General features: G+C 37.6%; 1 protein-coding gene across 2 annotated transcripts; it reads right to left on the reverse strand.

Moving 5' to 3' along the window:
- Positions 1-159214: 159214 nt before the first annotated feature.
- On the reverse strand, positions 159215-403439 carry LOC131050086 (serine/threonine-protein kinase VIK). 2 transcript variants are annotated; one of them, XM_057984222.2, is made up of 12 exons: positions 403121-403438; positions 361592-361828; positions 329551-329625; positions 303836-303895; positions 234283-234377; positions 233231-233351; positions 233003-233082; positions 162248-162310; positions 161998-162113; positions 161775-161860; positions 159633-159751; positions 159215-159496 (listed from the first exon to the last, which is right to left on the reverse strand). In XM_057984222.2, exons 1-12 carry the CDS (start codon positions 403142-403144, stop codon positions 159346-159348), a joined length of 1227 nt encoding a protein of 408 aa, XP_057840205.2. In that variant the 5' UTR covers positions 403145-403438; the 3' UTR covers positions 159215-159345. The 2 variants fall into 2 exon arrangements, with proteins under 2 accessions (XP_057840205.2, XP_057840206.2); XM_057984223.2 differs by lacking the exon at positions 159633-159751 and having other exon boundaries at positions 403121-403439.
- Positions 403440-576716: the final 173277 nt, after the last annotated feature.

Here is a 576716-nt window from a genome sequence, read left to right on the forward strand (position 1 = left end):
TCATCATAGTTGCACTATTCTGCATAATTTTCTTCATCCTTTCCTCAACTTGATTTATCTTCTAGTCGATCTTGTTGTTCTTCTGATCATTTATGCTCTTTAACAGTTCCGCAACCTCACCATTCTTCTTTAAAATCTCTAACATCATATTTTTCTCCCCCACAATCCAAGTAACATACTCATCTGTATCCTGAGACACCCTCTTATTGTTCACCATCTACCTATCTTTTTGCTGCTTAATCTCCCCCTCTTCAATTTTTGCATTTGTGGCTCTAAGTTTTAAGTTCAGAGTCTTGATTTCATGGAACTTCCACATGTTGAAATGGTACCGATCAACCACAGAGCTCCTAGAAGTGCCCAATATGTCAATCAGGGTATCCAGCTTGTCCTATAAGTCCTCTAAGTCTAAATCCATCGGCTTAGAATCCTATTCATCATACTCATTCGAAGATAACTTACCCTCCTCCTTAGGATCAGACATATTATCCATGGAATTATATCCCGATCTAGGAAGTGAACTAGCATTCTCCTCCTCCTCAGAGTCAGACTCCCCATTGTCATCACTAGGTTCATACTCCTTATCATCCCCAAAATTATTTTGAATTTGCTTATCCCTAACCTTGTAGAACTCATAAATCATGAGGATAAGGCCTTGATGGGAAAGAGGGCTAGCTTTAGGATTTTTAATGAAATCCACCACATTATCGTTCAGAGAACAGGCAAGATAATAAGGGACAAAGATCTTGATGCCATGGCGAAAATGGTTTAAAAGGACAAAATGATAGTTGTAGATTTTAGTAAACCACCATCGACAGTGACATACTCCATAATTTCCCTAAGCATTTTCCTCCAAAAACGTTTAATTTGAAGAGGGGTAAAGTAAGATTTGTTTGACTTTACCAGGTTATCCTTCTCCACATCAGACTTCGGGAAGGTCTTCACGACACTGTCAAACAACTTCTGATCCCTGAAGAACTTCACGCCTTCCATAGACATGCCTGTCACCTCCGCAATTAGCTCATCATCCAGTTTGAAAGTTCGACCGTGACTTTTTTCTTAGACCAACCCTTAACAAAGGCTTTGGAGGCATGATCCTTCTTTCTGTGCAGCTTCTCCATGAAACTCACCACTCCTCCTTTCTGCAACCTCCTCCAAATTTTATTTTCCTTCTTCCAAGCCTGACAGCTCAGGGGTTCAATCATGTTGATATTTCCACCCATTGTGATGACCAGCCTGAAGATATCAGTCACACTCACACTCTGAAAACCTTGACAGTGTAAACAGAGTAAATGAGCACTAAGAGACTCGACGGATAAAACCACCCAGAAAGCGTGTGAAAAGAGCTAGATCATCTCGCCTAGAAGTTTCCCCCTATCGGAATAATAATTTCCATCCCTGCTCTTGTTAAGTATAATCATTATTAGATAAGGAGGGATTGATACCATTAATTCGATCAAATAATAAGTGCCCCTTCACCTCAAAAGGTAAAGATCCTTCATTTTGCCACAAAAAAAGAGGCAATAGAACTAACTCCAAAGTTAGCAAAGAAGTCCACACACCTATTGGCTTCTCTAAAAACATGAGTTATAATATATTCCTCAAAGTCATCAATAATCTTAAGAGAACTAAGAATGATATTCTTAATATTCCAAGAAGGCTTATCCAGTCTTTTGAGACATCTAATAATGTTTAAAGAATCCCCTTCAATCCAAACTTTATTAATATTTAATTGTCTAGCAATTTTGAGGACTTCCAAAACTCCCATGGTCTTCGTTATGTGACTAGACTGATTCCCCAATAGAGAAGCAATAGCAACCACACAAATCCCATTAGAGTTTCTTATAACACCCCCACATCTTGCCCTATCAGGGTTCTCCTTAGCAACACCATCAAAGTTAATTTTCATCCATCCCTCTGGAGGGTAGCACCAAACAATACCATCCCTACTCTTTTTAACTCTAAAGTTACTGATGTCAACTTGAAGATCCCAATTCCTAGCAACAATATTATCCTCCTCCTTGACATAGGATGAGGAAGTAGGTCCAACACCACCAATAGATAGGTTCAAGTTCTCTCTAGCAGCTCTGCAAACTTTCTCAAAAACAATCTCAAAGGAACAAGTCACATTTCTAAAAATTCAATTGTTTCTTTCTTTCCACACCTGCCAAGACACAAAAGGCAATAAAAAAGACCAAAGATTTTTCAAAAAGGGATTAGAATAAGAGCACATCCATTGAGTAAAAAAATCTTCCACCTTCTCAGGAAAGACCCACTCAATACTCTAGAGATTATGAATTCTGCTCTAGATATCAGAGGTTAAAGGACAATGAAGAGCAAGATGAGAGACAGACTCACTGGCATTAAGGTACCAAAAACACCTATGAATACCTCTCCTCATGAGGTTATCAAGAATAAGGATTTTATTTTGAAGAAGGGGCCAGAAAAAAATGTTGATTTTAGGAATAAGAATCTTAGACCAAGCTTTGGCCCACATAGGAGGATGAAGAGTTGGAGGGCTCAAAACCTTGATGGCAGAGGAAACCGAGAAAGAACCATCTGAAGTCTTCTTCCAGATAAAAATCTCATCATGATTTTGATCCACACAAAAGGACAACAAAACCTGTTGGAGAGGAGAAAAGACAACATCAATATCCTCCAGCCTAACCCAAGAAGACTGTTGTCAATAATGACTAATCAAAAATCCAAATATTTCTTTACAAATCTTCATAAAAGGCACCAAATTATCATCACAACATAGGGTTCTCTCAAACAGCCAAACATCTTCCCAGAATTTGATCTTATTACCTTTGCCAAGAACCCACCCAGCACCGACAACAACAACTTGTTTGGCCTTAAGGATGCTATTCCATATAGTCGAACCCTTAGGGATGTTGTTGGATTGGAGGAAGGAAGCAATATTCGGAATATCTTGAAGATGAAGATACTTTCTAATCCAAACCGAGTTCTAGTCCTTTCTATCACCAAAAGACCTCCAAATTTGTTTAGCTAACAGAGCATTATTAAAGTCTTTTATAGTCCTTAAGCCAAGGCCCCCATAACATTTAGGACTATAGACCCTTTCCCAAGCAACCAAGGGAAGTCTTTTTTTCTCTTCTAACCCAGTCCATAATTTTTTTTTCTTTTGAATTTTGTCTATAGCATTAGCAAACCTAGAGGGGATCTTAAAAAGACTAAGAGCATAGATAGGAAGATTTTGAAGAGAAGCCTTCAAAAGCTGCAACTTCCCCGCTTGACTCTGAAGAGCCCCTTTCCACCCACCCAATTTCTTGAAAAACCTATCCACTATAGAACTCCAAAATGAATCAGTGGGAGAGACCCCTAAAGGAAGCCACAAATAGATTGAGGGGAAGGAATCAATAGAGTAACCGATAATCTGAGCAATCTTTCTCTGCCTGGAAAGGGGAGTGTTAATGAAAAAAATAGAAGTCTTGTTCCAATTGATCAATTGGCCAGAGGCTCTAGAATAAGTTTGAAGAGAACTTTTAAAAGATCTATCTTCATGAACAAAGGCAACACCAAGGAGGATAGTATCATCCACAATTTGTTGATGGGAGCAAACCATGTTGGAAGAAGAAGGCCTAAGACCCTTAATATCTCTCGATATCACCATCTTCTGCAATAACCGACTCATGCTTTCAACTAAAATGGTAAACAAAATCGGGGAGATAGGATCCCTCTGCCCGAGACCCCTATTCGGCTTGAAAAAAGATGAGGGGGATCTGTTAGTGTAGACACCTAAAATTGCCATGTCTAATTAAATAAATATCTTTATTTATTTAATTATTTAAGCCTAATTCTTCTATTAATTAAATAAATCTTTATTTATTTAATTAATTCATTTATCCTCTTCTAGCTTTATTTCTCATTTAAATAAATACATTTATTTATTTAAATTATCCTTTTCCTAAATTAAATAAATACTCTTATTTATTTAATTGATCCCACTTCTTCTATTAATTAAATAAATCTTTATTTATTTAATTAATTCATTAACCTTTTCTACCCATGACACATGTCATTCATCTCTTAATTCCTACACTACCTACCCTCTCATTATTTTCTTATTTCCTCTACATACCCTCTAACCATAGCTGACCATTTATCTTTTACACCTCTCAATCTTATCCCTCCATTTCATATAGTGTCTTCTATATAAGGAGATGTTTCCTTCATAATCAACCCTAATCAATCTTCTAATGATCCTAATCAAGCATCCTAGCATTCAAACTTTCATATGCGATCAAGCCTACAAGCAACCACATTTCCGTTATTTGTTGAGCTCTTGTGCACACATAAAATCTAAGAGCAAATATATCAAGCAAGATCAATGGAGATAGGAAAAATGGAGATCCAAACCCTAGTGGACATGTGATGGTATAATCTTTGTGATTTCATTTGATTTGCATTGTCTTAGGTAATCTTCATATGTTATGGTGGATCTTTGTTGTTGTTAGGCTAGGGATTTGTGGTTAAATTCATTTAGTCTTTCAATATTGTTGTTATCCACTTTCACCATAAACATTTTGGCACACCCGGTGGGACTCTTGTCCCTTTTACATTAACATTTTTTGTTGCAGATTTTGTGTTTTTGAAGTTACAGATCTGACATTTCTGACAAAATTTTGACATTTTCGCATTTGTGCACTTTTGGATCGCATTTTTGATTTTTTGTTGCATCTGTGACATCTGGAATTGTGTCTATGTCTTCGACATTATTTTACTTTTTTTGCAGATTACAAGGCCGCGTCTATATTCCCTAATCATGTCTGTGAGGCTTCCAGACACGTCTGTATTCCCAGGCAACGTCTATGTTCAAAAAATGCGTATGTGTCAGATCTAGGTGCGTTTGCGTATTTATGTAGCGTTTGTGTTACTATTAATCGCATATGTGTTTCAGTTTTTGCATTTTGGTTTCTTTTGATTCAGTTTTTCGACATTCGGATTTCAGATCTGGTTTAAATTGAGCTAACATCTTCAGATCTAGCTAACGAAATTGGTGCAGTCTGTCTTAGAAGCAAAATTGTTTTGTCGAAGGCCCCTATTTCACAAAGTCTTTTGGATCTAAAATTTACCTAACTTGTGTGCTTGTAGGAAGGGGTGATCATTTGAAACAATCCAAACTACTAATAGATCTTTGTTGCAGGACCTTGGCAAGGGTTTTTTTAATCTTTATTGTGTGCCTTGTTTTCATAGATTATCAAACACTTCAATTGGTGCACTAAAATTGAATCAGTGTCTTTCGTGTCTTGGGCAATAGGCTCTTTTTGTTTAATCTTTAGAGGGCCTATCTCCCTGTGTGGTCATTAAGACTACTAGTGAGGAGAGAATGACCCAAGTGGTAGTGAGGAAAACCCACCTCTTTCGAACCACTATAAACAACTGTATCCATGGTGAAAACTATGGATAACGTGTGTTGATTAGTTCATACCGACACTATGTCTCCCCATAAACCCGTTTGATCAAATTTATTTGATCATTTGTAGGGCGTAACCCCTACCGACTGGGAGCCTTCTATATTTACAGAGCTGAAAGTGTTGCATGTATGGCCACACAAGCGGATGCCCTTACTAGCACCTTTTTGTTTTAGAAGCCAAAATCCTTCTAGTTGTTAGGTCAGGAGGTCAGACCTCTGGAGCGACCCACACACATACAGTTCCTAGTAGACATACAAAGTTCGCCATTGGGAGTTTTCATGGGGACCGATGCTTGGTTGCCCCGAGAAGTAAGTGCCGAGGGTGGAACCAGTGGGGTCAAGCATCTAAGTATCCACTTTGAATAGCGTAGCCTCGGGGGAAACCCCATGCGGGATCAACAACTATTGTCCTGGCCAACCATAAGAATTGTGCTTGTCTTATTTTGAACAATCAAACATTCAAGACCAAACATCAAAACATTGTGTCTTTTGTGTCTTCAAGTGTATGAAAAACAATTTTACATCAAACAACACACTTTTCTTTGAGTCATTTTGAGTCTAAACACTTGCAAACATTGAGTCTTCATCAACATTGTGTCCTCTTGTCATGAAAAACAGTCAAAAATTTAGATTTGGTCACAACAAGCAACTTCACACAATAGAAAAATTGCACAAAATTTCAGAAACGCGTCTATGTCTGACAGAATAGCGTTTTTGTCATCTAATCACGTATGTGAAGGGAAGAAACACGTCTGTTTCATCTTGAACAACATTGCACTTACAAAATCTCATAAACGTGTCTGTGTCTGACAGAACCATGTCTGTGTCAGGAAATCACGTCTGTGAAGTATACAGGCACATATGTGTTTAGAATTGAAAAAACTTTTACAGTCCAACAAACAAGGACGATCAATTTCAGAATTCTTGAGCTTCCTAGGTTATTTCTCCAAGATTTCATCTAGCATTCAACCTATCTTTGGGTCTCACAAAGTCCATCATTGCTTTACATCTTGCATTACATTCACATGTGTCTAAACTTGAGTCAAAAGGTCACTTGCTTGTCCTCATCTTGCTTTGTCAACATACTACATACAACAACATTTTTCTAAGTGGTCCCTCGTCAAGGTCTATCACCTTTGGTCCCATTTGGTCTTACTTAGAGTCAAGGTCAACTTACCTCATCAAGAGAAACTACCATCTCTTTGGAAGTCACACCTACTCTACTACATACATACTTGGTCTTACACTTTGGACATTGCAAGTAAACCTCAGATTCATTTACATTTCATCCAACTCTTGGTCTTCCATACTCTTTCCATTTTCATCTAGTCTCACACATCTTGGTCAATAACTAGTTCATGGTTAAAACCCATTCCCAAAAATCTAGGAGAGAAACTAAAGAGGCTCAAGAGTTCGCAAACATGAGTACTTATGAGTATGACAATGATATCTTTTTCAATTCTGATCATACCATATTACCTGACATGGATGCCTATTGAAACATTTCAAATGTTGAGAACATGGACACTACAAACAACAATGATACACACAATGACAATATGGGCAACATTTCAGTACATTCAGTAGAAGTGGAAGACTCCATTATGGATCCCCGTTTTAATCGATTGGTTGAGGAAATAATGAGGAGAGATAGACAATACTTCTTACAAGTAATGGCACAAAGTGGAGCCAAGATCCCTTATAATTTTGACATGTCTCAAATAATGGAAAATCGACCTTTGCAACAACCTCACCTCAACATGGATCAAAGGAATCCTAATAGTGGAGGCAATAGAGGACCACATATGGTGCCTGAATCACTGTCATCTTTGTTTCAAAAACCTGAAGTCCCATATACACATGGTCAAGCATATGATACTCACCTTCCCAAGCCATTATGGAAGTCTTATGCAAAAAAATATACTCAATCACATACCAATGCTAAGGACCAACCACCAAAGCAATTAGATATCCAAAGGCATGATCAAAATTTGGACACAAAGAAACCCCACGTCAAATTTGGGGGCAACACACTAGAACGAACTCATGACATGCCTGTAGAGTATGGTATACATGGACATTCTATTCCTCATCATGACTCTATACCAAGTGGTCCTTATACACAACATCATTACAGACCTCCTCCATATGAACATGTGTATGATCAATATTATCCATTTATGCAACATGATCCTTCTCCACACAGTGGCTCAGGCATGGGGTATGGTCGAAGAAGTCGGTCTCCGCTTAAGAACAATTTGGAACAACAAATTAAGGACTTACAAAAGAAAATGGAGGACATAAATACACCGAAGCCAACTTACACAATGAGAGACATATGTCCTTATCCATTTGACAAAAGCATTCCAATGCCTCCATTCCCTACACACTTTGTGACACCTAAGTTTGATAAGTATAGAGGGAAAGGGGATCCTAAGGCACATATCAGACAGTTTTTCATAGCTTGCATTGAAGTAGCAGCAAAAGAGACATATTTGATGAGATTATTCCCACAGAGCTTAGGTGATCAAGCTATGGAATGGTTCTCCCAACTCCCACCTGGAATTAAGTCATGGGGTGACTTAGCAGAGGCATTTATCCAACATTTCTCATACAACATAGAGACAGATATATCAATCACTACTTTGTGCAACACCAGGCAAAAGGATGGAGAATATTTTTCATCATTTTTACAAAGATGGAGGAATCTAGCCAATAGATGCTCTTGTGAAATTCCACAAAAACAAATGGTAGAGATGTTCACCCAAAATGTTAACAAAGACATTGGTTATGATCTAAGAAAATCTTGTTTGTCCACCTTCAAGGACATCATTGAAAAAGGCTTAGCGATAGAAAAGGTCCTAATTGAGCAAGGCATCGTCAAAATATTCAAAGAAAACAAAGAGGACTTTAAAGGAAAAGACAAGCCAAGATTTTGGAATAAAAACAAGAACACAGTCAATGACGGTGTTGTTGCTGCCAATATGGTATGACCCAAAATCATTTTTTGTGGATCAAGCTCTACAAACAATCAAGTGAATACTCAAACAACTTCCAAATCATGAAGGAAGTACACCCCATTGGGATAACCACTAGAGTCAGTTTTCATGAAGCTAGTGGCAAACAAAATAATAACAATTCCAGATTTGCCTCCATATGAGCCAAAGGTCAAACCAAATTGGTGGAATGATGATGAATATTGTGAATTTCATAAGAGCAAGGGACATAAAATAGGAAACTGTCATCGACTGAAGAACATCATACAAGATCTCATTGATAGAGGTGACATTGAGATTGAAGGACACTCATCCAATCAAGAACATGCAATGTTTAAAGAACCATTCCCAAAACATGACAAGAGAAAAGCTAAAGCCACAGATGACCAGACCAACTATACCAGAGCATCCTATAACTATAATTCAACTATCAATCACATTTCAACAGACAATTATGTCTCTACCATTATCATCAAGTACAAACCGCCTGAGAATTCTACCCATAGACCTAAGGTTGTCCTAAAAGGCATTGGATCTTCTTCCGAACCTACCTCTGAATGTAATGTTACAACTCGTCGAGGTAAATTCACTTTATAAGGTGCTCCAGCTAAAAACACCTTGTAGAACAGTTAGGAAAGACACTCGCGCTTATCTCCATCCTTGAACTTTTACGCATATCCCCTGCACATAAAGCCATTCTTGACAAAACTTTGAGAGACACTTTTGTCCAAACTGATCTGAATGTGGACCAATTTCAAGCCATGGTGGGATACCTTTCCATTCCACACTCCCTTACATTCACAGAAGTTGACAACACCTACATGAGCCAACCATATAATGCACCTTTACACATTGAAGCCTTCCCACACAAACATCGAATAAAACGAGTCCTGATAGATGGAGGAGCGGGTCTCAATATTTGTACATTAAGCACTATCAAACAATTGAGATATTCAGACAAAGCTGTGAATTCTATAAATAAAATTACCATCAAGGCATATGATGATGAAGAGCGTTCATCAAAAGGCACAATCACTTTACCTCTCAGAGTTGGGCCAATTATGAAGGATGTGGTTTTTCAAGTCATTGATATAAAGCTCACATACAACATATTGCTAGGATGCCCATGGATTCATGAGATGAGCGTAGTACCATCTACATATCATCGATGTATCAAGTTCCCACACAATGGAGTTGAAGTGACTGTCAAAGCTGACCCAAATCCATTCATATATTGCAACAATCTGTGACTTGGATCAGAAATAACAATCCCAATCAATCGCGAGGCTGTTCCATCCTCGACATATGTGTATCCAGAATCCTTGAAAGCTTCTACATCAAAGTAAGTAGAGATCAAAGAAAAATTCAGGGTTAAAGACATGGGATGTGGTGAGTATATATTTCATGTTGATCAACTCCCACTATCTCTTAAGGTATTCAGTCAACATGAACAACCTACAAACAATATGCAAGACCAAGGAATTGGGTGTGAACCACCTAGTGTTGTGGCTACTAAGTCTGAATGCAAATCTCCTCTAGTGGTGCAAGCAACTCCTGATATCAAAAGTCCTAAGAGTGGTTCTAGCAAAGAATCTATTGAGTGTATTGCCAACCCGCTTGAGAACTCACATAGCCTTACCATATCATCCACATTCCATCTCCACTCCACTTCCAGACTTGGATCAACAAGAACCACAAAATCCCTTACTCATTGGGGATCAAAAATCAAGCTTTGAAAAGAAAAATCTAAAAGTCAAAAATAAAGAAAAGGCCTTTAGTCCAAATCAAAACCAAAAGCTATTGGACTCTAAAAAAATCAAGGTCAAGGATAAAAATCCTATGAAGAAAAAAGAAAAGGAGATGATCTCAAAAATAACTGGGGGCAAGAGATGATCTCAAAATAACTGGGGGCAAAAGTTCTAAAATTTCAAGTCAAAAAGCATACTTGTTGATCCTAGGTCTCCATCATGCCATCCTACTTTCACTTCTTTTCGCAATCATAAGCCTTCATCACTCATCCACTTGTTCCACACATCCTTTCCCTTCTGGCGATACATCATGGACCTTTAATGGAGCTTCCTCAAAGGACTTTGTTGTCAGTGATGCCCAAACTTCTTTAGGTGACATGCATACAGGCTTGTGTAGTCCACACACTAGTAATTCTATCTCAGTTCCTTTATCAAGGAAGACAGTCACTCAAGCTACACATCATTCAGTCAAGGAACGTTGGAGTTATAATCATAAGGTTAAGCCTCATACATTTGAGGTGGGTGACTTAGTTCTCAAGGAGAATCCTAAAAATCAACAAGACAGAGAGAAGAAGGGCAAGTTCAAACCAAATTGGCTTGGTCCTTACATCATCACAACAGCCTATGGATCCAGTGCATATCAACTCTCAACCACAAAGGGCAAATCTTTGGAGGATCCTATCAATAGCATGCACCTTCACAGGTTTTACACATAGCTCTTCAGTGTATCCCAATTCAAAAATACAAAAAAATAAAAAAAAATAAAAAATGCAAAAAAAACATAAAAATAAAAAATTGTTACTTGGTGAAAACCTGGCAAACAGGTGCCTTGTGACACAAAAAAATTGAAAAACAAAAAACATTTTGTCCAATGGTGAAAACCACTTCAGTGGCGCCCTGGGCAAGTACCATGGTAAAAACTGGGTCACCGGCGCCATGCGTAGAGACATTGCTCCTCCCTCCATCAGGATTCACTTTCATCCTTTCACTTTGCACACACTCACAACCTATCCATCCATAATAAACTTACCCATTCTCATCATGGCTTGTTATTGATCTACCTAAGATTGGTTAGCCATTCATAATAAACATTCCTTTTCACCCCTTTCCATTTATAATAAATCAGCTCTTATCTGTGGCTAAGGCAAATCCTACGTCTAGTGATGGGTGTGGAACTAAGAGCATCACACGTTCTGAGGAGTACAATTTCTTCCAATTTTCTTCAGTCTATCCGCGCACAATCCGCAATAAAGCAACATTTTCATCGCCAATCCGCAATAAAGTTTCTTCTTCTCCGCAATAAAGTATCAGTTTCATGGATTAAGCCAGTTTCAGATGAGACACAACAACAACAATGGGCTTCAACAAATCAAATCTTTCAATAGACTCAGACAACATTATGGTTCAGTGCTATCTATCCTTTTGTGAAAGTAAACATTGTGACCACAATCAAATAAGACTTATACAAGTGACAAGAGACACTAAACTTGAGGACTATAGTGGATGTTGGTGTCGAGTCTTGGTTTTCTTTTTAATTTTATCTTTCTGGTGACATGTCTTTTAGCTTTTCCAGGATGTCTCTCTGACTAGAGATTTTATCTCCAGGATGTCTTTGACTAGAAAGGCGAGGATGGGGTATCGTCACCTATTTTTTTTCTTTGTTGTCTGTGGATTGTCTCTTAGTAATGCTATGACTTGTCCAAGGATATGAGGACACTGTGAGTCTAGTGTGAACTGGGGCATTCCTTGTTTGTGACTGTCTTATCTCCATGCAAATGGGTACAATGACTTTCGGGGTCGAACATATGCCTAGATTGTCATAACCTATTTTGCCATAATAAAGCTCAATGATGATAACGCACAAGAATCTCTTTCACTTTCATATCTTCTATCTTCCATCCCCCTTTCTTTATTGACTTCCATCATCCTCCTTGGGTCCGTGTAGCCTACTATCACATGACTGAGTATAATGACACGCCAAAAACATTTGCATTTCATGTAGTTGCACCTGTGTTACCACATATTAAGCATTTCATACATACATATAGATATCACAATTTGCATCACATCCTGCACACAACACATGTTAGCACATTTTACATTTTCATAATCATATTTATCATAAGCATCACATAGATATAAGCATTACATAGAAACATACATCACATAGGTACACATTCATATAGCTGCCGCAAGGATGAATCATCTCATATATATATCAAAATCATAAGTGTCATGATACAATGATGTCAAAATCATATGGCTACAATCACCCGAAGGTGTCTACATCATCATTCAAAATGGTACAAAACTGATACATAGGGAGCCCTCTAAGGCTATGATGAACTCCCTCCCTCGGAGCTGGCTGGCCTCGACGGAGTCTGAGCCCTGGAAGGACCCGCCCCAGGATCATCTCTCCTGTCCCCTCTATCTGGTGGTGGTGGAGGACCCATGACCCCACCGCTAGACGCAGGTCTCCTATCTCTCCCTCCAGTGGTCGTCGCAGTTCGTGGTGGTCTATGAAATCTCCTAGCCTACTGCTCTGGTGGTACCGCTCCATAGTATAGGTCTCTCAAGTAGCCTATCTCCTACTTCGCTTGTAGAACATAGGCATATCTAGCTCCTATGTCCTTTGTCGCCTGCCTCCCTGCCCTCAATGTTGTCTCGGCCTTTGTATAATGCCGGATAGCCTAATCCCTCTCCCTCTCCATGTCCCTCAGCTATCTCCTGAGCCTATCCCTCTCCCGCTCGAGATCCTAGATCTCATCTACCTGTCCCTGGCATATCTCCCTCAACTCTAATAGCTCATCCTCCTCCTCTCCCCCTCACCCTGTGGCTGCTCCTGTGGCTGCCCCTATCCCTATCCCTGCCCCTATACTTGTCTGCGACCCTGTGCTACTGGCACTTGTAAAGGCAATCCGCCTCTGCCCCTCACCATGTGAACCTGCCGAGCCTGCCTCTCCTCTCCACCCTCTCTCTATGGAGCCACTCTCCTCTCTCCTACCATACCTTGCCTCCTCCATCGGCCTCTACCTCTGTCATCTCCATCATCATCCCCATCACCCCCTCCATCTCCATCTATTTGCTCACCAGGATCTGTCAACCGTGGAAACGGATGCTCAGCCCAATATGCAGTATACTCTGCATCCTCTATCTTCATCCACATATCGCAAGGCAAGGGCACTATCTCTACCAGCTGCATCACTGCCTGATCATATGACAATAATGGCCCAAAGTGTGCTTGATCCCTCACTGTCCAAGCATACATCCCGAAACCCCATGGCATCCGCTGAATCTTGCCAAACTGCCTGTCCACCCTATCCACCGACTGCCTCTCAAGCACATATGGTGCCCGCCCATTCAGATACCTACTCCTGAATGTATATGGCAGCTCCACTGCATCATCCTCCCACTCCTCGCACTCTCGGTACGACCTCCATACTACAGTGTTGATCTCATCGATGACCCTACACCAGTACTCTAATCTCTCGATCCGTGGCTGAGATGTAATCATGTCATATAAGTGCACAAAACTACACCCATGGCCCCTACCTCTGAAATGAATCGGTCGGGTAACCGACAAATGCTCATAAGCCCACACCTACAACAATGTCACTCTGCAGCCCAATCCTACTGATCCATGGTACACAAACTTGTAAAGCGGAAAAACCGAACCCTAGTCGTCCTCCCCTCCCCAACTCCGAGGAGAGAGAAGGGAGAGTCCCTAGGGTTGATGGTTTTCACTTGGGAGACTTTACATTCAAAAGAGGGGTTGAAACCCACAAGATCCAATCCCACACAATGCAAGATTGGATGCTAAATGAGTTTCAAGGGTTAAGACAGCAAGGCTACCCTCTTTTGTAAAGAATGTTGATAGAAGAATTAAGCTAGGAATGCATAGAAAGTGAGAAAGATTCGCTTATAAACTGAGTTAGGGATATAGGATGAAGCTGTGGACCTAGAATTAGCTGTAAAATGTCGATACGGCGCTGTCCTACAAATTTGAGCAAAAGTTGACGAGACGATGGTGCCCGGCGTGCACACGGTCCTCCGAAAAATCCGCGAAACGAAGGGGGATCTGTTCATCTCTGCACAAGGATTCTAGATCTTCAATTTCAGCCGCGTACCTGCAACCTACACACAGAAAAGCGAAGACGATTGGGGGGTTAGGGATCAGGGGTTTGCCCTTAGGTCAAACCCCGGTTTTGGAATTAACCAAGAAATGAGAAATGCTTTGTAAATGTAATGTAAAACAAGTACTAATACCTTGTTGTAAGGATGTTTGTATCCTTATATGCGAAGGTATAGATGTTGTTGTTTGTTGTATGTTGTATGTTGTAGCATGTAATGTGTTGTAAGTGATCTCCTCTTCAATGGTTGAATCTTTGTCTTGAATGCAACACTTAGCCTTGAATGGAGACTTAGAATGATCAATTGCTTGAAGGAATGCTTGAATGCTTGAATGCTTGAATGTTTGAATATCGTTTTCACCTTTTTCCCCTCCTCCTCAAATGAGAGAGGAAAAGTAGTTTATATACTTGCCAATTAGGGTTAAAAGACTGATTTTCCCGACCTTAGGCCGACCAGGAAAGATAATTTTCCAATTTGCAAACAAAAAGGCCCGAAGTCCCATAGGAGACCGGGCCCAAAATAGGTCCTGGGACCAGGGCGCTGTCCCACCTCCCGGGACAGCAGGGTGCAAGGAGGATCAGGCCAAGGTGCTGGAAAAATGCAGTTTTTGGTGTCGTGAGCAAGTTTCGGGGTCTCCATTCAGGTTCAGTGTTGCGTCGCCATCGTGAAGACCCAAATGCAGTCAAAATTTCAAGTGTCGCAATTTTAGGATGCTACATTTAGCCCCCACTTTAGCGGGAGTATAAGCGTATGCTCATACTTCCGGTAAAGTACAAGGAAACAACATTGAAAGACTTTCACCACGTCAAGGAGGCAAGATACACCAAGCCCCCAGTGGACTAAGGATCTTATGACTTCGATTGACAAAGTAAAAGGGAAGATCACGAGGGAGAACCATGACTGTCAGTAGTAAGGTTCCCTCACTATGAGTCATGCAAGAAAGATATCAAAAATTTTCAAGGCAAGGCTAAATTTGTCAAGAAATTTTCAAGTATCTTGAAAAGATATGAACGGGATGTATGCCCCCCTACGTTAAAGCGATCGCACACGCCTCACCGGGGGTGATTGCTTTAAGGTAGTGATACATATAAGAAATGAGAAAGGAGCACGTTATCACAAGGATTTAGCCCCCAAGTGTGAGATAAGCCCAAGGATAATAGACACAAAACACAAAGCACAAGGTGACTTCGCTTTCCTCGGGGTCAGTATGCTGTATGATAATTCATGTATATCATATGTATGTATGCATAATTGTTCTTCATTCCCCAATCAAGGAAGGTCACCTAGAAGAAGGGAACACATGTGTCTTTTGAGTCAACATGAGAGAGATCGAGAGATCTCAATGCTTTGCATCGTCCTCAAGTAGACAACACTAAGGACAACAAATAGAAGAATGAGAGTAACATATAGAAGAAGTAACAAAAGAGAGGAGGAGAGAATCTGCTATGCTAATGAAACTAGTCTAGCACGTCATCTACCCCCCGATCTTGCTGATCAATGTTTCGGGAAGGTAGGGAACACGCTAGAGGAGGAACATCCAACACAGCAGATGGAGCTATCACAAGATCCAAACAAGGGCTATGTTCATATCCCAAGCCGCGGTGTTCTTGTCTAGGAGCTAGGATAAGTGCTTTAGAAAATTCATTAGATAAATGGTTGTCAATATCAACAAGTTCATATTCACTATCAGAATGAACAGGAGTAACATTTGCATCATGAATAACATTTTCATCTATATCATCATCAAGATTTATGAAAATAGGATCTTTAACTCGCACAGGATCAAGACCGTCATGCATCTTATGTTTAGGAGATTTCGGCTCAATCGTCGGCTGAGGAGAAAATGGAATAATGCTTGTTGAAGGTGTTTTTGGGGATTGCAAAGTTTGAGAAGTAGCTACCTGAGCTCTAAGACGACGCTTTCGTCGGCATTCACGTGCAGAATGATTTCGTCTAGTCTTAGTAGGAAGTTGAGAAGATTGAGGAGGAGGAATGTTCTCATCCTTATCACTTGGGTGTTTAGGTTGTGGTCTCTTAGCTTGAATAATAGGAGAAGAGGAAGGTCTCTTCTCTCCATAAGAGGAAGGAGGAGGAACTGCTCCATATAAGGGAGGAATATTTGGTTTAGGAAGGAGACCAAGTCCATCATGACGAGGAGGGATAGGTCTACTCTTAGGAGGTTTATTAGATATAGGCATAGTCACATCCATAGGAATGGGTTGGGAATCTTCTTGAGGAAAGACATTGGTTTTATCTTTCAAAGGAAGAACTTCCTTCTCAAGAATGATAGGAATGTCAAGTTTGGGTGTTCTAGGTTCACTTAGAGATAGGATCATATCTTTTTTCCACTTTTGATAAGATTTGAAAAGATGATCACTTCGCGGAGGAAGAGATTGGAATTGTTTAGGCCAAAAATAATCAATAGGAACGCTAGAAGTTCTTTCAGCTGGTTTAAAGAGACTATGATTGACAGTAACAACTTCACCATTATGGGGAAATTTCAAACACTTGTGAATAGGAGAAGCAATAGCTTTCATGGAAGATAGCCAAGGATAGCCAAGCTTCACACGAAATTGTTCGGAAGATGGAATAATAGCAAAGTTCACATCAAGGGATTTGTTACGGACCTCAATAGGTAATGTAATAGAACCAATTGCAGGAGAAGAAAATGCATCAAATAATTTCACAATCACATCTGTTTTGTCATAGATCACTTGATTCAATTGCAAAGTAAAAAGAAATTCTTCAGTAATGACATTAACCATACAAGAAGGATCAATAAGCACTCCACGGCAAGGTGTGTTCTTGACTTTTGCAACTATATATAAAGGACCATCAGGTGCCCTGATAGTTTCACTGGAATCAAATGTGATGGAAGGTTCTTTAGGGATTTTCTGTTGCTCCACAAAATTAATCACATTCGGAGTCATAGACACGAGATCATCAGGTGAGACAGAGGAATCAGTAGTATCAATCGCATTAGAGGTATGAGAAGGCAATGGATCAGTAAAAATATGAAGATTTTGGTTAGGAAGAGCTATAGATTTGTTGCCTTTATCATTCACACTAGAAACAAAGATAGTATTATTATCAATCAAATCTTGAATTTTCCCCTTTAAAGAAAAACATTTTTCAGTATCATGCCCAGGTTGATGATGAAATTGACAAAAAGATTTGTTATCAAAATAGGGTGAATTAATCTTTGCAGGATCAATTTGCCTTATAGGAGGAAGAGTAAGCACATTTTGTTCCAATAACTTATTCATAATACTATGCAATGATTCATTCAAAGGAGTAAACTTTCTTTCTTTCCTGAAAAACTTAGAAATAGGAGACACACCTGATGCTGCATTCACATTGTTGTTGATGATGTTTTCATTGAATTTAATGGACTCTCTATTCGGTTTAAACTTCCCAAATGGTTGTTGACTACTATCACCCTTATCACTCGGAGCCATAGGATGTGATTGTTCCATTTGACTCACAGTCAGTTGATAATTGTGAAGAGTTGCGCACAACTGTTGGAAAGAAGTAAACTCAAAAAACAGGAGTTTTTCTCTAATGTCTTTTTGTAAATCAGAAATAAAGATTCTTTGAATATCATTGTCAGGCACTGGAAAAGAAATTTGAGCATACAAATGCTTATATCTACCAATGAAATCAGTCACTTTTTCTTTAACACCTTGTTTACAATGCATTAAATCAATCAAAGTAACTTTAGGACTTATATTGTTTTGAAATTGTTGAATGAAAGCATTTGCAAGTTGTTCGAAAGAAGTAATAGAATAGGAAGGCAACGAGCAATACCATTGTAGGGCTTTGTCTCTTAATGTTCTAGTAAACAGTTTTGCAAGCAACCTTTGGTCATAAGCAAAATCAGTACATATTGTTTGAAAGGTCTTAACATGTGTTAGAGGATCACCCTTACCATTATAAAGCTCCAAATGTGGAATTTCAACATGTTTAGGGGGGATAGCTTGAACAATGTCAAGAGAAAGTGGGCTCGCAACATCAAATGTGGGCACACTAAACTTAGATTGATTCATAGAGGCAATTTGTTGCTGTAAAGAAGAGAGTTTGTACAAGATTGTTAATGGTTGCTTCAGTCGAAGAGTTCATATTAGACGTGTTAGATTGTGATGGAGGTGTTATGTTATTGAAAGAAGGTAGAGAGTAAGGTGGTGGGACACTATGATAGGTAGTCATAGGAGATGATTGGACAGGAGGAACACTACAAGGAGGAATGGAAGGGTTAAATGAATTGCCCCCTTGCGTCATGTTCATTTGTGGAGATATGAGAGGAACACTCACTGAAGGAATGAATGAAGAAGTCGGATTGAATGAAGGAAGAGGGTTAATTGAAGAAGAAGGATTGCCCCCATGACTGGTGATCATAGGAGGAATGTCTTGTGTTGAAGTAGTCATTATGTTTGATGTAAAAGTAGGTATACTAGCAATAGGAGTCGTCAAAGGAATAGAATGATTGTCTTGAGTAGGAGGTTGTGTATAACCTAAGGTTTCGGCACAACTTTTCATAGGCATCACATTTGAATCCACAATGTGTGCAATACCACGCAAAATATCAATTCCATTCTTATCACTTTGAAGCATACGTTTTAGACCCTCAATTAAAGGAAGACCTTGACTATCAGGGTATTCTTGAGACATCCACTGTCGAAAATCGTCAAATTGGTTATCCAATTTTGAAAGTTGTTCTACAGAAACCTCATGGAGAGCTTCTTCATCATTAAGAGGATTAGAGGAATTACCCATGTCCTCGTTAAAAAGACCATTCAAATTAGGTTCCATCTCCTCAGTAATTAAACCAAGGAAGGACTTAATTCTAAGGCTTCGTCTAACGGGAATAGTGTAAGTAGGGCTTATTGTTGTAAAACTCATGCACTAAAGAAAGAGAGAAGATTTTGAATTTTAGAGGTAGCAAATTTCAGTAAAGCCAGCCAATCTTCCAGATTTAAGCTGTTAAATACAATCAGGACAATCTCCCAAAATTTCGGAAAAAATGTCCGGGACCGTGGCGCTCGGGGTGCACACGGTCCTCGCAACTTTTTTCGAAATTTGCAGGGATGAAAGTTATGATGATTTTACAGCTAACCTGAAAAAATTGAGTGATTTTACGATCTGTAGATAGGCCGAATTAAAGTTGCAATTGCAAAATTGAACCCTACCAAGATTGTCGAAAAATGCAAAATTTGAATTTTGAAAAAGAGAGGGAAACTGAATTTTTGAATTTTATGATTTTAGAGGGAATACCAAAAGCAATGCAAGTTTTGAAATTTGAAAGTTGACTCAATTTCACGCAAAATTCAATTCTGAAAGCGGAAATCAAAGTTGTTGTAATTAAGCACTTAATTTCAAAAGTCACAAATTGCAAAAATTTGAATAAATCACTGAAATTTCGAATGAATGCTAACACACTTTTCAGATTTAGGACAGTAAGAAACAGAATTTTGACACAAATTTCAATTTCAACAATTTTTGAATGATTAGAAGCCTCAATCCAAGCAATCGCTAGACCAACTTTGACTGTAATTTTGAAAGTGTTAAAATTGATAAAATCAGCCAAAATTCTGGATTTTAGCAGAAAAATACAGTAAGATCTAGCTCCCGAAATTTCGGAAAAAATGTCGGGGACGATGGCGCTCGGAATGCACACGGTCCTCACAACTTTTTTCCAAATTTTCAGGGATGAAAGATATTATGATTTTATTGCGGAATCCAAAGTTACAGCTGATTTGGAAATGTTTTGATCAGTGAAATTGTCAGACAAAGGTTGAATCAAGAGGGTTTCAAAAATTAGGGTTCTGACACTTAACCACTTAATTTTCAAAATCAATGCACAAATATGAATTGACAATTTGTAATAGAAGGGCAGATCTGAAACAAGCATTTAACAATTAAACATTTCACAAGTTTAATTACTTAAAAAGAAAATTTAGGGTTTTTATGCAATTAACCTCTAAAATTTTGCAAAAGATCAAACATGGAAATGTAATCAAGGAATCCAATTTTCAAATCTAACCATGAATAATCAGAAAGGATGTTCACGTCGGGTTCACCAAAATGTAAAGCGGAAAAACCGAACCCTAGTCGTCCTCCCCTCCCCAACTCCGAGGAGAGAGAAGGGAGAGTCCCTAGGGTTGATGGTTTTCACTTGGGAGACTTTACATTCAAAAGAGGGGTTGAAACCCACAAGATCCAATCCCACACAATGCAAGATTGGATGCTAAATGAGTTTCAAGGGTTAAGACAGCAAGGCTACCCTCTTTTGTAAAGAATGTTGATAGAAGAATTAAGCTAGGAATGCATAGAAAGTGAGAAAGATTCGCTTATAAACTGAGTTAGGGATATAGGATGAAGCTGCGGACCTGGAATTAGCTGTAAAATGTCGATACGGCACTGTCCTGCAAATTTGAGAAAAAGTTGACGGGACGATGGCGCCCAGCGTGCACACGGTCCTCCGAAAAATCCGCGAAACGAAGGGGGATCTTTTCGTCTCTGCACAAGGATTCCAGATCTTCAATTTCAGCCGCGTACCTGCAACCTACACACAGAAAAGCGAAGACGATCGGGGGGTTAGGGATTAGGGGTTTGCCCTTAGGTCAGACCCCGGTTTTGGAATTAACCAAGAAATGAGAAATGCTTTGTAAATGTAATGTAAAACAAGTACTAATACCTTGTTGTAAGGATGTTTGTATCCTTATATGCGAAGGTATAGATGTTGTTGTTTGTTGTATGTTGTATGTTGTAGCATGTAATGTGTTGTAAGTGATCTCCTCTTCAATGGTTGAATCTTTGTCTTGAATGCAACACTTAGCCTTGAATGGAGACTTAGAATGATCAATTGCTTGAAGGAATGCTTGAATGCTTGAATGCTTGAATGTTTGAATATCGTTTTCACCTTTTTCCCCTCCTCCTCAAATGAGAGAGGAAAAGTAGTTTATATACTTGCCAATTAGGGTTAAAAGACTGATTTTCCCGACCTTAGGCCGACCAGGAAAGATAATTTTCCAATTTGCAAACAAAAAGGCCCGAAGTCCCATAGGAGACCGGGCCCAAAATAGGGCCAGGGACCAGGGCGCTGGGCGCCATGGTCCTGGGGGACCAGGGCGCTGGGCACTCTGGTCCCACCTCCCGGGACAGCAAGGTGCAAGGAGGATCAGGCCAGGGTGCTGGAAAAATGCAGTTTTTGGTGTCGTGAGCAAGTTTCAGGGTCTCCATTCAGGTTCAGTGTTGCGTCGCCATCGTGAAGACCCAAATGCAATCGAAATTGCAAGTGTCGGAATTTTAGGACGCTACAAAACTGATGAAGCTCATAATACAAATGTGCCAGCAGACACGGTCCCCAAGCAAATCCGATATGCTGTGTCACTAGTGTCTCCAGTGTGCCACCCCAGCCAATAACCAATCCTCATGTCGCCCTGTCCGGACAGAGGAACCCACTGATAACTCCTGCCAGAACTGCTGGTAGTGCTAAGCCTGTCCGTTTCATGGTGTCCCAAGCCACGTGTCCAGCCCTCATCTCTAATCTTGGATCTTGGAACACTCGTCTCAGTGCATCCCTGTCTCCGTCTCGATCGTAGGGTATCAACTCCCCATCGATCGATATCCGCAGTATCCTATAAACATCCTCTAAGGTGACTGTCATCTCACCCATCGACAAATTAAACATGCAAGTCTCTGAGTGCCATCTCTCAGCCAGCGCAATCAGCAACCCCATGTTCGCCCGAAACTCAGGCACATACAAAATATGTCGCAAGCCCATAACCTCAATCGCTGCCCTATCCTCAAATGTTAGCTCTGGTTGTAAACTCTGAGTCGATGGGAATCTCTCCTGTGACTCCAGCATAGGTAGGCACTCCTGCAATCAAGCAAATCAACTGTGTCAGTCAAAGTGGCATTCCCTGTTCATCACAAAATGTTGCTTTTTATCCTAGTACTTATATCTATCATATGGCGCTCTATCCTAGTGACACTCACTGTTCATCACAAAGTGTTGCTATTTATCCTAGTGGTACTCCCTGTTTATCATAAAGTACTACATGTTTTTGCACTCCCTGTTCATCACAAAGTGCTGCTCATATTTACACTCCCTGTTCATCACAATGTGCTACTCTTTTTAGTATTCCCTATTCATCACAAAGTACTATGTCATGGTACTCCCTGTTCATCACAAAGTGCCTTGATCTATCCTATCCTAGGGCCTCTGCTTGAGTGTATCCTCTTGAGTGGTTTCCTGATTGGCAATGTATGTTCTATCACAGAATTGTCAGTCCTAGCCCTATCTGCTATTCTAGTCTTCCCTAGAGGACTTGCTTGAGTGTATCCTCTCAACAACTTATCCAATCGACAACGTATGTTCATCACAGAACTGTCAGTTTGGCCTAGAAGACATAAACGCATATTTAAGACATAAACGCACTTACATACTGCACATACGCGCTTGCTTTGCACAGACGCGCCTGAAATACATAGATGCACCTCTGCTCCACACAGACGCTCCCATATAGCATAGACACGCTTGCACAACACAGACGCGCTCGCATTTGACACAAACGTCTTTTCTTTCGCAGACACGCCTGGCACAAACACAGACATGCCCAGCCAATCCAAACGCGCCTTAGCATTTTTTGACCTTGTTTGACATTCCTAAATGCGCATTTATTACACTACCTAGCATGCATTAATGACAACATTTATTGTGACAAAGTACAAGGAGGTTTTGTGGTACTTACCGGCTCTCCTGCCTCTGCTGGCCTCTAAAATCGATGAACACGATCGAATCTGTGAACCAAAGCCAGTTGTTGATTGTTGTTGCTCTATTCTCTCTTTGCACTCTGATCTCTTGGATGTGTGGATGACAATGATGATGTATTCCCCTCATGGTCTATCTTATAGACTGCTCTAGCTCTAGCCCTAGTCTTTCGGGTCAGTTTTCTTTATCCCATGACTCTGTCACTTTATCCTATCCAGTTAGTCTATTCTACCCCGTCTTTCTTATCGAGAGATTGTCTGTGATATTTTCAAACATTTTCATCCAATCTCTCGAGGAGGCATATCATTCCCATCTCAGGGCAACTTTGTATCAATTCATATTATCTTCTTTGAAACAACACGACAAGTTGCATTGTCTCAAAGAGGGGCAAAACGTAGACACCTAAAATTGTCATGTCTAATTAAATAAATATCTTTATTTATTTAATTAATTCATTTATCTTGTTCTAGCCTTATTTCTCATTTAAATAAATACATTTATTTATTTAAATTATCCTTTTCCTAAATTAAATAAATACTCTTATTTATTTAATTGATCCCACTTCTTCTATTAATTTAATAAATCTTTATTTATTTAATTAATTCATTAACCTTTTCTACCCATGACACATGTCATTCATCTCTTAATTCCTACACTACCTACCCTCTCATTATTTTCTTATTTCCTCTACATACCCTCTAATCATAGCCAACCATTTATCTTTTACACCTCTCAATCTTATCCCTCCATTTCATATAGTGTCTTCTATATAAGGAGATGCTTCCTTCATAATCAACCCTAATCAATCTTCTAATGATCCTAATCAATCTTCTAATGATCCTAATCAAGTATCCTAGCATTCAAACTTTCATATGCGATCAAGCCTACAAGCAACCACATTTCCGTTCTTTGTTGAGCTCTTGTGCACACATGAAATCTGAGAGCAAATATATCAAGCAAGATCAATGGAGATAAGAAGAATGGAGATCCAAACCCTAGTGGACATGTGATGGTATAATTTTTGTGATTTCATTTGATTTGCATTGTCTTAGGTAATCTTCATATGTTATGGTGGATCTTTGTTCTTGTTAGGCTAGGATTTTGTGGTTGAATTCATTTAGTCTTTCAATATTGTTGTTATCCACTTTCACCATAAACAGTTAGTAATAACAAACATAGAAGGAGTAGAGATAAGTTGCCAAATGATCTTTGAAAATTTACCATCAAAACCAAAAGCCTTAATAATTATTTTCAAAAGGAACCAATCCACTCTGTCATAAGCCTTAGCAAGGTCAAGCTTAACAAGGAAACCATCTTTTTTAGAGGTGATAAGAGAGTGAATGTTCTCATGAACCAGAATTATAGAATCCAAAATTTGCCTTCCAGGCACAAATCCATTCTGATATAAAGAAATAAGAGAGGGGAGAAAAGTGATTAATCTGGAAGTCACCACCTTCGATATAATTTTATTAAGAGAATTACAGAGACACATAGGTTTGAACTTATCCATAGAGTCTGCACTAGATTGCTTAGGAATAAGAACCAAAAAAGTAGAATTCACGTCCTTAAGCAAAGATTTAGTTCCAAAAAATTATTTCACAACTTGAACAATGTCCTTCCCAACAATATGCCAGAAGTGATGAAAAACTAACATGGGGTACCCATCAGGCCCAGGAGATTTATCTCCTTGAAAAGAATAAAACAACCCTTTTAATCTCATCATAAGAGGGAATGGCACATAAAACCTTATTCTGCTCCAATCCAATAACCTTCTGAATATTTCCCAGTAAGGAATCTTGATCTTCACTACAGAGGTTAGAATCAGCTGTAAGGAGTTCGGAAAAAAAAGCAAGTAGCCTCCTTAGCAATATTATATTTCCTTTAATGATATTGTCGTTCACCACTAACTAAGAAATCTCGTTGGTAGCTTTGTGTTTTATAGTAGACAAATGGAAATATTTAGTATTCTTATCTCCAACCGACATCCAAAGAGCCCTTGATCTTTGTCTCCAAAAGTCTTCTTCGTTAGCTATGATTTTATGATATTTAACAAGGAGATCTTATTCTCTTTATCCCTAGAGAGAAAGTTATAACTGTCTTTTTGAATAGAATCTTGGATTGATTTAACTCTGATTTTAAAGCATTTTTCATAACAAATATATCTCTAAAGACTTCCTTGTTCCAGACCCTTACTCTGTCCTTAACATGCCTAAGTTTCTTAACTCTAAACATAGCAGATCCTTCCACCTGAATATTCCACCATAGTCTGATATTCTTTTCCAAGGTAGGCTGAGATAACCACATTTTCTCAAATCTAAAAGGGAAGCAACGTCTTTTAACAAGTGGTTCAACCACAAAAGTGATAGGGAAATGGTCAGATCCTATTTTATTGATGATAGATAAACTACTATTTTACTTACTAAACCAATCATTGGAGATTAACACTCTATCCAGTCTAACCTAAATCAGCTCATCACCATCCCGCCTATTTGACCAAGTAAAGGCCGCTTCATGCATCTCCACATCAGTGAGAGCCATGTTAGTTATGAAATTCATAAGATCAGTTTTTCTATCCAGAAGAATTTGAGATCCCCCATACTTTTTAGAATCATATAGGGGAGTATTGAATTCACCCATGATCATTCATTTTATAAACCTTTTCTGTTTTCCTCCACAACTTTCCAAAATTTAGATCTAGCAACTTTAGAATTTGGAGCATAGATGTTAGAAAGGACCAAAATAAAATCATCCGTAATATGCTTAAATCTAATGCTTATCATGTTACCTTCAGCTTGGATCACTTCACCCTCCATAACCTTCTTATTCTGGAAGATAATGACACCTCCTAAAGCTCCTTCAGAACTACTACCAACAACCCCTCCAAAAGCAAAAGCATTAATTTTTTCCATTTTTTCTTTACTCATCTTAGTTTCTTGAATTAAGACAACATCCAGTTTATGGTCTCTATCCAGATTCCTTAATATGTCATGTTTATGGGGACCATTTAGACCCCTTATATTCCAAAATATCATCTTCATTTAGACAGGGGGGATCAGGTCTCCAAGATGGTATGCCGACTTCCATCAGCTATATTCTGTTTACTTTGATTTTCTCTGTGCCACCTAGCCGATTTTCTACCCAAGGAAGATTTGGAATTGCCAACATCAGCCTTAGCTCTTATTCTGGTTTGGATACCCATGGCATTACCTGTTTTCTTATTCTTCTTTTTCCCGCTGTGAGAAACTCCCCAGCCTCATCATCTTCATTCTTGAAGTCTTTCATATCACATCTCTTCAGCTTGTGATTCGGGGTACTAATATTATCTTTTAAAATCTTCAAAGCTTCCTAGCTACCTGAATCCTGAGAATCTAAACTTAATCCCATAGGACTAATAGACTCCTTATCTTTTTTCACGATCAATTCCAGGCACCTTAGAGTAATCCACACTTTCATTGTCCACCTTGTCTTCCTTTGAAGGTACCTTCCCATTTGCTGCCATTTCATCTATCTCGCCTTCTTCCAGCTGCAATTCTTGGCTATCACCATTAGGTTGCATGTCAATATTATTAAACTCCACCCAATCTTTCTTGCTAGGTTCTCCTTCCTTATTTTCCTTAATCCCAGTAGTTGGGACCTCTGGAGCCTACATTTTCGTGTTGTTTGGCCTCCCATTATCCTTACCTGGTTTCTCTTTCCAGGCTTGCTTCTGAACCCCTATGTTCTTAGAAGCAATCTTCAGATTGCTCGGACATCCTCTGGCCCAATGTCCAACTTTTTTGCAATGAAAACACACAAAAGGCAGAGATTCATATTCAATAGGTTGTTCCCATATCCTGAGCTTAGAGAGGATATCAATAGATGAAGGGAGATCTGAGTTATGGAAAACATTCACATAGATTCTATCATAGACTATCCTTTTCCTTGCAGCTGTCATAGGATCCGTAGCAATAAGTTCCCCAAAAGAGCTAGTTATCCCTTTAAACAAATCTTCAACCCAAAACTCCAAAGACAACCCAGACAGTTTTACCCAAACCAGAGCCGAATCAAAAAGGATGAATCTTTTAGCTCTAGCTTCGGGGACCATTTCCTTAAAGTCAAGGAGGTTTTGCTAAACATCCATGGGTCTCCATGGAGAACCCCCTCTAAATATTCTGAACAGGAGAAGTTAAAAGCAAAAAATCCTTTGGGTAAAGATGAAATACCAACTTGACCTTTCATATGCCATTTCTTTTTAGCGAAGACCCTAACATTCTCAATATTAGGCCTTGGACCAACAAATTTTCCTGCCAAAGTGAAATCCATTAAGGATATATTATGCTCAATCACAGCGTCCAGAATGGATATGGAAAACTTGCCCTCTATCTTATTTGAAATATCTTTCACCTTAGGGAAGGCAAACTTACCAGTAGGTTTCGTACCAAATAAGCTAGCCCAAGATTTTGGGGGGCCTTGAAAAACCACGTTTTGTTCTAGCTCATATTCCCCTCTCCAAGAACCTTTTCCACACGATCCAAGGACCCATGAAAATTGGCCTTCCCCATGGTCAAAAGGAGGGTCGACAGGATGGGGGTCCCCGTCCAATTTGCAATCCCCATCCTCAATCTCACTTGCAGATTTGTTTGAAGCATGCAACCCATGCGTAGAGATTCCTGTCTGAGCCCCAACATCTTTCCTGCTCAGTAGAATCCCGCTCAAATCCATTCAATTTTTTTTTGAACTTTTTCAATCTGAATCTTATTGTTAATGTTGCTTACTCTCAATTTTACATCATTAGCCCCAGTTCTTATATCCTCATCAAATTCAAATCATTAAACAAAAGAATAAGGCAATTCAATAGTGCCCAACTCACCCAATAGGTCTAAAGTTGGGCCTGGTGCTTTATTCTAAAATATATTGTTTAGATAAATGAGTTTGATTCATAGTTTTACATATTTAGACTAGTACATCCCTTTTACCCACCACTACATTTGGTGAATTTGACACTTCTGCATTTTGCATAATTTTGAGTGGGTGTTTTCAAATCTACTTTTTTACTATGAAATTTACAAAATTAAATTGGTTTGCAATTTCACATGTGATTATATTATTTATTAGCTATATTTATCAAAATCATGTGCTGAATGATAGTTTCTTTCACTTCATGTTACTTTCTTTCATCCATAGCACTCTAATGCATTGCATGATAGGGGTTTCAAAGATGTTTTATGCATTCACTTCATTTTTCAAAGCTTTCAGACATGTTTCATGTTGCTATATAGTGATATTTTTAAAGAAGTTCATAGGATGTTTAGATTTCGTTAAAGCTTTAGTGAATGTTTCAAGTGGTACCTTTGATAATTCTGCTAGAGATGATATTGAAATAAATCACACTTGTATATCTCTTGGAGTATCTATTATTCATGAGAAAATAGTTAATACTTTTATCAATGATCTCTCTAATGGTGATGTAGCATTGAAGAGTAATAATGAAACCTCTTCTTAGAAGGTTACTTTGGTAAAAGAGGGACAAGCTAAACATAATCAAAATCTTAACAATATTTATCATCTTAGGTCCTCCTCATTATCCAAGAGCTTATCTTAGCATCAACATGTTTTGATACAAGATGATGTTATGATTTTTCTTCATAATATGTCACCTAATATAACATTGAGTAGAGATGAGGCTTTCGACAATGAGAATACTCCTTACCAACCTAGCAAAGTGGACATGGATAATGACAAAGATGCAAATCCTCCTACACAGATCTATTCGCCTTCATGTATTAATCTATTTGGTCTTCAAATTATCCTTATACAAAAAACTCCAATGATGTCTATTATGAAATTTCTTCTCCATATTTGCAAACAAATTATGAGGTTCGCTATGACATGATTTCTAAACAAGGATATAGTGGACAAGGTCTTATAGAATAAGTAGTCAACGTCCATGTAGAACCCCCTTCACAATGCACTAGATAAGGTATAGGATTCCCTCTCACTTCCTTGCCAACTAATCCACCTATCCCATAAGCAAATCCTATCTATGTTAATACCTGTTTGAACCTAGCAAAGAGAACCATTTGGAAGTTTAAACATGATAAAAAAATACTTTTCCTTTCATAAGATATATCAATAACTATAAGAAAAATGATGGTAGTACATTTTGTCTCTTTCATTGCAGTTATTCTCATTCTTTCTCTAATTGTAGAAATTCTAAAGAATTTGTTCAAGATTTATATGATAGAGCTTGTATTCATATTACACTTGATGTTGATCTTTTTCTAAATCCAAATTTTAAAGTAATGTCTTATGTTGCTTCTCACTAGGTGGCACTAGTAGCTTACTCTTTGGGGTGCTCTTTGTCATTCATGGTGGTAAAACTTAATGTGCTATCATGCTTGGTTAGCAACATAATATCTTATTTATTCTTATCTTCATGCTTGGGGGCCAAGAATACTTTTCAATATTTTTTATCCTTTATAAGGATTCACTTTTTCTTTGTTGAGTTGCACTTATTATAAGGATATCCTTTCTTGCATAGAATTGTTTGTCCTTCATGAGGGTTTAAATATTGATTGGAAGTGTGCATCCTTGATTAGGACCTCTTCCTTTCTTGAAAGTGTTTATTTTTATAAATGATCTCTCCTTGGTGTTGAAAGTGTGCAATCCTTCATCAAGAATCCCCTTTCCTAGCAATAGGAAAGATGTGCATCATTGGTCTCCTTCCCATCCTTGGTTGAAGATGTTATTTTTATTAAAGATCTCCTCTTGGAGGTAAATATATTTATACAAATATCTCTTTCTCCTCCTTTGGTTAGTCATGCATCCCTGAAAAGGATCCCTTTACACTTGTTGGGAGATATCTCTTTTACAACTATATCTCCATTTATTAAAAGAGTTGTGCCTTCTTTCTAGCTTGGGATGCATGAGCATTATTTCTTAAGGATATCTCCTTGGTGGTGAAGGTTTTTATACTTGACGTGCTCTCTTTCTACCTTAAGATATTCATGTTGTTGATATCTTAAGGGGTGCATATGTGTGGCCTCCTTGTTGCTTATATTGGTGTCACTACAACATCCATTTTGCAGTTGTGTTTTTGGATTTCCTTGCGCACAACAAGTTTGATTTGGTAACCCTTCAATTGGTGTCACTAAAGTACCCATTTAGCAGTTGTATTTGAGATTTTTCTTGCAAAGAGTGAGTTTTTTTTTCTTGTAATCCTTTTGTTGGTTTCATTGCAACACCCATTTTGTAGTCGAATTTTCATATTCCCTTGCAAACAACTAGTCTTGTTCAGTAATCCTCATGTTGGTGTCACTGCAACACCTATTTTGCAATTTATTGCCTTGTAAACAAAGAGTTTTGTTTGGTAATATTTTTTAGGATGAGTCAACTAGAACAACACACCTTGCTAGACCAATTTGACTCTCCTTGTTTTTCACACAGATCACACAACATAACACACCTTGTTGTCCAATGGAATTCATGCTTCTCTTTTCCATGGATCACCTAGGATAATATAATTTTCTATCTATCGGAATCCATGTTCCTTTCTCTCTTTTCCATGAACCAACAACATAACATACCTTGCTAGTTATTGGATCATAGTTTCTTGTCTCATTAATTGATGTATGCTCTTGCTATTTTCATAGAACAACTTGTGTTGTTACAATATAATTTCAAGAATGGTATTAGCTGTCAAGACATTTTGATTATTGAGGTCTCCTCAACTAGCTGACTTCGAGCCTTTGTTTTTAGTACTAACCCTTTTGTGTGTCTTTTTGCTTGGCTTTTTTCCCCCTTTTCCCCCGCTCTCTCTCTCTACCCACTAAAATGGGGGCTAAATGTAGTGTTATAAATTGTAACCCCTTATAATTTTACACTCCTTTTTGTGTTCTTCCTTAGTGTGTCTCCTCCTAGCTCTTTTCCAAGCATTTTTTTAACTTTTTCACTGTAAAATTGATGGAATATGATGATATGGTGTGAATCCCTATTGTGAGCCTATGTACACTAGAACCGCTTTTTTGTCACCCCTTTTTGGGTGGACTAGGGCACTAGGTCCCCTTGTCCTAGTGGACTAGGATGCTAGGCACCATAGTCCCCCTAATTTGGGCCCATTGTTTAATATGCCAATGTAATGGTTTTTGCTAGTTGATTCTTGATCTAGATATGTTAATATGACCATTGGAGATTGACCTAATTTATGAAAAACCTTGGGAACCCTATATAAGAGAATCTTTTTTAATTCATTTTCATACTAAACATTCCAATGAACTCCTAGAGCAAGTATGATGAATGAATTTATTTAGATTTGACCATTATGGAACAATAAGTTGTGGCAATCTTCATGCAAATGTGTTTACATGATTAACTCTTTTATGCCTCTTCATTTCATGTTATTGCCTCAACATTTGTGGGCCTAATTCAAATAGTATTGCATCATCATCATCATCAACAACAAAAACATCAAGCTTAAGGTATAATATTATGGATACAACATTTTACTTTAGAGCTTTCCTTTCTATCTATTTTCATTAAAGTGTTAATTCCAAACCCCTATCAACACAAAACTTTTTTTTCTTCTCTTATTCCTGAAGGTCATAGGTTCAACAAAGAAAAAATACATATCTAGAAAGTGCAGACTAAGACAAAGAGAACCAGATTTTGAAGAAGTAGAAAACCCTAGACATTGCAGCCTAGCTATAGTGTCTAACACTTTTCCAACAAAATTTCATGGAAATACTAGGAGCGACATCATGATTCTAAATCCATTTCTAATATCTACATTGGACACCTAGACAACTAGGTCACCTAGCTACATAGTCTAGCACTTTTGGCCTCCAATTATAGAGATAGATTCCTTTTATATTATCATTTTCATTGTACTCGGAGTTAATGTATCTGATCTGAAGCTTACTGTTTATGTTGGTCACTCTCAATTTTGCATCATTAGCCATAGTTCTCACATCCTCGTTAAATTCAAATTATTAAACAAAAGAATAAGTTAATCCAATAGCACCCAGCTCACCCAATAGGTCTGAAGTTGGGTCTTTTTCCTTATTCCCAAATTTATTGTTGAGGTAAATGAGTTTGATTCTTGGTTTACATAATTAGACTAATGGATCCTATTTACCCATCACTACATTTTGGTGAACCTAGCCCTTCTTACATTTTATATAATTCTGAGTGGGTGTTTTCATATCTGATTTTTCACTATGGAATTTACAAAATCTAATTTATTTGCAATTTCACACGTGATTACATTATTTATTAGCTATATTGATAAAAATCATTTGTTGAATGACAGTTTCTTTCACTTCATGTGACTTGCATTTATCCATAACACTCTAATGCATTGCTTAATAATGGTTTCAAGGTTGTTTCTACATTCACTTCATCCCTCAAAGATTTCATATGTAGTTTCATGTTGCTATATAGTGATATTTTTAAAGTTAATGGAATGTTTGGATTTCATTAAAGATTTAGAGTATCTCTTATTCATGAGGAAATAGTTAATACTTTTATCAATGATCTCCCTAATCGAGATGTAACATTGAAGATTAATGATGAATACTCTTCTCCAAAGATTATTTTGGTGCAAGAGGGACAAGTTAAACATAATCAAAATATTAACATATCTATCATCTTGGATCCTCCTCATTCTCCAAGAGGGTTATCTTAGCCATCAACATGTTTTGAGATAAGATGATGTTATGTATATTCTTCATGATATGTCACCTAATATAACATCGAGTAGAGATGAAGCTTTAGATGATGATAACACTCCTTCCCAACCTAACAAAGTGGACATGTATAATGATAGAGATGTGAATCCCCCTGCCCCTTCATGTATTAATCTGTTTGCTCCTTCAAAATATACTTACATAACAAAATTTAGTAAGGTCTACAATGAAAGTCCTTCTCCTTCACATTTGCAAACAAATTATGAGGTTGGCTACAAAATTATTTCTAAACAAGGATGTAGTGGACAAGGTCTTGGGAAAATTAAACAAGGAATCAATGTCCTTGTAGAACCTCCTTCATAATTCACTAGAGAAGGTGTAGGATTCCATCCCCATTCCTTGTCTATTCTTCTACCAAAACCCAATCTGCCTATCCCACAAGTAACAAATCCTATCTATGTTATACTCATTTTTACCTAGCAAAGAGAAACTTTTGGAAGTTTAAAAATGATAAAATTTTTACTTTTCCCTTTGTATAATATATCAATAACTATAAGAAAAATGATAGTAGTACATTTTATCTCTTTCATCATAGTTATTCTCATTCTATTGTTGATTCTAGGTCATTTTGGGGGCTCTTTGTCATATATGGTGGTAAAATTACATGTAAAACTATGCTTGGTTAGCAAAATAATAGCTTAGTTATTCTTGTCTCCATTCTTGGGCCCAACAAGAATAGTTTTCAATATTTTCCTCCTTTCTAAGGATTCACTTTTCCTTTGTTGAGTTGCATCTTTTATGAGGATATAATTTCTTGCAGATAATTGTTTGTCCTTGATGAGGGTTTAAACCTTGATTGGAGGTGTGCATCCTTGACTAGAACCTCTTCATTGCTTGAAAGTGTTTGTTTTTATAAATGATCTCTCCTTGGTGTTGAAAGTGTGCAATCCTTTATCAAGAATACCCTTTCCTATCAATAGGGAATATGTAAATCATTGGTTTCCTTCCCTTCCATGGTTGAAGATGTTATTTTTATTAAAGATACCCTTTTGGAGGTAGACATCTTTACACAAATATCTCTTACTCCTTCTTTATTAGTCACACATTCTTGAAAAGGATCCCTTTACACTCGTTGCAAGCTATCTCTTTTACAACTATCTCTCCATTTCTTAAAAGAGTTGTGTCCTCTTTCTAGCTTGGGGTGTATGTGCATTGTTTCTTAAATGATATATTTTTGGTGGTGAAGGTGCTTATCCTTGATGTGTTCTCTTTGTACCTCAATACATCAATATGGACCTATCTTGACATCTTAAGGTGGAGGCATATGTGCGGCTTCCTTATTACTCATATTGGTATCACTGCAACACCCATTTTGCAATTTTATTTTGGATTTACTTGAAAACAACAAGTTTTTTTAGGTAGTATTTGTGTTGGTGTCACTGCAACACCCATTTTGCAATTGCAATTTTATATTTCCTTGCAAACAGTGAGTTTTACCTTCTAGTCCTTGTGTTGGTGTTAATGTAACACCCATTTTGTGTTTGTAATTATGATTTCCTTGCAAACAACTATTTTTGTTTGGTATTCCTTATGTTGGTATCATTGTAGCACCCATTTTGTAGTTCATTGCCTTAAAACAGAGGATTTTGTTTGATAATATTTTTCAGGATGAGTCAACTAGCATAACATACCTTACTAGACCAATTTGACTTTCTTTTCTTTTCACATGGATCACATAACATAACACACCTTGTTGTTTAGTGGAATCCATGCTTTTCTTTTCCATGGATCACCTAGCATAACACAACTTGCTAGCTAGTGGAATCCATGTTCCTTTCTCTCTTTCCCATGAACCCATAGCATAACATACCTTGCTAGTTGTTGGATCATGTTTTCTTGTCTCATCAATTGATGTATGTTCTGGCTCTTTCCATAGGACCACTTATGCTCTTGAAATAGCATTCTAAGAATTATTTTGGTGGTTGAGATATTTTGATTATCGAGGTCTCTTCAACTATTCGAGTTGGAGCCTTTATTTTTAGTACTAACCTCTTATGTGTGTCTTTTTGCTAGTCTTTGTTTTCTCGCTTTCCTCGGTGTTTGGCTTTTCTTTGTTTTTTATTTGTTAGGTGTGTCCTTGTATGTGATTATGTAAGTTAATATCCTAAGCTTGGGGACTCAATCTCTCAAAAATAGTGATATCTTATTTCTCTCTCTCTCTCTCTCTCTCTCTCTCTCTCTCTCTCTCTCTCTCTCTCTCTCTCTCTCTCTCTCTCTCTCTCTCTCTCTCTCTCTCTCTCTCTCTCCCCTTTACTATGAGGATGATTGTAATATCATAAATTGTGTTCCCTTATAATTTTATACTCCTTTTTGTGTCCTTGCCTTAGTGTGTCTCCTCCCAGCTCTTTTCCAAGCATATTTTTGGCTTTTGCGTGCTATAAACATTGATGTCATATGATAATCAAAATCCCTATTGTGAGATTATGTACACCGGAACCACCTTTGTTTCACCCCTTTCTGGGTGGTCTAGGGCACTAGACACCACAATCCCCCTAGTTTGGGCCCATTTTTTAATATACCGGTGCATTGGTTCCCACCAATTGATTCTTGATCCCAATATTTTAATATGACTATTGGAGGTTAGCCTAATTTATAAAATACTTGGGGAACCTTATATAAGAGCATATTTCCTAATTTATTTTCATGCCTACACATTCCAAACAACTCCTAGAGAAAGTATCATGAGCAAATTTCTTTAGATTTTGAACATTATGAAGCAATAAGTTGCAACAATCTTCATGAAAGTGTGTTTTTATGATTGACTATTTTATGTCTTGCCATGTCATGTTATTGTATCAAAATTTGTGGGAATTATTTAAAGAGCATTGCATCATTATCATCATCATAATCAACAATAACATCAAACAAGAGATATAGTATTGTGGACCTAGCATTTTTCTTCAAGGATTTCTTTTCTATTTATTTTCATTAAAGGGTTAATTCCAAACCCAGGGTTTGACTAAGGCAAACCCCTATCAACACACCACCATTTTTCTCTTTTGTGTGCGCAAGTTATAGGTTCGATAAATAAGGAATATAGATTGAGAAAGTGTAGAGTAAGACAAAGAGAACTAGAATTTGAAGAAGCAAAAAACCTTGGACATAGCAACTGTCCGACACTTTTTCAACAAAATTTTAGGGAAATTTTTGGAGCGACATCCTGAATCTGAATCTATTTTGATATTTGCATTAAACATCTAGAGGACAAAATCGCCTAGCTACATAGTCCAGCACTTTCAAGCTCAAATATTAGATATCGGTTCCCTTTCGATTCTCATTTTTAGATATGTACTTAATTTGCATATCTAATCTGAAGCTTAATGTTTATGTTGTTTACTCCTAGTTTTTCATAATTAGCCCTAGTTCTCACATCCTCATCAAATTCAAATTTATAAAAAAAAGGAATAAGGCAATCCAATAGTGCCCAACTCACCCAATACTGAAGTTGGGCCTATTGCCTTATTCTTGAATGTATTGTTCAGGTGAATGAGTTTAATTCCTGGTTTACATAATTAGACTAGTGGACTTACAAAATCCAATTTTTAAACTGAACATACCGATGGGTACAAAAAAATATTGCTGACAAATTAAACTCAAATTCAAAAAAAATCGTTCAATTTCTCGAGTGGGCACCATAATAACCATTATTGGCAGGGCAAATTAGGGCATTGTAGGACTTGAATTTTTAAACAATTATTTTTTGAAACTATACTTGGATTACATTGTCTCAAAGAGGGACAAAATTTAGACATCTAAAATTGTCCTGATGCCTATAAGCGACTTTTACTAACTTTCCTCTTAATTAATTAAACAATCTTTAATTATTTAATTAAATTAATTTGATTCTTCTATTTCAAATCTATCTCTTTGTTTCATAAATTAAATATATTTTTAATTATTTAATTATCTTAATTCCTTCTCACATTAATTAAGTAATTTTATTATTTAATTAATTATTTCCTGCAGAAATAATTAAATAATATTTATTGTTTAATTATTTTAATTTTCTTCCATCATGCACATTAATTAAATAATGTTGGTTATTTAGTTAATTCTTCTTCTATCACTTTTCAATAATTAAATAATTATTTTAATTATTTAATTAGCTAACTTAAGTTTACCATAATTATATAATTTATTTAATTATTCACTTTCCTTGGTTTCTCTTAAAAATAAATAAATTATTATTTTATTTATTTAATCCTTTTTATGCACATGTTTAAATGATTTTAATTAATTAAAGATGAATTAACTTCACCTCCTTATTGACAGACACTTTGAGTTCTTCAATTGATCAATCCACTTCAACTAATCAATCACTTTTCTTAACAAATTCATCAATCCTCTTAATAGATTCATCAAGCCACTTAAGTGATCAATCAATCCCAATCATGAAGTCAACTCCCAATCATTTTTTCTCAACAAATCTCAACCATTGATCGTCAAATCTTGTCACCACCTAACACTACCATTGGTAGATAGTAGGAAAATCTATAAATTTAACCTTGATCATCTATCATAAACAACCATAGTCTTCAAGCTTTCTTGCACCCATGCTATCCAAATAGTGCCTTTGATAAAATCTAAGAGAAACAATACAACATTAGCAAGAAAGTGAGAAGAGCAATAGATATTTCATGGATAATATGAATTGGAAAGGTATAATTGTGCTTGTTCGTTTTCATTGTATTTGTTTCATTTCTCTATTGTTATGATTAGAATTCATTGTGTTTCCTAAGCCTTTTGTAGTTAGGTTTAGTAGTGAATCACATTTTTTTAAAATTTCCCCTCATATATTTTGGTACACCTAGTGGAACCCACATCCCTAAAACTAACAAAATTGGCAAGAAATTTTATGTTTTTGTGAGTTTAGGTATTCTATAACACATCTAAGGAATCATGCACCACATCTAAAGAATCTTGCATCACAATTGAGGGTTCTTGCACCATAATTAACAATTTTGCATCATAATTAATTAATATTATTTTCTAGGTATAGGGATCTTGTGACGCAGTTGCCTTAGTCAAGGCCGCAATTGCTATGGTTTTTCAATCTATTAGATTTATTGATTTGGTATTCATTCATTCTCTATTTCATTTGCTCAAATCAATCTTTTATTTAAGGCTAACATGAAAATTAAGTATTTTTTGGCATAGTTGTGTGTATGTATTTGATCTTTTTGATTGTAGGGATTTAGCACCGCATTTGATGAATCCTATGATGTAATCGATATATTTTACAATGCACTTAATATATCGAGAAACATAATTGATTTGCTTTGCATTGCATTTCATAAATTTTGTTATGCAATAGATCTGTTCTATAATGTAGTCACTTAATTATCTGAGGAATTTTTTCTATTTTGAAATGAGGTAATCATATCTCTAACGCATTCACTAAAAAATGATGCAACTGACTGATAGAGTGAGGTATAAGACTTTTCTCAAAAACTCAATCATTTTAGTCAATTTTACTTGGATTACATGAGAAGGTTTCTATGTTACTAATCAAGTTTATGCAACACATTGGTAGTCATTGGGAGAAGAGAAGTAATTTGAAACTACTAATGTGTTGGTTGTAGGTTGTGTGCTTTTATTTTTATAGATAGAAAACACTTAATTTAATTGAGGAAATGAATGATTGTTTTATGTGGCTAGTGCACTTGCACAATCTTATTGTGTTATCTGAAAGGTGTATGTTTTTATCCTCTCCCATTGCCTTCCCATGGGATCTTCAATGCAAGAGAAATACATACACTTTTCCTTATTATTTTTTTAGTAGGAGGCCTACCTAGTGATTTCAACACTCTGGGGTTCGACCTCAAGCACATTTTTTTTTTCGACAAGCTATATAAAGGGGTGAGAGTGAAAGTTGTAGCCCAATCCAGCCATCATCATGTTTGCATGTATCCTTGGAACCCTTAGTGATTCAAGACGCAAGGTGAAGGGATCCTTGCTTGACTAATTGTGTCTCACTTGTAGACAGGTTGGTGTTTACGAAGTACCCCCAATAAGAACATTTTGATGGTTTTTCTTGCCGTCCTCAATCCGAAGAGGAAATACAAACACCCAGATCATGGGGTTGAAGACCCTGGTTCCTAGTTGGCTCTATGCATAGATCGAGGATAAGAAAATACAACACAACAAGGCTATGAAAACTTCTTCACTTTGAGCTCCACCAAACTCAAGAGGGCATTCCTAATTTCAGACATGTGTGCTTGATATACCCATAAGACTATTATGGTACATAGGGTCACAAATGGTGGATGATTCTCAATCATGTATGGATTCTACAAATGATCTCATATTCAACCTTAATCCCATTGTCTTTGAGTTTGATTGAGACAAATAAAATATGCATCTCCCCAAAAAATATGAGGGGATACTAGGTGCACATACTCAAATCTACCCTCTACAACCCTTGATTGTTACAAAGATGCAACTCTTTAAACAAATTAGGAAAGAAAGAAAATGAAAACTTAATCATTTTGGTGCATTTTTTAAACAAATTCCAAGCTGCTTTGGCAAACTAGTGCATATTCCAGGGAATAGAGTCAAATCCCAGATCATGAATGTGAACCCGAACTGTAAATTAACTAATTAGCAAGTCTTTCGAGTATTAATGCCTAACATTAACACACCTCATCTCATTAATTGCACAAACTATTCTTGTTAATCCATTACATATCTCCAGAATTCACTATAACCTACAAACATAATTTATTTCCTTCCTTGAAGGAAACCCATATACACAGTCACACATTGACGAAATATTACCAAGACAAATCAAAATATGTTTAATATTGTGATTCATATGAATTCCGAGAATACAAATTAGGGACAATTTCTGTAATATCTTAACCTTCTATCCATTGCTAATTGAAAATTACAAAATGAAATCTAAACTTTCCTTCACTATGAGATCATCCAAACTTGGATAAACATGGCCCTGCTTCTACCTGCTCCGAAAAATGAAAAGATTTAGAACCCATATTCACGACCTTGATATTCCTTTTATAACAACAAGGAATGCAACAAGCTACCTATCATTTAAATGTGTCCAATTTTTACCCATCACTAGTCCATTTAGAAGGGAATAAAGTCCCAGTAGAACCGGTTACCTCAATCTTGTCCTCTAGCAAAACTGCTAGGTTAGTTGAAGAGATACATGAAAGCTTTGGTGCCAAGTTCAAAGTGCTTCCATAAAAACTAACCACCTTGTGAGCCATGCCACTACCGCATATTTATGGTTATTGATGCAAAGAATACCATGATGAAAGATTCTCATTGTACTTCTTGGTAGGGGAGAACTTTTAGAGTTTTGATCAAGCAGGAATGTGTGACTCCAAACCTGCATCTCTTGTATCTTCACCAAACTTTCTCTCTACATTCCACTGATTGGAAGGGGATTTATCTGTAAGTAGAGAGATTGGAATTATCTGCAAGCCACAAGGAGAACCTGTAACTGTGCTCATGCCTTTCAATATCCCTTTGGTTACCCTTGGTAATTTTAATACCCCTCTCGATACAAGGTAAGACATCGGTCTTCTTTTCTTCAGGAACTCTACAAATCTTCCAGAACAAAATCCTCTTAAGCCATATTTCCTTATGCCAGAACTTAGTTGCACCTTCTATGCACTTCATTTTGTAGCCTTATGCTAGTACAATAAAAATTATTGATCACTATGGATATGTCTATTTTTCTCAATTCTGCAAATCATATATAATATCACCACTTTGTTGGAAATAAATAATTAACCAGTCATCTCTTCGACTTGTGAAAAGGTGGCAACTGACTGTTAGGTTCACACATTTGAATTTATTCCATATACTACATCAATTTGTGCAAAATGGTCCTTTTTATTGTTTCTACATCTAGAAATGTGCGTAAGACCAACCTTCCCTCTTAAAATATGATCTTGATAACGATTATGAGATCTCTCACACCCTCATCCTTGGAATTTTACAAATTCACTAGGACACTCCTGATATTTTGGTGACAAGGTTAATGATTTTGGACTGTATCAAATGTCGAAACCTATCAAATATGCACTATCTTCCAAACCCATATGTCATTCCCCTTTTCTCTTAGCATAGTCAAAAATTTTGATTGGTCTGTGTTGGTACGTTTCCTATCCATGTGGCACCACACAACAACGGATAGCTTATTTGACCTGTTGGATATGATAAGGAATTTGAATTTGCATATCCTTTTAATGCCACGTCACTCGGTAGGGACCATCCTACAACGATCCTCTTTGACCCCACCTACCTGCAAAGTACCTTATCTATTCTGCATAACCTTCACAGTAATGTGAGATCAACCATTTGTTTAGCCTCTCCCTTTTCATCTCTCTCTGCATACTCACACATTATTATTGGCTTTGCATCGCCATACAGCAAGAGCACAGGTCATCACTTCCTTCAGATTCCTACATTATTCCCTTTTCGCATACCCGTGTGCTACAACTTAGCAATACACTATCATACTGCGGGATTGCGGGGTAAATATACCACCCGTTCCTTTCTTCCCTGCACACCCAAATGGCAACATAAAAATCATTTATCAACAAGATGGGGCTGCAGGGTACCATCAATTACATTCTTTTAACATCAACCCGCATAACCACACTATAATTTTGGTATCACTGAATGATACCACGGGGAATCAGGTAGATTCTATGGAGTGTCATTTTAACCACATGAGGAAATTGAAACATAACACAGGGTCAAGGGTTCATGCAGCTCAAATGTAGGTGAATAGAATTAAGTCCTAGGGATAATTTCAATCGGTAAAAGCATGTTAAGGACATATGGAGGGCCCGGTCAAAATACGAACATGAACACATAAAATGGACCACCCAAGGAATGAAACGAGTTGGACAAGTCAACAACAAAATAGAACCAGGGCGAAGCCAAAGTGCTCAAGGTTTAAATATTCAGCCAAAATTTACCAAAATTTTGATTTTAAAGAACCAATCGTAGGTGACCAAGCGAGAGGTGGACACAAATTACTAGTCTTAATGTTATTTTAGAGGCCAACCTTTGACGTTATTTGACTGGTACAAGAGATATGTATCATACCCTAAATTTACTCAACATGGACCCTCTTTTGTAAGGTAGAAATTCATTGGTAACAAGGTTTTCAAATCTTTTGGGTAAGAGGAAAGGTGAGCCAGATGTTACGTGCCTGTGCTACTATATCTCTAGTTATCGATTTGGAACGATGTTGAGCTTGGGACTGGTCAAGTAACTGGCCCACTCGAGTACCTAGGTTGTGATTATTTCAAAGTTTTGAAAATTATGATATACAAGTGTAATACCACTTTTTGGGCTCATTTAGGCCCCTTGTCATACTTGAGGTTTAGAGTATACATCCATCGTGTCTTCATTGCTTGATGTGTTGTATTGCCAAAAGCTCAAACAATCAATAGTCAAACAAGTACAAAAATTGTCCCAACTATAAAAAAAGCCTGAACACCACAACTAATAGGTTTTGCAATGCAATTGCTAGTTTTTATAATGCAACTGATATATCTTGCAATTCACTTGCTGAAACTTGCAACACAACTATTGTATCCTGGAACGTAGTTGATTGATTTAGAAACATAGGCACTCAAACCTATTACACATATGTGATCTTTTGTACTGCAACTGAAAGATCTTTCAACATATTTGCTTTAGGATTGAAAAATTAGGGTTTGCCTTGGATTATCAAGCTATTAGATATGCAACTTACACATTAGATACAGACCTGAGATTAGATCGTTTATCCTAGTTTATATTTACATACTTCACACATCCACTTTAGATCAAACTTGCATCCTCTCAACTATCCAACATCTCAAATCAACAAAACATAGTTCATATTGGATTTTAATCCAACCACAGTTGTCTATTGATTGTTTTGACCACCCAATTTCTTATAATTCCATCCAAACAATTGTGTGTAAAACTCACAAGGCTAGTTTAGGTTCAATTATATCAACAAATATTTTCAATCTTTGTCCTTTTGGGGGTCTTCACTTTCTTTGTCCAACCTTGTTTAATCATTGCATTAGTTAGCATTAAAACCTTGAAAAATCCAAAAAAAATATAACATCTTAGCATAGTCATACCATCCTCATCCTTCTTTGCATTCCTTCCCATAACATTTTAAATTTCTTTGCCTTGTGTGGCGACACGATAAGCCCTATGAGCACACATAACAACTATATCTCTCTCAACTGTCAACTGAGCTACTTGTATTTGAGCGGTTGCTAACTAAACCTATAGTGAACCAATCTGAGCCTATAGATCTGCTTGATCATCCCTATCTGTACTTAGGTTCTCTCTACCAATTGGAACATCTAGTAGTTCCTTATCTATTTCCATCCCCTCATCTTGTAGACCCTCCTCACCAACTAGTTGATCTGATACCTAAGGAACTTGTACATGTGGAGCCTAAGCCTAAGGAACCTATACCTATGGTACCTAAACCTCTTGCACCTGTATGGGGACAATCTGTGGTGCTTCCCGACCTCTATAATATCTAGTGACTCAACCACCACCAATCCTACCACCTCAGATAGCCAAACCACCCCTATCACCTTTACCACCTTTTTCGTCACTTCCATCATCCCCACATCCATCACCACTTCGACCCTTAGTCTCCCTCTCCTCCCTTGGCCTTGTGGCTCCTTAGGAATAGGTATGGTCGGTTGTATCAATGGTACTAGATGATGTGTAACCCAACAAGAATCATAGGTAGGTGTCATCTCGACATCTGCTACACTTAGATCTACTCCCCACTATATAGGTTGTAGCTCATCAAACTCTTGGTATGCACCGTAAGGGATAATGATAGATCCTCAATGTCCAAACTCTCGAGAGGATTGTGCAAATTTTTCCTCTCCATAAGGCTCATCCTAAACATCTCCGAATTGTCTTTGAACATACTTTAAAAATTGCCCATCAATGATGTGCTGACTCTAAACTATACAACCAATCAAATATCTTGCTGGTCGACAATACATGGTAGATTGTCTCCATCATCATCCTAGGGTCTCAACTGATGATAGGGTCTCTAGGTAAATTTAACAAGAGTATCCATAACATGCCTCTAGTACAATACATGTTCCAAGCGAGGCTGTGTCAATGTGACCCATACTTGTAAACACATGGCAAGTCATCTCCGAGAGACTTGTCTCTAATCTAGTGACAAACTGCAATATGCTCCCAAGCCCAAACCTATATTAGAATGACTCCACAACTAATAGAACATCCCTCCTAATAAGAAACATGGCATAACTAGTGGTAAAACATCGCAAGGACACAAGGACCCCAAGAATACATTATATCATAAAGCATCGTATCCTCTAGGACTGATCCCCAATAAATTAGAAAACCATGTCCATGTCGATTTGGCACAAGCACACCAATTGCAATTGAACATACAACCACAATCAGTCACTTATGATGATCAACCAAGGTGTCCCAACTAATCTCGTAATCCTCAATGTTTAATCATTTATCTTGAATACTGGACTAGGGTAGGATATCTAGCAACAAGCTCATATGACACCCTTCGCCCATGAATAGGGATACAAAGGATGTGCCAAACACCCTCAAGTGTGATTGTGGCCTCTCCAGTCAATAGATGAAAATAAGAAGTTTCTGAGTATTATCGCTTTGCTAATGATATAATTAGACCCCTATTTACCCTAATCTCAGGTATAAAGGTGACATGATATAAAATTAATGTGTTCAATGTGTCTCATTCCTCAAAAGTTAAATGATGTTGCAACGGTAAAACAATTAGGCTTGAACTCTTAGGTGTAAAGGGGTAACTCAACCTACATGAATTTAGGTAGACAATCAATGATAAGTCATTCCTCAATCTAATGGACCTAATTCGATGATTAATTTCACATATAAATCTAGTTTTCTAATTTACTAAGCAATTGTGGTGCTGAAATTAACATATGTGCTGCAAAATTTCAAATTAAGTTTAAATATAACAGTTGCAGTGCTTATTTTATCATTTGTGGTGGAATAAAACATATGCATTGAAACATTCAAAATGCATAGCAAATAAACTCAATTGCAATACATCTTGGATCAATTGTATCACTTTATACCACTTGCCTTGCTAAATCTAGCAGTTATAGTGCTTTACATGCAATTGTATCAAAATCATTGCAGTTGTGGTAAAATCTCACGTAGTTGCGGTGCAACATTTAGCACCATAATTGAAGCCCTAACTTCAAGGCCCTAAATCTATATTTGAAAAGACAACCAAATTGAAAGTACAAAGAGGTACATATCAGGTGATTTGCATCTATAGGCTATTTGTAGGTTTGCACTCAATAAGCATGATGATCACACTTCAAAATCCCTACCAAAACTTTGTTGCTTCACTCCTAGGGATTCCTCTTCTCCTCCGAATTTTCTAAATCAAACAAGCCCAAACAAGGAATTTAGAGCTTCTAGGGGGTATTTATAGGCAAAATTCAACCTAAGTGGGATTCTCCCTTGTAAGATTTGAAGTGGCCATGGTGGTTTTCACCTTCCCAAACCCATAAAATGGACATATAGACTCTTATTTTCAAACTAAACATACCTATGGGTTTATAAAAACATTGTTGACAAATTAAACTCAAGTTCAATTTTTTTGGTCCAATTTCCCGAGGGGGCACCATAATAACCCACTATCGCTAGTGCACATTGGGGCATGGAAGAACCTAATTTTTTTAATGATTTTTCTTTGAAACAATACTTAGATCACATTGTCTCAAAGAGGGGTAAAATGTAGACATCTATAATTGTCTTGACACCTGCAAACAACATTTTATTAACTTTTCTCTTAATTAATTAAATAATTTTAATTATTTAACTAAATTAACATTATTCTTCTATTTCAAATTTCCCTCCCTTCGTCATAAATTATATATTTTTCAACTATTTAATTATCTTAATTCCTTCCAACGTTAATTAAGTAATTTTTATTATTTAATTATTTATTTCCAACACATAATTAAATAATTTTTATTGTTTAAAAGTTTCAATTTTCTTCCATCATGCACATTGATTAAATATTGTTGGTTATTTAATTAATTCTTTTTCTATCACTTCCAATAATTAAATAATTATTTTAACTATTTAATTAGCTAACTTAAGTCTCCTATAATTACACAAATTATTTAATTTATTTAATTGTTTATTTTCCTTGGTTTCTCCTAAAAATAAATAAAATTATTATTTTATTCATTTAATATTTCTTATGAACATGTTTAAATTATTTTAATATTTAAATATGAATTAACTTCACCTCCTAACTGACACTGACTTTGAGTTCTTCAATCGATCAATCCACTTCAACTAATCAATGAATCCTCTTAACAAATTCATCAAGTCACTTAACTGATCAATCAATCCTAATCACGAAGTCAATTCCCAATCTTTTCCTCTTGAAAAATTTAACCATTGATCATCAAATATTCTGATTAGATCACCACCATTGGTTGATACTAGGAAAATCTATAAATGGAACCTTGATCATCTATCATAAACAAGCAGTCTTCAAGCTTTCTTGTGCCCATGATGTCCTAATAATGCTTTTGATTAAATTTGAGAGTAATAATACAATATTATCAAGAACGTGAGAAGAGTAATGTATTTCATAAATGATACACATTGTAAAGGTATAATTGTGGTTATTTGTAGTTCATTGCATTTACTTAATTTCTCCATTGTCATTATTCAAATTTGTTATTTTTCTTAGGCCTTTTGTGGTTAGGCTTAGTAGTGAATCATAGTCGTTTTGAATTTCCCCTTATACAGTGACACTAGTAGCTTACCTTTTTGGGGCTCTTTATCATTCATGGTGGTAAAATTTCATGTGCAATCATACTTGGTTAGCAACATAATAACTTAGTTAAATTCTTGTCTCCATGCTTGGGGGGCAAGAATAGTTTTCAATCTTAATTAGCAACATAATAGCTTAGTTATTGTTGTCTCCATGCTTGGGGGGTAAAAATAGTTTTCAATGTTTTATCTCTTTTCTAAAGATTCACTTCTCTTTTGTTGAGTTACATTATATAAGGATATCCTTTATTGCATAAAATTGTTTGTCCTTCACGAGGGTTTAAACCTTGCTTGGAGGCGTATTGATGTAGGAGCATCCATTTGATGCATTATTTTGATGTTCAATTTTTGTTTTGGGTAAATGTAGTTCTTATGGGACCATTGAGGTCCATTTCAATGGGTTAAGTTGGGTTATGAAGTCTAGGAATTCAAAGTTGGAGTTTCCCACCAAAAACCAATTTGAATTTCCTAGTACAATTTTGGCTTGTAGAAAGTTGGGGTTTGCTCCTCAACCTTGGATTTGGTTTTATTTATGCAAATAATGTCTTGTAGACCATGTAGATCTTATAGGTATTATTTTGTACCTTCATGTTTGTAAGGGTGGAGTTAACTATCAAAAAAGTGAAAAAGTTGTCAAAGTGGTCAACAAAAGTGCACAATTGTTGTAAATTTTGGGATTTTGTAAGGGGATAGGGATTTTTGGTAGTTAAGAGGATTGTAATTTGATAAAAATAGAGGTATTTCAAATGCCAAAGTATGTTCAAGAAGTTGGAATACAAAAAACACTATTTTTATAGATTACAATATTGTTTTTTTGTGTTTTTCCTTTGTATCAATCAGAAAACAATCTTTGTATGGCCTTGTACGGTTTGGCACATACCTGCACATGCTTGGAAAATTTGATACTATCTTTTAACCTTTGAATTATTATTTTTTTTCATTCAATTTCATTGGGTTTTGAGTAAGTTATGGCATTTTTACTCTTGACTGTCCTAACCCCAAACTAGGGTTTCCAACAATCAAGAAAAATTGATTCTGAGAGTTTCCACTATGGAAAAACCATGAAATTTGGTGGAAACATCTATCCCAATTCTTACCACACTTTTCAAAAGGAGGTCTCAATATCTAATTCTTTGAATGATAAATGCAAGACTGATTGGTTCCTTGTTGTAAGGATATAATTAATAACCTTAGGTGATTGAGGGTTTGGTTAAGTAATGTATTGTTGAGTTTTTTGATGGAGTGGTTGGTTGTAATTCACCAAAATTAATTTTGAGAGATCTTGAACAACCCAATATTGTATGTTTTTAGTTGGGATTGAATGGTGTGTACCCATTAGGCCCAAGGAGCAATATGCCTAGATTGTGAAACCATGATGCACCTAGTATTATTTGGATTGGATCCATTGTAAATGTGTTATGTCTTAGTCTTTCCTCCGCATCATGTATATCCTTGATTAGGACCTCTTCCTTTCTTGAAAATGTTTATTTTTATAAATGATCTCTCCTTGGTGTTGAAAGTGTGTAATCCTTCATCAAGAATCCCCTTTCCTAGTAACAGGGAAGGTGTGCATCCTTGGTCTCCTTCCCCTCCTTGGTTGAAGATGTTATTTTTGTTAAATATCTCCTCTTTGAGCTATATCTTTAGACAAATATATCTTCCTCCTTCTTCGCTAGTCATGCATCCTTGAAAAGGATCCCTTTACACTTGTTACAATATATCTCTTTTACAATTATCTCTCCCTTGCTTAAAAGACTCGTGTCCTCATTCTAACTTGGTATGTATGTTCATTGTTGCTTAAAGAATATCTCCTTGGCAGTGAATGTGTTTATCCTTGACGTGTTCTCTTTATATCTTAAGATATCAACGTGAACCTATGTTGACATCTTAAAGGGGGGAATATGTGTGGCCTCCTTGTTGATTGTGTTAGTGTCATTGCAACACCCATTTTGCCGTTGCATTTTGAAATTTACTTACAAAAAATGAGTTTTATTTGGTAATCCTTGTGTTGGTGTCACTGAAACACCCATTTTATAGTTTTTTTTTAGATTTCCTTGCAAACAAAGAGTTTTGTTTGGTAATCCTTGTGTTAGTTTCATTGCATCACCCATTTTGTAGTTGGATTTTTAGATTTCGTTGTACACAACGAGTTTTGGTTGGTAATCCTTGTGTTGGTGTCATTGCAACACCCATTTTGCATTTGATTGCCTTGCAAATAGAGGGTTTTGTTTGGTAATATTTTTTCAGTATGAGTAAACTAGCATAACACAACTTTCTAGATCAATTTGACTTTGCTTTATTTTCACACATATCACACAACATAATATACCTTATTGTCCAGTGGACTTCACGCTCCTCTTTTCCATGGATCAATTAGCATAACACAACTTGCTATCTAGTGAAATTTATGTTCCTTTCTCTCTTTCCCATGAAACCAAAGCACAACATACCTTGCTAGTTGCTGGATCACAATTTCTTGTCTCATCAATTGATATGCTCACTTTCTTTTTCTTTAGGACCACTTGTTCTCTTGCAATAGCATTTTGGGAATGATATTAGTAGTTGAGACATTTTGATTATCAAATTCTCTTCAACTAGTTGATTTGGAACCTTTGTTTTTAGTACTAAACCCTTTTGTGTGTCTTTTTATTATCTTTGTTTTCCCTTTTTCCCTTTTGTTTTGTTTTGTTTTGTTTTGTGTGTTCTTGTATTTGATTGTGTGATCTAAGATCCTAAGCTCGAGGGCTTGTTCTCTCAAATTTAGTGATATCTTACTTCTCGTAATTTGCTCCTGGTTGTAAAATGTAGTGTCATAAATTATAATCCCTTACAAATTTACACTCATTTTTGTGACCTTGTCTTAGTGTGTCTCCTTCGAGATCTTTTCCAATCATATTTTTGTCTTTTGCACTGCAAAATTGATGCCATAATATAATGACATGATTTGAATTCCTTTAATGTGATTGTGTACACTAGAACCACCTTTGATTCACCCCTTTCTGGCTAGACTAGAGTGCTAGGCACACTTGTCCTAGTGGACTGAGGCACTAGGTGCCATAGTCCCCCCAATTTGGGCCCCTTTTTGAATATGTCGATGTATTGGTTCTCACCAGTTGTTTTTTTATCACTATATTTTAGTAGGATCGTTGGAGGTCGGGCTAATTTATGAAATAACTTGGGAACACTATATAAGAGCATCTTTCCTAATGCATTTTCATACCTAAACATTTCAATCAACTCCTAGAGAAAGGTATCATGAGTGAATTTATTCAAATCCAAGCATTAAGGAGCAGTAAGTTGTAGCAATTTGCATGCAACTATGTTTCCCTGATTGACACTTTTATGCCTTGCCATATCATGTTATTGCTTCAAAATTTGTGGACCTTATTCAAAGAGAATTACATCATCATTATCAACACCATCAAGCTTGAGGTATAATATTGTGGATCCAATACTTTGCTTTAGAGCTTCCTTTCTATCTATTTTCATTAGAGGGTTAATTCCAAACCCGAGGTTTGATTGAGCCAAACCCCTATCAACACCACCATTTTTTTCTCTCATGTGTGCAAGTTATAGGTTCAATAGAGAAGGAATATAAAACTAGAAAGTGCAATTTGAGAAAAAATTACTAGATTTTGAGGAAGTAAAAAATCTTGGATGTTGTAGTTTAGCTATAGTGTCTAAAACTTTTTTGACAAAAAATTAAGGAAATACTCAGAGTAACATTCTGATTTTGAAACTATTTCAGATACTTGCATTGGACACTTGGAGGACTAGGTCACCTAGCTACACAGTCTAGCACTTCCAGGCTCAAATTGTAGACACATGTTCCTTTCCGATTCTCATTTTCAGATATGTTCTTAGGGTTTGCATATCTAATTTGAAGCTCATTGTTTATGTTGGTTACTCTCAATTTTGTATCATTATCCCCAATTCTCACATTCTTGTCAAATCCAAATTATCAAACAAAAGAATAAGGTAATCTACTAGTGCCCAAGTCACCCAATAAGTTCAAAGTTAGACGTATTGTCTTATCCCAAATGCATTGCCGAGGTAAATGAGTTTGATTCCTAGTTTACATAATTAGACTAGTGGATCATTTACCCACCACTACAATTATATTATATTAAATAATACAATATAGAATATATTTAGTTAGGATGAATATAAATATAATATATTTAGTTAGGATGAATATAAATATAATATAATAATTATTCATTATATTAATGGTTTATTATTATTAAAATTAAAGTAATTTATTATTTTATTAAAAATAATATAATATAAGAAATAGTTTAGTTAAAGTGTGTTATTAATATGAGCTAGTACCATATAATAAATAATAAAAATTTATTTTATTTAATTAATAATATAAAAAATATAATGAAATAGAGAGTATAGTTTATTTAGAATTAATTATAATATTAATAAAATAATTTAATTTAAAATAATTAATAATATAAATATATAGTATAATATAATATAATAAAATTAAAATATAATAATATAAAAATCACATAACATTACAAATATAAATATAATATAATTTATTTTTAACAATTATTAGGGTTGACCCTATGGTGTAATGGTGAAAAAGTGACATTTAATGGTGCCACAAAGGTTCAAACCCCATGGAGGACAAAGAGAGAAGGAAGAGAAGAAGGAAGTGGAGGAGAAGAAGACAAAGGAAGATGTGAAGGAGGAGGAGGAGGACATGTGTTATGTTGAGGATGAGGTCCCTATTTATGGCCTCACCTGGAGTAAGGGCTAGGCTAAAATGCTTGTACTTTATTGATATAAAGAAAATAAAAAATTTATAATGCTTATTTTGATATAATATTATCTTAATTATATTATAATATTGTTATGAGAAAAGACACCTACATTCTCCTAAAATATGGGAATAATTTTCATTGTAAAAGAAAATTTGGTAAAAATAAGTTAGCGTAGTGCCATTAGAAATTGTTTTATTATGCCTCCATAGAATGATGGTCTCTTTCCACATTTGTGGGGTTTCAAATGTGACAATCACAACAAAGATAAAATGTTTATTTATTTTTTATTATCTATTAAAAATACTTAATTTCAATCCTCAAATATTTAAGAACTTTGGAAAAGATTTATTTCAAGATATTTTGCTTGATTTTCATTAGTTGTTGTTAACAAGTTTATTCATTTGTTAAAACAACAACCTCGCCTATAGCTCCACACAAGAACTAATAAATTAATTTATTAGTACTTGCATTTATAAAAGGTTCAAGGGATATCTTGGTAGGAAAGTAAAGGTAAAACTTAAATGTATTTTACTACTACTTAATAATTAGTTAGTTATATAAAAATATAAATCTATACATATTTTGACTACAAACATGTTTGAGCATTGCCTTCTCCATAATGTTTGTTATAGTACACCTTCCTTAAGAAAGTATAGAATCCACCTAATTTCTCACATGTTGCATGAAATTATTTTACAGTTTCCTCGATTGCAACGACTTCCAACTCTTGGATAGTTTGTGCATATGACATGCTACTTTTACTTAAACTATGTAGGTACAACTAAGTGAAAGAGAATTTGCCAAATTCTAGATTTTAGTTTCAATAAATCCATTCCAATTATAAATGTGTTTGAGTCAAATGACAGTAATGGAACATTTGTTGTAATTAATAGGCTTGTTACAATGAGTTATGAATCATGAGTTGAAATATCAATGATTTGAATAGGTTGTAGAGGAGTTGCCATGATCTAAAAGTAAAAGCATCCCCAAAAATAAGAATTTAGAGGAGGAGAAAATTGTTAACTATATTTACTATCTTTTAATACTTCTAACAACAAAATTGTAGGTGTAGTAATTATTCTTTATCATGATTATCATAATTGATTTATGTTTTTGCATTTAAATCATAAATTTTAAATGTAATGTTGCGCCAAGGAACCTTCAAGGATATGAACTAAAAGACATAAGAATGCATGGAATCATGATCAATCCACGTTTAGCCAACATACTAACATTATATATTTAACATCATAATTAGGTAAAATACCACATCACATTAATCTCATGAGCATCACCATTCTAGAATACATTAAGTTCTCACATGCACTAAGCATAAGAATATGCAACCCATGGCAATCACCATGACAATCGATAGTCCAAACACATCATAAGCCATAAAACACCCAAAACACACTAAAGCAAATCACATGCCAGACACTCAAGAGCAAGTTACACATGCACAACTCAACTTCACCAGAAATAAGGTTGCATCATATCAAGATATCTTGATGCAGAGCCAAACAACAAACTAGGTGAAAACCTTCTTTCACCCACAACTTTTATATCCAAAACAAGTTATTTTGTTTGTTCAAGGTGTGAAAAAAACACCTTCCAAATGCTCAACTCACACAACAATTTGTGTGACCGGATCCATACCAGTTAAGTCTCTACCGGTATCGGTATGATGAAAACACTCTACCCTTGTGTGAATCGATTTAGTATCTTTCAGTACTGGTGGGATGGAAACCTATTGGATTTTTCCTATTGGTGGTCCAACCAACACAAAACACCCATAAGATCTGGATATCAGATGCGTTAGGGAACACCTGTCTCACGACTGTCCTATTGTCTAGTAGTCCTCCCGGTAGCCTAATAGCCCTACTAGTTGAGTTTAAAAACACAACTTAACAAAATTACAAAGGAAAAGACAAACTAAAGGTATATTTAGATACCCTTTATCTAGTTACACACGTCCCCAAAGGCTTAGACTCTAACCACAAGTTGAAATGTTTGTACCCTTATTGTCCTTCCAGACCTAATTAAGCCAATTAGGCCTAATTTACAAATCAAGTACCCCTTGTATTAGACCCCCGACTAAACCAACACTTTTGCAAGGTGGGGTAAGGTGTCAAAACACCAAATCAAAGGTTTCAAGACTTGATCCCATCTTCTTCATCTTTTGCAGGTGATTTCCACTTCCATAGTTCAGGCAGTCACATAGAGATGCCCGCCTAGGGTCAATTCAATCTCTTCAGACTTGGAGCCTCCTTGCAAACCAACACCAAAATATTACGATACAATGGCCCTTCTAACATTTTCCCCATAGGTTTTTTGGTCCTTCGATGAAAATATCAGATTAAGGGCATCTTTATAGTGAAACCCTAGGTGTCAGCATGGTTTGTGACCAGTCTGGTTAGATTTGGATGGATCCCTACAACCCAATTGTTACAAAACATCAAAATTAATTTGAATGGAAGGTAAGAAACTCACCTAACTGATCCAATTGGTTTCAGACATCCACCAATCCGTATTGATCAGAAATTAACAACAAAAACACAAAATTTCAAAAAACTCCAAGTATGTTGTATTGCTCCAAACTCCAAAACATCATCACATTTTATCAACTTCAACAACTACACCAACAACAACCTGGAATCGACACAAGTGGGAATAATATAGCCTCCCTAATGGTTTCCAACCACTTTTCAAACTTTGGAACCGTTGGAGGATTAGTTATCCCTTTTTTAACACATTTTTGCAATGACAACAAAAGTTGTCAACTTGCACTTTTCAAACTTCGCGAATCCAAGGATTGGTCTAATGTTTCTAAGACCAATATTTATTTTCTTGACTCATTCCTAGACTCCTACTGACCCACATTGTCATTTATCCATGGTGGCTTATAGAATGCAACCATGACAATGCCTTACATCAATTGGGTCTTACTGACTCACAAAACTATCAACCTTATTACAGATGATCATTTTCACCTCATGGGTGATATTAGTCTCTTTTAGACTTAATTTGTGTCTCCATTTGTGTCTTTGGGTACTCCTGCACCATATCCACATCTCTAAATTACAAAGGGAGAGGCATTACATTGAATATACATTAAATATGCATTGTGACTCTAATTTTTATTTGTTATTAAATATGCAATATGACTATCTCAAATAATAAATGTGTATTTAATATTAAAAAACAAAATGTGAAAAGATTATATTGAATTTGTAGAATAGTAAATTAGGTTTTTTTTGTCTAATGTCTAAGAGTTGGATGAAATACTTTAAAAGAGAATTAAATTCTTATTTGAAAAAATGATTCAAATTTAATATTCATTAAGTTCAAGAAAAGGTTTCATAATAATTATTTATTTGTAACAATATATTACATAACATACATATTATTTGATGTTGAAAATTAGGGTTTCACCATTTGGGTTGATAAAGCTACTAATTTTCATGGGATCAACAAAACATTAAGGGAAAGGTAATTGAACTTGATTGATCCAATTCTAAAAGGACTAAATCCAGACTAGGATAATTCTTCCCTTGTTAGAGTTGAAATTGAATTGTAATTAGGGTTGAATTGAAATTCTAGAATTATGACAAACAATGAGAAAATGACATAAAACAATAGTAACAAAATGTTCCAGATATCATGCAGAGCTATACACCTAGATCTAAGGAGGGAAAATGGGTCAAAACTTGTGATGGAAGATTCAGGCTAAATTGTCAAGACCGAGGGGAGCAAGTCACTCCGATCCTCTGAATGTCGAGGGTAGACAAAGTGGATGTTTTCTGAATTAGGATGATGCACAAAATCCACTATCATAAGGTCATTACAAATTCTTGAGATTGAGGGAAGTCGATCATCCTAGTCCTCCACTTTTGCACTTTCAAAATCAGAGTCTGATTGTCATTGTCTACTTTGTTGGATTCCTCGCTTTTAGCTCCTGAGACAATTCACTACACATAGAAAGAAGGAAATAGGTTTGGTTTATGGGGGTTTGCCTTAGTCAAACCCTAGTTTAGGAATTAACCTTGAATTGAATTGATAATTGAAGTAGAATTGAAATGTAATGCTTTCATTTTGAGGGAAAGGCTAGATCTGATTTGAAAATGCTTGAAATTGATACCTTGATGAAGTTTTCTTGAATCCTCATGCAAAGGCCTAGGATGTAATGTAGAATATCTTCATAGAAGGTTGATCATGGATGCTTGAACAAGAATGCTTTATCTTGGCTTGACCTTCTTCTTCAATGCTTGATGAATACTTGAATGGTTTCTCACATAGACTTGAATTGATTTTGTAATCGAGAGCTCACTTATGATTTCCTTTCTAATTTCTAGTTACCAAATGAGGGGGTAAGGCTTATTTTATACCTAACTGTGCATTAAATGTTTAAATTTTTGAAGCAGGCCAATACAGAGCCAAATTTTCCACCCATATTATTTACAAACAGATTATATTTCTATTAAAAAAATAAAACCAGTTATTATATGTATTATTTATAATTATAATTTTGTATATATATATATATATATATATTAAACTTATGAAAATTATAATTTTCTTTTTAGTCATTTTAATATATAAAAACAATTTAATTAATTTTAATCATAAATTTAAATATTTTTCATTTAGTCATTATTAATAGTTATTTAATTAAGATGAATTATAACTAATATTAGATTACACAAGTATAATTAAAACAATATAATCTTAAATTAATAATTAATAATTAGGTTTAAGAGAAAATAAAACTTGGTGGGATAGGGAAGGGGGGATTGGTGTTTGAGATTTGTCTTATTGTTGTCGTGCCCTTATCATGGAGATTCCATGGAAGTATCCACCTATTGTTACCCCAATTGCGTGTGCTTCTTTTGTTGCTCTTTTTTCTGAATCTGGCCACTCTGCTGCTAAGATTCCTGGTTTTTCAACATCCTACCCTTTTCCCTTGAATGCCAACCCTCATGTTTTGTAGAGTAAAGTTAATGGATGTCTTCCTTAGGACGAGGCTAGACTAAAAGTTATGATTGAACCTAGCATGCTTGATGACTCCGTTGCCTACATGACGAATCATGACCTCATTTGCCCATCAATCCCCTTTCTCCACTCTTGGATTCAAAATAACTAGGAGCCATTTGGTGAGTACTCTCTATGGTTTATTGGCAATTACTATTTTATTGTTAACTTTTTCCTCTCTTGCAGATCGAGCTAAGGCCTTTGAGTATGAGAAAAGGCATCACGACCCTACTAGAGTTTTTATTCAACCTTGGAAGGTTAGCTTTGACCCTCAAGTTGAACCCACTGAAATGCTAGTGTGGATCCGAATGTATGCCCTCCTTATGGAGTTTTGGTGTGAAATAGCTAGTGTGGATTTGAATGTATGCCCTCCTTATGGAGTTTTGGTGTGAAATAATATTTTCTCTCATTGACAACTCCATTGGTAGTTATATTGGATTTTCTCGTGATTCTCTAGAAGGAAACTCTACCATGTATTCTTTTATATGTGTGGAAATGAATCGAAGTCAACATCTTCCTATTGAGCTAGAATTAGCATTGAACAACAACTCATGGATTCAACAACAAGACTACGAGGCCCTTCCATTTAGATGCAGGGTTTGTCATCAACATGGTCATGTTGCTAGGTTATGCCCATCCTTGCAAAATGTTAAACATGAAAGACCTGATATGAATACTCACTCTCACCACAAGATAAAATCCTTTGCAAATCAGGCTTCAAAAATGACACCTGTGCTCAAGGATGCCAATAATGGTATAATTTTGAGATAATGGAAAAAAACCCAATTGAAAATAAGGCTCTAGACCTCCTATCCTCAAGTCTTCAATCATATAAATTTTTTAACTCTCTAGCTAGGTATGAGGAAGAGAACATGGACGCAATAGAAATTAGTATCCCCAAATCTCTCTGCAATGATACCCTCCTTGCTCTTGTTTCAATCTCCCCAGAGAAATTCTCAAGTGGCCCCTCTTCTTTGCCTCTTGAGCCATCAATAGCCTTCAACATGCAAAATCTGGGTGAATCTAGTTTAAAAGATGCCAGCACATGAATTCTTGAAAAGAACTATGAAAAACCTCAGTTGGGAGTTATTCAAATAGAAAAATGTCCCACAAGTAATTTCTCACATAGAGGTGGTAGAAAATATAACAAGGATCTATTGGCTTCTCAAGGTGAGAAGATGGTTAATGAGGGAATCGTGACAACACTTGATTCCTACATATCTCGAGTAATTGATGATTATCAAAACTTGGAACATAAGGGGACTTAGTAGTAGATCCCATCAATATGTTGTTTGAAGGCTAGTGGAGAACTCTAAGACTAATTTTCTTCTCCTGCAAGAAACAAAGATGACTCTAGATGCCATGGTCCATTCTGTCAACAAAATTTGGAAGGGTGCAGATCATATTGTTGTCGCTTCCCGTGGTGCTTTTTTTTTTTTTTTTTGTTGGGTGGGGGGGGGGTTGTTACTATGTGGAACTCTATTGCTTGGTCTGCAGTGAATCATGTTGTTGGAAAAGATGACTTGACCTCTCTATTTAGAAATAATGAAACTGATAAGTAGATCTTAGTCACCAATGTTTATAGTGTTCTGTCCATGGAAGGGCTGAAATGTCAATAATCTTGTTTTCATTATATGTATCTTTTTGAGAAAATTGTGATTGGGTGGTTGCAAGAGACTTCAAAACTAAATTATCTCTTCTTGATCAAGAAGGTGGCACCCCATATCTTGACCCTGAAGACCATTTAATGATCACACAAACTCATGATCTAAACCTTGTTGACATCTCTAATTCAGACTCTAAGTTTACTTGGACCAACAACAGAATTGAGCCTTATACCAGAAAGGTCAAGGGTGATAGATTTCTTGTTTCTAAAGGGGCCTTCATAAAATGGATTTTGGCTCTTCAAGTTCTTGATGGTCCCATCTTTGGTCACTTTCCTCTTCTTCTTGAAGATGGAATTGTTTCTATCTCATTTGTTTGACCCTTCAAATTTGAGAACTTAAGGTTTCAAAAGGTAGATCTCATGCATCTCATTCCTTTATGGTGGTATGGAGGTTGCCCTTCACATGGTACTGCCATGTTCAAAATTCCTAAGAAACTTATATTTTGTCAAGGATCAACTTTAAAAGTGGAAGAGAGCTAATAGATCCCATTTTTAGAACTAATATGCTCCTTTGCTTGCCCATTGGGACAAGATCCATCATCAATTTAGAAATGGAACCCTCACTGGTCAACTAAAAAATGAAGATGATTCTATCTGCAATGTTGTTGAAAGCATTTATCTTGAAGAGGAAATCTACTGGTAGTAATGTGCTAGAACTATTTGGCTTTTGGCTGGGGACAAAAACACCACCTTCTTCCATAGACTAGATTGAAATCAAAGATAGAAGAACAACTTAATTGTTCTGCATGATGACCTTAGTCGATCCTTCTCTAATAATTTTGAGATGCACGAACACTCCCATGACTACATCTCCAATATTTTTTCCTCTATCCTTGTGCAAGATGTCAAATCTCAACAAGTTGTTATTGATGCTATTCCTTCTCTTATTTCTGTTGAAGACAACTTTGTTCTTTAGAGACCTATTGATATTTATGAGGTTAATAAATTATTTTTTGGTATAAGCATAGGTAAGTCCCCTGGTCCCAATGGTTTCCGTGTGGAATTCTTTGAGACCTTTTGGAATGACCCACAAACTAGTTTCCTTTAGGTGGTTAAGGAATCTTTCAACAATAAGCGGATTCTCAAAGATTTGAATCAGACCTTCATTGCCCTTATCCCTAAGGTTGATAGTTCTAAAATCTCTTTTAGACCCATATCTCTTTGCAATGTGATTTATAAAATTATTTTGTTTGTGATAGCTAAACTCCTTAAACCTTTCCTTCATAAGATTATTTCTCCTGAACAAGGTGGCTTTGTTGAAGGAAGACAAATTCTTGATGGTGTCGTGATAGCCCAAGAGGTTATTCATACTTAGCATTAGTCAAAAAATTATGGAATGTTTATAAAACTTGACATATCAAAGCATTTGATAGAGTTGAATGGAGTTTCTTAGCCAAAATGTTGATTGCCTTCAACTTCTCTTAGATTTGAATTGACTAGAATTTGAGTTGTGTTTTCTCTCCCTCTTATTTGGTTCTCATCAATGGTCTCCCTTCTCTCCATTTCTCCACTTCTTAGCATCTACAACAATGGGACCCTTTCCATCCCTTTCTTTTTCTCATCCTTATTGAAGGATTGGGTAGACTCTTACTCCAGAAAAAGGCAACAACGCCTTCTTATTGGTGTTAAGTTTGGGTATGATTACTTCACTCATCTTCAATTTGTTGATGACACTAGGTTAATGGGTGTTTCTTCTTTCCCTAAGGCTCTCATATTTTACCACACTCTTAACACCTATCTCACAACCTCTTCTCAAGTTATCAATGCTAAAAAAACCAAAGTGGTGTTCTTCAATGTTGAGCAACATCTTCAACAACACATTATTTCTATTTTGTGCTTCTCTATGGCTACATTTTCTCTATAGTACTTGGGAGTTCCTCTATATTTCAAGAAGCTCCTTATGGTTATTTGGAAAAGTCCCTTGGAGTGTATTCAATTCAAGATCAACCATTTGTCTAATAAATGGCTCAGTTACGGTGGAAGACTCACTTTTCTTCAATCTATTATTCAAGCCATGCCTATTTTCAAATTCTCCATCTTGATTTCTCCTTCTTCTATTTGGAAGGATCTCGACAAGATGGCTCGAAGCTTTATTTAGAACAGTGTCAAAGATTCCAAGAAGTGGGCTCTTGTAAGTTGGGAGAAAGTCACTCAATCCAAATTGCATGGAGGTCTTCACCTTCGACGAATAGATTTGAGCAACAAAGATTTCGATGAAAAAATTTACTAGAGGTGGATTTCAAATCCTTCATCTCTTTTCAAGAAAATGATGATAGGTAAATACCCAGGCCAAGTTTACCCAAATGATGTTAGTAGATATCCCTTGGATGGGAATGGATCTCTTTCTTGGCAGGTGCTGAAACTTGGCTCCAAGCTTGTGAAAGATGACCTTTTTTGGAAACTTGGGAAGGGGGACAAGGTTTGTTTTGGGTCTGATGCTTGGAATCAACATCCTCCCATCATCCAAGAATTTACTAACTTGCTCCCCATGAAAATTGCTATGGAATCCAAAGGCTGGATTAAAATAGATCTTTATTTACAAACTTTGCAAGTTCAGAATTATAGTTATAAGTAGTTCAAATAGTTACATGAATGACTTGTTCTCATTCCTCTTGCCCTTGCTTCTATCATTCGCAAGATCTTGATTTCTTATTCTTTCACAGACAATGATTTTGATGACGAGTTAGCTTGGGGCGGCAACAACCTTGGAACCTATACTATTAAATAAGTTTATGAAACTCTTCTCCTTTCCTCTTAGCCCTTGCAGCCTTGGAAGAATTGGATGAAGATATAGCATCTAAAAGGATGGCCTAAAGTTAATTTCTTTGCTTGGTTATTTATGCATAATGGTATTCTCACTTCTGATAATCTAAAATATAGAGGGATTATTGGCCCTTCTAAATGTGTTTATGTAATTTCCAAGAAGAAACTTCCGATCATTTGATGTTTGAATGCCACTTTTCTTGTATTATCTAGGAAAGGTGGTTCTCTACCTTTAAAATCAAGAATATTGGTACCCTTAATAGAAACAACATTTTCGACAAATGAAAGAGAAAGAAATTTAAATCCAAAGCTATTAGAACAGGATGACAACTTGGATTGAACTTTATATGGTGGAAAATATGGCTTGAGTGCAACAATAAAATCTTTCACTTCATTGCTTTTATATGCAGAAATAATGAATCAAATATCTTACACTGGAATCTTCAGGGCTTGGGTGAAGTGACTAACAATGAGGTTGAGACTTTTGCTATTCTCTCAGCTTCTCTGTGGGTGATTTATGAGGGCTTCAATAAAGTCATTATCGAGTCTAAATTCTTGTTGGTGCCCTAGAATGTATGAGAAAATTTTCCACGGACTCCTGGAAAATAAAACTGATTGTTTCTTAGATAAATCTTAGTTGGCACAACATTGAAGATGTGATTCCTATTTACACTAACAAAGTCCATAACTATCTAATTGACCTCTTGGCTAAGTCTGGCTTAGAGAAGGAAATTGGTACTAACTGTTAAATATCTGGGCAATTGAGAGGGGGGGTGAATCAGTTGACAACTTAAACCTTTTCTTATTTCTTTCACGGATCTAGAATAACCAACAAAATTAAATAAAACAAATATAACATGAAAACACATACACAAAAAAGATCACACAATGAACACCAAATATGACGTGGAAAACCCAAGAAGGGAAAAACCAAGAAGAATGTTAGTTCTTAATAAATAACACCGGTTAATGTGACACCCGTTACGGTGATTTTTACAAAGGGTGTCTCATTGCCAAAACAAGTCACTTCTAGAGGGCTCACTACCTAGAAAGGCTCACTACCCAAGGAAGAAGAAAGAAAAGAGAATCCACTATTGAAACAAAAACTGCAATACCAAAACTGCTTCCAATGCCTCTCAACAACACACTTCACATATCAACATCAACCAGATTTTCCTTTTTAGTCTCGTACATCTTCCATGTCTCAACACAATCAAATTATCTTCTTATATTTACTGTCTCTGAGAAACATAATCTTTGAAGTCGACCAAATAGAGATTCAAAAATAGGTCACCACTAAACATTTTGGTGGTGGGAAGTAATGAGAAATAGACCATACCACAATAAACTTTATTGATCAAATCAATGCATTACATCCATCACAAATATCAGACCCGAATCATGACTCATACACTACAAAAATACTGCTACTCAATCTTCAATTTTGGATCGATCGAACCCAAAATAGCACTACCAACTTAGAAAATATAAGAATGAAACCAATATACTCATGAATACATTCAATCAATACCATATCCGATAAACAGATAAATCCAAATCACCATCAGCACAAACAATCAACACTGAATATCAACTATAGCACATCTTTCAGAACACCAATCATTCTGGGAACACATCTTCTGAATCACCAACTTTCAAAACAATATGTTGACATCAATGACAACCATTAATAAAAACCATCAATATCACATTTGCAACAATATCCCCCTTTGTCATTGATGACAACATCTATCAACAACAAATATACATTTCTCTCCACAACATCATATCAACATTTTTGCACATCTTAGCATCTCTCTCCCTTTGACATCAAGGACAAAGGTGGGCACAACTCCCCCTATGAAACTCACTCTACTTCCCCTAAGAGGAAGCACCCAAGCATTAGTCCAGATAAGAATATTCAACTATATCATTGGACCAATGCACATCCAAATGTATATCAGTTCAAATTAGGAAGGGGTAATACCCCTAACTTCTATTGAAAATACTCAAAAGTATCTTTACACAATGCCTTTGTGAAGATTTCTACAATCTGCTCTTTTATAAGTACATACTTAAGCTTCACTTCATTGTCCAACACCTTTTCCCTCAAGAAGTGATATCGAATAGATATATGCTTTGTTTTGGAATTCTATACTGGATTCTTAGAAATGTTTATTGTACTAGTGTTATCACACATTATTGAGATGGGTTCATTAAACAATGCACCAATATCCTTCAAAGTCTGCTTCATTCATAATATTTGAGTGCAACATGAAGATGCTACAATATATTTTGCTTTAGCTATAGATAAAGAAAAAAATATTGCTTCTTACTCAACCAAGCAACCAATCAGGAGCCAATAAAGAATGCTCCACCACTTGTACTTTTCTTGTCATCAACACTTCTGACCCAGTTTGTATCTATATAAGTTGTCAAAGTGAAATTTGAATTTTTGGGATACCACAAGCCAAACTCTTTTGTCCCTTTTAAATATCTGGAAATTCTTTTAACTGCCACAACATGTGATTCTTTCAGTTCTTGCTGAAATCTAGCCACCAAACAAATTACATACATGATATCCAGTTTGGTAGTAGTTAAATATAACAATCCTCCAATCATTGATTTGTATCAACTTGCATTGGCTTTAGGGGATTCATCTTTTGTTAACTTGCATTGGCTTTAGGGGATTCATCTTTTGTTAACTTGCATTTGGTGGTTATAATAGTACATACTGGTTTGGAATTATCCAAACCAAACTTCTTCAATAATTCCTTAATGTATTTAGACAGTGAAACAAAAATTCCTTTGCTATTCTTTGCAAATCAAGAAAGAAATTTAACTCACCTATCATGGACATCTCAAATTCATTTTGCATCTCATTAGAAAACTTCCTACACATGCCTTCATTTCTTTCAAATATTATGTCATCAACATATACTACAACAATCAAGATTTTACTTGAGTCAATTTTGAAGTAAATATTACTATCGACAAATCCCTTCTAAAAACCTTGATGAATCAAATACTTATCTAGCCTTCCATACCGAGCTCTAGCGGCTTGTTTCAATCCATGTAGGGCCTTCTTCAATCTGCAAACAATGTTTGGATTATCTCTCAACTTAAATCCTTCTAATTGCTTAATGTAAACTTCTTCTTTTAGCTCTCCATTCAAAAATGTTGACTTTATATCCATTTGATAAACCTTGAAATTCTTAAATGCTGCAAAAGCCAAAAACATCTTGATAGATTCCATCCGGGAAATAGGAGCATATGTCTCCCCAAAGTCAATGCCTTAAACTTGTGTGTAACCTTTGCAAACCAATCTTTCTTTATTTCTCACAACTTTTCCATCCTCATCCAACTTATTCCAGAATACCCATTTTGTTCGAATTACTTTCTTGTTTGCCGGTTTGTGAACTAGTTCCCATGTCTGATTTTTCTCAATCTAATCTATCTCTTCTCTCATTGCCTTTATCCAACTCTAATCATTGCAAGCTTCTTTTGCTATTTTTATTTCAGTCTCGAACAATAAACATAACAAAACTTGTTCTTGAGTTGCTTTGCGTCTTGTGATAATTCCTTCATTCTTATCTCTAATAATTTGATCTACTGAATGATTCTTCTGTACATACCTTGGGATTTTAGATGAAGATTCCAGAGCATCTTGAGTTTTAGTTTCTTTCTCTTCTTCTCTGGTTTCCTCTTCCCTTTTTCTATCAGTGGGCTCATCAGATTCATATCCTGTTAGTTTGTCAAAGTCTTTAGAAATGTCTTCATCAACCTTCAAATTCACACTTACGACAATCTTGTTCTATCTTTTGTTTTAACACCGGTATGCATTGCTCTTTGTAGAATACCCTAGGAATATGCCTTCATCAGCTTTGCTGTCAAATTTTCTAAGATTATCTTCATATCTCCGAATATAACATTTGCTTCCAAATACCTTGAAATACTTTACAGTTGGAGTTCTACCATGTCATAGCTCATATGATGTCTTTCCATATCTCTTCAGTTATAGAATTTTGTTAAGAGTGTAGACTAGTGTGTGAATTTCTTCTCTCTAGTAAATTTTCAGTAGTTCTGCTCTATTGATCATTGTTTTGGTTGCCTCCTGTATTGTTATATTCATCCTTTCTACTACACCATTTTGTTGTTGTGTCCTTGAGGTAGATAATTGTCTTCTAATACCATGTTTCTCATATAAATTGTCAAACTCATTAGAGACAATTATCCTCCTCTGTCAGACCTCAAATAATTAATCTTTCTATCAATTTTATTTTTAACTCCAACCTTGAATATCTTGAATTTTTCTAATGCTTCTGACTTCTCTCTTAAAAATGCAACCAATGACATTCTAGAATAATAATCAATTACCAACATGAAATAGGTCTCACCTTGTATACTCCTTGTTTTGGTAGGACCACATAAGTCTATATGCACTAAGTCTAACAATCTGGTGGAAAAATGTTTCTTTCCTTTATACGTTCCTTTCATCTGATTTCCAACTTGACATTCTTTGCAAATATTATTATCTAGTTTGGTCAGCCTTGGAAAATCTCTTACTGCACTTGAAGAACTAATCTTTACCAGATTATCAAAGTTGATATGACACATCCTTCGATGCTAGAGCCAACTATCATTGATCTGAGATAACAAATAGTGTCTTGTAGCTCCTTCTAGCTGATACATATTTCCACTAGTATTTTTCCCTACTGCAGTAACAATTCCGGATCCCTTCCGGATCTCACAACCATCATCTTGAAAAACAATATTATAACCATTTTCACACATTTTCCCAACACTCAAGAGATTATGATGTAAACCCTTCACACAGTAAACATTGTTAGTATTATGCTTTCCATCAAAAGTAATAGAGCCAATTCCTACAATTTGTGCTATCTGATCATCTCCGAACCTAACAGAACCTCCATCGTACTTTTCAAGTTTTATGAACTTACTCTTATCACCCATCATATGATTTGAGCATCCACTATCAATCAACCATTTATTTCTCTCTTTTAGCATGCAAAGCGGTAGCAACAGTCTTAGAAACATCAATCTTAGGTACATCTTTTTCTACAAAAAACATACAATCATCATCTTCATAGTTTAATTCATCATCTGAAATACCAACATCATCTTTAACATAATAAGATTTCTTGTCAAACTTCCCTTTATTTTCCCTGAATTTTTATCTTGATCCTTTTTTCGGACATCTAGTAGCTATATGACCAATCTTTCCACATCTAATACATTTAAGAGGTAACAAACCTTTATATTTTCTGGTACCTTTCTTCAATCTCCTTACAAAGTTTCCTTCCATTTAATCCAAGCTTTCATCTTCCAAATCTTCCTTAGAGGCTTTAATGGTAGACTCATATTTAGCTTTTTCCTTTCCAAACTTCCTTCTCTCAGATGCAGACAATGTGCCATATAGTTGTTCCCTAGTAAACTTATTCGGATCATAAGTTTCTTCAATAACAAAGATCTTATCACTGTAGCTTTCTGGTAGAGACATTCTTTCAATTATGTCTTCATCTATCAAGGTGTCGTCAAGTTCCCTAATTTTATTTACTACACTATCAACATTTTGAAAATAGCTTGTTATATCTTCTCCTTTTTCCATCTTCAAGTTCTCATATCTATGCTTAGCTATCAACTTCTTTGATGATTTAACTCTGTCATTCCCTTCATAGATATCCTTCAATTTTTCCCAAACCTCATGAGCTGTATTCAATGAAATAACCTTTGTCAATTTAGTCTTTGATAAAGCACTCAAGATAACATACCTAGCCTTTTCACTTTCTTCATATGCTTGAATTTCATTCGGAGTGGTAGGACCATTTGTTGGTTGTACATACTTAGTTTTTACTACTTTCCAAGTGTTGTAGCTCAGGGAGATCAGGTAACCTCTCATCTTCACTTTCTAGAAGTGTAATACCCCTCTCTTGATCATACTCTATTTTACCTAGTTGGCTTTGGTTGACTTTTTCAATTGATTATTTAGATAGAATGTATTCTATATTGTGATAACTTTTATCTTGATACTCTATGCTATGATGATGTTATGGATTTAATAAATGTTAGTTTTGCATTATATCCTTAGGGATGTTTAGATGTTATATTTTATGCTTATTTACTATCCATGGACTGACATATTCATTTTATGTATGAGATATATCATTTTTTCATTTTAATGTATGAGTACGAGTCCGTATGGGGTGCGAGGGGATAATCTTTCGTCACTCACTTTGGAGAGACACAGAATGCCATGACTCTCCTTCACTGATGTTCCTATATTGTTGGATATATGTATGTATGTTCTCTCGGTGATACAAGATTGCAGGTATAAGGCATTGACTCCACTTGGCTTCACAGGTTTGACCGTGCCTATATTATCCCGATGGAAGTTGGAGAAGATAGTCATAAGGCCCGTCAGTGTCATCCCTAGCCTTACTCGGTTTTAGAGTGATGTCTATAGTCTTGGTCAACCTAATCAGAATGCCCCTTAGGCAATTGTCCGATGCCATTGGTATGTGGTATGTGGTTGTATACGTGTTAAGTTGGGTTTAATGTTTTATTGTGTTGGTAGTTTTAATTCATTAATTTATTATAAGTTTCTTTATTTGAGATTAGTTTATTTAATTGTTTATGTTGGTGAGCAATAAATAATTAACATATATATGTATGTATATATGTGCGAGAATATATATACTATATAAATGTATTAATAATATTTTTATTATTAATTAACATACTAATACTAAGGGTTTAAATAAATAAATTAAAATGAGTGCTTTGTATTAATAAAGTAAATAAAAACATTAATTGTTTTTTTTTTTGATCGATAAAAGGTCGAGGCCAGAGAATTTTATTAATTTAAAAAATAGATAGATTTACATTTACACCTCCATTCGATGTGGGCACCAGTAGGAAAGAATGGAGGGAAGAAAACCTCTGGTCTAGCCCAGATCCCTCAAGGATAAAAAAAAATTAAGAATGCGATACAAAATGGAGATACAAGATCACAAAGGGAGCTTGTCCAAAATAATGAAGATTGTATGTAGAAATCCTCTGTGTAAAATTGAGCAGCAGATTGCCCATCTCTTGGGGTGATGCTGCCATTTGTGGGCGACAATTCTTGCTATTCCTGAAACACAAGGTTAAGCATGCTCTGCTCCTTATGCTGCACAAAATCTTGAGAAAAACTCTCACCAGAATGTTAGGAAAAGGAAAACAGAACATGTCAACTTATACAATATATCATACCTGCCTGGATGGTCATCCTGTTAGGATACACAACTCAAAATATTAGTCTCAAAAGATCTCTAGAAACATAATGCGAGAGTGATTACCCATCGAAGAGCATAAACTCAATAAATATTAATGAGGCAAACTCCATAAATATTCTTGCAAAGAGATCGCAGAGAGCTACCATCTTAAAGAATATGGTTCGAGAGCCTTCCAGGCCCTAATTGAGTGTCATGGGAAAGCTTTAAATGAGATAAAATTTTATCAAGTCAACCCTTAATCTAATAATATGATGTTGGAGATTACTGGGAAGAAAGAGGAAAATTGACATATGCATCTGAGACTGATTTAACTTAAAACTGAGAGAACAGGCAGGAAAATAGGAAACTATATATGAATATGATTATATAGACGTGAGTCTGAACAAAATCCTAATATATAATGTGAATGATGATAAATATATATAGGAATATAAATACAAATCTATCTATCTATCTATCTATCTATCTATCTATCTATCTATCTATCTATCTATCTATCTATCTATCTATCTATCTATCTATCTATCTATCTATATATATATATATATATATATATTGCAACCATGGAAGGCCTAGAAAGCCTGAAGGTGGTTGGGGCCGATCATACATAGGGAAGAGGATGACGCAAAGCATATACACAACTTAACAAAATTACGAAGCTAAGTTAAAACAACCTAGAGACATTAAAGCCTGAAAGCTTCTTGAGAACAGAACAAGAGACAAAACATCAAGAATATAGGGGACCAAAAAGGTAAAATAGAGACGAGGATAGCTAGGTAAGTGTTAGTCCTAAAAGAAGGCAATATCTACATAAATAATAATACCTATATATCCATGATCACATATATCCGGGAGCAAGATATGCCAGCATGTTTATATACCTATGCTCATTAATGTAAGGTATTGCCTCCTTCTAGTCTTAAAGCTTATCCTAGTAGAGCGACAAGACTAAAAAAGCTAAATTTAGGAATGATCAAATATAAGGAGGAAATACTTAAACATTTGAGTCTAAGATGGATAAATTTGAATAAGAGAATGAAAATGGTTATATAATCATCATTTTCATTAATACCATGGTAGCCCACAAGTCATCAAGTGGGTGTAATAGCATCCTATTAAGATATCCGGGTTCAAAAAATATCGATGAGACCCAACGATGTCTCATCGATATAGAAGGGCCATCGAAGAAAGGAAGCGTTGATGAACTTTAGAAAAGACTCATCGAAGACAGAAATTCCATCGACAAAAGATATCGAGGAAAGCGGAGATGGTTTTCATCGATGGGAAAAGGTCTTCGAGGAGATAATACCATCGGTGCAACATAAAAAGGACTCGCTAGAAGGAATGTTCTCATCGAAAGAATAATGTCGATCAGGCAAAAGGAAGCTACATTGATAAAAGATATCGATGAGGAAATAGGTTTCAAGGAAGCTAAAAGGCATGCCTTCGATACGCATGGTTTCACCGATGCGACTTTATCGGTGGAAGATGATAAGGGAGGATAAAGAAAGGCTTCAGTGAGACAATAGATCCATTCACCGACAGGGCATGATGATTTTGATGGAAGAAGTGTTTCGGTGCGAAAAATAAAGGAGGTCATCAAAGCCTGAGGTTTCTTCGACATAAAAACCCAATGGATATCAGATAGGTATCGGTGAGGAAACAACCATAGTGACCGAATATAGTATTTCGATGAAAGAAGGAAATACTTGATCGAAGTAATATTTGAAATAAAAGTATCGTCAGTGGAAACAAGAGATCGATGATGAGAAGAATCGAGCAGTGACAGAACTAGATCGGGATAAAGACTTGTCAATTTGTGTTAACCATCTTCTATCCAATTATTTCCAGACAGAGAACGACATGAAGATATAAAATAGTGATGTTGTGATGTATAAAGATGATAAGTTAAGCCGATATTCAAGGATGAAAGATCAGTAAACTTCAAGAGACTCATTAATACCATGGTAGCCCACAAGTCATCAAGCAGGTGTAATAGCATCCTATTAAGATATCCAGGTTCAAATGATATCGATAAGACCCAATGATGTCTCATCAATATATAAGGGCCATTGAAGAAAGGAAGCGCCGATGAACTTTAGAAAAGACTCATCGAAGACAGTAATTCCGTCGACAAAAGATATCGAGGAAAGCGGAGATGGTTTTCATCGATGGGAAAAGGTCTTCGAGGAGATAATACCATCGGTGCAACATAAAAAGGACTCACCGAAAGGAATGTTCTCATTGAAAGAATAATGTCGATCAGGCAAAAGGAAGCTACATCAATAAAATATATCGATGAGGAAATAGGTTTCGAGGAAGCTAAAAGGCATGCCTCCGATACACGTGGTTTCACCGATGCAACTTTATCGGTGGAAGATGATAAGGGAGGATAAAGAAAGGCTTCGGTGAGACAATAGATCCATTCACCGATAGGGCATGATGATTTCGATGAAAGAAGTGTTTCGGTGGAAAAAATAAAGGAGGTCACTGAAGCCCTAGGTTTCTTCAACATAAAAACCCAATGGATATTAGATAGGTATTGGTGAGGAAACAACCATAGTGACCGAATACAGTATTTCAATGAAAGAAGGAAATACCTGATCAAAGTAATATTCGAAATAAAAGTATTGTTGGTGGAAACGGGAGTTCGATGATGAGAATAATCGAGCAGTGGCAGAACTGGACCGAGACAAAGACTTGTCAATTTGTGTTAACCATCTTCTGTCCAATTATTTCCAGATAGAGAATGACATGAAGATATAAAACAATGATGTTGTGATGTATAAAGATGATAAGTTAAGCCGATATTCAAGGATGAAAGATCAATAAACTTCAAGAGACTCATTAATACCATGGTAGCCCACAAGTCATCAAGCGGGTGTAATAGCATCCTATTAAGATATCTGGGTTCAAATGATATCGATGAGACCCAGCGATGTCTCATCGATATAGAAGGGCCATTGAAGAAAGGAAGCGCCGATGAACTTTAGAAAAGACTCATCGAAGACAGCAATTCCGTCAACAAAAGATATTGAGGAAAGCGGAGATGGTTTTCATCAACGGGAAAAGGTCTTCGAGGAGATAATACCATCGGTGCAACATAAAAAGGACTCACCGAAAGGAATGTTCTCATTGAAAGAATAATATCGATTAGGCAAAAGGAAGCTACATCAATAAAAGATATCGATGAGGAAATAGGTTTCGAGGAAGCTAAAAGGCATGCCTCCGATACACGTGGTTTCACCAATGCGACTTTATTGGTGGAAGATGATAAGGGAGGATAAAGAAAGGCTTCAGTGAGACAATAGATCCATTCACCAACAGGGCATGATGATTTCGATGGAAGAAGTGTTTTGGTGGAAAAAAATAAAGGAGGTCACCGAAGCTCGAGGTTTCTTCGACATAAAAACCCAATGGATATTAGATAGGTATCGGTGAGGAAACAACCATAGTGACCGGATACAGTATTTCGATGAAAGAAGGAAATACTTGATCGAAGTAATATTCAAAATAAAAGTATCATTGGTGGAAACAGGAGTTCGATGATGAGAAGAATCGAGCAGTGGCAAAACTGGATCGGGACAAAGACTTGTCAATTTGTGTTAACCATATTCTATCCAATTATTTCCAGACAGAGAATGACATGAAGATATTAAACAAAGATGTTGTGATGTATAAAGATGATAAGTTAAGCCGATATTCAAGGATGAAAGATCGGTAAACTTCAAGAGACTAATAAGAATACCTATATATCTGTAAAGAGAAAATTATTACATGCGTTGAGAGTGCTTATCTATCCCAGATAATTGAAACATTAATTGTTAATAAAGAGTTGCTTTTTATTTTGGAAGTGAACTTATTTGTTTATTAAAATTATTGAAAATTTAAAATAAAATTTAACTAAGTTTCCTAAAAGGATTTTTTTTTCATCTTTGGTTATGCTTGTGGGTTTGGGAGAAATTTCCATTTTCCCATGAAGATTTTTGGGGAAAAACTTGATATTCTAGAAATTTTTCTAGAATATGTGTTGGTTGTTCTTTTCTAGTTTTGGGGGTTTTTGTTCTTGGATTTGCGGGAAATTTTTTGGGAATAATAAATTTACAAAGGTTTTGGATGAGGATTGAAGGTGGAATTCTGCTTTTTGGGTTGTTTGTGTGTTGTCGGGTGTTGGAGGTTGTGAAGCTTTCCCTACAAATTAATTTTTCAGGATAGAGTTCAAAGGTAGGGATTTAAATCCTTTTATGTTTGTATGGTTTCAGTTAACTAATTTGCAAGAAAAATTGGGTTTGATTTATTTTATGAAAGAATGATAGTATTTGTCTGTGAAATGTTTCGAAAATTTGTATTGGCCTATTGTTTTCAATTGAAAAATATTGCTCTGTGCTTTAAATCAGGGTTTCAAAATCTATTGCTTTGAATTTTAAAATTATAATTTTGTTAGGGTGAATTTTGATCTCTGTAATTCTGGGTTTGAAATTTGGGATCAGAATTTGTTAATTGTAAAAGTATTATTATTGTTAGTTTTTAAATTATTTACGTGGTGGTTTTCTATAGATTTAATCCACATGTTATAGCTATGATTTAATTATATATATATATATATATATATATATATATATATATATATATATATATATATATATATATATATATATATATATATATATATATATATATATATATATATATCATTTATGTCAGAATCAATATAAATTTTCTATTGTGTAATTTTATTGGTAACTGGGGTTATTCATTTATTTTAATATAATTTATTAAATTTTCATGTTATATATATTTTTTTGTATTTTACTATTGGGGGTGATGTTCTTATTGCATGTGTTGTGGAGGAGGGGGGGGGGGGGGGTTCCTCTCCACCCACAACTGTGTCAGGGGAGGAGGGCCTCCACCCACAACAACATTGGTGGGGAGGGGGGAGGCATACCTCTCCACCCACGACTGTGTGGGGGGAGGAGAGCCTCCACCCATAGCAGTGTGGGGGTGGGGGGCGGGAGAGGCATACCTCTCCACCCACGGCTATGTGGGGGGGAGGAGAGTCTCCACCCATAGCAACGTGGGGGGGGAGGAGGTAAACCTCTCCACCCATGGCTGTGTGGGGGCGGAGGAACTTTCCCTCCAACCATGCCTCTTTCATATTAATTTACTCTATCCTTTATGGTTGCCAACGTTATTTAATTTAATGCCTAGTTAAATAATTTTGCCTATACGTATAAGTTTGTTCAGTTATATATATATATATTATTCTTGTAAATTTTGAATATGATGTTTGAGTTGTGTTATGGTGTATGTTGCATTAAGATTATTTTGTGCTATTATTTTGATTCTAGGATGTTGTGACTTTCTATTAGGGTGATGTGCTCTAATTAGTGTTCACCCATGTATTTACTCAGAAAGTATTTCTAGAATATAATTTGAGTTAAATAGATTTAAATAGTAATTCATCCCATTTTATCGTAATATTATGATTAATTATATACTAGTTCAAGTATATACCCATGCAAATGATTTCTTTATTATGCGTGGAATACAAATTCAATGAAATAAAGTTTATTATCAAGGATGTAATAATGCTATTTCATTTTGGTAATATAGGTTGTTTAACATAGTTCTAATATGTTAGGGGATGGAATTATATTTAAGTATGTAAATTTAATTGGAACCCTTTAAATTTGAAAGTGTTTTCATTGTTCCATATCATTGTTACTAAAAACAAGTTCTTGAACCCTTTTCCTATAAAGTTATAGTAACCGAAACCAATAGGTGTTAGGATTCTGTGATTTAGTTGTGGTTTTGGCCCATATGGTTCTTTTGGGGCTCCAGAGGTTGGATCATGAGCTCAGATTCTTTTGACAGTGATATTATGTTCAGTTTCAGTTGGGTTTAATTTTGGAAGTTTGCAACGACTTAACAGTCTCTTGGTTTTATAACACTTCTCTCCTTGTGGGGTGAGCCATGTGGTGCTCTTGTTGGGAGCTATTGAATTGATGTTTTTCTGTATTGAGAGGTGTTGCACTTTCAGATTTGGTTGGTAACTCATTTCATGGTTTAATGGTGCTTCCGATATTTTTATGAGACTCATGAGTTATTTTTTTATAATGATTTATTTTGGTGTTTTGGTTTGTTTGTGTCATAAGAGGGAGTGGCTTCCAAGTGGGGGGTGGGGCCCAAAGTGGCTACTAGGATAACCCATTGGAAGTTTCCTTAATAAGTGACAACCCAATTAATGAACTGGGGGGTTGGATTTTAACACATTAAATAAGATAATAGATGCCTCGCCCATGGCTTGAGTGCTCGTTTAGGCTCAAGATGAGGTGTGGAAGGCATGGAATGACAAAACCAACTACCTTGTTCTCATGAAAGGTTTGTTGGGTCCGCATGAGTCTTGAATGGGGGTCGAGGGTTGGGAGTCGGGAAAGGCTACCAAGATAACCTAGGATGGGGGCCAGGGATTATGGAGATATGTCAAAATAACTCATATCAAGCTATGCAAATACACTCTCCCCTTGTGAGCACTAGTGTTCTGTCTTTGTGTTTGTAGCATTTGGAGTACTCCTATTTAGAGTTTTGTCCTTGCATATCTTGCTTGTTATTTACTTGGTGGAAGTGTGCTTGTCTATGTTTTGTCACCCCTTATTTGGTTTGCTTGAGGGCCTTATGTCTATCTCCTAGCACATAGGGTGGACCTTTTAGATCCACATGGCCGGGTGGTAGTGCCTTTTTCCATCGAGTATTTTGTTCCAGTCTTGCGAGGATTGGCTTTGTACTTGCTCTAGCTTACTCTCTTGGATTGGGTCAGCTCTATGTCCCAGTTGGATCATTTATGTATCTTTCATTGGATCTTATGTGGATCATATGTAATGTATGTATATGTGTGCCTTCATGGCAACGATGTAATCATGATGTAATTTATAATGTACTTGTGATGTAAATGAGATTTATATAAAATGAGATATAGATGGTAGGAGTTACATTAATAATGGAAACATTGATTTTATGCAACTAAATGTGTTATTATGAATGTGGCTTTAGAAATGTTTATGTTATAGAATGTAAATGTATTTTTCAATCATTTGTTTACATGGATTACTTTAGTTGCTTAATTTATTTAAGTTCATATATGTATAATGCTATCTTTAGTTAGATTAATTTCTTTAAGTAATGATTGGTTAGAATAAGTAATCCACATTTGGAAACCCTTTAGGAGTTGTTGTTAAGTCTTCCACTTGTGCAGTAAAGTGTAAACTTTCCTTTAAAATGCAATTGTATGTTATATCAATGTTTTAAAAAAAAATCCACTCTTTTTCGAGTGTGTTAGTTGTTTCCTTTAGGGTTTCTTGGCAAGGCATTACAAGAATCAATAGTCATGTCCTTCAAAGATAGAAATGGTTAATCTATGTGCCATCAGATTAGGATCTTCTTCAAGTGGTTAAGCTCTTTTCCAAGGAACCAAAGCTTTGATGCCAATTGTTAAATTTTTGGGTAGCTAAGAGGGGGGTGAATCAGTTGACAACTTAAATCTTTTCTTAATTCTTTCATGGATCTAGAATAATTAGTAGAATTAAATAAAATGTATATAACATGAAAATACATACACAAAACAGATCACACAATGAACACCATATATGATGTGGAGAACCTAAGAAGGGAAAAACCACAGAGAATGTTAGTTCTCAACATATAACATTGGTTAAGGTGACACCGATTAAGGTAATTTTTATAAAGGGTGGCTCACTGCCAAAAAGGCTCACTACTGGAGGGGTTGCTACCCAGAAAGGCTCACCGTCAGAAGGCTCACTGCCCAAGGAAGAAGAAAGAAAAGATAATCCACCACTAAAACAAAAACTAGAATGTCGGAACTGCTTCCAGTACCTCTCAACAACTCACTTTGCATATCAACATCAATTGTATTTTCCTTTTCAATCTCGCATGTCTTCCATGTCTTAACACAATCAAATCATCTTCTTATATATACTATCTCCGAGAAACATAATCTTCTAAGTTGTCCAAACAAAGATTCAAAAATAGGTCACCACTAAACATTCTGATGGTGGGAAGGAATGAGAAGTAGACCTTATCACAACACACTTCATTGATCAAATCAACATGTTACATCCATCACAAATATTGGACCCAAATCATGACTCATACACTACACAAATGCCGCTACTTAATCTTCAATTCCGGATCGAATTGGACCCAAAATAGCACTACCCAACTTAACAAAAATAAGAATGAAACCAAGATACTCATGAATACAATCAATCAATACCATATCCGGTAAATAGAGAAATCCAGATCACCATCAACACAAACAATCAACATTGAATATCAACTGTAGCACATCTTCTAGAGCACCAATTATTCCGGGAACACATCTTCCGAATCACCAACTCTCAAAATAATATGTTGACATCAATGACAACCATCAACATCACATTTGCAACACTAACTGGAACAACAATATGGAAGGTGATCACATTGGCCAATTGGGTAGGCATCTCCAGCTGCTTGCTCATACCACTTAGTCTTGTGTTGCAGTTCTCTTCTTGATTCCACTATGTTTCCTTTTTGCTGCAACGCTTCCTACATTGTTTGCCCTACTTTTTGTATGCTATGCTCCTTGTTTTGTTGTTAGGTTGTGTTTGCAACATTCTCCTGGGTGTCTTTGTATTCTTCATCTTTAATCAAATTTTTTAAATATTTCTTGAGAATAGTTATGTTTAAGATTAATTTTATTATTATAATTATAATTATATATATTTTAATTAATTATTTAATTAAGTTTATGTTTTTAAGAAAAAATGTATATTTTCACTTTAATGTTCATATTATATTATAAGTAGCAATTGCAACTTGGTGTGTAATGGGTATACCAAAGAGGTGTGGAATCTTAACAAGGAAAGATTTTGTGTAGTACCCCTTTCTCGATCATACTTCTAGACTCATGTTTGACTTCAGTTGACTTTTCTAGTGGATACATTATTGTGATATTTTACTTAGACATTATGCGGTATGGTGATATGCTTTAATTTGATTTGTAGTATATGTTTTTCATGCAGTATTTCCTTATGGATGTTATATGTGATTTTTATTGGATTACTGTCATGGACTGACACATTTACTTTATACGTGCAATGTGTTATATTCATGTTTCGTGTTTGTAAGTGTATGGGGTGTGAGGGGATAATTTTCCTTCACTCACTTCGGTGAGACAGGGAACGTCATGATTCTCCTTCATCGGCATGTGTGTCATGTCTTTTATATATGTCTATATGCATGTGTGATTCTTTGATGCGAGACATTGCAGGTACAAGTACCAGGTAGGTATGGGGTATCGACTCCACCTGGTTTCACAAGTCTGAGCGTACCTTATTTATTTGATGGGAGTGGAGGAGATAGTTGTTAGACCCTAAAATTGACTCATAGTTACACTCATGTGAGTGTCGTTAGTCAGTCGTTATTTTCCATTTGACCGGTATGCGAGTCTTGGTTCTTTGTCATTTTCGTGTTGTGAGTCATTTAGTGGTTATTAATCGTTTTGCGTGCTTTCAGTTAGTTAGAAATGTTAGTTTGAGTGAATAGTGTTATTTCATAGTGGTATATTTAAATTAAATTAATATGCCTTTGTGATTATTTATTTAGTTAAATAAATCGAGTTATTAAATTTAAATGGTTAAAGTCCATGTTATATTTAAAAAAGTAATTGTATTTATTTGAGAAAGGAAATAAAGTTAAAAAGTATGCTATTGGAATTTTTAATTTATATGTTGAGTTATTTTCAATTTAAGGAAAAGGAAAAGAGAAAAAAGAAAATATCTCCATTGACTTTTTGGAGGAGATTAGATTTTACCTTTTTGGAAAAATTTGCTATTGGTTGAATGAAACTTTAACCTAAAAGTTTTTAGGTTAAATTTTTTCATATATTACCTGAGAGTTCACGGGAAGAGGGAGGAAATTTTTGAAGCCAAGTTTTGAAACAAAAATTGGAGGTTGGATTTTGGATTGAAGATTTTGGTGTGTAGGTTGAGGCTCATCTCAATTTTTCTTCCAGGAGTGCATTTACAGGTTGGGTAGATTTTATCTTCCTTTTTGTTTAAAAATTTATAATGGTTTGAAAAACTTCTTGTGTGTGTGTTTGGGAATTCATGAATTTTTTTTGCAAGCTTTAAATTTAGTTTGAGTTGTGAGAATAAAGTGATTTATATTTGAGTTAATCTCTTCCCAATTAGATTTGTTAATGTTGAAGAAATTGAATTTTAAGAACCAGAAATTTAGTTCTGTGTGTGTGTTTTTCAAGTTGAGAAATTTGTTGTAAATCTTCTCATTTCTAGTTGGGAGTAAAAGATTTATTTTCTATTGTTTGGAGATTTTTAGATTTTTGAAAAACAAAGGTTATGCTGGCCAAATTTTTACAAATTGACCTCCCTATGTGTGTTTTTGATTTTTTTCCATTTGTGTAAGAACAATGTAAATTTGAATCAAATCCTCTCTATTTTGTTTAGATTTGTCATGAATTTTGCTCAAAGTCATTTGATTTGGGTCTTATATGTATCTATGTGTAAACATAAATTTTAATTCAAAGGAAGAATTTCTGTGTATACTCTATTTTACAGAGTTATATTTTTTGTGCAGAAGAATTTTTACTAGAAATTTTATTAATTTTAAAAAAAAAAAAAGAAAAAAAGAAAAAGATATATATATATATATATATATATATATATATATATATATATATATATATATATATATATATATATATATATATATATATATATATATATATATAATGACCCACGTGGCAGGGGACCCACCTCCCCCCACCACATGGGATGGTAGCTGCACTACCATATGGTAGTCTCTGCTACCATATGGTAGCAACACTACCAACTACTAACAACAGTCCATGTTTTTTTATAAAACCTGCCTGCTAAATATATGTTTCGGTTGTTATTTGGCAGCGTAAGAAAATAAATCATTTTCGCCCAATTTCTTATGCGGATTTTATATTTTATTATATATATATTGTTAAGATATAGCCCTTGTGAATCTAACTGATGGTAAATGGGTTATTATCTGGAGAGTGATATATTAACATAGCATACAGTTCAGAAATTAAACATAAACAAATTAATTGTTATGAATGGTTGCCTCCGTAGGAGCATGTCCATACGTGGCAACTGCCATGTATGGACATGTCCCTACACAAGCAACCTTTCCTCTTGTATTTAAATCGGATTCAATGATGGAGACGATCAATAACTCACGACAATCAGTCTTCCAGAATCGCTGTCATTATTCTTCGATCCATATTTCACAACATGGTATCAGAGCCAGCATATTAAGAGAATAAATTAGACAGCCATATTACTCATAAGCATTTATCGGAAGTAAATAACAAATCGACGCAGAGGCTATATACGTAGAGGATATATCCGACTAAGAAAATATTCAAAATGTCAAGTAATATGAGAGTGGAAGATAGACTCGAAGGAGCCTCCAACTTCATTTCCTGGAAGATACGAATCATTGCCATTCTTGAAGAACTAGAATTAGAGTCTTACATAAAAAAAAATCTAGACATGCCGAATGATGAACCAAAGAAATCTACCTGGAAAAGGCATAATAATAAAGCAAAGAAAATAATTATTGACTTAGTCAAAGATCATATTCTTCCATCTATAGCCAGACTGCCTAAAGCATATGAAGTATTTAAAACCATTAAAAATACATATGAAGTTAACAATGCGAGCAGAATGTTAACCTTGAAACAACAACTTTTAAACATAAAGATGATACAATATCTACATACTTTTCGAGGATATCTGAAGTAAAAGACCAATTACAAACTATTGGAAATGAGGTAGATGATCAAGAAATCTCTCTCATAGCCCTAAGAGGATTACCAATTTCATGGGAATCCTACATTCAATGTATTAGCAGAACACCCCCCTAACCCAAATTTGAACAACTTAAGAATGAGTGCATTCAAGAGGAATCTCGACTAATCTCAAGAGGATTAGGGCCAAATAAAGAAGGAGAAATCCAAACACTTAATACAAACACCTTCAACAAAAAGAAAAAGTTCTCCAAACGGAAGAGAGGAAATAAAAACCATCAGAAAAGAGATATGTCTAAAATTCAGTGTTACAAATGTGACAAATATGGGCACACTCACAGGAATTGTCCAGAATGGAAGAAAACACAAGCTACTCTAGCCGAAGTCAAAGGAGAAAACTCACTTTTCTTCTTAGCCCTATCAAGCGAAATAAATACAAATAAAAACACTTGGATCCTAGATAGTGGAGCATCAAGGCATACAACTGGATTCAGAAATCAGTTTGAAACACTTAACGGGCACTCAAGTGAAGAGGTTACTATTGGAGATAACTCCATGTCATGCCCAAACTTTTGGGCACAAACGGAATAATTTTTTTCTTTTTAACAATACTTAACCAAGTACCATTAACCTATTAAAATAATGCAATACTAGTTTAGTCTTAACTATGTTTTGAGTGAATCAGACAACTAAATTAATTAGGCAATAAATAATCTAAGTGATAAGCGAGATATTAATTCTCCAAAAGAGTTATTACTAACTTCCATTAATAAATAATTAGAATCTCAAACTTAACAAATAATCTCAAAATTAATTGATCACTAATCTCTTATAGTTCTTTAATTACCTAGAGTCTAAATAAATTGTCTTAGTTATTAGATTAAAAAAACCTATTAAATAAAATTTCCATAACTTAAAATACCTTATAATTTAAAATTTAAAATGGCCAACTTGACCCTACATATATCATTTTATTTTATTTTTCCAAAGGTTTATCCTACCCAAGAGTTTTAAAATCTTCTTATTAGAATGCTTCTACATTCATTTAATAATTAAAAGTGCATTACTTAATTTACAAATAACTATTTTGATTCCATATAAATATAGGATTTAATTACACACGCACGCACGCACGCACGCACACACACACACACACACACACACATATATATATTCCAAAGAGAAGGGGGAGGGCGGGGCGGGGGGTTTCTTTTCTTTATTTTATTAATTTACTTTTTTAAAAAAAAATTCTACAAAGTCACATGCTAACCCTAACCTCCTCTTTAACACTCTCCACACACATATCTTATTTTAAAATCTATGTGTGTTTGCCCTAACCCGAAATTAGGGTTAGGGCATGTGTGTTATAACATTCATATTTTTTTTGTGTGCTGTGTGTGTGTGAATCTTCTCTTTTATTTTTTTTTGTGAGTGTGTGTGTGCAGGTGCGGACGCGGCGGCCCGAGCTCTATTTCTTGGCGGAGCCGAAGAGGGAAATGGTGGAGGGGGTGGCATTTTCCACGGGGCTGCACCCGCAGGCTGGGGACAGCTCCGCCCACGGCTGCGGGCTCCGCAGCTTGTGGACGTCGCCGCCCACAGCTGCGGCTTCCGCAGCCTGTGGACGTCACTGCCCACAGCTAAGGGCTTCCGCAGCCTGCGAACGCCGCCACCACAGTTGCGGGCTCCCGCAGGTTGTGAATGATGCCACCCACGGCTGCGGCCCACTTTCCTTCCATGCAAATTTTTTTTTTAAGGTTTTTTTTTTTTTTGTGTTTAAAACAAGTTAAAAACATTTATATATATATCTACTTTTTTTTGTTTAAGAGTAATATAAGTTTCTAGAATAACATATTTAAATGTAAAAAAAAATATAAAGTTATATATATATATATATATATATATATATATATATATATATATATATATATATATATATATATATATATATATATATATTTCAATAACACACTAAAACAATCTATGATTTTTCCTTCCTTTTTAACTAAATCTTAAAACACATACAAAAATTATTATTCTATTAGTTATAGCAAGATAATGGGTGACCTATTACTTTCTATTAGACTGAAAATAAGAGATTTATATTCTGTTCTTTTTTTAAAAAAAAACATTCTGAATACTATTATTTAAAATACACCTAAAACAACAACTTAAATGTTTTCCTTTCCAATATTGTATATATTTTTTTTTAAAACCATGTAGAAAAATGACAGCATGTAGAAGAAGCAATAATCATTTCCTATTATGTTATCTATTAGGATTTTAAATTCTGCCCTATCTTTCTTTTTTTTTGGCAATAAATAAAATAACAAAATGTAATAAATCAGATTTATTTTCTGCAGTAAATAAGAAGACAAATTGTAGTAAATTTAAACAACAACTATATTAACCTAGGAAGCATTAAAACAAACTTAGGGATAGATACATTTAGCCTATTCAACATAATTTTGTATTTGCATTTAATTCAAAAGGTCTATATGCTTACTTTTCTCATTTTCCATAAGATTACCTACATGAGGAAATAAATGAACTTATATTTTTCTATATGACAAGATCTCTACAAATGTTATTTTGGTAACTATTAGGACTTGATAAAAGTAGTACACATTTCATTTCGCAAAGGCAAATCAATAGAACAAAGGATTTTCTTTATAACATATTTATAGTACAATGTAGATAAAAATATACAAATGGGTTTAAAACCCTACTAGTTTCTTCATTCCAATGAGAGGGAACTTTAAATAAAATACATATTCTTCTTTGCTTTTGGAAGATAAATACATCATTGAATCTTTTTTCTTTTTTGCTACAAATTAAATACATTTTTTTTTGAAAACTTTTTCTGCAACTTAGAACAACAACTATTCCCTCTATCTTTTCTTTTCCATCCCAAGCAACCTGCAAATAAATACAACTTGACCATGGAGAGCTCACCTCCCAGCCTAGGCTTACTAGAAGCCACCCCCGAGCTTGGAGAACCAAGCACTAGATGGGTCACAAACAAACAAACAACACAACAATAATGGGCAAACACTCCACATGCATTTTCCCATCCCAAGCTACACTCTCACCACAACTTGTGATGAACTTTCCACAGGTGGAAGTGGACCAAGTACCATTGGGGAGATTGCAAGCATAGTACAACTCAAGCCACCTTATGGCAAAACAAAATACAACAAATTTCATCTCCACACCTTATGCACCCCCAAAGGCATAAAAGCCATATTTTCTCCCCTTATGACCCCCAAATGCATACACAAGGCTATGCAGCAAGGGTCACAAAGGACACCCTTGAGATCACTCTCCATAAGGAGAGCCTCTCACCCAAGGCTGTCATACTTCTTCCACCCCAAGACCATCCTACTCCCCCAAGAGTAGGAGGCCTTGGACACTCCCAAAACAAGAACACATAAACAGAGAACAAGGAAAGGAAACATTTACACTTTTCTCCTACAAAACAAATTACATATACACATCTCCTCATACAAGCATTTCTTTCTTTCAAAAACAACATAAGCAACATAAACAAAAGGAAGTAAAACCAACCTTAGTCTGCCAATAGGTATGTTAGACTTAGTTGGGGATGAGCTGCCCAAATCTACACAAACTTTCCACCAACACTTCACCAAAATTCTATCCTACAACTAATTTAAAAAAAAATGCATAATCTCCAACAATGGAGAGTGGGTGATTACTCACTAAATCCCTAATCCTTGCCTAAGAAGGCCTCTCTCACACTTCCCAACCCCTTGGGTAAGGTGAGAGTTCCCATTGGTTACTCTTCCCAACCTCTTACATGTTGCTAAAACTGGAAAGGGAAAAGGTGAGAGAGGATGGGGAAGAGAGTTTGACATCAAAAGGGAAGGTTGTCTATCCTAGGAGGAACCTTCTAAGTTGAATTTTCGCTCACCTTGGGAAAACCAATTTTTGAGGTGACTAAACAGTCACATGGGAGTTGCCTCATGTTTAAAAATACCCCTAACCCATAGGTATACCCTTTGGACCTTTGGAAAAGCCCTAAAACTGACCCTAGGAGTCCATTTGACCCCTTAGAAACCCAACTGAAGTTAACCTACGGGTCAAACCTGAGTTGACCACTCCCAAGACTCCCTACCCAAGGCAAATTTGGGGCCACACTCATGTGTTTGAATGGCTTTGGTAGAAACAAAACTCCCTCCAAGAGACAAGTCAAAATCAATGACACTAATCAGCACATGTGTCAAGTGACACAATAAAATACAATATAAAAGTCACATATGGAACTTGTCTCTTGTAGGATTACACATATACATAGAAATCAATTTTAACACTCAAGCATCATTCACTTCACAAATAAAATACAATATGAACGGGGTGTTGTCTCTCCAAATAGACAACCCCCGGCTTAACAAACGTACATAGGTCTAGGTTTGGTTCTCCATATTATTTCCATGGTCACATGGATAATTTTCCTGCGCATCTCAATTAACGCATTAGTAATTCCAAATAATCACAATTATATATAATTAAATACATGGATTTCATTGCACATCAAACACTCATACATTTGACAATAATAGTTCAATATCCCATTCATTCAAATTCAATTCCACATAAGCAATTATCATAATTCTCAAAATTGAACCATTCATAAAATAAGCATCCTTTTTCTATCATCAGAATGAAGTCCTGCAAATCTAATAATGAAATACATCATTTCAAAATAATTCTATTCTAGCAACATATAAAGTTTCATAATCATAATGCATAAAATGAAGCATCAATATACGTCAATGTGATCCAAATCATGGAATCATATAGGTTCTAAATCCATAATGCATAAAATAAAGCATCCATAATAGTCTCCATATGAAAATAACAGAAAATGTCAAGCCGAGTCGGGGTAGGGCCTCACACTCCACATATCCTGTGAAAGGAATTGGGACCTATACTATCAAACTAAGAAATGGAGTATCTCTACAATTAAAGGATGTTCTGTTTGTACCTGGAATAAAAAGAAATCTAGTCTCAATCTCAGGCCTAGCTGATCAAGGATATCAGGTTACCTTCAATGAAGATAAAGTTCTACTCTGGCCTAAAAATACAAATATCAAAAATGCCATAACAGTAGGTTCAAGAGATGGTAGCCTATACAAACTATGCAGTGATCAAAAGGAAGCACTAAATCTTGAAGTTTCAAATAATAATGAATTATGGCACAAAAGATTAGGACACCTAAGATATAGTGCTCTATCCAACATAAAGAAGATTACTTCAAGACTGCTCCAACTAAAATCTGAACACACAGGCATTTGCAAAGGATATGCCTTGGGAAAGAATGTGAAAGTTTCTTTTCCCTCAAGCGAGCACAAATCAAAAGTTATTTTAGAACTAATTCACTCAGACCTATGCGGTCCCATGTCAACACCATCCCTAACTGGATCCTTATACTACATAATCTTTGTTGATGACTACTCTTGAAAAACATGGATATATTTTCTAAAGTGAAAAGACTCAAATGAAGTACTATCTAAGTTCAAAGAATTCAAGGCACTAGTAGAAAACCAATCAGGAAAGAAAATTAAGATGGAGTATACTGTACCATATAATCCACAACATAATGGAGTAGCATAAAGAAAGAACATAACCATAATTGAAGTAGCAAAATCCATGATGCATGACCAAAACTTACACACTTCATTCTGGGCAGAAGCTTCAAATACAACAGTCTACATTCAAAATAGATGTCCGCACTCAGTTCTAGAAAACATAACTCTCGAAGAAGCTTTTACAGGGAACAAACCAGACTTAAGTCATTTAAGGATATTTGGCTGTCCCGTATATATCCATGTTCCTAAAGAAAAGAGGACAAAACTAGAACCATCCAAAAAAAGAGGTATCTTCATTGGCTATAGTGAAAATACTAAAGGATATCGCATTTACATTCCAGGGAAAAAATCTATTGAGATAAGTAGAGATGTAAAGTTTGAAGAAAACACTACACTCAAAGAACCTGAGGATGATAACATTACTAAAGAAGAAGAAGATCACATAACTGAGATTGAGAGGGAGAATATCATAGAAAATTCTAAACCTTCAGACACTGAGAGGGAGGACATCATAAGAGCTTCTGAACCTCTTGTTGATGAAAATATTGAAACGCTCAATAACAAGAAAAGACCTCTATGGGCAAGGAAAATGATTGAAGAGAATAATGTAGAACCAAATGAAATTTCCAGAGAAAATAAGAGAACAAGAACTCTAAAATGTTATGCTGCACTTCTAACCGAACTCACAAATTCTGAACCAACAAATGTCAGAGAAGCCTTATCAAAATAGGCTTGGAAAGATGCTATGGTTGAAGAATATTAATCTATACTAAAGAATGATGGTTGGGATATAGTGCCTAAACCAAAAGACAAATCAGTTGTCTCATCCAAGTGGTTATTCAAGATCAAATATGCATCTGATGGCAACATTGAAAAACATAAAGCTCACTTTGTGGCCAGGGGATTCTCTCAGAAAGCAGGAATTGATTATGAAGAGACATTTGCCCCAGTTGCCCGGTATATGTTAGTAAGAACAATCATTGCAATTGCAGCATCCAAAGGATGGAAAATTCACCAAATGGATGTAAAGACTGCCTTCCTAAATGGTTCAATTGAAGAAGAAGTATATACAGAACAACCAGAAGGATTCACCATATGTGATAAAATTGCTATGTTTGTAAACTAAAGAAAGCTCTCTATGGGTTAAAACAAGCACCTAGGGCCTAGTATGCAAGGATAGACAACTATCTCTCCAAACTAGGGTACTCCAAGAACCTAGCAGATCCCAACATCTACTTCAAGGTTTCAAATGACAATATGATTATATTGGTCCTTTACGTGGATGATCTTTTGATAACAGGAGAGGATAATCTCATTGAGAAATGTAAGCAAGATCTGGCAAAAGAATTCGATATGAAGGATCTAGGGCTTCTACATTATTTTCTGGGATTAGAAGTATGGCAGAAGAAAAACTACATCTTCCTGAATCAAGGAAAGTACACCACAGATATTCTAACTAGATTTGGGATGATGGAGTGTAGCTACACCAATGGAAACTAATTTGCACAAGCTGAAAATTGAGGCAGAAGATTCAAAACCTACAAATCCCATACTCTACAGACAAATCGTTGGTTCACTCATGTATTTGGTAAATACTCATCCTGATATCTACTATGCTACAAATGTATTAAGTCACTTCATGTGTGAACCTAAGAAGATACATCTAATGGCTGCTAAACACATTCTAAGATATTTACGAGGCATAATCGGACTTGGCTTAAAGTATGAAAATGTTGAGATTCAACTTGAAGGATATTCTGATTCTGATTGGGTCGAAAGTATCATTGACCGTAAAAGTACTATAGGGTGTTGCTTCAGTCTTGGTTCTTCTATGATATATTGGTTCAGCAGAAAATAGTTAGCAGTTGCACAAAGCTCCATCAAAGCAGAATATATGGCAGCCTCCATGGGAGCTCGTGAAGTGGTATGGCTAAGAAAGTTATTATTTGGATTATTTGGAAAAACACTGAATTAAACAATAATTCACTGTGATAATCAGAGTTGTATCAAGCTCTCAGTAAATCCAGTTTTTCACAATCGATCCAAACATATTGAGATCCCTTATCACTACATAAGAGATATGGTAGATCGAAACGTCATAAAACTAGTGTACATCAGTACTGAAGAACAAAATGCTGATATCTTCACCAAGCCACTTGCAAGATTGAAGATAGAATACTTCAGAAGTAAACTTGGTATGACTAGATTATAATTGAGATTATTAGGATGAAATTCCTACCATGTGTAATTTGTTCATGAATAAATAAATAAAATGTATATTGCAATATTCTAACTGTGTTCAAGAAGATGACGATCTTCTTATGTTTAAGGTTACTATTTCAAGGTGACGATCTTGACAATAGTTGACCAAGTGTCAAGATTGACTACATTAAGTTGTTGTCCCGGACTGTGCCGGATATCTTGATCCTAAAGTATGTGATCATCTCATGATTGACTTCTTAAGTGATTGTCCCGGACTGAGCCAGATATCATGATATTGAGTTTATTGTCATGACAAGACTATATTAAATGTTGTCCCGAATTGTGTCAGAAGTCATGACAGAATATGCTCCCAAGAAAATTACTTAGATCCACTCCTGCTAAGAGGGAGTGTTAAGATATAGCCCTCGTGAATCTAACCGATGGTAAATCGGTTATTATCTAGAGAGTGATATATTAATAGAGCATACAGTCCAGAAATTAAACATAAACAAACTAATTGTTATGAACGGTTGCCTCCGTAGGGGCATGTCCATACGTGGCAACTGCTATGTATGGACATGTCCCTACGTAGGCAACCTTTCCTCTTGTATTTAAATCGGATTCAATGATGGAGACGATCAATAACTCACGCCAATCAGTCTTCTAGAATCACTGTCATTATTCTTCGATCCATATTTCACAACATATATATATATATATATATATATATATATATATATATATATATATATATATATATATATATATATATATATATATATATATATATATTATTTTAAATGTATTTTCCTTAATGATTATTGTTAGTAAATTAGCTTTATCTACACTATTTAAGTTGTTTTTAGATATGATATATATATACATAATATGATATGTGTATATAAGTATATATTCGATGAATATATAATTATATTATTATATATATTTAATGTGATTTTTAATATTTTTAGAAATTGTATTATTTGGGATATTAAATTAAATGATGCTTTTGTGAAAGATGAATTATTTTAATATGGGATGTTTTATTCATTAAGTTATTATGATTTTTGCTTGTTCAAAAATAAAAGAGGAAAATTGGTTATTTGAGGTTAGTTTAAGTTCTAGCCTTATTAGATTAATGACGACTTTGAATTTATTTTATAAAGGAGTGGTTGTGTTTTATTAAATCTTAAATGTTGAATTGCAATTATATAATGATTTTATTATTTTCAAAAGATTGTTTGAATTATGATCTTAGTGAATTTGGTATTTCTTAGCAAAGAGCTTGATTTTGTTGCAATTCTTGTAAATGTTTAGTTGTCATGTTGTAGTGGTTGTTGTACCCTCTTGATCAAGTGTTGTCCTTATAACCTTGTTGTTTTAAACCATGTCGTGTTATGTTCCATATGGTTAACCAAGGGTTAGTAAGATTGTGTTTTCATCACCTGTGTTTTGTCATGGTTATATGGCTGTCAGTTGTTAGGCCCAATATGGAAAGCTAATGTACTGAGAGGGGAGGGGTGAATCGGTACTTCAAAACTTTTCTTCAACAATAACTTTACTGTAAGCATAAACTAAATATTATTGTAACATAATATAATTCTAAAATAAATAAATAACATTCATACATGATTCACTCCATAACACATATATTTTGGTTACGCAGAAACTCTTGGTTAGAGAGAAAAACTGCGGTGGGGATGGCACCCACAACTTCACTACTACAATAATAAAGGTTGCTTGGTTAGAGCTACATGTTTAGCTATTTCTGATAGCTTACCCTGTTAGGAGTATCAAGATCTATTAGATCTACCTTGCTAAAGGATTTTACAACACTTATTCTAAATGCTGCACCTGGTTAGAGGCTTTGTAATTTATAGACTTAGTTAGAGTCTTTTACCCTGTTAGAGGTTTCTCTTACAACTCAAAATATTACAATTAAAATCTTTACAAAATATCCGCAACTTTACATCTGGAATGTTATAGCAGATTCTATGTGCTCAAAATGAGATTACCTTGCTTATAGCATACCTCGGTAATCCATAGATTAACTCGGTAAACCCTTCTGTTTACTCTAATCCTTGACTGTTCTCTGAAATCCCTCTCAGTGACCTTTGAGTTTCTCTATCAACTGTAACAGTCATAATACTCTGTGATTTCTCACAATTTTCCTTTTTCATACAGGCCTTGCTTCATACACACATGCACATATATATCTTCTAATCCTTAACTCATGTTGTATAAATAGATCTCTAATGTCGGTGATCTGGTTCATGCTTCGATCTTACAAACATGATTTCTTGAATGAATAACCATACAAAATATTTCATTGGTTAGATGACCTCAAAATCATACACAATCTTTAAGTGCAATTTCCAATGTGATAACAGCTACTTGTTCCTCGATCTTTGTAACATGTTTCCCATATGTGTCCAGGTTCAATGAATCTGTTAACACGTTTCAATCGGTGTGTGTTCACTCGGTATATCATTCTTGTTGCTTGGTGGATATAGAGTGTTACTCGATAGACAGCTCGATGTATACTAGGCTCTGAGACTAGTTTCTTCTATAACCAACTACACTGTGCTTACTGATTGAATGATTCGGTAGTAGTAACCGACTAGAATAAATTTGAACATAAGACTAATGGCAACTTAGTAAGTAGTAACAGTCAGTATCACCATAGGTTTCTTGTAGAGAGACCGTGTTTGTATAGTGTCCTATGGGAGAGTGGCTTTCGAGTGGGGGTCGCACCCGAAGTGGTTGGCTGGATAACCCCTCGAAAGTGAGTTAATAAGTGATAACCTAATAATTGATTAGGGGGTGGGTATTTCTTGACATTAAATAAAATATTGTACCCTGTGCATGGTTGAGTGCTCATATAGACTCAAGATGTAGTGGGAAGGCCTGGAATGGCAAACCGACCACCTTGTCTTCACGAAGGGTTGGTAGGGTCCGCATGATTCTTGGATGGAACCGGGGGTTCAGGAAAGGTTACCAGGATAACCCAAGTTGGGGATCGGGACCTATGGAGGCCTACCTAGGGTAACCATCACAAGCTATGCGATGACACTCTCTCTTTAGGGTCACTAGTGTATTGTGATGTTGATTTCACTTGGAGTATTGTGGAGTCAGACTTGTATTGTCAACCATGTTTTGCTTGTGCTTGCTTGAGGGTCTTCTACTATCTCCTAGCATGGTGGGGTGATTCCGTTTTGGAATCACATGGTCGGGTGGTAGTGCTACTTCCCATCAGATGTTTATGTTTGTGCCTTCATGCGAGGATTGGCTCGCAGATATTTCCATGGTTAGTGATTCTTGGTTCATCTCATATTGGAGATTTTTGTACCTTTGAGACCTACGTGGTCATTTGTATCAGTGGATTATGTTACCTTTGCATTTGGTAAAGGTGTAATCTTATATGTATTATTGGAAGCCATGTAATAGATGATTAATGTAATATTTTTTAATATGGATGTTTATTATATCCGTTATCTTTATTCAATGTACAAATGCTTCCTTGAAAATAAATATATTGTAATACTTTCAATCTTCCAATGATGAAATCTGTTGTATGAATATGGTTTATTGTGTTCAATAAGTAATTGATGGATAATTGGATTAACCTTAATAATGAAATTTAACCTTTCGAAATTCCTTGTGTTAGACTTCCACTTGTGTAATAAACGTGCAATGTAGTAATTAAAGCACTTTTTTTGGATTAAACTTTAAAATTTTTTTTATTTCACCTTAGTTGGTTAGTTTGTGTGGTTTTTCCTTTAGGGTTCTTGGCGGGGCATTACATTTTGATCTATTTTTTGGATAAATTTTTGCAGTGCATGAGGTAAATTGGTAAGATCTCTGAATTTAGAAGGTAGTTAGGCTTCCTTAGCAACATGAATGAAAGAAAACTTTTGAATAAGGAATATAGTCATAGTCCATTATCAATAGTGTCATGTTTCTCAATCAACGGAGAGGGAGAGAGGTAGTTCAATATAAAGGGAGATACAACAAGCAAGAGAGGACAAAGCTAGAGATAAAGATGGATAGGGAGATAACTTGGTAGAGAGATTTGAATAGAAAGAGATAGAGAAAGGAGTGAGTATGAGATAAATATATAGAGTAGGATAGGTAGAATGGATAAAAGAGAGAGAGAGGAATAGATAATGAGATATATATAGATGAAGATATAGGGATATAAATGAGAGATAGAAAGATAGATATAATTAGGGAAAGATAAAGGGGGTATTAGAGAGATCTAGATAAATATATTAAGAGGGATAGATTGGAGGAGAGAGGAAGAGGGAGAAAGAGAAATAGAGATAGAAGAGGGAAACAATGAGAGAGTGGGATATGTAGAGATATAAAGATAAAGGAATTGATATATAAAGGGAAGTAGAGGGGACTATATAAAGCAATAGATAAAGGGAGTGATGGAGACAAGTAATATAGGAGGAAGATAGAGAGATATATTGAGATAGGAAGAAATAAATAAAGAGTGTGTATATTTGAGTAAGAGATATAGAGATATAGACAGGGAGGGAGAAAGAGGGAGTGTGTGTGAGTGAGAGAGATATGGAGATAAAGAGAGAGAATAAAGACTTATAGAGATATAGAAAAATGGAGCAATAGGGAGAGAGGGAAAGAGAGGGATAGAAAGAGGGAGTGATAGGGAGATATAGTGGGAAAGAGACAAAGAGGGATTTGATAGAGATATTGAAAGAGGGAGTGACAAGGAAAGATAGGGATTGAAAGGAGATGTTGGGAGATATATGTTAGAAAAGATAGTGGGGGTGAGAGAGATAGAGATAAATATATAGAGAGAGTTATGGAAGGAGAGAGAAAGAGGGAGACAATGAGAGAGGATAAGAGATAGAAACATAAAGATATAGAAAGTTAGAGAAATAATGACATATAGAGGAAGAGAGATGGAAATATAGAGATAGATAGGGCAATAATGAGAGATAAAGTAGGTGATAAAGACAAGTAATAGAGAAAGGGAGAAGGAGAGAGATGGAGAAACAAGGAGTGTGTTTGTGTGTGCATGCGTGTATATATATACATGTGCACACACACAATTCTTGTTTCTTAGAGAGATAGAGAAACAAGGATTGTGTGTGTGTGTGTGTGAGTGCATGTGTGTGTATGTATGCATGCATATGTATATGTATATGTATATGTACACACACACACACACACACATAGAGGAAAAGAGGGAGAGAAGGATATAAAAATGGGAGAAAGAGGGAGATATGTGTAATTTGGCTAGATAGTTTGATAATATGGCTGGTTATTTGTGGTGGCAAAAGTTGGTGCATATCACTAGAGGGCTGATAAGGAGAAAGGAAGAGAGAGATGCATATAGAAAGGAGGAGAAAAAGAGATAGATATAACTTGGTAAAGATAGAGGTGGCGAGAAAGAGAGATAAATACAGAGATAGGGAGAGATGGAGTAATACAGAGAAAAATACATAAATATACTATCGTATAGTTTGTTATTATTTGTGATTTTAATTTTAATTTTACATTAAAATTATAAACAAATTTCTATTTGCTCTCAATCTCTCCTCGATTTCTAGATCATTTTAGATAGGTTATAAAAATGGATGTGGGATTTAATCACCAAAATAAAAATAAAAAATAGAAAATGTATATTTTCTAGAAGAGATAATAACTAAATGATTAATCTATGGTGAAAATTTACTCCCATGGGATTGTAGTACAATTTCATCACTAAAGTGGATTACACCTCTGCTTATAGAGAGACAAACCTGGTGACACCATTAAACACTTAAAGTGAATCAAAGAGAAGAAAGAGTATTTTGAATTGTGGAATCAATTGACATCACATCATGGCCTCTCAAATCTAATATGAGAATTTTGAAGATTGTAGTCGATCTACAAATTTTGTTACACAATGATTCCTAATGATGCTCACCTCCTTGAGAACCAAATCAAAATTTGTCAATGTGAAGCAATATACCTCTTTTGATATATTTAAATTAATTACATAAAATATCAAGATAAAAATACAAATAAAATTTTAAAATAAAAAATACTCCATTCAACTCACTCTAGATCTATTATATTAGGCATATGTTATGTTTTACCATTTTTTAAAAAATATCGATTTTAAATAAAATATAAAAAATATTTATTAAATTGTTTTATAGATTATGGCTAATGTTAATATATATAATTGTTGCTGAATAACTTGCCTTGTCCTATTAGCAATGTTTGTATTTTAAATAAAATTCTAGCTTGATGATTTAAGAAAAGAAAATTGAATGCATAATGAAAGCTTATTGTAACTAAAATTAAACCTTAACTGCATCTTATTTAAGAGAAAAGTAGATGCTATAGAGTTAAACTTTGACGGCCTTTGATCCTCTCATGTGCGTGTATATCAATAAGGTTTATCCAAATCAAATGATTGCCTCTCATAATAAAATTAAATATCATTTTGAATTAAGCCATTACAACAAACTTTAAATATAGTCTTGGGTGCACCTTGCAGTGCAACACAATTTCCCTTTGTCATGTGTAAAATGGAAATTTGTAGAGAAATATATATTTGAACACTTGAAATCAATCGCAAGGAGAACAACCTTCTTTTGCAATTTCTTTGATTTGAATTTTGCTACCATAATAGAGCCCACCTTCTAGTGTTAATGGGGACGTTGCTAACTTTGCAACATGAGTCGGGATGAGTTGCAAATAAGAGTAACTGGTGTGATTTGTGGAAGCTTCTAGACACCCGTTGAAAAGTTGTAGCAGAGGTCGAGAGATCCTTTTGAAAATCAAGACTGGCTGATAGGTAGAATTTGAGCATTTGAAGAAGATATAATTCAAGACTTCTGACAAAAAAAGCAATAATAAAATCAATGCCCTGGATTAATTTAATTGTCTTGAATCACAAGGAGAACAACCCTCTTGTGCAATTTCTTTGATATAAATTTTGCTATCATAATAGAGCCCACCTTCTAGTTTTAATGGGGAGGTTGCTAACTTTGCAACATGAGTCGGGCCGAGTTGCAAATAAGAGTAACTAGTATGATTTGTGGAAGCTACGGGATGCCCACCAAAAAATTGTAGTAGAGATCAGGAGCTCCTTTTGAAAATTGAGACCAATTGACAAGTAGAATTTGAACATTTGACAATGATATAATTCAAGATTTCTGACAAAAAATAAGAGCGATAGAATCAATGGCCCAGATTAATTTAACCATCTTGAATGGTAAGGAGAACAACCCTCTTGTGCAATTTCTTTGATACGAATTCTACTATCATAATAGAGCCCACCTTCTAGTGTTAATGGGGATGTCGCTAACTTTGCAAAATGAGTAGGGCCGAGTTGCAAATAAGAGTAACTGGCGTGATTTGTGGAAGCCGTAGGACGCTTGTCGAAAAGTTGTAGTAGAGATCGAGATCTCCTTTTGACAATCCGACTGATAGGTATAATTTGAGCATTTGACGAAGATATAATTCAATACTTTTGGCGAAAAACAAGTAACGATAAAATCAATGGCCTAGATTAATTTAACCATCTTGCATATCTTTTTAGCATAGTTGAATCGTTGATCTAACAAGTTAGTTTGTAAAACTTCATATAAAGAAGACCTTTGGTGTAATTATTAATACTATTTTATTGAAGTGAGAGTTGTAGTTAATATTACATAAGTTTAATTAAAATAATATAATTTTAAAATAACAATAATTAAAAATTATAATAATCAAGAATTACAACTATGAAGGCAAGTACTTGTCACTACGTGGCACTAGTTATTTTTATATTATTTAGTTTAGTTATGTTATTTAATTTAATTGAAATATTATTTACATAGATTATTATTAGTAGATTATTGTATTCTTAAATTCTATTACTTTCGTTATTTTTATAAATAATGTATTAATAAATTTAATTATTTAATGATTATTTTATTCAATTCTCATATTTAATATATAGATAAATATATATATTTGTATAATTATAATTAAAATAAAGAAACATAAAAAAACATGTTTGAAATATAGAAACATAAACGATTATATATAATAGAAATAAATCTTATATAATAAAAAACAATTTTATTATGATTTATAAATATAAAAAGATATTTTTGATATAATCTTAATTTATGTTAAATAATTAAATTATAGAAACATTAAAATAAATGTTTTATAACAATAATTTGTTTTTTCTTGATATTTTATTTTAAATCATATATTTATATTTAATAAATTTAAAATTGATTTATGAATTAAAAGTCATTATTATGTTGATATTATATTATCACCATATTATTATAGTTCTATTACTTTCACTTATTTTTATAAATACTGTATTATTTACTTAAATTATTTAATAGTTATTTTATTTAATTTTCATATATATATATATATATATAATTTATTAATTAATTTTATATAGATTTAAAAAAAATAAAATTTGTTACTTAATTTATTTTAAATAATTAAATTATAGAAATAAAAAAAAGAAATCTTTTAGCAATAGTTTATTTTTTCTTGGTATTTTATTTTAATTTATGTATTTATATTTAATATAGTTTAAAATTAATCTATGAAGTAAAATAAGAATAAAATGTTTTGCTACTTTCATTCTACAAAATTAGTCAGGAAAGTTTCTGTCAGGTCTCTTCCCCAATTACATTATAGTTATAGTATTTGACAAAGATGTAGTGTTAGGTGTTGAGTTATGGACTATTGTTGTTTCATGTTATGAATACTAGGATGGACTATCTTATGTCAACTTTAGACATTTGGCTATAGGTGGTTATCTCTTGGTACTATGCTCCTCACTTTATGTGCTCATATGGTGGACCTTTTTATTCTATGTGTGCTTATGGAGATCTCATGGTGTTTGCATTACCATATGATGGACAATGGTATATATATGTTTCATGTGATATGTGAGTTATCTGAGATACAATGGTATCGTGTTATATTTTATTGTGTTCTTGACCATTATTCTTAAAATGAATAGTCGGACTTGATGATATTGAGAAGTTTAAATATATGTGATGTTATGGTTTTATTATAATCCATACATATGCTTTAGATATATGTGTATTGATTTATCATGTTGTACTAACACATTCTTCTGAGTATGCAGGAAATTCCAATGGGCTTTTGGGGACAAGGTGTAACCCTCAATGTGATTATCCCAGTTAAATCGGTTCTAACCTTTGTGGAAGGGTTAGGACCTATGTGTAATATGTTGTGAACATGCTTTATTTAGTAAATATGAAATGTGGTATGGATGTGAGTTATTGTGCTATTTGTACACCCACTTAGGAGCCCTTTTTGGTCATCAAATCACCCTTTTGAAATGAAACAAGACCCCTAGGTCATTGGGCTATGGGTTGGGGGTGTTTTGAGGGGGTTATCATTTAATTTTTATGGTTTTTGGATCATTTTAATTTTGATTTTTGGTCACCTACGGGTTTAAGGTTGTTGGGATGGATAAGATTCCATCCAAACCTTCCCTCTCTCCCAAGAGGTGGGAGAGGATCACATGTTATTCCTTGAAGGAATAAGAGGACACTTGGAATTTTAGGAAGTTGGGGGGAATAGGTGGAATATGAAAAAAGAGAGAGGTGACAAGTGTCACTTCCTTTCCCCATGAAGGTCTCTCTTCTCCTATTCTATTTACGGACTGGGAAAGAAAAAGAGAACTTTGCATTCAAATTTTGGGAAACAAAAAAGAAAATAAGGGAAAAATCAAGCATATTTAGGAAGAAGGAAAGAGGCTAGAAGTATGAGAAAATCAACTTGAAGGATTTACCAAGTTGGTGTCTCTACCTTGTTGTTATGGTGCTACATTTCCTTATTGTATCATATGCATTATATTTTTTTCTTTTGTGTTGTGTAAATGGGTTGGGGTTTTGTGTGTTGTTGTGCTTCTTTGGAGTACTCTTGTATTGTTGGGTGTTGTGCATGGGTAAGGGTGAGGGTATGAGTACCCAATTTTTTTGAGGTGTAGGGATAAGGGTATGACACCCTATATTTATGAGATGCTGGGATATTAGTATCCCTTTGTAGAAATTTGAATGGAGATAAGATTTGTTTGGGAAGTATGATCTATGAACAATAAATTTTATACACCATAGGAGGTTCCCCCATCTTACCCTTTTTGTGAGAATCCTTTTGGTTTCTCTATAGTTGTGGGTTGGGAGTATTGTGTTCAACAAGTAATGTGAAATAATGTATATTGTATTACTGAAAGGAAAATTCTCTATGTTCACTCTTTTTCTTGTGTGTTGAATGAAACCTTGGGTCACACCTTGCCCCCTAGCTCAGGGGTGGGCAAACTTAAGCCCTATGGCTGGGAGGTGAGCTCCAATTGATAGATGTAGCAGTTGTTGATTCATATTATCATGACAAGACTATAAGTTGATATTCTTGGGAGTTCTTGGGACAAATGTGTGCTCTTGAATAAAGCCTTAAGAAGATTTTCATATGTCCATTTTTTAAAGTGTAGTAGCATAAAATTGAACACAAATTTTGTTACCATTGTTCTTTGGAAAAACCCTTGTGGATGTTTGGTGTATTTTGATGGAAATGTACTTGTAAAAAAAAAAAAAAATGTACAATGTTGTAAAGTGTTGCATAAAAGTGGAGCTTAGTAGCCTTCTCTTATTTAGAGAAATTTGAAAATGGGTTTTCTGATTTTTCATAAAAATTGTTGTGGATTGTATCTTTATCCCTTTTCTAAAATGCTGAAAGGATGTCTTTCTTCTATTTTTTGAAATCTGTAGAAAGAAAAAAAAAAGTATAGAACTTTCCCTCTCTATTTCTGTTTTAATGAACTGCTACTGTATTAAAGAAATGGTTAGCACAATTATAAAATGGCTAGATAGGAAATTGCCTACTATGAAAATTGAACAACTTTATATTGCTTTTATGTTGAAATTTTTGAATAGTGCTGGAATGTTAAGTATAATAATTCTCCAGTTACATATTTTCTCTTATTGAGCTTTTAAGCTATTTAGTTTACTACAATTTGCAAGTGGATAATATCTCAGAAACACACACACACACACACACACACACACACACACACACACACACACACACACACACACACACACACACACACACACACACACACACACACACACACACACACACACACACACACACACACACACACTTAAGTATAATAATTCTCCAGTTAGATATTTTCTCTTATTGAGCTTTTAAGTATTTAGTTTACTACAATTTGCAAGTGGATAATCTCTCTCTCTCTCTCTCTCTCTCACACACACACACACACACACACACACACACACACACACACATGCATGCATGTATTCATGTTTATACATATAAAGTTGTAAGTATAAGTATACCATTTTCTTATATGAAAAGTATACATGCATATAAATATAGACATACATTCAATAAATATATGTGTATATACATATTTGTGTAATTTTTAAAAAAAAGAATCAACTAATGACACACACACACACACACACACACAATAAATATTTATATTAAAAAAAATCCTATGGGGTTGTGACCCTTTGGGAGTTGCGACCACCATGGGAGCTACAACACCCAATAGTGGGGGTTCAATTTTGACCATGTCTTAGGCTCTCACCTTAGCGACTGCATCTCCCTACTCAATTGGGACGCCTCTCTACACCTTCATTCTAAATCTCCTTCTATTTCAGCTCTTGTATCACCTTGTGACTCTATCTAGGCCCCAAAATAGGGTAGGACAGGGGTGTGGCACCCCTGTCCCCCCTAGAACAGGAGCATGGTGCCTATGTCCCCCTTGGATAGGGGCGTAGAGCCCCTATCCTCCCTCTTAGGGTGGCCCTAAGATGGGTCCATCTGACCCTTGGACCTAATTTGCTTCTCGGAGACTTAAATTCTCCTATGTGGGCCTTCAATGAGATGAAAATTATCCTCCTATGCAAGTATAAAAGGGATTCAGTCCTCTCATTTGTATAAGAAAAAATGATACAAGAATAAGCAAAGATAAGCAAGCGGAAGGTCTTCATTATCGTCATCAAGCATTCAAGTCTTCAAGCATCCATCAAGTTCTCCTTCTGCATGTGTCTTCTTCATTCATCCATTGGAGAAACATTACAACATTCATTTGCAAGCATGTATGTGTGTTAGGTTTTGTCATGTTACATGCCATTTCATGCAACGATTATAATTACATTCAAGAAGCAAAGAAACCATCATCAACAAATTGCGGATCAACAAGGTATACATTTCCATTATTTACATTTATGCATTTGCAATTACATTCTTTCAAGGTTGATTCCTCAACCGGGGTTTGACTGAGGCAAACCCCTATTCACAACCCTTCTTCCCTTCTTTTCTGTGTGTAGGTTGCAGATGCGCAACTGTAATTGCAGGTTTGGGGTTCATTTGCAGAGACAAAAAAACCCTTTTTGATTCACGATTTTTTCGGAGGACCAAGTACACTTTCAGCCTGGTCCGGATGACTTTTCTCCAAATTTGTAGGGTAGGCCCGTATTAGTCTAAATACCTCAGATCCAAAGTTACAACATGATCCTGAATTGGTAGCTCCTTATTTCACCTATTTTGTCTTCATTTTCTACATAGTCAACAAGTCAACTCTTCTACTTACAAAAAAGGGTAAATTGCATTGCACCCTTTCAATTCACCTAGTATTCAGATCCTTATTCACTCTAGGGTATGGATCTAGTGAATTCAACCCCTCTTTTGAATGTAAAGTATCTCCCAAGTGAAAATCATCCTAGTGATTTCCTTTCTCTCTCCTAGGTGGGGAATCACTAGGGTTCAATTTTCCATTTTACATTTTGGTGAACCTGACATCCTACATCTTAATTATGATTTCTTATTTGTTAGATCTGGATAATTGTAATTTGAACTTTAAAATTTCATTTCCAAGTTTGATCTTTTTGCAAAATTTAGAGGTTAACTGCATAAAAACCCTAATTTTTTCATTTTGAGGAAATTAAGCTTGTGAAGTACAACATTTTGGTTGCTTGTTTCAGATCTGATTTCTATTTCAAAATTACAATTCAAATATGTCTTTTCATTCTAAAAATTAAGTGGTTAAATAGTAAAACCCCAATTTTTAGGAATCTCCTATTTTGACCTATCTGGACATCTCCAAATCAACTATTTTTTTGGATTCTACAATAAATTCATAATTTCTATAATCCCTGAAAATTTTGAAAAAAGTTGGTCAGATCAGGCACACTTTGCACCTGGTCCCTAACTTTTTCCCTGAAATTTCAAGAGTCAAAATTGACTGTATTTTTCTGCTTAAATTCAACAAATTGGCTGATTTTATCAATTTTTAAACATCTTAAGGTCGAAAGCAAATTCAAAATTGTATGTTTGATTTTCTTGCAATTTACAAAAAAACTAGATTTGAAATTGAATTTATGTAAAACTTTGATCTTACTTCAATTTTCAGATTTATCATTGTTGTCAGACTTGCCTTCTTGCCTAAAATTCAAATTTTCAATTTCCCTCCATTTCCCAAAATTCAAAATTTCAAAATTTAGTGGTAAGGTCCTAAAACCCTAATTTTTAAATTTAATTGGATTTAATGCAAATTTCAATCAATCTCAACCAATTTCCGTTTTCTAAATATTATTCAAGGTGGCCCTATCCATTAGGTTTGACCTTTTTCAAATTTTCAATTCAATTTCTTATCTTTTTCAAAACCCTTATAGAGTCCTATTTCAACATTCAAACCTTAATTTCACCTATCTAGAGATCGTAAAATCAATCAATTTCTTGGGGTTAGTTCTCAAATCATCGTAGCTTTCATCACTGAAAATTTACAAAAAAGTTGGGATGACTGAGTGTAGTTTCAACCTGGTCCTTGGCTTTTTTCTCGAAATTTCGGGAGACTGGTATGACTATATTTAATTGCTTAAATCCAGAAAATTGGCTAATTTTGTCAAATTTTGATCCCTCTGAAATCGAAATTATTTCCCAATTTCAACATTGCAACTTTTAAGGAAACATTTAAAATTAAGTGGTTAATTATAATCAACCCTAATTGTGTCCATTTTAAATTTGAAATTAAGTGGTATCCCATAGGCCGTAATTTTAAAAATTCAATCTCTTTTGGATAATTTTAAATTCAGAGGTTATTTTTTTTACATAATCCTAATTTTAAATTTCAATTTCCTAGAAGGTTTCATTATTATTCTTCCAATCAATTTGTTCATTTAATTGAATAATCATTTTTTCCTAGAATTTTCAATTATTCAATTATTTTGCAAGTTTCAAATTTCACAATTTCAAGATTCAAATTCCATTTTCCCTCCTTTATTCAATTTTGTATGCATGTATGGGGTGAATATTATTATGCTTAAATGACATATGAGTTTCTTGTTTGATCATAAGTGCATATGCAGTTCTTATCTTATTTTGCTAATACAATTTCAAGTTACATTAAAGATGTTCATGATGTTCTCTTTCATGCATATGATGATAATTTAGTTCTCCTTTTCATTCATACCTATGATTTACCCTCTCCCAAAATTGATCTCATTAATGAGAGCACATTGGTGCAAAAAGGGAATATGGACACTTCTTTCAAAGATCTCCCTCCTAAAGATGAATCTTTGGAGAACTGTGTTCCTTCTTCTCCTAAAACATACCTCCCTCATAAGGATTATTTGGTGCAAGAGGATGATATTATGGCTACTTATCCTAGGGATACCATACCTTCTTTTCATGATCTTCCCTCTAAATATGAAGCATTAATTACATATGATAGTCTTTTCCCTAATGAGTGTCTTGAACATAAAGATACCTTAGAACAAGAGGATGATATTATTTCTCATCATAATGCTCCCTCTCCCAAAAATCAAGAGCCTAACAAAGATCAAATCAATTCCATTCATGTTCATAGGAAACCAAAAATTCTTCCTGATTATCATGTTGTGCCTCACACATATACTAATGAGGTAGTTGATGAGAACATAAGTGAAGCATCATATGATTTCTTAGTTCCTACAATCCCCTCTTAAATTCACTCAAATATACCATCTCCTACCAAAGAGGTTCCTAAGGAATAACTCTTAGAAGATGATTGGGGGTCCTTATATTTCATTCCTACCTTTTCTAGAAAGTCTAAGATGCTTGAATTTCATATTCCAAATTTCTCTCTTAACACAAATCTTGAAATTGATTGTGCCTCTTTAAAATTCCATCAAATTCCCCCTAAGAGTGAACCCTCTTTTGAACATACACATGGATGAAATGGTCAAATGCTTGAATGTGAGCGACAAAGTCATGAGAAATCACACTTTCCTTTGTCAATATCTTCTTCTCCATTATCTTTTAAATCCACACCTTCTCATGCTAATTTTGAGTTATAACAAGAAAATGTGTTGACCAATCTTCTAAATTCCAAATAAATATCTCCTCTTTGTCCTAAACGAAGAAGAAAACATAAACAACATTCTCATATTTCTTCTTTTTGTAAATATCATCGAACCCATGGCCATTCTACTAATGAGTGTCAAGCTTTGAAAACACAAATACAACATTACATTGATTCAGGCATGTTATAAATAACATCTAACAATGAATGGCATATTCACCATGATCATTTAAAATAGCATTCAAGTTCCTATTATGTTTCTCCTCACTATGTGACATAGTTAGCCTACCTATTGGGGGCTCCTTGTCATTCATGGTGGTACAATTTTAGGTGCAACCATACTTAGTGAGAAACGTAATAGTCTATTTATTATTGCCTCTATGTTTGGGGGGCAAGAATATTCCTTTTCCTCTTTCTAAGGTTTCACTATTTTTTTTATGGAGTATATTATTCATAAACTTGATGTCCTTTCTTGCATGGAGTTTTCCTTCATGCGAGCGCATGTCTTTTACATGAGTAGGATCTTCTCCTTTCTTGAAATGGTACATCTATTATGAACAATCTCTCCTCAAAGAACTTTAGTGATTCTTCTTCTCTCTCTCTCTTTGAAAACTACCTCTTCTATTTTGTTATTCATAACTTGAAGTCCTTTCTTGAATGGAGTTATCCTTCATGCGAGCGCGTGTCTGTTCCTTGGTTAGGATGTATTCCTTGCTTGAAATGGTATGTTTCTTATGAGTAATCTCTCTCTAGAAGTTCTGTAATTCTTCTCATTGTCCTACACTTGGGGGGCAATGATCTATCTCCCTCTATCTTTCTCTAAGGATCCACTCTTTCCTATTTTGTGGATGGTGTGAGTTTTATTACTTGATGTCATTCCTTGTGTGAAGTTGTTGTTGTTCGCCTAGGGGTTCTCTCTTATACAAAAGGTGTAAGTCCTTGACTACAATCTATTTCACACTTGGTAATGTACATCTATAATAAATTCACCCATCTTTATCTAAAACAACTCCTCTTGGGGGTAGATGTATTTTGAACAAAGATCTCTTCTTCTCTAGGTATCTCCTTTACACTTACAAAAAGATATCTCTTTTAAACTATCTTATCCTTGCTTGAAGAGTATTCCCTCTCTTGCTTGGATCTATGACATTGTTGCATAATGGATATCTTCTTTGTGTTGAAGATAGGTATCCTTGTTCTACTTTCCTTAAGATATCAACATTAAACTATGTTGACATCTTAACGAAGGGGGGCACCTACACTGCTCCCTTTGTACTATATTTATTTTGCACATTGTATCTCCTATACAATGGGTCATTCTCAGAACTAGAGCACAACCTCTTAGAGCCAAATGTCGCCAATTTCCCTTATACAGTGGGTCATTCTCGAAACCAAAGGGCAACCTCTTAGAGCGAGATGTCGCCACTTTTCCCTTATATAGTGGGTCATTCTCAAAAGCAGAGTACAACCTCTTAGAATGAGACATCACCACTTTTCTCATATGCAATGAATCATTCTCGGAACCAGAGCACAACCTCTTAGAGTAAGAAGTCCCCACTTTTTCTTTTATAAAGTGGGTCATTCTTGGAACCAGAGGGCAACCTCTTAGAGCGAGATGTCGTCACTTTCTTGACATTTGTACTATACATTTTATAAAGGTTGTAGAATACTTGGGCATAGACTCCTATGAGGTGCTTCGAACCTCACTTGTACACACGTGCACGAGGTTGAGTGGAACTAACAACGTTCTTACCCTCCTCCCTTACATGGATCACCTAGACAAAATCTAGGGGCTAGTTTTCCATGTCCTCTTTTCTCCACGGATCACCTAATTCTAGGGGTGAGATGTCCATGGTTCCCTTTGTTCGCCTTTCTTCTCATGGATCACCAAAGTGTGTATTCATTTTCTCTCTCTTCTTCCTCTCACGAACTCATAGTTTTACTATTGATGGTTCATGGATGATGTTAGCTTTGATCTTTCATGTGATTATTTGTGTTTAGGTGATGGCATTTGTCTTTGTGTTTCAATTAGTGGTTGAGACATTTGAGTATCGAGGTCTCTTTGGCTAGTTGATTTGTGGTCTTGTGTCATGTGTCTTTTGTGCTTTGTCTTGTTCTTTTGGTTTTGTGTTCTCTTATATATGTTTGAGTGAGTTAAGATTCTGAGATTGGGGGATTGGTTACTTGAGATTAGTGACGTCTTATACACATTGTGATCTTTCTCCACATCTCTCATCTTCATCCCTCTCTTTCTTCTAATTTACCAACAGTATTGACATAAGCCATACTCCCACTAAAGTGGGGGCTAAATGCAACATCGTAAAATTGCAACCCTTGCAATTTTGACCACAAATTAGGTCCTCACCTTTGCGACTGCATCTCCCTACTCAATTGGGACCCCTCTCTGCACCTTCATTTTGATTCTCCTTCTATTTTAGCTCTTGTATCACCTTGTGACCCTGTCTAGACCCCAAAATAGGGTAGGACAGGGGCGTAGCGCCCCTGTGCTACGCCCCTGTCCTCCCTCTTAGGGTGGCCCTAAGATAGGTCCATCTGACCCTTGGACCTAATTTGCTTCTCAGGGACTTAAATTATCCTATGTCGGCCTTCAATGAGATAAAAATTATCCTCCTAGGCAAGTATAAAAGGGATTCAGTCCTCTGATTTGCATAAGAGAAAATGATACAAGAATAAGAAAAGATAAGCAAGCGAAAGGTCTTCATTATCGTCATCAAGCATTCAAGTCTTCAAGCATCCATAAAGTTCTCCTTCTTCACGTGTCTTCTTTGTTCATCCATTCTATCAACATTACAACATTCATTTGCAAACATGTATGTGTGTTAGGGTTTTGTTGTGTTAAATGCCATTTCATGCAACACTTATGATTACATTAAAGATGCAAAGCAACCATCATCAACAAATTCTAGATCTACAAGGTATATATTTCCATTATTTACATTTAAGTATTTGTAATTACTTTCTTTCAAAGTTGATTCCTCAACTATGGTTTGATTGAGGCAAACCCCTATCCAAAACCCTTCTTCTCTTCTTTTCTATGTGTAGGTTGCAGATGTGCACCTGTAATTGTAGGTTTGGGCTTCATTTGCAGAGACGGAAAAACCCTTTTCGATTCGTGGATTTTTCTGAGGACCAAGTACACTTTCAACCTGGTCACGTCGACTTTTCTCTAAATTTGTAGGGCAGGTCCGTATTAGTCTAAATAACTTAGATCCGAAGTTACAACACGATCCCAAATTGGTAGCTCCTTATTTCACCCATTTTGTCTTTATTTTCTGCATAGTCAACAAGTCAACTCTTCTACTTACAAAAGAGGGTAAATTGCATTGTACCCTTGTAATTCACTTAGTATTTAGATCCTTTTTCACTCTAGGGTCTGGATCTAGTGAATTCAATCCCTATTTAAAATGTAAAGTATCTCCCAAAAGAAAATCATCCTAGTGATTTCCTTTCTCTCTCCTAGGTAACAAGTCAACTCTTCTACTTACAAAAGAGGGTAACTTGTATGGCACCCTTGCAGTTCACCTAGTATTCAGATCCTTATTCACTCTAGGGTCTGGATCTAGTGAATTCAAACCCTCTTTTGAATGTAAAGTATCTCCCAAGTGAAAATCATCGTAGTGATTTCCTTTCTCTCTCCTAGGTGGGGAATCAGTAGAAGAAAGAGAGGGATGAAGATGAGAAATGCAAAGCAATACCAAAAGGAGTATAAAACATCATTGATATTGAGGAACAAAATCCCCCAATCTTAGGATCTTAACTCACTCAAACATATGCAAGAGCACATAAAACAAAAAGAACAAGACAAATAAAATAAGATAAAGCACAAAAGATATAAAACAAAAATCAAAACACAAGACCATAAATAAACTAGCGGAAGAGACCTCGATACTCAAATGTATCAAACAACTAATTGAAACACAAAGACAAATGCCATCACATAAACACCAATAATCACATGAAAGAGAAAAGCTAACATCATCCATGGACCATCAATAGTAAAACTATGAGCTCATGAGAGGAAGAAGAGAGAGAACATGGATACACACTTTGGTGATCCATGGGTAGAAATATGAACAAAGGGAGCCATGAACATCTTGCCCCAAGAATTAGGTGATCCATAGAGAAAAAAGAACATGCAAAAATAGCCCCCAGATTTTGTCTAGGTGATCCATGTAAGAGAGGAGGGTGAGAATGCTATTAGTTCAACTCAATCTCTTTCTCATGTGTGCAAGTGAGGTTAAAAGCACCTCATAGAAATCTATGCCTGAGTATGCTACAACCTGTATAAAATTTATAGTACAAATGTCAAGGAAGTGGTGACATCTCTCTCTAAGAGGTTGTGCTCTATTTCTGAGAATGAATCACTGTATAGGAGAAAAGTGGTGATATCTCACTCTAAGAGGCTGTGCTTTGGTTCCGAGAATGACCCACTGTATAAGGGAAAAGTGGCAACATGTCTCTCTAAGAGGCTGCCCTCTGGTTCCAAGAATGACCCACTATATAAGGGAAAAGTGGCAATATCTCGCTCTAAGAGGCCCCTATCCTCCCTCTTAGGGTGGCCCTAAGATGGGTCCATTTGACCCTTGGACCTAATTTTCTTCTCGGGGACTTAAATTCTCCTATGTCATACACTTGGGGGGCAATGATCTCTCTCCCTCTCTCTTTCTCTAAGGATCCACTCTTTCCTATTTTGCGGATGGTGCGAGTTTTACTACTTGATGGCATTCCTTGTGTGAAGTTGTTGTTGTTTTCACATGGGTTCTCTCTTATACAAAAGGTGTAAGTCCTTGACTACAATCTATTTCAGACTTGGTAATGCACATCTATAATAAATTCACCCATCCCCATTGGGATAAAAGTGAGTCATCCTTCATCAAGAATCCCTTTCACCTAGCAATAGGAGGAAGGATTGAATTCTTGCTCTCTTCTTTGCTTTATTCTAGAAGATGTTACATTTGCGTAAAACAAATCCTCTTGGGGGTAGATGTCTTCTAAACAAAGATCTCTTTTTCTTGAAGGATCTTGTTTACACTTACAACAAGATATCTCTTTTCAACTATCTTATCCTTGCTTGAAGAGTATTCCCTCTCTTGCTTGGATATATGACATTGTTTCATAATGGATATCTTCTTTGTGTTGAAGGTAGGTATCCTTGTTCTACTTTCCTTAAGATATCAACATTAAACTATGTTGACATTTTAAGAGGGGGGGGGGGGGGGGAAACCCACATTGCTCCCTTTGTACTATATTTCTCTCACGCATTGTATGTCTTCTACAGTGGGTTATCCTCGGAACCAGAGAACAACCTCTTAGAGTGAGATGTCACCACTTTTCCCTTATACAGTGGGTCATTCTCAGAACCAGAGGGCATCCTTTTAGAGAGTGATGTCCCCACTTTTTCCTTATACAGTGGGTCATTCTTGGAACTAGAGCACATCCTCTAAGAGGGAGATGATGCCACTTTTCTCCTATATAGTGAGTCATTATTGGAACCTGAGCACAACCTCTTAGAGTGAGATGTCGCCACTTTTTCTTTTATATAGTGGTCATTCTTGGAACCAGAGAGCGGGATGTCACCACTTTCTTGATATATGTACTATACATTTTATATGGATTGTAGTATACTCAGGCATAGACTCCTATGAGGTGCTTTGAACCTCACTTGCACGCACACACACGCACACACACACACACACACACACACGAGGTTGAGTCGAACTAATGACGTTCTCACCCTCCTCTCTTACATGGATCACCTAGACAAAATCTAGGGGCTAGTTTTTCATGTCCTCTTTTCTCCATGGATCACCTAATTCTAGGGGCAAGACGTCCATGGTTCCTTTTGTTTGCCTTTATTCTCATGGATCGCCAAAGTGTGTATTCATGTTCTCTCTCTTCTTACTCTCATAAACTCATAGTTTTACTATTTATGGTTCATGGATGATGTTAGCTTTGCTCTTTTATGTGATTATTGGTGTTTATATACTGGCATTGGTCTTTGTGTTTCAATTAGTGGTTGAGACATTTGAGTATCGAGGTCTCTTTGGCTAGTTGATTTGTGGTCTTGTGTCGTGTGTCTTTTGTGCTTTGTCTTGTTCTTTTGGTTTTTTGAGCTCTTGCATATGTTTGAGTGAGTTAAGATCCTGAGATTGGGGATTGGTTCCTTGAGATTAGTGATATCTTATACTCCTTGTGACCTTGCTCCGCATCTCTCATCTTCATCCCTCTCTTTCCTCTACTTTATTGGCAGTATTGGCGTAAGACATACTCTCGCTAAAGTGGGAGCTAAATGTAGCATCATAAAATTGCAACCCTTGAAATTTTGACCATGTCTTACGCCCTCACATTTGCAACTATATCTCACTACTCAATTGGGACCCCTCTTTGCACCTTCATTCTGAATCCTTCTATTTCAGCTCTTATATCACCTTGTGACCTTGTTTGGGCCCCAAAATAGGATAGGAAAAGGGTGTGGCACCCTTGTCTTCCCTAGGAAAAGGGAATGGTGCCCCTGTGTCCCTTGGATAGGGGCGTATCGTCCCTCTCCTCCCTCTTAGGGTGGCCCTAAGATGGGGCCATCTGACCCTTGGACCTAATTTGCTTCTCAAGGACTTAAATTCTCCTATGTCGGCCTTCGGTGAGATGAAAATTATCCTACTAGGCTATAAAAGAGATTCAATCTTGTCATTTGCTTAAGCAAAAATGATACAAGAATAAGAAAAGATAAGCAAGCAAAATGTCTTCATTATCATCATCAAGCATTCAAGTCTTCAAACATCCATCAAGTTCTCCTTCTTCATGTGTCTTGTTATTTCATCCATTGGAACAACATTAAAACATTCATTTGCAAGCATGTATGTGTGTTAGGGTTTTGTCATGTTACATGCCCTTTCATGCAACACTTATGATTACATTCAAGAAGCAAAACAACCATCATCAACAAATTGCAGAGCTACAAGGTAGACATTTCTATTATTTAAATTTAAGCATTTGCAATTACTTTCTTTCAAGGTTGATTCCTCAACTAGGGTTTTACTAAGGAAAACTCCAATCCACAACCCTTCTTCCCTTCATTTTTGTGTGTAGGTTGTAGATGCGCAACTGTAATTACAGGTTTGGGCTTCATTTGCAGAGATGAAAAAACCTTTTCAATTCGCAGATTTTTTGAAGGATCAAGTACACTTTCAACTTGGTTCCAACAAATTTTCTCCAAATTTGCAGGGTAGGTCTGTATCAGTCTAAGTACCTCAGATCAGAAGTTATAGCATGATCCATAATCGGTAGCTCCTTATTTCACCCATTTTATCTTCATTTTCTGTATAGTCAACAAGTCAACTTTTCTACTTACAAAAGAGGGTAAATTGCATTGCACCCTTGCAATTCACCTATTATTCAGATCTTTATTCACTCTAGGGTCTAGATCTAGTGAATTCAACCCCTCTTTTGAATGTAAAGTATCTCCCAAGTGAAAATCATCCTAGTGATTTCCTTTCTCTCTCCTAGGTAACAAGTCAACTCTTCTACTTACAAAAGGGTAAATTGTATTGCACCCTTGCAATTCACCTAGTATTCAGATCCTTATTCACTCTAAGGTCTGGATCTAGTGAATTCAACCCCTCTTTTGAATGTAAAGTATCTCCCAAGTGAAAATCATCCTAGGGATTTCCTTTCTCTCTCCTAGGTGGGGAATTAGTAGGGTCCAAAATGTAAAGTGGAAAATTGGACCCTAGTGGTTGCCCACCTAGGAGAGAGAAAGGAAACCACTAGGATGATTTTCACTTGGAGATACTTTATATTTAAAAGAGGGGTTGAATCCACTAGATCCAAACCCTAGAGTGAATAAGGATTTGAATGCCAAGTAAATTGCAAGGGTGCAATGCAATTTACTCTCTTTTGTAAGTAGAAGAGTTGACTTGATGACCATGTAGTAAATGAAGACAAAATGGGTGAAATAAGGAGCCACTGATTCGGGATCGTGTTGTAACTTCAGATCTGAGATATTTAGACTGATACAGATCTGCCCTGCAAATTTGGAGAAAATTCGTCGAGACCAGGTTGAAAGTGTACTTGGTCTTCCGAAAAATCCACGCGCTGAAAAGGGTTTTTCCATCTCTGAAAATGAAGCCCAAACCTGCAATTACAGCTACGCATCTACAACCTACACATAGAAAAGAAGGGAAGAAGGGTTGTGGATAGGGGTTTGCCTTAGTCAAACCCTAGTTGAGGAATCAACCTTGAAAGAAAGTAATTGCAAATGCTCAAATGTAAATGATGAAAATGTATACCTTGTAGATCTGCAATTTGTTGATGATGGTTGCTTTGCTTTGCCAAATGTAATAAAAAATGTTGTATGTAATGGCATGTAACATGAAAATACCCTAACGCACACACATGCTTGCAAATGAAGGTTGTAATGTTGCTCCAATGAATGAATGAAAAGGACACATGAAGAAGAGAACTTGATGAATGCTTGAAGACCTTCCTCTTGTTTACCCAAATTTTTCTTATCCCTTGTTATGCAAATGAGAGGACTGAATCATCTTTTATACTAGCCTAGGAGAATTATTTTCATCTCACTAGAGGCTGACATCAAAGGATTTAAGTCCCCGAGGAATGAATTGGGTGAAAGGGTTGGATGGACCTATCTTAGGGCCACCTAAAGAGGGTGGACAAGGGTGCCACACCCCTGTCCTGCCCTAATTTTGGGGCCTGGATAGGGTCCTGAGGTGATATCAGGGCTAAAATAGGAGGAGACTCAGAATGAAGGTGCAGAGAGGGGCCTCAATTGAATAGGGAGATGCAGTCACAAAGGTGAGGGCCTAAGACGTGGTCAAAATTGCAAAGGTTGCAATTTTATGGTGCTATATTTAGCCCCCACTTTAGTGGGAATATAGCTTACACCAATACTACTGGTAAAGTAGAAGAAAGAGAGGGATGAAAATGATAAATGCAAAGCAATACCACAAGGAGTATAAGACATCACTAATCTTGAAGAAAAAAAGCCCCCAATCTTAGGATCTTAACTCACTCAAACATATGCAAGAGCTATGACCTCACGAGAGGAAGAAGAGAGAGAACATGAATACACACTTTGGTGATCCATGAGAAGAAAGGAAAACAAAGGGAGCCATGGACATCTCGCCCCTAGAATTAGGTGATCCATGGAGAAAAAAGGATATGGAAAACTAGCCCCTTGATTTTGTCTAGATGATCCATGTAAGGGAGGAGGGTGAGAATGTCATTAGTTCCACTCAACCTCATGCATGCAAGTGAGGTTCAAAGCACCTCATAGGAGTCTATGCCCGAGTATGCTACAACCTGTATAAAATGTATAGTACAAATGTCAAGAAAGTGGTGACATCTCACTCTAAGAGGCTACCCTCTGGTTCCGAGAATGACCCACTATATAAAAGAAAAAGTGGTAATATCTCACTCTAAGAGGCTGTGCTATGGTTCCAAGAATGACTCACTGTATAGGAGAAAAGCGGTGACATCTTGCTCTAAGAGGCTGCGCTCTGATTCCAAGAATGACCCACTGTATAAGGGAAAAGTGCCAAAATCTCTCTCTAAGAGGTTGCCCTCTGGTTCTAAGAATGACCCACTATATAAGAGAAAAGTGGTGACATCTCTCTCTAAGAGGCCCCTATCCCCCCTGGATAGGGGCATAACACCCCTATCCTCCCTCTTAGGGTGGCTCTAAGATGGGTCCATTTGACCCTTGGACCTAATTTATTTCTCAGGGACTTGAATTATCGTATGTCTTACACTTGGGGGGCAATGATCTCTCTCCCTCTCTCTTCCTCTAAGGATTGACTCTTTCCTATGTTGTGGATGGTGTGAGTTTTATTACTTGATGTCATTCCTTGTGTGAAGTTGTTGTTATTCACCCAGGGGTTCTCTCTTATATAAAAGGTGTAAGTCCTTGACTACAATCTATTTCACACTTGGTAATGTACATTTATAATAAATTCACCCATCCCCATTGGGATAAAAGTGAGTCATCCTTCATCAAGAATCCCTTTCACCTAGCAATAGGAGGAAGGATTTAATTCTTTCTCTCTTCTTTGCTTTATTCTAGAAGATGTTATATTTGTCTAAAACTACTTTTCTTGGGGGTAGATGTCTTTTGAACAAAGATCTCTTCTTCTCCAAGGATCTCCTTTACACTTATAACAAGATATCTCTTTTCAATTATCTTATCCTTTCTTGAAGAGTATTCCGTGTCTTGCTTGGATCTATGACATTGTTGCATAATGGATATATTCTTTGTGTTGAAGGTAGGTATTCTTGTTCTACTTTCCTTAAGATATCAACATTAAACTATGTTAACATCTTAAGGGGGGGGAGAGGCACCCACACTGCTGCCTTTGTACTATATTTCTCTCGCACATTGTATCTCTTATATAGTGTGTCATTGTCAGAACCAGAGCACAACCTCTTAGAGCGAGATGTCACCACTTTTCCCTTATACAGTGGGTCATTCTCGAAACCAGAGGGCAACCTCTTAGGGAAAGATGTCGCCACTTTTCCCTTATATAGTGGGTCATTCTCAGAACCGGAGCACAACCTCTTCGAGCGAGATGTCACCACTTTTCTCCTATACAGTGAGTCATTCTTGGAACTAGAGCACAACCTCTTAGAGCGAGATGTCACCACTTTTTCTTTTAAACAATGGGCCATTCTTAGAAGAAGAGGACAACCTCTTAGAGAGAGATGTCACAACTTTCTTGACATTTGTACTATACATTTTATATAGGTTGTAGCATACTCGGGCATAGACTCCTATGAGGTGCTTCAAACCTCACTTTCACAGACACGCATGAGGTTGAGTGGAACCAATGGCATTCTCACCCTCCTCCCTTACATGGATCACCTAGACAAAATATAGGGGCTAGCTTTCCATGTCCTCTTTTCTCCATGGATCACCTAATTCTAGGGGCGAGATGTCCATGGTTCCTTTTGTTCACATTTATTCTCATGGATCACCAAAGTGTGTATTCATGTTCTCTCTCTTCTTCCTCTCATGAACCCATAGTTTTACTATTGATGGTTCATGGATGATGTCAACTTTTCTCTTTTATATGATTATTGGTGTTTATGTGATGGTATTTGGCTTTGTGTTTCAATTAGTGGTTGAGACATTTGAGTATCGAGGTCTCTTTGACTAGTTGATTTGTGGTCTTGTGTCATGTGTCTTTTGTGCTTTGTCTTGTTCTTTTGGTTTTGTGTTCTCTTATATATGTTTGAGTGAGTTAAGATTCTGAGATTGGGGGTTTGGTTCCTCGATATTAGTGACATCTTATACTCCTTGTGATCTTGCTCCACATCTCTCATCTTCATCCTTCTCTTTCTTCTACTTTACCAGTAGTATTGGCATAAGCAATACTCCCGCTAAAGTGGGGGCTAAATGTAGCATCATAAAATTGCAACCCTTTCAATTTTCACAAAGTCTTAGGTTCTCACCTTTGAGTTTGCATCTCCTTACTCAATTGGGACCCCTCTCTGCACCTTCATTCTGAATCTCCTTCTGTTTCAGCTCTTGTATCACCTTGTGACCTTGTCTGGGCCCCAAAATAGAGCATGATAGGGGCATGAGGGCATGACACCTTTTTCCCTCTTGGATAGGGGCGTAGCGCCCCTATCCTCCCTCTTAGGGTGGCCCTAAGATGGATCCATTTGACCCTTGGACCTAATTTTCTTCTTGGGGACTTAAATTCTCCTATGTTGGCCTTCGATGGGATGAAAACTATCCTCCTAGGAAAGTATAAAAGGGATTCAGTCCTCTGATTTGCATAAGAAAAAATGATACATGAATAAGAAAAGATAAGTAAGCATAAGGTCTTCATTATCATCATCAAGCATTCAAGTCTTCTTCTTCATGTGTCATCTTCATTCATCCTTTGGAGCAACAATACATCATTCATTTGCAAGCATGTATGTGTGTTAGGGTTTTGTCATGTTACATGCCATTTCATGTACCACTTATGATTACATTCAAGAAGCAAAGAAACCATCATCAACAAATTGTAGATCTACAAGGTATACATTTCCATTATTTACATTTAAGCATTTGCAATTACTTTCTGATGTTGTGGAAATGGGGACAAGGCAACAACAAAGTTCAATATTAATAAGTTAGTTTCAACTATAAAACCAAAACAAAGAACTAAAAACCATTCCAAACATATTAAAAGAGATTTCAAAAAGCATGAAAGAAGTTTAACAAAACAAAAGAAAGGAGAAAAGCCTCCCTAAGATGATTCTATGATGCCTTTTGATGCTTCTCCCTTGTTTCTCCCCTCTCCAAGTCCCAAATGAGTGTAGCTCTTAGCTTTTAGAACTAGCCATGGATGCCATATGGAGATTCAAGATGGTTGGATATGATAAACAAATGCTATGGAAGTGTAGATAGTGATGCTAGTAGAAATCTCTATGCTAATACCAGCATAGTAACAATACTCCAATGCTTCCTCCTTTGCTTGAGGAGAAGGGTTCTATTTATAGAATAAATGGGGAAATGAAGGGTTAATATTGAGGAATCTTAACAAGGGTTAGGATTGAAAGATATTCAATCCATGTGAGACTTTCAGCCCAATCCCATGTTGACAAGTGTCACTATGAGGAGGCTTGAGAGGAGAGATAAGGAGATTTAAATGCTTGAGGGGACATGATGGTTACCCTAGGGGGTTGGGTTAGGGTTAGGTTAATGGATGCTCCTTTTATCCAAGGGATAAATGAATGTGCAAGGGTTAAATGGTTACCTTAGTCAAAGAAATAAATGTTTTGAAGAGACCCATGAGTCAACAGGATGGTTAAGTTAGAGGAAAGTCTCTAACCAAAGGTAAAATGTGAGTTAACCATAAATGGTTATGTAAGAGCCTTTAATGGTTTGGAAGACTTTAGAGGTTAATCATTTGAAGACATAAAGCCTTTAATGGTTATTGAAGACTTTGGAGGTTTTTGAGAAGTGACTTTCTTTTATTTAGGAATGTGACAATAATTAGGATAGGATTAGGCGAATTAGAAGGAGTTAGAAGAATCTAGAAGGGATTTAGGCATGCAAGTGGGAGGAATTTTTGGATTTTCAATTAAAATAAAATCATTTATTTCAATTAAATGATGTAATTTGCATTTGGATAGATATTTAAATAAATATTAATTTATTTACATGTGAATGTGAATTTTGGATTTTATTTAAATAAATCTTATTTTATTTAAATGAGAAAAAGGGGGATAACGCATTAAATGCTTGAAGACTTTGAGGGAAACCATTAAAGGCTTAAGAAGACTCTAGAAAGAAGCCATTAAGTTTGAAGACTTTAAGAGAAACCATTAAAGGCTTGAGAAGACTATAGAAGGAAGCCATTAAGTTTGAAGACTTTAAGGGAAACCATTAAAGGCTTAAGAAGACTCTAGAAGGAAGCCATTGAGTTTGAAGACTTTAAGGGAAGCCATTAAAGGTTTCAAGTGGGTGAGGATAAATAGGATTTTAAATAAATAATTTATTTATTTAAAATAGTTGTGCAACTTGCATTTGTAGGAAAATGCAAGTGGGTGGAGGATAAAGGTGGTTTAAATAAATGTTAATTACACCGAAGGCGTCTCTTATATGAGATGCACTGGCTGACTTTGCAAATCAATGGCCCATAATGCAACTGACAAGATGCAAGACGATCGAAAAAATCGCAAATGTCGGCTTCGTCAGATTTCGCGATTAATTACAAACGGTACATTTCTTGCTTGCGTCATCGGGTTTTTTCGTATATTTGTAGTTTCTCACACAGTAATGTATCTACGGTGACACATTTGCAAAAGAAACTAAGCTTCTGTCCTTTCGCAGGAGATAGTGATGTGAAAGGACAACTTGCATTCAACAGGGCATTTTACCCCTACCGTCACCTTGACGTACTATCATAATAGTTGAGCGAGATGTGTCGCATTTTATTGTTTTTTTACGGAGACCATCATTACCAATGCAATTGGATGATTTTCCTTTCCTCGCTTGTGATTTACCTAACATGAGTTTGAACGAGTCTTTCTTTACTTTTGAATAAGGTATTTGATCCATTAATTTCTTTAAATAAATTAATAATAATAAGCACGCAACGAACTGGAAACTTTGAAATGACAACAGTTCAGTAGTTGGAACTGTACTATAGGAATATTTTAATTTTAGTTATAATGATGGCTTTAGTGGGAGCTGAATATTTGTAACTATATTTTATGATTTGTGTAATATAACTATTAATGTTAGATATATTATATGTTTGAAATTTAATTGTAGTTTTAATATATAATATATTTATTATTATTATGTATTATGTTTTTATCTAAAATTTATTTTTAAATAAAAACATATTATAATAGATTAAATATTTATTGAAATATATTTCAAATATTTATTTATATTTATTATTTAATATGGTTAGATGTGAGTCATTTAATAGAATAATGAGATTTTGTCATTTTCTTATTTGTTATTTTTTCAGTTTAGTGTTTTAGTTGTTTGTTTTTTTCATTGTGATCATTTATTTTCTCATTTTTTTATTTATTTTTGCTTTATTGGAGATTATTTTTATTATGCTTTGGTTAAGTTTCATAATATCTATATGTGTAGAATACGACATACAATTTTTTTGAATGGTGTACAACACAAACCAACGAATGGCCCTCGTGTCTCCATCCAATGGAAAAAATCTCACTCTTAGTTCTAATTCGACAACTACAAATGAGACACTATCCATGATCAAGTAAATGAAGTATGTAAGGAAACCCATTGATAATATTCTGGGTTGCTTTTATAGTATTTATTATTTTCCAATCATTTATTTTAATAATTATTATGTATATTTAAGTTAAATTAAAGCAATCATAAAATTATGAATTTATTTTGTATCTTTTTAATATGTTTCATTTTAATTTATATTTAAGTTTTATTTTTATTAATTATTTGTCTTCTTTATGAAATTACCAATAATAATTACAAGTAATAAGAAATATATAAGTTGAATTAAATAAATCATAAAATTAGGAATTGATTTTTTATCTTTTTAATAGGTTTTGACTTTAATTTATATTTAAGTTTGAAACTCATTTTAATTATTTTTATCTTTTTATGGAATTGCAAATAATAATTAAAAGTGTTTAGGATTAATATCATCTATAATTGTTTGTCTCATTATCTCTACTTCTATCTTATTCACTCATCTCTCCCACTCTTTTTTCTCCATCTCTTTACTTCTCTCCCCCCTCTAACTCCCTCTTTCTCCTTCCCTCATTATCTCTCTCTATCTAGACCTCTCTCTGTCCTCTTCGTATCTTTTTGTACATCTATTTCTCTATCTCTCTCCCTATCCCTCTATCTATATCTCTCCCTCTTTCCTTGTCCCTCTCCCCCTTTTCTTATCTCTCTTCCTCTCTCCCCCCTCTTCTCTTTCTTCCTCCTATACTTATCTCTCTGCCTTTCTCTCCCTCCTTCTCTCTATCTTTTCCCATCCCTCCCTCCCTCCCTCCCTTCTTATCCCCTACTAATATTTCTATGTCTACATCTCTCTCCCTTTCTCTTCCTATATAGTTATATTTATCTATTTTTTCCCCCATATATATCCATCTCTTCCACTTTCTCTCCCTTTCTCTTTTTCTCTCTCCCTCTCTATCTCCCCTCATCTCTCTCCCTCTTTCCATCTCTTTTTACCTATCTCTCTATCTTTATCTTTCTTCCCCTTGCTATATCTTCTTATATCTATCTTTCTTTCACTCGATCTCACCATCTATATTTCTCTCTATATCTATATCTTCTCCAATATCTCTTTATCTCTCTATCTATCTCTATCTTTATCACCCCTTCTACCTTTTTCTCTCTAGATATCTATTTGTTTCCCTCTTCCTCTCTTACTCCATCTTCATCGCTAACTCTATCTTCCTCTCTTCTTAATGTAGAGGTTTTATTTCAATCATGTTTGTATCCCTATAAGTGGATGCATAGGATTTATAGCTATCACATTTCATTGAGACATTTGTTGTACAATCAACATCATTTTCTATATGGCCTACCAGTTAACCTTGTTCTTTTTTTTATTGAACCAAACAATTCACTTCATGTATTGCACAATATATGCAAGAAATAGACCCCATAAAAATCCTAAATGAACTTTTCGATGTACCTATTGCACACCAAGGTGCAATTGCTAGTTTATTTAAATGTGAGAGATGGGATTTTGGGGGATTTAAATAAATATTAATTAAATGTGAGAGAATATTTAATTAAACAAATATGATTTATTTATTTAATTAATGGTCTAAATTTGGTTAAGTGAATTAAATCAAATAAATTGAATAATTTATTTAATTAATAGGAGAAGAGGGTTAAGATGAATTAATTAAATTAATGTTGATCGATGGTTAAATAATCAAATAAATACTAAGTATTCATTTAATTAAGTGGACAGATTTGTGTGTCTACACTTTCTTTCAAGGTTGATTCGTTAGCTAGGGTTTGACTAAGGCAAACCCCTATCCACAACCCTTATTCCCTTCTTTTCTGTGTGTAGGTTGCAGGTGCACTACTGTAATTGCAGGTTTGGACTTCATTTTTAGAGACGAAAAACCCTTTTCGATGCATGGATTTTTCGGAGGACCAAGTACACTTTCAACTTGGTCTCGACGACTTTTCTCCAAATTTGCAGGGCAGGTCCATATCAGTCTAAATACCTCAGATCCAAAGTTAAAGTGCGATCCCGAATTGGTAGCTCCTTATTTCACCCATTTTGTTTTCATTTTCTGCATAGTCAACAAGACAACTCTGCTACTTACAAAAGAGGGTAAATTGGCATTGCACCCTTGCAATTCGCCTAGTATTCAGATCCTTATTCACTCTAGGGTCTGGATCTAGTGAATTCAACCCCTCTTTTGAATGTAAAGTATCTCCCAAGTGAAAATCATTCTAGTGATTTCCTTTCTCTCTCCTAGGTGGGGAATCACTAGGGTTCAATTTTCCACTTTACACATTGTTGGTAAGTAGATTTGTCATTACGGTCGTTTACCTGAAACTAACCCTATTTGCCTGATAAGCAATGACAAACGTTCCAATAGTTGGAGAGATCATTCTGTGAAACACGATCTTCCTCTACATTTGAGAGGGGCAGCTCCCTCGTATGATAGGGGTGTTTAGGATTTTCGTGTACTTTTAACCTGAAAGTACATAAAGGAGAAAACGTAGAACACAAACAAGAAATAAAGATAGAAACCCTAACAACAGACATATGACCATCAAATGAGATTTCTCAATATTTGCAACAAATTACAAGGGGAGTTTGTAACGTAATATGCTTAGCGATGAGATGACGATAAACAAGAATGAAAAATCTCAACATACGCAGAGATAAGATACTTCAACACATTCAAACTGAGATACCAAAGGTTGCTTGTGCATCATCACATCAATTGTACAATTCACATATGCATAAAAAGACTACTAATTTGACATACGAGAAATCAGCAATGATAACACATGAATACATTTAGAACATATGAACTAAGACGTATTATTCATTATCCTTTTAAAAATATACAAGTCCAAAATACTTTCTATACTTAGTGCAAATCAAAATGTCATTACAAGTTTCTCCTGGAATTCTAGCAGAGTTTTCCCCTCTGTAAAAAGTCTCCCCCCAACATTACAAATATCCTTCCCTTTATAGGTTTGAAGGATAACTACCTTATAACCAACTTCAATCCTGGGTTAATAACTAGCTCTTTTCTGCGTAAATTTCGATGAGTTAATAACTTACACACTTATGCGCAGAAAAAGTCAATTTCCTAACCTTTGGTTACAATAAGTGACATAAGTCACATTTATCAATGAGAATTTGAAACTCATAACATCAAAAGGACAATAAGATATTGGTTTCATTGATGTGGCAATGTGTCCTCTTGCAATCATAAAGAGCTTGTTTTTGGAGGAAATCCAACTCCAACTTGGAAAGTTGCTCCCTTTTGTGTAATCAAATGTCACTCCTTCGTAGCTTTGCAATTTTGGACTTGCATCTCCATTCCTCCTCAAAAGCACCACAAGTCACAAAATGAAAATCCAATTCATCAGAACTTACATCATGATATGATCCATCTAAAAGAACAACCCACACAACAACAAGAAAGCCTACTAGGACATCATTAGTCATAATCCTTCCATGACATAAACCCTTTAGACACACATTAAAGTATCAAATGTCTTCTCATTAGGAGCAAACCAATTCTACTTCTTTGTCCCATTGAATAGACTTTTCAAAACATGACCAATATGTCCCATTTTCATACATAGCTACAAGAGACATCTTTAAATCTTCATTTCAGGCCATTCTTTAAAATAGGTATTCGATCATTTACATTCAAGGTGTTTTCACTGTTTTGGCCTTCACATTCCCCATCAAATTTATGTTCAAAAACTTTGAATTCCATGTTCCTTGATTTTATGCATTGACAGTGTTACTATAACAAATGTATCATCAACATCAGAGCATCCTTGTGAGTTTCACATATGCACTCCTCAATAGGACATTAGAACCTTTACGTTTGACAAGTAGGTTGACACATATGATATACCAACTCTCCAATATGTTCTCATTCTTAAAGGACTATGATTGCATTCATTTTCAATTTTGCACTTCAATCATCAGAAGGTGTTCAAGGGTGCTTCATTAATTCAAATCAAGAACTTCCTTGCAAAATCCATGTCGTACACATTCTGCAATTATTTCATGGGATGACATTCTCTTCAGGCATTTTGTCGAACAGTTCTTGCGCTTGTCTATGCTTCCACATTCACATCATGGAGGGTGTGAAAAAGATAGCAAATTCATCTTTGTGCTCGCCTGTACATTTTCAACTATAATAATATCTGACAATAATTTACTCTACGATATGTCTTGATGGGTATCCATTTGCTATTTCTGGATATGCGATATAACTAGTGCATTGTTATAGTATTGCAATTCTACTTCTCATATTGTTTATACCTAGAAAAACACATCCATACAACCGCCACTAGTCTAAATAGCATAATAAAATAATTGAATTGCATTTGCTTGAAAGTTTCTAAATGTTCATTCTGTGCATATCCTGAGATAATTGTATTCCATGGATGACATCGTTCGAGGTATTCTGCTGAACAATGAACATGTGGCGCAGATGTTTTGATGGGTGTCAATACCCTGTTCAAAGTCCATTTTGTGGATATCCTGCAATTATCACAATTCATGAGACCACACTTCTGCAATGCAAAATTTCATGAGACCACATTTCTGCAATGCAAAATTTCATGAGGCCACATTTTTGCGATATAACTTGTACCAGGAAATACGTTTCAATGAAGAGCATTCTGTCGAATAGTTCACGTGCCATGTCTGTGCTTCAATGGTTGAGAGCTCGGTTAACATCATATCCTGCAACCATCATATTTCCATTTTGCAACACGAGCTTGGTTGAGAGCGTTGTCATCACCGCATATCATGAGACTACATCTTTGGGATTAATGCCTGCCAAAGAGACGTTTCTTTGCAGAATTATATCAAACTGTTCACGTGAGTTGTCTATGCTATTTCTAGATTTGCAACACCATCTACTAGAACAGCTGTGACCACAACACCTAACGCAATTCCTCCATCATTATGCGCAGATGAATGTCTATTGGCAATTTGGGTGTGTCTTGCGATTATCGCATGTGGAGAGATCTCATTTATTCCCCTGCTGTGTCTAAGCAAGAAACATCATATTATCAAAGTTCACGTCCCACATTAATGCCTCTATGGTCTGTAACAATTCAAACACATGAAATGGCTTGGGTTGTTAAACAATCTACATCTTTTTCTATGCATTTACAGCTCACAATGAACTTCCATGGTTTGCAATCATGTCTTCCCTTTCTGCAGATGTTCCAAGAAAACTCCACTGACTTCAACCTTTGACCAAAATGACTTTGTGCTGGTTCGATGCTTATGGGACCTTTGTTCGAAGAACCCGAGGGGAGGGATGAAGGCACTTGAGGGGTTCCAAGAAAACCATTTGATCGACATGAAAGCCCCTACTATTCGGCCCTACAATCTTATGGGATGTGTGGAGATACTGTTGGATACAATGGCGAGATAATTGGAAACACCATGGGCTCTTGAGGGACTCAAAAGAATTTTGAGCAGAAGTTGGGGCTGCAAACCGAGCTAATTCTCTAGAGCAGTTGCAATGACAACACTCGACAAAATTCTTCTATCTTTATGCTTTGATAAATTCCCATAACACCCCTTTCAACAACAGTTCACATGCATTATTTACATTAACGGTCCCTTCTAAGCTTTCATGAGATGACATTGTTTTGAGGTGTCTTCATTCAGAGCTTCTTCGTTGTCTGCTTATAAAGGTTGTGGAATTTGGCCTTTCATCCGCCAATTGCAACATGCATTATGTCAAACAATTATCGTGCAATGTTGAATCAAACAGTTCATGTGCAATGTTGATGCTTCCATGATTTGCAATCACCGTGTTACATATTTCCTTGAGGCAGTTTGTCAGACAGTTAGCTGTGTGCTTTAAAGCTTCCAAAGCTCTTCTTAAGAACTGTTCAAAACAATGTTAAAATGCTGCTCGGAGGTGCTTCATTAATTCAAAGGTTGTAAAAGTTTCCATTGTCATGCAGGTCGGAAGCATGGAGAATGGTTGTGAGGTTTGGAATTAAACCAACCAAATGCAATTGCTTGGAAGTTTCCTTAGCTTTTTGAACAAAATCATTTGGTGCATACCCTGCAATAAATTCACTTTGTTCTTTGAGATGACATTTCATTGAGACATCCAATCGAACAATTCACATGTCACTATATGCTTCTCAAGATCTGCATTCTGCATAATTTTGTTAAACATTTCATTAGTAGTGTTTGTGCTTTCATGATGTGCATTCATGTCGATCAAAGCAGCTGCAACTTCAACATCTGGTGAAACCATTTACCTTCAACGCATTGATGAATGTTCATAACCTGTTGTTTGAAGCTCGTTTTTAAAATCTTATGAAAGAGGTTAAGAATGCTCAATTTTTGATCATTTCTAACCTCTTGACAAAGTGAGACTTGCAAGGTTAAGAAATGAGGTTAGAAATGCTCAATTTTTTAGCATTCCTAACCTTTTTGTGAAAGGTTATAAATATGGGTTAGAAATGCTCAAAAAGTGAGCATTTCTAACCTTTTTGACAAAAGGTTGAGAAATGAGGTTAAGAATGCTCAAAAAGTGAGCATTTCTAACCTTGTGTTTCAACGAGCTATCCTTTACACCTTGGAAACCATTTTTTGTTGAGGATGAATCAAGGAAGAATGCCACTGATGTCTAAAGATGATTTTCTTATCGCAAATGATCAAACATATTGAAATAATTTAAAATATTAAATTATCATTTAAGAAATAATTTAAATATTTTAAATATATCGCTTTGGATGGAGAAAAATGGCATAACTTTCAAACGGTAGGGAGTTAGGTCCTTAAATTTGAAACACGCGTCAATGAAAGGGAAAAAGGTCCACACAATTATTTACACCTCATGATGAAGCCTTAAATGAGATATTTTAATCATTTGGGAGCAACCGACACCAAAAATTGAAAGTTTAAAATATGACAAAGTATGAACTAGGTTCAAGTGAAAGTTGGATGTGTGATACAAAATGATGTTTAGATCCTGACTGTCAACTAGTTTCCCTCAATTTGTGGTAATTCTCAAAATTCTTCCATTTTTTAGATTTTGACTAGCAAGGACCTTGGATAATGCCCTCATCACCTACGTGTAAACACTCATTGGACCTTTACTCGACATTGAGATCGATTTGAAATTTAAATTTTAGGTATGCCAAATGTGGGGGCAACACACACATATATATGTATATGTATATGTACATATATGTATACACACACGTGTGTGTGTGTGTGTGTGTGTGTATAGACACACACACACACACACACACATACACATTCATAAACACACACACATATAGATACATAAACATTTATATACATATACATATATATACATACATATATGTATACACACACACACACTATATATATATATGTATATATGTATATATATATATACATATACATATATATGTATATGTATATATATACACACACACATATATATACACATATACATATACATATATATACATATAGATATGTATATGCATATATATACATACATATATATATGTATATACATACATATATATGGCTACATACATATATATATATGTGTGTGTGTGCGTGTGTATGTATATATATGTATGTATATATGGGTAAAAGTACAAACTTGTGTCTCACTTTTATAAAGGAAAAGGCTAACAACAACAAAACAATTCAACTTCAATGGCACAAAAGTGATATTTCTATTTGGTATTTGAAGATGATGTAAACTGATGAAATGTGTAAAACTGGATGAAGTTTATGCCTATTATTTTAAAAAAAAATTTGGAACAAGAATTGATATGTTTTTTCTATTATTAAAGTCATTTTTTCAATTATTGAAAAATATTGCAAATCAGGAGTTTCACCTCCCACCACAAAACTATATGTAAATAATTTTGTTTTCCTCTGTTTTTGAAATATGTTTTAGATGACATCCATATCCAGTGCAGAAAAATAAATAAATATCATTTCGATGTATATTTTCACCGTTATAACAATTCAAAGTCAAAGTTTCTCAAAATTGACAGTTTTCGTCTCCCACCAAATTTCCCCTATCAAAACTATAGCAATCCCAAAAAACCTTATATATTCTTGAAGAGGACTCTCTCCTCTAGTGTTATATATAATTTTAAAATTTTTTGATATGATTTACTATTTTTTTTGTTTTTCCGAATTAGAGTCTTCTCGAATGTTAATATACCTACCTGTAGTATTTTATAATTTTAATATACCAATTCTAATTGAAATTCTATAAAAATTATATATCAACGTTCGTCACTCCGAGCTCTCGAAAAGGGTATTTTTAGTTTTAAAAATAAAATAAAAATTGATGGTCAAATTCTTAGCAGAACTTGAAAGTTCTGCAAATTGGGGGGTTTTGATGAGTAGGCTTCCATGTGGGATGCCACATAGGCAACCTCGCCCGAGTGGGTCTCGACTGAGTCCTACTCGGCCAAGTTCCCTAAGTGGCAGGACCCTCCACGAGTGGTCGCGTGGGGAAGCAACCGCTCACTTCCCCACCCTTTCCCTCATATATTTTTGAGGTGTTTTTTTAATTTTTTAAAAACAAAAAAACAAAAAACAATTCATAAAATCTTCAAGGTTTTTTCTAGGAAGTTGATTTTTTTCAAGGAAGGAGATGATTTTTTCGAAGGAGGTGATTTTTTGCAAAGGAGTTGAATTTTTCCTTAAGGAGTATTCACTTGCGATTCAAGGAAAGCAAATTTCAATACTTTGTGTAATGGGGAATAAAAGAAATAGAGCAAAAAAATATGATCGTATAAGGGATGATTCAAAGAAAGGTCATACAAAACGTAATCAAGAGCAACCTGTTGATGTTGAGGAAGATCATGTTGATGTTGAAGATGATGCAACTAAAGTAGTGGAAGAAATTAGTACTAGTCAATTTCTGTCATGAGAAATTTGATGGAGATGAATGAGGATTCTCTTTTCAGTCAAATTTTATCTAAACACATGGTACCTGAGAGCACAATTAAATTGCATTGCAAAAACATGTGGGAGGAATATTTTGAAAAAAAATCTATGGTCGGGAGAGCACAATTATTTGTAAAGTTATTTAGGAAAAGAGAAACGACTCATGTTTTGGAGTTGTTGGGTGTCGATAATAGAAAAATCTCAGGAGGTCATGTAAAAGAAACAATAGTTGAAAATTTGCAAGATGCATTGAACCTTATTCATACCACAAGTCGAGGAGCTGATTCAAGTGTTGCACGTAGAGCGTTGATGACTACGATTTGTAGTAAGAGGTTGTCACATAAAAGACAAGTTACAACAATTTCTGAATTGCCACATATATCTAGAAAAACTGTTCAAAGATATATTAGGAGGAGAAATATGTTAGATGAAAACATTGAAATGAATTGGGTAAATATTTGTAGACTTCCTCGAAAAGACATAATTTTTGGAGATGTAAGAAGGCTGGTCATCGAATATTGGACCAGCCACTCCCGTGTTTCTTCCAATAGAAGGGACACTATACAGATGAAAGATGAAGATACTAGTATGAAGATTTCACATCCTAAACATTTTGTAGATACAACATGAAGTGAACTATTTGAAGCATTCAAGGAAGAGTTTTCAGATGTGAAAATATGTCGGAGAATGTTTAAGAGGTTGTGCCCTTGCTTTGTACGCATAAATAAGGTACATGGAACTTGTTGTCGTCGAAATCATGTTGAGTTTAATCTATCCTTAGAGTCATATAAAAAAGCTAAGGTAGTACTTAATCTAGATATGGTCATCCCTGGAAGTACGACACAATTTATGAAATTAATTTTATGTGATAAATCAGAAGATTTATATGACTTCAATGCATAATGTATAAAAAGAACATGCATTGATTGTGGAGATTTGCAAAATTTTTTATTTCAAATTGAGAATATTGATGTTTCAATGCTAGTTTTGTAGAAGAGATTTCAATATGAGACATATCGAACTAAGTCAGGATATGAATAAAAAAAAATTGCATTGAAGAAGAGCGAATTGCCCTAACTTGAATTTATGAACAGATTTCGTACTATGATTTATCCACATATCCAACATTGTCATGGTGCATGATGGCAAGCTAAACAATTTCGTGATTCTAAAAATTATTTTCCACCTGGTTGTATTCTTTCCAAAAAGAAGCAAGCATGTATATATAACAATATAATGAGCTATGTTGCACCCTGTCCCGATTCCCGATCTAATCCATCACCTGCTCCAAGGGCCTACATTGTGTACACAATTTCCATGTTAAAAAAATTATATATATAGTGGATCCTGATGAATAGGAAAAAAATAAGACACATAAATTTAAATTTAAATATAAATTTACCTGTGTATCCTGATGAATAGGATCACCAGGTGCTTGCAAATCTCCATATCTCGTGTCCATCATAATCTCTAGTAATATATATATTTAAAATTAAAAAAATATGTTAGTACTGTGAATACATAAAAACTTTATATATACAACTAAGTTAAAATCAAAATTTCCAGTTTCTTACCTTATTCCTCTCCTCAAATGCATGCCTGATGCCAGATATCTTTGAAGAGTGTAATGACACATCATCTGGATCAATGAAGTCATCCATAAGAAGAGATGAAAAACCTTGTTGTCGAACTCCTGGAGTTTGTGGTGTAGGATGTACTGTAGTCTTGGGAGCTTTAGGAGGTATCGAAATATCCTCTTGCTTGGAACTACCAGGCTCTGAATCTCCTCCACCATGGCTGGTACTAGTCGAGGATCTCTGAAGTACTCATCCAATGAACTCGGGCAGCTACTGAGGAGTGATCCCATGTAATGTAGAGAGAGCCTGATAATAATCCACAAGATCACTCACTAAATAGGAGCTCATCTGGCACACACGATCCTCCGATAAGTGTGCGATCTCTACAGGCAATAATAGCTCATAACAAATATATGGGTCATAAAATGGATCCGTCTCATCAACAATAGGGGCAATACAAGAACACAACATATATCTCCCCATGTGATTAGAAGTCATCTCATCAACCTGAGTAGCAATGTTGGCAATGCTAGAATACATGCCAACGCGTGCCTCCTCAACTGCCATATCACCAACACCCTTGTGACAAAATCCAAACCTTTCGGAAAAACCGAAAGGTTCTGACCCACCATTGCCCTCTTACTAGGGGGTTTGTATCATGGTGTCTAAATCTGTCTGCAAATCTGCCCCTACCTTGCCCAGCATGTTGTGGAAAGTCTGTGTAATCAACATCATATCCTAGATGAAATTTTGCATACAATTGTTTGCAGAAATACTGTGGTAGCTCATCCTTCTGCGGCCACCTATGATGTGTCACAAACCATCTAGGATATATGAATGGTGCGGCAATAGGATCCTCACATCTAGTGACCCAATATCCTCTAACCACAACCATTTCCATGTAAAATGGGAAAATAGATTTCACATTCACTGCAGAAACATCTCTATCTATTGTTTTCCATTTAACCGTGCCGTAGACAGTGTGAGATAAAGTCCTATAAAAATTCTCAATGTGAGGGTCATCATTGGGTATTATGATTGAGCAAGCTCAATCATACGCATCAAATCATCTCTAATACGTTCTAATTTATCTCTATTGGCCAACACAAAAGTGTTATTTAAAGTCTATTGTAACTGTGATAGAGAGGACTGCATTCTCAAAATAGTCTTAGTACGAGTAGTCTCTGAATTCTCAGGAGTACTGATGCAGAGAATCTTGGAGTTGATCCTATTCACCTTCTTGATTTCTTGTTTTCCTCAACCCACTAGCTCCTCAAGCCCATCCAAAGGTACTTGGTAGGGGTTTTTCTATTCAGACCTCCAAGGTCTAATCCAATTTGTCTTTCCTCCAAGGTATAGCCACTGATCTTAAACATTCAATACTTCGGATTGAGGCTTCCACCTCAATCCCTAACACCACTCCTAAGTGCTCCAACAACCTCTGCAAAGGATCCCACTCCAATTTTTTTTTCAAGAGTGCAACATGAAGTTACACAATGTTTTTGGTGTCTTCAACTGGTTTGGTCACCTTCAAACCCATCACCAAGCCTTCTCAACCTTAATTAGTCTCTACTGGGCTCCAAATAGGCCTAATACAATTAGCCCTCCTATGATGGTTTTTAGGGCTTAGTTTGAAACCTTCCCACACATGGCCACAAATAAATTACAAATTCGAGTACCCTTTTTAGGGTTACACACAATATTTCAAAATTCTATCTGGGTTCTCTGTACACATGGGGTAACCAAAACTGTCCTATTTTCAAGGGTTTTAGGCCTACCTGGGTGACTTACGAATTTGGTCTTGAAAAAACTTCACCAGTCAAAACATCTGCATAAAATGATCATGGATTATTTAAGGGCACTCACAGGGGTCTCCAACCATTGGTCAACTTCTCTTCTACCAATCCACATGTGCTCAGAAATCACACATCTTATGTTGTCCTAAACTCACCAACTCCTAGTTGTGAGCCTAAGGTATCATTGTAGAAACACCACAAAGGATTGCAAAACCAAAAAACCTACTCTAAACATATGTACAGACCCTAACCTATCATTCCACTTGATTTCAACTGGCACCATCAATGGATGCTCAGGTTAGAGACATTTTCCCCTTAAACCCTACTTTGCAAGGATTTTACACCTAGTCACAGAGAATGGATTAGATCTCTACAACCAAACACAATCAAATTTTATAATCTACCTTATTGAAAATTAGACCCAACAATCTTTCATTCCCTGCAAGTAAATTCCTCTGTCAAGGCCGTATTGGGCCGTACAATAGGGCAAAAATAAACAAAAACAGTCAAATCGGTATCAAACAATATTTTCCTTCAACTCAAAAACTTGCTTTTGCATTCCAGCTCTTCTAACCTGTACAATGATGATGTCTTGGGATTTAAACTACCTGGTTCAGTTGGTTAGAACTAACTTCTTCCCCACCAACATCCAAAAATGCAACTTTTGTAAAATGTTGCAAAATGTTGCTTAGCAACTTTTACATTTTTGTCACTTAGGATGCAACTTTGCATTCAAGTGTATTACAAGGCTCCCAAAGGCCCTCTAAACATCCTAGAAGACATAAAAACAATACATTAAACCCCTATTACATGATGACTCTATTTTAGAGTACTACACTTATGATCAACATCAACATTACAACTTCCTAGGCTAATAACATCCCAAACACGACAAAAGTTTGGACAACTCAACCATGGCTCTATTGAGTCCCAAATGGTTGGTCCATTATTACAACTTGAAAGACAACACAAAAACTTAGAACAAACCAAAATTGCTTTCTTGGAGTGATGTGTGCCCTGCACCAAGTACTCTCAGGAGTCTCAAACCTACGTGAGGTCTGCTGAGGATCAGGATGCACACTCTGCTCAGAAGAAAAATGATGTGAACCACTAGATGTGATGTGAAATGTATATGTGTGTGTGTGTGTGTGTGTGTGTGTGTGTGAGAGAGAGAGAGAGAGAGAGAGAGAGAGAGAGAGAGAGAGAGAGAGAGAGAGAGAGAGAGAGAGAGAGAGAGAGAGTCTGCATGTATACATTAAACTGAATTAAAAACAAGTTCATATACAATGTATGCCACAAACAAGATGAAACATTGTACAAATATGCACTTGAGTTAAACATTTAAATAAAACAAATCAAATGAAGTGCCACCTATAGACATTGCAACTTAAAGATTACATTGCAAAACAAATTACATGAACTTATTTAACATAAAAATTATAATATGCATATGCGACTACACCATTATAGATAATGATTATGAGATCATTTCATTAAACTAGAAAGTTATGCCAAATCTCATGTTGATAATAATAGTCATTCTAGCATAATTGTATTTCAAATATAAAATTTCGTAATAGGTATATAATGTTGGAGTAAAATAGACAATCACCTAATTTATTAATAAATCATTAATTACATTCCTTTTACTTTATCAAAGGGTTTTCATTTTGCTTTTATAAGCAAATTCATTAGTGTAAAATTTAATCTAGTTAATCTAGTTTAACCAAAGATCTGCACATAAGGAATGAACCAAAGATCAAAGGACCAAAAATATTTAGGAAATGTTAATGAAGCTATTAAAATGTTCTAAGAATTCTAATCAAAATAATGATTAATGAGAGGGAACCAACATTTAGAATCATGATTTGGGGGTAGAACTTGAGAGAAGTAGGGGATATATGGAGCCAAGACTTAAATAACTAAAGTTATAATTAGAAGTTGAATTGATGAAGCTCACTATATAATATTTATTGCACCAAAGGGTTCTAGGATCTCAAAAGATTCCACAAAGTGATATGCAAGTTTGGAAGAAAAAAATTGATCAAGCTTGTCAGTGGATTATTTAATTAGAAACACTCTCTCTGATACATGACTATTTTGATGTATATTGCACAAACCATATGCACATATGGACTCCAAGTTTAAACACTTGAACCAACACAACAGAGCAATGTAGAGCATTATCCGGACCAGTCTTGATAGACAACTTTATTTTCAACAAACCAACACAATCAACTTCATCATCTGAGCAACTGAGGACCTGAAAACATGACACTGCAACATCTATAGAATGTAGGCATTTATCCTGAATCGCAAGCCATCGCCATAAAAAATCAAAGGACTGCAGAGCATTCTTCCATAAGGGCATTAAATACTCCTACATATTGCAACTTCCACTATTGTAGCCTTTTTAAAAACACCTCATACTTACTCAACATGACTACCAGACAACATAACAATATCTGAACAATCATTTCTAAACCAAACAACACAACCATACAACTGCAACTTCTTCTTCACTTGTGTTACCTCAACACACAATCATAGACAACACTGACTATGCCATCAAAGACAACACCAGACAAGTTTGGCATTAATGACAACACACCTCAAGTTTCCAACAGGTTGATCCAACAAAGGTAAAATGCCTCCACCTAAAAAACACTAGTTAGATACGATCACTACAAGGTGAATCACAATCCATTTGAAGATTTATAGCTCAACTAGATAACAAGTGCCAACAAGTGCCATCCCTTTACACAATTGCTACATTAGAATGTCACTTTCAAATTGGATGATAAATGCCAACAAGCCTTTCAATTACTCAAAAAATATCTCATATCTTCTCTTGTTCTCATGTCAACTATTGAGGGAAAATCATTGTTGTTATTGTATATGGTGAAAATGGATAACAATAATAACAATATTGAAAGGCTAAATGAATCCAACCACAAAACCCTAGCCTAACAATCAACAAAGATCCACCATAACATATGAAGATTACCTAAGACAATGCAAATCACATGAAATCACAAAGATTATACCATCACATGTCCAATAGGGTTTTTGATCTCCATTCTTCCTATCTCCATTGATCTTGCTTGATATATTTGCTCTCAGATTTTTATATGCACAAGAGCTCAACAAAGAACGGAATGTGGTTGCAAGTAGGATCGTAGTGTAGTCAAAATGATCATTAGGGTTTGATAATGAAGGAGGCATCTCCTTAAATAGAAGACACAATATGAAATGGAAGGATAAGATTGAGAGGTGTAAAAAGGAGGTCGGCTAGGATTAGAGGGTAGGTAGAAGAAATAGTAAAATAATGAAAGGGGTAGGTAGTGTAGGAATTAAGAGATGAATGACATGTGTCATGTGTAGAAAAAGCTAATGAATTAATTAAATAAATAAAGATTTATTTAATTAATAGAAGAAGTAGGATAATTAAATAAATAAGATATTTATTTAATTTAGGAAAATGATAATTTAAATAAATAAATGCATTTATTTAAATGAGAAATAAGGCTAGAAGAGGATAAATGAATTAATTAAATAAATAAAGATTTATTTAATTAATAGAAGAATTAGGCTTAGATAATTAAATAAATAAAATATTTATTTAATTAGACATGGCAATTTTGGGTGTCTACATTTTGCCCCTCTTTGAGACAATGCGGCTTGTCGCGTTGTTTCAAAGAAGATAAGATGAACTGATACAGAGTTACCCCAGAATGGGAATAATATGCCCCCTCGAGAGATTGGATGATGTTGTCTAAAAAGATTGCAGACAATCTCTCGATAAGAAAGACAGGATAGAATGAACTAGCCGGATAAAGTGACAGAGTCACGGGATAACGAAGACTGACTCAAGAAATGAAGGCGAGGGCTAGGGTAGGCTATAAGATAGACCACGGGCAAAAGACATCCTCATTGTCATCTACACCTTCACGAGATCAAAGTGCAGAGTGAGAAAAGAGCAACAACAGTCAGCAGCGATGGCTTTCGTACACAGATTCGACCGCGTTCATCGATTTCAGAGACCAGCAGAGGCAGGAGAGCCGGTAAGTACCACCAAACCTCCTTGTACTTTGACGCATTTGCTTTTGTCATAAATGCATGTTGAATAGAGCAATAAATGCGCTTAGAAGTAGGGTGCAAAAAATGCAAAAATCGGGAAACCATGTCTGCGTCGGTGCCAGGCGCGTCTGTGTCCAACAGGCGCGTCTGTGTCGGTGCCAGGCACGTCTGTGTCTGGAACCGCATTTGTGCCAGATGCGGGTGCGTCTACGTTCTCTAAGGGCGTTTATGTCGCAAAGTCGCGTTTGTGAACAATGTAGGCACGTTTATGTCAAACAGGCGCGTCTGTGTTGTTTAGGCGCGTCTGTGTTGTTTAGGCGCGCTTGTGCAGTCAATAGGCGTGTTTGTGAGTTAGAAACGCATTTATGTCTGAAAAATGCAAGGTTTTGTCTTCTAGGTCAAATTGGCAGTTCTGTGATGAACATACGCTGTCGATTGGATAAGCTGCTGAGAGGATACACTCAAGAAGGTCCTCTAGGAAGACTAGGATAGATCAAGGCACTTTGTGATGAACAGTGAGTACCAAGATAGAGTACTTTGTGATGAACAGGGAGTACCCAAAGTATGAGCAGCACTTTGTGATGAACAGGGAGTGCAAATGTGAGTAACACTTTGTGATGAACAAGGAATGTCACACACATAGTACTTTGTGATGAACAGGGAGCACTACTAGGATAGATAGCAACACTTTGTGATGAACAGTGAGTGTCACTAAGATAGATAACCATATGCATTTAGATAGCGAGTAGCATTTTGTCATGAACAGTGAATGCCACGATGACTGACATGATTGATTTGCTTGACTGCAGGAGTATTTGCCTATGTTAGAGTCACGGGAGAGATTCCCATCGACACAGAGGTTGCGACTGGAGTTGTCATTTCAGGATAGAGCTGCCATCGAGGAGATAGGATTGAGACATGTGCTGTATGTGCCTGAGTTTCGGGCAAACATGGGTTTGCTGACTGCGCTGGCCGAGAGATGGCATTCAGAGACATGCACATTTCATTTGCCGATGGGTGAGATGACAATCACCCTTGAGGATGTATACAGGATTCTGCGGATACTGATTGATGGAGATCTGATTCCATACGATCGCGACGGAGACAGAGAGGCTTTGAGACGGGTGTTTCAGGATCCCGGCCTAAAGATGAGAGCAGGACATGTGGCATGGGACACCATGACTGTGACAGGGTTAGCTTTGCCAGTTGTGATTGGAGGAGCTATCAGTGGGTTCCTATGTCCGGACAGGGCGACACGGGGGTTGGCAGTGGGTTGGGGAGGAGCACTGGAGACATTGGTGACACAGCACACTAGATATGCGTGGGGTCCATGTGTGTTGGCCCACCTATATTATGAGCTTCACCAGTTTGTATACCATGGATCAGTGGGATTGGGTTGTGGAGTGACACTACTACAGGTTTGGGCATACGAGCATCTGCCTATCACACGGCCGATACATTTCAGAGGGAGAGGTCATGGACGGAGTTTTGTTCATCTGTATGACATGATCACTTCGCAGCTGCGGATTGGCAGGTTAGAGCATTGGCGGCGAGTGATAGATGACATTGACGTAGTCATCTGGAGGCCGTATCTAGGATGTGAGGAGTGGGAGGATGACGCAGTGGAGCTGCCTTACACCTTCCGGAGTAGGTATCTGATTGGGCGGATGCCCTATATACTGGAGAGACAGCTGGTGGATAGAGTATGCAGGCAGTATGGCAGGATCCAGAGGATGCCACGAGGCTCGGGTATGTATGCCCGTACAATTAGGGATCAGGCGCAGTTCGGGCCTTTATTGTCATATGATCAGGCACTGACACAGCTGGTAGAGATGGTGCCCCTACCCTGGGATATGTGGCCAGAGATCGAGGACGCCGGGATGGATGCAGAGTATTTAGCATATTGGGCCGAGCATCCATTCCCTCGATTGACAGATCCAGGAGAGCTACTGGAGGGAGATGGAGGAGGAGATGATGATGATGATGGTGGGGGTGATGGAGGCTGAGGCCGACGGAGGCAGAGGGGAGTAGTTGGGGAGAGGAGGGTGGCACCTCAGAGGGAGGGTGGACAGGAGGGACAGGCCTAGGTGGTGAGGGGTCGCGGTGGATTGCCCCTGCAGGTACCAGTAGCACAGGGTCCTAGAGTACAGGGACAGAGACAGGGATAGGTGCCAGTACAGGCACAGGAGTAGGGACGGAGACAGGTACAGGTACCTAGGCATGCACAGAGACAGGTACCCGTTCAGGCACCAGTACAGGTACAGGGACAGGCACAGGGGCAGGAACCCGCAGAGGGAGAGCCACAGGCAGAGGCAGAGGGTGGGGATCCAGAGGAGGATGAGCTGATTGAGCTCAGGGAGATCTGCCAGGGCCAGGCAGATAAGATCCAGGATCTGGAGAGGGAGAGGGACCGACTCAGGATCAGGCTCAGGGATACTGAGCAGGAGAGGGATCAGGCAATTTAGCGCTACACGGAGGTTGAGACAACGCTGAGGGCAGGGAGGCAGGCGACGGAGGACATAGGAGCAGGCTACACATATGTCCTACGAGCTAGAGAGGAGATTGCCTACTGGAGGGACCTGTATTATGGTACCGTGCCAGCAGATCAGCGGGTGAGGAGCTTCCATAGACGATCGCGTACAGCGACAGCTACGGGAGGGAGCCGGAGGAGATAGGCATCGAGTGGTGGGGTCATGGGTCCTCCACCACCACCAGATAGGGGGGATAGGCAGGGTGATCCTGGAGCGGGTCCTTCTAGGACTCAGATTCCGTCGAGGCCAGGCGGCTCTGAGGGAGGGAGTTCATCATAGCCATAGAGGGCTCCCTTGTATCAGTATTTGTACCATTTTTGTATTGTAGACACCTGCGGGTGATTGTAGCCATATGATTTTTGACATCATTGTATCATGACCCTTTATATATATATGAGATGATTCATTTTTGCGGCAGCTATATGCATGTGTACCTATGTGATGAGATGTTCTTATGATGTATGTTTTATGATATGGATGCTTATGATATGGATGCAAATATGTACATGATGCAATGCAATATTTTTTGTTCTTTTATGTTGTATATGTGATGCATGATGCAAATGTGAATGTATGTGATGCAGATGAATATGATAATGTAAGTGTAAATTGTGCTAACAGGTGTTGTGTGCAGGATGTGATGCAATTGTAATATCTATATGTATGTGTGAAATGCTTATATGTGGTAATGCAGGTGCAAACTACATGAAATGCAAATGTTTTTGGTGTGTCATTATACTCAGTCATGTGATAGCAGGCTACACGGACTCAAGAAGGATGATGGAAGTCAATCAAGAAAGGGGGGATGGAAGATAGAAGATATGAATGTGAAAGAGCTTCTTGTGCGTTATCATCATTGAGCTTTATTATGGCAAAATAGGTTATGACAATCGAGGCATATGTGCGACCCAGAAAGTCATTGTACCTGTTTGCATGGAGATAAGACAGTCACAAACAAGGAATGCCCCAATTCACACTAGACTCACAGTGTCCTCATATCCTTGGACAAGTCATAGCATTACTAAAAGACAATCCACAGACAGAAAATACAAATAGGTGACGATACCCCATCCTCGCCTTTCTAGTCAAAGACATCCCGGAGATAGAATCTCTAGTCAGAGACATCCCGGAAAAGCTAAAAGACATGTCACCAAAGATAAAATCAAAAGAAAACCAAGACTCGACACCAACATTCACTGTAGTCCTCAATTTTAGTGTCCCTTGTCACTTGTATAAGTCTTATTTGATTGTGGTCACAATGTTTACTTTCACAAAAAGGATAGATAACACTGAACCATATGTTGTCTGAGTCTGTTGAAAGATTTGATTTGTTGAAGCCCATTGTTGCTGCTGTGTCTCATCTGAAATTGACTGAATCCATGAAACTGATACTTTATTGCGGAGAAGATGAAACTTTATTGCGGATCTGTGATGCAAATGTTGCTTTATTGTGGATTGTGCGCGGATAGACTTGAAGGAAGCTGGAAGAAACTGTACTCCTCGAAACATGTGATGTTCTCAGTTCCACACCCATCACTAGATGTAGGAATTGCCTTAGCCACAGATAGGATCTGACTTATTATGGATGGAAAGGGAGTGAAAAGGGGGTTTATTATGAATGGCTAACCAATCTTGGGTAGATCAATAACAAGCCATGATGGGAATGGGTAAGTTTATTGTGAGTGAATAGGTTGTGAGTGTGTGCAATGTGAAGTGATGAAAGTGAATCCTGAAGGAGGGAGGAGCAATGTCTCTACGCATGGCGCTGGTAACCCAGTTTTCACCATGGTACTTGCCCAGGGCGCCACCGAAGTGGTTTTCACTATTGGACGAAATTATTTCTCTTTACTTTTTTGATTTTTCAATTTTTTTTTGTTGTCACAAGGTGCCTGTTTGCCAGGTTTTCACCAAGTAACGATTTTTTTGTTTTTATAATTTTTTTGTATTTTTGAAATTTTTTGATTTTTTTTGTATTTTTGAATTAGGATATTCCGAAGAGCTAAGTGTAGAACCTGCGAAGGTGCATGCTGTTGATAGGATCCTCCAAAGGTTCACCTTCTATAGTTGAGAGCTGATATGCCCCAGATCCATAGGCTGCTGTGATGATGTAAGGACCAAGCCAGTTTGGTTCAAACTTGCCCTTCTTCTCTCTGTCTTACTGATTCTTGGGATTTTCTCTGAGAACCAAGTCACCTACTTCAAATGTGCGAGGCTTGACTTTGTGATTGTAGCTGTGACTCATTCGTTGTTGGTAAGCCTTGAGATGATTAAAAGCAGTTTGTCTCCGTTCATCCAACAGTTCGAGTTCTTGTAAGCGAGAGACCCTATAATCTTCATCATTGATGATGTTTTGCAAAGAGACCCGTAAAGAAGGTAACTCGACCTTAATAGGCAAGATGGCTTCAGCTCCATAGACAAGTGAGTAGGGTGTAGCTCTTGTAGGTGTGCGGACACTTGTGCGGTAGGCCCAAAGTGCAGGATTGAGTTGGATATGCTAGTTACGGCCAGTGTCGTCGACTGTCTTTTTGAGGATTTTAAGAATTGTTTTATTAGACGCCTTAGCTTGGCCATTACCTTGGGGGTAATATGGTGTGGAGAAACGATGGGAAATATGGAAGCGGTCACAGAGTTCACGAACATCCTAATTTTTGAAGGGACGCCCGTTATCAGTAATAATGGAATTAGGAATACCATATCGGCAAATGATATAGTTAAGGATGAAAGTAGCAATTTGTTTCCCAGTGACTTGTGTGAGAGGTACGGCTTCAATCCACTTTGTGAAATACTCTGTGGCTGTGATAATGAATTTATGACCATTGGAAGAAGGAGGGTGAATCTTGCCTATGAGATCGAGTCCCCACTGACAAAAGGGCCAAGGAGACGCAAGTGGTTGTAGTTCTTGTGCTGGTGCATGTATGAGGTCTCCATGAATTTGACATTGCTTACATTTCTTGACAAACTGATATGAGTCTTTTTCCATATTGGGTCAGTAATATCCAGTCCTGATGAGTTTCTTGGCCAAGGTAGGACCACTAGTATGCGGACCACATATCCCTTCATGCACTTCACGTAACGCAATCTGAGCTTTGTCGCTTTCTAAACATCTAAGAAGAGTGCCATCTAGACCTCGTCGGTATAGGATATCAGCTAGAATGACATATCGAGAGGATTGGTGAATGAAAGTGTGGCGTTGGTTATTCGATAGATCAGGAGGTAGGATATTGTCACGGAGATATGTGAATATGGAACCATATAACTGGGATTCGGGACCAACAACGCATATCATTTCAGTAGGAGTGATCTCATATGAAGGAACCAACAGGTTGTCTACCAGGAACTCATAGTAGGTTTCATTTTGAGGCAGATCAATTAGTGAAGCAATTGTAGCCATAGCATCTGCAGCACGATTCTGCTCTCTTGGTATCTGCTCAAAATCTATCTTTGTGAAGTGCTGTTTCAAATCATCTACCAGTTGCTTGTAAGGCATTAATTTTTCATCTTTTGTTTGGTAATCATCAGTTGCTTGACGGATGACAAGTTGAGAATCCCCAAAAACACGAATTTCTTGGATCTTCCACTGAACTGCAATTCGTAATCCAGTTGTTAATGCCTCATATTCCACTATATTGTTAGTGCAAGGAAATGATAAGCGGTATGATTTTGGTATAGAATCGCCTTGAGGAGTTATAAAGAGAATACCAGCGCCTGCCCCATGTTGTGTGTATGAACCGTCAAAGTACAGTTGCCATGGCTTTGCATGTGATATTGTTAAAATGGATTCATCTGGAAATTCTGAATTTAGAGGAACATCATCTATCATGGGGGCATCTGCTAATTGATCCGCGATTGCTTGTCCTTTTATTGCTTTTCTGTCCACATACTCGATGTCGAATTCACTCAGGATCATTACCCATTTGGCCAGTCGCCCAGTAAGTGTAGCTTTGTTGAGAAGATATTTTAATGGATCAATTCTTGCAATCAACTTAGTCTTATGAGTGAGCATATAATGTCGTAATTTTTGTGAAGCAAAGACCACAACGAGACATGCACGCTCGATTGGTGTGTAGTTTAGCTCATATCCCACCAATGTGCGACTGATATAGTATACTGCTTTTTCCTTGCCGTCAGCAATTTGTTGTGCTAGGAGTGCCCCCAGTGCTGTTGGAGTAGCTGATATGTATAGTAACAAAGGCTGATCTGGAATTGGTGGCATCAAAACTGGCGGATTCAAAAGATAATCTTTGAGCGTCTGAAAAGCTTGTTGACAGTTATCATCCCATTTGAACTTGATATTTTTATGTAGCAGGTGCTGAAAAGGATTACACTTATTTGCAAGTTGTGCTATGAATCTGCGTATAGAATGGAGTCTCCCTTGTAAGGATCGAAGTTGACTGATATTTCTGGGTGGCGGCATGTCCAAGATAGCCTTGACTTTTGCTGGATCGGCTTTGATTCCTCTTTTGGACACAATGAATCCTAGGAGCTTCCCGGAGGTTACTCCGAAGACACATTTCTTGGGGTTTAATCTTACTTTGTATTTTTCCAACCGATCAAAGATGACTGAAAGTATGTCCAAATGTGTATCTCTGTCTATTGATTTACCCAAAAGATTGTCAACATAATCTTCCACGGTTATGTGCATGAGATCGTGAAAGATAGTAGTCATTGCTCTTTGATATGTAGCGCCTGCATTTTTCAGCCCAAAGGGCATGACATTCCAACAAAAAGTTCCCCACGGACAAGTGAATGATGTTTTGTGTTGATCCTCAGGTGCAATCCTGATTTGATTATAACCAGAAAACCCATCCATTAAAGATAACATTTCGTGACCAGCTGTGAGATCAACGATCAAGTCGATATTTGGTAATGGGAAGTCATCTTTCGGACAAGCTTTGTTGATGTCTCTGAAATCTGTACATATTCTGATGTTGCGATCTGGTTTACTGACAGGTACTAAATTGGAGATCCATTCGGGATAATCAATTGGGCGTATGAATCCGACATCCAATAACTTCTCCAGCTCTGCTTTGACTAGTAATGCCACTTGTGGATGCATTTTTCTTAATTTCTGTTTCACTGGCTTTGCCCCCGGTTTGACTGTCAAATGATGCATTACCAAATCCGGATCTAGTCCAGGCATATCAGCGTATAACCATGCAAAGTTGATTTGTCGTTCTTTGAAGAAGCTTATGAATTTTGACCTTTCGGACTCTGTCAATGATTGAGCCAGGAATATGTTGTGTGGAACTTCTTCTGTACCAATGTTTGTTTTGATAGTCTCCTCTACCAACATGGATGATTTTTCCTCATATGATGCTGGGAGAATGTCGAGCCTTCTATCTTCAGGTGCCTCAGAGAGGTTTTTGCCCTCAGATACGTCCTTTCTTTTTACTTTTTTGGAATCAGATAGCGCCACACTGTGGTTTTCGCCATAAGACCCTTGATTTGTTCTTATTTTCACATTTTTGCGACTGGAAGGTTCGACACCCTCACCAAAATATGCCATGTTGTTGAGTTCTATGATGTATCCTGCTTTGTGGTCCCCAGGGGGAAGATCATCTCGTATGCCAAGATAGTCAATAATAGCTTCATCATTTTGAAATGTGTCAAATTGTGCTGGTCCTTCATAATCCCAGTCAATGAGTTGGTGGTGAACAAGGGGAAGGCCTTTAATGTTTTCGGAGTTTGCAGGGCTAAGAGTGAAGATGTGGTTATATTCGAGTATATCGAGGCAATCGTCGAGGTCATCGATGGCACTCTCCTCATCAGTTTCAATCACAAGCGAATCCAAATTGTCGTCACTAGTAGCGCCTTCCGGGACAGGTGTCCTCATCCTATGTGATTTCGACCTAAGACCTTGAGACAAAGACTGTGTGGAATCCTTATGGGTTGTTTCTTGACCAACTCTGAACTTTTTATAAAATTCCTCCTCTTCTGTGGGTTCATCTGGCTCTCTGAATGTCTCGGTGAGCTCATGGTCACTGGAGGATTTGTCTGAACCCCATTCCCATTCGTTGGAATCTGTGGAATAGTAATCTTCTTGTTGAACTTTGGCAACTTTGATTTGTGACGCCTCTTCTGTCCTTTTAGTGTGGATCTTGGAAGTCAGAAAACCAAGTCCCTTTGAGCGTTCCCTTTTTACAGTCAATTCAGGTTGTAAGGGCTCCATAACGCCTTCTTTGCGTAACCCAAGAGGGCTCTTTCCATCATACCCAAATTTTTGTAGAATCTTGAAGCCTTTGCCATATTTCTCACAAGGTATATTGATCTGATCTTGTGTGTCCTCTTCAATGTCTTTGTAAAGCATTTTGTATAAATCTTCCTCTTCTAGTTCGCCCCATCTTTGAAAGGTAGTAGGATCCCATTTGAGTATCATGATGGATATTTGCTTGTTAGGATGTGGCCTTCCATATTCTTTTGGAGAGCTCATGACTTGTCGTAAATACATGGTCTAATTTAAAGTGTATTCTCCCATGCCTTTGTCCTGAAATTTGCCTTTAAGTTCACCTTGTTTTGATGTCGAAGGTTTCAGTGACTCAGGGTCAATGTATGCCGAAGAAGGAGCAGCCTCACGATTACTGGGAATGATGGTTTCAGTATGTGATCTCAGGTTATTACAATATATGAACGGATAAGGATCACCGTTAACTGTTACCTCAACTCCATTATGAGGAAACTTAATGCATTGATGATATGTCGATGGGACTGCCCTCATTTCATGAATCCAAAGACGTCCTAGCAATATATTGTATGTGAGATCCAGATCTAGGACTTGACAAACCACATCCTTTGTGACTGGCCCAATTCTTAGAGGTAAGGTGATTGTGCCCTTGGATGAGCGCTCTTCATCATCATATGCCTTAATGGTGATTTGATTTGTCGAATTCACAGCTTTATCAGAATATCCCAATTGTTTGATGGTGCTCAATGTACAAATGTTTAGACCAGCTCCTCCATCTATCAGGACTCACTTTATTCGATGTTTGTGTATGAAGGCTTCAACATGTAAAGGTGCATTATGTGGCTGATTTACGGAGGCGTCATCAGCTTCTGTGAAAGTAAGTGAATGTGGAATGGAAAGGTATCCCACCATGGCTTGAAACTGGTCCACGTTCAGATCAGTAGGAACGGCGGTGTCTCTCAAGATTTTGTCAAGAATAGCTTTATGAGCAGGAGATATGCGTAAGAGCTCAAGGATGGAGATGAGCGCGGGTGTCTTCCCTAACTGTTCTACAAGGTCATACTCAGGCTTGGTTGATGAAGAAGCGGTATTTTTAGTGGAGGCACCTGGCAACGTAATTTTACCTCGACGAGTTGTAACATGACATTCAGAGGTAGATTCGGAAGAAGATCCAACACCTCTTAGGACAATCTTGGGTCACTGAGGAGGATTCTCAGGGTTTTTGTTCTTGATGGTAATAGTAGAGATATGATTGTCCATCGAGATATGATTGATAGTTGAGTCATAGTTATAAGGTGCTCTAGTATAGTTGGCTTGATCATCTGTGACTTTGGCTTTTCCTTTGTCATGCTTTGGGAATGGTTCCTTAAACATCTCATGTTCTTGATTGGATGAGTGTCCCTCAATCTCAATGTCACCTCTATCAATGAGATCTTGCACAATATTCTTCAGTCGATGACAATTACCTGTTTTATGACCCTTGCTCTTATGAAATTCACAATACTCATCATCATTCCACCAATTTGGTTTGACCTTTGGTTCGTATGGAGGAAAATCTGGAACTGTGATCACTTTGTTTGCCACAAGCTTTTTGAAGACTGATTCAAGTGGTTCTCCCAATGGGGTGTACTTCCTTCGTGATCTAGAAGTTGTTTGAGTATTCACTTGATTGTTTGTAGAACTTGATCCCGAAAAGATGAATTTGGGTCGCACTGTGTTGGCATCAACAACACCATCATTGACTGTGTTCTTGTTTTTATTCCAAAATCTTGGCTTGTCTTTTCCTTTAAAGTCATCTTTGTTTTCCTTGAATATCTTAATGACTCCTTGTTCAATTAAGACCTTTTCTGTTGCTAAGCCCTTTTCAATAACATCCTTGAAGGTGGACAAACAAGCTTTCCTTAGATCATAGCCAATGTCCTTGTTAACGTTTTGAGTGAACATTTCTACCATTTGTTTTTGTGGGATTTCACAAGAGCATCTGCTAGCTAGATTTCTCCATCTTTGTAAAAATGACGCAAAAGATTCTCCCTCCTTTTGCTTAGTATTGCACAAAGTAGTGACTGAGATATTTGTTTCTATATTGTAGGAGAAATGCTGAATAAATGCCTCTGCTAAGTCACCCCATGACTTAATACCAGGTGGTAATTGAGAGAACCATTCCATAGCTTGATCGCCTAAGCTTTGTGGGAACAACCTCATCAAATATGTTTCTTCTGCCGCTACCTCAATGCAGGCTGTGAAAAATTGTCTTATGTGTGCCTTGGGGTCCCCTTTTCCTCTATACTTGTCAAATTTTGGCGTCACAAAGTGTGCAGGAAATGGAGGCATTGGAATGCTCTTATCAAATGGATAAGGACATATGTCTCTCATAGTGTATGTTGGTTTTGGTGTACTCATGTCCTCCATTTTCTTTTGTAAATCTCTGATTTGTTGCTCCAAATTGCTCTTAGGTGGAGATCGATTTCTTGTAGCATACCCCATGTTTGAGACACCAATTTGAGGAGGAGCTTGTTGCATGTATGGATGATATTGATCATAGACATGTTCATATGGAGGAGGTCTATATTGATGCGGCATATAGGGAGCACTTGGTATAGCTTCATGTTGAGGAACCCCATATCTATTTTGTGCATGTATACCATATTCTATAGGCATGTCATGTTCCATTGTGTTGCCCCCAAATTTGACATGAGGTTTCCTTGTGTCCAAATTTTGAGCATGCCTTTGAATGTCCACTTGTTTTGATTGATCCATAGCTTGAGCATGTGATTGAGCATATCTATCTACATAAGGCTTCCATAATGGTCTTCGAAGGTAAGTATCATATGTTTGACCATGTGTATGTGGAACTTCTGGTTTTTGAAGCAAAGCTGATGGTGATTCAGGTACCATATGCGGTCCTCTATTTCCTCCACTATTAGGTCTCCTTTGATCCATGTTGGAGTGAGTTTGTTGCGAGGGTCGGTTTTCCATAAGTTGAGACATGTCAAAGTCATGAGGTATTTTAGCTCCACTTTGTGCCATCATGTGTAAGAAGTATTGTCTATCCCTCCTCATTATTTCTTCAACCAATCTATTGAAATGAGGATTCATAATGGATTCTTCTACATCTGCTGATTGTATTGAAAGTTGTCCACATTGTCATTGTGTGTAGCATTGTTGTTTGTAGTGTCTGCGTTTTCCAAATTTGGAATGTTTTTATAAACATCCATGTCAGACAATGTCGTGTGCTCAGGATTGAAAAATAAATCGTTGTCATACTCATAAGAACTCATGTTTGCAGATTCTTGAGCCTCTCTAGCTTTTCTCCTAGATTTTTGAAGACGGGTTTCAACCATGAACTAGGTGTTTGACCAAGATGTGAGAGACTAGATGAAAAATGGAAAGAGTATGGAAGACCAAGAGTTGTATGGAGTGTAAATGAATCTTGAGGTGTACTTGCAATGTCCAAAGTGTAAGACCAAGTATGTATGTAGTAGAGTAGGTGTGACTTCCAAAGAGATGATAGTTTCTCTTGATGAGGTAAGCTAACCTTGACTCTAAGTAAGACCAAATGAGACCCAAAGGTAAGAAACCTTGATGAGGGACCACTTAGCAAAGTGTAGTTGTATGTAGTATGTTGACAAAATATGATGAGGACAAGCAAGTGACCTTTTGACTCAAGTTTAGACAAGTATGAATGTAAAATGAGATGTGAAGCAATGATGGACTGTATGAGACCCAAAGACAGGTTGAATGCTAGATGAAACCTGAAGAAACAACCTAGGAAGCTCAAGTATTCCGAAACTGATTTCTTTTGTTTGCTGGACTGTAAAAATTTTCAATTCTGGACACAGACACTTCTGTATACTTCACAGACGCGATTCCTAGACACAGACGTGTCTCTATTCGATACAGACGCTGCTAGAAACACAGATGCTATTATGCCCTTTACAGATGCGTTTAGATGACTCAGACGTGGTTAGAACAGACACAGACGCGTTTCTGTAAACTTCGTGCAATTTTTCCAATCTGTGAAGTTGTTTTTGTTGTGACCAAATCCGACTGTTTGACTGTTTTTCGTGACAAGAGGACACAATGTTGATGAGGACTCAATGTTTGCAAGTGTTTAGACTCCAAAAGTGTGTTGTTTGATGTAAAGTTGTTTTGCATACACTTGAAGACACAAAAGACACAATGTTTTGTTGTTTGGTCTTGAATGTTTTGAATGTTTAACATAAGACAAGCACAATTCTTATGGCTGGCCAAGACAATAGTTGTTGATCCCACATAGGGTTTTACCCCCGAGGCTACGCTATTCAGAGCAGATACTTAGATGCTTGACTTCACTGGCTCCACCCTCGGCACTCACTTCTCGGGTCAGCCAAGCATCAGTCCCCATGAAAACTCCCCATGGCGAACTTTGTATCTCTACTAAGAACCGTATGTGTGTGGGCCGCTACCAGAGGTCCGACCTCCTGCCTCAACAACTAGAAGAATTTGGGCTTCTAAAACAAAAAGGTGCTAGTAAGGGCATCCGCTCGTGTGGCCATACATGCGGCACTTTCAGCTCTGTAAATACAGAAGGCTCCCAGCCGGTAGGGGTTACGCCCTACAAATGATCAAATAAATTTGATCAAACGGGTTTATGGGGAGACATAGTGTCGGTATGAACTAATCAGCACACGTTATTCATAGTTTTCACCATGAATACATTTATTTATAGTGGTTTGGAAGAAGATGGCTTTTCTTTTGCTACCACTTGGGTTGTTCTCTTCTCACTAGTAGTCCTAATGACCACACGGGAAGACAGGCCCTCTAAAGATTAAACAAAAAGAGCCTATTGCTCAAGACACAAAAGACAATGATTCAATTTTAGTGCACCAATGGAAGTGTTTGCTAATCTATGAAAACAAGGCACACAACAAAATTTCAAAACCCTAGCCAAGGACCTGCAACAAAATTTGTTAGTAGTTTGGGTTGTTTCAAATGATCACCCCTTCCTGCAAGCACACAAGTTAGGTAAATTTTAGAAACCCAAAAGACTTTGTGAAAGAGGGGCCTTCAACAAAAACGTTTTGCTTCCAAGACAAGCTGCACAAACTTAGTTAGCTAGATCTGAAAGGGTTAGTCCAAAAATAAACCAGATCTGAAACCCTAAGTGCGAAATCCGAAAATTGCATCAAAGAAAATTTAAAAATTTCGAAACAGTCAAAAACATAGACGCTGTTACCGCCGACACAGACGCGGCCAAAAATCACAGACGCCCCTCTCTGACACAGACGCGAGCAGAAACAACACAGACACGCTTATGAAACACAGACGCCCCTGTCTGAAACCTGCAAAATAAAATTTGTTGGAAACACAGACGTGATTCTAGATTCCGCAGACGCTCCTGAAACTCAGAGATGTGATCCGAAAGTTCGCAAACGCGGAAAAACCTAAAATGTCGTCGAAAAATGTCCGATCTGCAACTTCAAAAACACAAAATCTGCAACAAAAAGGTTAAATGCAAAGGGACAAGAGTCCCACCGGGCGTGCCAAAATGTGTATGGTGAAAATGGATAACAATAATAACAATATTGAAAGGCTAAATGAATCCAACCACAAAACCCTAGCCTAACAATCAACAAAGATCCACCATAACATATGAAGATTACCTAAGACAATGCAAATCACATGAAATCACAAAGATTATACCATCACATGTCCAATAGGGTTTTTGATCTCCATTCTTCCTATCTCCATTGATCTTGCTTGATATATTTGCTCTCAGATTTTTATATGCACAAGAGCTCAACAAAGAACGGAATGTGGTTGCAAGTAGGATCGTAGTGTAGTCAAAATGATTATTAGGGTTTGATAATGAAGGAGGCATCTCCTTAAATAGAAGACACAATATGAAATGGAAGGATAAGATTGAGAGGTGTAAAAAGGAGGTCGGCTAGGATTAGAGGGTAGGTAGAAGAAATAGTAAAATAATGAAAGGGGTAGGTAGTGTAGGAATTAAGAGATGAATGACATGTGTCATGTGTAGAAAAAGCTAATGAATTAATTAAATAAATAAAGATTTATTTAATTAATAGAAGAAGTAGGATAATTAAATAAATAAGATATTTATTTAATTTAGGAAAATGATAATTTAAATAAATAAATGTATTTATTTAAATGAGAAATAAGGCTAGAAGAGGATAAATGAATTAATTAAATAAATAAAGATTTATTTAATTAATAGAAGAATTAGGCTTAGATATTTATTTAATTAGACATGACAATTTTGGGTGTCTACAGTTATACATATCAACAACCACTATAGTTTTGGGAGCATTACTAAGACAACATGACCATGATGGAAAATAAAGAGCTATATTAATTTGTACTTTAGTTGTATATGATCTCAACTACACTCCTATTGAGTGTGCATGTATTGCCATAGTATTTTCTTTGTAGAAATTGTAACATTATATGCTTAGCCATCAAACAAAGCTTGTAGCTAAACTCGATCCTCTAAAGTACTTACTAAACAAGGTTTCTCTCATAGGATGTCTAGAAAAGTGGGTTATGATCCTTAGCAAGTTTGACACTGAGTGTGTTGAAAGAAAATCTACAAGGGGACAAACTATAGAAAAGCAACTTGTGGATCTGCACCTATGGGAGATGATCATCCACTAGTTTTGAATTTTTTAGATGAATCAATCTTCTTCATCACGACTACACAATGATGAAATTTTACTTTGATGGGTCCTTTAAACAACATGGAGTAGGTGTTGACATCCTATTCATCACACCACAAAGGGATTCTATTCCTAGATCATACTGATTAGCATTCTCATGTACAAATAATATTGTAGAATATGAGGCATTCATCACATGAATTAATATGGTTGTTTAGTGGAAGATATAAGAGATACAAATCTATGGTGATTCCCAATTGGTCATTCGAAAATGATGAGTATTAGAAAAAGGAAAAGAAATTGATGCCGTATAAATGCATGGTTGATGGCCAATTTTTTTTCACCTTAATCACTTTTGAGAAAATTGTATGGATAAATAATAGGGATGTAGATGCCATGGATACCATTGCATATCTCATATATATGCCACCTAGCACTACACACTGTGAGTTATTGGTGGAAAATCTCTTGATTCCCATCCATCATTTCTACAACTAGTTGCTACACCTTGGTCGTTTTGTCAGTAGGGACCACATAGGGACTCAACCTTGTGGGTAAGATACATCCTCCCCTTCCAATGGCCACAAATTCATCATCACTGCCATTGAGTAATTCATGAAGTGGATCGAGGTCATTCCTCTTATACATGTCATTAGTAAACAAATTACCACATTTATCCTCAATTATATCATTTTTCAATATGATGTCTCTATTTCCATTATCACAGATGACAAACATCCTTTCAAAAACCGGGGTGTTTGTAAACTCTGTGATAAATTCCATATTAGACATCACTTTTCCACCCCATGCTACCCCCATGGTAATAGTCAAGCCAAGTCTTCTAATAAAACCATCCTTAAATTCCTTACAAAGATAGTTAATGAATTTGGATATGATTGGCATATTTGACTCAACCCGCCTTGTGGGCATATCACACTAGTGTCTGCACTCCTATAAGCGCTACACCTTACTCCCTTGTCTACAGATCTAAATCCATCTTACCTATTGAGGTTTATCTACCATATTTATGGGTCTCTTTGCACAATCTCATTGATGATGAAGAATTTTGAGTCTCTCAACTTTAGCACTTAGAGCTATTGGATGGGCGTCAACAAAATGCCTTCAGCCATATGAGCATACCAACAATGCATGTGCCACAATTACAATCACAAAGTTAGGTCAAGAAATGTTGAGATTGTTGATCTCGTCCTTAGAGAAAATCCAAAAAATCAACAAGATTGGGATAACAAGGACAAGTTTGAACATAACTAGTTGGGTCCCTATGTTATTACAACAATCTATAGCTTTGGTGCATATTAATTGGCTACTCTTGAAGGTGAACCACTTAAAGATTCCATCAACAACATGCACCTTTGCAAGTTCTATACCTAGCCCTTCAGAGAACCTTATTTTATGTCAAAAATACAAAAAAAAATAAAAATTAAAAAACTAAAATTTAAAAAGTAAAGAGGAATCATTTTTCCTCCAGGGAAAATGACTTTGGTGGCACTTGTGACAAGTACCATGGTGAAAACCAGGCAACTGGTGCCTTGTGTAATGGCTTTGCTTCTGCTTGCTTCAAGATTCCCTTTGATCATTTCATCTCATATGCCTAATAATCTATTTCACTTCATAATAAACCTAACATCCCTACCATTGTTTTGTCATTTTGCTGCTCTCCTTCTCACCCCTCCATAATAATTTTTTCCATCCTTGCTTCACGCATAATAAATAGGTCCTATCCCTAACTGGGGGTATCTCCTCAATGTGTTCGAATTGGATCCTTGGTACCACATGATAAGAGGAACTTTGTCTCCTACCTTCTCACACATTCACATTCCATAAACAAATCTCACTTGCACCACCAATCCGTAATAAACTTTCATCATTTTCCATAAGAAAACATCCATATCTAGGATTGAGGCATTTTTAGACAAACAAAAACACAACAATGGGCTCCAACCAAATCATCTTTTTGACAATACCTAGACATACCATACATAATGATCCTATTGCTAAAATTAGCTTTTGGCATCACCTATCCTTTATTAGGACAAAACAAACTTTGGCAGGAAGATCTAATGTTTGTTTTGTTTTAGGTCATCTTTATTTTATTTGATTTTATATTTTGTGACATGTCTTTGACTAGAGGAGTGAGAATGAGGCATGATCACTTGATTGATATTTGTGAATTGTTCTCTATTAACACTACGACTTGTCCTAGGACATGATTGTCGATGATCATTGAGGACCTATGAGTCTAGTGTGAAAAAGGACATGAACCTTATTGTTTGAAAGTGTATTTTTTCCTTGAAAATGGTATGTGGGTCATCTGGGCCTAACTCATATCTCGACGATTACATCCAATTTCCATAATAAGCTCCATGATGATGTAACACTCAAACACACACAAGATTGAATATATTTATGGCGAGAAGATCTAATGGCTATTTTGTTTTAGGTCGAGTCTTTATTTAATTTGATTTTATCTTTTGTGACATGTTCCCTATGCTACTTGAGGATGCCTTTGACTAGAGGTGCGAGGATGGGGCATGATCACTTGATTGTTGTTTGTGGATTGTATAACACTATTGCTTGTCCTAGGACATGATTGTCTATAATCATTGAGGACCTATGAGTCTAGTGTGAAAAAGGACATTCCATATTGTCTAAGGCATATTCTTTCCTTGCAAATGGTATGTGGGTCATTTGGGTCTAACTCATATCTAGATGATTACTTCCAATTGCCATAATAAGATACATTATGATATAAAACTCAAACAAACACAAGACTATATCACCTCCATATCAATACATCATCTAAGACATATATAGATCTAGGAACATACATCATAAGATCATATAACACATATCATAAGTGCATCTATACACATCACATAATATCATACACATCATATAAGTCACCGCCAAAAAAAGTGTCATCTCATGTATATAATAAAAAATCAGTGTCAAAGTACAATGATGTCATATTACAATATGGTTACTAGGAGCTCCAAAATAACTATCACTCAGGTTTCTATATCAAAATGGTACATTATGACCTATAGGATCTATGATGTGCTCCCGCCCTCAAACCCCACTGGTCTAGCATGATGCTAAGCTCTTGAGGGTCCTGCCCCCCTGACCCTGGTGGTAGTCGCAGTGGTGGTGGCCCCATCGGTCCCATAACCCTTGCACTCTTCAACTAAGATCTCTAAGACCTTCCATAAGTGCTCTACAAAAAAATGCCTTCTTGTGGACTGGGAGGAACCTACGACTCATATAATTGTTGATAGTATAGAGCCTCCATCCCTGCCCACGTACACTCCCGCACTGTGGTTGCCATATCCCCCTGTGCTACTATTCGGGCCTGCAGTAATGTAGCCTTTTCTCTGCCATATTAGACTATCATCGCGTCTCTCTCCCTTGTCAAGGTCTCCACTTGTCTCTTCATTACCGCTACCTGAGCATCCCTAACAGCTATCTCACAATGTAGTACCCCAATCTAGGCATCTCGGGCTCTCAGCTGTGCCTATAAAGCTACAATCTGGCCATCTCGATCATCATGTCCCTGTATTGAGGCTAGGCCTATACCTGTAGCTGCATCTGCGGTTGTCTCCCTCATCCTCTTGGTGGTTGAGGCACTATTGCCACCTGCAATATGGGTATCTGTCCGAGGACACCATCCCCACTTTGCCTTCCATCCCCCCATCTCCTCCATCTCGTTCTACCACTTAATCTTCCTATTGTCTCCTCCTCCACTACCTCTCAATTGTGGCTCATTGCCATCATCATCAAACCTCGGTGGTAGCTCTCTTGGACCGATCAACCATGGAGGCGCATTGTAAACCAAGCCTCAAAAATTGCTGTCATGCTTGCATCCGCAATATCCCTCTGCATATCCCACCATGTTGATACAAATTCCCTAAACTTTGCGAAATCCACCTCATAGGATAAATTCATCCCCCATCAATGCCTCTCCCGAGTAGTCTGGGCAAACTCTCTTGAACCCCAAGGCATGTCCTACATCTCTCCAAATTGATGCAGAACCCTATCTGGTAGATTTCTCTCTATGACATAAGGGGTACTCTCGATCAAACAAGAAGTTTGAAACACATACAGAAGCTCAACATCATCATCCTCCTAGTCCTCACAATCTAAATAAGGCATCTATTTCATTGTGTTGACCTCATCAAACACTCGATGCCAATACTCCATCTTACCTGCCTTAGGATGCGTTGTCATAGCACTATGCATAAGGACATATGATTGTTCTACACCTCTAAACCTCATGCATACTAGCCTTGTGATTGCTATATGCCCCTACAACCAAATATGTAGTACAGTGTAACCCTTGTAGCTAGATTTGCTTCACTTAAATATACAAATTAATGTAGATCATGATAAAGGTTGGCCAATAGACAAGGGCCCATTGTAAATTGTGTCCTATCCATAATCATTTGCTCCAATGTGCACCCCCAACCTACAGATAGCTCGTGTGACCACCTATCAGGGCACATGAGTCCCCCAACTACTTTAGTCATCATCGATGGAAGTGACGCACAATATATTACCATATCTCTCTAGCTAACCTCTTTGCTCCTGATGTCTAGTTCCTCATTGCTAAAAGTCCATCACAAGAATTCCTTGTCACCTACCTAATCATATACTACAAGCTAAAAAAAATCAAAATCTACTAGACATCCTCCATGATATTGAGTTCTCTCAAATTAACAAATTGAATGAGCAATGCTCACTATTCCATCTCTCTGCAAGCATTGTCAACATCCCTAGGTTAGCTTAAATATTAGGCATAAATGTTGTGTGCTAGAGTCCTATAGCCGCAAGCATTGTAAGGAAGCTAAGTAGTAGAACAATTTCCTACATTAACCTTGAGAGGAGGGTAATGCAAAAACTTTTATAGATCATTACAATAGTTACAAAAATTTAACAAAAATAAACATAAATAACATGCGTACCACATCATAGTGATTTACATGAGGAAAACCCTTTCAAGAGAAAAACCCCACACTCCAAAAGATACCCAATATATTATTCAAAAAACAACAATAGATTACAATATACTCGTGGAGCAAGCTTTTTACAAGAGTATCACCAATGGAGATCCAAAGGCAACTCAACAACTATTAGACTCTTCAAATACATCACAAGACATAGTTGTAATACAATGCCCTCATAAAATAGGGCTGCCTTTTAGGAAAAAAAAGTGCACAAAACATCCATTGTCAGATCTATGAGCTAATGATAAACAATCAATATTTACAATAATGACAAATTATACATAAAATGTGGCTACACCCCCGAATTCCACAAGGGGCATACCCCCTTGCAACCCCCACGTTCATTTATCAACAGTAACCTTTTATTATTGCAAGGTTGGGATGCCAATTTCCTAACAAGCACATCATGATCTGTTTTTGATAGATTGGGCTGCATGCCTTATGTAAGAGGATGCCTCTCATGAGACATATATCCGCTTGCGACCAAAACAACCATTGCATTAGCTAATCAAACATTTTGTCAACTTAACATTCAACCTATCAATTCATCAAACTTGGTCAACTACCCAATTCTATCAATTGTGTAGTAATTCCTAATAGTTGTGCAATACTATCAATTGTGCAACTTTATCTGTCAAAAGTGTAGCCTCTCAAGATATGTGTAGAAACCCTTATCATATGCACAGTTTCATCAATTGCATAACACTAGCATACAAATGTGCAACAAAATAACTCATATGCATAGTTTTAGCAGTCTGGTCATATGCACAACATCACCATGCGTATGTGCAACATCAAGCTTCAAATAATAATAATTACAAAGCATATGCACAAATTCTAGCTTCATATGCACAAAATCATCCTTCTTGTGCATTTGCTTAATCAATTTTCCTACGCTATTTATGGTGCATTAATGATTCACTAGCAACCTAAGGGGCAACTACATATTGGCTTGCCATAGTCCTTAGAACGATCGAACAAACGCACACACTAAAACTTTTGATTCATAGTAAGAATGTCTGCCATCTTTGCTCCTAGCTCTCTCTACTCTTCTTCAATTGAATCCTAAATGTGAATGATGCAAATGAAGATGAATGAACCCAAAACACCTATATATAGGTATTGTAACCCTAATTGGCTGTGATTGGTCGACGCGATCACCTATGACCCAAATTATCCTATTCTGGCCATGTTTTCTTTCAATTAACCTTGCTTTTTGTCTATTTGCGGATTAACCTTTCTTCTTCTTCCTATCGAGAGATTGCCCAATTTTTTTTGCTTTTTTGTATAATCTCTCTAGGGAGCATACCACCTCCCATACTGGGGCATGTGCCATTTTAATATTTATTCTTTGAAACAACGCGATAAACCACATTGTCTCAAAAAAGAGCAAATGGTAGACATCTAAAACCGCCCTAACTTAATTAAATAAAAATTAATTAATTAAATTATTTTACCATTATTTCTCTACTAAATAATTAAATATTTATTATTGATTTAATTATTTTCCCCCTTTCCTCTATGAATTAATTGAATAATTTTAATTAATTTATTGATTCATTAGCTTTTTCTCTCAATTAATTTAAAAAATATTTTTAATTAATTTAATTAATTCATTATCCTTTTCTCTTCTAAAATTAAATTAAATATTTATTGTTTATTTAATTTCTAACTCTAATCTTTTTCCTCTATTAATTAAATAAATACTTTTACTTATTTAATTGATTCATTATCTTCTTTTTCTAAAATCTAAATGCAAAGTCATGTGCCAAATGTCTCACTTAACTCCTCTTCGCATAAAAAACTTCTCCCACCTCTTAATCTCAACCCTCCATTCACCTGCTCACCTCTTAAGGCGATGATTAATTTTCTTGAAGACTTATATAAAAGAGACCATTCTCTCCCATTTCTATATCCACAACTCAAGTATATGTCTATAATGCCAAATTTTGCTTGGAGCTTTCTTCATCATCTCACTTGAATTGTCAATCCACCAGTCTCCATTTTTGATGCCATCTTGTGCTAGTACTTAATACTGAGAGCAAATACATCAAACTTGCAAGATCGTGTAGGATATGAGAACAATGGAGTCAAGCTTATCAATTGCATGAGCTATAATGTTTGTTTATCTCATTGAATGCATTTGATTTAGAGCTCCATTGGTGTTGTTAAATAATTATGTAGATTCCAGGCTTATGGTTGGGGTAATTAGGGTTTACCAATAGGTTCAAAATTCCGCATACACAAATACAATAATCATATTTTATGTTATATTGATTTTTATAACAAAAGAGCATATTCCTTCAAACATCATAAGAAAAATCACTCTCTAAATTGAGCTTTCTATTTTGGATTCATTATTTCCATTCAAATATGTCTTACAATGCATTAGCATGCATCACAAGTTGGTCAACAATTGTAACTCACTCTTACAACTCTTTTTTATCTTTTTTTTATATATATATATCTTATGTGGGAGGCCAAACTTTTGAAGGTCATAATTTTTTTTATCCAAGAGGCCATTGGATTCTATTTTTTAAAAATTTGGAGCTCAATACATAACATGCATCCATATAAGTGATGTAAATAATTTTTTTTTTCCCAAAAACAAAATCTATAACCAAGAAATTAAGTTTGTGTTATATATTTTGAACAGTGCATTCTTCATATTCTTGACATTAGGAGAGAGGTCAAGAAACATTTCCTAACAAGCACAAAATGGATAGAAAGCTAATCAAATAGAGATAAAAAAATGCATTCTTGAATGGTGGTCTCAAAGAAATAGTGTATATGACTCAACCAAAAGGATATGTAGTCAGAGGTCAAGAATAATTAGTGTGCAAGTCTATGAAATTGTTGTATAGTTTGAAGCAAGCCCCAAGAGAATGATATGAAAAACTCATTAAATAACTCTCGAAGATGAATTTCAAGAACTTGAGTTTGGTGATGCAACTCTTTTTGTTAAAAAAGGTGGATAAAACAATTATACCTGGTTGTTTTGTGGATGTCTTATTTGTAACTTGTAACAATCAAATATTCATTGTGATTGTGAAAGTAGAATTGAAAAAAGAATTTGAAATAGCTAACTTGGAATGCTTTCATTACTACTTGGGTATTCAAATGATTCAAAAAAAAAATGTATTTCATCATCCAACAAAAACTATATGAAAAACTCATTAAATAACTCTTGAAGATGGTTTGGTGATGCAACTCTTTTTGTCAAAAAGGTGGATAGAACAATTATACCTAGTTGTTTTGTGGATGTCTTGTTTGTAACTTGTAACAATGAAATATTCATTGTGATTGTGAAAGTAGAATTGAAAAAATAATTTGAAATGGCTAAATTGGAATGCCTTCATTACTACTTGGGTATTCAAATGATTAAAAAAAAATGCATTTCATCACCCAACAAAAACTATATTGGTGAGCTTTTAAATAGATTTAGAATGTTGAACTACTAACCACTCAATACTTCCATGGAATAAAGTTTGAAACTAACATCAAATGATAAATGTAGAGTTTGATGATGCAACTCAATATAGACAACATGTTGGAAGTTTAATTTATATAACAAAAAGACCAAACATTTCTTTTGTTGCTGATGTCCTAGACTACATGACTATAAATCTATGAAAATTCTACTTTAGATTTCCCAATGCATTCAAAGTCAATGGTCATCTCTTGAATGTCTAAGTATAGTGCTAGCTCCCTCCTTAGAAAAAGTAAATCATATGACAACTTTGAGGCAAGTAGGGAAATATTATAGCTTAAGAAGACCCTTGAAGATTTGTTTAGAACAACACATATCATCTATGTCTCTCCTAGTTAACAATACATCTACTATCAAAATGACAAAATGTACAATCTTTTACAATTAGATCAAATACAAACACAAAGTTCCTTTTAATTCAACATAATGTAAAAAAAAATAGTGTACATCTCAAGTATCATCCAACTACAAAACAAACATCAAATATTCTTACAAAAGTGCTTGGACAAGTTGATTTTGAGTTGTCATGAATGTTTGGTTTAACAACCCCTTTAGATTAGGGTAGAATTTAAATATTAATCTTACAACAACATTGCATTTAGTTTTGGTGCCTTTCTTTTTTCAATTTATTTGTGGTAGTTAAACTGTTCTTAATTGTAATATAAATAAGATTGTAAATAACAATATATTCCATTTTGTTATGGTTTTTTAATCGCTTTCCAAACTATTCAAATAATATGATTAAGGTCCCTTGTGACATTTCCATTCCATGTATAGAATATGAGGACACACAGATTATTAATGTTCTTGCCTAACATCATGAATATTTAAATATAATATATTTTTTAATTAGATTAGTTACAAACTCCTCAAACCATAATTTGGTTAAAGTAGATTTTTCTCAATTTAGAAAAATAAATTATAAATGTATTTAACTAGAAAATATGAAAAAAAAGACAACATTGCCATTACAAAAAGGTAATAAGAAAATATTTAATATAAACTAAGTGTTAAATATATTAACTTTTTGCTCTGCATTTATTGTCTTATATACATAGGAAAGCATTCTAGCTCAAAGTCAATCGTCAACTTTTTGTTAGAATGGATCGTTTATATATTCTTTACATTACACAACAATTGTTAAGCCAATATTGAGGATGCATCTTTTTTTTTGACTTCCGTATTTGTACTTCCATCATCTCTAGTTCATTGATAATTGCCTCAAATGGTGGTCTCTTGCTAGGATCCTTATCCCAGCATTTCCGAAGTAGCCTGCAAAAAAGGAGAAATCTTATATTCCCTTTAAAATTCAACAAGAAATAATACTAATGTATATTCCTTACAAACTAGAACGATTGTATCAGTGTGTGGTCCATGAAATTTGTAGCAATCACAAGCTATTACGCACTCTTTAATTTCTTTAGTATAGTAAGATGCCATGAGTGCTGGTCTATGATTCTCGTTTGCACGCCTTTCTGCTAATACTTGGGGATGTTCATATCTATTTGAAGGTCCTCCCTCAAACATCTAGAACACAAATTACACATAATTGAATCAAAATTGTTAAGCAACATCATTTTTTGGTTGTAAACAATAATATGAAATTTTCATTTATTTTCTATTAGATTCAATGAGGCTTACACCATCTATAGAACTCTCCTGATCTAAAGAACTATCTACTTATAATAAAATGTACGTTGTCTGTAAAGCCATCTACTCATAATGAACTTATTCATACAAGCGAAGATGATTTCTCATCATATCAATTCTGTTCATTGGAGGGCAAAATACAAACTGGCATTCGTTTGTTAAAATACCATATCCGATTTGTTGAAAATGGAGTTTCGTCAGGCTCCAAGAGTATCAATCAACAAGGAAAATTACATCTACACTATTCATTCGCAAAAGAAAAATAACTGTAAAATGATTGTTGCTACGAATTTGTTCATACAAACCCCTAGGAGATGGGGTTAAGATTCTACAATATGATTATATTGAACAAGTCTAACAATACCAGGTTACATATTATTAAATGGGAATTCTTAATAATAGGAAAGGTGGAAAAACTTGGAAATATGAGGTAATGAAATCCTTTATTATTAGGTTGACTCGTTGAATTTCAGTGGAGCTGCCAAAGGAACCCTTGGTCATGTGAGGGTATCATTGCCAAAAAACCCTGGCAATTCATGAGGTCATTCAGTAGATGGAAGATTTGTAACGATGTTGGATACAATGTAGCATTGTATGAAGAGTATGGTAGGACATATGATGAAACAAAACATGGCAAAGGTCAGTTCTGCCCAAGGAGTTAATGGATGACTGAAAATTTCATACTATTAAAATGGAGGCAGAACCCACCCTTTCTGCTATGAATGTAAACGAAGTGCTGGTGGATGGTTCTGAGTCCTGACCAAGTGGCGGTGGAAGACCAGGAGTAGAGGAAGCCGCATGCACAATTGCACTTTACTGCCTTGTCTGTAAGCATAATTGACAGTCAATTTCTGATTCCAGTTCAGTTTTTGCTTTATCAGACTCTGGTCAATTTGGGTCTGATACTGTAGTCTATGTCAGTATCCTGTGGCCCGAACGCTATGTACTGTTACCATCAAGGCACATATTGGAAGTGGTGCTGCAAAAGAAATATATAGTATAACTGCATGCTATAATTATAAACACTGAAGTTACCATAGGCATAATTTGCTTGTTTTGTAATGTTGCGTTCTCTCCTGGATTAGGTGGCTATAACAAAACCCAAGAGGTTTTGATTGTGATTTTCTATCTAAGCAAGGATGTTAGTCCTTTTTTAAATAACCTGTCCAAAACTGATATAAAAAGGAATAAATAGAGGCAGAAATAGGTCAAACTAATGGGAGAACACAAGGTCACATCTTATTGTTCCCAACAGGGATCTCTATGATACCATGTTTGTGAAATCAAGGTAGTGGAGAGAAATTATTATCAATTCATACAAAGAAATGTGGCAATGAAAATGAACAAGGAAGTAATCCATATGCATTGTGTTCAACGGTAATGGGTGCTTACTTCAATGAGACCCAGGTTACAATATTGTGGATACGTTCCCAACCTAAATCTAATGGAATACCTTGTATTATTACTTGTTCTTTGTAGACAGACAATTGATTATATGAAATTGGAGAATGTAAAGAAATCGTTACATAATATACAAAGGTCAAAGATGTTTCCTGTTGGAAATTATTGTTTAAACACCACATTTTCCTTTTCTACGTTGAAGAAGACTCTGAGATAGATAGTCTAGGGGTCTCGATGAGATCTACATGGAGAAAGGGAAGTTTACTGAGGCAGTTCTGCTCTTGTATGGAATTACCGCTTGATGAGCATTCCTGTTTCTGTAACTTAATCTAAGTTGACATCAATCAGAGGGATTTATTGAAGATGGAAATCATTGGGTTGATTCTTTTCCTTTACCTTACTAAGCAGCTATTGGGCATGAAAACCATAATTGTTCATACTTCATATATCGTATTTAGATGTTGTGGCCATATGCCCAAGAGTCTCAAATCAAACATACCTCTTGCACTATGAAAGCAAAAGAGAAGACATCTATACTCTTGTCATAATTTTCTTCACGATAAATCTCAGGAGCCATGTATCGATCTGCCAGATTAACCAATGGACTAAATTCAGTTCATGACATTCAAGATGTAAAGCACAAATATAAGACTTACCATGCACCAAGACTAAGAAGAGATAGTAGATTTATAGCCTAAGATTATGACTAGAGAAACTCCTACATGAGCCTGTCCCGCCAGTCATTTTAACAGGCTCTGCAACATTCTTATCTTGAACTATCCTGCTCAACCCAAAATCAGTAACTTTCAAATGCCCTTCCTCATCCTGCAAAACATTCCTATTTAAACAAACAAAAGAAAAGGAATTAAATTAATACAAGAACTCTAAAAGTAGCTAATAACTCTAGAAATTGTTACATTTGATTCAGGTGTAAAATCACTTAAAATAAAACTAAAACAGTTTTGCCAATACCTTGGTGTCAAATCGCGGTGTATGATTGGTGTTGGTTTATGTTGATGAAGATAATTCATCCCTCTGCAAAGAAATTGTCAATTCAATGAAAAACTATACATGAGAAAAGTTTTTCTTAAGCTATACCAGACTGTGTAAACGTAAAGGCACATTATAAACTTCAATTAGATTATTTAACCATCTATAGTTTTTCTTTTACACACTGGAATTTTTTTTAAAGTCGAGTACAGTACCAACGTGGAAAAACCCAACAAATCACATATTTTTCATAAACAAAGATCAGAGAAGAACTTTTATTGATAACAATTTCCAGGATCTGTGGTTTGTCTTGTTCCTTGCAGTCATTAATAAACTTCAAGAGGAGGAATGAAGGATATTAGCACCAGCATTGTGAAGAGTCATGTGTCAACCACCACATCTGCTGGCTACTTATTTATTACACCTCTTCATTTTTGTTATTAAAATTGCATTGAAAAGAGGATTCTCATTCTTACCTACTATACCAATCCTTTTCTTTTTGTTTGGTGAATTGAGGGAATATGCATGTATGTATATATATTGTAGAACACAAGATGCCACTGAGAGGGGGGGTGAATCAGTGGTTTCCAAACTTAGCCCTTTTAATCCTAAATGTGTGTACCGGTTAGTAGATCTAACACAAGGTGAATATACCGGTGAGATAGGGAGAAGGCCAAAATGCAAACACACACAAAAGGCACATCACTTAACATTGGATATACGAGGAAAACCCAACATGGGAAAAACCTCGGTGAGAAATGCTGCCGAAGTCTACTGCTCCAATCCAGCCTCACAATGAACAACATATTACAAAGTTTAGGCACCAACCCAAGGAGCACCAACCCTTGCACCAAGCTCCAACTCAGTGATTACAATGAAATATATCAATACAATAGTAATAACCTTGTTACAAATGAGCTTTGTAACTCTCACACATATCTTTGTTTGATGCTCTATGTTCTTTGCATCAGCTCTGCCGGATCTCCCTTCACTCTCCCTCTGACTTACCGGTAGAATCCTCTCTATGCTGGTTTTATCTCTTCACTGCTTCTCTGCTTCAGTCCTATCGGTTCAAACACTGTCGGTTAGGAGAATTGATAGACTCTGCAACTGCTTCACCGGTTGCCTCAACCCTTATTGGTTGAATCCTTTCTGTCACTATGCCTCTGCTCAACTTCTGCCTTGTTGGATTTTCTCTGAAACTCACTCATTGCTGCCTTCTTACCGGTTGGACACAACCAGTTAAACGATCTGTTAGTTTCTATGATAGCTCACTGGTCACTTTTGTTAGGTCCTGGAGACAACTGAGAGGGGGGGGGTGGGGGGTGTTGAATCAATTGTCTAATAAATTTAAACCAAAAACCAATTAACCAACTTAATGCTTAATACCGGTAAACCAGTTAAGTGTACCGGTAGACAGTGTTAACAGTAAATTGCTATACAGGTAGAGATTAATGCATGAAACATAAACATAGTCATCCACAACACATAACAACAATATTTGTACGTGGAAACCCTGTAAGGGGAAAAACCACGGTGGGAAACCTTAACCACAATTAGATGATACTACTGCAGATAGTAAGTGTACATAAATGGGGTGTGCACATGCAGAAAGGCCAACAGCCTAGAGCTCACTGCTCAATCACAAAATGGGAGTCACACTGACTACAGTTGGATGGTTAAATCCAATAAGAATGTACTGCACAAAATAGCATCTTCATATGCTGGATTCAGTACCGGTGTAATGCTGATATGCTTCTACAAAAACCTAGCTTCACCTTCAAATGATGTCTTCGTGTATACCTCTGCTTAATCTCGCATATACCTTCACACAATTCTTTTTCGCATTCCACATTCGATCTTACAAATAAGATCTTACATTTATACCATAACCTAAGACCAATTTTAGTAGGTTGGCTCTACAAGATATTACAATAAAAAACATTTTACATACAATATAATATTCGATGCAATAACCGATTAAACATGTCGGCTTAATGCATTTACAACAATAATAAATCATCTCCATAGTGTGCCATGCTGAACTGGAAAAGATAAACCTGCCGGTGTAACCCTAGATAACCCTGGACCTATTTTACCGGTAAAAGCAAATATGCAAATATGAATATACCAATGATTAATTCTTCAAAACAAAGTGTCCACACGATGTCTTCGACATTACCAAGTGTCTTCCATATCATTCCAAGTGCCGGTGAACATTATATCCTGTCGGTGAACCATATACCAGTAACTGTGCAATAGTTACTTGCTTGCCGATGAATGTTGCTGGATTTCCAAAGTGCTAGTGTTTTAGTAGGTGTTGACATCAATGACAAAACCATACCAAAATACCAACAACTTTAACCTCACCGGTTAAACCCTCTTACCAGTTCTCTCAAGCACTCAGTCACTATGATCTTCTGTAGATTACACTTTGACTAATCAACTCTCTGCTGCACTCTCACACTTTGATTTTCAATATCCAGCTCCTTATCATCTAGCAGCATCAATCACTTAGGTCTTCTACCTGCATATTTATAGCCAAGCTTTCCCGCCAAAACGGAGAATCAAATCTTGGCACACAAGGGTTCCTTCCACTGATTGTGGACAGTAACAAATCATATTTGATCTGCATGGGCATTGACGACTTGCAAGCAATCACACATCACTGCCAATCTCGTTGCTTCCAATACACGTTTGCTATATTTAGCAACCAGGCAAACTGATCATCGACCTGCATTTGCCAATCACATCAAGTGATCTCTTGGTTGCCTTCACTAGATCCGATTTGCACTTGGATATCCTGCATTGATCGTTGCAACACAAACGTCAACCATCTGATCTGCCTCGAGCCGCACCCTTCTGCTCTTGACCTGTGATTTATGCAATTGACATTAATGTCGACCAATCACCAACTACCTCACCAAAACACTCTTCACTGACTACTGCATGTTTGACACTTGGAGTCCATGTGTCCTCTTTGTCCGCATCCACCTCAGCTCAGTCACTTGTGTCAGTTTAGACTTAGTCACTGACCACAACACACAACCGGTATACTTCATACTACCGGTCCATCTTACCTTGCCGGTTATACACTAACCGGTAAACCTTCATGCCATGCTTTTCTCTTGTTCTGCCGGTGGGATCACATTAGCCCGGTCACTAAAACAAGACACATGTCCAGAGTGAGTCACCATACACATCTTCATCTGGTGAGAGCCTTTCACCTATGCCTCTTTGGTCTCTTGTCGGTTGACATCCTTACCGATTGACACTAGCATGTCAACAATCTTCAATGCACACATTCTATCATACCGGTGGCATGACAACAAAGACATCAATCAACAACGGGGATCTTTGTTGATATCATCATTTTGGTAATTGCATGTTAGCAACTGCTAAACCTTACCTCATCTTCATTAGACCGGTTCTCCTCTCAACTGGTTTGTCAAAGTGACAAACTCATCACTTATTTACTCTTCCTTCTCTGTCCCAGTAACTCATCATGCCTTGTCTTGCTGATCCAGTGCACATCTTTGGTTTCACATGTTGGAGGCTTCTAATTTCACTTTGGTCATCCAGTATGTGTCTTCAACCACCTAGCTTCAACTTCTCTGACTGTCTTATCTCGGAGGGTTATGATGCATTCCATGCATGTTGTGAGATAAGCTCAGTATGACCACTTACCGGTGGGAGTAGATGGATTGAAGCACTTAGCCTGCTGAACATTTGGTGAAAACCAGTTGACCTTCCTTACTATCTTGCTGCAACACAATCTCTGTCAGTTTTCTCCTTAATCTGTGACAACATCTTAACCGGTGGGACACCTGTTGAATATCATCAATCAAACTGCATACCGGTTGTCTACCTGTTGACGTGTATTTTGTACACTATCAAACACAGAATAAAATACCCAAGGGTACCTTATCCTCTCTTGAGTAAAGCCTCTGAATGCTGAAGATATCCTGAAAAGGATCAATTAGGGTGACTTCAAGGTTCTTCGATGTAGGATCTCTACGTGTGGATAAGCTCTCTGTGGTATGATGTGATTTGCTGGAATCACAAGGGGACTTACACTTGATGACTGAACTTCTGATTTGCTTTGAACATTGCTGGAACACAGGATTTTACTAGCTTTGACTTGAAAAAAGGAAAAAAGATGAGGGCGAGGAAAGGATCTAATCCTAACACTAAGAATGTAAGAGCAATGAATGATCTTTGATGAAATTCTAACTAAGTCTTGTTTTGACATCCCAAGACCATCTCCACAAGGTTAGTGCGATCTTCGAAGGAAAGCTTTATGATGTTCAAATCATCACTGCAGGCATAGACACCATCAGGCTGATGCATATCAATGAAGAAGCGACAATTGAAGTTAAGCTTAAGCTGAGTGATTCTAGTTGACTACACAAGGCAAGTCTGCAATCAACAAACTGCTAGTAGTATGGATATACGAATTTCACCATCAATCAAGCACATTTCTTCCATTCATCTAATCATCTACCATCTAAGATTGAAGATTCGACAAGAAACCATGCATATTGCAAGAAACGACACACTTCACCATTACTTCAATGAAAATGGAGTTTGTTTACAATCAATGGCAACAATTTCTTGCCTTGTCCTCCTATTCTACTCTAATTGCTAGACTAATTCGCCATTCTAACTACTGACTCTCTATCTTCTATTCTGTTCTCCTTTTTAACTCCTTCTAACTGCCTTTACAAATGAAGAGCCGGGGCTTATATAGTGCCCACAATACAACTCGATGGCTAAGATCAATTTGAGATCAATGGCCAAGATTCAATAATTAAAACCTTAATTAGGGTTTGTTACAACCATTACATAACATTTAATGCTTGACCAATGATAAAATTACATCCTTAGGACACATGTCTTCTCTGGAAAAATCGACCAATAGATAGCTGGGGTAGGTACATAGAAGTTTGTGCCACCTTCCATGAGTTAGGTACATTGAATCTGGACATGTTGAGGTCGACCAATCCGACTGGAGGAGTGATGGCTGGGATGCCAACTCATCTGACACTTGGTTGATGTCAAATTGATGTTGCTGGGAAGCTAGCTTTAATTGACTCTTCTAAAACTATCTGCTTCTTCAACGAACCCTTTGCTCTGACTTCTTGTGTCCTTGATTTGCAGGATGATGATGTACCCCGCCTTGGAATACTGGACTGGAAGAGGTTGCCCTTATCCTGATGATGCTGGATCGAAGAAGGTCGTCCTTGTCGATGCTAGGCTGGAGGAGCTCGTCCTTGATCTGGCTTGATTTTCCAACTCCGGGATCTCCATTTAATGCCTACACAACATTTCACAATTAGTATTATATCTTGAAGTGTAGAAATTAGGAAGATAAAAGATATTAATTAGGAAACTTCATGATAAATCTTGAGTTATCATTTCCTAATTAATCATGCAATACTTAGACTTTTCTAAAAAATGTCTAAAAATCAAACCTTGAACAAGGGTGTTAAGATGATTTTGCCATACCTCCTCTTGAGTATTAAACTCTAAGAAATGATGTAAAAAAAAAAAAAGATTTCGCTAGGCAAAGTGTAGATCAAAGCCTTCTCTTGAACAAATTGCGCCTCCTCTAGCTTGGAAAAGAATAAACTCCACTAGCCTCTTCAAAAATCTGGAAATTCGCCTTCAAATACCTTCAAAAAATCTAGAAATTATCCTCCAATCTAGCAAGAAATTCGCCTCTCCAATAGCCTTCAAGATGAATTTTGCCCTCCTTAGTCGCCACAACTAGTAGAAATTCGCTGCACTCTAGCTAGATTTCGCACCTTCAATTAGCTCTCCAAATTCACACTTGAAAGGATGATTGAATGATTCGAATTGTGAAAAAACACCTCCAATATATAGAGCGCTCACCTTCCACTTACCCATGAGGCCGACCTAGCAATAAAAGGTGAAATAATAAATAAAACCTCAAAAGGAGTAGGCCGACTTGTCAAATAAAAGCAAAATAATGCCTTGTGCACTCCACATTTAATTTTAATTTAATAAAAATTAATTTTAAATGCCTCCAAGGGAATTTTTATTAATTTCAAGGCTTAAAAATTAATTTATTAAATTAAAAATGCCTTAATTTAATGCGAATTTGATTCAATATCTCCAAAGGCCTCAAAATTAAAATATCAACGCTCAAATGATGTGAAAATGAAGGACATCACCAATTTCGCCCTGGACCCTTGGTGAGGGACAGGAGCGACTTTTCACTTTTGCTCTCAATCCTTCATCCTTTTATTTGTTGATTCTCGTTGTGGGGTAAGTAATGATCTCTCTCATCCATTCCATACACGTTTAGCTTGCTCTTTGCAAGGCAAAATAGGTGTTTCAAAAACTTTCGCTCTGGTCCTCCAGTGAGGGACAGGGGCGACTTTTGCATTTTAGCCTAGGATTAGCAAACTTTGAAGTCAAATCTTTGTTCACCATGCTTTAGAAGACCCTTTCCACCCTTGTACAACCTTGCCTCAACGTAATCTTGGAGGGAAGTTATTGGTTTTGAAAAAATCGCCCTGGATCCTTGGAGAGGGACAGGAGCGCTTTTGAGTCCTTTGTGCAAATTCTTGATCGCTTCAATCTTCAAATTACCCTCAAGGCGTAGAACATCACACTTCACTCCCTCTTGAATCTTGGAAACGAAAATATCATCTCAAAATGTAAGGTAAATGGGCATACTTGGAAATTTTGCTCTGGTCCCTTGGAGATGACAGGAGCGAATTTGCAAATTGTCATCAAAATTTGTAATCATAGCATCTTAATTCCACCTCAAGGCATTTCAAACATCATTTCAAACTTGCACCTTGGCTTAGATTTGTCCAAACTTGGCGAGAAGTGCTAGATGTTAGGTTTTTCGCCCTGGTCCTTCAGTGAGGGACAGGAGCGATTTTGTAATTTCAAGCTTATCTGTCCTTTGCTAGCCCTCCAAATTATCTTCAACGGGTGAAACACACCTACTTCCATTCATTTCAATCACAAAACTTGTTTTGTCCTTGCAAGAAAATTGCACTTTTGGAAAATCGCTCTGGACCTTGATCAAGGGACAGGAGTGCCTTTTGTCATTTGGGTTGTTTTCCTTGTTTGTGGACCATTCAAATTGTATTCAACGCACAAATCATGTTTTCCTTGATTTCTTCAAATCATAAAATCATTTTGATCTTGCAAAAATAGTGCAAATTTGAAATTCAAGCTCCAGTCCTTCAGTGAGGGACAAGAGCGAATTTTGCCTTCTAGGCCAAAATGCTTCATCTTTCATCATGAAATGTCTTTGCTAGGGAAGATTTCATCTTGTTACATGCCATGAATTAGAGTTCAAGTCCAAGAAAGGTCTAAAAATGTGTCTATAAAGAAAATCGCTCTGGTCCTTCAGTGATGGACAGGAGCGAAATTACCCTTCTAGGCAAAACTCCATCATTTCATTGCTTTAATCAAATCTGGATGCTTTATCACGTTCATTTCGTCCTCCACCACGCCTTTGATGTTTCAATTTGACCAAACAAGGTTAGGAATGACTTCAATAAGCTTTTTCGCCCTGGACCCTTGGTGAGGGATGGGAGCGATTCGCCTTGGACCTCCTGTGAGGGTCAGGAGCGAAATTCGCTCTGGATCCTCAGTGAAGGACAGGAGCGAAATTTGACTTTTTGAACTCTCTATCAGGATAATTTTTATGGAATATAACATTTAAGTATAAGAAATTCTTTCTTATACTTTAAGTTATATTCCATATATACTTTCAGGATGTTTGAGAGTGGTTTCAGACCTCCAGGAGTTATATTGCAAAATCTAGTTTTTGGAGGTTTTTCAATTTCCAGACTTAGTCAAATTTCAGGATCAGGACTTTCAGACTTAGCCAAATTTCAGGATCAGGACATCACTCAAGCAGGACTTGCTATCCATGTGATCCCCTTGGCGACACTCAAAATGCAAAGGCTAACAGACAAAACCCTAAAAACAAACCCTAAAAAGCAAAAAAAAAAGCAGGGGTCCCTATTTGCAATGGGGCGATGTGTGAAAACATCACAACACTACCCTTCTTCATTAGCTCACCTTGCTTTCTTACCGGTCACATGCTTAGCAGTTGGCAACAACATACTTCCAAACCATCACTTACCGGTTGTCATACCATACCGGTCTCCAATACTTACTGGTCAACATCCCATACCGATTGACATCAATGACAACACAATCCGGTTGACATATGTATATATATCAATGTTCCACGGAGTTTCTTGATTGGGGGGTAGGGGGACGCAAGGATGGGTTTCGGGGATGGGGGGACCAAGGGCCTAAATTTGGGGACAGTGAGGGCACATTGGTGGTGTTGATATAAAAAATAGAGGTGAATTGAAATCTTCAAGGTAAAATCTACAATATAACATCTCTAGGAGTGTCCCATGAAAGGCCAGCTAGTTTTCATGAAGTTAAAGGTTACAATCAGTATGTAACGACATGTGACATATAGCAAGCGACCCAACGGTGTCCCCACTAGAGGTGGTGGAACTGATGGTGATGTGGGGGGGTGTTTCCCCCAAGTCCCCAAGTCTTGGAAATGTCCCCCTATAGGAGACATGGTTTTTTTTTGGGGGAACGCATCTCCGTTTTTTCATATATATATATATATGTGTGTGTGTGTGTGTGTGTGTGTGTGTTCAAAATTGGAACCGGGGTATATTTACAAAATCTCTTATCAGATGTATATTTACAATATATGCAACTCTTCTTGAAAATCTGAGCATACATAATTTAAAACAATTTATTTGCTATAAATCGAATTTCTATATTTTGTATGCTATAGGTTGTATAAAAACTATCTACTAAACCAAGTTGGTTGAGCTCAAAACTTCAGTATCTTCAACCTTTATAAATTTGGGAGAAACCGTACCATCCAGACTCTTTACCAAGCCCACCATGTAAATGAGAGATCAGATGGCCTTGGCTGCCTTGTCTGCATTGAACTGTTTTGATAGTTGCAGGTGATTTTGAATGGAGATGACAACTGCATTATGTCCATTTAGGAGAGTAATTCCCCTCATTGTGCTTAAAAACACTATATGTTGCTAATTGCCCCCACCAACGCTTGGGAAATGTGTTTCTGATCTCTGAAATTGCCCATAGAAAGCAGGCCCCTGAATTTGTATCTACAACTTGAAGTGAACCACTTGAGAAAGGCACAACCACATCCACTGCTCTATAATGTCCCCTTCCTAGCCAGTGGAGTTAGTGGACCTTTAGCCAATTCAGTTGGTTCCCGTAGGCTATTGGGTTAGGGTTAGGGAACCTTGGAGGCAATTAATTTGGCATTTTGGCAGTATTTGATGGTCAGTTGAGATCAGAGTTCCATGACTCACGGCGAGTCAGCGGGCCGGGTGACCCCTGCCGGGTCACGGTGACCCTGACCCGAGCTCGGACGGGTCAGGGGGTGTGACTCCCCTGACTTGCCGAGTCAATGAGTCACTCCTTGATTCGCCGAGTCCGAGGGTCGTGACCCGACCGACGTCACTTAAAAAAGTGCAGTAAAAAAAATAGAAAAAACATAACATTTTTTAATGATTTTTTTTGCGAAATAGATTGTCTGTGGAGAGGTTGAATGATCTAGTCTTTGTTCATTACAACCTCCGTCTCAGGATTAGATAGATTTTGGACACTGACTCCTCTCCGATCACTCTAGAGGAAGTCGACCCCGAGTTCGATTGGCTCACTAAGTCCACCGATCCAATCTTCATTGATGAGGACCTTGAGTGGGTTGACCAGGCATACGAGAGGCTGAGGCTGTGGCTATGGCAGAGGAGGATAGAGAACGATCAGGCACAACACCTATGGCTACTTAGACTGGCACATCACAGGTAGAGACTATGGCTGCTCAGTCATCCAGGACCTACCTTAGACGCCTTTCTAGGAGGCAGATAGATGAGGTTGAGCCAGAGCCTGAGCCATAGACTTGTTTTTGTTTACACTTTACAGTTACATATATGTTTGGGAGCATTTGAAGTCATGGATTTTATACACATTGGACAACATTTATAACTCTATATATCTATGTTTTCTAATTCCTTCAGCTACAATTTACATTTCTACCAATGTGATGGATGTATATTTATGTATGTGATCAAATTCGCTTCTATTTGATGATGTTATAGTGTCTTTAAGCTTAATTCAATAATGGGTGTATGAAACAAGTTTTAAATCATTAAAAATCTCTAAATTTCAAGGGTTTTCTTATTTTGCCAAGTCGTTGCCGAGTCAGAGTCTAGGAACTTTGGTTGAGATCTCATTGGAATTATGAGCAAGAAGCCTTCTTCTAGAATGTTTTTGGGATAGTTTTCCAGTACTTACTATTTTTAGGAAGTCGGTTTCGAACACTAATTGGGTTAGTTGGTGGGGTTACTATTCTTAGAATTGTTTGTGGGACCAGTTTTGAAGACTATCTCGGCATTTTATGTAGTTCAAGGGTTTTAAATTAAATAACAATAAAGTTATTAATTCATAAAGTTAAATTAAAGATTTAACTTTATCATTAATTTAATTAAATTAATTAAAGACTAGAGGGGGGCAATTATAAAGTGAAAGTGACTTATTATTAATATATGTCCCTTCATATTTAAAGAGACATGGGAGAATTAAAAGAAGACTTTTATAAAATAATGTGGGCCTCATGAAGGGGTTCGAAGCTCTTGAGGAAAGTATAAAAAGGCATTTTGAGGAGTGATTTGGATATGTTTAGTTTTGATATTGGATATTGTTATTTCTTTTGGGGAAGATTGCTTTCTTGGTTTGTAAGGACGGAAACCCTTGTAGGCAACATTCTCTACATAGTTGAAAGACAACATCTAGAGAATTTCTCGGGGTTTAATTTAGGAAACACATTGGAGCTTCATGGAGGATTTATTGATACAAAAAATCAGTTTATAGCTACTGCTTTTGGGGAGATATCATTTAGTTGCAGATCATGAGTTTGAGGAGGGAGTTTTTAGTGGATTTTCCTTGCATTGTCCGGCTCTACCTCTCCTATGTTGGTCGTACACCTCCAAAGGTTGGACATGCACTCCTTGCTGGGCATCTAGGGGTTTGAGGGATGATATCTTGCTGTTTTGGGACGTCTTGGACCTGCACAACCCTTCCTATCTTCAGAATAGATGGAGCCAATATTGAAGGTTGACATCCATTTCATAGTTCCATTTTGGTGTATTTTGTGACTAGCTCAAGCTAGACAAGTGTTGCATTTTCTGGGTATGTTGGATTTAGATATGTAATGTATATTTATGAACAGGGCTGCATATTACACATTCCATCCAAACCCCACAATGCTTTTCTCTAATATAATGGTGAGCAAATGCTTTTCACATATTTTTGTCTATCACAATATCCAACAAATTCAAGATGAACATTGAGGATAAGTCTGAGTTCACCGTACCTTTGGGGTGTAGATAGGTTGTTAGTGTCATTGGAGAGTAAATACTGGTTCTGTTTTCAAACTTAGCTGAGTTATAGGGGGAGTGCTAGTTGAGGTGTAAGAAACCTAGGGGGTTCCCAATTCTCCCGGTTATAAAGAGGACCTGAAATCTTCTTAGAAACTAACCTATGCAAACAGTGAAGCTTCACATGTATGTGTTTGGTGCAAGCATAAAAAACACGATTCCTCATCTTGAATCTTAACAGAACTTTGGTTGTCAATGCAAAGAGGAGTAGCAGCAAGCTGTGAACAACAAAGATTGTTCAAAATATGTTGTAAGAAAAAAATCTCACCAGAAGCATCCCAATGTAATGTCCCCTACTAAGTTTAGGCCTGTTTTAACCATAATTTATCTATTTCCACATACTTACGACTTAAACTAGATTGATTAGGAAACAATTCCATCTTAAAATAAACCAAATCTAATATTTTTATTTGTCTGATTTAGACATTGTGTATATTATATATATATAATCCTTATTTTGATTTGAACATATAAATAAACAAATAAAAGAATTATATTATATTATAAATCATTTATATATTTATTAGTTACCTATTTATTAATTACCTATTATCTAAATTAATAATACCACCACTGCCTAAAAAAACATTAAAAAACATTAATTATATTAGTGGCTGTAAGGGCAGATCTGACATGCATCAGATCTGGTCTACCACTGTATGTGAAATCAAGAATGACTATCATACGTGTTGCAGTCTATATTAATATTACTATTAAATTCTGCATAAAAGCATTATCATATTTCATATATTAAGCATACGTATTAAGCCATCCCCATGCATACTGCCAAGAACAAAGATGTTTACTGCCTGTAACTTAATAACAATTCTGATCTGATCTGATTGTTGGCTGCCAGATAATATATATTCCCTTGACTCAGCCTTTTTTTTTGACTTTTTTAATTCTCCCATATCTTCCATATATATACCTTGATGTCTTAATGGAGGCACCTCTTGGAAAGTAGTTGCCCTCTTAGCAATGATGTGTCTCTTCACATTGGATCTATTCATAACCAATCGTTATCTTCTCTAATTGTTATGTTGATGCTTTTCTAATGGATATCGGTACTAATGTCTCTTTAACGATTTACATTCTGCTCTGATTAGCTTTCCCGGACATATCCTCTCCTAGGAAGCACTGATGATTGCAGTTTTGATTGCCAGTGATACTACTCGACCCTTTTAGTGAGCACCATGCTATATTCATTAACTTTTATATCTTTTTTCCATATTATCCCCCCCTGGAGATGAGAATTGGTCTTCAAATATATCTTGGAACGGTTGTGTCCCCTTGTTTGGTAATAAACATACCCCTTTCTTGATCGCACCTATACACAAATTGTGTTTTTTGATTGTTAAACAATTATTTAGATGATTAATCGCACCCTTTGTAATTGGTTGTTACTTGATTAATATAAGCATTTATTTGATTATCTAACCGATGGAATTGATATGTCTTAATTGGTATAGTTCGATGTCTCTCTTCAATCGATACTAGTGTTGATAATTCCAGTGGATTGACCAACTGTATTTTACTGGTCTTCACAGCAATATGGCCTTCTTTGACATCATGCATTGTTCTTGGTAACCTTGGGACCCATAGGATTCAAGGTCATTAAGATTCTCTCTGTTCTTACCATAGTGATAATAAAGAATGTATGGCATAATGTTATGAATGGTAGATATGATATCTTATTGCTCTCTTAATATTCTGTCACTATTCTCCACAGTAAAATCTCTATATTAATTATAATAAGGGAGTATAACATCAGTTAGCAATATTAAGTATATAAATTATGTTTATAATATAATAGTAATTTTTTTTTTATTTGAACACGTGGAGCTGGAGGGCGTGTCATGCCAGCATCGCCAGTCACGTTAAAAAGTTTACCAAGCATTATTTTAAAAAAAATAAAATAAAAATTATTTGAATATTTCAAGAATATCATTAGAAAAAAATATTAATTAAATAATAATATTTAACAAATAAATAAATTTCAAATAATCATTCGTTGTTAATTATTATATTAATTAATAATAATAATTGCTTCATTTAGGGTATATATAACGATCAAGGATATTAGAATAATATCTTTATCTTTGTGTTATTAATGGTCATTTAAGTTGTTTATGATTGTTTCTTTCAGAAACATCATCTTTGTAACTCTATTTAAAGGAGCTTTGTCTCCTTGATTAATTGAACAACATCGATTCTTTGAAATCCATATGCTTTTGCATCTATATTATGGTATCAGTGCAGAAAGAAAAATTTTGTTTTTTCTAAAAATTTTCGAATGAAATTTTTCATCACTGAAAAAACAAATCTAGGGCCTGTGATTTTTTCAAAATTCGAAATTCAAATTTTTTTTTCTAAAGGGTTTTCTTTCAGGCAATTTTTTCTACTGTTCTTCGTGTTTTCTGTGGCGGATTTCTTTTTAACCAGACCTTCGTCCTGCGACGCCATTAATCCTCTGCGCGTGACAATTTTTTCCACCTACAAATTTTTTTTTGCAATTTTTGGATAGAAATCTGCATTTTCGATTAAGGTTTTTACCCTTCAAATAAAGTAGAATTTTTTTCCGATTGCAGATTATTGGTGAGTTTTTCGAGAGCTCAACTCAGTTGTTTTTAGAATTTTGTGGGTGCATCGTTTTCCATGCCTCAAATTTCGTGCCAGCAGATTTCAATTCTGATTTTAGATTCTTTTTGGGTTTTTTGCAAGGATTTCTGGGTTGTCTTCAGATTTTTTTGGTTCAGCTGTAAAATTTTCTCGAAATCTATGTCAACTGTACTTCATCTATTTTTTGAAGTCTGTACCTGTATCTGCCTCTATTTTCTGCATTGGAATTTGTGCCTAGACTTGTCTCAGTGCAATGAACCTCGTACCTCAGGTTTTGTGCACTTAGCATCTTCTCAGTACCTCGTTTTTCGTGCCTCAAAAAGTGTGAAGATAGCTTATGGGCATCGATGTTTGTTTCGGTTTTTAATATTTTTTTACCTAAAAAAAATTCTGATGGGTTTTAATATTTTTTTCCCTTAAAAAAGTCTCTGGGTTTTTAAATATTTTGTCCCTGTAAAAAAAATCATGGGAGGGTTTATGATTTTTTCCTCAAAAATTGTACTTTGCTGTAGTCTATTTTTAGTTGCGCCTGGAGTTGTTGTGCGAACATCTGCACTAGTCTCTTGTTTGCAGTCTATTTTCGGGCATCTTGCTTATCTGCAATAGTTTGGAGGGTTTGCCGATTTTTTCCTCAAAATCGTGACAGCTGTTCTTGGTGTGTCTTTGGTTACAGGGAGGGATAGTTCTCCAACATCAGGTTGGACAGTTGGTGTTGTTTTGGGTATCTCCAGAAGTTTTGTAGTTTCTGGGAGGGTCAGTGGCAGAATCATCTCAAGTGGCAGAGTTAGTGGCAAGCTCTTGTCTTTTGTTGCAACGTGTTCTGAGAAGAAGGGGGCAACCTTCTTCGTTATTTCTCTTGGTGGTTAGAACGATGACCATTAAGGGAGGGTATTAGAATAATATCTTTCTCTTTGTGTTATTAATGGTCATTTAAGTTGTTTCTAATTTCGCCTCTAGTTAATGATTGTTTCTTTTAAAAACATCATCTTTGTAACTCTATTTAAAGGAGCTTTGTCTCCTTGATTAATTGAACATCGATTCTTTGAAATCCATATGCTTTTGCATCTGTATTAAATGAGGGGATATGACAAAGTTCTTATGAAGACATGTATAAATCCTACATGACAATATCGACCTTTTTATGAAGAATTCAAGGCATAGGAGATTCATAAAGAAGGTACAACATTTCAATTCAACATTTATTTCGAGATCTAGCCTATGCCCTGCAAGGGTAAGCTCTCTTTTCTATTTTATTCATCATAGGGTTAATTCCAAACAGGTATGACCTAGACAAACCCCTTTCAACCCAACAACAATTTTCCTCTCTTGTGTGTGCAGGTGACTAGTTGAGAAGAGAAGGTATACAGATCCAAAAAGTACAAACAAACAAACAAGACCAAATTTTGAAGAAGCAGAAAACCCTAGACATTGACAATCACTGAATAGTGTCTGACATTTTTTCGACGAAATTTCAAGAGGAAATTTTGAGCAACATTTTGATCCCAAAACTGTTTCTAATACCAACACCTAACATCTTCAAGCCTAAGTCACCTAACACCAAAGTCCGACATTTCCGAGCTCAAATTTCAGACATGTTGAAGTGTGTTTTATGCACATACGAACACAAAATAAAATACCAAGGTATTTTATCTTCTCTTGAACAAAGTCTCTCAAATGCTATGCTTCGTGATCAAATGAGACAACTCCAAGGTTAGGAAATGTCAGGTCTTGACTCGTGGATAAACTCAATGGTTGATGTGATATGTTGGGATCACGAAGGGACTTACGTAATTGTTCGGATTGGTCTTAGCTGAGCTTATCATGAATAGGAATAGGGTGTGCTGATAACTTGCAATTTTGCAATGAAGTTCTGGAATCTATTCTAACAAGGATTTCTAAAAAAAGGCAAAAGGGAATAGGGTTCAAGAAATCTATTATAAAGCCTAAGAATGCAAGAAAGGATGAATGATTTAGAATCCTACTAGGCAAGGTCTCACCATCAAGTTGAACAATTTGACACAAGCTTAGTGCAATCATCTAAGGTATATTTCAAAGACGTTCAAATCATTACCATCAAACATTGATTACCATTCAAGTTAATGCATAAACAATGGAAGTATAACAATTGAAGTTAAGTGCGCATAAAATTCCAGTTGACCACGCAAGGCACACTTACAATCAACAAGAGGCTAGTGGTATGGATTAATGGATTCCACACAAATGCATTCACAAATTCCTTTCATCCAATCTAACAATACTTGAAAGCAAATTCTAATCTAAAATTCTAATCTAACTTGGAGGAATTGAGAACCTTCAATGCAAGACAACACTTAAACAAAATCACCATCAAGTTGAACAATGATTCCTATTCAAATATGCAACATATACCAACAATTCTTCAAAATCTCTCTTACAAATGAGAGGCACTGGGGCTTATATAGAGTCTCAAACAAAATGGATGGCCAAGATTCAATCAAAATCAAGGGCCAAGATCATGCCAACGAAGCCCTAGAGTTGCCCTAATTAGGGTTTACATAAAAAAAAAGCCACAAACATATGGCCTAATAGAAAGACACCTAGTCATCAAATAGGGAATCTTCTAGAAGATTCCATCCTGCATCTCTTTCTCTCACAACATAATCCAAGAATCTAACTAATACAGAATCTAATTCCTCTATGGAAACGCTAGGTAAGGCATTCTGTTGTAGATCAATCACGTCCAACGCATCCAAGCAAGCATCCAAGGTGTTCTCCCAATTTGGCATAAACTTCTACGAATTGTGGACATGGATCAACAAAGAAACTAAGTCATCCATCTAACTCTTCTTCAAAGAGTCCAACTTATTTCAGTACATGAACTTCATCTTGTCTCTAAATTCTGCTAAGTGTAAACCATTGGCCTCACTGACATCCACTCCCAATAATTCCTCAATTGACGCAAGGACCTTCGATTAGATTTCATGAATTGATCCTTCCATCTCTGCACAATTCTTTTGTTCGTGCTCATAAGTTGATTTCTTCATGGCTAATGAACAATACCAGCCATGGAAATCGTATCTGTCTCCATCATGCACAATATTCTCTCTGATCAACGTGGACATACGAATTCTTGTCAATACTCTGAGGCGTGGAATGGTCTTCTCCTATATAGGTTGGAATTCCTCCCAAACTCCCTCCAAATATTGTATACTGAATATAAGTGTTGTTGTCCTATCAAAAGCCTGGACAAAATGAGTAAGGAAATCATCCACCTGTTTCTTCGTATCTTCAATCCACTTTTCCAATTCCGAGAGTGTATCTCTTGCTGCCTCATAATTTGCATGTAGTCCATGATCAACTTTAATAGGGGAAATAAGGGTGCCATTCTCATGCCTTATCCCTGCAATGTATTCTCTAAGTCTAATATTTTCTTCTCTATATTTCTCTCTCTTCTGTTTCCTGGTTCACTCTTGCACTAATAACTCTAATTGTATCACCAAGTTCCTAGAATTCCTGCTCCTTCGTAGTATGACCAAGGGCAACTAAAGTAATCTAGAAATCCATGGGAGTAGAAGCATCTCTTGTAACATCTCCAATAGGAACAACAACCTATGCGATCAGCATTCCTGTCTCATCTCTAGTTATGCATGACAAAATCTCAGTCTTCTTAGGTTCTTCCTTGTTACTCCTGGCTAAGTAGTCATCTATGTCATCAATAGGCTGAACCTCTATCATCTTCTTACTTTACTCCATGCTTCTCATCAACCAATCAGGAATAGCAGCCATCTCCATGCCATCATCGAGACACATCTCCCAATCAAGCTCCTTTAGCGCTAAGATAACATCATCATCAGGATTATCCTTGGTCAGATCATATACAGTCTTTCCCAAGCTAACCTCCAAAAGGACAGTTGGGAGATCCTGGCTGATCATCATCTTCATTAGGTGGAGCGGATGTAGTTGTGGCATATAAATCCTGAACACTCTCTTGTAATATCACTGTGTTGGAACACTGTTCAAACTCCTTGTTCTGTTTTGGCACTTCAATTTCTTTGATTGAAGATGGAAGCGAGGGTATGACAAACTTTTGCTTCTTCTTCTTAACCTCCTCAATCTTCTTCCCTCTAGCCTTGACTTCTTTTGGTGTATTCTTCCTACGCTTGGGAGCTTGACTCTCTTCATCCGCATGAATCCTTATGTCACTGATAGTCCTCTGATCATCTTCGAAAGATGATTCCTCCCGTTTCATCTTATCATATGTGAAGATAACACCCATGTCTACTAATTTGTTCATTTGTCTGTTTACCCATCCTCTCGAGAAACTCAAGACCTCTCTCATCAATATATACTCAAATCTATAACTTCTGGTTTTGACCAATTAGGCAATATAATTGCCTTCTTCATTTCATTCTCATATTGTGGATGCGTATGATCCTTGTCATCCAATATCTGATCAGGAATGAGAAAAAGTTCGCACTTCCTCATGAAATCCATGGACATTCTAGACCACATTCTTCTTTGCACTGCCTGTTTGTCCATCAGGTTGGCCCAATAATCTTCAACGTCCACCTTGTATACGAACTTATCACCCCTAATCCTTCCAAATTTCTTATGCGGATCAAACCTTTCTCTCTTCTTGTATGTCACAAGGCGATATAATGCAAGTTCCTCAATTACTGTGTTAGTTGCTACAGCGGAATGGCAAACCTCTAATGTCCTCCCTACAAAAATAGGAGATGTCATCCCCGTTCTATGTTTGTCCTTTTGAATGGAATCATATTCCAGAAGCTGTCTCACCACCTCCAATAGGATCATTCTGTCTGTAGGATACCTAGGAAGCTTGTAAGGTTTGGATTGAAATCCATGAATTCTAAGGTATATGAAAGTGGGAAACTAGATATGCCACAATCCATATTGCTCTATTAGCTCTATTGCCTCCTTGGACAACCTCTTGTGGATTCCACCTTGCAACATCCTCGTTATGTATCATTCACTCTCTTATAATCTTCAATTCGATACATGCTCAACTGTGGATAGCATTCATAACTCCTATACTGCCCTTGTCCATTCCCGAATTCACCTTGGCATATCAATCCTTTATAGGTAGCAAATCATGCAAGTATATGCAAGAGATAGGAAGTCATGGAGAATGACTTGGATCTCTCCATATTCCTCAACTGAAGATCCAGATTGTTGCTTATGATTTTTGACCAATTATCAATGTTCCCTTCTGGATGAAATAGAACATCCATCCCTCAAATAATGCGCCCAGTGGCATCCCCATCACTCGGTTAAGCAGGAATACCAAGTTGCTATATTCCTCTTTCAAATCTGTGTACATGGGTGTCTTGGGAGCCTTGGAATGATGAGCCCTAGGTTTGATCATCCACTTCTTGTTCACTATGGTCTTGCATGCATCCATCTTCTTCTTGTATTTTTCTTTATATTCATCCTTTGTCCTATCCTTCATGTCTGCACCATGGGAAGTTTCGAACACCTCAACGATAGCATCCTTAGCAAGGAAGGCAATGGTAAACCCTTAGGAGTCTTGATCATTTGGGAGCGAGGATCATAACATCATGCACATTCCAGGACTAGCTCGCTGCACTTAATGGACTGCGGAAATCCAACGGCCTGGTAGATACCACTCCTCATGATGTTTGCATAAGTGGGAGAAGGAATCTGGTTTCCAATTCCAAACATCCACTGCCGCATCTGGTCCATGTTCAAGAAATGCATCTTCATGTCAGTAATCTCCTTCCATCTGGATGACATCTTGGACTCTCAATAGAATCCACTCTCAACTATATTCTGCTATTCCTTTTGAATGCTAATTGCGGACTTCGACATTGCACCTGTACAAAGCTAGAGGTTAGTAACTTCGGAAAATCTTCCTGATAACTATTTTCAGAATTGAATAAGTTCTGATTTCTTAATTGTTTAGACTCTTTTAGGAATAGAAATCAGAAATTTCATCTAGATTCTTAATGAATTCTGAAAATAGAACATAAATGTGATAAGATAGGGTCAAAACCCTCATGAAACTCTTGAAAACTATCACTTTCAGACTCAACTAAAATCTGATATGAAAAAGACAACTCCTTATACTCGTAAAATCCAACAAAATTAAGGTTCAAAGGAGTATACTAAATATGGAAATGAACTAAGAAAGTTGTGAAAAGTCTGATTTTCACTTGAAAAATGTCTAAAGACACCCTTCCAAGTCCTCTAATGGCTGCCAATAAGTCTGAAACAACCTGCAACACTAAAAATCAGTCACTAAAATCATGTTACAGCCATCTAGAATGCAAAAGTTTGATGAAAACAATCAATTCGGGTGTGAATGTAGGGCTGGAAATGGAATTTCAGTCTGAGGGCAAGTCGGAAAATTGAAAGTTTCAGACTTACCAAGACCTTGAATTATGATGATAAACCCTGAAAATGATCCCAAAATGGTAGAAAAATGACTTCTAAGTGAAATCGCCAAAGTTGGGAAGTGGCTGGAAATGGAAAATTTTCTGAGGAGAACCTGCAACAATGGTGTCTCAGACTTGCAACAGCGACAATAACCTCTGAAAATGCACTGGAAACTCCTCCAAAGAGCCCCTAGACAAAATCGCCTAAGGTGGAAATGAGGTGGGAATGAAGTATGAAGTCTGAAAATTGAACTCCCAGCCAACAATGGAGGTGGAAAATCTTCAGCAATGGAGAAAATATGCGGGTCTAAAGGTTACTACAGAAAGCAACAGCAATGCCAGTCCACCAACATGAAGAAAATCTCTCAAAAAGGGGAAGTTTGACCCCCTAAACAAAATCGCCCTCCTCCACAAATGGCGCCACCTCTAGAAAAATCACATGTTTGAAAATTTGTCCTCTAAACAAGCTGCAATCGTCCCCAAAAATGGCGCCTAGTTCTGATTGGAAGATATAACTTCAAATCTGCAACTCCAATCACCTCAAATGGTGTCCAATGGACACTTAGCAAAAAAACCGCCTAGCTGGAAAAGTCACAATCAACCACTAAAATGTGTTCAATTTGCCACTTAGATGCAACTCTCAGCAAATATAGTAATATAATATTGCTGGTCTCCTTTTAAACTAGTTTTCACCTCAAGTTTTCACCACACAAGCAATGTGGGATAAAACTTTGATACTTATACTTGCTTGGGGAAAATCAATTTGCTTCTAGAAGGTAAACATCATTTAATGTTTATTGCAAATCATTTATTAATTATTTTTGTTTTTTAAATAATTGTCAATGATCACAAAAATAATTAAATTAAGGGCCATTTATTTAAAAATATTTCAGAATTTAACCAACTTTGACCATTGGGAGAAAATCGCTCCATAGTGGGATAAAAATCCCAATGAAAAACTTATGAAAATCATTATTTTGCCTTTGGGGGAAAATCGCCCTATGTTGGGATAAAAATCCCAATGAAATTTCATCAAACTTTGCAGAAAAGGTCTCCAAGGGAAAATTGATTTCAGTTTGGAGAGAAAGTTCCAACTTGAATTTCATCATTTAGCTCAAAAATCACTTTGGGGGAAAATCGACCCTTGTCAGGATAAGTTTCCAGATAAAAAATCATCAATACTTGCATAGGAGGAAATTCGCCTTGCATCATGAATCACTATCTGCATTAAAATCCTCAAAATGTGTTCATTACTGTCTTTGGTGGAAAATCGATCATCATCAGGAACATGAATTTCATCCGTATTAAAGTCATCCGCAACCTTGGTGGAAAAAACATGGGTCATCAGGAGGATTTCCCAACACAGTCAATTTTTTGTCATCCTGGTGGAAAATCGCCTCATGTCTGGAATCTGAGTGGGGGAAAAAAGAGGTCCATCAAGAATCCAGTGGAAATTCACTTCCCATCAGGATTTTGAGAGGGGGAAAATCATGGGTCATCGGAAATGTGGGGGGAAATGCACCTCCCATTAGGAATTTTGACATTTTGACCCTTAGAACATGGATTTTCATAAGGAATTTAACAATTTAACCACTCAAAATCATCTGGACATTTAGAATTTTCAATAAAAAGCATTAGGACTTCAGACAAATTTACCAAAATTTGAGTGAAACAAAAGGAAACCTATCGCGATAAAGTGCAAAATCAACTCGAATAACCTCCTAGGAGCGAGAAAACAACTCCTAAAGGTCCTAAAACCCCTGGGCACTTAAATATCACCAATGAGGACGTTCAACAACGCATTAACGCTCAAAAGGCATACACTTAGAAAAAAATTAAGATCATTTAAAATCCTAACTTTTACGAACTTGATCCTATAACTTCAAAACCCTAAAGGACAATTAGGCATGATCAAAATTTCGAGACTCGGGCACGAGAACTCAAAATTGCCCACTATGCTGCCAAAAACCCTAAACTAACCAACGCGAGAAGCAAGAAAGAGGGGGTCCCCATTTGCAATGGGGTGATGTGTGAAAAGGTCACAACAAGACACATGGTCCTCTCTGACTCCCATTTCCAGATCTATACTTAGAGAATGCATATAGAAATATCCTTGGCTGATTATGAGGACAAATTTTGATTTCTAAGCTAGAGATATTTTGTCAAACACTTGGCACTAGACTATCATAAGGTTTCAGATTGAGTTTTTGGAGCATTAACCGCCAAGAACAACTGAGATATGATTTGCAAAATTCTTCTAAAAAGCTATATAAACATCTAAGATGAATGTGCTGCTAGTCTATAATGTAATTACAGCAATTTTAGGATGAAGTCATGCACTTACAGCTGACTGTAATTTCATGGAACAGTTAGCATCAAACCAAAGGACATTGAGCAATTGATATGAAAACTTAGACTCCTTATTTATTCTTGAGACAATATGTTCATTACAACGCTCTAACATGTATTCAAAGACCTAGCAACCAATCACTGAATACTCAGAAATTCTGAATACGCATGGCAGCCATGGTGGTCTGCACACAACATGAAATTACAAGGAGAATGATGCCAAAAGGAACCTGATTACAATCGCCTTGACTTGAGATTGAAGAAGCAATCAATATCCAAGTTTTGGAGCCCTCACCAATGCTAAATCGAATTATTCTTGAGAATCGCTCCTGCTGCCAATGAAGGTCTGATAATAAATTATTAACAGCTAAGTCCTCTCTCTCCTCCTAAAAATGATCGATGCCTCCTTCCAAATGTAGCGCTACCTTCAAGGGTGGAGTTCGATGCTTCTAACCAATATAATAAGCCAAATCAGGGGTATGGGGAGAGATCCATGATTTTGTCTCAGATCTGAATTTGCACTAGCAACAACAAATATTAACCTTTAATAATCACAAGGATTGAATCACCTCATGTCCTCAATTGGAGTCGATGCACTTAGGAGACCAAAAAGGTGATGTGCTGAATACACCACAAAACAACTACCATTGAGATGTCACAAAATTCAGTAAGCACAATATGGAAGACTGAAATTATCTGCCACTCTCAGTTGCAACCCTTCGGAGGATCTTTCACCACCTCAGTTATGCAAATCATTGGGAGGTATCGCTCCCAATGATCAAGTCTATAGAAACCCTAGGCTCCACAATACCAATTCAAGAGAAGATGTCAAATAACCGATGATGCACAATGAACTGACCCCCTCTATTTATCCTTTTCACTCCAACCGATTGGTTCCTTCTAGAAGATTCTTCTCTAACAAACTCATATTCTTTTATTACACTTTATTATTTTATTACACAATAATTCATTTAATTGCACTTAAGATATTAATAAAATAACATTATGTTATAAAGTGCAATTATAACATTAGACATGTAATCCTCCTTATTTCACCAAAATCATGTTGAAATAAAAATGTGAACCCATCAATGACTGCCAAATCGATCCCCTAATCAACTCCTTGGCCTACGAGGGTCAAGTAATAGGCCAACCTTGTGAATGTCCACGTGCTAAGGAGAAGGGGACATTACAGTCCGCCCTCCCTGAAATTGCTTGTCCTCAAGCAATCTCAAAGCTGGATGTTGCAAAATCTCCTCATTCTCCCAAGTAGCATCCTCAACCGGCAAGTCCTTCCATTTGATCAAATATTCCCTAGAGAGTCGTCTCCTCAACTGCTTCTCCCTAACATCCAATATAGCCTCAGGTACTAAAATCAGCTTACCCTCATCATCCAAGGGTGGTAAAGTCGTGGAAGGAATCACATGATGTCCTAACGCCTTCTTGAGGCGGGAGACGTTAAACACATTATGCACTTTGCTATCTACCGGTAACTCAAGCTCATAAGCCACCTCTCCAACACGTCTAATAATTCTGTAGGGTCCATAATACCGTGGCTTAAGCTTCTCTGCACCACTCTTTTTGAGAGTGGACTGCCTATACGACTCCAACATCAGGTACACCATGTCACCCACCTCAAATGAATGCTCAACTCTCTTCCGATCTGCATACTACTTTTGCTGATTCTGTGCCTTCTGGATATTCTTTCGAAGAGCCCTCATGATATCCTGATTCTCTTGCATCATGTCTCTAGCACTAGGAACTCTACTGTTACTCATCAACAAATCAAGAAAGCTAGGTGCCTCATACCCATACAAAGCCATGAATGGTTTCATCTGAATAGAAAGGTGATAAGTGGTATTGTAGTAATACTCACAAAGATATATCCACTTAACCCATCCCTTCTGCTGTCTTGCGATGTAATTCCCGAGATATCCCTCCACCCATTTATTAACGATCTCTGTCTATCCATCAGTTTGTGGGTGTAGCTGGTACTCGGAGTAAGCTCGGTCCCACAAAGTTTGAAAAGCTCCTACCAAAAATGACTCATGAACCGACAGTCTCTGTCGCTAACAATCTTCCGAGGTAACTGTTGTGCGTTGCACACGCTCCCTGTTGCCGACAGGGTCCCCTTCTTGTTTTGAGCTTTTCGTTGTTGCTTGCTGAGTTTCTCGCAGAGTTTCTCTCGTCTCTTCGAGCGAGTGCACGGCTGATCCGTAAAGTGACTGATGTTGAAGTAATGAGCCAATGAATCCTCCCGGCTAGTCTAGCTCCCGGGCGTGAACACCAAGAGTTTTGTTCGAAGCTTTGAAATCGCCTTAGGTAGGCATAAGGTAGTAGGAATTGGCGAAGCCCGCCAAGCAAGAGCAGTGCGCCTAAGGGTCGCACGAAGACCAAAGTCTCTGTTTTTCGCACAACAGCTGTGAAGCAGACTGTATAAGGTTTGTCGCCGTGATGTTTATAAGATTTGAATAAGAGATGATTTTCGCTTGCTAATGAACGATCGAATTGCTTGGCCAAAATGCCTTAGAATTCTAAAGCCTCTTTTAAATCGCCCAGGGGGTCGAATTTTGGACCTTGGGGCGAAAATTTCAAAGTCTGATGCTTCCCATTTGGTCCAAAAATAATGCGAAAGCCTTTAAGTGTTGCAAAAAATGGTTCCAGGTCCAAAAATCGCTGAAAAATGTCCAAGTTCGGACCCTAGGACGAAGGATGGAGGGCGTAAAATGCAAAGTTTTCCTCAGGCCCCGAAAACGCCTTAAACCCCCCCTATTTTCGCACCCCAGCTTCGAAATTTGAAAAATGGCCAACGTAAAAGGTTGCGCACATACAACGTCCAGGTCCGAAGTTCGACAAAGTGCTTTCACCTCCGAAATTCGCCTTCAGTCTTCTTTTTTGGACCCTAGAGGGCAAATGGAGAGTGTGCGAAATATTTGAAAAGGGACGCACTTGGTCCGAAATTCGCCAAAGTGCCCCAACTCCGAAAATCGTTAAACACCCATTTTCGGACCCTTGGGATTAAAATGAAAAAACGCGAAATGTTCCAAAAGGGCCTCAAGGTCCGAAATCACTTCAAACGCTCAAATTCGAACTTGGGAGTAAAAATTAGATAGTGGAAAGGGCAAAATCGCGAAAACACGTTTAGGTCCGAAAATCGTTCGAAATCAGAAAGTCCTCAAATTCGGACCTTGGAGCGAATTTTAAAAAATGGAGAAAAGTGCGAAATGTTTCCAAAGACGCTAAAGCCTCGAAATCACTTAAGTTTTCTTTTTCGGACCCTAGAAAGCATATGGAGTGTGCGAAATATTTAAAAGGGATGCATTTGGTCCGAAAATCGCAAAGTGCCCCAGCTCCGAAAATCGTTTAAAACCTCGAAGTCCTTCTTTTCGGACTTGGAAAGCAAAAATTAGAAAGATACAAGTGTTACAACTTGCTAAGGAAAAGGGCGAGTGCTCCGAAGATCACATAGGACATCCAGGTCCGAAGTTTTTTTTTGCGAATGAGGGCGCCGTGACTCTTGAAGTCGCAAAAATCGCGAAGAGTGGCACAGTTTAAGAGGTTAACATCCACACTCAACCCTCCAAGGTTTTTTTTCGGATCGCCAAAACCCTTCCTTGGGTAGCGAATGCATCTAACATAACCTGCATATAGGCGTTGGAAGTCCGAAGTTTTTCTTATAGGCGTCTAGCTTCGAAATTCCAGGAATCGCCAAGATCGCGAAGGGCGCTGTGACTCCAGGGTTTTACAAAGCATGCGAAAAGGGGTGCTAAGGTCCGAAGTTTTAAAAAATTACGAAGCATGCAAGTGCTCCGAAAATCTCCAGCTCGCCTAAACCCCAAAGACCTCTGAAATTCACCAGAGGTGTGCAAATCGCGAAATATAAAACGCGAAATTTGCAAAGCTTGCAAAGAGGAAAAGGCAATTCGAAATTTGAAAACCATCCAAGGTCCGAAAATAAGAAGGTAAAGTGTTGCATTAACTCCTCCTGATCATTTAAACTCAGATTGCCAATTACCCAGCGTAAGAGAAAAAAAACATTTAAAAATAATAAATTCTCTTTTGTCCAGCAATTGCGAGAATTTAAAACAAAGAGATAACCGTTGGAATTCAAACTTTGCAGGATCGTCCGTTCATTTCATGCGACAAGGTTGGGTAATCTCTTGCCATTCGCTCCCATCAGGTAAGTACGCTTTATTGCATATTATCATTTGAAAAATGCTTAAATCGAATGGACGAATGTGTGAAATTTGATCGCAATGCTTGAATTCTTGAAATTTGCATCTCTTTTGCTCATAAACGTTGTTCAAAGCACTCGAAAATTCAGAAATTCACTCTTAAGGCTTCACCAGAAATTGCATCTCTTTTCAAACTTAGGAAAATTTCCATGCTTTGCCTCTATTGAAAATTAATCCAAAATCCAGAAATGATAAGTATAAATGCATAGTCGGGAATCTTCATAAATATTCTGGTTTCAAGATTGATCAAGCTGTTAGCTAGAAATATTGCTCCATGTCCAAACTAAACTTTAAATTAATCCCGGCATGCTGGAGCATTTTGTTATCTAACCCGCATTACTTTTCTTGTATCACCTCGTAATCCACATCCAGCTGTGCAGGATAAATGCCTAAATCGGCGGTGGAATCATCAAAAATGCCCGCAGTAGCTGAAACCTCACGAGCGTCCAAATCAGATATCCCGCGTAAGGTTGAAAAGATGAAGTATCAATATCAGAGGGGAGGATTGCAGGAGTCGAAAGTTCAGAGCGTCTGGGACAACATTGGTGATACTGACCTTGGCCATATTGATATTCAGGATTTCAGGAATCGGGTCTTCTCACCCAACGCATATGGCAGGCCTAGGCAGATGGTGGAAAGTGGCATCGCCCAAGCGGCGGGTTTTCCTCCAGCAATACAAAACTATGAATTAGTAGTGGAGGCTGCTCGGCATTATGAACCAAATTCCAGACTAGTGCTCTTGGAGAATATGACTATCGCCGACTTCTCTCCTGAGGCCATTGGTGATGCCTTTGACATCCCCTTTCCAAATAATCCCACAACTACAACCATAGACGAAGCACAAGGGGCATATGATATGAATCAGGCCCGATGCAAAGCACTGATCAACGAAGAATGGTTCAAGGAGAAAAGGCCTTCAAGCACCAGGATTGTGAAAAAGACCCCCAGGAGTGATTTTCATAATGAACATGGGGATATGGTCACCTTACTCAGCCGAGTCATGGGACTTCCTAAGTCCAGCTACTTTGAAGAATGGATGTTCTATTTTACAGAGCAGGTCTTTGCCGGAAAGTCTAAGTTTGACTGGGCCCAGATCATAAGCGATAACATCCACACTCAGCTGATTGAGCTCGAAACGAAGAAGTACTTCACCATGACCTCTTATTTGGTCTATATGTTCGCCAAGAACCAACCACTGCTAGGATTGGTAATGAAAGGTGAAATCGGGAATGGGCCCGGTCAGGTGAAAGTCTATGATTGTTACCCACAGCTGCACTACCAGGATATAGCTCAGAGGGAAAAGAACAGCCCGGCTTACGCGGTTGGTCAGTATGAACGCGTCAATGACGCCTTCACAATGCGCCTAGTCAGGCTAATGCAGGGAGGGTTACACATAAGGCTCTCGGAGCAAGCTACTACTTTAGTGCAGAGGTATGGAGCTTGGTTCATTCAGTTCTCAAGGTTTTCCTACATCCGAATAGCTGGCTTTGATGGTGCTCCCCTCCGACTTCCACGGTATCCAACCGACAAAGTAATTCTTATGGAGGTTGCAAGGCAATCACGCCCGACCGGCATCTTACTCCGAGAAAGCAAGCAGGCTGGATTCACATTTCCTATGATCATAGACAACCATGATGTCCACTTGAAGACCCCTACCCTAGCAGAGGAGTCCCTTGTAGAGTTGGCCTCTTATGGCCTACAGGACCATTTCCCAAGAAAATACTTTGATCATGATAATCTGGCAAAAAGAGCCTATGGTCGAAGGTACAGAGCAAAGGAGTTAGTTGAAGACTATTGGAAGAATTGCTTTGATGACTACGAGGTCAGGCGACGGGAATATTCTAGGTTGAGTGTGCAGCAAATGCGACTCTTTGAATACCGTTGGGTCCTAGATCAGCTCACAGACTCAAGAAATTGCCTCCAAGTCCGAGAATTTGAAGCAGTAAGGCATCTTTTGCCAGGCGTTGATTGGTCACAGGACCCAATCACAGATTTCGAGGCAGTTATGGCAGCCCCAGCAAGGTACACAGATCAGTGGTTACATCAGCAGATCGAGAGGCTAGTCCATGAGGGAGTCCAGTTCACTTACCATTTGACGAGCAGTCTCGATTCTCAATCTTCAGAGGACGAAGGAACATCTAGTGCACCCCGGGAAGGAACTGAGAAACCAGAGAAAAGAAAGAAGGCTAAGGCTTGCAGAGGAACTCAGACGTCCAAAAGAACAAGAAGGGAGAAGATTCCTATAAAGAGGCAGGAAGTCACTTCATCTTCAAAAGATCCCAGTTCATCCGACGATGCTATAGAATTGGATTGCGTACCTGCTCCGACTTCCCAGAGCGACATCGATGCATTTGAGGCCAATGATCCTCCTGCGCCTGATGTGCTGGATACTGAGCTAAGAGCCCTCAAGTTGACCGAACTGGGTAACCAAATGGAAGAAGGAGAAATCCCATCCACCCAGGGGGTCAAAGTGCATGAACCTACCCAACAAAGCCGTTACGAGTTGCTGCTCCTCAATACAGCCAAGGACGACTCCACCATCGAGGGAGAACAAAGGATAGACGAAACTCATGAGCTCGAGAGAACTGAAGAGCAACCTTCACATGAAGATGTCGGGCAGTTGTTCAGCGAAATAGGGGAGAATTCAGCTGCAAGCAAAGAGCTTCACACCTCTTTCACTCCTCCGGTGGCAAGGCAGCTGCGAATCTGTGGTCAGTCGGTTGAGAACGTAGGAGAACAAAATGCTGACTTAACCCTATCATCAACCCAGATAGTGCCTCAAGAGTGGCTGATTGCCAGAGCTTAGCGCAGGGCCGCCACCAAACCACCCATTGATCTAGAGGATATCTTCTCGCGTATGGATCAAGCAAAAGCCAAAGCGAAGAAGAAACCAAGGGCATATTCTAGAGTGACCAAGGACGAGCAAAGGAACCGCACTCTTCATATTGCCACCCCGCCCATAGACAAGCCAGCAGATCAGATAACACTGGCAGATTATAGCATCACAACTATCCCCATCGGACGAGCTACCAAGGAGCAAGAAAAAGAAGAATTTAAGGATTCAGTGCAGAACATACTCAAACAGCTCGAAGAGATCACAGCGGAAAAGGATATGTATCGGGCCGTGTTGAGCAAGCTGAGGAATACATCGATCAGCTCCTAAGGCCATTACACAGTCCCTCCGAATCCCATATTCCCCCGACGGAGTTGGCGCAAAGGACCACAATTGAATTTGAAGGAGTTCGGGATACCGCTAAGGCCGTCAAGGAATGGATGCAAGACATCAAGAAAAGGGGAGAGCAGATCCTTAAGGAGGTGAAAGAAATGGCCCTTCATCGAGAGCTCACTCTAGTCAAGTTGTTGGAGGTAAAGAAGGAATCCCTTCACATGCATGAAGTGGCAGCCACTACCCTTCCCCTCATGAGAGCTCTTTTCTGGACACACGCGCAAATTCCCACATTGTCTGCCATCCTAGATCCTCATAGCATCAGTGTTCTCAAAGAGTGGTACTGGACCATCACCATGAAGAACGACACCAAAGAAATCATTGACAAAGAAAGTGACGCATGTGAGGCAATTCTGGGGAACATGCAAGAACTAGGTAAGACCATCCTTCGATCAATGGTTTCAGGATGGATAAACGACCTGTCCGATAATGCAATCCAACCGGACTGGGAAGAAAGGTTGGGGACGGATAAGATTTCCTATTTTGCTAAAGACACGAGTTTTGCTAGTCAATTCCATTCAGATATATTATGCTTTGAGCGTAATCGCTCCAGCTGGAAGGACGGTTTAAAGCACATGGACCAGTATCTTGAGGGCATGCAGTATAAAATTCCCCATCCTCCCATGCCTCCATTTAGTCTTCTCTTCTAGCTGTGTATCAAATTCTAGGAATACGTTCGCAAGGAACGAGCAGCAGGTCGTGATTTATGGCGAGAATACCTGCATGGCGAGGATCTAGAGAAAGAGTGTGAGACTGAAATAGAGAAAGTAATTTCTCAAAAGTGCTTTCTTCCATCCAAAATCTTAAAAGTGCACTTTTGCACAAAAAGGTGACAGTTGACTTTTGGTCAACAAATGTAAAACTTTATTTGATGCACCTTTTTGGATTGTTTCAAATTGTTGTAATTATCCCTTTTTGGGTAGTTATTGCCCATTTTGGGGTAGTTGTTGATATTTGCCTCCCATTTATGGGTATGGGCAGTCATGCTTTATGGATGAATCTGGGCCACTTGTTTAGATTAAATCTAGGCCATTCATCCTTTTTGAAGCCTATATTAAGGGACTGGTTTTCCCTCTTTTTTGTAAGAAGTTCTTGGATTGTTGCGAAAGCTCTGGAGAAATTTACAAGAATTAATGCAATGAATTAAGACTGTTTTCAAGTTTCCTTGTGAGTGCATGGTCTCCTTCTTCACTTAATTTAGAAAACTTTTAGTTATGTCTATTTATTTTACATAGCATTTTTTCAATCAAGCATCTGATAGAATCCTTACAGTCCATACCATTAGAGAACGGCTGATTGCTTTTCTTTGCGCATGGTTAATCTGGACACTTTCATGCTTAGTTCGATTATCAAATACATACTGTGAATGTAGAAGTTCTAATATCGTACTTGATAATATGAAAATCTAGTTTCTCCTTTGAAGATTGCACTGGATTTATGCAAACATTGTGTCTAAATAGCTGGTGATGTTTAATCTAGTTTCCTAGAGGTGTCTGTCTGCTTGACTGAATTTGTTGTCTTAGTTAGAATTTACAGTTCATCTGTCTCTCTCCCTCTCTATCCTTCCCTCCTTTTTCCCTTTTTTATTTAGAAAATCTACAGTCCTATCAAAACAGTATCAAATTAACCGATATCATGAGATAGAAAGATCGTAAAAGTTCCAGGGAACTTATCTATAAATTGCCAGTTAAACGTAAGTCCCCCTTGTGTTTCCAACATAAACACATCAAGCCACTGAAAAATCCCGTGGTCAAGACCTGACAAAAGAAACCTTGAGGTAGTCTCCTTTGGTCAAACTTAGAAAACAACATTAGAGACTTCCTTATCTCAAGAGAGAGTAGGATAATCAGTCGGCTATTCTATTTTGCGTTGGCTGTATGGAGTTTGCAGCAATGCGATTCCAGACACGTCAAAGTTACCCATGGAGTCTGAATATCTCACGGAAAAAGAGCTCGACTACTTGTGTAGCTGAATATGTAGTAATGATCGGAAAGAAGTGGGCATACGTCGTCAAATGATCAACCACCACATAGATACAATCTCTACCTTGAGCTTTTGGTAATCTAGTGGTGAAGTCCATGGAAATGCACTCCCACTTCCTGTCAGGAATCGGAAGTGGCTGAAGTAAGCCTATAGGGTATGTGTGGTCCTGCTTATTCTGCTGACAAACAGGGCACTGTCTAACATATCGAAGAACATCTGATTTTAGATCCTTTGTAAAATTCCCTAACTGGATCTTAATTGCACTGTAGAATTCAATTCCCTAACTGGACTTTAATTGCTGATGTTGCATATTCAAAACTTACAAGAAATTATTAACGCAACACAGTCAAGAAAATGGAAATGAACAGTTTATTTATTTGGAATTTCCCTTAACCAAATTGATTATAGTTCTGTTTTCATATCCACTAAAACATGTAATAATTCAAAACAGTCATTAATTTATTCCTTTGGGGAACAAGGTAGATAAGAATTTATGATGCACCTCGTTGGTACGCAAGATCTGTGGATGGAAGCTTTACGGGGATCTCGCTTAGAAGAACAAAATGTTATACTTTCAACTGCCGTCACTCCACCAGAACACGTACTGTCTACAAATTTCCTACTCCCGAGACGACTCCTATGATTGCATCGTCATTTAGTTGTGTTCCTTTAATTCGCAGTTGTAGCCTTTTAGTTTGCTGAAGGCGTCGGCACTCCCAGTCTACCGTGGAGAATGTCCCTGGCGTTGCTCGATATCAGGTTAATGGATTCCTATAGCGAGAACGAGATTGCAGAAGGTTTCCCGTGCGACTTAGCGGATAAAGTATGCACTTCCTTTCCCTCCGGTTATACTCCTAGGTTCAACGCGATTTTATTCCGGTGTGAATCATTGGTATCTCCTCCAGTTTTGATGACCAATAGGCCAGTTCGTAAACTGACGAAAGGCTGTTTAAACTTGGAATGTAAATGACATTCGCAGACTTTTAATTTTCTCTTCCACGATTTGTTTTTATCAAAAACTCCTGTCCTCATCACGGGTGCTGCCCATTCTTTTATTATCATCAATTGGTTATGAATCTCGTTAAAAATCCCGTAATAGTTAGGATTAATTACGGAGTTAAACAAATACATGTAAATAAAAGACATCCTTGTTAATATTAATTATTTATATAAATGAATGGGAGAATTTATATAAAATAATTAATATATTTTTATACTATCGTCAATCAAATATTAGGGGACATGACACCCTTCCAAGTGAACCTCTCCCATATCTGTCTGTGTGTCTTGAAGTAGCCGGGATGACCTGCCATAGGTGTATCATGGAAGGTCCTCATCACCATATTCTTCACATTCGATCCTGGGGTTAAAAATATCCTCCCCTTGTAAAAGATTAGATCATTCACAATAGAATATCTATCATCATGTATCAACCCCTCTACTGTACCTGAAGCCCAAGAATCCTTGGCATATTTTGCCACAATCAAATGCCTTCAATCCTCTAAAACCGCTGCCATGGAGCTCAAATGTGGATGATGAGATAGTGCATCAGAAACTACATCCTGTGTACCTTTGACGAAAGAGATGTCAAAGTCATGTGATTGCAGCTTGCTCACCTATTTCTGCTGCCTATCATTAAGATCCCGCTACCCAAGGAAATGTCTCAAGCTGTTAAGGTCTGTTTTTACAATGAATTTGCTGCCCACCAAATATTGCCTGAATTTGGCCAATGCATGCATGATGGCCAACATTTCCTTATCGTATATACTGTAGCTCCTCTCAGGACCCCTCAACGTCCTACTCTCAAAAGCAATCGGATGTTTGTCTTGAATAAGGACAACCCCAATTCCCTCACCTGAAGCATCACACTGCAACTCAAAGGGTTTGCTGAAATCTGGCAATGCAAATACTGGGCAAGTGGTCATAAGTCGTTTGAACATCTCAAAGCATTCCTGTGCCTCGGGAGTCCAAACAAAAGCTCCCTTCTTAGTCAAATCTTTGAGTGGAGCTGCATGCAGTAAATAACCATTAACAAACCTGCGATAGAAACCACATAGGCCCAAAAACCCTCTAAGTTGTGTAAGATTCACAAGTGTAGGCCATTCTACAATTGCCTTGACCTTATCAAGATCCATACGCACTCCTTCAGAACTAATGATGTGACCTAAATAAAGTAATTCTGTCATACCCAAGTCACACTTGGATTCCTTGGCATATAGACTCCTTGCCAATAATTCCCAAAACCGTATCAAGACGTGCAATGTGCTCCTCCCATGTCCTACTATACACAAAAATGTTGTCAAAGAAGACTAACACAAATTTCTGCAACTATGAATGAAACACCCTGTTCATAGCGGATTGAAATATAGTAGGTGCATTGGTTAGCCCAAATGACATAACTACGAACTCAAAGTGTCCACAATGACAACGAAATGCCGTCTCTACTATATCCTGCTCCGTAACTCGAATCTAATGATATCCTAACCTCAAGTCAATTTTAGAGAAATACTGTGCACCATGCAGCTCATAAATCAATTCATCAATCCTAGGGATAGGATACCTATTCTTGATAGTCTTTTTATTCAACAACCTGTAGTCAATGCACATCCGTAACATACCATTCTTCTTTTTGACCAAAACCACGGATGAAGCAAATGGTGACTTGCTAGGTTAGATATGTCCCATAGCTAGAGCTCCTTAATGGTTTTTTCTATCTCATCCTTGAGCCGCTTAGGGTGCCTGTACGTAGTGACTATCATGGGCTTAGCACCTTCCTCCAACTCAATGATGTGTTCTATTCCTCTATCTGGAGGTCTACCAGGTGGAATCTCGCTGAAGACCTTATCATGATTGATCCTCAACTCTTGAATGTCAGGTGGATAGATAGGTTTTTTCTGCTCCTCTTGTGTTTGCTTCAAAGCACAACCTGCTGCCCACTCAACCATGTCATGCCGCAAGAGACGCTCCATCCTCCTAAGTGATAAAGTCCTACAACTAGTGTCCTTGAGTGCCTTCAACACATGTGTTTTTCCATCCTTTTCAAATCTCATTTCCATCTCACAAAGATTGAGGGTGAATATTCCCCTGTCATCCCTAAAACCATATCTGTGTCTCCCATGTTCACCACATAAAATCAGCTTTGAATTCAAAATTATTCAAGCACATAGGAAGGTTAGAAATCATCTTGTCACACTTGAGAGTGTAACCATCAACAACCTTCACCTGAATTCCCTAAAAACCCTCGATGCGTATGCCACGTCTCTCAACAAGTCTAGCATCAATAAAATTGTGTTGCGCTTGTATCAAGGAGAGTGATGATTTTTTGACCAGCAAAGACTCCTCTCATCTTGAAAGAACCCTCACGCTGAATGCTAGTGAGATGAGCCTCCTTAAGCTTCACTTCAGTCTCAACTTCCCCTTCTTGTTCTGACTTTTCTGATTCTTAATCTTCATTATCTAATTGCTGGTCAGAATCTGAGCCTTCATAAAAAGCCCACATAGCTTTGTTTTCTTTCCCTTTAGGCCTTAAAGGATAGTCATGATTAGCATCATAAGGCCCCTTACAATAAAAGCACAATTTCTTCTTTCTCAAGTCATTGAGTGTCTCACGGTCTAGTGGAAAAGTTGTCTTACCCTTTACCTTATCTTCCTTCTTCGGAAATTTCTTGTTGTCACGATAGGAAGATGCTCCTTTGGATGTAAACTTGTTCGTAGGTGCTGCAAATTCCATGCCACGTGCTTTCTTCATAGCTTCCTGTAAAGATGGAGGATCAAAGGCTTTCAACCAGCCCTTCAGTGGTTCCATTAGCCCTTCAATAAATAAAACTACCAATCTCCTTTCACTGATATTAGGAACCATGACTGATAATTGTTGAAAATCAGAAGCATATGCTTCAAGAGATCCATGTTTCTTTAGTTGTGCTAGCTCACGAAAGCTTACCTCAAGATCTTTAACATCAAATCTTTTAATCAACTTTTCAGTGAACTCATCATAAGTGGTAATTAGGTTATGACCAAGAGTGATCAACCCGTGGTACCACCACTCACGAGAAGCCCCCTCCAAAAGTAATGTGGCAAATCTTATAGCAACCTCTTCAGGCATAGGTCTTAATGATAGATAATTATCAAGCTTTTGCACCCAGGACCTAGCTGTACATTTTTTACTTCCATCAAAATATGGCATAATGATCTTACCAAGTGTCTGCTGATAATCATTTCTTGGCGGAACGTAATGGTCATTTCCTCCTCCTCCTCTCCTATTCCTTTGATTCATGAATTGATCAAAGGTCCATTGATCCTTCAAATTAGCAGGTAATACATTGTACTCTTGGTAAGCTTGCCTTGCTTCATCTCCAAAAGTAGTGGCTGCAACAACTGGTGGTTGTTCTTCCCTTGGTGTGAAGGTAGGGAAAATTGGTCTAGAGGCTGAACCTCTAGTAGTAGTTTTGTGGACAGACCTTTCCCCCTCAGTATTCCTAATATTTTTATTGTTTCCACTATGTTCCGCTTCATGACATTGGTGGAAGTTATTGTTATTAGATTGTTGTTCCATTTTTCCCAACAATCGTGACATCATGTCAAGCATGGTGTGAAATTTCCTCTCAATCCATGCATCCTTGTCTTCTTCTGCCATAGTCTGAACTGTTTTACCAGTGTCTCTTTCCCTTAGTGCTGCTGACAATGTATCCACTTCAAGTACCTGTGGGTTTTGATACTACTATCTTCGTTGTTCCCTGTTATAATACCTGACTTCTCTTGCACTCATCCAACATAAATCTGATCATAGGATGGCAGGATGAAAGCTCTGATACCACTGTAATATCCTTGGATGATTATGAGGAGAAATTCTGATTTCTAAGCTAGAGATATTTTGTCAAACACTTGGCACTAGACTGTCATAAGGTTTCAGACTGAGGTTTTGGAACATTAACCACCAAGAACAACTGAGATATGATTTGCAAACTTCTTCTAAAAAGCTATATAAACATCTAAGATGAATGTGCAACTAGTCTACAATGTAATTACACCAATTTTAGGATGAAGTCATGCACTTACAGCTGACTGTAATTTCATCGAACAGTTAGCATCAAACCAAAGGACATTGAGCAATTGATATGCAAACTTAGACTCCTTATTTATTCTTGAGACAATATGTTCATTACAATGCTCTAACATGTATCCAAAGACCTAGCAACCAATCATTGAATACTCAGAAATGCTGAATACGCATGGCAGCCATGGTGGTCTGCACACAACATGAAATTACAAGGAGAATGATGCCAAAAGGAACCTGATTATAATCGCCTTGACTTGAGATTGAAGAAGCAATCAATATCCAAGTTTTGGAGCCCTCACCAATGCCACATCAAATTATTCTTGAGAATAGCCCCTGCTGCCAATGAAGGTCTGATAATAAATTATTAACAGCTTCTAAGTCCTCTTTCTCCTCCTAAAAATGATCGATGCCTCCTTCCAAATGTAGCGCTACCTTCAAGGGTGGAGTTCGATGCTTCTAACCAACACAATAAGCCAAATCGGGGGTATGGGGAGAGATCCATGATTTTGTCTCAGATCTGAATTTGCACTAGCAACAACAAATATTAACCTTTAATAATCACAAGGATTGAATTGCCTCATGTCCTCAATTGGAATCGATGCACCTTAGGAGACCAAGAAGGTGATGTGCTGAATACACCACAAACCAATTACCATGGAGATGTCACAAAATTCAGTAAGCACAATATGGAAGACCGAAATTATCTGCCACTCAGTTGCAACCCTTCGGAGGATCTTTCACCACCTCAGTTATGCGAATCATTGGGAGGTATCCTTCGCAATGATCAAGTCTATAGAAACCTTAGGCTTCACAATACCAACTCAAGAGAAGATGTCAAATAACCGATGATGCACAATGAACCGACCCCCTCTATTTATCCTTTTCACTCCAACCGATTTGTTCCTTCTAGAAGATTCTTCTCTAACAAACTCATATTCTTTTATTACACTTTATTATTTTATTACACAATAATTAATTTAATTGCACTTAAGATATTAACAAAATAACATTATGTTATAAAGTGCAATTATAACATCAGACATGTAATCCTCCTTATTTCACCAAAATCATGTAGAAATAAAATGTGAAGCCATCAGTGACTACCAAATTGACCCCCTAATCAACTCCTTGGCCTACGAGGGTCAAGTAATAGGCCAACCTCGTGAATGTCCACGTGCTAAGGAGAAGGGGACATTACACATATTTGTTCTGAAATTTTTTGTTTATGTTGTTTACTATCAATTTTACATCATTTACCCTAGACATTGCCTTTAATCATTTTATCCTATCCAATTACAACTCAATCAAAAAGGTAAGTGAATCCAATAGTGAGCCCAACTTTTTTCAATAGGTTTGAAGTTGGGCCAATTGAATTTCTATTGGGAAACTTCCTTGTTTAATCACTTCTTTTACTATAATAGTTTGCATTATCATTTGTATAAGAGACATTGTGAGTACAAATCTATTCCATTAGCTTTTCCCTCTTTGTGTATGAGTTTCATTACCCTTTGACCGAAATCCAATATCTCGGTGAGAAGAAGTTATAGACTTATGGCTTCCCAAAGTTTACATACTAATGGTATTGAGCCTGAGTAGACTAACTTATTCTCTAGGAGCATAGTTGAATCCTCTATTCCTACACAAGACATGCCTAACATTATCGAGAATCCTTCCCTTCATTCTTCTCATGATGAGGATAACTCTCCAACTCAAGTGACTATTGAACAAGTGGAAAATCTTGACAAGCAATTGGAAGATCTTCAACAATTTGTGAGTCAAGAACACTTTGGGTGGAGAGGCTATTGAGAACGTGGTTATACTGAGAGTGTGTGTGTGGGGGGCCGGGGGTGCGAATCAGTATAACACACTTTTACTTTTTCAACTTAATATTATAAGCATATAACTTTATCTCAAAACATATTCATTGCATGCTAACTTTCACATGAGATCTAACTATTATGAACACAAATAGAACACAAGATATATATGTGGAAACCCTTACAGGAGAAAACCACAACAAAATAGCTTCCTTATATACAAGAAACTCTTTTACAAATTCATAAGTATCAACCCACTAGAGGCACCAACTCCTCATTTTGTTTGTGAGACACTTTCCTGCTAGAGGCACCAACCCCTAATTCAAATTTCCACCTTACTAATGTTGCTTAATCAATGGATGATGGATCAACTTATTCTTCACAAACTATGCTATCAATCTTCCTCTCGAGTTGCTCTTCAAATCTGCTATAAGTCTGCCACAATACTTTCTTCACTAATTCTGCCACCTTCAAATCTGATATAAATCAGACCACAGTTTTGCCACAATACTGTCACAAATCTCTTCTTTAAAACCTGCTTTTAGACCTGCTATAATATCTCTTATGTCCTCCTTTTAGATCTGTAATAGCTTCTCATTTAAATTTTTATAAACTCCTCAATATTCCTTCTTCACCAAGAGAGGTGTCCCTTCATTTATCTGCAGTATTATTCAATAAACTGTTCTCAAAAGTCTGGATACATTATCTTCAATAAATGTGCTTAATAACTCTTATAAGTCTGCTCATTTCACTTCAAAGGTCTGCTCTAAAACCCACATTTAATTCTTCCTTTATGACTTGAGTAATCATGGAAGAACATCTTTATACACAATAATTATATAAAGATATATATGAATAATCTAATGTTATGATGAAGGTGCATGATGGTTTCACTTGTACCACTATAGGTTCCATCACCCTTTCCGTAGAGGTTGGTATTAAGTGCTAAGATGTTACCTTTGCCATTATCCCTACCTTGGACCAATTTTGTGTAAAGTTGGAACACCCTTGGTTTGATTCCATTAAGGCCATTCCTTCTACCATCCATAAATGTTTGAAGTTCCCTTACAATGGGTGTGTTATAATAAGCAATCATAATCTTTATTAGCCCTTAGCAAGATGTGGAAATTTCACCCTTGATTGCTTTTGGCCTTAAAAACCTAAACCTTTGCAACCTCGTCATGATGTCCTTTTCCTATCTTATCAAAATTTCAGATATGAAAGGATATCGGCCTTGAGTAAACCTAATGATTCTTCACCTATGGATATGGATATTCCTCCTCCGCATCACGAACTTGGACTTCTTCCTACCTCTCCTATTCCTCCTATATATGTTGCAGTCCCACGTCCTAAATCTGACAAAGGTGAAAGAGGAAAGCACCTAGCATCTCGTATCTCTCAACCTAGTGAGATTTCTTCTATTCTTCCTACAAAGAAAGAAAAGAAGCCTATGTTGATTGATCCCTAACCTTCCCAAGCTTCTAGTTGTAACAAGAGAAATCGTAGTGCAAGAGAACGTTGTTGACAATGTCGTGCCAAGGCTAATGAGATTGCTTCCCAAAGTGTTTCCTCCCCTAAGCCATCAAATGTTGACTTGGTCCCATTAGCCCAACCTTCACCTAATCGTAGGCAAGAGCTTTATCTTAAACAATTGTGTCAAAATTTGAAAATATCTATGCAAACTAATTCTTTTTCATCTCCTCAACACATTAGATATCCTATTGTGATTAATTTTGATGTTGATGATAATAATGTGGATACTAATGATTCTGATGATGATGTTATTGAGATTAATCATGAGCTATCTTCGAGATTTTCAAAATCTTTAATCCTAGCTCCTAGTGGCAAACATAGTGATTCATCACTAGAGCATGGTGCTTGTTTGGAACTTGTGATATCCCCTTCTACTGTACTTCTTGTAGCTCCTCTTGAATTATGTCCACCTTCTCTAAATGATGATAAGAAAGATTGGGAGGTGGATTATTTTCTACAGTAGCTTCACTTGTGTAGTGGATTCTTTTGTATGTTTTCTTGCATGTGATGTGATACTTGATGTGTCTTTGTGTTATGTTAAACTCTCTTTGGATGACCCTTGTTGCTTCATTGGCGCAAGGCAACAAAGGTACAAACCTGTTGTGACATTCCTCTATTTGTATCTTAATTCTTTTATATGTCATATTCATGTTGTGTCATAAATATGCTATTGTTGTAATTGTGCTTTTGTGTTGTCTACTTGGGGACAATGCAAAGTATTGAGATCTCACTTTTTGGTCTCTTCTATGTTGACCCAAAAAGTATTGTGTTGTTCATCTTATGTGCTCTTCTTACATTGTTCTCGTAGTTCCACTACTTTTGGGGGATGAGGTCAATTCATTACAAATAATGGGCATATTGACCCTGGATTGTGGATCCCTTATGTGCTCTTTCTTTGTGTTTTGTGACCATCACCTTTGATTTGCCTATGCTTGGGGGCAAGTCATTGTTGCGACGTGCTTGTCATTTGTATGCATTTATGCTACCTTAAAGAAATTGCTCCCGGTAAGGCATATTTAATCGCTTTAATGTGGGGGCATACATTCTGCTCTATGCTACACTTTGTGCACACACAACTAAGGTTTGGTTTGTACACTTTGATCACACACCATGACATTTTTGGTGTACGTTGCAGCCCCCATTTTGTAGTCGATCTTTGTTTAGATTACTTTGCAAACCAAGGCTTTTTTCTGTGATCTTTGTGCTTGGTGCATGCTGCAACACCCATTTTGCAATCGAGTTTTGTTCAGATTATTTAGCAAATTGAGTGTTTGCTTTGTAATCTTTCTTTGTGCAAACATGGCTCATAGTAAGTATATCCTTACTAGACTAAGAAGTCATACCTTTTCTCTCTTTCTTCTTTTTTCTCTCCATATCTTGCTCCTTTTATCTTTTGATATTAGATTGATGAGATAATAAGTCCATGGGGGCTTGGTGTTTCTTGTCTCTTTCATATCTTGATGAAAGTCTTTTGATACTATTTTGTAGTTTACTGAGTGTACGAGTGTAAGTTCATACGACCACTGAAGTGGGGGCTAAATGTAGTGTTGTAAATTGTATCCTTATACAATTTCATACTCACTTGGGCCTGACTTTGGTGTTTCTAGCCTCTATGACTTGATTATGCATAACTCTTTTCACACTGGTGCCAAATTTGTGATCTCTTTTCTCTGCTTTAACTCCTGGACCTTGTTTCAGCCCGGATGGATTGGACTAGGGCACCTGTTGACGTGTATTTTGTACACTATCAAACACAGAATAAAATACCTAAGGGTACCTTATCCTCTCTTGAGTAAAGCCTCTGAATGCTGAAGATATCGCAAAAAGGATCAATCAGGGTGACTTCAAGGTTCTTTGCTGTAGGATCTCTACGTGTGGATAAGCTCTCTATGGTATGATGTGATTTGCTGGAATCATAAGGGGACTTACACTTGATGACTGAACTTCTGATTTGCTTTGAATATTGCTGGAACACAGGATTTTACTGCCTTAGATTTGAAAAAAGGAAAAAAGACGAGGGTGAGGAAAGGATCTAATCCTAATACTAAGGAATGTAAGAGCAATGAATGATCTTTGATGAAATTCTAACTAAGTCTTGTTTAGACATCCCAGGACCATCTCCACAAGGTTAGTGCGATCTTCAAAGGAAAGCTTTATGATGTTCAAATCATCACTGCAGGCATAGACACCATCAGGCTGATGCATATCAATGAAGAAGCGACAATTGAAGTTAAGCTTAAGCTAAATGATTCCAGTTGACTACGCAAGGCAAGTCTGTAATCAACAAACTGCTAGTAGTATGGATATACGAATTTCACCATCAATCAAGCACATTTCTTCCACTCATCTAATAACATGAAATCAAATATGAGAAGTATAAAGACCATGCAAATTGTCGAATCGACCCATAAATTTCACCATCTCTTCAATAAAGCTTTACAAGTCTCTTACAACAACATCTTGGCAACAATCTTTGCCTTCTCTCACTACTCTACTCTAATTGCTATTCTATCAATTGCTAATCACCTTCTAACTACTCTCTATTCACTAACTCTATTCTATTTCTTTCTATCTATATCCTTTACAAATGAAATGCCAGGGCTTATATAGTGCCCTCAATACAATTCGATGGCTTAGATCAATTCGAGATCAATGGCCAAGATTTTACAATGAAAACTCTAATTAGGGTTCGTTACAACCATTACATAACATTTAATGTTTGACCAATGAAATAATTGTATTTCTTGGACACATGTCTTCTCTGGAAAAATCGACCAATGGATAGCAGGGATAGGTACATCGAAGTTTGTGCCACTTCCCATGAGTTAGGTACATTGAATCTGGACATTGTTGAGGTGGATCAATCCTACTGGAGGAGTGATGACTGGGATGCCACCTCATTTGACACTTGGTTGATATTCAATTTGGTAACGTTGAGAAGTTAGCCTTAATTAATTCTTCTGGAACTATCTGCTTCTTCAACGAACCCTTTGCTCTGACTTCTTGTGTCCTTGATTTGCAGGATGATGATGTACCTCGCCTTGGAATGCTGGATTGGAAGAGGTTATTCCTAATGACGTTAGTCCAAAGAAGTTCATCCTTGTCGATGCTAGACTGGAGGAGGTCGCCCATATCCTTGCTTGATCTGGCTTGATCTGGCTTGATTTTCCAACTCCGGGGTCTCCATTTGATGCCTACACAAAATATTAAAGTTAGTCTTTTGAGCATCAAACCTTAAAGTATCAAATTTAAGACCTTTCAAAGGTAAAACTTAAGCTATTAATTTGAAAAAAGTCATGATAAATCAAGAATTACACATTTTCAAATTAATAATGAATGGAATTTGGATCTTCAAGACTTAGACTTTACAAAATTGCAATGGGATCACAATAAGTCTTGAATAAGAACTTCAAAAAGTAATTCTTCATACCTTCCTTTGAGTATTTAAGTACAAAAAACCTTGAAAAATGAAGGAAGAAGACCGGATTTTGTTGGGCAAGATTTATAGCCCTCCCTTGGATGAAGTACGCCTCCTTTAGCCTCCAAAAGAGCTTCACCTTCCACTAGCTTCTCCAAAATCTGGAAATTCACCTTCAAACTTGCCTTTACAAAATGAATTTCGCCCTCCTTAGTCTCCACACTTAGTAGAAATTCGCTCCACTCCAGCTAGATTTCGCACCTTCAATTAGCTCTCCAAATTCGCACTTGAAAGGATGATTGAATGATTTGAATGATGAAAAAACACACCTCCAATATATAGAGCGCTTTACCTTGAATTACCCATGAGGCCGACCTTGCAAATAAAAGGTGAAATAATAAATAAAACCTCAAAAGGAGTAGGCCGACTTGTCAAATAAAGGCCAAATAATGCCTTGTGCACTCCACATTTAATTTTAATTTAATAACAATTAATTTTAAATGCCTCCAAGGGAATTTTTATTAATTTCAAGGCTTAAAAATTAATTTATTAAATTAAAATGCCTTAATTTAATGCGAATTTGATTCAATATCTCCAAAGGCCTCAAAGTTAAAATATCAACGCTCAAATGATGTGAAAATGAAGGACATCACCAATTTCGCCCTGGACCCTTGGTGAGGGACAGGAGCGACGTTTCACTTTTGCTCTCAATCCTTCGTCCTTTTAATTGCCAACTCTCAATGTGGGGTAAGTGATGATCTCTTTCATCCATTCCATACATGTTTAACTTGTTTTTGCAAGGCAAAATAGGTGTTCCAAAGCTTTTCGCCCTGGTCCTTCAGTGAAGGACAGGAGCGACTTTTGCATTTTAGCCTAGGATCAGCAAATTTTGAAGTCAAATCTTTGTTCACCATGCCTTAGAAGACTTTTTCATCCTTGCACAATCTTGCCTTAGCGTAACCTTGGAGAGAAGTTATTGGTTTTGTAAAAATCGCCCTGGTCCTTCAGTGAGGGATAGGAGCGCTTTTCCCCATTGTCATCAAAATTTGTAATCTTTGCATCTCAATTCCACCTCAAGGCATTTTAAACCTCATTTCAAACTTGCGCCTTGGCTTAGATTTGTCCAATCTTGGAGAGAAAGGCTAGATAATATGTTTTTCGCCCTGGTCCCTCAGAGAGGGACAGGAGCGATTTTTCACTTTTAAGCTTATCCGTCCTTTGTTAGGCTTCCAAATTATCTTCAACGGGCTAAACATGCCTTCTTTCATTCGTTTCAATCACAAAACTTGTTTTGTCCTTGCAAGAAAATTGCACTTTTAGAAAATCGCTCTGGATCCTTGGAGAGGGACAGGAGCGCCTTTTGTCTTCTAGGCCAAAATGCTTCACTTTTCACCATGAAATGCCTTGGCTAGGGAAGATTTCATCTTGTTACACACCATGAATAAGAGTTCAAGTCCAAGAAAGGTCTAAAAATGTGTATATAAAGAAAATCGCTCTGGTCCTTCAGTGAGGGACAGGAGCGAAATTACCCTTCTAGGCAAAACTCCATCATTTCATTGACTTTAATCAAATCTGGATGCTTTATCACGTTCATTTCGTCCTTCACCATGCCTTTGATGTCTCAATTTATCCAAACAAGGTCAGGAATGATTCCAATAAGCCCTTTCACCCTGGACCCTTGGTGAGGGACAGGAGCGATTCACCTTGGACCTCCTGAGAGGGTCAGGAGCGAAATTCGCTCTAGATCCTCAGTGAAGGATAGGAGCGAAATTTGACTTTTTGAACTCTCTATCAGGATAATTTTATGGAATATAACATTTAAGTATAAGAAAGAAGAAAATTTCTTATACTTTAAGTTATATTCCATATATACTTTCAGGATGTTTGAGAGTGGTTTCAGACCTCCAATAGCTATATTGCAAAATCTAGTTTTTGGAGGTTTTTTCAGTTTCCAGACTTAGTCAAATTTCAGGATCAGGACATTCCAGACTTAGCCAATTTTCAGGATCAGGACTCTCAGACTTAGCCAAATTTCAAGATCAGGACTTGCTATCCATGTGATCCCCTTGGCGACACTCAAAATGCAAAGGCTAACGGGCAAAACCCTAAAAGACCTAGAAAACAAACCCTAAAAAGCAAAAAAAACAGGGGTCCCTATTTGCAATGGGGCGATGTGGGAAAACGTCACAACAACACCTAGCACCCTTGTCCTCCTAGACCAGGGCACTAGGAGCCATAGTCTACACCAAAAGGACCCAAATTTGAATCCTCCAATGGTAAGAAAAAGTTGAGCGGGAAATGATTTTTGATGTCGACCTTCTTTGTAGATTTCAATATGTTTCATGGGGTTAGGTATAAAAGTAGGTCTTATCCCCTCATTTAAAACATCTCACAGTTACAATTCCTCAAAAGCAATTTAAATCCAAGTGAGCAAGCAATCAGGCATCATTAAGGTAGTGAAGGAGAGTTCAAGTATTCAAATTTTCAAGCACTGAAAATGGCATGCACGATCAAGATCTTATGAAGACATGCATGAATTCTACATGACAAAATCAGCTTTTTATGAAGACTTCAAGACAAAGGAGATTCATAAAGAAGATATAACATTTCAATTCAACATTTATTTCCATATCTAGCCTTTGCCCAACAAGGGTGAGCTCTCTTCTCTATTTTATTCATCATAAGGTTAATTCCAAACCCAAGGTTTCAACAACATTTTTCCTCTCTTGTGTGTGCCCAAATAAACAAAGCCAATTGTTGTTATCCATACAAAAAATTGAATTTCTATAATATTAATATTACATATAAAATATGGCGAGAGATATCCTTCTCGAGGTGCCTATTTTTAATCAATTTTACACCCTAAAGTCAAATAGGTGCCTTGAGAAGGATATCTCTTGGCATATTTTATATTATGTTAATATATATAAGCTAGGAAAAATTATATTATAATAAATGGAGGAAAAATGTAGAGTTAGTGTTATCTCCTACTTAAAAGCATACACTAAGGTCCCCAAACAAAGCCAATTGTTGTTATCCATACAAAAATTTTGTTGTGTGTTGGTTGAAAATTTTGTACACTTGAGGAAATATACAAAATTGTGGTTTCAACTACAGTGTGTGAGTAAAACTCTCCTAATTAAGGGAAGGCTCCCCCTATCTAACTACAACTTTGAAAATAAAATAGGATGGGACAACAATCTTTCTTCTTCTTTCAAGAAAGACAATATCCTTTTCTCTTCACAGAAAAGCGATAGCGATTTGATATAAAACAGCAGTAACAACTTTCGAAATGAAATGAGAGAAAGGAAATGAAGTTTCCTGAAAGCTCAAAGACTTCCATCACTTCCTTCGGGATAGGACAACAATATCAAGCTCAAAGACTTGATTATGTGAAGTCCTATCTACCCTTTTCTATACTAATGCTATCAAGAATAAATTATAACAGCTCAAAGACTAGAATATCTTATTCTTTTCTACTTAAAACAATGGGAAGTAGTATAAGCTCAAAGACTGACAGCTATTTCTCAAAAAATCAGCTCCTAAATTCTCTTAAGAACAAGTGAAAGCACAAAGACTCACAACTTTTCTCAATAGAATACTTATTTTAATCTATATTAACCTCAAATACTTGCAGCACAAAGGCTGCAAATCAAATTCGATTAAGCTCTTTAAAAAACACTTCCAAGAAAGATAATATAGAACACTAACTCAAGAATGTAGCACAAAGACTCAAAGATTGAGCAATTTCCTTCTATTCCTTCAATTCTTGAATTTACACATGAAATCTCAAAGGCTTCTTTGCTGTAAATTTGGCAGAGTTTTTGCTTGCTTTTCAAAAAGATAAGATTACAATAGGCCCCCTCCAGTATTTATAGAAGAGGAGCCTTGAGAAAAGGGTGGGAGGATCTCAACTAACTTGAGAAATTCTCTCAACTACCAAGACTTATTCAATAACTAACTATGACTTATTCCAACTACAGTCCTGTTGACGTGTATTTTGTACACAATCATACACAGAATAAAATACCGACAGGCATCTTATCCTCTCTAGAGAAAATAGTCTCTAACTGCTGAAGATCTGCAAAAAGGATCAGTTAGATGGACTCCAAGGTTCTTTTAGTGGGGTCTCCACGTGTGGACAAGCTTTTTAGTGGTATGATGTGATTTGCTGTTTCCTTCAAGGCTTCTTACGGATTCAATGGTTCGAAGATTTCACTAATCTAAAAGGAACTTTCAAAAAATGGAAAAAGGACAGGGTTTAAGTAAGTCTAATCTAGTCTAACCCTATGAACGACTTAGCATGAATGAGATTTGGCAAGACTCAACCAATTTCAATTTTGCCATAAGATAACAACTCAACTGAAATTAGTGCGATCTTCTAAGGTAATAATGGTGTTCAATGCATCAAAGACCAAGGACACTACTACGAAGGTACATATCCTAGATGCGAAAATGCTTGAAGGTTAAGGACTCAAAGTGTTTTCCAGTCGACCACGCAAGGCGTTCCTACAATCAGCAAGAAGCTAGTGGTTTGGATTGCGAATCCTACCAAATATCAAATCTCACACTTAGTCTTTCAAATTAACAAACTACTTTGATTGAGCGTGATTCAAGTACATCCAACAACCATGAAGATAACTCAAGAAACTTGCAACAAAACACCATAACTTCAATATTTTATTGATTTCCAAGTCATCATATACAACAATTGCTTGAACTTCTCTCTTCAAGACTCAATCTTGCTACAAAATAAAATTGCTTACACTTCTAATCTCTCTATTTCACTATTTTTCTATTCTTCTCTTACTCTATTACATCTATTCTCAAATGAAATGAAAAATGGGGGTATAAATAGCATCCCCAGTTACAATGAAAGGTCCAGATTGAAAGTAAATCAATGGACAAGATCATGACACCTAAACCCTAATTAGGGTTTGTTACAAATGACCTCCTTTTTACTGAACAACATTAAATACATAGCCAAATATTAAATTTGGCACAAAAATCTAGGAGGTATCAACCAATGAGAAATAAGATGTCATGTCATCTGTAACAACCTTTCATCTAGAATCTTATTCCCTTTCCAATTCTCTTTCTTAGCATATGCAATGAATTTTGCCACGATTCCTTCGATTTCTGTGCTTGGAATCTCGGGAAGATTCTTGATACTCTCTTCTAAGTGGATAACCTGATCAAATGCATCTAGAAGAGCTGCGTCCCAAGTAGGTTCAAGTTCCTTTGTTCTATCAATCAGGAGCATGGTGGCATACATCTGATCATACTGCTCATCTGTAACATCTGCGTCCTTGCGAAAGATGATCGTGATTCTATCCTCAAACTCTTGTAAATCCACATCTGTCTCGACCTCGATCCTTCTGCCAAGAATGGTACGAAGTACCTCAAATACTCTGTCCTGGATCGGATTGATCACCTCCTCAACTTGACCACATCTAACACTGATGTCCTCAAAGAGAACACTCTTTATATGGAGTAAGGTTGACCACTGAAACAAACTGTGAGAATCACCTTCCAAGATCCTCTCTTGTGCTAAAATTCTTCTGGATGTGTGTCTTATAACTTTCAAGACAGGAATGACAACGTCCTTGGTATGGGCAAATGCAGCTACTGTTGCCATCAATCTGTGGATTATCTCAAGAACTTGGATAGCCTGATGGGTGATCTTCGACATCCTTGTAACAAACTCAATGGCCACCGTGTGAGATCTATCCATCCAACCACATGTACGCTAGACCAGGTTCCTGAATCTTTCTGCCTCATTGATTGATTGAAGGGGCAATGCCTGCAATGGTGATCTAACTGGATCCTGACGTCCCAAAGGTTCATTGATGTGACTGAAATATGTCCTCCATGCACCGACCTCTCTCTCAAGCTTTCTATTCTTTTCTACTTCTTCTCTAAGCTTGTCCTTCAATGCCTCAAATGTGTCGGTGGCATCATCTAGAGTCTGCTCTGCTGTGGATGGTCCCAACTCAATAGTCTGTATATGATAGTCTTCTGCTAGGATCTCACCCTCATATTTGTCTGCCGCCGGTGTAGCTATCTGCAGTTTTCTAGATCCGGTCTCATCTCGAATCATCTTGGACATCTTTGTAGCCTTCTTCTTCTCTGTTGTCATATGTGAGCGTCCAACAAGGCTCTCTAGATCAATTGCACTGTCCTCGTCCTCAATTACGATCACCTTAGTCAATCTTTCCTTCAACCAATCTAGGATATTTGATCTTGTCTCTTGAACTTGAATTTCTTTGTGTACTACTTCTTCTTGTCTGGGAGGAGATGTTACTTCGTTATCATTATCTAAATCATAGTCTTGGAGGGATCCATCGGATGAAACATGCTGTGCCTGTTCTTCCTCCTGTCTGTCATTCTGTACCATCGATTCCATGGACTCTTCCACTCGAACTGTTCTATCTTCTGGTCTGGAAGAAGTACCTGGTGTTTGATCTTTGCCGGCACCTAGCTTTTTCTTGGAAGACTCTTTCTTTTCTGATCTCTCTTTTCTCTTTGATCCTCTCGGATGGAGATTGCCCTCACTGGCGCATCGAAGGTTACCTTCACCTGAATTCCTAGGATTAGGATTGCCTTCACTAACACTGGCTCCACCCTCGGCTGGCTTTTCTTCCAAAGTAAAAGACATAGCTATGCCTTGTTCTCTCAACTTCTGATGCTGAACGTCTACCCATCTGCGAGTACAAGACAAGACTGGTGCCATCAAATCATCTAAATCCACGGCCTCGGGCTCATTCCAATTCAAACTTATTGTTTTGCTTTCTCTATCATATGAAGATTGGATGTGCCTGCCGTTGTCCTGGGCTTGGTCGGCCACTCTATAAATCTTACATTTCCTGATAAAATCCAAAGGCAATCTAGAATGTATCTTACGTTTCACTTCAAGATCATCTAGGAGATTCATCATAAAATCTTCAATTCGGTACTCATGTCTAAATCTTCTACCGACCGTCTCCTCTAAATGTCCATGAGGGTCAAAACTATTCCTCCAAGCAAAAGATGAAAAAGGATACAAGGCTAACTCCCTCTCTGCGTCATCCATGGCTGAGACATTGGGACATACCTCAACTGAATTACCCAAAATAATAGGTACCTGAACTCCATTCTGATGTCTGTGTCTGAATGCCTTCACATATGCTGCCAATTGCCTTGTTACTTCAAGTAACACAATTCTATCTGTAGGGTACCTCGGCAACATGTATGGAGGTAAAGGACATCCATACACTCTAATGTAAGTGAACTTGGGAAACTGAATGAACCAAGCACCGTACCTCTTGATTAACTCCTGGGCATCCTGAGATAATCTGTTGTGAATCCCTCCTTGCAACGTCCTGGTGATGTTCATCGTGAAAGTATCATTGATTAACTTGTAGTTCTTCCCTGGTGGATGATGCAAGTAGGTATAGGATTCACAAACTCTGACCTCGCCGGGTCCTCTTCCAATCACTCCTCTGTGAGGTAGTCCTGCGTACTCAACGCTCCTGATTAAGGCATAGATGACGTATGAACTCATGTGGAAGGACTTAGTAGCCCTGAGTCTTCTCAACTGTACGTCTAAGCAATGGCTAATTATCCTAGCCCAATGTATTGTACCCTTTCCTTGAACAATCACCTGGATGAAATAAAACATCCATTTCTCAAAATAGAAGGCATAAGGTGCTCCTGTAACTCTGTTGAGCATGGTAATCAAATCTCTGTACTCCTCTTGGAAATCAATCCGGTGTGGTGTGTTCGGTACTTTGCTCAGACGGGGACGACTCTTGAGTAGCCAGTTCTTGTTGATTATGCTTAGACAAGCATCTGGATCATCATCGTACACTGATCTGGCTCCTTCAATGCTCTTGTATATCATGTCCCTGTGCTCTGGAAGATGGAAGGCTTCACTTATGGCCTCCTCTGAAAGGTACGCCAAAGTGTTTCCCTCATTGGACACAATTGTCCTGGACTGTGGATTGTAATGACGGGCACACTCGATCATCAACTCGTGGCACTGAATAGCTGGAGGAAAACCGGCCGCCTTGATAATGCCACTCTCTATTATTCTCCGGGCGACAGGTGATGGCTTGCCGATGTAAGGGACCTCTCGGAACTTCTTCGTGCTAAAGTTTCCCAAGTTTGTATCTCCAACGTTGCTCCACTTGGACACGATCTTGGTCTCCACTTCTTCGGTCTTCTGATCTTCTTTCATGAGAGCCGAGCGACTGGTGGATGCTCCCGCCTTTGGGGTCGCCATACCTACACAACATTTCATTATAAGAAATAGATTTTGCAATAAATAACGTAGATAAGAGAGATAGATTTTAGGAAACCTCATGATAAGTCCCTAGAGTTATCATTTCCTAAAATACAACGATTGAGCTAAGAGATTTAAAATTCAAAATTTGAAATATGACGATGAATGAATAAAACAATAATAATTAAATCGCCATACCTCGATATAGAGCTAACTCTAGAATGCAAAAACAAAATTTGCCTAGGCAAAATTGAGGTATAAAGATAATCTTCAATATGATCCCCTCAAATTTGATTTCGCCACCTCTGGAGAGAATGTGATCTTCAAATTCGCACAAATAAATCTCCAAGTCTTCATGTTCATCTTGTATCTTTGACCTTCGAAATATCATTGCTTGTGTCCTTTGCGCTTATTTCCATTTGCTTTCATTATGTGTTTGGATGTATTAAAGGGACCATCGCCCTTGTCCCTTGGAGAGGGACAGGAGCGATCCATTATTTCTCCTTGATCTTGGCAACTTTTAAACTTCGATCCTCTTTGCAATGTCCTCCAAATGTCGTCCTTCGCACTTCCTAACCTCGCCTCGCCTTGATCTTTGAAGGAACGGGAGTGTTTTAATAGTATCGCCTTGGTCCTTGTCCAAAGGACAGGAGCGATGGGAGACTTTTACCTCGATTAGCAATGTTTGGACGTTTAAAACTCTTGCAAATTATCTTCAAACGATGTCCTGGAGCATATGTAACCTTGTGTATCTTTGTCTTTACGTAAATCTTGCATGGATTAATCTAATATATCAATATCGCTCTAGTCCCTTCCTGAGGGACAGGAGCGAAGTTCATCATAATATGCTTGTTCTTGTTTGTACCAACTTGCAATTATCTTCATTGCGTGGAATGATGTCCTTTCGACCCTCTTGGTAACTTGAAACTTGTTTGCCTTTTGAAATTTACGCCATTATGTAGATATCGCTCTGGTCCCTTGGAGAGGGACAGGAGCGATCTAGGTCTTTAGAGTGCAAATCCTTCCATGTGATGACCTTTGCAACGTTGCGCTTGATGGAAATGCCTTGAAATGTCCTCGCCACCCTTCGTCCTGACTTGGATCGGCCTTGAACCTTGGAGGGACGACCTTGAACTTTGGAGGGACGTATCATCACCATTGTATCGCCCTGGTCCCTTGGAGAGGGACAAGAGCGATCCTTCCCTTGTGGCTTTCATCTCACTTTGCCATGCTCTAAGTTTATATTCAACGGATTCGTCCTTCTTCCCTCTATCCGCCCATGCCTTGACATTGTTTGTAATTTTGCAAAAAAGGCAATTATATCAAAAATCGCTCTGGTCCCTTCCTGAGGGACAGGAGCGAACTAGGCATTTAACACTGGTATGGACGTCCCAAAAATCTTCAATTTATATTCAATGTGCTCATCTCATGTTTTCCCTTGTTTTTGAACGTAAACTTGCCCCGACCCTTGTCTGGATTTTGCAAAATGAAGGAAATCGCTCTGGTCCCTGGGAGAGGGACGAGAGCTACAAGGTACCTCGCCCTGGTCCCTTGGAGAGGGACAGGAGCGATTTAGTCAATATAGGTCATTTTCCTTCGTTTTTTGCATCTCAAATTATATTCATTTGGCAAAGTATCTTCCTTCGGACGTCCTCAAATCATTAAGTTTTCAAAATCTTGCAAGGACAAGGCGAAATTTGAATTGTAGCTCCGGTCCTTCACTGAGGGACAGGGGCGATTTTCCTCCTGGAGGCATTTCTGTGCTCATAAAAATCTTCAATTTATATTCAAATGAAAGATCTTGTCGTTCTCTACCACTTCAAACGTAAAATTTGTCCGGACTCTGCAAGGATGATGAGATATTTGAAAATGAGTTCCCGTCCTTCACTGAGGGACAGGAGCGATTTTGCTCCTACAGGCCAAAATAACAAGATTTTTCACATTTTAACACTTCACGAGGCGAAAACAAATCAATTCCAATACCTAGGATCAAAATTCAAAAAAGTCAAAATTTGGTCAAAATATTCAATCAGACAAAAATTCACATTGACGGTCAACACTTAGACAAGTTTAAGCTCTGCATGAACATTCCAATTGAAAATTAGACCATTTTGGCGAAATCATTGCATTCAAAAATTGCATTCTAGAAAAGAAAGCTCAAAAGCTCTCAAAAATAACTGGATTTTGGCTTGAAAAGGCAAAATTTAAAACCCTAAGGCTTAGCCCTAAATCCAGACAACTAACTGACTAACAAAACCCTAAAAACGAAAGCGAAAACAAGCGAAAAACAAGCAAAAAGAGGGGGTCCCCATTTGCGATGGGGCGATGTGTGAAATGGTCACAACAAGTCCTAACTGAACTTAAACTGTAGTTGCCTTACATGTAATTACAAAAGTGCAAGTAATGACTTATCTTGCAATTTACAAAAAGACTCTTACATGTAACTTGTCAAAAGAAAAAATACAACTAAAAGATTACAAATCTGGAAAAATACAACTAAGTGTTGAAAAACACTTAAGTTGCAGCATGTGAAGAGATGAATCCTTCAAACTTCTGGATGATCATTTGTAGTTCATCAGGATCCGGTTCATGGGTGTTCTTGGCAACAACCATGGTCTTCACAATGGTATCATGGCATCGAAGGAGTGTAGAGTTGTTTTTCTCCAAGATGGATTGAATTTCGTGCAAAAAGATTTGGTGTTTCATCAATATTTGAATTGAAGCAACTAAGAATTGATCGCTCCTCCATTCATTATGAATCCTTATCTGCAAATCTGCAAGAACTTCTTCTTCTGGCATTAGCTCTCCATCCTGACTTATATGTTGCAAGAGGCCTTTTCACAATGAGAGACAATATCTTGGAACACTTCACCCCGTAATCTCATTGCATCACCAATCTCCTCAATGAGGGATTTAAGAACAAGGGCCTTATTTTCCAGAAGCTCTTCAAATTCCAAGTACATGAACTTGGAAGAGATGATGGCATGCTCCTGTAGAACACTCAACTGTTGTTGGGGCATGGTACGCCAGATTGTCAAACTATCTTCAACACTTTCCAGATTCTTTTTGAAAGTATCGAAAGTCTAATCCAGTTTCTCTTCAATGGTTTCCAACTTAGACATCATCTGACAAATGTCTTTCATCACTGGTGCACATAGATCATGAAGCTGATCAACCCAGGAATCCAATGCTTGTACCTTCTGAGCAGCCCTTTCAACTCCACGAATTGATTCTTGGGAACCGGAAGAACTTGTGGGATTACTCCCTTCAGCAACAGGTTTTGTAATTTTATGAACAACTGCCATAAGTTGTCGGTTTTCCTCTTCTAGCTTGTCTTTTTTTGCTAGAAGTTCATCACACCGCTATACCAGTGAAGCTACAAAAAAATGAGCATCATGTTTAATCACCTCATGCGTTTGCTTACCCAATTCTATCCTTGTAACTTTGTAATCAGCAGCTGATATTTCTTCAAGTGGCTTATCTGCAATGGGTTCAACAATTTCAGCTACCTTCATCTTGTTGCTGTCAACAGTTACTCTGGAGATAGTCTTGGCCTTTTTAGCAACCTTGGGTCTAGACTGTTTAAGTTGCTGATAATCAAAGGCATCAGGCGAGATTTCTTGCTTCTTTCTTTTTGGAGTAAAAGAACTAAGCCATGGAGGTAAAGCCATCAACTCTCCTTTAGTAGCAGCTGTAGGCAAAGGAGAAGAAGTTTCTGTTTGAATAACCGTGGTCATCCTGGGAGGAGTATTTGTTTGGATGGCGACCACGGTTTGCTCAATAACTAATGGGCATGAAGATTGCCTCATAAATTCTTCAAAACCAGAAGTGGAGGTATCAATCTTCGATAGCTGGATACATGCAGGAGTATCTTCAGGAACTTCCCGCACACTCTCTTGTTGATGATCAGGAGGCGGCTCATATGCTGAAATAGGAACGACATTCTGAGGAGATTCATCCACCATTAAGTCAAGAGGAGAAAGGGGTGTCTCAATGGAAACTGGGGGAGGGATCTCATGAGGCGAGTACGATGCTGGAGACTTAGGAGCATCATCAGATTGCTGCCCTTCTTCTGGATTGTCCTGATCGATCACCTGAACATGAAACCGTGACTTTTCCTTCCCACGAACTGTCACCTCCTCAGGAGGGAGCACTACTGCCCAGCTAACTTGCAATTTGATCATTGTGCGCGAAGATGATGCGCCTTCCTTGTTATCAACCTGAATCTCATACTTACGTCCAAGAGGCCCCGTAGAATCATCTTCTTTCCCAGTCTTGATTTTAATGAGTCTAACATCATTACTTTTCAGCCAAGCATTGGTGTTAGCCAAGATAGGCCAAAATCTCTGAAGAATGGATATGCACTCCTTGTGTGACCATTGGATTAAAGGAAGTGGAGCTTCCTCAACCCTTCGTGAAATATATTTAGGATCAAGTACGTGCCCATCGTCAATCATCCCTTGTGGAATATCCACCAAGTTCAAATCAACAACTTGGTCAGCAGTAAGCTTGTAGTAATCCATCTTCAGAATTTCCACCTCTGTACGGAGATCGACTCAGATATCCTCAATACGATGCACGTGCATGAAGGATTTTTTGATCTTTTCCTTCATATCCGAGTAATCAAAATCAGCTCTAGACTTAAACCTTTTGAGCTTAATTTCCTGCATCTCAGTCTCCATAGCCTTGGCTTTGACGGATGTGACAAGAGAATACTGGCCAATTTTCAATGGGTTTGTTGTAGAATCCCCATTCCAACCTTATGTCTAACAGACTGATGAGCGTGGACAGCCATGATCTGTCTTCCCAACTCCATAAGAATGATCTTATCAGTTGAGTATCTAGGGAGCATATATGGCTGCCCACTATAGCATCCGATTCTCATATAGGTAAAGGTCGAGAATTGAAGAAACAAGCATCCATACTCATTCACCCTTTTCCATGCATCATCAGATACTCTTTTGTTCTTCAGATTCTTGTCAAATTGGCACATAAAATAACCGAAAAATGCATCTTGAATCCTTCTAAAATGCAATCTGCTGGGTCTCAAAGGTAGCTGATCATAATATTCCCATACCGGTATAAGCGAGCAATCACCCCTAGTAGAAAGAGCTGGAAAATGTCTAAGTGATGCTGCCAAATACACCAAATATGAGTTCATGTAGAAAGTTATGGTAGAAGGGACTGCTGCAAGTTGTTCACACAAGGCATCACTGATGACTTCTCCCCATGAAATGTGATGAGACTGCCTTATGAACATGATGAACTGGTACATCCAGGCCTCAAAAACATTAGAATGTTCAAGGCCCATTATCTTGTTGAGGAGGGTTATGATGTCTCCAATTTCCCATTTGAAGTCACAGCGGTACAATTTAGCCCACCTTGAGAAGCGGCTCGTGGCTCATGGATCCACCTGTTGATATGACGTTTGCAGTCTTTCCCCCTTTTCACATAATACTCAGCTGCACTATCTTTGGAGATTTCCATGTTAACAGGTGCAGGAGGTATTCTGAAGACTTTCTCAATTGTGTCTGCATCAAGGCAGATTATTGCTTCCCCATCATCATTTTTAATGATTCTTGTCTCCTTGTCAAAGTGATGGGCGCAAGGGAGATAAAATTCAGGTTACAAGGCAGCCACTGGAAAAGAAGATGCGTGATGGATGTGGCTATCCAATAGCCGTTGCATATTGCTATCTTGCGGATCCTCAACCCTCTTGACAAATTCTGACATGTCCACATGCCCTATCTCTGTATCTCTTATGCGATCCAAAGGAGAGGAAACTTGGGAAGGTGCAACCTCATTTTGGTACTTGTCATATTTATACTTCATCTTTTTTGGAATTGGAGATAACGACAAATTTGTCATTGAAGGACAACCTGGAATACTGTGATGAAGACTTAAAAGTGTTAAGGCAACATCATAATCAGCTGCAACTAACATTTTTCCTTCTTCAAATGGGAAGAACATCAACTCTTGCACTTCATGACTTTGTGAGAGAAAAATGGGAAATAAATGGGAATTGGGGAATCTTGACTTTGACCAATTTCGGATCTTGGGGAAATTTTTGCAAGTATACAAGTTGGAAAGAGCATACATGCAATCGGATTTTTAAAACCCGAATGCAAGTACACTTGTAAATTTGCAAATGGAGAAATGGGTGGAAAATGAGAATTAGACTTGCGGAAAATGACGAAAATGGAAAGTACGGATATGGGTGACATGGATGGATAAAAATGGGAAGATCCGGGAATGTCATTTTCATGAAAATGGGAAGTACTTTCAACATGTAATCCGGTTCTTAAAACACGATTTTGAAAGGATGGGTATTTCTCATTTTTGCAACTTGGAATTTTAACCAAAAATAGTTAAATTCTTTTGACCGTAAGGGAAGAACAAAGATTTTCATCCCACTTGTAATCGGGATTTAAAAACCCGAATACAAGTAAAGAGGGAAAATGGGGAAGATCAATGCAATTCAAAAATTGCTTTATCAAGCGGGAAAATCTCTCTCACAAAACCGATTTTTGGAGCAAAAACAACATATTCACAAATTTACAACTAGAAAGGAAAATAAGAAAACAAGAAAAAAAGAAAATGAAACAAGAAAAGAAAAGAAATCATACCTTGTTTCAATCTGAAAATGCCTCTCCAAAAGATGATCAATCTTTGGAAGAAAGAAGAATAGCTTTTAAATAGAGATAAACCACAATGCCAAACCCTAGCCATTTTTTTACAAAAATGCCATAAACTGAAAAACGTGGCAACAAATCCAAATAAAAAGGCCCAAGGAGGGGTCGAATCTTCATCCACCTTCAATGCCTAGGCAAGAGAGGCAAAAACGCCTTAGGAGTTTGCTGCTTTGTGGAGAAAAAATCGCCTAAAACGTGGATCCAAGGAACCACGTGTTTGCTGATTTAGACCAAAAAACCAATAAATGTAAACCCCAAATGGCGTGAAAAGTGTTTGCAAATGCATGAGAATAGGATGGAATGCCAAACGCCTATCCTTCCTAAAAAATCTCCACGAAATTTGCTTTGAAATTTTCAACAAATCCGTTTTTCTTGGCTGGTTGGGTTTTTTAGAAAGATGAACAAGTTCGATTTTGCATGTATTGGAGAAAATCGGGCTTTTTGGGCAATATAACAAGTTTAAAATTGCACTTTTTCATCAACAAGGCAAAATCGGGTTTTAAAAATGAAATTACAAGTTTAAAATCTACCAAAATGCACTTTATAGAGAAAATCGGGTTTTGGACAGAGATGTGCAAGTTTAAAATTACTTCTAAAGGGAAAATAAAATCCCTACAAGTTTTAAAAACTTGCACATATGTAATAGGGGTTTAAAATCCCTAGTACAAGCAAAAGACATTAAAGTAGGGGTTTTCCAAAAGAATTACAAGTAAACCTATAACTTATCCAAAAAATCCTTATTTTAACTTAAAAAGCCAAAAAGCATCAAGGGGGAAATAAAAAGCAAATTACAAGTTTTTATTTTTAATAAAGTGCACTTGTAATGAGTCAAAAATTTCCCTACAAAGACCAAAACAATGGAAATCATTAAAACTTGTAATTCAAGAGAAATTTCCCACCTGTAGTCAGGGAGAAAAAACCCGAAATTGAAGGAAAGACATAGCAAATGTATCCAGAATGCGACGAAATTTGAAACGTGGTTTGAGGATGGACTAAGGATTAAACCAGTCTAAGGATTAGTCGAAATTATGCCTCCAGAAGCGTGCCATAGAGAAAAAATTTCATTTTTTCAAAATTTTTTTTATGTAATGGTCCTTCATTTTTGAAAACAAAAATGAGGACAACATTGTGTCAAGTTTTAAATTAAAATCTATCATTTACCTAGCCAACATGTTTCAAATCTTCTTTGCTTTCCATCACTTTGTCATCCTTTGATTCTTTTCTATTCAATCTACAAGCAAAATTCCCAAAATGAGTCTCATGTTGGGAAACTATGAGGTAAAGGATAACTTCTATGTTGTTAACATAGGAGATATTCATGCAGCATTAGGAGTTCAGTAGCTGCATTCTTTGGGAGAAATTACTTAGAATTTCCAAACCATAGAAGTCAAGTTCCATTTAGATAGTAACAAGGTGGTAGTTAATGGAATGTCTAATGGTGTTCCACATATCGTTTTAGCCAAGAATATGGATAGGACTTTCTGAAGGTCTTGAAGGATGATGAAGTGATGCACGATCAACCTTGGCAGTCTTTGCAGCTGACGATCACCCTCTTCATTGATGGTGAGGTTATCCAAGATAGCACCTTGAGGGACCTCCCTGATTAGAGCTTCCCTTCGAACATGCTCTTGTAATGAGATGTCCTAGAGATTTATCAAGTCTTGTGTCAATTGATCCTCTCATCCTTCATTGTCTTCTATTGGTTTGTCAACAGGCTGTCTAATTAGAATGCCATTATTTTTGTTTGTGAGTTATGTTTGGCTAGAGTTTGTATCCCAATGGCACCAAACATTTATTGGTCTATTCTACTCTACAAGTTACAGAGTATACGAAAATATAAAATTTAAAGAATGTAGGAATAAAATTAACTTGCAACATATTCAGAAGATTAGCCTTATTATCGATTCTTAGATATGCAATAAGTATAATATCATCAGAGTGGTCGCCGACTATTAACAAGTAGTAGATATAAATAGTAGACCGATGCTAGAAAGGTTACCAACCATCGGTAACTATCGACCAACAACTAACAATTTGGTTGGGCTAGCACTATGTTGACTTGGCTAAAATCATATTGCTACAACTCTATTCGGCCAATGCAAAATATAATGTTCTTGCTGACTATCATATCCTCTCTTGCGTAAGGAATCCCTAATGCTCCTTTAGTTGATCAAAGGGGACAACCTTAAGGTTCCAAATGTCAATTCATGACTGTGGGATAACTCAGCGGTTGATGTGTTTTGTTGGGAGCACAAGGGGCCTTATGTTTGCAACAAGCTGGTCTGCATCCTAAGATGCTGTGGGCAAAATAAAAGCAAAAGGATAGGGTTAAGAGACCTAAAATTAACAAGAATGGTGTGTGAGTAGACGGATTCGACATAACCAATCTCTGCTTGGCCATAATAACTCACAACGCAATCTTCAAGGGAGACGTAGAAGATTTTTAGACTGTAGGTGCATGCCTAAATACCCAATTCTAGCGCATCTCAGACGGACACCTGCAATTGAACTAAGCACGATTTTTAAGGCTCAAACTAACCATACACAGAGATACACAATAAACATATCCCCAATGGTATGAACCCGAATCCATCAAATACCTGCACACCAAAAAGATCTATCTAAACCTGTTGAAGGGAACCATGCAAACAAAAGAAAACCAAGATAACAAACACCATACTTCAATGTTCATATATTGATTTTGGTTGTCATTACAACAATTTTTGCATCAGTTCTACTCTATTCCTAATAACTAAATTCTAACTTTCTACAAAAACTCTAACTATCTAACCCGTCTCACTCTAAAAATCTAACCCTTTACAATGAGAGGCATCCTGCCTTTTATAGATTTTACAAATTGAACCAGAGGCTAGGATTGACTGCATCCAACAGTCCTGATCTGCCTTCTAGAAGCCTGGCAGCTTTAACCCATGCTCATTCAATCCTCAGTCATCCTCCCAACCACATTTCCAACTACCTAAAACTATTTGGCTTCAATTCGGTCAATCGGGTAGTTGGAAATAACTGTCATGTGTTCCCTTGTTGTAAAATATCTTTAACGGGACTCACAGGCAGTTCTTTTACAATAAAACAGCTCAGATTTTAGACTGATTTTCTAGAATTTCTTCCAACAGTGTATTCATGAGAATGCAAATTTTGTAGCACCCTACGTGTTCTTTGTCTTCGGTCTGGCTAGTGGACTTCAACTCTGATTCAGTGGTGATGCGCTTCCCTGTGCTTCGTCTTTTGATCTTGCGCTCTGCATCCTCGCTTTTCGGCGTTGATCGTGATCCTATCTTCAAATTGCGCCTCAGATTGCCACCTTAGCTTTCCCGGCGTCGTAGATCTGCAAACAATCAATTTCAACCCCTATTAATCATTTTGAAAAATTAAATAAATTAATTTAAAAACTATTAAATTTTAGTCGAAGTTGGGCTTTGTTCGGCGAGGATGAAAGACCTTTGCATTTAAAGTAATTAAAATCTCCCCTTGCGAAATTAGGGTTTCACGATTTAAAAAAAAAGCGACCCCTTGTTTAAGACCCCTTGTTTAAATTCTACCAATTGATTAGAAATGCAAGATTTTATTTTGTTTTCTAATTTTTGGCTTAAAGGCCGAATTTGAGAACTTTTTGAGTTTTCAGCTTAGAGGGGGATTTTGTGCGATGTTAAACTCTTGACCTTATTTCGGCAGATCTAGACTCTAATGTTTTTCGGCTTACAAGCCGATTTTGGGAGTTGGCTTCTAATTTCAGCCAATTCAGTCGAATTGCACGATTTTGTGTATCTTTTTTTTTTTCAAATGTCCAACCTCTTTATCAAATGCGATTTATTTTACCATGTGAGATTTGAATGCCTTGTATGATTTAAAAATTTTGGGTATCATGGAGGTTTTGTGCGATTTACTTATCCTTGTGCAAAATGACGAACTTTGCCTTTTGTTTTCCATTTTAAAAGAAACTTGCCATTTTGTTAAAAAAGTGTGATTCTTTTATTACTTCACCCCCTTTGTTTTATGAAATTCGAGCTCTAATGTGAAGGAAGCGAACTTAGCCTAAATTCGGCGAATGAAGCCCCTTTTGGGTGATATTAGTCTTTTAGTCTCTTCGAGCAAACGAGATGAAAGCGTGAACTTGGACGTTTTCACCTTTTGGCTAATGGGCTCATTTTGTGCGATTTCAACCTTTCTACATGACTCAATTTCTTCACCATATTTCAGACGCCTCACAAACTCGGGTGTTAAGCTTGGAATGAGTGAAATTTTTGGGATGTTTCACTTACAAATTCGACCCCTAAGGATGAAATTTGCGATTTCTAGCGTTCACGTGATGTTGGCTCTCTGCGTGACTTAGGCATAAATCAAAATTCGGCCATTTTATTGTGAATGCATGATTTTGGAGAGTCGGAACTTTTCACGGATTTGAGAGGCGTTTTTGCAATTTTGCCCCCTTATTTTACTTCACACTTTGACCTTCCAAGCCGAATTTGAGAGCTCCTCGGCGATTTGGAGGGGCTTATACGAAACTCGGCCATTTCACAGAGAATGCGTGAGTTCCCTCCTCCGCAAAACTCGTGATTTTGGTGTTTGTGTGCCCTTTTTGACAAAAAATGAATTTCGGGCCGATCGGAGTTTCTGTGCGACTTTCTTTGTTTAGCATTCTGCAAATTTTGGCCATTTCAGGGGGTGTGCACGATTTTAGTTTTTCTACTGGACTGAAGAAGGAGGATGATTAGCGATGGCCTTGTTCACGGAGACTCCCGATCTTCCTCTCTTCTACAAGGGTAGGCAAACATGGGGGGTCCCTGTCAAAAGGATGGGGGTGTGCTGTGCGAGGCACAACAAATGGCGACTTGGTTGGGAAATGTTGTTGAACATTTCAAGGATGACAACCATATCGAACCCCAGAATCTCTAGTCTATACCCCACAAAACAACCCAAATGACAAAAGACAGATTCAAAATAAAAATGAGGTCGCAAACTGAATCAAGTCACCAACCTTGAAAATCAAGTGTGTGCAGTGAAGTTCATTCCAGCTTAGAGAGAATTGAAACATCATCGTTTAGTTAAGGCAAGCTAGGTAGGTGAATCTGACTTCAAAAGCAACCTGGATACTGCCTCATTGCCAGCGAACGTCTATAGCCTCGGCAAGGTTATCGCATGTAAGCTCACAGAGGTTGCTCTATTTCCGATAAATTTTTTCGATTTTTGAATACCGACAGATGTGCCTGCACTCCCAAAGCCAAGCAATTTGATATTTCCTTGCTTTTCAATTTCGTTTCTTTTGATTTTTTTTTTTCACTTTTTCACCTTGGTTGGTAAGCAATGAAGCGTACGTGGGAATGAGCATTATAGTGGTCACTGAAGCAGAGCTTCAGAATTTTCACTTGCAATGTCTTCCCTTTGATAAAACAACAGACTTAAGTGATTTTAAGCATTAAATGTGCAGTGATCGCAATTTTGGTGACAAGGTGCAGTAAGCAAATAAATTTTTAGAACGACTAAGTCTTAAACCAAATGAACTGACTATGGGGGCAACCGTCAATTAGGTGCTCTACCAAAGTTGGCATCCAAGAAATATACCGGCAAAAATTCCTGACTTCGCACACCAATGTTGGGAAAAGAAAACATACCCCTACAAAAACTGATAGGGAGACAACTCCTTTCGAAATGGCACCTACACTACGGAAAGCAAACTAGACTAAAGCAAAAAACAATAAATCCAAGCTAAAAACATAAAACAAACTATTCTAAAACAGAAAATAAAACCCTGAACTAACTATATACAAGAAGAGACTGATTGTACAAAATGCGGACTATACGCATGCGTTCCCGCCCCAGGATGATTTCTTAGTATTTGCAGCAATAACAGGGCAGCGAGAATAGTCCTCAGTTTGGCGAACTTTCTTTAAATTCAGAAAAGAAAATTTTCAATTGGCCATCCTCAGTTTTAACTAGGACATCGGGTAGTATGATCAGTTGGGGAAGTTCATTAGGTCCGTGGTTAATCCATATGTAGGTTGCTTTCCAAGAATATTCAAAATCAAATTGAAAATTTTCAGAATCAACAAAAGAAAGGAAAGAAACAACCTGGTGCGATTCTAAGTCATGCGGAGGGTTGGGTGGGAGAAGATCCTCGGCAATTGTATCAAGAGGTCGCAATTGGTGGTGGGGCATCCCACTCGCGTCCGGCTCGTGCAAATCAGCATCAAGCTCTTCATAGGATTGCATAGGCTGAAATGCAGTCTCGAATACGAACTCAGGAAAGAGGAGTGCATCATTTGTCAGTGCATCTTCAAATAGCAGGGACTCTTCGATTGATTAGTCCTCAAAAATGTCTTCAACTAGCTCTTGGACCGTATCCTCCATTGTTGGGGTTGCTGCAAATTGCTTTTCAGCATTGGGCTGGTCTACGGGGCTCACTTGATCATCATCTTCAGCCCTGGCTTCATCAAGTATAGGGACATCACAATCACCTGCTGTCACATCTTCCTTTGGCACAAGGACAACAAAACCATTCGATGCCAAAGTCTGATTGATTGGTTCATCTTGCTTAGCACTTGGCAACTCCATCTTTTCATCCTCAGAAAGTGTGGCGTTGTAGTGATTTTGCATCCTTCGGTACTCATCTACAGCAAGGTAGGCACTCCACACTTTGCTGGTGATGCATTCTTCTGGCTCTTCCAACAGTCCATATTGGGCTTTAACTTGGTTGACTGCCTCCATGCATAATGAGCAGATGAATTCTGAATGTGGAGTGCGATGAATTTTGCACCACCAAAGTGATAGTATGCTCTCCAAGCACAACTCTTCATTGAGACCAAACTGGTTCTCAATCCGGTCCTTGAATCGGGTAAACTCATCAATGTTGGATAGAGGACTGGGGATATCCAGCTGTATGAACTATTCTAACTTGGGGATATCCCAAAAGAATATCCGCCATTGCAATGCTAACTCGACTCTTGACAAAAATGTCAAGCAACTCAACTCTTTGTGCTATGTGGTGCCATGAATCCTGCAATGCCTTGCACATGTGAATTCAGACAACTGCTTGGGATATAGCTGCAAAATCATCCTTTGCTGGAATTGGAATATGTCGGACTACAGACAGTCTCCATGAAGTGGCTGACCCAACATCTTGACTAAGAATTCATTTTTTGGTATTTTCAGATTTTCTGATTTTTTTGGTTTTTTTGGTTTAACAAGGATCTAGCATATCCTAAATATAACATTTAAAAAGGTCTAATAGACTCAATTTGCTGCAAGGAACCTGACAGGGGCCCTCCTAGCACCAATTCTGTTGACGTGGCTAAAATCGTATCACTACAACTCTATCCGACCAACGCAAAATAGAATGTTCTTGCTGACTATCCTATCCTCTCTTGCGTAAGGAATCCCTAATGTTGCTTTAGTTGATCAAAGGGGACAACCTCAAGGTTCCAAATGTCAATTCATGACTGCGGCATAACTCAGCGGTTGATGTGTTTTGCTGGAAGCACAAGGGGCCCTACATTTGCATCAACCTGGTCTGCATCCTAAGATGTTGTGGGAAAAATAAATGAAAAACGATAGGGTTAAGAGACCTAAAATTAACAAGACTAGTGTGTGAGTAGATGGATTCGGCATAACTAATCCCTGCTTGGCCAGAATAACTCACAACCTTGCAAGAATGGTGCAATTTTCAAGGGAGACTTAGAAGATTTTCAGATTGTAGGTGCATGCCTATACACCCGATTTTGGCGCAGCTCAAACAGACACCTGCAATTAAACTAAGCACGATTTTTCAAGCTCAAACTAACCATACACAGAGATACACAATCAACATATCCCCAATGGTATGAACCCAAATCCATCAAATACCTGCACACCAAAAGGATCTATGTAAACAGGCTGAAGGAAACCATGCAAACAAAAGAAAACCAAGATAACAAACACCATACTTCAATGTTCATATATTGATTTTGGCTGTCATTATAACAATTTCTGCATCAGTTCTACTCTATTCCTAATAACTAAATTCTAACCTTCTACAAAATCTCTAACTATCTAACCCGTCTAACTCAAAATCTAACCCTTTACAATGAGAGGTATCCTGCCTTTTATAGATTTTACAAATTGAACCAGAGGCTAGGATTGACTGCATCCAACAGTCCTGATCTGCCTTCTAGAAGCCTGGCAGCTTTAACCCATGCTCATTCAATCCTCAGTTATCCTACCAACCACATTTCCAACTACCTACAACTGTTTGGCTTCAATTCGGTCAATCGGGTAGTTGGAAATAACTGTCCTATGTTCCCTTGTTTTAAAATATCTTGAACGGGACCCACAAGCAGTTCTTTTACAATTAAATAGTTCAATTTTTAGACTGATTTTCAAGAATTTCTTCCAGCAGTGTATTTCTGAGAATGCACATTTTGTAGCACCTTGCGTGTTCTTTGTCTTCGGTTTAGCTAGTGGACTTCAACTATGATTCAATGGTGACACGCTTCCCCGTCTTGATCTTGCACTCCGCATCCTCGCTTTTCGGGCGTCGATCGCGATCCTACCTTCAAATTGTGCCTTAGATTGCCACCTTAGCTTTCCCGGCGTCGTAGATCTGCAGACAATCAATTTCAACCCGTATCAATCATTTTGAAAAATTAAATAAATTAATTTAACAAAAATTAAATTTTAGTCAAAGTTGGGCTTTGTTCAGCGAGGATGAAAGACCTTTGCATTTAAAGTAATTAAAATCTCCCCTTGCGAAATTAGGGTTTCAAGATTTAAAAAAAATGAAACCCCTTGTTTAAATTCAGCCAATTGATTAGAAATGCAAGTTTTATTTTGTTTTCTATTTTCGGCTTAAAGGCCGAATTTGAGAACTTTTTGAGTTTTCGGCTTAGATGGGGATTTTGTGTGATGTTAAACTCTTGACCTTATTTCGGCTAAATGACCTTATTGTGCAGATTTAGACTCTAATGTTTTTCGGCTTACAAGCCGATTTTGGGAGTTGGCTTCTAATTTCGGCCAATTCAGCCGAATTGTGCGGTTTTGTGTATCTTATTTTTTTTCAAACGTCAAACCTCTTTATCAAATGCGATTTATTTTACCATGTGAGATTGGAATGCCTTGTTTGATTTAAGAATTTCGGGCATCATGGAGGTTTTGTGCGATGTACTTATCCTTGTGTAAAATAACAAACTTTGCCTTTTGTTTTCCATTTTAAAAGAAACTTGGCATCTTGTTAAAAAAGTGCAATTCTTTTATTACTTCACCCCCTTTGTTTTATGAAATTTGGGCTCTAATGTGAAGGAAGAGAACTTAGCCTAAATTCGGCGAATGAAGCCCCTTTTGGGTGATATTAGTCTTTTAGTCTCTTCGGGCAAACGAGATGAAAGCGTGAACTTGGACGTTTTAACCTTTCAGCTAATGGGCTCATTTTGTGCGATTTCAACCTTTCTACGCGACTCAGTTTCTTCACCAAACTTGAAACGCCTCACGAACTCAAGCATTAAGCTTGGAATGAGTGAAATTTTCGGGACGTTTCATTTACAAAATCGGCCCCTAAGGATGAAATTTGCAATTTTTGGCGTTCATGTGATGTTGGCTCTCTGCACGACTTAGGCATAAATCAAAATTTGGCCATTTTATTGTGAATGCACGATATTGGAGAGTCGGGACTTTTCATGGCTTTGAGAGGTGTTTTTGCAATTTTGCCCCCTTACTTTACTTCGCACTTTGACCTTCCAAGCCGAATTCGAGAGCTCTTCAGCTATTTGGAGGGGCTTATACGAAACTCGACCATTTCACAGAGAATGCATGAGTTCCCTCCTTCACAAAACTCACGATTTTGGTGTTTGTGTGCTCTTTTTGACAAAAAACGAATTTCGGGCCGGTTGGAGTTTCTAGGCGACTTTCTTTGTTTAGCATTCTGCAAATTTCGGCCATTTCAGGGGGTGTGCACGATTTTAGTTTTTCTACTGGGCCAAACAAGGCGGATGATTAGCGATTGCCTTGTTCACGGAGACTCCCGATCTTCCTCTCTTCTACAAGGGTAGGCAAACATGGGGGGTCCCTGTCAAAAGGATGGGGGTGTGCTATGTGAGGCACAACACATTGCAAATACAAAACATAATTATTTATTACTTAGCCAAATACAACATATTTATTTATTCTTTGTCAACTACAAAACTTTTGTGGCAAGACAGATAAAATAAGCAGTTTGGTAGCAATAGTGATTCACCAAGTATGGATCAGGCCTTCACAGTGAAGAGAAAGGGAAAAGGCAAGTGGCCTTCAAAGAAAGGTCAAGGACAAAATGTAGATACTTTGAAGAATCTCAAGACTATCATATGTTAAAACTGTGGTAAACTTGATCACATGAAGAAGTTGGCTGATAAAAGTCTAATCAGAGAGGGCCTCCACCAAAGGCTCTTGCCACAGAGCATTCTAAGGAGTTACCTTTCTATGCCATTGTGGCCAAACAACCAACAGATCACTCCAAGTCTTCTGCATGGTACATTGATTATGAAGCATCCAGACATTTTTCACACAAGAAGGATTGGTTAAAGAATGCAGATTGCTCAAATTAAGCGATCTTGAGTGGTGGCAAGGCACATATAGTTGCCAGATACACTCTAGAGGAAAATCTCTTATTTTCCTCAGTGTATACTATGTTTCGAGAATGGAGCTCAATATACTCTCAGAGAATCAGATTATGCGCCATTGTCCCAGTTTGGATGTCATCTTTAGTTCACGTAAGTGCCATATTGTTGACAAGAAGTCCAAGAAAAATACCTTTACAAGGCAAGTACTTGAAGCTAGATAAGTACATCATGCTCTATTTTCATGACAATCATATCCAGTTCATGGAAATCCTGGTGTGTAAGGTGGACAAGGCTTATTCCCATATAACAGAGCTAAGTAAGGTACATAACAACCTGAGAAGCCTCATGGAAGCAATTTACATAAATTCTAATCACATTATCAAATGTAGAGGATAGAAATGCTGGCTGCAAAGGCATTGGGATTCACTAAGACCTCTAACTTTCTCCCATCTCACAGTATACCATATAACGTTTTTTGTCATTTAACTTTGTTTTGAAACTGGCAATTCATGGTCCTCAATCAAGAGCATTTAAAGTTAAATTGTTTAATGGTTTCGATCTTGTTTGCAGCCTGTATTCTCCTATTAGCCAAACGAGGTTACTTATATAGAAAGTAGTTTTACTGTGCTAAATTGGGATATTATAGTATATTATAAATCCCACCTTTTTAAAAGACGAAACATTTACAGCCAATGTCTTCATCCTGCAAGATGAAGCTTTGCTGTGAACATCTGGATCAGTCTTTCAAGGGGCTGGAAGCCCAGTAGAATCCCCATTTACCAATTGAAAGAAAATAAAATTGCATGCGATTTTCCTTTGCAAGGAATTCAGATTTGTTTTCATATTATTTTCAGTAAAGAAGGTCTGGATCTAACATGTTTCAAGAAATGACCCGAAAACCAGTAAGGATCCTTGCAGCTGAATGTGCTGTCCAAAAATATCACATACTAGAAATACCAATCATTACCTTGTCTTCTTTTTATTCAGTTTTCTTGAGAAAAAGTGACCAAACTAGTTGACAAGATAATGTATGATGGAAAAAGCATAAGTCAAAACTCTCAATAAACCTGGCAATGTCGAGAGCATATTTCACTGCAGTATGTGCATCGAGTCTCCCTTTTCTCTTCAAAACATCATCCAAGTTCCCCTGTCAGAAAACAAGAATTCATACTTAAGAGTATACTTATTTGATTCCAATAATAATTGTTTACAGCTATTCCAGACTATTGCAATAGATAATTGTTATACACATGATTCAACTTGCGTATACATTTAAATTTAGATAAGAGAGTTACATTGGGGAGATACTCGGTGAGAAAAATCAGGCGGTCATTGTCATTCACCACACCGAAAAATTGCACAATGTTTGGATGACGTAGAGTTTGCCATAGATCAAGCTCCTTTCTAAAGTTAGACCTGAAGTTCCATAAATAAAAATAAACCATGAAATTCTCAGAGTTATTGTGAATCCTTTGAGAAGAGAAAATTGTTAAGGTTTTTCATGCTCTTATCTTTCTCAATAGACATGTTAATTGTAGTTCAAAAAGGACACAATTTTATGGTATGAGAAATTACAGAAATATAAGTGTATCTTCTCACCCTACCAATCAGCATGTGCTGATGTACCCAAGACTAAAAATTGTATAAAATAAAAATGAAAAGTACATTATGTTAGTTGAATGCATTTGATAGGTACTTTTACTAGGATTTATCTTTCAGTAGAAATCTAATTAAACTCAAGAAAGTAGCATAGAGTTGCTTGTTATTGAGGACTATGTCTGCAAGACTATTGCACTAAAAAGTTTGCTTCACTGGAGATCCTTCCCTTGCTTCTATTTTATAAAAGTTGAAGATTATATTAAAGATAAGAGAGTGTTACATCAGACACAGATCATTCCCTCACTTGGATTGCAGTAGTTAGATGTTGTGGTTTGGCATGTTTAGCCTCTTTTGATTTACCCTCTTCTACTTTGTTTCTTTGCTTTTTTTTACATTCATAACTTAAGGTCCTCTTACTCTAGATATTCTCGATTGTAACTGGTTATATATTAAATCCTATTGACTTATGTTTGTCATTTGTGGACATTAATGCTATTTATTTCTTCCTTACTTTCTTTCTTAAAATAAGTGGACATTGCCAAAGCTACAATAACTTTTCAGAAGCCTTTAATTGGCATTTCAATTAGAGCAAATTCATCTTTCTAGAATTAACTAATTATTTTGATTTAAATGTGAATTAGAAGTCATTCCTGATTGTTTCATGAAAAGAGGTGTAATTTTGATATGTTACAATCAACATTCGTTTATTTGCAACTACAATTTTCATAGTGCAGCTGAATGAACTTGCCTTATCTTGGGTTTAGAAGCAATAGAGGCTCGAATGGTTTTTGCAGCAACATCAACACCACGCCACTTCACCAAATAAATTTCTCCATAAGAACCCTGTCAATCATCTATTAATTTATCTTATTTATATTTAACAAATAAAGCTAGAAAAAAGCACAAACAAATCAGCATATGATGTCATAATAACCAATCAGCTATTCAGTCATTAAAAGTAAAAGTTAAGGATAGAAGAATAATTGACTTTTAATCCTCCTTTGCACTTCCAATATTGCAACATAACGAGGGCTAAATTATTAAAAAGAAAAAGGTGACTTTTTAGTCCTTGGCCTAGCCAGGAAGCTTAATAGAGGATAGATTGTACAGATGAGAGCATTTCCTTTTGTCTCAAGGTTACGCATAAGACAGCTTGCCCATTAATAAACTAAAACAAACCCATCAAGACTAAATCGGTGAGCTACTTTGGAGCTTAACAAATCCAGATTGTTAAGGAAAATTCAACCAGTTGGAATCTTTGTGCTGAATTAAGATTTTGAATAAAACTAAGAGTAAAATTTGACAATTTCACTCTTAGAATGCCTCTGCAAGAATTTTACAGAACAGAACAACTTTATTTCAAAGATCATGAAAAAAATCCATGCTGCAATAGCATGACATGAAATGTAACCGGTACCAATTCAACTTAATAATTTTTTTAATATGAAGTATGAAAACCATCAAAGCATGTCTAGAGACACAATATCAGAATAAAAATATCAATTAGCCACGATGAAATATTGAATCTTCAAAAGATGGGTGCCTTACATGGTGGAACAACTTTCCTCATTGCATAATTAGAAGAAACCAATAATTATAGAATCACAACGAGTGTATGAAACCTTCTCAATAATGAGAGGCAAAAAGAAATGATTAACCACAACATTATGAAAACATTTCAAGCAACAAGTTTTGGTTTGCCGTACAGCCAGTTCAAGGAAAAGGGAGATGATCCATCTTTAATTGAGCAGTTCACCTATCATCAAGAAAGGGGCCTGTGGAGTATATACTAGATTTCAACATCAAATTCAAAGAGATAAGAAAAAATACCGATTGAGGTCTGTCCTTACCTGGTATGGCCTCCTTGTATTATTTAGGGCTTTCAATCCTGATATTCATATAGCCATGCTTATTTAATCAATGGGAAGGAGAACTCTCCCAAGAGGTTATGGTATTGCTATTTTAGCTAAAATTTGCTTTATTTGAGATGGAAAAGTTGCTCCTAGGCTTGCAATTTCCTTAAATCATGAGATTTATAAACCCACTCAATTTCCTCAATATTCCTTGGTGTCAACTCTAAATCCACCTCCTAATCCTCTCACTACCATGGACGTTACATCCAAAGGTCCTAGTGATGTGGATGAAATGAAGAGTCTAGTTAAGATATTATCAAATGAATGGGTGGTTTTAAAAAGGAAATGTCCCCAAAATATTTTGAGGCCTAGTTATGGTAACAGGTCTATCAACCCAATAGATTTCAGCAACCTTAGCAAGTCCATAAGATATAAGTGTGGGAGGTTTCTTCTAATAATTAACACATGTCCCTCTCAAGTTCAAATATGTTCCAAGGTTGGGTTGCATTAATAAATGACATTAAAGAATGTCTCTATTGCTTGTTTTGTTCCTCACAAGGGAGATGATTAGATGCCACTCTGTTTGGGTAAATGTCATATTGTTCACAGCATGAAGGCGATTCCTAAGAGATTTTGTATAGCTTTAGGTATTATTTTGTGCTACATGGGGATGTGTCCCCACCCTTTAAACCCTTGTCCCCATCCCCTGGGGCATTTCAGGGATGGCGGATATTAGACATATAATTATTGGTTTCTTCTAGTTATGACCAATTGAGAAAATGTAGGAATGTCTTGGAACGTGTCCCTGAAATTGGGGGCAGCAGGAAATGAATAGGACATGCCAGGCCATCCCCAAGGTGGCTGGGAACATCTCAGACGAACTCCTCAATCATCCCAGGGACAGCCGAGCATCCCTTGAGGTAAAGTAATTTTTTATGATGTTTTCAAAATGAAATCAGAAAATAAAAAATGACCATTAAATATATCATGACAGCATAATAACAGCAGTATAACATGTGAGTATTATAAAACTAGCAATAAATGTATCATGACAGCAGTATAACATCAATTAAATTAATTGTAACAAAAGTGACAGCAACAACTGTAGTATAACAGCAATAAAGAATATATCATTATTTAGATTCATGGTAATTGATATAAGTTACATAAGAGTTAACACTAACAGCAATAATTTGAATTTCTGATTTCATAGTTCAAAAAACTAAAAAGTCTCAAATTTTAAAGTTCTTGATATGATATTAGAGTCAATTATTATTGTCAGTTGCAAAAGAGATTAAAGTTACATTTTCCATGGTCTGGTATAGTGTGGTGTTGTGTGAGAATTACAAAAAAACAATTTATTTTTGAAGTGTGGTTGGTATGTAGGCTTCTGTAGACATTATTTCACATTATTTTAGCATCGACATGTTATATTGTTGCTGTTATACTGCTGTTCATTAAATTGTAGCCTCTCTCTCTCTCTTTCTCTCTCTCATCTATATAGGCAAATTGCTATCCAGGGGGTAGCACCCATTTCATTAAAGCAAAGAGAGAAAATACAAACATATCAGCAACAAGGAGAAATTACAGAACGCTGATGGCCTCTATGACCTCTTGGGATCTCTCAATCTGCTCAGATGGGAACATGCTCCCATTTACACTCATCATGTGCTCATAGGTTTCCAATTTGTTCCCCTTCAGACCATCCCTCGAAACCAGAATGGTGTCAATCTTGCCCTTATTCTCCAAGATCTCCTCTATTTTGAAAGCATCTGCAACCAATCCCGTGAAGGCATTGCTTGATCCATTGTAGTGTGTTTGCCACTGGAACCCGAAGTTGGGGTGTGTTGTGCGAATCGCACACCCATCCCCGTCTTGGACAGGGACCCCCTGGTTTGTGCCTTTCTGTCTTTGCGGAAGAGGAAGGGGATATGAAGGGTCAAGTTGGTGAGTGATGGAGTCTGGAATGTCATCTTCATCTTCAAATGCCCTGAAATTTGGCTAAGTCTGGAATTTCCTGACCCTGAAATTTGGCTAAGTTTGGAATTTCCTAATCTTGAAATTTGACTAAGTCTAAAAACTGAGGAATCCTCCAAAAACTAGAATTTGCAATATAACTCCTAGAGCTCCAAAATCACTCTCAAACATCCTGAAAGTATATATGGAATATTATACTTCAATGTTATATTCCATAAAATGATCCTTCGGCGAGATCTTGACAAACTCGTCCAAGTGCCCAAGCTCGCACTTCTTGAGGAAAACGTTTAAAATCACTAAAATGCCCAATTTCGGACCCTGGGGTAAAAACTGGAAAATGTTTAAAAGTTGCAAAAAGCCCCCAGAGGTCCAAAAATCACTTAAGTTGCCCAATTTCGGACCCTGGGACTAAAATGTGAAAAAGTGAAAAAGTTGCAAAAAGCCCCAAGAGGTCCGAAAATCACTTAAGTCCTCCAATTTCGGACCCTGGGGCTAAAATGTGAAAAGGTGAAAAAATTGCAAAAACTAGCAAAATGTCCGAAAATCACTTATGTTGCAAAAAGTGCCTTTAGGTCCGAATTTCGCTCAAGTTGCCCAATTTCGGACCCTGGGGCAAAAAGTTAAAAAAGTGAAATATTGCAAAAAGCTCCTCCAAGTCCGAAATTCACTTAAAACCTCAATTTTGGACCCTAGCTCCGAAATTTGAAATTTTGGCGAAATTGCAAGAAGGTTCAAGAATTCCGAAATTGCCAAAAGCGTGAAAAGGTCCGAAGTTTTATAACTTGCAAGAAGGGGGCCAAGGTCCAAAGTTTTATTTGCAAAATAAGGCAAATGCTTCAAAATATCCCCAATCGCGAAAAAGCATTTAAATTCATTCAAACACTCCGCAATTTGCAAAGGGTGAAATAGCTGCGAAATTTCAAAATATATATCAAATTTGCCAAAACGCGTTTAGCTCCGAAAAATACTCCAGGTTTGCCAAAAAGCGCTTGAAAGGTCCGAAATTCTTAGAGTTTGCAAAGAGGGGCTAAGCATCTTAAAAATGCAAAACGTCCAAGTCGTCCGAAATTCTTTGAAATTTGCGAAATAAACAAATGGTCCGAAAATGCCTTTGGGCACCAAAACGCCTCGAAACTCCGAATTTGCATAAGTGTTTAATGGTCCGAAAATTACCCTTCAGCTGGAATAAACTCCCCATGCTCCGAAATTTGCCGAGGACGCGAAAATCGCAAAGGACGCCATACCTCCGAGCTTTGTATAACTTGAAAGAGGCGCCCAATGGTCCGAAGTTCGCCCTCAGGATTAGAAAACACAGTTTAAGGTTTGCAAAATAGTGCCAATGCTCCGAAATCCAGAAAGGCATGAGTGTTAGGATTTAAAAATTTGCAAGAGCTCTTCAAACCTCCAGAATCACGCTATAAGAAGTTTTCAAAACGCCATAAACCCATTCAAAACACCCAAGACTCCAAAGGTAAAATCATGCAGAAGTAAATCAACCAAGGATTAGATTTCACATTCGAATAGAAAGGAGAAGCATTTTCAAGATACATCTCACAAAGAGCTTCTCAAGCCAGACGTCGTAATTAAATTTAATATTTTTCAAATTAATTTAATGAAGTGAAATTGGTTGATTGATCGCAGGGCGTCATCGAAGAACCAAGAGAAGGCCTCAAACGCAAATCAAGGAAGGATCGCAATTCAAGGCCAGGTGCTGAAGACTGGAAAAAGAAAAGATGTGGGAACGTGCTGCAAGAGCACGAGAGCAACCAAACATTGGGAACTGTGCCGCTGAACAAAGATGAAGTCCACCACCGGGACCAAAGACCAAAGAACACTCTAAATGCCGCAAGTTTATGCATTCTCAAGAAAGTGCACAATTGGATTTAAGTCCAGAAATCAGTTTGAAAACTGAAACTGCTTTATTGTAAACTACCTATGGGTCTCGCACAAGATATTTTTGTGGATAACTATTCCCAACCACCAAGAAGATTAGATAGACCTGAATTAAAGCCAAATAGTGGCAGGTAGTTGAGATAGTTGCTGGTTGGATAACTGAGAATTAATTCGGCATGGGTTAAAGCTGCCAGCTTCTGGAAGGCAGATCAGGACCCTTGTATGCAGTCCATCCTAGCCTTCGATTCAAAATTGTAATATCTATAAAAGGCAGAGGCCTTTCTTTTGTAAAGGGTTAGATTGTTAGATAATTGGAGATTGTTAGAGTGTTAGAGATTTCTGTTAGATACCTAGATTTTAGAGTTAGAATAGGTTAGATTTTAGGCATAGCATAGAGATGCTGCAGAAATTGTTGTAATGGCAGCTGAAGCAAATATATGAACATTGAAATATGGTGTTTGTTGTCTTTGTTTTGGTCTGTTTGCATGGTTTCTTTCAGTTGGTTAATTCTAGAGTGCAGGGATTTAATGGGGAAGTGTGGACGGGTATTTGATGCATTTCTGGTTCATACCATTGGGGGTCTGCTGATTGTAGGTCACCGTGCATGGTTAGTCTGAACCCAAACTGTGCTTAGTTCAACTGCAGGTGTCCGTCTTAGGCTGCGCCAAAATTGGGTGCCTAAAACGGGTGTCTCCGGTCTAAAAATCCTTCATCCCTTGGAGCTTGCACCATTTTTGTCCAGTTGTGAGGGTATCTCTGGCGAAACAAGAACTGGTTTATCGAAATCTGTCTACCCACTGCATCACCTGTTATCATCCTTGTCCTTAGGCTTCCTGAACCCTTCCCTTTTGATTTTATTTCGTAATTCGAGAATCACAGCAGACTAGCTTGTTGCAAATCGTAAGTCCCCTTGTGTTTCCAACAAAAACACATCAAGCCACTGAAAAATCCCGCAGTCAAGACCTGACAAAAGAAACCTTGAGGTTGTCTCCTTTGATCAAACTTAGAAAACAGCATTAGAGACTTCCTTATCTCAAGAGAGAGTAGGATAATCAGTTGGCTATTCTATTCTGCATTGGCCGTATGGAATTTGCAGCAATGCGATTTCAAACACGTCAACAGGGTGTCACCAATCAATCAATAGCATGTTGTGTGTTCTCAAAGTCACTGGTGGTCCTCACAACGGTGTAGACAAAGTGTTCAAGAAGCTCTGCATTATGCGCATGGGAGACTGCAAGAGTCTTCTCACCAACGATCTACATTATGCTCATGGGAGACTGCAAGAGTCTTCTCACCAACGGTCTTATGAACCACGTCCTCCTCCACGTCATAATCAGGTTGGGAGACTGCAAGAGACTTAGGCGAATTTATATCAGGTTCCTAACGCATCTCTTTTATTGTAATTTTCAGTTTTTGCATGAATCATATGAATGGTACTTGTCCTCAGAAAATCTGAGAATTAGTAATGATTATCAGACCATGTGTTCTTGAGTTTGTAATGATTCATGGAGCTGTTATATGAATGAGGATCAAAGGATATAGGGCTGCACTTTTACATGACTGACTTCTGAAGTGGTATGTCATCTATTTGACATAATGTCAGTCCATAGTCATTCATGTTTATGAGCTTCAATTGTGCTAGTTGCTGTCTATGCTCTACAATGGTCATCACACTTCATTTTCAGGTTACAATGAATGGTCCTTGTTAAGTTTTAAGTCTTCTATGTCCCTTGTAATAAACTGAATTGAGATCAGCAAGCTAAGCACTTGCAAGACAAGTGTTTGACGAAATTGTTAAGGGGGTTAAGACTGAAAATTTATATCAGAATTAGCAAGGGACATTACAGTGGTAGAGAGAGGGGATAGAGGAAGAGTGATAGGAAGATAGATAGGTCTAAAATTCAGGGCAGATAAAAAGACTGAGATAGAGAGCGCGAGAGAATGCTAATAGGAGCCTATTGATAACTAAAATTTGACTACGTCTGAAAATTTAAAAGATCTTCTAAAATCTAGAATTTGCATTATAATTCCTAGAGATCTGAAACCACTCTCAAACATCCCGCCAATATATACATGAAATATAACTTAAAGTATAAAGACTGACTTGAAAAAAAAATATTTAGATAATTTTTTGACGTGTTTTCTAGGTTGCACGAGTCTAGTCAAAAGACTCGCGAGTCTAAGCGAAAGACTTGTGCGAGTCAATTAGAATGTCATGTCCCCTCCTTGATTGTCATATATAATCTAAATGAAAAAATTATTATTATTAATTAATATAATAATTAATAACGAATGATTATTTGAAATTTATTTATTTATTAAATATTATAATTTAATTAATATTTATTTTTAATAATATTCATGAAATATTCAAATAAAAATAGATTAATATTATATTATAAAATATATTATAAACATAATTTACTGTCACGTCCCTGCCAATCAACCACTTCTTACTTGCCTTCTAGCATGAAAGAAAACAAATAAATATTAAAACAGCTAAATATTGAAGGCCAACTCCTATACCCTTGCTAGCCGACCATAGGAAGCATTAATTAAATTACTCAGAACATAAATGATATTAACAACAGCAAGGATTATGATTATTAAAAGTAGAAATTAATATGAAGTCAACGATTTCATTAATATACAAAGACAACCGTCATTAAATAATAAAAAGACATCAGTATGCAAAGATTATTTTGGAAGGACGTGACTCCAAGTATAAACATGTCTTTCCCAATAATCGTGGCCCTTACCCCATGTTAAATAGTGGGTTCATTCCTTGCCAAAAGGGATCGAATGATAAGGAAAGATAGGAAGGAAAATAAAAGTAAAAGGCTGTCAGTGGATGTCAACAACATGTAAACTGCTGCCAACTATATGTTATTACCATTATACTATCAATGTTTCATTCTGAGAATAATTTGTTGTAACTTATAATAACAGAAATATAATTAAAAGAATATATATATATATATATATATAGATATATATATGACGATCAAATAAATAATAATACTAGATAGTAAACCAGAAAGAGCTTACAAACAGTAAGAAGAATTTGTTTGTATATAATTCTTGTTACTACTGTCAGTATTCAAGAAGTTGGGAGTTGAGATGTTTCCAAAGAGGGGCAGTCTACATCCAGATAATAGGGTGATTCCCAAGAGAGGGTGGGGATCAGCGTCCCAAGAACCTTGAAGGACAGGGTCCTGTTGTGACCTTTTCACACATCGCCCCATTGCTATCAAGAACCCCCTCTTTTCCTACTTTTTGTGTTGTTAGACTAGGGTTTTGGCTGCTTAGTGGGCTATTTTGTGTTTCCCGTGCCCGAGTCTCAAATTTTTTATCATGCCTAGTGCCGTTTAGCATTTTTGAAGTTATAGGATCAAGCGCGTACAATTGAGATTTTTAAATGGTCCTAGTTTTGTCGAAGTGTAGACCCTTTTGGAGCGTTAACGTGTTTTTAAACGTCCTCGTCAGTAATTTTAAGTGCTAAGGTGTTTTCAGACCTTTTGGAGTTGTTTTCTCACTCCTAGGGAGTTGTTCGAGTTGATTTCGCACTTTACCCCGATAGATTTTCTTGTGTTACGCTCCAATTTTTTATGAATTTGCCTACGTCCAGTTGAGTTTTATTGAGTTTCGAGGTTTCCAAGTGATTCTGAGTGGAAAAATCATCATTTTCTGGATGAAAATCCATATTCTAAGGTTTAAAAGGTCAAAATTCCATACTAGAGGTGCTTTTCACCTCATATCCCTGACTACCCATGGTTTTCCCCTCTTAGAATCCAAACTGGACATGGATTTCCCTCGGAATCCATACTGGCTCAATTTTTCCACCCCTGTGAATCCATACCTAGGTCGTTTTTCCCCTGGAAGCATTAAATTTGACTAAGTGTCAGAATTTATCCTTACTACCCATGTTTTTCCACTAGGGAGGTATGGATGGAATTGCAAATGACATTCCACACTTGGGTCGATTTTCCACCAGGTCTTTTGTGGCGAGTTTTGAGGATTTTTGTGCAGACTCTCAGTCCAGACTAAAGGCGATTTTCCACTGAGAGCATTTTTAATGATTTTAAGTTCGGATTTTCATCCAGACTGAGGTCGATTTTCCACCAAGGGGTAGTTTGAATGAATGAAGTGATTTTTGAGTCCGGATTTTAAACCAGACTAGATCGATTTTCCCCTAGCACCATTTTGTGTGCATTTTGATGGATTTTGTTGGGAAATTTTGTCCATACTAAGATCGATTTTCCCTTATGGGGAATATTTTGACGTTTTAAATGATTTTGATGGGATTTTTAAATCCCTACCTGGATCGATTTTCCCAAGTGGCTCAAATTTTGATTTAAATTGCAATACTTTAATAAAGTGAGCCTTGTTTTAATTGTTTTTCAATAAAGCAACGATTATTTAATAAATTTAAAAAAACAATTAAATGATTTGCAATAAGCATTTTATGTTTAAACCTTCTAGAAGCAAATCGGTTTCACCAAAGCAAGTATAAGGACAAGTGTTTAATCCCACATTGCTTGTGTGGTGAGATTTGATGATGAAAGTGAGTTCAAATAGAGAGAAATCCAGCATTATTTTATTGCTAAGTTTGCTAGGTGTCTACATGCAAGGGCGATTTTCTCTCTAATTGGCGATTTTTGATGAAGTGGTTGAAGACTTCTATTTTATTCCTCCATTTTTCCAGATTGGCAATTCACTCCATTGCTGCCATTGAAGTTCCTTGATTCCACTGTTTCAAATTTTTGATTTTTGGGGATTTGGCGATTTTTCCTAATTTGGCAACTTCGATGATTTTAGAGGGCTCCTACCTCTAAGTTGGCAATTTTCCTTGGGGCTGTCATTTTTTTTGCTGCTGTTATCAGACTGATTTGCTGCCATTGAAGACCCTTCATGCCACAATTTTGGTGAAGTTTGCCATTTTTGGCTGAAATCCATGATTTTGATGAAGGGCGATTTGTGTTGAATTCCTACACTCCAAACTTTGAAGATTTTCCTTGATATCGCCTTGGTTATTTTCTGTTCTCAGACCTTCATTGTTGGCAGATTGCATACATATTGAAGACATGTTTCAGATTTGAAGGTGGCGCCATAGCTGGAAAATACGATTTCTATTTGGCAAGTGTTCTGTGGCATTTTGGTGGATTCATGGATGCTTGATACCGCCATTGCTTCCTACTTGCTGTCATTGCCTCAGATCTGAGCCTAAATGCCATTATTGCAGTAGGGGTGACCTCCATTGTTGGCTGTCCATCTAATTTCAGACTTAAACTTTCATTGCCAGCCAACTCTAAACATAACGATTTGCCTTTGGGAGAGTTTTCAAATCATTTTCAGTCAGCCACTTGACCATTTGACGACTGTTACAAGTCTGCAACTTTGCCATGGCTGCTTGTCCTCAGAAAATTTACCTTTTACCAGCCATACCATTTTTCTCGAATTTGATTTGCTTTCATTGTCTAAGTTGTTCTCCATCAAATTTATGTACATTTAGGTGATTGCAACTTGTTTTGAAAGGTTAATTTGTACAGTTGCAGGTTGTCTTCAGACTTTGTTGATCACCAGTGTTGACTTCGGAAGGTGTCCTCAGACATAATTTTGTGTGAAAACACCGTCTTTCACGTCTTTCCTTAGTCACTCTTGATCTAGTATACTCCTTTGCACTATAATTTGCACACAATTTCTAAGTATAAGGAGGTGTTGATTTCATGAGGGTTTCATACCCTAATCTTGTCACATTTCGTATTTAAATTGTTAAAATCTACCTGGAGTGTGGACTATTTTCCTGATTTCCATACCCTAATTGATCTCATCAAGAAGTCAAGAATTTTTTTGAGAATATTGTATTTTTTCCTAAGTTCTAACTTCAAACTTCATACAGGTACGATGTCAAAGTCTGGATTTAAGGAAAAAAGAGAGCACTAGAGAATTGTGGGGATTGGATTCTATCCAGAATCCAAGATGTCATCCAGATGGAAGGAGATTGCGGATATGAACATGCATTCCCTGAGCCTAAACCTGATGCGACAACGGATGTTCGGAGTTGGAAATCAAATTCCTTCCCCAGTGTATGCAAGCATTATGAAGAATGGTATTTTTCAAGCCGCTGGATAGATTCCCGCAGTCCATATAGTGCAGTGATCTTATCCTAGAGTGTGCACGATGTTATGATCCTCGCTCGCGAACAATCAAGACTCCTAAGGGCGTTGTCATTGCCTACCTTGCTGAGGATACGATTGCTGAGGTGTTTGGAATTCCACGTGGAGTAGATATGAAGAATGTAACTAAGGATGAATATGAAGATCGATACACGAAGAAGATGGATGCGTGTAAAAATGTAGTGAATAAAGAGTGCATGATCGAGCCTAGGCTTCATCATTCCAAGGCTCCCAAGACACTCATGTGCACAGACTTCAAAGAGGAATATAGTGACTTAGTATTCCTTCTTAACAGAGTGATGGGGATGCCGCAGGGTGCAATATACGATGGATGGATGTTCTATTTCATCCAGAATTGTCTTAAAGGAACATTGATAAATTGGTCTAGAATCATAAGTGACAATCTAGACTTTCAGCTGAGGAATGTAGAGCGGTTCAAGTCATTCGCCATGACTTCCTACTTGGTATACCTGCTTGCACGGTTTTTTACATACAAAGGATTGATATGCAGAGGTGAAGTCGAGAGTGGGCAAGGACAATTCAAGAGTTATGAGTGCTATCCCCAGCTGAACATGTATCGAATTGAAGATTATAAGAGAGTGAATGATGTATTCACAATGTACATCATGCGGATGGTGCAAGGCAAAATCCACAGGAGGTTGTCCAAGGAGGCAATAGAGCTGATAGAGAAATATGGATCGTGGTATATTCAGTTTCCCACTTTCACATACCTTAGGAATCATGGGTTTCAATCCGAACCCTACAAGCTTCCTAGGTATCCTTTCGACAGAATGATCTTGTTGGAAGTGTTGAGACAACTTCTAGAGTTTGATTCCATTCAGAAAGAGAAGCATAGGACAGGCATGACATTTCCTATTTTAGTTGGGAAGACGTTGGAGGTTTGCTAGTCTGCCTTAGCTGCTAGCACTACGAGTGAGGAGCTTGCATTCTATCGATTTGCAACCTTCAAGAAAAGAGAAATATTTGATCCAAATAAGAAAGTAGGAAGGATCAAGGGAGAGAAATGTATCCACAAGACAGACATAGAAGATTATTGGGCCAACCTAGTGGACAAGCAAGCAGTAAAGAGACGAATGTGGTCCAAAATGTCAGTAGATTTCATGAGGAAGTGTGGAATTTTCCTCATTCCTGATCAGGTGTTAGTGGCAGGGATCATACGCATCCACAGTATGAAAATGAAATGAAGAAGGCAATCTTATTGCCTAATTGGTCAGAATCAGAAGAGATTGATTTGAATGTATTGATGAGAGAGGTCTTGAGTTTCTCCCGTACATGGGTGGATATTCAGATGAATAAGTTAGTTGACATGGGTGTTTCCTTCACTTATGAAAAGATGAAGCCGGAAGAGACTACTTCCGAAGATGATCAAAGGACTATCAGTGATGTCAGGATTCATGTGGATGAAGAGAGTCAATCTCCCAAGAGAAGGAAAAACATGCCAGGAGTCAAGGCCAGTGGGAAAAAGATTGAGGAGGTCAAGAAGAAGAAACAAAAGACTATCATTCCTTCACCTATCATTCTTTCACCCCCTCTCAGTGTCTCATCAATTAAGGAAGTTGAAATACCAGAACAAAATAAGTAGACCCAACAATGTTCCAACACAGTGATACTACCAAAGAACATTCAAGATTTACATGCTACAGCGACATTTGCTCCACCAAATGAGAATGATGATCAATAGGGATCCCCTACTGTCCTTTTGGAGGTTACTTTGGGAAATGAGATATATGATTTGACCAGGAGTAATCCTGATGATGATGTTATCTCGACATTGAGAGGACTTGATCGAGAAATGTGTCTCGATGATGCTATGGAGATATCCGCTATTCCTGATTGGCTGATGAAAAGTATGGAAAAAAGTAAGAAAATGATAGAGGTACAGCCTATTGATAACATTGATGACTACCTAGCTAGGAGCAATAAGGAGAAAGAACCCAAGAGAGCTGAGATTTTGTCGCACATAGCTAGAGATGAGACAGGAATGCGGATTGCGTAGGTGGTTGTTCCTATTGGAGGTATGACGACGGACATAGCTACTCCTATGGATTTCCAGATTAATTCAATTGCCCTTGGCCGTACTACAAGAGAGCAAGAGTTTCAGGAGGTTGGTGATAACCTTAGGGCGATCAGCGCAAGGTTAGATAGAGAAATTGAAGAGAAGGAGAAGTACAAAGAAGAGAATATCAAACTTAAAGAGTATATTGCAGGGATAAGGCGTGAGAATCCCACCCTTATTTCCCCTATTGCAGTTGATCATGGACTACATTCACACTATGAAGCAACGAGAGATACACTCTCGGAGGTGGAGAAGTGGATTGAGAGTGCAAGAAAATAGGCAGATGATTTCCTTACTCAGTTTGTCCAGGCATATGATAGGACAACGGGGCTCATGTTTAGAATCCAATATTTGGAGGGAGTATGGAAAGAATTCCGGCCTATTCAAGAGAAGACTATTCCACACCTCAGAGCTTTGATGAAGATCCCTAAGTCCATGTTGATCAGCAAGAGAATTGTGCACAGTGGAGACAGGTACGATTTCCATGGCTGGTATTGTTCATTGGCTGTGAAGAAGTCAACTTATGAGAATGCCCAATTGAGTTGTACAGAGATGGAAGGATTGATTCTGGACATTCAGATGAAGATCCTTGCTCCAATTGAGAAATTATTGGGTGTTGATGTTAGTGATGCTAGTGGTTTACACTTAGCCGAATTAAGAGACAAGACGAAACTTATGTATTTTTGTTAGTTGGACTCTTTGAAGAAGGGTGAGATGGATGATTTGCTCTCTTTGTTGATTCATGTTCATAGTTCGCAGAAGCTCATGCCAGATTGGGAGAACACTTTGAATGCTTGCTCGGATTCATTGGACGTGATTGATTTGCAGCAAGATACCTTACCTAGCATTTTCATGGAGGAGTTAGATTTTGTATTGGCTAGATTCTTGGAGTATGCTAGGAGAGAGAGAGATGCAAGGACGAATCTTCTAGAAGATTCCCTATTTGATGACTAGGTATCTTTCTATTGGGCCATATGTTGGTGGCGCCATTTTTTATGTAAACCCTAATTAGGGCAATTCTAGGGTTTTGTTGGCATGATCTTGGCCCTTGATTTAGTTTTAATCTTGGCCATCCATTTTGTATGAGACTCTATATATACTTCCTTGTCTCTCATTTGTAAAAGAGAGTTTTTGTAGAATTGTTTGTATATGCTATAGCTATTTGAATCTAAATCATTGTTCAATTGTTGGTGATTTTTCTCTTCAAATGTTGTCTTTGCATTCATGGTTCTCAATTCCTCCAAGTTAGATTAGAATTTGTTTTCATGTTTATTCGATTGAATGGAAGATTTGTTGAATATATTTGTGTGGAATCCTTAATCCATACCACTAGCCTCTTGTTGCTGGTAAGTGCGCCTTGTGTGGTCAACTGGAAATTTGAGTAAGCTTAACTTCAACTATTACGTGTCCCTTGACAAGCATCAACTTGGAGGGTGTCAACGTCTGATGGTGATAGTCTGAAAATCCTTGAGTATACCTTAGACGACTACACTAAGCTTGTGTCAATACCTGTTTGTGAGACCTTGCTTAGTTTGATTCCACTAAATTTGTTCATCATTTCCTACATTCCTAGGCCTAGAATAGATTTCCTGAACCCTATTCCTTTTGCCCATTTTTTTCAATAAGAATTAAGTCCGGAACTATATTGCTAAATACTAAGTTGTCAGCACACCTATTCCACATATTTCATGATCGAAGAAGATAATCCTAACATTTGTGTAAGTCCCAAGTGAACACAACAATTCACATTGACCATTGAGTTACCCACTCATCAAGACCTGACATGTAGAAACCTTGGAATCATTTTAGTTGATCTTACCCCTAGCATCTGAGGTGATTTTGTTCAAAAGAGGGTAAATTACCTTGGTATTTTATTCTGTAATGTTATGTGCATAAAACACACATCAATAAGTCCCAAGATAGGGTAAGGGCTTGGATCTGTAAACTTTGAGGGAACCTACTGTATTTGGTATCTAAGCGCTTTGATAACATTCACATCCTCTTCTTCCTTAAAACTGAAGTAGTAACAAAGTTTGACACTTGCATTGAGAATTATGGATGTATGATAGATGAGTAAGTTACTTATTAATAAGTTAATTGATTGAACTATCAAATATCACTGATTTGATTCATGAATTGTCTCCTGATCAAATTAGTTTAAGTCATAAATACATTGAAATAGGTTAATTATGGTTAAAATAGGACTAAACCTAGTAGGGGACAGAGGAAGACTGATAGGGAGATAGATAGGTCTAAAATTCAAGACAGATAAAATGAGTGAGATAGAGAGGGTGAGAGAATTCTAATAGGAGCCTACTGATTACTGAAATTTGACGAAGTCTGAAAATTTAAAAGATCTTCTAAAACCTAGAATTTGCATCATAATACCTAGAGATCTGAAACCACTCTCAAAACTCCTGCCAATACATACATGAAATATAACTTAAAGTATAAGAAGAGAATGAGATTGTTTTGAAAAACAAATATTTAGATAATTTTTTGACGTGTTTTCTGGGTTGCACGAGTCTAGTCAAGAGACTCGCGAGTCCAAGTGAAAGACTCGCGCGAGTCAATTAGAAAGACTCGCGAGTCTTTCAAAAAGACTCGCCAGGACTTGCCTCGCGAGTCCGTGGCGAGTCCACGAGTTTTTAAACTTTGGCTTAAACTAGGTGTTCCAAAGAAGAGACCAAATCGAAAAGGTTTGCATCTTTGGGATATTTTGTTTGGCAATTTTAAGGGAAAGCCTTATGCATCCCTTCTTTTTTGTTCTATCTGCAAGGTCTGACTTTTTTGTAAGATACCACCCCAGTTTTCCTACCATTTTTATGCAATTTCTTCCTCCTGTAATTTTGTCAAACAGTTTATGTATGTCTGAAAATGATAATTATTTTTGCAAGCTCATTGATTGTTCATCATATTTTGCATTCTTCACCATGGTCATTTCAACAAACAGTTTGCAAGTATGTGGCAGTGATAAGGTTTGGTTTGCAGATAGTTCCGATCCAAATTTTTTGCCCTTCTAGTAGTTGCTTGATGTCATGAATACATAGTTTTGGTTTTGCAATGGTAATACAGTTGATTGGATTTTATGATCAGATTTCATCTATTGTCCCCTTTTTTGTGACCTTGAAATATAATTAAATGATTAAATTTAAGTTGTCGAAAATCAATAGATCACATGATGACTTATATAAATTGTTTAATTAAGTAAAAATTTAATAAAGTGACTTTAATGGTTAGTTAAGTAAAAATTCAATAAAGTCAATTCATTATTATTTCCCTCAACTTCAATTAAAAAGAAAAAGAAAACCAAGAGGCAAAGAATAGGGAAATTCAAGAGACTTTCTAGTGGGTTATAAAAGAACAATGAGAGGTTCATTCAAAATATGCTTGGTTTATTTTCCATTCTATTTTGTAGAGATTTTCAGAGCTATAACCATAGGACGAAAACCCTATTAATTTGCTGATTTTGGTAGTGCAACGACCTGCCCTAGTTAGCCTGTTGGAGCTATCATCCAGATATCTCACATGGATTCACAAAGTATTTTCAAATTTGTGAATTCTCTAATGAAGACAAATTTGTTGACTTCATGGTTTATTATTTTGACTTATCAAATAAAGTTAGATGCCCAATTTTGGTTTGAAATGAAATAAAGCATTCTTTTGCTTGTGGTCGTGGTCTCTTAGTATGAAGACATTTATTTAATATTTGTTAGGTTTGTAAAAGTAAATCAAGCATCAATTTGAAAGACAAATCATAGAAATGTATTTGAGACAAAAGGTTGGTAATTGCATTACCATTCATCTTTTGGCAAATGCTATTCATTTCCTACACAAGAGAGAACTGGACAATTGCAATCCATATAAGTCATATGAAGGGTTCATTCTTTTATGTTTCTACTAGAAATCCTTCATTCCTTTGGAGTTCAACTTTTGTTTTGGTCTGAAGAGTCTATGTCCCTTTGAAGTTAACATGACAGATTTTCCCCAAACCGTGAAGGCCTCTATTTGTGTCAGTACTCTTCAAAGACAAACAAACGCTTGTCATCATTCTCTACCAAAGGCACCGGTTTGTAACATTAGATTACAATAGGCAGAACTTGCTTTACAACTTGGGGCCGCAGATACGAACATGGAGTACCTAGACATGAAGTAGATGAGGCAGAGAATGTTTTGAACAAAGAATCATCTTCCTTCCACCTTGTCAGCTAATATCATGAGAGTGGAATTTACCATGCAACTAGCTTTCCATCGTCTATTAGTGGAATGAGCTTATAATTGAGTGCGCAAAGGATTATGATCCGTTAACCAGAATGATCAAATCACCTAAGGGGACAATGCTTGCGTACCTAGCTGAGGAATCCATTGGGAAAGTGTTTGCAATCCTTAAATGTACGGATATGCTGGAAGTAACCAGGGAAGAGTCCCAAGCAAAATTTGACAGAAAAGTGGAAGCATGTATGACAGTTATTAACAATGAGTGGGTCCTTGAGACAAGGCATCACCACTCCAGGTTACTGTTGGCGTGTATTTTGTACACAATCATACACAGAATAAAATACCCAAGGGTACCTTATCCTCTCTTGAATAAAGTCTCTGATTGCTGAAGATGTCGCGAGAAAGGATCAATCAGGATGACTCCAAGGTTCTTTGATGTAGGGTCTCTACGTGTGGATAAGCACTAGTGGTCGTTGTGAATGTTGTTTCATCAAGGGGCCTTATGTTTTCCGAGCTGCAGGAACAAAGTTTCCTAGAACTAACAAATTCTCAAAAAAAAAAAAAAAAAGGTAGGATTTGCAAGGGATGAATTCTAATCTAATCCTTAGAATGACTCAATGTAAGCTAGACTTGGTAAGATTCTACCAATTTCAATATTGCCAAGACATAACAACTCAACTGAAATTGATGCGATCTTGTAAGGTGACTAATAATTTTTCAATTCATCAAGGATCATAGACACTACCATGGAGGTACATGTCAATGGTTCAATGATGATTGAAGGTTTAAGTAATCCAAATATCTCCAGTTGACCACACAAGGCATTCTTACAATCAGTAACAAGCTAGTGGTTTGGAACGTGAATCTCACCAAAGATCAAGCCCAACACTTAGTCCTTCAAACTTAAATACTTCTTCGACTGAGAATGATTCAAGAAAGTGAACAACCATGAAAATAGCCACAAGAATTGCAATAAAACACCATAACTTCAATATTTTATTGATCTCAAAGCCAAAATAGACAACAATTGTTTGAAATTCTTTCTTCAAAGCTCAATCTTGCTACAAAATAACTTTTTTCTCTCTAAAGGCTCTAATCTTCTAACTTCTAACTATTTCTTATTGCTAATGACAAAATGAAAATGAATGAGGGTATATATAGCATCCTCAATTACAATGAACGGCCCAGATCAAAAGAAGATCAACGGCTGAGATTCTGACACCTAAACCCTAATTAGGGTTTATTACAAAAAGTCCCCTTTTTATTGAACAATATTAAATGCATAGCCAAATATTTAATTTGGCACAAAAATCTAGGAAACATAGACCAATGATAATTAAGGTGCCACATCATCTATAACAACCTCTCTTCTAGAACCTTATTCCCTTTCCACTGCTCCTTCTTAGCATATGCAATGAATCTGGACACAACTCCCTCAATCTCAGCAATAGGAATCTCAGGAAGATTCCTCATTCGTTCCTCCAAGTGGATAACCTAATCAAAGGCCTTGAGAAGAGCTGCATCCCATTCAGGTTCGAGTTCTTTGATTTTCTCAATCAGGAGCATAGTAGCAAACATTTGATCCCTTTTCTCATCGGTGACAACATTCTCATCTTTGCAAAAGATGACCTTGACCCTTTCTTCCAACTCTTGAAGATCCACATCTATCTCAACTTCGATCCTTCTGCCAAGAATAGTACATAACACCCCAAACACCTTATCCTGAATTGGATGGATGACTTCTTCAACTTGATTGCATTTAAGGCTGATGTCTTCAAAAAGAACTTCCTTCATCTGGAGTAGAGTTGACCACTAGAGTAAATTATGAGCTCCTCCATCCATTATCTTTTCTTGTGCTAAGATCTTCCTTGGTGTTTGCCTGATTACTTGAAGAACAGGAATGATAACATCTTTAGTATGAGCAAAGGCGGCCACTGTTATCATTAGGTTGTGGATGATCTCAAGGACCTGGATAGCTCGATGGATTGTCTGCATCATTCTTGTTGCAAACTCAACAGCAACAGTATGGGATTTGTTAATCCAAGAGCCCATAAGCTGGACCAAGCTCTTGACTCTCTTTGCCTCACCAACTGATTCAAGGGGAAGTGCTTGCACAGGAGATACTGCTGGATCCTGACGTCCCAAAGGCTGATTGAGATGGCTAAAGTAGCCTCTCCAAGCACCGACCTCTCTTTCAAGCTTTCTATTCTTTTCCATTTCTTCCTTAAGCTTGTCTTTAAGTGCCTCAAATGAATCGGTTGCCTCATCCAGTGTCTACTCAGCAGTGAGTGGACCAAGTTCAAAGGTTTCTACATCATATTCTTCTGCAAGGATCTCACCTTCATACTTGTCCATTGCTGGTGTAGCTATCTGCAACTTCCTGGACCCTGTCTCATCTCTGATCATCTTGGACATCTTGGTGGCCTTCTTCTTTTCTGTTACTTCCTGAGAATTTCCCACAAGGCTCTCTAAGTCAATTACATTATATTCATCCTCAATCACAATTACCCTTGTTAATCTCTCCTTCAACCAATCTGGGATGGCAGACTTTGTCTCTCTAACTTGTATCTCTTTAGGTAATGGCTCTTCTTTTCGCAGAGGAGATGTCACTTCATCATCATTCTTGTCTTCATGTAGCTCATTGACTTGGGGAGATTGACTTGATGAACGTTGAGATGCCTGTCCTTCTTCATGTTTATCATTCTGTACTATTGATTCCATAGACTCCTCGATTTCAGGTGTCTTCTTTTCTTGTCCTTGACTTGCCCTTTTTTCATGTCGAGAAGATGTTCCATATGAGCGATCTCGATTGGCTTCTTGCTTCTTCTTGGAGGGTTCCCTTTTCTCAGGTCTTTCTTTCCTCTTTGCGCCTCTCGGATGAGGATTGCCTTCACTTCCGCTTCTGGGATGAGGATTGCCCTCGCTTGTGCTTCTAGGATGAGGATTGCCCTCGCTTGCGCTTGCTCCTCCTTCTCCCGACCTTTCCTCCAAAGTAAAAGTCATTGGTATATTCTGCTCTCTCAACTTTTGATGCTGCACATCAACCCATCTGCGGGTACAGGACAAAACTGGAGCCATCAAAGCCCTCTAGTCCACAACCTTAGGCTCATTCCAATCTATCTTCACTACCTTGTCTTCTCTATCATAGCATGACTGGAGATGCCTGCCACTGTCCTGAGCTTGATCGGCCACTCTGTAAATTCTGCATCTCCTGATAAAATCTAAAGGTAATCTGGAATGCATCTTTCTTTTCACTTCTAAATCATCTGAGAGATTCATCAAAAAGTCCTCTACCTGACATTCATGCTTGTACTTTCTACCAACTGTCTCCTCTATATACCCATAAGGATCAAAATTCTCCCTCAAGGAAAAGAATGAAAATGAATATAAGGCCAACTCTCTTTCTGCATCATCTAAGGCCGGAGCATTAGGACATACCTCAACTGAATTCCCTAGTATGATAGGCACAGGAATTCCATTTCCATGCCTGTGTCTGAATGCCTTCGCATAAGCCGCCAACTGCCTAGTCACCTCAAGTAGTACTATCCTGTCTGTCGGATATCTCGGCAACATATAGGGAGGTGAAGGACACCCATGAACTCTAATATATGTAAATTTTTGGAATTGGATGAACCAAGCGCCATACCTCTTTACAAGCTCTTGTGCATCTTGAGATAGCCGATTGTGAATCCCGCCTTGCAATGTCCTGGTGATGTTCATGGTGAAGGTATCATTGACTAACTTGTAGTTACTTCCTAGTGGATGATGCAAATGAACATAAGACTCACATACTCTGACCTCCCCAGGTCCTCTCCCGATCACTCCTCTGTGCGGTAGCCCTGCATATTCGAAACTCCTGGTCAAGGCATATATGATGTATGAGCTCATGTGGAAGGACTTGGTAGCCTTCAGTCTTCTTAACTGCACGTCCAAGCAATGGCTAATAATTCTAGCCCAATGAATTGTTCCTTTTCCTTGAACTATTACTTGGATGAAATAGAACATCCACTTCTCAAAATAGAAAGCCTGAGGAGCCCCTGTAACTCGATTGAGCAAAGTTATTAAATCTCTGTACTCCTCGTGGAAGTCGATCCTATGCGGTGTGTTGGGAATCTTGCTCAGGCGGGGACGACTTTTGAGTAACCAATTCTTATTGATGATGCTCAAGAAAGTGTCTGGATCATCTTCATACATGGGCCTGGCTCCCTCTAAGCTTTTGTAAATCATGTCTTTATGTTCCGGAAGATGGAGAGCTTCACTTATAGCCTCTTCTGAAAGGTAAGCCAAAGTGTTCCCTTCTTTGGACATGATTGATCTTGATTGTGGGTCATAATGGCGAGCACACTCGATCATCAGCTCATGGCATGGACTGCTGGAGGGAAACCGGCCGCCTTGATGATGCCACTTTCAATTATTCTCCTTGCGACAGGTGATGGTTTTCCAATGTAAGGGACCTCTCGAAACTTCTTCATACTGAAGTTTCCCAAGTTGGTATCTCCAATGTTGCTCCACTTTGACACGATCTTGGTCTCCAATTCTTCATTCCTTTGATCTTCCTTCATGAGAGTTGGACGACTAGTGGATGCTCCCGCCTTGGGGGTCGCCATCTTGACACCTACACAACATTTCATAATGAGTAATATATTTTGCAATTTAAACATATAGAGTAGAAAGGAAGATTGAAGCTTTTAATTTAGGAAACTTCATGATAAATCTTTGAATTATCATTTCCTAAATTTAACTACGCAATTTGAAATTCAAAATTCAAAATTTCAACATTGGACTAGGATAATCTCACCATACCTCCACTTGAGAATTAACTCTAAAAAAAATGATGCAAAATTAGGAAAATTCGCTAGGGAAAAGGTAGATCGAAGTCTTCAAAATGCGCCTCCTTTATCAACTCCACCACCCCTAGCCTTCAACAAAATTCGCTCCACCTTTAGCCTCTAACAAAGTTCGCTCCAATTAGACCAGATTTCGCACTCCTCCTTGCTTCTCCAAATCGCAATTGAATGAATGATTAAATGATTGATTAAAATGGTTCAAACTACCCATGTTATATAGGCGCTCACCACCTCCTTTTCCATAGGCCGACTTGGTGAAAATAGACCAAAATAAACAAAAAATTAATAAAAGAAGAGGCCGACTTTACAAAATATTTAAGATGAAACCTCAAGCGCTCTATCTTTTAATTTTTTATTTAATAATAATTAATTTCGAATGCCTAAGTAATAATAAAAATTGATTTTCCAAGGCTTAAATTAATTATTAAATACCAACGCACCCTTATTAAATGCCAATTTAATTAAAATATTTCAAGGTTTTAGCGAATTTGGCATTTAATATGATTAGTTTGAAATAAGCGCTCAAGCTTGGGAAAATAATGGATATCAATATCATCGCTCTGGTCCCATGGAGAGGGACAGGAGCGCCCATGCATTTTAGACCTTGCATTTCTCGTTTTTACGTTCAAAACCTCACCTTTGGCGTTCAAAATGGCATTTTATCTAGAACTTTAAGTTCAATTCATGTGATCTTTGGAAGGAGCTTGCCTTAAAGCATTTTCGCCCTGGTCCCTTGGTGAGGGACAGGAGCGATTTTTACATTTGAGCCTAAGATTGTCGATTCTTGGGGGCAATTCCTTGTTCATCATCTTTCGAAAGACATTTCTCACTTTGCGCAACCTTGTCTTGGCGTGATTTTGGAGGAAAATTGTTGATTTTATAGAAAATTGCCTTGGTCCTTCAGTGGAGGATAGGAGCGCTTTTTAGTTCATTGCACAATCTCTTGACCACATCGACCTTCAGTTACTCCTAAGGCATAAAACATGATTCTCCATTTTATCTTGAGTCTTGGAAACAAAAGTAGCATTTCAAAATGTTAGGCGATTAGGCATACTGGAAAATTTCGCTCTGGTCCCTTGGTAAGGGACAGGAGCGCCCTAGCCCATTTTCATCGAATTTTGTGGTCTTTGCAACTTCATTTCATCTTGAAGTACTTTAAATATTATTGCAATCTCGTGCCTTGGCTTGGATTCGTCCAAATTTGGAGGGGGAAGCTAGAAAATGTGTTTTTCGCCCTGGTCCCTTGCTGGGGGACAGGAGCGATTTTGCAATTATAAGCTCACTTGTGCTTTGCTAGACCTCGAAATAATCTTCAATGGATCCATTACGCCCTCTTCCATTCATCTCAAACACAAAATTTGCCTTAACTTTGCAAGATATTTGCCTTGTTAGAAAATCGCTCTGGTTCCTTGCTGAGGGACAGGAGCATCCTTTGAAAATCGCTCTGGTTCCTTGAGGAGGGACAAGAGCGCCTTTGTTACTTGGGTTGATTTTCTTCATTGTGGCCCATTCAAGTTATATTCAACGGACAGAACACACTCTCCTTGACCTCTTCAAATCGTAAAGTCACTTAAATCTTGCAAGGATAATGCAAATTTGGAATTCAAGCTCCGGTCCTTCAGTGAGGGACAGGAGCGATTTTTGCCCTCTAGGCCAAATCATTACAATTTTCATCTCGAAATTCCTTTGCTGGGGAAGATATCATCTTTTTACAATCCACGAACGAGAGCCCAAGTCCAGGAAAGGTCCCAAAAGGTGTGTGTAAAGAAAATCGCCCTGGTCCCTTGGTGAGGGACAAGAGCGAATTTATCTTGCTAGGCAAAAGGTCCAACCTTTCATTGCTTCTAACTGAGTCTGGATGCTCCATTATGCTCATTTCATCCTTCATTGCGTTTTTAATGCTTCAATTTGATCTACCAAGGCCAAAAATGACCAAAACAAATCATTTCGCCCTGGTCCTTCAGTGAAGGACAGGAGCGAATTCATCTTAATCCTTCAAATTTCATCATTTTCAAATCTTCAAAATCCTTAAAATCTTCAAGTCACGTCCAATCATCTCCCCTGGAGACCCTCGGCAAGAATACACAATTCCATCATCAAAATGCTAACACTTAGGCAAAATTTGAATTTTCCCTCAAAAACCCTGACTAGACCCAATCCTGAGACCTATCTAACTTCCTGACAGACTCATCTTATTTCAAAAATTGAAATCTTCGGGAGGATGCTTAATAATCTTCAAAATTTGACTGGACTTGGCTTGAAAATATCCAAAAGAAACCCCTAAGGCTTAACCCTAGTCCAGACAACTCACTCACTTACTCAAAACCCTAAAAGCAGAGAGAAGAACAGGCAAAGCAAAAGCAAAAGGAGGGGGTCCCCATTTTAATGGGGCAATGTGTGAAATGGTCACAACAGTTACCCAAGAGGCTCCTATGTTCGGACATCAAAGAGGAGTACAGTGACTTAGTATTTTTGCTCAATCGAGTCATGGGAGCACCTCAGGGGGCATTATTTGAGAATTGGATGCACTATTTTATTGAAGAAATATAAAAAGGAACGGTGATCAACTGGGCGAAAATCATAAGTGATAACCTTGATATCCAGTTGAGAGTTTTGGAAAAGACGAAGACATTCAATATGACTTCCTATCTTGTATACAAACTTGCTAGATGTGTTGTGTACAAAGGATTGATACACAAGGACGAAGTCGGGAACGGAACTGGTCAGTTCAGAGTTTGAGTGATATCCACAACTCCATCTGCACAAGATTGAACACTGCAAAAGGGTGAATGATGCTTTCACCATGTACATCACTAGACTACTGCAAGGCAGGATACACAAACAGTTGTCTAAGGAGGCAACTACCCTTATTGAGAAGTACGGATCGTGGTATATCCAGTTTCCTACCTTCACATACCTAAGGATTCAAGGCTTTACATCGAAACCATACAAGCTTCCTAGGTATCTGACAAACATAATGGTTGTTGGTTGAAAATTTTGTACACTTGGGGAAATATACAAAATTGTGGTTTCAACCACAACGTGTGAGTAAAACTCTCCTAATTAAGGGAAGGCTCCCCCTATCTATCTACAACTTTAAAAATAAAATGGGATGGGACAACAGTCTTTCTTCTTCTTTTAAGAAAGCCAATATCCTTTTCTCTTCACAGAAAAGTGATAGCAATTTAACATAAAACAATAGTAACAACTTTTTGAAATGAAATGAGAGAAAGAAAATGAAATCCTGAAAGCTCAAAGACTTCCGTCACTTCCTTCAGGACGGGACAACAATATCCAGCTCAAAGTCTTGATTATGTGAAGTTCTATCTACCCTTTTCTATACTAACGCTATCAAGAACAAATTATAACAGCTCAAAGACTGAAATATCTTATTCTTTTCTACATAAAACAATAGGAAGTAGTACGAGTTCAAAGACTCACAGCTATTTCTTACAAAATCTGCTTCTAAATTGTCTTAAGAAAAAGTGCAAACACAAAGTCTTACAACTCCTCTCAAAAGAATATTTATATTAATTTATATTAACCTCAAATACTTGCAGCACAAAGACTGCAAATCAAATTAGATTAAGTTCTTGAAGAAACACTTGCAAGAAAGATAATATAGAACACAAACTCAAGAATGCAGCACAAAGACTCAAAGCTTGAGCAATTTCCTTCTATTTCTTTCAATTCTTGAATTCACACATGAAAGCTCAAAGACTTTTTTGCTGTAAATTTGGCAGAGTTTTTGCTTGCTTTCTAAAAGATAAATATTACAATAGACCCCTCAAGTATTTATAAAAGAGGAGTCTTGAGAAAAAGGTGGGAGGATCGAAACTAACTTGAGAGATTCTCTCAACCACCAAGACTTATTCAATAACTAACTATGACTTATTCCAACTACAGTCCTAACATAACACAACTTGTAGTTGTCTTACATGTAATTACAAAAGTGCAAGTAAAGACTTGACTTCCAATTTACAAAAGGTTTTTACATGTAACTTGTCAAAAGAAAAACTACAACTAAGAGATTACAACTCAAGAAAAATACAATTAAGTGTTGAAAAACACTTAAGCTACAGCGTGTGAAGACATGAATCCTTCGAACTTCTAGATGATCATTCGTAGCTCAGCAGGATTCGATTCGTGGGTGTTGTTGGCAACAACCATGGTCTTCACAATGGTATCATGGCATTGAAGAAGCATATAGTCAGTCTTCTCCAAGATGGACTAGATTTCGTGCAAAAAGATTTAATGTTTCATCAAAACCTGAATTGAAGTAGCTGAAAATTGTTCGCTCCTCCATTCATTATGAATCCTCATCTGTAGATCTACGAGCACTTCTTCTTCTGGTATCAACTCTCCATTCTGACTCATTATGTTGCAAGAGGCCTTCTCACAGTGGGAAACAACACCTTGAAATACTTCAACTCACAATCTCATTGCATCATCAATCTCCGCAATGAGGGATTTGAGAACAAGAGCTTTATTCTCCAGAAGTTATTCAAATTCCAAGTACATGACCCTGGAAGGAATAATGGCATGCTCTTGAAGAACACTCAGCTGTTGTTGGGGCATTGTGCGCCAAATTGTCAAACTACCTTCAACCCTTTCCAAATTCTATTTGAAAGTCTCAGAGGTATGATTCAATTTTTCTTCAATGGTCTCCAACTTAGACATCATTTGGAAAATGTCTTTCAGCACTTGTGCACAAAGATCATGAAGTTGATCCACCCAAGAATCCAACGCTTGTACTTTCTGAGCAGCTCTTTCAACTCCCCAAATTGATTCTTGGGAACTGGAAGAACTTGTAGGATTACTCCCTTCACCAGCAGGTTTTGTGATTTTATGAACAGCTGCGAAAAGTTGCCTATTCTCCTCTTCTAGCTTGTCTTTCTTTGCTAGAAGTTCATCATACCGTTGCACTAGTGAGGCTACGGATTGCTGGGCATCATGTTTGATCACTTCATGCATTCGTTTATCCAATTCTATCCTTGTAACCTTCTAATCAGCAGCTTGCATTTCCTAACGAGGCTCATCCGCAAGGGGCTCAACGATTTCTGCCACTTTCATCTTATTACTCTCAACAGTTACTCTTGAGATTGTCTTGGCCTTTTTAGCAACCTTGGGCCTAGATTGCTTTAGTTGTTGATAATCGAAGACATCAGGAGAGATTTCCTGCTTCTTCCTCTTTGGGGTAAAAGAACTAAGCCATGGAGGTAAAACGACTAGTTCTCCTCTTGTAGCTGCGGAAGGCGAAGGAGAAGCAGTTTTTGTTTGAACAACCATGGTCACCCTAGGAGGAGTATATGTTTGGATGGCGACCATGGTTTTCCCAGTAACCAAAGGGCATGAAGATTGCCTCATAAATTCTTCAAAGTCAGAAGTACAGGTATCAATCTCTGACAAATGGATACATGTAGGAGTATCCTCAGGAATTTACAGCAAACTCTCTTGTTGATGATCAAGAGGCGACTCAACTACTGAAATAGGAACAACATTCTAAGGAGACTCTTCCACTATTATGTCAGGAGGAGAAAGAGGCATCTCCATGGAAACTGAGGAAGGAATCTCATGAGGTGAGTCCGAAGCTAGAGACTTAAGAGCATCATCTGATTGCTGTCCTTCTTCTGGATTATCAGGATCGATCACATGAACCTGAAGCCAGAACTTTTCCTTTCCACGAACTCTCGCCTCCTGTTGTGTGTTGCACACGCTCCCTGTCGCCGACAGGGTCCCCCTTCCTATTTTTTTTTAGCCTTTCGTCCTCGCCTTGTTGAGCCTCGCGCAGAGTGTCTCGCGTCCTTTCGAGCGAGTCCGCGACTGGTCCGTTAAGTGATGATGTCAAGGAAAAGAGCTGATGAATCCATCCGACTAGTCTAGCCCTCGGGCACGATGCCTAGAGTTTGTTCGAAATTTTGAAAATCGCCTTAGATAGGCGTAAGGTGATAGAAATTGGCGAAGCCCGCCAAGCAAGAGTAGTGCATCTAAAGGTTGCACGAGGACCAAAGTCGCCGCTTTTCGCACAGTAGCTACGAAGTAGAATGCATAAGGTTTGTCTCCACGATGTTTGTGGGATTTGAGTAAAGGCTGATTTTCGCCTGCTGGTGAAGCAACGAATTTCCTGGCCAAAATGCGGAGGCTGCGAAACTTGCCCATATGCCTTAGAATTCCAAAGCCTCCGAAATCCAAATTTGTAGAGCCTAGCAAAAACTAGTCTGGAGTCCGAAATTTTACTTAAGTTCCCAAAATTGCCTTATGGGCCGAATTTCGGACCCAGAGGCCAAAAGGTTAAAATTTCGCAAGGTTAAAAAGTTGCTAAAATCGCCCAAGGGGCCGAATTTCGGACCTTGGGGCAAAAATTTCAAAATTCAAAGTTTCCTACTTGGTCCGAAGATGCTTTTTAAATATTGCAAAAGGTGGCCTTAGCTTCGAAAATCACTTGAAATGCCCATTTTCGGACCCTGGGGCAAAAACTGGATGAAGCGAGATATTTGCAAAATCATACCTTAGGTCCGAAAATCACTTAAAACGCCCATTTTCGAACCATGGGGCGAAAATTAGAAAATGTGAAGTGCATGCGAAATGTTGCAAAAGATGGGTTTAGGTCCAAAAATATTCCCAGTTTGCCAAAAATTGCTTTATCTCCGAAATCACTTAAGTCCCCATTTTCAGACCTTGGGGCAAAATGCGAAAATGTTAAGAGTTGCAAGAGACCCTTTCGGTCCAAAATTCGTTTTAGACCTCCATTTTCGGACCCTAGCTCCGAAATTTCAAAGTATATCGAAGTTGCAAAAGTGGCTTTAGGTCCAAAGTTTAAAAAAAAAAAAAGTTCGCAAAATTTGTTATTTGGTCTGAAATTCACTTAGAACCTCAAATCCGGACCCTAGAGCCGAAATTGAAAAAGCGATGAAATTTGCAAAAGGTTCAAGAACTCCGAAATTTGCAAAATCATACTTTAGGTCCGAAGTTTTTAAATGTATTGAAAAAATCGCAAAACTCCAAGATCGCAGAAGGCGCTGAAGCTCCGAAATTCGAGAAGGCGGAAGCTTGCGAAGATGGGCCTATGGTTCGAAGTTTACTGTGAAACATGTTTAAAAGTTCGAAATTTTTTCGAACTCGCCAAAAGCCCGAGTCTCCAAAATCCCAAACACGATGAATGCTCCGAAATTTGCATAGAGAAGTCCAAGTCTGAAGCTCCGAAGTTCTGGTAAAATCTCCAAAATCCCATAGGCGTAAGGTTAATGAATGCTCCGAAATTCTCCAAAGGCGCGAAGATCGCAAAGAACGCATAGCTCCGAGGTTTGTATGATTTGCAACAAGCGTCATAGGGTTCGAAGTTTGCCCTTAAGGTTAAAATAAAAGCAAAGTTTAAATTTCAAAGGGCCTCCATCACCCCAAGGCCGCGAGTTGGGAGATAGTTGCAGAATTTGCAAAACTCTCCAGAAGGTCCGAAAATAAGAAGATAAACGCCATTCGCACTTGAAAAACCCCCTCCATGCTGCTGCGTTTCATGTAAAAGAGATCACGTCCGATTTTGAAAGGGAAAGAAAGCTAATTTCGCACGATCCAAAGTAATTCAAGGTAAACACTGCATAAACTATCCCAAATTATTCAAATTCAGATTGCCAATTACCCAGGGTAAAAACCATTTAAAATGATAAATTCTCTTTCATCCAGCAACCGCGAGAAATTTAAATCAAGAAGATAACCGTTGGAATTCGAAACTTTGCAGAAGCATCCATTCGCCTTCACGCAACAAGGCCAGGCAATTCTTTGCCATCCGTTTTCGTCAGGTGAGTACGCTTTGTCTTCCTTGATCATCTGAAATGCTTATAAATCAAACAAACATATGTGCAAAATCTGATTAAAATGCCTAAATTTTCGAAATCTGCATCTCTTTCACTTGTAAAACGTTGTTCAAAACAGTCAAAATTTAGAATTCACTCCTAAGGTTTTAGCCAGAAATTGCATTTTCAAACTTAGGAGAATTTTTCATGTTTTGTCTCTATTGAAAATTAATCCAAAATCCAGAAAGCATTAAGTATAAATTCACAATCAAAAATCTTCATGAATGCTGTGGTTAAAATTGATCAAGCCCTTTTTAGCTAGAAATGTCGCTCCATGTCCAAGCTAAGTTTTGAATTAATCCTGGCATGCTGGAATATTTTCTATCTAACCCGCCTTACTTCTTTTGTATCACCTAGTAATCCGCGTCCAGCTGTGGAGGATAAATGCCTAAATCGGTGGTAGAATCATCAAAAACACCCGCTGCAGCCGAGACATCGCAAGCATCCAAATCAGATATCCCATGCAAGGTTGAAAGGATGAAGTATCAATATCAGAGAGGAGGATTGAGGGAGTCAAAAGTGCAGAGCGTCTAGGACAATGTCGGTGATACCGACCTTGGCCATATTGACATTGAAGACTTCAGGAATCGGGTCTTCTCACCTAACACATATGGCAAGCCTAGACAGATGGTGGAAAGTGGCATCGCCCAAGCAGCAGGATTTCCTCCAGCAGTACAGAACTATGAGCTAGTGGTAGAGGCTGCCCGACATTATCAGCCAAATTCCAGACTGGTGCTCCTTGAGAACATGACCATCACCAACTTCACTCCTGAGGCCATTGGCTATGCATTTGACATTCCCTTTCCAAACAATCCCACAGCCACAACTATAGATGAAGCACAAGGGGAATATGATATGAATCCGGCCCGATGCAAAGCACTGATCAACGAAGAGTGGTACAAGGAGAAAAGGCCTCCAAGCACCAAAATTGTGAAAAAGACCCCCAGAAGTGATTTTCATAATGAACATGGGGATATGGTCACATTACTCAGCCGAGTTATGGGACTCCCTAAATCCAACCACTTTGAAGAGTGGATGTTCTATTTCACAGAGCAAGTCTTCGCGGGGAAGTCTAAATTCGACTGGGCCCAGATCATAAGCGACAACATTCACACCCAGTTGATAGAGCTTTAAACGAAGAAATACTTCACTATGACCTCTTATTTGGTCTATATGTTCGCCAAGAACCAGCCGCTACCAAGTTTGATAATGAAAGGTCAAATCGGGAATGGGCCTAGTCAGGTAAAGGTCTATGATTGTTACCCACAGCTGCATTACCAAGATATAGCTCAGAGGGAAAAGAACAACCCAGCTTATGCAGTTGGCCAATATGAGCGCGTCAATGATGCCTTCACGATGCCCCTGGTCAGGTTGATGCAGGGAGGATTACATATAAGGCTCTCAGAGCAAGCTACTATTCTAGTACAGAGGTATGGAGCCTGGTTCATTCAGTTCCCAAGGTTCTCCTACATCCGAATAGCAGGCTTTGATGGTGCCCCTCTCCGACTTCCACGGTACCCAAACGACAAAGTAATTCTTATGGAGGTTGCAAGGCAGTCACATCCGACCGGCATCTTACTCAGAGAAAGTAAGCAGGTTGGATTCACATTCCCCATGATCATAGGCAACCATGATGTCCACCTAAAGACCCCTACCCTAGCAGAGGAATCCCTTGCAGAGTTGGCCTCTTATGGCCTACAGGATCATTTTCCAAGGAAATACTTCGATCATGATAATCTAGCGAAGAGAGCCCATGGCAGGCGGTACAGAGCAAAGGAATCAGTTGAAGACTATTGGAAGAATTGCTTTGATGACTACGAGGTCAAGAGGCGGGAATATTCTAGACTGAGTGTGCAGCAAATGCAACTTTTTGAATATCGTTGGGTCCCAGATCAGCTCACAGATTCAGGGAATTGCCTCCAGGTCCAGAAATTTGAAGCAGTAAGGCATCTCTTGCCCGGCGTTGATTGGTCCCAAGACCCAATCACTGATTTCGAGGCAGTCATGGCAGCCCCAGCAAGGTACACAAATCAAGGGTTACATCAACAGATTGAGAGGCTAATACATGAAGGAGTCCAATTCACCTACCACCTAATGGGTAGCCTTGATTCTCAATCCTCAGAAGATGAGGGAACGTCTAGTACACCCCGGGAAGAAACTAAGAAACCGGAGAAAAGAAAGAAGGCTAAGGCTTGCAGAGGGACTCGGACGTCCAAAAGAACAAGAAGGGAGAAGATTCCTATAAGGAGACCAGAGGTCATGTCATCGTCAAAAGACCCCAGTTCGTCCGACAATGTAGTAGAATTAGATCATATACCTGCTCCGCCTTCTCAAAGTGACATTGATGCATTTGGAACATGATCCTCCCGCGCCTGACATGCTGGAAGCTAAGCTAAGAGCCCTCGAATTGACCGAACTGGGCAACCAAATAGAGGAAGGAGAGATTCCATCCACCCAGGGGATCAAAGTGCATGAACCCACTCAACAGAGCCGCCACGAGTTGTTGCTCCACAATGCAGCCAAAGATGACTCCACCGTCGAAGGAGGGCAAAGGATAGATGAGACTCATGAGCTCGAAAGAACTGAAGAACAACCATCACATGAAGATGTCAGACAGTTGTTTAGTGAAATAGGAGAAAATTCAACTGCAAGCAAAGAACTTCGCACCTCTTTCACTCCTCTGGTAGCAGAGCAGATGCAAATCTGTGGTGAGTCAGCTGAGAACGTCAAAGAACAGAATGCAGACTTAACCTTATTATCAGCCCAGACAGTGCCTCAAGAATGGTTGATTGCCAGAGCCCAACGTAAGGCCGCCACCAAACTACCTATTGATCTAGAGGATATCTTCTCGCGCATAGACCAAGCAAAAGCTAAGGGGAAGAAAAAGCCCAAGGCATATTCTAGAGTGACCAAAGACGAGCAAAGGAACCACACTCTCCACATTGCCACCCCGCCCGTAGACAAGCTAGCAGATCAGATTACACTGGCAAATTATAGCATCACAACTGTCCCCATCGAACGAGCCACTAAAGAGCAAGAAAAAGAAGAATTTAAGGATTCAGTGCAGAATATACTCAGGCAGCTCGAAGAGATAATGGCTGAAAAGGACATGTATTGGGCTCGTGCTAAGCAAGTCGAGGGATACATCGATCAGCTCCTAAGGCCACTACACAATGCCTCCGAATCCCATATTCCCCCGACGACATTGGAGCAAAGGACCACAACAGAATTTGAAGGAGTACGGGACACCGCAAGGGCCGTCAAGGAATGGATACAAGACATCAAGAAAAGGGGAGAGCAAATCCTTAAGGAAGTAAAAGAAATGGCCCTCCATCGAGAGCTCAATCTAGTCAAGTTATTAGAGGTAAAAAGGGAATCCCTCCACATGCACGAAGTGGCTGCCGCTACCCTTCCCCTCATGAGAGCTCTTTTTTGGACACGCGCGGATTCCTACATTGTTCGCCAGGGGAGATCTTAATAGTATCAGTGCTCTTAAGGAATGGTACTGGACTATTACCATGAAGAACGACACCAAAGAAATTATTGACAAAGAGAGTGATGCATGTGAAGTGATTTTGGGAAACATGCAAGAACTAGGTAAGACCATCCTCCGATCAATGGTTTCGGGATGGATAAACGACTTGTCCGATACAAGTAAAGAGGGAAAATGGGGAAGAACAATGCAATTCACAAATTGCTTTGCAAAGGGGAAAATCTCTCTCACAAAACCGATTTTTGGGGCAAAATCAACATATACACAAATTTACAACTAGAATGGAAAAACAAGAAAACAAGAAAATGAAACAAGAAGAAAAGAAATCAAACCTTGCTTCAATCCGAAATGCTTCTTCAAAGGATGAAACAATCTTTGAAAGGAGAAGACAATCCCTTAAGTAAGCAATAAACGAACTTGAAAACCCTAGCCACGTTTTTGAAAAACGTCTTCAGCAGCAAAAACGTGGCAAAAAATACAAGTAAAATGGCACAAGAACCGGTCAAATCTTCCTCTATTCTCAACACCTAGATGAAGGAAGCCAAAACGACTTAGGGAAGAAGAGATTCGTGGCACTTGGATCCACTAAAACGTGGCTTGGAGGAATCACGTGTTTTCTGTTCTACACCATTTTACTAGCAATCATGACCTCCAAATGGCATGATATGAGTTCGAAAATGCATGGAAATAGGCAAGAATCCAAAACGCCTCTTCTTCCCAAAAAATCTCCACAAAATTTGCTTAGAATCTCCAACAAAATCGCCTTCCTTGGCTGGTTGGGTTTTGAAAACAAAGAACAAGTTCGATTTTGCATGTAATAGTGAAAATCGGGTTTTGAAGTTCATATTACATGTTTAAAATTTCACTTTTCTCTTCACAAGGCGAAATCGGGTTTTTGAGAGAGATATACAAGTTATAATAACTTGTAAACGAGAAAATAAAATCCCTTCAAAAAGTTTTAATAACTTAACACATGTAATAGGGGAATAAATCCCCATTACAAGTGAAAACACTAAAATAGGAACTTTATAAAAGAATTACAAGTGACTTTTTAAATATGCAATTTAAAATTAACTTGTAATTTATCCAAAAAAATCCCTATTATGAATTAAAAAGCCAAAAAGCATCAAGGGTGAAATAAAAAATAAGTTACAAGTTCTTTTTTCATAAAGTGCACTTGTAATTAGCTAAAAATTTCCCTACAAAGACTAAAATAAAGGAAAACATTAAAACTTGCAATTTAAGGAAAATTTCCCACCTGCAGTCAAGGAGAAAAAACCCGAAATTGAAGGAAAGACATAGAGAACGAACCCGAAATGCGATGAAATTTGAAACGTGGTTCGAGGATGGACTGAGGATTAATCCCATCCAAGGGCGAAGCAAAATTATGCCTCAGGAAGTGTTCCATAGAGTAAAATTTTCATTTTTTGACAAAAAATTATGTAATGGTCCTTCATTTTTTAAAACAAAAATGAGGACAACAATGGTTTTACTTGAGGTAGTGAGACAGTTTTTGGGATATAATTCTCTCCAAAAGGCTAAGAATAGAACAAGGATGACTTTTCCTATTGCATTAGGGAAGATGATTGAGGCATGCCACACCGCAACTGCAACAGACACGGTTAGTGAGGAGTTGAAATTTTATCATCTTGACTCTTGGAACCTATAAGAGCGAGGATCGATTTGATGTGTTTCAGAGAATTGTAAAGATTAAAGGAGGAAAGTTTATACACAAGATTGACGTCAAAGACTATTGGGCTAATCTCATGGATGAGTTCGTAGTAAGAAGGAAGATGTAGTCTTGTATGTCAGTGGACTCCATGAGGAAGTGTAACCTCTTCTCCATTCCAGATTAGGTGCAAGATGATGGGGATCCCTATCATGTTGCCTAATTGGATGCAACATAATTTGGTATATTTGAATGTTTTAATGAGAGTAGTGAATGATTACTCTAGGGAGTGGGTGGACAAGTATGTCAATGAGTTGAGGAAATCAAAGGTCACCTTTACCTATGATAAGATGAGAAATGAGGAGTTCTCAATGATGTTGAGAGAACAATTAGTAATGTTAGAACGCACAATGATGAGGAGAGTCAAGCTCCTAAAAGATGGAAAGGTATGACTGGAGAATCACAAGCTAGAGGCAAGGAGATTGTCAGCCAGAATTCAAGGCAACAGAAACACAAGTCTAACACTCCTGAATCTACCGTGAGCTCCTCATCTGTGAAGGAGAATGATATGACAAAGGACGATACGGAAATCTTACCAGAGAATAACCAAGACTTGCATGCTACAACATAGTCGGCACCACATGATGATGATGAAGAATTGACAGGATCTCCCACAATTCAGCTAGAGGTCAACTTGGGCAACAATGTGGTGGATTTGACTAAGGATACAGATATAGATGATGATGTTATTTCAGCCTTGAGAGGACTTGATCAAGACATGAGCCTCAAAGACGGGATAAAAATTTCTACTATTCCCGATTGGTTGTTGAAGAACATGGAGAAGAAGAAGATGATAGAGGTGCAGCCCACAAAAGATATTGATGATTTTCTAGCCAGGGTTGGCAAGGAAAAGGAATAGAAGAAAGCTAAGATGTTCTCTTACTACAGATGATATAGGAGCATACATTGCACAAATGGTTGTCTCGATGGGTGATAAGACTAGACATGTGGTTACTCCTATCGATTATCAAGTTACCACAATTAACCTTGGACCAAGTATGATGAAGCGAGAGTTCTAGGAGATTGATGATACGCTCAAGGCAATTGAGGCATGATTGGGTATAGAAAGAGATGCTTGAGAGTGAGAATAGGAGACTCAAGGAGTACATTGAAGAGATGAACTCCCAAAGGCGTGAGGATCCTGCTTTTGTCTCACCTATTGCTATTGATCGTGGATCCCCTTTTAGTCACGAGGCAATAAGGAACACATATTAGGAAGTTTGAAAATGGATAGAAGATGTTTCGAGGCAAGTGGATGATTTCCTAGCTCAATTTGTCCAAGCATTTGACAAGACAACGATGCTTATATTCAGGATGCAGTACTTGGAAGGAGTTTGGGAAGATTTCCAACCGGTGCAGGAGAAGACTATTCCTCGCCTCAGATTGTTGAAGCGAATTCCTATGTCCACATTGATCCAAGAGGGAGTTGTTCTGGTGGGCAATGTTTGTGATTTACATGGTTGGTATTGTTCCTTGGCCAAGTGAAAGATTGCATATGATCATGCAAAACAAGAGTGCACAGAGATGGAAGCATCCGTTCAAGAAATCCAATCCAAAATCCTTACTTCCATTGAAGAATTATTGGGACTAGATGTCCATGCTTCCACCAGTTTGAACTTGGAAGAATTGAAGGAAAAGATGAAGTTTATTTACTTCAATTAGTTGGAATCATTGAGGAAGAATCAACTAGATGACTTGATTTCTCTCGTCAATCGGATCAACAACTTGCAAAAGCTTATGCCGGATTGGGAGAGCATTTTTTATGCTTGCTCAAATGCCTTCGATGTGATCGATTTGTAGCAGGAAGGTCTACCAACTGTTACAATGGAGGAACTCAACCCAATCTTTGCTATATTCGTTGAGTATACAGCTAGAGAGAGGGATGCAGGCCGAAATCTTCTATAAGATTCCGTACTTGATGACTAGGCGTCATCCCATTGGACCTCCTTTTTTTATTCTACTTTTTGATGCAAACCCTAATTAGGACAACATTAGAGAAGTGTTGGCATGATCTTGGCCCTTGATTTTAAATATATCATGGCCATTCATTTCATTTTGAGACTATATAAACCCATTTGCCTCTCATTTGTAAGAGAGATTTTTGAGAATTCTCGTCTACATGCTGCAAGTTTGAATGCAAATCATTAAAGTTTGGTGGTTTTGTTTAGATTTTGTATGCATTTGTGATTCTCATTGCCTCAAAATTTAGATTAGAACTTAGATTAGAATTTGTTTCAAGTATTTTAGATTGGATGAAAGAAGTGTTGAATGCATTTGAATAAGATTTGTTTAATCCATACCACTAGCTTCTTGCTGATTGGAAGTTTGCCTTGTGTGGTCAACTGGAATTTGACTTGGACTTAACTTCAATTATTGCTCGTCCATTGGTATGCATTGCCTTGATGGTATTGATGTTGATGGTGATAATTTGAACATCCATGAATTTACCTTAGATGATTGAACTAGGCTTGTGTTGAATTGTTCTTTGATGGTGAAACTTGGCCTAGTTGAATTTCATTGAACCATTCATAACCTCTTGCATTCTAGGTTAGATAATCTTAGAATAGAATTTCTAAACCCTCATCCCTTTTGCATTTTATTTGAAAATCCTTTGTTAGAATAGATTGAGAGCTAAAATTGCAAAATCATTCGAAACCATTGGCAAACCCATGTCCATTCATGATAACGTAAAATCATTTAGAACAATTGTGTAAGTCCGCAAGTAAAAACAACAAACCACATCAGCCATCAAGTTATCCACATGTCAAGAACTGACCGTAGAAACATTGGAATCGTCTTAGTTGATCAAATATTTAGCATCTAAGGTGATTTTGTTCAAGACAAGGTAAAATACTTTGGTATTCTAATTTGTGTTCGATTGTGCCTAAAACACACATCAATACAACCTTGAATTTAGAGAACTATAGTTCATAATGTTCACTTGTGTTATGTAACCTACACCAATTTGATAGGGCTACTTCTGCAAGGAAGACCTTGTCAAGTAGTCGATTTTCAAATGCTAACAGGTTATCTAAGGGTGAAGGAACAATTCCACTGTTAGGTGTTGTGTTCCACATTCTCTTCTAGAAACCCTTGATTATTCTCCTATTAATTCTAGTTATTTCCTTGGAAATTCTGATTGTTCCCATGATAACTTTGATAATTTCCCTAGTGGGCTTGAAAGCTACTTTGCATATCCTGCAACTGATTGTTTTGATTTCACAAATGTGAGACATCGGATCATAATTTCTTTACTTGTTCAATCAATTCTTCCATTTCCTCTTTTTCTTTCAACGTCCTCGTGGATGTCGATGCATTTTGCAAGTACACTGGATGTGTCTCTGAGGCTTGTGAAGCTGGATTTCCTGTAACACTAGTTGATTGGATGGTTGTGCAACTGGGTATGCTGACAATGGAACTGGATTAAACACTGGCATTTGATGGATCAAAGCTTGGTTTATTCCTTGAATCTGGTTTGCCGCGACTGGCAATCCCATATGAAGTAGAGGCCCTACTATGTTTTGGCCTAAGCCTTTGCTTACTTCCATAGCCTTGGTGTATGCTACATTCAAGTTTGTCAGAGCTAGGTAAGATTTTACAAACATTGTTGTGAGAGGGTCTAAGGGTGAATAGTTTGTCTTTTGCATCCATCACAAGGTAAGGAGTCTTCAACCTTGTGTATACCTTATGGAACCTGTTGTTGAATGAGTTGATTGGTTCATGTTCCACCCTTCTGCATTCAATAAATTGCTTATACAACTCTAAAGGTGTGACTGCAAGACCATATTTACCAAGAAACACATCTTTTAGTAGTTCCCATGAGGTGGACCTTGTAGGTAAATGGATAAACCAAGAACGTGCCTTGTATCCCAAGGAATAAGGAAGAGTTTGCAAGCTACATTTCCGTACGCGACTGGCATATTTCGCAAAAGGTATTCAAATAACTTGATGTGGTCTTCTGTCAGCTGGTTTAAATCATTGACATTGAACTTTGAACAAAAAATCTCCAAATTCTTTGGCATATGTTTATAAATGGCAAATTGCAGTGTGGATGGATTGGTGACCATCCATGAGGCACCATTTGGAGGAGGTGGGTTGTTCTGCATTTTGCTTCTGCTTGGTTGAGGACTTGATTGGGAACTTGTTTGACTGGTCGATTCCACCACCAACTAAACTATGTTAGCTTGACTACCTCCTTGATCTTGATCGATTCCTTGATCTTGATATTGATGCGGTGGGGTTGTGAACAACCCAAAGATGTCTTCACAACTTGGTATATCTCGGCTAGATGAGGTCTCCTTCCCACGCCTAGGCTTGGGAGTGTAACTCAATTCTTGATATTCTCTTTCTCCTGGAGTAGATCTTAGAATTCTTTGGAACCTTTTTGGCGAGAATGAGTTGATGCGCTCTAGCATGTAGTTTTCTGAAATTTTGAATCTCTTCAAGGATATGCGAGAGGAAGTGGGAACCTTTGATCAACGAGTGCTCGTTCAATAGCAACTGCAATTTTGAACGCTTTCTCTTCTTCTTCTTCCAAGACAAATTGCTCTTGCATATACTCCGCTGAACTTTTCATTTTCTTCCAAGCAAGATTGTTCAATCCTGAAATAATGTCTTCTCGGTCATCATTGAGTCCCAAATTTGGTTGATATATTGGGGGTTCACCTCTTATCGAAAGTACTTTTGTGATTCAAGCTCAATTTTTTCAACTTTCTCTCTACTAGTATGTAGGAAATAGATTTCCTTGATTGATTGCTCTAGGAACAACAATTAGAGGTTGATTTCCCAATTCCTCTTGTCTAGAACAAACCTCACTTGTTTGAATTCGGCTACACTACTTTGGTTTCTCCAAGCGAGAATATTCAACTGCGAGATAATATCTTGTTGTTCACCTAAGAGTAATTCTTCTTCTAGCAAAACAATATGACCTGAATGATATGTATTGAAGCGGTGTTGCCCTCCTTATAGCACCAATTCTGTTGATGGTGTTTTTATGCACAATCGAACACAGAATAAAGTATTGAATACTCTACCCTCTCTTGGTCAAAGACTGCTCGAATGCTGAAGATTGGCAAAAGGATCACTTGAGATGACTCCAAGGTTCTCAATGTCAGGTCTTGATGTGTTGGATAGCTTCGATGGTAGGATGTGTTTGTTGTACCTACAACGAGACTTACGTAATTGCTCTCTATCAATTCAAGCTCATGGAATTATATTCTTCGAATGATGTTGCAATATCACTCTTTCCTAATGCTATTGATCTTTGATAAAAAATGAAAAAAGGAGCACGGTTTAAGGAATGCTTTGCTAATACTAAGAATGCAAGATAATGGACAACTTCAAGTGAGCTCAACTAAGCTTTGCTTCGACATGCCATGAACATCTTCACATTGCTAGTGCAATCTTCTAAGGATAGCTTGATGATTTTCAAATCATTACCACAAGCACAGATACCTTCAAGATGAAGCACATCAATGATGGAATAGTAATTGAAGTTAAGATTTTTCTAAATTGAGTTCAATTGACTATGTGGGACAACTCATCATCGATGTAGTACTAGTAGTATGAACAATGAGCTTCACTATCAATCATGCACATGCATATTTCATTCATCTAGAATACTTACAAAAAATTTTATTCTAATTTTTTGGTCTTTCAAATATTAACTTCTATCATAAAAGGATGAAGAAACAAGCAAATGCTCCAAAACTGAATAAGTCACAAACACTTCAATGATTTTATTAATTTTGCAGCATCGAGCAACAATTCTTCAAAACTCTTCTAATCGATCCTTTACAAATGATATGAGTTGAGCTTATATAGAGCTCTCAATTACAATAAATGGCCAAGATTAAATCAAAATCAAGGGCCCAAATTTTGCCACCTAAACCCTAACTAGGGTTTGTTACAAAAAAATACCTAACTTATTGCAAATTATTAAATATCAGCCAATGGGAACGTGACATTCATTTGGCACAAAATACGAGGAAAAATTATCCAATAGGAAAAATGATGCCACATAGAATCATAACAAATTATCTTCTAGAATATTGTTTCCCTTATCCTCTTCTCTTTTTGCAAATTCAATGAATCTCGACGTCATGAATTCAATCTAAGTTATTAGAACTGCAAGTAGGTTCTTAAACTGTTCTTCCAAGTAATTGACTTCTAAAACTGAGGCAAAAGTTGTTTCCCATCCTGGCAAAAAATGTCTAGTCTTGCAAACAAGTACTGTGAATGAGTGTATATCATCCAGCTATTTCTCGGAAGCTGATCCATCTATTCCAAAGAATACGATCTTCATTCGTTTGGAAGCTATAATGTCCCCTTCTTCGCAGTGATTAGTTCAGTGGTCCATTGGCCTATTCCAGAGACTCATAGGCTATTTGGAAAGGAGAATTAGGGTTTCCAACTTTTGTGGAGTTTTGCTCGAGGTTTTTAGGGTTTATAAGGAGGGAATTCTTCAGTTCTGTCTATGGTTTCCTTTTGGGTTTTTCATGAGCTCCAGGGTAGCATAACATGCATTGGATTCTTTGGTGAAGTGATAACTTACTATTTTTAGTAAGTTAGGGTTTGGTTGTTTGGATGATGTTGTCTTACTGAGCTTTCCAAGCTCTTCATTTGGGTGCGAAGATCATGATTTTTGGTCATGACTTACTATTTTTAGTAAGTGGCAATATTGAGCATTTCTATTTTTAGCAGTCTCAAACAAGGTCCTGATTCAACGCAGTTCTGTGGTCTTCGTCGCACAGCTTCATCCTTGATTTTGATGATAATTAGTACCAGAGTTATAAGTTATTGAATTAAATATTATTTCCTTTTCCTAAGGTTTAAAATTTAATTATTTTATTACTCATTAATTGTGTTTTGGGTGACCTAGGGAAAAGGATAAATATATGCTACTAATATTATTATTTCCCTTAGTCAGATGGCGTTGAGAGTGATTAAACATATCATGTTTATATTGTTTTAATATTGCAAGTTGTTCACCTAGCAAAAGTTCGAAATTTGCCTAGGGAGTTGGGAATAAGTGGACGCCATTTTGAGGGGACATGTTTAATTAAATTCAAATGTGTTGGGCACCTTGGAGGACATGTAATTTGGGCGTATTTGTGTGCATTTACATTTGAATTTGGTGGAGCAAGAAGTCATAAATAAGAACCTTGGGCTCTCATTTTGGTATCTTATGAAATTGCATTGTTATGCTATCGGTTTGGTGATTGAAAATCTGAGCTTTGAAGTGTGGCTTCCTAGCTAAGTCTCAGTTTTATACTTGGAAGATAGTACCTAGCCGTGTTCTTGTAATTCCAGTGTTGTCCATGAGTGTTCTGCAAATTGTGTGGATTTTGGAGTGTTTCCTTGTTACTGGTCACGGAGTTGCTGAAACCATATTTTGCTCATACCTCTTGACCAAGTGATTGCATCGTTCTGGGTATCGGCTCTTTGGAAGCGTATGGGAAGACAATAATTCTCCTATCTTGGCGTGGCTTTTGCTGGTCATCACAATTTTTGGTTGCAAATCGAAGTTTGCTTCTGTAGCGCCATTTTCAGACTTACCTTGGGATGCGTGCAACACATTCAGGGCTTCCAAGTTGCAAGTTTGAGGTATTGGATTGGTTGCCTATGTTATATTAGTCATTTGCATTTTATTTGGTGTGATTTCAGTTAGTCTTGAGAAAGTTATGAGTGTTTTGGTGTTTCCGGTAGTGGCTGGATAGTGTGTTTTCTAGCTTGCAGAATACAACAGCAATAGTGTTCAAGTGTGGTGTGATTTTGATAAAGGATTGTTTGAGATCAGCATTAAGCTTCTTATCTTATCTCATATCTCTATTTTCTAAGATTGTTTCAGTAGTATTGATCAATCATTCTTGTTGTTCTTATTTGTAATTCCCACTACATAAGTGGAAGAGGCTAGCTTAGGCGCCTTCTTGCTTTGTAATTCAATTTATGTACTTAGTCCTCCCACTGAATAAGTGGTCGAGTGATAAGCTTTATGCAATTGTCCTCCCGCTGAAATATGCGGTAGAGTGATAGCTTAATGTAATGTCCTCCCACTGAAATACGCGGTAGAGTGATTGAGTTTCAGTGTCTTGTTATTTTTCCCTTGGTTGGTTTACCGCCAAGAGTTCAGTTTCTATCCTGCTGGATAAGTAGATGGGGTTGGCTTGTCGCCCGTGCATTGTAATTTCAGTTTGATTTATGGTGCTAACAATCCCCAGAACACCGTATGCTCTCACCCTCCCAGATTGGGCTCTCGGTGAACAAAAGGTGGAAGGGTTCCCTTTCAGCAGTTTGGATTATTTCTCTAACCTTAACGGGTTATGGTGTTTGCTTGTAACTCTTATTGCTAAAAACCAAAAAAAATTAAGGGGAATATTACAATAGCTGATTGGCATCTATGTGAATTCCTTCATTCATCTCCATCTTAAGAATGATCTCAACTACCTCTACAATCTTATCATGCATCAAGTTTATTGCTCCATCAACTTGGGTGCATCCACTGTTGATATCTTCAAAGATGACGTTTCTCATGTGAAGCAAGCTACACCACGGTCGGAAATCAAGTGATTGTCCATCTCTCAATACTCCTTCGTTCACCAAAGTTTGCTTCGAATGAAGTGACTTCTCAATAACTGATTTCTCTTTCCAATTTCTTATTCTTCTCTACTTCCAACTTTAGCATGTCATGAACCGTCTTCACTGTGTCGTTCATGTCTTCCAATGCTTGATCAGTGGTAGGACCTAAATCAATAGTCTCCAAGTCATATTCCTTCATTGTGATCTCACCTTTAGGCTTATCTACTCTTGGAGTGGCAATTTATATTCTTTGAGATCCTTTACCATCTCTTACCATCTTTGACATCTTTGCTGCATTCTTGTTTTTAGTAGTCTCTTGAGTTCTATCCATGAAGTTGTCTAGATCGATAGGATCTTCCTCTGCTACTATCACTTCCTTTGTTAATCTTTCCCTAAGCCATGCAAGGCTAGCATATTTCTCTTCTCCTACCTATACTTCATTTAGTTGTTGACCTTCTCAGGGTGGAGATGTTACTTCTTGATCTTCATCCTCAATTTTCACATGTACATGATTGCCTGCCTTGTCATTGACTAGCTTAGGTGGGATTGACTTGTCTTGACCTAATGATTTGCTTACCCTTGTCTGTCCTTTCGCATCTGCTATTCTGAGCTGTAGACTCCATGGACTCATTCACTCCATGATCAATGCTCTCTCTTTTTGGCCGATCTTCCTGGGCAGCTAAATGATTCATTTCTATTTCGTGCAAGGAGGTACTAGTAGAAGGGCAGCCTAAACTTGACTTATGATTCTTGTTTTGGGGATCTTCCTTGTGACTTTCCTTTCTCTTAGATCCTTTAGAATGCGCTAACTGGGTGGCACTTCCACTCCGGCTTTCACTTTTTGTATTGTCATCGAAAGACTCTACCTGCCCATCAATTCGAAATTCAGCTGTGTGTCTTGACTCTTCAATTTTAGAATTTGGATGTCTACCCATCGTTTTGTATATGCTAAGACTGGCTTCATCAGATCTTTCAAGTTGGTGATATCCACATCAATCCAATTGACTTTCACTTCTTTGTCTTTCTCTTGTTCATATATTGGCTGGAGGCGTCTTCCACTATCTTGTGCTCAATTTGGAATGTCGAAGACCTTGCATACCCTGACGATGTCGATAGGTGCCCTTGAAAACATTCTTCTTCTTACGTCTAGATCATCTTGAGCATTCATGAAATGGTCTTCAACTGTAACTTGTTCTTGTGCCTTCTTCCACTAGATCTCTTGATGCTGCCATTGTGGTCAAAGCTGTCTTTGGAAAAGTATGGAATAAGGATAGATTTCAATCCCTCTTCCACCTTCTCTGTTGTTTGCAAGGATGGACACACTTCCAATGACTGTCCGACTGAGATGGAAAATGGAATTCTAGTCTTGTGTCTATTCTTTTGTACTTTGTGGTATGCCATCAACTACCTCACTAACTCAAAGAATGCTAACTTGTCTGTAGAATGTAGGGCAAACAAGAGCATCCTTGTATCCTGATGTAGGTGAATTTGGAAAACTAGATAAACCAAGCAGTGAACTTCTTTACTAGCTCTTTTGCTTTTGGCGATAATCTTTGATGAATACCACCTTGCAAAGTTCTTGTTATATGCATAGTGAAGGCATCATTCACTCTCCTATAATTGTCTTGCTAGGGTAATGTAGTTGAGTGTATGATTCACATGCTCTCTCTCGTATCGATTGGACCTCTATAGATTAATCCTGTGTATTCATGGGCTTTGGCAAGCGAATATGAGATATGAACTCATGTAGAATGTTCTAGTTCGTGCAAGTCTCTTGAGTTGTAAACCAATGTTATATTACTTATGATTCTTGCCCAGTTGATCCTCTCCTTTCCAATCGATATGATCTCCATGAAGTAGAACATCCAGTTCTTGAATTGAGATGCTTCAGTGGTTACCATGATTTGGTTGAGCATAATGATCACGTCATTGAACTCCTTATAATCAATCCTATGGAGCTTGGTGGGTAGCTTAGATATGTCGGACCTACTCTGTAATAACCAAGGCATTTGTCGGCATCATCATCATAAAATGCCTGTGCTACTTCCTTCCTCTTGTAGATCATGTTGTTAAAATCAAATATGTGGAAAGCTTCACTGATATCAAGCTCTCTCAGATAGATAGGCAAGTTCTCTGCCATCAAGTGCCACTATTATCCTTTTTCTCGCATCATAGTGCTTGGCACACTCAATGATCAGCTCATTGCACTGCACCACTAGAGGGAAGCTTGCTGCTTTCACCATCCTGCTCTCGATCATCATCTTTGAGAATCCAAAAGGCTTGGTGGTATACAAATATCCTTGAAACTTCTTCATGTTGATTTGGCCAAGGTTGACGTCTCCTACATTGCCCCAAAATTATGTAATCTTCGATTCCATCACCTCTCCCTTTGAGTCCTCCTTGATGAGAGCCTATGTTACTCCTACCATGCTCTACCTGCAAATTGCTTCCAAATGGAATGGTAATTTCAAATTGATCGTTCTTTTAGAAAAATTGCCCTTTGTTTCAAGGCACTCTTGATGTCAAATGCTGGATTTTATCTAAATTTTTGATGTAGAATCGTTGATCTCCCTATTGCATTCATTGTTCATCAATGATGGATTCACTAAAGTTCAATTTGCTGATTCCTAACAGGTGTTAGGGGTAAAAACGTATGTTAGTATGAATAATAATTATAAGTGTGTTATGTGTGGTTATGTTTTGTTGTTGCCGAAAGATTCTCGTCGGGTAGTTGGGAGTTGGTGACGGTTGGCAACTTGGCCAACCGTTGGGTCTATATATTGTTTGGTTGGAACCTCGGCAGGGGGGGATTATGGATGGACAATTTTGGACATTGGAATAAAGATATAACTTTCTGGTCTAATTATTATCGTTTGTCATTTATGTTATGATGTACAATTGTTCTGTTCCATGAATAGTTGGTACGTGTAGGAATTACTATGTTATCGGATTATTCACCAACTATACATTTAGGACTAAACATTTTGGTGCCGTTACCTGAACGAACCTGGAGATAACCATGGCGGCAAGCGGAAGCAATTAATGGGCAAACCATTTAACCAGCAATTAATTGTCGTGGACAACGACACGCACGAAGAGAGTACCACGGAAGAGGAACGAGAGGATCAGTTGACGGCAGACTTGGTGGAGTTGTGGGACATGTTGGTCACGCAGTACATACGACGAGAGGCTCAGGAGAGAGCCATCTCAGAAGGTGCGGTACGTGGTGAACTCACCGTCAGCACCCCCATCTTTGACCTACTTGGAAGTATTCCAAGGTTACTCGCTAGAAATTTGATTGCACTCCAAGACCAAAGGGAGGAAATGGCAAAGGAACTTCGGCGGCAACAAGTTCTCTGACGGTACGAGGAACAGAGTCGTAGGGAGGAAGAGGAGAGGGAGGCCAGTCAGCGTCATACCTCTGACACTTGATACCCCTATGACCGAACAAAGACAGACGTACCACTACTACCGAAGGAGTAAACGAGGGAACTGTACAACGATCTCTCCGCATAAAAGAATAGACCAACAGGAGACGACAACTAAGAGAGGTTTCCAACTTGAGGAGTTCGGAGAAACACAGCAAAAGTCGGAGTGTGAGTCGGAGTCATAGTCGGGAGAGGCAAAAACCGTGTACGTGGAAGGAGTTGGCCGAGGTCGCCAGGGACCTGCCACTTCCAGACTTATCGGAGAAAGATCTCGCCGACCAGGCCCCACACTCAACGTCAAGTGAGGAAGACTCTAGAACCGAATCACAAAGCACCCAATCGGAATTTTCCGAACAAGGAGAGGAGGCGATACAAGACCTACACGAGGAAATCGCCACTATTTTCGAAGCAACGTTGTTTGGCATTAAAAACTTGTCCTTGTCGGAGGGCATCAAAATAGGAAGATCGGATCCGGAAACCCCAAGAAGGAGGGACTATAGAAGTGAAGGTGACCAAAGCTTGGTTGGCAGGGGCCCAACCAAACCAGGAGCATACGGTACCCTCCGGACACATAGTACCTTTCCGGCATATAGCCATTTCCAGGCACGACATAAAACCGCACGGAAAATAACGATGGCACACACCCCGGAGAAACAAAAACTTCCAAAATTCATGGGCGACGGGTCAGAGGACCCCATACGGCATTGCAAGACATGCGTCACCATCTGGGAAGCAAATGGCCAGGACGACCGGGACTACTGGGTGAAGGCGTTTCCGGCCACTCTGCGAGGAATAGCTATTGACTGGTACACAGACCTTGATGCCCAACATAAAACATCCTGGACCAATCTGAAGGCGGCCTTCGAGGAAGAATTCAAACTCCTACGGGATGACAACGAGGTTGTGGCAGAAATTTACAACACCAAACAAGGAAAAAAACGAAAATGTGCGCGCATATAACAGAAGGCTGAGGGAACTACTTAACAAAATGGAGAACCAACCGACAGATGGCCTCAAGAAGTGGTGGTTCGTGGAAGGATTGGTACCATCCTTGAGAAGGACGATGAAAGTGGTCCCTCTACCATCGTACGATGAAGCATACAACCGCGCCATGGACATTGAAAGTGAGAACAAGACATCCCGAGGGAAGCGACGGACCAGCGATGGTGACAGCACGGACGAAGACAGCGACGAGGGATCCAAAACCGTGCAAGCACTCCGGAAGGATATGATGAGGATGATGGAGTTAAAAGGTGACAAAGAAAGTGGTAAGGAAGGAAAAGAACTATGGTGTACTGACTGCAAGACTGCAGGACACACTAAAGGAAGTTGTCCCCGCAACGTTTTTTGTGACATCTGCCAAGTAATGGGACATTCCACTACGGAATGCCCGTACAACTTGAAAGCACGAAGCACATAAGTGCTCTACGCCCAACCCGACCAAGCCACACCGCCGACGACACCTCCAAAGCCAGCAACAAACTCTGACGCCTCCCCTGGAGGGTACAATTGGCGGGGTAACAATAGATCCAATAATAAAACACCAAGGAGCAGAATTCAACCCGACGAGGAAGGAGTGCTAGAACTAGACGGATGCTCCGAGGATGGAACCAGTTCACTAGTAGGACTTTTTGATTGGCAAATGGAGGACTATGAGCTCTTCCACCCGAAGTGTAACATACTTCAAATATGTGAGACAGGAGAATCAAGCGGCGGGATGGAAGAACAATCTTTTCCCCCAGAGTATGGTAGATACCAAGAGGGAATGGCACGGATGGACGACATGCCAGCACACCAATTTGAACGGGATAAAACCATCAAGTACGAGGATCAGGGTGTGGAGAAGGTTAATCTGGGCAATGAGGCAAAACCACAGGTGATACTTGTAAGGGAAAAAGCAACTAAGTCAAAGTCGGCAAGTACTAAAAAATTGAAATATCAAGAAGATGAACCTGACAGCCAGACAAGATTGGGTGTACGAAAGGAAGTAGTACACCGTACGGATCAGTGTCATACTGCAAGGACAGAAGAAACAGTACTGAGCACGTGTACGGACGCCCAAGAGGGGACAATTCCGTATAGGGTATGGAGTGAACGATCAAGAAGGCACGAAAATCTGAGGGCTATACCGTACGGCGTACGGTTTGCAGAAGATTGCTAGTCTATTGAACAACGCAGAAGTCATACCGTACAACGTACGGATTCAGGGCACGAGAGAATGGAGCCACTGTACGGTGTATGGTGTACTGAATACGGGAAGGGAAAGGCTTAGGTTGTTGTACGTGTACGGTATACAAAACTCATCTGAAGGGGAGCAAGTGTACGACATACAGGCTCCGTACGGTGTACGACACATAGTAACTAGAATTGTGGTACAAGGAAGAGCAGACCATTTGCTGTACGAGTACGGCTTAGGAGAAACAGGGGGTTGTCAACTTGTAGTACCATACGGCGTACGGAGCTGCCATACGACCATAACCCTCAAGGGTATACCCCCACCGTACGGTGTACGACCCACTTCCACCAGTACGTGCAGAGCAGAGGTATCCGTACGACAACCAGCATTAACATTTGCCAGACAAACAGAGACATCCGTACGGCCAAGATCATCAACATCCGTACGGCAATCAGCATCAACCACACCCACAAGGAAAAGTTCGTACGGCGTACGACATCAGTCAGGCAGACAAGGAGATCCGTACGGCATAAGGTACCAGGTGGACAGGCAAAGACATCCGTACAATAGGCACTTGTCAGGACAATCAAGGAGACCGTACAACAAGGAAACGAAAAGTGACACAATGGGCTGTACCAACTGGCGAGATAATCTGTCAAGCGGTTATAATAACGACTCAGGAAGGGGTATGGGCAGAAGAGCAGAGAAAGGCAGTTGCCGTACAACCATGACTGCCACAGAACTTGCCAGCAGCAGGAAAACCAGGAGCAGACTGAAGGCAACAAAGGACGCAAAGGAACTCAAGGCAACATACGTAGCATTCGAGAGTGTGGCTGGCAGTGAATGTCATACTTGGTGGGAGAAAAACCCTCCAGACCATGTGATGAAGGAATCGCTTAAAAAAGCACAAGTCAACCACGCTGTGCAGATGCCCATATTTAACATTAAAGAGTTCGAGCTAGTCCTACGGACCATGGTATCCGGTTATAACCCTCACGAACAAGCTTCGGTCATCCAGTTCCAAGGGTACACAGTGCGGGTTTCATTCAAACCAAAAGATTGGCATGGAGGGCTACGAGCGCAATGGAAGAGTACGAGCACAATGTTCCAGAAGATTGGAGAGGGGGAATTGTCGGCACAGCGACGGATATCGTTGCCACAGATCAGTTTGGTTGTACTTGCAACAGGAACAGAAACTGGTACGCTGGCAGCAAAAACTGGTACGGCGGCAACAGAAACTGGTACGGCGGTAGCAGAAACTGGTACGGCGGTAGCAAAAACTCGTACGTCGACAACAGAAACTGGTACGGTGTCAGCAGAAACTGATACGGTGTCGGCAGAAACTGGTACGACGGCAACAGAAACTGGTACGGCAACAGTAAAAACCGGTACGATACCAGCAGAAACTAGTACGGGTGACTTGGAGGCAGAAACCGGTACGGTAACAACAAAAACTGGTACAGGTGACTGGGAGGCATTCGCAACCCAAGTGGCAGAGCTCACCTTACAGCTGGAACAGAAAGATAAAAAGCTACTAGAAGCTGCTCACATGGTAAAGAAAGCATGGGAACGACAGTTGCTGGCGGAAAAGAACCTGAAACTTCAGGCCAAACAACAACCTCCTCCTGCGGCCACTACATGGATGCCTCCTCCCTCTTCTCAGTCTTAACTATGTTTTATATAATTCAGTTTCTCTTGTCCGAGTCGTCTGGAAGACGACTACGTTTTTGGAGGGGCTAATGTTAGGGGTAAAAACGTATGTTAGTATGAATAATAATTATAAGTGTGTTATGTGTGGTTATGTTTTGTTGTTGCCGAAAGGTTCCCATAGGGTAGTTGGGAGTTGGTGATGGTTGGCAACTTGGCCAACCATCGGGTCTATATATTGTTTGGTTGGAACCTCGGCAGGGGGGGATTATGGATGGACGATTTCAGACATTGGAATAAAGATATAACTTTCTGGTCTAATTATTATCATTTGTCATTTATGTTATGATGTACAATTGTTCTGTTCCATGAATACTTGGTACGTGTAGGAATTACTGTATTATCAGATTATTCACCAACTATACATTTAGGACTAAACAACAAGCACAATATTGCTGCTATCAATGACAAATTCACCAATTTAGGAAGTCAATTTGCTATTGATTGTAACAAATTTCGCTATGCCTTGAAAAACTTCACCTTGCCTTGATTAAAATCGTTGTTAATGATGAATGAATTTGCCACTCTAGCAATGACAATCTTAGCAATATCATCTTGGATTGTTGTCGCTGCCTGATCAAGATTATTCACATTATTGATTCTATGTTGATCAAATGCAATGATCAACATTGCTTTATAGTCACTGAAAGAAGATGCTATACCTCATCACAAGGCCAACTTGTGATCTCATTTAATGATTTGCAATTTAAAGCTGAAGGCTGACTTGGTTCACCAATTTGAATTTAAATAAAAATGTTTTTTCCTTCATCGTGGTGCCTACTCTCAAAGTGGCACAAGTTTTAAGCGTCTTCCTTTTGCCTTTCAATGAAATTGCACTTCCTCCTTGGGTGGTGCTATCCTTAGTTTGCACATTTAGGGGGTCATAGGAAGTGAAATCCTTAGTTCGTGCTTTTGGGGTGTCAAAGGAAATGGAAAGGCTTAAGACACTCTTTGGAGGGGTCATTGGAAATGATCAAAATGCTTAGGTTGCTGATTTGAGACCTCAATGGAAATCATCATGCCTTAGGTCGGGCTTTGGAGAGATGAAAGGATGTGGGAATGCTTAGTTCATGGATTAAGGGCCTCATTGGAAGTTTTAGTTCGTGGATTTGAGGCATCAAAGGAAATCCCATTCTTTAGTTCGTGGATTTGAGGCATCAAAGGAAATGTTAGTTCACTGATTGGAGCCTGTGCTGGAAATCAAAATCCTTAGTTCTCACTTTTGAAGCCTCATCGGGAGTGCTTGATCCTTAGGTCATGGATTTAGGCCTTCATCGGAAGTCATCAATTCATTCCTAACTTGCTATCACTTAAGTTTGCAACATCTTCCTAGCAACGCACCCAGAAAGATCATGATCTCATTTCAAACAATACAATGCAAAAACCTTAGTTCGCTGATTTGAGGGGTCAAAGGAAGTCCCAAAGTTTAGTTCGTGCTTTTGATGCCTCACTGGAAGTCTTAGTTGTGCTTTTGGGGCTTCATTGGAAGTCCTTCAAAAATGGCAACTTAACTGTCTTGAATCCTTGATCCATTTGTTCCAAGCTTCTCATGATGATTTGAACTCCAACTCTCTCTTTCCTTAGAATATTGACCTCTAAAACCAACTTGCCTTAGCCAAATTTACATTTCATCTCCAATAAAGTAAGCAAAAGACATGAATCGTTAACTCTCAAAATGCTGTATGTGAGATCAGCTCAAACTTATTTAGCCTAAAGGACCACTCCTAGCAATCTAACCTAAAAACCCCTAAAACTGAAAGCAAAAGAGGGGGTCCCCATTTGTGATGGGGCGATGTGTGAAATGGTCACAACAGCTACCTCCATTCTGGGATAAGTAATTGCTATGATTGAAGGCATATAAAGATGGAATCAAAAATCATTTCAAAAACCAAACAATGCATTTCAAGGCAAAATTAAGCAGAGTAGAGATAGGTGAATTTCCAAATATCAGAAGCTGATTAAGTGCAGATCACAACCATTCAAGAGCAGAAAGAAAGTGAATTCAAGGCAAAGAGAAGAAAAATCACAGCAGACGAGTGCAATTTCTACAAGGGAGATCAGATTTCAAAACTAAACCAGTCATTGAGAACCTTGAGGATGGATTTTGAAAGGGAAGGCAAGTTATTTACTTGCAGATCTGAATCATTTTTTCCATTATTATTCATATCCAAATCTTGAACCTCATTTTCCGAATTTCTAAGAGTAATTTTCAGATTTTTGAAGGGTTTTGTGAAGTGAGTTTTGTGAATTATTGATGTTATTTTAGGCTATAATTCATATCACAGCATTGTCTTGCAAAATCTTTTAGGTTCTTCAAAATGATTTAAAAATGCAAGGTCTTGCACACTGATTTTGGCATGGATTCCTTGCATTTGACTTACTTAGGGTTTCATTTATAATCTTGATTCAATATGTTTTCTTTGTCTTTTTAGGATTGATTCAAGGAGAGAAGTATGGAATGATGGTGAACTATAAGATGAAGAGCTCTCAAGTTTCAACAATGCAAGGGTCAAAACATTCAAGATGACAACAAGGAAGAATTGCTCTACAAGGATGAAAACATGACAACAACCTTGGATTTCCCTTGGAAATCCAAGATCAAGGTGATGAACTCTACAAGATCAATGCAAGACAACATCAAGATGCACAAACATGAAGTATTTTCAACATGAATATTGTTACAATAAGGAGGATTGCTCATTTATGATAGGCGGATTAAGACAAGATGACATCCAAAAGAAGAACTCCAAAGGATGGAGAAAGATTCCGAGAGGTCCAAGACATGAAGAAGGATAAATGAACAAAGGAGTCCACAAAATGAAGGATACTCAATAACATCTTCCATATTTCAAGAAAACATCAAGGAGTTCAGGATCCAGAATGTCCAAGAAAGAAGAATTTCAAGATTCCAAGGATAAGGGTGACAATGCAGAATAAGGGCATCACAAGAAGGATTCGAAACATGAAAAGGAAAGGCGCAAGATGAAATTGCAAAGTGGATAGCTTCAGAGGAGTTAATCAAAGTTAGAAACTTGATCAAGATGATGCAATTTGGAAATTTAAGCCATCACATCAAACAAACGGATGATGTTGAGTATCAAGAGATATCTATGTTGATGTGGCACCCATTCATCATCAACCAATCAAATAATTCAAAGTCAATTTGTCCAAGTTCATTGAACATGACTCCTACAAAGAGGGGAATTGACATGTGGAGGGCATTAAATATGATGTTGCAACTTATTTTCTCACTAGTCCTCCTCTTAGAAGGACGTGTATTAAAAGCTTGTAATTTTTCCATTAGATAGCATTAAATGTAGGGTGGTGGTTGTTACAACTAGCTCCATTTAGGGTTTCATCATTTAATCTCAACTGTTGATTTAGAATAAGTCTGGGCCCTTCATTTGTAATTGAGAGGTCTATATAAGAGTTGCTCTTCTCATTAGTAAAGGTTAATAGAGAATAATAGTTGATAGTATTAGGAAGCAATAGCACCAGTAGGAGAAGGAGACTAGAGATTTTTCTCAAGACTGTCGAAATAAATACATGATTTCATTAAAGATATGGTGGATCTTTGTGTGAGTTTCAACATGTTGCATGGTTTCTACTTCTCAAGTTTTAGATTTGTTTACACGAATGGAGGATCTTATTGTTGATTAATGGTGAAGCCTATATGTTCATACCATTTGGAATTTGTTGATTCCAAACAACAATGCATGGTTAGTCTAAACTCATATTGAAAGCTTAACTTCAATTGCTCTATGCTCATTGTTCATGGTGTTGATAAGCATAAATGATTTGAAAATCATTTGAATACCCCTTTGGAGTTTGCACCATCATTGTGTAGTTGTTTCCTCATGGCCAAGCAAAGCTTGGTTTGGTTTCACTAAGTCAACAATCATTTCTTGCATTCTTAGAGTTTAGATTAGATTCTTTATCCCTTTCCATTCGATCTTTATTTGGTAGAAGTTAAGTTAGTTCAAGTTCTAGCTAAGCGTAAGTCCCTTTGTGTTACCAGCAAATCACATATCATACACTAAGTCTATCCATCATAAAGTCGCATTGTAAACCTTCAGGTTGCCTTATTTGATCACATCATTAAGCATATGAGGATTCCTTGTTCAAGAGAGGGTAGAATACTTGGTACTTTATTATGTGTTGGTGAGTGTCATAAAATGCGCATCACCACAGCCGACAACATCACATGGGAGAGCTTGGTTGGCAACAAGTGTCATACCTGGTGGTAGGACACCAAAGATAGTGATCTGCTAAAGATGGCACTTTAATGTTAGGGAGTTTGAGCCCTATTTGAGAGCCATGGTGATACAGATTAATAGGCATTCCAACAAATCTGTTATCCAATATAGGGGTTGCAAGATCACTATATCCTTCTAGCCTGTTGAGTTTACAAGAGTATTCAAGATACCCTCAAGAGGAGCTTCCGCTACCAAGCCAAGTGAAAAGATGACATGGCAGCATAAGGATGCCTTCTTGAAGAGAGCGTGCCATGCAAATCTCACAAAGGAAGAACAGTATAGCATATGAAGCAATGGTGATCTAAGTCACCAGGTTTGAATTCGAATTCGAAATTCGACAACTTTGAAATTCAAATGAAGTTCGATGAGGAAAAAATTTGAATTAAATTCACCATATGTAATTTTTAAATTTTTTTAATAAATATATGTAATATATCTATAAAATTGCCTAAATAGTTTTAAAAATATTAACAGAAGAAGGCAAAAAATAAAAATAAAATCAAATAAAAAATTCGAATTTCAACGATTTTTATTGCATGTTTTAAAGTTCGGTGAATTTCGAACTTCAAGGATGAAATTCGGCCGAACCTGGTGACTTAGATGGTAATATTTGGGGACTCAAGAGTTTTATCATCATGGCTGAATTTTGATGTGTGCAAGATTTGATTAAGATCAGACTCATGAGTGTGAGCAACGTGTCCAACATTGTGGTTTGGATGATGATCTCATGGTGGGTCTCAACATTAGTTAAGTGTACAATTGGGCAAGTGTACTCTCCCAGAGGATCAAAGAGTTCTTATGCTTAAAGCGCAAGGTTTTTAATATGACTTAGCATGTGATCTATTTCTTCCTCGATGTTGTTGATATCAAGTACTCCTGATAAGTGGGGCAAATTGCAACTAGTTGGCCAACTCGATGGGTCCTGGCCAACCGCATTCTATTGGTCAAACCTTGGAATACAATCAAACAACGAGGAGCCAACACAGTCGGCCAAGAAGAGGAAGCAGAGGGACGACATGGAGAGTGGTAGTGAGGGTGAGGTAATTCAAGGTCTTCTTCTTTGAGAGAAAGTGCAAAGGGAGTTTCAGTGGTAGTGGAGACATGCTCGAAGGAGAACGTGGAGGAGGCCATTCCTATTGAGGACACGACCGTAGCACCCTTTGCAATAGTTCACATACCAACACTACATATACCATCACCAATAACCCCAACTTTAGCAGCCGTATCACCACTAGTGGTGCACTTAGTGGTAGCCCCACTTCCTAAACCACCTCTAGCCGCATTTGCACTTCCAACCAAGGTTACACTTATTGCAGAGAAGCTAAAGGCCATTGATAATTGGTTAGAAATGATGGGGGTACCACCAAAGGTCTCTCCAATAGAGCCATCAAGCTTACTCTCTGAGACTATTGAAAGGCAAAAGAATATGGGGGTGTAGGGGACAATAATTACCATGATAGTGGATACTTAATAGGGTGAGCAGGTAGTTCTGCAAGCAAATGCCGAGGCTACACAATCACTAGACACACCTAGAGGAGAGGCAGAGTCATCATCCAGTGACTAAAATGAGATATTTCCAACTTCTATGGTCGGGATGACTGAATTTCTATGATCCTGTCAAGACAATCCAACAATACGTTCGAGAAATGTAGAGAATGGCACATTCATGGATACGGTGGAGAACCTTTCTTGGGACTTGTACATTGGCCATGACCCACTTGTAGCACATGCAGACAAGCACATTCTCACCTTCATGCAAGTGGAGTGACAAGGATATTTTTTCAGATGTTTCATTTCCCAAGGGTTGCGACACATAGAGACAAAAGATTGTGGATGCTTGGCATCCTTCATAGCCAACAGTAGGAGGTTGGCATGACCAAGTGTTGAGAGTGATCCATGGCATGATTCTGTGCTCCCTGGACCTTTTCCTCTACTACTATAGGCATGTGGTTTCAATGGAGGAAGCCACTCATTTAGGGGATAGGGCCCTTCACTAGGCTAAGAATATTTAGAAGGCATTGGCAGATCAATTTTAGAAGTCCTAGGAGCAACAAGCACAAGAGCACACCCAACTTACCACATTGGAGGAGACAATGGCTGAAAGAGAGAATGAGCTAGCGAAGAAGGATAGACAATTGGTAGAGAAGACCACCCTACTTGGCAAGTAAGAACGACACTTGGTAGGAGATGGAAAGCTATTGGAGGAGGTCTAGGAGCTCGAGAAGAACAAAAGGTAGTTGATGGAGACTTCCTATATGGTGAAGGCAGCACAAGAGAGGGAATTCTTATATGGTGAAGGCAGCCCAGGAGAGGGAATTGGTGAAGACAGGGGCTAAAAGTTAGAACAAGTTGGCAAAGAAGGATAGACAATTGGCAGAGAAGACCACCCAGCTTGGCAAGCAAGAACGACATTTGGCAGAAAGGGATGAGATGCTACTGGAGAAGGTCCAAGAGCTCGAGAAGACCAAAAAGTAGTTGATGGAAGGCACCTATATGGTGAAGGCAGCCCAAGAGAGGAAATTGGTGACCGACTAACACCTCCAGCACCTTTAGTAGTAGCACTCCTAGGCATCTACCCCAACATCCTGTGTACATCCACCAACGAATTCTCACCCCTCTCAATGAATTTTTCTTCAATTTTTTTATGTTCCAACTCCCATTTTTGTCTCAATCATCTAGAAGATGACTTCCTTTTGGGGGGACCTGTGATGTAGTCAGCTAAACAACTACAGTGTTCCACGGGGATGCATTCCCCCCCCCCCCTTTTGGTCGTGTCTCGGAGACGAGGACGTCTCTGGGACAAGGACGCGACGTCCCCCGCCGTCCCGCCACCACCACCAAAGCACTGCTGGAGACGGGGAGACATGGAGACATCCTCAAGTCTCCTTGGGAGACATGGGGGTGTTTCTCGAGGGATAGGGAGACGCCAAGACATCTCCTGTCGCCCCATGTGAAATGCAGGTTTTAAAATTAAAATTTTAAAAAAATTGACATTTTTGGGGGTTGGGGGGTAGCCCTAATTGGACGTGGGCCCCACCTTTTCCCCCAAAACAACACAAAACCATGTTTTTTGTTGATTTCACTCTCATTTTGAAAGACTGATTTTTTTTCCAGCAAGCTGAAGAGGAGGAAAAACTTGTAGAAGACTGATTGAAGGAGTGATAAAAGTGATTGCAACTATGATAGGAGTGAGAAGAAGCAAGAAGAAGAGGAGGAAGAAGATTCTACTGCATTTTAGAGAGATTTTTCAAGCACAAGGTAGGGTTTTTCTTTTTTTTTTTTTGGTTTTATTTTCTGATTTTCAATGTCATTTTTGGTTCTTTGTTTGTTTAGCTTTAAATTTTTATTTTTTTTCCTATTCATCTCAAAATCATATTTAATGTTGAATCTTGAGGGCAAAATGATGAATGAATCATTCATCATTTTTCCCTCAAGATTCAACATCAAATTTTATTATTTTTATTTTTATTTTTTAAATTAAAAAAATCATAAATTGTAAATTTATTTTCAAAATTGAAATTTCAAATTTGTTTTTCGCAGTTCCAGTGAGGAGTTCATAGATGATTAGAGGCCTCCATTAGCTACATTTTGAGTTTTCTCATTTACATTTTGGCATTTTGTCTTTGACTCGTCTCTTTTGTAATGCTATTGCTATTAGTATTTGTATTTGGCTACTCATTGTAATGATGAATCATGTAATCATCTTTATAGACTTTGCAATAGCATCAAATATTCATATTTTCCGTTTTCGATATAATAGAAATCTCCAATTTGACAATTTCATTTGCCAAATTTTATTTAGCAATTAGCATTGAAGAAATCTTGGTATTTAGATTTAGTATTTCAAATCTCCAATAGTTTCATTTGAAATGTAATTCTTATACTGTTACACTGTCATACATCTTTTCAAAACTAGTTTTTCAAGTACTATATGTATATGTATAGCTATATCAACACCACCACCTCGCCACACTGCCGCCATCGTCCCCTCGCCATCCCCAAACTTAGGCCCTTGGTCTTGTTGTGACATCTTCACACATCGCCCCATTGCAAATGGGGATCCCCCACTTTTCGATTTTTAGAGTAGGAGTTTTGCCTAATTTCCTAGTGTTTGTCTTTGCCGATGAGAAGGTTTTTGAATTTTGAATAGGATCATGTGTTTAAAATGTCAAAATGTTAGAGTGATCCTGAGTTTTACCTAAGTCTAGGGGGTTGCCTTAGGGTTTTGATTTATTCTTGCTAAGTGTTGAGTTTTAATTTTGCCTTGACATTTGAGCATAAATGCGTCTAAGTGTGTATAAGTCAGTGATATTTTTGTGCCTAGAGGTCAAGAGGTCCTTTAGGAGTTGTTTTCTCGCTCCTAGGAAGTTATTCAAGTTGATTTTGCACTTTTTATCCCGATAGGTTTCCTTGTTTTCGTTCAATTTTTTGATGAATTTGCCTAAGTCTAGATGAGTTTTATTGAGTTTTGAAGTTTCCTGGTGATTTTGAGTGGAAAAATCATCATTTTCCATATGAAAATCCCTATTCTAAGGGTTAAAAGGTCAAAATTCCACACTAGAGGTGCTTTTCCCCTCATATTCCTGACTACCCATGGTTTTCCCCACTCAAAATCCAAACTGGACATGGATTTCCCTTGGAATCAAGACATGACCCATTTTTCCACCATTGAGAATCCATACTAGGGGTGATTTTCCACCAGGATGATTAAATTTTTTCTAAGTGTTGGGAATTTTCCTGACTACCTTCGAATTTCCCCTAAGGAGTGTGGATGAAGTTGCGGATGACTTAAGTGAGGATTCCTGATGACTATCGATTTTCCACCAGGACTTTTGTGACGAGATTTCATGGATTTTAATGCAGATAGTGATTCCAAACTTTAGGCGAATTTCCACAAGTGATGATTTTGACAATTTTGAATCTGGATAACTGTCCAGATAGGGGTCGATTTTCCCTAGAGGCAAATTTGTGCAAGTTTGATGAAATTTTGTCGGGATTTTTATCCCAACATGGGGTGAATTTCCCCCAAGAGCATTTTTATGATTTATAATGAGTTTTTTATTGGGATTTTTATCACAACATGAGGCGATTTTCCCCCAAGGGTTAATTTTGATATAAATTTTGGAATATTTTAAATAAATTGACCCTAAATTTAATTGTTTTTACAAGTGTTGATGATTATTTAAAAATTAAAAACAATTATTTAAAGACTTGCAATGTTTTAAAAAATAAAAAAAATAATTATTTCCCAGGCAAGTTGATTTTCCCACAAATGTAAAAGAGAAAAAGTTTTATCCCACATTGCTTGTGTGGTGAGAACTCAAGGTGAAAACATATTTAAAGAGAGGTGACCGACATTAAAATATCATTATATTTGCTGAGTGTGATTGCTAAGTTGCTGATTTGGGTGATTTTCTCCAGCTGGGCGATTTTGGTGAAGTGTCTACTTGACACATTTGGAGCTGAAAGTTAGTTTTGTTGTTCATTTTCTGCCTATTCCCAGCTGGGCGATATTTCTTGGCAGCCATTGGAGCAAGTTTTTGAGAGTAATTTTCAGATTTGGAAGGTGGCGCCATGGCTAAAGTTGGGCAATTTTATCTGGGAGGCTGATTCCTCCATATCTTGATGAATTTTGGTGATATTTTTGAGTATAAAGGGGTTGCCATAATTTTCAGACCTTGCTGGGCGCCATTGCTGGGAGTGATTTGACCTCCATTGTTGGCTGGGAACACATTTTCAGAATTATTCTTCATTGCCCCAGCTCATCCACACTAAGGCGATTTTGCTTAAGGGCTGTTTGGAGGAGTTTTAAGTGCATTTTCAAGGGCTTCCATTGTTGTTACAGTCTGAAACTCCATAGTTGCAGGTTGTCTTCAAACTGATTTTCATTTCCAACCACTTGCCAACTTGAAACATTTTACTTGGGCGTCATTTCTTACGAGTTTTTTGGGCATATGGTGGAGCTTCCATTGCTGATCTAAGTCCGTAACTTCACTTTCAGATTTGTCTTCAGACTTAGATATTTTTACCAGCCTTTTGTTTGTGTCTAGAGTTGACAAACTTCACTTTGAGAAGGCGAAATTCATCAAATACAGGTGTTTCCTATGACTGCGACAAGTTTAAATGACTGATTTATTGAAGTTGCAAGTTGTCTTCAGACATTGGGTAGCCATTGTTGGACCTTGGAAGGGTGTCTTTAGACTTTAAGAACCAAAAATCAGACTTTTCCACACCCTTTTCAAAGCATTTACAGAATTGTGGTATACTTCCAAGCACCATTTTTGACATTTATCTAAGTATACCAAGTTGTCTTCAGACTGAAACTTCATTTCCAGCCACATAATTGTGCCCAGATGTGACCATTTCTGAGTTTTGAAGGTCAAAATAATTCAAATGCAAGCATGTGACATGGCTGTGACCACTTCCAGCCATTGATATTCATCATTTTCAGAGTGTCTTCAAACTTTTTGGAGCCATTTTCAGACTTTCAGAGGGTGTATTCAGACTTAAGAATCAGAAAATTAGACTTCAATACACCATTTTCTGAGTATTTTCAAGCATTGGAGGGCGCATTCAGACTTTGACCTTAGAAAATCAGACTTTTATTATAACTTTGATATAAAAAATCAATCACTTTCTGAGTGCTTTTAGACCTCCAAGAGATATCTCCAGACCTGGACATTCATTTTTGGGCTCCAAATACTTGATTTTCTGAATTTACAAGGGTGTCTTCAGACTTAACAATTATGATCAGACTTATCATAAGTCTGAAAATCGGGTTTTCTTAGGAAAATCTTCCAGATTTCAATCCAAACCTTCATATTTTCCAGAATTGGTGTTACAATTTTCTAAGATTACCTATCACTTGTTGGGACAAATGTTAGGAACAAAGTCCGTATGAGGTTCTAATTTCCACTCAACACATGATGTTCAAGGATAGTGAGTCTGGATGAGGGTCGAATTTCCACTTGAGTACGGAATTACAAAGGAAGGAAGTTGCCCAGATAGGCATCAAATTTCCACTGAGTGAAGAATGGACAAGGATAACGCGGATGGTTTTGAGGAATGATCAGTCCATATGCAGATGAATTTCCCACCAAGGTTGAAGTTAAGTTTATCATACTAGTGTTTGATTCAATGCTTATTTGTTTTGCAGGACTGATATGAGGAAAAGAAGCATGATGATAAAGGCTTGAGGTGAAGGAGGATGCACGCAATGTGGATAAGGAAGATCAATACTTCAAAGATTCGATGAAGAATTCAGGATAGAGATTCCAGAAGGTGAAGATGAGGACTAGATCAATCATGAAGAAGACTTTACTTTGATGGTGAACAAATGAAGGAAAGCAAGTTCAAGAAATGAACACAAAGGATTTTACATCAAGAAATCCAGAACTACATCAAGGAATTTCAATATCAAAGTGCATCAAGGAGGGAAATATTTCAGGATTCCAAGATTGGGAAATTTTCCAAACATAAGGAGGGAACAGTTCATGGAATTCCTTAACATAAGGATGGAATGTAAAGTATCATAAGGGATTCCAAACATTGTGAAGATGAAGAGTGTACAAGGCAAGATGAGGTGGCATCCTAGTCACCATTCGTTCAATCAAAGGGTACCGAGTGAACATTCATTCAAAGAGGGAATAGGTGACACATGGCGCTACATCAAATATTATTTATCTTACCTACCCTCATTTCTTATTGGCCAATGTAATGGTGGTTGAACAAACCCTAATTAGAGTTTTATCTTGTAATCTTGGCCGTTGATCTTGAATCAATCTGGGCCATTCATTTCTTTTGAGGCTCTGTATATACCTCATTGCCTCTCATTTGTAAGGGAGTGTCTTTGTAGAATTGTTGGTATATGCTTCAGCTATTTGAATCTAAATCATTGTTCAATTGTTGGTGATTTTGCTCTTCAAATGTTGTCTTTGCATTCATGGTTCTCAATTCCTCCAAGTTAGATTAGAATTTATTTCATGTTTGTTAGTTTGAGTGAAAGATTTGTTGAATATATTTGTGTGGAATCCTTAATCCATACCACTAGCCTCTTGCCATTGGTAAGTGTGCCTTGCGTGGTCAACTGGAAATTTGAGTAAGCTTAACTTCAACTATTACGAGTCCCTTGACAAGCATCAACTTGGATGGTGTCAACGTTTGATGGTAATAGTCTGAAAATACTTGAGTATGCCTTAGATGATTGCACTAAGTTTGTGTCAATACCTGTTGGTGAGATCTTGCCTAGTTTGATTCCACTAAATTTGTTCATCATTTCCTACATTCCTAGGCTTAGAATAGATTTCCTGAACCCTATTCTTTTTGCCCATTTTTTAGTAAGAATTAAGTCCAGAACTATATTGCTAAATCCTAAGTTGTCAATACACCTATTCCGCATATTTCATGATCTAAGAAGATATTCCTAACATTTGCGTAAGTCCCCAAGTGAACACAGCAATTCACATCGGCCATTGAGTTACCCACAAGTCAAGACCTGACATTTCGTAACCTTGGAGTTGTCTCATTTGATTGTGAAGCATAGCATATGAGAGACTTTGTTCAAGAGAGGATAAGATACCTTGGTATTTTATTTTGTGTTCGCAGGTGCATAAAAAACACATCAACAGGTCCCCCTGTCCCGGAAACCCGTCCCCAACGCTGGTGGAACACTGAATAAATATTGTTATGCTTTGTAATTGAGGAGATTAGTTCCCAACTACATTTGGGTTGGTAGTTGGTAGTTACCGGAGGTTGGTAGTCTTTACCAACCCAGTACACTATATATATGTAGTTCAAAGTAGTCGGAACATCTCTCTCCAATGTCATTGTGATTATTGCATATCTTGCACGTCTATTACTTGGAATGAAAGTTATATCTTCCGAACATGCATAGTGATTTATATTGTTATGTTTCTATGTTCTAGTAATGTGCATTTTTGTTCACTTTTGTAACTAGTAGAGTTAGGTAGTAAACACATTCCCTAAGTCCCCACTCACAAATAGAGTTTAAGAAAAATCAACTCATGTGGCCTCCAAAAAAAATCTTTAGTTTAACATTCATTTCTAAAATTTATCTTTGTTGAAGATTCATAAATTTCTATAAAATCTGAATCATTGAATTCCAAATACAAAACCTGTAAATTATCTTTTTGCACAAGTATGAACCTTACCTAGATTCATCTCTGAATTTGTAACAAGGATGAGCATATTTGTCCTTGCTCAAACCTTCAACACCTTGTTGATCCCTATGTGGAATTGCTTTTGTGAAGATAGAGGGTTTTCGTCCTCAGCACCAAGATACCGTTGGGGTTTTCATCCCATTGGCAAGAGTTTGGCCAGAGGCACAAATCTCTAAATCTCCATAGAAAATTAAGCAAGCTTCTAAATTATTTTGTATGTCACAAATGAGAGCCCCAATCTTCTTTTATGATCATGTCAAGAAATTTGCAAAATGTGCAATATATAATCACTTTATAATTTATTTAAACCTTATATCCCTAAAAAGTGATTTAGTTAAATATTTAATTATTTTGGGTACAAGGTTAAGTATCCAACATTAAAAAAATTCCATTCTCTTTCCAACAAGCTATTATACTAAGGTGCTCATTAAATTATTTTGATTAAAATAGCAACCTTAGTAAATTTAATTATAATATAGCTCAATATTACACCCGAATTCTAAAAACAATCGAAATGCATCGGAATCGAAATTGATTGCACCGGAGTGATATGATGATGAATGATGATGATTGAACCCAACTGGTTGACTTACTATAAATAGATGCTCTCTCGAAGATCCTTAGAGAGCACACTAGAAGTCAATGACCATGGAAAGTGCCCTATGAATGCTCTAGGCCATTTAAACCCACTGGTAACATCCAATAACCACTCTTGCACAGCCAACACACACACAAAAGGACAGATCCAACTATAAACAAAGAGAACTAAAAAATGGGGACATTACGTTTTTGTTATTAATCCTTCAAAAAGGCATCGCCATTATTTCTAGCAATAAAGAATTTTGGCTTTCAGATTATTATTGTGGAATTTAGAATTGAAAAACTCTTCATTCTTGTACAAGAGGTTGCTCAGTCCAAACTTGGAGGAGCTTAGGGTTGAATACTATTAAGGGTTTTATGGAGAAAGAGGGTTTTCTTTAATGGGGCCTTATTTATGATAAATATATGATCCCTAAAGAGAAAAACAAGAGATGCCATGATTATAATAGCTGGATTAGACAACAAATTTTAACCAAAATTCTTGGCGTGATCAATTATAGAAAAGAGTTGAATTGATTGGTGGTAAAAAAAGTCTGCACGTAACTCCTAAATATATTTATACTCTACTGCACTTTTTTGCTAACCGGTTTAGTGATTTGATTTCCTTGGGGGCGTTGCCTGATTCGAGGAATGCATGGTCTAATAGATTAAACATAATCTAGTCCAATGTTTTAAATCCCAAGAAAGTTTTTGTAGTTACTCGTTGCTTTATCTAAAGTTGGTTGTTGGTGTTAACTCTTTTGTTCCTGAATCTAAAGTCTTCCTAGTTTGTAGTAAAATTAAGTTTGTTATGCAATTATTCTTTAATTGTCAGTTTGCTAAAACTATGTGGCAGTGTTTTCTCCCTGTTCAGATTGGATGTACTAGCAAGTATTCTATTCAACGACTTGATATTATTTTCCATAAAATTGTATTTACCCTCTTTCAAAGTTCATAGATATTTTGTGAATTATTTAGATTGAAATAAACAAATAGGTGATTCAAGGCATCAAAAGATTACTCACTAACTTTTCATAATAAACCACTACTTACTTTGTTGCATATAATTCTGCATTACAAGTGCAGAGGAAGAAGAGTGATGTTAAGAAATCTATGCAGAATGGGTCTCAGATTCCTAATCTTTAGAGTGTTGAGTGGGATGGTAGTTTTGATAATGGTGCTTATGATAAGGATGACTGGCTGTGACAAAGAGATATGGTAGTGGCATCTAGTACTACCAGAGATGGCTCCTTTTGTTCCTCATATTTGCTACTCCAAATGTTCCTGATTTTGAGAGTAATGAAAGCAAAGGTGTTGTTAATGTTGATGTTGATTCTGTTTGGGATGCTGGTAGTTTTATTGATGAAGACTCAGACAGTGAGGAAGATGATGTTGCTACTCCTTAGCCCATGGTCTCCATTTATATCTATCTAAATGCTTGGTTGCAAAATTATATTGACTAGAGAGTTCAATCTTTAAGAAAAAATATTGAGGGCCTGATAAGTTTTATTGATAAGAAAAACAAGGGCGAAGAGGCTAGTTGATTGGTCTTTTCACAATCTGATTTAGTAATGATTGTTTATTGATACTCTCTTTTAAATAGACTCCTTTTTGCTGGGCAGATATTTTCTACTGAACTTGTTGGACTGATGGTTGAGCAATGATATATTTAGTGCTTCTTATTGTGTTCAATGTGAATTGTTCTCAGTTCTGTTTTTCTCTTAGGGGATACTTTAAATGTTCTTTGTAATTTGATATTTGCATGAGCCATATCTATAAACTACATGATAAACAAAAAAGAAATTGTTCATTACGTGGTGCAATCATACTCATTTGAAAGGTGGAGAGAGATTTTTAATTAAGATTTCTTCCCACCATCAAATTGCAGGAATAAATGTTGGTTGTTGATTTTGGAAGCACCTTTTTGAAGGAAAAGAATTATTAAAACTAAACATCATGCAACTCAACCACTTCAGCTAAAAGTGAAAAAAGTGTTTAAAAAAAAGGAAATTATATATGTCTACAAGTGATCAAATTAGGCTAATGAGACTCAAAAGTGCACCTAGAGATAATAGTGAAAGATGGCCAAAAAGAGGCTCTAAAGAAGGTATAAAAGAAACATAACTTAAGAGAATGGAAAACTGAAAGCTATTCTCAAGATACAAAAGGGTCACCCAAATTTGGAAAACCCTAATAATGCAAAAGGGAAAAATACTGCGAACCCATCAAGAAAGTGTCAATTGTTGATGATTGCAACATGGGACAAATGACTAAGTTTGGGAGACATCAAAAGAGTCTGTCAAATGAAGGATTCACTTAATATCTGATTTGAAAAAAATGCAAACAGATCCTTCAGCCCTTAACATAATTTTTTTTAAAGAAAAGGAAAAACAATTAAGGCAGCACATTGCAATTTTTTTGTATGACCTAGGCCTATTATACAAAAAGGTAGTAAAGCAAAGCCATTGATTTATGCCACTTGGCACATGGGTGCTCTTTTGAAATATGTCAAAACGACCTGTCAATCAAGAAATCTGCCTACCATTGGGATCCTTTTGCTGGGTTACCCACCTACCATTACATTTACAAGAGCATGAAAGCTTGTGTGTTATCATATCTATCATGGTAGCAAGAGAACAACTAGATTTTGAAAGGGCTTAAAAAGAAAATTTATATGGGGCTCAACTCATTAAAGCAAAAGAGAGAGCACCTACCATTGATACCTGCAAACTGATAGTAGGTTGAAAGTTTTGACTGTGTGATATAGGGCCACTCCACCTTACAGAAACACAATAATAACACAAGAAATGCAAGAGAAAATACTTGATATTTATTACTCCAATGGAATAAATAAATACAATATTCCAAACTCTACAAAATATTAACCAAATTGACTTCACAAATATCCAAGTTGGAGCTACAAGCATTCCTATTTATGCTCTACATTGAAGGACTCAGCTTTGAATGCCTAAACCTCTATCCCAAGCCCCTATTTATAGTTCTCTTATGCCTCTTGCAATTCTCATGCCCCCTCTAAGACAGAAACACATGGCAATCAAGAAATGCACCACCTAGCCAATAGATGACCTTTCAACTTCCCTTGGGGACCACCTAAAGAGGTGTCTATTCAATTTTCCCAAGTGTGTGCCTTAAAAAGTGTCTTTTCCCATTTTTATGTAATCATTCAATAAATATGAGTGTGTCCGTTCTTGAAAATTACAATTTCCATCGAACATAGGCCACAAATATTAAATAATTTTAACCTCGTATGTCCTTTTAAACACTTTCCTAGATACATGGAGACCCATAAATGCTTGCATTTATTTTTATTCATTTAATCTTGTCACAAAATTAAAATAACAACATTTTTGAGTTTTACAGGATTGCTTTGTGCTTGTGGATGCTCCTACAATAGACACCCCAAGTAGAAAATTTTTGTGATCTTGGTCTCACAAAATGCTTAAAAACTTTGCAAAACTAGAGAAAATTGCCTATGCTATGACACTCTACCAACTACTATTTTGTTATAGAACCTAGCATTTCTATTGTTCATATAATACAATTTGGCCTTGATTATCTTGCATCAAGTGGCTCTTTCTGTCATGAATCCATTTGAGACCATGCAATGTAGGTCCAAAGGTAGATGCAGGGAATGTGAGTAGGCATCCATTTCTTTCTAGAATCTAATATTAAAGGCATTCAAAAACTCGGTACTCTCGTACTATTAATCCAAATCCTATAATGTAACTAAAGGATGATAAAATATCAACTATAGGGATCAATATGTTTAGTGGTGAGGTGGAAGAGACTGAAAGTGCCTCTATTAGTAGTCCAATGTAGCCAAAAACTCCCATTAGATAAGAACATGGTTTCTAACATTGTAACCAAACATTAAATAAGAAACTTCAAAGAGAAGGTGATCATTGGCTATACTAACATGGCATATGCAAAAAGGCATTATCTCTTTTATGGAAATGCTTATTGAATACATCAAACACTCAAATTCCCCTAGCACTTGAGTAAAATTATACATTGCTAATATTGTAATTAATTTCAAGTCATGTTATGTGATTCCTCAAGGAAACTAATCTTTGACAATTAATGAATGACTCGATCTATGATATCAAATGTAATGAAAGACAACTATATTAGACATGTTAAGATTCAAAACATCCATGATATTTTAAATAAATGAAATAAGAGCACACTAGACACTCGTAAACAAAAAAAAATTGTTGAAATTGGGCTTTTTAGGAGCTAAAAATATTGATTTATAGAATACATACTTCGCCAATGAGTTTCCAATTCTTCAAGTCCACCTCATTAAGGTCAATTTCATTTTGGTACTGAGGATAAAAATTAAAAGAAATTACTATACATAATTGAAGAATTATAAAAAAGTTTTAAAATTGAAAAAAAAAAGGGAACTTCTATGGTGAAATAAACAGAAAATATATTTGTCATTTTGATGATTTATTACTAAACCTGATTTAAACAAAAAAAAAACCACCACATACCCATATGAATAAGAGCCCACTTTCCCAAACCAATTTCATTTGTCTATCACTTAAGAGCCTACCTTACATTGCATGCAAACTGAAACTATCTAAAAGAAATTTTTATCAATATATAATCACATTATCTGATAAATTGTGAAGATCCCTTTTGTCGCATTTAAAAGATACCACTAAAGTGTCCTGCACTGTTTCATAATAAACCATAATCCAAAACCTTTTTATTTAAAAATAACTTCCACCGCAACAACTCAAAAAAATGACTAAGTAGCCTCTACGAATCCATTGCAAAAATTTAATTTAGGAAACAGTGAGAAATATGAGTGTAATGACATTATATTCAGAGTAAGGCCTATTGGAATAACTAAGATCCCACTGACCAAGAAAGTAGCCTATGAGACAAACCATTGCATATGTAAGAAGGCCACAAGAGAAATAAGTTTTTAAAAATATAAATAACAACTGGCATAAACAAACCCAAAATACTGACCCATTTCGGCATCACTCTTTGACCATCTCTTTGTTCTTTAAGGAGGGTTGTGTCTTTAGGTCCCATGGTGTGTCAATTTTGTTGGTATTCTGAACAAAAAATTCAACTCCTTCAATCTATCAGCATTTCTACTGATCAAGTTCTTTCATTCAGATCTTCCACTAATGCTCCACACATTCTCCACTTGCTATGCATCAGCAATAGGGTTGTCAAAGAGGGCATATGTCAGCAAGGTTGAGGAGCAGCAGAAGATTGAAATTAAAGTGTTGCAAGTGCAAGTGGGTTGAGAAGGAGGAAGAAGAAGAGGATTTACACCAAGTTGCAAGGATTTTTAAAGCATAAGGTAGGATTCTATGATTGTTATTTTATTTTTTCATTTTTGTAATTGGTTTCATATTCATATTTTAATTTTATTCATAACTTCATAGACATAGCTGCAAGTGCATAATCAATGTTCATTAAATGAAAATTAAAAATATATATATATATATATATATACATTCATCGACATGTTTGTCATATTTTTTATTTTTTATTTAAGTTTTACAAATTACTTTTAGTAGTTTATATGTTCAAATTTTTCATTTTGTCAAACAAGTATGAAACTTTTGTGTATCCTTTTATGCTTCGTGTGACCGAAAGTAAGAAAGACAAAAGTGAAATCGTTGGTCAACAAACATTTTTATGTGTATTCTCTGCTTTTGCACTTTGTGCAACCTAAAGTAGAAAAAAAACAAAAAGAAAATCTGTGGCTTAATCCTTTGCATTATTTTACATGCATAGTCTGAATTTTAGTTTTAAAATTATTTACTTAAAAATTTTATGTTATTTATTCCAATGTCACTATGAGTTCTCATGCCATGAGTGAAGATGAGGTTGAGGTGCAAAATGTAACTGAGGCTGATGAAAATGTAAAAGTAGAGAGAAGTGACCATAATGGTGAAACCCATAACACCACTAGTTCCGTGGTGAGTGCAACTACAAATATGAATTGCCCCTCCTCAATATTGGCAAATTTTGCTAAGGGTCATGTTTTGACCTAATCATACATTACCCCATTCCAAATGGAGGACCCCCTACATTTTTGGTCCACTTGGTCTTTTGGTTGTGGTCTTTTGGGTAGTTTAGCAGTAGTTTCTTCGATATCCTTGGGTCCCCAAGTGTTTTGGTGAATTTTGGCTAAGTTTGCAAGTGTTTTGAGGAAATTTGGCTAAGTTTGGAAGCTTATATTGTTTATTTTAGGGTTTTTACCCTTCAAACTTAGAAATGAGGTTAGTAACTTAAGGTTTTGAGAAATCTGAACAAACCAATGAAGTGAGAACCCTTCAAGGAAGCTCCTAGTGAAATTTCAGCGAATTTTGAGGGCTTAGTATTTTTAGTAAGTTTCATTGCATCCCAAAACGATCTAATTTTGCGTTTAAACAAACTTACTATTTTAGTAGTGTCTATTTTTAGTAAGTGTCCCAATGCCCCGATTTTCCATAATTTAATGTTTGGAATAGCTTACTATTTTTGGCAGGGATATCTCTGACAGGTGGCAGGACACTGACAACAAAACTTTCCTAAATATCGAAGTTCTAAATCCGGAAAAGTTAAAAAGCAAGCGGACGATCAAAATTTTGGCTGTCTAGAACTCCTTCCAAAAATGACAAGGCATAAAAGTCTATTCTAAGGCATGGAGGAATTCATCCTTCGCTAGAAATTCCTCCACATCCTCAAAAATGCACTCAAGGAAGAGGAAGGGCGCCAAGACCAAGACAAGGAGGAATTTTCCGTTTCTAAGAAATTCCTCCACTTCACCCCAAATGCGCTCAAGGACAAGAGGAGAGTATTTCCATGATCAAGGAGGATTTTTCCTCCCAAGTCAAATTCCTCCTTTGCCAACCAAATGCGCCCAAGTGTGTAGATTTCTTGAAAAATGAAAAATTGGCTAAGTGTCGAGAATCATCCTCATCCAAACTCCAAATAGGACAAAATTTCTTGGAAGATGAAAAAATGGTTGGTTGCCAGAAATTCTCCCTTCAGGATAAAGTACACACGAGCATTCACAAAATTCCTCCAAGGAAAAATTTCACAAGGATTTTCCTTCTCCAAGATTGATAGGCATTCAAGAATTCTTTAGAAATGGAAAAGATTGTAAAAATTCCTCCAAGGCAAGAAAATCCTCCAAAATATTCCTTGTACACCCAAGATAGAAAAAACCATGTAAATGATGAGTTGGCAACATGCAAAAGGAATATTCCATATTAATGAAGCATAACTTGAAAAAAAAAACAGTTTCTATTTTTGAACTCAAGAATATCGGCAAGGTCCACTGGAATGGCGAGATGTCTCCTTCTCATTAAGGAAACATGACGCCTGATTGATGTGAATTAATACAACTGCTACATTTATCCTCTCGCCGACTTAGTAACTTAGTGAATGACTTCTATTTAAGCAAGGATTTGAAATTCATTCTACAACGAGTTTTGAAGAAATTGAAGCAAAAGCAAAGTGAGGAAAGATAGGGCGAAATTGTTTATTATTATCCAGAAGTTCTTATTTTGGAGGTTTTTATTTATTCCAAGATTGGAATTGATAGCATGGGATTCTTCCCTCCATGGATTTCTCGAATTCTCTTGTCAAAAATTTAATGTTGATTATTTTATTTTGCAGGAATGGCAAAATCCAGCAAAGCGACAAATACTTCTGAGGAAGCACAAATCAAGAACGAGCAAAGAGGATTCCTCTCGTAGACAAAAATCATTTCAAAATGGAGAGACCTCAATGATACCAACTTGGGAACTTTCAAGTTGGGAGAGTTTAGAAAGAGAGTATTTGGAACAGATGGACATCCTACATCAGCAATTGCCAAAAAGATGGTCAAAAGTGGAATTGTAGTAGCTGTTGGCTTTCCTCTTGCCATCCAATGCCCGAAGTTGATTATAGAATGTGCAAAGCATTATAATGCTGAAAGAAGAGCAATTCTAGCACCTGATGGCAAACTCTTGGACAATCTTACCAGGGAATCAATTGGTGAGACTTTTGGCTCAATTACTGGGTTCAGTAGCTTGAGGCTAGAATCAGGGCCAGGTTCATAACGGGTCCAGATTCGGGTCTAATCTGGCCTGGAATCGAACTGGATTCATCTGTCTTTAAAAAACTATTCTTTTTCCTGCGTTCGTCCATCTGTCCCTCTTCTCTGCATCCATTCATTTGTGGATATTCACTTATGTTAAAAAATATTTAGTATTTGCGGTCATTCGTTGCAATTTTGGGTATCTGCTTAAGTTTAATAATATTTTTTATTCGCTTTGATTTCTATATTCGTGTATGTTTAATAATTTTTAGTATTTGCTTGTGTTTAATAATATTTAGTATTCACTTATATTTCTGTACATGCTTAAGTTATTTATTTATTTATTAATTTTAATTTTTTTAAATTCATACATATAATATTATTTTAATATTACTATAATACTATTTTATAATATATTATAATATATGAATTAATTTAATTAGTTAAGTTGTCAAAATTATTATTATTTTTCATGGATGGCTTAATTAATTATTTTAATTAATAATATTAAGTTAATTATTTATAAAGTTATCAAATAAATTAAAAATTAAAAGATGGCTTTATATTTAATTAATTTAATAAAGTGACTAATTAAATATTATATCATAAAGTCACTTCTAGAAGCTTCTAGATGTTGGGGTGAAAAAGTATTAAAGGAGATCAAGTTGAGCTTCAAGGAGCCAGGAGTTGATTATTGAATTGATTAAGTTTTGTAGAACCAGGTGGTTTCTGCAGAAAAGTGTCTTTGGGAACAAAAACTCCCATAGATAACATAACTGAGGGAGTGAAAGACATTCCGAGGGATTGCAGTTGAGAGTGGGAGACAAATCAGTCTTCCAAAGTGTGCCTACTGAGTTTGCTTTATTCCATGGTGGATGGGTTCATGATATTATCAGAATTTTCAGATTGAAGACCAATAGTGTATCGATTTTGCTTGGAGTAGTGAGACGATCCTATTGGAGAACATTTTGAGGAGAGCTTGTGAGTTTTCTGTTGTAATTTGCAGATCTGATGCAGGTTCATGTTCTTCTCTCCTATCCCACGATTTGGGTCAGAATTCACCAATAAGTCATCAAATCTTTCTCCTAAGGTCAGCGATATTTTTGGAGGAATTAGGCGATTTATCTTGAGGCAATTTGGAGGTGTTTCGTGGAGGAATCAGTGATATATCAGTCTGAGGCAAAATCGTGGCAGTCAGCCTATACCTTCAACTTTTCTCATATCTCACCTTTTTGGCTTTAAATCTCCTTAATAAGAATAGCGCTACATTGGTGAAGGGAAGGCAATTGTTTTTGAGGAAGGAAATTGGAGCTAGCTGCTGTCATTTTTTATTTATCTGTCATTGCAATATGCAGCAGGGGCGATATTCAGAGCAGTTCGATTTGGCAGTGTTGATGCTTCTTTCAACCAGTTATTGCTTGCTTCTTCAAATACAAACTTGGGCGTCTATAATCAGGTTCATTTTGACATCATTGCTCTTCTAATTTTCAGTTGTATACAGACTAAAATGGCTGCCACATGTCTCAGCCTATTTCTGAGTATTTATGGTTAAGTTGCTAGGTTAGTTGACCCTTGTTTGACTATTGTAATGAGCCCAATGTCTCATGAATAAAAGAAGAAACGAGGTTGCATTCCCATTGTATGTATGTCTGAAGATTACATGGCAAGTGTTTGATGTAATAACAGCTAGTTGAAGGCCTATGTTTTGAATGTCTAAATGTATGTCATGGCTTATGAACTAGTTGCATATTCATCTTAGATGTTTATATATCCCTTTGAAGTTGTTTGCAAGTCACAATTCAGTTGTTCTCAGTGATTGATGGTCAAAAACTCAGTCTGAAAACTCTGAGACAGCAGAACAGCATAACACGCAAAACACATAAGTCGCATAACATGCAGTTGGACAGCAGCATTAGCAAATATTCCTTTCTTTTTTCAATCAAACCACTGCAGGGGATATTTCATTTCTTGACTAAGGGATATGTGGACACAAGGACGGGTTTCGGGGATGGGGGACCAAGGGCCTAAATTTGGGGATGGTGAGGGGACGACAACGAAGTCGTGGTAAGGGGATGGTGCTGATATAAAAAATAGAGGTGAATTGAAATCGTCAAGGCAAAATCTGCAGTATAACATCTCTGTGAATGTCCCATGAAAGGCTAGCTAGTTTTCATGAAGTTAAAGGTTGTAATCAGTATGTAACAACATGTGACATATAGCAAGCGACACAATGGTATCTCCGCTAGAGGTGGCAAAGGTGGTGGAAGTGGTGGTGATGTGGGGGGACGATTCCCCCAAATCCCCAAGACTCGAAAGCGTCCCCCTATGAAGACGCGAGTTTTTTTGGGGGAGGCGTCTCCGTGGAACACTGTAAAAGAGCATTATATTAATATTATTATATAATAATATTAATATACTACTATTTTATATATTTATTATATTATAATATATATAAAATAGTATTATAAAATAATATTTTATATGTATATATATGTACGGACGTATCCGTACCTGTATCTGTATTCGTACTTCAATCAGTAACTTAGACTTAATGAATTCTTGGATTCCAATCCATGATGTATAAGACCAAGGAAAGAGCAACCTTGATCTATGATTCTATCTTTCAGAGATGCAGTAGAATCATCAATAAAATATGGATGCAGAAGCCGAAGGCTCACATTTCAAAGTTGCCTAAGCAGCTCACCAACATGGATTTCAAGCAAGAATATGCCAATCTTCTGCTGATGATGAGCCAAGTCATGGGATGTCCACAAGCTTACATATTTGAATCTTGGATATTTTCCTTCATTGAAGAAGTAATGGAAGGCATAAAGGGGGTAGACTGGGCAGAAATAATTAGCATCCGCCTGGACACTGAGGAATTTAAAGTAATCTCAATCTTTCTACATGAGCTCGTATGTTATCTACCTGTTGGCTAGAATGGGAAAATTCAATAGGTTACTTGGCAAAGGACCCATGGGATGCGGTCCAAGACAACTGAAGGTCTGTGAGTGCTATCCACAATTGCACTTGTATGATCCTACTTCTTTCAAGAAAGCAAGAGACACATTCACTATGCATATTACTAGATCGTTGCAAGGAGGAATTCACACAAGGTTGTCACAAGAAGCAAGTTAATAAAGAAGTATGGGGCCTGGTACATCCAATTTAAAATTACTTACATCCAGGTCCAAGGATTCTTTGCCCAACCATATAAACTTCCAAGATATCCAACGGACAAGATGGTGTTATTAGAAGTTACTAGATAGTTGACCACCTATCACAAAGTTTAGAAGAAGAAGAAGAAGAAATTGGGGCTCGAATTTCCAATTATCATGGAAGATTATGAGGAAATGTGTCCATCATTGGCAGTAACAGAGAAGTCAGTGGATGAATTAATATTTTGCCACCTAGCACCTCATACCGCAAGGACATTCTTTAATCCGTATGATAAAATTGTCAATGCATGATAGCTTCGGTAAGATAAATGATTGAATGAGAGATAAATGAAGTCTCTCATTCAATCATTTATCCTATCGATAAACTATCAAGAAAACTTCAAGCTATTTTCATCTGATAATCATTCCTCTTTATATATCGAATCTACTTAGTCAATCAATATTAATAGCATGGTATATCGGTGATCACTGATGGTTATTCGGGTTAACTATGTATTCCGATTCACATTGGATGTGTTCCCAGCAATAAACAAATAATTATCAAGTGCTTTCGGGTGGCAAAGTATGCACCACTTGGGATGTATAACCTTTAGTTAGTGACCGGTGTCAATTAACATAGACACCGATTCCCATCGGTTAATATGCCATGCCAACCCCATCTTGAATACTGATTGGCATATACACTATGCTACGTGAATCCCAATTAGTATCGGGCTGGTAATAAATTAAACACCGGTTGATAACATATACCAAAGGGTGTGATCAAGTAGTGTCTTGATCGGTCATGTCCATAAGACATGACTGGTCAAGGCACTGCTTGATCCTCCCCTCTTGCATATATGTATCATTTGATATTTGTGAAGAGGATATTGAAATCGAAAAATACTCCTCTCACCTGTCAAACAAAGAAGATAGTCAGATTTATAATAGAGATAGAAAATTAAATAGATATAGAGAATACAATTAAGAATACATCTTGCATATTGAATTGTAAATTGAACATCATTTACATGGTATCAGAGCTATCGTTAAATCGAACCTAAGGCTGTTCAATTTTACGTAAAATTCAAATCAAGCATATATTCAACATCACAATTCTCTCAATGGCTAGCGCTATTAGATTTGAAGATAGACTCGGAGGAGGTGATGACTTCTTCACATGGAAATTCAAAATTCAAATGATTCTAAAAGAAAATAAAGTCGAATCATTTGTAAAGATTGAAACTATAGAACCTGAGATTGAACCTGACAAAGCAATTTGGAGAGAAGGAAATAATAAGGCCATTAAAATCATAGTTGATGGGGTAAGAAACAATATAATGCCCATTATAAGGAAACATGAAACAGCCTTCAACATGTTCAAAGCACTTGAAGATGCATTTGAGATATCTAATGCCAGTAGAAACTTGGCTTTAAAACGAGAAATAAATCACATAGCCATGATAAAGGAGAATCAGTCAATGCCTACTTCATGCGAATATCTGCCCTAAGGGATGAACTGGCAACCCTTGGATATGAGATCCAAAGCAAAGAATTAACCCTCATTGCTCTAGATGGGTTGCCTAGCATATGGGAAACATTCGTCCAAGGCATCAGTACAAGAGATGAATTCCCAAAATTCGATAGGCTAAAGGCTGACTGTCTCCAAAAGGAATCAAGGAAAAATAAGAAAGGGATCAAACAGAAGAATATAGATGAAGATCTTCAAGTTCTAAATACGAACTCAAACAAGAAAGGCAAGCAGAAGCAATTCAGGAAGAGGAAAGGTCGTCACGGCAAGAACTCCTTCAAGAAGGACCTTTCTCAGATTCAGTATTACAGATGTGACAAATTTGGGCACTATGTTGCCAAATGTCCAGAAAGAGCTAAGCAAGCCACATTTGCCAAAACAAGAAAATCTAAAAGGGAAGAGGACTCCGAGAAGTATGTACTCTATTCAGCACTCACAAACCAAGCATCAAACAAAGTGAACTCCTAGGTGATCGACAGTGGCTCATCCAAACACATCATAGGATTTAGAAAAGTACTAGACTCCATGAAAGAGGAGAATGATGAGGAAATAACTATTGGAGATGACTCTACACACCCAGTCAAAGGAGTTGCAACCTGTACCATCAAACTAAAGTCGGGTGTATTATTACAACTTAGAGGAGTACTATATGTTCCAGGCATCAAGAGAAATCTAGTCTCAATATCAGCACTGGATGACAATGGATACAGAGTAACCTTCATGGACAACAAAGTATTGGCTTGGCCAAAGAACTCATCCATCAAGAAAGCTAAAACAATTGGTCAAAGACAAGGCTATTTGTATGAGCTATGTACAAAACCCAACTTAGCCCTAATTCATGAAACTACAGATGCTAATGAAATCTGGCATAGAAGACTAGGCCACCTAAATTTTAGAGCTTTATCAACAATGGGAGATCTTGTCACAGGTCTACCTAAGTTAAAGCAATATCATTCAGGGGCATGCACAGGATGTACCCTAGGTAAAAATACTAAGGGTGCTTTTCAAAATAGTACTAGGAAAACAAGTAAAATTTTAGAGTTAGTTCATTCTGATGTATGTGGACCTATGTCAGTACCTTCATTCGGAGGATTTTTGTATTATGTAATTTTTGTTGATGACTACTCTAGGAAAACTTGGATCTACTTTCTGAAATGTAAAGAATCAGAAGAGGTCCTTAATAGGTTTAAAGAATTCAAATCACTAACAGAGAACTACACAGGAAATAAAATTAAAACCCTAAGCACTGATAATGGGGGGGAATACACATCAGAATTATTTAAAGAGTTTTGTAAAAATTCAGGGATTAAGAGGGAGTTAACAATACCTTATAACCCTCAACAAAATGGGATAGCTGAAAGAAAAAATAGGATAATCGTTGAAGCTACCAAAGCTATGATTCTTGATCAGAATCTAAATATCAATCTTTGGGCAGAAGCAACTAGCACTGCTTTATATATTCAAAACAAATGTCCTCACTCTCATCTTGAATATAAGACCCCTAAGGAAGTATTTACTAAATTAAAACCTGACATTAGCCACCTTAGGATATTTGGATGCCCTGTCTATATTCATGTACCTAAGGAGAAAAGATTAAAACTAGAGCCTTCTAGAAAGAGGGGAATCTTTGTAGGATATAGTGAAACCTCCAAAGCCTATAGGATCTATATACTTGGTCAAAAGAATATTGAACTAAGCAGGGATGTGATCTTTGAAGAAGACTTAGCATTCAAAAGAGCCCAAACCTCTCTAGATCCTGAAGTCTATATCCCCACCCCTAGCATAGATAGAGATCCTATTCCTGAGCTTTAGAGGGAGAATCCTGAGGAAACTGTAAGTGAAACTCAAAGTCCACCTAGAGAAAACCTCAAGAAAAGACCAATATGGGCCACCAAGACTGTAGCAGAAGCTCAAAAATTTGTTGCTCCTTCAGGGACCTTCAGGGAAAGCAAAAGACCTAACAAATTCACTAGCTATGTTGCTCTTATGAATGATCTCTCTAAAGCAGAACCAAACAATGTATCAGAAGCCCTTGAACATCAAGTATGGAAAGATGCTATGTCTGAAGAGTATCAGTCTATTATGAAAAATGATGTCTGGGAGATTGTTCCTAGGCCAACTAAGAAATCTGTTATTTCATCCAAATGGCTTTTTAAGATCAAACATGCTGCAGACGGTAGTATTGAAAAACACAAAGCTAGATTTGTAGCTAGAGGGTTCTCACAAAGGGAAGGAATAGATTATGAAGAAACTTTTGCACCTGCTGCCAGATATACATCAGTAAGAGCTGTATTAGCCATTGCAGCAGCTAAGGGTTGGAAGGTACACCAGATGGATGTTAAGACAACATTTCTAAATGGTGAGATCTCCGAAGAAATCTACCTAGAGCAACCTGAAGGGTTTGAAATTTATAATGCAGAGTCTCATGTGTGCAGACTCAAGAAAGCTCTCTATGGGCTTAAACAAGCTCCTAGGGCCTGGTATGAAAGAATTGACACCTATCTCTCAGGACTAGGCTTCTCTAAAAATGTTGCAGATCCTAATCTCTACTACAATAGAAATAAAGGTGATATGCTAATGTTGATTTTATATGTTGATGACTTATTAATCACAGGAAATGATCATCTTATAGATCAATGCAAGAAAGATCTATCCAAAGAATTTGATATGAAGGACTTAGGACTCCTTCATTACTTCCTAGGATTGGAAGTATGGCAGAATTCTGACAACATTATACTAAACCAAGGAAAGTATACCTTGGATATTTTGAAGAGATTCAGAATGCTAAACTATAGGCCCATGACCTCTCCTATGGAAACCAATTTACATAAACTTAAAGAAGCAGCAGCAGAGTCACAACCCACTGACTCTACTCAACACAGACAGATGATTAGGTCCCTGATGTACTTAGTGAATACAAGGCCAGATATCTGTTATGCAGTTAATGCCTTAAGTCAGTTTATATGTGAACCTAAGGAGATACACCTGGTTGCAATAAAACACATCATGAGATATCTACAAGGTACTCTAAACCTTGGTCTCAAATATGAGAAAGTTGACATAAACCTTCATGGATTTACAAATTCAGATTGGGTTGGAAGTGTAACTGACAAAAAAAGCACTTCAGGGTGTTGCTTCAGTCTAGGTTCAGCCATGATATCTTGGATCAGCAAGAAGCAGTCCTCTGTAGCTCAAAGCTCCACCGAGGCAAAATACATTGCAGCTTCTATGGCTGCTCGAGAGGCAGTATGGCTTAGTGTTGTGATGTTTTCACACATCGCTCCATTGCAAATGGGGACCCCTACTTTTTTTTGCTTTTTAGGGTTTGTTTTCTAGGTCTTTTAGGGTTTTGTCAGTTGGCCTTTGCATTTTTGAGTGCTGTCGGGGATCACCTGGATAGCAAGTCTGGCTTGAGTGATGTCCTGATCCTGAAATTTGGCTAAGTCTGAAAGTCTTGATCCTAAAAATTGGCTAAGTTTGGAAAGTCCTGATCCTGAAATTTGACTAAGTCTGGAAATTGAAAAACCTCAAAAAACTAGATTTTGCAATATAACTCCTGGAGGTCTGAAAACACTCTCAAACATCCTGAAAGTATATATGGAATATAACTTAAAGTATAAGAATTCTTATACTTAAATGTTATATTCCATAAAAATTATCCTGATAGAGAGTTCAAAAAGTCAAATTTCGCTCCTGTCCTTCACTGAGGATCCAGAGCGCATTTCGCTCCTACCCCTCTCCAAGGGACCAAGGCGAAGCGCTCCTGTCCCTCACTCAAGGACCAGGGCGAAAAGGCTTATTTGAGTCATTCCTGACCTTGTTTGGTTAAATTGAAACATCAAAGGCATGGTGGACGGCAAAATGAACATGATAAAGCATCTTGACTTGATTAAAAACAATGAAATGATGAAGTTTTTGCCTAGAAGGTCAAAAGTGCTCCTGTCCCTCACTGAAGGACCAGAGCGATTTTCTTTATGTGCACAAATTTAGACCTTTCTTGGACATTAACTTTTATTCGTAGCGTGAAGTAAGATGAAATCTTCCCTAGCAAAGGAATTTCGAGGTGAAAGATGAGGCAATTTGATCATGGTGACAAAAAGTGCTCCTGTCCCTCACTGAAGGACCGGAGCTTGATTTTCAAATTTGCATTGTTCTTGCAGGATCAAGACAATTTTATGATTGGAAGAGATCAAGGGAAGCATGTTTTGTCCATTGAATATAATTTAAGTGGTCCACAGAGGAGTAAATCAACCCAAATGACAAAAAGTGCTCCGGTCCCTCACTAAAGGACCATGGCGTTTTTTCAAAATTCTCCTCTTTGTTTGAGACTTTGAGGTAAAACCTGACTTGGATGGGAAGGACCAATGATGTTTTATGCCTTAGATGCAATTGAAGGTTTAAAAGACAAGGAAGTATACCATGAAGACAAAAAGCGCTCCTATCCCTCTCCAAGGGTCCAGAGCGATTTTCCAAAAAGTGTAAATTTCTTGCAAGGCCGAGGCAAGTTTGTGATTGAAATGGATGGAAGAAGACATGATTAGCCCATTGAAGATAATTTGGAAGGCTAGCAAAGGACGGATAGGCTTGAAATTGCAAAAGTGCTCCTGTCCCTCACCAAGGGACCAGGGAGAAAAACATGTTATCTAGCTTTTCTCTCCAAATTTGGACAAGTCTAGCCCAAGATGCAAGTTTGAAAGGATGTTTAAAATGCTTTGAGGTGGAAATGAGATGCAAGAGTTGCAAATTTTAATGACAATTGGCAAAAGTGCTCCTGTCCCTCTCCAAGGGACCAGGGCGAAATCTCCAAATATGCCCATTTACCTTGCATTTTGAATTGATAATTTTGTTCCCAAGACTCAAGAGGTAGTGAAATGTGATATTCTACGCCTGGAGGGTAATTTGAAGATTGATGTGATCAAGAATTTGTGCAATGGACTCAAAAGTGCTCCTGTCCCTCACTGAAGGACCAGGGTGATTTTTATGAAATCAACAATTTCCCTCCAAGATTATGCTAAGGCAAGGTTGTGCGAGATGGGAAGGATCTTCTAAAGCACTGTGAACAAAGATTTGACTTCAAAATTTGAGAATCCTAGCCTAAAATACAAAAAGTGCTCTTGTCCCTCTCCAAGGGTCCAGGACGAAAAGTTTTGGAACACCTATTTTGCCTTGCAAAAACAAGTTAAACATGTATGGAATGGATGAAAGAGATCATCACTTACCCCACATTGAGAGTTGGCAATTAAAAAGATGAAGGATTGAGGACAAAAGTGAAAAAGCGCTCCTGTCCCTCACCCAGGGTCCAGGGCGAAAATGTCCTAAGGCACGTTCGTTCTAGAGATCAAGTGAATTAAACTCAAGACTCCAAACAAAAATGCCATTTTAAAGTGCCTAGATGAAGTTTTGAACGTGAAAATGAAGAATACAAGCTTGAATTTACAAAAGCGCTCCTGTCCCTCTCCAAGGGACCAGAGCGAAGTCATTGGCATTCATTATTTTTTTACCATATTTGGGCGTTAATATCCTCCAAATCGCATTAGATGCCAAATTGCTAACTTTGGAATATTTGAAAAAATTAATTAAATTGGCATTTAATAAATTAATTTTGGGCCTCAAAAAATCGAATTTCTATTATAAAGGCATTTAAAATTAATTTTAAATAATTAAAAGATTAAAAGTTGAGCGCACAAGGCATTATTTTGCCTTTATTTGCTAGGTCGGCCTACTCCTTTTGAGGTTTTATTTATTATTTCACCTTTTATTTGCTAGGTCGGCCTCATGGGTAAGTGGAAGGTGAGCGCTCTATATATTGGAGGTGTTTTTTCACAATTCAAATCATTCAATCATCCTTTCAAGTGTGAGTTTGGAGAGCATATTTTGAGGAGCGAAATCCAGAAGATTGAAGGTGAAATTAAGCAAGTTTGAAGGTGAATTTCCAGATTTTGGAGAAGCTAGTGGAAGGTGAAGCTCTTTTGAAGGCCAAAGGAGGCGTACTTCATCCAAGGGAGGGCTATAAATCTTTCCCAACAAAATCCGGTCCTCTTCCTTCATTTTTCAAGGTTTTGTACTTAAATACTCAAGGGGAGGTATGGCGAAATCATCTTGACACCATTATTGAAGATTTGAATTTTGAACTTTTATTTTGAAAATTCTAAGTTTGGCATAGTTAATTAGGAAATGATAACTCAAGATTTATCATGAAGTTTCCTAATTAAAATCTTAAATCTTCCTTTTGAATCCTAATTTCTACACTTCAAGATATATTATTAATTGTGAAATGTTGTGTAGGTATCAAGATGGCGACTCCCAAGCTCGAAAGATCTACAAGTCAGAAGGCTCTCCTCAAGGAAAATCAAGCCAGATCAAGGAGGTTCTCATCAAGGACAATCAAGCAAAGAGAAGGGCGAATTCCTCCAGCCTAGCATCGACAAGGACGGCCTTCTTCGATCCAGCATCATCAGGATAAGGGCGACCTCTTCCAGTCCAGTATTCTAAGGCGAGGTACATCATCATCCTGCAAATCAAGGACACAAGAAGTCAGAGCAAAGGGTTCGTTGAAGAAGCAGATAGTTCCAGAAGAATTAATTAAGGCTAACTTCTCAACGTTACCAAATTGAATATCTACCAAGTTACAAGTGTCAAACGAGGTGGCATCCTAGTCATCACTTCTCTAGTCGGATTGATCCACCTCAGCATGTCCAGATTCAATGTACCTAACTCATGGAAGATGGCACAAACTCCGGTGTACCTACCCCGGCTATCCATTGGTCGATTTTTCCAGAGAGGACATGTGTCCAAGCAATACAATTATTTCATTGGTCAAGCATTAAATGTTATGTAATGGTTGTAACAAACCCTAATTAGGGTTTTCATTGTTGAATCTTGGCCATTGACCTCAAATTGATCTGAGCCATCGAATTGTATTACGGGCACTATATAAGCCCTGGCATTTCATTTGTAAAGGCAATAGTTAGAGGCAGTTAATAGAAGACAGATAGAGAGTAGTTAGAAGGTGATTAGAATAGCAATTAGAGTAGGTAGAGAGAGAAGGCAAAGATTGTTGCCAAGATGTTGTTGTAAAAGACTTGTAACTTCATTGAAGAAATGGTGAAATTTATGGGTCGATTCGACAATTTGCATGGTCTCTATACTTCTCATATTTGATTTCGTGTTATTAGATGAATGGAAGAAATGTGCTTGATTGATGGTGGAATTCGTATATCCATACTACTAGCAGTTTGTTGATTGCAGACTTGCCTTGCGTAGTCAACTGGAATCATTCAACTTAAGCTTAACTTCAATTGTCGCTTCTTCATTGATATGCATCAACCTGATGGTGTCTATGCCTGCAGTGATGATTTGAACATCATAAAGCTTTCCTTCGAAGATCGCACTAACCTTGTGGAGATGTTCCTGTGATGTCAAAACAAGACTTAGTTAGAATTTCATCAAAGATCATTCATTGCTCTTACATTCTTAGTGTTAGGATTTGATCCTTTCCTCGCCCTCATCTTTTTTCCTTTTTTTCAAATCTAAGGCAGTAAAATCCTATGTTCCAGCAATATTCAAAGCAGATCAGACGTTCAATCATCAAATGTAAGTCCCCTTGTGATTCTAGCAAATCACATCATACAACAGAGAGCTTATCCACACGTAGAGATCCTACATCGAAGAACCTTGGAGTCATCCTGATTGATCCTTTTTCGCAACATCTTCAGCAATCAGAGGCTTTACTCAAGAGAGGATAAGGTACCCTTGGGTATTTTATTCTGTGTTTGATAGTGTACAAAATACACGTCAACACTTAGGAAGTTTCTTGTGGGGTTGTTTGGAGAACCTATGAAACCCACTATTATACATTGTGATAATCAGAGCTGCATAAAACTTTCAGTTAATCCAGTGTTCCATGACAAATCCAAGCATATTGAGATTCCATATCATTATGTGCGAGATATGGTTCACAGATATGTGATTCAACTAAAATATATTTGTACAGGAGATCAAACGGCAGATATTCTGACCAAACCTCTTTCCAAAGTGAAGGTTGATCACTTCAGAAAAGGTTTAGGTATGATAGAAAAGTAATTTTCTTTGTAATCTGTAATTACATATCAATAAGATGTTTAATGTGTAAACCTCTTTGTCATGATAGGACATTTTGGATTTTGTTATCCCCTGGGTTCATATCTAAGAGGTGACGATCTCTCAAGATAATGAACACTTGTATGGAGACATTATGAGGTGACAATCTTATAATGTCCAAACCAGTTATCATGTTGGATCTCTGGTGTGTCATGGATGAGCCATGATTGTGTTGTGGTAAAACATTTATATGAGATGTTAATGCACCTACCGGAACTTGGATAAAGATGAGAATTGAATATTTTCTCATATGATTATCCTTAAGTATTTCATGTTTAGGCAATACTGTTATCACATGCTAAGGTGATATCCTGTCATCACAGGATTGATGTGATAGACACTTTGTATCACGTGTTTAGGTGATACCTCATATCATGTGATTAGGTGATATGATTTCCTAGAAAGTTAGATTGTGTAAAGAATGCTAACTATCATTTGAATTGTGATGCTTGATATTCTTCTCTCATTTATCTTACCTAGCTAAGAGGGAGTGTTAATGCATGATAGCTTCGGTAAGATAAATGATTGAATGAGAGATAAATGAAGTCTCTCATTCAATCATTTATCCTATCGATAAACCATCAAGAAAACTTCAAGCTATTTTCATCTGATAATCATTCCTCTTTATATATCGAATCTACTTAGTCAATCAATATCAATAGAATGGTATATCGGTGATCACTGATGGTTATTCGGGTTAACTATGTATTCCGATTCACATCGGATGTGTTCCCAGCAATAAACAAATAATTATCAAGTGCTTTCGGGTGGCAAAGTATGCACCACTTGGGATGTATAACCTTTAGTTAGTGATTGGTGTCAATTAACATAGACACCGATTCCCATCAGTTAATATGCCACGCCAACCCCATCGTGAATACCGATTGGCATATACACTACGTTACGTGAATCCCGATTAGTATCGGGCTGGTAATAAATTAAACACCGATTGATAACATATACCAAAGGGTGCAATCAAGTAGTGTCTTGATCGGTCATGTCCATAAGACATGATCGGTCAAGGCACTGCTTGATTCTCCCCTCTTGCATATATGTATCATTTGATATTTGTGAAGAGGATATTGAAATCGAAAAATACTCCTCTCACCTGTCAAACAAAGAAGATAGTCAGATTTATAATAGAGATAGAAAATTAAATAGATATAGAGAATACAATTAAGAATACATCTTGCATGTTGAATTGTAAATTGAACATCATTTACAAAAATAAGGATGGTTGCTGGTGTAAGGCACAAACACAAGATTCAGCTGGAGGATTATTAGGCGAACACCAAGGATGACTTTTAAATCAGAAGGGGGATGTTTTCCAAGTTCTCTCTTAAGCTAATAAGAATTTGTGATGTTATACAAGTGCCAGATCAAATAGAAGAGAATGTGAATACAATTCAATCGAAATATGAAAAGGAGAAAAGGATAAGCCAATTTAGGCGTCTAACTGGTCAGAACCAGAAGTTGACGATTTAGATGTCCCAAGCAAGCCAATTTTGAAGTTCACTAGGCATTGGGTTGAACGACACATTGCAAAGTTGAAAGCAAAGAATACCTGCCTGACTTACAGTCTAATGGGAGACTTGGAATCTCATGACGAGGCAACTAAAGGGTCATTAAGAGCCCAAACCAAAGAAGAGGAAATTCCATAGGAAATAATAGAACATGGTAAGGAGAAAAGCATTCTTGGAAATTCAGAGGCAAGGAAAAGAAAGGAAGTTCAACAGGAAGAACCGTAGCAAAAGAGGCCAATGATGGAAGAAGCACAATCGCCTATTAGCTCTTCAAGCATGCACGAAGTTGAAATGTTCACAGAAGAAGTCACGGGAAATCAATCATAAGAGAATGATAAAATTAAAATTAATATATTAAAAAAATAATAAGATATTCTCAATGTTAGTGCCTCTGTAATGTCCCCCCTTTGAAATATGATTTAATGATAAATAATAATGATAAAATTAAAATTAATATATTAAAAAAATAATAAAATATAAAATTCATTAAGACAACTAAATGAAGGAGAACTAATAAATAAAATATAACTAACATGACAAACAAATAATAACTAATAAATAAAATATAAAGTAACATGACAAACAAATAATAACTAATAAATAAAATATAAAGTAACATGACAAACAAATAATAATCTACATGTGATTCGTGTCCAGTCATTAACAGAGATTGTTGTGACTATCCTTAATAGATGAAGCACGATGATAACCACTTATCATCTAAGAATAATGAAGAGCACACAGTTATACTGAGAGGGGGGAGGTGAATCAGTATAATGAAACTTTTTACCAATTCAATATTTTATATGATAGGATCAATCATTGAAAAATAGTTATGCACATGAACACAATAATTTTGAGTGGAAACCCAATGCGGGAGAAAGCCACTAAAATGATGTTATATATATATGTGTGTGTGTAATTCTTCTTTTACAATTGTTTGTGAGCACCAACACCCTAATTTTTTGTTTTGTGAGCACCAACCCACTGGAAGCACCAACTCCCCAAATTCTGTTTTGCGAGCACCAACCCACTCTATGAAAATCTGATTATATTTTGCACAGCACCCCTACACACAGCACTTTCTCTTCAGATATATTCTCTTATTTTATTCTTCACATTCCACACATTACACTCTCAATTCAAAAAATATTCTTCCATACTCCACGTACTTTTTATTCCAGAATTATTTATTCAGCATCGTATACCCACACACCTTTAACACACTTACACACATTTCTTAGAAGTCTTTAATTTCTGAGTTATAATCTCAACATTATTCTCTCACACACTTCTGAATTCTTCAGCATATACGTATCAGTCTGAAATAATTTTAGAACTATTATTCTCCACTGACATACTCCGCACATATATTTCTTCAGATTCCACGTATTTTCTCCACTCTTATCTCACATTCTTTTTATATCTCTCATAATACTTTGAAGTGACATCTTTTAGAAACAAAGAGGCACGTCCCTATTAAGCAAACTGAGATTTCATTTATGAAATCGCACCTCTTCTTATTTTCCTTAATATACATCACACCCGTATTATCTTCTCTTTTAACAATTCACACCCTTTTGGAAATACTAATCGAAACTCTTCATATTAATTGTTTATTATTAATTGCCACTTTATCTTCCTTTTTATTTAATCGCTGCCTTACTTATGACTATACAAGTCATTACGTAGGATGATCTTTTTGTCTTTTAGTGGGGGCTAGCATAATGATGTGGGCCCCTTTTTTTTATTTCTTTTATTTTTACTTGTCTTTTTTCTGTTTTGTCTTTTTCATTGGTTGCTGTTAATGAATAACTTTGTGAACTACGTATTAATTATTGACTACGTAGCTGTCTCACAGAACCATGATTTGCTACAGTATCAGATCGGTATGTTATAATATCTTAGAAATACGGTATGCTACAGTATCCATTCACAGGGATATGAATACGATTGGCTATATGCTGTGCCGCCTCCTAACATATATCAGACCGGTGTAAATCTGTGTGATAACATTTGCATATTTTTACTGCTTTTTACATACTATTCTCTGTAGACAATACATGCCATTTACTGGAACTGTTCACTGCTGTATAATTCACTGCTGGGACTATATAATTTTCTGTTTTCTGTAGGCCCTTTTACTGCTGTGTACATACTATACTTTGTACCCATTTACCGCTGTATTAGAATATACAGTATTGCCAATCATAAATATATGCTTTGTAGACCCGACTCTGGCATCAACACAATAAAGTAAACTATGAAGTATACTAGTTCTTTTGACATTAATGACAAGTTTCCATCAATCTCCCTTCAACCTCCATAGCATAATATGTTCATCAATCTCCATAGTATAGCAATCTCATCACATAATATGTTCATCAACTATTTGTTCATCAAAATCTTCATTAACAAATTCCTTTGACATCAAAGACAACTTCTTCACAGCTTTGACATCAATGACAATATTTCCATCAAATAATGCCTTACCATGTGATCCATTAAGGAACCCAATTATGTGTTAACAATCACTAGCTAAGATGTGCGATTAGATATTTATGAGAGGACATGATTAGGAAAAGGGTTATCTCCAAACATAACGGCACAACTCCTCACCGTCTCAACCTTGAAGACATATTAAAGGTGTATCACATCCTCACAAAGGGATGGGGGGAGTATAGGTTTCATTTCTTATCCAATGTTGGGTCAATCAAGAGTAAGCCTCAACTATGAGGAACTAAGGTGCATATATCTAGTATTATATATCAAAACATTGCCAAGGGAGATTGCCATTGTAATCTCTACAATCAGATTCAGACTATTGTCTCTTACACATGAATACTCGTGTGAACACATTGCTATTAATCTGAGATAGTGACTGGAGATATAACCAATACATCTGTTCATATATAAATATACGCTCACAATACACTCCATAGTATTTGCATTTAAGAAGGATTGATTTATCAGACATCCGTCCCTTCTCAGGTCAACGTTCATATCAGATTTCTTAATTGGACCAGAAATGCGTAATCTATGATAAACTCGAATCTTGTCATCATAAGATCATTTGGCAATAATATTGATTGAATTCCTCATTCCTCTACTAATTCATTAGTGAAACATATATAGATATTCATATATTCAGTTGTAACAAGCAATGCAATTCTTTAGAGATCACTGGTTCATTTGCAATATTATACACTTAATCATTAAAAGTAAGGCATCTTAAATTGGTACAATAAGGGGACATTACAGCCTCCTAGCCTGTTCAACAAAAGAATCAAAGCGGGAACTCCCTCTGAATCCAAAACAGCAAGTCCAGGATTGTTTCAGGGAAACAAACATGGGAGACTTAGGAACTTTTGAGAAAGTTTCACAAGAACAGGTACAACAAGGAATGCAGGATCAACAAGCAGCTACTCCAAATTGGCTGAAAGAGAGAATGAGGAAAGAGCCAAAGAAAGAGATGGATCCTACGTTGGAACTTGAAGAACTTCTTAATGGGATAAACAAGCCAACAGAGAAGAAAGTGGTGAAGCAATTCTCCAAAGTTACAAGAGATGAATCAGGATCCAAGACGTTACACAGTTGTGCCCAGAGTCGACAAGGACAGGAATGAAATTACTCTTGATGAGTATGATGTCACAGCAGTTGACCTAGGGCATGCCTCCAAGACACAAGTGATAGAAGATTTTGATTAGTCTTCCTTAGCATTGAAGGAGAAGATGAAGAGAGTAGAAGAGAAAAATAAGAAGTTGAAGAGTGAAAACAAAGCCTTATGTGAGTATGTGTGGCGCTTGATACATCCATTCAGAGAGGAAGATCAAACTTTTGTTCCTCCCTCTTATCTTTCGAAGGAATCCGTGGATGGGATTGAAGAAATAAGGAAAATGGCCTATGTTACCCAAGGACGCAACCTTGGTCAAGGAACGGTTTACTTGGAAAGGTCTCAAGTCCGATATTCTTCAATCTGTTCACGAGTGTCCTATTTGTCAGCAGAACAAACAGGAACATACTTATCCAGCAGGATTTCTTCAGCCACTTCCCATTCCTGACAGGAAGTGGGAATGCCTATCAATGGATTTCATTACAGGATTGTCCAGAGTCCACAGCAGTGATTGTATCTATGTGGTAGTTTATCGTCTTAGGAAGTTTGCCCACTTCTTTCCTATCTCAGCTACTTATTCAGCAATTCAGGTGGCAGATTTATTTTTCCGAGAGGTTTTCAGACTCCATGGGTTGCCTTGGACCATAGTCAGTGACAGGGACAACAGATTTATGAGTCATTTTTGGCAGGAGCTATTCAGACTCAGTGGTATTGAGCTTACTCCCAGCACGAGCTACCACCCGCAAAATGATGGTTAGACAAAGAATGTGAACAAATGGGTGGAAGGTTACCTCCAGAACTACATAGGGCATGGGTTGAGTGGTTGCACCTATGTGAGTATTGTTATAATACTACTTACCACATGTCTATCCAGATGACACTATCCATGGCTTTGTATGGGTATGATGCGCCCAACTTCTTAGATCTCTTGTTGAGTGATAGCAGAGTACCGAGTGCTAGGGATCTTCTCCAAGAGAGTCAGGACATTGTGAGATCATTGAAGGAGAACAAACAGAAGGCACAAAATCAGCAAAAACCATATGCAGATCAGAAGCGAGTTGAGCGGTCATTTGATGTAGGTGACATGGTGTATTTGATGTTGCAACCATACAAGCAATCCACACTTAAGAAGAGTGGTGCGGAGAAGCTCAAGCCGCGCTATTATGGGCCATTCAGGATTGTTAGGAGAGTTGGAGAGGTGGCCTATGAGCTTTAGCTACCTGCAGGTGCTAAGGTACAAAATGTTTTTCATGTATCACGCCTTAAAAAAGCAATTGGATATCACGTTGTACCTTCCACAATGCTGCCTCCTCTTGATGAAGAGGGGAAATTGATATTACTACCTAAGGCCATCATTGATTCCAAGGAGCACAAGCTAAGGAATAGAGTCATCAAGGAATATTTGGTGAAATGGAAAGATTTGCCAATTGAGGATGCTACTTGGGAGAGAGAGGCTATTTTGCAGCATCCAGTATTGAGATTGCTTGAGGACAAGCAATTTCAGGGAGGGAGGATTGTAATGTCCCATTCTCATTAGTTCGCAGGTATTCACGGGATTGGCCTATCACTTGACCCTCGTAGGCCAAGAGGATTGATTAGGGGGTCAATTTGCAATGATTTACGGCTTTACATTTCATGTATACTTGGTCTTATGGCAAAATAAGGAGATTACAAGTATTGTGAGACATGTGCACTTTAATTATAATATAATAATATTTTTAAAAGTGCAATTAAATTAATGTGTAATAAAATAATAATGAAGTGTACCTACAGAATAAGAAGAGAATCTTCTAGAAGGAATCACATGATTGGATATGAAAATAATAAATAGAGTAAGGTGATTCATTGTTGGGCATCAGCTGTTGTGAATATCTCTTCTTGTGTAGACTTGTGGAGCCAAAGGGTATTCTGTGGACAATCATTTGGAAATGAAAACTCCCGATGGTTAGCATAACTGAGGAGGTGAGAGATCTTCCGAGGGGTTGCTATTGTGAGAGGGAGACATATCAGTCTTCCTAAGTGTGCCTATCAAGTTTGTTGTATGCCATGGTGGATGAGTTTGTTGAATCTTCAGATTGGCAGATTTAGTGTCCATTGCATATTGATTTTGGGTAGAAAGGATAGTCGATCTCATTGGAGGAGCATTTGGGGGTAAATTGTGTGCTTGCTGATCATATATAAGGTTTGAAGGAAAGTCGAGCTGCTTACCCCAAACCCACGATTTTACTCATTCCTCTACATTGGAGCATCAAATCCCACTTTTGAGGCCAACGATATTCTCAGATGTAAAAGGCGATTCTTATTGAAGACATTGGGAGGAGATATTGTGGACAAATCAGTGATTAATCAGTCAATCAGAAATCATACCAGTCAGCTCTCATCATTCGATTTTGTTCATATCTCTACAATTTGGCATCAACTCATAAATAAGGACAGCGCTGTGCTTAAGGAGGAAGGGCGATCATTTTGGAGGAGGTTCAAAGGGCTTGCAGCTGTCATACATCAATTTATCAGACCACATTTGCAGCAGCAGGGGCGATTTTTCTAAGGAGGTCTAATTCATTCATTGGAGGCTCCCTATCACATGTTATTGCTTGCTTCTTCAAGACAATTAATTCCAGGTTCTTTTGGCCTTATTATTTCATTATAATTTCAGACTGAATGTATAGGTTAGATGCAGTCATTTGTCTTCAGAAAGTCTGAAAAGTGGTCCTTAATAGTAATCCATGTATATGATCTTATTGCTGCCAATGTAATGTCCTATTTGATATTTAAATGAAATAAAGAAGAAAGGAGTTTTGATCTGCATCTACATTCATGATTATCTGAGGGTGTATTACAATTGTTTGTCATAATGTCAGTTTGCTGTTAGTTATGAATTTTGGACCTAGATTCATATATATCATCAATAGATAGTTGCATACGCATCTCTAGTTAACTATAGGTCAAGGAGAGTCATTTAGAAGTTGATTATTCATAAGATATTCATGTGTAATGATCTTCATTACAAACTAAAAACTCTGTCAGCATAACACACAAATCTCAGAACAGCATAACATGCAGTTTGGACAGAAAATATTCCTTGTTCTCAGTCATTATAGTAAACGGGATATTGCAATTATGAACCTAATTAAAAGGAATAATGATTAAAGATGAGATCTTTGTAGGAATGGGAAATACAATTTTTCTGCAACCTTTGTTTGATGCACTTTATTAAGTATATATTTAAAAAGATGAAGAACTAATGCCAACAACCTTGTGCATAAATGTGTATATATGGAAGAAGGTTGTTCTGATTCTTCTTGGAGTTAGTGTTCATCTAATTCTCCCCAAAACAAGGTCAAAATAAAACATCGTGTAATTTAAACTATCACACAACACTCTAAGCAATGTACTCCAAAAGTGCATGTTAATCCATCTAAAATAATCTAGAGAAAGGGGAAACCAAAGGAGTGCAATATGTAAGGGATCATGTACAAGGTCAAATTGAAGAACTATCTCCCATTTTGATAAACACCTAGTAACTATACATCTAACTAATACTTATGACCTAAGAAGGCTCTCATTAATGACTTATTAATACCAACAAAAGAAACAATTACCAACCACACCCAAAATACAAAGCACAATATAATCGATAATAAAAATAGTTGCCAGCAAATGACAAACATATAGTCGAATTCTTAAAAATAGGATAGATGTAATCTTATAAAATATTAAGTGTTGTCAAATGTATTGCATCACAAGAGGATGTTATAATCCATCAATAACTTATTCTATCTCTAACATTTATTGATTTGTAATTACAATACAAATTTCCTTACATGAGAGTATGATTGCACTGAACCTAACCACTACACCTCATGGCAAAATGGAACTCAATATAATTTAGTATTTATTTCAAAATAAATAACTCCTTTATATCTTATGTTTCAAGCATTGTATTTAAGGGATATCAAAGTAAAGGATATGTACCGATTCTAAACCCCCTCTTGCTTTAAGAATATCGCAAATGTCCTTGTGGTTACATCGGCGAGCATTTGAAAGTGGCTGCCAATTTACTCAATGAAATTAATATAGTAGTCACAACCATTTCAAATAACCTTTAAGAACCCAAAAAAACAGTCCAAGAGACATGCAATAAATCATTTAAAAGAAATGCATCTAAAAAATGACATAAAATTGAAGAATACATTATTGATGCTATAAAAATAATGAATGGGTTATTCTAGGTGTAAGCAATGGCAATTACCCAATAACAAGGAGTTGCATTCAAGTCAGTTCTTTGTTTAGGTGATGGCTATAAGTTTTCATATAAAATAGTTAAAGATTTGTCATCAAACATATGCTAATATATCTAAAGCACAAGCATTAGAAGCCAATGATATCAAGAATTTGTCAAGTGAATATTTCTTTCTTTGTTAGTATCCATAATTTAATATTTTTAAATTACCTTAAGTTTGCAACAAAATTTTAATTACAAATGATGACATATTTACTTATTAATATTTTAATTGTTATTTTTTTATATTTTATTTTGTAGTTTTGGTGTTTATCAAAATGGGAGATAGTACAAGGTCAAATTCATGCGTTAAGTTGGAAAAAGACCAAAAAAAAAACAGTTTTAAATGCTTTTTCAAATCCGTTTTTTTTGGTTAATTATCTCCTATCCCTAAAAGTGAACTTCATTTCATTCATTTGCAAAAATAGGAGTAAACTGAGTTGGGAAGAAAAACAAGGGTGCATAGAAAAAAAACCAGCAAGGAGGAAGCTCAAGTTTTCTTCAATTTGTCACATTGGAGCTGCATTGGGTTTGGATTTGGTGCATTAAGAGTTGGATAGGAAGAGTTTGCAGCTCATTTCAAGCTTGTTGTAAGAAGTAAGATTGTTTTTTTGAAAATTAATTTGTTTCTTGTATGCAAAAATTCCATTTTCTATTCATTTATTTTGAAAGTTTTACATTTTCTTTCAAAATCTTTTGTATGTTTGTATGTAGCATGTAGTATGTAGTTGTAGTGTTGTACTATGTAGGGTTTGTAAATTTTTTTTTTAAAAAGTAGGGTTTGACAAACCCTACTTTAGTTTTTTTGAATGTATGTATTAATTTTATTTTGTATTTGTAATGTTTTATTGCAGCAAACTTCACTTTATTATTTGCCTCAACTTCAAGTTTCACAAAACTATCCTAAAATGTCTACTTCAGCTTCTAGACCCCCCATTAGAAAGGACCCTGCTTGTAAATATCATGAGGATTTTCCAGGGCAAGGAAAGGGGCAAACAAAATGTATGTTTTGCAAAACAATATTCCATGGAGGTATATATAGGTTAAAATACCATATTGTTGGTGTGTGTGGACATGATGCCAAACCATGCCTAAAAGAAGTCCCTGAGGTCATACGTGAATGTTAAGTAATGGTTGAGGAGATTGAAAGGAAAAAGAAACAAAAGGAAGATCGAGCGGCCATTGGGAGAGACAATTTTTGGAAGAGCGACATAGTTAGGTTGTGTTGGAGGCCCTTCTTCCTTACCTCCATATCGTCCCACTCAGTTTGCTACTGTTGGTGCTTTCGTTTTTGCTTCTATTTCTATAAGTGGCGGTGCTACCGCCACTTCTCATGCTCCTACCACTAGTAGTTGTAGTGGGAGTGTTAACATTGGACCTAGGATTCGTAAATCTAGGTTGGATTCCTTCTTTGTGCCTCGCACTACTCCTGGGTCCCAACCGTCGCTTGAGGGCATGGATTGGAACAAGGAGGTCCATGATGCTGCTAAAATGGCAGTTGGCAGGTTTTGGAGCTACAGCTGTATTCCATTCTTTGTAGCTAGGTGAATGTTTTACTAATTTTTATGTTTGATAACTTTGATTGTTTTAATTTTTATACTTAACTTATCTCATTAAATTTTTATACTTAACTTATCTCATTGAGTTTCTTTGCGACAGGTCTCCTTATTGGCAACAAATGGTTGATGCCATTACCATATGTGGGGCGGGTTCAAAGCCCCTAGTGAGAGTGATTTGAGGGGACCCATTTTGTCTCAAATGGTGGATGATGTGAAGAAGGATTTAGATGAACAACGCCAGATATGGAGCACTAAAGGTTGCACCATCATGACTGATGGTTGGACAGATAGGAGAAATAAACCTCTCCTTAATTTTCTTGTTTCTTCCACAGGTGATTGATTAATTTTAGTTTCATATAGTCTTTAATTTTTTATTTTTTATCTAATGGTTTATTGAATGATCATTGACCTAGCTTTATTTTTTTATTTCAGGGGGCACCGTTTTCATCAAGTCCATTGATGCCTCCGCCCATTGCAAGAATGCCACCTACCTATGTGAGCAGATAGATGAGGTGATTGAAGATGTGGGTGAGGAGAACGTGGTACAGGTGGTGACTGACAATGCAGCAAATTATGTTGCTGCGGGTAAACTTTTGATTACAAACTAATTTTGTTTGCAAATTAATTACTATCTTGTAGTTTGTACCTCCATTAATCACAATTTACAATGCAACAAATTATGTTGCTGCAGGTAGACTATTGATGGAGAGGCACCCATCTATAGTTTGGACTCCATGTGCTGCTCATTGCATTGACATCATGTTGGAGGATATTGGAAAAATCCCATGGGTCAAGAGATGTGTACAAAGGGCAAGAAATGTCTGCAAATTTGTATATAATCATTCACGGGTGTTGGCTCTTATGAGACAATACACAGAGCAGAAAGAGTTAGCTCGTCCAGGAATCACAAGATTTGCCACAAACTTCCTCACATTGCAGTCCATGCTTAGGTCTAAGTTTGCTTTGAGACGTATGATTGTTGGTGAGGAGCGGTCTTCCTCATCCTATGCTACCACCCTTGCAGGGAAAGATATGGCAGACTGCATTTTTGATGAGCAAGGCTTTTAGGTCCCTTGTGATGAGATAGTGAAGGTAATTTTTTTACAAATTCTACAATTTAACTTCATGTTTTATAACTTATTATATGTATTCTCTTATTTGCTCATTTTTCTAAATTACACAATATTTTCAATTTTGTAGTTTGTTAAGCCCTTGGTGGTTTTGTTGCGAGTTGCGGATGGAGATAACCCCACAATGAGCTATATATATGAGGGCATGGATAGGGCGAAGGAGGGCATCAGATTTGTCTATGGAGGAGATGAGAGCAAGTATGGTCCCATTTGGGAGATCATTGATAGGAGATGGAATCATCGGCTTCATAAGCCCATCCATGCAGCAGCCTATTATCTGAATCCGGCATTCCGTTTTATCCCTTCTTTCAAGGCTGATGTGGAGGTCCTTAATGGGCTATATGCAATCATGGAGAAGATGGGACCTGCTGGTACTTCTCAGATAGACCTTTTTCGAGAGCTACAGTTGTTCTCAGATGCACAAGGGGAGACCTTCTCTCGTCCTGTCGCCAAAGACAGTAGGACAACTATGATGCCAGGTAAAAATAAATTGTAAGGCTTAATTTTAGTTTTATTCAATACTATATTGTAACTTGTTAAATGAGTTCATGAGTGAGACTGATTTTATTTATTTTTCTCATTTCAAACTCAAATCATTGGTGGAACTTTTTTGGCCCAGAGAAACCAAATATTCAGAAGTTGGCCATTCGCATCTTGAGCCAACCATGCAGCGCATCAGGTTGTGAGCGCAATTGGAGTATGTTTGAGCACATACACTTCAAGAGGCGCAATAGATTATCTATGGAGAAGATGAATGATCTCGTCTTTGTTCACTACAACCTCCGCCTAAGAATGAGAAAGAATGCATTAGTTGACATGTCTCCTATCATTCTAGATGAGGTTGATCTTGAAGCAGAGTGGGCCAATGAGAATCAGACAACTCCTAGGACTCCTACAGTTGTATTTAGTGATGATGACATTGATTGGATCGACCAGGTAGATATAGAGGCTGAGGTTGTAGCCATGGCAGAGGAGCAGAGAGCACGAGCAGAGACAGGAAATACTGAGACTCAGAGTGACACAGTTGTTCCTGATGTTGGTGAGCATGGCATGGTGTCACGGGGAGCGACTATGGCTGTTGAATCATCCAGGACCTACTTTAAACGCCTTCACAGGGGGCCAGGGCGAGAGGGTGCACGGCCCTCTAAGCCATAGGCTTGTACACCTGTAGTTGTATTTAGTATTTACTATTTACTATTTACTTTTGGTATTTGTATGAAACATTTGATGATGATCATATGATGACATGGATTTTTTATTCCATGAGTTTTGTAATATTGTATACATTTGACAATATTTATATATCTATGTTTGTTATTTTCTTCAGCTACAATTTGCATTTATGCTTATGTGATTGATGTATACTTGTGTATGTAATCAAATGAGCCGAGTTTGATGATGTTTTTGTGTCTTTAAGGTGTATTCAATAAAGGGTGTCTCAAACAAGTTTTAAATCTTTAAAAATCTCTAAATTTCTTGAGTTTTTCACTTTCCCGAGTCTGGAGCCGAGTCTCGAGTCCGAGCCGAGTCCGAGTCCCGTTTCTTTGATCTATATAACACATTACATTATGTCCTATCAAGGTAACTGTTGTGACCATTTCACACATCGCCCCATTAGGATGGGGGGACCCCGTCTTTTTCTTGGGTTTCGCTTTCCCTTAGCTAGGCTTTTTTCTTTGCTTGCTAGGTGTTTTGAGTGAGTAAGTGGTCCCCTGGGCTGGGTAGATTAGGGTTTCCTTCAAAGCTGAGTGAAGCATGGTTTTAGGAAGTCATTTGTTTTCTGCCTTGAACCCTAGAGTTGTCTTGGAAGGGTTTTACCTTTCAAGAGAATGAGGATGGATAGATTGGGCAAAAGAGATGAAAGGTCTCAGGTCAGGGTAAGTCAGAGTCCTATTTTCCTCCAAGTCAAAGTCAATTAAGCAGAGTCAGTGGCTAAGGGGAGATTTAGGAGGCGATTTCAGGAATTGATGAGCAAATTCACTTGATGATGATTGAAGAAGTCTTGAAAATTTATATCCAAGGCAAGGAAAGGATGTTTGAGGTATGAAATGAGCTTAAGGATAGAAATCGCTCCTGACCCTTCCAAAGGGTCGAGGGCAAAATTCATATTTCCTCTGCTCTATCCCTTGTCTTGACCAAGTTAGAAACTTCTACTGCATGGTGTGGAAGACTGGGATGTCTATTTGCCTTAGGAAGGAAGTTTGAAGTAACATGAAAATTAGCCTGGAAGAGGAAATTCGCTCCTGACCCTTCTAAAGGGTCTAGAGCGAAATCCGCATTTGACCCTTTGTTTTTGCCCAAGGCATTGGAAAGGTCTTGTTTCAAGCTGACTAAGTGGCAAGTAGACATTATGGTGATAAAGGGAGGTGAATTTAACCAAGTTTGAAGGTGAATTGAGTAGGAAAGAGGTATGAAATCAACCTAAAACATGAATTTCTCTCCTGACCCTTCCAAAGGGTCCAGAGCGAAATTCTTTGAAGTCACTTTTTTCTCCTTGTTTGCACTAGAAACCTTGATTCCTTGGACATGGTAAGGGCGAATTGACACATTCTAGCCCTAGGAAGTGATTGAAGATGTTTGGAAATATGGTTTTTTGACCTAAGGCATGGATTTCACTCATGACCCTTCCAAAGGGTCTAGAGCGAAATCCACTTTGCCTCCACTTTGCTCAAGGATATGACCAAGATTAGTGACTTTTGATGCATAGTTGAGAAGGTTTTGATGCATATTTGCCTTGGAGAGGGGGTTTTAGACTTTGAGATGATGAAAATCAACCTGGGAGGAGAATTTTGCTCCTGACCCTTCCAAAGGGTCCAGAGCGAAATCCTCCATTTAGCCTTCTTTGTGGCCTTAAGACCTAGTTTAACCTTGCCTGGTGCCAGTTGGATGGTGGATTGTCTTGATTGCGATAGGAGGAAGTTGAATTAATCAATTTTGAAGGAGAATGAGATGAACCTAGGTGAGAAACTAGCCAAGAATAGGGATTTCGCTCCTGACCCTTCCAAAGGGTCCAGAGCGAAAATCCCCTTAAACCTCAATTTCTCACTTGTCAAGACCAAATTCCTAGTTTCTAAGGCATGTATGGAAGTGTTAGACATGTTTTTTGCCTTAAGGGAATGGCTAAAGGTGGAGGAGATGAAGGATTTTAGCCTAAAAATTGAATTTCGCTCCTGACCCTTCCAAAGGGTCCAAAGCAAAATTCTTGAAAGCACTTATTTTCTCCTTAGATAAGGTCAGGATCTTGGCATGGATGCAAGGAGAGTGATGTATGTTTGCCTCCCAAGGAAGATTGGAGTTGAAAAAATGAAAAATCAATCCTAAAACATGATTTTCGCTCCTGACCCTTCCAAAGTGTCCAGAGCGAGAATCTCAACAAACCTCATTTTCTTCCTTGTTTGATCAAATTTTTAATATTCAAGGCATATTGGAAGAAGGATGAATATGTTCTTTCCTTAGGGAATGTTTGAAAAGCGATGGAAAGTGGAGATTTTGTCCTAGAAAAGTAAATTCGCTCCTGACCCTTCCAAAGGGTCCAGAGCGAAATTTCACTAAAACCACCTTTTTTCTCAAGTTTATGCTAAGGAAAGTATAGATCAAGGTGAGTTGAGATTTGAGAGATCTTTAGGCATGGCTTTGACTTGTTGATAATCTTCAAACTTGAAGGAATTGAGCAAAACCAAGAATTTCGCTCCTAACCCTTCCAAAGGGTCCAGAGCGAAATTCCTAAAATCACCTATTTTCCTTGCAGGTCAAGACAAACTTTTGGTTTTTGTGGCTTAGATGGGCATTAGGAGGGGTGTTCTTGCCTAATGAAGTTGATTAAGGTTGAAAGGATGAAGAAAGAAGCTCAAAACAAGATTTTCGCTCCTGACCCTTCCAAAGGGTCCAGAGCGAAAACCCTAAAATCCATCCTATCATCCAAGATTTGTGCCAAGCCAGGCCTTGGCCAAGGTGAGAAAAGCCCTTAAGATTGCCTTTGAGAGATTTTTGACCATCAAAAATATAAATTTTGAGCCAAGACTTGAATTTCGCTCCTGACCCTTCCAAAGGGTCCAGAGCGAAATTCTGGATAGGTCATGTCCCTGGCTAGGTGTTTGAGCGAATTTTCCTTTTCAAGGATTTTGAGAATCAATCAAATGTTGCCAAGTTGAGAAATGGATTCAAAATAGGAAGTCTAGAAGGAGCAAAGTGAAAGAAATGGAGTTGAGTGAGGATAAACAAGCAAAACATGAATTTCGCTCCTGACCCTTCCAAAGCGTCCAGAGCGAAAATTCCTCAAACCACCTATTTCCTCCTTGTGTCAAGTCAAGACTTTGATCCCTAGAGCTTGGTCTAGAGTTGGAATGATGTTACTTTGCCCTGCAAGACATATTGAAGTGAAGGAGATGAAGAATTAAGCCTAAAAATTGAATTTCGAATTCATAAAATGTCATGTTTCCTCCAAGATTGTGTTGAGCCAAGCCAGTGATCAAGGTGGATTGACCTTAGAGATTGCCTTAGAAGAGATTGTGAATGAAAAAGGGGTGAATTTTGACCTAAAAGATGAATTTCGCTCCTAACCCTTCCAAAGGGTCCAGAGCGAAATTCTCATAATCACCTAATTCACCCTTGGTAGAAGCTAAAAAGTTGAATCCCTAGGCTTTGTTGAGCTAAAACTAGCATATGCTCGCCTTCAAGAGAAATTTGGAGTGAAAGAATAAGGCAATTGAGACCTAATAAAGGAAATCTCTCCTGACCCTTCCAAAGGGTCCAGAGCGAAATCCTTGGAGATGCCTATTCTTCACCTTGTTTGGACTAAGACAAGGGCAAGTTGCAAAGACATGACAACAAGAACATGAAGTGGTGGTAAGTCAAGGTTGAGAAGGTCTTGATAGATGGAGTAAATGTAACTAAGTGAGATAGTCAAGCAAGCCTCCTTGGGGTGATTAAAGCCTTCCTCATAACATGAGCATTCTAGTGCCTATGAAGAGAATGTGCCTTCATCAAACTTTAAAAATAAACTCTAGCATCCACTAGGCTTATCTATATCTTCTCACTAAATTGCTAATCAAACCTCATTTATGGGAGTAAGGCAAATTCGCATGAGCTTAGGCGCTTATAAAATTGATTAATTAATTTCTTCTAAGCCTTAAAATTAAAAAAATCACTTTGGCACCCAAAACCTTTTTTAGTCTTATTACTAAGTCGGCCTTGCTTTAAAGTGGTTTTATTTTATTTTTTTACACATTTATTAAGTTGGCCTAGTAGTAAAATGATGGGAGCGCCCTATAAAGGAGAGGTGTATTTTGTAAATTTTTAAATCATTCATTCATTCTCTCCTATGCGAATTTGAAGAGCAAAATTGGAAGTGCGAATTTCAGCAGGTTTTGGCGAATTTCTTGCTTGAAGGCTGATTAAAGGCTGGCTGGAGGCTGATTGAAGGCTAAGTCACCAAGAGAAGAATCTGAAATTCAGATCAAGGACCTTTCGTCCAGCAAATCTCCATTTTCCTTTATCTATTTTTTCAAGTTTGATAGCTAAAAATCAAGGAAAAGGTATGTACAATCAGATTTTTGAAAGCATGTTGAAGATTTGATTTAATTTGCTATATCAATCCTTTGTGAGGTTAAGTCTTTCATAATTTGATTTAATTCATAAGTAATATCAATTTGAAAATTCATAATTCTAAGGGTTTATCATACTATTTTCAAATTGTAATCTATCATTTCCTTGAAAGGTCTCAAATCTCCTATCTTGAGATATTATACTTAAAACCTAACTTAAGCCTTTTTTTGTAGGTACCAAATGACGACCCCCAAGGCCAGTGGATCCACTACCCGGCAGGCTCTCATCAAAGAAGATCAGAAGAACGATGATTTGGAGACCAGGATCGTATCCAAGTGGAGCAATATCGGAGACACCAATCTAGGAAACTTCAATGTGAAGAAGTTTCGAGAAGCGCCCTACATCAGCAAGCCGTCACCCGTAGCCAAGAAGATAATTGAGAGTGGCATCGTCAAGGCCACAAGATTTCCTCCTGCAGTCAAATGTCACGAGCTCATGATTGAATGTGCCCAGCACTATGACTCACATTCAAGGACGATCGTAGCCGAGGATGGAACTGTCTTAGCCTATCTTTCAGAAGAAGCTATAAGTGAAGCCTTTCATCTCTCGAAGCCGAGAGACATGATCTACAAAAGCTTGGAAGGATTTAGATCTATCTACGAAGACGATGTTGATACCTGTCTGAACTTCATCAACAAGAAATGGTTGCTCAAGAGTAGGCCTCGCTTGAACAAGATACCCAATACGCCACACAGAATTGATTTCCAAGAAGAATTCAGGGACTTGATAACCATGCTCAATCAGGTTATTGGTGCCTCTCAAGCCTTCTTCTTCGACAAGTGGATGTTCTTCTTCATACAAGTGATCATCCAAGGAAAAGGAATGCTCAATTGGGCTAGAATCATTAGCAACAACCTAGACGTGCTGCTGAGGAAGCTAGCCCCTACCAAGACTTTCCACATGAGTTCATATGTTATACATTCCTTAGTCAGAAGTTTTGAGTATGCAGGGCTACCACACAGAGGAGTTGTTGGGAGAGGACCCGGAGAAATAAGAGTTTGTGATTCTTACGTTCAACTACATCATCCACCAAGGAATGACTACAAGCTAATCAATGACACCTTCACGATGTATATCACCAGGACATTGCAAGGAGGGATTCACCATCGACTGTCTACCGAGGCACAGGAGCTCATGAAGAAACATGGTGCGTGGTTCATTCAGTTTCCAAAATTCACCTACATCAAGGTCCATGGATGCCCTTCACCTCCCTACATGTTGCCAAGGTATCCTACAGACAAAATAATATTACTTGAGGTGACTAGACAGTTGGCAGCTTATGCTAGAGCATCAAGACATGAGCATGAAATGGAATCCCCGTACCCATTCTACTAGGGAATTCAATTGAAGTGTGTCCTAATTCTCAAGCCGCGAAGGATGCAGAGGAGTTATCTCTATATTCATTCACATCCTTTGCCTCAAGGGAGAATTTCGACCCGCATGGTCACATGGAAGAGATAGTTGGGAAGAAATACAAGCATAAGTTTCAAGTAGAAGACTTCTGGATGAATATTCAAGATGATATAGAAGTGAAAAGAAAGATGCATTCTAGATTACCCTTGGATCTCATCAGGAAATGTAAGGTTTACAGAGTAGTCGATCAAGCCCAGGATAGTGGTAGATATCTCCAATCATCCTATGAGAAGGAAGATAAAGAAGTGAAGATAGATTGGAATGAGCTAGAGGTTTCGGACCTAAGAGCATTAATGGCTCTTGTGTTGAATTGCACTCACAGATGGGTTGACGTACAACATCAAAAATTAAAAGAAAAAAATGTAGCCATGACATTCACCTTGGAAACAAGAACAGAAGAAGGAGAAGCAAGTGTGAGTGAGAATGCTTCTCATTCTAAGGGATCAAAGAGAAAAGAAGGACCTAAGAAGAAAGAACCTTCCAAGAAGAAACAAAAAGTGAATCCTGATCGTCCACCGAGTACATCTTCTAGGCATGAAAAGGAAATAAGTCAAAGAGAAGATCAAAGACAAATAGTGTATGAAATTGATGAGTCTATGGAATCCATGGTGCAGAATGATAAACAAGGTAAAGGACAAACACCACACCATTCATCGAGTCAATCTCTCCCGGTTGATGCTAATGAACAACAAGAAGAAAGGAATGATGATGAAGTAACATCTCCTTTCAGAGAAGATAGACCTCTGCCTAAGGAAATACAATTGAGGGAAAGAAAGTCTTCTATTCCAGATTGGCTAAAAGAAAGGCTGACAAGGGTAGTTGTGGTTGAAGAGGAAGAACAAGTATTCGACTTAGAAAGTCTCATAGGAAATTCCCATGAAGAGATCGAAAAGAGGAAGGCTACAAAGATGTCAAAAGTAATTAGAGATGATGCAGGATCCAGAAAGGTACAGGTAGCCACACCAGTGGTAGACAAGTATGAGGATGAGATTCTTGCAGAGGAATATGATCTAGAGACATTTGATCTTGGTCCGCTTACCTCCGAGCAAGCCATCGAAGAAGCAACTGATTCAGTGAGAGCACTTAATGACAAACTCAAAGAAGAAATGGAAAAGAATAAGAAGCTAGAAAGGGAGGTCAGTGCTTGGAGGAATTATTTTGGCCACCTTAACCAACCTTTAAGGCGACAGGATCCAGCAATATCTCCTATGCATGCACTTCCTCCTGAATCAATAAATGAGGCAGAAAGGATGAAGAACTTGGCCCAACTCATGAGTTCTTGGATTGATGAATCTTACAAGGTAGCCATTGAATTTGTAACAAGAATGATGAAGACAGTTCATCGGGCTATCCAAGTCCTTGAGATTATTCATAATCTATTGATAACTGTAGATGCATTCACTCACTCTAGAGACGTCGTCATCTCGGTCTTGCAAGTGATAAGAAGGACATCAAGGCAGATCTTGGCACAAGAGAAGATAATGGAAGGAGGAACCCATAATCTTCTGCAGTGGTCAACTTTGCTCCAAATGAAGGAAGTTCTTTTCGAAGATATTCATACCAGATGCAGCCGAGTTGAAGGCACCATCCACCCTATTTAGGATAAGCTATTTGATGTATTGTGTACAATCCTTGACAGAAGGATAGAAATCGAGAGAGATGTAGATATCCAAGAATTGGAAGACAGGATCAAGATTATTTTTTGCAAAGAGAAGAACATGGTGACAGAAAAGAAGCGAGATCAGATGTATGCTATTATCTTCCTGATTGAGAAGACAAAAGAGCTAGAGCCTGGATGGGAGATGACTCTTCTCGCAACTTTTGATCAAGTCCTTCACTTGGAAGAACGAATGAAGAACCTGCCTGAAATTCCCATTGCTGAGATTGAGGGAATTACGTCCAGATTCATTGAATATGCCAGAAAAGAGCATAGGAAAGGGAACAAAATTCTAGATGAAAAGTTGTTATAAGATGATGTGGCAACTTTATTCCCATTGTGCTATGTTTCCTCGTTATTTGTGCCAATTTCTATTGGCTATGGATTGATAATGTTTATCTAAATGGGGTCTTTTTTGTAACAAACCCTAATTAGGGTTTAGGTGTCAAAATCTCAGTCGTTGATCTTCTTTAGATCCAAGCCATCCATTGTATTTGAGAGTGCTATTTAAGCCCTCACTCATTTCATTTTAAAGAGTTAGAAGAGTTAGAGAAAAGAGAAATAAGTTTACTATTGTTAACAGTAGAGAAATAAGTAGTGAAGAGAGAAAGTTGAACAATTGTTGTTTTATTTGGCTATGAGATCAATGAAATATTGAAGTTATGGTGTTTTATTGCAATCCTTGTGGCTATTTTCATGGTTGTTTATCTTCTTGAATCACTCTTACTAGAGATAGCATTTAAGTTTTAAGATTGAAGGATGAATGTTGTGTTTGATCTTTGGTAAAACTCATAATCCAAACCACTAGCTCCTTACTGATTGTAAGTACGCCCTATATGGTCAACTGGAGACATTAAGGTTGTTCAAAAGTTCAATCATTATTGGAGACATTTGATATGTATCTTAGTGATAGTATCTATCCCATTGATGATTTGAAAATCATTGAATCCCCTTAGAAGATCGCACCAATTCCAGTGGAGTTGTAATCTTTTGGCAATACTGAAATTGGTAGAGTTTTATCAAGACTAGTCCTCATTGAGTCATTCTTAGGATTAGTTTAGTCTCATCTCCTTAAAACCATTATCTTTTGCCCTTTTTTGAAACATCAGTTAGTATTAGGAGAATCCAGTTTCCTCATTGAAAAGTAGTTGCACGAACAAGCTTTCCCTAAAAGTACGTAAGGCCCCTTGTAAAACAGCAAACACAACGACCACTGGTGCTTATCCACGAGTAGAGAACCTACATAACAAAACCTTGAAGTTTCTCTGATTGATCCTTTTTGCGATATCTTCAGCATTCGTGAACTTTATTCAAGAGAGGATAAGGTACCTTTAGGTATTTTATTCTGTGTTTGGTCGTGTACAAAAGACAAATCAACAGTAACCAAAGAAAGCATATAAAAAAAACTAAACTTACTATGTTGGTATATAAACATAAACCACACTATGTTAGTGACCAAAATATGATAAGACTGCGATGAAGACCATCACCAAGTCATATCTAGAAGGATAGGTCTTCCATAACATTCATTAAAATTTCTTGTTGGAATACTTCACCCACTAATTTGGGATTCCATGGTAATGGAAATCAACACCCAGTTGAGCATATATCAGATCTCGCAATAGTATGTACAATATTGAGAGTAGCACATGAAGATGCTATAGTTCATTTGTGAAGAAGTAGGTAGGGAATGCGGAGGAGTGGTTCCACCATCTTGAGCCTCATTGCATTACAAGTTTGGAGGCCATGAGCAAAAAGTTAATTGCAATATTAATCCAACTAGAGATAGCCATATTTTATTCATCCAACTCTCAACTTCCAAGATGGAATATATAGAAAATTTGTTGCAAGATTTAATCATCGAATAACAAGAATATGGAATTACTCCAAATCCATCCCTACAAATCCTTTTGAGTAGTTTCATAAATGCCTACCATTTGAAATCACTTTCTTTCTCAAATCAAGACATGAGACTAAATTAGAAAAGGCCCAACAACATGCTATTGAGTTAGAGCATAATATGGCCACTCTTAGGAAAATGCATAAAGATTCAATCAACTCACAAAAAATACTGAGAGGGGGGATGAATTGGTATTTGAAACTTTTAAACATATGAAACCACATAAAACAGAGAATAGTAGTAGAGAGAGAAAACATCAAAACAAAAACACCAAATTTTTCGTGGAAAACCCTTTCCGGTAAAAAACCACAACAGATCAATAGCTTTCATTAAACAAATGGGCACCAACCCAAATTACATAAGTGAGCACCAACCCTCTTTGAAGCACCAACTTTGTTCAGCTGAAGAACCGACTTTAGTTTCCACACAAACTCAAAAATGTACAAAACCCTGAAAGCAAATCTTGACCACTTGTAGCCAACACGCTCCAATGCAAAGAATTAGCCACTTCTCTTGTAGAAGAACAAAATTTTAAAACTCAGACTCGCCAAGAACTCGGCAAACCAAAAATTTGGACTCGGACTCGTGAAAGACTCGCGAAAGACTCGACGAAAAAAAAACTGTAGTTTTACAAAAAAACATAAAGAAATTAATGCATTTAGAAAACATAAGAGCCATAATTGAAACATTACACGTCATATGATCTACAAACATGCAATATTTGAAATTTCATCATTCATACTCAGTTTCAACTCTAAAATGTACAATAGCAGCATAAGTTTATAAATGTTAACAAAATTACATATAATGATATGTCCAACTCCAAATGTGAAAAACAACAATGAACAAACCAAAGAGAAGACTACGTCTTCTTCTTTGTATTTCTCCTAATATAGCTCAATTTTTCAGGCCTTGAGCTAGAAGTAGTAGCAGTGGGTGTTGTGGTTTCTAAATGGTGAGATGATTCTTCTTCAAAGTCAAAGTCCTCATCCTCGTCCTCATCTTTGTCCTCATCTTCATCCTCCATTTCATCCAATCTTTCTCCTTATGCATCTTGTGTTGCTCCTCTCTCTATTTCTGCAATTTCTTCTTCGATAAGGAGGACATCATCACCATCATTTTGTTCATTCACGGTCCAATCACCATATGGATCAATTTCATCCAAGTCGATGGCCTCATGTAAAACACCCTCCACCTGTCTAACTCGAAGGCGAAGGTTGTACCGAACAAAGACTAGATCATTTAGCCGTTTTTGTGTCAATCTATTTCTCTTCTTTGTGTGAATGCTCTCAAATACACTCCAATTTCATTCACACCTAGAAGCACTGCATGGCTGAGACAAAACACGGATGGCTATCTTTTGAAGATTAGACATGCCAGCACCATAATTCTCCCACCATAAATCAACAAAAAACATTTAGAAATATTAGAATTGGGAAAAAAGTGTAACAATCAAGTTTGTAGTTTTTTTCTTGTAGTATTGAACTAAGTTACTAAATTTTTTACCTAGTTGTTGTTTTCCTCTCCTATCAATTGCTAGTTGTTTTTGTAGTTACTAACTTGCTGCAAGGAACCTGATAAGGGGCCCTCCTTCTAGCGCCAATTCTGTTGAGCACGGAGGAGGGTAAAAAAGCTATAAGGTTACTCCTCACAAATACAGACTGATATGATCTAGATTTAGTTGTTTAGACATTAATCATACCAGCTCTCCTTCTAGCACCAATTCTATTGACGTGGCTAAAATCACATTGCAACTACTCCATCTAGCCAACGCAGAATAGAATGTACTCACTGAGTATCCTATCCTCTCTTGAGATAAGGAAATCCCTAATGTCGTTCCAATTGATCAATGGGGATGACCTCAACGTTTCGGTTGTCAGGTCTTGACTGCAGGATAGCTCAGTGATTGATGTGATTTGCTGGGAGCACAAGGGGACTTACGTTTTGCAACAAGCTGGTCTGCTGCGATTTTCGAACTACGAAATAAAATCAAAAGGGAAGGGTTCAGGAAGCCTAAGGACAAGGATAACTGATGCAACAGGTAGACAGATTTCGATAAACTAGTTCTTGTTTCGTCAGAGATACCCTCACAACTAGACAAAAACGGTGCAAGCTCCAAGGGATGAGGGATTTTCAGACCGGAGACACTTGTTTTAGGCACCCAATTTTGGGCCAGCCTAAGACGAGTACTTGCAGTTGAACTAAGCACAGTTTGGGTTCAAACTAACCATGCACAGTGACCTACAATCAGCAGACCCCCAATGGTATGAACCAGAAATGCATCAAATACCCCTGTACACTTCACCATTAAAATCCCTGCACTCTAAAATTAACCAGCTCAAAGAAAACATGCAAACAGACTAAAACAGACACAACAAACACCATATTTCAATGTTCATATATTTTCTTCAACTGCCATTACAACAATTTATGCAGCATCTCTATGCTATTCCTAAAATCTAACCTATTCTAACTTCTTAAATCTAACTACAAAATTCTAACCAACAAAATTCTAACCCTTTACAAAAGAAAGGCCTCTGCCTTTTATGGATTTTACAATTTTGAATCGAAGGACAGGATTGACTGCATCCAAGGGTTGCAACCTTCCATCCAGAAGCTGGCAGCCTTAACCCATGCCCATTAAACTCTCAGTCATCTATCCAACCACTATCTCAACTACCTGCAACTGTCTGGATTCAATTTGAGTCTATCCGGTAGTTGGACATAACTGTCCACAACTAACCTGTTTCCCCTTTGTTTCAAAATATCTTGAGTGGGGCCCTGTTGTGACCATTTCACACATCGCCCCATTAGAATGGGGACCCCCTTTTCTTTTTTTGCCTTAGGTTTTGTTTTCTCTTTGCTTGTTTTTCTCTCTGCTTTTATGGTTTTGAGTGAGTGAGTGGTCTGCCTGGGCTGGCTGGATTAGGGCTAAACCTTGGAAGCTCGTTTTTAGGGTTTCGTTCAAGCTAAGTCTAGCCAAATTTTGGGGAGTTGTTAGTCATCTGCCTGAAGATTCAAGATTGCCAAAATGAAACATGTCTTTCAGAAGGGTCAAGTTGGTTAGATCAGGGGCAGGGTGAATAGGTCTCAGGTCTAGATTGAAAGGGGTTTTTCTTGTTAGGGTCCTGTTTGTTTCTGGGTCTGAGTCAGCTGAGCAAAGTCAGTGAAGAAAGGGAGTTGATTTGGTTAAAGTTAAATTGATAATGAAGTGGATCAAGGTGACATCTAGCCCAAAATGTCAATTTTTCTCCTGACCCTTCCAGAGGGTCCAAAACGAAAATCTTTGTAGACTGGATTTCCTTCACAATTTTGGCTAAGTTTTTTGCATGTTTGAGGATGAATTGAAATAACTTTGCCTGGAGAAAGATTTGATTGATTTGGAGAGCAAGATGATGCCTGAAAGAGGATTTTCGCTCCTGACCCTTCCAGAGGGTCCAAAGCGAATTTCATTCTAAACACAATTTCTTGCTTTGAGTAGACTTGCAATCCGGTTCCTAGCCCTGAAAATGATCTAACCTTGCCTTGTGAAATGGTTTGAAACTTGAAGACTGAGCAATTTGGCCTGGAATGAAGATTTTGCTCCTGACCCTTCCAGAGGGTCTAGAGCGAAAATCTTATTTGAGCTTATTTTTCACTAATTTTGGCTAACTTTCCATGTGCAGGGTCTCTTGGAATGAAGTTTGGACATCATTTGGTACATTTGAAGATTTGGAAGCATGCAAAATGAAGATTTTTTGGACAAAATAGAGAATTTCACTCCTGACCCTTCCAGAGGGTCCAGAGCGAAATTCCCAATAGCTCTCATATTGCAATGAAAAATGTCAAGTTTTGGGCATGAATGAAACAAGAACAACTCCCTTTTGCCTCCTGAAGAAGTTTCAACTTTGAAGAATGAAGGATTTTGCTTAAAACCTAATTTTCGCCCCTGACCCTTCTAGAGGGTCCAGGGCAAAAATCTTTATGGGAGACATTTATTGCCTTGTTTGATCAAATTGAGGAGCCTAAGGCATCATGAAAGGAAGAATGAGCAGGATGAAACCCTTAGGCATGTTTGGAAATGAAGAAAATGAAGGATTCTAGCCAAGAAAGGCAATTTCGCTCTTGACCCTTCCAGAGGGTCCAGAGCGAAATTCCTTATAAACACATTTTTAGCCCTTCTTGGACATGAAATCCTATTCCTAGCACAGTGCAAGGTGAAATCCCACTTAGCAAAGAAGTTTCAAGGTAGAAAATGAAAGATTTTGGTCAAAATGGTGAAAATCGCTCCTGACCCTTCCAAAGGGTCCAGAGCGAATTTTCTCAAAAGCACTCTTTACTATCAAATTTTGCTAGGTCAAATAAGGGATAAGATGAAACATAGAAGGAATTGCCCCTGGGAATATGTTGAGGTTGGAAGAAATTATCAAGAGGTGAAGGAATTGAGCCCAATTGTGAATTTCGCTCCTGACCCTTCCAGAGGGTCCAGGGCGAAAATCTAAAAATCCCCTATTTTACCTTGCAAGAACAAGCCAAACTTGGGTGGACTGAATGAGGAAGCTTTGAGTGAAAGATTCAACAAAAGTTGATGAAGGAGTAAGCCTAAGGAGGAAAAATCGATCCTGACCCTTCCAGAGGGTCCAGGGCGAAAAACCCTAAAATCACCTTTCTCCTCCTAATTTGAATGAAACTAAGCCTGGAGTTCAATGGAAGAACCTATTTGGAATGCCTTGAAGAGGTTTTGGACCTTCAAAAGTGAGAATTTTGAGCTCAGGAGAAAAATCGCCCCTGACCCTTCCAGAGGGTCCAGAGCGAAATTCCCTAAAATGCAATTTTTCCTTCAAAGTTTTGATGAGCTAACCCAATGATGGAAGGAAATGGACCCTGGAGATTGCCTTGTAGGAGTTTAATGATCAAGATAAGGTGAATTTTGGCCTAGAATGAAAAAATCGCTCCTCACCCTTCCAGAGGGCCCAGGGCGAAATCCACATTTTCACCTAATTCCCTCATGTGAAATACCAAAATTTGAAATGCAAGACTTTAATTAGGTATGAACTCACCTTCCAGGAGATTTTGGAGTCAAAGAATGGGATATTCGGGACCAAATTGAAAAAAATCGCTCCTGACCCTTCCAGAGGGTCCAGGGCGAAATCATCAGGAAGCTTCATTAAGCCTCAATCAAACCTTGATATTCCCCAATTTGCACTAAATCACCCAAATTCAAGACATTTGGGAGGTTGAATTAAATTCGCATTAATTAAGGCATAGGCAATTTAATTAATTAATTTTTGGGCCTTGAAATAATTGAAAATCAACCTTGAAGGCATTAAAATTAATTTTAAAATTTTAAAAATACAAGGTGAGCGCTCAAAATCATTATTGTGCCTTTGCAAACAAGTCGGCCGTCTTTTGAAGGGATTTTTATTTTATTTTATTCCCTATTTGCCAAGTCGTCCTTGAGGGGAATTAGGGTGAGCACCCTATATAAAGGAGGAGTGTTGTTTCAAATTTCAAATCATTCATTCATTCATTCCTTCTAAGTGCAATTTTGAGGAGCAGATTGAGGAGCGAAATCCAGCAGATTGGAGGCGAATTTTTGCTAAGTGTTGGAGGCTAAAGAGGGTGAAGCTCTTTTGAAGATTAATCAAGGCATAATTCATCCAAAGGAAAACCACAATTCAACCCTTGTCTAGCAAAATCTGGTCTTCTTTCATCATTTTCAAGGTTTTATAGTTAAGCATTCAAGGGAAGGTATGAAGAATCATTTTGACATTCTTATTCAAGGCTTGTTTTGATTTTCATAGCAATTTTTGTTTTTAAAAAAAAAAAAAAAAGGGTCTAAGTCTTGAGAATTTGATTTCATTCATAATTAATTGAAAAATGAAGAATTCTGGATTTATCATGACGTTTTCAAATTAATATCTTGAATCTTTCCCTTGAAAAGTCTTAATTTCTATGCTTTAAGGTATGATGCTTAAAGACTAATTTTGAAATTTTTGTGTAGGCATCAAATGACGACCCCCAAAGCCGGAGGATCTACTAGTCACCAGGCTCTCATCAAAGAAGATCAGAGGAGTGACGAATTAGAGACCAAGATCATGTCCAAGTGGAGTAATATCGGACACACCAACTTAGGAAACTTCAATGTGAAGAAGTTTCGAGAGGTCCCCTACATTGGCAAGCCATCACCTGTTGCGAGGAGGATAATTGAAAGTGGCATCATCAAAGCCGCAGGTTTCCCTCCCGCAGTCAAATGTCATGAGCTAATGATCGAGTGTGCCCGCCACTATGACTCACAATCAAGGACAATCGTAACCAAGGACGGAAACATCTTGGCCTACCTTTCAGAGGAAGCTATAGGCGAAGCTCTTCATCTTCCGGACCATAAAGACATGATTTACAAGAGCTTGGAAGGAGCAAGGTCGATCTATGAAGATGATCCTAAGTCTTGTCTGAACTTCATCAATAAGAATTGGTTGCTCAAAAGTCGCCTTCGCCTGAACAAGATTCCCAATACACCACATAGGATCGACTTCCAGGAGGAATACAGAGACTTGATAACTTTGCTCAATCGAGTTACAGGTGCCCCTCAAGACGCCTTCTTCAAAAAGTGGATGTTCTTCTTCATACAAGTGAGTCCAAGGAAAAGGAATGCTTCATTGGGCCAGAATCATTAGCAATTGTCTGGACGTACAATTGAGAAGGCTAAGACCCACCAAATCATTCCACATGAGCTCATATGTTATATATACCTTGATCAGGAGTTTCGAGTATGCAGGGCTACCTCACAGAGGAGTGATTGGAAGAGGACCCGAAGAAATAAGAGTTTGTGATTCTTATGTTCATTTGCATCATCCACCTAGAAGTGACTACAAGTTAGTCAATGACACCTTCACGATGAACATTACCAGGATATTGCAAGGAGGAATTCACAATCGGCTATCTCTGGATGCACAAGAACTTGTGAAGAAGTATGGCGCATGGTTCATCCAGTTTCAAAATTTCACCTACATTAGAGTTCAGGGGTGTCCTTCACCTCCTTACATGTTGCCAAGATATCCAACAGACAAGATAGTACTACTTGAGGTGACTAGACAGTTGGCAACTTATGCTAAGGCATCCAGACACAAGCATGGAAATGGGATTCCTGTGCCCATCATACTAGGGAACTCAGTTGAGGTGTGTCCTAATACTCAAGCCACGGAAGATGCAGAGAAGGAATTATCTTTATACTCATTCACATCCTTTGCCTCACGAGAGAATTTTGATCCTCATGGTTACATGGAAGAGACAGTCGGCAGGAAGTACAAGCATGAATTTCAAGTGGAGGACTTTTGGATGAATCTCCCAAGTGATTTAGAGGTTAAAAGAAAGATGCATTCCAGGCTACCCTTAGATCTCATCAGGAAATGCAAAGTTTATAGAGTAGCCGATCAAACCCAAGATAATGGTAAATACCTCCAGTCATCCTATGAGAAAGAAGACAAATAAGTGAAAATAGATTGGAATGAGCCTGAGGTTTTAGACTTGAGAGTTTTGATGGCTCTCGTTTTATCCTGCACTCGCAGATGGGTGGATGTACAGCATCAAAAATTGAAGGAGCAGAATGTATCAATGACATTTACTTTGGAGGCAAGGCTAGAAGAAGGAGAAGCAAGTGTGAGTGAGAATACTTCTCATTCCAAAGGCTCAAAGAGGAAAGAAGGACCTGAGAAGAAAGAACCTTCCAAGAAGAAGCGGAAAACAAACCCTGATCACCCACCAAGCACATCTTCTAGGCATGGAAAGGAGGCAAGTCAAGGGGAAGATCAGAGACAGATAGTATATGAAGTTGACGAGTCTATGGAGTCCATGGTACAGAATGATAAACAAGAGAAAGGACAAACACCTCAGCATTCATCAAGTCAATCTCCCCAAGTTGATGCTAATGAGAAACACGAAGAAAAGAATGATGATGAAGCAACATCTCCTTTCCAGGAAGATAGGCCACTACCTAAAGAAATACAAGTGAGGGAAACAAGATCTGCCATCCCTGATTGGCTAAAAGAGAGACTGACAAGGGCAACTGTGGTTGAAGAGGAAGAAGATGTGTTTGACTTGGAAAGCCTTATAGGAAATTCTCATGAGGTAATGGAGAAGAAGAAGGCCACAAAAATGTCTAAGGTAATTAGAGATGAGACAGGATCCAGGAAAGTGCAAGTAGCTACACCAGTGGTGGACAAATATGAGGATGAGATTCTTGCAGAAGAGTATGACTTAGAAACATTTGAGCTTGGTCCGCTTACCTCTGAGCAAGCGATGGAAGAAGCAACTGATTCATTTGAAGCACTTAAAGATAAACTTAAGGAAGAAATGGAAAAGAATAAGAAGCTTGAAAGGGAGGTCAGTGCTTGGAAGAACTATTTTAGTCACCTTAATAAGCCCTTGAGACGTCAAGATCCAGCAGTATCTTCTTTACAAGCACTCCCTCTTGAATCAATAGGTGAGGCAGAAAGGGTGAAGAGCTTGGTTCAACTTATAAGTTCTTGGATTGATAAATCCCACACAGTAGCCGTTGAATTTACAACAAGAATGATGAAGACAGTTCATCGAGCTATCCAGGTCCTTGAGATTATCCATAATCTCACGATAACTGTAGCTGCATTCACTCACACTAGAGATGTTATCATTCCTGTCTTACAAGTGATAAGACAAACACCAAGACGGATTCCGGCACAAGAAAAGATAATGGATGGAGGAACCCATAATCTCCTACAGTGGTCAGCTCTGCTCCAGATGAAAGAGGTCCTTTTTGAAGACATCAACACCAGATGCAGTCGAGTTGAAGGTATCATTCATCCAATTCAAGATAAGGTGTTTGAGGTGTTGTGTACCATTCTTGACAGGCGGATCGAGATCGAGACAGATGTGGACATCCAAGAGTTGGAGGATAGAATCAAGGTCATCTTTTGCAAAGAGGAGAACATCATCATAGATAAGCAACGAGATCAGATGTACACTACTATGTTCCTGATTGAGAAAACCAAAGAACTTGAACCTGGATGGGAGACAGCTCTTCTCACTGCTTTTGATCAAGTCCTTCACTTGGAAGAACGAATGAAGAATCTTCCTGAGATTCCCATTGCTGAGATTGAGGGAATTGTGTCCAGATTCATTGAATATGCTAAGAAAGAGCATAGGAAAGAGAACAACATTCTAGATGAAAAGTTGTTATAGGATGATGTGGCAGCTTAATTCCTATTGGTCTATGTCTCCTCGATTTTTGTGCCAATTCTTTATTGGCTATGGATTGGTGATGTTTATCTCAATGGGGACTTTTTTGTAACAAACCCTAATTAGGGTTTAGGTGTCAAAATCTCAGCTGTTGATCTTCTTTTGATCTGAGCCATTCATTGTATTTGAGGATGCTATATATACCTCACTCATTTCATTTTAAAGGGTTAGAAGTTAGAGAAAGAGAGAGAGCTTAGAGAAAAGAAAGTTATTGTGTAGCAAGATTGAGTAGTAAAGAAAGAATTTTGAACAATTGTTGTCCATTTGGCTTTGAGATCAATAAAATATTGAAGTTATGGTGTTTTATTGCAATACTTGTGGCTATCTTCATGATTGTTTATCTTCTTGAATCACTCTCAGTTGAAATAGAATTTAAGTTTAAGTTTGAAAGACTAAGTGTTGTGCTTGATCTTTGGTAAGATTCACATTCCAAACCACTAGCTTCTTACTGATTGTAAGGATGCCTTGTGTGGTCAACTGGAAACATTGAAATTGCTTAAAAATTCAATCATTCTTGGAAGTATTGATATGTATCTCTATGATAGTATCTATATCCTTGATGATTTGAAAGTTATTGAATCCCCTTAGAAGATCGCATCAATTCCAGTAGAGTTGTAATTTCTTGGCGATACTGAAATTGGTAGAATCTTACCAAGCCCAGTCTTCATTGAGTCATTCTTAGGATTAGATTAGCATTCCTTCCTTCAAACCCTTATCTTTTGACATTTTTTGAAAATCTGTTAGTGTTAGGAAAATCCTGTTCCTGCAGTTGAAAAGAGAGTAATACGAACAAGCTTTCTCTAAAAGTACGTAAGGCCCCTTGAAGAAACAGCATACACAACGACCACTGGTGCTTATCCACACATAGAGATCCTACAACGAAGAACCTTGAAGTCATCCCGATTGATCCTTTTCGCGACATCTTCAGCATTCGGAGGCTTTATTCAAGAGAGGATAAGATACCTCTGGGTATTTTATTCTATGTTAGGTCGTGTACAAAATACACATCAACAGGCCCACAGGCAGTTTTACATTTAAACAATTTCAGTTTTTAAAACTGAATTTGACATAGTGGCATGTGACAAGCAACAATGGGAGCAAAGACCAACAGAGAAGCTGATATCTTGGCAAGGAGAAAAGAAAAATTTGGGTGCACATGGAAATATGAATTTCTTGCAAGGCCTCAAGGTAATTGGGGCTTTAGGATTGGAATTCAAACTTGCAAACCACAACCATAGACCCTTGTAGCACAAACTAGAGATACCATTAGGGAATCAAGACATGAGTATAGACCACAAGAATACCAAAAACACCCAACAAATGCATGATCACAAACCCCTAAAGAAATAGGACCAATCAAATGATGTTATTTGATTTGTCAATATTAAGCAAATGGGGCAAATGCACACATGGACAAACACAAAGACCAAGGATATGCACAAGGTAAATTGAACAAATACTAAGCTTGCCACGTAAGACCCAAACATGAAACTCTAATGGATGAGATGTCTCAGATTGTTTGTAAACAAAAGAATTTGGAAGCAAATATGGGAGACAAAATTTACATTTTGACCAGTCAACAAAGAAAGGTCTGTTAGCTTTCCATTATTCTTGTATTAAACTGCTTTCTTCCCTAAATTAACTTTTTTAATAAAGTTGAGATCCTTCATTGGGATGACCTGCTTGTCTTTCTCACAAAGCAGCCCATCAAGCAAAGCCTACAAGAACTCGAATGGTGTTCCTTGGGGCCAAACAATTGCTGATTTTACTCCTCAGTCGCTTGCTCCAGTAGGAACTCAAAAAGATTTTCCAAACGGATCAATTGCTAAGATATGTTCTAATATATTCCTCTCTAATATAGACCTCTTAAAACTTGTTCATTTGGCTGATTTATTGTTCCCTTTTTTGCACATATAGGCTTTCCAATTGACTGCCTGCCTAATCCAGCCTTCGAAAATTGTTGTGACTCTTTTCTATTTTTCTCTTGACTATCTCATTGATACTCAGATGGACATACCTGGGCTACATGACCATGTGCATGCTACAATCTACACCTGAAAAGGATATCCTCATAATCTAATGACTGCACCCATTCTATATAATCTCATATAAACGATAATTCCATCACAAAGGGGGTTGATCTAGATTGAGATTAACATATATGCATGTGTAGTTGAGAATACCCAGGTTTAGTGTAATGTCCTACCCTGTTTGCACTTAAAAATATTTGCACTTCTTTCACCCACTCAGCTATGTAGGTATTTTGTCAAACAGTTGGCATGCATTTAATGTTGATGAAGATTAAACTAGCTACTCACTGTAATTTTGTCAGACAGTTTATTGCAATTATCTTGTAAAATGATATACAATATTGAGCACAAGCTTGCCGATTGATTTTTTTTCAGTTATCATTCATTGGCTTTCCAAGCATTAACAATCACATTGCATAAAGTAAAAATAAACTAGTTTCATTAAGCATGCAACACTGAATTGTTTATTCACTGTTCACTTGGATTGATACATAAATGGAATAACTTTAAGTCATGACAGACGTGCAATAATAGTGGCACTCCTACAAGCAACCAGCTATGACTTTGAGACTCCCTCAGGGTTGATCCTTACATCAATACCAAGGACGATGAGGTATAAATGTCCTCCAAAACAAAGCCAAACTGCTTCAGCAGTTTCAGACCTGGACACTCATGCTTCATGGACTGTCTGGAAACTTATATGCCTGAGAATGATTCTCAGAAGATCTGCACAGAAACTTAGTATCAGCACTAACCTAGGAAGCTCATGACAAACCAAGTTGTTAAGATCTAGAATTACATCAGCAGTGCTTCCAAGCTTGCAAAGGGAGTGTCAACCCAAACAATGAGACTGAAACTTCCTTGAACCTCTTCAAATATGATTCCAAACTGTTTTACAAAGACCTGCAGAAATAAGACTTCCCTTATTATTCTTCTAAGGATGGAATTGGATCTCCAAACACATCATTGTAGCAGAGGTACGGATCACTGTAGCGGATGTATGAATCACTGTAGCAACAATGCGGGTCACTATAGCAGCAGTACGGATCACTGTAGCATGCTTTCAACATTCATTAAAACTTCAAATCTTCACAAAATTCATGCCAAACCTCTTGATAACCTGTAACTGAAAGATATATGCCAAAATCTCAAATATAATGCAATGTGAAATACCCAGATGATATTTCCAACAACATCAACTAGCATTGATCTTTCACAACCAAAGCCAATCTACTCCAAGAGAGTTTTCATCCTTCAGAAGGCTGAGTTGATCCAACTCCAGAAACCACACAGGGTTTTCTTCTCATCAGACAAAATATCAGAAAAAAATATCTTCAACATAACCCAAATGAGAACTCAAAACATGAATATATAGAATGAAAAAGAAATTAGGGCAACATTTTTCCATTTGAAAAATTTTCCCTCCAAAACCGTTTTGAAGGCAACTTGAAATCCTCATAGAAGTTTGAACCTTTTCGAGTTCTCAAATGAAACATTTAGAGTTTAAGTTATTTTCCTTATTCCTCCTAGATGTGCCCTTTTGAAAGCATAATATAAGCTTAATAAAATAAATATTTCTCCTCTTCCTTAGGCATCCATTTTGGATGTCAAATGGCCCCGCTTTTAAAAACAACTTCATGTTATTAGGCCAATGGGGGTTATTTTTAAAAAGCACTTTATAAAGACTTAGTGAATAAAATAAAATAAATCTCTTTTGAAAGCAATATATCTCACCATGTCAAACTGAAACCCATTGTACTGAACAGAGAGAGGAATCAAGACCATGACCGAGTGCTAAAAATAGCAAGAACTGCCCAAACCCTGAAACTGAAGATGCTGCACACGAAAGCTGAGAGGCACCTGAAGCTATGACTAGCTGCCAAAAATAGTGGTTACTATAAATAGTAACTGCTAAAAATAGTAAGTCAACCAAAACTCCCAATGGACCAATTGGTATCCAAACTAATACTTACTAAAAATAGTATCCAAGCTAACACTTACTAAAAAATAGTAAGTCTCAAACAAGAAGTCTGAAATCACTCTAAAAAAGTGTCATTCATCTCTATTAATCCATTTGAACACAATGGAAACATCGAAACACCCCTTTGATATTGTTGACACCAACTCAAAAAGCCAACACTAGATGCACTAGAAGAGAACCAAAAAATGGGGACATGACATTTAGGGGTCTCAAATGACAAAGTATATTCTCCAATAGCATTCTCTATTTTTTCTAAGAAGCGTTCTTGCCAACATTCACTGGAAAATAGAGCTATCTTGCCTACACTTGCATCACAATAGGACGATATTCAATGGGATTGAGCACAAAAGCCCAATTCATAAACAATCCCAAGTTTCTAAGAAACTCAGTGTTGGTTGAAAATTTTGTACACTCGTGAAAGCAAACAAAATTGTGGCTTCAACCACAGTGTGTGAGTATGAAACTCTCATAATTAATGGAAGGCTCCCCCTATCTATCTAAAACTGAAATAAAAACAGGATGGGACAACAATCTTCCTTCTTTCTTCAAGGAAGCCTATATCCTTTTCTCTCCTTAGAAAAGTGATAGCAAGAAAATGTATAATAATGGTAACAACTTCAAATGAAAACGAGAGAAAGGAAATGAAGTTTCCTGAAAGCTCAAAAACTCTCGTCACTTCCTTCGGGACAGGACAGCAATATCAAGCTCAAAGACTTGACTATTGGAAGTCCTATCTACCCTTTGCTATACTAAATTTTACAACAAATAAAAGACAACAGCTCAAAGACTGGAATAATCTATTCTTTCAACACAAAGACAAGAACTAATGCAAGCTCAAAGACTTGCTGCTATTTCTTATCAAACAATAACTTTTCCTCAAGAATAGACGCAAGCTCAAAGACTTGCTGCTCTTTCTAGATATTTTCCTATTTTAATTAATCTTCTCTACTTGCAGCTCAAAGACTTCAAATCAAATTAGACTAAGCTCCTTTTAGAAACACTTTGCATGGAAGAAATAAAAAAATTCAAACTCAAACATGTAGCTTAAAGACTCAAAACTTGAGTAATCCTTCTTTATTATTCTCCAAAAACTTTCAATTCACATACATAAGCTCAAAGACTTCTTGCTGTAAATTTGGCAGAGTTTTTGCTTGCTTTCCAAAAAGATAAAGATTACAATAGACTCCTCCAGTATTTATAGAAGAGGAGCCTTGAGAAAAAGGTGGGAGGATCCTAACTAACTTGAGAGATTCTCTCAACCACCAAGACTTATTCCAACTACAGTCCTAATTGGACACAACTTGTAGTTGCCTTAAATGTAATTACAAAAGTGCAAGTAATGTGTAACTTGCATTTTACAAAAAATACTTTTACATGTAACTTGTCAATACAAAATTACAAATGCATAACTAAAACTATTCCATGTGTCTAAAGACACGACTCTAACTACATCATCCTTTGTCTATGATGATCTTCATGTCACTTCAGGATGCTAGAACTTGAAGTATTTTGGATTGGTAAAGACATCTTGAACCGGAATAGGAACTTGCATCCTTGTCTTCTTGCTTGGGGTAGTACTATCTTTTCAAGAGGGAAAGGGCGGCCTTCCTCTTTTTATGTCATGACCATCTTTGTCTTGAAAGCATTTTATGCTCTCAACCATGAATTGTTGTTGTATTTCTTCTTTGTATCATCCTTCATTCTTGAAATTTGCTTGCAAAATAAGGCCCATTCCTTAATCCATTGATTTGGTAGATCGTGTGTGCAAACCGGACTGACAGGGGAAGAGAGAAATTGATGCAAAAATGGGCTCACAAGTGAATTTCGGGTTTTGGAAGTTGCATTACATGTGTGGGGAAAACAAGAGCATTAACTTGCAATTGCGGGGAACAAACATGCAACTTCACATGTGTAATGGGTAACTACAAGTTTGCACTTGTAATTCGACCTTTAGAACTCATTTTCAAGTGTTTTTTGAGTGCATTTTGGACCAATTTCAGGTTCTGGATGGTTGACCGCAAGTAGACTTTAAATGGGGAAAATGAATGAAGGTGTGAAATGAGTGGATGAAATGGTATGTACGGATGATGGAAATTAATATGAAAAGATTTTGGGAAGATCATCTTCAAGAAAATGGGAAGAACTTTCAACATGCAATCCGGTTCCAAAAACCCGGTTTTGAAAGGATGGGTATTTCTCATCTTTGCAACTTGGAATTTCAACAAAAGATGGTTAAATCTTTTATCTGTAAGGGAAGAACGATTATTTTCATCCAACTTGTAATCGAGATTTAAAATCCCGAATACAAGTAAAGGGGGAAAATGGGGAAGAACAATACAATTCTAAAATTGCTTTACAAAAGGGAAAATCTTTCTCACAAAACCGATTTTTTTGGGAAACAAGAAAAATGAAACAAGAAGAAAAGAAATCTTACCTTGCTCCAATCTGAAAATGCCTCTTCAACAAGATGATTAATCTTTGAAAAAAGGAAGAACTCTTAAAAATAAATTAACCGCATTCCAAAACCCTAGCCAGGTTTTTGAAAAAAATGCCCAAAACTGAAAAACGTGGCAGCAAATGCATGAGAAATGGCATGGAAAATGGCCAAGACTCTTTCTAACCTCAATGCCTTAGCATAACAAGCCAAAACGATTCATAACATTGCTGATTTGTGGCATTCCAAAAGGCAAAAAAAAGTGGTTTTTTGAAAAAACGTGGCTGCTGTTATAAAGCTAAAAACCAGCAATCTTAACCTCCATGTGGCGTGAAAGGTGTTTGAAAATGCATAAAAATAGGGAGGAATCCAAAACGCCTTCTATCTCCCAAAAAATCTCCACAAAAATTTGCCTAAAATCCTCAAAAAAAATGTTTTTCCTTGCAATTCGGCTTTTTTGGAATAAATGACAAGTTCGATTTTGCATAAGGGAATGAAAATCAGGTTTTTGGGAAAGAATAACAAGTTTCAATTTCACTTTTTCCACTTACAAGGCAAAATCAGGATTTTGAAGCCAAATAGCAAGTTTTAAAATTGACTTTTTCACTTACCAAGCGAAAATCGAGATTTTTTAGACAAATGACAAGTTTAAAATTGTCAAAAATGCACTTGCAAGGCAAAATCGGGTTTTTAGAGAGGAATACAAGTTTTAATTACTTGTAAGAGGGAAATAAAATCCCTACAACAAGTAAGAAATGCTTGCACATATGTAATGGGGATTTAAAATCCCTATTACATGTAAAAACCATTAAAGTAGGGGTTTTTAGACCAAACTGCAAGTTTACTTGTAACTTAACCAAAAAATCCCTATTTTAACTAAACAAGTCAAAAAACAATAAAAAAAATAAAAACAACAAAGGGGAAATTTAAAACAAATTACAAGTATTCATCTTTGTATAAAAGTGCACATGTAATAAGCTGAAAATTCCCCTACAAAGACCAAAACGATGGACATCATTAAAACTTGCAGTTTGAAGAAAATTCTCCACCTGCAATCGGGATTTTAAAACCCGAAATTGAAGGAAAGACATAGCAAACGAACCCAGAATTTGACGAAATTCGAAACGTAGTTCGAGGATGGACTAAGGATTAAGCCAGTCCAAGGATTAGTCGAAATTTTGCCTCGAGAAGCATGCCATAGAGTAAAAATTTTCATTTTTTCACAAAAATTTCATGTAATGGTCCTTCATTTTTTAGAACAAAAATGAGGACAACACTCAAGTCCCACTTGAAAGATATAGTCCTTATACTGGAAGCCAAAACAATAAGTAACCCTGGGGCACCAATCGTAAGTCAACCAATTCACTTTGCTTCTAACTTTCTTGAATCTAGAAACTAACAATCTTTGGTCTTGAGAAATCACCCATAAATCTGCAGATGAAGTTCTTCCCTTGAGCATTCAAATTCATTGTTCTAGTTTCTCCACTGTAAGGAAGACATTGGTGGTGTTTCCTTTTTGAGATAGCAGTCATTTTCTTTTAGGAATGGAATATTGGGCAGTATTGATCAGGTAGCATACTAGGAAATAAATGATTTAATTGCTTCCTAAAAGATCTGGTTTTTTCCTTGTGTAACTGCTAGCTTGAATTTGTTCAACTGTAGCTGGTTGGTTGAGCCTGAGCTTCCTTAGGAGGCAATTCTATCCTCTTTAGAAGGAGGACCTCACAGCACTAAGATGTGACTGTTAAGCTGGAGATCCAAGGGAAGAGAGGAGAGTGTTGTAGGTTAGCAATGCAAATAGAGAAAGCAAAGAGTTAAAGAAAGCATCTCAGAAGTTGCTTATTGACCATTAAAGTCCAATTAATCAACCCTTTTACAATGTTTAGATGATGCATATATAGTAGATAGATTTGGAATATTAGAGATGACCATTTTTTTTGTTTAAAATGAAAGATTCTTGAAACAGGCTCTGTTTCACTTATTTGAGCCTTAAAGAGAATATTCTGCAAGGCAAAGTTATTATCTACTATGCTAAACAGGAACTCACATATCCAAACATATCAGAAAGCAGAATGTTATCCTTAGTAACAGAATGAACATACGGTATTTCTATCCTATGTCTGATATGAAGAGCATATTTGGATCCAAGCCAGATTACAATCAGTTCTCAGTATTCTAAGATCTCAAAACAGAAAGGGGAAGACTATCAACTCTGCAGTTTGAGATATAAGGAGAGAAAGAAATATGAAAAAAGAAAGAGCGAGACGAAAATTAATCTAGTGTTCAAAATGTTATTTGCTAAGTAGAATGTGTTAAGCACCTTGGCTAAGAGATGATAACATCTGACAAAGACTCCTACATTAAGGTAGAGCTATCTATAGGCACTTTCACCTTTGGTTTTGACATCCCTGTATTAACATAGTAGGTAAATTAGTTTCTATAAGGTAAAGATCAGAAATTTGGTTGAGTCCATATTTAGACTGAATGAATATGCAGTTTGTTACAAGATGTTACATAAGAATGACATATTCAACATCATAAACATAAAATATTCTGTACAGAATTTAGGAATTGTGAATCAATGTCTGCACCAAAATGGACACAAAAGAGACAATTATGTTGCATCTTATCAGTGAAAATATAGAAGCTGAGTATTGTGACATTAATCTTTCCTAAACAAGACTGAAGAAAGAGTTGGAAAGGAATGAAATCTTAATTGACATTGATCTATGCTGAACAAATGAACCATGAAGTTAATGTTACATGGAACTCACAGTGCTTCCCCAGCGATCCACAAAATTGACATTAGCCTTGTGCTCTAGAAGGATCTTGACAATATCAGTATGTCCTTCACAAGATGCTAAATGGAGAGCTGTTCTCTTGTCGTAATCAGCTAAATTTGGGGAAACTCCACCCTTCAGTTCTTCAATCAAGCCATCCACATTTCCATGACTGGCATAGAACAGGAGTTGATATGAAGGATCCACACTATCAGACATGTAATGTGGTTTCTGCATGTAATGCAATATATTTATTACAATATGCCAAAAAAAATCTTAATTTTTACCATTAAACCTCACAGCCAATATGTTGTAACTTGCAGATAGAATAGAACTTTTGGTTGAATAAAACATTTATAAGTGGATATAAATATAAAAACAATCACTGTCAAAAACAAAGAAGTTTATTTACGTCTAATAAGTTTCAGACAATAAGACAGTTAAGGTCAAAATCTATATAATCTGCAAAGACAGGTACAATAGCAGATACTAAATGATTCCATGAAGATAGCACCCAATGCATGGGTCAAGGACAGTTATTTACATATAACTGTACTGATTAGGGTCATTGACAAGACCTATACAATGAGGATAACTTTGAGCCAACCAGAAATTATAATGCACCAAAAGCCATCTGGAAATCAAAATCAAGAAAAGAAGGTGATTCTCTGACATCTTCCAATGAGTCATATTATTTAAAAAAAATTATCGTATCTTTGATCTTAAAGCATAGAATTATTGGGATTCCTATTTCAGAAGAACAAATGAAATTTTCATATTCCCTCTCATCGTCCCTCCACATCAAAAAGATTCCTACTTTTGTGAATTAAACCTTAACAGCTACAAAATGTATTTCTAAATGTTTTGTCTACATCTGATATGGGGCTGTTTCCTTGACTGAAAAAAGAGTGTTAATTTCTCATGTATATGACCCTTTGGAATTAAAAAGGAGTAAAGATTGTTGTTATTTGACCGTTTTGTTAAAAGTGAGATAAAAATAAAGTTGTAACCTTGAATTAAAAAAGAGGTAAAAGGAATTCCCATATTGTGTTTAAAAAGGTTCTGAAAATAATTGAATTTAGGTTGAAAAACAAAGAATAATTCCAAAATAAAAACAAAAGGGTGTGTTGGTTTGGAAATCACATCTGAAAATATTAAATGTTTACCATTTTTGAGAAGCTTGGAAAGGGGCAATGAACTCAAGTCACTCATGGAAGACGGTGGATAGGCAAATGGCGGGCATTGGAGAGAGGCACTCTTTGACTCGGAGTACACCCACAATTGTCCTCACTAAGGCTGTTGTGCATGAGTACATGTGTTCTGTTGTTTCAATAAATTGACAATATAAATATATTCATGATTTCGGGATATCTCCTTTAAAAATTTAGTCAAATCACTAGTTATGAGTAATTCAATAGTTATTATAATGTTAGTAAATTTCATTATACGTTTGTGATTGTGAAATGTGGAAACTTTTAGAAATATATCTAAAACCATATAAGAAAAATTAATGGGAGCCAAAATCTAAAAGAAAAAAGTATATCATTTGTAAATAATAATATCATTTACTAAGCTAGTAAAAACAAATGGCTCACAACCGAATTCCATTCAGGGGGCTGAGATAGAACTTTGTAAATGGTAAAGGTGGAAAGCGTAAGGGTTTAAAGAAAGGGATTCCAAACTTCGATGGTACTATTGTCACAAAATTTTGCACCCTTGGTGATCAAGCTTGATCACCAACCTTGTGAAACATGGAAACAACCTCTCAATTGTGGGACCTTGCGCTGTTGTGAGGTTGAGTCTCTGGAGAAGGTCGGCTCTTCCTCTTCAATCTGAAGTGCAAAGTTTTGGACCAACCCAGCACTTCGTAAATCTAATCTATGCTTTGACAGGGAAAAGGGAGAGAGAGAAGGGTTGTATGAAAGAAGGGAAATAGGGTTGCACCCAGACTAAAATGATGATCTCCCCTGCCTATTACTACACAAAACACTAATGAAACCACCAAAGGCATGCACAGATTCAATCTAAATCAGTTATCTATGAAAGGATGAAGGTTGGACTCTTATGAGATACAAAGGGAGCTGATAATTGACTCACGATTTGTATCCAAAGATGGAGTCAACACAATTAGCTCAGACTGAGAAAACTAAAAGAGATGCATTCAGACAATAAGGTAAAACCTTTGACAGATTGAAAGAACTGAATAAGGGCAAAACAGATGAATTCCATTCATACAAGGGCAAGGCAAAACTTTACAAGTGCAAAGAAACATGAAGAGTTTTCTGCAGGAGAAAAGAAGGGAGAAGATCCTAAGAAAATGCTACAAAATTGCCTTTATAGTTCAAGCATAACTCAGATGATTACTTTTGAGAAAACCTTAACCCTACCCGGGTTAGGTTACAAAAATCAAAGAGGAGAAGAGATTAGATTGACAGATCTGATGGCGTGCTATATCAACTCTGCAAGCTGGTCCTCTATCTCTAGAGAAACAAACTCCCTATGCAAAAGGAGGAAAATCTCTGCGCAGATACACTGGATGGAGTTTGCAGGCACAAAAAGTCTTCAAGTTGCGTTGAAGAAGCATGGGCGGCATCAAAAAACGGCCTACAAAAGTCATGTATGGAGTAACGGCGAGCATATCGGGTGGTTGCACTAAAATCGGGTCCAAAATCAGACATCAACTGAGAAAAATGAGGACCTCGACCATCGGGTCGACAACCACCCCTAACAGAGAGCATTCAAACTCCAACAGCCACTGAGAAAATTGAATTTCAGCCTTTGATCAACAGATCTCAGGGCGAAGATGGACGCGCAAGATCTCACCATGTAAGTGTGCTCAAAAGCCCAATGCAAGATTAAAACATCGTTGTTGGATCGAGCTTTATGAAGATCCAACTACCGTGGATAGCTGACGTGGCACCCCGGGTCCACACCTTCTTCACTTTGTTTGACCGTCGAGCGGCCTTGCATTCTTACCCCGCAGCATCTCTACATGTCTATCATTACCCCGCAGGATAAGACTTTCCTTTGTTTTTGTCTTGCTTTTCTTATCCCACGACCTCTTTTCACCGTCTCTTCATCCTTGCGGGATAAGCCTTTCCTTGTTTTTCCCTGCTTTCTTATTTCTTATCCCGCGGCATCTTTGGTGCTTTGGTTTCCTTCGCGGGATAAGCGTTCTTCGTTTGTCTTCATTATTTGCTTATCCCGTGGCATCTCTTTTATCCCTTTATATCCCTGAGGGATAAGAGAAAACACATTGTCTCTTTGATACTTTGCTTATCGCGCGAGGTCTCAACTGCCTCCGTTTATCTCCGCGGGATAGTCCAAGCTTTATCTTTGTTTTCTTATCCCGCACGGCCTTATCCTACGAGACCCGCTTTGCACTTCTCTTTGCCCGCCAAACACTTAGCTGACTGGGGCCCACCTCGGTGCCAAATAACACGCCGTAGACTGAGGTGGTCAATAACACGACCCAGTCAATAACACGACATGTTATTGACATGAGATGTTGATATAGCAATGGATTAGGCGCGGGGTCAATAACAGTCGTGTTAGTGACACAACATATAACCCTCATGTTATATGACTCTCTGCAAAAATTATGAAGAAGCAGCTCACTTTGCTGAGACCGATAAGACGACATGTTATTGGTATTGACTAACACGAAGCATTAGCTACACTGAAATCCTGGATTTGAGTTCTGCTAAGGTTGGCACAAAAATTGCCAACATTTCTGGCGACTCGAAGAGGACCCTAAGCCTGCTTAGGGTAAGACCAGATGTCCTATGAAGTCCATTGGGTGCAGAGTCAAGGCCTGAACAAAATTACATTCTTTGCCCGTGCAACCTAGATTACAAAAATTTTGCTATACTGAAAAAGCAGAGTGTGCACACACACTTCTTGGAAGAAAACTGAAAAATGAAATACAATGTGCCAGAGCACTTGGAGGAAAAGAAATCCTACACTACCCTACTCTAACCAATCAACTTGAAGCTGCTAAACAAAACCATTCACAAATTGGTTAAAGTAGCTTCCCTCCCTAAACAAGGAGGGGTGATTTACATTGCTTTGGAACAAAACACAAAGCTGGAAAAGTGAAGGCAGAACCATGAACAGTTGCAAGAAACCTTGCAACCTGGAAACAAAAATACATAGCCCAATTTGTTGATCAGACACACTGCTGGTTTGAGATACATTTGTGACTTGGGTATGTGGCTCTGCAACTTCCTGCTTGGCCCCAATCATGGAGAGATATCTGATTGGGCAGCCCCTTGATATGCCAAAGGTTGAGCTCTCTCTGCTGGCCTACTCTTGCTCAACCGCCTCCACCATCAAAATCTGATCATGCTGACCAGATTGTTTCCCTCCTAAGGGGATGAATTCAACTTCACTTGGACCCGATTTCAATGCAACCACCCAATTTGCTTGCTATTACTCCAGACATGACTTTTGTAGGCCATTTTTTGATGCCACCCATGCCTCTTTGAAGCAGCTTGAAGACTTTTTGCGCCTATAGACGCCATCCAGTGCATTTGTGCAAAGATTTTCCTCCTTCTGTGTAGGGATTTTGTTTCTCAAGAGACAAGGGACCAGTTTGCAGAGTTGATATAGCACGCCATCAGATCTGTCGATCTGATCTCTTCTCCTCCTCTCTGATTTTTGTAACCTAACCCGGGTAGCGTTAGGGTTTTCTCAAAAGTAATCATCTGAGTTATGCCTGAACTATAAAGGCAATTTTGTAGCATTTTCTTAGGATCTTCTCCCTTCTTTTCTTCTGCAGAAGACTTATGTCTCTACACTTGTAAAAAAATTTGTTTTGCCTCCACATTAATGAAACTTGCTTTTTTTGCCTGATTTCATTCTTATGATGTGTGTATTTCTCTTACCTCATTGTCTGAATTCGTTCTTGTTTGTTTTTCCTTTGCTGTAGATGTTGTGTTGGTTCCCTTTGTGAAAGTTGTCTGTGAACTGAGCTCAATTCCTCTCTTCTTTTCATAGATTTCAACCTTCATTTGCACTTAGTTGACAGATTAGGATAGAAATCTGTGCATGTCTTGAGTGGTTTCATTAGTGTTTTGTGCAGTCATAGGCAGGGGAGATCATCATTTCAATCTGGGTGCAACTCTATTTCCCTTCTTTCATGCAACCCTTCTCTCTCTCCCTTTTCCCTATCAAAGCATAGATTAGATTTACCAAGTGTTGGTTTGGTCCAACACTCTGCACTTCAGATTGAAGAGGAAGTCGGCCTTCTCCGGAGACTCAACCTCACAACAGCGCAAGGTCCCACACTTGAGAGGTTGTTTCCATGTTTCACAAGGTTGGTGATCAAGCTTGATCACCAAGGGTGCAAACTTTTGTGACAACAGGTACAACTAGCAATCAAAGAGTCGCAAGAAAGGAAAATGTGCCCTTTTGGGTGTCTCAACAATATGAACAAAGTGAGGTTTGATCAACATGGCAATGAGTGATGGGCTAGCGGAAACAACTCCCAAAATCCTACTCATGTGAATGATCTTCCCTTTGCCTCTAGATCTAATAATGTTGAGAGACACAAGAATCGTCCCTAGAATGACAATATTGTCTAAAACAAAACACTGTGGGAAAAATAAGAAAAAAAGACCTAGCTTCCAAAAGGGCATTCACCAACTAGAGTTATGAATTCAATTCCTCTATTCTTAAAACCCCCTGTAAAAATATTTCCTTTGCCATACAAAGTGTTGAATTGGTTCACTCAATGGTTTGCTTAAGTGCTTGTGCCTTTTTTATCAATGGTTAGGGATTGGCCTTCTAGGGCCAAACCACGAAATTGGTGTCAAGGCCAATGGGGAAAAGCAATCAAGGTAAAATCATTATCTAGGGGTTTTCTCTAGTAGAATGTCCCTCCAAGGAGAAAAAGAAAGAAATATTGAGTTAGGACTCATATGTTATGGACTAAATTGGATTTCATTTGAAGGATTGGTAATCAAACTTTAACCTCATCACTCATGAGATTATGAATATTCCAATCTAGATTAGACTCTATAACCTCGTCTTAGTATTGTGATCCAAACATTTTAAAGTTGATTGAAGAGCAGTTTTGGAAACTTCATAAAGCTTGATGACTATTTGAGGGATGGTGAATTTAAAATGTATGCTAGAATTTGTGTATCCATTGATCTCAAAACTCCCCACTTGCAAGAAATTGAGACAAGATCATAGTGTAGAATTTGGCAGCAAAAAATTGGGATTGAAAAAAACCTAGCAAAGTGAAAAAACTATCTTCTAGAAAGACATTCTATTGAGGAATGCCACCATGGGAAGAAAGACACCAAATTTGATGTAGATTTCTATGCAAAAAATGTCCCTTCTCATGACAAGGAGATTGAGAAGGATTGCACTTCTAGGGAAAATGTTAACTCAGCATTTTTAGAGCTAGAAGGCAAAAGAGATAAATCCCCCAACCTGGACAAAGAGGCGAATTTCCCTTTGGCTAAGACAATCATAGATATTCATGATAACAGATCTATTTTTGAAACGGATCTAGACTTATTTGGTGGCAGTTGGCACCAAAGATTTTGATAATGAAGAAAATGCTTGTTTACACAAACTAAAGGAAGATTTCAACATGGACCTAGAAATTCATAATAAAGACAATCACAAATATTCATAATAATAGATTCATTTTTGAAACAGATCTAGACTTATTTGGTGGTAATTGGCAACATTGATTTTGATCATAAAGAAAAAAAACTGTTAGAACAAGTTGAAGAAAGATTTCAACACAAACCTAGAAATTGGAAATAAATTCTCAAAAGATGAAGTAGATGTGTTAGAAGAAACAATGGTTAGTCAAACTGATTTAAAAATTAAAAAGCCAAGGTTGGGAGAGAAAGGTTCTACGGGTAGAAAATCCAACAGAGAGAAACTAGAATTGTTGGGAAGGGAAAAAAGAAAAATGAAGCTGAGGTCAAGGAAGGGGATTGCCCTTCCCAAGGAGCAATGAGGTTCATAACATGGAATGTTAGGGGCATCAATGCACCCAACAAATGACACATGCTCAAGAGTCAAATAGATTTAAGCAAACCTAATTTATTTTTAGTCCAAGAAATGAAAGTAACCATGGAAGAGTCAAAAGCTTTAATTGTAAATTGGAAACAATGTTAGGGCCAATTTGTTATTGCCTAAGGGGCTTCTAGTGGTTTGGGAACGATTTGGAACCCAAACAAGGCTTAAATGCAGGTTTTGCAGACTAGTCATAACTATTAGGCGAATAAATTAGACTTCTATCCTTGAGTTTAAGGTTCATTTATTCAAAGTCTATGGGCCTATAGGAAATTCCTAGAAAAAGTGGTTTGGGATGAAATATTTGTCTTGATACAATCTTTCAAAGATGAGAGGATAATCGTTGGAGACTTTAATGCTGCTTTGGATGCCGTGAAAAATATGGGGGAAATCAGAAGGCTTACTCAAACACTGGTTGGACTTTCAAAACTTTCTTCAATCTCAAACATTTCTAAGATATAATCACAAAAATGGAAGTTGCAGTTGGACAAACAAGCGACATGGTTTTAGAAATATTGTTGAGTGCTTGGATTGCTTCCTATTTTGTGGGAACTAGACCACTATACCTTTGCTATATGAATCTTCCATCCCCCCCTTCAATGGATCAAACCACTTCCCTATTCAACTGAGTTTTTCTTCGGATTTAATGCCTCCTAGGTGGGACCCAAAGTTAGAAGACAAAATTGCTAATTGGTGGTCTAAGACCCCTAGACTCAATGGTTCCAAATTATTATTCTACAAAAAACTCAGTTTCATCAAAGAACAACTTAAAGAATGGAATAGATCTCACTTCAAAAATTATTTTGAGGAAAAATAAAAAAGTTGAAGTAGATTTGGATGCTTTCAATGAAGTTGTCATTCAAGTAGGAATAGATCAAGGTTTCTTTTCAAAGGAGAAAGAACTAAAAGAAAGATATGCTTAACTATTGGCCAAAGAAGAAATTTCCTAGAGGCAAAAGTCTAGAGAATGTTGGCTATAAAAGGGAGATTGAAAAACTAAGATCTTTTGTAACACCACAAAGATCAAGAGCATAAACTAAATAATCACCATAAAAAATAGTAAGGGTTGTGAATAGATGAAAGATCCCTGCTGGATTCTTGTTCCTGATCTGCTGTAATTTTTATTTAATAAACTAGGTTTTTGTGATTTTCTGGTGATCTTATAGAATAGACAGAAGTGCAGAAAGGGGGTTTGTTTCTTTTGTTTTGAAGTTTTGAAGATATATATATAAAGAAACAGTAAACAATAATAGTGCGAAATAAGAATGGAAACAATGTTCATAAATTAGAACTCTTACAATCCAAAATACTACAACTCGTACCAGGACAATAATCTGATTTCCTTGTATTCCAGCAATTATCATTTACCAATTTGGAGCTGCTACAAAATGAATTGACCAGCAATGAATAAGCAAGACACAATATGCAGATTTCCAGCTCTTCACACCAGCAACAAACCAAACGTGGACAGCAAGGAAGAATGACGCCACCACAACTCCCAATGGGATGCAGCTGTAGTCACGTGCCAGCTGAATAAGGTTAGCTGCCTTGATGAAACCCTTTGAATGCAATTTGAATCCTCTGCAATCAATAGCGCACCCAATCTCTGTCAACCAATGTCCAACACCCTGAAGTATTTACTAACAAACTACTGCTGAGGGTTACGTCCCAGCCAATATCCAACCTGGGGTTTGCGTCCCAGATGAAGAATCGCTCTACCAAAGCAAATTCGCAAGAAGCAAGTTTTGAATGTGTAAAAAGATGCAAGAATTAGGTCACAACTTCCTTATAACCCCTTCCCACTTAGCTCGAACCCTAAAAGTGACTCAATGGGGCGTTTAGGGTTAAAATGTTATATTTCTCATTTTAAGTTGCCAAGTGTATAGAAAAACGACCTTTTTTCAAATATAAAGAAATCCGTTCACCGAAAGGATCTAAGTCAAAAGAGAAATATTTAGAAAAGTCCAAGAGCTTTCCAACAAGCTATTACACCAAGGGATACGCATCTAGATGAGGCCAAAAACCCCTTATTACTCCAAAATGGCTATAAACATAGCCTTATTTAAATAATAAACACTAACTTAGGAAATATTAAAAATATAACCCAAATAGCTGCAAAATGCTCAAATGACACCACAACCCAGAAAGTCAACCTGCCACCTGTCTGTGACTGAAGTCGGAAATCAAGGATCCATTGGCCGTCTCATCCCTAAAATCTAGGGATGCTCCTAGAAACTAGGAAACAAACCCAAATCCTCTGAAACTGAACCCAAGGAATAATCTCAAGGAGACCCAACCCTGGGTATGGTCATAACCTCCTAAATAGTAGGGATTCCCTCCATAAATGTAGGAACTGTCTCCTAAAAATAAGGAATTGCTCCAAACTGATCAACTACTACCAGAACACCAAGTCCCAGACACTGTATAACCACACTGAGTCTCTATCCATCACTGTCAGCCTACAAGACCCCATAATAAGCTGACTCACATGTCTCTGCTAGACAGAGCTAAAGAGGGGACATGACAATAGAGAAGTAGAGAAACATAAGTGAGGTAGCAGAAAAATTCTTCAAAGATCTATTAAATAAATTTGCACCCAGTGATGATCAAATTAAAGCTGAGGTTCTGAAAAAAACCTATGCCTAATTGGAGCTCTTCAAACCCAGTATCTAAAGTGTCCTTTCTCTAAGAAGTAAAAGTAACTTCTTTTCAATTGGCCCCAAGTAAGGTACCCAAGCCCGACAATTTCACTGCACGCTTCTTTCAAAGGTTCTAGAACATCATTGATAAAGACTCGGTCTAAGCTATGGAGGAATCCAAAAATAAACCACTATAGTGACTATACTGAAAAATACAAACAATACCTCCATTTCTCCGATACCAAGAAAGTTCTTGGTGGAGACAATTAGATGATTTCTTCCCCACCTCATCTTCTAATACAATTTATAAGATTGTGTCCAAAGCAGTGGCTAATCATCTAAAGATGTTATTGCAAGAAATCATTTCAGAAGAACAAAGTGGTTTCACGATGAGAAGATCCATCACTGATAGAATAATTATAACACATGAAGCACTACACACGATAAGGAAAAGTAAAGCAAAGGGAATGATTATCAAACATCGATGAAAAGATCCATCACTAGTGGGATAATTATAACACATGAAGCAATACACACAATAAGGAAAAGTAAAGCAAAGGGAATATTATCAAACTTGACATCTAGAAAAGCATATGATCAAAGTAAACAAACAATTCCTTTTGGAGGTGCTAGGGAAATTAGGTTTTTGCATAGAATGGATCAAATGGAATCAGAGCTACATTTCTTCTACCAGATTTTCAGTTTCGGTTAATGGCAATCCTCAGGGTTTCTTTTCTTCTTCTAGGGGTATCAAGCAAAGAGACCCTTTATCACATTTCTTGTTCATAATAATGGCCGAGGATTTGGGAATATTTATACAAGGAGTAAAGGGTTGGTGGAAGGGTATCACAGTAGAGCCAAATGTTAATGCAGTCACACGTTAGCAATTCGCTAATATACAATTTTGTTTACGGTTGTGAGTAAGGGAGAAACAAAGGTAATAAAGGAAGCCCTAGATAAATATTATCTAGCTTCAAGACAACATATCAATTAAAGGAAATTGAAGAATTTCCTCTTCAACTCTAATCTAAGGAAACGGAAAGAGATTGCTCGCATCTTTGGATTCGAACTTAACCAGCTTTGTGATACGATACGTATCTTGACATCTCTTCGTTTGCAAGGAGCTAGTAAATTGACAATATGGGAGTCTCTTATTTCAAACTGTAATTCAAAATCAGCATCTTGAAGGGAAATGTTTGTCCTCTGCTAGTAGAATCCTAATGGTAAAATTAGTTATTGTATGAAAGATGCCAACCACTGATTTTAATCGCTGGTTTGTTTGTTTCATTCAATTCTTTGGCCAGCGTATAATTATTTTTGGTTTTTGAAGAGATTTTAGGATAACTTGTGTGTTATTGACTTTTTTTAATGTTGCACAGTAGAGACACTACATATAGAAAACTAAACTAATTCTGAAAATAGGAAATCAGAACTCTGATTTTATTGCAGCAAATTACAAAATTCAAGAAAGTGATTATTTAAAACAACTAGAGCCAAATTTGGCCTACCAGGTGTCCAACACTCTACTTGAATGAGCTTATTTTGATGTTGGAGGTGGTACACAAAGCAATACAAGAGCCTCCAGGTGCTACAAGTTACTCCAAGGTATTTTATTCTCCTAGTAGATAATTACCAAAAACAATTTGAGAAGTACTAAGCAAACCCAGATGGAATTCTCATTTATTGCCAAGTAAAACCCTCCAAGAATGTAGTATTTCCCCACTAATTTGCTGACACAACTCCAGAATGATGCAATTCCTCCAAAATAACCATTGACTTCTTCTTATTAGCTGCCAACAATGAAATTTGTACAATAAAATTGTTGCAAATACCCTTATTTTATTTTATTGAAAACTCCAAGCAAGATATGGTGGTACGGCTAGCTTGGTAAAGGTACGACCTGCTGATTGGGAGTATATGCTTGCTGGAAATTGTTCAAAACTGAAATCAGATAGCTATAGACACAGATAAAAGAACTTAAGAAAGCTTATAAGAACAAGAACACAACAAATTATCTTGGGAAAACCCTCCACCTGAGGGTGAAAAACCCAGGCACACCAAAATAGATTTTATTGAAGTTCAAAATAAGTAAAAATCTGTCACACTTAGAAGACAGTCATTTTTATAATGATCAACAGTGCTATAAATAAAAGATGACTATCAGAAAGAATAACTGCTTACAAAATAATGTGAAAATGACAATAGAAGGAATCAGTACACCTCAAAGAACACAGCTGAATATAGATAATCTTCCCTGAAGATTATAGAGACAGTCACAACATCCAACTCATGAAGTTTTAATCAAGAGATCATCAAGACGGAATGTCAATCGTGCTCTAGATAACCCTCGGCAAAAGTATATATAGCACACACCAAGACCCGCGTGAAGGAGAATATGGAAAGTGGAAAGCCAATCATCACCGACAAAGACCATGAGCTAGAGAACTTCAACAGAGGAAAGGAAACGTTTGTCCAGCTAGAGTTGGTGATAGCTAGAGGAAGATGAAACTAAAACTCATAACAACTATTGAAGAGGCAAACCGAAAGCACATGAAGAGCTCGACAAGCATGATATCTGTTGAAGTTACTAACTTTAACACTCCCTCTTAACAAAGAAGTTATCATTAACAAATAATCAAGTCATGGAGTCTCTCAACATGACAAACAACAAAATTTAATCACGGATTCTCTCAACGTGATAGGCATCATGGATTCTCTCAACATGATGTTCACCATGGCTACTCCCATAGGTGAAATAACACAAGCTCTCATCACGGAGTCACTCAACGTGATGTTGTCATGGAGTCTCTCAACATGACATCCACCATGGCTACCCCCATAAGTGTGATGGAAAACTTGTCATTGATGTCAAAGTAATTGCTATGTTTGCTTATACAGTTTCTATATAGTTGATGATGCCCATATTGTTGTTTGATGATGTTGGTCATACAATGAACATAGAAACAGCATACACAACATATAGATATATAGTATATACATGACAGTATATATATATATGACAGCATATAGATGGCTGTACATACAGGTCACAGCAGAATCTGCTTATATACAGCATATTAAATACAAACTCTATCAATGATTTGTTGAAGACAAAGGACAATTAATATTGTGGCGACCTCATCATATTTATTAGATAAAAGACAACAGAGATTATTAAGGTAAATACACTTGCCATTCTCTTTGCCACTCACGGGTTGACTTCTTTTTAGCATGGAGTATGGAGGAGGACGTGGATAGGAGATGAGTAGATCGTGGGTTCGAGGCACAATCATGGCCATAGCAAAAGACACAGCAACTGTGTGATTGGAGACAATCACATTCATTGCATTGAACATCAAATAAAGCTTAATAGAGGATGCGATGAATGGTGCGAAGGAACATATATTAAAATGATATGGAGCGATTGCTAATATACACAAACGCTAAAAAGACGACTTCATGCAAGTTCATAAAGAATTAAAATTATGAAGAAGCAATTAAAGTTTTGAATATGAAATGATCATCATCATATGCGATATAGAAAAATAGCAGCGAATATGACTTAAGAGTGCAGCGATTCATTGTTTGAAGACGTGGCAATGAAAAATATAATAAAGATTAAATTAAGTAGTCTTTATTTATTTCGGTGGAGATGGTTAATAATAGTTATGAAATATGGCATCGATAATATCGATTTTATTATAACCGACGGTAAACAATATTAACGTGGCAAGCAAAGTTAATGATTAGTCAAAGATACGTTTAGTGGATGTTTTTCATAAGGCACAAAGTTGAGGATGTGACTTAATGAAGTAAGGTATTTATTCTTAAGAGATGCGATGTATCAAAAGGATGTAAGTTTAGTTTACCAAAAGGACACAAGTAATACGATTGTTATTAAAAGACACAATCTTTTAATAAAAAGCCATTTGGACAATATAAAAGAGTAAAAGAAATAGTGTGAAGATGTGATGATGAGAGACTAATTATAAATATAAAAGGAAACTACTGCTGCATACATATGCTGTGAAGTTATTTGTGTATACCTATATATAAAAGGTGTGATAAAATGCTGTGAATATCATCCAGAAAAAGGAGAATTCTGAATAGATTAATGGCTGATCTGTGAAGATTAGTTTCCAGTACATGGGCAGATTTGTAATCTGTGTTATAACAGAATGATCAGAAAATTAAATTAGAAAGAGAGGATTATGAAAAGTTGCAGCAGAATTAAAAGAGGAGTTAAATCAGAATTGGGTGAAGTTGGTACTTTGTCCTTGTGGGTCGGTGCTCACTAAATCAGAATTGGGTGAAGTTGGTGCTTTGTCCTTGTGGGTTGGTGCTCACTAAATCAGAATTGGGTGAAGTTGGTGCTTTGTCCTTTTGGGTTGGTGCTGACTAAATCAGAATTAGGTGAAGTTGGTGCTTTGTCCTTGTGGGTTGGTGGTCACTAAATTAGAATTGGGGAGTTGGCTCTTCCAGTGGGTTGGTGCTCACAAAATTAGGGGTTGGTACCTCTAGTAGGTTGGTGCCTACAATCTTTGTAAAAGACAATTATAAAACTATTTGCATTATTACCGTGGTTTTCTCCCTTATTGGGTTTCCACAGGAAAAATATTTGTCTCGTGTTCTTTGCAAATGTGTATGGATAATTAAGAATAGCACAATTGATATCATTTTGAAAAAAAAAAAATTAAGGGTAGTGCTGACGTGTATTTTGTACACAATCATACACAGAATAAAATACCCAAGGGTACCTTATCTTCTCTTGAATAAAGCCTCTGATTGCTGAAGATGTCGCAAAAAAGGATCAATCAGGGTGACTCCAATGTTCTTTTATGTAGGGTCTCTACGTGTGGATAAGCACCAGTGGTCGTTGTGAATGCTGTTTCATCAAGGGGCCTTACGTTCTCCGAGCTGTAGGAACAAGTTCTCAAAAAGATCAAAAGGTAGGATTTGCGAGGGATAAACTCTAATCTAATCCTAAGAATGACCCAATGTAGGCTAGACTTGGTAAGATTCTACCAATTTCAATATTGCCAAGAAACAACAACTCAACTGAAATTGATGCGATCTTCTAAGGTAACAAATGGTTTTTCAATTCATCAAGGATCATAGACACTACCACAAAGGCACATATCCAAAGCTCAATGACGACTGAAGGTTTAAGTTATTCAAGTCTCTCCAGTTGACCACACAAGGCGTTCCTACAATCAGTAAGAAGCTAGTGGTTTGGAACGTGAATCTCACCAAAGATCAAGCCCAACACTTAGTCCTTCAAACTTAAATACTACTTCGACTGAGAATGATTCAAGAAAGCAAACAACCATGCAGATAGCCACAAGAATTGCAATAAAACACCATAACTTCAATATTTTATTGATCTCAAAGCCAAAATAGACAACAATTGCTTGAAATTCTTTCTTCAAAACTCAATCTTGCTACAAAATAACTTTCTTCTCTCCAAAAGCTCTAATCTTCTAACTATTTCTTATTGCTAACTATTTCTAATGACAAAATGAAAATGAATGAGGGTATATATAGCATCCTCAATTACAATGAACGGCCCAGATCAAAAGAAGATCGACGGCTGAGATTCTGACACCTAAACCCTAATTAGGGTTTTATTACAAAAGTTCCCCTTTTATTGAACAATATTAAATGCATAGCCAAATATTTAATTTGGCACAAAAATCTAGGAAACATAGACCAATGATAATTAAGGTGCCATGTCATCTATAACAACCTCTCTTCTAGAACCTTATTCCCTTTCCAATGCTCCTTTTTAGCATATGCAATGAATCTGGACATGATTCCTTCAATCTCAGCAATAGGAATCTCGGGAAGATTCCTCATTCGTTCCTCCAAGTGAATAATCTGATCAAAGGCCTTGAGAAGAGCTGCATCCCGTTCAGGTTCGAGTTCGTTGATTTTCTCAATCAGGAGCATAGTAGCAAACATTTGATCTCTTTGCTCATCTGTAATAACATTCTCATCTTTGCAAAAGATGACCTTGACCCTTTCTTCCAACTCTTGAAGATCCACATCTGTCTCAACTTCGATTCTTCTGCCAAGAATAGTACATAATACCCCAAACACCTTGTCCTGAATTGGATGGATGACCTCCTCAACTTGATTGCATTTGGTACTGGTGTCCTCGAAAAGAACCTCCTTTATCTAGAGTAAAGTTGACCACTGGAGTAAATTATGAGCTCCTCCATCCATTATCTTTTCTTGTGCTAAGATCTTCCTTGGTGTCTGCCTGATTACTTGAAGAACAGCAATGATAACATTTTTAGTATGAGCAAAGGCGGCCACTGTTATCATTAGGTTGTGGATGATCTCAAGGACCTGGATAGTCCGATGGATGGTCTGCATCATTCTTGTTGCAAACTCAACGGCAACTGTATGGGATTTGTCAATCCAAGAGCTCATAAGCTGGACCAAGCTCTTAACTCTCTCTGCCTCACCAACTGATTCAAGGGGAAGTGCTTGCACAGGAGATACTGCTGGATCCTGACGTCCTGTTGACGTGTATTTTGTACACTATCAAACACAGAATAAAATACCTAAGGGTACCTTATCCTCTCTTGAATAAAGCCTCCGAATGCTGAAGATGTCGCGAAAAGGTTCAATCGGGATGACTTCAAGGTTCTTGTATGTAGGGTCTCTACGTGTGGATAAGCTCTCTGTGGTACGATGTGATTTGCTGGAATCACAAGGGGACTTACATTTGATGCCTGAACTTCTGATTTGCTTTGAATATTGCTGGAACACAGGCTCTCACTAGCTTTGACTTGAAAAAAGGAAAAAAGATGAGGGCGAGGAAAGAATCTAATCCTAATACTAAGGAATGTAGGAGCAATGATTGATCTTTGATGAAATTCTAACTAAGTCTTGTTTTGACATCGCAGGACCATCTCCACAAGGTTAGTGCGATCTTCGAAGGAAAGCTTTGTGATGTTCAAATTATCACTGCAGGCATAGACACCATCAGGTTGATGCATATCAATGAAGAAGCGACAATTGAAGTTAAGCTTAAGCTGAATGATTCCAGTCGACTACACAAGGCAAGTCTGCAATCAACAAACTGCTAGTAGTATGGATATACGAATTTCACCATCAATCAAGCACATTTCTTCCACTCATCTAATAACATGAAATCAAATATGAGAAGTATAAAGACCATGCAAATTGTCGAATCGACCCATAAATTTCACCATTTCTTCAATGAAGTTACAAGTCTTTTACAACAACATCTTGGCAACAATCTTTGCCTTCTCTCTCTACTCTACTCTAATTGCTATTCTATCAATTTCTAACTACTCTCTACCTACTAACTGCTTTCAACTATTTCTATATTATCTCTAATTATCTTTACAAAATGAAATGCCAGGGCTTATATAGTGCCCTCAATAAAATTCGATGGCTAAGATCAATTCGAGATCAATGGCCAAGATTTTACAATGAAAACCCTAATTAGGGTTTGTTACAACCATTACATAACATTTAATGCTTGACCAATGATAAAATTGTATTGCTTGGACACATGTCCTCTCTGGAAAAAATCGACCAATGAATAGCCGAGGTAGGTACATCAGAGTTCGAGCCACCTTCCATGAGTTAGGTACATTGAATCTGGACATGCTGAGGTGGACCACACTGATTGGAGATGTGATGACTAGGATGCCACCTCGTCTGACACTTGTAACTTGGTAGATATTCAACTTGATGTTGTTGAGAAGCTTGCTTTAATTAATTCATCTGGAACTATTTGCTTCTTCAACGAGCCCTTGTTCTAACTCCATGTGTCCTTGATGTGCAGGATGATGATGTACCTCGCCTTGGAACGCTGAATTGAAAGAGGTCGCTCCTGTCCTGGCTTGATCGTCCCGGCGAAGACCGTCCTTGATCCGGCTTGATTTTCCTCGATGAGATCTCCATTTGATGCCTACACAACATTTCAAAATTAGTAACATGATTTTGCAATGAATAACTAGATTCGATCTTAAATTTTAGGAAACTTCATGATAAGTCCTTGAATTATCATTTCCTAAACAACGATTGAGCTAAATTGAAATTCAAAATTTAAGGCTATGACGATCAAAATTCGAAATTAAAACAAGGGATCTTGTCATGCCTTACTTGAGAGTTTAACTCTAAAATGCAAAACAAAGGAATTCGCCTAGGCACAAATCAAAATTTGATGGCTTCAACGTGATTTCTCTCCAAATGAACGTCCACCTTAGCAATTCGCCACCTTGGGGGAGGAGTCTTCTATGTCTTGAAGATAACAAATTCGCCTTACTTGAAACAAACACGCACTCCTCTTTGATGATAATTTCGCACCTTGTCTTCTCCAAAATCGCATATGAAAGAGGATAAAATGATGATTTGAAAATGAAATAAACACCTCCCTTTATAGGCGCTCACCTTCACATTGACCCTAGGGCCGACTTTTATAATATAGCAATTAAAAACAAATTTTAAATAAAAAACAAGGCCGACTCTTGTAAATAATTGAAAATTAAAACCCAAGCGCCCAATTTGATTTTATAATTAATTAATTTTATGCCTTTATAATTAATTTTTTCGATTTTTTAAATAGGCACAATTAATTAATAAATGTTTTGCGCTATTTTTTAAATGCTATTTAGTTGAATTTTTAATTTATCGATTTTTACCATTTAAAATAAAATAAAAAAATGTTTGTTAGCGCCAAAATTTGAAGGTGGAAAAGTACAAACCTCATCGCCCTGGTCCCTGGGAGAGGGACAGGAGCGAATTATCACCTTGATCTTGATTCCTCTTACTTTTATGTTCAAAACCTCCATCTTCACGTTGAAACCGGCATGTTTGTCAAAAAACTCGAGCTTGATCGTCTTGATTTGGTGGATGAAAGCCCTCTAAGGTGGATATCGCCCTGGTCCCTTGGTGAGGGACAGGAGCGAACTTCATGCTCTGGCCAACATTTGCTATCTCTCAAGTTTTACTCCTTGTTCATCACCTTGTAAATGATATCCTTGATCTTGCGAACCTTGACTTTGACGTGATCTTGAAGGAAAGCGAATGATTTAATGAAAATCGCCCTGGTCCCTGACTGAGGGACAGGAGCGATATAGGTCCCTTGGTTCAATTGATCACCATTTGACGTTTGATTTCTTCGTATACCATCTTCTTAAGACGTCTTAGACCCTGTGCAACCTTGTACAACCTTGACTTGGCACGAATTTTGAATGAATTGGCAAATATAGTAAATATCGCCCCGGTCCCTGACTGAGGGACAGGAGCGAACTTCAATGTCCTGGGCTCATGCTTGCTTTCATCAACTTGCCATTGCTTTCATCGTGTAAAATGAAGTCCCTTGATCCCTCTTGGCCACTTGATACTTGATAAACCTTTAAAACTTAGGCCATCATGAAGATTTCGCTCTGGTCCCTGCCTGAGGGACAGGAGCGAACTGGCACATTTGGTGTAATTCCTTCAATATTGGAGACCTTTGATACTTCGTTCTTCATTGAGATGTTTCAATACGTCCTTGCCACCTTTCACCTTGACCTGGAGTGGTTTGAACTTGGAGGAAAGGCAACATAACTAAGATATCGCCCTGGTCCCTGGCTGAGGGACAGGAGCGAATTTGTACTTTCAAGCTCAACTACACTTTGCCACCTTCAAAAATTATCTTCAATGGTCTTGTTGTACCCCATTTCATTCATCTTTGGCTTGGAAATTATTCAAACTTGGCAAGAAATTCATCTAAGGCAAAAATCGCTCTGGTCCTTGACTGAGGGACAGGAGCGCTCAGGCCAATTTGGAGTTCATTTGGTGTCTTGCAATCTTCAATTTTGTCTTCAATGAATTCATTACACCGTCTTTGCTTGCCTTAAACTTAAAACTTGCTTGATCTTTGCCTAAAACATGCCTCATGAGGAATTTCGCTCTGGTCCCTGGGAGAGGGACGGGAGCTACACTGAACTTCGCCCTGGTCCCTGACTGAGGGACAGGAGCGATTTTGCTTCAAAGTCAAATTTTCCTTCATGAAGGCACTTCAAGTTATATTCAATTGATGAAATGTATCTCCTTTGATCTTCTCAATTCGCAAAATCGTCCAAATCTTTCAAGGACAAGGAAATTTTGGATTTCAAGCTCCGGTCCTTCAGTGAAGGACAGGAGCGATTTTTGTCCTCCAGGCCCAAATGCTTCACTTTTCACCATGAAATGCCTTTGCTAGGGAAGATATCATCCTGCCTCATGCTATGAATAAAAGTTAATGTCCAAAAAAAGTCTAAAATTGTGCATATAAAGAAAATCGCTCTGGTCCTTCAGTGAGGGACAGGAGCGAATTTGACCTTCTAGGCAAAAACTTCATCATTTCATTGTTTTTGATCAAGTCTGGATGCTCTATCATGTTCATTTTGTCCTCCATCATGCCTTTGATGTCTCAATTTGTCCAAACAAGGTCAGGAATGACTCCACTAAGCCTTTTCGCTCTGGACCCTTGGTGAGGGACAGGAGCGATTCGCCTTGGACCCTTGGAGAGGGACATGAGCGCTTTTCGCTCTGGACCCTCAGTGAAGGTCAGGAGCGAAATTTGACTTTTCGAACTCTCTATCAGGACAATTTTAATGGAATATAACATTTAAGTATAAGTGACATTTCCTTTTATGTTTCTTCTTTCTTATACTTTAAGTTATATTCCATATATACTTTCAGGATGTTTGAGAGTGGTTTCAGACCTCCAGGAGTTATATTGCAAAATCTAGTTTTTGGAGGTTTTTCAGTTTCCAGACTTAGTCAAATTCAGGATTAGGACATTCCAGACTTAGCCAAATTTCAGGATCAGGACATCACACAAGCCGGACTTGCTATCCCATTGATCTCCCCGACAGCACTCAAAATGCAAAGGCTAACTAACAAAACCCTAAAAGACCTAAAAAAAAAAAACCCTAAAAAGCAAAAAAACATGGGTCCCCATTTGCAATGGGGCGATGTGTGAAATGGTCACAACACGTCCCAAAGGCTGACTGAGGTGGCTAAAGTAGCCTCTCCAAGCACCGACCTCTTTCTCAAGTTTTCTTCTCTTTTCCATTTCTTCCTTAAGTTTATCTTTAAGTGCCTCAAATGAATCAGTTGCCTCATCCATTGCCTACTCAGTGGTGAGTGGACCAAGCTCAACGGTTTCTACATCATACTCTTCTGCAAGGATTTCACCCTCGTACTTGTCCACTGTCGGTGTAGCTATCTGCAACTTCCTAGACCCTGTCTCATCTCTGATCATCTTGGACATCTTGGTAGCCTTCCTTCTCTCTGTCACTTCCTGAGAATTTCCAACAAGGCTCTCTAAGTCAATTACATTATCTTCATCCTCAATCACAATTACCCTTGTTAGTCTCTCTTTCAACCAATCTGGAATGGCGGACCTTGTCTCTCTAACTTGTATTTCTTTAGGTGATGGCTCTTCTTTCCGGAGAGGAGACGTCACTTCATCATCATTCTTGTCTTCATGTAGTTCATTGACTTGGGGAGATGGACTTGATGAACGCTGAGATGCCTGTCCTTCTTCATGTTTATCATTCTGAACCATTGATTCCATAGATTCCTCCACTTCAAGTGTCCTCTTCTCTTGTCGAGAAGATGTGCCGGATGAGCGATCTCGATTGGCCTCTTGCTTCTTCTTGGAAGATTCTCTTTTCTCAGGTCTTTCCTTCCTCTTCGCACCTCTAGGATGAGGATTGCCTTCACTTACGCTTCTGGGGTGAGGATTGCCTTCGCTTGTGCTTCTAGGATGAGGATGGCCTTCACTTGCGCTTGCTCCTCCTTCTGCCGATCTTTCCTCCAAAGTAAAAGTCATAGGTATGTTTTGCTCTCTCAACTTTTGATGTTGCACATCAACCCATCTGCGAGTACAGGACAAAACTGGAGCCATCAAAGTTTTTAAGTCCACAACCTCAGGCTCGTTCCAATCTATCTTCACTGCCTTGTCCTCTCTATCATAAGATGACCGGAGGTGCCTGCCACTGTCCTGAGCTTGATCGGCCACTCTATAAACTTTGCATTTCCTGATAAAATCTAAAGGCAATCTGGAATGCATCTTTCTCTTCACTTCCAAATCATCTGAGAGATTCATCCAAAAGTCCTCTACCTGACATTCATGCTTGTATTTTCTACCAACTGTCTCCTCTATATACCCATAAGGATCAAAATTCTCCCTCAAGGAAAAGAATGAAAATGAATATAAGGCTAACTCTCTTTCTGCATCATCCAAAGCTGGAGCATTAGGACATACCTCAATTGAATTCCCTAGTATGATAGGTACAGGAATCCCATTTCCATGCCTGTGTCTGAATGCCTTCGCATAAGCTGCCAACTGCCTAGTCACCTCAAGTAGTACTATCCTGTCTGTCGGATATCTCGGCAACATATAGGGAGGTGAAGGACACCCATGAACTCTAATATATGTAAACTTCTAGAATTGGATAAACCAAGCACCATACCTCTTTACAAGCTCTTGTGCGTCTTGAGATAGCCGATTGTGAATCCCGCCTTGCAGTGTCCTGGTGATGTTCATTGTGAAAGTATCATTGACTAACTTGTAGTTACTTCCTGGTGGATGATGCAAATGAACATAAGAATCACAAACTCTGACTTCTCCAAGTCCTCTTCCAATCACTCCTCTGTGAGGTAGTCCTGCATATTCAAAACTCCTGATCAAGGCATATATGATGTATGAGCTCATGTGGAAGGATTTAGTAGCCTTCAGTCTTCTCAACTGCACGTCCAATCAATGGCTAATAATTCTAGCCCAATGAATTGTTCCTTTTCCTTGAACTATCACTTGGATGAAGAAGAACATCCACTTCTCAAAATAAAAGGCTTGAGGAGCCCCTGTAACTCGATTGAGTAAGGTTATCAAATCTCTGTACTCCTCCTGGAAATCGATCCTATGTGGCGTGTTGGGAATCTTGCTCAGGCGAGGACGACTTTTGAGTAACCAATTCTTGTTGATGATGCTCAAGCAAGTGTCTGGATCATCTTCGTACATGGATCTAGCTCCTTCCAAGCTTTTGTAAATCATATCTTTATGTTCTGGTAGATGGAGAGCTTCACTGATAGCCTCTTCTGAAAGATAAGCCAAAGTGTTTCCTTCCTTGGACACGATCGATCTTGACTGTGGGTCATAATGGCGGGCACACTCGATCATCAACTCATGGCACTGGATTGCTGGAGGGAAGCCGGCCGCCTTGATAATGCCACTTTCAATTATTCTCCTTGCGACAGGTGATGGCTTTCCAATATAAGGGACCTCTCGAAACTTCTTCACACTGAAGTTTCCCAAGTTGGTATCTCCAATGTTGCTCCATTTTGACACGATCTTGGTCTCCAATTCTTCATTCCTTTGATCTTCCTTCATGAGAGCTGGACGACTAGTGGATGCTCCTGTCTTCGGGGTTGCCATCTTGATACCTACACAACATTTCATAATGAGCAATATACTTTGCAACGTAGAAATATAGACTGGATTTAAGTTTTAAATTTAGGAAACTTCATGATAAGTCTTTGAATTATCATTTCCTAAATATGACTATGCAATTGGAAATTCAAAATTTCAAAATTTGAACAAAGGAGATCTTGCCATACCTCTCTTTGAAAACTAAATCTAAGAAATGATGCAAAATTAAGCAAGTTCGCTAGGCAAAATGTGGATCAAGGTTCTTCTTTCAACAAAATGGTCTTCTTCTAGACTTCGCAAGCATTAACTTTATCACCTCTAGCCTCCAACATCTTGAGGAAAATTCGCTCCACTTCTAGCCTCTAACAAAGTTCGCACTCCTTCTTGGACCAGATTTCGCACCTTTATTACTTCTTCAAAATCGCACTTGAACAAATGATTGAATGATGGATTAACATGCTTCAAAACACCTCTCTTATATAGGCGCTCATCATTGCAATTCCCATAGGCCGACTTGGTGAAAATAGGCCAAAAAATAAATAAAATTTAATAAAGAGAAAAGGCCGACTTTCAAAAAAAATATTAAAATAACATCCCCAAGCGCTTCATTTTTAAATTTAACTTAATAATAATTAATTTTAAATGCCTTTACAATTAAAATTTCGATTTTTTAAAGGCCTAAATTAATTATTAAATGCCCATGCGAACTTATTAAATGCCAATTTAATTAAAATATTTTAAGCTTCTTAGCGAATTTGGCATTTTAATGTAATTTGAAGGATGTTGGTGCCTAAGCATGAGAAAAATAAGGGATATCAAACAACATCGCTCTGGTCCCTGGGTGAGGGACAGGAGCGCCCATGCATTTTGGCCTTGTATTTCTTGCTTTTTACGTTCAAAGTCTTATCTTGGACGTCCAAAATGGCATTTTCGCTTGGAATCTTGAGTTTGATTTATTCAATCTTTGGAAGGAGTGTACCTTAAAACATTTTCGCCCTAGTCCCTTGGTGAGGGACAGGAGCGATCCTACCTTTTGTCCTTAGTCCTTGTCTTTTCCAATCGCCAATTCATGTTGCAGGGCAATCAATGATCTTCTTTGTTTGTTCTATGCATGTTCATCTTGCTTTCTCAAGGCAAAATTGACCCTCTTAGGATTTTCGCCCTAGTCCCCCAATGAAGGACAGGAGCGAAATTTGTATTTGTGCCCAAGATTGTCGATTCTTGGAGTCAATTCCTTGTTCACTATCTTCCTAAAGACATTTCTCACTTTGCATGATCTTGCCTTGACGTGGTTTTGGAAAGCAATGATTGATTCTATAGAAATCGCCCTGGTCCTCTAGTGAAGGACAGTAGCGATCTTTAGTCCACGGCACAAATCCTTAATCATATCAATATCTAATTATCTCCAAGGCGTAAAACATTGTTCCTTATTCCATCTTGAGTCTTGTAAACGAAAGTAGCACTCCAAAATGTTAGGCAATCAGGCAAATTTGAAGATTTCGCTCGGGTCCCTTGGTGAGGGACAGGAGCGCCTTGGCCATTATAGGCTCCACTTGTGTTTTGCAATCTTTCAAAATTATCTTCAATGGAGCGATTATGCCTTCCTTTACTCATCTCAAACGTAAAACTTGCTTTTCCTTTGCCAAAAACTTGTCTCTTGAGAAAATCGCTCTGGTCCCTGGGTGAGGGACAGGAGCTTCCTTTAAAAATCGCTCTGGTCCCTTGGAGAGGGACAGGAGCGCTTTAGTTACTTAGGTTGATTTTCTTCATTGTGGCCCATTCAAGTTATATTCAACGAGTAAAACATACTTTCCTTGGCCTCCTCAAATCGCGAAATCACTTAAATCGTGTGAGGACAATGTAAATTAGGAACTCAAGCTCCGGTCCTTCAGTGAGGGACAAGAGCGCCTTTACCTTTCTAGGCCAAAAGTTCAACCTTTCATTGCTGACGACTAAGTCTAGATACTCCATTATGCTCGCTTCATCTTTCATTACGTCCTTGAAGCTTCAGTTCGATCAACCTAGACCAAAAAATGATCAAAACAAGTCATTTCGCCTTGGTCCTTCAGTGAAGGACAGGAGCGATTTTGCCTTAAACCTTAAAAACTTGTCATTTTTGAGTTTTCAAAATCTTCAAAATCTTCAATTCACGTTCGATCATATCCCCTGGCGACCCTGCACAAAACAATTAAGACAAGTCAATAACCAAGATGCACAAAATATCAATTTTGCCTTGGTTCCTGTGAGAGGGACAGGAGCGATTTTACCTTTATAAGCCAAAATATCCAAAATTTAGGTCTTCAGTCACTTCACAAGGCATAATTAGGTCATTTCTAAGGCTAGGAATCAGTTATCAAGCCATCAAAAATTTGGCCCAAAATTTACCCAGACAAAATTGCACACTTCCATTCTCAAAAATGTTAACACTTAGACCTAACTTGAATTTGCTCTCAAAATCCTGACTGGACCCATCCCGAGACATTCTTGACTTCTTGGCAGGCTCATCCTATTTCAAAATTGCAATCCTCGGGAGGATGCTTAATAATCTTCAAAATTAGACTAGACTCGGCTTGAAAATATCCAAAAGAAACTCCTAAGGCTTAACCCTAGTCCAGACGACTCACTCACTTACTCAAAATCCTAAAAGCAAAGAGAAGAACAGGCAAAACAAAAACAAAAGAGGGGGTCCCCATTTGTATGGGGCGATGTGTGAAATGGTCACAACAGGTAGTTAGTAAACTGATTCACCCCCCCCCCCCTCTAAGTTTACTTGAGTGCTCTTCACAGTGGAAAGAGCCTCAAGGGCTTTCACCTCAAATTTCTCCATCACAGAGAAAAATGCATTACAAGGGATTTCACCTCGAACTTCTCTCACATAGAGAAGAACTCATTAACAACATATATAAATAAAAATTAGCCATCCCAACTTGAATATTTTCAATGCAAGGTTTCAAATTTGACTCATTAGATGAAAGAGAATTGCTGATCAAACTCAGAAAATCAGACTTATGCTTATACCTCTTCAATATATCTTAGCTTTCATCTTCTTCCCTTGGAAGAAATATAGATCTAATGGATGATTCCCTTTGTTTCCTTGCATCATCTAGCTGATTGTGACGCTCCTTGACTCTTTGGAGAAGATGTCTTGCTTGGGCAGCTCTATGTAACCAATCTTCGTTCAACTTTTGGCAATGTTTTATAACAGCTGCCCCAAAGTACACAAAATCAGACTTATGGAGAGTTGTATTTTTCACATCAGCATAACCCATGCTTGCACCATGTGTACCCCCAAATGTAGAATGCAAATCATTATTCTCTTCATGACCAAAGGCTGCCATATCTTGAGGAAGAGAAGTTACGTCACTGCTGTTATGAACTTCAAAATTATGGTCATACCTTGGTGACAAATCTTCATATTCATGCAAATGAGGAAAGGAACCTCTGTTGTCCAAATTCAGGACTTCTTCGGATTCACTACACACCATTAGATTTTGAATTTCCTCATGGTCTTCCCAATTGAGAAGAGGAGGTAGTGTGACAGATAAATCCAAACTTTCACTGTCCATATCAACCTCATAACCCGAATCTGCCTGTTTATCCAATTCTGATTTTTCTTTCAACTAATATGAACTTGTGGATACCAATCATCCTCGTCATCTGGTATACCCATAAATTGTGTGAATGAGAACATGTCTTGTATCTCCTTAGGAAGAAAATGATACTTATGGTAGTTGTTCATAACTGCATCATTCAATGCCTTGGCATGAGGCCTGTTACTTGTACTTGTTGATGGAGATGAAACCTTAGTTTTCCTTGAATGTGCAATATCTAAACGCTGCAATTCACGGCTAGGTACATTTTCCTTCATTGGTGAAGCAAGAAGGTAGGTAATAATCCTCCACCTTTAATTCTAGCCATTGACGTAATTGGCAATTGAAGCACTAATTTCTACCCTCAGGCTGGCAGAATCATGCTCTGATACCACTAAAAGATGCCAACCACTGATTCTGATAGCTGATTTGTTTGTTTGATTCAATTCTTTGGCCAGCATATAATTATTTTTGGTTTTTGAAGAGATTTTAGGATAACTTGCATGTTATTGACTTTTTTGAATGTTGTTGCATAGTAGAGACAGTACATATAGAAAACTAAACTAATTCTGAAAATAGGAAATCAGAACTCTGATTTTATTGCAGCAAATTACAAAATTCAAGAAAGTGATTATTTAAAACAACTAGAGCCAAATTTGGCCTACTAGGTGTCCAATGCTCTACCTGAATGAGCTTATTTTGATGTTGGAGGTGGTACACAAAGCACTACAAGAGCCTCCAGGTGCTGCAAGTTACTCCAAGGTATTTTATTCTCCCACTAGATAATTACCAAAAACAATTTGAGAAGTACTAAGCAGACCCAAATGGAAATCTGATTTCTTGCCAGGTAAAACCCTCCAAGAATGTAGTATTTCCCACTAATTTGCTGACACAACTCCAAAATGATGCAATTCCTCCAAAATAACCATTGACTTCTTATTAGCTGCCAACAATGAAATTTGTACAATAAAACTGTTGCAAATACCCTTATTTTATTTTATTGAAAACTCCAGGCAAGATATGGTGGTACGGTTAGCCTGTGAAAGGTACAACCTGCTGATTGGGAGTATATGCTTGCTGGAAATCATGACTTTTCTACTCAGATCAGAATTGTAAACCCTAATGTTGTTGTAATCCACCAAAATGCTCTTGAATTTGGTCCCAAAGACCTGAAAAGAGCTTTCATTGAAGATCAATATACTAATAGATGTGAGGGTTTTCGTCCTACACCTACAATTTGGAAGTTTTCGTCCCCAAATTTGGTCCAGAACTCTGCCAATATGCTGCAGACCTGCTGAAGATAAAGAATTCTTCAAAAATCATCAAAACATAATGCACAAATGAACTCCCAAATGCTCTTTTAACATTCCTCAAACCCTAATTCGAATTTGGGGTTAGGGTTGGGCTTTTGGCATCATAAAACACTGAGTTACCGGTTCTTGCCAAAAATGGCCAAGTCCTGGTCCTGGTCCGTGCCCGGTACTAGTCCGAGCCTGGTTCGACCTGGGTCCCACCCGGGTCACGCATGACCCACAGGGAACCCAATCGCCTGGGCAAGACCCGGGTGGGACCCAAGTCGAACCCAGGAGGACCCGGGTGAACCCAAGCCCGTGGGTTCCCAAAAACGGGGCCCACGGGTTAGAAAACAAATAAAAACAATTAAAAAACAATTTTTAATCTTATTTTAACATCTAAACCCTAATCCGCCCCTTTATGATGGATTTCATGCATCAAAACATGCATTCAACCCGTTCTACTTGCATTTTTGAAGATTTTTTCTCTACAATTAGGTTTCTTAGTTTTTGTATTTTTCTTCGAAGGTGACGACTACGAAGGTGTGAGACACGCATCAAAGGCATAGGAATCACTGGAGAAGGAAGATTTAGCCATTAAAGGTAAGTGAATCTGAATTTTTTTTAAGTTTTCAAGAATTTTTCCAAGTTTTTTTCAAATTTTTAAAAAAAATTTTGAAGTTTTTTTAAGTTTTTTTAATTTTTTTTAAAGAAGTCATATATTTATTTACACTTTGTATGCGTAGTATGGGGTTATAATGCCGAAATTTTAATAATTTTTTTCAATAATGTTGTGCTTTCTCTTTTCATTTTAGGTGCATTATTCATATAATCATACATAATGGCTGGAACTGGAAGTGCAAGTGCACGCTCTAGTTCAGTTGCAAATGTCCAAACTGAAAATACCCCCTTTAAAATTGATCAAGATTCACCACTTTGGCATTATACAACAACGATCAAGCCAGTGTCTGGTGGGGGGGGTTTTGTTTAGCAGTGCAACCATTGTGGCACTGAGTATACCAGCTCATACTTTCGAGTGAAAGGCCACCTTTGTTTCATCCCTGGGCGTGGAATAAAATTTTTTAAGGGATCAGATGGCAAGGGGCTGTCAAAAGCTCTAGTTTTGGGATATATTAGAGAACAAGAGGAAGCTGATAGGAGAAGTAGCAAAGCAAAGACTGATCATCCTCTTGTCCATCCAAGCTCAATGTCTCGGAAGCCTTCTAGTAGCATTGGCTCCACAAGACCAACTGGTTCACATCCTTTCATGCAAAACCCACCAGTAGATGCAGTAGAGAATCAGAATGTTGTGGCTTCACGGAAAAGAGGCCCATTGGATTTTGCCTTCAAAAATGAACTGAGAGAGATTGCAGATTCCAAAATTGGACGTTGCCTTTATGGCAATGGGCTTCCTTTCAGCCTTGTTAGATCACCTTACTTTCGGGACATGGTGCATACTCTTTGCAATACACCTTCTAATTATGTTTGTCCAGGGTATGAAAAGGTGAGAACCACCTTATTGGCAAAGGGGAAAGCATTCGTAGAGTCACAGTTGAAGGTCATCAAAGATACATGGCAGGAAACAGGTGTGACCATTGTTTCTGATGGATGGAAAGATTGTAAAAATAGGCCATTGATCAATGTTATAGCAGTGTATCCTAAAGGGGCAATGTTTTTGAAAGCAGTGGATTGTGAGGGGCAAGTGAAAAATGCAAGTTTCATTGCCAATATCTTGATAGAATGCATTGACATGGTGGAGCCTCAAAATGTTGTCCAAGTTGTAACTGACAATGCTAAAAATTGTAGGGCAGTGTTGTGACCATTTCACACATCGCCCCATTGAAAATGGGGACCCCCTTTTTTTTGCTCGCCTTTCGCTTCGTTTTTTTAGGGTTTTGGTAGTCAGTCAATTGTCTGGATTTAGGGTCAAGCCTTAGGGTTTTAATTGCCGTCTTTTCAGGCCAGAATCCAGTCAGTTTTGAGAGCTTTTGAGCTTCTTTTGTAAGAATGCAAATTTTGAATGCAATGATTTCGCCAAAATGGTCTATTTTCAATTGGAATTTTGAGTGCAGAGCTTAAATTTGTCTAAGTGTTGAGGATGAAATGTGAATTTTGTCCAATTGAGTAATTTTGACCAAATTTTGACTTTTTTGATTTTTGATCCCGGGCATTGGGAATGATTCGTTTTTGCCTCGTGAATTGATTAAACTTGTGAAATCATGTTATTTTGGCCTATAGGAGCAAAATCGCTCCTATCCCTCAGTGAAGGACCGGGGCTCGTTTTCAAATATCTTACTGTCCCTGTAGAGTCAAGATGAATTTCGAATTGAAAGTGATGAAGGAAGGCGAGATCTTTCCGTTGAATATAAATTGAAGAATTTCACGAACACGGAAATGCCTCCAGGAGTCAGAATCGCTCCTGTCCCTCAGTGAAGGACCGGAGCTACAAATCAAATATTGCTTTGTCCTTGCAGGATTTTAACGACTTGATAATTTGAAGAGGTCCAAAGAGATGCGTTCTATCAAATGAATATAACTTGAAGTGCCGTCGTGAAGGAGAATGACTCAAAATGTAAAAATCGCTCCTGTCCCTCAGTCAGGGACTAGGGCGAAGTTCTTTGTAGCTCCCGTCCCTCTCCAAGGGACCAGAGCGAAGTTCTTCATAGGGCACGCACTGGGCAAAGATCAAGTCAGTTTTACGTTCAAAGGCAAGAAAAGAGGTGAGTTGAACCCGTTGAAGACAAATTGAAGATTATAAAACGCCAACAAGGGACCCAAATGTTGAAGTTCGCTCCTGTCCCTCAGGCAGGGACCAGAGCGATTTTTGTCTTAGACAAATTTCTTGCCAAGTTTGAAGGAATCCCAAGGCATGGATGGATGAAAGGAGGTATGATGAATCCGTTGAAGATAATTTTCGAAGATGATAAAGTAAGATGAAGCCCACAAGAGCAAGATCGCTCCTGTCCCTCTCCAAGGGACCAGGGCGATATAATGATCACATTGCTTCTTCTTCAAATTCAAGACACTCCAAGGTGAAGAACAAGGTGGCAAAGACATTTTAAAGCATCTTCATCAAGCACAAAACATCAAAGGTCGCCAACATTGAAAGATTTGCACTATAATATCCCAGTTCGCTCCTGTCCCTCAGGAAGGGACCAGAGCAAAATTTGCATAAAGGCTCTAAAATTTGAAAATTGATCATGTTCCAAATGTCCAAAGGGATCGAGGGACTTTATTTTACACGATAAAAGTAATTGCAAGTTGGTCGAAACAAGGACAAGCTCAAAATGTTGAAGTTCGCTCCTGTCCCTCTCCAAGGGACCAGAGCGATATTGATTATATTGGCCAATTCATGCAAAAATCACGTTAAGTCAATGATTTGCAAGGTCATACAAGGTCTAAGGTGTCTTTTGAAAATGATATACAAAGGTTTTAACGTCAAAATGTTATCAATCGAGCCAAGGAGCCTATATCGCTCCTGTCCTTTGGACAAGGACCAGAGCGATTTTCATTAAAACACTCATGCTCCTCCAAAATCAAGACAATGCAAGGATAGGCGAGGTAAAGAACACTATTTGGAAAGCAATGAACGAAGAACAAAGATCAAAAGTTTACCAATTTGAGCCAGGACATGAGGATCGCTCCTGTCCCTCTCCAAGGGACCAGGGCGATATTTGCTAAGTTACTAGTTATCCTTCCAGGATCACGTTAAAGCAAAGTTGCAAAGGGTTTGAGACGTCTTTTGAAAGGTGATGAACGTGGAGTTAAAATCAAGAACGAAGTATTTTAAGCTAGAAGACAAGGATCGCTCCTGTCCCTCTCCAAGGGACAAGGGCGATGATCCTTCCAACGTCTAAATGCCTCATAAAAGTCAAGTGATACAAGCATGGAGTAAAGAAACAAGGTTATTATTCGCCTCGTGATGGAAATTTGAGATCAAAGATGCAAGATCAAGGAGAAAACACTAGGATCGCTCCTGTCCCTCTCCAAGGGACCAGGGTGATATTACATCCAAAGGCACTAGTTCGCACAAAGCAAGGCAATCAAGCTCGAAGGACCCAACTAAAATGCCGATTTGAACGTAAGGATCAAGACTTTGGACGTCAAAAATGCAAGGATCATGACCCAATTGATGGATCGCTCCTGTCCCTCAGTCAGGGACCAGGGCGATGAGGTTTGTATATTTCATTTTCAAATTTTGGCGCTCAAAAACATTTTTTTAATTTATTTAAATGCTAAAATTCGATAAATTTTGAAAATCCAATTAAAATGGCATTTAAATATTGCGCTTGGTATTAATTAATTATTTTGCCTTGTAAAAATCGAAATTTATTAATTAAAAATGAAGGCATTTAATAAAAAATCAAAGGGAGCGCTTGGTATTTTATTGTTTTATGAAGGTCGGCCCTTGTTATTTATTAAAAAATCGTTTTAATTACCTAATATTACCAAGTCGGCCTATATGGAGGTGAGAGGTAAGCGCTATAAAAGGAGGGTGAAAATCTTCATTTTCACATTATCATTTTTTTTTGCCATTTCACATGCGATTTGGAAGACAAAGGGAGAAGTGCGAAATTGAGTTCAAGTGCGAATTTCATTTCAAGTTAGGGGGTGCGAATTCATATCCAAAGGAAGGCGCAAATATCATCCAACGAGGTGCGAACTTGGTTTTCACTTGAACGAATTGATAAAGGATCGATCATTTAAAGGAGGTCACGTCAAGGACATACCAAAGGTGGCGAATTTGCCAAGGCATTAGAGAGTACGTCAAAGACTTGAAAGGTGGCGATATTGATAAGAAGGACATTTATTTGAAGATCACGTTAAAATATCAATTTTGCCTAGGCGATTTTCTTCATTTGCATTCTAGAGTTAGCTCTCTCGTGAGGTATGGCGATTTGGTTTTATTGTTTTAAGTTTTAGATCGTCATAGCTTAAGTTTTGAATTTTGAATTTTGAATTCCTAGCTCAATCGTTGTATTTTAGGAAATGATAATTCAAGGACTTATCATGAAGTTTCCTAAAATATTCTCTAATCTATGTTATTTATTGCAAAATCTAGTTTCTCATTATGAAATGTTGTGTAGGTATGGCAACCCCGAAGGCGGGAGCATCCACCAGTCGTTCAGCTCTCATGAAAGAAGATCAGAAGACCGAAGAAGTGGAGACCAAGATCGTGTCGAAGTGGAGCAACATTGGAGATACAAACTTAGGCAACTTCAGCACGAAGAAGTTTCGAGAGGTCCCTTACATTGGCAAGCCATCACCTGTCGCCCGGAGAATAATCGAGAGTGGCATCATTAAGGCGGTCGGCTTTCCTCCAGCTGTTCAGTGCCATGAGTTGATGATCGAGTGTGCTCGTCACTATGATCCACAGTCCAGAACGATCGTGTCTAATGAGGGAAACACTTTGGCGTACCTTTCAGAGGAAGCTATAAGTGAAGCTTTCCATCTTCCAGAGCACAGGGACATGATATACAAGAGCATAGAAGGAGCCAGGTCAATGTACGAAGATGATCCAGATGCTTGTCTAAGCATTATCAATAAGAACTGGTTACTTAAGAGCCGTCCCCGTCTGAGCAAGATCCCGAACACACCGCACAGGATTGATTTCCAGGAGGAGTACAGAGATTTGATTACAATGCTCAACCGAGTTACAGGAGCCCCTCACGCCTTCTATTTTGAGAAGTGGATGTTTTACTTCATCCAGGTGATTGTTCAAGGGAAAGGTACGATACATTGGGCTAGGATGATTAGCCATTGCTTGGACGTACAGTTGAGGAGACTCAAGGCTACTAAGTCCTTCCACATGAGTTCATACGTCATCTATGCCTTGATTAGGAGTGTTGAGTACGCAGGACTACCTCACAGAGGAGTGATTGGAAGAGGACCCGGCGAGGTCAGAGCTTGTGATTCCTATGCCTACTTGCATCATCCGCCAGGGAGCAACTATAAGTTGGTTAATGATACTTTCACGATGAACATCACAAGGACGTTGCAAGGTGGGATTCACAACAGATTATCTCAGGATGCACAGGAATTAATCAAGAGGTACGGTGCTTGGTTTATTCAGTTTCCGAAGTTCACTTATATTAGAGTGCATGGATGTCCTTTACCTCCATACATGTTGCCGAGATATCCGACAGACAGAATTGTGTTACTTGAAGTAACAAGACAGTTGGCAGCATATGCGAGGGCATTCAGACACAGACATCAGAATGGAGTTCCAGTACCTATCATTTTGGGTAATTCAGTTGAGGTATGTCCTAATGCTTTAGCCATGGATGACGCAGAGAAGGAGTTAGCCTTGTATTCTTTTTCATCTTTTGCTTTGAGAGAAAGCTTTGATCCACATGGACATTTAGAGGAGACAGTCGGTAGGAAGTTTAGGCATGAGTACCAAATAGAAGATTTTATGATGAATCTCTTAGATGATCTTGAAGTGAAACGGAAAATGCATTCTAGATTGCCTTTGGATTTCATCAGGAAATGCAGGATTTATAGAGTGGCCGACCAAGCTCAGGACAGTGGCAGACATATCCAGTCTTCCTATGATCGAGAAAGCAAAACAATAAGGTTAGATTGGAATGAGCCCGAGGTCGTGGATTTAGATACTTTGATGGCACCAGTCTTGTCTTGTACTCGCAGATGGGTTGACATTCAGCATCAGAAGTTGAGAGAGCAAGGCATAGCTATGTCTTTCACTTTGGAAGAGAGACCAGCCGAAGGTGGAGCTAGTGTGAGTGAAGGCAATCCTAATCCTAGAAATTCAGGTGAAGGTAACCTTCGATGTGCCAGTGAGGGCAATCTCCATCCAAGAGGTTCAAAGAGGAAAGAGAGACCTGGAAAGGGAGAATCTTCCAAGAGGAAACAAGAGGCTAACAGAGATCGATCATCCGGTACTTCTTCTAGACCAGAGAAGAGAACACTTCAAGTGGAAGAATCCATGGAGTCTATGGTGCAGAACGATAGGCAGGAAGAAGGACAGGCACAACAAGGGTCACCAGATGGATCTCTCCAAGATTATGATTTAGATGAAGATAAAGAAGACAATGAAATGACATCTCCTCCCAGAGAAGATGAAATAGTGCATAAAGAAATACAAGTTCAAGAAACAAGATCGATTATTCCAGATTGGTTGAAGGAAAGATTAACCAAGGTGATCGTAGTAGAGGACGAGGACAATGCTATTGATTTAGAGAGCCTTGTTGGACGTTCACATGAAGTAACAGAAAAGAGGAAGGCTACCAAGATGTCCAAGATGATTCGAGATGAGACTGGATCCAGAAAACTGCAGATAGCTACACCGGCAGTAGACAAATATGAAGGTGAGATCCTAGCAGAGGAATATGATATACAGACATTTGAGCTAGGACCATCCACAGCAGAGCAGACATTGGACGATGCTACCGACTCATTTGAGGCATTGAAAGACAAGCTTAGAGAAGAAATGGAGAAGAACAGGAAGCTTGAGAGAGAGGTCGGTGCATGGAGGACATATTTCAGTCACATCAATGAACCTTTGGGACGTCAGGATCCAGCTAGATCACCAGTGCAAGCACTTCCACTTCAATCAATCAATGAGGCAGAAAAATTCAGGAACATGGTCCAGCGTACAAGTAATTGGATGGATAAATCTCATACAGTGGCCATAGAATTTGTAACAAGGATGATGAAAATTATTCATCAAGCTATCCAGGTTCTTGAGATAATCCACAATTTGATGATAACAGTAGCCGCATTTGCCCATACCAAAGATGTTGTCATTCCTGTCTTGAAAGTAATTAGACACACATCAAGGAAAGTTTTAGCGCAAGAGAAAATCTTGGATGGGGAACCTCACAGTTTGCTTCAATGGTCAACCTTACTCCATATGAAGAGTGTTTTCTTTGAGGACATCAGTACTAGATGTAGCCAAGTTGAGGAGGTGATCAATCCGATCCAGGACAGGGTGTTTGAGGTACTTCGTACCATTCTTGGCAGAAGGATCGAGGTCGAGACAGATGTAGATATGCAGGAATTAGAGGATAGAATCAAGGTCATCTTTTGCAAGGACGCTAATGTTACAGATGAGCAACATGATCAGATGTTTGCCACCATGCTCCTGATTGAAAGAACAAAGGAACTTGAATCTTCATGGGACACAGCTCTTCTAGATGCATTCGATCAGGTCATCCACTTGGAAGAGAGTATGAAGAATCTTCCCGAGATTCCAATTGCAGAAATCGAAGGAATCGTGACAAGATTCATTGCATATGCCAAGAAAGAACATTGGAAAGGGAATAAGGTTCTAGATGAAAGGTTGTTATAGATGACATGGCATCTTATTTGTCATTGGTTTATGTCTCCTAGGCTTTTGTGCCAAATTTAATATTTGGCTATGTATTTAATATTGTTCAGTAAAAAGGAGGCCATTTGTAACAAACCCTAATTAGGGTTTAGGTGTCATGATCTTGACCGTTGATCTACTTTCGATCTGGACCTTTCATTGTAATTGGGGATGCTATTTATACCCCCATTTTTCATTTCATTTGATAATAGTTAGATATCAGAGAGTTTATTGTATTAGAGAGATTAGAGCTAGAAGCAATTTTATTTTATAGCAAGATTGAGTTTTGAAGAGAGGAATTCAAACAATTGTTGTATATGATGACTTGGAAATCAATGAAATATTGAAGTTATGGTGTTTTGTTGCAACTTTCTTGGTTATCTTCATGGTTGTTCAATTTACTTGAATCATACTCAATCAAGGTAGTGTGTTAATTTGAAGGACATTGTGTGAGACTTGATCTTTGGTAGGATTCGTAATCCAAACCACTAGCTTCTTGCTGATTGTAGGAACGCCTTGCGTGGTCGACTGGAGAATACTTTGAGTCCCTTAATCTTCAATCATTATTGTATCTTGGATATGTACCTTCGTGGTAGTATCTTTGATCTTTGATGCATTGAATATCATTTTATTACCTTAGAAGATCGCATCAATTTCAATTGAGTTGTTATCTTATGGCAAAATTGAAATTGGTTGAATCTTGCCAAGTCTTGTTCACACGAAGTCATTCTTAGGGTTAGGTTAGATTAGACCTCTTTCAAACCCTACTCTTTTGTTATTTTTGAAAAGTTTCTTTAGTTTAGCAAATCTTGAACTTTCGGAATGCGTAAGACCCCTTGAAGGAAACAGCAAATCACATCATACCGCTGGAAGCTTGTCCACACGTAGAGACCCTACTAACCAGAACCTTGGAGTCTTCCTAACTGATCCTTTATGCGAATCTTCAGCAGTTAGAGGCTTTTTCTCAAGAGAGGATAAGATGTCTATTGGTATTTTATTCTGTGTATGATGGTGTATAAAATACACGTCAACAGGCAGCAGGGACTATAGTGGAGGCTACATATGGTCACATCTTTTGGACACGATGCACAGTACACTCACTCAATTTAATCATGCAAAAGCTTGGCACACAAATTGATTGGGTGAAAAAACGGTATGCGGAGGGCGAGGAGATTCAAATGTTTGTGACTAATCATCATATGTCACAAGCCATTTTCAGGACCTTCTCCAAGTTGGAGTTGTTGAAGGTAATTTATAATTACTAATTTTAAATTTTATTTTTTAATTTTTTAGTTTTAAATTTTTATTTTTTATAGACTTACATTTGATATATGTTGTGTATTTTGTTATGTCATGTTAGGTTGCTGAAACACGATTTGCATCTCACACACTCATCTTAAGACGACTTCTGAAGGTGCGAGACGCCTTGAGTTCTATGGTCATCAACAGCTTGTGGAGTGTATGGAAGCAGTCCCACACAGAAAGAGCTCTAAAAGTAAGAGCATTGATCCTTAGTGAGAAATGGTGGGATGATGTGGAATATGTTTTGAATTTCATTGAGCCCATCTGAGCATGATCAGATATGCTGATACTGATCGCCCATGTTTGGGTGAGATTTATGATGGCATGGATTGCATGGTGGAAAAAATAAAAGAAGTAATAAATAGAAAAGAAAATGACCCAACGGAAACATTTTTCAAAGTTGTGCAGAAAATTGTTGTTGATCGTTAGAACAAGATGACCACCCCCTTACATCTCTTAGCATTTGCTTTGACGCCAAAATTTTATAGTGCAGAGATGCTTGCAACACCAAGGAGGGTGCCACCATATAGAGATGCAGAGGTTGCTTCTGGCTATAGGGCTGCCTTTAAAAAGATATATCAAAATGAGGAGACAAGAAATATTGTCATGAGGGAGTTTGGCCAATTTGTATCTACAAAAAATCATGATGTTGTAGCTCTTAATGCTAGATATGGGATGGATGCTGATGAGTATGTACATGGTCAAGGCTTCGTTTACTTGCAGCCTCTTGCAATTAAACTTAACTCCCAAGTATGTATCTTTTTATTTTTTATTTTTATAGTTTTCCAATTCCATTTGATGCTATCATATTTTTATTTTATAATTTTAATTTATAAATTTCTAATTATGTTTTAACTTTTAACAGGTTGCAAGTTCTTCTTCAGCTGAGCGGAATTGGAGTACATACTCTGTCATCCACTCAGTCAAATGTAATCGTTTGGGTGCAAAGAAAGTTGAGGATTTGGTCTACGTACACTCCAACCTTCGTTGGTTGTCACATAAGGACCCTGGATATAGTGAGGGTGTAACAAGGAATTGGGATCTAGCCCCTGAGTGTGCTGATTTAGATGCTACAGTTGCACAACTTTGCCAAGTCTCTATAGATGAGGCAGTTATGGAATTTGAGAGAGACATAGCTAGTGGGAGTGGCATTCCATTTGATATTGGTTCAATTGATGTTGAATTTGAACCACTTGATGACCTTGGGCTTGGGTTGGATGCTTCAAATGAAGATGAATATGGAATTTAAATCCCATAGATGGCTTGTAATTTGAATGTTTAACTTTATACTTTATTGTGTCATGACATTTTCACATTTTGAAACTTGAAGCTTGAATATTATCTTTTTTGCAAATTATGAATATGATATTACATTTATGATTTATGATATATCAATATCAGAATATTTATTGGCATTGGCAATTATGGATTTATGATTTATGATTTATGATTTATCTGTTATCATTTATGTATCATTGTATGGGAAAGTTACATTGTATGTTTCATAGTTGTATGTTTGAAATGTGAACATATATAATTTTGATGTTTGAAGTTTGAACATTTATATATATTAAAAAAAAATTAAAATATATATATATATGTACAGACGAACCCGTACCCGTACCCAAATTTATTTATTTTTTGCCAAATCCGAACCTGAATCTGAACCAGAACCGGTAACTTAGATAAAACATGTTAAAATGTTTATTTTTATTAAAAAAATACTTCCATTAAGTGGTTTGACTCATTGAGGGTCTAATTCCTCATTAAAAGTGGCCATATTATTAAGTTATAACTTCTAGGAAAATGTGCCAAGGGGCCACTTTATTAATATAAAGTGATTATATTATTTCACTTTATTATTATTTATTTAATCCAACTTAGGAAATATTAAAATGCAATCCGAGACTCAGATCTGAATTCCGTCTGAAGCACTGTGATCACTAATGTTACCTTTGTCATGTAGGCCCACTGACAATTCCTCCTAAAAAGTAGGAACTATCGTCTGAAGGTCTAAAACGGCTCACAAAGCCTCTGCAAAGCTCCATGACCCTCAAAATGAGTCCCCTAAGCATACCATTGACCTACGGGAACTCGAATGATAGGTCAACCCCTGCAGATCTGTAGCATTGTAAGAACCATCCAGCAGAATCCTCACTCTCAGATCTGGCTGGGAAGGCACCAAGACTACTCTGAATCACTTTCAGGGAGGCACTGTCCAGATCAGCAAGCTTTGAGTGGCCCTAAGAAGTCTGCACCTTCAACACACCTGCACTATTTACCTACCTTGGCAAACTAGCAGCAGTCACGGGACAGAAAACATCTCACACTAGGCCATCAGTCTCATTGATGTTAGTTTATGCTCTGACTGTTTGTATATTCCTTGAAATGCATTTCCTAAACTGGGTCTGTTGTCAGCAATACTAAGGAAACAGCTGATTTCATAGAGATTTATTTGTAATCTACTAAATAGAAATTTCATTCTGAAATGTGTAAGTACACAGATCTGTCAGTCTGCTTACTGTGCATGTTACTTATTTCTAATTTTGTAGCTGAACACATAAATTGATGTTCAGAATAAGGAGAGATCAGTATCCTACGAAATCTAGGCTATTAAATCTAGATGCAACGGAAGTAGTTTTAATTGCGGTCCAAGGGGAAGTAGAGAAAGGATAGTTTGCTTCAGTTCCAAATATCAACTCCTAACCCTGTGGAAAACTGATGGCGAGGCTCTATAGTCTCTGAGAGAGGAATCCAAGGTGTTAAGAGAATTGGGTTTGTCAGTCAATCCAAAAATCATTTAAACATAATAGAGCAAATTATTTAAGTGGGAATTGAACCTGTAAATAAGGGAAATTTGATGTAGGCAAACTTGATGTGAAAACACCAACTGCATGGCTATTGAGTGAGAAATAGCTGGTAAACATAGAAAACCCTGAAAGTGGCTTTCCTACTACCACACCTTGGTTTGTGGAAGGACAGTACTTGAAATCTGATATTGTGGTACAGGATTAAAGCCTTGGCATTTCTGATGATAGTCTGCTGCAGTCTGACATTTCCTAGAGAAGAATTTTGACCTTATGCCTCTATAGTCTATATAAATTAGTCCTCTGATCATGGGAGGAATCGTCAATCAAATACTGATATTAGAAGTACTAGCTTTAGGTTTTATTTGGTGATCTTTCATAACCATGATTCACTTTTACAGCATTACAATTTAATATTGTCAAACTTATTATAAATTTTGATGCTTGGCAGGTCCACAAAGGCTTATGACAAACCTGAACCTTATATACTGATTTCTTTGGCTTCTACTACGGACTTCTAGGTAAAGAATTGAAGTAAAATCCTTTTCCAAATGAAGTTAAGAATTTTGAAGGCCGATCAAAAAATCTAATATAAAATTGACAAGTGAAGTAGCCATAAGATGCATTAGATGATATGGATTGCTTGATCAAAACTAAAAATCAATCAGGTTTCTGGATATATGACGTGTCAAATTCTACCATCATAATCTTACCAGGAGGAATCTAAAGTTTTACAATATGCTATTATACTAGCTTGCTAAGACTCCCAATTACTAGTAAAAGAAAGGCCCAAATAAATACTGCGGTGAATTATGTTGTTGTTGGAACTGTGACCACAATCCTGAGCAGGTTTCTCTATTTGAATCAAAGCAAACAACTGTCTCGGAAAATTAAATAGGACAACAAGCGGAAAAAATAAGTAATTGATCTTAAATTCATGAAAAGAATTACAGAACCACAACGCAGTAATTAATATCGAAATCTCTCTATCTCTCTGTATGAACAAATAACTAAAGAAAAACGTTTGCCACGCAAATTTATAACCATTATAAACAAACCTACAAGTGATCTACCTGAACGGATTGAGACATTGCCATTGATGAAGCTATGAAATCTATCAGTCCTCAAAGTTCTACTGTTCAAAACAATTAATGTAAATGCTAATTCAGATTGTACGCATTTTGGAAATTGCTTCATTGAATTGAAGAGACAAGTAATCTTGTGGGAGAATCCGAGACATTTTGTTTCATTCGTTTTCTTTGTCCTTTCCATACTAGGATGGGCCATTTTTTGGAGGTGATTTCAGATTCAAAACCCAATTCAATCTTAGCACAAATCGACCGCTCGTTTTTATTTATATCTGCGAAGGGTTTGAATTCCGAATTTAAATATGACATCGCATCGGCTATTGTTATTGGATTTAAGTGCGCCAATTCACTAATGCAGACCGGCTCGCCCGGTGACCAGGCCTGCTGCTTACCGTCTACGACGGTGGTAGACCGTTTTTTTTTTCCAGCTTTTAAACGGTGTCGATTCGTAACAGTTGTTTGACAGGAATTTGTGACTGCCAACTGCCGCGCACAATGAAGATAAGGCTCATTTCTTTTCGTAAGCTTATTTAATTTTATATTTTAATGTTAACTTTTTTATTTAAAATTTAATTATATTAAAACATTTTTAAATGGTTTTGTTACAATCTTAAATTTTTTTTTTATAATATATATATGTGTGTGTGTGAGAGAGAGAGAGTGTGAGTGTGAGATTAAATTATGTAGTTTTTTAATCTATATTAAAACATTTTTAAATGGTTTTGTTATAATCTTAAACTTATATTTTTAATATATATATAGAGATGTGTGTGTGTGAGAGAGATTAAATTATGTAGTTTTTTTAATCTATATTGGAAAACTAAGGACGAAAAAAGCTCTACAACTTGGCTAAGAAGGACATCTCCCACTTGAGCGAGTGTTTGTTTGCTTCAAGCGTTGGGCTTTCGGCCTTGCTTATCTGTCCTTCGATCGGGGATTGTTATTACCCTTCATTTATTTCAAGCCTACCTGCCAAAGTGGTTGTTTTATGGCCAATAATTCTCTGGGAGATGGCCATTCTTCGCAGCCGACCCCTGATGTGCAGTCGGCTTCCAGAGAAAAATATTTCAAGTACGTGCTCATGGATCAACCCTTGCTACCAAAAGATGTTGCCTTCATTGTGCAGATTGCGACTCCTTTTGTCTCTGATGGTGGACCAAGAGGTCAGTGCCCTAGCTCTGCTAAACTTACTCTTAAACCAAATGTTCATATGTCTAAGGCTATAGCCGATGAGAAAGTGAGGCTTAAAGATAGTGCAATCTTTCTTGTTGCGCTTGATCTGAACAAGCTCCCCTCCTGAAACTTCTTGAATTTTTGGTTGCACTCTATTTGGGTAAAGAAATTTGGTTTCATTTTCTCTTTTTGTAGAATGGTGCAGAAGGGTTTGTTTGTTATATTCTATAAAAACCCTAGTCATCAGAAAGATGTTGTTAAGAGGCAATTTTGGAATATTGATCAAGGTTGTTTTAGGGCAATTGCTTGGTCCCCTGAGGCTAATAGTAATGAGGTCTTGACCCTTTCTTTCCCAAGATGGCTTACTATACAGAACGTTCTGTCCTTTCTTTGGCATGTCCTTCCTAAGGCCCTCAAAAATTTGGGCAAAGTCTTGAGATTGGATGAGTCGTCTACATTGTCTGCACCTAGATGCCAAAGTCTTGCTATCCATTAATCCTGATAAGGATTTTCTAGAAGAAATCGTGTTTGATTTAGAAGGTGAATTGGTCTCTTATCCCCTGAAGTTTCTTGGCAAACTCAATGCTTGTTTTTTGTGTCGTATGGAAGGCCATGTTAGGAAAATTTGCATGTTGTTGAAAGGCAAATCTTTCCATAAGTCAGCCCCTACCTCTATTGCCGGGCCCACACTCAAATCTTCTCCCTTTGTTGAACCCTCATTGGTCATCTACTCCTTTGTTGCTTCCCCTGCTCAATCTTTTGAGGCGATTGCCTCTTTTGTTCCCTGCTTGTTGCCTACTCCTCCCAGCACTTGTGACTGCTCAACTAGCCCTGTTGTTACTCATAATGATGGAGATCAGCTCCTCATAAAAAACTTGAATGTGCATTGGTTAGCTTTGATGAAGATTAACGATATAAATGCGGTAAGGAAGAGGATTGATAATCTAATCTACAATAATTCTCATCAATCCAAGGTTGAGATTCACAAAAGTTCCCCTGGTAAGGATGTGAGTGGAGCCTCTGCCATCTTGGTCATTTGTAAGGTTGATGTTGTAGTGTAACTAGAGAAGGGATCAATCCAAAGGGTCCCCCCAACTCTGATGATGAGAGGTTTTTTGAAATTAATAAAGCATATGATCCTAGTATTCCTCTAATTGATCTATTGATTAAGGTTGAACCCTCGAGCACCCCCCCGCCTTAGATCGCCCGCCAATATTGACCTTGGGATAGGCAGGTTTGGCCTTGACTCCACGTGCACCCCTAGCAAAGGGTTGCCTAATAGGTCGAGTGGTATGGAAATGATTCTCACAAACTCTCTTGATGGCATCCCTATGGCCAATAATGATTGGGCTATAGTTTTGGATGTCTTAGATGATCTCATGAATAAGTTTGGTTCTAAGAAGGATCATAACAAGAGGAAGAAAAGCCCCAAGTCTAAATTGAAATCTATAACTCCCCCTCTTGTGGCTAATAGATTTTTGACTTCAAGAAAAAGAGGGGCAGACCTGTTGGGTCATCCAACAAGAAGCTACCTTCTAAGAGGTTGCCCAAATGCTACAAATCATTCAGGGCACCAATGGACACCTCTTAATAACAGGTAGAAATGGAATTGAATTGTATCTCATGGAACATCAAGGGACTGGAATCCCCAAATAGAAAATATGTGGTTAAAAGATTCTTGAAGATGCATAAAAATGTAGATATTTTGATGCTTCAAGAGATTAAATCGGTCCAGTTTACCCTTGATATCAACTTGAAATGCATTTGGAGGGATTTGATGCAATTTGTCACTTAGCACTCTAAAGGGAGAGGTGGAGTAGTAATATTAATGTCTAAAAAGTGGGCTAGAATGGTTAAAAGATGGGGTTGATCCCCATGTAATAGGGTTGTGTGGATCATTCTGAGCTTTAAAGAATAAGAGTTTGGGACCTAGCATCAATATATGCCCCCAATGATCATAATGAAAGCGTAGAGCTCTAGAAATGGGTATCCTGGTTGGAGGGGGTGCCTTGAATTTTAGGAGAGGACTTTAATATGGTGGAGCACCCCCAAGATAAATCAAGAGTATTGCCTTTTGAATGGAAGCCTAATGAGAAATTCTTCTAGTACAGAATGTAAAACAAACTTAGATTGGTAGATCCATTAGCTGGCAAAAGATCTGAGCACAAAGGTATTTGGTATACATGGTGCAACTTCCAATAGGGAAGGAAAAGAATTTACAACAGGTTGGATTTGTTCTATTTTAATAAAAATTGGTTCATTGGTGAAAAGGATGGAGAGAAATGCTCTTTGAAGGTCATTCCTTATACCTTATCGGATCATAATCCTATCCTTGCTTGCATTTCTCTTTACTCTGCTCCTCCTCACTCTCGAGGTCCTAAGGACTCTTTTTCCCTCAACTCCAGATTGCTAGAAGATGAGGATGTCATCTTGGCCTCCCTCATTATTAGACAATTCAATTGTTTGAACCTGACTTTTAATAGTGAGGTGGATCGATGGGGTCAGAATGTGCAGAATTGGAAATCTCTATTTCAGATTGTAGGTAAAAAGAAAGTGAAGGATTCCAAAAGAAAGTAGGATGATTTTCATATTAAACTGATTGTGGCTGAGGAATCTCTTCAATCATAGCCTAACAATGAGGAAGTTGTTTCTATTCTTAGAGAGGTTAAGGACGAGCTCAGGACCCTTCAAAATGCAAAGATCTAGGGTGATGGGGTCAAGGATATGATTACCCAAGATTTGATCAAGGCGATAAAGCTTCTAAGTTCTTCTTTCATCTTCTTAGAAATAAATAGACTAAAGAACACATTGACAACATTTGTGAGAATGGGGTTGATATTATAGATAAGGAAGGGATTTTAATGGCTTTCATGAATTATTATCAAAATTTATTTACCTCTGAGGATAGAGGTTGTGACAAGGAGGCTAGACAAAAATTTAGGAGTATTATTCCTTGTAATAGCAGTATAGAAGATGTTTCTAAACTAGGGAAAGAAATAACCATAGAAGAGATTCAAAAGGCTATCTTGATGCTCAAGGATGATAAGGCCCCTTGCCCAGACGGTTTACCTAAAGAATTCTACAAAAAAACTAGTGAATGGATTGCAAGTGATCTTCTCTCATTATATAGAGAAGCATGTGAGAAAGGTTTGTTGGGTAAGGATATTAATAAGGGTGTCATCAAACTTATCCCCAAGGATAGAGAGAAATCTAATATTAAGAAGTGGATGTCGATCACCTTACTTAATGTCTCTTACAAAATTATGGTCAAAATCTTATCCTTAAGGTTGGAAGGAATCCTACCCATTGTGGTTAGCAATACCCAAACAAGAGTTGTCAAAGGTAGATACATCTTGGAAAATCTTCTTACTTTCTCGGAAGCGATGCACTCGACACAAGTCTCTAAACAAAATGCTTCAATGATGCTTATAGAATTTGAGAAGGCTTATGATAGAATAGAGGAATTTATCATTATGATCTTGAAAAGTTTTGGTTTCCCACTAGCATTCTATAGAATGGTGGAGATAATCATGAAGGATGCTACAGCTTGTGTGGAAGTTAATGGTGTCTAATCTCAAAGCTTCCCTCTGTCCAAATCCATTAGATAGGGTTTCCCTTTAGCTCCTACCTTATTTGTTATTGTTGTTGATGCGATGCACTACCTTCTGAGAGACCACTCTCTTTCCCCCTCAATGAAAGGGCTTTGTTTACCTAATGGAGTAGATCTATTGAATATACAGTTTGCAGATGATATTGCTATATTCCTGGGGTTGGAGGAAGGTAACATTGAAGCTCTCATGGCTAAAATGGACATTTTATAGATCTGGCTTCTAGCAATAAGGTCTCTCTCGCCAAATCCATTTTGCTAGGTTGGAATAAGCGCCCCCCTTTGTGGTTCCACAAATTTCCTTTACTGTGGGGTGGTCCTCAACACCAAGTCTGATATTTAGGTATCCCCTTTGCACTTAACCCTAATCTTAAAGAGATGTGGGAATGGGTTAAGACTAAGATCAATAAGAAGTTGAAAAGTTGGAACAAGCATTATCTCTCTTTGTCATGCAAATTTCAGGTGTGTCAGAAGTTCTCTCCTCTTGTAATATCAATTACTCCTCAGCTTGGCTATTTAATGATTAGCAATTTTCCTTTCTCGAGGAGTTAGTTAGAGATTTCCTATGGCTTGATGGGAAGGGAGGCTATAAAAGACATGTTATAAGATGGAAGTGGTGTACTACGAGTAAGGCCAAGTGAGGTTTGGGATTGAAAGACTTGAGGTTACAGGGAATAGCATAAGCTGCTAAATGGATAGTGCATGCTCTCCAAGGGGATGAACCCTGGAAGATATTGGTCAAACATAATACTGCTCAATCGGTCCCCAAATAGAGTCCTTCCTAGAAAAATCTCCCAATTTGTGATTTGGTATTAGGTAAGTTCTCGGTGTATCCTGTAGGATCAACTATTTTTAATTCCATATGGAAAGGTTGAGACAGAATAGGACCACTCATAGATTTCAAGGAAAATATCACTGACAATAAGAAGTTCTTTGGTAACAATTCTATATGGTGGAATCTAATGTACAAGGATAAATTCTTGGCTCTATTGCAAGGGTGTTCTGCTAAGTCATGGACTAATAACTAGGCATTAAAGCATTTGAAGATATTGTTGAAAAGGGTAAATTGATCCAATGACAGGTCATTATGGACATATTTGGTATTCCCAAGACTCAATATAGAACCTATTCTCTAGTGAAATCCGCCTATGACTCTCTCTCGTTGCTCCTTCATTATGATGATAGGCCCCTTTGCTTGTCCTCCCTAGCTTGGATAGATGGTTCTTCACTCTATGTTGTTAAAGCTAAATCCTTCTACTACGCTCTATCTGACAATAGTGAGATCCTTGACCATTTTAACAAGACTTGCCATATAAACCTTAATTTATCCAAATGGTATCGTATTTGTGACAACCTATAACACAAACTTGTTGAGCCTAAACTTAAATTTTTTATTTGGTGTAGGTCCTTCTCAAAAGACTTCCTCTCAAGAAACCTGACGAAGACTTCAATTTGTGCACCTTCTACAAACTTCCTGAGACCCTCAACCATCTATTTTTTGAGTGCATTTTTACTAAGGATGTGTGGTATGTGTTTGGCCTCATTATTAATGTTAATATTGGCATTGTTAATATCATCTATGGCCATATTCCCATGTTGAAGAAAGATTGTAATTTCTTTTGGTTTATTTTTTCTTCTACTATACTTTGGAATATATGGAAGCTAAGGAATGATAGTGTGTTTAACAATAAGAGTAGGGCACTTACCGAGTCTCCTCAGAGACTTGTCTTGCACAATGTTTCCATGCAAGTTACTTTTAGTCATTAGACTGGCAAAAAGGAAATTTGAAGATTTAATTCAAGACGATTCAGTAAGGATTTCTAGATGGGAAGTCTCTCATGGCTTCTCATGGGCAAGACATGATGGTGATAGGACCTTGTTTGAGGAAGCTTTGCATAATTTCATGAGGGAACTCAATGAGACCAGAGGCAGAAATGAACAACAACAAGAGGTGGTTGTACTAGTGGCTGAAGTCTTTGTTCATCCTTATCCGGAACAAATGCAAGACGATAAGGAGTTGGTGTGGAGGGAAGGGCCTCTAGGGTGGATGTCTTGGACTAACGTTCTTCTTAACAATAGGGTTTAGGAGGATAGCTTCATGTTCTAAATTTTACTTTCTAGTATACTGCTTTTTATATATGTTGCAACATGAACTTTAGTACTATGCTTTGATTTAGACTTGATGTACAACCAATTTTTTATTTGGATAACTGTTGAACAATATGTTTTTATCTGCCTTTGAGGTACTGATGATGTAATATGTATTTCTCTCAATGGTATTTAATAGAAAAAACTATGTAGTTTTTGAGTAAAATTTATTGATTTCTTTTTTCATTTTTTGTTGCATCCACCAGTATTAGGAAATGATAAGTTGGGGTGAGACTAAACTCCTTGGGATCTTACTTTTACTATGAAGTTGGGACGAGGGAGGGGCAAGCTGAAGAAAGACTAGTCTCTTGGGATCTACTTTTATTGTCAAGTTGGGGTTAGGAAGGGATGAGCTGGAAGGAGACTAATCCCCTAAAGATGCACACAATCGCCCACAAACCGATCCATATTTTATTAGTGGTTCATACAAACCCATCTCTCCTTAGAATGAATGGTACACTTAATACATCTATCTTAAGAATGAATGGTTCATTTAGCATCCATTGCATGTAGGTGATGAAACATCAAGACCGTACTATTCTGATTTAAGCATGCTTAACCATGAAGTTTCTTCATAGTAGAATAACATAATTGAATTATAATATTAAAATCATCAATTTGAATTGTAAATTTTGTTTGAAATGATATCACAGTTTATAATAATAGATAGATTTTAGATTAAACTTAATGAAATACAATGCTTATGTATTTTGATATATATATTAAAATATCAAGTGATATTTAACAAAATTGGTTAAAGATAAAATCCAATCTTAATGTTATATTTTGTCCATTCGTTAACTTGGTGGGAATTTCTCAGAGGCTACGGTTAAAATGGAGATATAAGGATATGCAAACATATAATTCTTCACCCCTTATTGTTTGGTTTGCTAACATTACTCCTAGGGTAGTGGCTGTGAAAAGAATCGAAGATATTCATATTTGAGAACATTGCTACGTTTCTTTGTAAACATTCCCACCAGGCAAAAATGTAGAGGCATATTTCAAATTCACTTACAAATATGTTGCGTCTAAAGGAGGACCATAGCCATCCATACCAACAAATTGGTATGAGGCCGAATCTTGAGTGCCGACAGCATTTGTATATTGTGTAATCGATGCTCCTGATTCAAAGGAAATAACACATTATTTCCATAGCTAAAGATAGTTTTATTGCACTCAATTGAATATTGTGTGTTCAGCATATACCATTTAGCAACAAAAATTCAGTGACATTTGCAAAAACAAATATCATTTCCCGAATGAATAATATATTACAGATTTGATAACGTTGTGATTAATAGCAAAACTTATAAGAAAAGAATGTTGTTAGTGTGAGAGACTATTCATAGATTTTCCTATTGTTAGATAAATTTATTTTTATACAAGTTTAACTTTATAAAAGTGATAGGATGATTGTTTGTCAGTAAATACAAGATTTATATGGCATAATTTAAATTTGATTTACTAGAAATAATATTTCTAATAAGTTATTTTTCTTAAATGCATTTTTTTTTAATCATGTATCAATTTGTGTATGAAAGTCTATTGTGTATATATGGGAAGGTTTTCTAGATATGGGAAGTCTTCTAAGATTATCATATAATAGGGAGTGTGGTGATTAGAATAACAATTTTGTATTCTCCAAACTACAAGTTTTTTTAGAACTAGAAAACAATTTTGCTTTAATATAGCATATGTACCTTATCCTTTGGTAGCAAATTCATATGTCATTTGGTGCATATACATTTTTCTCCTATTTCACATCAATTGTGTTCAAGTAATCTATGTTTCATTTGAAAACTTCTAGATTTCAAAATAATAAAATCTAGAAGATGAGGAGTTATAGTTACTACATAAAAGTAATGGAAAAGTAAATGTAATTTATATTTAGTAATAGATTTTGTGATTTATCGCACAATATGATATTAGAGGGAAGTGGCTATCTGGTCCCTGGATGCATCAATTACACAATTTAATTATATAAATTGTTATTGTTTATTTGAAGTAATATGAGCTAGCTATGAAGACCCCTTTTGAAAACTTTCAAAGATATGGGCATTCTAAAGGGCGTCTTTCCTTTTATATATTTTTAATCATTTTATAATGATTTGTTTTTAAATTCCAAGAATTGGATAACCCCTTGAAAATTGCAAGTGTGTGACATATAATAATAGTTTTGTAAAATAAGATTGAATATACCATATTTTGATGTATTCATTATATAATTTAACTTTATTTAATTTTATTACTTATTTTAAGTAATATAGAAATAATTAAAAGGTTCTAGAAACAAGAAAATAATAATAAGTTAGATTGATCAACTTAGAATAATTATTAATCTTAAATCAATTAAATTAAAATTTTCTAATAGAAATAAATGCAGGGATGACCTCACAACATAGCAGTTAGTTGTGAGCCTCCTACATGGGAGGTCTTGGAGACTTGGGCATGGAAGATAGGATAACACAAAGAGATATAAAGGGTGTTATTACAAAACAAATTGTGGACAACACAAAGAAATATAAGGGTGTTATGGAACGGCTTAAACCACACACAATAAGCTTACACTTCTAGACTTAAAAGCGTTAAACACTTAGAGTTGACTGACATTTTCTAAGCTTAATATGTTGCTTAATGTATGTGGTCACACTAAGAATATACTTCTAGACTTAAAGTGTTAAACACTCAGAATTGACTAACATTCTCTAGGCTTAATATGTTGCTTAGTGTGTGTGGTTAAAGGCTGGCCTGGTGGTATTGCCAAACAAACTGCCCTAATTTGCAAAAACACAAATCTTGGTAACTCAATTGTTTCTCAGCGCAACTTTAAAAACACAAAATCTTGATAAGTCAATTGTTTCTCAAGGGAAACTGTAAAAACACAAAATCTTGATAACTCAATTGTTTCTCAAGAGAAACTGTAAAAACACAAATATTGATAATTCAATTGTTTTTCAAATTTTTTTTTGCATTTTTAGAACATTGAGAAGGCGAATTAAGAAGATTGAACCAGTAAAAATTATATAAAAATCTATTATAATATACAAATTTTATGTTTTTAACAGAAAATTCTATTATAATATACAAATTTTATGTTTTTAACAGATGCCTTTTGTGTGGAGATTAATAGAGTCCATCAAAGCTTACACCGACAACCAATATTCAACGACAACCAAAATTCAACCACGCAAGGTTGATAGCCAGGAGCCTACCAGTGATCCAACTATCCTAAAGCACCTTAGCTCCCATTAACTAGTATAATTGTTATGATACTTTCCTCCAGGAACTGGAGCCACCATTGCAGAGACAGTCGAGCGGAAAAAGAAGACCCGCAATCCACAAAATAACCATTCTTTGAGGGGTTCGAGACAAAATGGTTTCTACGAAATTACCTAGCCAACCACCACACTATAGATAAAATCAAAGAAGTCTCCAATCCAGTTCCAATTCTTGAAACACTCTAACCAAAGAAGCTTATCCAAAATCCCGTTGCCTCTTTCCACCATGTATCTATGTCTTTCTAGATTTGGACCTGCTAAATCCATCACAAACTGCAACCTGTGGACAACTGCTTCCAAGATGAGTAACTTGTGGAGGTCACGGGGACAAGGAATTCTGACTCCAGGCTGTGCAAAGTTAACCGCATCCTCCAATCTGCTCAAATATTTTTTTCTCAGCGGCATTCTGGTGAGTGCTAAAACTATTGTTTTAGATTCATTTATATCTAGCAAAGCACCCACAAAACACAAGGCTAAATCAGAATTGACCCTATAACGGTCGTCCTAACCAAAGAATTCCTATCTAAGGATTAATCTCATTGCCATGGTGTCCAATATCCTCGACACTCTGAAGACCGAAAAATACTTCCCAGAAAGGCCATTCGGTGCTTCTCTCACACTAGACAGACTGGCGTTTCCATCATGAATGTCATAAAATGCATCTTGTTTGGATCAGAGCCGAGCTCATTCCTTCTTAACGTACCCTAAGTTCATTAAATGGCATATTTAAGAACACCTCAATTGTCATAGATCAATATGGGTGATGCTCTCATATGAAAGAAACGGAGACTTTGAAAAACCTTCTTCAAAATTGCTTGCAAGAATCCACCCCATCTGTCGCAATGTTTGCTAAGTAGTCAGCCTTTGCATTTGCTTTCATATACACATGATTTGTCTAAGAAATATTCAAATGTTTGTGAGACTCCTAACACCTCTCTAATGCAAAGCAGATTTGACATTGCCAATGATGGACAAGGTACTCCTTGTAATGATCAAGTCATCAACATAGAGCACAAGTAGGAAATGAGAGTCATCTTATCGCAAAATGTAGACATTTGGGTCTGAATGATGTTAGCAGCAATATTGTACACAAAAATAAAACTAGTTAATTAAGTGGTAATTGTCGTGGTTAGTTGGCAATCGAGGGGTGGCAGTTGCGGTGCGACGGTTGGCGCTCGCACCCCCTCGGTATCTTTATATACCTTCAAATGAAACTTGTGAAAGGACAATTATGAATGGAATAACATCTCTTATATTACATCTGATATCTATGGCATTATTATTATTCTGCATTACGTGTTTTATCTGTATGTTTTAAGTTATTCACTCGAGAGGGCAAACATTTGGCGCCATTGCCTAGACATACTCGGGAATGGAAGACGCGGATGGTGCACGGACACGATGGGCCTACCCATTAAACCCAGAGGCCGACGACGCTCAAACAGAGCTCTACAATAGAGAAGACACTACGATGAGGGAATTTTCAATTATGCTCCAGGTAGCCATCGAGACCTACGTCCGACGAGAGGCCACGGAGGCTGAAATCTCACCAAGTGTCGTGTGGACAGCACTGGAGGTTAGCTCGACAGTAAATCGGTTGATGAACCACCTCCCCCAGTTGCTTGCACAGGCATCGCTGGCACAACAAGCTCGCCTGGAGGAGATTGCCCGGGAAGAGCAACGCTAACAAATCCTCCAACAGTACGAAGAAAGCAGCTGTCGGGGAAGCGGAGCATGATGGCACGATGCCAAGAGAAAATTGAACCCTGATAAAAGAACATTCTATAATTGAATAAGATGTCATAATATTGACACAAGTTGTATCTGATGAAATGAATTAATAAAGGCGTGTTCTGGTTTTATGTGTTCTTATTTATGGAAATGTACAACAATTAATGCCCAAACTATTATGCCACTGCATCATCCGGTGGTTAAAGAGGAAACCGAAGAGGAGGGAGAGGCAACAACAACAACAACAACAATTGGACCAGAATGCAGTATGATGCTAAGGGGCGGCCAATAATTCAATGTCAGGCCTGCAACCAGTGGGGGCACTTCGCTCGGGAGTGCCAGAATACTAAAACCCCTCAGAGCTTGTGTAGATGGTGCGGCCCCGGTGACCACGATGACACACACTTCCCTAAGCAGGGGGTGAATCTGTTCAATATTGAGAAGAGGGGTGAAGACAAAGAAGTGCTAGCAATCACTCGCGCGCAGGCAAAGAAGGCAACCTATCTCGACCCCCACACGGAGAAGGAGAGATTGCGGGAGGTGAAGGCCGACATTGAACGGGAGATGGCAGCGGATGGACGGAAGAACACGGAGATGATGAGTCCCTCAACCCACCTAAAAGTGGAAAAGAATATCTTTGGGCAAATCTTGCAGATGGAGGTGCCGATAAAGGTAAAAGACCTTCTAGACTCTATGCCACATTTGAGGACTACCATCCTCACTAATGTCCAAAGCACCACACATGCATCTTCGAGTGCACCACAAGTGGAGGTTCCCATCAGCCCTTCGACGAGTGCACCACAGGTGGAGGTTCCTGTCAGCCCTTCGATCGACCCGATGTTACTAGCCTTGAGTAGTGGTAGACACCCAGCTGTGGTAGAAATGGGTATCCGTGAGACCATTCTGAAGGACACCATTGTGGATGAGGGTTCTGGAGTGAATGTACTACCAGAAGAGACATGGAAAAGGCTGGGGAAGCCCACTTTGTGGCCACCCAAATTCAATCTGGTGGGAGCTGACCAACATGGCATCAAGCCACTCAGCTTATTGATGGCCCAGTAAGTGACAATTGGTACGCAACCATTCCTGTTAGATTTTATGGTTATTCCCTCGAAAAAGAAAGGCTATGACGCCATCCTGGGGAGAGTGTGGTTGGTCACCACCAGGGTGAACCATAACTGGAAGAAAAATACACTCTTCGTGGAGAAGGGAGGGTAGAAATATATCATTGACCTACGGACCCAAGATGTTGGTGAAGAACTCGCCTCTTCAGACTCAGACTCAGAGGACTCTAATAAATGGGAACGGGGTTCTGACGAAAGCAAAGGCAAGAATGTGATGGAGCCAAATAGTGAAGGCGTACTCGAATTGGAGGAATGTTCTGAAGATGAGGTGTGCTCACTCAACGAGCTCTTCCATTGGCAAATGGAGGATTACGGACTCTTTCAATGCAACATGTTGCAGATAGAGGAGCCCGCCAATAAGGAGGTCTTCCCTTCGGAATACAAGGAATATAAGGAGGGGGAAGCCCGAGTGGACGAGGCACCCGCACATCAGTTCGAAAAAGACAAGCCAATTCAATTTGAAGAATCCAAGATGAAGGCAACAAACCTGGGAAAAGAGGAGGACCCACGAAATATATTAGTTGGGGATGACTAGGATCCCGTGCTAAAGGCAGCGGCCTTCAAAATATTTCTGGAGTTTAAAGATGTCTTCGGACGGATGTATAAAGACCTGAAGGGAGTACCTCCCAAACTGTGCGTGCATTGCATCCCGTTGGTACCCGGAGCCCAGCTTGTATGAAAAAGACCGTACTAGATGAACCACAACTATGCAGTGCAGGCGAATGAAGAGATAGAAAAAATGCTCGAGGCCAGTATCATTTTCAAAGTGCAAACAAGCGAATGGGTGTCTCCCATAATCATTTCACTAAAGAAGGAGGCTAACCAAATAAGGATTTGTGTGGACTTCCGGTGTCTCAATGCAGTTACGATTAAAGACCCCTTCCCAATCCCGTTTACAGACAACATATTGGAGGAAGTGGTCGGCCATGAGATGTACTCATTTTTGGATGGATTCTCCAGATATAACCAGATCTCAATCGCTGAGGAAGATAAATTGAAGACCACCTTTGTGGTCGAAGATGGTGTCTATGCATACAACCGGATGCCATTCGGCCTATGCAATGCACCTGCAACATTCTAGCAAATTATACTACACATATTTGACAAGATGTCGATAGGGAATTTTAAAGCCTTCCTCGACGACTGGTCCATCTATAGCGAGCAAGATACGCATTTGGTAGCCCTCAGAGAGTGCCTGGAGAGATGTCGAAGGGCAAGGCTGGCCCTTAATCCCAAAAAATGTCGATTTATGGTACCTCAAGACAAATTGCTTGGGCACATTGTATGCAAAGCAGGTCTGAAGACGGACCCAGACAAAATACAGGTGATCGTGGAGATGGAGCCTCCTACGGATGTCACCTGGGTAAAGTCCTTCCTGGGCCATATCAACTACTATAGGAGGTTCATAAAAAACATTGCACAAATATCCCACCACTTGGACAAGCTTACTCGCAAGGGTGATCCGTACACCTAGGCGACCCCGGAGAGTGAAGCATTTGAGGAATTGAAGACAAGGTTGGTAGCTGCTCCCATCCTGGCTTACCCCAACTGGGACAAGGAGTTCCATGTCCATGTGGATGCTTCAAACTTTGCGATTGGTGCCACACTAGCCCGAGTGGGGAATCACGGGTTGGATCATCTCGTCTATTTTGCCAGTAGGCTGTTATCCAAAGTAGAGAAAAATTACAGCACAACAGAATGAGAGGCATTGGGGATGATCTATGCGGTGCAAAAATTTAGACACTACCTGTTGGCGACACTGTTCACATTTTACGTAGACCATCAAGCTCTCATGTACTTGGTCAACAAGCCAATAATATAGGGAAGGATTAGTCAATGGCTACTCTTGCTACAAGAGTTTACGTTCACCATTATCGTGCGGCCTGGGAAAAGCCATGTGATAGCAGACCAATTATCACGCATAAAGTCATGAGAACTAGCGGAAGGGGTGAATGATGATTTTCTAGACGCCCACCTATTCCAAATTGCTGCATTGCCACAATGGTACTGTGTGGGGGAAAAAGTGACACTAAGCAAACATGCCCTAATCTCACTTTCAATCACACATTTGTGGAATACGAAAGAGCTTAGAGGTATCACACAATTGGCTACTTCTTTTTGTGGAAGAGAGAGCCACGGGCTACCTATTAGGATTTCTATTCCTTTGTTGCAATTGAAAGATGAAATGATGCAAGTTCAATCCCTAACCCCAAAGTGCAAGTATGAACTAATGACAAGATTGCAGAATTGAACTTAAACAATGGAAAGCTGTAAACACAAGGACAAGATAAGAATGCAAATGCGTACCCGGAGTCAAAATCTGAGTGAAATTGTTCGGGACGGGGGCGCGGGCGCCATTGTCCTGATTCTGCCCCTGAAACTGCTTCGGAAACCACTGTTTTGCACTCTGGAAAACTGTCAGAAATGCTGTCTGTCAGAAGGACCAGGGCGCCCAGCGCCCATGTCCCAGGGACCAGGGCGCCCAATGCCCCTGTCCTGGCAGGACCAGGGCGCCCCACACCCCTGTCCTGGTCTTTTGCTCTGAAACTTGGTGTGGAGTGCTGTCTCGACCTACTTTTCCTGGATCTGCAACTTGCAGCGTCGTCCGAATCCCGAAACCTGCACTTATATCTGAAAAGGGTATGGTGGGTGGCTATATAGGGTTTTGCCTTAGTCAAACCCCCGCTTCGGTGATTTCCACCTCCACGAATAGCCAAGTTGTATTGTAAAATGTATTGTGTGTGCAGACCTTGTGTGTGTGCAAGATCCTAAAATGCAATTAAGCAAACTAGAGCAACCTAGAAAGTAAACCCTAATTGCTTGTAAATGATAATGTAAATGCTCTAAATCAAGATGCAAAGTGATCTAAAGCATGAATAAGTGATATATTGAAGCTTATGCAAAGACATGAAAACAACATGAAATCATACCCAACCCCAAGTGAGGGGTACAAGCCAATCTTCAGTCGGTAATCTCCTATTGTTCTTCAATGTCTTCAAAGCCCTAAATGGATGAATGAAATTGATGAATGCTTGATAGAAGGATGTTGAATGTTGTTGAAGTCTTCAAAGATCTGCTCTTTCGCTGCATAGAAGGTCCTTGAAAGCCAAAATTCTGATCCTTTCAAATGAAGAAAGAGAGCTCTTATATATGAAACCCTAGGTCTTAATTTCAACTTTTGGCCGACCTAGAGATTGAATCTCCTGCCAATTTCTTGGGGTTAAGCTTTATCTTATGATTGGATCGTGCTCCTAAAATTTCGAAAAAAATGTCCGGGACCATGTGCACTCCGGGCGCCATGGTCCTGACAACTTTTCACCAAATTTTCAGGGCCGTCGGATATGATGATTTTAGAGAGAATCCCAAAGTTTCAGGCGATTTCGAGATGTTTTGACCCCCGAAATCAAGCCCCCAAGTTCAAAATAGGACCTAATTAGGGTTTTTGATTAAATGATGTATTGGAGGAATAAAATGAAAAGGGCACACTTTAATGAAAGGGCCCAACTTTATGATATAGGAGATGATAAAATAGAACCTTAGACCTAATTAATTTAATTAATTAAGTGCTAAAGGGGAAATGCAATGCAAAATGCAAAATGCGCCAAGGCGGGTGCTAAACTAGGTGTGAAATTGTACCACCCTAGCAAGTGCGTACAATTTATGACGCTACAGGTACACGGCCATCGGGGAGTATCTTTCTACTTCAGTCTTTCCGCAAGGCATGCTACCAGGAGAACGAAGGAAACTAGTTTTACAAAGTCGAACATTCCAACTGGTCAATGGACTGTTATATAAGATGGGACCGGATCAAATTCTCAAAAGATGTGTGATGGAGGAGGAAGTGCCAGGAGTTCTCCGAGAGGTGCACGAACGACCGGTGGGGGGCCACATGGGACTAGACACTACTACACGAAAGGTGCTACTCGCGGGCTTGTGGTGGCCCATGCTATATAATGATGCTCGAGAATGGGTTGTTGGTTGCGACACATGCCAAAGGGCTGGGAAACCATTGAAGTGAGACTTTATGCCGCTCAACCCCTCGCACGCACAGGAATTATTTGAACGATGGGGGTTGGATTTTGTCGAACCACTCAAAGTCAGCCATTCTAGGCAATGCAGATACATCGTGGTAGCCACGGAATATTTGACTAAGTGGGTGGAAGCATGGGCCCTACCCAATAACTCGACGGTGAGTACAACCAGATTTATTTATGAGCAAATAATTACTCGTTAGGGCATCCCCATGTAGCTGACGAGTGACTGAGGTGGCCATTTTGTCAACCATGTTATTAAGTTGGTCACGACAAAATTTAAGATCTTCCATTCTCTCTCGAGTCCTTATTACCCTCGAGCCAACGGGGAGGTAGAGGCCACGAACAAGATCCTGGTAGGAGTCATTTATAAGTCGTGTGGGGTCAAAGGGGAAGATTGGGAAGAGAAGTTACCCTCCGCGTTGTGGGCTTACCACACGACGTACAAAGTGACCACGGGACAAACACCCTTCCAACTTATGTACTGGCAGGAGGCTGTGGTGCCAGCGGAATTCATGGTGCCAAGCCTTTGTATTGTAGTAGAGAATAGACTCAGGGATATGGAGAGCCTGAGGAAGAGACTGTATGCCTTAAGCAAGTTGGACGAAAAAAGAATGATGGCACAATGGGCCACAGAGGCAACCCAGCAAAGACGGAAGGTCTGGCACGACAAGCATCTTCGGTGATTGAAGTTTACTCTGGGGTAGTTAGTGTTGAAATTCAATGGGAGGAACGAAATCAAACCAAGAAAGTTTAAAGTGCAATGGCTAGGGCCCTTCAAGATACGCGAGGTCAATGGCAACGGGGCGATTAAGTTGTGGACACTCGACGGAAAGGAGATAGCTGATGTCGTCAATGGGTCCAAATTAAAATAGTACCACGAAAGATGGGTGACTGACCCCGAACCCTCCAAAAGTAATACCAATTTAAAAAAAAATGAAAAAAAAAAAAACCGTACAGTCGCACGACAGTGACCGTACGATCACAAAAGTTTTTGTTTTTTTTTATTTTAAAAAGGTAATTACGATGGCTGTGGTGGACCACCGATGGGGGAACCATCGAATGGTGGGATCATGGTGTGGTGGCAACATCGACGGTGGACCACTGGCAGTGGACACCACCGTGCGATGAAGATCGCTGCGGTATAAAGCCCCGCACAAGCCCGCATAAACAACACGCAGCCCCCACACAAGCCCGCACCAGCATAAGCAACATGCAGCCCACACACGTAGCCCGCACTAGCATAAAGCAACATGCAACCCAGCATAGTAGGGAACCGCACAAGGGAGCAGAATAGTAACGGGACGACAATGACATAGCATTACCGTACGGCTACAACAATCCGGGGAAGGAGAAAGAGGCACGTGTTTATTAATTTAACCCTATTCTTTTTAAAAAAAAAAGAGGGCACAAACGATAAAGGAAGCATTATTTAATGGACGCTAGTGGGAAAAATTGGCAAAAGCAGTTACGACAGTTATCTGGTGTTGTGCCGTCAACCTCAGGGAAGAAGGGTGTGGTCCGAATTCTTCCTTCGGGTGTAAAGGTAAGAGGCGGCATGGCTGACAACGGCCAAAAGAAAGGGAAGAAGGTACACTCCAAAGTGCAACAGACTCCGGCAAAGAGTGACGTGACGATGGACACAATCACTTTTGAGGGTTTGACTGGCACAAATTGCAGGAGATGGTGGAATGAGACCCCAAATGATGACCCTCTGAAGATAAAACTGTGACTGGCACAAGTACAGTGGGCCATCCAGATGCCAATTTTTTGCATCAGGGACTTCGAGGTGGTGTTGCATGCCATGATTGGTACCTACGACTCGCATAGGCAGTAGTCAATATTTGACTACGACCATCAGTAGATTACAGTATCATTTGCTTCGACCGAATTTACCAAAGTTTTCAGTATTCCAGGGGTGCATGGAAGGAAAGTAGACAAGGCACAAAAAATAGCCCCATATTTCAAAGACAAACTTCTGAAACTGATGTGTCACAACGACCTCACACAAGCGAAACTTGCTAGTCTTCAGCACGCAAGCAAGAGTCGTGGCCTGAAGAAGTCATTCCTAAAGGAAGGAATATGGCGGTGCCTGGTAGATGTATTGAAGAGTCAGTTGATAGGAGCAAGTAGGGCTTCAGATATTGCCATGGCATAGGTGGTGCTCGTGAATGGCCTCTATAACGGTGTGGTATATGACTAGGCATCTATCTTAGCAAATAGAATAGAGGAATTCATGACTCTCCAGCACAAGACTTTCTACATGCCCTACCATGCCATTGGGCTCTTCCTCGATGCGGTACGACTTCGGGGCTCACCAAACCAGCACTTGGCACCACAAGGTCGTGTACACCCTGACCAGCCTCCCATATTTTATTGGATGCACCTGGACACCATGGCACCAAGCGGGGATATCGACTCTGGCACGAAATGAAAGAGGAGGGTAGTGGTTTCAACGTCGGCAATAGAGTTTGAGTCTGGCAGTAGTGACTCGAGTGAAGAGGCGGAGGACTCCAGTGATTCTGCCATGAAGACTAGTTTTAGAATGGTAGGTCAGGGTGGGCAACATGGAGAGGCTGACATGGGGGCAACATCAGCAGTGGCTGCGCAGCCTCGGGATGAGATGACTTCCACAAGCACCATGTTGCCTCCTCCAGGTGCGGTAGTGATGACCGTGCCCGTTCCTGGTTTTGGGCAAGACCGGACACCCATGATTATGGCCCCCCCACCTGCGGCCACGACACTGGTAGAGCCTCTAGTGGTCGACGAGAGTCATCCCATGACAGTGGTAGAGGTTGGAGGGACAGCAACCGAGGAGATGGCGGTACCACCGGAACTTCCTAGAGGGAGTGATCTCCCTTCTCAATAGGATGTGAATGCATGGCTGAGCTAGTTCAAGTTGGCACCAATAGCCCCCGTTGGAATAGTAGTCCTTTCCCCAAGGTGTGAGCAGAGTCCTCACGAGGTTGTGGACCTCGTCAGAGATGAATCACCAGACCCTACGCAGAGTGTACTGAGGGACCACTCACCCATCCGCCAGTTGATGTTGAGCCCTACGCAGGAGGGGTTCACCTCGAGTTTCCCTCAGACTTCCTACGGGGTTATGGAGGAGTAGGATATAGTAGCATCTCCGAGAGGGGATGGCGACAGGGAATTAGAGTAGTTTTTGGCGGATATGGCTGTGGAAGCGAGATGAGTATTCGCCTCAGTACAGTCTCAAGGTGAGGCTAGGGCAGACGAGGAGTTGGAGTGGCTACTGGAGTTTATGAGGGATAGGTGTATGACCCACTTTACTCAGTGCTTTGAGTCTGGTGGATGGCCTACCACAGAGACCTTGCAGATGTTGGAGAACTGGGGCCTTCAGGAGCAGGTTGGCGAAACCAGCAGACAGGCATTGTTGAGGCAAATAGAGCAGTCCTTCTGAGAAACTTACTATGAGTTGCAGAGGATGCAATATATTGGCAGTAGTGCAGAGACCCAACGCAGGGAGGCCGTATTGGCATGGGATGAGTTGGCTACTAGGCTCCAGTAGATGAAGGAGCTCCACAGAGAGAAATTTGGCTCGGGTGACGACCGCATGGGACGAAGAACGAGCTGCCTTGGAGACAATGTTAGCCGGAGAGAGGACGGCTAAGGGTGCCTTGGAGGCACGGTTGGAGGAGGTGCACGAAGATAGGACCATGCTGGAAAACCGACTGGGTAGCGATTTGGAGCAGGTGGACCAGAAAGATAAGGAAGTCTTGGAGGCAGCATTGATGGTGAAAACAACGATGGAACGCCAGATGGTGGCAAAGCGGGATCTCAAGTTGCGGACTGACCAGGTCTATGAGTTACGTGCTCGCCTGAGCGTTGCACCCTCTCCACCAGGCACACTTCCTCCACCCCCTTCTCAGTCTTGAGTTTTATGTTGTAATCCTTCCATGTTGCTTTTCCGTCGTCAGGAGACAAACGACCTTGTTTTTTTTGGGGGATGATGTTAGCGGCAATATTGTACACAAAAATAAAACTAGTTAATTAAGTGATAAATGTCATGGTTAGTTGGCAACCGAGGGGTGGCAATTGCGGTGCGATGGTTGGCGCTCGCACCCCCTCGGGATCTTTATATACCTCTGAATGTAACTTGTGAAAGGACAATTATGAATGGAATAACATCTCTTATATTGCATCTGATATCTATGGCATTATTATTATTCTGCATTACGTGTTTTATCTGTATGTTTTAAGTTATTCACCCGAGAGGGCAAACAAATGACACTTGGTGAATCCTACTGAGAGAAGAAGGGAATGCATCTTGGCATACCAAGCCCTATGGGCTTGCTTGAGGCCATCGATAGACTTCCTCAATCTGCAAACCATGGAAGAATCCTCAATGAATCCTTGTGGTTGCTCCATGTAAATCTCCTCTTCTAAATCCACATGAAGAAATACACTCTTCACATCCATTTGATGTACATCCCGACCATGAGTTGTGACAATAGAAAGTGTCAAGTGAATGGAATTCATCTTGGTTACATGGGAAAAGGTCTCAGTATTATGAACACTAGGAACTTATGAGAAACCTTTTGCCACAAGCTGAGATTTATACTTATCCACAGTTCCATCCACTACAAACTTATTCTAATAGATCCACTTACATCGAATCATCTTTCTCTCCTTAGGGAGAGGAACTAAATCCCATGTGTTGTTCCTCATCAAGGAATTATACTCGTCCTCCATTTCTGAATCCCACTTGAGAACCCTGGATGCTTCCTTAAAAGATTGTGGATCAAAAGTTGAAAAAATGTAAGCATGTGGAAGATGTTGATGTTGTGACCTAGTCCTTCTACTGTGAAAAGGATCCTCAACAAGAGTACCCATTGATTCAAGAGTCTATCGAGCCCAACGAGGTCTTATAGGAAATGAAGGACAAGTTTCTTCAACTTCAAGTGGGCCCTACAGAGGTGTGAGCTCGCGAGTTAGAGTAGAGGTGGAATCATCATCTGAATCACTATAATCACTTTCCACTATGGAGGAAGGATCAGAGGCCAAGCTAGGAGAACTTTCCTCAAAGTGAACACTCCTCTCAATGAATAGCTCATGTGTCTTTGGATCCAAAAGTCTATATGCCTTAACACCCTCAGGATATCCAACAAAGATGCAAGGCCTACTCCAAGGTTCCAATGCCTTGTGTTTCTATGGAGGAATGCAAACCCTTGCCGAGCAACCAAAAATTATAAAGTGTCTCACACACTAGTACATTCGGGTCAAAATTTTGATGGCAAATCATCATCGTTCTGATGCAATTTCGTTGCACTACTGACAAAAATAGTCGTCGAAAACTTTTTGTCGGAAGTTCTGAGTATCCTTGTGGTCGTTGCAATTCCGACATCTGCTCCAACCTTTCCGACGGCCGCCATGGATGCTCATACCCAGAAAGAATACCGTTGCGATCTCAGCCTACCATTGGATGCACAACATCCTCGTCGGAACTCTCCTAGAGGCCGTCGTAATTTTAACCCTTTTGTGTCGGAATTATGAGGACCTCCAGGAGAGTTCTGACGAGGATGGTGTGCATCCGACGACACTCCTCTGTCGGAATGTTTACCCTTTGATGTCAGAATTCCGACGGTAGGCCGATTTTTCAGAAAAAAAAAATTATAGAAAAAGATTGACATTGGTATCTCTCTTCTATCTCTCTTCTCTATCCCTCTCTACTATCTCTCTTCTCTATCCCTCTCTACTATCTCTCTTCTCTCTCCCCTCTCTAGGTATCTTTCTCCATCCCTCTCTTCTTCTCTCCCTCTCTACTTCTCTTTCTCTACCCTCTCCAGGTCATTATCTCTTCCTCTCACCCTCTCTCATCAAAAGAGAAATAAAAACTTGCATGGCCTTATAATTCATGAGTTGAAGTTTGAGTTTAACATTTTGGAGGTAATTTTCTTAGACTATTCAATGCCCATTCTAACTAAGGTCAATCAAAATTCAAGATAAACCTGTGGTAAAGATGAGGATCTCGAGTTCATTGGTAGAGGACTCCACTTTTGATGGGAGAAAACCCTAGTATTTAGTTTGGTAAGCTCTAGTCGAAGGTGCAGTATGACAACCACGTAGAAGGAGAACCATGACATGTTGCAAAATTAGAAGGGAAATTCTAACAAAGAGTAGCTACGTGTCTAGAACATTCAAAGCATTTCATGTCTGGGCTAGCTATCTTCTTTACTCTAGTCTAGGATTTCACATTTTTGAGAAAGCATGATTTGTATGGATGGTTTGTTTGTTTCAAATGAAGTATAGTCCAGCCTCCACCAAAATAACAATGACAGTAAGGACTAGTAGAGTAGTCTGTTAGAAGGTTTAGACATTGATAATAGTGTCTAGGTTTTCCCCAATTCTTGAATAGTATTAATAGATAATCATAAGTATAGAAAGGAATAGATTACTTAGAGCTTGTAATGAAGAAGGGTTTTGAATTAAAAAGACAATGATAAGAGTTTTTTTATGGTTCAAAACACAAAGACAATCACAACAGAAAATTACAAGTTATAGGGTTACATTGAGTAGGTTTGATTGGTTTGAAGAATATATTGTGTTTCTCTATCAATAAATAAGAGGTCTCAAGAAGCTAAAGACAATGAAAACTAATTGATGGGCAACCTTTTGACTATCAAGAAGTGATTGCCTCAGATGAAAGTAGTGATAAATGTCACTATGAACAAAAGAACAACCAATAAATGATAAATTTGCAGTGAGATCATAGTGCCTAAATCAATCTAAAAGCTTGTAAGGATCAGAACCAAGCCATATAAGCTTCAAGAACAATTTGAGAGCATCAAAGACATCTACCAGACATTAGAAATTGTCGAATCAATGACACAACAGCCTCATTACAGTCTTATGTTGTATTAAATAGCAAAAGCCAAGTCTAAGATAGTGTTAAAAGGTGTGTGAGAGTCTTCAACATGGATAACTGATAGGTATAACATTGAGAGCAACAATATATGAGATTTGATGAATGACAGTGGCCATGATATGGAGATGACAGTGTCAAGTATCACTGTCAAAGCATGAATAGAGGTCCTAATCTGAGTCTTTTCAAGAGAGAACAATAAATATGAAGCACCAAGGTCTACAGTCAAATCAGAGACAACCATCTAGCAGCCCAAAAAAGAATCAAAAGGTTGTGAAAGGTCAAAATCACAGTATTTCCATAGCCCATGAAGTTCTAGAAGATGTGCAAGGGAAGTTCATAGTGCAAGGTCATAGGTATTTAGTGTCATAATTATTTTCTTCACCCCCAGATCTTGATGAAAGATAAAAGGATGCCATGACACAAAGTGAAAAGTCTATAGCACTGATAAATAGGTTAGCATTATGTCATATGCATACAAGACATCATGAAGCAGATTTGACAGTAATAAAGTTGAAGCAGTCATCAACTCAAGCATAATAAAGGCATGGACACTGAGCATGCAAAAATATAATTGATAACAGTGGTGAAATGATTAATGTTGTATCACAATTTGATATCAAACTGTCTATGAAGATGGTTGTTGAAAGGTTTAGTGTTGGTTTTAAAGGTGAAAACATTGCATGAGGTCTGCCACCATAAAGGAAATACAAAGCTACAAATAAGATAGTGGCCATTCAAAGATAAAGCTACAAAGAACTATCAAAGAAACCACAGTCCAATGAAGAATCAAGAGACAACAGGCCTAAGTGTAGTCTCAGATATTTGAAAATGTCATTATGGATAGTTAAGAAAAATAAATGCATTCATGATATTTGCACTCAACAAAAGAGAAGGGTTTGTATTCATCAAAGATTAGTTGAAACACTTGTGAGAGAGAGATCAATATCCATCAAGACATAAATAAGATAATCACCATTACAAAGCACGATGAATCAAAAAGGCAATCAAGAATTATCAGTTCAAAGGATCAATAGGTGAATCTTCTCTTATTGATAATCTGTAGTGATGGTGTATAGGATCCCTGTTCCAATCTCAATGTGCCAAAGCTTGATGAGAAGTCATGCATTAGAAGTTACAAATGCCTTAAATAGTTTTCTATTGAGAGAAGCCACATAGTCAAATCAAGACTCAAATCCACAATGGTAAGATACAAACAACGATGATAGTCAATGAGTCTTTCATTGTAGGGTTTTCATAAAATTTTAGAATATGGTATGAGCAGTCCAAAGAACTATGACACTTCACTGAAAGGAGCAGCATATCAGTCCATATTGGCATCAAATTATACAAATGACAACTAGGTATGAAGCTACAGGAGACAATCACTGTCTTAGTTTAAGACCCTAGAACAATATAGCCCCAATGGAGAAAGCAAAAATCAAAACATAGGAGAAGTCCTAGAATCCCACTAAAATCTTATTTGTAGTCGCAGAGTTGCAAGATCAAAAGCATATAATGGTAAAGATGACCTAGGGTTCTCTTTTTATTATTGAGACAATATTATGTGAATATGATAGTTTAGCAATCCTTGAATGCATGTGAGTAGTCCCAATGAAGAAACAATACCATCAGGGTATTAGAATAATTTTTGAAACCTGCAATCATGTTAGATAAAACCTGCAATCATGTTAGACAAGTATTGAAAGTATAATTCATAGAGCAACCATTTCAACTAGATTTAGATAACATATATTCATAACTATTTCAATTTTATGTGAACTACACAATATCTATAATGCATAATTGGAGTTTGTAACGTCATAAATTGTACGCACTTGCTAAAGCAGTACAATTTCACACCTAGTTTAGCACCCGCCTTGGCGCATTTTGCATTTGCATTGCATTTCCCCTTTAGCACTTAATTAATCAAATTAATTAGGTCTAAGGTTCTATTTCATCATATTCCACATCATAAAGTTGGGCCCTTTCATTAAAGTGTGCCCCTTTCATTTTATTCCTCTAATACATCATTTAATCAAAAACCCTAATTAGGTCCTATTTTGAACTTGGGGGCTTGATTTCGGGGGTTAAAACATCTCGAAATCACCTGTAACTTCGGGATTCTCTCTAAAATCATCATATCCGACAGCCCTGAAAATTTGGTGAAAAGTTGCCGGGACCATGGCGCCCGGAGTGCACACGGTCCCGGACATTTTTCCCAAAATTTTAGGAGCGCGATCCAATCATAAAATAAAGCTTAACCCCAAGATATTGGCTGGAGATTCAATCTCTAGGTTGGCCAAAAGTTGAAATTAAGACCTAGGGTTTCATATATAAGAGCTCTCTTTCTTCATTTGAAAGGATCCGATTTTTGGTTTCAAGGAACCTTCTATGCAGCGAAAGAGCAGATCTTTGAAGACTTCAACAACATTCAACATCCATCCATCAAGCATCCATCAATTTCATTCATCCATTTAGGGCTTTGAAGGCATTGAAGAGAAATAAGGGATCACCGACTGAAGATTGGCTTGTATCCCTCCCTTGGGGTTGGGTATGATTTCATGTTGTTTTCATGTCTTTGCATAAGCTTCATTACATCATTTGTATTCATGCTTTAAATCACTTTGCATCTTGATTTGGAACATTTACATTATCATTTACAAGCAATTAGGGTTTACTTTCTAGGTTGCTCTAGTTTGCTTGCTTGCATTTTAGGATCTTGCACACACACAAGGTCTGCACACACACTACTGTTATACAACTTGGCTATTCGTGGAGGTGGAAATCACCAAAGCGAGGGTTTGACTAAGGCAAAACCCTATATAGCCGTCCACCATACTTTTTAGATATAAGTGCAGGTTTCGGGATTCGGACGATGCCGCAAGTTGCAAATCCGACGGAAGCAGACCGAGACAGAACTTCACACCAAATTTCAAAGCAAAAGACCAGGACAGGGGCGTGGGGCACCCTGGTCCTGCCTGGATAGGGGTGCTAGGTGCCCTGGTCCCTGGGATAGGGGCGTTGGGCGCCCTGGTCCCTGGGATAGGGGCGCTGGGCGCCCTGGTCCTTCTGACAGACAGCATTTCCGACAGTTTTCCAGGTTGTAAAACAACAGTTTCAGGTGCAGTTTCAGGAGCAGAATCAAGATAGTGGCGCCCGCGCCCCTGTCTCGAAAATTTTCACTCAGATTTCAACTCCAAGTACGCATCTGCATTCTTGTCTTGTCCTTGTGTTTATAGCTTTCCATTGTTTAATTTCAATTCTGCAATCTTGTTATTAATTCATACTTGCATTTTGGGGTTAAGAATTGAACTTGCATAACTTTACCTTTCAATTACAACAAAAGAATAGAAATCCTAATAGGTAGCCCGTGGCTCTCTCTTTCACCAAAAAGAAGTAGCCAATTGTGTGATACCTCTAGGCTCTTTCGTATTCCATAATGTGTGTCAAAAGGTAGGATTAGGACATGTTAGCCTAGTCTTGCTTTTTCCCCTACACATTTTGGTGAACCCGATGTGAGTCCTGATTATTGCTTTCTCTTGCATTGCATTTGTTAGATCTAGATCTAGATTTAGTGTGTTTCATTTAAGTTTCATTTTCATAAAAAAAAAAAAAGAAAAAAAAAAAAAGAAAAAGAAAAAAAAAAAGGAGTGTGTTTCTTTGTTTCTTTGCATTGCGTGTCTAAGTTTTATGCAACTTTTATTTCAAAATGTCGGATTTTTATTTGCAAGATGTTCATATTTATGATGATGTATGCAATTATGCCGATTATAAGTATAGCCAAGATGAATTAGATGAAGCTTTAGATGAGTTTTTGAATCCTAAAGATGCCAAACCTTCATTTTACCAAAAACTCATAAACCTTGTTACTATGCCATTTCGTTGTGATGAGAAAGATAAGTCGAATGATTCCTCTCAAGGGTACATTCCTATCAACTCTTCCACTAAATCTAGTAACATGGTTGTTTTCAATGATCCCCTCTATGAAGAGATGTCTCCTTTTGAATCAAAAGATAAACCTTTTAATAGATATGATCATGCTTTGTTGGATGATGCTCTTGATGACTTTGTGGCTTTATCGAAACCTTTAAACAAGAACAAAACTTCTAAATTAGTTAACATGATAAACCTAAAAGAGCATAATAAGCCTCTCCTTACTATCCAAGGAGGGTATGGTCATGATTCCTTTCTTACTCCGAATAAACCTATCATCACCGTGCAAGGAAGAAAACCTATGAGTCCTTATAGTTATGCCAAGCAATTAACTAGAGAGAGTTATCATGCGGTTGCCCATACTTATCATACTAGAAATAATAGGCAGCCTAATCCTCCTCCTGTTACTCCAGTTTCTCTTCCTAATCCTCAACCAATTCTTCCGCAAGCTCCACGTATTTCACAAGTTCTTGGTAAGGAATATGATCTCATAGAACAACTTAAGGTTACCCCTGCTAAGATATCCCTTTGGGATTTGATCCAAACTTCTTCCGCTCATCACGGAATGTTACAAGATGCCTTGAAAGATTTGAATGTTCCTCCACCGAATACATCTAGTAATATAGTGTCTTTGGTTAACTCTGTGATGAATCCTAAAGCTCATATTGTGTTTACTCAAGATGAGTTGCCTACTAGTGAAATTCAACATCAATATGATCCCTTGATGATTGTGGTTATCATAAATGATACTGCTATAAGACGAACACTAGTAGATAATGGCTCTGGTCTTAATGTGTGTAGCATTAACCTGTTGCATAAGATGAATGTGGACACATCCCTTATTGAGCCTGACTCTCGTCCCATTCGAGGCTTTGATAATGTGGCTAAGTCTTCACTAGGTACTATCACCTTACCCATCACAGTGGGGCCTGTTACTTTGCCTACTCCTATCCATGTTATGTCGGGAAATCTAACATACAACTTGTTATTAGGGAGACCTTGGATTCATAGTATGCAAGCTGTCCCCTCTACATTGCATAGACAAGTTAAATTCATTTATAACAATAAGACATATACCTTGATAGGTGATACTAATCTCCAAGCTTGTTTGCAAACATCTAAGCCTTCCTCTTCTAGTGATGACTCTTTAAACAAGATACCTATGGATGAATCCTCACACTCTGATGATCAAAATTCTTTGGATGAGTCTAAAGCTCCTGAAGAAGATCCTTCTTGACTTGAATCTACACATGAGAAGGCCTTTGATCTTAAGAAGGTTCTCGCAAAAGACGATTGGGGATCTCTTGATTTCAATCCCACCTTTGTAGGTGAATATAGGGTTCCTCCTAGAGAGCTTAAAGTTGAAAAGAAGGAAGAAGCTAAAAATCAAACAACATTACCTGAGCCTATGAGCAATAATTTTGTGGCCACTTCTCAAACTTCTTCTCCTCACACCTCTAATTCTGAAGAGTTTGATTCTTTGTCTCATGAAAAACCACCTTCTCTTTCTGAAATGGCTGATCGTTATGGTCGTGGTTTTCATATTTTAGCTAAGCATGGGTATCATGGAAATGGTTGTGGTGCTCACAAACAAGGGATAAAGGTTGCTCTAGAGAATAATCTTTATGATTATGCCTTTGGACTTGGTTATAATCCCTGCAAGCGCACTAAAGCTTCTAAAAGACCATGCATTAGTGTTAATGTTATTTCTACATCTCTACTAATGAGACACCCTGAGTATATTGATGGGGATCCTTCGTGTGCCTGTGCTTTGGATGTTTTTCCTACCGATGACGCTTTAGCTGAATTTTTAGGAGCCTACGATACTCTTCCTTGTTATCATCACAATAGGGGATTTCCTTATTGTTTGAACACCGAAGCTTATTTTGGAAAAGAGATTGATAATGATGAGATTGTGGAAGAATTCCCTCAGTTAAAGGATACTCCTTAACAAAGTAATCTTCCTATAAGCGACACCATTGATGTTAAGATGGATCCTGGCAATGAAGAAAAAGTTATTAAAATTGGAAAATGTCTGGACGAAGAAGAACAAAAACAATATGCAGATTTATTGCGTGAATTCCCTGAGATCTTTGCTTGGACATATTCTGACATGCCTGGTATAGATCCTAAGATTGTCACTCATAATATTGTCTTAGTTCCTGATGCTAAGCCGGTGAAACAAAAGATTCAAAAAATGAATCCTAAGGTAGCCTTGCTTGTTAAGGCTAAGATTGAAAAATTATTGGAGGCTGGATTTATCAGCCCTATTGATTATTCCCCATGGATTTCAAATATTGTCGTTGTGGCTAAATCAGATAATAAAATAAGAATGTGTACCAACTTTCGAGATTTAAATAAGGCTTCTTTGAAAGATGATTTCCCTCTCCCAAACATTGACATGATAGTTGATTCTACATCAGGACATGCTTTGTTATCCTTCATGGATGGTTTTTCAGGATACAATCAAATCTTCATTAATCCTCAAGATCAATTCAAAACTGCTTTCACCACTCCTTGGGGTACGTTCTGTTGGGTGATGATGCCTTTTGGGCTTAAAAATGTCGGCGCAACTTATCAACGAGCGATGACCCTTATCTTTCATGATTACATGCATAAGATTTTAGAAGATTATGTTGATGATATTTTAGCCAAATCCATTCTCCGTATAGATCATATTAAGATCCTTCGTCAAATCTTTGAAAGAATTCATAAATATCACATGTGCTTGAATCCCCGAAAATGTGTTTTTGGTGTGGATAGTGGAAAACTATTAGGATTCATAGTTTCACATTGTGGGATTGAGGTGGACACTAAGAAAATAGATGCTATTGTCAACATGCCACCTCCTAGAAATGTGTCTCAACTCAAAAGCTTACAAGGAAAGATTCAAGCTATTCGTAGGTTTGTATCTCAACTTGCGGATTGTACTTTTCCTTTTACTCAACTTCTCAAAAAGAATATCACTTTTCAATGGAACGAAGATTGTCAGCAAGCATTTGAAGATTTAAAAGTATATTTGGCTAGTCCTCCTATCCTTCAACCTGTCGAACCTTGTAAACCCTTTCTTCTTTATACAGCTGCTTCCTCTCATGCTCTCGCGACATTATTGGCACAGCATGATAAAGATGGTAAGGAGTGTCCGGTTTGTTATATAAGTCGTACCTTACTCGATTATGAGACCCGATATTCTGCGATAGAAAGACAATGCTTGGCCTTGGTGTTTGCGACTCAGAAATTGAGACATTATCTTTTAAATTCAGAAGTCCACGTCATGGTAAAGTTTGATCCTTTGAAGCATCTTTTCTCTAAAACTGATTTATTAGGACGCTTAGCTAAGTGGGTTATGATGTTAACTGAATTTGACCTTAAATTTGTTTCACAAAGAGCAATTAAAGGGCAAGCATTGACCGATCACTTAGTTGAGGCCCCTTCACCTTTGTCTTTCCCTAACCCTGAGTCTTTTCCCGATGATTTCATTCTTTGTACAGAGAAAGATGAAACTTGGGAATTGTACTTTGATGGCTCTAAATGTCGTACGGGATCGGAGGCAGGTGTTGTTCTGATTTCTCCTACAAAGAAATCCATTCCCTTATCTTATCGTCTCAATTTCCTATGTACCAATAACATTGCTGAGTATGAGGCTCTTATAGCAGGAATAAAGGCACCCTTGGCTTTGAATGTAAAACACATACATATTTATGGAGATTCTCAATTGATTATAAGACAAGTAACAGGACTGTATCAAGCAAAACAAGATAAATTATCACAATATAAAGACTTTGCTATCTCTTTGTTACAAAAATTTGATTCATATACCCTGGAACTTGTTCCTCGAAAAGATAATCGACATGCGGATGCAATGGCATGTGTGGCTTCTCTTGTATCTTTAGAGGACCCTGTGGTTGATCTTAAATTTGTTATTCACAACCTTATTTCTCCAGCTATTGTAGATGATTCTAGCTTAGTGACATGTTGTGACTTTATAGACTCAGATGAATGGTACTCGCATATTGTAAGATACTTGACCGATGGTACCTTTCCTGATTCCACCAATAGGAACACTAGGGCTAGAATTCGCAAGCTGTCCGCTAGATATATCATTCTTTCTAATGTTCTTTACCGAAGGGGTTATAACAGTCTTCTCCTTCGCTGTCTTAACAAATCAGAAATCCCTATTGCTCTTGAAGAGGCGCATTCAGGTGCCTGTGGGGGGCATTTTGGAGGCAAATCCTTGGTTCAAAGGCTGCTTCGTATGGGATATTATTGGCAAACTATGCAGAAGGATTCTTTTTCATTTGTTAAGAAATGTCATCAATGTCAAAAACACAATAATCTGATTCATGCTCCTGCCCAAGAACTTCGTTCTCATGTAGCTTCTTGGCCTTTCTCTGCATGGGGGTTGGATCTCATCGGTAAAATCTCTCCTCCTTCATCTCAAGGACATACTTTCATTATGACTACAACAGATTACTTTACAAAGTGGGTAGAAGCTGTTCCCCTTCGCTCTACTACTGCTGAAGTGATTTGTCGATTTCTTCTAGAAAACATTATTTCTTGATTCGAGATACCTTCCACTATAATCTTCGATAATGGGACATCATTTAAGAACAAGGACGTGAAGAAATTCCTCGAGAAATATCATATCAAACATCGATTTTCTACACCATACTATCCTCAATCAAATGGTCAAGCCGAATCATCCAATAAGATAATTGAACAAATTCTTCGCAAAACCGTGAATAAGCATGTTAAGGATTGGAGTACTCAGCTAATTTATGCTCTTTGGGCCTACCAAACGAGTGTACGAATTGCTACAGGAACCACCCCTTATAATATTGTTTATGGTGCTGATGCTATTATGCCTTTAGAATTAGAGATTCCATCACTTAGAGTTTCTCTCAAAGGTATAGTAGATGATGACTCTTATAGAGAACAAAGACTTCAACAGCTTGAGATGCTTGATGAACAGCGTATAAATGCTCTTGAGCATATTCAAGCGTATCACAAAACTCTACAACGAAGCTATAATGATAAGGTTATTCAACGTTCCTTCTCAGTGGGTGACTTAGTTCTCTATGAGAATCAGTGCAATGTGAATGCCTTACCTGAAGAAAAAGGAAAATTTAGTCCTAATTGGCTTGGACCTTATATTGTTATTGAAGATTATGGATCAGGTGCTTACAAAATAGCGGATTTAGACGGTACGCCTCTTAAAGAACCTATAAATGCTATGCACTTGCGTAGATACTATGCTTAATTCCTCATTCCTTATCTTTCATTTCATCTATCTTCTTTTTACTTCTTCAAAATTGGGTAATATGTTAGCATACCTTTGTTAGAGCAAATAGAATTAAATGATGTTTTGTTTAATCTATATTGCTTTGTTCCTGACAAGCATGTTTCTTTACTTTATGGTTTGTCTTGTATTCATTTATGTAAATTGCAAAAGATTTACATTTCCATTATGCTGGCATATTTTACAATGTCTTTATGTGTTAAGTAGAATTGTATCCTGTTGTGTTTAAATTAAATCACATTAGTTATATGATTCTTATGCTTAACACATATTTCTTCTCTATCATGAATGTAGTACTTGATTAAATATGTTAATTAAGTCACACATGTATCAATTTAATCATGGAGCATTGAAAAATCAATCACATGGAAATTAGATTCAAAACATACATGTACATCTATCAAATGTATTAACTTTAATAAAAATATACATTGTTTTAGGCATTAAAGATAACACATTTGAGACAAAGAGAAGCATGTATATATATATATATATGTGGATCATGTTTTCATACACAAAAGTAGGTCACTATACATCCAAAATGTGACCTATCCTACATCATGAGATCATCTCCTATCCCTAGGGCTGGTGGCTGGAGAGTGACGACTAGATGCTCCCTCCTGATCCGGCCGTGCAGGTGGACCCATAGGTGTATAGCGTGATATAGACCATGAATGGCTCCGAGAGGAACTCCTACGATCCCTATCCATAAGGATCACATGATATGAGGTAGCCTCGGCCTGAGCTGCTGCTAGATCACGATGTGCCCGCTGAAGGTTCTCTGATAGAACTCTCTCTCTCTCCCTCCATATCTCCACCTGTACTCGAAATGGGGAAAACAAGTCATCATGCCGACCCGCGTTCCCTTGAGGCCTATAGGAAACCTGTGAGGAACTAGGGATCTGTGCCATCATGGAGATATCTATCACTGCTTGCTGGATCAAGGAACACCACTCCTGCACATTAGCTGTAGCAGTAGAACAGATTCTATATTAGTACCATTCTATATCATCAAAACATTAAATCAATCAATATAAACCTACTATACCTGGATCTCCCTCGTGCCAGTAGGGATCGTGATATGGTAGCATATGTGACTGGGAACTACTAGGCTCCCCACGCTCGAATGATTTGTGCACGATGGGTACAGGTCTCCGTATCGCCTCGTGTTCCCCCTTTTGGGGAATAAGAGGAGGATCCAAGGCTATGGTATCATCTCCTGAATGGTGGGGAGCTGCATCTGACTCCTCCTCATCATCTCTATCCTCCTCCTCCTCGTCATCCTCGTCCTCATCCGCATCCTCATTCTCCTCATCATCATCTTTATCTGTGTCATCCTCCTCTCCTTCCTCCTCCTCCCCGGCACTGGGTTGATCTCCTATGGGCGGATCAGGATCTCCTGCCTCCTCATGACCCTCTCCCTCCTCTGGCTCCTCCGATCTAGATCCCTGATCCTTATCTCGGTCTCCATGTCTCCATGGACCTGGATGGCCTATTGGGTGATCTGGTGGAAAGGTAGGCCCTGTGTATGTCCTCACAAACCATGAGAGATACCTGCGCTGTGCCCCAGGATCTGCAGCGTAATCAATGACCACATCCTGATCGGACCCCTCTATATCTATGATCTCGATATCATCTATCGTAGGTCTCGCTACTACTCTGGGTCTGGGAAGGACTCGTGAGTGTCGAGTGTAGATGGGTACATCAGCTGGAACACACTGCTCTAGCCCAAAATGCCTCCATACTCGGTCAAAGTAGAATGGGACTATGATATGTGGGTATTGTCCTCTCAGTAGGTGGTTCCTCTGTAAGCATGCTAGCTGCCTCTCCATTCCATCCCATTTGTGCATTCGCAGGTATGGTCTCCATACTATCACCTCAGCTGTCAATCTATTGAATGTCACTCTCCAATATAATAGATCCCCAAATCTCCACTCGCTGGTAAGTGGATAAGCAAACACCCTAGGCCGCTCGCTAGCCGCACTCATCGAATAACCGACGGGCCTAGTGCATGTAAAGTTCTCAAATATCCACACCTGCAGAAGTGTGCATGTCATCAAGCTGCAACCCTATCCAAAAACATACTCCTCAAGGTCGTGATAGAGATGTGCAAGCATACTCCGACCCCAGGCGTATACTCTCCTATGTCTCTCCATAGCCCTGATGCACCATGTGAGACCCCCATGCATGTGTGTACCTCACCCATTAGGGCAGACAGCTAGTGCAATGATGGCAATCATAAGACATCTCATGAGGGGCACCTCTCCTGTAGGATGTAAGAGCCAACTGACCATGATGCGACCTCTCGTCTCACTCGGCATGACTCTCCCTATGTAGTATACCTGCTCCCTCTGATGGTCCTCCGCTGACCGATCGATTGCATATGTCACGGTAGCTCCTCTGATAGGTAGGCGAAGTATGTGGTACACATCCTCAAGTGTGATTGTCATCTCTCCTACTGGGAGCTGGAATGTACATGCATCAGGATCCCATCGCTCCATAAGTGCCATCAGCATCGCAGGATGGAATTGAATGGCCAGCATAAGAATCATATACCACAAACCTACTATAGATAATGTATCTCTCTCTGCCTGAGTCAGACGGGGAATCTGATCTCGCAAACTACGAAGAATCTGTCCCGCCGTGTGCTCTCTCATGTATGGGAGACCCTGCAATACAAAAAACATTAGTGTAATCAGTACTCAATCATCAAAATCATCTACGTGAAAAACAAAAACTGTTGAACATCGGAAGCTAACCCTTGCCAAGTCCTAATTGGGACCATGGCGCCCTTCAGGGACCATGGCGCCCTGAAAGGACCATGGTGCCCTGAGAGGACCATGGCGCCCTGAAAGGACCAGGGCGCCCTTCAGGGACCATGGCGCCCCGATAAGACCATGGTGCCTTGGGTGGGACCCAGGGTCAGATTCCAGGGCCCGCATTCGATCACAGAACTCAAAGTCAACAGAAATGCAGAAAGTCAAAGTCAAAGTTCAGTCAACTCACCTCGTCCAGTGGCTCGTCGCTGATCACGGCCTGTCGCATGATCTCCATCCTCGTGGGATGCTCCGATCATCATGAAGGCATGATGATGGCTATGTGGGCTCCACTGCAATGAACAATACTTAGAAATCAACAAAGTGACAAATGCAATAGTCACTTTCAAGGTATATATTTTCATTTTGGTTTCAAAACCCTAATGTTCCTCTATCACTCATTTCATCATAACTTGAGTTTGGGAGATGCGATTTCCGAACCGTTTGTTGCGTAGGAATCATATTTTCGTTCCATTACTCCCTGGATGTTCCAAAACGTGCTCTGATGAAGCCTCTTCAGTGAACATCTCTCATCAATCATCTCTCACACAATTTGTCGTAAGTAAACATGCTATCCTATTTCACCTCCCTAATAAGCAAGCCGAAACAGGGGGGCATATAGCTACTCGCAAATTTCATCACCTTCCTTAGTAAGCATTAGGTGATTTTGTGATCTAACGTGTGTTTTATAGGGTGCGGTTCCTAACTGTGTACTGCAGATACCGTTGGGGGCTTCGTTCGATAGACTTATGGATATATCCTTTTTCAAATAATGTTTACTTTCCTGTACTTTAGCTTGCATATGCACGTAGTACTCATATGACCGCTAAAGTGGGGGCTAAATGTAATGTCATAAATTGTACACACTTGCTAAAGCAGTACAATTTCACACCTAGTTTAGCACTCGCCTTGGCGCATTTTGCATTTGCATTGCATTTCCCCTTTAGCACTTAATTAATCAAATTAATTAGGTCTAAGGTTCTATTTCATCATATTCCACATCATAAAGTTGGGCCCTTTCATTAAAGTGTGCCCCTTTCATTTTATTCCTCCAATACATCATTTAATCAAAAACCCTAATTAGGTCCTATTTTGAACTTGGGGGCTTGATTTCGGGGGTCAAAACATCTCGAAATCACCTGTAACTTCGAGATTCTCTCTAAAGTCATCATATCCGACGGCCTTGAAAATTTGGTGAAAAGTTGCCGGGACCATGGCGCCCGGAGTGCACACAGTCCCGGACATTTTTCCCAAAATTTTAGGAGCGCGATCCAATCATAAAATAAAGCTTAACCCCAAGAGATTGGCTGGAGATTCAATCTCTAGGTTGACCAAAAGTTGAAATTAAGACCTAGGGTTTCATATATAAGAGCTCTCTTTCTTCATTTGAAAGGATCTGATTTTTGGTTTCAAGGAACCTTCTATGCAGTGAAAGAGCAGATCTTTGAAGACTTCAACAACATTCAACATCCATCCATCAAGCATCCATCAATTTCATTCATCCATTTAGGGCTTTGAAGGCATTGAAGAGCAATAAGGGATCACCGACTGAAGATTGGCTTGTATCCCTCCCTTGGGGTTGGGTATGATTTCATGTTGTTTTCATGTCTTTGCATAAGCTTCATTACATCATTTGTATTCATGCTTTAAATCACTTTGCATCTTGATTTGGAACATTTACATTATCATTTACAAGCAATTAGGGTTTACTTTCTAGGTTGCTCTAGTTTGCTTGCTTGCATTTTAGGATCTTGCACACACACAAGGTCTGCACACACACTACTGTTATACAACTTGGCTATTCATGGAGGTGGAAATCACCAAAGCGGGGGTTTGACTAAGGCAAAACCCTATATAGCCACCCACCATACTTTTCAGATATAAGTGCAGGTTTCGGGATTCGGACGACGCCGCAAGTTGCAGATCCGACGGAAGCAGACCGAGACTGAACTTCACACTGAATTTCAGAGCAAAAGACCAGGACAGGGGCATGGGGCGCCCTGGTCCTGCCAAGACAGGGGCGCTAAGCGCCCTAGTCCCTGGGATAGGGGCGCTGGGCGCCCTGGTCCTTCTGAGAGACAACATTTCCGACAGTTTTCCAGGTTGTAAAACAACAGTTTCAGGTGCAGTTTCAGGACCAGAATCAGGACAGTGGTGCCCGCGCCCCTGTCCCGAACATTTTCACTCAGATTTCAACTTCGGGTACGCATCTGCATTCTTGTCTTGTCCTTGTGTTTACAACTTTCCATTGTTTAAGTTCAATTCTGCAATCTTGTTATTAATTCATACTTGCATTTTGGGGTTAGGAATTGAACTTGCATAACTTTACCTTTCAATTACAACAAAGGAATAGAAATCCTAATAGGTAGCCCGTGGCTCTCTCTTTCACCAAAAAGAAGTATCCAATTGTGTGATACCTCTAGGCTCTTTTGTATTCCATAATGTGTGTCAAAAGGTAGGATTAGGACATGTTAGCCTAGTCTCGCTTTTTCCCCTACACAGAGTTAAACCATAATAGGGCTTGGATGAGAAACATGATAGGGCACCCGAAGCTCTCCACATGCTAAGCCCAAGAGCGGATATACCCTATCTCCTACCCTATCTCATTGAATTCATTCCTACACCAAGTGACTATGAACAAAAGCATAGGTATTTAACAACAATGACATGGTCCACTGACTAGTGATCCTCCTCTTGATACTCCATCTACAAATGAGAACATCTCTTGTACACATTGCTACTTCAGAATTAAAAGTTGCTTCTTCTAGAACTTTCCATGATTCTTTGCAATAGGATTATATGTCTTCTAGATTCACCCCACTAGGACACATTCATATCAAGCATCTTTACTTTTTTGAAAAGTAGACCACATTTCAGATCTAGATGACACCATAATGACTTTGATTTCCTCTTGCAAGATATTCCTCCATCATGTATTGCTTCATCGAAGTTCAATTTTGCTTCTTCAAGGGCTCTCAATGATTCTCTATATAGGATTCTTCGTGTCTATGAGATCCACTTCATTGGGAGGCCTACTTAAACATTTCACATCTGTTTGTGGACTCTCACCTTTCAAACATTTCACATCTTATAATTGAGCTTCGCTTTGTTTCAAGAATAGTTTAATATTCTCTACTTAACAGGGCCAACCACGTGAAGGTGGAAGCTCATTTGGCCCCTCTCCCCCCCCCCACCCCCCTAACATCACTCTAAATTCCCCGTTAACATCTAACATTCATTCATTCTTTCATCCATTATTAAAATATAACATTCATTCATTATCACATAACATTCATTAACACATAAAATTCATTAACTTTCATTAAAACGCAACATTCATCAATAATCATCAACACATATCATTCATGAACATTCATTAGCACATAACTACATTCATTACACATTAAAATCAGTCATTATCAAATAAGGTAGATTACAATCATTTATTTTTTTATTTTTATTTTTGAAGCTATGAAAAGACTAAGTGGAACATCGGTTTCTTCATCATTTCCCCCATCTGTGGATGTTATGCCCTCTTCTCGTGCTCTTGATGTATGCCTAGTCCTATACAAAGGACGAGGATGCTGAACCAAAGGGGGGTCCTCTGCAATAACAAAGAATTGGGTTAAATTCAAAACAATTTTTTATTATTGTTACAAGTATTTCATTAATTTAAAGAACACAACCATTACACTCTTTACCTGATGGGGTCACATCATCTACCACATCATTTTGTCTAGCCTCAACCTTGACATGCTGAGCACCCTCTAGATCCTCTGGAGTTGAAATACAAAAGGTTACATTAATCAATACACCAATTGCAATTAAATTTGTTTAAAGGAATAACAGTGGTCCTCTTTACCTGATTGGGGAACATCACGTTCCTGATGTTGTCTACTTGGATCATGCTCCACTTGGTCACCACCGAGTACATGCTCTAAAATATCAACAATAAAGGTTACATTAATTACTACACTAATTTTCAATTTAAGATGTTTAATTGTATTAATAATTACATAAAAAAAATTGAATAGCAAATGAATACCTCCACTACTAGGATGCACATCCGGACCTTCATGTACAGGTTCTGTTCCACGATTATCATGCTGCATTGCAATGTCACGCACAGTGTTATTATTGCTTGCTTATTTAAAAAAAATATAGTCACTTTATGTTGAAACTTAACATCAACTAGATTATTGGTTAAGTATTCAATTTGAAATAATTTTCATTTAGCTTAATTACCGTTGTGACAGATGCATCAGAATCTCGTGTTTACCCACTCAATTCTCGTAGCCATTTAGCCACGACTATATAGCCTTGCTGGTAGCCAATTCTCTTGTCATCTTCCGTGGGCGCTCTATTGAATTCAGAGCCCTGCATTTTTGCTTAGTATTGTGAATTTTGCTTGTATTGTTTGATAAAAAAAAAATTGTTTACAATTTATAAATATTTTGATGTGATACTTAATTTACTGATTCTTACAATTTGTGCGGTAAGTTTCATATAACCACCAGAGCCGAGTTTGTGTTGCCCATGCTTTTCTTGTCTTGCCTTGGTTGCCTTTAACGTGTCATTCAATCTATGAAAAGTTTGAAATATGTTAGATTATATAAATATAATGAATAATTAGTACATATTCACATTCTTAATAGTATCACATACCTTCTTCTGGCGTCTGGTGGTGTATTTCCTTTTTTCCTTTCAATTCTCTCCTTTGCATCCAAAATCAGGTCCTTCCACTCCCTCTCTGGAATCATGGGGGGACGCTCATAATTTACGTTCTTCTCTAAATGTGTCCTGTATTGGTCCCTCACATACTTTAGATATGTGCTAGCTTTTTCCAGGATCTTAGTCTTGTCGAATGTGTCATTTCCAAACAACCCTACCATACAGTTTGTGAGTTCATCTTTTAACTTTTTTTCTTGGTCATTCCACCTTTAAAGCAAAAACATACTTGTTAGATTTAGAAAGAAATTGAAGCTACCTTTGATATAGTTCAAGAAATGGATAAAAGGAAAACTATTCTAGCAATGATATGAAATCAAAATAGTGGATAAGGGTTAGTTCACGTATGATGTTCCACCTTTTACGTATGGTGGGCCCAAATATCTGCAATGAAATGTCATTAAGATTTTTATAAAAAATATCATTTCCTGCAAAAAAAACATGGGATCATTAGTCCAAAATGAGTGATCAGTAAGTAAATTACAATTAGACTATATAAAATTATATTTTTAAAGTACCTGGAGCCTTCTGTATCTTCAAGGGAATCAATTCTTCGTCGCTCACCACCAATGTGGCCTGCAACGTTCCCGTACTAGCAATACGGGAAGATCCAGGAAATGATGGTATGTTATCAGCAGTACTCGCCTCTGGCGCATCCTCATGTGCATCTCCTGCCATAGTAAATGAATCCACTATGAAATGCCTCCAAGAAAGAACACTTCAAGGGTAATAAACACATAACGAAAGAGAGAGAAAAAGAGGGATCTACCACCAGTGGGCGGGTCAACACGAGCCGATGCAATACACGATGTCTGCATGCTACGTGTTGTTGACATTGCAGTCGGCAATATAGTTGGGCTCGACCTCAGACCCATGTCAGCACCTGAAGAGTAATACATTAAATATGTAAAACATTAAAAAAGCAAGTTCACAAGTCCAAAGGAGTGGTTTTAATATATAGAACATGGTCATCACCTGAACTACTCGCAATACCCTGATCATCGCCACCAGGATGATGAGGCCCTATAAATTTCTGTAAAAACAACACATACATATTTTAGTTAATGACATAAAAGAGATAAAAATATAAACCATTATTGAACTTTTGTTATGATTAAAGCTTTCATTACTGCTTACTTGTAAGTTTTCCATTGTCGTCAACAATAGTTGCACCCTCTTTGTTATCTCATCAGTCTAAGGACTTATGGTTGCCAAATCAAGAATCTCTTGCCTAATTTTTCTAATATTCTTTTGTACAAATTGCATAGGGTTTGCGTTAAGTGCGATGTCATCAGCACATAACACTGTCGAGTGCCCCACATCCCTATGGAGGTGCCGAGGTACTGCAGGTTCCTTTCCCTTATCCCGAACATCCATCTGTGACAAGAATATAATTAACACTATCAAAATTACTTCAAAACACTCAAGAAAAGATCATAATGTAACAGTTTGATTCTATCTAATTTGTACAATTACAATGAGGTTCACCTGCTCCGTAGAAGTGTTGGGACCTACATCCCTATCTGTGCTATGTGGTGGATCCATGTGGCCCTGTGACAAAGAAAAAATATAAAAACGTTAGTGAAATGAAACCAATAGACTTTGCAAAAAAACTTAATAATATAATGGTTTATTGGATTCATTAATTGGAAGTTGGCTTAAATGGTATATATATAGTACGTACCACCCCCATGATAGTAACTTTGTTTATATCTATACGATTCAAATTGTAATTGATTAGGAACTCTTCCCCTACACTTATTGTTTTTATCGCACATACAAACACACAATTTCCCTCACGTGCCTCAAATATGCAATTGGGTTGCTTATTAGTTGACCCAGGTCGTGTACTATTTATAAAACCTACAATATTCCCTGTTGCTTTTGGCCTTCCATCAATGTATACAGCGGCTCGTTTACTTTGATCATTATCTTTTTGTTGTATATAATTGGCTGACAATGCATACCTACGCATACTTTTTTTATATCGAACAATCTGCATCCAATCATTATAATTGTAACAAGGTCCAACAAACTCCATCAATTCAGCAACTTTGTTGTAACAAACCTTTATGCTGTCCATGGAAAATAGGCCCAAACCATGTAACGACGAAGGTGCTATGCGATATATCCTCTCATTAACACAAAAATCAGTGTTTATTGGAGGAAGTTCCTTGGGTACACATTGTTTCAGTAGATGTTTGTACCTCAAGGGCACCTCAATGTCGCCTTTGGTCTCATCATCATAAGAACATGACCCCCCTTGAGCAAGAAAAAATTCCATGCGTTTATTGAGTTTTCTTCTAATCTTTTGACCTCTAGTTGATCTCCCTATTTGAGATCTACTACATGTCTCACTTTCCTCTTCTATCCCTGCATTTCCCTCACTCGAGGAAGACACATTTGACAAATACCTATTTGGTGATACCCGTGTACCATCAAATGAGAGAGTTAGTTGGTAATGAGAGAGATATTTTGCAAATAAGGGTAATATTGATGAAGAAGTTGGCCATAAAGTTGATGTTGAGATTAAAATTTGAGTAAGTCCAACTAGGGCCTCAAGTGTTGATAACTGTATTAGATTTGCTACTAATGTTGATGTTTGAAAAATTGAGGAAGTTTGTTTTTCTTGTAATTTTTAAAAAATATATTATTTCTATAAGGTGTATTGACTTATACCTGTCAATCCATGAGACTGTGCAGGATCCTTGTCAAAGGGGTTCAGGTTCCTACACCAACAATTGAGCATCATAAGCATTACATTTGTAATTTGATAAACAATAAATACTGCAGTATCATAAGCATTATAAGCATCACATATGTATCATCATATATGTAATTGAGCATCATAAGAATCACATATGTATAATCATAAACATGTAATCCATCACATACGTATCATAAATCACCATCCATCACATAGCTAATAAGTAGTCCACATTCCATAAATAAACACAAAGTTCAAAAAATGTCACATGTATCATCATAAGCATGTAATCCATCACATGTGTATTTTAAATCACCATCTATCACATAGCTAGAGGTGCATCATGAATTAATTAAGTAATGGCATTAGAATTCAAAACATATGAATTATTTATGTAACCATATAAGTCAAATCAATTTCTATCAAGATATCAATATTAAATAGATAATATAATAATCGCATCTCATACATTTCATTCATGTCATTGATCTTCTTCTTCATCCAACTCATCATCATCATCATCATCATCATCATCATCATCATCATCATCATCATCATCATCATCATCATCATCATCATCATCATCATCATCATCATCATCCTCCTCCTCCTCCTCCTCCTCGTCATCGTCATTGTGTTCGTCATCATCATCATCATCACCATCACCATCACCATCACCATCACCATCACCATCACCATCACCATCACCATCACCATCACCATCACCATCACCATCACCATCACCATCACCATCATCATCAGCAACAACACCATCATCATCATCAACTTCTTCTTCGTGTACATTTCCGTTAGGAACATCATCGAGTAACTGTCAATCGTGATCATCTATATCATCTTCTACTTCTTCGGTATCTTCTTCTTCCATCACATTATACATTATCGGCCTTCCTCTTGGATCATGTCTAACAACAAATGACCAACCCAGTTTATGTGGAACCTCTGAGTAAAATACTTGCTCACATTGACTTGGAAGAACATAGGGCTCATCCCCAACTCGTTCAAACGACCTTGTATTAACCATTGTAAATCCATTATCATGTTCGATAACAGTTCTATCAGGATCATTTATATTCAGTCGTAGCCTATACCATTTGACGACAAACAAAACTAATTTGAAGGAATTAAAGTCACACTCAAGTATATCATCCAAAATGCCATAGTATCAATTTTGAGACACTTGAGGATGTATGTCGTTTCTAGATGAAATATTGGTCACCTCAAAGACTGCAGTTATCCTAGAATCACAATTTTTCTTCGTGTCATCCAACTGTTTGATGTGAAATTTATGACCATTGCAGCACATAGCCTTGTGGTGTTTGACCTGCAATATGTCTAACATATTAAAATTATTGCATCATGAGTTGATAAACATACGGGTGATTAATAAAATTATACGTACCTGTTGATCTCTTAAACCATATGCTAAATCAATTTCCTTTTGTGTAACATTGGAATCTCCATTACGATGAGCTTCTTTAACCAATGAAGCGACACCATCCCATGTTAATGTGCGACCAGAATGTTGACATCGTTCAATCCACACCGTCATCCAATCAAGATTGTTTGCAATATACAAATGTAGCGCATCCCACTCCCGACCAACTGTACAGATAATTAATAGACCACTTACAACTGATTTATTTAGAAGATGAAGAATTAATTTACTACAATAACATCTTATAATTACCTCTCACTTTCTTCAATCTACCTTTCCCCATCAAGTGCTCCCCTTCTAATTTATTAATGGGGTTAGGATCCCAAATGCGATCTACGTGGATTTTTGCTGCAAACTTAGGAAGATATTCAGTAATGTACACCATAGTTTGGTATACCATATATCCCTCCACCATAGAACCCTCAGGATGTGCTCTTTGTAGAACCAAAGCCTTCAAAAATTTCAAGTGCCTCTCAACCATCCACATTGACCTAGTGTGTACAGGTCCCTACAATTCGATCTCCTCAACTTGGTGTATGAGGTAGGGTTCTTGTGCATTGAAAAAAGTTGAAGGTAGACACTTTTGCATTTCACACATTAGATGAGGGATTTTTCTCTTCCAATATTTTATATCTTCCTTGTGGATTTCTTTAGATGACAACCACCTAATTAAAGAGATTGAAGACGCAAAAATATATAAACGAGACTTTACAAAATAATATACAAATATATTGCATAACAAGTAAAACAAATGGCAAATATAATGTCTATACAACAAATTGAACAAACATCACTACTTACCTCATGTATTTTCCAAGATCATATATGACTTGCTTGATATTATTGTCGAAGTGGTCTGGGAGAGATAGAGGTAGAATGTACTGCAACAATTATAAAATGATCTTTTCATTGTTTTCTAACATAATACAATGAAAAGTACATGCACAGTATACAAATATATAGTAAATACACAAGAACGCGAATTACCTTAATGAAGGTATGCCAATCATGCGTTTTCATCGCTGGCCCAAATTCACTCTTCTTTGATATGAGATTGTTTATGTTCGCAGCAAATCCTGTGGGAAATCGAATTTTTCATATGACTTCTTTTATAGAATTGCTTTGCTGCTCTGTTAATAACCAAGGAAGGGCACTTATATTAATCTGATCTCCATTGCTATTTGATTGAATGACATTTTTCATTGCATGATTGGATTCCACAATGTCACTACAAATTTTGACAATTTTTTCTTTGTCACGCCTTCCATCCAATATTTTCCATAATGTCTCTGTTATATTCTTTCCAATATGCATTGTATCAAACAAATGCACAATTTGTAGCTTCTCATAGTAAGGCAACCTACTAAATTGTCTGGGATAACTTTTTAGTCCCTTTGGAAGGTGGCCACCCATGCCTTGACGACCTTCAGTATCATCAATTACATCATCAGTAAACAAAACACGATAGAAAAATTCAAATTCCAAACATAAACCATTAGATGGAATGACATTACCTTGACGATTAATTCTATTATATTCCAACTTCCATAAATGAGGAGTCATTCTTCGTGGCTTTGATGTAGTCTCTTCTTTCCCATTGAAAAGATGTTTTTCAGTATTCCAGTACTTATGATTTTTGTGAAGGAAGTGCCTATACTCATCAAACACCTGCTTTCCTAAATTTTTTGAATGATGAGATTTCATCTTTGGACCACAAACTAGACATGCAAATTTTCCCTTTGTTTGAAGACCTACAAGATAATGTATAATTCTATTAAATCTCTTAATTTTTATAATTATAATTATCATGCGCAACTTGAACACTATAACATACCACAAAAATGTGTTAGCCCTGGGGCATCATGTATTGTCCATACAAGCATTGCATGGAATTGAAATTGTCTGTGTCCTATTGGTCTAGAGATGTCATACATGGTCACACCATTCCATAAGTCCAGCAACTCGTCGATAAGAGGCTCAATATATACATTCATATCTTTAACTTGGTACTTGCCTAGTGGAATGAACAAAAACATTACATAATTATTATGATCATTTTACTGCAATATTTATAATTAAATGTAGATGACTATTAAATGATAAAATACCTGGAACAATCATTGCCAACATTATGTGCTCCCTCTTTATTGACATCTATGGAGGAATATTATTGTTGATAACAAAAATAGGCCACACCAAGTAAACAGATCTCAACTCTCCAAATGGATTGACACCGTCCGCTGCCAATGAAAGCCTAAGATTACGAGGTTCTTCTTTAAAGTGTGGCCACTTTTCCTCTATGTCCATAAATGCTGAACCATCCGTAGGCATTCGAATAATTTCATCTCGACTTCTATTGCGTGCATGGTAATCCATAAATTGTGCCAAGCTAGTGCACCTGAATAATCGTTGCATACGTGGAATAATGGGAATATAACGAAGAACCTTGCGAGGCACCTTTTTTGTTATTTGATCTGTTCGATATCTATTGATATGACATTCATGGCATTCTGTTCCAAATTCATGTTGTTTATGATATATAATATGATCATTGGGACAAGCATCTATTGTTTGATACTCCATTCCAATATCTTTCATAATGGAAGATAATTCTCGGTATGAGTGAGGTAGAATATTTGATGGTGGTAAGAAAAACTCACCTATCAATCTACAACAAAAAAAAAAGTTTGAGGTGTTAATATAAAGAATATTAATGGTACATGATTCACCATTTATTAACTGTAATGACATGTATGACACACCTTAACATACGAGAGATTGTTATGTTGGATAAACCATTCATAACCTTCAAGTTCACCAACAATAATACAACAAAGAGAAGAGTTGTTTGGGAGCCTTTGTAAAGGGGTTCATATGCCTTCTCAAGAAGAGGTAAATCATGAACATCAAGGTCATCCTGATCATCATGATCAGCTGTGCCAGTACTATATGTGTCATGGATCAATGTATTTGTACCATCATCTTCAATTGTGTTTTCTGGTGCATGATCGTCATCTTCCATGGGATCATTATCTTTAGCTTCGATATTCACACCTCCATGTTCCTCCACTTCCAAAACCATATTCTCAAGGTTTTGTTGATCCATACCATGTGCTCTAGGGTGCTCCACCTATATAAAATTGATATACATAAATAAACCGTGATCATGATCTCATTATCAAGTGATTTCTTATGTATATAAATTGTTAAAACGATATAATGAACAACTCACCAGTGGATGATAATCATGTCCCCCTTCAATGTGACCATGCTGCCTACAATGTTTCTTAGCTGTTTTGATTAGAAGTCTTCTAGTCTTTAAGCCCTTACAAATTTTGCAGGGACAATAACATTTCCCATCACCTTTTCTTTTCAAGTTAGACCATAATCTAGCAATTGTCTCCTTATTTTGTTCTTCGCTGATATTATCTGACATGGTCTTTCTTCACAGGCAAAAAAATTAGGCTATGGAAACTTCAGTGCAAAAGCTTCACAAAAATTGCAAATCAAACCAAAACCATTGAACTTAATAGAGAACGTATTTAATGTAGCTGATTGTGTGAATTTCTGAGCATTGTGTCTGCAAATTCTTACTAAAATTTTGCCTGTTGCAGACTTTCTGAGAGACATTTTTGAGTATTCTAAGCAAAGCATTTATTTAAACATACACTTATTCATCCACATTGCAGGGATAACAATACAAGGCTCACATATTGGTCTAAGAGGATGCCATGGTCTCACAAAGTAACCAAGAACCATATGAAATGATGGCCATCTTGAATCCACACACAACTAGGGAGGATCCATACGATTATGTATGACTTCCCCCTTGTTTGTTTAATGGGATTAGCCAGCTCCAAGACATAGCTGTCAATAATCACTAAGAATGTACAAGTGGATCGTAGCTACCCATACAACAAACACTTACCCCTATCCTCAAATTTTCCCAATGTTTGATTCCTTATATACACTCATCCAAGGTTATCTATGTCGATCTTGGTGAGGAATCACATCACAACAAAGAAGCCAACATTTAAAAATAGCAAGAGTTTCACTAAACTACCAAAGATCATAAATATTGAAAGAAAGAAAAAATAGTAACAATAATAAGTCAAATAAATGTGTTCAATTCCAATAGCAAATCAAACATAGCCACAATAACTACACAATAGAGAAAACTCACAATAGTGATTAAACTAATTCAAACAAGATAAAATAAAATTGTTGGCCAATGCAACAAAGATGAGAGATCATCAATAATTGAAGGAAACTTCACAATCCTTAAAAGTGCACATTACATAACTATACGACTAGAAATTGTGGCTAAATAGAGTGAAGATTCATCATGACTCCAATAATAGTCCCTCATGTGTGCATTTGTCGCATGAACACAAAAACTCCCACACAACATGGCCATGTACCTAATGGAGAAGACATGCCTAAGCTACATGCCCAAAAAACATGACTATAATAATAGTCCCTCATGCATGCATTTGTGGCCTGCACACTACAAATCCTAACATATCATGGCAATACACCTCATATAGAAGACACACCTAGGGCCACATTGCACATAGCAACGTCTCTCACAAAGAAGACATGCATAGGGCACATGCCACATAGCAATGTGTCTTATGGAAAAATGTGCATGCATGTCACACACCAAAGCTATATGTATACATCATGAGGCACATTCAAATGTTATCAAACACAACCTATTGTATCTAACATGAGTTCCTCTCTACATGTGTGCAAATCTTCCAACACTAATCACCACTAAGAAGGACTAATATAAAATGCATCTTCAAATATTTGTGTGTGTGTGTGTGGAATTGTGTCTTTGAACCCAAATCGCTACCATCAACAACATGTAACCATCACCTACACTATATCAAAACATAAGTATGGTGTGACATCATATCTATTTGCATAATGTCAAAACACATGTAAACATGAAAATCATCATAGCATGACAAAAATCAATCTCCACGTGTTGGAACAAAGATATAAATAAGATAATAGGGTAAGAGGAAACCCGTACCAAGAACCACATACCAACTATCGGCAATGCCATCAAGATAAATGTAGGATAGGATACCACTATGAGCCATCCAATGGTCCATTCTATGAGGAGAACTAGGGGATACTATCTTTGAAAGGTGTGGTCAATAGAGATAATCCCTACTAATGCCACAATATGTCACCATAGCTTCTTGAGTTTTCCATTCTTCTACTTAACACCACATTTATTGAGTTCCTCAACAACGAGGTTGGTTCTCAATAGGATGCACAAACATGTAAACACACAAGCATGGTTTCATCATACTTGTATTGTATCATACTTGTACAACAATACAAATTCATTTTTCTAGTTAATTACTTAGTGTAAAAATAACTTCATTACATAACATAGGGTAATAATCACCATAAGTTTTCAAATAAACTGCCCAAACATCAATTGGAGTTACCCTTTCTAAGGTACAAACATAATTTATTTATAACTTCAAAATTAAAATAATCACAATACATCCAAATAAGTTCAATAGTGCATGGAAATAGACAACATGATCCATAATTAAACCCATAAATTACCCTAATTGGATATGCTAATAAAATGGTGTCTCAAATAATAGAGATTATGTTGGACCTATAATAGAGATCTGGACTTTGTTTCATCATACACAAGCATGGTTTCATCATACTTGTATCCAAATACACCATCCATAGATAGGTACTCAGTACCACAATCTCATGGGTACCCTTTTAGCTAAATTTACCCTATATTTAGGTGAATCTACCCTTGTATCATTCCTTGATCTAGTATGTCATTCCACCAATCAATAATTTTTCCATATTCTTGGGAGAATACACTATCCCTTAGGTGAATATGCCATATCCTTAAATGAATCCTCCTTGTCATCATCCTAAGTCCTCTTTTTGTTAAGTCTTATCCTTCATCTTTTGGAAAATCCACCTATCCTTATGTGAATCTACTTTCTCTTAGGTGAATCTATTTCACATAAATCATTTATCTTATCCATCTTTCTTACGCAAATGGTGAATTTTTCCTATCCTTAGATGACTACACTCCCATTTAGGTGAATCTATCTAGTTTTAGTCTCCTTCCATTATTTTGTCCAAATTTGTATCCTCTAGTTTACATGAATCTACTTGTTCTTAGGAAAATCAACCCTATCATTCTAAGGAAAATTCACCTTGTCATCATCCTTAATCATCTACCTTTCAAGTGTATAGTCCATCCATCCTTGGGAGAACCTAACATATTATTGGGAAAATCCACTTCCTCTTAGGTGAATCCACCTTTTCCACCTTCTCATTAATCTATTATTTGTTCTAAGAAGGACACAAAAGTGGATAGAAAATAATAGAGGAGATAGTACTCAAACAAGTACTAAGGAATTGCATTAGTGACATGTCACAAATGTGAGTTATACATGTTCCAAATTGATTGATTCTCATGAAGGAACTAAGTTATCTACAATAAATAGCCACCCAAGAAACCCATTTGCTTTAGGCAAACTATCTTCTTAGTAGTAGCTTAATTCTTGAGACACTTGATTTAGATATGATCTTGTAAATGATGTTAAAAAGAGTAATTAGTCACCAACCAACCACACTCTTCATTTGTATATTTAAGAATTAGTTTGGTCAAAACTTAATCTTTGAAAGAAGGTAAAAGAATTTTTAGGCATATTATTTATTTATTTAAAAAAAAAAGAAGCAACCATCTCACCATTCCCTTGACCCCTAATATCCCCAGCATAAGCCACGATGAGGCATAATGCAAGGTGTGACACCAAGAAAGATAGGGAGCTGGCCTTTGAATAAAGACATGCCACTTAAATGAGGATAGAGTGAAAAAGGCCCCTAACATCCAATGCCCATATAAAGAAGGGATTCCAGTTCATTTTCAAAACATCATCCAAGCAATTAATGTTCTGATCAATGCATCAAGGCACAATGAAATAGACCCAGAGAATGACCTGTTAGAACTAAAAACATCATTTGATCATATAAGATCAGAGCACATAAGAGATGAAGGATAGGTAAAGATAATATGTACTTTATAATGTTTGATATCTTCTTGTTTGTCTTGTAGGTAAAAGCAAAGAGGCAGATTTTGAAGGAATTCTATTACATTATCAGACATGTAACAACAACAACACCAAGTTTAGGAAAGATTGGGCATTAATGAGAATTACCAAGTTCTGAATTGAAGTAAGGATGAAAAGATAGGAAGGGGAGGATAGGTCATTCTTTTCAAACATCGAACAGTCTAATTCAGTGCAGGTGCAGATTGAGAGATAACTCCAGAAATCAAGATTAAAGATCAGAGAAAAACAAATGAGTGATCAAAATTTAATCAAGTTCATTTGTTTGTACAAGTGAAGACAAGTAAAACTTGATCTTCCAAATCACCTTATGCAAATGGAACTTTAATCGTCGATTTGGGAGTGAAGGTTTTGTTCACATAAGGATGAGGTAATACAAATGGAGAACCTAAGACCGACTTGATGCAATGCGAATGAATGATGAGGGGCAAATTTGTTTATACAAATGAATAAGAAAAAGCATCAAGACCTTGTGATACCAATGAAAGGGAAATGATCGATTGAATTGAGGAATAACACAAAGTCAAAATCCAGATGCAATTGAAATTGCAAGCACCGAACTACAAAAGAAAAAAAAGGAGGTCTAATTGTCTTAAACAAGTTCATAATAGTGAACTCATCAAACAAAGAAGATCAAAATATAGATTTGTTTACACAAAAGAATGAGGAAACACCGAATTGCTTGCACAAAAGAAATATTCAAAATCTGCCCAAGTGAAAAATTGCAAAAGAACCTAATATGGCCGATCATGTTAAGGATTGCAAAGCAAGTTTAAATGGCCGATCAAATCAAATCTTGAAAAGGTCCTTCTAAATGCCGCCACAATCAATACCTTGATAGAAAATTCACCTGGACAAAAGCGAGCCAAAAACCTTACCTTGCTTGCAGTGTAGAGATCGCTCTAGTGGGGGGGGGGGGGGGGGGGGGCAGCGGCTTCGGTTTGCTTTCAAAATGAAAATGCGTTGTGTTTTTTTTTTAATATAATGCTCGAGGTCATCGAAATTTCGACGAACACGGGCATTTTAAAAAAAAAAAAATCAAATTTTCACACAATGCTCCTTGTCCGTCAGAAACCTCTATTGGAATTTGACCCCAAATGTATTAGTGACAATCGGTTTTCTACCACACCAAGCCTCAAAAAGAGTCATAACCTTTAAAGCTTTGTGGGAACCCAATTTTGGATGTGTACATGGCATAGTTGATGGCTTCTACCCAAAAAGTTGGACCAAGAGAATGAGCACGAATGATGTAGGTATCCATCTCCTTAAGGGTTTGATTATTCCTTTTTGTAACACCATTTTGTTGTGCAGTGTAGGCAATTGGATGTTGAAGATCAATCCCCTAAAGAGTGCAAAACTACTTAAGTCTATTGTTCACATATCCCCTTCCATTTTCTATCTAGAGAATCTTGACTTGGTTCCTTGATTACTTCTCAACATGAGCCTTGAATGCTAGAAACTTGTCAAACACTTCACTCTTGTGAACAAGAAAGTAGACCCAAGTGAATCGGGAGTAGTCATCAATGAAAGTGAGGACATAATGAGCCTTGCTAAATGATGGCATTGGAAATGAACTTGCTACATCATTGTGAACTGATTGAATATCTTCCAATGATCTCCAAGACTTCCCTTTGTCAAATTTCTCTTTGGGATTCTTTCCTATGGAACAACCTGAACAAACACTATCTAAAAAACTGATTTGAGGGAATCCTGTGACCATATCCTTGGAGCTAAGCTATTGAAGAGAGTGATAATTGAGATGTCCAAACCACTCATACCATAACTTACTTTCTAAATTTGAATGATTAAGAAAGGCTATAGAAGGAGATTGAGGCACAAGTGGGAGAATGAATAAAGCCAAGTGTTGTGATTGACTTATCCCACTACTACCAAGGCATCATTCTCAAGTTCTTTGACCACAACTTAATCATGTAGAAACTCAACTTTCTTTCCATTTTCAAAGCGATTGATTTGGTAGATTGAAAGAAGGTTGGTGATTAAGTTAGGAACATAGAGAACATTTTTAAATGTCAACCGAAACTTTACCTTCAACTTTGATTTGGGTATCATCACCTATGAAAATGTGAGGTACCTTGGATGACTCCAATAAAGAAAACTGTTCTCTTGTAGAACCCATGTGATGTGTGACACCCAAGTCAAATATCCATTGTTGTGAAGAACCTGTAGTTGCCACAAATACTTTCCCTTTTCCTTTTGATTGTGAGGAAGTCGAAGGAGATGAAGCCTTCTTCTTGTAGGTAGATGGAAAATTGATGTTCTTCTTCTTGATGATGTTTGCCAAATCATCAAATTGCTTGGAGTGGAAACGATGCTCACCATGACCAAATTTCTTGTAATATGAACAAGTTGGCTTCTCCTTCTTATTTGGTTTTTCCTTCTTGGAATAAGATGAAGTATTGCCTTGTTGTGAAGAAGATAATTATGCTCTATCTTGTTGTGGCTTTGGCATGGATTTCTTTTGGTTCTTTCCTTTTCCTTGATTCCTTTGATTCTCTTTATTAGCCACCAAAGCTTGGGACTTTGAAGACTTGAGAATCTCCATGTTTATCAACTTTGCTTGCTCAAGAATCAACATTTCTATGCATGCATCAAATGATGGTGTAGTGAAAGAAATACCTGAAGTCAAACGATGGGTTTGGAAGCTAGAAACAAAGGTTGCATACTTTGATGGAAGCTTGTCCAACAAATTGTAGACCAATTATGCATCCTTCTCAGTCAATGCTACAATCCTTGAGTTTTTCTCTTATCTTAGTTGCTTTAGTTACATAGTGTTGGATTGTATCAAAATCCTTGGGATCTAATATTGTCAAGCTTACAGCCCTTAATCTCATCTACTTGGCCATACAATTTACCAGATATGTCTCAAGCCTCTTTAACTGTATCACATTTATCAATGTGAAAGATGAGGTTATCTTATACATACTTTATCAATGTTCTAAGGGCCATAAATTTTTTAATGAGCCATTCCATTTGAACATTTGGATCAGGTTTAGGATCCACTAGTGCTACTATTGTTCCATTAATGTAATGAATTAGTTATTTTTCCATTGACTTACTCCAAGCTTTAATTTTCCATGAGGCATAGTTATGTGGAGTTAGAAGTGGAAATTTAGGAGAATCGATAACTAAAAATGAAAGAGAGAGAGGGAGAGAGGGAGGCACAATCACACAAGACACCCCCAAATTCACTCAATCAAAGAACCTCCCAAAAAAGATGATTTGACATTTTATACTTAGTGCGTGTATAATGGGCCACTTGCAAACAAAGACAAAGTGAAGTTCTGATTTCAATGATTATGTAAACTACCTCATATACGCTATAGTAGAATCAAATCAATGATGCAAAATACCTTAACTAATATCTAAGCATTATATGTGCCAAAATAGGCTAAAAAAGACCAAGTTTTGAAATTGATAATTCTACTCACAATGATGAAAAATTGATAGCGCCATTAGAAAAGTAGACAAAAAATTATGCAATTTAAAAAAAAACCACATAAAAAAGAGGTCATATGAGCCTAAATGGAGCTCGAGAAGTTGTAAAAATGAGGATTGGATAGGTACAACTGAGAAAACTTGAAAATTCTGAAAAATATTTCCAACAAAATTAGAAACCAACCACACCACAATGAAGTGCACAAAAATTTATCCCAAACAAAAAAAAATGCATTGAAAAAGGCCTAAAAATGACCAAGATATGAGCCTTCAAAATTAGATTGTAAAATCAAAATGCTCAATGGAGAGGGGTCTGAAATTTTTCAAAAAGTGTTGATGCAGTGCTGACATTAGGAATTCATTGGCTTAAATTTGATGATTGTCTGATCATTGCAAAAAATCCCATGCCTATGTGGATGACATGCACTGTACATATGAATGGTGTGGCAAGTATGGATGTGATTGTGTCGTATAGATGTTGATGTTGCATGATGACATGGTGTATGGATCTGATGACTGTGTCATACAGATGCTGATGTGGTGCATGGATAATTGACATAGGAGGTCGCATGTTTATTAAGTTGGCTTTTGTGTGTCAACCAATTAGGTTGTTGACTATGCAATGTTTGACCAATAAAAATCTACCAAGTGTCGCGACCTGATTGATTTGATTTTTGTGAGTTGGTGCTACATGGTAAGCTTACATGGATGATGCATGATAGTAGGAGCCCATGTGGGAAAATGAGAGGCCGACATGTGGCGTGGACAATTAGAAGAATGCCACTAATGGAGGAAGCAAATTCATCAAAGGATGCAGTTGGAAATTAGAGGGATGTGCAGCGCCCGAGTCGGGAGTCGGGCGGTGTCAGAGACTAAGCGATAGTGTCAACAGGAGATTTGGGAAGTGCCAGAATCATGGCCCGAAAGTAGTACCAGTGCCAGGAGGAAGCTGGCGGATAATGAAGTAGTAGGTGAACAACACAAAGGACGAGCAAATAGCGGTGGTGGTTAATGAGGACAATGTAGGGCCGTCGAAGGGAGGTATTGTTAGTTTGTGCTGGCTAGCAAATGTGCAGATGAGACATGATGGTGGCCATAAGAAGATTATTGGTCAACTAGCTGGTGGTTGTAGGGTACAACTCTGTAGACTGTGCAGGGTATGACCTTGCAAAAAGGCCTTCGACTTCCCCAAAAAACAAATGGTCGTGTTTTTTTAAAATTTTTTTTTAACAAACTTTTACAATTTAAAAAACTAAGATTATTAAAAAATATTTGAAATGAAATACGCAATTTTTTTTTTAAATCGTATCGTTGATGGCAGGTTAGGTTGTACAACTTGACCTACTAATATTTTTTCGCCCCAGAATCAACTTTTGCCCAACATATTCAAATTTATAGTAAAAAACTTATGGAAATGACCTCCTGAATGCAATGGTGAGCTCTAATTTGGTGTAAGATGCACTAGAAATTTGTTGCTCACTAGATCTGACAACATGCCAACTTTCAAATGTACGAAGATCTCTCAAAAAATGACTATTAATGGCTCCTTATAGGCTCTAATACCATGTAAGAAGTGACCAACAACCCAAGATCTAGAGGCCAATTGAATAGAGAAAGCAAGAGAGAACAATAGAGACAAGAACAAATTGTATTCTTATCAAGATGCAAATACATTGATCAACAAACAATGTACATGAGCCTACTTATAAAGGCAAGACTAAACAAAATGAGAGAACATAATAAAGGCATGTATCCTAATGAGATGCAAAGGTAAGTAAGAGTTAGTTAGAACTCAACCACCTAACACAAGTAACGATGCATCCTAGGAAAGGACAATTCCACCTAAGGGGGAAATGCTCAAACTAATCCTATGCAATTCCCTAAGTAAGCTTATGTAAAGTGTACTTATATCCTAGAGATATATAAAATAAAATAATTACACCTACAATTTGAATAATTAAATGGTAATTGCATAATTTAATGTGAAGAATTTTAAGATACTTAGCTTTGGGATATGGTGTTATATGGGGATCTCTTTACCTTAAGGTTAGAAACAGATCTTGTTTTCTTGGAAAATTCCCTAGAATCATAATAATTTGACAACTCTAGAAAAGGTCAAGTATGAAACTCTAAGTTACTTCTCATGCGGATATACTTTGTGACTCTTGTATATTTGATATGAGAAATTGCACACTTATGCTTTCTAATAATTCATATTTTCTACCTTACATTGATTGTCAGAGATTTAGGATATTTAAAAATAGGATATATTCATCAAAAGACTGATAATATTTAAATATACTATTGAGAGATTATTGAATTACAAGGATTGTGTTTTCCCAAGTCAAGTTTTCTGATTAGACTAATTTTATAGCCATGAAAATGATCAAAAATAACACTTTTCGATCATGTAAATGCTATATAATGCTGATGTAGGCTATAATTCCATTTAATGCTGCAAATTAAAATATTGCTAGAATGATCCTTTTTATGCATAATATTGTTAATGATTTACATATGATAAATGAACAGACATTGGATGCCTTCAAATACCAAAATACAATAATAAATCACATGTTCACTTGCCATGTTGGATCATTACATGAATGAAAATGGTGGGAGTCAACAAATTTTGAAATTGATTATTTTAATTTCAAACATCAATTTCATACAATATGAAATTGATTCCATACTACATGATTGAATTGGAACAACAAAAAGGTAATATCACGGTGGAGAATGAATATTTAGACATAAGACAAAAAAAATATCAATTTTATAGAAATACATATTGATACAAACAGAATTGTATTAAATATATAAAAAATAAATCTAATTTCACAAATAATTGAGCTATTTATCAATGTACAATTTTATCCATATATAATTATATAACTTATTTCATCAAAATATATCCAAAATGAAATTAAATTTCATTATCATGCATAAACGAATTTAAAATCAAAGAATAAGAAATTTGATCGCCCTTATAGACAAGGACAAATCAATTCAAACAAATTCAATCGGCTGTTTCGTTTTTTCTACCGACTTTTCACAGGCAAGTTTAAATTTTTTCCTTAGGATTTCGTGTTGGGCGTGCAAATCAGAGGATTTGCTGTTATTTAAGCATGCAATCTTTTGATTATTTGGCACAATTTAGACAGATATGGGAAGGAAAGAAGCAGCTGTTTAGTTTATTGTTAGGGTTTCCGTATTGGTAATTATAATGGCAATATTTGTAGCAGTGAAGACGGTTGGGCAAGGGCAAGAAGTGTGCGATTATAATTGCCTTTGCGCAAAGGACTCGGACTGTATTACCATCCATTACGGCAGTGTTTGCTGCAACATTGACCAGAATTGGTGCGGAACTCGTGTTGGCTTCTGCGCAGACCCTCCTGCCTGTTTCCATTAAAGCAATGCTGTAACCTGGGAAGCTCCGTCCTGTGTCTTTTATGTTTGTTTTCTATTTATTTTTTGGTTTGTTTGCAGGGTATTTATTGTATTACAAGTTTGAGAAATCATGTCCAGAAACAAAATTGTTATTCACTATCGGAATCTCACTGGATCCATGAGTAGCACAGCTATCTTCAATGCTTTGGAGTGAAGCCTAAATAAAAACTAATTTAAATATTTATACAGATGAATTTAAAAATATTTGGATTATATTTCTAAAAATCACTATAAATTGGGAAAAAATATATATTAATGCAAAGGTTTTTTAAGAAAAAATTATGTATATGATTTAGGAAAACAGGTATAATAAATTGGGAAAAAATATATATTAATGCAAAGGTTTTTTAAGAAAAAATTATGTATATGATTTAGGAAAAAAGGTATAAATATTTTGAATATAATTATCTAGAATATATGAGAGATATTATTTTAAAGATGTCTATATTTAATTTTCAAGCTTGTTATACCTATACATATATCACACTATTTCTTGTAATTGCACATAATGAAGTGTTGACAAGTAAATGGGTTATTTGCATTGTAGGTACATCTTTAAGTATAAACAAGTGCCACTTAATGGGAGCACTGGTTTTTATAGTATTAAAATTAAAGTATTCATCCATATAAAAGCAAGTAAAGAATTTATTGTTTAGTTGATAGATAAGTTGGCATGACATAGTTATTTAGAGTTAGGTGAGTAATACTTTGAGAATAATATACTATTTTGATCCAAAATCTTTTTAATTTTAATTGATTGGTGAATAGCTATCACTAACATTTTCACCAATTTTGATTGTTAGAATAAATCATTTATTGATTAATTTATTTGTAAGATTAACCCTAATTCTAATAATATCCCTAATTATAAAATCTTAATTCTAATCGAAAAATTGACCCTAACCCAAATTTTAAAGTGAGATTAAAAAAAATGTTGTTTACATTTTTGACATTGAAATTGTAATTGTCACCTTTATTCTAATCTTAATTAAAAATCTACCCCTAACTCTAATCATATTTTTAACCTTAGTCTTAACATTGCATTTAAAGAGGGCACCATCTCAATATTCAAGTTACAAGGCTGCAACCCCGATTACTATTGACATGACTCTATTAAAAATCAAATAAGAAGGTTCTTGATTGAATCTTTGTAATTTTGCTTTTTCATTTACAAATCCATCATACACATCTTTTCTACTTTGTAAATATTCCTTCTCTATTGTCCAGCTTGATGATTTAATATCTACACATACCCTACTTTGTTCTCCAATCTCTGGCACTTGTTACTTTTGACAACATTAACAACTTTTCACTAATAAGGCTTTTATATTTATACAATCTCTTTGTCCACTTGTTGAAAGTTAGCTATAAACATGACCAACTAACTGAACTTCATACCTCATCACAGAACAAACAAAAAAGGTTTTTTGCATTGCTATCCTACAATGATCTGTTCTGATTTGTCATTGACCTAAGCTGTTAGAAAAGTAATTTCTCTCACATTGCAGCAAGAACTGCAGTCTTGTAAAGTTTATATAGAAACTCTAAAAAGTATAATTTTCTAATTGGAGTTATGTATGAGCACGCATGTGGCTATTTCTATTTTGAGTCATCCTTCGATGAATCCAAGATCTCTATTTATTAAGGCAATTGTAATGCTTTATTTGTCTTTGATTTTTCGATCGGTTGATCCTTGATCATGTGATCAACAGGCTTTTTGTATATTCAATCGGAATGAACAAAGATTCACATGTGTTAACAATTTGTGTTATTACTATTGAGAAATTTCTATAAGAGGGCTCCAATGCTTTTTTAACAAAACATCATGGTCTTTTTAAGGCTTCAATTTGACTAGTTCCTCACAACTTGAGGGATTCACATTTTTATAGGTGGCTTCAATCCAGATTTGTGACTTATTCCTTTTGGAATCTTTGATCTCCTCCTTTGAGGACTGACTTCACTTGTTATCGTGAAGACTGGAAATTTCCTTCTTTCTACAATAGCAATGAATTTCTAACTCCTTCAAGCTTCTCCCAAGGCTTGGACCTCCTTTTTAATAGTGGCAACAATATCTTTATCTCTTGTCCACAACTCCTTCAATGGCTTTGAAAATACTTCACCCTTTCAATTTGGGTAGCTTCTCTTTGGGGATTCTTCACTTCAATCTCTTTTGGTTGACAAAGGAACATCAATCTCTTTATCAAGTTGGCTTCTACAATCACTATAGCATGAGTCTTACAACTTTAAGTTATGTTCATAATAACAACAACAACAACTTTCTCCAGATTTATCATGTTGTCTTTTTTGTTGCTCTAACCTGCAAACAAAATCGATGGTTTTTTCAAGCAAAAACTTCATACTTACAATCTACTTCTCTTCAACAATTTAACCCAACAAACATGATCTACCAAGATCTCATATCAATTGAAAGGTTATGATAATAATTTAAAACACTCACAAAATACAAGTCATCGACTGCAAAGAAGACTAAATATTATTCTTATTATAATTTTTAATTAAGTTTTTCATATCAGTAATACTTAGTCTTCTTCTCAATTGATGACTTCTAATATGTGAGTGTTTTAAATTATTATCATATTCTTTCATAAGCTTCCATTCTGGTCCATTCATGAAGTCGGCAAGCAATCTTCTCTATTACCTGTCCATGTTTGACTGTGCAAGTTCCCATACGACATTATATTCATGCCAAAACATCAGTCATTTACAGTTTTATTTCTGAGTTGTCGATTCTTTTCATTTGAAAACTGATCCGTTGGATTCCCATATAAAAGTTTGTCTTCGGTCACTATTTTGACCGCTTTTCATCATCTTATGTGGCACTTCCTTCTGTCAACAATGGCCATAACTTCTTTTAAAACCCCATTAAGAAAGGAATGTTGAAAGTGTTTTAGATGCCTTTTGTACTTTAATTTTTAAGAACCCCACATTTGATAATGATTTGTCTCTTATCCCTACCATAATTATGAATGCATTCGAATACTAGCTCCACAATTTCTATTGACATTGAAAAAGCCACTATTTTATCCAATTTGTTTATTACAGACTTCTTTTCCCATGGGAATATATTGCTAGTAGCCGTCCTCCAATAAAAATCATTTAGGTTAACGTTTCCTAAGTTTGCGTCTAAAATATCAACCCATTTAAGAGTGTTTTGAAGGTTTGAGACATTCCCTTGAATTAGTACTTCATATACTTTGCTCTCCCACTCATCTAACCTACAAGATAGGGAGTTTCATAATTACCCGATTAGTCTTCTAGGATTTGCATTGTTCATCATTAGCCCAACTGGGGTTAAATTTAGAATTCTATGAATTGATTGCACAAATTTAAATTCAAATTTACTTATAATAGAATTATTTAGTACATGTCAATTTTATTTTTGATTCAATGAGATACATAGCTAGATTTTTTTCCAGAACATTTAATCTTTTGAGATTTTTAAGAATTTGCAGATAGTATCCTTCATCTCTACAATGAGAAACAAACTTCTTTTGTAGGTGTGAACCTTATTTCCTTTCCAAGCATTCCTTCTCCCTTTCCCCCCTCTCAAAATCACTAGATTAGGTCCTATTTGCACTTAGATTGATAAGGAAGTTGGCCTTTTCCGGAGACTCAACCTCACATTCTGCAAGTCCCACACTTGGGAGGTTATTTCCATATTTCACAAGGTTGATGATCAATGTTGGTCATCAAGGGTGAAAATTTTTGTGACAACAATGTGCATATCATCACAATTCATTAAATTGCATTAAAAAGACCAAAATAAAGCATTTGCATAGCATTATTATTCATTGCATCCCATAAAGCATAAAAAAAACATAAGTGCATATTTCATTCTTTAGATCACATGAAATGTACATAAAGCATCCATACATGACATCATATAGAAATAAATGTAATGCATATCATACAATAGTTGCATATCATATATATATATGTGTGTGTGTGTGTGTGTGTGTGTGTGTGTACATACATATGTGTATATATACATACATATACATATACATATATATATATATGTGTGTGTGTGTGTGTGTGTGTGTGTGTGTGTGTGTGTGTGTGTGTGTGTGTGTGTGTGTCTTGTCTCGAGGATGAAACTCCTCGTCCTTGGTCCTAGTTGTGGTGGTCACCTTGGTCCGATCACCCCCATGCTGCTCGATGTCCTCCAAGAGTGTGATATACTCTCTATCTTAGACTATGACCGTGATCGATAAGATGGTGCTCTCTGCTCGGGTGGAACTGAACTCTCATACAACATCCTCCAGTATCACATCTCTTCACCTGTCTCTACCAACATCTAACCCAAGTCTCGCACACAAGCATCTTTGATAGAGCTAATATACCTCTGCATGGTCTCCTCTAATCTCTAAGTCTGGAATATCTCTGTGTCTCAAGAAGCTATTAGACTAGCTATCTATGTTGTATATCTAGCCCTCTCAGTATTGAACTGCTCTCACTCAGTCCTCAACTGATCCCCATCTAGCTGAAGGTTAGCAATTTGTTCTTGTAACTCTACAATGTAATCTCGTTGACTACTCACCGTGGCTCTGTATGTCCCTAGATCCCTAATTTGATCTATGTCATCCCCAATGGGTATATCCTGCAAAGGCTCATTCTTTGCCTGATCAATTTGCATGTGCATAGGTCTCTCAACCTCATCATCCTCCTCATCTCCATCATCTCCATTCTCCTCCTCATCATCATCCTCATCATCTTCATTATCTCTATCCTCCTCATCACTATAATCCTCATCATCCTCATCCCGAGAACTCCTATTGTGTCCTAGGTACAGGACTATCTGGATCTGTAAGTTGCATTGGATGATGTTGTACAAACCATTAGTTATACTCCTCTATTGTTCTTGCATCTCTGAAATCCGACCCCCAATCCCACTTTCTAGGCTGTAACTGTGCAAAATTTGCATAAGCTATGTGAGGTTGTATCACTCTACCCGACTGTCTGACCTCCTTGAGTGACTGAGAAAAACATGTTGTCCCTATGGGCACATCATGCTACTCTCCAAACTATCGTCTGACCCTCTCTGGTAGTTGTATCTATATCACTCTCTAGCGGTTCACTATCTGCTCTATCAAGTATCTCTCTCGTCGACATTATGGTAGATGCTCCTCATCCTCTGGCCATCCTGAGAAATCCCTCTATAGTCTCTATATGAACTCTCTGAGTTTATCTATCTCATGACATAAGTGTAGCATATATCCAAATGGACCTTGCATCAATCCACCTCTGTAGCAATATACAAAAGGTCAATCTAGTATCACTTGTCTATCTACGATCGGTTTGAACACTCCTATGTGCTCGAAATCCCATACCTGGAGTAATGTCACCCCACAATTGAGAGTTTATGTGCCTTGATCATATGCTATCTGATGTAATTGAAAATACAACACCCCGAGCATGCATGGTCCCCATGTGTATATTGTACCCTCTGTACACATGCTTGAGCACTCTCCCCCATCCACTCAAGAATCCATGTCCTCATCTGTCTGCTGCTAGTAACCCTGCTATAACAACTGCAATCACAACATATCATCTCTTGAACTCTACTGCCATGGTCTCTCATTGGATCTCCCACTCCACTATCTCTAGGTCATCTAGCTGACACTCGAACAACCTGCATAAGGCGCCTCTACCTGTCAAGGGATTGTATATCACCCTATCCTTTTTAATAGGAATGTGAAGGATGCACCATACATCCTCTAAAGTCACTGTAACCTCAGAAGTCAAGAGATAGAATGATGAGTTCTTTGAGTGCCACTACTCTGCTAATGCAGTGAGAAGTCCTATGTTTGCACTAATCTCAGGAAAATAAGTGATGTACTACAACCTTAATGCTCCTACTCTCTCTCTCTCTCTCTCTCTCTCTCTCTCTTTGTGTGTGTGTGTGTGTGTGATCCTCAGTCTATGGCATAGATCGAAGCAGTTTAGCCTGGTCTCTCAGGTTATCACTGGATAATGGTGAATCTGTATCAACATTGGGGCATCAACTTGTCAGTTTTAGGGTTTCTTCCTAATGTCTATATTTCATCATTTTGGGTCTAAATTGAGTGCATTTCTATCCTATCCCATCCCATTTAGGTTCCCTATCCCCTAGGACCTCTTTTAGCTTCATTGGCAAACCCTAGGCACAATCCCCCTTGTTGTGCCCCTATCTCTATAAGGTTGCGCCTGTGTCACTGACAACGGTGCAAAAGCACCTTACACAGGTGTAATTTTCACATGCATATGCACAATTATTCTTCCCCCTCCCTCAGAACATCCCTCACAATGCCATCAAAGTGTGTGTAATTAAGTAAAATTGAAACATGGGTTTTGGAGGTACTCACATGTGATCAGGTGCATCGTCTGATAGTCTGAAGCTACGTACACATTCCCCAAGGTGATCTACCACTGAAATGTTTGCCATCCTACTACCGTCTCTTGAGCTCTAGAGTTCAAATTTCACCAAATTGGAAGAAAAATGACCCATTTTCACCCCTCTCACCTCCTTTTATATCCTTTTGAGGTGTCTAGATAGACGTGCATTCTCTCCTTGTTGCATTGTTTGTGGTCCTTTTTGTATTGTCATGCTTGTATCTTTTGCATCCAACCTCTGATTTTCAATCTGTTTGAACCAGTGGCTTCTTGTTGTCATTGTCGATCAATTGGCCTCTTTTCTATATTTTTCCAACCAATTCTTCAAGGGGGCATACATATATCTTGTCATTGTCTGGGGTATTATTCTTGATTGTTCTTTGAAACAATGCTCAAAATCTCATTGTCTCAAAGAGGGGCAAAATGTAGGCATCTAAAAATAGTCAATGCTTGTAGTGTCACACTTTAACATGTCCGCATGACCTTATTTTAGGGTTTTTGCATCTTATTAACATTTCTTCTATGTCGCACATTCAATCTTTATCATTTGTTGGCATCTTGTCATTCTTCTTCATTTCTTCCCCACTTGATTTTGATTCTCTCGCATTTCAATTAGGTCTTGTCAATATCACTTTTCATCTCTCAATCAGTGGTCACGATCAACCTATCATGTCAATTGGATATCGTTAATCCTAATTGGAGTCAAATTAGGGTTTTGTCTTAGATCTTTATCATTTTCAATCAATTATCAATCATCCTTAATCAATTATCAATCAATTTGGACCCCTCTCAATCTTCAATTATCATTATCGCATGGGTCCTTGTTAGTATTTATCAAGTCAACCTTCATCAAATCAACCTTTTATCAATCTTTGATCGATTTGTCATCGATCTCAATCAATCATCAATCTTTGTCAATTTTGGATTAATTAGTCATTGATCCTTTATTCAATCAGTGTCATGTCAATATCAGATCTTTGTCATTTATTCTTTCGATCACAATCAACGTCATTTATTCTTTCGATCACAATCAATGTCATTTATTTTTTCGATCACAATCAACATCATTTATCTATTGCATTGATTGTGTCATGACCTGATTGTCACTTATTCCATTTCTAGTCCGTCTCCTAGGATTTTTCTAATTTAATCATTTAAATCCTATTTAACATTTCTCTTTAGGTTAAATGAATTTATTCATTTAATCTAAGTGTCCCATACATCACAATTAAATTAATTATATAATTGGCTAATTCATCCCTTTTTTGTGAGCTAATTAATAAATAAAATTTATTAACTAGTGCCACCTAATTTCCTAATTTTCAATTTGATTTTTGCCACCTAATTTCCTCCTAATATTTTCCACTAATTTCGCCTTCAATTTTGGGCTCCACTTTTCATGTTTACATTTGTCATCAATCAATGAGCTAATTTCATGGCTAATTTATCATAAATTGTCTTAGAAATGTGTCATATTTCTTGAATAGAAAGTTGTCATAAATTGACATAGCATTTGTTATGCTTTTTCCCCTCAATCATGCCAATTTCAAATGAAATTGCTTCTTCCAATTTCTCATGCTAATTTGGGTCTCTCATTCAATTTGCCTATAGATTGACCTCTTTCATTAATCATTTTCAACCACGCTTCGAGTAACCTTATGCTATGAATTTCATCTTGCCATCTTGCTTTCACTTGCAATTACATTTCTAGGTGACACCCACATAATTTGAACGAGAAAGAAGGACAATGGAGAATCATGGAGGAGACATCTGCATTGGTTTGCATTTGCTTTGATTGTCTTGTCTTCGTATCTCTATTGATTGAATTAGGACTTGATTTCATTGCATTTTGGGTTTGTGGCTGCCTAATTTAATATGCTTTGATGCTTTTCCCTGATTTCCTAGTTACAGAGAGCAATATGAATCTGACTTTAACTTGACCTTATTGTCGCCATTGGTTGGGAGCTACCATTACCTCCTCCAATGACAAAATATCTTAGCTAATAATGCCATTTAAGCACTTGTTGTATCTTTTTTACATTATCGTCATAATAATGCAGCAAAAACAATGGAGGAGCAAGAGGAGGCATAAATGTGGGAGGAGGATTTTATCAAATTGTATTTCATTTTTTTTACTTTTATGTTTTAAACTCTTATTTATTTATTAAGTTTGAAACCAATTTTTTTTAAAAAATTATTATAACACAGGTTTAGGACCTAGGAACCATCAAAATAGGGGCAAAACCCATGTGCTGCAGGCCCAACACCATACAAGTCCACCAAAAGAACCAACTAGACAATCTTAACAACCCTATCTAATATTATAAACTTAATACTTTTAATTGTAAAATGCCTGAATACACCCAAACATTTAAAACATTTAAAAAAAATTGTAGTGTAAGAGCCACAACACCCCCAACCCTTTCAACAAGGCATCAGAAAAAAGAATACTCAAAAGTTTTAAAACGGGGGGCTAATGCAAATTACACGGGCTTGGGCCACCCCTATGACATGACTTACATTTCTCACAAGGCACATTTAAATCACTCTACCAGCCAAACCTTCACTATTACAGCAGTGAGAAAATGTTGGGATTGCTTCCACTAGAAGCCTCACTTTCAAAGCTTTCTCCATTTCCTTACAACCCTCTGCAAACAAATCTGATGACGTTTGGAAATATGACGATGCTCTGAAATGCATTCTAAATATACCATGGCTTGATGGATGACATCCTCAATGTTATCATGAAGAAGGTAAGAATAAAATGTCATGGAGAGCAAAAAGGCACAGGAAAGTTTGGGCTACGTCAAAAACATTCCAATGCCCCAACATAAATCTAGTATAAGGTATCGTTTTCACCATAGTAGAATAGATGCAAATAGTCAAGGATTGATCCATATCCTTCATTGAATCCCAAATTCTAACCATCCATTGCTCGAGGTCGAGATTATGAATGTTCTTAGCAACATACACCATAAACCCAACCACCATTTCTTCACCAGACTCTTGATGCGACCTTTTCTTTTGGGGATTCACCACAACTACCCTTCAGACTGTCTGCACCCATAACACCAAAACTAGGAGCCATCAACGAGAAGCTAGCAACAATGCAGGAAAACACATCTGTTTAAAGGAGAAAAAAATGGCATCCTTCATACTCATCCGGTACATGTAGGGGCTCCCAGCTTAAGACAAATTCTCACAGATTTCTAGGGGAAGAGCACCAGTAGCCGTCATAGCTAATTTTGCGCACCCACAGATCCTAAACGGTACATCGGATTTTGATTTTTTTTTAGTTGTCTTCGTATGCGACTTAACTGCTTATAGCTATTGATCTGGCTTCTGAGTAGTAACGATGCAGGCTGTGGAATCAGTTATGCGCACAAAGGTCAAAAAATACACATTTCAAAGTGTCGCCTGATACCTAACTAAAGATGTTCCGGTAACTGTCAACTCAAAATCGCTAGTACTTGTTGACAAATGTCCCAATAGTGGTGCACAAATGTTCCAATAGTGGTGCACAAATGGGACACATGTTCCAATAGTTGTGCGCAAATGGACCAATTAATTACAAAAAATGATCAACTATTGGTACAAAATAAATTTATTAATGGTGTTTTCACTATGACGGCTATTGGGGGGTCAACACGACAATAAGGTGATGGTTATTAGAACTATGTTATCTATTGGTGCTCTTCCCCTACCATCAATGACATCTACCCACCACACCAACCCATTAATGGGTAAAAGTTTAATACAATTCAAGTTTTAATATAAGTTTAATTTATTAAAATTTTAAGAAGTTTAATATTGTTTATTATTAGACTTACAATTTTTTATTAAGTTAATTCTTTATTAACCTTGTTAATTGATAGAATATATAAAGTTCATATTGCTGTGAATTGTTGAACTCTAATAGTGGAAATGATGGGTGAGGAAGAGGAAGCATGATTGAAGGAGGTGAATGTTATTAATTGTGTTTTATTTTTTAAATTTTTGACTTAATTTTTTTTCTTTGGTAATCAAGTTGCTGCCAAGGGGTGAGCTCCCTATCTGTTAATCTTTATAAAGAAAAGAAAACCTCAGGTTAGAGGTGCACAATATGCAATCCTTTATCTAGTTAGTGTTGAGCAGTAGACACAAGTTCTTCCTTCAAATCTTCAAGCCTTTCCTTCATATGATGGGAGAGTAAGTCTGGCTGTCATTTCCAAATGTTCTTGATTTTTTCAAAGATGCGCATTTCATGAGCCTAACTATGAGTAGCCTCATACAATCTCTTAATTTTTCATTATTTTTAAGGCCATTATGTCAAAAGACTTCTCCCATGTTACTCAATTCAACATACAATTGTAACTTGAAATGGCTGCAAGAATATCATTAGGTCATGAACTATTGACAAATCTGTTCCCAGCCAACTTACATCACATTTTCTACCAAGGATATCAATAAAACTCATAAATTTTGACTTTTTCATTTTACTTTTGCATTGCAAACTCTCATTTATTTATCAAGTTTAATACGGTTTAAGTTTTAATTTATTAAAAATTTATTGAGTTCAATATTGTTTATATTTTATTGAATTTAATTTATTGATATATAACATATTTGTTAAATAATATATTATTTATTATTAAATTTAGTGTTATTTATTGTAATATATATGTATTCAACCATATTCAACTGTATCTTTATTCGTGTCCATGGAACTCTACTTGATAGCCAATCCAATTTTTATAAACCTAGTTACTATAGATCCTTAAAGCTCAAAACATTGGAAAGTCTGCTATACATTTTTTTTTTGTAGATTATAGTAAATTTGATAGATGGGAAATAAGTATATAATATTCTATTTCCTTAAATCTACATAGGTCAAATTGTTAAACTCTTTTATAAGATTATAATATGTTACATGAAAATAAATGAAATAAATAACTTCATTTCTGATCTAGTTACTAATTACTTGTATGATGTGCAAGTTCTATTATAGAATATTGTATCCACTAATTATAAAGATAAGGCATGTGACTACTTGTTAAATTGATGACTAAACTTATTATAAATCATCCATTAATTCCACACATCTCTTGCATGACAATAGATCTATAAATAGATGATCTAACATTAGTTGACTCCATGCTAAAAATGGAGAATGCTAAGAATAGTAGAAAGCTAAAAATAATATAAGATATTCGCAACTATGGCTAAAAATATATGTTCTTATCCTAAGAAACAGTAAATGGTGACAATTGAAAATAGTGCAGGCCAAATATAGACTTCTCTAGAAAATCAGTTCTAGATAATTTTGATGAAGTCAGATGAATATTCTCCTTTGTTTGATTGTGACATATATTTTGAAAAACACTTTGAAACCTTTAGCTATGACGATGTGCCAAATATTTGGTCTTGAATTTTTCATGGTGACAACTCCATGTTTGAAATATAACCTCTTTAATGTATAAATTTGTTTGTATTACACCATTTTGAATGCTCATGCAAGCTTATTCAAAGGTGCACTTGTAAAAATATTTAAATCTTGATAAGAAAAAATCATTTTGTTTATTTTCATTCGTGCTTGAATGCTAAGATTATATGTTAATTATTTCATAGACAATTTTTATATGCATGTGTGCCCCTTGTTGGTTCCCCAACCTATATTTAAATGACATCTAAAGATTCATCAAATCTAAGATTAAAAATAGTGAAGGATTGGTACACAAATGGGAGATGGACTTTACAATGTTCTCCCCTGCACTTCAGGATCTGCAAAACCAAGGTGGGTTCCCCTTTGGGACACTAACTAAAAATACATGACATAATTACATCATAGTGTTTAGCAGATACAAAGGTTCATACACATGAACACGGATTTATAAATTGCGTACATGAATGAACTAGTACTTGTAACCTTGAAAAATTTGGTACGAAGAAAACAAATAATTAAGAATAACTTACAGTTTGCTTCAGATTTGTTATTTTAAGATTATTTGTGGGTTTGAAGGGATGTGCAAAGATAAATTGATGCGTACTTAGGGATTACAAAGTCACAATTCTATACAACATTTTGTTTTAACACTTAGCAATTTTGATGATCTTTTCATATTAAATAAAAATGATTGTGTTACAATAATATGACCTATTGATGGGGGGATGACCCCACAACACATCAGTTAACTGTGAGCCTCCTACATGGGAGGTCTTGGGTTTGATTTTTCTCAAGGCCCATGTGTCCCATAGACAAGAAATAGAGAGATAAGGTGATGCCTAAGCGTGGAAGACAGGACAACACAAGGAGATATAAGGGTGTTATTGCTGAATAAACATGAGGATGAGGCCGCTCAAAAATGTGGTCTCACTAGTTCTTAGCTCCAGTCAAAAGAAAAAATACCATTTCGGCTATGATTGAACAAAAAAAAAAGACCTATTGATGGCTTAAGTTCATGTAATTCTTCCTTATAATCCATTGGTGCAGGAGCACCTAGTCATGCTATACTCTCCATTTTTAGTATTTTCATGTTTAAGTGTTTGTAAGTCTTGTAATATGTTTTGAATGTTTTCATAGGTTATTTTTAGTCATTTCATGAGTGTTTGATCTCATTTTGTGCTTGAGAGATCAATTTTTTCTTCTTAAGGCTTGAATTGTCAATTTTGTGCTTTTAGGCCTAAAAGGGCTAAAAAGTGGAAAATTGCCTTATAGGATTAGGAATGATTTGGAAAGCATTGAAACATGTTTAGAAAGTGTTTTTAATCATTTCTAGGTGATTTTGAAAGGTTGGTTGTGTTAGGTTGCTCAAATTGCCATTTGGAGCAACAAAAGTTGTCATTTTGCTTGTAAAAGTTGTCATTTTAGACACTTTTTTGTAAAAAGAAGACAAAAATTCCTTATTTCCATACAAGACTTGATAAATACCTCCAAATACTATATATATGCCTCCCTCTTCTTTTTATAGGGTTGGCTTTTGTACTTTCTATCATAATCAATCAATAGAGCAGCAATTTTCATGTTTTTTCTCATGTTTTGCACTCTATTTGTATAGCAGCCCGTACTGGGACTTCTCATTTTCGTGATGTACCTTTTGGGTAGTGATTGTAATGTATATTCAATTCTATTCATGTAATTAGATTGCAGGTTTTGTGTTTGGAAGTGGGCTGTACAAAAAAGTTTCATTTTTGGCTCTTTTGCTACTCTGTCAAGGGTTTTGGCCTCCAAGATGCATCAACTTGTCTAATTATAGGTTTGGGCTCCAATGGATGGACTTAGACAAGTTGTATTTCTCATTTACAGTGTATATAATTCATCTTTTGGTCAGGGTTGTGCAAAGGAAGTGTTTTTAAGTTCATGCTAGGCAAGTTGGAGATGAACTTGGCTAGTAAATTTGAAAAAGACTCAAATAAGTTTGTGCTCAGAGGTCAATTGAGTGAAAAAACTTAAGGCAGAGGTCTACACTAGTTTCCTTGGAGTTTTACAAGCATTTGGAGCTTTAAACAATGCTTATTTCACCTTGCAAGTGTGTTGAGTTATAGCTGGCAGCAAGTACCTAGTTTTGGGGAATTTAATGTCTTTTGCATCTAAAGTTGATTAATGAACATGTTCATTCTTTGGAATCTTGTGGAAAGTGTTAAAAAAGTGTTCGGAGATTTTTACAAACCTTGGTGAAGTTTTTATTGAAGTTCTAACCCTTTCAAAGTGCAGCAAAACAATGAATTTGAGGTAAAAGTGAATAAAACAGTCATGTTTTAGTTTGCACAGCAAGTGTTTGATGAAATGTCATGCAAGACAGTGTTGAAGAAGTGTTATAAATGATGGGGAAGATTTTATACAAGAATTTAGAAGCTTGGTTTGTGGTTTAGAGGAGACATCCTTTGTTACTTGAGCAAAACCCTCTTTTCTTGCCTAAAATTATGGACAATCATAATACCATCTTCTCAGGAGCTAAAACCATGAAAATATTTGAGCTTGGACCTTGTAGATACCTTCCAAATCAGGTTACAATTTTGGTTTAAACATTGTTGCAATATACGAGCAAAATCACTCCAATTAGGCATCCACGGGCTAGTAGCCTTTTAGCCCTGTTTTGCTAAAAAGTGAACCCGGTTGCCTCATTGATGTTAGAACCTTCCAAGTTATTGAAGGACAGTTGAAATACACCGAATGGGTCTAATTAAATCAATAATGACAACAAAGACAACATTTTGGGGTGTGGACCTATGGTGGAGGATTTGAGTAACTTTGAGGAAGCAAGCTAGAACAATGTTGCATAACACACAATAGGGTGGTTGTTTGAGGAGAGATGTGGGTGTTGGAGTTTGATGTTGCCAAACACTAATTGAATACAAAAGAAAAACTATATCCTTGGGTCCACTTAACAAATTAAACCAATTTAGGCTTATTGAGTAACTTCTCACTCAATCTCCCTATCATCCATGCACAACACAAACATTCTTATTATTTTCCATGAAAGAGTTATACACTATTTTTCAAATAGACAATAACATAAAAAATAATTTAACATTGCAAATGAGTAATGAAGAATACCACAACCCTTGATTTTATTATTCAAAGAAATGTTACATTGCAAAGTAGAGACAATTACACAAAATATCTTGTTATCATATACTTTTAATCAAAAACAACAATGCAATTACAAAATATTTGTACACTTTATCACTACGCTCATTCTAGGATAGACTTAAAATGACTCTAACATCTTGCATTTTCCAACCTCTTTTTACCAATGAAATACATCCCTTTTATAAAGCTCATATATGAGTGGCACTTGTCAGTTTTACATTTGACACAATTGATATTGTTGTAACAAAATGGGTACAATAACTCGCAACTGTTTGGGGGCATCCTTCAACAACTCATTTCCAGCATGAATAATTAATTAGAGCTTAAATATTCCTTGACTTCTCGTGTTGATAAATTGGCCATTGCTATTGTTTGTAGCAGTGGAGAGTGGATGTGAAGGTGATCCTCTCCTAAGACCACAAGGATTGCCAATCATGATTGGAGTTGTGACCATAACAAGTAGATCCATCTTGGATTCCTGGATGTGAAGGTGTGCACAAATGAAGTTGACCACTTAAGACACCCTTTGAAGATCATAATAGTCATCCTAAGCATTGATATGGATCCATCTACAACACCTTGACACAACTTGGAGTCTTGATAACAAGATAAAGATTAAACATAAAAGATATTATCACTTTATTGTGGAATTTTGTCACCAAGAAAGAAAAGGACAAGATTGATAATTGTGAATGACAAGACATCACCCATACCCACCAGCATGGATAGGAGAATATCAAAGGGTATTGGAGTCAAATTGGAAAGGACCCCTTTCAAGACAAGCTTTGAAAAATTAGTGGGCTTCCTAGGGAAAATATTGAAAAGTTTAAACTCTTGCACTCCAAGTGAATGCATTATTCTCTATTAGAGGTCCTTGTTGTGGTCTAGAGCCTAGCTCAAGGGCCAAGTAAATGGACCAACTTCTTTTCGATTCGACCCATTCTTAGCAAAATTGTTCTCTCTTGAGGTAAGAGAATTTGGAATTACCACAGAAATACTAAGGCACCATTATGACTAATCTCTCAAAATGCTTAGCAAAACATTACTATTATGATTGTATCATATACTTAAGAATGATTTCCTTTGGACTTAAATTCTCCTTTTATAGCAAGATTCTAAGGTTAATCCAACCTTTCATCGGGTTTCCAATCCTGGTTAGCTACACCTAATCATTTGGTATCAAAAATTTGTACCATTTGAATATTTGCAGTGCCTTGAAATGTTGCACACATGCCCAAAATATTTTACAAAGCCTTAGCAACATGAAAAAATCAATGTCACACTCTGTACTTCTAGCCACGTAGCATATTCCTTCGATGGTCACTTGTATGCTAAGACATTTGCCACCTTGTTTGTAAACCACTTATCCTTTGAATGCGAACTCTTGATCTTTTATTAGAATTGATTCAATGGCTAGCACACATCATTTCCCTCAATGCATAATATTTTAATTTTTTTATTGTCAGTTGCATTATGAAGATAGCATGTGTTGCAATCATGTAGTGAGACCTATAAAGTTTCCTACATTCTTTTCCATTCACCTATGATCGAGTTTGATCCTAATAGAAAAATGCTACATTGCCCTGGCCTAGCTATTGTGGAGGATACATGTCAACACAACACATCAACACAACTTTGGGTAGGGATTATCAACAAGAAAGTGTGTTGTGAAGGAATTGGGTGCTACAAAGAGGAGCATCCACATGTACCACCCATTGTCATGAACATGCATAAAATAATTTCATTAGGCTCAGTATAAAAATGGAAGGAAAAATCAGTAATAAAACTGGGACGCGTCTATTCTGGCTCCAAAAGTGACCTATCGTACCAACGACATGCATCGACATACATGTTCGAGACATACATACCATGCCAATTTGGCACAGGTGCCGGACCCAGGGAAAATGACATGGAGTTGTCCTGGACTCGGCTGTTTCAAACGTCGGGGCCCACGCGAAACTACGTGGACATGCCAGAGGACGACGGATCCTGGGCCCTGGCTCGCATCGGTGTGTTGTGCCTAACACGCACATTAAAAGCCATGGAAAACAAACAACTGGTGGCAAGAGTAGATGATCGCGTTCGGACGCCAAAATGGCAGGAAAAAGAGGGCGCGGGCTTCCAAACTGTGGTGGCTCCCTCCAAAACCTCTCGTACGTGCTACTGATAGGTGGTGTCCTTACTCAGTCAATCACAGTCGTTCAGTGAAAAATTGACCATGTAGAACGCACCTCTAACACGCGTGTTAGGAAAACCATAGTACGCCCTATACCATTTCAACAGAATACCGACGCCATTTTCTGCGGCCTCATGTGGAAAAAATCGCAACTGTTCATTGAAAAATGGATGATTATGAACGCAGACACGCCACTCCCCACTAACCCACGCATGTTAGGTGAACCGTACGACGTGTCCTCCTGCCATTTTCTGCATGTTGTGAAAAAAAGGAAGAATAAAGGGACTAATGCACGATTAAAGAAAATGTCCAAAGTCCTCATTGTTGAAGTGTTATGCTATTTTTGAAGGCATAGAAGAGTTTCACAAAGGAGCCAGTGAGGAGTTACTTTTCAAGGGCAGCCTGCATTCATTTCTGAAGGTTAACAGGTATGTTGAATAGCCATTTTTTCTGGTTGTATACAGTGGGAAATTTTGCATGTTTTGGTTTATACGTAGTGCAAAAATTTTATTGTTTTGTTTTGCTTTGGTTATTCTTGTTTTGCTCTAGTTTGATATTATTCGCGTTAGGGTTAGATATCGGGCTGGACGCGTGTTTGCTGGCTCCAAAAAGTCATTGTAAAACGCGTGTTAGTCTCTTTGTACTGTCGTTTTGGTGGGTGATTGGTGTTAGGTTGCCTGCGTCTATTTGGTCTGTCATTTCTAGGCGAAGCTATTCGGACTTTCTTTTTGCTACAACCTTCACATTTGGTGATATTTCCACTGTTGCACTTTTCGGTATGAGTCTTACTGATAGCCTCATCAATTATCGGCAAGACAATATTATGCTTTTGCCGCTTCTTCGATGTAATCGTCGTTGCCTTATTAATTTAATCGGCGAGAGTAATGCTGATAGGTCCGACCTTGGATTTCCATGCGTTGTTATCGGTTTTGCTACTTCGTCGATGGATTTCCATGCGTTGTTAGTCACGCAATAGCCGCGGCCTTGCGGACTCCGCTGTACGTATTGAGTAACATGCGATTACACGTGTTAGTCCTTGGGCGATTAACAATTAACAGTAATATTGAAATTATCTTCAAATGATTCAAATGAATATGTAGAAATACCCATATAAATTTGTAGTTAATTTTACACAAGCTTTTTTGTCTTCTTTTTTTAATATGATTTACTATTTATTACATAAATAGTCTAAAATAACAAAAAAAATGTTTGTTTTGGAGTTGTGGCCGAACGCGTAACCTATTTTGCAATTAATGGCTGCGATTGACTAACCTATCGCTAACATGTTGTTTTTGGCTGAAGCTATTCTGGCTCCAAAACAAACCTTTTGTATAGCATGTTAGCGAAAGCTTAGTCAATCGCAATCGTTTATTACAAAATCAATAGTGTAACATGCGCGACTAACATGTGTGTTAGTCAATCTGTAGTTCACTTTGGAGCGGGAGCACCTATTGTACAACGTGTTAGCGTTGTGTTGGTCAATCGCTACCCGTTCATTGCAAAATCGACGGTGTAAAATATGCGACTAATAGGCGTGTTAGTCATTGTGTACTACCGTTTTGGAGCTGTCACGGGCGAAAGTGCATAACGCGCCTTGTTAATTGAAGAAACTTTTGATTAGCTGTGTGCATCATATGAATCCTAGGTCTTCGTAGGATAGCATGATATGAAAATGTATAAGTGTACAAAAATGTCCACAGACTATTGTGCAGAAACTTAGATTGTAGAATAACATGGAACATGTGGTAGATGAACTTAGTTATTAGAAAGCACTAAAAAATTAAGGCATAGGTTGATAAAAATTGAAATAATTTATAGACGTCGCTGTTAGTCTAACAAATTTGCATGTTCATTTTGGAATAACAGGTATCTCGATTTGAAATATGGAGGCCAACTTTTCTTTAGAAACAAGCAAAACACAGGTCGCATTTTGGGGACGAATAAGCGATGATAGGTTGATGAACCTATTTATCTATGAAGACACTGCATTCCTATCTGCGGTGAAGTTGATCCTTGGGCCTGAGTACGTAGATGGTGGATGGAAGTACAGAACAAATGCGAACATAGTGTCTTTGTTTATGGCATGGTGTCTGGAGCTCTGAACTATTCTGAAAGTCAGAGAAATCATGAACAAGTGTGTGAAGAAGTATTTGCTAGGCGAAATGGAAGCTTTATTAGGTTTGGCACGAGACATGGACAACTTTGAAAGTGTGGGTGGAGCGTGGATTCACGTGAGTGAATTCAGTCCTCCCTTGCGACCGTTCTTGCTCTGGAGTGCGACATTCGATAAAGAGGCCAGAAGAAGTGTAGCACAGACTGGGATGTATGGTATTGTGCAATACCTTGAGACGGTCGATGTCTGGGAAGCATGTGTGGAGATGGCAAAATGGGGACCTTGGTCGGAATATAGAGCACTTGTGCAACGAATGGTTCCTACATGCACAAAATGATGGGGTCGACCTTGTGGAAGAACAACTAAGAAGGGTCATGTGCTGCAGTTCGGTGAAGGCTCCAGCAGGGAGACAAAAATTAACCAAGTTAGGAACATGGAAGTACTGGACGTGGAAGAGGGCACGGTCACTGTTCATGTGGCGTAGCGAGATGGCACATACAACCTTTTTTGAAGCAAGGACTGTGTTTTTTGTTTTTAAATGTTTTTGAATGTGTTATGTATGGACCGTTATGTATATCGTCCACCGACTTCGATGGTCTAGTCGGCTAGCCATCGAGGTTTATCTTTTAGAATGTAAACATTTTCAGAATTAATATAAAATATAGCTTTACCAGACAAATAAAAACTTTGTTGACACCAACTGATACTCTTATCTTCTCTGTTTTGAAATTGTTGTTAACATTTAATTATATATGGTGAAAAAACAAATGTTTTTGATTGTATGTGCATGAAATTGTTGTATAACATCAAAGTCAAGCATTTCAATATATATGACTACAAATAAAATTAAATTCTTGTAGCACAATTGAATTTCTATTCTGGTCATTTTGGTCATTCTCAGAGCATTTTATATGTCATTTTGGTCATAACCAATACTTCATCGGCTGCCCAACCACCGATTTGCTAAAAAAATGCAAAGTTTCTCAAAAAGTTACAAAAAGTTGTCGAGCAACAATGACAACTTTTGGTCAAATGTGCATTTTTGCCTTTTATGCATTTTTAATTATACTGAGCCTCCTAGCATGACTTCCTAACATTAAACCGATATGCCTAAATGCCTAATGAGGCTTTAGAAGCCGTTTTAGATCATAATGCAAATTTATGCTATTATGGGCTTACAAGGGCTCATAGGCCATATTTGAGAAAAGTAACAACCTAGGGGATAATCATCCTTGAAATGACTATCAAACACACATGTGGAGCTCTGAGTATTCCATTATTCAAACACCTAATCCAAAATATGGACCATCACCTCAAAATGTGGAAAATGCATAAAAAATGGTAAATAGTTTCCTAACACCTCACTTGGTATGATGGATCTCCTTAGCATGGTCTTAATTTCCCTATCTCTTCCATTTGGTCAAACAAGCTGTTGGTGCCCAAAACCACAGATTGGAAAACAAAAAGACTCGCCAAACCCTCAAGTAGTGCAATTGGCCTTGGGCAATGAACAGGGATGGTCGAAGACCAATTCCCTTTGCACTTTAGACTCCACTAAACCCAAGTGGGTGTTCCTCTTCCTCTCAAGCACAAAAGAGGTTATTTATAGTGGATTTAAACTTTACTAAGATAGTTCTTCACAAGATAATTTCCTGCTGCTGCTGACTATTTTTATTTGAATGCTTTTAAAAATTGAAAACTGACTGAAAAGATAATTGTGTACAAAGATTGTTATATTTTGGAAATAAAATGGTTTCAGGACATTCAAGAAATATGCAATAGAGTAATTCAAAAGGTTTCAGAAGAATACTTCTCTCTCAAGGACCTAATGCATATTAAATCAGGATCTCAAAGAATTAACAACAGAACAGTGCCTCTATCTCAGAATATAATGATACTTTGTTAAGAATAATCACTATAATGGTTCAGTATGTCTCACATAAACAATAAGAACCCAATCTCACATTTAATGTAACTGAATGTGATTCACATTACAACAAATTCTTAAACAGATTTATGAAGAGGACAAAGCATGTTTCATCAACAAAGAAAGTAATCAGTACATTTGAAGTAGAAACAGTGAATCTTGTATACTAATGTCTGAGAAATGACAGTACACAAAAGCTACACTTGGAGATACTTCATTGCAATTTGCTTACATAAAATGACACTTCTACTTCCTATAAAACTTCCTAATACATATGAGTTTCAGTCCTTACAACAATGATGTTCCAAAGCCCCTCCCCCCCCCAAAAAAAAACAAAAACAAAAAAAACTCCCTTTGTTACGCAAGATGACTCAATACAAATACAAATTCTGAAAGACATGAATGAAAGGACAGACCCTTTCATTATCTTAACAACTAATTGAACAAAAATTAAAACACCTAACCAAGATATCAATTACATTACATAAACTAAAACACCACACTAGGACTTTCGATCCAGCCGCCGTCCACATTTTTTAATATGCCCCAAGTAGGCTAGATCCTTATATGTTGTAGCATTGAAAATGGCATCCTTGGCTGCATTCTCAATCACATAAATTTTTTCCAATTGATCGGCCATGTCATTCATGTCAAGGACATCTGCTCTGGCAATGGCTTGGCCTACATTAAGCATAGATTTGCACTCAGAGATCCATGTGGTTTTGTCTTTGATCACACCTGCATCACCTACCAGACTGGGAACCCCATGCTCAACAATCTGCTGGCATTCATCAAATTCAGACTTCAATGCCTCTGTAACTCCATCATGTGTAACAAGCAGACCCTGCACCTTCTTTTTTTCTTTCTCTTTGGTCATTGCATCCTGTAACATCATGTCGAGTCTATCTCGAATTCTGGTGTGTGAAATCATATTGTCCATGTTCCTCTAATATTCACCCCAGAATTCGTTCAATGCTTTCTCCATATTGTCATACCTCCTACTTAGCAACACGCAAGCAGTATCGGCCCTAATGATCTTCATCTATTTTTTCAACTTGTTATGTTCATAAGATAACTTTTCAATTTTTTTCTTCCATTCGCCTCTTGAATTTGTAATTTGGGGAACAGGGTGCCCACTCCTCTTAAGGGTCTCTTCATACAAAGCCTTATACTTATTCTTCTCTGCTATCTCATGTTTCATTTGGGCCTTATTAAATTTTGAAATATTGATACCCATGTCAGTTGTGACTATAGGATCTACTTCTCCAACCTTCAAGGTCATCATGTGACCAATAGATTTATCTACATCAATGATTTTTGGCCTCTTATTAGGAGGATATAAGGCCCACAATAACATTTCTTCCTCCTTTGGATCATATCTTGATCCAATAAAAATATCTTGCACTCCTTGGATGTTTAACATCATATCCTTATTATCTGAATGTAATAAAGAATCAAAAATAAATGAAGCACTCAGGTCCCATCCTGGAAACACAATTATTCCTGTCTCTACTAGCAATTGCCTGCCCCTTTGCGGGGTCATAGTCTCAACTTTTGTGTCAATGTCTTTCTTCAACCTCATCATCATTTCTGCTTCACTCTCAGGGGTCACATTTGGCACTACTTCCCTCAATTTCTTACCCTTGAAGTGGTACAGGAATGATTTGAATTCCTTAGACTTAATGAAGTGATCATCACACATACAAAAGAAACATGTTCTGCCATTCTTTCATTTGTCTCTGCATTTAGAGAAACAATAAGTGTATCCTCTACCTCCGAATCCTTCTCCTTCTTAGGGGCATGAAGCTTGGAGACTACTTCATTTTCCCCTGAATCACTTTGGGCTGGTTCTCCCTCCATGTTTTCTAGTATCTGCCTTCTTTCCTCTAGCTTCTTCTCTAAGGTCTCCATAACTCCTGCAAGCTCTTCCACCTCCTTATTCCTACACATGTCTTCAAATTCATCCTCCTCATAGAGGTAGTCTCCCAAATCCTGTCTTTTCTTGGTTGAATGGATGTAACCCTCAGGATCATAGCGTGCTCTAGATACATGTCGAAACAAATTGTATTCATCCACCAACTTCCTGTCAATGGCCTTGCCCTAGTTGATACAATTTTAAAATACCGAAAGTGAAGTGTGCCAAGGAGGAAAGCTTGCTTGTGTGCTCCTCCGAAATGTTTGGCATTAGACACACTTAACTACCTTACAATTTCCAAGAAGGAAATCCTATCCGGTGTAGGCTTCGGGAGAACATATGGATAATCCTCAAATCCATAGCATCGAACAAAAGTGAAGTTTTGGCACAAGTAACAATCACCCCAGTTGTGATTGACCTTTGGATTTTGGTGCTCGTGAGGTCTAAGAAACTTCTTAACCTCCTCTGAAAATGATCCTTGCCGAGGCTAACCAAAGAGCAAGAAAACTGGTTTGACAAAGAACTCCTCAAGTTTGAGGTAATGAGAATGCACAAACCTGTAGTCCCAAAGGGAAACCCATAATTGCACTGGTTGCTCCTTTCCATCTTTCCCAACTGTATTCACTTTCAATTCTTCTAGCCATAACCCTCTAAGTCTCCCATAAAATAAAATGATGTGCATTAACAGTGAGTAGTGCTTGAAATATTTATCTGGATTGTCTTTCGGGTTTAAGAAACCTTCATGCAATCTGTCTACCAGGTAAGAAGCGAAGTCAAATGCCCTAGGCTCATGCCTCTAAACTTCTGCTGCTAGAATAAACTTCTGCTGCTAGAACAAGTGGTCCTATGTTTTCCACATCAGGAGCTTCAACTCCTCCCACCTGACCACAAGCCATATATGTATATTGCAGATACTTCTTAAAAATAGTCATGTCATATCGAGGACCTTCTTCCTCTGTTAGCCTCCCCTTCTCTGCTTTATGGACAATGAGGTTCCAGCCCTGGTATGTAGTGTCCATCTGTACTCTTCTTCTAAATCTACACAAGATAAAGGCAATTTCGCCTCCAAATCTACTGCAAAAACTTCCTGAATTGTAGCCTTTGCAAAATGCACTAGAGAAGTCCCATCAGGAAACATAATGCATCTCTTGTTTGCAGTATAATTTCTTACTAAAAGCTTCAACAAATCAATGTTCACAAACACATTGGGTACTACAAGTTTACCGAGACCCGTTTTCCATGGGTTCAAAATTGGCATGGGCTCATCCTTTGCGGAAGTAATGGAAAAGGAACAACTCGTGCCCTCGCACTGTGGTGAATATATCCCCAATCTCTCTGTATCTATCCTCTAACTGCTCGCGGATAGGAAAATTTGTCTAGGTCTGCGTGACCTAGCTCCTGGAGATCCCATTTGGTCTATCATGTCCTGATTCAGCTTTCTACCTGATTTCTTTGTTGTGGTACTTGATACTTCGACATCTTTTCGCTTCCCTTTTGAGCTTGACCCCTCCATTTCTGCAAATTATTTCACTCTATAGTCAGTAACTAAGAAATTTTATCAGTAAGGACTTAATATCTTTTTGCAATTACTTCGTGAGAAATGCTGCTCTACAATACTAGCTATTTTGGACAGATTTACTTCATGCGGCAACGAATGTACTCAATTTATGCATTTAATGGAAACTATGGTGTCACGGTCAGTTCTTCTCATTACAAAAACCAATGGCTAATCGACGACACTCCTCCCAGTGATTCAAATGTTTGGCACTGGTAGTTATTACTTTACCACTTTTTGCTTTCTGATCGGAACAAACTACCCCGACCCACTTATCAAGTCTCGGAATAGCTATTTTTTCTTTATCCTGATGGTTCATTTCATCGCGATGGGCATCACTTCAGTCTCATCTTTGCCTTTTGTTTTAACGCTCCATCAACATAACTCTCTCTGATGCATTCACCTTTGGTTTCCTTTTACTTAAGTCATCAGGTGTGGGCATAGTTTATTTCTTGTCCCTCCGATACCCCAATAATCTCAATATACCAATCCTCGTTTTGACTAATACCACCGCATTATCGGCACAACTTATCCCGATGAACTCCTTGTTATTACTGTATTGACTTTTGGGTGATTTTGTTCCATAGTCTACTAAAATCTGCAAAATTGTGCTTAGCACTTCATCTTGCCTCTAAGTTATTGCTCTGAGGCCGCGGCTATTCTAGCTCCAAAATAGACCTATCGTACAATGTGTTAGTGAGAGGTTAGTCAATCGCAACCGTTAACTGCAAAATTGATGGTGTAAAACGCGTGACTAACACGCGTGTTAGTCAATCCATACTATATGTCTGAAGGTTTAGGGTTTTTGAAATTTACCCTTTTTATGTCTTGGAATCCCCGCGTTCTATTTCTATGTTACTTTTCCACTTAAGTGGAAGGGTCAGTTCATCGTGAAGGGATCCCCCCTTTACTTTTTGCCTTAGGCGGGTGTCTATTAATGTTTTATTTTGCGTCCTTTTCCTAAGTTTTTAGTTCTTTGTAGGGTCCCGTAAAAACCATGCAAGTTCTGGTAGATCCGATGGTGTGCATGAATTCACAAAGGAAAATAGCCCGAACTTTACCTTTCATGAAGCAGGAAAAAGAGTGGCGGGCCCAGTTGGTGGGTTAAAGAATGAAGGTTAATGGATGATATCTTCCGGTTGATCCAACAACCTGCGTTATTTCGTAAAGGAAATATGCTTGGAGTTTATCTTTCACGAAGTAGCGAAAGGGAAGTGGGCCCAGCGTTGGGATGACATGGAAAGTAAAGAAGGTGCATCTTGAAAAGGATTCGACGATTTGCGTTATTTCACTGGGCGAAATAGCATGGAGTTTATTTTCCGTGAAGCAGCGAAAGGATGGTGGGTCCGACAGACTAGACTAGTCCTAGTTTTTAAAGTCCGATCAACTTGGAGTTGATCGGATGGCCCACGTTGATTTGTAGCCAGAAGCAACACAAAATTTACCTTTTGTGAAATGGCAAAATGAGTTGACAATTACATGGCGGATGATGTAGCAGAACAGTTGGATGCCGGAAATCAAATCAATAAGGCAAAAGGTAATTTGTCATGGTTAAGTAAAACATGTGGCAGTCTTGGATGAATAAATGGCTGACACATAAGAGCTATCTACCGGCAATCAATAAGGCAAGTTAAAGGTTAAAGGTTGCACATCTCGAAAGAGATCCAACGATGAGCGTTGTTTCGCAGCCCCAAGATGCAAGGTTTTTAAACTTTGCGAAACAGCGAAAACCATTTGTGGTGAGGACTTCATACGATTAGTGAAAAGGATTAGCGGTCACCGTGGAGAGTAAATATTGAGCGAATGCGTGGTTTTTAATCTTCGCGAAACAACGAAAAGCCAGGACAATGAGATATCCTTTGTGGTCCGTTGGAGCTTTTTTTTAAATTCAATTACAAATTGATTGTTGAAGCATGTGGATTAATGTCACAATTCAATGCTCTGTTGCCCTATTCAGCCTCACATAAACAGAATTTTAGTATCATTACAAGGAAATTTGCAGAGGAACCATTGCTCAGAGCGAGTTTCTTTAGGCAACAAGTAAGTTCTGCACTCATTTTGAAAGTTACAGTTTGAATTGGTTTCATTGGGTGTTTAAATTCTTAGAGGTCTGTTTGAGTTTTAAATTGAAATACCTATAATTCAAGATGGCACCACGAAGAGATTTCACAGCGAAAGTGAATTATTAGGATAGAGCTATATGTGATGATTTCTTGGAACAATTAACAATGTCTACAAATGTCGCTGCTAAGATCAAAGAATTAGTGCCCAAGGCCCCCTGTTTGAGAATTGGAGATGGTTTGTATGACAAAGGGAACTGGTTGAGGGATTCACAGATAGGGATATCAGGGCTGGGACTTTTCAAGGTGGGTTTTGGCCAAAGGCATTCCTTTGCTCCAATGAAAAGTATGTGGGAATTAGATGTGGAAAAGCTCATAGTCCCTGGGGTTTTTATGGATGTAGATTTATTAACCTAGGTTGCAAATAATTATGACCCTATTGTTAAATGTGTGAGAAATGTGAATGGGGGAGCCTTAATTGAGATTAACGATGATGAGTTTAGGAAGATGTTTAAGCTCAGTGAGGTATCAAACTACTTAGAGCTAATCAATTTTGATACACTTGCATAGGTCTACAATGTGCAGAGAGATCACCTTAGGAGCAACCCTTTGAAAGAATTTTTTGTCAAAATAGGAGGGTTAACTGTTGTAGGCCCTATTACCATGGAACCCTTCTCTCTGAATTTGTTTACTCTGAGGGCTAAAGGCATGTATTAGTCACTTTGTCATATTTTTGGGGAAGATGCTGAAACTACTATGCCAACTCACTATATGCTAATGATAGCATAGATCTTAAACCCCTCTTTGGTAGTAACTTTTGATTATGCACCTTATCTCACTGATGCAATCCATGCAGGGTTGATAGGGATTAAAAATGGTAAGGTAGGCAAACCTTTTGGGTGGTACTCTCTTCTCATGCATATGTTTTTGTTTAAAGGTGCTGATTACTTTGCTAATGAAATGGATCTGGTTAAGGAAAAGGATGGTGAAGAGATGCCTGTGCAATTATGGAGCACAATTTTGTCTTGGGATAGAGAGGATGCCAGTTACTTGAAGTTTGACAGATACTTTGCATCTAGGCTTAGGATTCTTTTGTGCCAACAAAACCCTAGGATTCCTAAGGCCCTCCTAGAGTTCCTTAGGCCTAAAGAATTTGCTAAAGGTATCAAGATTGTGCACAACTGGGGTGATGTATATTTATACCCTATCACTATGGTGTTTAGAGTTTATGGATTCAGAGGAACTCCATACTTGCTTCCTTATCAACTCCCATTGAAGATAGGAATTGCAGAGATCCTAAGGCAAATCGGGGGTGTCCAAGAGGCAGAGTTAACAAATAGGGGAAAAGGGACCATTTTCCCTACCATCACCATTGCTCATCAATTTGTAATTACCAAGGGTGGCTTGAAATACTTTATGATTTCTTTCAACCATACAGGTTGCCTACTACAGTATCGAGATTTGCTGACCCTGAAGATTTCTTCAATGGTATGTTCAGAAAGAGAGCAGTATGTAAAGGTAGACCACATCAGTTCCATTTTCTTAAGGATCTGATTAGAAATGAATTCAATCTAGACAAGCAAGAATTGAGAAAAGAAAAATGGGTAGCATACAAGAAGGCTCTTGATTTTATTCACCAATTTGATGGTGGTTATGATCCTCTGTCTAGTTTTACTCCCTTTGAGGAGAAAATTAAATTCTTAATTCTTTATTTTGAACACCTAATGTAGACATTGAAGGAGAAGAGGGAGGTTATAATGAGGAACGATCCTGAAAGGGCTAAGTTGGTTTTAGCCAAGCCTACCTTTGCCAAGGCCATCCCTCCCAGTGATTATGTGATGCATAAGAAGTGAAGGTATAGTGTGCTAGTGTCAGTAAATGGTGAGCCCTCTACTTCAAAAGGAAAGAGAGCAATAGAAGATGTCACTGACATCCAAAACTCCCCTAAAAGGAAAAGGGTAGGCAAAGAGGTGAGAATAGGTAAACCTCTGCACTCTCCCTCCCAATCCCTTATCCATGTGGGAGATGAATAGGTAGCGACAGAGCAATTGTTGCAGTTAGGAAGTCTCGGGGAGATTGCCTACACTTATGAGGAAACACAAGAGGGAATGCTCGAAGAGCCACCGAGTGTTGAGATGAATTTGACTGCAGATGAGTTCAAAGGAAAGGAGCTAGACCCTACTATCAAACAAGCCATTGAGGAGTTCCTGGCTGATAATAATTTTGTTACAATAGGGTCCTTTATGCAATTTGTTTGGAAACAAAACATTGAGCAATTTAAGGAAAGATGTGAGAAGAAAAAGAATGAGAAACCCCACAAAGATGCAAATACAGTGGAGGAAGAGGTGAAGCAAGAAATGATGGTAGAATTCAAAGCCATTACTCCTGAAGAGGGGAGAGAAATGGTGTCAAAGGCTGGTGTTTTAATTCTTCCTGAATGGGACATAGTAGATGCCTTAGTGCTTGAAGAAGTAAGGAAAGAAACCAAGCCCCTAGAAGGAGTGACATTCAGTAAGGATAATGCTACTTTGGTCATGTGGTCCCTAAAGAGGGATGAGAGTAGACAGAGGAAGGACACCTCAGAATCCAGCTACCTAGGAGGTATGATAGTGAAGAGAGTCCAGGACACTGGAGTGGTGGAAGCTGCCAGCACATTTCTAGAAACTGCAAAATTCAGTGTGGCAGTGGTTGAGAAAGAAGCTAAGGAGAGAGTTGATCTCCAGGTAAAACTGGAAACAATTTTAAAGGCTTATAATGAGGCCAAAGGAGACATAGCCAACTGAGATAGCATCATTGCTAGTTTACAAAGTCAATTGGCAGGGCAGTACCAGAAAGGTGAGTCCTCTACTTTAATGATTGCATCTTCTCCAGCAAGACCCCCACCCACCAGTCCTATCATTGAATTTCCCCCTTCTTCTATGACCTCTGGTTTCCAAGCAACTAAAACCATAGAAGATGAGATGGAAAAGTTTAAATAGGGTCAGGCCTTACTTGCAAGCAACTATGAAGAAAAGGTCAAAGGTACAATTTTGAAATTTGCTGACTCAGTTAGAGCCTCTATTGTATACATTTACATGAAAAGAATTTTGAATATTTTGACTGATTTGAAAGATGATAAGGCCACTTTAGAGCCAATTCTAAATAAGTGGATGCCTAGGGGAGTGGAGTTGGAACTTATATGTTCATCTCATGTAGAGGCAGAGGCTGATGCCAATATCAAATCCACTTGTGAGTTGATAAAAGGGATGACTGGATTAGGAGAAGAAAGGGCAGGTGTGAAGAGAAAAGCCCACATATATAGAAAAGAATATTCTGATCACAATTATGAGTTGTTTCCCGAGGGTTTTGTTGGTCCAAATTAGCTGAAAGAGGAAAAGGCATGGCTTGATGAGTTGGGGTATAACTTGTTGGAGAGGGTAAATGAGGTCATTAATACAGATGACACGTCTTTATTTATTAAGACAATTGAGGAGATTGAGAAAGTAAAGTCACATTATGGTTTTTTGGAGACAGAGGTTGGGAAATTGAGAATCACATGGAAAAGGCTAAATAAGATGAAAAAGAAGATTGTTAGCTTCTCTTGGCCAAGTGATGACGTGTTCAAAGAGTAGAAAAACAAATATGTAGTACAAGAAGAGGAAGTCCCACAACAGTTAGAAGATGCTGCCATGGAACAACAAACTTAAAAGGCCGTTAGGAAATAAAATGATTGTATTTTTCTTTCCTTTTTCAGCCGGAACCATGGTTGTAACAAAATTTTCCTAGGAAAGTCCGAAGCTTGTTTGCATCCATAATGTTATAAATGGGTACCAGGACTTAGAAAAAATCATCACAAGAATGCTGAAATATATCTAGGGTGTTTCTGGTTCTCTCTGGAATTACCTTGAGTCATGTAGAATTTTCAAAATGAATTACCTTGTTATATGTTAGTCTGGAATTCTATTTTCTTAGTGTCCTCTTTATATACAAACAGAGTTATTAAATTTTCTTACAGGGAGGAATAGGAAGGAATCAGAATTTGAGAACAACACTCCTCGCACTTACCATGGTCCTATCGGGTCTCGCATAACATAAAAGTTCTTCTTCTGATGTCTCCATGAATCCTCATTTGATGCTCTCTTTATCGGTATAACTCACACCGATACTCCAGTCAATGCTTCTATCTTCATCGGGGGTCAGAATAGCCCTTTTTATTCCTCCCAAAATCCCAATGAATTCTTGATGCACTTTTGTGTTATATGCTTCCGAGTTCTTTTATCGATATAGGTGATACCAATGGCTCGGCCTTCCGATTCTCCATATCATCGGGGATCGGTCTAGCAATTTTTGCACTACTCCGATATGGTTCTTCTTTCCGATGGGCTCACCTTCAGTTTCCTTTAGTCATTGGGTATCAAGATGAAACTTTCTTATTACTTTCGATCTCCTGATACTATGTTATACGCTTGGCCATTTCGTTACGAGTTATACCGATGGTTTCATAGGTCATGTATATAGCAATTTATATGCTTTGCTGATAAGCCGATAGAAAGAAACCGCCTACTTCCTCATCGAAACAAGCTATCTCGATAGAACGATCTTTCGAAAAGTGCGCACCAAGTTGGGTATTTTTTAATGTGCTCCAATGAGTCCATGCTTTGTTTCATCGGTATAAGTGATGTCAATAATCCTCCTTTGGCTTGCCAATGTGGTTTCATCTGGAGCTTTGTTTTAGCTAGATGTAGGCCATACCTTAGTGGAAGGACAAACTGGAGACCTCTGTGTTTTTTCATGCACTTTGACAGATTCGTATCAGGCCAGTTAGATAAAGTACGTAGGAGCAGGGAACTTGACGCCTAGTTCTCATAATAGTAAAGATATGTTGTTCGGACGAACCTTGATTGGAATTTGGGCCTCTTTTGGTTGATGTATAGACTTCTCTAGAAAGTTTGAAACTTTATATAAGGAATGGTTCAGATTGCAGTCTTAAGCCTAGAAGTCTCGATCTGAACCGATGGTGCATCATTTTGGTGTCAGTTGCATGTGTAGAGAGGAATCGATCTAGGCCCAATGCAACTGGCTATTTCAAGAAAATGATGTGCTCTAGAATGCTGTATGGCGGGTGGCTAATGGTATATTGGGTGCTAATCGACACTGGTGTGATGGGTTTGTTTATGAGGCTGTCATTTGCCCTATGGTTGACATATTCAATTCAAAGGAAGTGACCATACAGAGGATCGATGACTTTGTTTGCCCGTCTAATGGGTAGGCCCTGGGAAATGCCATTCTAGAGTTGGATTCTGATTGTTGGGTAAGCACCCTCTGCATATATTTTAACCACACCAACTACATCTCCTTTGAATCGAAGGAGTCAGACACTGAAGACAAGGAAATTGCCCAAAAAAGGGCAGCACGGGAGAGGAGGAAGAACTTCATCTAGGAGGCGTGGGAGGTATTTAGGGTAGGGGTGAGGAATGGGAATTTGGATCCCTTCCGTAGACTACTAAACTTTGATGATAACTGGCTCTTGGCACCAGCCGCTGTCAAAGTAATGGAGATTGGAAAGAAAATGGGAGTCATACTCCAATATATTGGGAGTTAGTTTTGCTGTTTATCTACAAATTCCCGTTTTGCATATGTCACTCGCTACACTTCTGTGACCCTATTGCAGAAAATAGGATTAATTTTGTAAAATTAGCATTAGCACTATTTTAGGTAGTTACCAGATAAGTTATAAAACATCTTGTCATGGTAAATAGGAGAAAGTGTTAGCTGACACTATGTTAGAAATGGCTCACCATTGTAGGTGCATGGAGCGACTTCGATGGTCATTTTGTAGCCAATATTTTTATGTTTAAAGATGTCATTTTAATCTACATGTACTGATGAGGGATGGCTGGTGGACATTACAATTTGTAAAGAACCAATGCTTCTTACACACTACTGCCAATTTTTTAACACAATGTTTGTTAAGTATTGATGTATTCAAATACAAATTTTCTGTCACATGAAGTATTGATCTATTGTTGTTAGTTTTGCCTTTTCTGTAGTTTAATATTGCTTCAATCTCTCTGTTAGCTTCAAACTGTTATACAAAATCATTGTACAGATTGACCAACACGCGTGTTAGTCATGCATTTTACACCATCAATTTTGCAATAAACGATTGGGATTGATTAACTTGTCGCTAACACACTGTACGAAAGGTCTATTTTGGAGCCAGAATAGTTTTAGCCCTAAAGGATTACTTTATCGGTATAACTTTCACCGATATCCCCGCAGGCGGTTTTATCTTAATTGTGGGTCAGAGTAGCCTTTTTCTAATCCTCCCGAAGTCCCCATGACTAACACGCGTGTTAGTGGTCCATTTTACACCGTCCATTTTGCGACCAACATTCTATGATTGACTAACCTGTCGCTAACACGTGGTTGCGATTGACTAACCTGTCACTAACACGGTGTATGAAAGGTCTGTTTTGGAGCCAGAATACCTTCATCTCAATGGGCATTTCGTACAGTGTCTTAGCGATAGGTTAGTCAATCGCAACCACTAACTGCAGAATCGACGATGTAAAACATGCGACTAACATGCATGTTAGTCACTACTGACCAAGTATCGGTATAGCAGACCGAGACCGCTTCTGATAGCCAAAACATAGTCCGATATGTCCCATCGGGTATCGACATAGTTCAATTTATGTCCCTCCAATGCCTCGATGATCTCAGTATACCAGTCCACATTGTGACTAAGTCCCCCACGTTATCGACATAAATCACCTCGAAGAACTCCTAGCAACTCTCCATCCGCCTTAATAGTCCTATCGGGACTCGACATAGCATAAAATTTATTCTTCCGATGTCCTGATGAGTCCTGACTTAATGTTTACTTTATCGGTATAATTTACACCGATATCCCCATAGGCGCTTTTATCTTCATCTAGGGTCGGAATAGTCTTTTTCTATTCCTCCCAAAGTCCCAATGAGTCTCCGATGTACTTTTATTCTTTATGCTTCTGAGTTTGTTTTATCAGTATAGGTAATACCGATGGTTCCGCCTTCCGATTCTCCATGTCATCGGGGATCGATCTAACTATTTTTGCACTATCCTAATATGGTCTTTTTCTTTGATGGGCCTTCCTTCGGTTCCCTTCAGACATCAGGTATCAGGATTGACTTTTCTCATTACTTCCGATCTCCCGATGCTATAACTCCATGATCCGCATTGCCTTATCGTTACAAGTTACACCGATAGGTTCATAAGTTACACCTTCTGCCTCATCAGAAAAATCTATCCTGATGGTATGACTTTTTCAAGAGCACGCACCGTGCTGAGTTTTTTTTAAGTGCCTCAATGAACTTGTCCTCTGATTTATCGGTACATGTTATGCCGATAATCCATCTTTTGCTTGCTAGTGCTGTTTCATGGAGACTTCTTATGCCGATAATTAAAATTTAATAATTTTGAACAAATGAACCATCCACCTTGAATATTAGTGATCCCAACTATCCCATAGGGTCTGATACAAACTAGAAAACAATCTCCCCGATGATGTATGTTATCCCGATGAGTCTTCTTCCTTTCTTGATTGGAACCACTTTATCAGAGAAAGTCTTTCTGATAAAGTCACCTTCTTTATTTGGTGCATCGGGTATCAGGGTAACATAAATTAGGACCTACAGACGACGTATGCATGTTAGTCATCGACAGAGGTTGTGCCGATAGAGATCACAGATTTTCTTCACACTGTTTCATTGGTCAGATTTAAACCGATGAGTATGAACAAAGGTCAAGTGAATTGGAGGCATATTTCAAATGGCCTCGGCTACTGTAGCTCCAAATTAGACCTGTCGAACACTCCACATATCACTCAACATTCCCTTCAATATGCCGAAGTGATGCTTTTTCATGAAGATACTGTAGCATATCACCTGTACATACAATCCACCAGTAAATGCTCTTATGATGAAACTAAAAGTGTCCATATATAGCACAAAACTATTTTGTAAAAATATGTGCTAACATGATGAAGGTCTAACAGTAAAGTAGATTTGGTCATTTGTGCGAAGCGACCAATATCATGGCAAACATATTTGACATCAACCAATATCTCAAAACAGTATCACACTGAAGATATCATCACTGTGGTTGTTTACTATTTACGATATCTCTTTCTTTCTCTGATATGTGTAGGACGAGAATAGGAAAGCACCGGAAATGGCAGGACATTATGGTATTGGAAGTTCAAGATGGTGGTGAAGGTTTGCATCATTTTTATTCAAGGGATATTTAGTGGATGCCAATTTGTGTCGAAAATGATTCAACGATAGACCTATGTGTAGTAATTCCACTGGGTAGATTGGATGCTTTCATGAGAGGGGAATCATTGTGTGAAGGTGTTGAAACCCAATTCCTCCAAAAGCAGCACACTGAGCATGATAGTGCTCTGGACAACACGCATACAACAAAGATGTACAGCTGGTTTGTAGACACACTCTTTCATATTCTTTGTCTATGTTTAATGACATTACGACTGTTGTTGATAATAGGAGAGTTGTTTTTTGAAGGTATTGGTGTTTATATGGACTAGAAGACAATAGGAATAAGTCACCGAATAAGAAGCAAACATGAACATATCAGAAAAAAAAAGGTTGTACATGCCACTTCATTGTTAAGGTGTTATATGGTAGGCCAGATGTGGCCATCTTGATATTGAAACAACCGTTGCATGTAGACAAGAATGGTGAAGCTTGTCATGGCATCGATGATACCAGCAATGAGTTGTGATCTCAATTTGCACCAAACCTTTCCGATGAATGCAAAGCATATATAGAGAGGTTGTTGCTGATGGATGTGAGCGTTGATGCTATTGTGGATAGACATCTTGATGATCCTGTTTTTCATGACATGTTGAAGAAGAGAGATTCATTCGTGACACGCAAGGATGTTATCAACGCGGTGACGAGGGTCCGTTTTATTCGATCACGAAAGCATGTGCACGATGCCACTAGCATCTTAGAATGGAAAAAACAAGATGAGGAAAATTTGTTTTTTTTTCCAGCAGCCACAAAGTACCAACAAACCTTTCATTATGGGAATACAAATGGCTTGGATGCCTGACATGATGGTACGATTCTCGCATGACTCAATCATCTCAATGGATTCAACATTCACAACAAACAAATACGGGGTATGTCTCTTCGAACTTAACCTGTTTTCATGTAGCCCATTTGATCTGTGGATGGTCATGATCTTCCTGTTTGTTGTTTAAAACAATATCAATTGTATTGATGTCTCGTCTTCGATGAGCAGTAATCGGGGGTGCCTGTTGCATGGGCTATGACATCAAGGATCAAGATCGAGGATATCTAGGTGTGGTTGATGGAGTTGCGGAGACGAGGAAAGGAAAAGAGGCCTGATTGGAGGATCAATGCATTTATCACAGATGACGCGAGTGCAGAGATTCAAGCGATAGAGTAAGTGCAAGAGTGATCTTTTGTCTACATGAAATCAAACATTATGATACGCTGCTCTATATTTTATTTCAAATGAGCACGCTTCCGGCTCAGCCCAATTAAATGTTTTGTGTCATACTTTGTATTTGGCACCTACGTTGAGCATGGTTGAAGAATGTGTACAAGTATACAATGAAGGAAAGAGAAATGTACATTTTTCACCGTCTAGGGGCGATAATGATGACAATGCATGAAAGTGAAGAGAGTATTGTGGAGGAGCTGCACACTTTCTTCGCCGAATTTAGTGATCAGCCATGTTTTCTAGAGTACTTCTATAGCACATGGTGTCAAGGAGAGGGCCGTATCAGTGAGTTTGACATTACATTCGAGTGGTGGCTTTATGACTTGTTACCCGTTTTTGTTGTCATTTGGTAGTTGACATCCTACTCCTATTTTTAATTTCTTTATTTCAATTTTTTTTTTTTGGCCAGCTATGTGGGCGAAAAACTTCAAGAATTTCTCTCATGCTAACAAGGACACAAATAATGCCATCAAATCATACCATGGTAAATTGAAGTCACTGCACCTAAGAGATGATAATAAGACATGCTCGAGGAGGATGGACAATCTATATTTTATACTTGTGTATAAAGTGGAACCATTGTACCAGCATAAGCGAGAATTGCAACAAAATGAATTAATTGAAAACTACAGGTTGACACATTTGCAAACTAGTATGGAGAGGGCAAAGGCAATTCCTGATGCCGATTGTGTTCCAGACGACACTACTCCTGGATGGTACTGGGTTAAAAGTCAGTCCTTGTGCAACTGGTATGTGGTTAGGAAATTTGGGGATCACTTCTACATCTGTGAATGTCCATGGAGTTTGCAAGGAAACATGTGCAAGCATGTGTTGAAGGTTGTTGCAATGATGAACAATTCATTCCATGATTCACATGTTCTGGGTAAGTGGATGTTCGTGAATGTTGATTTTTGCTAACTTAAAAGATGTGTACTTCACCCTAAGATCTTGTTTCATACAGATCCTATTCCTATGTCGACTCCAAGATCTGCTAATACTAATGAAAACCCAACACCTAAACCTGTCATCGATACCATTTCTAATGCACATACAAATTTAGAGGATGTGGACACCGTAATGTGGAATGAAGCAAATAGAAAGTTAAACATATTATCGCAAACAATGTCAGGTTCAGGTGATAAACTAATGGCATTTGTAGGCTGTCTGGATAGGTTCATGGCTGATCGTCAGAGTGTCGGTGCCATGTCATTTGATTGTAGACCATCTACCGATCTAGCCAATACAACCACTAAACGTATGCGGCCTTGGTTCAGTGCAAGTCAGGTCGGTCATTGTAATGGACAACAACATAGGCATAGTACTAGGAGTGAGATCTGTCATGATGTTCAACAACCTCTCACCTTTGAGTTCCCCTTTGATACTTCTAGGAGGAGAAGGGGAAAGAGGCAATTGGACCAAGCACGGGAAGTGCATGTCCTTGCCACTGCATCGGTTGTGTCTGATACAGGTTGGTACTCTAGTGTCACCTGTAAGTGGTTTCTAAACATGTGAATGCTGCACACGTTTATTTAGTCATTATGTCTTGTAGTCAGTGAAAGTGATACACACTTATGTGTGACAATGTTCGACACCCCCTCAACACCTGGCCATAGGAGTTCTCATTGGCGATCGGCTTTTGATGGTCTTTTACATGGAGGGGGATCACACAATGATCCTCACTGATACTAATTTTGGTATTATTTGTTCAGATCAAGCTTTTTGTTTGTAACTATGTCATATATGTGCTTGATGTTTAGCCATTCTTCATTCAACCTATTGCGTAATATGGAACAACTTTGTTTATTGTAGTTGCGTTGTAATGTTTACTATAACTATCCCTAACCATCTTTTATAATGTATCTTTGTATGTAGGTCCGTTGTTTTTTCGCCCTGTCTTATCACTAAATGGCGTTCACATACACGTCGGGCAACAGGTGCGGGTTTTATGCAACTCAATTTTCAATATTACACTTTTATGTCTTCAATTTATTGAATTCTCTAGTTAAATAATTAATACTCTTATGGTGTGATTATGTCTTGTATTTTTTTAGTGCTTGATACTCTTATGTCTTACATTTATTGAATTTACTAACACTCTTATCGTATGTATCTGCAGACTGCTAGAGAGGTTGGCAGAGAATGACGAGGAGTCTACCTTATTTCAACGCCTCCAGGATATCATTGTTTCATATATTATCCAAACAATAACTCCCAGATGGGCTGCTGAGTGGACCATTCGAAATGGGAAGACATTATACTGAGGACAATATGTACACTATCGACATAGAATATGTGATCTCGTTTGCTAGATTGTCGACTACATTGACGGTCACTTTATATAGGCGACTATGGCCAGTGTATTTTGCCCTTGCGTACTGGCCAGTCACTCTCCCTCGAATTCACATAATATGTGCTGACAGACCCCATTGGAGACGTGGAAGGTCCCTGGTGCCATACTCCGATGACAGTATCGAGGATGTCATGGCATTCTTTCCATGGAACCTGCTTATTATGAACTACACCCCCATTTTCACAGGTTATGGTAGTCCACGACCAACAAGGAGGTTTGTGAGGATACAAAGTAGATTCCCAACATAAAGGAGGTCCTCTAATTAAAATTGTATAACTGCTCCTGTATGACTATGCTATTTTTTATAAAACAATTAATTTCTATGGTTACATAGCTGATCTTTAAACGTCGTTTGTCTCGAATGTTTACGATTTATATGTTTGTCTCGGTTATGTTTACAATTTATATGTTTGTCTCTATGCACTTTATCTGTCTACAAAGCAATACACTTTATATGTTAATTTAAATTTAATAAATATAATCCTTTCTCTAAACATGTCATAGGCATTATAATTTTGATATGCAATGAAATTAAGATGTAAGATATGGAATACAGATAATCTAATAAATATAATCCTTTCTCTAAACATGTGATATGCATTAAGTCTCCTCTAAAAGGAATAGCATTGATTTCTGTAATAATGTAATATTGATATGCAATGAAATTAAGATGTGAGATATGGAATGCAGATGTGTATATTGTGAACACTTGGATTGAAGACAATTTTATCTCCTTCATGATGATGCAAGAATGTCAATTTTCTCTCCTTGGATTGAACACTTGGTATATGGGCCAGCCAGTCACCGAATCAACAAAAAGGACTAACGCGGTGTGTTAGTCTATTTTTCTATTTCGCGTGCCAAAATGAAAAGTCCACCGGCCAATACTCGAATTGCAATCGTTAATCAATCACAACCGTTAGTCTCGCATGTTAGTTAAAGGTTAGTCAATCAAAACTGTAAATGTTGCATGTTTGTGCAAGGTTAGTCAATCACAACCATAAGTTTCGTGTATTACTGACAGGTTAGTCAATTGCAGCCGTAAGTTTTGTGTGTTATTGACAGGTTAGTCAATCGCAGCTGTTAGTTTTGCGTGTTAGTGACAGGTTAGTCAATCGCAGCCATTAGTTTCATGGTGTGTTAGTCTATTTTGCTGTTTCGCATGCCAAAAGGAAAAGTCTGCCAGCCACTAGTCGAATCGCAACCGTTAGTTAATCACAGCCGTTAGTTTCTTGTTTTTGTGATAGGTTAGTCAATTGCAGCCGTTAGTTTCGCATGTTAGTGACCGTAGACACTTAAAAATAATTATTTTAATTATTTTTAATTCCTCGCATAATTAATTAATTAATTATGTTAATTCAAATTCCTCTCAATATTAATTAAATATAATTAATATTGTCACTATAGCATATGATTGATTTATTAATAAATAAATCCCTTTCTTTATTCTTCTAAAAAAAATCAAATCCTCAAAAATCTTCCTCTTAGCTAATTAATTTCAATTAATTAGTTAACCTACATGATTCCTACAAATCATCTTCTTAATTCATTCTTCTAGAAACTCCCTAAACTCACTTAACATTATTTTTCTAATTTTTTATTTCCTCCACTCATTCTCTCTCCTAGTCAAATTCTCCCACAAATATTAATCCCACCTAACATTTCCTCTAATCCCCCTCCTAATGACTCGTTAATGGTTAATCATCATGATTAGTCACGAAGTCAACTCTTTGTCCTTTTCATCCAGCCACTAGCTTTAAATGCTCTTTTCCTAGGTGAATGTAAGATTTTCGAAATCACATATTCCTCTAGGCATCCCCTCTCCCAAGGAATTTTTAATTCCTTTTTATTCCTCCAATCCCCCTGATATCTTTTTTGGAGAATTTTTAATTCCTCCAATGCATCTTGTGGAGTGTGGAGATACGAAATGCCTTTAAGGCATATTTCTTGGTCTCCACACCCTCTCTTGGACCTTGTGTGAGCTCACAAGTAAATCTTAGCCCTTCATCTCAAATTCATCCTAGCCATCCATTTTCCTCTCCTCTTCTTATAAAATAGGGCTCCATCCCTTCATTCTACACATCTTCTTGAAATCCAGTAAGTTTATGCTGCCCTTTTGAGCCCAGGAAATCATCTTGGCAACTTGATCATCTCATCCTTATCATTTTCAAATCCATTCCATTTGTGCACAAAATTGGAGAGCCATCCACATCCAGCAATCAAAGGAGCACATCAAGTGGAGCATTATCAAGGGGCGCCTTCACTTCATCAAGCTCAATCCGAAGGAGAAGGTAAAATAGCAAGGTGAAATGGTCTTTTAATGATATTTTAGCATTCTGTATGTTTATTTTGTTATGTTTTGATCATTTGACCTTCAAATTTGTTTTCCCCTCTTCATTTTGGCACGCCTGGTGGGACCCACGTCCCTAAGAACTAATGTTTTTTTTAAGGTTTTTGTGAGTTGTGAGATGCAGGTTCCAAAATAGCGCGACTGCAGAAAAAAAAAATCTTTTTTTGCAGGTTCCAGAATAGCGGCTCTGTATTTCTGCGCAACAACTTCTTTTTTGTTTCTGTTGCATTTTTTGTTTCTGTTTTTTTTTCTATTTCAGTTTCAGTTTCAGCACGATAGCTCTGCGATTAGCGCGAGCGTTTTTGTGGGAATTTGAGTTCCTGTTATCCGATCTGTTATTTGCTCTGTTATTTGCTTTGTTTAATTATAATCTATGTGAAAGTAGGAGAGTATGCTCTTGTCTATATAGACAATAAAAAATCCAGACCTTTCACTTTTCTATTCTGTTTAGCGTGACTATATGCTTTGACCACAGGAAAGTGTGAAAATAGGAGAGTATGCTCTTGTCTATCTAGACAATCAGAAATCCGGACCTTTGACACTTTTCTATCTGTTTAGTGCTATTGTCTGCTCTGTTAATCTGTCTGAATTTTTTAGGTGCTAATTGTAGTCTGCATTTCTTTTTTTTCATTTCCTGTTATCTGCTTTGTTTAAAGATAATCTGTCTGATCGCAGGAAAGTGTGAAAGTAGGAGATTATGCTCTTGTCTATCTAGACAATAAAAAATCTAGACCTTTGATGTTTTTTTTTATTATGTTAAATTTAGGTTTTCTGCTTTGTTAAATCTAGGGTTTCTGTCTGTTCTGTTAAATTTAAGGTGTAAATTTTTTTCTATTTTTTCACCATATCTTCTTTATCTCGACTCCATTTTCCTCCAAACTTCACCAGATTCTTTGCATTGCCATTTTCCACATTTCCTTCCTTGGAGGCCTTATCCCAAAAATCCACTTTTTGAAGCCCAGAATCCCATAGTTCTCTATTTTTAGGGTTTGTCATTACTCCTTCCCCTTTTATCCAATCACCTCCAAATTTTTCTCATATTATCCATCTCCAACTTTTACTTCTTTGTCCCTCTTGGACAAATTTTCCTATTCCTTCATCTCTCCTCCAAAATCCCCATTTTTCACTTGCCTATCCCTTGGAAAGTGGCAAAAACCTAGTCAAACCCCATTTACCCATCAAAACTTTCTTCAAATCCACATTTGTCATTAGTAAAAAAGTTTTTATTCATGTTTTTCTATTCATTCCCAAAAAATCAAAAAAATTAATATTTTTGTCATTTTGTTGTTTTTTGCAGGACGCTTGTTGAAGACTCTGTTTTTCCAAACTACTAATCAATTTGTTTTGTAGGATGCTTGTTGAAGACTTTGTTTTTCCAAACTACTAATCAAGTTGTTTTGCAGGACACTTTTTGAAGACTCCAGTTTTCAAATTACTAATCAAGTGGTTTTGCAGGTTGCCTAGCTGATTCAACCAAATATTGTGCATTTATTTAAATTAGGCACCTAGATATTAATTAAAATGGAATGAACCATTTTCTTATGTGTCTTTAAGAAAAGCGTAAAGGTAGGAAAGTATGCTCTCGTCTTACTAGACGATCAGAATCCAGACCCTCCAACCTTTTCTTGTTTGATTGTGTGTTTACCTCTAGCGGGCCTACCCTCCCAACTTGCTCTTTGAGAAGGTAATAGGAGAACGAACCAAGTGAGTACACCCAGACCTGGGGTTCCCAACTCACTATAATAAATAGGCCATTGACTACGAAAGGGTTAATGGTTGGGGCTATATGAGAGTTCACTCTCACATTGGGTGCTTAGTAGGATCCTAGAGATCTCAATCATGCTTGCGTGACTACTAAGTTCTTGGTGCTTCGTTGGACTATAGGCCTCAATTGCACTTGCACAAATTCGAAGGGTAGCTCCTAACGGGAAGAATTACTAAACACCTTGTTCATAGTGGCTAAAAACCTTCTAGTCATTGGTGTAGGAGGTCGGACCTCTGAAGCGGCCCATATTCTTATGGCCCTTAGTAGAGACACAAAGTTTGCCATGAGGAGTTTTCATGGGAATTGATGCTTGGCTGCCCCGAGAAGTGAGTGCCATGGAGGGGAGCCAGTGGGGTCAAGCATCTAAGTGTCCACTCTGGGTAAGCATAGATGGGAAACCAATTGGGACTCAATGACAATTGTCCTTGCCAGCCTTAAGAATGTTGTATATGAGCATGAGTGTCTTTGATATACTATGCATTTGATCACTGTGTTTTCTTTGTTTGATACATACTTGCCAAGAGTAGACTAAAAACACATCACTATCCCCAAACACTTTGCAAAAACCTTTGTCAAGACACAAACAATTGTCCAAGTCATTACCCACACAAAGTCCAAAATTGCGTCAAAACTCTGTCTGTCCCATTTTTCATAAGCCCAAGAGAGAAACTAAGAGTTTATCCTCTACGTCAACATTCAAGTTTTTCCTTTGAAACACCTATTATCGTCTAAATCAGGGTGGTCATATCCCTTCATACAAGTTGCCATTCAAATCGATCCTCCATTAAGTCGTATTCATGTCAAAGACAACCTAGTTATCAAGTTTCTTCTAAACCATCACTACCATACCTTCTTCATCAATCATCCTCAAATTTATTAAATCCTTTCATCACAAATTTCTTAAATCCTTTCATCACAAATTTCTTAAGTCCTTTCATCCTCAAATTTCTTAAGTCCTTTCATCCTCAAATTTCTTAAATCCTTTCATCACAAATTCTTTAAGTCCTTTCATCCTCAAATTTCTTAAATCCTTTCATCACAAATTTCTTAAGTCTTTTCATCCTCAAATTTCTTAAATCCTTTCATCACAAATTTCTTAAATCCTTTCATCACAAATTTCTTAAGTCCTTTCATCACATTTTTCCTAAGTCTTTTCATCACAAATATCGTGTATGGTCACAACTCAATCGCAAAAGAAAAAGATGGCTGAACAACAATATGGCATGTCAGACATTGATGTCCTATATGAAGATCCCATGCAAGATCATACACAAAGTGGGCAACCTAGTGATCAAGATCAAAGTCAAAATCTTGACATGGTTAACCAAGATGAACTTTGTCTGGAAGTGCAAACTTTCCTAACAGATTCTTATAACCAAGAGATAATGGGAAAGTTTATTAAACACAATCCTACTGCACTTTTGAAAAACTCTCCTTGAACATGGAGCTCAACTTCCACTCGAATTTAATGGATCCGCTCTCACCCAACAACCACAAGGAGACCTCACTCTCACACAAAGTGCTGCACCTACTATTCAAACTCAATCAATTGCAGCCCCATCAATCATCCAAGCTTAATCAATGCCACCCGCGGTAGCTCCCACCGTGGTCTCCATCCCACCTTCTTCCTCCTTACCATCTATACCACTATCAAATCTGATCTCATCCATTCTCCAACAAACTTCTATACCACCTCCTTCTATTCAACCACAAATTTCTATTCCACAAACTTCCCTTCCTCCCAACAATGTTGCAAATTTTATCCGGGCCGTATTCAATCCTGTCACAATCGTTTGCAGACCACAACCAATTGTCACTCAAACCCCAGCGACATCGGTCATCACATCTCACATTCCCACCTCCTTATCATATCAATATATTGGTGGGGGTGCACCTTCTTTGGCTCATCCAATTCTTGGGGCAAATACAATTCATCAATATCAAAGTCCACAACAAGACCTGATCAAGGAAATTCAAGAAATGAAAAATATCATCAAGGACATGAAACAAAGGACTAATAAAAGAAAAACTTACTCATTCGAAGAGTTTTGCCCTTGTCCTTACGATCCGTCTATATCAGTTGCACCATATCCCCGGGATTTGAGATCCTTAAATTCACCAAGTATGAAGGCAAAGGAGACCCCCGCGATCATGTTCGAGAATTCCACATCTTATGCCAGGAAGTATCCTATAGTGACCTTTATCTTCGCAAACTCTTTCCCAAGAGTCTCACGGGAGATGCCTTGGCATGGTTCTCATCTTTATCATGAGGTTCCATTGTCTCTTTTCCAGACTTGGCAGAAAAATTTGTGGCCCACTATGCATACAACATGGGTAATGATGTTTCTATGATGGACCTATGTAATACAAAACAAAGGCCCCGAGAAACCTTCGCCAGTTTCCTACAAAGATGGCGACATCTTATCAAGAAATTCTAGCGGGACATGCCAGAACAACATCAAATTGAACTATTCCAAAAGAACTTGGTGCCTGAACTTTCAAGACCTTTAATATCTCAATGTATCAAATCCTTCAAAAAATTGACAGATAAGGGCCTCGCCCTCGAACGTGTCTTGTTGGAGGAAGGAACCTTGAAACATTACCAAAAATAAACACAAAGTTCTTCCTCTTATTATAACGACAAGCCAAAATTCTGGTCCAAAAACAAAAATGTGGTCAATGGTGGTATAACTGATGCAAAGCGGGTCCAAACTGTGGTCGCTCCCCCAAAATCCACCACCAATAATCATCAATTCAATAATCGAGAGAATCCAAATCAATCCAGAAAACCTCACAACAATGTCTCAATCCAGGGATGACCACCCCGATCGAATAACAGGACTCTAAGAGATTTCACTCCTTTGGCTGAGCCTATTGAAGTGGTGTTTCAAAAACTTGTCCAAGCAGGTGTAGTGGTTTTTCCAATCACTCGCCCATTTGACCCCAATCAACCTAAACCGAGATGGTATAATGAAAATGAGTATTGTGAATACCATCATATCAAGGGACATGATACATGAAAGTGTATGAAACTGAAGATCTACATACAAGATCTCATTGATAGAGGTGAGATTGAAGTAGCAAATGCAAAACCTGGTAATAACAATGACAAACTCAAAATGTACCAGGAACCCTTCCCGAATCATGATAAAGGAAAAGGCTCATCATCTAACGCAATGGGTTATGACTATGCTAATCACATAACCGGTTTTGATTTTTTAGTAGGTCGCATTGAACCTGCAGACAATCATGTCAATGTCATAACCATCCAATAAGTCAATTCTCCTTCTTCCCAAAGTAGACCAAATCCTGCTAGGATAGTCATTCAAGGCACCACGCCTTCCACTTCCCATTTCCAGAATGACTGCAATGCAACTACACGTCGAGGAAGAGTCACCATCCAAGGAGTTCCTCCCCCACCAAACCCCCCACCCATGTCTTCCATCCGCTGATATGACCTCCTTGATCAACTTGGGAAGACACCCGCGCAAATCTCCATTTTGGAACTTCTCAAGACCTCCCAGTCCATAAAGAATTTTTGGAACAAGCCCTTCTCCAATCACGCATTCTAGATAACATCAATGCCACCCAATTCCAAGCCCTCATTGGAAACCTTGCTGCCCAACAACACATTGTATTTAACTCCAAAGATGCTCCCGTAGATGAAGACCATAACAAACCTTTGCACACCGAAGCTCTCATCCACAAGCATAAGGTCAAACGTATCCTGATAGACGGTGGATCCGGGCTTAATCTGTGTACATACAAATTAATAAAACAATTGGGACTTTCTGAGGATCTGATAGACACATTAGGTAGGATCACAATAAAGGCATATGATGATGCAGAAAGAATTTCAAAGGGCGTGGTTACCTTACCTCTTCAAGTGGGCCCCATTACAATTGAAACCCCTTGCCAAATACTAGATCTTGACCTCCCCTACAACATTCTCCTCGGCAAGCCATGGATTCGTTCCTTGCAGGCCGTACCCTCCACCTATCACCAATGCATCAAATTCCCCTATAACGGAAGAGAGATCACTATCAAAGGTGATCCCCAACCTTTTCAATATTGCAAACTATTAGAGGGGAAGCATCCGTATCATTGCCCACTAAATAGACCCTCACCAATGCCTCCATCTGACACATCAAATGTTGCCTCCACATCATCCCAACCAGATAATCAAATCAAGATCTTGGATAATGGCTGTGGAGAATACAAAGTGGAGGACGTCTTATTAATAGACAACCTCCCTCTCTCTCCTAAGTCATTTGGCAAACCAAAAGAGATAAAAAAGGACCCAAAACCAGTCATGCAATGCCAAAACACCACCTTCTAGCAATGGGGCCCACTTGATAACGAGAGCCTCGAAGTAGATATCTCTTCATGGCTGTACCGGGAAGAAGATGAAGATCCAACAAGAATATCCAAAGAAATGTACCCAAAAGCATCTGCCATAGTTGAAAAAATGGGTTACAAAGGACACGGTTTGGGACTAGAGGAGAAAGGAAGAAAAACACCCATAAATCCTATCTCCTACAGATACAATAGAAGCTTGGGGTACACCCCGGTGCCTAAGATTACTATCGCTGGTGGCCCTTCTAGTCCTTCTTCGGATATCAAAAGCGTTGACAAAGAGGAATTCCACAAAATGCCTTATGAATATGAGAAAGATATCTTCTTGGACGCTTACATCAATACCATCACCCCCGTAACCCCTCCCACTTCACATGAGCTACATCTTGTCCATCCTGAACTCATTGACTGAGGCCAACGAGACAAACCCACTTTAGATATTTGCATCGACGATAATGCTCTCATTTCTCTCCTAACAGCGCAAAATATGGAAGATTGTAGCACAATCAAGGGTATTCAACTACACAAAAAGGGATACTTTGGTAGTCAAGTCAATGCCCTTAGCCAGAAAAAAGATAATAAAAGAAAAAGATATGATTCCCTAGGTGAAAACCTCCCTGAGGCGCCTTTGGATGAACAAGAAATAAAAACAAAGGGCATATCTGAAAGTGAAAACCTAGAAAAGGCACTTAATGATGAGGGATTTGACCTCCCTACCATTGGTTACCTTCCACAGGACAAATCAAATTTGTTGATAGAAGAAACAGTCAGCATCAACATGGGCACCTAAGTCATTCCGAAAAATGTGCTCATTGCCAAATCCCTCACAGAAATCGAGAAACAAGACTTCATCAACTTCCTTATAGAGGTAAAAATAAATTTTGCATGGTCCTATTCCGATATGCCAGGGTTGGACCCTGCCTTGGTGGTTCAGAATCTTGTCGTCCGCCCAGATGCAAAACCTGTAAAATAGAAATTGTGCAAAATGCACTCACATATTGCACTCCTGGTCAAAGCAAAACTTCAAAAGTTGTTAGACACAGAATTTATCAAACCAATAGATTATGTTGAATGGGTCTCCAACATTGTACCTGTCGGCAAATGTGCTGGGGGCATCCACATCTGCACAGATTTCTGAGATCTAAATATAGCTTATCCTAAAGATGATTTCCCGCTCCCCAATATAGACATGATTGTGGACCTTACAGTAGGACCTGAAATGTTATCGCTAATGGATGGGTTTTTTGGATACAACCAAATCAGGATAGCGGATGAGGATCAACATAAAACCACATTCATAACACCATGGGGTACCTTCTGTTACTGGGTCATGCCTTTTGGCCTTAAAAATGCTAGAGCTACATATCAACAGGCAATGACAACAATTTTTCATGACCTCTTTCACAAAATTATGGAGGACTATGTGGATGATCTGCTAGGAAAATCCAAGACAAGACAAGAACACATCCCCATTCTAAAACATATCTTCGAAAGATTGGAAAAATACAAGCTATGCCTAAATCCCAAAAAGTGTGTGTTTGGCATCACATCGGGAAAACTACTGGGATTCATTGTTTCCCGCAGAGGCATCGAGGTTGATCCTACAACGGTAAAAGCTATTATGGAAATGCCTTCGCCAAAAACTCTTAGACAAATACGCAGTCTCCAGGGAAAACTCCAGTCTGTCAGGCATTTCATTTCACAGCTAGCAGACAAGTGCTGTCTATTTGCACACCTGTTGCGTAAAGACACAAAATTTAAATGGGATTGCCTATGTCAAAAGGCCTTTGAGAAATTAAAAGAATATCTAGCATCGCCTCCCGTATTGATGCCTCCTGCTCTTGGAAAACCCCTTATTTTGTATATATGTGCTACTGCAGTGGCATTGGGGGCATTATTGGCGCAAATAGATGATCAAGGGAAGGAACACGCCATTTACTACATCAGTCAGACGTTGGTAGGATATGAACTCAATTACACCCCCATTGAAAGAGCATGTTTGGCATTAGTGTTCAACACATAGAAACTACAACACTATATGCTAAATAATAAGACAAAATTAATTGCTAAAATTGATCCACTTAAATATCTCTTGTCCAAAGTTGCTCTCACTAGCAGAACTGCCAAATGGGTCATTCTCTTAAGGGAGTTTGACATTGAATATGTGGACAGAAAGGCAATCAAGGGACAAGTCATTGCAGCTCAGTTGGTTGAAGCTCCACTTCCAGGCGACCATCCTCTTCTCACAGAATTACCAGATGAGTTCTTTATGATTGTTACCACATCCTCCACATGGAAATTGTATTTTGATGGCTCCTACACTCAAAATGGATCGGGGGCAGGAATATTATTGGTCACACCTCAAGGAGATGGCATCCCCAAATCATACAAGATAGCCTTTGCATGTACCAATAACATAGCAGAATATGAAGCCCTCATCATAGGTTTACGCTTGGCTATCCATTGGAAAATAAAGGAATTACAAGTCTATGGTGATTCCCAACTCATCATAAAACAAGTCAATGATGAATACCAGACAAAAGATGATAAACTCCTTCCCTATTGTACCATGGTTGAAGATCTTAAGCAACATTTCACGACAATCAAGTTTGACCAAATCCCACAAACAAACAATAGGGCTGCAGATGCAATGGCCACCATTGGCTCCCTCCTTCAAATGCCAACACACAGTCAGAAGTGTGAGTTCTTGGTCGAGAAATTGTTTATACCAGTATACGACTTACCAGAGTCTGAAATGGTGTGTGTTCTCATTGGTCCTGAGTCCCCTTGGTACCAAGAAACCTTCACTTTCCTCAAAGACAACACCATTCCCCTACACCTCACCAAAACCCAACAGCAAACCTTCATCCACCGATGTGCCCATTACACCATCTTTGTAGACACCTTATTCATAAGGCATTTTGATGGTTCCCTCCTAAGGTGTTTAGATAAACAAGAAGCAGAATGGGATTACACGAAATACACGAGGGTATCTATGGGGCACACTCAAGTGGACTCACGTTGGCTAAATTTTTTTTGAGAATAGGATACTATTGGCCTAAAATGGAAGAAGATGCATACAATTATGTGAAGAAATGCATCCCTTGCCAGCAACATGGTGACAAGATTCATGCATCGTCACAAGAATTGCAGCCATTCATTACACCATGGCCCTTCTCATAGTGGGGGCTCGATCTCATTGGGAAAATCCACCCTTCATCTTCCAACGGACATAAATTCATTATCATCACCACCGAATACTTCACGAAGTGGGCAGAGGCTATCCCTCTTACTTTCGCCACCGGCAAGCAAATATCCAAATTCATCCTGAACTACGTAATCTGCCGATATGGCATCCCAAAAGTTATCATCACAGATAATGGTAAAAAATTTAAGAACCAGGATGTCAAATAACTCTGCCAAAAATTCAACATCCAACACCGCTTCTCCACTCCATATTACCCCCAAGGCAATGGCCAAGCTAAGGCTTCTAATAAAACCCTAATAAAAATCCTCAAAAAGATAGTCAATGAAGTGGGCTGTGATTGGCACCTCCAAATCGATCCTGCATTGTGGGCCTACTACACCTCCATCTGCACCCCCACAGGTGCCATTCCTTATTCCCTAGTATTTGGTTCCGAAGCCATCCTTCCCCTTGAGATTGAGATCCCGTCTTTAAGGGTATCGCTGCAAAACATCCTACCAGAGGAAGAATACAGAATTGCCTGCTTATAAGAGCTAGAATTGCTAGATGAAAGGCGCCTCAAGGCCTTGAATCATCTCCGGGTATATCAAAATCGTCTGTGCATGAGTTATCATAAAAAAGTCAGAACCTGAGAATTTCAAGTTGGTGATCTTGTCTTCATGGAGAATCAGAAAAATCTACAAGAAAGAGAAAAGAAAGGCAAGTTCAAGCCTAATTGGCTTGGACCATATGTAATCATAGCGAAATATGGATCAGGAGCTTATCAGTTGGCTACTCCTGAAGGTGATCCTTTGGATGATCCAATGAATATCATGCACCTCAAAAGATTTTATGCTTAGTCCTCAGAAAGTCTTAAATGGTAAAAAAAAAAAAAAATAAAGAATTTTTTTTTTTAAAATTAGAAAAAGAAAGAAAAACAATTCGTCTATTAGTGAAAACCACTTGGTGGCATTATGGACAAGTACCTTGGTGAAAACCTCTGTGCAGACGCCAAGGTAAATAACCGGATCCATTGTCTATCATGTTGATACTACAAATCATCTGCCATCCAACCCACCCATGCGCAACATTCCTTCTTTTCCGCCTCCCAATAAAACATGTGTATGATGATGAGTCTTCACCCGAGTCATGAACAAGGAATGTCCCATTGAAACTGAGATTTTATGCCTCTGTGTGTAAGCTTCAAGAAGTCTTGAGAAACAATCCCAAGTCCATCCTAGTTCTACTCTTGGCAAGAGGTATCATGTGGTCGCAAGGAAGAGACTTGTTAGATTTTGTTAGATCTTTTCATATAGGCTTGCATCTTTTGCCCTACGACTGCCACTATTTACGACTGCCTGGGTTCTTCCATATCTAGGTATGTTATGATAGGTGCATATTGGGGCATATTTCATAGTATGGCATGTTTTGGATCCTTCTTGTATAAACCGGCGACCTGGTACTAGTGTTTATCAACACTTACCTTCTCGTGTACAAGAGGTATCGGTGTGTTTGAGGGTTTCCTTGCACGAACCCACAATTTTGTTTTAGTGTTTTTTAACACTTACATTGTTGTGTGCATAAAATTCTCATTTGTCTACAGAGTTAGTCCACGCCCTGGGTTTCTCATGGCATCCTGATTTCTATAATCAATGGTGCAAGTCACTCAGGGCAACATCAAACTAGGTTGGCTCTCCATATTTGTTGTGCACAAAATCTCACCATCATTCCATCAAATCCTAAACTCAATAATCCCATGGAGTTCTCAATTGCCCCCATTTTCCTCCACGGTCTCGCATCTCTTATTCTTCTTTCCAAATACCTCACGATTACTTCATATATCTTCCTCATTTATCCCTTCCACCCTAATTTTTCTTCCTCTATTTTTTTTTTCCTCACATAATCAATTCTGATTCTGATCCTGATTCATGTCTTATACAGGATGTATCCTTCCTAAAACCAGATGCTCTGATCATGTCTTATACAGGATGAATCCTTCCTGAAACCAGACGTTGTGATCTGATCATGTCTTATATAGGATGGATCCTTCCTGAAACCAGACGTTGTGATCAGTCATGTCTTATACAGGATGTATCCTTCCTAAAACCAGACACTCCGATCATGTCTTATATAGGATGAATCCTTCCTGAAACCAGACGTTGTGATCTGTTCATGTCTTATATAGGATGAATCCTTCTTGAAACCAGACGTTATGATCGATCATGTCTTATATAGGATGAATCCTTCCTGAAAACAGATGTTGTGATCTGATCATGTCTTATACATGATGAATCCTTCCCGAAACCAGACGTTGTGATCAGGCATGTCTTATACAGAATGTATCCTTCTTGAAACCAGACACTCCGATCATGTCTTATATAGGATGAATCCTTTCTGAAACCAGATATTGTGATCAATCATGTCTTATACAGGATGAATCCTTCCTGAAACCGGACACTTTGATCATCTTTGTCTTATATAGGATGAATTCTTCTTCAAACCAGACCGAATCTAGATCTTATCAATCAAATCAAATCAAATCTATCAGGATATCAATTTCACAAAACTCCAAAGATCAAATACTTCAATTGATCTCCTGAGGGGGAATCACCATACCGTAATCTATAAATCAAGAGCTACAGCATCCTACCAAACCAATATCAACATCAAAACAAGATTATTCTTTGAATCAATGTGTCATCAGACCTCGCTTCAAAGAGGGGCAAAATGTACACTCAAAAATAATTATTTTAATTATTTTTAATTCCTCGCATAATTAATTAATTAATTATGTTAATTCAAATTCCTCTCACTATAGCATATGATTGATTTATTTAATAAATCAATCCCTTTCTTTATTCTTCTTAAAAAAATCAAATCTTCACAAATCTTTCTCTTAGCTAATTAATTTCAATTAATTAGTTAACCTACATGATTCCTACAAATCATCTTCTTAATTCATTCTTCTAGAAACTCCCTAAACTCACTTAACATTATTCTTCTAATTTTTTATTTCCTCCACTCATTCTCTCTCCTAGTCAAATTCTCCCACAAATATTAATCCCACCTAACATTTCCTCTAATCCCCCTCCTAATGACTTCTTAATGGTTAATCATCATGATTAGTCACGAAGTCAACTCTTTGTCCTTTTCATCCAGCCACTAGCTTTAAATGCTCTTTCCCTAGGTGAATGTAAGATTTTCGAAATCACACATTCCTCTAGGCATCCCCTCTCCCAAGAAATTTTTAATTCCTTTTTATTCCTCCAATCCCCATGATATCCTTTTTTGGAGAATTTTTAATTCCTCCAATGCATCTTGTGGAGTGTGGAGATACGAAATGCCTTTAAGGCATATTTCTTGGTCTCCACACCCTCTCTTGGACCTTGTGTGAGCTCACAAGTAAATCTTAGCCCTTCATCTTGAATTCATCCTAGCCATCCATTTTCCTCTCCTCTTCCTATAAAATAGGGCTCCATCCCTTCATTCTACACATCTTCTTGAAATCCAGTAAGTTTATGCTGCCCTTTTGAGCCCAGGAAATCATCTTGGCAACTTGATCATCTCATCCTTATCATTTTCAAATCCATTCCATTTGTGCACAACATTGGAGAGCCATTCACATCCAACAATCAAAGGAGCACATCAAGTGGAGCATTATCAAGGGGCACCTTCACTTCATCAAGCTCAATCCGAAGGAGAAGGTAAAATAGCAAGGTGAAATGATCTTTTAATGATATTTTAATATTCTGCATGTTTATTTCATTATGTTTTGATCATTTGACCTTCAAATCTGTTTTCCCCTCTTCAGTGACAAGTTATTCAATCTCTCTTTAGCGGATTAGGATATGATCCAGATCAAAAAGCTCTTCTACAATGGGCTATCTATCCTAAAGATAAGAGACCCACATTGGTTGACAGAGAAGAAGCTTTTGGACATCTGATGATACAACAAGTTGGAAAGACTGACCGTAGAATCACTGGCAAACTAAACTTAGATGTGGCTAAACATATAAGAGGCTATAAGAAAACAAGTGATGAAGACAAGCAAAGACTACAAGCAAGATTACTGCAGATTGAGACTGTGTAGCCCAAACAACAAAGAAGGCACTGGTCATCTATAAGATACAACTCATTACCATATTAGTTCATTTTTCAGTAACACACATGTTAGTCATTCTGTATTGTCTTTGTGGAGCAACAATAGACGCATCTGCCATTTCCTTTAGGCCCATGAAATGGCGAAATCGACTAAAACGCTGCGTTAGTCCTTTTTGTTGATTCGCTAAGTGGCACGCCGCCATTTCCTTTATGCCCACGAAACGACAAAATTGACTAACATGCCATGTTAGTCAATTTCACCGTGAGATGGTGACATGGAATTGGTGGGCAGCCAGTCAGCAAATCAGTGAAGATGACTGACTAACAATTGTCACATATATATGAAGTGTTACTTTCAATTTGAGTTTCTTTGTTTACGGAATACAAGTAGAACTAACCTGGGTGATATAATACACCTTTTTCATGTGGGCTGAAGCTATTGTGGATCCAAAATAGACCTTTCATGTGGTAAAGCTTTAATAGTTAAATACTCATTGATCTATATTTAATATTTATGAAGAATAATAGTCATTGAGTAGTCTATCTTATGTACTTGTGATTCAGTTTATCCATCATTTATAAATAAACATTTTTTCAGTCTTCAATAAGCAACTATTATAAGCAGGTGGAAGTTAATATTTACGCAAAAGAATACCTCATTGAGCAGGCTAATATTATTTACTTGTGATTCAGTTTATCCATCATTTATAAATAAGCATTTTTCAGTCTTCTATAAGCAACTATTATAAGTAGGTGGAAGTTAAGAAAAATTGCCATCATACAATTAGTGGTTCTTTTAAATCCACTATAAAAAAACTTTTAACCTAGAGTTAGGTTTTAGGTATAGATTCACCCGCCTTGGTTTGCAAACACTGATTGGGAATTCATATTAACTTATTAAGAGAAGTGCGAAAACCATTCATCATACAAGACGTGTAGAAAAGCCACGTAGAACCATTCAAAAAGCATGAAAAAGTGTACAACAAACCAATCATTAACCATTGATGTTTAAGTGAAGTCAATCACATTTATTTTTTTTATTTTTTTTGACAAGGTGGCAAGGCCACTTAATATATTTTTACAACTGGTTCAAGAAGGGCTCCTGAAGAAAAGAACTAGAAAGAAAAACTTTGGTCAATCAAGTTTATTGAAAATAACCATTCATGAAGCATACAAAGTGTCTTCCTAAATGAAAGAATATGTCTGATTACAAAAAGTCTGCACCACTGCTGACGTTTTATTGAACAGGAAAACTTTCGTAACAGTGCAAGCTTGTTATATAGGCAGAGGTTGAGTATTTAAATGACTTTTGTTTCCCCCAGTGGTCGGAGTAAGGGGAGGGACATCATTCCCATCATCTTCATCGGTTATGGAGGCAAACACCTCTGCGTACCTTTGTTTCTAGTACTGAGCGCGTTGCGCATAAACATCTAGCATCCCCTATATCTGGTCACTTATGATTTTGTTGTTTTTAGCACACGCCTCACGCACTACCTCCCGTCTCTCATTTGCCATCTGCAAACCACACACTTCTAGCTCAAGGTACGTATTCTTATCATCCAAGTCCATGACCTTGTTATTGAGTTCCATGCATTTGTTACTAAGTTTAGTGCATTTCTGATTGAGCTCGGTGCATCTCCTTTTCACTTCAGTGAGTCTCCATTCAAGATTAGAAACAATCCCCTTCAACCTTTCATTTTCAGCGTGGGCCATTTCGACCTTCTGCGTTAGCAGTTCTACTTGCATGGCATCAAACTTCATTGTGTCCATCCCATCATTCTATTCTGCAAAGGGCGGTGGTGGTTATCTTGCAGACTTCCCTAAACCACCGTCAGAGGTGAGAACATTGGCCATCCCATTCGCCTTTGAATTCGTAGCAGGCATTCCATTCTACGAAACAGATGTTTTGACACCCTTTCTTTTTCCCGTCCGTGGTCTTCCCATTGCCATCCTTGCAAACAATGCCAAAAAAAAGTATCTGTAGATAGGTGGGTAGGACAACATGAAAAATGTAGGAAACAATAGTTTATGCCAACAAGAAAGGAACTGCTATCTGTTGCATTTTTTGGAATGAATAACATTATGGATGATACAAAAGTTAACATGTTCACTAAAGTTGACATTTTCACTAAACTGGGCATTTGGGTGGTAGGTTACCTACCAATTGGGAATCCATGTTTCGGGAAGATAACTCCATTAGTCAACACTCCTCGTCCTGCATCCAACTTATTACACATATGCCATGAAACTATAACGGAAGTCTGGTGTATTTTAATAGATTTTTTTTTTTTGGTTATTTTTTTGTTGTTAAATCATTTCTAATTCAGTGTTCAAAAATAAACAATAACAATGGTATATTAAACTGTCATAAGCTACAGTGGAAAGAGAACATGGTTCACAATTTCAATCAAACATTCTGCTTCATCTGTATACATAAAAGAGTTGCAGGGACCCTATTGGTGCACAATAACAAAACCTATGCATATGCAATATATAAGAGACCTTGAACAAAAATTGAATAGTAAACGACTATCATCGACTTTATTGTACCATCCACTATCATTATTAAAAATGTTGCGCACCAAAAAAAGGTTTGTGAAGTTATTTAAGGGTAGTTGATGGTGCAGGATCACCATGAAACAGTCCAACAAATCAAGCCTTTATAGTTATTTTGCTTAAAATAGCAGGAAAGGTTGAAAATAATGTATAATTTATCTAAGACATAAACAATAATTGAGAGGGTTTAAACTATGGTAAGGTAAAAGCCATGTCAATATAACATCTCCAAATCCCATCTGAATAGGGTCTATCAAGACTGAACTTCCACCATAGTATCTCTCTCTAAATATTTGGAAAGAGGAACAACAACTATGATCGAAGAATATTATCACCTCCGCTGTTTGGATTGTGCAATGGAGTTGACGACACCATAAAATGCTTTACGCTTATTCTCATTCTTATGCAACTTGGGAGGGGTGATGCCAAGTGATCGCAGCCTATGACTTACCCATCTGATCACAGGGCCATGTTTACCATCCTCTTTTTGTGGCTAGACACTTTCGCCAACTTTATCTTGCCACATACAAACGACATCATATGAGTGCTGCCTATTTCATTCCATTGGAATAAGGTAAAGGATGGAATGAGAAGACGAAGGAAGGGATCTTCTCATCTTTGACACTTACTAAGGGTGGGGAATAGACCATGTCTTCAATGGGCCACACCGCCCACAAGTTTAGGGAATCCGACAAGACATCGACGAAAGGACCTGAGTAAGGCAGCTGGGCATTTGCATCAAAGACTTTGACGATGCGAACTTTAGCACAATGTCATGGGAGTGGAATAGTATGACACATTACACCCTTCCCCAGGTCATCAACAATGCCCCATCTAGTAGTAGGTGGACTTCAAATCCAATAGCAACAATGTGAGCATCTTCATTGGCACACTGTTCTTTGTCTTCCATGGTTGCCTGCATCAGTAACGAGTGGACACGGTCGCTTAAATAAAATTCTTTATACATGTTGATCAAACATAGTCAAATGAATTCATGGTAGTGCAGTACAATAGTACCTGAGTAGCTATCTCTCTCAGCCCGTTGCCCCCATCACAGTCACGGTCTGCATTTGTACATCCATCATCATTTCCCCCAGACTCTTTCTCAATGCTTGTTTCTATCGAATTATGCTACAAAATGTGACACATTGTACAGGAGTGTAAGTACAAATTAAACCCATACACCTATGAACACTACTGGACCAAGGCCAATGAATTTTACACAACTAAGGTAATAACAGGAACACAGATAATGGACACAAACCACAACATCATAAAAAATGCTCTCCAATATAACACTGCCCCTCACTGCCTGTTATCCAAAAGAAGAGCCCAATACTTGTTCATCTCTACTCTTATCCTCCAATGTTTGCCCCAATTGAGTGGACTCCTCTGCAATCTTCTTGCCACTGCATGCACTCAAATTTCCATTCACCGTCTCCTTCAGCTTCTCCCTCGAAATAGACTTCTGAATTTTCTCGTCCAATACCGCGACCAACTACATAAAAAAAGTTACTGTATAGTATAACACACCATGCCATGATATAGCACTACATGTCATGCACAATGGCACCGCATTACCTGTTCATCTTTGCACCTATCCTCCAACCTCTACCCCAGTTCAGGAGAGTACTTTGCAATCGTCTCGCCACTGCATGCACTTAGTTTTTCAATCGTCATCTCCTTCAACTTCTTCCTCCTAACAGACGTCTGAGATTTTGGACTTGGTTTTTTGGGAATAGTACACATGGTGTCATCAGGTAACTGCATGGACTATTCTTTTCTCGTATCATCCATGGTCTGCCCCAACTTAGGAGACTGCTCTACAATCATCTCACCACTGCATGCACTTAGTTTTTCAATCATCGTCTCCTTCAAATTCTTCCTCCTAACACACGTCCGAGATTTTGGACTTGGTTTTTCAGGAACACTACACACGGTGTCATTAGGAAACTACATTGACTATTCTTTTCTTGTATTGTCCATCATCTGCCCCAACTTAGGAGACTGCTCCATAATCTTCTTGCCACTACATACACCCAATTTTCCATTCGACGTCTCCTTCAGCTTCTTTGACGAAACAAACTTATACATAATAGACGCCCAAGGTTTTTGACTTAATTTTTTGCACACACTACCTTTTGTGTCATCCAATACCATGGGATAGTCCATGCTCCATCCACAGACCCCATCAGCCTACAATGACATGGATGAAATAGTCAACATACTACACAGTGCAGTGCAAAGCATACTATGCAATGAAAACACACATATGGACTGGCCAACAAACAGTCACCTTCAATGACAAACGTGTCGCATCATTTGAAGTCAGACTTGTTTTTCTACGACATTCTTCTTTTCTTGCTTCCTCAACGAATCACATGTAGGCTCATTGACTCGCACGTTTGTTTCAGGATGTGAAGTCCACCTTGTTTTTTCCACAACATTCTTCTTTTTTTGCTTCCCCGACAAAATAGGTGCACCCTCTTTTGTTTGATGACCTGAAGCCGGCTTTGATTTTTTCAGAGCATTCTTGTTTGTTTGCTTCCCCAACAAAACAAATGTAGCCTCATTCACTGGCACGTTTGTTTCACGATTAGCCTTCAATTCCAAAACCTCCTCGCTATGGTTTGCACTGTCACTTAAAATCTGGGCACCAGGATAGGATATGTCAATAAGTCATTCTTCACATGTTTAAAGGAATTTAGTAAACTGCAAAAAAATACGATCACTAAAAATTACCTCTGTTGCAATATTCTTTCTTTGCAGTAACTTTAAAACCTTCTTCCTTCTCGCCTCCTTAATCGGACTACTGTCGTACACTTGCATTAATTCCTTGATCTCTTCCTTCCCTTTGGTAGGAAGCTCATCACGTGTTTTCTTTCCATATTTCATACACACCCGGTTAGACACACATTGTTGTTGCATACTATGTCGTACACCCATTTGGCATTCAATATTAGACTCCCTCTTTTTCAAGTGCATCAGCGATTTCTTCTTATGATCCGTGCTGCGCTTTCCACTTCCACATTGTTCATGCCTGCATCGTGCAATCCCCAATAATGGTAGTTGATGTTCTTTGACTCTATACATATTAAGCCTCGCCAGATCTCAAAACTGATGATCTCCATTTTTAGAACAATAACGGAAGAGACAAAAGTAGTGCAACCTGCCATTAATATGTTCTCTTTTGTGATCAGCCTGTTGCTGCACATAGCTAACAGAGATAAAGAGTCACATTCAATTTTGCACTAATCAAGCATTATAAAGATAATCCAACATATAATGACTAATAGTGGACCTCCTTGTTACTTGCCCCTCCTTGTTCCTGTTCATGAGCACTGACAGAATCACGTTGCCATTCAACCTCCTACTCTATGCTCACCTCATGCTTGCTATGAATGTCCCCTTTTTCACTCTCACCGCCTCGAGCATCAGTATAATCACCCTCACCTACACTTCCAATGGCCTCATCTTCCTCACTAGCACAACCACTATCATAATGTTGTTCAATAAAATAGCACACATCATCGATCCATTTTATGCCCGTGTATATATCTACATTTCCACTTATAAATCCCAACTTCCACCAACCATGCCATGCAATGATGGAAAAAAAATATAATGCAATGATAAATAATTACCAGTGTGGTTGTGCAGTCACTGAGAAGCCAACTTGACAATGGGTTCAAAATTGAAGACCCGATTGGTGACTCATTCAGATTTGAATCCCCAACTAGTCCTTGACCTGAAGGCCCATCCCTTGACTCTTTCAGGTTTGGATCCCCAACTAGTCCCGCATCTGAAAGCCCAACTCCTGACTCTTTCAGATTTGAATCCTCAACTACTCATGGATGTGAAAGTCCAAGTCCTGAATCTTTCAGATTTGAATCCCCAACTTGTCATGCATCTGAAAGCCCAACTCCTGACTCTTTCAGATTTGAATCCTCAACAACTCGTGGATGTGAAAGTCCAACTCCTGAATCTTTCAGATTTGAATCCCCAACTTGTCGTGCATCTGAAAGCCCAACTCCTGACCCTTTCAGATTTGAATCCTCAACTAGTCTTGGATACGAAAGCCCAACTCCTGAAACTTTAAGATTTGAATCTCCAACTGGTCGCACATCTGAAAGCCCAACTCCTGACTCTTTCAGATTTGAATCCTCAACTACTGCTACATGTGAAAGCCCAACTCCTGAATATTTCAAAAATGAATGCCGAACTCGCCCCGCATATGAAAGCCCACCTCTCTCCTGGGTATACAAATTAGTTCTCCAGTCACAAGCATTAAACAATTACAACACCAAGCAATACTACATGTTGCATAATCCATTAAAACTACTTAGCTTACAGGCAAGCCAATGTCACGTGTCACTGGGAAGTGAACATGACCAACTCCCAGGAGATCATCTGCCTTTAGCTCCAGTAACCCATAATCAAGATCAGCATTTTCCCTCAACCTTTTTTGCAACGTAATTGACATGATTGAACTGAAACATAAAAAAATGCAATTCATATTCTTCACATTATCAATAACACCACACATTCACCATAAATGACATAGCCAACACATGACCGGTTATGCCCACATTCCAATACCAAGTCAGCATGTCGCTATGTTATGTACAAGCCAACTAATAGTTTAGCCATAAACTATCCATGACATTCCACTCTAGAACATATTTCATTGCAATTGCAACGAAATAATGACTATGATCCATCGCCAACGCTATTAAAAAGGCTTCCTGTGTTCTCCCCATCCAAAATACAACACAAAAACTAGACTTTCTTAAGGATTGATAAAGAAGGATGCAAAACACGCTTAATAGATCAACTGTGTCTATTCTGGCTCCAAAATGGACCTTTCCTACAACGTGTTACCGACAGGTTAGTCAATCACAGCCGCTAATTGCAAAATCGATGCTGTAAAACGAGTGTGCAACAATCAAGATAGTCGATCTATGTTAGAGAATACACAGCGATTCATTACCATTAACAAAGTCTTTGACAATAATTAATGGGTACAGAGACCTCCAATTCATTTTTCGAAAGACACAAGTATTTTGAAACGAGTGTCTATTCTAAAGATTCCATCTCTTTGTTGACATGGGAATATTATTATTTATTAAAAACGTAGTCTTAAGTTACAAAAAGAAAAAAGAAAAAAATACTTTGAAGGATAGACACGTGAGGAGTTTGCCGTGCCAACCCGAGACATCTCAAACAGAAGCCCAAATCACATTTCAAATCATAGTTGGATCATCAAACACATGTACTTCTCAAACATCATGAACATCAATAATCTAGAAATACAAATACACTAGGATGAACATTAACACTCTCATGCAAATCAATAGAATATATACAAATTTACAACACATAGTTTGCAAGAATCAGGATTTCTGGTTCATATATTCAACACTGGTTTCATGACTTGAAGATCCATAAATAACAATCGTACTACGTTCAGGTTCGAAAATTATATCTTATTATCTAATATGGTGCATCTATAGCATATAATATAAGGCATCAACCAATTGCATTGTTCATTTTCATTATTATCAAATTCAATAAAAGTAAACACATTAATATTACATGATCAAGAACTGAAATTTATACATACATTTGTACCACATAAAAAAATTATATACAACAAACTATATATATATGTAACAAGCGCCTTTCAAAAAGTTGCACAAGCCTAAAGATTAATAATAAGGGGACATTACAGTGCAAGTAGTATTAAACAAGGGAGACAGAGCAACAACTTGGGAACATCTGGACGTTTGGCGGGGGACTACTCAATAGTCCTTGAAAATCAACAACCTGTATGGATAACTAATGTTACTGGTAGTCTACATTGGGAAGTGCATGCATTTCAAAAGACATAAAAGGAACCTACATGTTCATATATGAAAATGCAGTTTAACATTCAATATAAACTACCACTAAGTAATTTATATCACCTAAATTATATATGTCCATTTGCCATAGTGCCAGAGCTGTGCCAGAATTGTCTATATCAACCACCTATTCTCATACTATTGTTGTGCGCTCAAGGACAGACGCCTCTATTCCAACTCAAAATCAATGCTATGGTTTGACTAACACGCAATTTTGTCACACGTTTTACACTATATTTTACATTCACAGATGCAATTGGATAACATGTCACTAACACGCAATACCATTTGTCTATTCTCGAGCCTTGTTATTGACTAACTCCATCTCCTATTGTAAATTGCATCACATGTTAGCCTTTGGCTTTACCATTGTTAGCTGCATCAAACCACAACCCGTACATAAATAATGGTCCGAGAGGTTATGTCTCTTCTAGTTCCAAAATAGACAAATCGTATAGACTAACAACGTTGTGTTAGACAAAAGTAGCCATCAAATGCAAAACCTATGATTAAAAACCTACCACAAACATGGGGTGTTATTCCCCCCATTCTATTTTTTGTAGCCACAATAGAGGCATTCCACTGTCAGAGTAACTTGAGTTTCGTGCTAGTTTTTTCTCTGACAAAAGTACCAAGTTTTGCAGCCCGCGGCCTCTTCTTCCTGCCAGGATGCCCTCTGAATGCAATTCCTTCATTCACAAGCTTTTAATGTGCGTGTTATGCACAATAAACCGGCGGGAACCATGAAGCATGCCGCAGCCATCCTTTGGCATGTCCACATATTTGTGCATGGGCACCGAGGACTAAAACCAAGAACTCAACAACAACTCCACATCACATACCATGGGTCGGAGCACCACGAGAAGTTGGCATGGTATGCATGTCTTGGAAATGTATGTCGATGCATGTTGTTGGTACGATATGTCCATTGTCGAGCCACAATACACATAGCCTCCCACATATATTTGCATATATGTTTATTCTGCAATTTTCGAGTGTGATTAGGTGCTTCAAACTTGTGTCATGTCTATTTTGGCTTCAAATAGAGATTGTAACAATGACATGAATCGACATACATGACACGTGTCTATTCTGGCTCCAAAAAGGACATATCGTACCAATGACATGCATCAACATGTCTGAGAATAAATATATTTCCAAATACAAGTGGTAGGCACCTAATAGCTACATGAAAGACAAAGTGAGGTAAAATGTTTTGTTTCAAATTGAGCTTCTTTTACATGGTCTTGACCTCATTTACATGTTATGGTTTGCCTTTTGATGCAAACAGACTCCTCAAAATTAGGTTGTTGACTGGTTGATGCAACCATTCCTTGACTGTGTGTGACTTGCTCTTGTTTAGGAGTTGATCTGTTGTTTGCTGACAATTAGGAGTTGATCTGTTGTTTGTTTGATGATAGCAAATGTGGCACCTTTTTTATTTGCCTAACATGGAAAAAGTAAGACTAATGCGCGAACGAAAACATTATTGTTGAAGGGCTCCTTATTGAAGTAGCCTCCGTCTATTCTGGCTCATTGTTGAAGGGGGATTTATGGGACTGTAGGTTTTCTTTTTTTATCTAATGAGCACCTGAGAATAATGGAAATAGAGCATAATATTTCCATAGTTTCTTTTATCTATGTTTTATTCTGTCGTTTCCCTCTATATTGCAGTAGACATGTTTGTGTGTGTGTGTGTGTCTCTCTGTGAGTGTGCATGTGTGTGTGTGTGTGTGTATTGCTTCATATTCACATATATATACTAACACACACCAAAATGCAAACAAACAATGCAAACCCTGACGGTTTTCATAAAATCCCAAAAATCTACCCTCAACAATGAGCCATCAACAATCAAACAGGGACCCTTGGTATCCTGACATGACCATGCTACAAAATGATGCTTAATTTTCACAGACAGAACACAAAATGACACAGAAAATAATTTTTTTTTATTGAATGTCTTAGAGTTTCAAATTACTGTAGCCGCCTAAGCCTCCACCCAAATCGTTGTCCTCTTCACACCTCCCAAGGGCACACTCACAACCACCTCTACGATACAAAAATGATATAAAAATTTACAATTTGAAACACAGGGTTGACGAAGGAATCATAAAACTATCTTTATCTGTTAGGGTTTGAATTTACCGATGCTACCATAACCCTACACAACAATCTTCAATCGTACCACCCCCTGTACGCTACAATACCTCCTCCCTGCACATGAAAAAAACCTACATGTTAACAGGCGATAACAATAGGACTAACAATATACCCAGACAACTTGCGTTATGCATGCGGTCGGCTTTTCTCCTCCCCTTCGGAGCCACACATATTTTGAGAATGCATACCTATAACTACAATTGAAGCACAACTCCTTCGCTCAGTGATTCAACCGGGGACATGAATTTACACAGTCGAATATTTTGTTTCGCCTCCACCAATGCGTTCTGCATGTAGCTACCGGACGAAATATATTTTCAATTTTCGCGAAATCGAGTTTTCATTCAAAATTAAAAAAAAAATGAATTGAAAATTGTGCCCATAACACGTAACCGCTGATGTTAGTTGATTCGTGGATGCAATAAAGCGGGTTAGCCAAAAAAATTGCCACGTGGCCATTCAAAAAAAAAAAATCAAAATTGGCGGTCACCAAAAATGTAAAACGCTTGCCCGACGGTATGTTAACCGCCTTGCCCGATGTAACTGTCACATCACGGTGACAACGACCGGGAAAATGTTAACTGCGAGCAAGCTTTTCTGTCAAACGCAAAACGACAACATCATCCACATCATCACAGTCGCGAATTCCTCCATGTCATCTGTGGGTCCCAGGAACGTCGCTCTCATGGACTTGCCGTACTTGAAAGGTATGCCTTCGACATCATATGGAGGCATGCCATTTTGGAGCCAGAATAGCTACAACCATAAAATTGTGCTACGAAGGAACATTATGTTCAATAGAAAATCACCACTTGTCACAATATTACAACACCTAACCCATGTTCGTCTGCATAAAGGACGAAAAATGATATTTTGAACCAATGAAATAGTCCTCCAAGGATATGCATTTGGTAGTTCCACTCATGATAAAAGTGATCATTGAGGACACATGTCGTTATAGTGCGAGAGCACAACTTTAAGCATACATGTCTAGCAAGAAATTATGTTGAGAAGCACAAGAACACTTCAATCAAAACTCAACACGTAGATAGCAAGTGGGGGCACCAAATATATTAGGTGCATAAACTTTAAGGTATGCACATTGGTTATTAAGGCAAAGGGTTTGACTAGTAATTCAAATGGGGGGCTGGTAAAACAACGTTATTGGAAACATCAACAAAATAATGAAAAGCACTTTTCATAGGCTTAACAAGTCATCGACGAATGAGAAGCTTAAGGCATAGAGGTTTGAAATGAATGCCAAGGGATTTATGATATTGTATAAACCCAACATGGTATGAAGGTTGGAACCATTGATTTTTTTGCAAGGCCTAACACACCTATGCAGTTGTTGCATATTTTTTGGTTGTGAATAAAACTTGCATTTATTTTCTATATTCATGTGGGTATCTCACTACACATTGTTTATGTGCCTTAGGTGTGTGATAGCATAGGTGTGAAATATGTGTGCTCTTTAGGTGGCTCTATTAGGTGTTACAACTAGGGTTTAGGCTTGTTTCACTTAATCAGATTGTCCTTTTATGGTGTTATTTATCCATGTCCATGTCACCTAATTTGTGTGACAACTTCCTCACTTTTTAAATATTTTTTCATTCGATGCATTTTAGTTAAATATTTTCCAAAAATAAGGCATGATTTAATATTGGTTGTGTCAGCTGAAATGTGCATTTCATTACCATTGATATTCATCCAATTCTTGGGTGCATTTTACTCTTCAAATTTCTTACCAAATGGTGGAATTGTTACTAACAAATACCTTGATAAAGTGTGCCACATTGACATCTTAGAATAATTTGTTTTCCTTGGGTGTGATTTCCATATATCTTTGTCATCACTTTGACATGGTTTTCAATGATCATTTAAACCTTAGACCTCAAGCAAAAGTTGACCAATACTTTTCCACATTTGCTAATTGAGATTTTTCTCCAAGGATTAACCATTTTGTTTTCTTTTTCCACTATTGTTGTCATCATCAACAAGGACTTAATCATTTTAAACTGTAATAATGAAACAAAAATTGGTTGTAGAAATACTAGACCTTGACACAATAACCTTGCCACTTTATAGGAAATGACTATTATTGACCTAATTGAATACATAAATGATGACAAATGGTTGAGAAGTATGCATCAAGTAGTGCAAACATTGACTTTTGAAAGTGTAAAACAAAATACAAAATATACTACTTCCCATTCAAGTTGAACCTATATTGGTTCTTTCTCCTACAATAGACAACACCTCTCTTATAGATATACAACCTCCCAAATATGGTATCAAAAAAATATAATGGAATAACATTATACAATCCTCTTCATAGCATCTTTTTTCTTCATTAGGTAGAGTTGATCAACACTCAAGACTTCTTTGTTTGCAGTTTAAGTCAATATTGACTGAATGCCACTTTTTTTTCAGCCACACTTCAACTATGGGCCCTCTAAAGCCTATTTTCATTTTTTCTCTTGGAATAAATAAAACATTGGCTCCATAAAAAAATAGGGGCATGTATGTGCCAATGATAAAACAAAACACAAACCTAAAAATAAAAAAGGCATTTGTATGATCCTTAGCACCTCATTTTGATTTATACATTGCATGCAAAATGGTCATTCACATGTATCGAGGCAATGCCTTTTAACCTTATATATCATAATGATAAAAATTGACCTAAGTGAGGGACTTGTGACCAAATCACACATCGCCTCATCATAAATGGGGACCCATCTTTTCTTTGTCGTAGTTTAGAATAAAGTGTCAAATGTCTCCTTTGAGATAACCAACATGAAGTGAGCTAGAGTGAATCAGTGTTATGCAATTTTCAACATTCTTAATCTGATTTTTCAACCACTTAATGCATTAAAGCAAAAGAATGATGCTGACACATAAAGAAAATACCCACAACACCATAACACCAAGATTTTTACGTGGAAACCTAGTTAAGGGAAAAACCAAGGTGGGATTAAGACCCACAATATTAATATACCTTATTAGAAGTATAAAAGTATTACATAAGGGGAATGCACATCCATTTAGGTCCACTACCTAGAGCTCACTTCTCAAATTATAAGAGAAGGGTTACAACCCGAAAGGCTCACTGCCTTAAAAAATGATTATAGAGATTACAATAAGTTTTGAACTACTAAATAACATCTACAAATGCCTGGGAATAGTTTCGGTTAAGCACAATTTACATTATCTTACTCTGCTCTACCACACTGCTCTGTTCTGATATTCTGCTTTGTTCCAGAGCTTAAATCCTTAGATTGTGCATGTGAAACTACACACAATCACTCATACACACTTCTCACATATCCACCGATTACCGAAATGAACATATCAATCAGTCTTATATATCTACAACATCAATATAGGTCTTCTTTTATGTTGGATTCAAAACATAATACAAAAGATGAAATGTACATAGCAAGTCAACTCAATTCAATTAAAACAATCATGTAGACCAAAAAAATTGTCCACAAACTTCCCATATGTCAGCTTAACCTGCTCGAACACAATCACCATCACCACAACTACTTCTCTTGATCCACACAATGAATATTCACGCGTTACTATTAAAGAACACTGTTCTATTCTCAAACCTGTACACTGGATCTTCCAATTCATACAAAAATCATCACCGAAGGCCACAAACCTGGAATAAGGTAAATTGCATAACCATAATGCTTCTCTGATATCCGCCACACAAAATATTCAACACAAATGGAATGCCAACCAATTTACTGTGCATTGTCGAATGTCCTATTCTATCTCATCGGACCTCACTGGACCTCAATCTCTCTTCTGGTATGAACACATTATGAACCATGGATAAGATTTTTGACATGATTTGCCATCAATGACAACAATCGATCATCTATGCAGTGTCTCTTGCCAAGAATCTCCCCCTTTGGCATTGATGGCAACACTTAGTAAAAAATGACTAAGTGTTGAATGATTTTCATCAATCAAAGAATCAAAGGATCTTTCCACAAGATCCAAAAATCAATAACTCCCCTGAAGATCAACATTTTTCACTTAGCTACACTCCCCCTTTGACATCAATGGCAAAGGGTAGGGTTTCAAAAACCAAAAATTCAAGCCAAAAATACTATTTGCATATGTACTCATAGTATTTACTCACAAAAACTTGAAGATGTTTGTATACGTATTTTTCAATGAATTCAAGTGGCTATCCTAGCCTTTCTTCAGACTCTCCAAAATTGATATAAGGTAGCTAAATAGGTAGGATTGTGTTTCTTCTGATTTGAGATCTTCTAGATCATTACTGGCCTAAGCACTCTGTGTATCCTGCAAGGCACTAAGCGTAATATCCAACTTAGGGACAATGTGACTCCTAAGTTCACAAACATGGCCAAGGACTCTCTCCCTTTCATGGCTTAGATTTTGTATTTTCTAAAGTAATGATATTACTTAATCTTCATGACTGCTCAAGGAAATTGGCTGTGGATTGATTGACTGAGATACCCAATCTAATTCATCCTCATGTTCCTTATTATTTCTTCTCAATCTCAGTTGTGAACTTGGACAAGGATAAGCATGATTTGTAAATATTTCCTCCCTCAGATAGTGCATCTTGTATTCTCTTAACATGGATATCTAATGTGGCTCTGTCATCTACAATCATCCTCTTTAGTATCCAGAGCCTTTTGGTATTAAACTCATTTCTGACCTTTGCCTCAGCAGATTTCTCAAAAGATTCAAAATGTGTATTTACAGAATTAATCAAACTCTTTAACTGACCGGATGGGGTATTTGAGGTGTCCTTCTGAAATGAAGACATTAGTTTCTCCAAAACTTCAGATGCCATAGTTAGCAATATACTATCCTCGGTATGAGAATTTAAGAGGTCCTCACTAGCTCTAGCTTGCATGAATGATGCCAGATAAAGCTTTTGAATTGGCGATAGAGATGCAAGGTTGATTGGTCCTTGTGAAAAATCAAGATCATCCATGACCTTTTTTCCTTTCACTGCTCCTGCAGTGTCTCTTGCATCTATTACCTCTTCAACGTTGATCTCTACCTTCTTTGCATCCTTCTCTTCCTTAGTTATCGAAGGATTATCTACCTCAACTAGAGGATTATCATCCTCAACCTCTATTGCAGTATTAGTATCTTCCTTATCCTTATCAATAGCAATAGAATCCTCATCTCTAATTTCTTCTGGAATATTTACATTGCCCGGATCAATCTATACTTTCAAAATATAAGTATCATTTTCCTGCTCTTTCGGTTCATCTTGTGATTTTTTCAGATTGACATAATATCGATTATCCTGCAAAATTTTCCTCAAAATTACTTCAGTTTCTTTAATTGCCTCATTAGTTTTGCCAATCATTATCTTATTTACTCTGGTTTTGCTTTGGAATTCTTTCTTGGCAATGTCAAGAATCTGAGCAATCTATTCCTTAGATATGGCAGAGCTTATATTTACACGTACATATTCTCTCAATCTTTCTTCTTCTGCTTTAGTTGTTGTTCTCCTCATATCCAAAACATCACATAAACTCTTCATAATTTCTGACATTAACTCAATCAAGGCTTTTCTATATATATTTAAATATTCCACAACTGCATCTTCTAAAGTTATTTTCCTGGATTCATCAAAATTGTCATACCACTCAGACAAAAGCTTCAAATTCTCATTCTTAGTTATTTCATTCACAATATGATCTAATGTCACAGGTGGCCTGAAAGTAAATTTACCCTGCCTTAGTGCTTCATCAAACTAAGATTGTTTTTTCTCCTTACCGGATCTTGCTCCACTAGATGACTTATCTTTTGAAGATTTGGGAGCATTGGCAACTTCAGCTTTCATCTCTTTAACCACCTCATCTGATTTTATCTCCTCATCATCCACAGTCACAAATCTTACTAATTTCCTCTTCTTCTCACCACCATCGGATGGCTTGATTGAAGATTTGATTGGTTTGGTTGCTATTTTTGTAGGATCAGAGGAGGGACCAACTCTTCTTGATTGTTTAGGCTTTGAAGCAGCTACCAGTTAGGTCTCTTTCTTCACATTCTTCTCTTCAAAGAGAATGTTCCTCTCTCTTGCTTTTCGGATAGCCTCCTTTGAAATTCCAATGCTTTCTACATAGGCTTCAACTCCTTTTCTGACTTTCTTCTAAATCATCAGTTTCTTGAACTGTTGATGAAGTTTTAGGCTCTTTACATTGTAGGTTCTTAACCTTTCTTCATTAGGATCCACCGGTTTACTCAACAAATGTTGTACATATAATTCAAAAATTTGTTCTTCCACTTCATAGTCCATTGGCATTATCCATGATGTTCTTGGTACTACCGCCTCCATCAAGCACTGATCTATATCAACCATAAAACAGATGGTGTCTTGGTATTTTTCTACAATAGACTTAGGGATTATCTCCCTATCATGCATCTCTTATTGTAAATTTTTGAAATATCCATAGATTTGCATTTTGGATCTTAGAATCAATAGATCTATGCAAATGTTCTTTGATTTGAACTCCTACCGATCTATCATAGGCCCATTACACTTTCCCTATTCCCAGAACCATATTCATAAACTAGAAGAATATACATAGAATTAGGGTTCCATACTTGAAGGGAAATTCTTGTTCTCCTTTATCTTGGCCAAATTCTTTATAAATTCACTCCGAAGTAATTCACAGAGGTCATAATTTTTGTTTTCCCTCATCATTTCATAAGTTGCATATATTGCAGTACTGGAGATAGAATTTTCTCTGCTTGACTAGTAAATCTTGTATCCAATCACCATTAAAGAAAACTTGATATCATGCTCCAGGATATTATTGATTGTCATTGCTCGCCTGTCAAATTTTGTTTTGGTTGCATTTGTCACAATATCATTCTTTGTCACTTTCAATTGTGGCAGCTCACTGGATGAACATAGACCTGTTATAGCTTGAATCACATTCTTTGTGATATTGTGGGGCTTATCTAACCACATGAACTCGTCATGCATCCTTCTTAATATATACCAGACCCATTCCACTTCTTCAAACATAGGGAATCTAACAAATTGCACAAAACCTTTGTTCTCTAGTTCTCAAAATTTTGGCTTCAACATGGATCTTTCATTAGATAACTAGTTATTGTAGACATTCAGCAATGCGGAGCTTCCCAATTCTTTAATCAGACAATGTGTATAAACCCTAATGTCTTCAATGTGCAATACTCCATAGGGCATCAATGAAAATGCACTTTTGGTATCATCTTCCATTGAAAGGAATGGATGATTTTTGAAGTTTGGTCTTGCACATTCAGTGATATCAACAACCAAAGGAGTAACAGTACCAGATGCAACCATTTTGCTAATTTCAAGTTTTCAATCTTCAACTGAAAAAGGGTTTCACTAATAAATACCTTTACCACCAGATTCACCTTATGCTTCAGAAATTGGTTTTAGCACTTTTATCTCACTTTTTAGTCTTTTCGCAGAGCTCTTCAAACACTATTTCTTCGACTGTAAGGTGACAAATGAAGTGATTACGTCAGTTTTATTCTTTGTAAACCTAACTTTTCACTATAATAAATGCATTTAACCCTAATTATTCTAGATACTCTACATCTTCAAGAATTCACTTTTGGACCTCCAAATTGGCTCATTCTCTTCCAAAAATTCATCAAAGGGTTTTGTATTCATCAAATACATCTCTGCAACCTATCAGAATTAGGCACAGATCTCAAATTGGGCTTTTTTTTATATTTTCATGATAGCTCCCCCTAAGACTGAATGTCTTAGCTTAGCTATCAGATGAGGTTCTAGTACCAAAATCTGGTGTAGATCCACCTCTTGTATCAAGATGACTCTTCTTGATCCATGTCTTCTTCATTTTCTCTCTAATCTCTTCAAAATTTTCTCTCCCTTTCTCATCTACCTTCACATTCTTGTTCTTGTCTTCCAGACCTCACCTCTTCATGTTTCTGCTTCTGCAATACTTTACAAAGTGACCGGATTTAATGCAAGCATATCAAGCAACATTTTCCTATCTAGGTATGAAATTCCCTTGATTTCCTCTTGATTTGTATTTATTAGAAACATGTCCAAATCTACCACATGCATAACATATAACATTTCTTCTATTTGGAAAGTTATTTATCATACTTTTGCATTCATTTGACTTATGACCATACTTATTGCATTTGAAACATTGACCAAAAAAGGATGGACCATTATTATTCATCCTATTTCTACATTGACTAGCCATATGACCAAACTTATTACAAACAAAATAGTTACCGTTGAATTTATGAGCATTAGGTTACCTTACCAAAGGCTTTCTTGAATTGTTCTTTTGATGATTAGGCTTCTAACCAAATCTAGAGCTTTCTCCTTTCTCAAATCCAAGACCTCTTGTATCTTTTGCATTCTTTTGTCTCTCAAGCATCTCATTCAACTAAGCATAGATGATTTTGAATTTTTCTCTGTACTCATTTGCAGCTTCAAGATCAAATTTGAGAAGAAGGATCTACTTTCCAAGATCTTAATTGGTTTCATGTAGATCATGCTTCAATTGGTCATTCCCACACTCAAGTTTGCACCATTCTTCATATTTGTCTTTCAAGGATTGAGTGAGATTCTCCTCATTCTTATTTCTTTCCTCAATCTCCTTTGTGAATTTCATCACAATAGATTCCACCTCATTCTTCTACACTGCATTAGTTCTAATAAGTCTCTCACACTCTTTTGTCTTTTCCTTCAGGGCTTCTTCATCAATGCTTTGACTTTCTTTCTCCTTTAGCTTCTCTATAAGTTCCTTTCTCTTCCCTCTTGATTTGTTCAATTGATCTTTCAATGATTCAAAAAAGTCCTCAACATCTTTATTTTTCTTTAATTTATCGTACCTCAACTTGTGATTGATCAAGATCCTCAAGTTCCACAATAAGATAATGTTTAAGACAACCAGAATCCATTGATTCGCATTCCTGGATCCACCTCAAGCTCTTAGGATTCTTCTGAGGAACTAGGCTCTAATATCAATTGTTGGAATCAAGGAACACTGAGAGGGGGGTGAATTAGTGTTCCACAATTTTTAACATTCTTAATTTGATTTTTCAACCACTTAATACAACTGAACAAAAGAAAGATGCTAGCACATAGAGAAAATACCCACAACACCAGGATTTTTACATGGAAACCCATGTTGGCAATATGAAATAATTGATTATGGGGAGATTGATTATGTTTTGCATTGATGTTTTATCATTGATGTCAACACTAGCTATTATGGTTGGTTATCGACAGATAGGTTTTGGTTACTGACAGACAAGTTTTTGTTATCAGCAAAAGAGACTATCTGTTGGACACTTTCAACATGTTTGGGTCAATGGAGTATGTTTGGTTTTATGTGTTACATGCTCCTAGAACATGTTTTGGTTAGTTGGTATTGACTTGGTAATCAAATGCTATCAAACACTCTAGTAAGCCTATACCAGTAAGGGTTTAAGGTTTTACCGATAGAGATTTTACTGAGAATCTTTGACAGGATGCATAAGTAGTGGTATGGCTTCTAGATGGAATTCAGGATGCCAAAGGTGATCCTTGATCAAGCCTTGACTGGTTGAAGACATCGCTTTGGCATGGTGGACCTAGAATAGGTCTAGTGCCTATCTAGGTTATGGACCAGTATCATGTTAACGTCTTCTCTACACGTTACCGAGATGATTTATGGATTGGTTAATGTTGTTTTGGTCTAAATCCGACATGGAATATCATTGTAATATGGATGTATGTAATGATTTTATTGTAATATCTTTTAGGTGGCCGACCTAATTGGTTTAGGCCTTAGGGTTTGTATAAATTGATGTAAGATCTCATTTTAGATTGTAGCAATGGATAAGGAATTGGAATGTAATGAGCGAATAATGTAATATCATTCAGGCAGAGGATTAGGTCGATCATTTAAGATAAAATTGGGTTTATGTAAGAGGTCACAGGCCTTCGACATTGAGCTTAACCCAGACTATAATCAGGCATGGTAGATGCTATCTCTAGCAGTTCATTCTACTGGATTGTTGTCCATTTATCTTGAGGTGGTTATAACCTCTCTGTAGTCAATGAGACTCTTTTGTAATGAGCAGTGCGCTCCAGGTAGTGTGCCTTCTTGCATGTGCAGGCCCCTCATTGTATCACACACTTTCTGTAGAAGTATCATCTGACTATGGGTAGGCTTCCCATAGTGGTTTTTCCCTCTACCAGGTTTTCCACATAAAAATCATGGGGTTATGTGGTATGGTTGCATTGTGTTGATTATTTTTTTTTATTGTTAAGTTGTAATTTTTATTGGTATCTATTTCTACCAATATCTATTTCTGTTATTCCGTTATTTGATGTTTATGTGCTCCAGTTAAAGATTGTAAATAGGATTAATTGATTTAATCTATTGCCAACTGATTCACCCCCCCCCCTCTCAGTTGTCCATTAGATATCCTAACAATTGGTATCAGATCTTTGGTCCTCTTTTGCAAAAGCGTAACTGCTTGAGGTAGATCCTATGGCAACTAATCCACCGGGAACTATTTTCAGAAGAGAAATCCCTAAGCTTGATGGAACAAATTATGGGATATGGAAAATCTGAATGGAGACTCATCTTAGATGTCTTGGCAAGGATATTTGGGAGATCACTGAGAAAGGATACACACCTTATGATCTGACATCTAGCAATCTTGCTCTTGCAGACTTGGATAAAAATATTGAGAATGATTGTAGAGCTAGAGAAGCCCTCCTATGTGCACTTACTAATCAGTAGATCAAGGGATTGACTGATAAATCATCTGCAAAGGTTATGTGGAATAAATTGAAAACTCTGAATGAAGGTGACCCTACTGTCAAAATTGCTAAACTTGATGGTTATCGGGTAAGATATGAGAACCTCAAGATGGATGGCAATGAAAGAATTTCTATATTTATGGAAAGAGTAAAGGAGATTGTCATGGGAATTCAATATTGTGGAGGATCTTTGAGTGAAGATGAAATAGTTTCCAAAGTCTTGAGAGCCCTTCCACCAGCTTACAAGATGAAGGCAACTGAAATTAATGAATTGAGAACAATGGCAAACACTTCAGTTAACAGAGATATTCTGATTGGGAAATTATCTGCTTTTGGGCTTGAAGAATTTCGACCTTCTAGAGCTGCAATGTCCGAACTTGCTTTTCATGTATCATCATCATCTACTGGAAAAAGTGATTGGAAAACCCTATATGCAAAATAATTGGAAGATATGAGGAAAGAGGATGACGAATTTGAGCAACTTGAAGCCTTATTACTAGAAGAGTACCCAAAGGATCGACAAGAAGTAACTATGAAGGAAAAGTACCTTTTAAATGTTTTGCATGTAATAAGATTGGTCATTTTGCATCTAGATGTCCTGAAAGGAATACAATATTTGAAGAAAGAGTTAAGAAATCATTCAAGCCTAATCATAACAGATATAGATTCAAGAGAAACAAACAATGCTACATAGCGAATGAGGAAGGAGTAAGTGATGACTCTGAGGATGAACTGGCAGAAGACTGTGCTAGTGGATCTGACAATGGAAAGGATTGGGTGTTCTATGCCTTAAAGGAAGATGAACTAGAACCGGCTATCAAGAATGAAGAAAAGGCCTTGGCAACAAAAGTTGAAGATAAGGATGAATGATTAATTGATAGTGGATTCTCACATCATATGACTGGAGATAAAAGAAAATTTATGTCCCTGCATGAATACAATGGCGGTCAAGTAAGATTTGGAGATGACAAAGCATGTATGATCCAAGGTAGAGGTACTATTTCTTTGGATGGTAAGCATAATACTGATAATGTATATTATGTAGAAGGTTTGAAGCATAATATTTTAAGTGTTGGTCAATTGGTGGACAAGGGATTCCAACTTCAATCTAAAGATAAAAAATGCAAAATCATTAACAAGACTAGTTTGGAGATTGCTACCGGTACTCAGACTAGAGGTAATATATTTCACCTAAACACTGGTAATAAGACATTTTTGATTGCTCATATTGATAAGAGTTGGATATGGCATAAGAGGTTGTGTCATGTTAATTTTGCTTGTATTGTCAAGATCAGTTCAATAAAGGAAGTTAGAGATATACCTAAGATTATGAAGCCTTATAATTCGGTATGCAAAGGAATGTCAATTGGGAAAGAAAGTTAGAAATTCTTTTAGGAGCATACATGATAAATCTAATGATGTTATTGATTTAATTCACACTAACTTATGTGGTCCAACAAGGACTGGAAGCTTTCAAGGTGATAGATACTTCATTCTAATAATTAATGATTATTCTAGAATGATGTGGGTGACTTTTCTTAGGGAGAAGTCTGAAGCTTTTGAGGAATTCAAGATCTTTAAAGGAAAGGTAGAAACTGAAATTGGACTAGAAATCAAATGTCTAAGATCAGATCAAGGTAGTGAGTTCACTTCTCATGAATTTAACAATTATTGTGAGTCAAATGGGATTAGGAGACAGTTATCTATACCTCAAACTCCTCAACAAAATGGAGTAGTGGAAAGGAAGAATAGAACCATTTTGGATGTAGCAAGAACCATGATGATGGAAGCCAAATTGCCTCACATCTACTGGAGAGAACCAGTGAGTACAACAATCTACACATTCAATAAAGTTCATATCAAAGGTGAAACCGGTAAGACTCCTTATGAATTATGGTTTGGACATACACCTACTATTAAATATTTCAGAGTTTTTTGAAGTAAATGTTATATCAAAAGGGATGATTCAATTGGCAAGTTTTATCCTAGATGTGATGAAGGAATATTTTTTGGATATTCTAATCAGAGAAAAGCATATAGATGTTATAACAAAAGATTGTAGAAAATTGTGGAGAGCACAAATGTGAAAGTGGATGAACAATATTGAAATTGATCTATATCATATGACAAGGAACCGGTAATGGAAATGATCATAACTGAAGCGGCAATGCCTCAACCAGTATAGGACAATGAGACAGTTACACTGGTACAATCAGAAAATTCAACTGCGACTGATGATTAGATCAGTGAACTTGAAGTTCAGAAGACACCAAGGTATGTAAGATTAAATCATTCTGAAGATCAAATCATTGGAGATAGGAACAAGGGAGTTATGCCAAGAAGAAGACTGGTAAATGAAGAGGTATGTCTTATTTCTCAAGTTGAACCAGCATCTGTTATTGAAGCTTGTAAAGATAAACATTGGTTAAATGTTATGGAAGATGAGTTAGACCAGATAGAGAATAATGAGACTTGGACTTTAGTTCCCTGACCTAAAAATAAGAATTTTATTGGAACTAAATGGGTTCTCAAAAATAAACTAAATAAGGATGGTCAGGTTATAAGAAACAAGGCTAGACTAGTTTTTAAAGGATATTCTCAAATGGAAGGAATTGATTATTGTGAGACATTTGCACATGTAGCTAGAATTGAAGCTGTTAGACTATTTCTTGCCTATGCAACATATAAGAACTATAAGGTCTATCAAATGTGCATTCTTGAATGGTGAACTTGAGGAAGAGGTATATATTGAGCAACCTAATGGATTTTCACTAGCAGATAACAAGGATATGGTTTGTAGGTCAAAGAAGGCATTATATGGATTGAAAAAATCTCCTAGAGCTTGGTATGCAAGGTTGGATAAATATCTTTTGAAGATTGGTTTTACTAAAGGCAGTGCTGACAACAATTTATATTACCAAATTATCGATGATATTTTGATTATTGAAGTATTTGTTGACGATATCATTTTTGGAGGAGAAGATAAATTGTGCATGGAATTTTCTAACAATATGAAGAATGAATTTGAAAAATGTCCATGATTGGTGAAATGAAATTTTTCTTAGGTTTGCAGATTACTCAAACTGGCAAAGGAATTTTTATCTGTCCAACTAAGTATCTAAGGGAATTGTTGAAGAAGTTTGGTATGGATAATTCCAAACTGGTAAGTACTCCTATGGTGACAAGTGAGAAATTATCTATCAAAGACACATCTGCACCAGTAAATTTGACAAGGTATAAGTCTATGATTGGTGGCTTGTTATATCTAACTTAGACTAGACTAGATATTATGAATGTAGTGAGTATTGTTTCAAGATATCAAAGTAATCTTAAAGAAAATCATGAATGTGCGATAAAGAGGATATTCCGACATTTGCAAGGAACAATAGAATATGGCTTATGGTATTATAGAGATGATAACTTCACTTTATGTGCATATACCGATTCAGATTGGGCAGGAGATACCAATGATAGAAAGACCAATTCTGGTGGAGTTTTATTTCTTGGAAAGAAACTGGTTTCATGGATCAACAAAAAATAGTCATGCATTTCTTTATCTACTGCAAAAGTTGAATATGTTGCAACAACAACCAATTGTACACAAGTCCTATGGATGAAGCAAATGTTGAAGGATATTAGGGTAAATTGTAGTGAACTGGTAGTTATCTACTGTGATAACTCTGCAGCTATTGACATGTCTAAGAATCCGGTATTTCACTCTAAGACTAAGCACATATCAATAAATATAACTTTCTGAAGGACAAGTTGGAAGAAAAGGAAGTCAAATTGGTTTATGTGAACACTAAAGAGAAGATTGCAGATATATTCACTAAACCGTTGTCTAAAGAATCATTTGAATATTTGAGAGATAGGTTAGGGGTATCCACCCCTTCAATAGAGACTTAGTTGATTGTGCAGTGCATCATTCCAGTATGGATCAACAGCTTTATCCTTAGCTTCGGATCGATGTAGTGGTGCTACTACTCAGGGGGAGTAGTCAACTTTGAGATTCACAGAATTTTGATATCTATGTCATATCTTTGGCATTGATGTCAAAGGGGGAGAGTTATATGTGAAAAATAATGTTTATGGATCAGATTCAGATTGAACTGCCTTCCTCAGGGGAGTTAGTTTCTCATGAGAAATGTTTGGCAATTCTTGGCACTTAGATATTTTCTTTTTCACATCTAGTGTTTCCATCAATGCCAAAGGGGGAGATTGTTGGCAATATGGAAGAATTGATTATGTGGTGCATTGATGTTTTGTCATTGATGTCAACAAGTTGTTATGGCTGGTTACTGACATATAGGTTTTGGTTACCGGCATATAGGTTTTGGTTACCAACAAACAGGTTTTGGTTACCGGTAGAAGATCAAGTGTTATCGACAGAAGATCTAGTGTTACCGATAGAAGGGACTATCCGTTGGACACTTCCGACATGTTTGGATCAATGGAGTATGTTTTGTTTTATGTGTCACATGCTCCTAGAACATATTTTGGTCAGTTGGTATTGACTTGGTGATCAAATACTATTATACACTCTAGTGAGCCTATACCAGTAAGGGTTTAAGGTTTTACCGACAGAGCTTTTACTGAGAATCTTTGACAGGATGCATAAGTAGTGTTGGTATGACTTCTAGATGGAATTCATGATGTAGAAGGTGATCCTTGATCAAGCCTTGACTGGTTGAAGACATCTCTTTGGTGTGGTGGACCCAGAATAGGTCTGGTGCCTATCTAGGTTATGGACTGATATCATGTTAACGTGTTCTCTACATGTTACTAGGATGATTTATGTATTGGTTAATGTTGTTTTGGTCTAAAGCCGACGTGGCATTTCATTGTAATATGGATGTATGTAATGATCTTATTGTAATATCTTTTAGGTGGCTGAGTTAATTGGTTTAGGCCTTAGGGTTTGTATAAATTGATGTAAGATCTCATTGTAGATCATAGTAATGGATAAGGCATTGTCATGTAATGTGTGAATAATGTAATATCATTCAGGCAGAGGATTAGTTTAATAATTGAAAATTGAATTGGGTTTATGTAAGAGGTCACAGGCCTCCGACATTGAGCTTAACTAGGATTGTAATCAAGCATGGTAGATGCTATCTCTGGCATTTCATTCTACTGGATTGTTGTTCATTTATCTTGAGGTGGTTATAGACTCTTTGTAGTCAGTGAGATTCTTTTGTAATGAGAAGTGTGCTCTAGGCAGTGTGCCTTCCTGCATGTGCAGGCCCCTCATTGTATCACATACTTTCTGTAGAAGTATCATCTGAATGTGGGTAGGCTTCCCACCATGGTTTTTCTCTCTACCGGGTTTTCAATGTACAAATCATGGGGTTATGTGGTATGGTTGCATTGTGTTGATTATTTGTTTTATCATTAAGTTGTATTGTTTACTGGTATCTGTTTGTACCGGTATCTATTTTTGCTATTCTGGTATTTAATGTTTATGTGCTCCAGTTAAAGGTTTAAAGAGGATTAATTGATATAATCTGTTGACAACTGATTCACCCCCCCTCCCCTCTCAGTTGTCCACCGGTTATCCTAACAACCTAGTTAAGAGAAAAACCACTATGAGATTGAGACCCACAATATTAATATACCTTGTTAGAGGTATAAAAATATTACATAAGGGGAATGCATATGCATTCAGGCTCACTGCCTAGAGCTCATTGCTCAAATTACAAGAGAAGGGATACAACCCGAAAGGCTCACTGCCTTACAAAATGATTATAGAGATTAGAATAAGTTTTGAACTATTGAATAGAATCTACAAATGCTTGGGAATAGTTCCAGTTAAGTACAATTTACATTATCTTACTCTGATCTTCCACAATGCTCTGTTCTGATATTTTGTTGTGTTTTGAAGCTTAAATCCTTAGCTTGCACACATGAAACTATGCACAATCACTCATACAAACTTCTCACATATAGACAGATTACCAAAATGAATATATCAATCAATCTTATCTATCTGCAACATCAATATAGGTCTTCTTTTATGTTGGCTTCAAAACATAATACAAAATATGAAATGTGGATAGCAAGTTGGCTCAATTCAATTAAAAAAATCATGCAGACCAAAAAGAATTCTCCACATGCTTTGCATATGTCGGCTTAACCTCCTTGAACACAATTACCATCACCACAATTACTCCGCTCGATCCGCACAATGAATATTCACACATTATTGTTGAAGAACACTATTCTATTTTCAAACCTGTACACTGGATCTTTCAATTCACACAAAAATCATCACGAGAGGCCACAAACTTGGAATAAGACATTTTGCACAGCCATAATGCTTCTCCAAGATCCTCCACACCAAATATTCAATGCAAATGGAATGCCAACCAAATTACTGTGCATTTACAAAGTCTTGTTCTATCTCACTGCACCTTACTAGACCTCACTAGACCTCACTAGACCTCAATCTCTCTTTCAGTATGAACACATTAAGAACCACATATAGGATTTCTGACAAAGTTTCCATCAATGATAACAACTGATCATCTATGTAGTATCTCTTGCCAACACGAGGTTCATTCAATATGAGTTTCAAACTCAAGGATGATTTCAAGAAATCAATGTGATCCATTAAATAAAAGTTGTCATACAGAAGGAGAGCATTTAAAAATGTTAACTACAACTTAAGTTGATCAATGCAAAGCATTCAATTTTATATAAACAATCAATTGCATTTAATTTTAAATTTTTTTTTAAGCATAGGCTATAAATGATTATTACAATGAATTCAATGCATACAGATTGCATTTATGGTTGCAAGGCTATTTCATTTAATTATTTAAATTACAGAACTTGAAGTCCTTTATTAAAATCAATTTCAATGCATTTATTGAATGATGTTTTACCTCTATGAATCAGTTGTGAGGTATTTAATATGAGGAGGCAATTTGTATCAAACCAAATTTTTTAAAGCGCCATGTTTTTGAAAAAGCAAGTTTTCATTTAAAATAAAAAATGACTCTCCAATATTAAAGAGATGCAACAAAGACACTCATCGAATGCACTAAATAAAAATCACTAAGTGATTTGTGATGAGGTACTGATTTTCAAATCATTGTAAACTCGAGATGATCATTTCATTTGATCAACTCAAGAATTTATATTGCCAAGACAATGAATTGCTTTTGTTAATCAACAAATTTGTTAGTAAGGATTGCTGATATGGTTTGACAGTGAACTAAGGTACAATGATTTTCCTTTGATCAAATATTTCAAAATAACATCCCTTGATAGTAATTTCAAAAAAATGAAAAAGGGTAATGTTAATATTGCTTCATAACTTTGATGACTTTGCCATGCAGAATATATTAACTTTGATTAGTGAATTTGGGAGATTATTATTATGCCTAACTATCACTTTCCAGTGAATCCATCTGTACATATGGCGACTTCATTCAAAGATGATTGTTCATGTTTGATTGCATCTTAAGCTACAAGTGAACTCACTTTATTTTGATCAATGAATTTGATGTTCAAGACAATGATTTAATTATATAGATATTAGTTGAGCTTGTTAATTGATAAGAGGCAAATTTGTCCTTCGTTTTGATTAGCAATTTTTCTCAAAGCAAGGGATGAATGTGTCAAGTAGCATTCACAATAGATTCATTGGCCACAGTGAATCACTCTATCAACATAAGGCAATTTTTATATAAGGATCCAACAAATTTTGGAAATAACACTATCATTTTTATATCAGCGTTGGAAGACAATCTTTTCTAAAAATTGATTACCAACTTATTTTAGATTAGGTTGTAGGTCTAAGACAACTTAGTTTTTTCATATCAGACCTTATTTTCATGCTAGTATATTTTGTCATTCATCAATTTTAGTTACAAGTAACTCTTTCAATAAATTTTGAATGTCTTTTGATCACTTATAAGGATTCATTATTAGTAAGAATGCTCATTTTTATGTTAAGGGTTAGAGTTGCCACCCTGGCAGTAGACTTTGCCCTAGACAATTATGTTATTTGTAAGCGAGTATAATTTCATGAAACTAACTTAAGCATCTCTCAAAAGTATAAGATGAATGGAGCAAGGCAAGCCCTCATTAGGTAGGATTAAAAGAACATCATTATGGAGTCCAAAATCACATCATTTTGGGGCAATATAGGTGATCTCAACCTAGGCCAGATCAATATGAAGAAATTTCAAGGTTCATTATACACTACCAAACTATCAGAGTATTCCAAGATGATGATGGATAGTGGCATCGTGAAGGTGGCAGGCTTCTCCTTGGAAGTGTAATGCAATGAAATTATTGTTGAATGGGCCAAACACTATGATCCAAGTATGAGAATGATTGTGACACCTGATGGAAGAGAGCTCACTTACCTTTCAGAAGATGCAATCAAAAAAGCCTTTCATATACCTCAATTCAAGAACATGATATATAAAACCACTGAAGGTGCAAAGGTGGTCTATGATGATGATGCAGACAAGTGTCAAGAAATACTCAACGAGGACTAGCTATTGAAAAGAAAACCACATATATCCAAGCTCCTAGGCAAGCTCCACAAGATTGATTTCAAGGAAGAATTTGGTCATTTAATCACACTCCTTAGTCGAGTCTTCAGGATCCAACAAGCCTTCAAGTTCAAGGTTTTGATGTTCTACTTCATGGAGATCATGTCAATAGGAAAGGATTAATTGGGTGATGATCATCAGTAACAACATTGATTTGCAACTCAAGAGGCTTGAGTGAAAAAACAAATTCTACATGGGTTCATATATCATATACTAACTCACCTGGGCTTATTAGTATGTAGGACTAACGTACATAGGACCAATTGGTACCAATTCATGACAACTGAGAACATGTGATTCATACACACTAATGAATTACCTAAACCAAACAAATTACAAAAGGGTGAATGATGTTTTCACTGTGCACATCATGAGGACATTACAAGGTGGCATTCATCAAAGGCTATCCCTAGAAGTGCAAGAGTTAGTGGAGAAGTCCAGGGCATGGTTCATTTAGTTTCCTAAGTTATTTTATATAAGATTTCAAGGATGCTCATGCCCACCTCTTATGCTACCAAGATATCCTATAGACAAATCAATATTGCTTGAATTGGTTATACAATTGATAGAATACAACAAAATACAAAAGAACAAATTGAAGACAAAGAATCCATTTCATATTTCACTAGGATGGTCTTTGGAAGTTTTCCCATCCTTGCAAGAAATGGATAAAATAGATAAAGTGTTGAAGTCTTTCTCCCTCCTGCTGTACATTCCTATAGATAACTTTGATCCTCATGTTAACATCTCGAAGACAAGTGGAAAGAAGAACAAGAATAGATTACAACTAGAACATCATTTCATGAATGCACAAGATGATTTCAAGATAAGAAAGAAAATGTGTTCCAGATTGCCAATCGAGATTATTAGAGAAAACAAGATCTTTGATGTCACTGATCAAGAACATGGTGGTGGAAGATGCCTCTTGCCAGTCTATGAGAAATAAAAGGACAAGGAAATGAAGGTCAATTGGGTTGACATTGAGACTAAAGATTTGAGAGAACTCATGAGGCCAATCTTGATCAACACCAAGTGATGGGTAGAAGGACAAACATGTATGTTGAAAGATAAAGGCATCTAGGTGATATTTCAAATGATGGGATAATTAGAGTCTTTTAATGAAGAAATGGAAAGTAAAAGTTAGAATGAGAGTTCTACTCGATCAACGCATTCCAAGGGGTCCAAACAAAAGGAAGTCAATGTGGAAGAACATCCAAAGAAGAAACACAAGACAAGCTTAGCACTGCATCCATGCACCAAGTAGAGGTGAATCAAGAAAGCAAAGAAAGAACTGATCACGAGATGAATAAGACCATAGAAGCTACATATAAGGGTAAACAAAAAGTGGTCCAAGATAGGGTAGTGTCACATAGGCCAACCAATGATAAATCATGAAACTATACATATGTGAACAATGAAGATGAAGAAAAGGAATTCACATCTCCTCCATGAGAAGAACAATAATTGAATGAGATATAGATCAAAGAGGAGAGATCGGCTATAGCTTCTTTGCTAAGAGAAAGACTATCAAGGAAGGTGATTGCAAAAGAAGAACTAGATCATATCGATATAGGAAATTACTTGGATAAGAATCAAGAGAATGAGAAGAGGACAGTCAATAGGATGTCAAATATGACAATAGATGAAGAAGGATCCAAGATAATACAAATTGCCATTCTAAGGGTAGACAAATTAGAAGATAAGATCATAGTAGAAGAGTATAATTTGGACACCGTCTATCTAGGTATTATCAATTTTCATAGCACTAGAAGATATGAATGACATAGTGAAGACAATTAATGATATGCTCAAGGTAGGAGTGGAAAAGAATAATAAGTTGGAGAAAGAAAATAGTGTCTTGAATGGTTACCTCCAGTAGTTCAAGCTCCCACTAAGACAACATGATCCATTAGCTTCGCTATTACCATTGCCTTTGTTAGAAGCAAGGGATGATATTTAAAAGATAAAGGCATCACCCCAACTAATGGAAGCATGGATCACTAAGACACATAGAAAGGTAAAGGTATTCATCAAGGAGTTGGTGAAGATATTTGATAGAACTATGATGATCCTTGAGAAGACTCAAGCACTTAAGATGGTATATGACACTTGTGTCTACACTAGAGATGAAGAATACACCAAGGAAAACAGTGATAAATGAAGTACTACAAGATGGTCCATCGCCTGATTTCCAATAGTGGTCTAATTTTCTTCTCATGAGGAGGCTCATATTTGAGGATATCAATAGTGGATCTACACTCAAGTGGATCAAGCAATCAATGCAATACATGACAAGATCCTAGAAGTGGTTGAGTTCATTTTAGAAAAGGAGAAGAATAAAGGAATCAACATTTTTGCTAAAGAACTGATGGAGAAAGTGAAAAGTATCTTCTTTGGGATAGATGGAAGACCATCTAAGAGATAGTTGGACATCATCCACTCATTCATCTTCCTTGCTAGTAAGAAAAGAGATTTTGGACCAGATTGGGAAAAGACTTTCACCACAAGCTTGGATGAGATTATTTGCTTGGAGGATCAATTGAAGAATCTACTTGCAATTCCAATAACTTAGATAGAATTAGTGACATCCAGATTTGTTGAATTTGCAAAAAGAGAAAAGGATAAGGGCAACATGATTCTAGAATAAAATTTGTTATGCTCCTATGTGGTACTAGTTTTCCTATTAGAGGATATTTCCTCGTATTTTGTGCTAAATGGATGTCACATTCTCATTGGATAAACATTTAATTCTTTGCAATGGTTTGGTATTTTATTGTGGCTAACCCTAGTTAGGGTTTAGGTGGCAAAATCTGGGTCCTCGATTTCAATTTAATCTTGGCCATCGATTGTAATAAGAGCTCTATATAAGCATAGTTTATTTTATTTGTATAAAATTAGAATGAGAGATTATAAAGGAGATATTAGAGAAACCAGAAATTAGGAGATCAATATATAATTAGGGGTAGACCTTTTTGGTTCCACATGGGTAGGTGGTTTCATGCCTTCTTTAATTGGGATTCTTTGTTGGATGTTCATGTGCTTGATGTTTGATTCTTGTTCTTCTTCTCAATTCTCATGTTATGGATTCTTGGAGAAGATGTAATATGTTCTATGTGTTCCTAAAATATCATTGTAATATGTAATTTGGATATCATACATGTAATTAGTGTAACATAACTCTCAATCTCTAATGGATATTTTTTCTTGGTAATGTAAACCTTGTATGAGATGTAATATGAAATGTAATGGTGATTTATGTGATATATTTTGCATAGAAAAGGTACTATCTATAATTTAGGGATGTCTGGAAATATCTTATATGTTAGGATTATTGACTTTGGAATATTTGGTATTTGGGTATTAAAATGGACTTAATATGTTAGAAGTGTTAAATGTGTCATAATTCATGATTAATGTTCTATAATTTAAAATCATTAATTTCCTATGTGATATGTAAGAAAATGGAAATTAGGTTAAGTAGGGGAATATTGTGTGTCATTGTTAATTAATGTTGCACATATCTTAATTATTGTTGTTTCTAAGTGATGACGTTGAGTTACCCTAGGGAATGAAATTTAAATATTGTAAGTTATTTCCGCTTGTGCTTTTAAGAATATGTAAACATTTTAGTTTAATGTATATATTTAATTTAGATTTTATGTGTTGTTTTTTATTAAGGTAAAAACAGGTTTTGAGGGGACCTGAAAACCCTTACAATAGGTTTTGAAGGCACCCGAAACCCTCAGATTTAGCAAGAATCTGAAACCTAAAACAAACAGATGCCAAAGGTTACAACAAAGAAAAATAGCAACCAAAACTCAACCTAAAAACAAAAAAATCTCAATGAACCAAGCTAAAAAGGAAGAAGGATAAAGTCATTCACAAACACAAGGGTTTTATCAAGGCTCCCTTAATCTTCATCACATACTAAGGGTTTTTCTAGGAACCCATAGCCTAAACATTGAGATGGATCAAAGATCCCAATGTCACAAACACCAGACTCTTGTTGATAAACATATAGTCACAATCTGGGACCAAAGGGTTTTGAAAGGCTCACCAAACCTTCAAATTGGGTTTTAAACTGGCTCCCAAAACCAAAATCATGGGATTTTTCCAAGATCCCTCAACCATAAAAATGGGTTTTAGCAAGGCTCCCATAACCTTACATATTGATCCCAAAACCAACATTTTGAAACTAGCAGAGATAGCCCAACAGAAAGTCAGCTCCCAACTAGCACTGTACAGATTGAATCTTGCAAAGACCATCCACTTGAGAGTCAACATCCTTCCATCACACATCCTCTCCACCTCAATAAGACAATGACCCACCTCAAAAGAAGCTAAAAAGACCTAGACTGCTAGACGAAGAGGCCAAACAATGAACAACCCCCTAACGTTTAGGAACAAAGGAGCAAGACCACACCAATTAACATGACTATTGGGGAAAATAAATGCTCCCAAAACCATAACCATGAAAAGAGGTATCAACAACATCAAAAAGATAGTAGTCATATAACCGACCTCAAGAAGTAGGACAATAGAAAACCCCAGAAATCTCCATGCATCTTTACCCAGCCAACAACTCTTCCTAGCAATAGAAGAGAGGATCACCTCTATAAGACAGGCTGAGGAAAAAATAAGGATGAAAGTGAGAGTCCCCACAAAGAATCTCTTAATAGTAATAGAAACCGAGGATATCAATGTCCTAACCCCTATAGATAAAAAATGGAAGCAACCACCATCAAGAGGAAACCCACAAAAAAGAGAGAGGAGGGCCAAACAAATCCCCACCACAAAAACCAGAGGCCACCAAAAGAAAATATCTTCAAAGAATGCCTCCAACCGGGCATGAAATGTAGAGAAGTGAGAAGAGAAAACTGAAATAGACCCCCATCTTAGGATACAAGATAAGCCACAAATCAAAGTCAAACGCCCATAGAAAGCCAGAGACAAGTCACTCGTATAGAGACCAAGGGACAATGACACAAAGCAAGGATCCCAATCAAGGAGATCCAACACAAAGAGGGTGCAAACCACACCATCCCAAGCTTTGTCATTGCCCTCAACTTCCAAGTCAGCAACCTCGCCAATAAAAACTTCCACTAGAACCCTGGATCTCGATCCATGACTGCTCCTGAGCTCACTCCCACACAAAGGACAGACACACACATCAAACAAAACCAACACCAAGGAGGAGCTAGCCACAACCTCCATAGCACCATCACTACCATAATCTGAATTGTTTGCATCTTCATCGTCCTCTGTGGCAAAAACCCTAACCCCCAACTTGTGTTTGTTCCCGCTTGCGCTCCCACTCATAGTTACTACTTTGACAAAGGGGGTCCATATCACACCATCCCAAGATTTTCCATTGCCCTCAATTGCTAAGTCTGCAACCTTGCCAACAATAACTTTGGCCAGAACCCTGGAACTCGATCCATGACTTCTCCTGAGCTTGCTCCCACACAAAGGACAGACACATGCATCAAACAAAACCAGTGCCAAGGAGGAGCTAGCCACACCCTCCACAACACCATCACTACCATCATCTAGCTCATCTGTATCTACATCATCCTCTATGGCATAAACCCTAATTCTTGACTTGCGTCTGTTCCTTCTCCCACTCCCGCTCATAGTTTAAAATTGAACAAATGTAATTTTAAAAAAAAAAATTACTAGTTTTCTAGTTAGGTGGTTAGTTTCTCCAGGGTATTCTTTGTGGGCATTACACACTAGATTCACTATTAGAAGCTTAGGAAAAAAATTTGAGAATAGGTAGGTAGGTCATCCTGGTTCTCTACTTTTCACTCCATGGAAATCTGAACCTATTCTTCATCGTCAACAGTAGTGCCTCTTCCCGATTCATCCCTTGTGATGGGAAGGGCAAGTTATTTATGAGGTTTTTCTTGAGGTTGGAATTAATGTCCATGTCATGATCTATATTTTTGATGCAATGAATGTCAATTATGTTTCTATGAGTATGTCATGGAGAATAGATGATATATATGAGTACTGATCCATGTACTAACATGTCTTCTTATCTTATGAATCTGTTGGGGGTTTTTAAATTTATAATTTTAATTTGTAATTATAAATCTATAACCTCGAGTTTTTAATCTGAAATTGAAAGTAATTTTAATTATAAATTTTGATTATCAATTTGATCTTTGTAAATTTTAATTATGAAATGCTTTTAAAAATTTATTATGCCATGAATCTATAGGAAACATCAGACAATAAAAAAAAACAATTTTATTTTATTTTGTTCTTCTTAAATTTTGTTACGCCCAACATTAGTTTTGGACCTGCAACATTTGATTATGCCCAACTAATATCTCATTTTTCCCTACAACAATTTATTTTCATCCATCAAAGTTTTTAGTAGGCTCACGTAAAGAGAGGATGGCGACAAGCATGAAGGGTGGTTGTAGGGTTCGAGCTAGGGCATTGATGCCCTAGCTCATGGACGGTCTCTGTCTTCTTATGCATTAGGGGAAGGGCATTGAGTTTTCTTGCAGGGAGGGGAGGATTTGTTTTCTTAGTGGCTGGTGTTGGTGGCGGTGCGGTGGCCTGTGGGTGGAGGGTTTGAGCTGAGCGCGGCAGGGGCTCAGGTTTTCCTGTTATTTCATGGACTGCATGTGGGGTAAGGGGGGCTTTGGTCTATTTTCGGGAGGGGTGGGTGTTTGGTGATTAGCAGGGGTGTGTGGATTCCTCATTAATCTCTCTTTGGGGTGTGATTTTACCATGTGGTGCGATGTCTAGTACTAGTGGAGAGGCGTCAAGGGCATCACCTGACATGGATTTCTGTGTTGTGTTGGGTTCAAAATCCGCATCCCAAAGTATCAAGACTTTTGATAATCTTCTTTTTGTTTCAGATTTGGGGTTTGGTAGTGTTGGCATGCCTAATGGCTTTCAGATTACGAAGATTAATGGCTATCTAGAGAGATGTAGTGAGAGGCCAAAATTGGTAATTCCTTCGAAGATGATAACTGAAGACGTTGAATACTTTTTAAAACACTCATTATACTACAATTTTTTGGGGATGAGGGTTTCTCTGCAGTTTTTGGAGAACTGGGCTCAGAGGACTTGGGCACTAGAAGGGGAAATGGAGATTATGCTACTGGCAAACAACTACTTCATGGTTGCATTCAATTGCATGGAGGATTGCAATAGGGTTTTTGAAGGAGGCCTGCATTTTTATAACTAGGTGGGGTTGTTCATCAAACCTTGGCATGCAGGGTTTAATCCTTTGGAGGATCTCCTGACTAGGGTCATAGTCTGGGTTCATTTACTGTGTTTTCCAGTGCAATGTTGCAAGGAGGATGTATTGCAGATGTTCGCTTCATTGCTTGGGAAGCCAGTTGGATCTTCAATGTAAACCTTGGGGAGAAAGGTAATGACTTTCGCTCGTATTTGTGTTAAAATTGATATTAGTAAGCCTTTTCCAGATGCTATAGATATGTGTGCAGGCTCTTATTCTTGGGTCCAACAGTTGGATTATGAGACTTTACCATTTCAGTGTTGTCTGTGGCATGAGTATGGTCATTTGTAGCACAAGTTCCCTAGAAATAAACTAGTTTTCTGTCAACCTCAACAACCTTCCCATAACCTAGATGGGGTTGATAAAGGAAAAGTTGCCATGTCTGATGAGGTGGTGGGTGCTGATGGTTTTGTCCTAGTTAAGACAAAGAATAGGAATCAGGGACAAAAGAGGTCCTTACAGGAGAGACAGGAGGAGGATAGCTTTAACAAATTTGAAGCCTTGGATGACCTTACCCAACAGGAGGTGAACCTGGGGTTAATTCCTTTGGATCAAGGTGCATCAAGGTTGGTCCCTAATAGTGTGAATTGGGATTATACCCAAGTTCTGTAGGTGGTTGGGAGTCAGCAAATGGAGATGGATCAGCTAGTAGTGGCTTAGTTGGGACCCATTTCTGGTGCTGAAGTGAAGTTGGCTGGGGGGGATGTTTCTCCTTTAACATAGAAATTGGAATCTGTTGGGGTCAAAAGTTTCAAGAGCTCCTTACATCTGGGTCTTCATTAGAAAGACATTAAAAAAGGAGCAATGGAGAAGATTTCAAAGGTTGGTAGAAAGAAGGATTTGGATAAGATAAAATTGATGGGGGAGAATTTGGTTGAAAGCAAGAAGAGATGGAAATTCCATTCCTCTTCTAGTCAATGATAGAGGTGAGTAGTGTTTATCCTTGCAGGAGATTTCTAAGGAGTCTTTGTAGTATTTTTGGTCCCTCTTTAGTGAGGATAATCAGGGGGAATCGAAAGAGGAGAATCAGGTTCTTTCTTGTATTCCTTTTCTAGTTACTAGGGAGATGAATGAGCAGCTTATGGGTCCTATTTTGTTGGAAGATCTTGAGAGGATTATTTTTCACATGAGGAAAGGAAAAGATCCTGGACCGGATGGGTTTCCGATTGAGTTCTATCAAGATTTCCAGGATATTATCAAATTGGACTTATTGGAGGTGGTCCAAGAGTCCCAGAGGAATAAGAAGATGCTCTGGGCTTTGAATGTGACTTTCATTGCACTCATCCCCAAGTGTGATGGGGTTGATCGGTTAGGCCAGTTCTGCCCTATCTCTCTCTGTAATGTGACTTATAAGATCATCTCTAAGTTGATAGCAGAAAGGTTGAATAATTGTCTTGGGGATGTCATTTCTGAGGAGTGGAGTGGGTTTGTGGAGGGTCACCAAATCCTAGATGGTGTGGTCATTGCTATTGACACCATTCATTCTATGACAGCCTCCAAGGAGAAAGCTATGTTTATTAAGATGGATATGGCAAAGGCTTATGATAGAGTCTGTTGGTCCTTTCTCCAGAAGATTCTTAGGGATTTTTGCTTCATTGATGAATGGATCCAATGGCTAATGAGTTATGTTTCATCTACCTCCTTCTATGTGATAATTAATGGAGATCATACTGAGTTATTTGGTGCATCTGGGGGTCTTCATTAGGGGGGCCCTCTCTCCCCGTACTTATTCATTCTTTTGGCTGAGTGTTTGGGGAGGTTGATTAAGCATAATGTGGGTCTGGGTATTATTCAAGGTTGGAGTTGGGGTAATGACATGCATCCTTAGTCCCATTGGTAGTTTGTTGATTACACAACCCTGATGGGACTAGCTTAGATCAGAGATGCTATAAATCTGCATAAAGTTTTGGATGTTTATCTTGCTACTTAGGGCCGGTTGATCAATCAGGATAAATATTCCATCCTCTTCTTCAACACACTTGGAACTATTCAGAGGAGGATTGCTCATATCTTGAGATTCCAGGTCGATTCTCTTCCCTTAACTTACTTGGGTATTCCTATCTCTACTGGTAATCCTCCCAGGGACTCGTGGTGGGGTATCTTGGATAAATTTTGCATGAAGCTTGAACATTGGACACGCAGATGGTGTTACTACTTATCAAGTTGCCATTAGTTTTATGTTCAAAGTTATTCTATATACTCTAGTCAGTTATCTCTACCAAGATATTCAGTTGGTATGAACAGTCTAGTCAGTTATTGAAGATAGTAGTCTCAGAACGTAGTATACACCGAGCTGTCTACTGAGTATCATTCCATGACTACCGAGTAGCAAAGATGACACACCGAGTTGTTATATACTGAGTGAAATGTGTTACCAGATTCATTGAACCTAGACATACATATGAAAACATGTTACAAGATTGAGGCACATCTAACCATTATCAAATTGGAAATTGCACTTAAAGATTGTGTATGATTTTGAGGTCATCTAACTAGTGAAATAATTTGCATGGTTATTCATTCGATAAAACATGTTTGTAAGATTGAAGCAATGAATGGATCACCATCATAAGAGATCTATTTATACAGCATGAGTTAAGAATTAAAGAGGTATGTGCATGAGTGTAAGAAGACTATTACAGAGACACAGAGGTCACCTAGAAGGTTTTCAGAGAACAGTCGAAGAACAAAGTAAACAGAAGGGCTTACCGAGTTACTATATGGGTTTCTGAGGTATGCTATAAGTAAGGTAACTTATTCTGAGCACATAGAATCTGCTATAACATTCCAGATGTAAAGTTGCAGATATTTGTAATGATTTTATTGTAATATTTTGAAGTTGTAAGAGAAACCTTTAACAGGGTAAAATACTCTAATCAAGTCTATAAATTGTAAAGCCTCTAACCAGGTGCAACATTTAGTTTAAGTGTTGTAAAATCTTGTAGCAAGGTAGATCTAATAGATCTTGATACTCCTAACAGGGTAAGCTATTAGAAATAGCTAAACATGTAGCTCTAATCGAGCACTCTTTATTATTGTAGTAGTGAAGTTGTGGGTGCCATCCCCACTGCAGTTTTTCTCTCTAACCAAGAGTTTCTGCGTAACCAAAATATATGTGTTATGGAGTGAATCATGTATGATTGTTATCTATTTGTTTTAGCTTTATATTATGTTACTGCACTATTCAGTTTATTCATAACAGTAAAGTTATTATTGAAGAAAAGTTTTGGAGTACTCATTCACCCCTCCCCTCTCAGTACATTAGCTTTCCATATTGGGCCTAACAATTGGTATCAGAGCTTCAATCTTGGAAAAGGGTTTAACTACCTAAAGAGAAAGATCTTATCAATGGAAGGCTATAAAAAATCTTGGAGGATTGTGTATCTGCAAGAAGAGCTAGATCATGCTAATCAAGTGATTGCAGACATGCAAAGACAAATGCAAAAATCTCTGAAAGTAAGAAGAAGATTATCTGATAATTTGCAGGACTCTCAAGAGTTAGTGGAACAAATTGACACATCATCTGAGAACAGTATATCTGAAGAGACTAAAGAAATTATTGGAGTATTGAAAGAAAAAAACAAAGCACTGGCTGATCAACTAAAAGCAATGAAAAGAGAACATGAACATTTCAGCACACAGATGACTGAAAATCTTGATGCATTGAGGACAACCAAGGATAAAGTAAGAGATCTAGAAAGAGAGAAACAACAACTTGAAGCCTTAGTATCTGATAAGAATGATGAAATCACAAGGTTGGCTGGAATTTAACAAAATCTGTCAGATCAACTAGGTTATGCTCATCATGAAGAAATTCTGAAGGATGATGAGAATCAAGCATTGAAACTTGAAGTATCAAGGTTAATCGACGAACTTGAAACAGAGAAAAAATCCAAAGAAACACTGAAGAAGATTTATGAAGCATCAAAGATGTTGGAAGAGCAACTGAATACAAGAAGACCCAACAAAGGTGCAGGACTCGGTTACAAAGGAAAAGACTCTACCGAGAAGGGAATTCATACTACCGAGAGAGGAGAATCGTCAAAGCAAGCTGGAAACAAGAATAACATCAAAAGAAAGAAGCCTATTTGCAACTATTGTGGAAATCAAGGTCACACTGCCAACATGTGCCAAATCAGAAAAGGTAAGCAACTGAATGTCACTAAGTCCAAAGGTTATTGTTACAATTGCAATAAATATGGTCATACATCTAATCAATGTAGGAAAAAGTCTATTAACAATTATCAGAAGGCAAAATTCAAAGGGTTTTGTAAAAACTGCAATAGATATGGACATAGTACCGAGAAGTGTTGGCTTAAGCAAAAGAACTATATGTGGTCTGCACACCGAGCAAATGCTAGAGATTACCAAACTCACATGCATCCTTACCAACAATATTATGTAGTACCATGGGATTACAATATAAGGATATGGTGTGAATGTTGTGGAAGATATGGACATATAAGTGCCAACTATTTTATAAGGTTTGGAATGAACAATCGAAGATCATGGAGAAATCCTGGTATGGCATGTTTTCATTGTCACAAAGCTAGACACTTAGCTGGAGATTGCAGAGATCAACCTAGAAAAGACACTGAAGAAATAAAAGACAAATTAAAGATGATTTGGAAAAAGAAGGAAATTGTGTCAAATGAAGAAAGCACCTTACCTACTGAGTTAGGTGCACCTATTCCAAATTAATCGGTAAAGGTATGAAGGGACTGCATTCTCTCAAGGTTAAATCTTAACAGTTCCTATTTTATCATGTACTTAATTCAAATCTGCATAATTAAGATGTAATAGTAAGTTTGAAATTATATCAAAGTCTTTTGAAGCACTATACAGGAAAACTGTCAAGTCGGTGAATACAGGAAACCTGTCTAGTCGGTGAATGAAGGAAGTTTGGTTACTCGGTTAAAGCAAAAAAAAGGAAAGAAAGTTAAGTGGAACCGAGTACATTTAATGTTTTTGACCTAACCTGCATAGAGCCCAATAAGGCATATGGTGTACTTAAAAGCATTTTTGCGGTCATTTACACTTAGCAAGTTTTCGAGAGAGCAGAGCAAAGCAAATCTAAGGCGATCAAACCTCCGACAAAGCAAATTCAAGGTATTTACATCAATCTCAATGCATTGTTAATCTTTTTTACCGATTGTATCTAGTTGCCATTATCTGCTAAGTATGAAGCGTCAGTCGTTTGAAAATCTTGAAACCCTAAGGATCCTTTGTTATCTTTTATCTGAAATCTACAATGGTGCCCAAGATCCAAGATCCCATAGTTGTCAAGAATGTAGAGAATCCCTCACTAAAATACTCTTTGACTCCCAAAGTTTCTTCTGAACCGGAGGACAAAACCACTTTTTCACTCATCCCGGACAAAGTGTTGTTAGTCGAGGATGTGAGATTCTTCACCAAATGTCATGTTGAAGAACTCGGTCATGTTGAATTCAGAGACACCTATGATGAGCTGTGTACCGATGGTAAATTGAACAACAAGTGTGAGCATATCAAGGTCAAGGGATTAACTGAAGCCCTAACCTATCCCCGTGTGTTCAAATCCTAGTGGGTCAAGTTTGTTCTGAGCAGAGTTCACGATGATTTCATGTGGCTAGAAGAGCAACCATTTAAGATTACCAAGGAAATCATTCATCTGATTACCGGTTATCCCATTTATGATCATGCTCGAGCCCAAAAGATGATATCATAGAAGGAATTGATCAGTTTAACCGGAGTAGAATCTGATTATAGAGGATTGAAATTGAATAATGTCATAGATGAAGAACTAAAATTTTCCATTAGAGTTATAGGTTACTGTTTCTTCCAATCGGCAAGGAAAAATAGTGTACCCTGTGCAGCAGTAGACTTAGCATACAAAATTGTGAAAAAGGGAATGAAAATTGATCTATGTGAGGTGTTGCTGAAGAACCTGTTTGAGAATCTAAACACCATCAGGAAGCTGAAGAAAAAAAACTCAGCTAATCCATTAAAGTTTGGATCATTACTTGTATGCATGTTTTTCTATTTTGAAAAATTCTTTCCATTAGTCGGTAAAGTTGTTTGGGAACTACACCGACCAATCACCCATCAGATTAATGACTTCATCAAGAAGTTAGGTGATAATTTCAATGATATTATGGATGACTACTTCAATAAATTTCAAGAGAAAATGCATAACAGGTACCAGATTCCACCCCAGCTAGTGGAGAAATATAAAAATGATATATGTTTTGAAGTCGACATTGATTACTGTTATGTGAATGCTGTGGAATTGAGAACTCAATCTTTGTCACCTATGGGATACGAGATTGATTTTGAGATCACACAACAACAAATTGATGCATTTCTCTCATTACCAAGGCATGCTACCAAGCTGAGGTATGGAACCTATGAGGAAGTGAAGGAAAAGGTAAAGATGAGCATTGTAGTACCCAAAGCTACAAGAAAGGCAACAAAAATGATGAAGGCATTGTCAGAGAAATTCGGAGAAGACTCTTCCTCTACACCTATCAAAGGCACCATTGCCATCACCAAAGAGGAATCTGAAGCCCAAGAGGCGGCAATAACACTAAGCACTGAATTGCCTAAGGGAAAAGTGTTGAAGAGAAAGAAACTGGATTCAATAAAGGCCTCACCGACTCCACCTCGAAAGCGACCTAACACTAGAGCATCTGCAGCTTCACCAAGTAAGAAAACAAAGAGTGTTACTATTCCCAAGGTAACAAAGACCTACAAGAAATCTACTCGGAGACTCATTTTGGCAAAAGAGTCTAGTGATACCGAATTAGAGGATGCAAGCAAATTTCAGATTGTCAAGAGCAAGAAGGTAAATGTACATAGTGTTGAAAATTTCTGTGCTAATCTGAAAGAATATGGAGGATTTTGATCATTCAGATATGTCAAGTATGAAATTAGAAATAATGATGAGAAGAGACAAATTGAAGAAGTTGTCATCTGCACACTTCTAAAATTCTGGTTAGCTCCATTGGAACTAGCTAAGTCACTTCCAAATGAACTTTACTTGCATATTGATAATAGATGGAAGTATGCAATGGACTTAGAGAAACAAATCAGAGAAAGAAGTCTTGTTCATCTCTTTCCTGGCATGTTAGTAGCTGAAATAAAAGAACATCTGACAACCTACAACTCAAAGTTTCTTGTCAAGCAGAGAGCTTTAAAACTGATGAATGGGCTGTATATTGAAGTTGAAAATGAGACAAAAGCAAAGTGGCAGGAAATCTTTAAAGTCAAGGATGCCGATGAGCAAGCTACAGTTGAAATTGTTGATGTCACCGAGAAAGATCCTGATGTTCCTGAGCAAGATCCAGCTGACACCATTCAAATGGATGAAGATGTCATGGATACAGAGGCACCGGAACAGGAAATGATAGAAGGCAATGCATATGCAAAACTTGTATCTAGTAAATCAGTCTTGGAACAAGTTTAGCCCTATCCACCGGTCAAGCAACCTGTCTCAACCAAAACCCCTCATGACACGGAGCAAGGCACAAAAGGTCACAAGTCTACAATAGGAGAAGGTACTAGTCAAGAATAGACATCTCAAGCACCTTCTAGCACTGAGAATGTTGCAACTAAGATACTGAGTACCGAGACACCAAAGGACTCTACAGAGGCTAAAGAAACTGATCAAAGTGTTGCCTCTATCGAGCAACCTACCAAGGGTCATCAAGCCTCACAAGCCCTTGTCTTAGTTCCATCAGTGAAAGGTAAAGAAAAGAAGATGAAAAAGCATAGTTTTAAAGTTGATTTGTCAAAACCAATAGTGTTGCCCAATGTAGACATATCAAAATTAAAGGGGCAAGCACTCATTGATTTCGATGAACTATGCAAAGCAAAGGCCAAACAAGAGAAGCAAATGGCGATTCAAAAGAAAAATAAAGTACTTCAGAAGGTAAAGGCACTCTTAATAAATATGCTACCTGAAGCTATGGTATCAACAGATGTAGCCATCCACATTCAACTGGATGAACTCCTAACAAAGATAGAGACATCTGGAGTAGATGCATCATAATATTTGAGCAAGCTAAAAGACAAGGAGCTCACTGCAAAAATGATAGAAGAGGTACATAAAGCTATAGCTATTGGCAAAGTTAAACTTGTCAAATTTATTGCTGAGTTGACTCCTCAACTCAAGCACATTCATTATTTATTTCAAAAACTCTACACATTTTCTTTATTCATTAAAGACATTAAGAATAAAATAGAGGCAATTGAGAAAAGAGATCATCAATCTCTCAAGCAAGTTAACCATAGAGCCAAATTCATTTCAGAATTTTTATACAAAGCTACAACAACTCATGGCTCAACAATTGGACCTAAGAAATGAAGAACACAAGATCGGGATGGACATAATGACACTTCAGACATTATTCCTTCCCCATCTTTCATCCGTCCAAGAACAGATCAACCGAGCCACCTCCCTATCTACTACACAAGAGGGAAGCACTCTAGATGGCTTAATATCATTATTGGCTGATATTCAAGCACATAATTCTTTAATGGACAGTGTAAAGATTGCACTCTCTGTCACTCTCACTGAAGCAAGGACCAAGTACAAATCCATTTTTGACCAGTTACCACCCCCGAATGGTATTTAAGTTTTGATGTTTGTCAAAAAGGGGGAGTGATATGATATAGTATTAGAGGAGTGATACAGTATTGGGGGAGTGTAGTATTCAAAGCATCAAAGTATCAAATCAAACAAAAGGAGTATAGTATACAGGGGGAGTATACCGAGTAGAGCAAGCAGAGTATCCAAGAGCAGTGCACCAAGCAGTAAACAGAACAAGAAGCAAAGCACACAGAACAGATCACCAAGCATGCAAAATCAGAGTTTTGTACAGTATATCGATAAGGGGAGTATATTTGGATATATATTATTGACTATTGTATATACTGTCAGTATAGTCAAATTTTGCAAGTATATAGATTTTTGAGTTATAACTTTGAAAGTAGTTTTTGCCAAACATCTCAACTAATGTCAAAATGGGAGATTGTTACTACTTATTAAGTTGCCATTAGTTTTATGTTCAAAGTTATTCTATATACTCTAGTCGGTTATCTCTACCAAGATATTCAGTCGATATGAACAGTCCAGTCGGTTATTGAAGATAGTAGTCTCAGAACGTAGTATACATCGAGGTATCTACCGAGTATCATTCCATGAATACCGAGCAGCAAAGATGACACACCGATTTGTTATACACTGAGTGAAATGTGTTACCAGATTCATTGAACCTGGACATACATATGAAAACATGTTACAAGATCGAGGCACATCTAACCGTTATCACATTGGAAATTGCACTTAAAGATTGTGTATGATTTTGAGGTCATATAATCAGTGAAATAATCTGTATGGTTACTCATTCGATAAAACATGTTTGTAAGATCGAAGCAATGAATGGATCACCGTCATAAGAGATCTATTTATACAGCATGAGTTAAGAATTAAAGAGGTATGTGCATGAGTGTAAGAAGACTATTACAGAGACACAGAGGTCACCTAGAAGGTTTTCAGAGAACAGTCGAAGAACAGAGTAAACAGAAGGGTTTACTGAGTTACTATATGGGTTACCGAGGTATGCTATAAGCAAGGTAACTTATTCTGAGCACATAGAATCTGCTATAACATTCCAGATGCAAAGTTGCAGATATTTGTAATGATTTTATTGTAATATTTTGAAGTTGTAAGAGAAACCTTAACAGGGTAAAAGACTCTAATCAAGTCTATAAATTGTAAAGCCTCTAACCAGGTGCAACATTTAGTTTAAGTGTTGTAAAATCCTTTAGCAAGGTAAGTCTAACAGATCTTGATACTCCTAACAGGGTAAGCTATCAGAAATAGCTAAACATGTAGCTCTAACCAAGCACTCTTTATTATTGCAGTAGTGAAGTTGTGGGTGCCATCCCCACCACATTTTTTCTCTCTAACCAAGAGTTTCTACGTAACCAAAATCTATGTGTTATGGAGTGAATCATGTATGATTGTTATCTATTTGTTTTAGCTTTATATTATATTACTGCACTATTCAGTTTATGCATAATAGTAAAGTTATTATTGAAGAAAAGTTTTGGAGTACTAATTCACCCCTCCTCTCTCAGTACATTACCTTTCCATATTGGGCCTAATAGATGGTTATCCTTTGCTGGGAAGGTTCAAATGATGCAGTCTGTGGTTCAGGCTCTTCCAATTTATCGATGTATACTCCAAGTGGCCCCTAAGTGGTTTGTGAAGGGATTGGATTCTATGGAAAGGCAATTCTTATGGACAGGTAACTAGTCCTCCTATAAATTATGTCTTGTCAATTGGGACTTGGTGTGTAGCCTGAAACAGTTGGGTGGGCTTGGCTTAAGGTAGTCTACTTTATTTGGGGAGGCTTTGGCAGCTAAATTGTACTGGAGGTGGTGTGTTGAATGGGATCACAATTGGGCTAGGATTTTATCTTACAAATATATACAGAGGATCCCGAAGGAGGAAATTCCAAGATATCCGCTTGCGAGAAAAGGCTCAACAATTTGGAGTACTCTCAAGAAAGGGGCTTCTCTTATGAAGGAAGGACTTTTTTGGATATGTAAGAGGGAGGAAGATGTGATTGTCTAGTTTGAGTCTTGGGATGGGTACCCCCATCATTGATCAGTTTCCTAACCTTGGGAATTTGTGCCAGAGGTTACTGGAGGCATGGTCTAGGGTGAGTGACTTTAAGGTTGTTTATAGGTGTGGGCAATTGGAGTTGGAGCGGTGAAAGGATCCTAATGAATGGTCGGTTGTTGGTATGAATGAAGAGTGTGTTGAGCTACATGGAATTTTGATGAGTAGACACTGTAGTTCCCTTAAGGGTAGGGATAGACTTGCTTGGTTCTCAAATCCTAAGGGTGTCTTTACTATGGCCAGTGGGTACCAAGAGTTGTCATCCCGTAGATTGGAGGGGAGGGAGGTGAACTGGTGGAATTATGTGTGGAATAATTTCTCTTGGTCAAAATGTAACTATTTTTCTTGGACTTTAGCTTTGAATAGATGTCTAACATAGGAGAATATTCACAAGCAGGGGTTCCTTGGGCCTTCCATCTGTGTCTTGTGTGGTAATGGGGAGGAGGATTCCTCCCACCTATTCTTCAGATGCCCTTTCTCACTGCTAATATAACATTACTAGTGGGGGGGTGGAAGCATCCTTGTGTTCACACAGATTCTTTGGTGGAGTTTTGGAGCAGTTTGGGTAGGCCTCCTATTTTGTCCTCTTTTATCTAGATCGTCTGGCACATTGGGCCCATTTTCATACTTTGGTAGATCTAGTTAGAGAGGAATAGGAGGATCTTTAGGGAGGTCAGACTGTTAGTTCAACAAGTGTGGAATAGAATCATTGGAATGATTTGGGAGATGATGGAAGCTAAATGTGAGGTGAATTTTCCTCTCGATAGAGGAGAGGCTGATATTATGAGTAGGTTGGGTTTGCAGGAGATGTCTCTCATCTCAGCTTGTGTCAGGAGAGGTAGACATGCTATAAAGAAGGTTCAAAGGGTGGGAAAGTGGACTCCCCCTTAGGATGAGTCCATCAAGATTAACATCGATGGCTCCTATAGGGGTAATCTAGGTCCTACTGGGGTTGGTGGTGTTGGTAGGGATAGTTTGGGGGAGGTGGTTTTCTTGTTTTCGGTGCATAAAGGGCGGCAGTCTAATAATTTTATGGAGTGATTAGCAATTTTGTATGCCCTGGAGCGTGCTTTTGAGTTGGGGTGGCGGAAGGTTGTCTGTGAATTAGATTCGCAAATTATTGTTAACTTGTTGATTGAGCAGAAGATGAGTGGGATTAATTGGCAGCTGGCAGGGATTGTTCACCAAATTCTACAAATTAGTACTATGATGGAGAAGGTGTCTTTCATCCACATTCCTCGTGAATAGAATAGAGCAGCTGATTGTTTGGCTAAGTGGGCCTCAGAACATGGTGATGATTGGAAAGTTGAAGGTTGGGAGCATCTCTCCTCGGATAACTATTAGGACATGCATAAGATCTTTGCTGAGGATATGGTTAGTTATGAAGCTGGTTGATCTTTGGTTGGGCTTGTGGTTCATTTCTAGGGCTTGGAGGCTCTGGTTTTCTTTTTTAATTTTTGATTTTGATTATCAATAAAGTTTTTACCCCTTTATTTATATATATAAAAAAAGCCCGTCCAGTAGATTTCTTTTAATCGCTTGTATAAAATTATTTATTTTGCTATGCTAAAATTTCATTTCACCCAACTTGTATTATTCGCCCAGATTTAGTTTGTTGGCCTGCAATATTTTAATTCGCCTATTGTTTCTATCACTCAGTTCTGTAATTATTTGCCCTCCACTTATTTTTTTTAATAGTGCCAAATAGTTTTTATTTGCCCCGTTTTAATTTTTTTATCGACCTACAAATATTTATTTGTCAGTTTTGTTTAGTTTTTGCAGCAGATCATATTTGTCCATTGGGTTGAATGTTATGATGAAATTGTCCATTGGTTAATGTGTTGATGTAATCAAGAGATTTATTTTTATAATTTTTTATTTTTTTGGAAATTACCCTTTAGATATTATTTATTATTTATATAATATATATAAATATATATATGTACATACATACATACATACATACATACATACATACATACATACATACATACATAGATACATATATACTGATGCTCTGCAAAAAAGATTAGAAAATTTGTTTGATGGCAACACACACAAGAGCACAAGAAACAAACGTTAGTGTTAGCAACAAAAGATTATCCTAAACAGGCATATCAAGAGAGATTTTAAGCATGAAATAGAAAACATATAAACAGAGAATAAAATAGCTAATCAAGATGCTCATAGTTGCTCCTCCCTTGTTCCTCTCCTCTCCAAGTTCCACATGAGTGTAGCTCTCAGCTTTTAGCACTAGCCATGGATGCCATATGGAGATTCAAAATGGTTGAAAATGATAAATAAATGCTATGCAAGTGTAGATAGTGATGCTATGAAAAAGCTCTATGCTAATACCAGTATAACAACAATACTCTAATGCTTCCTCCTTTGCTTGAGGAGAAGGGTTCTATTTATAGAAGAAATAGGGAAATGAAGGATTAAGATTGAGCAATCTTAACAAGGGTTAGGATTGAAAGATATTCAATCCATGTGAGACTTTCAACCCAATCCCCTGTTGACAAGTGTCACCATGAGGAGGCTTGAGAGGAGAGCTAAGGAGCTTTAAATGCTTGAGGGGACATGATGGCTACCCTAGTCAAAGAAATAAATGCTTTGAAGAGACCCATGAGTCAAAAGGTTGGTTAAGTTAGAGGAAAGTCTCTAACCAAAGGTAAAAGGTGAGTTAACCATAAATGGTTATGTAAGAGCCTTTAATGGTTTGGAAGACTTTAGAGGTTAACCATTTGAAGACTTAAAGCCTTAAATGCCTTTCAAAGACTTTGAGGGCTTTGAGAAGTGACTCCAAGTTGCTTAGGAATGTGACAATATTTAGGGGATGGATTAGGCTAATTAGGAAGGGGTTAGAAGAATCTAGAAGGGGGTTAGGATTGCAAGTGGGTTTTGTAGGAGAATGCAGGTGGGAGGAATTTTGGAATTTTCAATTAAAATAAAATCTTTTATTTCAATTAAATGGTGTAATTTGCATTTGGATAGATATTTAAATAAATATTAATTTATTTAAATGTGAATGTGAATTTTGGATTTAAATAAATCTTAATTTATTTACATGAGAAAAAGGAAGATAAAGCATTTAAATGCTTGAAGACTTTGAGGGAAACCATTAAAGGCTTAAGAAGACTCTAGAAATAAGCCATTAAGTTTGAAGACTTTAAGGGAAACCATTAAAGGTTTCAAGTGGGTGAGGATAAATAGGATTTTAAATAAATAATTTATTTAAATTAGTTGTGCAACTTGCATTTGTAGGAAAATGCAAGTGGGTGGAGGATAAAGGTGAATTAAATAAATTTTAATTTATTTAAATGTGAGAGGTAGGATTTTGGGGGTATTTAAATAAATATTAATTTATTTAAATGTGAGAGAAGATTTAATTAAATAAATATGATTTATTTATTTAATTAATGGTCTGAATTTGGTTAAGTGAATTAAATCAAATAAATTGAATAATTTATTTAATTAATAAGAGAAGAGGGTTAAGATGAATTAATTAAATATATTAATTTAATTAATTATTGATTGATGGTTAAATAATCAAATAAATACTAAATATTCATTTAAATAAGTGGACAAATTTATGTGACTACACACACACACACACACATATGTAGACACCTAAAAATGTGTGATTGATAATGTACTAATTATTCCTCTAACTGATTAAATAATTCTTTAATTATTTAATTAAGTTAATTAATCTTATTCTTCTAATTTTGTATTTCCTCATAATCTTACTAATTATTTTAATTTCAATTCTATCATTGTTTAATAATTTAAACCATTTTCTAATATTAATTAAATATTAATTATTTAATTAATTGTGATTATTAATCCTTCAATTTAAATCATATTTATTATTTAAATAGATTCATTTTCAATTTCTATCTCTATTCAATAAATCATTAACTCTCTTCTAAATATTAATTAAATATTTATTATTTAATTAATTGTGATGTTATTCCTTTATTTTGAATAATCTTTGTTATTTAATTAAATTCAATTTCTAAATAATTAAATAGTTTCTTTAAATTATTTAATTAACTAATTATTTCCTCTAATTCAAATTTCAAATCCCCAAATTCTAATTTTGTTTAATTTCTTTTAATTCAAATTCAAATTTGAATTCTTACAATTTCTCCTAATTTCAAATACATGTGCATGATTTCAAAAATCAAATTGAAAATCAAAGTCAAGTTCTAAATATATTCAGATAACAAATTGAATTTGAAATAAATTCAATATTTGAATTAAATATCATGCAAAGATTAAATTGAAAATCAAATTCAAAGTGCAAGCACATGCTAAATTAATTAATTCAGTTAATTAATTAAGTCGATTATCTTTCCAATTCCTATTTCTATCTTCCACTTTGCTTTTTCCCAAAAAGCTTTCAATCAGCTAACTATTCCATTTTAGTTGATCTTTTCAAATAATTGATTAATTACATATTTTCTTAAATTTCCTCCAATCATTCTTTTTGTATCTTCTAGTTTTTTTTTTTTTAAATAAAGCTTTCAATTAGTTAACTGTCTCCTTCTCTTTATTTCCTCCGATCATTCTTTTTCATCTTTTTTCTCAATTAGTTAATTCATTTTATCTATTCAATCTATTCTGTTTCACCTCCAAATCAACAATTCAACTATCAATTAGCATGTGAGCTCACCTGAGTTCCACCTCTTAATCAATATGTTCCATCTTTCATTCAATTCTCTCCAATAATCTATAAATTGATCATTCAATCTCCATTTTAATCAATCTCTCTGAATCACAAACTTTGAATCTTTGTGTCACTTGCATGTTGCCAACGTGATATCTGAGAGCCACCATACCACAAAGAGGATAAGAGAAATGGAAGCCATATGCAGTCTTGGAATAGGGGGAATTGATTGATATATCTTATATTCATGTTTCTTGTTTATTTTGCATTATTCCATTGTTTCTGTAGACACCTAAAAATGGTCAACGCTTGCAGAGTCATACTTTAACATTTGCGCATTGCCTCATTTTAGGTTTTTGCGTCGCATTAACATTTCTCCTATGATTCGTGTTTGGTCTTTATCATTTGCGAACATCGAGTCATTCTTCTACATTCTTCATTCATCTCGCTCTCAAATTTGGTCTTGTCGACAACACTATCCAATCATGATTTTGATCGATTTTATCTTGTCGCATCAATATGCGTGCTAATTTGTCATCATTTTGGACATCGTCAATCCTAATTAGGGTTTTGTCCTCTTATCAATCTTGTCGATTTGCGATCAATTTGTCATTGATCGTTGTCCTCTTATCAATCTTATCAATCTTGTCGATTTGTCATCAATCTTTATCATTTTCAATCTTGTCGTTTTGCGATCGATTTGTCATCGGTCGTTGTCATGTTCGATCTTGTCATTTTGCGATCGATTTGTCATTGATCGTGGTCATTTTTCAATCTTGTCGATCTTGTCATTTTGCGATCGATTTGTCATCGATCGTTGTCTGTCTCAATTATGTCAATTTGGATCAATTTGTCATTGTTCCTCGTCAATTGGCGTATTTATTAAGCAAATCATTTAATCAAAATCATGATCGACATCAATTATCTTCAATCAAGACCTAATTGTCATTCTCATTTCTAATTCATCTTCTAGGGTTTTGTGATTTAATCATTTAACCTTGTGTGTCATTTCTTTCTCTAGGATTAAATAATTTATTTATTTATCCTAGGTCTTCTTATCACAATTAAATGTTCATTTAATTGGCTAATTATTCCTCTTTGTGAATTAATTAATAAATGACAAATTATTAATTAATTTACCTAATTTCTAATTTTCTTCAATTTCTTAATTCCTCCTATTTTCTAATTTTTCTAATTTCTTAATTCTTAATTTCAAATTCCTCCTATTTCTCTCCTAAATTCATGGGAATGACATAGAAATTTGTCATAATTTGTCATAAAGTGTCATAAATTCTTGACATAGATTTTGTCATAAATTGTCATAAACCCTTGCATAGCAATTTGTCATAAACATGTCATAATTTTGCTATTCTTGATTTGAATTTCCATTCGAATCACTATCATGCTAATCTTGTCATTTCTCCAATTTATCTATAAATTGGATGATCTTCATCAATCAAGGCTAATAATTGATAATCAGACTATCGAATTTATGCTTCTAGTACTTTTGATCAACAATCAATGTCAATCTTGCTTTCAATTGTGTATGTGCACTTGTAGGTGAGATCCACAACCAAACCATTTGAAGAGGAAAGAAGAACAATGGAGCCGCATGAAGGGAACATTTGGTTTGCATAATCTTTTTACATGTTTTGTCTTTATGTCTCTATTGAGTGTGCTTAGGATAGATTGTTGCAATGAATGCTTTTGTGATTTGAGCTAATGATTAGTATGTTTTTATATGTTTGTGATGATTTCCTATTTCCTATGCTATAGTTTCTTTATTTGAATTCCAATTAGGATAGAGATTCGTGATTTCCCTTTATTCCTGTTTGATTTACATTTTATGAATTTTAGCATACGACATTTTGGTGAACCCGACGTGAACTAACAAAAATTTAATCTTATTTTTTTATGTGATTTTGCAGATCGTACAATTTTTTTTTTTTTTTTTTGCAGGTTTGTACGGATTGCAGAACAAATTCTGAATTGCGCAATTGTGTTTACATCATCGTGCAATCGCATAGACAGGTTCATGCAATCAATCACATAGGGTCACGCATTTGTGTGGACCCCATCACACAAAAGTCTTTACGTTGTCACACATTCGCTCATATACTATCATGCATTCGTCGGGGTTATTTTTGTGTCTATTTATTTGCTCTTTCTTATTTTTGATTAAATAAAAATAGGTTTTAAGGGACCCGAAACTCAGTTACATATGAAAGATATTCAGGAAAGAAGCAAAACACTACAGTGGCAAAAAACTAGCAAAAAGACCAGCAACATAGGAAAGGACAGCAAGAGGCCAGTAAGAAATTGGCCCCAAGCCCAACATAAACATAAAATTAGAAATTCTTCATGGTTTCTTTTGCATCCTGCACCAAAAGCATCATTGCCTTGGCCGCTTCCCTCAAGTCAGTATTTTCCTGAGCAATTTGGCTTTTTTTCATCTTCATATCCTTCTCCGCCATAGTCTGCCTGGTTCTGCGCCTAGGGGTTTGGTGGCTTAGGCTGGAAGGAGGAGCATCTTCAATAACTACCAGGTTCTTCTCCTATTTTTTCTTTTCCAGATGATTCACCAGCACGTTCATGTTCTGGGAGGAGACTTTTAGAACCTGGAGGCTATGGTCCATAAGGCTTTTCAAGGCTTTCTCATTTCTAGCCATCCGGGCATTGACATTGTCCTTATCCTCCTCCACCTATTCCTTCAGTATTTTGATGACATCCTCCAGATGTTTCAGGTCGCCTTTTATCAAGTCTTTCTCCAGCCAGTCTTCCATTTCCATTTCTTCCTCCGCTTCACTATTCTCCGTCTCCTCGTGTTGCTTCCCAAAGTCGGACATGTTGATCAGCTTGTTGATCTTAACTTCCAGCTCCCTTTGTTTACTCTGCATGCTGGTAATGTTTTCCACCACCCACTTCTAAAAATTGAAGAATTCAAGGGTGCAATTGCGGGCAGTATCCAGAATGGTGTCCGCAGAATCCTTTCTCTGTTCTGTCTCCTCTGCATCAGGGTTTTCACCTTCCTTAGGCTTCAGATCCTCTTTCTCAATTTCTAAGCCTTCAGGGTTAGGCTGACGATTCTTATAATTGCCCCCTTCCTCTCCTTCCCCGTAATTCTTCTCCTTGTTAATCTCCATTTCAGAAATGTTTTCCTTATTCTTTCCCTCTTCTTCCTCACAAAGCATATCCTTTTCTTCCTGCACAATTTCAACCTTCCTTTTTTTATGGGTAGGGGTGCTGGTCTCCCTAGTCAAATCAGAGTCTATGCATTTCTCAGAAATCTGAGTATTGATGATTAAAGGGTCATCCTTGGTAGCCCTAGTCTTATCCTTCATATATTCATAAATCAGCAGAATGAGTCCCTGGTGCGCTAGAGGGTAGGAGCTGGGTTTTTTAATATGGTCGGCCAGGCTCTTGTTTAGAGAAGAGGCTAAATAGAAGGGCAAAGATATTTTATCCCCATGGCGGAAGTGGTTCAAGATGGCGAAATGATAATTGTAAATTTTTGTAAACCTGCCATCCACAGTTAAATATTCCATTAAAGCCCTAAGAAGTTTTTGCCAGAAAGGTTTTACCTGTTGGGGGGTGAAGTATGATATCAATGGCTTGTTCCCATAACCTAAGTTTGGAGTTTATATCAATAGTACTTGGGAGATCCATATTCTGTGATATGTTGATGTAGATGCGTGCATACACCAATCTCTTGCGAGCTGCAGTGATTGGGTCTATCTCAATAAGCTCCCCAAAGGAATTAGCAATTCCTAAGAAAACATCCTCCACCCAGTATTCCAATGGTAGTCTAGGCAATCTAACCCACACCGGAGTAGATTCAAAAAAGGAGTCATTTAGTTCCATGTTAGGGGTCCATTTTGTAACAGAAAGAGATGATTTACCAAACATCCACGGGCCTCCCCTTAGAACTGCTTCCAAATCTTCCACGCATGAAAAGGAGAACACAAAAAAACCCCGTGGCAGGGCTGAAACTTCAGCTTGTCCTTTCATTCTCCATTTTCTTTTAACAAAGGATCTAACATCCTCAATATTAGGTCGGGGTCCAACAAATTTCCCCACCAGAGAAAGAGTCATTAAAGAAATGCTATGGTCAATAACCAAATCAGGAATCTCAATCGCAAGTTTACCTATTCTATTGTCTGATATATCCTTCACAAAGGGGAGAGAAGATTTACCAGTCGGTTTACCAGATGCATGTCTAGCAAAGAGACTATTCCATGGTTTAGGTATTCGCCCCTCCTTGGTATTTTCTGTATCAATTTGCACCGCCTTGGGGCATGAATCTTGCATATTTTTTAATTTTTCAGGATCGAGAGGAGGGTCCCATGTTCGTGGGTCCCCATCCTGTCTTCCATCCTCATCATCAGATGTTTGTCCTCAAGCTGCAGTGGATTCAGACCCAGAGGAACCAACATTGTTGTTCCCTCCATTTCTCAAATTCAAATTTCCCTCTGCAATCGCTGTTCCCTCCTTTTTTCCATCAAGAGTATGTTATGCATGTTATTTTGTTAAATTATGTATGAAATTAGGTAAATATAAATATGGTTTACATTTATTGCATGCTTAAATATGACATTTTATGGCACATAAGGTACAATTCATAATTTCAGGTGTAAGGAGGACAAAGGAACAAAGAAGACAAGCCAGACGCTATCAACAAATCCTAAAGGTAAAAAAGAAGACATGAGATCTAGAAGATCAACCAGCCATCGACAGATACAACAACCTAGTTCTCTCATATAGAGTGAAATATGATTTGCTTAACATAGAATGGATGATGAGAGATCTTGCTATGGCATCACAATCTGTTTTGCAGGTTCCAGATCAAAATTAGCTTTTTTTTTGTTTGGTCTGTCTGTGTATCACACAATCGCTCTGTTAGGATCACGCAATCGCTCTGTCATAATTATGCAATTGACCTATCAGAATTATGCAATCGATCATACACAAACATGCAATCGATCAGGTATCATTACACATTCATTTTTTCATAGTTTAGTTTTCTGTTTTATGTGGGTTTTATTGGGTTACTGATTATCTATTTGTAGCATGTGGCGAATTTACAAAGAGGATCAGATTATTGCTGAATCATAAATACTCATGCTCTCACACTTAATTTTTGGGCTTAAAATAAACAATGGTCAAAATGGACATGCAAGTTATCACACTTTAGTTTTGGGCTTAAAATAAACAATGGTTAAAATTGACATGCATGCATTCACATTTCAGTTTGGTGTTTTAAAATCGACATGCACATGCTTATCTCACACCTAAATTTGGGTTTTAAAATGAACATGAATTAGCTTGCTCAATAGAATAACTCACATTTCATTTTTCTTAAGGGAAATAACTTTTATTGTGTTTGGGGTGGATCTACTATTGCATCAACTACCTTTCCACCCTCCTTCGGGGTCTTGGGAGAAAGGGAGAAGGTGATAACAACACCCAAATTTTTCATTTTAGTAGTGAGGGGTATCTTTGACTAAGGATTTCATCACCCCACAAAGGTACTTAGAATTGGGATGCGTTGGGGATATCATGTCTCCTAGTGTACTCCTGAGCGGGTTTTTCGAGCTGTTATATAAATATACTAGTCAGGTAGCTAGAGTGGAGTGAATTCGATGTATGTGGGGGCCTTCCTTGGACCGATAAGCTGAACTAAAGTCTTAAGTGGCTTGCTCTGAGAATCCGTCTCCCTCAAAACTTACAATAAGAACCAATTTAGTAGCCCAAATCCCACATTTAGTGATTTTGGGAGTGCAGATCGTACCCCATAGATACCCCTCATGTACCTTGCATTATGAGACAAAAATCCCTTGGTGATAAGATCTTTGGATCTTTAGGGTAAGAGAGACTGGCATGCCTGAGAAGTGTGTGTCGTGGAGTGGAGCTAGTGCTACCAGACTCTCTATCTGTCTGTCTTGTTTCGGTATTTTATTGTGGGGGCCTCATTGAATGGTGTCCACTTTTTAGCCTAAGATTTTTTCTGTGCTTTTATATGTATCATTGTACCAGACCAGTATTGAGTCAGTTTTTGGGATATTTCAAGTCCTATCTTACATATCTCTGAATTCTCAGAGTTGGTCAGAACACAGTTCAGTGAGCTATACCTATTGTAGGATGCAAAATTCATCTTTTAAAATATTCAATTAGGAGCAAAGGGAAATCATGAATCCCTATCTAATCAAAGAATTCTAACAAACTAACAATGAAATAACACAATCAAGCAAAATAGGAATTATAAATTAATTCAATTAAAAACTCCCTATTCTATGACTGCGTATAACTTCCATTGCTCTTCTCTTATCTATGGTATGATGGCTCTCAGATATTGTGCTGGCAACCTACAAGTGACACAAAGATTCAAAGTTCGTGATTCAAAGTAATTGTCCAAGATTGAGGAGGATTGAATACTCAATTTATAGATTTTTGGAGAAGATTGATTGAAAGGTGGAACAAATTGATCAAGAGGTGGAACTCAGGTGAGCTCACATGTTGATTGATAGTTGAAATGTTGAATTGGAGGTGAAATAGAATAGATTGGATAGATTAAAGGAGTTAACTGATTGAGAAAAAGATAACTGAGGGAAGAAAAAGAATGATTGGAGGAAAATTAAGATATGACAAAGAAAACTTTATTTAGAAAAAGCTAACTAAAAGATGGAAATAGAAGTTGGAGAGATAAATAATTTAATTAATTAATTAATTTAGCATGTGCTTGCACTTTAACTTAGATTTTCAATTTAATCTTTGCATGAGATTTAATTCAAATAATTGAATTTATTTCAATTTAGTAATTGAATATATTTAGAACTTGACTTTGATTTTCAATTTGATTTTTGAAATCATGCACATGTAATTGAAATTGGAAGAAATTAGAAGAATTATGAAATTAAATGAAATTAGAATTTGCAGATTTGGAATTGAACTAGAAGAATTAATTAGTTAATTAAATAATTTAAAGAAACTATTTAATTATTTAAAAATAGAATTTAATTAAATAATAAAGATTATTTAATTAGAGGAATAAATTACAATTAATTAAATAATAAATATTTAATTAATATTTAGAAGAGGGTTGAATGATTAGTTGATTAGAGAGATAGAATTTGAGAATTAATTAATTTAAATAATAAAGATTATTTAAATTGGGGAATTAATCATGACAATTAATTAAATAATAAATATTTAATTAATATTAGAAAATGGTTAAAATGATTAAATGATGAAAGAATAAGAAATAGAATAATTAGTAAGATCATGAAGAAACATGAAATAGAAGAAAAAGATTAACTTAATTAAATATCTATTTAATCAATTAGACGAATAATTAGTACATGACCAATGAGACATTTTTAGGTGTCTACATTTGCCCCTGTTTGAGACAAAGTTGAAATGACTTTGTTCCAAAGTAAATGAAAATATCTACCCCAGTATGCCTTGGTACTGCTCTATAGTGTAAATATGTCCCCTCGGAAAAGGTGGTCGAAAAATTCAAAAATTGAGACCATGTTTTCGATATCAGTATAACAAGCAATCATGTGAAGTTTCACGTGATTTCGAGATAATTTGAGTAGGCTACAAGTTGTTTGAAGTTGGCAGGGACCATGGGTGTAGAGGTGTCAAAAAACCCTAATTTTGAGCTATAAATAGGAATTTTAGGTTTTCATTT

This window comes from Cryptomeria japonica, chromosome 8 (genome assembly GCF_030272615.1).
Source record: "Cryptomeria japonica chromosome 8, Sugi_1.0, whole genome shotgun sequence".
NCBI classification, from domain to species: Eukaryota; Viridiplantae; Streptophyta; class Pinopsida; order Cupressales; family Cupressaceae; genus Cryptomeria; species Cryptomeria japonica.

Bases quoted from the DNA above. Each gene is read 5' to 3' on its own strand.
- LOC131050086 (XM_057984222.2), bottom strand. From the start codon at position 403,144: ATGGCAATGTCTCAATCCGTTCAG. The intron at 162,311-233,002 runs GTTTATTGAGAG...ATTTCTTTGCAG, and splicing joins TATGCTCTCGACATTGCCAG to AGGGATGAATTATCTTCATC. The intron at 162,114-162,247 runs GTATTGGCAAAA...TTGTTTAAATAG, and splicing joins CACCGCGATTTGACACCAAG to GAATGTTTTGCAGGATGAGG.